General features: G+C 37.0%; 2 protein-coding genes, 4 long non-coding RNA genes and 1 pseudogene across 18 annotated transcripts; 3 read left to right on the top strand and 4 right to left on the bottom strand.

The window, feature by feature from the left end:
* Positions 1 to 5,749: 5,749 nt before the first annotated feature.
* On the top strand, positions 5,750 to 37,444 carry LOC144304337 (uncharacterized). 5 transcript variants are annotated; one of them, XR_013371235.1, is made up of 5 exons: positions 5,750 to 5,963; positions 7,144 to 7,488; positions 9,807 to 9,891; positions 10,332 to 10,408; positions 37,283 to 37,444. It is a non-coding gene; the product is annotated as an uncharacterized LOC144304337 (long non-coding RNA). The 5 variants fall into 5 exon arrangements; XR_013371237.1 differs by having other exon boundaries at positions 5,750 to 6,117; positions 9,836 to 9,891; XR_013371233.1 differs by having other exon boundaries at positions 5,750 to 6,117.
* LOC144303911 (importin subunit alpha-1 pseudogene) lies at positions 12,662 to 14,767 on the bottom strand (annotated as a pseudogene).
* On the bottom strand, positions 26,674 to 36,320 carry LOC144304339 (uncharacterized). The gene is made up of 3 exons (XR_013371239.1): positions 36,015 to 36,320; positions 35,162 to 35,256; positions 26,674 to 28,047 (listed from the first exon to the last, which is right to left on the bottom strand). It is a non-coding gene; the product is annotated as an uncharacterized LOC144304339 (long non-coding RNA).
* A 329-nt stretch (positions 37,445 to 37,773) lies between the features above and the next one.
* LOC144304338 (uncharacterized) lies at positions 37,774 to 45,483 on the top strand. Its single transcript, XR_013371238.1, has 3 exons — positions 37,774 to 37,884; positions 44,062 to 44,163; positions 45,270 to 45,483. It is a non-coding gene; the product is annotated as an uncharacterized LOC144304338 (long non-coding RNA).
* Positions 45,484 to 135,665: 90,182 nt separating this feature from the next.
* Positions 135,666 to 138,994, bottom strand: TIGD2 (tigger transposable element derived 2). The gene is made up of 2 exons (XM_077882860.1): positions 138,712 to 138,994; positions 135,666 to 138,514 (listed from the first exon to the last, which is right to left on the bottom strand). Exon 2 carries the CDS (start codon positions 137,580 to 137,582, stop codon positions 136,005 to 136,007), a length of 1,578 nt encoding a protein of 525 aa, XP_077738986.1. The 5' UTR covers positions 137,583 to 138,514; positions 138,712 to 138,994; the 3' UTR covers positions 135,666 to 136,004.
* Positions 138,995 to 139,431: 437 nt separating this feature from the next.
* On the top strand, positions 139,432 to 476,289 carry FAM13A (family with sequence similarity 13 member A). Of its 9 annotated transcripts, none has more exons than XM_077882856.1 (24): positions 139,432 to 139,563; positions 192,168 to 192,357; positions 199,229 to 199,438; positions 225,790 to 225,967; positions 277,253 to 277,406; positions 302,700 to 302,786; positions 340,862 to 341,025; positions 389,811 to 389,852; positions 407,213 to 407,254; positions 409,910 to 410,089; positions 416,691 to 416,877; positions 429,259 to 429,335; positions 429,721 to 429,763; positions 439,266 to 439,413; positions 447,531 to 447,741; positions 448,223 to 448,361; positions 449,259 to 449,340; positions 450,110 to 450,330; positions 450,977 to 451,060; positions 459,807 to 459,902; positions 461,707 to 461,790; positions 467,543 to 467,739; positions 468,316 to 468,417; positions 471,592 to 476,289. In XM_077882856.1, exons 2-24 carry the CDS (start codon positions 192,201 to 192,203, stop codon positions 471,716 to 471,718), a joined length of 3,012 nt encoding a protein of 1,003 aa, XP_077738982.1. In that variant the 5' UTR covers positions 139,432 to 139,563; positions 192,168 to 192,200; the 3' UTR covers positions 471,719 to 476,289. The 9 variants fall into 9 exon arrangements, with proteins under 9 accessions (XP_077738982.1, XP_077738977.1, XP_077738981.1 ...); XM_077882851.1 differs by lacking the exon at positions 139,432 to 139,563 and adding an exon at positions 141,009 to 141,172; XM_077882853.1 differs by lacking the exon at positions 139,432 to 139,563 and adding an exon at positions 165,722 to 165,980.
* LOC144304335 (uncharacterized) lies at positions 465,979 to 468,425 on the bottom strand. Its single transcript, XR_013371232.1, has 2 exons — positions 467,848 to 468,425; positions 465,979 to 467,761 (listed from the first exon to the last, which is right to left on the bottom strand). It is a non-coding gene; the product is annotated as an uncharacterized LOC144304335 (long non-coding RNA).
* Positions 476,290 to 489,414: the final 13,125 nt, after the last annotated feature.

The following is a 489,414-nucleotide window of genomic DNA, read 5'->3' as shown; positions in this document are numbered from 1 at the left end:
ATTGGGTAGTATGGACATGTTAACAATATTAATTCTTCCCATCTATGAGCATGGTGTATCTTTCCATTTATTTGACTCATTTCATTTCTTTCATCAATATCTTACAGTTTTCAGAGTATAGGTCTTTCACCTCCTTGGTTAAATTTATTCCTAGGTATTTTATTCTTTTTGATGCAGTTGTAAATGGGATTTTTTTCTTGATTTCTCTTTATTTCTCTTCTGATAACTTATAATTAGTGTATAGAAATGCAATTAATTTCTATTTATTAATTTTGCATCTTATAACTTTACTGAATTCATTTATTAGATTTAACACTTTCTTAGTGGAATCTTTTGATTTTCTAAATATAGTATCATGTCATCTGCAAATAGCAAGAGTTTTACTTCCTTCATTTCAATTTGGATGCATTTTATTTTTCTTGCCCAGTTTCTGTGGATAGGACTTCCAATACTGTGTTGAATAAAAGTGGCAGGAGTGGGATCCCTGTCTTTATCCTTTGTTTGGCTAATGTGATGTATCACACTGATTGATATGCAGATGTTGAAATATCCTTGTACCCTTGGAATAAATCATACTTGATCATGGTGAATGATCCTTTTAATTTGTTTTGAATAGAGTTCACTAATATTTTGTTGAGGATTTCTCAACAACTCAGCAACTATGTTCATCAGGAATATTAGCCTATAGTGTTCCTTTTTTTTGTGGTACCTTCATCTGGTTTTGTAGTACCTTCATCTGGTTTTGGTATCATCTTGTTTGGGAACCTCTGTGCTTCCTGGATGTGGATGTCTATTTTCTTTTCCAGATTAGGAAAGTTTTCAGTCTATTATTTGTTCAAATAAGTTTTCTGTTTCTTTCTCCCTCTATTCTCCTTCTGGGACCTCTATAACGAGAATGTCAGTACACTTAATGGTGTTCTAAAGGTTCCTTAAACTATCCTCACTTTATTATTTTTCTCATTGCTGTTCTAATTGGGTGATTTTTACTATTCTGTCATCAAGATTATGGGTTTATTCCTTTGTTCAACTAATCTGCTGTTGATTTCCTCTAGTATATTTTTCATTTATTGTGGTCTTTTTCTGGAGTTTTATCTTGTTTTCTGCTTGGAACATATTTCTTTGTCTCCTCATTGTTTTTGTCTTTCTGCATTTGTTTCTATGAGTTAGCCAGAACAGCTACCTCTACCAGTCTTGAAGGAGTGGACTTCTATAGGCTCATCCCCTGCATAGCATGCATGTGCCTGGCAGCTTTGGCAAGGCAACTGGAACTGGAGTGAGCACAGGTCAGGGGGTCCCCAGACAGGCTGCACTGGGGCTCTCTGTTATTTGTTGTGCAGGAGCTATTGACCCAGGCTTTTGTTCTTTCTTAGGAGTAACTGCTCCATATGGATGTATAGATTCAGTGTGTCTGTGGGAGGAGCACAGAGTCTTCCTACACCACCATCTTGAATTCACTTCCCTGAAAGTTATTTCTTATCTCTTGTGGAAATGAGATTGCTTTCCACCCTCAAAAGTACTTTAATAATTAATAAACTTTTATGAACTTAATAAATATAACTCCTAAAATATATGACTAAGCCTTGAGCATATTTCAAGATCATTAATAAAATTATTTGGAAGTTATAAATTTTTAATTGTAGCTTCCTTCATGAAAGAATCAAAGCTTGGTTTAACTTTTTCCCCCTTTAAGGTAAAATGCTCATCTAATGATACTAATCCTTGTAACATTGGCCAAATGTACAGACTGAGATATTTAAAGTCATTATGAATTTATATGTGATGTAATCATTTAATTTTGAGAAGATTTTAGATTTATCTTCCGAGGAGTTATATTGTAATAAAACAGGAACCATCAACATGTTTGTGGGTTAAAGAAGGAAAGGAAGTGCAGACACAATCTATTAATACTTCCTCTCTGAGAAAATAATAGAAATCTAGAAAAATAGCACAGACACAGATGACTTCACAGATAAATTCTCAATGTTGTAAAAGCAGAAACAGATTATATCTACTTCTGAGAACTTTACAAGGCATACCAAGTCTGCCTGTAATTGGGAGAATTTTTCTACACTAAGTTAAATGTCAAACAGAATCTTAATCTAAGAATCCAAAATAGATTTAAGCAAAATAACATCAAAAGAACCATGCCTTGGGATGCCTGGGTGGCTCAGCAGTTAAGCGTCTCCTATGGCTCAGGGCATGATACTGGAGTCCCGGGATCAAGTCCTACATCAGGCTCCCTGCATGGAGCCTGTTTTTCCCTCTGCCTGTATCTCTGCCTCTCTCTCTCTCTCTGTATCTCATAAGTAAATAAATAAAATTTTTACAAAAAAAAGAAGAGAGAGAGAGAACCATGCCTTCATTCAGTAGACATAAATTAAGCATCTATTCCAAGCACATATGTGACATGCAGGTGTTAGAAACATGAATGACATATGGATCTTACCTTTCAGAGGTTCCCAGATATGTAAACCACAAAACACAACAGTATCAAAAACAACACCACCAACAACCAACACACATAAAAAAGCAATTATCAGTTACTATAGGAGCTCAGAAAATGAACTGCTAACCCCTGCTGATAGTGTTCAGTCAAGAAGATAAAAAAAATAAAAAGAAACAGTAAAACACAGTGCACAGAATGTTAGAGTGAATATTTGCACTACTGTGTATTTAGAGTATCATGTACTAAAATGTCATAGATTGTCACCAGATGTATAGGGTCACCATATTGGTAAATTTTAATGTACTTTTTTCTGTCACACATTGATTGGTGAGATGTAATAGTTTTAAATGATAGTAGCATAGGAAATCATTGTGTGAACACTGAAAAGAAAAACAGTATTTTATATATTGTATGAAATATGCATATATATAAAATATGAGGAAATTATATATGATGAGATACGATATAAAGAGATAGATGAACCTGCACTATGCAAAGCTCCTAGATCATATTTGGAGCCAGTAGTCAAGGAAGACACATCTGGCCCAAAAGAATATCTAAGAGTCTCTTTTATTTCCCTATGGTTTTCTTTCACTTTTACCTATTGTGCTTGAGATCTCTGGAACATAAGCATGACAAAGAAAGCCTGATATCAATGCAGGATTACAAAAAAATGACCTACCAATGTTCAACATGTATTAATACAGAAAGAATAAATCACATGGTGTTCTTGAGTGGAGAAGCCCTGTGGGTCAGCACAAAATTGGTGTGAAACAGGAATGTTTACTTCCATTGTGCTCACCTTTAGGGTTCCCTAATATAATATTACCCCAAGGTGCTCAGTATGTCTCCTAGGAATTACAGGACTTCTTCATTCATGCCTTCTGTCCACATATAGCCATCAGAAATTTGGTATGTGAAGATTTAAGGCAAGAGCAATTTAATGACTGTGCTCATGTAGTAAAAGACACTAGTGCATGTTAGTGGCCTTTGCAGATGACAGGCTCCTGTCTGTGTCTTGCCTGTTGATGACCCTCAAGATGAGTTTTCAAGAAGCAATAGGAATAAATAAAAAATTATACCATTAATTGAAAGCTCTCTAACATGTCCTTTCAAGTCTTGAGAGAAATCACAGTTGTTTTCTAACCTTGAACTAAATGGTCAAGTGTTGTGCAAGTCTATCTTCTGATGCTTATCTCATGAGTTTCATACGTTTGAGTCACTGAGAAAGACAAGGTTATGGTGGCCTGGGTTTTCTTTCTTAGTCTTTATTTCCACTCTTGGGATATTGGAGAGGCTTCAAAATGAAAATTCTCTCAGTTTAATTTAAAAGGACAAAGGAGGAGAAAACCTCCTCTTTTCACTATTTGACTAATCTATAGATTTCAGAGAGTTTTTGCCCTTATAACATTAATAGGATTAATATCAAAGGCCTTTGAGCCCACATGCTACCTACAGTATAAATTGGCTCCTCTAAAATGTTGGAGTTTTGGGGATCCCTGGGTGGGTGCAGTGATTTAGCGCTTGCCTTTGGCCCAGGGTGTGATCTTGGGGTCACGGGATCAAGTCCTACCTTGTGTCTCTGTCTTCTCTCTGTGTGTCTCTCATGAATAAATAAATAAAATCTTTAAAAAAAAATGTTGGAATTTTTAGCTATCAATACCACTTCTGTCTTGATACCCCCTACACTTGGGCACACAACTCCTATATTCCTCCAGGAGGGAGAGAGAGAGGAGGAAAGAGAAAGAGGAAGAGGAAGAAACTGCATTCTTTTTATGACTTTGCGTTAAAAATCACAAGCATCCCTTCTGAGATATTCCACTAGTTAAGGTGGTGATAAGCCTTGCCCAACTTCAGGGGATGGGGACATAAACCCCATGGGGGGGGGGGCTGTCAATCACTTTGTAAGAAAAGCATATGAGATTGGGTATAATCTATAATCTGTCACACCCTCCCTCCAAGGCAAGGAGGACCCACTCCATAGAAATATCATGGCCTTTCTCTTCTACTCAAGAGTAGGAAAAATAGCCCTATTCATCTTCTTACAGGAATGGACAAAATGTTTCCTCTAAAAAAAATTAAAATTGTATATTTATATCCATTTGGAGGTATATAAACTTGTTTTTGCTAAATGAATCCATCAATGGGCATCTTTAAACCATATTAATGTTAGGAGTTGTCAGTTAGGGTATAGATGTGGACTCAGGTTTCTAATTAAATTATTGTGGTATTGTGATTTATAATAAGAGATACATACAATTTAGCTTTGAACAACATGGGTTCAAACTATTTGGATCCATTTATACATGAATTTTTTTCAATAAATATAGGACAGTACTGTAAATGTATTTTCTCTTATGAATTTTTAAATAACATTTTTTTCCTCTAGCCTATTTCTCTACTTCATATAACATGCAAAATATGCTAATTGACTTATCAATAAACCTTCTGGTCAACAGTAGGCTATCGGTAGTTAATTTTCTAGAGAGTCAAAAGTTATATGCAGATTTTTGACTGCAGGATACTGGCATCCCTAACCCCCAGGGTTATGCAAGACTCAACTGTCTTTGGTCTTCATCCTATTTCTGAGACAGAGCTCCTAAAACCCTCAAAATTTCCTAAGTGATGAGAGCTATAAGAGTTTCTTTTATGTTAGTGAGGAATTTTGGACCCAACTAGTTAAGGCAGGGTCTGGTTACCAAAGGAACCAACCAACCGTGTGAGTAGAAGTTTGAAATTTTCAGTCCCACCCCCTGACCTCTCCAGAAGGAGGAGGGTCTGGAATTTGGATCAGTTGTCCAAGGCCAATGATTTAATCAATCATGCTTAAATAATGGTGCCTTCATAAAAACCCAAAAGGACAGTTCAGAGAGCTTTCAGGTTGGTGAACACATGAAGTTCTAAGGAGATTCATACACTCGGAAAGAGAATGAAATCTCTCCCTTCTTTCCCCATACTTTTCCCTATATTTCTCTAACATCTATTTGTTCTTGAATTATATCTTTTTATGATAAACTGATGAAGTAGTAAGAAAATGTTTCTCTGAGTTCTGTGAGCCATTCCAGCAAATTAATCAAACCCAAGGAGAGGGTATTTGGAACCTTTAATCTATAGTCAGTTGGTCAGAAGCATGGGTGACAACCTGGTCTTGTGATTTGTACCTGGAGGCAGAGTGGGAGAGGGGGCAATCTTGTAGACTGAACCCTTTAACCTGTGGGATCTGATGCTATCTGCAGATAGTGTCAGAATTGAGTTGAATTCCAGAACACTGAGCTGGAATCCTGTTGCCTGGTGGTATGGGGAACGCTCCCCACATATACACATTGGAATTGGGTGTAGAACCCTTGAGATATATTACAACTTGGAACCAAAGAGTTACTTTACTCTTGCAATATCAGTTAACTCATAACTTTATATCCATCCTGAAAGCATGGCAAGAAATGAATAACATTTAAATGTACCCAATTAAAAATGCAATAGTTAAGACTTTATGATAAACTTGAAAGTTTACTCGGAGGTGAGTCTCTTGAATTAATTTCCCTTTGGAATCAGAAAAAGGGTTCAAATAATTTGGCTAAAGTACACACTGAATCCTAAATTCAAATAAGAGAAAGAAACAGCAATTAATTGAAATATTTTATGCTGCATGATGATCTAAAACCTAGTTGCAGGTAAGAGTAGCTTAACATTCCGTTTCTTATTTTTAAATACAAAGTTAATAGAGTTGTAGACTGGACTTAAGTAAATTATTGTAGAGCAGGAAAAGTAACATTCCTTCTCTACTTTTCTGAGTTCTTAGCTGAGACCTCCTTGATAATAGATCAACAAGAAAGAAAAAGTTATTAACATGTATATCTCATACATATGTGGGAGAAACCCAGGAGAAAATGAGTAACTCTGTGTGGTGACTTAAAATTCAGGCTTGCATGTCATCTTAATAAGAAAAGGAAAAGGGGGAAGTAGACTTTTTAGGGGAGAGTGTAAATGATTTTTAGATGATATGAATAGTCTCTTAGAAGAATGAATAGGAAATCTGATAGTTTGTGTTGCAGCTGGTTTGGAAGTGGTATGGACTTCTAGTCTCCTCTCATGTGATGAGGCTCCTGGGAAGAGATAATTGGGTCCCTTTTGGAGGATCTGTCTTTAGGCAAATAAAGAGAATTCAGAGAGAGCCTTTCCCTGTATCTGCTGTTTTTCAAGCAAATAATCAACTAGAAATAATAAATATACTAAAAGTGACATATTTTGAAATAACATTCTGCTACTCTTCATTATCAAGAATCACGAGCAAAATAGTTCTTAAAATAAGTGCCTTCTAGGCATTTGAAGTCTCAACTTCAAATGAAGTAGGGTTTTATTTTTTCCCTCAGACATTTAAAAAAATCTGTTAAATACTTAAAAACCTCCACCTTCAAAAAAAAATTCCACTTTCAGACATCTCTATATTTTTCTCCATTGCAAGAAAATTTTAGTTAAGCAACCATACCTTCAGTCAGCCTTTGTCTAAAACGTATTGAAGTCTGAGTGAAGACATTCCAAATAGAGAGCTGATCAAGCTTGAAGCAGGGAAGCAAAAAGAATATCTATATGGATGGACTCTCAGTTCCATGCCCTGCTCAAGACAATATTGCTAGATTCCCACCAAGATTCTCTCTGGAATTTGAGACCCCAATAAAAATTTTTTTCCCTCTCTACAGATTGGGGAAGACTCTTGCGTGAGAGGAAACTATCCTCCACAGTGTCCTCAGACTCCAGAGTTAGCTCAGACTTGGTAGCGAAAGCCAAGGAGTGAATCCAAGAACTGCCTGAGAAAAAATAAGCTGTGACTGCCCTCTGCTGGAAAGGTCTGGATGACCAGCCTCTCTGAGACCCTCAGTACCCCCCAGATGCCAGGTCCCCTCCACTTTCCCTTGGCCACCTAAACCCATAAATATTTTCTCTGAGCTAGTTGCTATAGTCTCTATTCTCCCTGTTCCAACTTGCCACCATGCTGGTTCTCTCTTCTCCCAAGAGCTGAACTGTGGCTCCTTAAGCAGTGCTAGGTAAGTAAACCTTGGGTTTCTGCTTTCCCTAATTACTAATCATGGTGACGTTCTGCTACAAGCCTGTCCCTTCTCTCCGTCCCCCAGATCCATCCAAAACAACAAAATACTTCATCTTTAGAGCTGAGTGAAAAGGGCCACCAGCATATCTGGCTACTGTACAATTCACTAATTGCTCTATACATTTGCTGAGTTACTTTCTTATAATACAGAGCTATGGGCTATGGATATTTAAAAGGGTTAGAAGAAATAGTACGACACTGAAAAAAACAACAACACTGAGTTAAAAAGAGAGCTGAGTTCTAATACTAGTTTTATCATTGTCCTGTTGATCCATGTTGGAATGGAAACTATATCGTGATTCCCAATTTAAGATCCTTAGAGATTCTAGAATGTAATAAAAAGATATATGAACTACAGGGCCCTATGCATGAATGACAATGCATATGCTAACTAAAACATTATAATTCTAAAGATTTTAATTATATAGCTTTTAGTAAAATATATAATTAAAATAACTTTTTCCTAGATTAACACAAGTGGTTATTTTTGTTTTAATTTGTGAATTATTATTTAAATAACTCAAAATATTGGAACCTCACCTCTCTGTGAGTTTAAATGACTTTGTTATCATTGAAGCCAAAAATTATTTGATACATCATCTTCATCTGTATAATTTTCAGCTACTTCCTTAATCATCTCTCCCATAGTTACTTTTGAGAATCCCTGGGGAGTTCCACAAATGCCCACACACCAGTGAAATCCTATTCTTGTCCTCCTGTCAACTACATGGTGTCTGCTGTCTGCAAATCTGTCTGAAATTGCAAAAACCACCACCCTGGTTGCAGACACCTTCTAGGGATGTCTGCCAAGCTCAAGATGATGTCTTCTTGAATTGCTGACAGGCTCATATACCCTATAGATTTTACTGCACTTCGGCTAAGCCAGATTCAGTACAGGAGGAAGAAGAATGGCTTCTCTCTATAAGGCTCAGGTGGAGCCATGGACCCTAGCCAAACAAAGAGCTAGAGGAGAGTCCACATGCTTACAGTAGTCTCTGAGGCCCGACCTCACTGCCTCTTCATTCTCTGGAATGGAGAAAGGGGGGAAAAATCATTCTCTCTAGACTTTGTTCACCACACAAATTAGTTAATTCCCTGGCACATCAGATCTCTTGGTGAACAGATTTGTTCAGTGAAACCAATAGAAGAAGAAGTAATAATAAAAGAAAATCTTGGTGGTGGCAAAACTTGAGAAATTATGAGCTGGGTAATGCTTAAGCCCTCTTTCAGGACCTTCTTGATGGTACAGTCCTGCCATCAACTTGTCCTTACCAGGAAGTAGGAGTTTGCTTGATCTGGCTTTCCTGAATTACTTCTTTCCTATCACCATTCCTACCACTACCACCTCCCACCATCCAAAATTTGTTATCAATTCTTCCCTCTTTTGTCCTATCAAGCATTACATATCTATCAAGCACAGTCTTTATTATCTACTGTTTTTGTTTTTCCTACTCTCCAATGTCACCGAAGAGCAATTTGAGAGCTTGGTATTGTTGATAAGCTTCTTTAGTCTTATAAAAAAAGATAATATCCACTGAGTGCTTATACTAGGTGTTGAGAGATACCCTCTTATTTTGGGTCATACTGTGATAAACACATCCCTATCCTCATTAGAGGATAAAGAAAATGGAGTCATTGGTTCATAGCTGATAAAATGGCAGAGCAAGGATTCAACACCAAATCCAACTTCAAACCTACCCTCTGGAATCTCTCTCCAGAAAAAGCTAAGAACAAAGAAAGAAACAAGAAGAGGCTTCAGCAACCAAAATATATTTCACATAATCTATGCATTAAAATGTGTTAACTCATCTCCAAAGAACCCCCCCCCCAGCTCTTAATCAGAATATAAATATTGAAGCTAATCCTAGATTATCTGTTTTTTAAATCTATGTTGGATAGGAAACAGCATGCAGAAAGAACTGAGAGGAATAAAAGATGCAATTATTAGATTCAGAGAAAAAAGAGACAAGAAAACTATAAAAATTAGTTTTGCAAACTGAAAAATTCCCAGGAAGATGGGACTATTTAGAGACAAATAGCTCTAGATCCTCATAACAAATTAGTACAGTAGTTGACGTTCATAAATTTTGGGGGCATCTGAGGGCAACTTTTGTAACTTATAATAACTGTTCAATCTTCCAAAAAGACAAGAATCCTTTGCTATATGTTCTCATTTATACTATTTTTCTTTCTTTCTTTCTTTCTTTTTTTTTTTTTGTACTTAAAAATAACTTCTGGGGTGTCTGGCTGGCTCAGTCAATACAGCATGCAACTCTTGATTTCAGGATGATGAGTTCAAGCCCCACATTGGACATGGAGCCTACTTAAAAAAAAGAAGAAAGTAAGTAAAAAAGAAAAGACCTTTTTGTGTTAAGTATTCTGGTATCACTGTTTACCCAACATGAAAATTGAACTTATAAGAACATTCAAGATTCTACTACTGAAGTCTATACACAATATAAATCCATTTTTTAAAACATAAGAAGGAGCCAAACAATGGTTTGTTTAGGATTACATGATCAAACAATTTAATACAATGCATTATGAAAACAATTTTTTAGATGCAAGGGAGTAATAGCCCTAAAATATAAGATAGGACTTTCCTCTAGGAGGAGATAGGCAGATGGAATAAGTAAATATCCCAATGTTAACATGAACAAAGGATTTGAACAGACACAAAACCAAAGAAGCCAATAGGAACATGAAAGGATGCTCAGTATCATTCCTCATTAGAGAAGTGCATATCAAAATCATCATGAGATACCATTTTTCACCCACTAGGATGAGTATACCAAAAAACCAAACAATAAGAAGTGTGTCCAGAGGTGTGCAGAAACTGGAATCCTCTTACATTGCTGGTAAGAATGTAAAATGAAGTAGCCACTTTGGAAAACAGCTTAGCAGTTTCCTAAAAAAGTTACACTTGCCATTTAATTTAGCAAATCCGCTCTCAAGAGAAATAACATATATGCACGCAAAGAAGGTGTGCACAAATATTCATAACAACATGATGCACAATAATGAAAAACTGGAAATAGCTCAAATGTCCATCAGATGGTGAGTAGGTAAAATGTGGTAAATCCATAGAATGGAAAACTATTCAGCAATAAAAAGGAATGAGGCTCTGATATATGCCACAATGTGCATGAAACTAAAAAATGCTCTCTGACAGAAACCAGACACAACATCAATATGTATGACTCTATTTATGTGAAATGTCCTAGAAAGGCAAACATATAGAGAAAGTAAACTAGTAGTCTGCTAAGGGTTGGAGGTAAGGAAAAAAGGAGTGGCTAAATGGGCACAAAGTTTTTTCTTAGGGCAATGGAAATGTTCTAAATTTAGATTCTGGAAGATTGTACAACACTGTAAACATACTAATATTCATTTAAGTATCCACTTAAAATGGATGAATTCTATGATATGTAAATTGTATCTCAATAAAACTCTTTAAAAGCCCATAACAGATTTCAACTTTTTCCTCTTTAACATTCTAACAGACTACCCACATTATTCAACATCCTCATGAAACTTTTCGTAATTGAAGCAACACATGACTATGCTGTTCATGTCCTTGTAGTTTGCATAACTGACAGGTGGAAAAGAGAGGCTTAATTACCCACAAATTACTCTCATTATCATTCCTTCCAATTTAAACAACCATAGAGTGGTTATGAGTAATGTCACTAAAAATGTGCCCGTTTGCAATTTCACTAACAACAGGAAATAGTGATGTCTGGTGACCTTTGAATCATTGTCCGTGATAACATGGGTACACCTAGCTTGCAGCCCTGCCTCTGCATTGGATCATGCAGGAATATGTCATACTTTTGTTTTGTTTTGTTTTTTTAAAAGATTTTATTTATTCATGAGAGACACAGAGAGAGCAAGAGTCAGAGACACAGGCAGAGGGAGAAGCAGGCTCCATGCAGGGAGCCTGACATGGGACTCGATCCCAGGTCTCCATGATCATGCCCTGGGCCGAAGGCAGGTGCTAAACCACTGAGCCACGCAGGGATCCCCTATGTCATATGTTCTAAAGCCAAAGAAGCAAAGTTGACAGTCACCCTTTTTTTAAAAAATAAACCTTCCTTGATTCACCTTTACAATTATATGAACTGAGGATCCATCTCCAGGGCAAGATGGAAAAGTAGGTAAAAGGAAGCTGAAATGCATCAAATCCAATAAGAAAAAGAAGGAAGTGAACCTAGAGGCATATTTTCTATTTCTCTGAGAAAGTACTCTTTTGGTTCTTCACATAGAACTTGGCAAAGTTAAGAGTTCCTATCATTTATATTTTCCCAAAGACGTAGGTGAATGTTTGTGTCATAGTTGTTTTCAATGAAGACATACTTTTTAAATTTATGTCTAGTGTATTACTGCTCTATGGAGCTTATAGTTTTTTTTTTAATATGGCTGTTTTGAAAGTCTTTTAAAAGACCGATGATGAACTTAATAGCTTTGTTTATCCTTTTGGGTAGATCGGGTTCTTTCTACCCTGCAAAATGAAAAAGTTATTTGGGGAAACACAGCATAGAACGGCATATTTTTCTCAGATCTGTGGTATGTTGTAATGAAGCCAGAGCTGTCAGACGAAGGCAGAAAAGTCGTTGAGAGTGCATTAACAATGAAATGTGCACAGCCTAATTTTCTATTACTGGTGATGCAAAAGGAAAGTACAGCAGTACAGCAAGGGAATAACACAAATTGTTTTCCTCCTTATTTATCGCTTTATGTTCAGCCAGACAGAGCTAACAGGGAAAAAAAACAGCAATGGAGAATTCCCCACTTGCTAGTACAGGGATTTAGATTTAATAAAAGTTATTGATCATCTTAGAAGAAGTAACCTGGGCTGTTTGGTTTTCATTGGTCAGGGATTTCTTTTCTGGAATATTTTCATCTTCCATCTTCTCCTGATCAAGTTCAATCCTGGACCAGAAAGGGGACACTACTGGGGAAAATCTGAATAAAATCTATAGTTTAGTAAATAGGATTGTATTGATATTTATGTACTAGTTTTTGTGAGGTTTTTTTTTTAAGAAAAGAGTAGAATTTAATCTTTTTTATAGGACACTGTAAGATAGGAGATTCCACATAGAAATAAGAAACCACTGAGAAGAGGAGCTTCATACAGTTTGTACAGTTTGGAACTGGTCAAGTATAATTTCGTTGTAAAAAGTGCTACAATAACAAAACACATTTTAAAAGAGTTCTTAGTAGAGAAACAGTAAGACAAACTTCTTCCAGAGTACAGAACAACTTTCTGTCTCAGCTGTACAATCTAAAAGCTAAAGGTCCCAGGAGTGCCATCCTGAACTTGGAATGTATAGCCTTCAGAGATAGTTTTGGGCACAACATTCTGATCTTCCTCTTCTTCTACAGAGAAATACTTCTCAATCAAGTTTAATGAACCTTTGTACATAGACTCATTTTCATGGTTTTGTAGAGCTTCAATTTTGTCCAAACCTCCACATTCTTCAGTCATTATACTAAGTTTCTCTGTTTCACCTAGTTTCTCAGCAGCCTGAAAGATGTTTGAAATGGCATCCAGAATAACCAGAATGATTTTGGTATCTTTTGCAGTGAAGAGGTTCATCAATGGCTCTATTATGCCACAATAAACGAGGTATACAATCTATTCAACTGTTCCACACTTGTATAGTTGGTCACAGCCCATAAAGCTTCCTTTTGTGTCTTAAAGTCTGCCTTAGAGAGAACACTAATGAGGAATGGGACTAATTCACGATTCACAACTTGCTGTATCTGGTTATGGCGACCAAATGTGATGTTTGAATTTGTCCATGTAGCTTCCTTCTGAATATTAGGTTTGGGGTTCATTAGCAGGCTGGGAAAGACAGCAAGTGCTCCTGCATCTATTACAACCTGAGTCTGTTCTTCTGTCCCAGTGACAATATTTCCTATGGCTCTTAGCGCAGGAGTCACAATGGGTAATTCAGTAGCTCCTAGAAGCTTTACAAGTTGGGGCACAAATCCTGTTTACACAACTATTTCAATTCATTCATTTGGACCATCAGTAAGGTAGGAAATTGCCGAGCAGGTATCTGCTAATACTTCTGGATCATCATGATACAGGAGATGAACTAAGGTAGGAAGAATCTATCTGCTCAACAGCATCTAACTGGGGTGCAGGATTTTTGTTGCGACAAAGGTTTGAGAGTGTCCAAGTAAGGTTAGGTAAGTAACCACACGCTAAAGATGACATATCAGGAACTGCAAGGAGAGCCAACAGTGGGTCAACTGCACCATACTTGATAACCAAGTCTTGAAAAACTGAACCATCACCTGGAATGTTTCCTAGAGCCCATACAGCCTGTTCACTGATATGGGCATGGCAAGATGCCAACAGAGAAATGAATGCTGGGATAGCACCTCCGTCTACCATAGCCTTGGTCTGTTCTGATGTTCTGGAAGCAATGTTAGTGAGGGCCCAAGCAGATTGAAACTCAATAAGACTACAATCAGTTCTGCCCAAGAAGGACACAAAGTTTGGATTCAAACCAGCCCGGATTATGTTGTCTGTCTTTCCTTAGAAAGTAGTTTCCTAGCAGTTTGAGTAGCCTGGAGCTGGCTTTCCAAATTGTTGCTATTTACACCTTTGACAATGTCATCAACAGACCAATTTATAGCGCCCTGGTCGTTGAGGTTTTTCCTGCAGTGGAGAGGTAACGTCATCAGGAAATGAGCTTACATTTCTTCTTTTCAGCATCTGGTCATCCTTCTTAGCTTTCCTCAGCTCCACATTAACTTCTATTCGGCGCCGCCTCATTTCTGTACTGTCTTTCCCCTTGTTCTTGAATCCGTTAAGGCGGACAGCTGGTGAACTAGCATCCCCGTTGGTGGACCTGGTTATGCGCAAAGGGAGAAAGCTGCACGGCCGGCTCAGGCTTCCACGCGAGGCGGTGCGGGCGCGGAGGCTGCGGGTCAGCTGCCCCCTAAACGTCCACCACGGATCAGCCCAAAGACCGTGTCAGTGTACTAGTTTTGATCATTGTGCCAAGGCTACATACGATGTTAACATCGGGGAAAATGGGTAAAGGGTCCCAGGAGCTCTCTGTACTATCTTTGCAACTCTTCTGTAAATTCAAATATATTTCATAATAAAACCTCACTAAAGGAAAAAAGAAAAACTTGAGAGTTTTTCAAAACAAACAAAATTCTACTCCTCACGTAGGACCCGAATCTGGTATCTTCCCCATATCTGCTTTGGTTCCCACCCAGCCCGCCCTCGGTAGTGAGAGACAAAACTGGACACTATGTACTCTCGTGGTCTTTTGTTTCCTTATAGCACTTAGCACGTTCTAACTTTTTTTTTTTAATTTTTTTTATTTATTTATGATAGTCACATCAGAGAGAGAGAGAGAGAGAGGCAGAGACACAGGCAGAGGGAGAAGCAGGCTCCATGCACCGGGAGCCCGACGCGGGATTCGATCCTGGGTCTCCAGGATCGCGCCCTGGGCCAAAGGCAGGCGCCAAACCGCTGCGCCACCCAGGGATCCCCGTTCTAACTTTTATCACTGATGAACATGTTTAATGTCCCTGATTAGGAAGGCAGAATGGGTTAAAGCAACAACAAAACAAAAAAACAAAAACAATAAAAGAGAAATTTAAATCCTAGTTCTACCAAACTTGGGCAAAGGCCTTAATCTCCCTGGGCCTGATTCTTATCATCAGAAAAGCAAGAAAAATTAATTACGGATCAGATGTCATACATGCCTGAAGATCTTTAAGCAAAGCCTATCACATAGCAGATGCTCAGAATATCTTTATGTTATTGTTCCATTACTATGATTACTAGACTAAGTTTCTTGGTATCAGGAACTTTCTTGTTCAAGTTCACAGCAACTTGAAATGGAGATGATCAGAAATGGGCTAGTGAATTGAAACAGTTCAGAATGTTTTTACAGATAAGTTTGTTATTCTGATTTTATTCAGTATTATGTTTTAAATTGTTATTGTCTTCTTTACAGTGTTTTCAATTCTCAAAAGTACACATTTATGTTCTACTATATCTAGCCCAACACACTGAAGTTTCAAACTACAGGAAGTAGGAGAAAAGCAGTTTTTTTTTTTTCCTACAAAGTTACTGAGTAAACCTTAATATTTACCTTTTGTCTTGTCTTTGAAGCACCTTACCTCCCACTGCCCACTCACTAGCTTATGTCACATTCTTGGGCCTTTCAGGACATCTTTGAGGGGACCCTACTCAAAATCTGCCGTGCTCCCTCTGGTTTGTTAAGACCTTCATCCCAGATCACACAGCAACCTATGTATTCTAACCCTACTCATGTCTATGTGCTTTGGGACTTAACAAAAAAAAAAAAAAAGGATAGTGTTGGAATAAAATAGGATGAGATTTTCTCTTTTTAACAAACAAAAGTGTTTGTTAACATTCATTGTTTCTCGTTCATCCATTCATTCATAAAAGTGATTGATTGTTTAGCACCTACCAGCCATTAAGCTAAATGCTGAAAATACCAATTTGAAAAAAAAAACAAAAACCACAGTCCCTACCCTAGAGGATCTCATAACCTCTAGGAAGACAAACGTGTAAATGGCTCATTATAATGCATTGTGAAATGTGCAATAATAGAGATATTACAGAACATTATGGGATCATAAAAGAGCATTTCAATCTGGGGAGAACAGGAGCTTCATGACTCTAAAGCAGTGTTCTCAGCCTCAGCTGCCACAGAAATCACCTGGGAAACTAAAAAATACTCACTCCTGGGAGCCATCACATAAATTCTATCGTAATTGGTCTGGGGTATTGCCTAGGCATGAGGACTTTTTCAAGCTCTACAGTTTTAAAGATAAGCAGAAATTAACCAGGCTGAAAACAAAGAAGGTGAGGAGGGGCATGGAGAGAAGATATGTCAGGCAGAGAACTTAGGCCAAAGGCACCGAGGCAAGAAAGACGCCTAAGATACACGTTTCCGGTTTGTGAGAGTGCAGCGTTGCAAGCATGCTTTCAGTGTTCTGGGTGCAGTGGTGGGAAACGAGGCCAGAGAGGAGAGCAAGGAGGCCCTGTGCTGCTGTCAGGATAGCAGATGTGGGGCACAGATAGAACATGGTCAGATTTACAACATAGATAGCTTTCTCGGCTATCAGAGTAGAGGGGGAGTTTTAAATAGACAGGACTAGAGGCATGGAGATGAATCAGAAGATCCAAATGAGACATGATTAGGCCACAATCTGGAAACATTAGGAAGAGATTCCTAAAAACTGTTAAGGAAGTCATATTAGCTGTCCTTGTATACTGTTTGGATGTAGCAAAGAGAGGTTGAAGGAGAAATCTGGGGAACGGGTGGATGGAGAGTAATACCTACTGAGACAGAGAAGGTAGTAATGGCAGTGGAGTTAGAAGGAAATATGATATGCTTAGTTTGGAATACAATGCATTTGAGATGCCTGTGGAGTGTTTAGGTGGAGACAGTCTACCAACACACCTGGTCCAGTTCTAAGGATGGATGAGAATATTGACTTAGACACATTCAAGGTTGCTTTGGCTTTGGCTTGCTCTCAAAGCAGCAAATAAGCAATGCAAAAATGAGGATGAAAATGGCTGATATAGTTCCTCATTGTCTCCTTTTTACCTCAAGGAGATGCAACACAAATGCAGAGTCTTAACCATGTAAATGGACACTTTGTCCACCAGGACAAAAGAATTCTAGATCTCTGGGCTTAGTGACATTTTTACTCCCGGCTGTGTCAGTACCCAGCAACTTATGGTAACATTTGAAGCTATAATTCTCAATTCACAACCACATGGCGAGGACTGATGTCTAGGTTCTGAGCCTTGATCCTTGCTCTGCTAGCACTTGTGAAAATGCTTTATCTCCCAAAGTCCATTTGGTCACATACAACACTTAGGATTTTTTTGTTGGATCTCAATAGCCAACAATATTTGGAGGTAGGTGGATAAGGGTGAAGTCTCCCCACTACTTCAACACCAGGTCACAAAGAAAGCAAGTCTCAGACCAAATTCTTCTGTAAATACAGGCATTAATATTAGGCTATCAATTCTTATAATGGCTCTAAAACTTAGCAGAAAAAAACAATCTTACTATTAATCCCTCACTGTTTTGAGGTATTCGTGATCTCAGCTGGGTGGTTTTTTTCTTCAAGGCTTCCAGGAATCATGTTTTCCAGGGTTCTGGAGAAAGATGGATTGAACATCTAAGATGGCTCTTCATATGGCTGGTTTTGATGCTGGCTTTGGTTGGGAGCTCAGCCAGGGCCAGAACACCTGTGCGTATCCTTTTTATGTAGTGTGGGCTTCCCACAGCATGGAATCTAAAAGCAGGGCAACTGAGGTCTATACTCATAACTGGTATGCAGCCATTTCTGCCATACTCTTACCACTGATGCTGCCACAGGGCCTATCCATATTCAAAGGGGTGAAGAAACCAGCTCCTATAACTTGATGGGGCGAGCGACGAGGTCATATTACAGATTATTTGGTCTTCCATGGAGGATACAACCTCTCACTAATTAGCAAACCAGCACCACAGAGTCATGCAACCTGTTCTTTAAAAATGATGAAGTCTCCACTCTTTTCCTTTTTTGTTGCTCCAAAAATACTTTTCACACAAAGCTTCACTTGAGACAAGTGTAATAACATTCCAGAGATAGGGTTTGGCTAATTATTATTATTTTTTTAATATATGGTGTCAAAGAATCTGGACTGAGGTCCATGGGCCGCTTTAGAAATTAAACTGAGAATACCATCCCAAAGATCACAGTTTACAGAGCTCATTAAACTTAGATGAAAGTTTTGTGAATATCTCTAAAATATTCAGCACGTATATACTTTCACAGAACCTATGAGGTAGCATTTTAAAGTAATATAGCACTATCATCATAAGGCACTAGGAATTTGCCATATGCATTCGCATATGGGTTTCTGAGAGTAAGTTTATTCCCCACCTAGCACAAATCCCCCAGGAGACCAATGGAAACGAAAGTCTAAGACCCTCTTTGCAGAGACCTCAGGTTTGGATGTTTGAATTTAAAAGCCATTCGATACAAATTTTTAAACCATCTTTTCCTATTAAAAAAAAATATGAGAATGGATAAAATCACCAAGGAAAAGTGAATACAACGAGAAAAGCTGTGATTCTTGGCCAATTCCTGGGATTCATCAAATGTTAGGGGTCCCCAGAGGAAGACGAGTCAACAAAGGAGTCAAAGAAAGATTATGGGTATAAGTAGAAACAGTTTAGGCAATTCCCAGAAAAAGTGTCATCAACAATTTCCAGTGCAGTGAAGTAGTCTAGGCAAATCAGAATTAAAATGTTTTCACTGGCATTGGCAACTAGAAGTCACAAGTGAGCTTAGCAACTGCCCTTTCGATCAATCATGGTCAGAAGACAGCTCGTAGTAAGGGCTGGGTATAAATGTAAGCAAGTGAATACTGACTCTTTGAGGATGTCTCTGCCCAAGAGAAGTGGGCAATGCTCAGAAGGACATGCAGTTGGAGGGCAATTTTTAGATAGGGTGAGATCTAGGAGTGTTTCTAGAATGAGTAAAGGAGAGAAATATTGCAGATGCTGCAAAAAGAAAATTCATTCCTAATTAAGATTTCACAGGAGAAAAAAATAAGATAAAATTCAGAGTTACTACATTACCTAAACCCCAGAGAAAGGAAAGCAGGAGGGATGGAGATGCACTAAGAGCAGCAAAACATACAACTAAGTTGTAAATTATGTTTTGTTCTTACTAGATTTTTCTCCTTTCAAAGAGATGGCACTTTTTGCTCTTTTTCCCCCCTTTTAAACATAATGTATTTTGTTTCTGAAATAAGCATCTCATAATTTAAAATCTGATATATCCTTGTTAAGGAAGCAACGCAATAATGGTAAATCATAATGGAATACAAAAGTGTAGTCTCATGACAAATTTGCACCAAAGAGTAATGAATGGTGTATTTTTCTAATACTTAAAAGTAGAAATTTTATAATAATTTTAAAAATAATTAATATAAAAGAATGGCGTGTATTAGAGTATGGGCTAAATGGTGATAACAAAGAGGTCCTAAAGTGGAGCAGCTCATACCTGACAGCATATTAACTCTCTTTCTTTTGGGGGGACGGGAGTATAGTTAACATATAACATTATAGTAGTTTTAGATACACAACATAATGATTCAATATTTGTATTTGTAAAGTGATTACCACAACAAGTCTGGTTTATATCCATCACCACACAGAGATACGTTTTTTTTTTTTTTTCTTGTGAAGGGAACTTTTAAGATCTACTCTCTCAGCAACTTTCAAATATGCTCTACAGTCTTATTAACTACACCATGTTGTAGGTTACATCCCGGTAACTTATTTATTTTACAACTAAAAATTTGTACCTTTTGATCCCTTTGACCATTCTGCCTCACCCTACCCCTGCCTCCAGCAAGACCAATCTGTTCTCTGTATCTATGAGTTCAATTTTCTTTGGTGGGTTGCAGGATGAGGGGATGATTCCACATACAAGTGAGAGCACATGGTATTTGTCTTTCTCTGTCTGATTTATTTCATTTAGCATAACACCCTCAAGGACTATCCATATTGTGCAAATGGAAAAGATTCCTTCTTTTTTACGGCTGTATATTATATATATGTACCACTTTTTCTTTACTCATTCATTCATCAATGGACACTTTGGTTGCTTCTATATCTTGGCTACTGTAAATAATGTAGGAGTGAACGTGGGAATACCTATATCTTTTCAAAGTAGTGATTTTGTTTTCTTCAGATGAATATCCAGAAGTGGAATGGTTGATTGTATGGTGGTCCTATTTTTAATTTTGGGGGGAATCTCTGTACTGTTTTCAGTAGTGGCTTTACCAATTAACATCCTTCCAGTGGTGTGCAGAGGTTCCCTATGCAACATTCCTGCCAACATTTGTCATTTCTTATTTTTTTTTAATAAAGCCATTCTAACAGGTATGAGACTACCTCACTGTGGTTTTGATTTGCATTTCCCTGATGATCAGTACTGTCAAGCACATTTTTATGTACCTATTAGCCACCTGTATGTCTTCTTTGGGAAAATGTTTATTCAGATCCTCAGCCCATTTGTTAATTGGATTGTTTGGTTTCTTTGCTCTTGAATTGTATGAGTTCTTTACCTACATATTTTGGATATATGGCCCCTTCTCAGATATATGATTTACAAGTATTTTCTTTCATTCAGTAGGTTGTCTTTTTTTAAAAAAAAATTGCTATACTTATTGGTCAAGCTGAAGATTAAATTCTAGGCAAGGCAGGAGGGAAAAAATCCAAAATGCAAGTCATTCTTTTTTATTTTTTAAATTTCAGTATAGTTAACATACAGTATTATGTTAGTTTCAGGTGTACAATATAGTGATTTAACAATTCTATACATTACTCAGTGCTTATCATGATTAAGTGTGTTTTTAATTCCTTTCACCTATTTCACGTATCCCCCATTCACCTCCTCTGGTAACCATCAGTTTGTTCTCTATAGTTAAGAGTCTGTTTTTTGGTTTGTCTCTTTTTTTCTTTGCTTGCTTGTTTCTTAAATTCCACATCTGAGTAAAATTATATGGTATTTGTCTTTCTTTGAGTGACATATTTCATTTAGCATTATACCCTCTAAATCCATCTGTGTCATTGCAAATAGCAAGATTTCATTCTTTTTTATGGCTAATATTCCATTGTATGTATATATACCACTTCTTTATCCATTCATATATTTTTTTTAGATTTTATTTATTTACTCATGAGAGATGCACAGAGAGAGGCAGAGACATGGGCAGAGGAAGAAACAGGCCCCCCATGGGGAGCCTGATATGGGACTCAATCCCAAGACCCCAGGATCATGACCTGAGCCTACTGGCAGATGCTCAACCACTGAGCCACCCAGGTGCCCCATCCATTCATCTTCTGATGAACACTTGGGCTGCTTCTGTGTCTTGGCTATTATAAACATTACTACAATAAACATAGGAATGCCTATATCTTTTTGAAGTACTGTTGTGTTTTCTTCAGATAAATACCCAGAAGTGGAACTGCTGGATCATAGGGTAGTTCTATTTTTAATTTTTTGAGGAACCTCCATACTGTTCTCCACGGGGGCTACACCAGTTTGCATGCCTGCCATCAGTGCATAAGTTTCATTTATCTCCACATCCTTGCCTACACCTGTCGTTTCTTGTATTGTTGGTTTTAGTCTGACAGGTATAAGGTGATATCTCATTGTGGTTTTGATTTTGATTTCTCTGATGGTGAGTGATGTTGCACATCTTTTCATATGTCTGTTGGCCATTTGTATGTCTTTTTTTAGAGAAATGACTGTTCATGTCTTCTCATTTTTAATTGGATTATTTGTGGGTTTTTTGTGTTGAGTTGTGTAAGTTCTTTATATATTTTGGATACTAACCCTTTATCAGATATATCATTTATAAATATCTTCTCCCACTCACTAGGTTGTCTGTTAGAATTATTGGTTGTTTCCTTTGCTGTGCAGAAGCTTTTTATTTTGATGTAGTTGCAATAGTTTATTTTTGCTTTTGTTTTCTTTGCCTCAGGACACATATCCAGAGAAATGTTGCTATGGCCAATGTCAGAGAAATTATTGCCTGTGTTCTCTTCTAGGATTTATACAGTTTCAGATCTCATATTTAGATCTTTAATCCATTTTGAGTTTATCTTTGTGAATGGTATAAGAAAGTAGTCCAGTTTCATTCTTTTGCATATGGCTGTTCAGTTTTCCCAACACCATTTGTTAGAGAAACTATCTTTTCCCACTGCATCTTCCTGCCTCCTTTGTTGTTGAAAATTAATTGACCGTATAACTGTGGGTTTATTTCTGGGCTCTCTATTTTGTTCTATTGATCTGTGTGTCTGCTTTTGTGCCAGTACCATACTGTTCTGATTACTACAGTTTTGTAGTATATCTTGAAATCCAAGATTGTGATACATCTAGTTTTGTTCTTTTTCAAGATTGTTTTGGCTATTCAGGGTCTCTGATGGTTCCATACAAATTTTAGTATTATTTGCTCTAGTTCTGTAAAAAATGCTGTTGGTACTTTTTCATTTCAATGAAAGAAATTGAAGACAACAAACGCATAGTAAGATACTCTATGCTCATGCATTGGAAGAACAGATATTGTTAAAATATCCATACCATTCAAAGCAATTTATAGATTATTGCAATAATAATCTCTCTCTCTCTCTCCCTCTCTCTCTCTCTCTCTCTATCTATCTATCTATCTCTGTGTCTCTATGAATAAATAAATAAAAATCTTTTTAAAAAAAGATTTTGGACCATTGTGTTTTCATTTTCATTTGTCTCTACGTATTTTTAAAATTTCTTCTTTGATTTCTTGATTGACTAATTAATTGTTTAGTAGTATGTCATTTAGTCTCCATATATTTGTTTTCTTTCCAAAATATTTCCTGTGATTAATTTATATATTCAACACATTGTGGCCAGAAAAGATGCATGATATGATTTTAATTTTTTTTAATTTGTTGAAGCTTGTTTTGTCACTTCATATGTGATCTATCTGGAGAATGCCCCATGTGCACTTAAAAGGAATGTGTGTTCTTCTTTTCTAGGTTGAACTATTCTATATATATCTGTTAGATGCATCTGGTCCATTATGCCATACAAATCCATTCAACAAGGAAATTCTGTTTGGATAATCTGTTGAACTAAGTGGGATATTAAAGTTTCCTATTATTATTGGTTTTTTAAAGATTTTATTTATTTATTCATGGGAGACACAGAGAGAGGCAGAGACACAGGTAGAGGGAGAAGCAGGCTCTATGCAGGGAACCTGATGTGGGACTCGATCCTAGGTCTCCAGGATCACACCATGGGCTGCAGGCGGCGCTAAACCGCTGCATCACTGGGGCTGCCCCCCTATTATTATTGTATCACTATCAATTATTTCCTTTATGTTTGTTATTAGCTGCTTTACATATTTGGGTACTCCAATGTTGGGTGCATAAATATTTACAATTGTTTGATATTTACAATATCTTCTTGTTGGATTGTTCCCCTATGATTATATAGCATCTCTCTTTATCTCTTGGGACAGTCTTTGTTTTAAAGTCTATTTTGTCTGACCTAAGTTTGGCTACCCTAGCTTTCTTTTCACTTCCATTTGCATAATAAATGCCTTTCAATCCCTTCACTTTCAATCTTCATGTTCTTTAAGTCTGAAATGGGTCTCTTCTAGGCAACATATAGATGGGTCTCACTTTTTTATCCATTCTGTCACCCTATGTCTTCTAATTAAAGCCTTTAGTCAGCTTATATTCAAAGTAATTATTGATAGGTATGTATTCATTGCCATTTTGTTACTTGTTTCATGGTTGGTTTTATAGCTCTTCTCTGTCCCTTTTTTCTCTTATTCCTTTCTTTCATGGTTTGTTGGCTTTCTTTAGTGATATACTTGGATTCCTTTTTCTTTATTTTTTTGCACATCTACTAACTGGTTGATTTGTGGTTACCATTCAGTTTATATACAACATCTTTTTTTAAGATTGATTGATTGATTGATTGATTGATTGATTTAAGAGAGAGAGAGAGAGGGAGAGAGAACATGGAAGGAGAGGGAGAAGCAGGGAGCCTGACCTGGGGCTCGATCAGGACTCTGGGATTGTGACCTGAGCTGAAGGCAGATGCTTAACTGACTGAGCCACTCAGGTGCCCCTATTATATAATAGCTTACGCACACAACAGTCTATACTAAGTTGATGATCACAAAATTTGAATCCACTCTTTACTCTTCTCTCCCCCGTGTTTTGCGTACACTGTGTCATTCTTATTTTTATTGATTGGTTGATTGATTGATTTATTCATTCATTCATGAGAGACACACAGAAAGGAAGACACATAGGCAGAGGGAGAAGCAGGCTCCATGCAAGGAGCCTGATGCGGGACTTGCTCCCAGGGCTCTGGGATCATGACCTGAGCCAAAGGCAGATACTTAACCACTAAGCCACCCAGGTGCCCCAGTGTCATACTTTATATCCTTTTTTTTTTTTTTTTCTTTTTTTGTGACTCCTTTGACTGAATTTTATAGATATACTTACTTTTACTGCTTTTGTACTTCCTACTTTTCTTACTCTTACTTATGGTCTTTCCTTTCTACCAGAGTCCCCTTTAACATTTCTTGTGGGGCTGGTTTAGTGACTGAATTCCTTTAACTTGTGTTTGTCTGGTAAACTCTTTATTTCTCTTTCTTTTCTGAATGATAGCCTTGCTGGATAGAACAGTCTTAGTTACAGATTTTTTTCTTTTGGCAATATAACTATATTGCCACTCTCTTCTGGCCTGCAACGTTTCTGCTGAAAAATCAGCTGATAGCTCTATGGGGTCTCCCTTGTACATAACTTTTTTCCTTTTCTCTTGCTGCTTTTAAAATTCTCTTTTTAAGATGACTTTTTGCCATTTTAGTTGCTATATGTCTTGGTGCCAACCTCTGGGTTGATTCTGCTGGGGACTCTGTGCCTCCAGTATCTGTATTTCTGTTTCCTTCCCCAGGTTTGAGAATTTTTCAGCTATTATCTTTTCAAATAAATTATCTGTCCCATTTTTTCTCCCTTCATCTTCTGGGATCCCTATAATGTGAATGTTATTGTACTTGATGATGTCACTGAGTTCCCTAAGTCTATTTTCATTTTTTATCTTTTTTCTCTCTCCTGTTCAACTTTATTACTCTGTTTTCCAGATCATTGATTCACTCTTCTGCTTCCTCTAGTCTACTATTTTTTCCATCTAGTGTATTTTTAATTCCATTTATTATGTTAAGCCCTGATTCATTGTTTTTTGTTTTCTATCACTTTGTTAAGGGTCTCATTGATGTCTTCTACTCTTTTCTCAAGTCCAATGAGTGCCATTATGACCATTACTATAAATTCTTTATTTTGCATATTACTTATTCCATTCTGTTTAGCTCTCTTGCTTTGGTTTTGTCCTGTTCTTTCATTTGGAACATATTCCTCTGTCACCTCATTTTGTTTAAATTTCTAGGTCTGTTTCTCTGCGTCAGGAAAGTCAACTACATGTTCTGCTCTTGAAAGTAGTGGCCTTATAAAGAAGAGTTCCTGTAGCATTCTATGTAATATACCCTGTTCACCAGAGCCTGGTGCTTTAGTGGTGCCTCCTATATGCATTGTGTGCAATCTACTGTTATGGCTAAGCTGTTTTTTCCTTTAGTCCAGTCATCTGCAATGGCTCTCTTTCTTTATGGGGGCAGGGATTGGTTCCTCTGTTGTTAGTTGGCCAGTCTGGGACCATCTGAGCTTGATTTGAGTCAAACCAGGCATTTGTCATGGATGTGGTAACATGGAACTACAGGGCATTCTCCCTATGCTGTCATTGGTGAGTGGGGCCTTCAGGCAAACCATATTCAGCCCCTAGCCTACTCCTGAGCCTGTAGTCAAATTGGTTATGTGTGGTTATATTTCCTCTCTACAAAGCAGGAGTTACTTTGGAGTGGTACTAGCCCCTGTTGGGGCCCTACTCTCAGGCTTGCCACCACTTTGAATGGGCTCTGGCTAAGGGCATTTTAGAGGGGACAGGTCCACAGGATAACACAGGGCTCGCCATGTGGCATTAGCAAGGTCTGCTGGGTGAGAGTACCTGGAGACACTTTAGAAGACTCCCATCACAGGATTCGAGGGGCAAGTCAATAGGAATGTGTAGGAGTGGGGCATGCAGTGCCAGCACAGTCTATGATGATCCACTGTGAGAAGGGAGCAGCAGGTGTATGGGAAAACTTCTGCCCAAGCCACCAGTTTAGAGGGAATAGATCTGAAGAAGTGTGTAGGAGTGGGACACACTGTTAGCAAGCTAGTGGTGTTAGCAAGTGTTGGTGTTTTAGGTATTCATGTATATAGGATGGGAGTGGGGGAGAGAAATGGTGTATGCCAGTTCTTTTGTTCCTAGAGAATTCTCCCAAAAATTCCTGCCCTTTCAGCACATGCTTGAGATTACTAAATAATTTTTTAATATTTTTATTGAAGTTCGATTGAAGCCAACATACAGTATAACACCCAGTGCTCCTCCTGTCAAATGCCCCCCGCCCAGTGCCTGTCAGTCACCGCACTCCCTTGCCCACCTCCCCTTCCACCACCCCTTGTTCATTTCCCAGAGTTAGGAGTCTCTCATGTTCTGTCACCCTCTCTGATATTTCCCACTCATTTTCTCTCCTTTCCCCTATTGTCCCTTTCACTATTTCTTATATTCCCTGTATGAGTGAAACCATATAATGATTGTCCTTCCCTGACTGACTTACTTCACTCAGCATGATACCCTCCAGTTCCATCCACGTTGAAGCAAATCATGGGTATTCGTCATTTCTAATGGCTAATATTCCATTGTATAAATAGACCACATCTTCTTTATCCATTCATCTTTCGATGGACATCGAGGCTCCTTCCACAGTTTGGTTATTGTGGACATTGCTGCTATAAACATTGGGGTGCAGGTGTCTCGGTCTTTCACTGCATCTGTATCTTTGGGGTAGATCCCCAGTAGTGCAATTGCTGGGTCATAGGGTAGCTCTATTTTTAACTCTTTGAGGAACCTCCACACAGTTTTCAAGAGTGGCTGTACCAGTTCACATTCCCACCAACAGTGCAAGAGGGTTCCCCCTTCTCTACATCCTCTCCAACATTTGTTGTTTCCTGTCTTGTTAATTTTCACCATTCTTACTTGTGTGAGGTGGGATCTCATTGTGGTTTAGATTTGTATTTCCCTGATGGCAAGTGATGCAGAGCATTTTTTCATGTGCTTGTTAGCCATGTGTATGTCTTCTTTCGTAAAATTTCTGTTCATGTCTTTTGCCCATTTCATGAGTGGATTGTTTGTTTCTTTGTTGTTGAGTTTAATAAGTTCTTTATATATCTTGGATACTAGCCCTTTATCTGATAGGTCATTTGCAAATATCTTCTCTCATTCTCCCAAGGTTGTCTTTTAGTTTTGTTGACTGTTTCTTTTGCTGTGCAGAAGCTTTTTATCTTGATGAAGTCCCAATAGTTCATTTTTGCTTTTGTTTCCCTGCCTTCATAGATGTATCTTGCAAGAAGTTTCTGTGGCCAAGTTCAAAAATGATGTTGCCTGTGTTCTCCTCTAGGATTTTGATAGATTCTTGTCTCATATTTAGATCTTTCATCCGAGATTACTAAATAAATCTCCTTCCTCATATACCCCAGGCATTTTTCAAACTGCTGTTTCTATGCTGTATCTCTGCAGAGATGGTTTTTATGCTGTCTCTTTAAGGATGGGATCTTCAGCTCACCTTAACCCACAGATACAATTAGATAACTTACATCAGACAGTCAATCAGAGTAAATAACCCATAAAATGACCCAAAGACTGACAGCAGAACAGACTCTCCACAGCTAAATGTAGAGAAGAGGCCGCATCAAAGCAGTTTGGAAGCTGGAGAATGTTCAGGAGGCAAATAGACCTATGAGACTGTCTGCAGGAGAGAGGGATGCTGTAGGCATGGAGAGAAGAGAGAAACAGACATTTACCCAGGCATATTGATCCTGTGTCCTGCAAATTTACTGAATTCATTCATTTGAACATTTTTTGAATGGAGTTGTTAGAATATTCTATATATAATATCATGTCATCTGCAAATAATGACTATTTTATTTCTTCCTTTGTGATTTAGATGCCTTTTCTTTCTTTTTTTCTTTTTCCTAATTGCTCTGCCTAAGACTTCCAATACCAAGTTGAATAAAAATGGCAAGAGTAGGGCATCCTTGTCTTGCCAAAAGTCAGAGGGAAACTAGATGTGGATTATATAGCAATGTTGGATACCAGGCATGGCAGTATCTCACTTCTGGGAGAACAAGTGGAAAATAGGCATTCATTCTTTAGGTAGGCTCACAGGTTTGTACCTTGAAGTGTCACCATCAGCTCCATAAGAAATAGAGCCCAGATGTCTTTTCCCCATGTACCAGGCCCTTCACAAGCCCCCAGAATCCTTGCAGAACTTCAGATAAACTGGAACTGAGGACTTAAAGGCAGGCTTAATTTGTAATTTAGCTTAGAAAAGTAAAAGGAGAAAAACGTGGGGGGAAAATATCTTCCCTTCTATCTCGTGTCCATCTTGAGTACTAGCCAACATTTTATAGTTAAAGGAAGTTCAGGGGAGATCGATCTAGAAATGTTTTTTCTTTTAAAGAAATAAGGTTTCTAGGGGTACCTGGGTGACTCAGTCAATTAAGTGTCTGACTCTTGATCTCAGCTTAGGTCTTGATCTCAGGGTTGTGAGTCTACAAAAAAAAAGGAGGAGGAGGAGGAGGAGAAGAAGAAAGAAAAGAAAGAAGAAGAAGAAGAAGAAGAAGAAGAAGAAGAAGAAGAAGAAGAAGAAGAAAAGAAAGAAAGAAAAAGAAAGAAAGAAAGAAAGAAAGAGAAAGAAAGAAGAAAGAAAGAAAGAAAGAAAGAAAGAAAGAAAGAAAGAAAGAAAGAAAGAAAGAAAGAAAAAGAAAAAGAGTGAGAAGGGGAGGGGAGGAAGGGGAGGGAGAGAGGGAGGAAGGAAGGAAGGAAGGAAGGAAGGAAGGAAGGAAGGAAGGAAGGAAGGAGAGAGAGAGAAAGAAGGAAAGGAAAGGAAAGGAAAGAAAGAAAGAAAGAAAGAAAGAAAGAAAGAAAGAAAGAAAGAAAAGAAAGAAAGAAGAAAGAAAGAAAAGAAAGAAAGAAGAAAGAAAGAAAGAAAGAAAGAAAGAAAGAAAGAAAGAAAGAAAGAAAAAAGAAAAAGAGTGAGAAGGGGAGGGGAGGAAGGGGAGGGAGAGAGGGAGGAAGGAAGGAAGGAAGGAAGGAAGGAAGGAAGGAAGGAAGGAAGGAAGGAGAGAGAGAAAGAAGGAAAGGAAAGAAAGAAAGAAAGAAAGAAAGAAAGAAAGAAAGAAAGAAAGAAAGAAAGAAAGAAAGAAAGAAAGAAAGAAAGAAAGAAAGAAAGAAAGAAAGAAAGAAAGAAAGAAAGAAAGAAAGAAAGAAAGAAAGAAAGAAAGAAAGAAGAAAGGTATGTCAGTCTCCACTATTTGAGATAGGGACTGAGTAGAGGGCATATGGAAACTGGTGAATTTGGGAAAGGTTGTTGAAGTGACCAAGTAGAGTTTGATCCAGGAAATGCTAAAAGCCTAGTTGAGAATGGAAAATATTATTTTTTGTTGGTATTAGTCAGACAAATAGTGTGATTGTCTCCAGCAGTACTCAGCCATTCTGCTAGAAGAGTGGAAAAATGAATAGAATTTCTCCAAAGCTAAGGTTTTGCTGAGAAGGCACAGCAAGAGAAGAGTGCACAAATCAAATAAAAGTGTAGTTGAAAGCTTGTTTCTAATGATCAACTATTAGTTGCAAACTGGCTTGGGAAAGCACATGGCTAAGAAGGGCTGATAGCCTGGTGGGAAGAAAACCAAAAATTAAGAGTTTGGACTTTTGTTGATGTTTTTTGTTGTTTGTTTTGTCTTATTTTATTTTGTTTAAGTGGAGGAGCAGTGTTTCAGTTACTGTCATTACAGTCCAATATGGTAGAGAAAACTGTCTCTCAAGGGTCTTTTCCAAAAGTGACCCATGGACCTAGAATGCTTCTATCTTGTACCTTGCCAACTTGGGGATCTTTATATCCAATCTATAGGAAAACAAGAGACCATACAAAATCCACACCCACCTTTAATTGTCTCAGATGGGAGGTAACACATTATATCCATTCATATTTCTGTTGACAAGGACTCAGTTTCAATGTAAATGCAAGGGAAGGTAACTTTCTTACTCCCAAAAAAGAGAAAATTGTGTAGCAAACATATATTAACTCAGTCACAGTAGTAAGAATGAGGAAATAAAGATTTCTAAGGTGAAGCATGTTCACTCAATGAAAAAGTACTCTGGAATATTTTGGGGTTATTAAGAGAATAATATTTGAATAACTAAGAGCTAAATGGTTGGATGGATAGCTGTAAGAGATGCTGTATTGTGCTACTCAGATTCCTCTAGCTGCAGAGAGATAACCATCAGCTGTAGACTTTCTTTGGAATGTTTTTGGCTAGAGAGAGTCAGCCCTCCCAAGGCTGTGTTGTTCTCTTGGGGAATCTCACATCTGGTGACAGTTAATGGTTATATAGAAGCCCAGCTCCCTTGCCACAAGTTGGAACAACCCTAAAGCCCACTCTGTTATCAGAGTTCCCTGTGGGGTTGGGGAGGTCTTTATTGAGACTGTATCAGAACCCAACTTCTCCCTCTACCCAGTGGTCACACCAAAAACAATCCCCATAAACCTCTATGTTAATCTGCATCTCCAAATCTGCTTCCTGAGAAACCTAGCTTGTCAGGTCATTGACAGAAAAGGGATCTTGATGGTCCTAGCTAGATGCCTAAGCTTCACAAAGGTAGAATTGCCAATGTCTGGAAGCAATGGACAGCCAGAAAAGTGCCAGCCCCACTCATGACCCTTTGGAACATGAGATTTGGAAAAACAAGTTGCTGCATAGAAAGTAGTATCCTCCATCAAGAATCAAATCCTAGTCAAGGCAATGAATAGTTAGGTAAGCTAGGTGCATTTTTAAAAAATGTATAGACCTTATCTCAGAAGATAACTGGCTAAAACATAGTTAATTTTGTTCAACTACATTGCATCTGTTTCCTACAGATTCCAGTGTAATAATTGCAATGCCACCACTCCCACCCTCATCCCTCCACAAAGCTTTGACATTTGGGACATTTGGGACTATGAGAATATCTACTCTGATAGACTTTGATACATTCATCTCGTAAACTACTCTTGTATAAAAGACCCATCAATTTTTCTTAATAAAAAAGGGGCTTCATTTTAATTACAGGATTGTATTTAAGATAGTAAATGTTTAGTTGTAGGAGAGATTTTGGAGATAAGTGTTTTATTTTCTCTTGATGATATGCTTGTCCCAGTTTCATCTGTTGCTTACTTTTTTAGTAAATGTACAATATATTGAAATTGCAGTTTCCAAGGAATACTGTTAAGCTAATTATGAAAACAGTCTGCATAATATTGGAGGGTTGCCTCTCTGTGTGTCTTTCATTTAAATTACAAAATTGGTGCCCCATTTAATGCTTTTGCTTGGCCCAGACCACCAGAACCTTTGTGAGAGAAATTAGATAAGCAGCAAGCATGGTTTTCCATCATTTTGAAAATGAAAAAGGTGACCAACAACTAAGTAACTTGTCCAAGGACAATAATGACAGGAACTGTTACAGTGCTCAGAATCTCAGATTTAAAATTATCTTAGCTAACATTTGCAGTGTCTGCTTGGCAAATTTTTCAATTTCCTGCCACCAAGTGGAAAGCAGAAACAACTGACCTTACTTCTTTCGAAAGAAAAGATCTACTTACTAAATATGCTATCTAAAATTCATGTAATTTTTTAAAAAATTGGTAAAATGGACATCATCAGTGAGCTATATGCACAGTAGCATATGAGCATATGAATCCCTATAAACTGCACTCTTGCTAAGCCTGGAGTTATTGTTTTTTAGTTTGGAACAAACTGACATTACGTATAAAATAAAATATACTGAAGATGCAATACCAAGTAGATAGTATTTCTATAAAAACTGTTGCAATTGACTGGATGTGACCCTCCAAATTCATATGTTGAAATCCTAATCACAATGTGATGGTACTTGGAAGTGGGGCCTTTGGGAGATGAGTACATCATGAGGACTGAGACCTGATGAATGAGATTTGGCACCTTATAAAAGAGACTTTAGAGTGTTCCTTCGTCCCTTCTGCCATGTAAGGACACAATGAGAGGACAGCTGTATATAAATCAGGAAGCAGTTCCTTGCTGGATTTGAATCTGCCAGCACCTTAATCTTTAATTTAGAGCCTCCAGATTTATGAGAAACTATAAGAAAATGTTGTTGCTACGGCATTTTTGTTATAGTAACCTGAACAGACTAAGACATTGATCAACCTGAGTATCATGATAAAGAAGCATTCAGTCAAATCTGAATTGAGAGACATCATGCAAAGCAATTAGCCTGGACTTTTAAAAATGTCATTGTCAGGAAGCAGGAAGAAAGGGGCTAGGAAGATGCTTTAGATGAAAAGATACTGGGGAAATATGACAGGTAAATGCAATGCATAATTCTTGATTAGATCTTCAGTTTGAAAAAGATACTGATAAAGAACATGGTTGGGACAAGTAGTGAAGTATGAATATGGGCCATATGCTACATAGTAGCATTGCATTAATGATAAATTATTTGAGTGTGGTTTTGAATAGTGATTATATAAAATTTCCTTTTTCTTATAAGACACAGACCAAAGTGTTTAAGGGTGAAGTATCATCATGTCTACACCAAACTCTCAAATGGTACAGTAAATTTTGTCTGTTTGCTTGTCTACACACACATGGAAAGAGAAAGAAAAAAAGCAAATTTGGCATACTTTTAACAAAGGCAAGTCCAGCTGAAGAGTATATGAGTGCTCATTGTACTGTTCTTGAAAGTTTGAAGTTTAAAAAACATTCTTGAAAAAGTGCTAATTTGGTAAGTCAAAATGATGCCATTGAAATTTGTATTTTTATTACTAGAGAGGATAACTATTTTTTCATATTTTTTGACAATTTAGATTTGTTTCTCTGCCATCTATCTGCCCATTTCAGACCTTAATTAATTCACTTAAAAATATTTATTGACAACCTACCACAAACCTAGAGCCGTTCTAAGCACTGAGGCTGTTGCAGTGAACAAAACACTGCTTCTTCCCTTGGGGGGGGCTTGCAGTCTAGTAGAGGCAGACAGCACATTAAAAAAAAGATAATATTCATCTGATTTTCAGTGGCTGTGTTTTCAGTGCCTATTTGTGTCAGGCACCAGGGATATAGTGGTAAATAAAAGAGTATGCCTGTCCTGCTGGGGCTTACATTCTAGTGGGATATCTTTTAAAAAGAAAAGAGTCAAATCCCAATTCTGTGAATATATATCTAGAATTCAAAGCTAGATTCCAAGAGGATCCACACACATCCACATCTATTGCAGCATTATTCACAACAGGAAGCAATTCAGATGTCAATTCATGGATGAATGAATAAAGCAAATGTATATATGTGCGTTTGTATATACATACAATGGGATATTATGCAGCTTTAAAAAAGGAAGGAAGTCCTATCACATGTGACAACACAAATGCACCTCAAAGATATTACTGCTAAGCATAATTATCCAATCACAAATAATAATACTGTATCATTTCACTCATACAAAGTATCTAAAGTAGTCAAAATCATAAAAACAGTAAGTAGAAATGTGGTAGCCATGGGCTGGGGGAGGGGAAGTTAATGTTTAATGCAGATATTTTTAGTTTTGCAAGACAAAGGAGTTCTAAAGAATCTTTTTTCTTGCTGTGTCTATTGTACAATAATATGAATATATTTAGCACTACTGAACTGTACACTTAATGATTAGGATGGTAACAAAAAAAAGAAGAAAAGAAAAGAAACAAAAGAAAAAAAAACACATAAGAATATCAGATGGGAATAAGTGTTACAGAGGAAAATAAAACAAATAGGAGCTAGGAAGCACCCATTGGCAGGTGGTTGGAAGTATGTGGTCCAGAGGATGGGGTGCTAAAGAAAGGACTGGTAGATTTACGGTGGTCAGGGAAGTCCTCACCGATGAAGTGACATTTGAGTAACATTTAATCCACATGGATAAATGAGGGAAGAGTGTTCCAAATGGAGGGAACAGCAAATACAAGGCCCTGAGGTTTATAGGTCATGTCTAGTATGTTCCAGAAAGAACAAGGAAGTTAGCATGTCTGAAACAAAGTGAGTCCTAGGGTGAGAGATCAGTGATGAGGTAGAAAAGGCTTAGGAGAAGAGAAGGTCATGGATGAGGTAAAACCTGGAAGCATTGGCTTTATTCAAGTGACATGGGCAAAGGCAGAAACAAGCAGAACAGTCTTTAAGCTATTAAAATAATCCAGGAAAGAAATAGTGGAAGGGATGGCTAAGAAATATATCCTTTGTTTTAGGATATATTTTGAAAGAAGGACCACAGAATAGCCTGACAGATTGGATGAAAAGAGAGAAAGGAGAAGGGTCAAGGATGATGTTGAAGTAGATGAAGTGGCTATGAACCAGTATGTGGGAAAGAGAACCAAATTCCATGCTTAAACTTGTCAATTTTGAGAGGACTATTAGGATCCATGGGTAGATGCTGAGGAGGCAGTTCCAGATGTGAGTCATAGCTTCGCCATGTAGGGGATACTATTATCCACCCTCACACACAGTCATTCCTTTCTGGTTTCCAGTGACCTATGCTCCAGTCAGTATCTAAACTTTGGTATGATTTGCTCAGATCTATCCTAAAAAATTCACTACATCTCAAATATTGTCATCCTCTCTTGAAAAGTAAAAACCCATCCATATAAAACATAACTAGAATCCCAACTCTTAGTCACAACTACAATCCCAGCTAAATACTGATAAAATGTAAGATGTCAGATCAGTCAGAAATGTTTTGGGTGAGCTACCACCACTAGAAAGAGCAGGTGCAGACCCTCGGGTGCCCCCAGGAAATCATTTGCACAAGACGCATCAAAGGAAATAGGAAATTTATACTAATACCAAATCTTGAGATATATACAGTAGAGTTCAAAAATCGAGTTTCTTCTAAGATAGTTTAGATCTGGTCCTCCTTCCAGTCCTCTTTCAGAGTTTCTCTATAGAAATGGAATGAAGAAAGAGAGGTCATAAGTGAATGACTAAATCCCCTCTTATGGCCAGAAAATTTAGCCAAAAAAATATGACAGCTTCATGCAGGTTCTATTTCCTTATAAATAAAATCTCCTGTATATTCTAAAGAATGTATACTTTAGAAAGATTTATATACATCGTGTTACATACTTTTGGTTGTTTCCACTGCTTAATTCTGTGTAAATATAAATACTATTAAAAAAATCTAGTTTCCTCTCCAGCTTTTTTTTTATCACTTCTTCATAAAGCACATCAAACTCCTGGCATTGTCTCTTCCCTAAAGTGACCGTGGCAGGAAGAAAACAGATTCAGCCATTTCAAAGTCCTTTATTTTAAGAGTCTAGCTAAGTATAAAATAATGCTGTTAGCAATACCTGTCCTGCCACATTTAAGTAAGTTTATCTTATTTTATTATTATTTTAAAGAAGATTTTATTTATTTATTCATGAGAGACACAGGCAGAGAGGTAGGGAGAAGCAGGTTCCCTGTGGGGAGTCCAGTGTGGGACTCGATCCCAGGACGCTGGTATTAGACCTGAGCCAAAGGCAGAAGCTCAGGCACTGAGCCACCCAGATGCCTCAGAACTATATTTTATTATAGGAAATTACTAGGTAAGTCAAAATAGGCTAATTTCTGTGACAGCCCCAAAATCGCAGGAGCTTAACACAAGAAAGATGTGCTTCCTGCCTACACACTCAGTCCCAATGCAGACATTCCCAGTTACCTTGCTTTCCTGGGTGGCTCTACTCCAAGTGATGACCCGGCAATCCAGACTTCTTTCATGTGTTTGTTTTGCCATCTCACAGTCCTTCTTTCCAGACACATGGACAGGGAGAAATAGGGTAGAAGATGTCATAAGGGCAGCCCGGGTGGCTCAGCGGTTTAGTGCCGCCTTCAGCCCAGGGCCTGATCCTGGAGACCCCGGATCGAGTCCCATGTCAGGCTCCCTGCATGGAGCCTGCTTCTCCCTCTGCCTGTGTCTCTGACTCTCTTTCTCTCTGACTCTCGTGAATAAATAAATAAAATCTTAAAAAAAAAGTCCCAAGATGGTCATAGCCAGGTCTAGAAGAGGCAGAAATCACCTCCACTTACTTTGTTGCAGCCAGAACTCAGTCACATGCTCACAAGCAGTTAGGAAGAAGGGTGTAGCTACAGTCTCCCATGTACACATAAGGAGAACAAAATGATTTGGTGAACATATCGTGTTGACTAGGCAATAATCTCCTATTGGGGTTGTTAACATATTTTCATTTAATTTCTCACTTAAGCCCAAAGCACCTGCTTAACAATCCTGTCCTTATTCTTAAGAATCATGAAGATATGCAATCTAATATAAAATCTCTAACTTTATCTTTTTGAAATTACACAGAAAATAAAACATTTAGTCTCCTATTGGGAACTTCCTTCTGTTTTAGCACCTTTACCTTTAGCCTTAAGACCCCATCTCCTCACAAAATGCCTAGAACTGGGGCACCTGAGTGGCTCAGTCGGGTAAGCATCAGCCTTCTGCTCAGATCATGATCCCAGGGTCCTGGGATGGAGCTCCACATCGGGCTCCCTGCCTGGCAGGGAGTCTGCTTCTCCCTCTCCCTCTGCCCCTGCCCACTCTTGTGCGCGCTCTCTCTCTCTCTCTCTCTGAAGCAAATAAATAAGATCTTCAAAAAAAAAATCTGGAACCTAAAATGCTAGTACCTCAAAGGAATTTCAGTGAGAACATTTGGTGAGAGTGTTTCCTGCAACTAATGTGATACAAGGCCAAATGAACCAAGTGGTTAACACAAAGCCAGAGACCCATGGGCATCATGGGAAACCCTTCAAATCATTTTTTTTTCAAATCCTTTTATACTGAAATATTTCACAAATGAATCAAAATTTATAGAGAATAACATAATGAACTTCTGTCTATCCTAATATGATCAGCTTTAACTTAGATGATATGATGAATACAAAACAGTATCTCTGTGGTTTTAATTGGTATTTCTCTGATGACAGGTGCAGTTGAGCATCTTTTCAACATGCTTATTTGCTGTTTGGGTTCCTGGTGCTGTGATCTGCCAACTTGATATCCTTTCTCCATATTTCTATTGGGCAATATATATATTTTTTATATTCACTGACAGTCATACAGAAGTGACACTAAAAGCTTCATGGAAAGCAGGTGGCCTTTTTCTTATTATTTCCAGCAATTCCACTCTGGCCCCACACTAAATACCACACTCAGCAAAAGCAAATCCTGGATTCCATCAGGGCCACCCTTTTGAAAGGCAGCCTGGCAAATACAAGTGTGCACTGCTTCCAGAGGGTGCAATATCAATATCAAAGTATTTTTTCCAATTGCATACAGAACTCTTCCTAGGAAAAATCTGATGAATATCATTTTCTACATGTCATTGTATGTCCAGGGAAATTTTAATGCACCAATACTATTTCAGTATCTATTATAAGCCGGCCTATAGTTAGAACCTTAATCCCAATTTGGGTTACTATAATCAAAGTTTGTGTTAGGAAGCACAAAAAATAGAAACAAGAAAATATGTGAACCAAGAAGGGGTGCCACAGGCTGACAATTCCTGGTGATCCTGCTGAGCTGCCTGGTAAGTTTGTTAAAAGGGGGACTACTGTTTGAAAAAGTGTTAGCAAAACCTAAATAAAAGGAGGGCCTTACTCCAATTTGCTCAAAGCAAATATGTGTATTAACATTTTATTATAAGCAAACATGCATCAAGAACTTATATTTTATTAATGCTATTGGAAGCTATAAAAACCCAGATTTCTGCATCTAAAATGCAGAAAAGGTAGATAGTAGCACATAAAGCTTGGTCAAGCAGCTGTCTTGTCAATTCTCCTTTTATTCTTTTTTCATATGTAGTCGCTCAGTTTGTATTTGCTTTTCAGCAGAAGCAAAAAATACTGTAACATATTTACCTTCAGGCCAACAAACTTGTCTGATGAGATAGACATCTACTTGGCAGATCATCGAAGGTCACACCAGCTTAGCCATATTGCAAGAATCCTGTTTTTACGAAGACAAACTTCACTCTTGATAGAAGATTTAAGAAGATGCATAGCAGGCTCAGAAGAAAAACATTTTTCTAAGGATACCACTCTGACTTCGTTTCCTAAAGCAATATAACAAAACACACCCTCTTACCTCAATCCATTTACTTTGGATGATGTCTTTGGAAAAGAGGAAGGAATATGGATGAAGCTCGTGCTCTTACTGCTCATTTGTGTGTGGCACTGTTTCTTGATAAGGGAGGATGAAGAAGCTGTTTCTCTGAGAGGAGTTTGAAGTTAAAAGGCTCTACTGAGATGTGAAGGTGTGGTGGGGGGAAAACTTTTCCTCAACCTTCTTAGAGTCTCTGGCTGGGTCTGTAAATCAAACTGTCAAAGACAGATAAACAGGAAAAAAGCATACAAATTTATTTAATGTAAGTTTTACGTGTGCAGGAGCCTTCATAAGGAAATGAAGACACAAAGAAACAGATCTGTTTTATTATGCTAGGTTTGATGAAAAGCAAATAGTCATAGAGGAATATGGTAGAATAAGGAATATGAAGTAAATGTCTTAAACTGGGAGAAACTTAGCAAAGCCTCTTCAGATTTCTCTTGGCATCCCTTTGTCTTCAGACATAAGGAAGCTCCTTTCCTCCAAGTATAGGGAGAGCACCTCTCACCTGAGGGTTTTATGATCTGATTCAGGTCAGAGTGACCTTCCTGTTTCTGCAATATTCTCAAATTCCTTCAGCTTAAAATGTTTCATATGCAAGGTGCCGTACTTTGAGGTAGTGTGTACTGAGTTCCATCAAAGGGAACTCTATCATTTGAACCAACATGCAAGCCACCAAGTTGCTGATACACCTCCGAGTCTCCTATAGATCTTCCTAGGATTGGGTTTCTTTCTTCAAGGTACTACATCCTCAGCATCCTCTGTCCACCCAGGGAAGACTGGTTGGACTCAATTAGGTGGAGCCACAGTCATCTTGGGCCCCATCAGGGCTTGTATGAACACCATCACGATGGTGTGATTGTCCCCTCCCTACCCATTACTTTATTCGGTGCTTGACCAGCTCAAGATCTACAACAACAATCAACCAAAAATGAAGTTTCGTTGGAAGAAAAAGGAATGTGGAATCAAAGGTAGTTTCATATCACGTCTTTTTTTTTTTTTTAGGTTGTTACATTTTTTTCACTTTTATCTCACATGGGTATGTACTTTACGTCTTTAGTTTGCTAAGGCTGCTGTAAAAGTACCACACACTGGGTGGCTTAAACAACAGAAGTGTATTGCTCACAGTCCTGAAGTCCTGGAAGTTTGAGTTCAGTGGGTTGGCTAAGGTTTGTTTCTTCTGAAGCCTCTCTCATGGCTTGTAGAGGGCCATCTTTTGTCTCTCTCTTCACATGGTCCCTCTGTGCATGGCTGTGTCTGAGTCCCCTCTTGTTATATGGACACCAGCTATATTGGATTAGGGTCCCTCTAAATGACCTTATTGTAACTTAAATACCTCTTTAAATACCCTATTTCCAAATTCAGTCACAGTCTGAGGTACTGGGGATTAAGATTTCAACATTTGAATTTTGGAGGGGATACAATTAAGCCCATAACAATTTCCAAGTGATCTCTAAAATATTCTCATATATTTTACAACAATGAGTTTAGAAGTCCTATTTATCATTATAACATTATGGAGAGCTTTCTTCACAATTCTACTCCTTCCTCTCTCTTTTCTGACTTTTTGCCTCCTCTTCAGATTCGTTTTTCATCCCACCAACTAAAGTTGCATTGGTACTGTCACCCCAAGAGACTATAACACCACCCTCCCATCATGCTAAGAGGAAGCCACATCTCCTTATTCACTGAAATGCTGACTATCAGTTCTTCACCACCAACTTCCTTAAATGCACGAACATTAGTCAAAATGCCATAAAACTCTGTTCTTTGGCCTAAAAACACTGGCTTATCAAAATTTTTAGTAAACTAAGTTTATTTATTTATTTATTCCTTTATTTCTTTACAAGTTACCTGATTATTTTCATTTTATTTTTTATTTTTCTTCCAGGTCCTATAAGTAAATGAAGGGATAGCTATTAATCCAAAAATTCAGAAATGCACCCATTTATCTGGAAATTGTCAATTTCCCTGAGAATAGAGCATTAAGTATTCCTTGACTATTCCACTTCTTCACTCTCTCAGCCCTTCTCACCAAGAGAAAATAACTGTAACTGAATACAATGGTCTGAATGCTTATGTCTTCCAAAATTCAAATGTTGAAATGCTAATCTTCAAGGTAATGGTACTCCCTCCCAAAGGTGGAGTCTTGGGGAGGTTACTAGGAGATTGGAATTAATGCCCTTGAAGAATGGGCCCCACAGAGCTCCCTAGCCCTTTCCACCATGTGAGGTGACAGGGGAAAGAAGGCCATTTATGAACCAGGAAGAAGACTCTCACCAGACATAGAACCTGACCATCGAGGCACCCTGATAACAGACTTCCAGCCTCTAGATCCATGAAAAAGAGGTTTCTGTTGTTTATAAGCCACACAGTCTTTTTTATAATAGCAGCCTGACTGGGCTAACACATCAAGTAATCTGACAACCGGACTGCACCTAATCTAACTGAGATAACCTAACTGGATTTTGATTTTAAATGGGCCATCAAAGAAGGGCAACCACAAGCGGGTCTTGGAAAGTGCTAGCACACTTAATCTTTATTATGCCTTGGTAACTGACAATCTACCTGATAGAATGACTCTGGTTTAAACTTAATGTAACAGGGGCGCCTGGATGTCTCAGGTGGCTAGGCATGTCTTTGGTTCAGGTCATGATCTCCAAGGTCCTGGAATCAAGCCCCACATTGGGCTTCCTGCTTAGCAAGGAGTCTTCTCTCTCTCCTCCTCTGCCCCCCACTCTGTTCATCCTCTCTCTCCTAAATAAAATCGAATAAATAAATAAATGAATAAACTTAACATAACAGTCAAGAGGTTTGGAAGATGTCCACAAAATTTTTATTTCTTCAAGCTAATACTATGCTCTGTTTTACTTCTCTTTATAAAACATAATTCTCGCAGTTTTCAGTCTGTTTCTTGTTCTCTAGGTTGAAGACTTAGCAGATGCTTTGCTTTAGAACCCCATCAAAGTGCTTACCTCAGGGAATTATCCCTCAAATAGTTATATTCAAAGCTATTTATCATGCGCACACATATTCTCTCTCGCTCTCTCTCAAATAAATAAATAAATCTTTAAAAAATAAAAAAGGGAAACGTTAAAAAAATGCTACCTTAATAGAATTTGATTAAAGTCAGGATAGAGACAGGGCTGCTCATTTATGGCAGGCTTAGTAATATTAATAAAATTATTTTTTTAAGGAATCCATAAATATATATAGGCAGCAAAGTACCAGTATTGAAGGTATATAGTGGTATACCTGAAAAGATAAGAAAAGCTATTAAAGAATTATTGAGAATAAAAAAGGAGTTCAGTAACAGAGCTAAAATACAAATATATAAAGAATAAAAATAAAAAGCTTGATTTTGTACAAGTTAGAAAATACAAAGAAATTATTCACAACTACACAAGAAAAATCTATTAATAAATTGAATAAGAAACATGTAATACTCACATGATTTAAAATTATCAAAAGTCCATGGTCTTAGATGTCAAAACTTAATAATTTGAATATTTCAATTTCACTAAGTTAATTTATGAATGGATACAATCTCTATAAAAATTCCAGTGTAATTTGGGGAGTAGTGGGAGATTATTGATAACATTATTCTTGAATTCCCTTGAAATAATAAACTTGCAGAAAGGGCAGCTTATTTATGAAAAAGAATAATGAAGTAAAGGCTTTTCATACTGGATATTACAGTATATAAAAATGAAATCATAGGGCAGCCTGGGTGGCGCAGTGGTTTAGCGCTGCCTTCAGCCCGAGGCCTGATCCTGGAGACCCCGGATCGAGTCCCATGTCAGGCTCCCTGCATGGAGCCTGCTTCTCCCTCTGCCTGGGTCTCTGTCTCTCTCTCTCTCTCTCTCATGAATAAATAAAAATATTTTTTAAAAAACGAAATCATAAAATAACACAGTATTGGTACAGGTTTAGTTGGAGAGAAAGTATTGAAAGAGACCCAATTATATAGGAAGATTAAATATACAATGCAAGTAGTAGCTTAAATCGATGTTAAAAGATTTATTAACCAATACTTATTTTTGGATAACTGCATAGTCATTTGGGGAAAAAAAATTCAGCTGGAGTTTTGCCTTTTACCAAAATGATGTACAGAGAGATTAGAAAATTAAAGCAGAAAGAAAGAAGCTTATAGAAGCAAAAAGCAAGCATTAGTTTTATAATCTAAGAGTAGTTAAAATGCTTTCAAAATGTGTCAAAAGCTGATGCTAACTTTAAAAAATTTTTTTAGTGGCGCCTGGGTGGCTCAGTCAGTTAAGCCTCTACCTTTAGCTCAAGTTGTGATCTCAGGGTCCTGGAATGGAGTCCCTGTGGGGCTCCCCCTGTCTCCCTTGCCCTCTGCCCTCGCGCTCTCTCTCTCTCTCTCTCTTTCTCTCAAATCAATAAAATCCTTATTTAAAAAAAAAGAAAAAAAATTTAAATAACAAAATGCTCCTAAAACTCTTAAAACACAAACAATGTAAAAGAGAGAAAACAAACCGGAGAAAATGTTTGCAACAAGTATTTGGCAAAAGCTTAACATTCCAAGAACTTTGCATATTTCTGAGGATATGAGAATGTGAGAACAATGAGCAAAGGGCACAAATAAGCAACCCAGGAAAGTGAAATACGAGTAACAAACGGGTGCATAGCATAGTGATTGAGTGCAGAGCTCTTGAGAAATACTGTTCCATCCACACGTGTGCTTTGCCAGCGTCAAACCGCACAACCCTGGGCAAGTTACCTGCTTCTCTGTGCCTCCATTTTCTCACCTCTTTTGTTCAGGTCAGATTTGCCCATGATGGACCATCTTAAATTAAGGCTCAGTTCTACAGAAGAAATAAAAAATTGTAGTTAACATAAAGCTTTCCAAGTGTTCCTTTCAGAGCAATTACTTTGAAACCCTTGACAAAATGACATTTCTTACTTTAATTAGGTCCAATAGAGACAAAAGTGTTTAAAGATAGTAATTTGAACAACAATGGAAATAGAGTTCTTAAATTTTTCTTTTTTGAGAATTCTGACATTTGGACTATCGGTGGTTCCTTATCAGCAGTGCCAGAGTCACTCGATTTCACTTCTGTGTTTCCCTGTTTCTTGGATACCTGTCAAAGTACCATTCCCTTGACGAAGGTAAGAGATGAATGCTGACAATTCAAGCCTCGGAAGGGAAGAGCTTGTCAGAAGCAAACACAAAGATCTGAAAGTTAAGTGAGCTTTCCTGCAGCTGACTTAGATTGGACTTGGTTAGAAGCCTTGGAGATTTATTCTATTCCCCCTACACAGTAGCATCTCTTCCAGCATGGAGCTTCAATGCTCAGTTACAATTCATGTACAATTCAAAGTTCAATTACGGGGACAGAAAAAGCAGAGACACAGAGATCTCTTCTTCATCGCCTTGCCCTGAAATCTTCAGAAGAGCTCTGACTCATCAACATCAGCACGTGAATTGGACTCTTAGCTGACAGTGGGGTGATAACTTCAGATATTTGACAATTCCCATTCCATATCCTTAAAGTACTTAAAACATCCTATTTAATCAGAACATGACTTTTTTTTTTTTTTACATTCTTGCTATGCTGCAACCTGGACGTTATGTCCATAGTACAATACATGGAAGCACATGAACTACTCAGATATTGATGGTTAATGCTACACAGAGAGTTTCACAACCTTTCCAAACAGCTGATACTTTAAAAAGATTAAGGTAACAAAAATATTTTTCTACAGAAATTAAAGATGCCATAATATTAGGTGTCATTGATTAAGTGCTTTACTCTTTGCCAGGCATTGTGCTAAATGTTCTACGTACGTGAACTTTGCATATTAAAAAAAAAGTTATATATCTATTGTCTTTAAATAAGATTACATATGAACCCAATCCTGCCAAACTGATTAGGAAATTCAATTTCAGTCATTACTGAGGTATACTTCTTATACCTTGTGGTATGGTCACCCCAAAATTAGGATAGTTTATATGATTTCTAAAAAACAGGGAACAGTTTCTCGGTTCCTTGGCTCATTTTTTTTGCTGCTATTATAAACGAAACTGCTCAAACCCTTTGGTCTTGTGAAAACAGGCAGCCCTAGCATGTCTGTGCCAAGACTGATTGTGGGGATGTTCCATGGCCGGGAGTCTGGGGTGTGGGTCCAGCCTCTGAGGAGCCCCCTGGGAGTACCTACCAAGCTCCTGCCACCTCCAGCCACAGCCACCACCCCAGATCCAGGCTCAGATTTCTGCTCCTCTTGGGTCTCCAAGATCTCTAGCCCCACCCTCTCACCCCGTGGGGAGGGGGCGAGAGGCGGGGAACTCTCTCCTTGCTACTCCTGCTTTCCCTTCCTAATGTATTTCCCATGGTGAGTTCAAGTTTACACACATACGAAAAAGCCAACAAAATTTTCCTCAAATCTGTTAGGTTCCCTGTGTGGGTCTAAAAATAAAACTGCCCAAGACAGATTAACCAGAGAAAAGCACATACATTTACTTGTCTAAGTTTTACCTGACAGTGAACCTTTTTCATAGGGAAATTAAGTCCCAAAGGAACACTTAGACCTAAGTGTTTTCTGCTAGGTTTGATGAAGAGTGCATAGTTGTGGAGGAATACAATTGCTTAAGTGTGCAAACTGGGAGGACACTTAGCAAGGCCTGTTCATTCAGATTTTTCTTGGCATCCCTTTGTCTTTGGAGATAAGGATCTACTTTCCTCTGGGTATGGGGAGGGCACCTCACATGATGGTTTTATGACCTGTTTCAGGGGGGAAAGGTTGAGGGAGATCAGAGTGACCTTCTGCCATATTTCCGACTCCTTTCAGGCTAAAGTATTCAGTATGCCAAGGTGCCATATTTGGGAGTAGCGTGTTCTGAGCCCCATCACCATAAAAGGAAATTGTCTTCATACCCTTTCCACATCTCCACAGAAATGGGGGAGTTTAATTCAAGCCACTTTGGAGAGGAAGAAGAAGGAAGGAGGGGAGAGGAGAAGGAAATAAAGTACATAAAACAGTAACAGTTCCATTCTTGTTGATTTCTATGCAATAAAGAAATGAAATATAACTTAGTACCTTTATGTCACATATGTTATCACATTAGCCCTCACAATAACCCTGTGAGATCATACAATTTTTATTTTCACTTTACAAATGACCAAACTGAGGTTTACACAGTTTAAGTATCCTGCTCAAGGACAGGTAACTAGGAAATGATGAAGCCTGAATTAAAACAGATCCGCTGGAGCCTAGAGCCCATGTCATTACCAAAAATAGAGCCTCTTTAACAGAAACATTATATAATTCTCGGAATAAATCTTTGTATCTAACAACATGCCTGGTTCATAAAAGATACTCAAAAAACACCGATTCAGTAACAAACAATACTTTCTTAACATGACTTTGTTTTTCCTAAAATGACCTCAATATGATTCCCAAAAAGAGAGTACCCAAAAAAATTTTGTCAAAGAACAACCTGACAATATACAGCTTATATAACACAGCACTTCTTGGAATTTAAGCACCTTTAAATCTATCAACTATGCATCAAAAGATGGTCTGTAAATTCATTTTAGCTAACTGCTAAAGGGAGTACAAAAAGGAATCATTTTCCAATAGTCACCTCAAAGACTGGTCAGAATGGAAGCAGAATTGAGTTCAAAGGTAGATTTATCTGTGCACTATGTAGTAAAGTGGGGATTTTGTTTGTTCATAGAGAAAAAGATATGGAATCGTTCTATAGTAGTAGTAGCTCTTTATTTCATTCTCTTTTTGATTAATAAAAGTACTCATCTTTTGACAGGAATAAAACAAAACTTGATAATTTTATATATTAAAAAAAAGATAAAGGGATGCTTGGCTGGCTCAGTCAGTAAAGCATACAAGTCTTGATCTTAGGTTCGTGAGTTCGAGTCCCACGTTGGGGGTTAGAGTTGACTTAAAAAACAAATAAAATAAAAAAATTTTTTTAGAAAAAGGTAAAGATTGAAAAGAAAAGTAGACACTTGCTCCTTGAATTTTCTACTCATTTGTACTCTCTTGGGAGAACAACAGTAAATTATACAAGCTTATGCTGTTCATTGGCTATTGCTCCTTTTCATAAATTGGGTTCTAGGGACACCTGGGTGGCTCAGTGGTTGAGTATCTGCCTTCTGCCCAGGGCGTGATCCTGGAATCCCAGGATCGAGTCCCACATTGGGCTCTTTGCATGGAGCCTGCTTCTTTCTCTGCCTGTGTCTCTGCCTCTGTGTGTGTGTGTCTCTCATGAGTAAATAAATAAAATCTTTAAAAAAAAAATTGGGTTCCAGTCTGTGCAGAAAAATTCCTTCTCCCATGGCTCCATGGAAACCTCTAGAGTTCCAGGTGATAGTGGAAAAGGTTCGTCATTTCAGTGGCTGCCACTGATTGGTCAGCAAAGTCTGAATATCTTAATGTAGATAATTTGCAAGACATTTCCCACAAATTTTTCAAAAAGTTCTTGGTACATGTTCCAAGAGTTGCTGTGTCAAACACATCAAATGTTTCAAACACATCCAGAAGATCAAATTGGTTCCCGCTGATACCATACAGCACTTATACCAAAGTGCCTAGCAACTTCTATAGCACCTTTTTAATTTTAATCTTGCTTTTAGCATTCTCACAGATGGAAACCAAGTACAAAATGTTAATAAGAGTTTACTAGTTTTTAAGACTTCTCTTGGACTAAAGTCTAAATTTATGCCAAGAAAAGAATTAGTAATAATCTACTCTTTGGGAAAGAATTTTTGGAGTTTTGTGTTGAATACCTAGATTGGGAGAATTCACTCTAAGTCCTTTTCTTTTTATTCTGCTTTACTTTTTCTTTTCTCCAATAGCACTTGCTACTTCTAACGTACTATATAATTTGGTTCTTTATTACACTTTCTGGTTTTTGTCTCCATCTGTTAGAAGGCAAGCTCCAATAAGGCAGTGATTTTTATCCTTTCCCCAATGCATCCCAAGAGTCTGGGACACTCCTTGCAGACTAGGTGTTCAATAAATATTCCCTGAGTGATTGAATGAGTGAATACTTTGTGATTTGGATTAGATGATACACATATTGTATAATATATTGACTGCCCAAGGTGTATCATAAGTCTTATATGATTCTGTATCATAAAACTACGTTACTGCCTGTTGAGATTTTCTCAGAAATTAGAATACTGGGGGAAGCAATATCAAAAGGATAAAATGAAATGTATGTATTTGACGTCAAAGTCCCAATTGTTCATGTATTAAATAGAATCAGATTATCAGATTCAAGTAAGAGCAAATTTGACTTAGATAACCAAATTAATTTTAATGTGAATAGAACTAGGTATCCATTGCTGCTGATAGCAAAAATAATTTTATGAAATGGTTAATCAGTAGTTTAAAGAAGAGTTTAAGTTATTCATTAAAATACTGTATCTTGTAGTTTCTTTTTTTATAGCATATTTGAATTATCAAATTTTAGAGTTACTACTTAGCCTGGGATGTTTGTAATTTGACCATATTTCTCAGAAGACAGATCTAAATTATAGATCACATATTGCTCTTTAAAGATACTACCAACCTGAATAGGCTTGATTATCTTTGAATTAATGTTCTAAACAAAATGTAATAGATTGATTTTGTGGGTTTTTTGTTTTGTTCCCTTTGGTCATTTTGTTTTCTATCTATCTATCTATCTATCTATCTATCTATCTATCCTTTTGACCCCCCTTCATCCTTTACTTCCACACCCCATGCCTCTGTCCCACCTCTCTTTGTGTATATGAGCTTGCTTAATTGTTTTTTTTAAAAAAAACTTCACATTATTAGAGTAATCGTATGGTATTTGTCTTGCTCTGTCTCATTTATTTCACTTATAGGCTCTTAGAGCTTTATCTATGTCATTACCAATGGCAAGATTTCATTCTTTTTTAAGGCTGAATAATATTCCGTTGTCTACATAAACCTTATCTTCATTAGACATTCATGTACTAATGGACACTAAGGTTGTTTCCCTATCTTGGATATTGTAAATAATGCTGTAGTGAAGTGTGTGTGTGTTGGGGGGGGTGCATATTTTTGAGTTAGTATTTTCATTTTCTTTGGATAAATACCCAGAAGTGGAATAGCTGGATCATAAGGTAGTTATATTTTTAAATTTTTGAGGGACACCCACATCGTCTTCCATTAGTGGCTGCACCAATTTACATTCCCACCAACAGTGCATGATTGTTTCCTTTTCTCCACATCCTCACCAACACTTGCTATTTCTAGTCTTTTTTTTATTGCTTTGAGTTTTTCCTTTTTTAAGGAAAATTATTTTTTCTAAAGATTTTATTTTATTTGACAGAGAGAGAGAGAGAGAGAGAGAGCACAAGCCGGGGGAATGGCAGGCAAAGGGACAGGGAGAAGCAGGTTCCCCACTGAGCAAGGAGCCCAATGCAGAACTCTATCCCAGGACCCTAGAATCATGACCTAAGCCAAAGGCAGACATTTAACTGACTGAGTCACCCAGGTGTCCATAAGGAAAATTATTTAAAAATAACTCTTGGTAAAAGAGTTAGTAGACCAAATACAGAGTCAGTATGGGGATTATCAAACTTTAATGTGCTTCAGAATCCATGATGGACATTATTTCAAATGAAGATTCCCAGGTACTGCTCCCGGAGAATCTTGCTCAGTGAGCCCCTGAAATCTAAATGCGTAACAAGCTTTCCAAATGAGAACATACTGAGAAATACTGGTTTAGTAAAAAAACAAACCTGAGACCATATATCAAATTTACATTGGTTTTACTAGTTTAGATTAAATGAGTTACAATTTTTTAGGTGATATAGCTCAAATTCTCTCTCTCTCTCTCTCTCTCTCTCTCTATATATATATATATATATATATATATATTATATACACACATATATACATATATGTATATATATTTATGTTGATTGACATATTTCATTTGTTTAGTGGTTATACAATTATGTTTCTATCATGATGTAGTAGAAATGGTATGAGAGTCTGGCAGAGTTTGGTTCAAACCTCAGTTCTTTTGTTTAATTAATTAAATAATTTGGGGAAAATTACTTAATCTCTCTGATCTTTGCTATTTCTATTTTATTTGAATACTGGTGCCAAAATCCTTGTTGAAGATTAAAGGAATTAGCAGATGTAAAGTAATTAACTCGATATGTAATGCAGTAAAATCCTGAAAACACTCAGTTGGGCAATGAGAATTGTATTTTTGAAGCACTGAATACTTCTACTTTGGCTTAATAAGCATTTTTTGTTTTCATTTATAACAATTATTTTGTGTTTTTTTTAGCCTTATTGAGATAAAACTGCTGAGTAAGATTGTTAAGATATTTAAAGTGTACACTGTGATAATTTGAGATGCATACGTATTGTGAAAGGATCCTCTCCCTTCCCCTCCGTCTAGTTAATTGATATATCCATCACCTCACATATTTGAGATTTTTTGAGAAACAGAAGGGGTGAAAACATTCAAGTTCTACTCTCTTAGCAAATTTCAATTATATAATACAGTGTTATCAACCATATATCAGCTAATGTTTTACATTAGCTCCTCAGACTTTATTCATCTCATAGCTGAAAGTTGGTACCCTTTTACCAACCTGTTCCTGTTTCCTCCACTTTACCACATGATCCTGCAATCCCACTTCTCTGTAGCTATCCAAAGGAAATGCTAATTGAATATTGAAAAGATATCTGCACCTTCATGTTCATTGCAGAATCATCCACAAAAGTAAAGGTAGGACAACAACCTAAACATCCATCAATGGATGAATGGATAACAGAGCTGTGGGGTGTGTGTGTGTGTGTGTGTGTGTGTGTGTGTAAACACAATGGGATATTATTCAACTACAAAAATGAAAGGAGTTCTACCATTTGTGATTTGTGACGTGAATAGACCTTGAGGGCATTCTGCTAAGTAAAATAAGCCAGATAAAAAGACAATATTGCATGGCATCATCTACATGCAGAATCTTTAGAAAAATCAAACTCACAGAAACAAAATATTGTACTTTATGTGTTTCGACTGGGGAGCTGCTTTGTTATATGACAGTGCAGGTCATTCACGTATTTGCTCTCAAATATATTACCTTCTCCCCCTAGCTCTGCTTTGTATCACAGGGAGCTAATCCCTGCAAACTATTTCCCAGATTCCCTTTCCAACTGGATTCTGGGTATTTCAGATTCTGAGAGGCACTAAGAGAAAATTGAAAGATGAGAGGAGGAGAGAAAGGGAAGTTACCATCCCAGTAAGATCTCCAGGTTCCAGCTGCTGAGGCTGCTACCCTGGGCTCTGGCAAAAAAAAAAAAAAGAAAAGAAAAAAAAAGGAAAGAAAAGAAAAAGAAAAAAAATCTCTTCCCAGAATCCTCCAGCATTAATAGCAGTTGTGATTCTCAAGGCAGCCTTACCTTCCCCTGTAAGCTCTTCCCATTTTAGTGGTATGAATGTTTTTAGTACAAATAGTTTTGGTTTGGGGATTCAGAAATGCATTTTTTAATTTGCATTATATATTTTAATCATAATTAAGGTTTCACCTTGTAACATTGTGTCCTATGAAGGGGTTTTCAAACACAATTTACTCTCTTAAGGCAGAGAAAGTCCATGCAAAGTAAGAATTTAGGAAATATTAATTTCTTCACTTCCTCCAAAAGAAAAGAACATTGGCATAAAATTACATCACCCTAAAATCAAATTTCATTTTTCCATCACATGATATAGTATATATTTTTGTTTTAATGTAGAGATGGAAAACTAGATAATAATTTTCTGACTTTGTATTGTGTAATCTTTTAAGAATATGGACGGGTTTAAAGAAGACATAAAGTTGAGTAGGTACCATCATAATGTTCACTCAATTAGATTATGTGGATATTTTTCAAATTTCACTATCTATACAATCTTGATGAAAATTTTAAAATCTCTTGCTGGCTGCTGAACTTAGCATATGAACTATGTATTGAACCACAACCAAAGCTGTTATCTACTGAGGTGCCTTACATTGTGGCATCCAACCATTCACAGTTTCATCGTCACTCTAGCCCAATCTTAACTGAAATTGCTACTATATAGGTTGAGGTTTTAGAACATTTTGAAAAGTAATCCAAAACATTCAGGAAGTACAGAACTTCTTTTGGGATTCTCCTGTAAAAATCAATATAGATTCCATACCAATAATTTTGATAAATGTTCACAATTTTTAACTAATAATAAAAAAACCAAAGCCGATGGCCAACTTAAGTTTGAACACATTCTTCCCTCCTTTTCTCACCATGTTTTAAGTATATGGTTACATACTTACAACTTTTTATTTTTGCAAGTCCCTTGACTGATTTTTATAGATATACTTAATTTTACTGCTTTTGTGCTTCCTACCTTTCTTACTCTTACTTATGGTCTTTCCTTTCCACTCAAAAAGTACCCTTTGACATTTATTGTAGGGCTGGTTGGTTTAGTGATGAATTCCTTTAACTTGTGTTTGGGAAACTCCTTATCTCTCTTTCCATTCTGAATGATAGACTTGCTGGATAGAGTAGTCTTGATTGCAAAATTTTTTCTTTTGACTCTTTAACTATATCATGCCACTTTCTCTGGCCTGCAAATTTCTGCTGAAAAATCAGCTGAAAGCCCTATGAGGTTCCCCCTTGTTTGTAAACTCTCTTCTTTTCTCTGGCTGCTTTTAAAATTCTCTCTTTAAGACCACTTTTTGCCATTTTAATAACTATGTGTCTTGGTATGGGCCTCCTTGGGTTGATTCTGTTGGGGACTCTGTGCCTCTGGATCTGGATTTCTGTTTACTTCCCCAGATTTGGGAAGTTTTCAGCTATTATCTCTCCAAATAAATTTTCTGCCCTATTTTCTCTCTTCTTCTCCTGGGATCTGTGTAATGTGAATATCATTGCACTTGATGGTATTGCTGAATTCCCTAAGTCTATTTTATTTTTATTATATTTTTCTCTTACCTATTCAGCTTGATTGTTTTCCATTACTCTGTCCTTGAGGTCACTGATTCATTCTTCTGCTTCCTCTAGACTGCCATTTATTCCATCCAGTGTATTTTTAATTTCATTGAGTTTTTCATCTCTGATTGGTCCTTTTTTATGTGTTCTATCTCTTTGTTGAGGGCCTCACTGAGGTCTTGCACTCTTTTCTCAAGTCTAGTGAGTTTTGTTATGACAATTACTTTAATTCCTCTATCAGGCATATTATTTATCTCCACTTCATTTAGGGCTCTTGTGATTTTTGTCCTTCTCTTTCATTTAGGACATATTCCTCTGTCTCCTCATTTCATCTAACTCTCTGTATCTGTTTCTATGCCTTAGGAAAGCCAGCTATGTCTTCTTCTGCTCTTGAAATTAGTGGCCTTATGAAGAAGAGGTCCTATAGTGCCCTGCAGTGAATTGTTCCCTGTTCACCAGAACCTGGCTCTTGAGAACATCTCCTATGTGGGTTGTGTGTACACTGCTGTTGTGGTTGAGCTGTGTTTGTCTTCAGTCCAGCCACCTGCAATGGCTCTCTTTGCTTTATGTTGGCAGGGTTTGGTCTCTGTGTTGTTTATGACCATTACTGGGCCACGCTGAGGCTATCTTGGGCTTCAGTTGAGTCAGATGCAGTAGCATTGAACTGCCAGTAGCTTTCCCTGTTTTGTATCCTGAGCTTTCATTGGTTGGGGAGGTCTGCAGTCAGACCAGCTATCTGCCCCCCAGCCCACTTCTGAGGCTGCTGCCTAACTGGTGAGTAGTTATCTTTCCCTCTCCCTTGGGCAATCATCACTTTGAAGTGGTGCTGGCTCCTGTGGGGGCTACTTGCACACTGCCAGGATTGTGACACTGCTTTGATGGGCTTCAGCTAGAGTGTATTGAGGAGGTTTAATCTATAGAAGAACGTGGGAGCAGGGCCTATTATGTTAGAAAAGTCTGTTCTGGTCCATGTATCTTTCCAACCACATGCTGTGAAACTCGAAATCAGTCATTAAAAATCTGGGAAGAGCACAAATACATGAAGATTAAATAACATGCTACTAAACAATGAATGGATCAACTGAGAAATCAAAGAGGAAACAAAAAAATACATAGAACAAATGAAAATGAAAACACAATGATCCAAGATCTTTGGGGTCCAGCAAAAGCTGTTCTTTCTCCTCAGTGATTTTCTAAATGAGTCTGGAAACTCATCTGCTGCCTCTTGTTTGGCAGAAGCTCCTTCCCTTGTTAACATTTGTAAGCCAAACTTCTTTCTAAAATTATCAAGTTATCCTTTGCTGACATTAAATTCTCCAGCTTTAGATCCTTTACCTTTCTTTTGCTTTAAGTTGTCATATAATGACTTCATTTTTTTCTCAGATTATATTAGAGTCTATAGGTATGCCTTTCTTATACCAATCCTGCACTCACATAAGAACTGCATTTTCAAGACAAGATAAAAAGATATTTCACAAAAAGTGTGAGGTATTCATGCCTATTGATATGGATACAGTAAAAGCTTCACAAATTTTCTGTTTTTACAATAGCCCTTATACTGCATCCACTTATCTTGAAATGGCAGGTAACCACAGTGGCAGACTTCAACCTACAGTAAAAATCAAGCAACCTAACTGTTTCTTCTGATGTCATGACTTTTCTTCACTTCTTGGGAGCACTTCAAGCATCACTAATGGCACTTCACATGGGTCCCATGGTGTTATTCAAGGCTTATGATATTGTACTAAACATGGTGCAAAATACGCAAGAACTGTGAGAGATCGCTTTTTACTCTGAAATGCAGCTTGCTGGTGAGGAGCTAATCATATAGAGATAATTAACATCACATGCATTTTAAGCAGATACTTCCAACACTTGAGCTCACCACCATAGCAAAGAGAGGTGGCCATAAAATTATTGTAATATTATAGTATGCCCTACAGTTAATTTTATGAAGTTGTGATTTAACATTGCATCTTTACATTTGTTTACAATTCTCTTGACCATGAAAGACACCATGTACAGTCTATAAGTATTTGTGTGTATAAGTTTTGGTAAATTTTAATGCCTATAATAGATTTGTATGTATTTTAAGGTAGTAAATAATTCAATAGACTGGTATCTATATATATTTTATGAATTTATGAAATATCTTTTCCTTAATTTTTTGATATTCCTAGGTTATGTAATTTCTACAAGTTTTTTTCAAATTGTCACGTATTTCCAAAAGATGTTACAATATATTATTGAAAAAAATCTGCATATAAGTGAACCCACATAGTTCAAATCCATGTTGTTCAAGTGTATATGTTTTGAGTACTGTAAATGCCCTTGAGGAAATATTTCAGCATTTCCCAAATCAACATCATCCACTACTGTCCTGGTATCACCAGGGTATTCACTAAAGACTGTAATAGAGAAAGGATTAGGTTTTCAGTAAGCTCAAGTTTACTATTTGCCTTTCTTCCCACATTGTGACTATAATTATGATTTCCCCGTGACAAATGAGGTTTATTACCTTTACATATGTTTATTGGTCATTTGGATTTGTTCTTCAATTAATTGTTTTATATATCCTTTGTCCATTCAATTTTTTAATCTTTTTCTTATCCATATATAAAAGTTCATAGTATGTTATAGAAAAAAACTTTTACCTGTCATGTAAATTACAAATATATTTCCTCAACAGTTTCCATATCCTCGCCATAAAAAATTCTTAATTATGATTATATAGCCAAATATGTTTGACTTTCTTATTTTAAATTTAAAATTCTTTTCAACCTCTGGATTATGCATGTAATTATAATTATTAACTTATAAGTTATAAGATCTTTATTTCCTTCATTTTTTAGTTGATTTAGTGTTTACTTTTGTACATAGTAGAAGATATAAATCCAATTTTACTTTCTTCTGGATGGATAGGCAATTATGCCACCATTATTCACTAAGTATATCACTGTCCCTACAGAGTAAAACATACACCCCCTTGACATTGTTCTTAATAGAAAGCAACTAGTCCTTCTGATATTAAATAGTTAAGCTTAACTCTAAAACATTAGGCTGAAGTTTTAGTGGAAGGAAATAGCTGTTAATCTTCACTGTAGACCTAGTTTACTTGGCCAGCAGTAGCTGGTATTCAAGTGATTCTGTTGAGTAACATAAAGTGAAACTTCAATCTCCTCTGAATTTATCAGTTTGATTCATTGACTTATACAAGTGCCTCCTAGAGAAAGACTTTAACCTCCCAGAGTTCAAGCACTTAAACAATATGTGTTTGAAACAACAGTGAGACCCCACTACCCACCTATTAGTGTTGAAAATCCAAAATACTGACAATCCCAAATGCTAGTAAGGATATAGAGCAACCAAAGTCCTCACTCATTGCTTATGGAAATGCAAAATGGTACAGTCACTTTGGAAGAAATTTGGCAGATTCTTACAAAACAAGACATTCTCTTACCATATGATCCAGCAAGCATTCTCTTTGGTATTTACCCAGATGAGTTGAAAATATTTATCTTTAAAAAGCTTGCACTTGGATGTTTATACCAGCTTTATTCAAAATTGCTAAAAATTGGAAGCAACCAAGATGTCCTTTGGTAGGTGGGTGGATAAATAACTATTGTATATCCATACAAGGGGATAATTTTCAAGGCTAAAGAGAAATGAAAACCCATAAAAATAAATGGAGAAAACGTAAATGTGTCTTAGTAAGTGAAAAAAGCCAATCTGAAAAGGCTGCCTACTGTGTGATTGTATCTGTATGGTATTCTGAAAAGGCAAAACTATGGAGACAGCAAAAAGATCAGTGGTTGCTAAGGAGTAGAGAGGGGGTAGGATAAATAACACAGAGGATTTTTATGGCAGTGAAACTAGTCTGCATGATACTATAATGGTGAATACATGTGAAAACCCACAGAATGTATAACACTAAGCGTGAACGCTGTTATACAATATGGACTCTGGGTGATAATGATGTGTCGATATAGATTCATCAATTGTAACAAATGGACCATTCTGGGGCGGGGGGAAGGCAAGTCAATAGTCGAGGAGGCTGTGCATGTGTGGGAACAGAGGATCTAATGGGAATGCCCCCTGTACTTTCTATTCTGTTTTGTTGTCAGCCTAAAACTGCTCTAAAAAATAAAGTCTATGGAAAAAATATGTAAATATTTGATTACCAGGAGGCCAAACAAAAGGGAAGGAAAGATTTGAAGCTCTTCCTTTGTTTCTGAAATAAGAACACATAGACCAGATTTACATGGCATATGAAAAGAAGGAAATTAAACTTGTTAAAAACCTACTTACGTAATAACATTTTGTACTACTTTGCAACTTCTCTAAAAGTCTAAATTACTTTAAAATAAAAAATTTTAGAAGTCTATATGCCTTAGGAAATAGAATCAATGGCATTTTAATAACATTGTATGGTGACAGATGGTAGCTACACTTGTGGTGAGCATAGCAAAATGTATAAATTTGTCAAGTCACTGTGTTGTACACCTGACATCAAGCTAACATTGTGTGTACACTATACTTCAATTAAAAAGTATATGTCCATATTTTAGGCAATGTGTGTACCAAATGGCATAAAAATTATTCCCATTTCACAAATACAGAAATGCAGGCCCAAGATGGTTAAGTAACATGTCTAAGGCCTGCTTGAAAATGGCTTGGCAAAAAAAAGAAAAAAAGAAAATGGCTTGGCAAGAATTCCAGGCATTATGTCTGCTGCCAAAGCTCCTATTCTTTCCCCTAGGCCACACTGTGTCCTCAGAACAGCATTATAGACACAGGACTGCTGAGAGAGCCTAGGAGAACAATACTGGAATTTCTATTTTCGTGTTTATCTTTTTCATTCAGATAGCTGATCAATAGAAAAGAAAAGGTTCTTGAAGTATTCTGAGAATTTTATCCTCCATTGAGCAGATACCATTCAAATACAGTCAATGCACCTTGAATCCCAGAAAGTATCGTGGGCATTTCATATGAGTAAAAGATTAAGTTTTTCTGTAAAGATAAAACAGATGTATGTTTCTTTTCAAAAATATTGAATCCAAAGATTTATATGTGAAAGATACAAAATTAATATGAAAATTTCCCATTTATTTTATCCATAAAGCAAAAGCAACTACTTTAACTTTTGACACCCTCTGTCTACTTATGCAGAATTAGGTTGTACATTAATTACAGTCTTTTCATTAAAATGTGCTAAGTTTGAAGAGTTTCTTTCCTGGCAACTGTTATCTATGAATGTTCCTCCTGTAGTATCTTGAACGGCACTTTGACTTACTCCAGTAATTTTTTCTTTTATTACATCTAAATATATTCTTTAGATCTACAAAACTTTAATTTACTCCTTACTTATTCAAATACTATTCAGTGAAAAACTACTGAGTACCAAGCATGATGCTTTTCATATTTCTGAAAATAATCATCAAGCTACTTCCTGTATTTGGTAGTTTACATGATGTCAAGACCCTTTTAATTTTTAGATGGTTGATGATAAAGTGGATACAAGATATAGCAAATAAGATTTTTCCAAGATTTGTGAATGTTAAAAGGATTGGCAGGAAGTATTTCTTTCTTTTTTTTTAATTAAGAATTTTTTTAAAATTTTATTTATTCATGAGAGACAAAAAAAGAGAGAGAGGCAGAGACACAGGCAGAGGGAGAAGCAGGCCCCATGCAGGGAGCCCGATGCAGGACTCTATCCCTGGACTCCAGGATTATGCCCCAGGCCAAAGGTAGGCGCTAAACTGCTGAGCCACCCAGGCATCCCCTGCAGGAAGTATTTCAATAAATTTTTATTTCAGTAGCAACTTCATAATAAAGAGTCATCTGTCTTTGAAGATGCAATGGGTTACTTGGAGAACACTACTGTGATTGGAAAAAGTATGCACTCTTGAGTGAAGGAAGATCTCTGAGGAGATTCTGGAGCCAGTTCCAACATTTGGTATAAAAGCCAACATTGGGTAAAGGGCCTTACACAGTGTGGGTGTTCAACAAATCTGAGTTGGAATCATACAGATGAAAGGGACCTTCGAGATCAAAGTAATTAATTATGATTAACATTTTTCCCTTCTGAAAACATATGGAGAGTATACATTAGCAAGTTGAATTTTCACATATTTATTACCATCAGAGTAAAGTCGCTTTCTGGGGCACAAAGCAGAAGTTTTTAGGATATTCCTGTAATTTGAGAAATAATGCCTCATAACAGCCCATTAACTGTAAACTATTTTGCTCAAGACTGACATCATTTTCTACAACTTTAGTTTTTTAAAATATTTTATGTATTCATGAGAGACACAAAGAGAGAGGCAAAGAGAGAAGCAGGCTTCTTGCAGGGAGCCCAATGTGGGACTCGATCCCTGGACTGGAATCACACCCTGAGCCCAAGGCAGACACTCAACTGGTGAGCCACCCAAGCATCCCTATTTTCTATAACTTTAGATGAGTGCATTCAAATAAGTTTATCATAAAAGACTTTTGACTTTTTAATCCATGTTATGAATCTCTATCTCCTGAAATCACAGCTGTTAAAATTATTTCACTCATCAGTGATACTTGAATTTAATGTTTTTCCCTCAATGTTTTACCTTGTACTGAATAGAGCTGACTTACTGTTCTAACTCAACCATAAAACAGGATCAGATAATGACGTTTAGAGCTCTGTTGGCTTGTGTGAGTCAAGTGTGTTTTCAGGTCAATGGAAAATCAAGAGCATCTCTGAAGAGATGCAAGAGGGAAAAAGACAAATACTTATCTGAAAGATTTTAAACAGGAGATGCCCAGAGTAAATCCATTAATTACACTTTAAACTGCTAACTTTAAAAAAAGTGTTTACCTGGGGATCCCTGGGTGGCTCAGCGGTTTAGCACCTGCCTTTGGCCCAGAGCATGATCCTGGAGTCCCGGGATCGAGTCTGGCATCAGGCTCCCTCCATGGAGCCTGCTTCTCCCTCTGCCTGTGTCTCTGCCTCTGCCTCTCTCTCTCTCTGTCTCTCATGAATAAATAAATAAAATCTTCAAAAAAAAAGTATTTACCTATATTCTGGGCATCAGCCTTTAATCAAAAGGCAATCTGAGTATTTTAGTTAATAACATCTCCCGAGTTAGACACTGTTCTAAGAGTGTTCATATTAATTCATTTATACCTCACAACAACCCAATTGGTAAATACTGCTATCATGATCCCCAATTTACAAATGAGAAAATTGAGAATTTAAGTAATCTGCTGAAGTCCACATGAGAAACAACAGAGAATTCAAACCTAAGAAATCTGGCTTTACAGTCCAGAGCCCATGTACTCACCAGTAATGTTATGCTAACTCTTTCCTACACTTTGCATATTATAGATGCACCATACAGTTTCTAACACTTGTTGTATGCTCCCTAGGTGTCAGGTGCTGTACTAAACTCTTTATGATATTGATGCCATTTTATTTCTATCAAACCTATGAGACAAGTACCACACTTAACTGATGAAGAAAAAGATTCAGAAAGGCACAGTCCTTTGTTCATTGTCACATTGCCCATGAGTGACAGAGATGAAACCTATCCCAGGTCAAATTGCATCCAAAGCCTATGAAGTAATAAATTCGCTAAGGAGTTTTGCAATTAATCATTAAGAAAGAGGACAATGAACCCCTTAATGAAGTATAAGGGATAGGAAAAAATGCCCAGACTTTTGGCTGATTGTGTTTTTACAATATTCTCTCTATAAGTCTGGATAGTGAAGTAATTAGAGAGCAGAACAGACCTTGGCACAATCTAAGCCAGACTCATCCTTTAATTGATGAGGATCCGAGGCCCAGAGAGGCTCAAGAACTCTCTCAAAGTCATGGAAATATACAGCTAGAACCATCCAAGCTCAAGCTTTGTTGTAGAATCCCATGGCACTTTTTGGGCATGATGCATCTCAATTCATACAGTAATTTGTAGTTTAAATGGATACAACTGTATCTACTTCTAAGATACTTAGACTCCCTCCTTTGCTGAAATGATCTGTTTGGGCTGTATTATGGTAGCTTAAAGGTCACTTTATTCATGCTTGCTGAAACATTTTCAATGACTAGAAAAAAAAGAACTTATGTTTACACGATTTCCTGCTTTTTAATGTATTCTCCTGGATTTAAAAAAAAATTCATTTGCAGTCCTATTCATCTTTTAAGATATTGTTTTATTGAAGAAAAAAAAAGATATGCTCCTTAAACAAAGTCTATAAATCCTCCAAGCTTTTCATTGTGATTTTTAATTCAACACAAGGAAAAGATCTACCTTGAGCCAACTGCCATGTTCTTCTGTACCTTGACCCAGTGTTCTTGCCTGGATGGGGAGAGTGGATGCGGGAAGCAGCCTGTTCCTTTGCTCATCCTGGAGATTTCTCTGATCCTAACTTTATAATCAGCAGTAAACAAAAATGGGAAACCACAATGACCCATACAAGGCAGCTGTAACAAGGAGACACTGATTTCTCCCATGGTAACTACATGTTCACTTACCTGATTTTCTTTCTTAAAATCTAAGAATATAGACCAGTGCTTTCTTCATGGCAGTTTGGTTTATTATGACTGGAACAGCAGAGTTTATGTTTATAGCTTGGGGAATCATAGTTAGAACTTAGGTGGCAATTCACAATTTGAATCCCCAGATTTCACACTGACAGACAGATTATTTGTGGTTCAGATTCCAGATGGAAGGAGTGAGGTTGGGAGAAAGGGAGGCTGGAGAAACAGGAGGAATTTCTTAGGCAAAAAGCTCAGTTAGTAAAGCCTCCAGAAGTCTCCCTGATAGATGGTGATAGGTGGAAAAGAGAATAGATGAAGGAATTGGTTGCTTAAGGGGAAGGCGGGGGTAGGGATGGAGGGCATCTTGCCTTTACTTGAGGCTAAAGAACCTCTTTGCTTCTGTGTCTGGGATATACCTGGGATGCTTGCTGGTCCCCTCAATTTCTCATCACTGGGTTTGTCTCCTTGAGTCTCTAGCCTCTTAGAGAACCAGAGTGGGAGGGGACTTGGAGGGCATGAGGGGTATTTTACAAATGAACTTGGATTTAGAGGACTCTGTCTTCTGTATGTGCCTGACTGCCTTAAGTGGGATGGGCGGGGCCGTCAATCAGATGGCATTTGTCAGAGTCACAAATTACCAGCACAGTGCCTCACAAGTGGGGCCTCGTGTTCCCTCTGCAGAGGTGTCCCCGTTTAGGAAATGTGAACTGAAGTAACCTTGCAAGATAAAGTTCTCACATCTAATAGATATTTGATCCTTTTGTTTTCTTTTTATAACTTCAGGGATTTTTTTTTTCCTCCTTCTTCACATGTTCTTGCCTATTACTAAGGAATCGAGACTTTTGATATGTCATTGTCAGCATTTTCAGGCTATGATTTTCCTGTCTGATTAACAAAGGCCTCTTGTACTTTCTCTCCCTGTTTTCAGAAAGGTGAGCGCACTTGATTTATTCTTGATGTTCACATGTAGCTTCCAATCTCAACCTCCCACTGCTGACTTTCTGAACTTGACCTTGGAATGGTCTGGAAATTGAATTTGTCTATTTAGATAAGCTAGAGATAAGTGCCCCTTTGTTATGTCAATTCTATCAAGATCAATCATATATAAGATGGGTCTTTTCTCCTGCACCTGTAATTTTTATTTTAAAAGCACCACTCCTTCACCTTTCAGAACTAGCACATAATACTCACCAGATGGTCTTCTTGCTATAGTATAGAACTAAAGCATTGGCAAAGAATAGCCAACGACTGGAAATTTTGACTAAAACTAATGTCTGGAATACTTCAGAATAATAACACCCTGCTTCCTTAAGTATTTAACATGCCAAAATCAATGAGCTGACAATTTACACATATCTCATTTCATCCTCATAACATGATGAGGTGGGTAGCCCATTTTATAAATGAAAAATGAAGATTCACAATCTGTCTTTGCTCACGGGTTGTTCACAATCTGTCTTTGTTCACAGGTAATATGTGGGGGGAATAAGATTCAAATATAAAATGCTTTGATTCCAGCTTTTCACTGCAGAACACAGGTCTTCCTTAAGCAGAAAGTAGTTAAATAACCTGTTAGGACTATACACAGTGATTTAATAGTAAAATGCATCCTTCTTCACATAGCAGTACCCTCTTGCAGGGGAGAGAAATTAAAATATGAGTCAGTGAAACTTCACAATTCATTGAATAAGATGATCAAATTGAAGAACCAGGTAAAATAGTTACTCATCTTGGCATTATGTAGCTATCCCACAGTGGCTTCAAGAGCCATGGGCACTAAAGGCTTTGCTGTTTCTTAAAATATTACTCTTTCTAGCCTTTTAGACTTGGCTAATGTAGCAAATTTGCTATAAAAATTCCAGAAGCGAGGAGCCTTATTGGCTCAGTAGGAAGAGCCTGCACTCTTGATCATGAGTTCAAGCCCCACGTTGAGTGTTGAGATTACTTAAACAAATAAAACTAAATAAAAGGAAAGAAGCTACAGAAGCTAAAGTAAAGTCACTCGCTCCATTTAGGCACTCTGTTTTCTTTGCCAAGTCTCTTGGCTTCTTATCATACCTGAGGAGGTGTGTCTGCCAAGTGCTAATGTGCTCCTGCCAGAAGAGAAGAAAGCACAAGTAGGATTTACCAGCTTCTACCATGGACTGGGCCCTGAGGGTTCTATGTTGTTGAATACATAATTAAGTATGGTCCATAAAACATGATTTTAGCTTAGTGTTTACACAAGATTTTCAGAAGGCAAGATTGATCATATCAGGCAAGATTTCATATATTTTTATGTATTGGGCAGGAAGAGGCCATACTTAATTTATTAAAAATTCATTACCTTGCTATCCAATGTAATGCTTTGCTATTAAAGCTTTATTTATTTGTTTGTTTGTTTGTTCATTTGTTTGTTTTTGGGGGGTACCAGATTACTTTATTTGAAGGAATGGTACAAATGAAAGAAGTGGATGTTTTGGTACAACTTACCCTCATAGTTGGGGTAAAGGTAACGCCAACATGCACGCACCGCCTCTGGCTATGGGAAGACAGCCTAAGGCTTAGCTCCCACCATCACCGGTTCCCAAGGTGTGCTTGTCAAAGAGATCCCCGCCATGCTAGGTTCGGGGGCCCCCACCTTGCGCAGGTTGGTCACGTGCCCACCCAATTCTTTGATGGATCTCACCCGCTCGTGCAGGTAATGAGTCTCCACGAAGTCACACAAGCGGGGGGCATTTTTATCAGTGGCCAGTTTGTGCAGTTCCAGTAGCGACTGATTCACGCTCTTTTCCAAGTGTAACGCACACTCCGTCGCATTCGGCCCGTCTCCCAGGGCCGGTTTCTTTTTTTTTTTTTTAATTTTTTTTTAATTTTTATTTATTTGTGATAGTCACAGAGAGAGAGAGAGAGGCAGAGACACAGGCAGAGGGAGAAGCAGGCTCCATGCACCGGGAGCCCGACGTGGGATTCGACCCCGGGTCTCCAGGATCGCGCCCTGGGCCAAAGGCAGGCGCCAAACCGCTGCGCCACCCAGGGATCCCCGGGCCGGTTTCTTAATATCCCGAAGGAACATTCGACCGCCCCGTTGGTTCTGCAGCTTCATCAGTTTCTCAGCACGTTCCCTCTCCTCGTGAGACTGGTGAAGAAAATACCTGGCAAAGTTCTTCAAAGCCACATCGTCGGGATCCAAGTAGTAAGACGTGGACAAGTAGACGTAGGTCGCGTAGAGCTCCAGGCTGATCTGGCGGTTGGCGGCGGCCTCTGAGTCCTGCTGGTAGTCGGGGCGCACCTGCCAGGGGGACGCGGTCGTCATGGCGGCGGCGGAGGAGCGGCGGCCTTGGAGCTGCAGCTGAGGAGCCCTGCGACGGCCGAGGAGCGGGGTGGCGGCGGCCTTGGAGCGGCGGCTGAGGAGCCTGCAGCGGCGGCCTTGGAGCGGGGCGGCGGCAGCCTTGGAGCGGCGGCCCAAGGAGCCCAGCAGCGGCGGCCGAGGAGCGGCGGCTGAGGGGCCTTGCGACGGCCGAGGAGCGGCGGCCTTGGAGCGGCGGCTGAGGAGCCCTGCGACGGCCGAGGAGCCGGGCGGCGGCGGCCGAGGAGCGGCGGACCGAGGAGCCCAGCAGCGGCGGCTGAGGAGCCCTGCGACGGCCGAGGAGCCGGGCAGCAGCGGCCTTGGAGCGGCGGCCCAAGGAGCCCAGCAGCGGTGGCCGAGGAGCGGCGGCCTTGGAGCGGCGGCTGAGGAGCCTGCGACGGCCGAGGAGCCGGGCGGCGGCGGCCTTGGAGCAGCGGCCCGAGGAGCCCGGCGGTGGCGGCCGAGGAGCGGGCGGCGGCCGAGGAACAGGCGGCGGCGGCCTTGGAGCGGCGACTGAGGAGCCCGGCTACGGCCGAGGAGCCGGGCAGCAGCGGCCTTGGAGCGGTGGCCCAAGGAGCCCGGCTACAGCCGAGGAGCCGAGGAGCGGGAAACGAGCGGGAAACCGCGGGGACTCTCCCCGGAGACTGTCGCTATTAAAGCTTTAGAGGTCATTATTGAGGTGCTTTTTTAAGATTTTATTTATTTATTCATGAAAGACACACACAGAGAGAGGCGGAGACACAGGCAGAGGGAGAAGCAGGCTCCATGCAGGGAGCCGATGCGGGACTGGATCCCGGGACCCCAGGATCATTTTTCTTTCCAATTCTTGGAGTCAAAGTAAAGTTCTAGAAAGTTAATGTGACATTTGAGAAGGGAATTGGGTGGGGGATGGGTTGATTGGTGATAAGGATTAAGGAGTACATTTGTGATGAGCACCGCACGATGTATGGAAGTGTTAAAGCCTGAAACTAATGCTGCAGTCTGTTAACTAATCGAAATTTAAATAAAAACTTAAAAAAAGAAAGTTAATGTGACATTTGATATTACTGTAAATGTTATAAACTCAATTAAAACTCGGTATTGAAGATAACAGTAATTTATTTTACAATTAAAAGTGCAAATTTTGGTAGAACAAAGGATCATGGTAGAACAATGTCTTTACTAAAATAAGTTTAAAAATGAAATTTAAATGTACTTGAATTTAGTTGTGGTGCATACATAATTCACAATTCCAAACAACATCCAGTATTTTCCAAATGTGAAGAGAATGTGTACTTATTATAACTTCCAAATATTTGTATGTATATACAGAGTAATAAAACTATAATATTTTTGTAAGGGAGCTGATAGCTGATATACATTACACATATATTACACATATGTGTAAATTTATCATAGTGGTATATGCTTTTTCTCTTCACTGTATGTCATCAGTCAAATGTTAGAGAAGTTTAGGTCTTTGAATAATTATTTTGTAAATCAACTTAAATGCTCCACAGTGGTATTTAACTTTTTAATGAATTAGTCCTCCATATTTTGTTTGAGTCTTTTTTCTAATGCATTCAGAAAACTTAAATATTAAGTGTTTCAAAATGGAGTACCAAAAATTCCTCAATTTTTAAGGTTTACTGATACAATTACTAACTACAAAATTTACAAACAGAAAAACTTTAAAATTAAGCTCTACAGAAGCAAGAGTGTTACTGAATAGATCAAATTATATGATCTCATAGGGTGTACAAAATTGAATTTTTGAATTATATACTTGTACGTTGCAGTGTCTTGACTTGTAGGAAGAACTTTTGGCTTTTCTATTTCATTGAATACAGTTATATTCTATATTGGAATGGGGTAAAATGGTAATTTACCACACTAAAACATCTAGATTTGTTGAAACCGACAAAATAATTAATAGTGACAGCTTCCCTTTGAAAAAAAAGTTGAAGAAAAGTACTCTGAAAAAGATCAAAAGACTGTACTTTTCAAAATATTAGCCACTCTTTTTACAAAGAAGGCAGGGACTAAACCACTGAGCCACCCAGGTATTCCCCATTATTGAGGTTTTAATTAAACAGTTGCTTAAAGCAGGAGCATAGTACTTTAAGCAGGGCACAGAATATTGCTAACTGAAAACACCACCAAATATGTTGTTGTAAACCAGGCTGTTTGTTTTGGGGGGCTGTGGGCATTTATAAACCACTTGCTGATAAAAAGAAACACTGCTTTATATGGCAACATTGCAATGTGTGCAACAGAGCTTTCCACTCTTGCTATTTCCAGTAAATGAAGGCCTCCATTCATGTTGTCCTTGATAGTTGTAAAAAGAAAAAAAAAAATCATTCCCATCCAAGCGTCAAGCACACAGGGACAAAATAATTGCCGGTTTCAAGACAAGAGAGCAGTTCAAAACCATCTGTTTGAGAGTGGACTACTGGACAACTTTCTAGATGAGACAAAGGCACCAGGAAGAGAAAGTGTGTATTCGGTGTCACTACATCACTCCAAAATGTGTTATTAGGCTTCTGAAGGGAACAAAAGCTGATTTTCTGGCCCATTTTTTTAATATATGTTCTGTTATAAAAAGGAAGCAATTTTGCTGTTTCTAGGGTTATTTCAAATTCTTTTCAATTGTATTGTACCTAAATTTAATAGTAAATGTGGCAAGAGAAAAAATTCAGACCTGAAGGCTTGAGGACAGAATTCCAACCCTAGTTTTCTGTGAAATGTCAAAGTAAAATATAATTGTGACTTTCTAGTAACATGGACATGACCATCATTTACACTCCCTTGGCAACTTCTAGCTTCTTTCTCTGTCAACATGGGAGATGCAGCTCAATTTTTTAAGCCTGTAGATTTTTAAATCAAAGGTTCTTCCTGCTAAACTCAGGAAATGAGTCTGAGAAGTAGAGTTGACAAATAGTGATATTTTCCATGGGCGTTTCCATAGTTATCTTGGTACTTCTCACTGGATATTTACACTATTACTCCTGTCCTATTTGATTGCACAGACTCTAGAAGATTCAGGTAAAGAATATATCTTGCAGTAAGATTAATTGAGAAATCAAGAAAACCTTGGATTAACTTTTGGATTATATACATATATTTTTAAAATTATATTATACATAATAAACAGTGAAAAATTTCTCTCTCTACCTTGCCCTCAGTGACCCAATTAACCACCCCTGTAAATAGTTGAATGTTTATACTTTCAGATCTTCTTTATGTGTAAATAAGAAAATACAAACATATACTCAAAGGTCTACCTTTTTATACAAAAAATAGCATACAATACACAATACTCTGGACCTTACCTTCAAGACCTTTTCTTTTCAACACTTAAAAGACTTGAGCGTCCTCTGTTGAAGATTTTTATAAGTTGTATTATATGAGTTACCATAATTAATTTAACAGTGTTTTGGTGACGGACATTTAAGCAACTCCCAATCTTTTGCTTTTCCAAACACTCTGTGATGAATAATTTTGTATATCTTTTTTAAAGTGTGCCAATATATGTGAAATTTATAGTGCTAGATGTACAATCCCTGGGTCAAATGATTATGTTTGCAATTTAGATACAATCTCCAAGTTGCCCTACATCAATGTACACACTGTGCCATCAAACTTTCAGATCTGTAATAATCTTTTTTTTTTTTTTTTTTTTTTTAAGATTTGTAACAATCTGGGCAGCCCTGGTGGCTCAGCGGTTTAGCGCCGCCTTCAGCCCAGGACCTCATCCTGGAGACCCAGGGTCGAGTCCCACATCAGGCTCCCTGCTTGGAGCCTGCTTCTACCTCTGCCTGTGTCTCTGCCTCTCCCTCTGTGTCTCCCATGAATAAATAAAATATTAAAAAAAAAAAAGATTTGTAACAATCTAATAAGTGGGAAATGGTATCATTCTGGTTTAATTTGTATTTCTCTTATTATGAGTAAACAAAGTTGACCATATTTTCATATTCTTAAAAGCTACCTGCATTTATTTTCCTGTAAATGCTGTCTTTAATTTTTTCCCATTTTTTTACTAGATTTTTTTGTCTTATCTATTTCTATGAGTTCTGTATATATTAAGGAAATTAATATTCTATAATATGAATTACAAATGTTTTTCTTTCCTTCATTCCAACATTTAGCTTTTGGTTCTGCCAATGGTGTTATGCCATACATATTTATTTTTATGCAGTTAATTTTCAAAATCTTTTATGAGTCTAAATAATGAATCATACTTAGAAAGACCCTCCCGCCTCCAAGGTAACAAAATAACTTTTCCACATACAGTCATATTTAGCTATAGATTTTTAGCAAAATTACATTCCAGATAGCATAAAAGAGCAATTTGGAAGTATAACAATATGAAATAGAATTTTCACAATAAAAGTATTAGTGTAGTATATAGTATATACTATGTAAAGTACTATCCCCTATTTCCTTTGTTTTCAAAATTCAGTTTTATTCATAATGTAGTGTTGTGTGAGTTACATGGCATATAGAAGCAGAAAGAGAAAAAGAGAAAACCTGGTGCATAATAACATTCAGTAGAGATTTGGTAGTTTAATAATTTATGAACTAACAGTAACGTCCCCAAAGTAAATGTCCTAAAATTCAATTATCAAATTTCATAACAGAATTCAAAAGAGGAAAAAAGTAATAAAATTATTGGCATATAACCCTTTCTCACAAGGAATTTATTATCTTATTTTAATTTTACAGTTTCCAGTCACTGTCCATTTTCACAGGTTATTATTCCTTAAAGTTTTATTTTGTTTGACATAAACTAGGAATATTCAAGACAATAAGGTGCATACCTCTGTGGTAGCTACTTATTGGAGTCAGAACTTGCAGTTTTGGAGTTTGTTAATCTTACATATGCTGAAAAAAAATCACTGTGCTTTAAAAAGATCAGATGTTAAGAAAGGCCAGTTTGATGTCAATGCTCATGAATTGTTGAGATCTTCCCAGTCCAGGCTGTGTTGGTCATTCACTGCCCAGGACTCTGAATGAATCGTGACTTCATTCCTAATGGTCTATACATCCATATGAGGGATATTTTGTTTTGTTTTGTTTTGTTTTGTTTTGTTTTATGCTGGATATTTTGAATATCACTTCTGCTCACAATGATGTGGTAAACAAAGGCAAAAGAAATGTAGCTTAAATTAAAATCTTACATCTGGCAGCACACTGAGAGGTCACTGAAACATGCAGAGCGTGACCTTCCTCAAGGAACTCATGGCTGCCTTAGTGCCTTCATGTTGAAAAGTAACCTTATCTTGGCAGCAGCTGGCCCCTCGATGTCCTGAAAGCCTTCTTTCCTGATTCCTTGGAAACTTGCGCTATCCCTCACCCCAACTCATTAAAAAGTATACAGTCAGTCACTCCTCACAATACAGGATGACTCTTTCTGCCCACAGGTCATGTCCTGTGAGTAGGGAAGGCGGTAAGGTGTAGACATGAGAGAGAGGAGGCCCCTGACTCCCCTGACTGGGCTCTGAAACTATTCCTGGAAGGTAGAGACTCTGAGACAGAGGGAAATAAGAGATAAGGGAACAAATCAAGATAGCACGAGTCTCAAAGCCACAAGTTTCCTGCTCAATTCTCAATAAAAGAGTGCCATTGAGAGTCCTCAGTGACAACCCATTCGGGACCCATCTCACTCTAGAGAGCTTTTTCCTTTCCTTTCTGCTCTCACCTTCACTTAATAAACTTCCACTCCACTTCATCCTTTTGTGTCTGCAAGATTCATTCTTTGACTCTGTGAGACAAGAGCCCTGCAATCCTGCAACAATAGGAAAGAAAATACTTTAATAACCATTGGTCTGCATTTGGCCTTTAGCTTTACAGAAGCAAAATTTCAATTTTTCCAGTTCATTGAGAATTTATAATATATTGTTTCTATGCTATCTACAGTTCCTGAATACTTATTGGTAATCTAGAATCTGAAGTGTTGATATTTTGCTGCAAGAATCATTCTTGTCAAGGAACCTGAAGCATATATCTACTGGTCAAGAATAGTTTCCCTTGATTAATATTGGTAAAATACTAGCATGTTTTTAAACTGTAACTCATTTCTTCCTGGACATAGACAAAATGGTAAATTAGCACAATCCTGTGGATAGATAGCCTAGTTATGAACTGCTCTATTAGCTTTGAGGTTTTGGTTTGTTTCTTTTTATTAAGTGCGTTTGTTTTTGTGTATGTATGAGTATGTCCTGGTGCAGTTTTAAAGGTTTCCTTAAATGGAACTACTTATTCCCAATGTTTCAATAACATAAAGACCATCACTTAGGGTAAGGCTTCTCTTCAAGTAGCTAAACTAAAAAAATAATAATAATTTTTAAAAACCAATTTCAATCTTTTCTTAGTTTTGAGCCCCACAAGAGTGACTTCTGGTAGCCCCATAAAGGAAATAAGGACTTGTTCTCAAATCTGTTTTACCAGTATAAAATTTTTTGTATCATAGCACAGTCTATAATAATCACATGTAATTATAAGTCTTTAAATAGAGCATAAAATACCATAATCATTCCAGAAGTTTAATTATTACAATACATATTTAGTAATAAATATTTAATAAATTAAATTAAATGCATCCTAAGCTTGTTATTAATTTAGTTGTTGGGTATTAGGGTTTTGGAACAAGTAGAGAGAGAGGGAGAGAGAGAGAGAGAGAGAGATGGGAATCATGCAGATAGAGGCGAAAAATCTGCTTTGATGTGCAATTTAAATGATTTGAGTAACACTCTCTGTCTGTACCTGCCCTAGTCAAGATCTTGGTACAGATCCCCTAAGGAAAAAGTTTCCGCATCCAGAAGAGATTCTTAGTAGAATATTGCCCCCTCAGAGTCTAAGACGTAGAGGAAGAAAGGGATAGCTGTTTTTCCATAATGTTACCGATCATAAACATGTGCAATTAACAGGCAAGTAACTTTACAGGTTACAACTCACTTTGTTTTTTAAGATTTTATTTATTTATTCATGAGAGACATAAAGAAAGGCAGAGACACAGGCAGAGGGAGATGCAGGCTTCATGCAGGGAACCCAATGCAGGACTTGATCCCAGAACTCCAGGATCATGCCCTGAGCCAAAGGCAGATGCTCAACCACTGAGCCACCTAGGCATCCCTGTTACAACTCACTCTTATCTACATCAGCCCATTGCACTCCCAAACCAACCCTTTGAGGTAACTTTTTTCACCCCAGTTGAAACAATGTGAAAACAAAGTCATTGGGCCAAACTCATATTATAGAACTTCAAACACAAATCTTCAGGTTCCAAACTCAGCAGCCTTTTCAAGGTCATTTTAAAAATTCATTTTCTGCTTAATTAGTTCACCTTCCTAGGTGGGGGCAGGAAAAGTGTCAAAATAAAAATACAAAAGGGGATCCCTGGGTGGCACAGCGGTTTAGCGCCTGCCTTTGGCCTGGGGCGCGATCTTGGAGACCCGGGATTGAATCCCACGTCAGGCTCCCGGTGCATGGAGCCTGCTTCTCCCTCTGCCTATGTCTCTGCCTCAGTCTCTCTCTCTCTCTCTCTCTGTGTGACTATCATAAATAAATAAAAATTAAAAAAGAAAAATACAAAAGAAAATATAAGATCACAGTAATCTTAAAACCAAGAAATTCAATTAATCAATCCACAAATACTGTTTTTCATCAGCCTAAGGTAAGATTTTAAAATTTGTGGCTGCAACAACCAAATGTACTACACTTTTTCCCTAGTTTTTTTTCTCACAAGGAACCAGAAAAGTTAACTAGAATAAAGGTAAGCAGTTACTAATTAAAGAAAAATTAGGAAGAATCAGGGTTCCTGGGTAGCTGGGTTGGTTATGTGTCTGCCTTCAGCTCAGGGTCCTGGGATGGAGTTCCCCCATTGGGGTCCCTGTTCAGCAGGGAATCTGCTTCTCTCTCTCCCCCTCTGCCCCTCCCCCACTTGTGTGCACACATACTCTCACTTTCTCTCTTAAATAAATAAATAAAATCTTTACAAAAATAGGGAAGATCTCTGACTTGAAAAGTACATACTTTACCTATTTATCAAAACATAAGTATCTGGTGGAATTGAATCATCAGTGATCCACTGGTCTTTAATTTTGTCTGTGACAGTAGTTCCAAAAGGTATTTATGGGAAACTATAGTACTCCTGTTTTATGACATTGCCCTTGGAGACTGAAGGTTTTACAACACATTAAAACTGTGTCAGGTTGTTGAGAAGATGGCAGAAGAGTAGGGGTCCTCGACTCACCTGGCCCCACCAACTTACCCAGATACATTTCAAACCATCCTGAAACCTACGAATTTGACCTGAGATTTAAAGAGAGAACAGCTGGAATGCTACAGAGAGAAGGGTTTTCGCTTCTAGCAAGAATCATCTAGGGTGAAATTTGCTTAGGTCGTGGTTGATATTCTTGATTCCACCCGCTCATACAACCACTCTGCACTGAGCAAAATGACTAGAAGGAAGAACTCACCACAAAAGAAAGAATCAGAAACAGTATTCTCTCTCACAGAGTTACAGAATATGGATTACAATTCATTGTCAGAAAGCCAATTCAGAAGAACAATTATAAAGCTACTGGTGGGTCTGGAAAAAAGCGTAAAGGATTCAAGACACTTCATGACTGCAGATTTTAGATCTAATCAGGCAGAAATTAAAAATAAATTAAATGAGATGCAATCCAAACTGGAGGTCCTAACGACGAGGGTTAATGAGGTAGAAGAAAGAGTGAGTGACATAGGAGACAAGTTGATGGCAAGGAAGCAAGCTGAGGAAAAAAGAGAAAAACAAGAGTCCATGAGGAATGGTTAAGGGAAACAAATGATAGCCTCAGAAGGAAAAATCTACATATAATTGAGGTTCCAGAGGATGCCAAGAGGGACAAAGGGCCAGAAAGCATATTTTAACAAATCATAGCTGAGAATTTCCCTAATTTGGGGAGGGAAACAGGCATTCAGATCCAAGAGATAGATTCCCCCCCCAAAAAATCAATAAAAACCATTCAACACCTCGACATTTAATAGTGAAACTTGCAAATTCCAAAGATAAAGAGAACATCCTTAAAACAGCAAGAGACAAGAGATCCCTAACTTAAAAGGGGAGAAATATTAGATTCACAGCAGACCTCTCCACAGACACCTGGCAGGCCAGAAACGGCTGGCAAGATATATTCAGAGTCCTAAAGGAGAAGAACATGCACCCAAGAGTACTTTATCCAGCAAGGCTCTCATTCAGAATAGAAGGAGAGAGAAAGAATTTCCAAGATAGGCAGAAACTAAATGAATATGTGACCACCAAACCAGTTTTGCATGAAATATTAAGGGGGACTCTGTAAAATAAAGAGGAAGCCTACAGAAATAATGCACAAAAACTGAGACTGAATAGGTAATATGATGACACTAAATTCATATCTTTCCATAGTTACTCTGAACATGAATGGGCTAAATGATCCCATCAAAAGACACAAGATTTTGGACTTGATAAAAAAGCAAGACCCATCTATATGTGGTCTACAAGAGACTCATTTGAGACCTAAGGACACCTCCAGCCTGAAAATGAAAGGTTGGAGAACCATTTACCATTCAAATGGTCCTCAAAAGAAAGCTGGGGTAGCAATCCTCATATCAGATAAATTAAAGTTTATCTCAAAGACTGTAGTAAGAGATGAAGAGGGACACTATATCATACTTAAAGGGTCTATCCAACAAGAAGACCTAATAATCATGAATATTTATGCCCCTAATGTGGGAGCTGCCAAGTATATCAATCAATTAATAACTAAAGTAAAGACATACTTAGATAATAATACACTAATAGTAGACTTCAAAATGGCACTTTCAGAAAATGACAGATCTTCTAAGCACAACATCACCAAAGAAACAAGGGCTTTTTTTTTTTAAGATTTTATTTATTTATTCATGAGAGACACACAGAGACAGAGAGAGGCAGAGACACAGGCAGAGGGAGAAGCAGGTTCCATGCAGGGAGCCCAATGTAGAACTCAATCCCAGGACTCCGGGACCATGCCCTGAGCCAAAGGCAGATGCTCAACCACTGAGCCATCCAGGTGTCCCAAAACAAGGGCTTTAAATGATACACTGGACCAGATGGATTTCACAGATATATACAGAACTTTCCATCCAAACGCAACTGAATACACAGTCTTCTCAAGTGCACGTGGAACTTTCTCCAGAATAGACCACATACTGGGTCACAAATCAGGTCTCAACTGATACCGAAAGATTGGAATTGTCCCCTGCATATTTGCAGACCACAATGCTTTGAAACTTGAATTCAATCACAAGAAGAAATTTGCAAGAAATTCAAGCACATGGAGGTTAAAGTAAGAGCATCCTACTAAAAGATGAATGGGTCAACCAGGAAATTAGAGAAGAATTAAAAAGTTTCATGGAAACTAATGAAAACGAATATATAACGTTTCAAAGTCTTTGAGATACAGCAAAAGCGGCCCTAAGAGGGAAATACATTGCAATACAAGCACCCCTCAAAAAATTGGGAAAAAACTCAAATACACAAGCTTACCTTGCACCTAAAGGAACTGCAGAAAGAACAGCAAATAAAACCTACACCAAGCAGAAGAAGAGAGATAATAAAGATTCGAGCAGATCTCAATGAAATCGAGACCAGAAGAACTGTGGAACAGATCAACAAAACCAGGAGTTGGTTCTTTGAAAGAATTAATAAGATAGATAAAACATTAGCCAGCCTTATTAAAAAGAAAAGAGAAAGACTCTAATAAAATCATGAAAGAAAGAGGAGAGATCACAACCAATACCAAGGAATTACAAACAATTTTACAAATGTATTATGAGCAGCTATACACCAATAAATTAGGCAAACTAGAAGAAATGGACGCATTTCTAGAAAACCGCAAACTACCAAAACTGGAACAAGAAGAAATAGAAAACCTGAACAGGCCAATAACCAGGGAGGAAATTGAAGCAGTCATCAAAAACCTCCCAAGACACAAAAGTCCAGGGCTTCCCAGGGGAATTCTCTCAAACGTTTAAAGAAGAAATAATACCTATTTGACTAAAGTGGTTCCGAAGGATGGAAAGGGATGGAATTCTTCCAAACTCGTTTTATGAGGCCAGCATCACCTTAATTCCAAAACCTGACAAAGACCCCACCAAAAAGGAGGATTATAGACCAATATCCCTGATGAACACAGATGCAAAAATTCTCAACAAGATACTAGCCAATAAGATCCAAGAGTACATTAAGAGGATTATTCACCATGACCAAGTGGATTTATTCTGGGACACAAGGTTGGTTCAACACTCATAAAACAATCAGTGTGATAGATCACATCAACAAGAGAAAAAACAAGAACCATATGATCCTCTCATTAGATGCAGAGAAAGCATTTGACAAAATACAGCATTCATTCCTGATGGAAACTCTTCAGAGTGTAGGGATACAGGGAACATTCCTCAGCATCTTAAAGCCATCTATGAAAAGCCCATAACAAATATTCTCAGTGGAGAAAAACTGAAAGCCTTTGCCCTAAGATCAGGAACACGACAGGGATGTCCACTCTCACCACTGCTATTCAACATAGTACTGGAAGTCCTAGCCTCAGCAATCAGACAACAAAAAGAATAAAAGGAATTCAAATTGGCAAAGAAGGCAAACTCTCCCTCTTTGCAGATAACATGATACTGTACATAGAAAACCCAAAAGCCTCAACCCCAAGATTGCTAGAACTCATACAGCAATTCGGCAGTGTGGCAGGATACAAAATCAATGCCCCAAAGTCAGTGGCATCTCTATACACTAACAATGAGACTGAAGAAAGAGAAACTAAGGAGTCAATCCCATTTACAATTGCACCCAAAGCATAAGATACCTAGGAATAAACCTAACCAAAGAGGTGAAGGATCTATACCATAAAAACTACAGACCACTTCTAAAATAAATTGAGGAAGACACAAAGAGATGGAAAAATATTCCATGCTTAGGGATTGGAAAAATTAATATTGTGAAAATGTCTAGGCTATCCAGGGCAATTTACAAGTTCAATGAAATCCCTGTCACAATACTATGGACTTTCTCCAGAGAGTTGGAACAAATAATCTTATGATTTGTGTGGAATCAGAAAAGACCCCGAATAGCCAGGGGAATATTGAAAAAGAAAACCAGAACCGGGGGCATCACAATTCCGGATTTCAAGTTGTACTACAAAGCTGTGGTCATCAAGACAGTGTGGTACTGGCACAAAAACAGACACATAGATCAATGGAACAGAATAGAGAACCCAGAAATGAGCCCTCAATTCTATGGTCAACTAATATTCGACAAAGCAGGAAAGACTATCCACTGAAAAAAGGACAATCTCTTCAATAAATGGTGCTGGGAAAATTGGAGAGCCATGTGCAGAAGAATGAAACTAGACCATTCTCTTACACCATATACAAAGATAAACTCAAAATGCTTGGAAGACCTAAATGTGAGACATGAATCCATCAAAATTCTAGAGGATAACACAAGCAACACCCTTTTGAACTTGGCCACAGCAGCTTCTTGTAAGATACATCTATGAAGACAAGGTAAACAAAAGCAAAAATGAACTATTGGAACTTAATCAAGATAAAATCTTCTGCACAGCAAAAGAAACAGTCAACAAAACTAAAAGGCAACCTACAGAAAAAATATACAAAATAATTTATTTTGTATTATTAAATTATTAATTAATTAAAAGGACACTATCAAGAAAGTGAAAATACAATACAAAGGATGGGAGAAAATATTTCTAAATCTTGTGTCTAGTAAGGCACTTGAATCCAGAATACATAAGAACACATAGCTCGATACTGAAAAGACAGATAATCAAATCAGAAAATGGGTTAAGAGAATTGGAATAAAAACCTCTCCAAGGAAGCTATAAAATAGCCAATGAGTACATGAAAAGAGGCTCAACAACATTAGCCATTGGGGAAAAGCATATCAAAATCACAGTGAGATACCACTTCATACGCACTAGGATGGCTAAAATAAAGACAGACAATAATGGGGATCCCTGGGTGGCACAGTGGTTTAGCGCCTGCCTTTGGCCCAGGGCGCGATCCTGAAGACCCGGGATCGAATCCCACGTCGGGCTCCTGGTGCATGGAGCCTGCTTCTCCCTCTGCCTGTGTCTCTGCCTCTCTCTCTCTCTCTGTGTGACTATCTTAAATAAATAAATAAATAAATAAATAAATAAATAAATAAATAAACAGACAGACAGACAATAATGAGTCTTGGAGAGGATATAAAGAAATTGACACTCATACACATCTGGTGAGAATGTAAAAAGGTACAGACATTCTGGAAGAGTTGAACAGTGTTAAACAGGATTACTGTATGACCCAGAAATTCCTACTCTTTGGTATATGTGCAAGATAATCTAAAGATATGTCCACATAAAACTCAAAATCTGTACACATCATTGATAGTAGCAGTATTTATGATAACCAGAAAATAAAAACTACCCAAATACCCACCTATAATGAATGGATAAATTTAAATATGGGAGAACCATATAATAGACTATCATTCAACCATAAAAAGCAATAAAGTTAAATAAATAAACAAACTAACAATTTATTTAAAAAAAAAAAGAAGCGGAATCCCTGGGTGGCGCAGTGGTTTGGTGCCTGCCTTTGGCCCAGGGCGCGATCCTGGAGACCCAGGATCGAATCCCACGTCGGGCTCCCAGTGCATGGAGCCTGCTTCTCCCTCTGCCTGTGTCTCTGCCTCTCTCTCTCTCTCTGTGACTGTCATAAGTAAATAAAATTTTTAAAAAATAATAAAATAAAATAAAATAAAATAAATAAATAAAAAAGAAGAGAAAGTACTGGTTCATGCTGCAATATGAGTGAACCTTGAAAACATTATGCTAAGTGAATGTTATGCCAGCTCAAAACCACATAATGTATTATTTCATTTATAGAAAGGTTCATAATAGACAAATCCATAGAGACAGAGAGTACTTAGGGGCTGCCAGGGGCTAGTAAGAAAGAGAAATGAGTATGTGGTTTTCAGGGTGATAATGTAAATGTTCTAAAATTAAATAGTAGGAATGGTGGCCCAACTCTATGAATATACTAAACACATGGAGTGGTGCATTTTTAAAGTGTTATTGTATGGTATGTGAATCATACATCTATAAAGTTTTTTATATTATTACATATATTGAATTAATTATATGTAATATATATACACATATATATAAACTAAAGCTATTCTCAGTACCAGTTTCTGAAATACTATTAAGGGCTCTCCATGTGTTTCCTACTGCCAATTCACTAATATATTTAAGAGAAAATAAAGTTTCCTAAACTACACTAATGTGCAATTTTCCATTTAGTTCCTCCTAAGCTTAACATCAGAAACAGTAAGAGCATTATGTACAGGAATACTGAAGCTACACATGAGGCACCTACCTGCCTAGATACGTTTGCACTCTGGTCTAAAGCTAATGAGACTCAAATGCCCTAGATTTCTTACCTCTAGTTAAAAATTTGGGTTAGGTGCGGGTGTCTCCGCCTCTCTCTCTCTCTCTCTCTCTCTCTTTCTCTGACTATCATAAATAAATAAAAAATTTTAAAAAAATAATTTAAAAATTTGGGTTAGGGGTAGCCCGGGTGGCTCAGCAGTTTAGCGTCGCCTTGGGTCCAGGGCCTGATCCTGGAGATCCGGGATCGAGTCCCACGTCGGGGTCCCTGCATGGAGCCTGCTTCTCCCTCTGTCTGTGTCTCTGCCTGTCTCTCTCTCTCTCTCTCTCTCTCTCGGAATAAATAAATAAAATATTTCTTTAAAAATTGGGTTAGATTAATGCAGTAGCAGTGATAATAGTAAAATGAAATAGAGAAAAAAGAATATGAATTCAATGTAAGAAAAAAAAGCCAAAGCAAGTGGTAGATGCAGGTGTTGAACTCACAATTCAAGAATTTTAAAAAGAGACCTATGTTGCCTTCAGGATGGTTTCTGGTCTCCTTCTCCCTAGAAAAGAAAACTTGTCAGAGATAGTGTAAAGTTTCCCAAGTTCTACAGTAAATTAGTTAACAAAAGTGAATCTATCTCCCTCTGCCTGTGTCTCTGCCTCTCTCTCTCTCTGTGACTATCATAAATAAAATAAAATAAAATAAAATAAAATAAAATAAAATAAAATAAAATAAAAAACTGAAACAAAAGTGAATCTAGGACCCAAGTCTTTCAATCCATAGTCCAATACTTTTTCTGTCCCACCATCATTTTGGATCTTCTGGATTTTTTTCATATATAACATGAGGATAAAGTTAACTTTCCCATGAACTTCCTAAAAGAATTAAATGAATAACATGTGAAAGCAGGTAGCATAGTGGCTGGCACATCATTAGAGATTTATAAATGTCTGTTGAATGAGTAAGTAAATTAATCAATGTTTTGCTTTTCTTTCCTTTCTCTTAGGTGGTAACTCCAACTTCCTCCTTCCCCAGTTTCAAATAAAGAAGAAACAAGAAAATGCCTTTATGAGTGGGAAGAAGGACCAGGTATTTCTTCTTCTTTTAATAAAATATACCAATAAATATACTATTTATTCTTCTTTTCCAAACATAATAAAATGATTTGTTTAAGTTCTCTTAGTTGTCAAGTGGTCAAGGAATTTATCTGACTTCATTATCATTAGATTCCTCCCCCCCCTCCATTAAACTACCCTGTCTCTTAAGATTTTAGCATATGAGAAGTCTAAATTGTGCCACTTTTTGGTCAAGGACTATATTTTTTTATAAATCAAAAATTTTAGAGCTCCAATAATTTGTATTGTAAATCTGAGCTCCAAAGAAACCAGCAGAATCTGGGACCCATCTTGGATACCTGTTTCTTTGTCGAAGACACAGCTGAAAAAGCATTAACACTGAAACTTTGTTTCTCCAATACTTGAGCAAAAGTCATTGTGGTTTATCCATATCTTGTTTTTCCAACCTAATTTGGTTTTCTCCTATTTTATAACCAAAAACTTTACCTGACTCATGTGACCACTCAATGCAAGGCAGAAAAACACAGAGGGCCCTGGCGGAAGACAAGCCTGAGTCTGAAATCCCACCCTCATCTCTTGTCCAATGTGCAATAGCAGTAAACTACCTAAACTGTTGAGGGTTATTAATACCTACCTCACACAGTGTCTAAGAAATATATATAAATAATCTAACACAGTATGGGCACATTCTAGGCAGCCATCAGTTATTAACTTCCTTTTTGCCTCTCCTGTTAAGTATGAGGCCAATATGGCATAGACCCCATGTATATTTTCTGCCTCTCTCTCAGTGTTCTTAAGACTTCCTTTACATGGGAGTGTCCTATAACTTATCTTACTGAGAGTCTCCACTCTTCAAGATTGGGAACCATTACTCTCCCACTGAGCCACAAGTTCTCTGAAGATGAGGGTTGTGTTTTTTTTCTCAAAGACAGAGTGATACTTATAGCACTATCAGATGATAATTGTTGGAGTGTTTCGATCTTGTCTTCTGTAAAACTCATTTTGGTAGTAGTTGCTGTGAATGCTATGGTAAAAAAGGATTCTGAAGTCCCTGGAAGGAGTCTGATGGTCCAGTGTTGCTGTGAGCATGAAGGGTTAGGGCAAAGATGGCACTCTTGCCACAAATTAGCCGTCTTTGTTATAAACCTGTGAGGAAAGAGAATTATGCTAAATTAATCTTTGAAGCCCTGGCTTTGTACCAGTAACTAATGTCATTCTTCATATGTAGTAGGCCTTCATTCTGTGCTTCTTAAGTGAATGAATAAATAATGTACAAAGGAAATAATTTGTGCCTGAAAGTGATGAATCAACAAGAAAAAACTCGACAAAAGTGGATATGGGCCCTTTAAAGCCAAAATTTTTTAAGTGGATCAGCAAAACTCAAGGCAGTAAAGAGGAGGCACTACCTATGAAGTTTTCTTTAAAATGTGCCCAAAACCTGAAAGGCTCAGAAGATGGTGAGTAGGAAGATTCTAGGCCCACCTCCTCCCACAGATAAAACTAGATAATACCCACATCAGTATAAATAAACCAGAAAATGACTTAAAGACTGGCAAAACAAACTATCCGCAACTAAATGCAGAGAAAGGCCACTTTGAAGAGGCTAGGAAGGGTGGAGATGCAGTCGAGCCAAGCTGACCAGAGGGGCTGTCCGTGGGAGGGATACAGTGGACACAGAGAGGGGAGAGAAACAGTAGTCACACCAGGCACCCAAGGCATAGGGGACCCACACTGGAAAGCTGAATCCACATAACATTTGGCTTTGAACACCAGAGGGGCCTAACTTCAGAGTTCTTATAATTATTGGGGCTAGAAAGATAGATGTGCCAGATGGGGTACCCACTCTCCTGGTAACACAGAAGCCCAGGGTTAAATGATACATTGCTTAAATAATAACCCTGTATCTGCAGCATTTACTCCTCCCACCATGATGCAGATCACTTTTATTTGTTGTGTCCAAGTTGAAATAATTAACTCTGGGCACACTTTTCTTTATAACAACTCTCCCAGGATATCTCCAACTACATATCCTGAGCCATTTGGCACTACTTTAGAGGTGAGATAGTGTGTGGGGATATAATAGGGTCACTGAAAATAAAATTACTTTTCAGATATGTTCTACTAATGAACTATTCAAGACAGTCAATTAAGGAGAAGATGTGAATATATGTTATGAAAAAGACTCTAGACATAAATAGGAAGAAAGGAAAGAGAAAAAAAAAGTGCTAGAAATGATTCTATCTCTTTCCCTTGGATAGAACTTTGGTGTTTCACAAAATAGACTTTTCCAAATATTTGGTAAATTGAGGGTATGCCCAAGTGCAAAGGATTTTTTTTTATGTTGTCTCATGTATGTCTATATGACTAGATAAGAATTCACACAAAAAAACCTTTACATGAGGCCACTTACCTCCTTTTACTTTCCTATAACCAAGACACTGGTGTTCCATTTAAATGTGTGAGGGCTTAATTTTCTGATATAATTGTCTTTGGCATAAATTTAGAAATTGAGTTTCTGTATTCATATTGAATGTCTGGTTACACAAAAGTGCCATCTATAGGTTGATAATAAATTGCATGAATAATTGTGATTCTGGACTCTTTCAGGATCATATAGGTAAAGAATCTATAGTCTCTGTAGTCCACGTAATGACAATAAGAAAAACTTGGTCACGAGCATTGAAGTCATTAATATAGGATCATGAGAAGTTAGCAAAAAGGGACTGGAACCTGCATATCCTAATACTTGATCAAACTCTCTCTGTACCAACTTCTCCTGCATGAACATACTGAAATCATTTAGCTTGAGCTTCTCTGAGCCTGTTTCTTTATATATTTAATCATTCTAAATGATAAAAATATTGATCTCCTCCTATCTCAAGATGTTACATAGCCTGGAGATTTATATAAAATGCTTAGTATGGTGCCCAACACCAATTAAACACTCCAAACAATAATAGCTATTATTATTTTATCATCACTACCATTCTTAATCTAATAAAAACAAAATGTTAATAACTGTATAATATTGTTATTGCAGCATTGTATTTTGAAGCAGTAATCAACACTTTTCAAAGTTATAGAACAGTCATATAAAAATGTGGTAGTCACCCTCCAGAACGGCTGCCAATGCTCTCCAGCTCCAGTATTCACACTCATGAGTAGTGCTCTCCTGCACAGTACCAAGTTTGGTCTATGTGCCCAATGTAATATGGCAAAAGTGATGGCATATATGGTAAAGAGAGTAATGGTTCCCCAGGTTCGTCCACATCCTAATCCCCAAATCCTAAACCTATGAATGTGTTGACTTGTTACTTTATGCAGCAAAACAGACTTTGCAGAGGTGATTGAGTTAAAGATCTTGAGATGGAGAGATTATGCTGGATTATTTGAGTAGTACCAATATAAGCTGAAAGGTTCTTAAAAGTGGAAAAGAGTCAGAGAGATTTGAAGATGCCATGCCCATGACTCTGAAGATAGAGAAAGGGCCATAAGCCAAAGAATGCAGATGGCCTCTAGAAGCTGGAAAAAGCAAGGAAATGGATTCTCTCCTAAAGCTTCAAAGAGGAAACACAGGCCTATCTACACCTTGATTTTAGTGTAGCAAAGCCTATTTGGGGCTTCTGGTCCCCAGAACCATAAGGTAATACATTTGTGCTAGCTAAATCACTAAGTTTGTGGTAAGCAGCAATAGGAAATTAGTGTGGTGTGTCACTTCCAAGATCAATGGAAGTGGGCTTTTTGGGACTCTTTCTTTCACATGAGTCACTTTGAGGGAAGCCAGCTGCCGTGTTGTCACGTGCATGGACACACAGGCAGCCTATGCAGAGGTCCACAAGGCAAGGAACTGAAGCTTACCAACAAACAAGTAGGCTTGCAAGCAGGTTCTTCAGCCCTAGCCAATAGCCTGAATGGAATCTCAGAGAGACCCTGAACCAGTACCAGCCAGTGAAGATGCTTCTGGAAACTGCACATAATAAATATTTGCTTGTTTTAAGCTAATAAGTGTTACAGTAATTTGTAATACCTTATCCTATGGAGTTTCCTCCCACACAGAATCTGGCTGATCAGTGGGACCAGTAGAATACTGCAGAAAGTGGTGGTGTGGCACTTCTGAAGACAGGTTCTAAAACTTACCACAACTTCTTTGAACTGATGAATCGTTCACTCTAGGGAATGTCAACTACCATTTCTGGGGATCCTCAAGCTACCCTGTGGGGGAAGCAACTTGTCTGTACTTGTACTATCTTACCACCAAGTGAGAGAGCCACCTGGTGTCCTCTGGCTTAAGTCAGGTCTTCGATGACTCCATCCCTCCTGCCTCGAAATCATCCTGTCAAGGCCCCAGGCATTGGCGAGCAGAGACTAGCAATGCCAATGGTGCCCTTTCTGAATTCTTGACCCACAGAGACTATGAAACAGTAAATATTGTTGCTTTAACCCACTTAGTTTTGAGTGATTTGTTACGAAGCCATAGGTAACTCTACGAATATATTTAATATTTAGGAATGTCCAATTGCATTTTATATTTTAACGTCCATGATGTAAATGTATTGGTATCTTTTCAAATGTCAACTTAGACATGCAAACAACTAGTTTCATACTCCTTTTCCTCTGATTAGCTTCCCCATTGATATTGTGTAATGTGAACAGCAGAGAGAATTTGTAAGAGCAGAGAAATGTCACAGTGTATACACATAATCCTAAGGTATAGCAGACTGAATTCTTGGTAGGAAAGTAACTTTTGTTTCGGACAGGTAACGGCTTTATTGTTTATAGTCACAATTTGTTAGTGCAGAATTTTCTTTGGTCTATAACGAAGCTCAGCTTGCCCGACCATTCTTCATTTTACTTGACTAAACATGGGGAGGGGATGCAGGAAATGAGCATATCGACATCTGCCAATTGAAAGCAATGTAATCACTTCTTGTGTACCTCCTAGTTTCTTGGGAATGCAGCCGGTCCATTCAAACTCCAAATGTTGTTTCTGGACAGCAGCCCCTCCATCTCTTCTCCTCCTCCCTCATTTTCCCAGAATGGGGTCTAGATCCAGAGAGAAGCTTATATAATGTACTGAAATGGTGGAAGGGTGCCCATGTGACCTGTGCATTGGCCTCTCATCTTCCCTGACCTTCTTTGGGCGGCAGCTTGCCTGATCTCATCCTGGCACGCTGTCTATCCTTGCCGCATTCACTGCAGAGGCTTCTGAGGCTCGTGTGACTCAAGGAAAGTTCTCTTGCACAGTCAGTTCCTGGTCTCCCCACTTTCCACATTGTCTCCAACTTGCGCTTTACTCAGACTGGTACTAATGACTCACTGAAATCTTGCCAGACTATGAGGTAACCCTGCAGCCTCACAACGGTGTCCCTTCTCTCCCTAAAAATAGGGACCCTCTGGTGGCCACAGTGGCTCTCAATTTTCAGACTTTCCTCACAGGTCCCAATGAGTATGGAAATTATCTTGCTTCTTTTCTACATGCTCTGGGCTGAAGGGCACCTAAGGGGATGGAGGCTAAGTTGCTCAGTGAGTCCTTCCTTCTCCAGCTATCCTGACAGAGTGCTAAAGAATTTTTAAGACCTTGTTGCTTCTATGAAGACAGCAGCAGCTCCCCTGGCCAGGAGGAGTTTGAGACATATTTAGGATGTTTTCCTTAGCAAATTAAGTATTGGAAACCTAGGCATCATCAAGTTAATCTTCCACCTCTTAGGCAGAATTAATAACATGAGCAATTTATAAATTCATTCTATGTGTATGCAATGCTAGATAAATGCTTTTAACTCCCATCTTATTCACGCCTATAAGAGTACATAGAGTTTTGCTTTATTATAGTAAAACGTGCTTATTCATATTTTCAACAAATAGCATGCCATATGTGCCAGTGTGCCATGTATCAGATCACACAGAATTTATCATTAAGTCCGGTAGTGCTGATGTAACTGTGTTTCTGCCTAAATTCAGCTTTCAGGGTTAGAGGCCCAAGGGGTCCTTAAAAGCTTTAGCAATTCAGTCTATGAGAACAACGGAAGAAAAATTAGAGAACATATCTAAAAGTCCAGTGCAGATCTCCATAGCCAAGCTCTCTTACTGAGTTGGGGCTCCAGGGACCCACCAGCTTTGAGATGTATCCCTCAGGAATAAACTGCCTGAGTCAGAGAAAGCTACCCTGAGAGACAAAAACATGTTCTGATCACCAGCACTGAGTTCACCCTATATATCATTTTTCCTTCCTCTTTCTCTTCCTATTTTTATTTGCCACTGCTCATTTCTTCTTAGTAGTGTAAAGTAGCCATATGGGACACAGCTTCTAGAGAGTGACATCGTCCATTCACATTCCAATTATTCCACTTATTAGCCATGAGAACCTGATCATTACTTAGACTTTCCTTATCTTAGTTCTCTCATCTGTAAATAAAATGTGCTAGTAATAGTATCTGCCTCACTGGGTTGTTTGGCGTACTACACAAAATTAGATCTGGGGAGTCTTTAGACTGCTGGAAAACAGTCATTATTAGCTATCATTATTTTCCCTTTCCATTCTGTATTAGTCAACTCAGACTGCCATAACAAAATAGCATTGATTGTATGACTTAAACCATTAAAAGGTATTTCTTAGAGTTCTGAAAGCTGAGAAATCTAAGATCAAGATACCAGCAAAGCAGATTTTACTGAGTGTCTTCTCTTGGCTTGTGGGCCACCACCATCCTGCTGTGTGTTCACATGACCTCTTGTGTGAGCACAGGAGTTAAGAGAGGGAAAGAAAGAGATTGATCTCTGGTATTTCTTCTTATGAAGACATCAGCCCTTGAAGGCATCACCCTTATGACCTTATTTTACCTCAATAGCTTCCTTAGAAGTTTCATCTCCAAATAGAACCACATTGGGAGTTAAGGCTTCAACATATTAATGGCAGGGGAGGACATTTATCCATAACAAATTCCTGCCCACACATATTCAATTTCTTCTTTTACCCTTACTTGCCATATCTAAAGTCAGAACTAGATGTACTAACATAGATAGACACTGTCAGTAAATGTCACACGGGCCAAAGTCTCTAAAGCAATAGAATGCTAGGTCATAGTTACTTCACAGTTCTACATTTTGTAAAGGATACCACCTGAATTGGTCATGAGCTTGTTAGTAAGAAATAATAGTTTGTAACCGTTCCTATTTTACACATGATGCTGCATAAAACCCTACTCCAAAATCCAGACATTTTTATGTGTGCTATATATCACACACAAAAAGAGCATACTAATAAAGTAGAAGGGTAGGCTAAAAAGTATTGAAAGCCATTTTTTGAAAATGTATTACATTCTAATTGTCTCATAGTTTCCACTTCGCATTCAGATACGGCCTAGTATGGGGGGGGGGGGGTGGAATTTGATTTGGGAAAAATAAGTTATGATGTGCTGCCACCTTGTGTACTATGCCTGTAAGCACCATTATTTTCCATTAGTGTTTCTAGAATACCAATTAGAAAAAAATACTGCAATGAAGGAAGACATTTTGTCCTTGCAAAAAGCAGATTTCTTAATCCTGTTTGTGCCCGTGAGACACTGAAAACCTGTGAACATCTTTTCATAATAATGTTTTAAAATGTGGAAGAAATGGTAGCTTACAGTTAGAAATTAGTTGAAAATTGTTACATTTTTTTCATCTAAGTTCACAGACCACCTTGAGCTCTAGAACCTTGAGTTCTAGCCATGGGCTCTTTGGGATCCACAGATGCCAAATTGATCATTCTTGACTCCTAAACAAGGAGCACTAAACAAGGAAATATTAGACATCAGATTTTTCAAAAATAAACCTTCATTAAAACCTTACAGAACTATGGAAATGTTCTTTTGAATAAGGTATCTTTGAAGAACAAAGCACTAATCTTAATAACGCAAATATTACTTTTCTACACATGTTGTAACATTTATATGATAAAAGATGTTTCTAATATTTTTATAATCATGATTTACTAAGTATAGGTCTACCAAACACCCGTGTAGTTTTATTTGATTCATTAAAGAGCTCACTGGGGTACCTGGATTCTGGCCTACATTTTTGTCTTTGATTGATTCAATTAGCTTGTCCATTTCTCTCCTTCACCATCCTTACTCTTTCTTCTACTTTCCTCCCTTCCTTTCTTTGCTTTGCATTCTTCCATCCTTCTCTCTTCCCTGCCTATGTTCTCCTTCTCTCTCCCCTCACTCCCTCTCATTTGTTATATTCTCCCTCCAATATACATTTAATGAGACAATTATGTGCTAAGCAGTGTGGGCAGTGATCTCAGGGACCTAACAGGCAATCATAATACAGCACAGCCCTTGTGCAGATTTACCACACACCCAAAGAGCCTTAAGTTTCTGTATACTTCACTTTCACGATTCCAAAGAGACCTGGCCATGGTTTCACATGTTTATATGATTTTATAGAATTTGCGAAACGAAAGATGTAAATGACAACCAGTTAAGACCACCGTCTCTTTCGATTCCTGCTTCACATCACATATTGCTTTTAGGGTGCCTGGTCATTTCCAGATCCTGCTAAGCAGGAGCTGAGTAGAGGATATGTTTCATTTGGGTTTAATGAGATATGTGATTCTTAACTCATTTTCATACATAGAGGAATTTCTCAACCTCATGCTTACATGTCAATAAATACTAAAGAATTCTATCTAGTCATTTGCACTTCTCTAAGTAATTTTTACACACTTATAAAAAACCTACATTTAATTTGTGGTTTTAACCTTCAGAAAGGTGGTTAACAAGTGTATGTGGCTGTGCAAGTTAACATTACATATTCTTCACCTATATAAAATTATCTAAGAAATGATGTTTATCTAGTTTTACCCATTCAGGGCACCAGGCTTTTAGGCAAAATAGCCAAAACCCCCTCGATTTAAGTATCTCTCTATATAAATACCTAAGGCAATCTTTGGTTGTTTTAACACAGGACTCTACAAAGCTAGCTAACAAAAGATTATTGTATATGACTGAACCACTATTCTGTAATGAGACTGTGGTAGTTTTGCAATGTGTCAGCTTGGCCAGACTGAACTATATTTCCCAGAACTCTCCGGTATGCATCTGGTTAGCATGAACCCTGAGAGAGATTCCTGTGTGAGATTTGGATGGTGAAAGTGAAATGGCAGCTATTTTTGTAGCTCACATACATTATCATTTATCTGCTTTCTCACCTCATTGGTGTGAGGCAGCAGCCAGGCCTGCACCTGCAGCTCTGGACCATCCCTCCTCTCATCCAGCTCCTGACACTGGTGAGCATTTAGCTACATGACAAAAGTCTCAACCTCTGTAGGACATCCCTACCCTCAAGATCACAGACAGAATTGATACATGTTTGAGTCTCCTTGTGGTCTCCAGCTCATGCTTGTGGGTCTAACTCGTTCTTGGACTTCCCCACTTACCTTCCATCTTCTCTCCCCAACTGTCTACCTGGCGGACTTTAAACTCCAGTATCAGATAACAGGACAACAGCTTTAGAGAGACTGTTTTACCAGTTCCCAGAATCACATAAAATCAAATCCCAGGAACAAATCTCTCATTGTTTCAGATATATCCCAATGGCTCTCTGATTGAACCCTGCCTAATACAGAGACTTACACATATTTATTTATAATATACTACAATGTCTGTAATTAGCTTCCTATCTTTTTCACTTCAGGAAGTCATGATTGTGCTTATATAGCATTGTTAAAGGCTAGTCTCTGCTCTGATGCTATCTGGACCCCCTCGTCCCCACTTCAGGATTCCCCAGGTGCCCTGTTGCTCCTATCCCACAATGTCCACACCAGAAACTCTTCAGAGACAGTAATCCTCACTGTTCTCAGCCTGAGCTCTCCATTCTTTTATTCTCCTAGTCCAGCATTCTCTTGGGCCATTATCAGCTCTCATTCAAGCTGTAGTGTTCGGAGAGGCATTTAAAAAACTTTGAGTCACCCTGAGGGTAGAGCCACCCACTTTACAGCCCTTCACATTCTCTGAGTCACGCCATTAATCATGGCCTGATGGCAGGAGCTGGGGAGGGCTTGAGCTCTTCACCGTGTAATCATGTCATGCCTATCATCCTGTCGGTTATAGCAGCTCTTGTTATTAGTTCAGCATTTCCAAAAATTATGCACACTAGGTCAAGTTACATAGATAAAATATATGCCTTTAGAATAGGACTTGGTACACAGATATTCCCAAGGGTGTACAGAAGGTGGGTGAGGTGTACTTCCTCAGAGTTAGGGTCATGGCCAGACTTAGACCATAAGAAAGAGTGAGCCTTTGATTTCATATTCCTATTGCACATCCTTAAAGAAACAGCTTCGTTAATGTAATAACTCAACTATCACCTCCTATTTGAGTCTTCCTCAAGTCCTCTAGACAGAGCTAACGTCTCTTTGTTTAGTGCATAATAGCAACATAACAAAAACCCCAATTTCTAGTGATTAGATGTTTGACCAGCTCATCCACAAGACTATAATTATCTCAAGATCAGAAATCATACTTTATTCAGCTTTGCCTGACTACTACCTGACATATTAGCAAGTTTTATTAAACTTTTGTTGAATACATTTTTTTTAAATTTTTATTTATTTATGATAGTCACACAGAGATAGAGAGAGAGAGGCAGAGACATAGGCAGAGGGAGAAGCAGGCTCCATGCACCGGGAGCCCGATGTGGGATTCGATCCCGGGTCTCCAGGATCGCGCCCTGGGCCAAAGGCAGGCGCCAAACCGCTGCGCCACCCAGGGATCCCTTGTTGAATACATTTTTAATTTATTTTTATCTTTCCTAAATGTGCCATGCTTGGGAAAAATAACGTTCAGTTACTTTTATGTTACCAAATATCTGGATGAATGTTGAGAATCTATCTAACAATTGAAATGTTTACTGCAATTTCTGACCCTCTGGATCAGAGCTGTCCAGTAGAACTTTCTACAATGGAGGCTTTTATGAGTTTGAGATGTGGTCAGCACAGCTCTGGATGCTTGCCAATATACAGACATTACCACAGGAGTAATCGATATTATGATTTTAAGTCTTTTAAAAATGCTAAAGCTTTCCTGGGATTACAGAACTGTTCTGTTAAAATAATTATAAACAGTTTACCAAACACATTTATATAATACTGTCTATTAAACATAAATATTGGGTTCTGAAGTCAGTGCCAATTTTGTTTTCTGGGTTCCTGGGGAGGGGTATTTTTACTCTTTCTCTCAAAAAGAGACAACAGAAAAAAACAAATATCCATAGAAATTATTAATTGACTCAGAATGCTTGATGTCTTTTAAGAGTTTAATACATTTAAAAAAAAAAACCCACAAAGAAACCACTTAATTGTAGAAAAAAGAAGGTTTCACTTGGTAAAGCTTATAAGATTAGGAGTGTAAAGTTGATGATATAACCAAAGGTTTAAATATATATATATATATAAAGGAATTCAGAAGACAAATGGCAAGTGTAAGTTTTTAAAAGAGTTTAAATTTAGGGGATCCTGGGTGGCTCAGTCAGTTGAGCATTCACCTCTTGGTTTCCTCTCCGGTTGTGGTTTCAGGGTCATGCGATCAAGTCCCACATTGGCCTCCGTGCTCAGCACAGAGTCTGCTTGGGATTCTCTCTCTTCCTCTCCCTCTGCCTCTTCCACCACTAGCACATGCACACTCTCTCTCTTTTAAATAAATCTTTTAAAAGGATGAATGAATGAAAGAATGAGTTTAAATTTAGAAATACTAATTAACTTAACCAAGAACTTCAAGAGAATTAGCCAATCAGCTAGCCTCACAATGACTAAATTAAAAAATTCACACTTAATAAAACATTTAATCTATTACTTATAGACTTTTCAGAATAAAATGAGATCCTTTTTTTTTTAAAGGTTTTATTTACTTATTCTTCAGAGACAGAGACAGACAGAGAAAAAGAGAGGCAGAGACACAGGCAGAGGGAGGAGTAGGATCCTGACATGGGACTCAATCCCAGGACTCCAGGATCACGCCCTGGGCCGAAGGCAGGTGCTAAACCATTGAACCACCCAGGCGTCCCATGAGATCCATTTTTTAAGAGCATCAAGCAATACTGTAAATACGAAAGCAAATTAAGATTCAAGAAAATTGCAGGATTAAAAAAAATGTAGAAAATGAAATGTGTTCTTTATATAACACTACTGATTTTATGTTCATATACTGCATTTGTAAGAAGCCACTTAATGTATCTTATCTAGACATGGGCTTCAATCTTAGCTTCATCACCTACTGGTATTCTTGGACTTATTCTCTGCTTCAACTTCTTCATCAGTAAAATGTGCATAATCATCATCATAGGCCTTTTATGTAGGAAGCATTTAGAGCATTAAAAACTCAATAAATATCACTCAATAAAAGCAAGATGGGCTAATATTAAAAGAGCTTCTTCTGAAATTCCTAATATTCAGGTCTTTCCTCTTCAACTTTTTTTCTTAAAATGCAAATCTTCTTTTTAGTTGTTTAAATTCAATTTGCCAACATATAGTATAACACCCAGTTAGAATGCAAATCATGATACATGCGATTTTCAATATTTTTTATTATCTTTCAGTAGAATCCCTACCAAGATAAATCAGGGCAGTTGCAAGCCTGCAGAAAAGCAAGGGCTAAGAAATTGTAAGTACAAGTCAAACTAAAATTCTACTCATTGCTGTAAAAATGTCTCAAAACATATGCAAAAAAATAATTACGAACAATAAATTTAACAATAATAGCAAAAGTAAACTCTTACTAAGCAAAGCACAGGAGCAATTTCTAATATTATTATGTTACAACTTGAAGTTGCTAGTGACATTCTCATTAAAAACACCTAGGTTTTTCTTTTTAGTCAGAAACAACAGGAAGAGGAAAAGGGGCATCTGTATTCTGCTCCAGAATGCTTGTAGACGATGAATCAGTAGTGACAGCTGGAAAAAAGAAGAGTAAGCAGATCAAATCTCTGGGGCCTGCAGGAAGAAAGGATTATACTGAAATCTGACCCTAGATGAAGAGAATGACCCAAGTGCTTAACTAGCAGGAGGGCCCATATGTTACCTAACAGCAGAAAGACATGAAATATGCCCAGTCAGGGATTCTATCAACCTTGCGATTAGATAGTGAGTGGAAATGCCCATTGGAGTCTGAGCTAAGTCTAAATCTTGGCCACAATTTGCTAGCAATGCAACATTAGGGAAGTTGTTTAAACTCTCTAAACTTCCTTTTCATTACTGTAAATTGAGTCTAATAATGGTAGTTTCATGTAGTTTCATTGCATTAAAAAAGGTAACACCTGTAAAGTGATTAGCATGATTTTTTGCAGAAAGTAAATTTATTAATACTATTTGAAGTGAATGCTATTTGAAGATGAAGAGAGATCTCTAAGTAACTGTAGGTAAGTAAATATCAACAAAACAACTATAGGAGAATCTGTGAACTATAAGTTGATGAATTGCTCAAGACAAAGTCATTTATTAAAGATGTTACACCTTTTCTCTTTTTTAAATCTTGTCAGTTTATCTTCGATTCCTTTTTATTTTGGTTTGTTGCTCTTTCTCATTGCCTCATCATTCTGTACCCCAAAAAATCAGCTGTGGTGGGATATGAGGTCATACTAAAAATACCCACGTGCTTCTAAAACTCAGGACCAGTTTCTACTTGATGCCTCACTTAGAAATACCCCTTCCCCTCACCCACCCTATGGAAGTCTTCCACCTATAGAAAACAGTGTATTGAGGAGACTGTCCTTTTTCCAGTGGATATTCTTTCCTGCTTTGTCGAAGATGAGTTGAGCATAGAGTTGAGGGTCTATTTCTGGGTTTTCTGTTCTGTTCCATTGATCTATGTGTCTGTTTTTGTGTCAGTACCACACTGTCTTGATCACAGCTTTGTAATACAGCTTGAAGTCAGGCATTGTGATGTCCCCAACTTTGGCTTTCTTTTTCAATATTCCTCTGGCTATTTGGAGTCTTTTCTGGTTCCATACAAATTTTACGATTATTTGTTCCAACTCTCTGAAGAAACTGCATGGTATTTTGATAGGGATTGTATTGAACTTGTAAATTGCTCTGGGTAGCATAGACATTTTCGCTATATTTATTCTTTCAATCAATGAGCATAGAATATTTTTCCATCTCTTTGTGTCTTCCTCGATTTCTTTCATAAGTGTTCTGTAGTTTTTAGAGTATAGATCCTTCACCTCTTTGGTTAGGTTTATTCCTAGGTATCTTATGGCTTTGGGTGCAATTGTAAATGGGATTGATTCCTTAGTTTCTTTCTTCAGTGTCGTTATTAGTATATAGAAATGCCACTGATTTCGGGGCATTGACTTTGTATCCTGCCACATTGCTGAATTGCTGTATGAGTTCTAGCAATCTTGGGGTGGAGTCCTTTGGGTTTTCTATGTACAGTATCGTGTCATCTGCAAAGAGGGAGAGTTTGACTTCTTTGCCAATTTGAATTCCTTTTATTCTTTTTGTTGTCTGATTGCTGAGGATAGGACTTCTAGTACTGTGTTGAATAACAGTGGTGACAGTGGACATCCATGTCATGTTCATGATCTTAGGGCAAAGGCTCTCAGTTTTTCTCCCTTGAGAATAATATTTGCTGTGGGTTTTTCATAAATGGCTTTTATGATATTGAGGAATGTTCCCTCTATCCCTATACTCTGAAGTGTCTTCATCAGGCATGGATGCTGTATTTTGTCAAATGCTTTCTCTGCATCTATTGAAAGGATAATATGGTTCTTGTCTTTTCTCCTATTGATTCAGTGAATGGTGTTGGGAAAATCGACAGCCAGAAGAAGGAAACTGGACCATTCTCTAACACCATACACATAGATAGACTCAAAATAGTTAAAAGATCTAAATGTGAGACAAGAATCCATCAAAATACTAGAAGAGAACACAGGCAGCAACCTTTTTGAACTTGGCCAGTGCAACTTGCTGTAAGACACATCCATGAAGGCAAGGAAAACAAAAGCAAAAATGAACTGTTGGGACTTAATCAAGATAAAAAAACCTTTTGCACAGAGAAGGAAACAAAACTAAGACAACCTTGGGAGAATGAGAGAAGATATTTGCAAATGACGTATCAGATAAAGGACTACTATCCAAGACCTATAAAGAACTTGTCAAACTCAACACCCAAGAAACAAACAATCCAATCATGAAATGGGCAAATGACATGAACAGACACTTCGCCAAAGAAAACCTACACATGGCCAACAAGCACATGAAAAAATGCTCCACATCACTTGCCAACAGGGAAATGCAAATCAAAACCACAATGAGATACTACCTCACACCAGTGAGAATGGTGAAAATTAACAAGACAGGAAACAACAAATTCTGGCGAGGATGTGGAGAACGGGAACCCTCTTGCACTGTTGGTGGGAATGTGAACTGATACAGCCTCTGGAAAACAGTGTGGAGGTTCCTTAAAGAGTTAAAAATAGAGCTACCCTACGACCTTGCAATTGCACTACTGGGGATTTACCCCAAAGATACAGATGTAGTGGAACGCCAGACACTTGCACCCCAATGTTCATAGCAGCAATGTCCACAACAGCCAAACTGTGGAAGGAGCCACGATGTCCTTCAATAGATGAATGGATAAAAAGATGTGAGATGATAGATAGATAGATAGATAGATAGATAGATAGATAGATAGATACACACACACAATGGACTCAGCCATCAGAAAGGAGGAATACCTACCATTTGCTTCAACGTGGATAGAACTGGAGGGTATTATGCTGAGTGAAATAAGTCAATCAGAGAAGGACAAGAATCATATGGTTTCACTCTTATGCAGAATATAAGAAATAGTGAAAGGGATTATAAGAAAAAAGAGAGAAACTGAGTGGGGAAAAATTAGAGAGACAAACCATGAGAAACTCCTAACTCTTGGAAACAAACAAAAGGTTACAGAAAGGAAGGTGGGTGGTGGAATGGAGTGACTGGGTGATGGGCACTAAGGAGGGCACTTGATGGGATGAGTACTGGGTTTTATACTATATGGTGGCAAATTGAATTTAAATAAAATATAAATATAAACATAAATAAATCTTTTTAAAATTTAAAAATGGGGCAGCCCAGGTGGCTCAGTGGTTTAGCACCGCCTTAGCCCAGGGCCTGATCCTGGAGACCCAGGATGGAGTCCCATGTCAGGCTCCCTGCATGAAGCCTGCTTGTCCCTCTGCCTGTGTCTCTGCCTCTCTCTCTCTCTCTCTCTCTCTGTCTCTCATGAATAAATAAATAAAATCCTTCAAAAAAATTAAATTAAATTAAATTTTAAAAAAATAAATAAAACAGTGTAGACTTTACATGTACTGGCTGCAAGATGCCTGTAACAAGGGCAGGGCAGTCATATATATAACCACATTCCACATAACTATTAGTAGCAAGATTATTTACAGCTTCAAGATAACTGATAAATAAGCATTATCCCCAAGAAACAACTATCTTTTTAGTAGGCCACTATGCTACAATTAATGAAGAGAATACAAAAAAGATCCAGAAAATCTGACTTCTTAAATGTGATTTAAATCATGTGTAAATCCCTAGCGATATGATGCAGAAAAGAAAGCTAGAAATCTAAATTGCTTAACCTCTGTTGACCTCAATTTCTTCCTCTGAGAAATAAATTAGTTGAACTACCTGATCTGTTAATTTCTTGCTAATTCAACCACTGCATGGTTCTATGACTGTGGTGGATACTTAAGGAGCTAAGGATAACTTAATTTATAGGTTCATTTGTCTCTCAGAATATAAAAATAGATCATTTTAGAGATAAAAATGTTAGGGTTTTTTTGAAAAAAGACCTTAACAAAGATAGTCCTTGAAAAGCATATCAGTAAGAAGATATAAAATGATATAAGATACAAAATACCCAAGAACCTTGTTGTGTGTGACATTGCTTGCAATTCATCAGCTTGTTTTTCATTCACTATCAAAAATGATTTTATTAACTCTTTTACATCTAGAAATTAAGCATTCATTTCTTCAAATCCAATGTATATGATTCTAAAGAAAAAAATAAAGAGGGCGAGATGATTAATTGTAGCTGCCTCGGATTATAGTTAGATGTGAGGAAAAGTAATTAGAAACTGGATAAATCTCTACAATAGTTGTATTCAGATCTTTGTTTTTTTTGTATATAATAAATTTATTTTTTATTGGTGTTCAATTTACCAACATACAGAATAACACCCAGTGCTTATCCCGTCAAGTGCCCCCTCAGTGTCCGTCACCCATTCACCCCCACCCCCTGCCCTCCTCCCCTTCCACCACCCTTAGTTCGTTTCCCAGAATTAGGAGTCTTTATGTTCTGTCTCCCTTTCTGATATTTCCCACACATTTCTTCTCCCTTCCCTTGTATTCCCTTTCACTATTATTTATATTCCCCAAATGAACATATAATGTTTGTCCTTCTCCGATTGACTTACTTCACTCAGCATAATACCCTCCAGTTCCATCCACATTGAAGCAAGTGGTGGGTATTTGTTGTTTCTAATGGCTGAGTAATATTCCATTGTATACATAAACCACATCTTCTTTATCCATTCATCTTTCGATGGACACCGAGGCTCCTTCCACAGTTTGGCTATTGTGGACATTGCTGCTAGAAACATCGGGGTGCAGGTGTCCCGGCGTTTCATTGCATCTGTATCTTTGGGGTAAATCCCCAACAGTGCAATTGCTGGGTCGTAGGGCAGGTCTATTTTTAACTCTTTGAGGAACCTCCACACAGTTTTCCAGAGTGGCTGCACCAGTTCACATTCCCACCAACAGTGTAAGAGGGTTCCCTTTTCTCATGTGCTTGTTGGCCATGTCTATGTCTTCCTCTGTGAGATTTCTCTTCATGTCTTTTGCCCATTTCCTGTTTGGATTGTTTGTTTCTTTGGTGTTGAGTTTAATAAGTTCTTTATAGATCTTGGAAACTAGCCCTTTATCTGATACATCATTTGCAAATATGTTCTCCCATTCTGTAGGTTGTCTTTTAGTTTTGTTGACTGTATCCTTTGCTGTGCAAAAGCTTCTTATCTTGATGAAGTCCCAATAGTTCATTTTTGCTTTTGTTTCTTTTGCCTTCCTGGATGTATCTTGCAAGAAGTTACTGTGGCTGAGTTCAAAAAGGGTGTTGCCTGTGTTCTCCTCTTGGATTTTGATGGAATCTTGTCTCACATTTAGATCTTTCATCCATTTTGAGTTTATCTTTGTGTATGGTGCAAGAGAGTGGTCTAGTTTCATTCTTCTGCATGTGGATGTCCAATTTTCCCAGCACCATTTATTGAAGAGACTGTCTTTCTTCCAATGGATAGTCTTTCCTCCTTTATCGAATATTAGTTGACCATAAAGTTCAGGTCCACTTCTGGGTTCTCTATTCTGTTCCATTGATCTATCTGTCTGTTTTTGTGCCAGTACCACACTGTCTTGATAACCACAGCTTTGTAGTACAACCTGAAATCTGGCATTGTGATGCCCCCAGCTATGGTTTTCTTTTTTAAAATTCCCCCTGGCTATTCGGGGTCTTTTCTGATTCCACACAAATCTTAAAATAATTTGTTCTAACTCTCTGAAGAAAGTCCATGGTATTTTGATAGGGATTGCATTAAACGTGTAAATTGCCCTGGGTAACATTGACATTTTCACAATATTAATTCTGCCAATCCATGAGCTAGGAATATTTTTCCGACTCTTTGTGTCTTCCTCAATTTATTTTAGAAGTGGTCTGTAGTTTTTATGGTATAGATCCTTCACCTCTTTGGTTAGGTTTATTCCTAGGTATCTTATGCTTTGGGTGCAATTGTAAATGGGATTGACTCCTTAATTTCTCTTTCTTCAGTCTCATTGTTAGTGTATAGAAATGCCACTGGTTTCTGGGCATTGATTTTGTATCCTGCCACGCTACCGAATTGCTGTATGAGTTCTAGCAATCTTGGGGTGGAGACTTTTGGGTTTTCTATGTAGAGTATCATGTCATTGGCGAAGAGGGAGAGTTTGACTTCTTCTTTGCCAATTTGAATGCCTTTAATGTCTTTTTGTTGTCTGATTGCTGAGGCTAGGACTTCCAGTACTATGTTGAATAGCAGTGGTGAGAGTGGACATCCCTGTCTTGTTCCTGATCTTAGGGGAAAGGCTCCCAGAGCTTCCCCATTGAGAATGATATTTGCTGTGGGCTTTTCATAGATGGCTTTTAAGATGTTGAGGAATGTTCCCTCTATCCCTACACTCTGAAGAGTTTTGATCAGGAATGGATGCTGTATTTTGTCAAATGCTTTCTCTGTATCTAATGAGAGGATCATATGGTTCTTGGTTTTTCTCTTGCTGATATGATAAATCACATTGATTGTTTTACGAGTGTTGAACCAGCCTTGTGTCCCGGGGATAAATCCTACTTGGTCATGGTGAATAATTTTCTTAATGTACTGTTGGATCCTATTGGCTAGTATCTTGAGAATTTTTGCATCCATGTTCATCAATTATATTGGTCTGTGGGTTCTTTGTCTGGTTTTGGAATTAAGGTGATGCTGGCTTCATAGAACGAATTTGGAAGTACTCCATCTCTTTCTATCTTTCCAAACAGCTTTAGGAGAATAGGTATGGTTTCTTCTTTAAACGTTTGATAGAATTCCCCTGGGAAGCCATCTGGCCCTGGACTTTTGTGTCTTGGGAGGTTTTTGATGACTGCTTCAATTTCCTCCCTGGTTATTGGCCTGTTCAGGTTTTCTATTTCTTCCTGTTCCAGTTTTGGTAGTTTGTGGCTTTCCAGGAATGCGTCCATTTCTTCTAGATTGCCTAATTTATTGGCGTATAGCTGTTCATAATAAGTTTTTAAAATCGTTTGTATTTCCTTGGTGTTGGTAGTGATCTCTCCTTTCTCATTCATGATTTTATTAATTTGAGTCTTCTCTCTCTTCTTTTTAATAGTTTATCTATCTTATTAATTCTTTCAAAGAACCAACTCCTGGTTTTGTTGATCTGTTCCACAGTTCTTCTGGTCTCGATTTCATTGAGATCTGCTCGAATCTTAATTAACTCTCTTTTCCTGCTGGGTGTAGGATCTATTTGCTGTTTTTTCTCTAGCTCCTTTATGTGTAAGGTTAGCTTTTGCATTTGAGTTCTTTCCAGTTTTTGAATGGATGCTTGTATTGCGATGTATTTCCCCCTTAGGACTGCTTTTGCTGCATCCCAAAGATTTTGAATGGTTGTATCTTCATTCTCATTAGTCTCCATGAATCTTTTTAATTCTTCCTTAATTTCCTGGTTGACCCTTTCATCTTTTAGCAGGATGGTCCTTAACCTCCACGTGTTTGAGGTCCTTCCAAACTTCTTGTTGTGATTTAGTTCTAATTTCAAGGCATTATGGTCTGAGAATATGCAGGGGACGATCCCAATCTTTTGGTATCGGTTCAGACCCGATTTGTGACCCAGCATGTGGTCTATTCTGGAGAAAGTTCCATGTGCACTTGAGAAGAATGTGTATTCAGTTGAATTTGGATGTAAAGTTCTGTAGATATCTGTGAAATCCATCTGGTCCAGTGTATCATTTAAAGCTCTTGTTTCTTTGGAGATGTTGTGCTTAGAAGACCTATCAAGGGTAGAAAGAGCTAGATTGAAGTCACCAAGTATAAGTGTATTATTATCTAAGTATTTCTTCACTTTGGTTCTTAATTGATTTATATATTTGGCAGCTCCCACATTCGGGGCATATATATTGAGGATTGTTAAGTCCTCTTGTTGGATAGATCCTTTAAGTATGAAATAGTGTCCCTCTTCATCTCTCACTACAGTCTTCGGGGTAAATTTTAGTTTATCTGATATAAGGATGGCTACCCCTGCTTTCTTTTGAGGACCATTTGAATGGTAAATGGTTCTCCAACCTTTTATTTTCAGGCTGTAGATGTCCTTCTGTCTAAAATGAGTCTCTTGTAGACAGCAAATAGATGGGTCCTGCTTTTTTATCCAGTCTGAAACCCTGTGCCTTTTGATGGGGTCATTAAGCCCGTTCACGTTCAGAGTTACTATTGAGAGATATGAGTTTAGTGTCACCATGATATCTATTCAGTCCTTGTTTTTGTGGATTGTTCCACTGAACTTCTTCTTAAAGGGGAATTTTAAGAGTCCCCCTTACAATTTCTTGCAGAGCTGGTTTGGAGGTCACATATTCTTTCAGTTCCTGCCTGTCTTGGAAGTTCTTTATCTCTCCTTCCATTTTGAATGAGAGTCTTGCTGGATAAAGTATTCTTGGTTGCATGTTCTTCTCATTTAGGACCCTGAATATATCCTGCCAACCCTTTCTGGCCTGCCAGGTCTCTGTGGAGAGGTCTGCTGTTACCTTAATACTCCTCCCCAGAAAAGTCAGGGATTTCTTGTCTCTTGCTGCTTTAAGGATCTTCTCTTTATCTTTGGAATTTGCAAGCTTAACTATTAAGTGTCGAGGTGTTGAACAGTTTTTATTGATTTTAGGGGGGTATCTCTATTTCCTGGATCTGCATGCCTGTTTCCCTTCCCAGATTAGGAAAGTTTTCAGCTAGAATTTGTTCAAATACATATTCTGGCCCTCTGTCCCTTTCGGCGCCCTCGGGAACACCAATTAAACGTAGGTTTTTCTTCCTCAGGCTGTCGTTTATTTCCCTTAATCTATCTTCATGGTCTTTTAATTGTTTGTCTCTTTTTTCCTCGGTTTCCCTCTTTGCCATCAACTTGTCTTCTATGTCACTCACTCGTTCTTCCACCTCGTTAACCCTGGTCGTTAGGACTTCTAGTTTGGATTGCATCTCATTCAATTGATTTTTAATTTCTGCCTGATTGGATCTAAATTCTGCAGTCATGAAGTCTCTTGAGACCTTTATGCTTTTTTCTAGAGCCACCAGTAGCTGTATAATAGTGCTTCTGAATTGGCTTTCTGACATTGAATTGTAATCCAGATTTTGTAACTCTGTGGGAGAGAGGACTGTTTCTGATTCTTTCTTTTGAGGTGAGGTTTTCCTTCTAGTCATTTTGCTCAGTGCAGAGTGGCCAAAAACAAGTTGTATTGGGAAAAGGAGAAAAAGAGAGGAGAGAAAGAAGGAAAGGAAAGAGAAAAAGAAAAAAGGAAGAAAAAAGAGAAGAAAAAGAGAAAGAAAAAGAAAGAAAGAAAAAAAAGGGGTGGAGGAAGCAAACAAATCAAAAAGCAAAAAAAAAAAAAAAAAACCAAAAAAAACAAAAAAAAAACAAACAAACAAAACCACGGGGGATTATCTTCTGATTCTGTATACTTTAAGTCCCTTGACTTCTCCTGGAACTTGTCCGTCTAGCTGGTCTTCTGGGGGAGGGGCCTGTTGTGCTGATTTTCAGGTGTTAGTACTTGGGGGAGCTGCTGTGCCCCTGCCTGGTGCAGGGCTCAGTGGGGGTTGTTTACCCCGTGAGGCCGCAGGAGGAACAACCGCAGTGGAGGCGGGCGGCCACCTCTGCAGCCCTGGAGTCAGCTCCCCCAGTAACTCCAGAGCTCTCTGTCTGCAGGGCCTGGAGGCTCCAGGGCGGGGCCACTGATCTGCTCAGCTCGGGGCAGGAGTGTCCTTGCTGTCCTGGGCCCTCCCGGCCTCTGCCTGTCCCGGGGGAGGCCGGGTCCTAGGCTGTGTCCCGGCACTCTGGGCTCCCGGTCTGCGCTGTTGGATTCGCAATCCTGGCCGCGTAGCCCCCTCTGCGGAGCCGCCGCCCGAGCCCCTCCGAGCTGCTCCGGGTCCCGCCGGTCCCGCCGTGCGCGCTGCAGCCCTTAGGGAGCTCCGCGCATCTCCCGGGGTGCAGGTGTCTGTTAGTGTCCCCGGGAGCCCGAGGGCATCCCCGCCCTCCTGGGGTCCTGCTCCAGCTCCCTGTGAGGCCTTTCCACCCGGGAAGGTCGGTGCAGCTCCTGCTCCTCCGGGACGGGGCTCTCCTGTCCTGGGGACACTCGCCCCGGCCTCAGCCTGGCTCCTCGCGGGGCCCCTCCCCCTTGGAGGACTTTTGTTTCTTTATTTCTTTTTCCCCGTCTTCCTACCTGGATAGAAGCACGAACTCTTCTCACTGTAGCATTCCAGCTGTTCTCTCTTTAAATCTCAGGCTGAATTCATAGATTTTCAGGATGATTTGAAGGTTGTCTAGGTAATTTGGTGGGGACAGGTGATTTGGGGACCCTACTCTTCCGCCATCTCACCCCTCCTCCGTATTCAGATCTTTGGGCAGCGATTACAAAGTACCGAAAGCTGAGTGGCTTAAAACAGCAGTTGATTGTCTCCAAGTTCTGGAGGCTAGAAGTATAAAACCAAGGTAACCTAGGGCCATGTTTCTTGATGGCTCCAGGGGAAAATACTTCCTTGCCTCCTCTTAGCTTCTAGTGTTTGCCAACAATACTTGGCATTCCTTGACAAGACTCCAGTAACATGGCCATCTTCACATTTCTTCCTTCTTGTCTCTGTGTTCAAATTTCCCCTTTTTACAAGGAGGGCAGTCATACTGGATTAGGAGCATCCCTAATGACCTCATCTTAACCTGGTTAAATCTGCAAAGACCCTATTTCCAAATAAGATAGCATTCTGAGGTACTGGGATTAGAACTTCAATGTATCTTTTTATGGGGACAGAATTTAACGGATATCAGTATCTATCCCCTAGTCAAAAAAAAAAAAAAGAAAAGAAAAGAAAAAGAAAAGAAAAAAAAAGAAAAGAAAAGAAAAGAAAAGAAAAGAAAACTTTGAGTACACAAGATGCAGAGTTTTGTCAAGAACAGGAACAGAAAGAAAAGGTCACACGAAGCTCATCACTTGTGTGAAAAGATAGAGCTTATTGGAACCATCAGGAAATTTAGAAATACTGGTTAAGATTCCTTTTTGCCTAGCCAGCTGAGTCAGTATCTTGGGAAATAAAATACTGTAGGAATAAATATTCATGTTCATAATAGCTCTGAGTTTTTTCAACCTCACTAGTTTCCAGATACTGTTCTAAATGTTTGACCAATAATAATACATTTAATACCTTCCATAACCCTTCAAAGTAAGAATTATTATTATTTCCATTTCATAGTTAGAGAAACCAAGGCACAAAGATATTAAGTAACTTGTTCAAAGCCTCACAACTGGTATTAAGTGGCAAAACTAGTATTTGAACCCAAGGAATATGAGTCTGGTCCCAAAAGCTGTGCTGTTACTCACTATGAGCAGTTTCTGCTTTTATACTTTAGTAGTGAAGCAAGACACATCACAATGGAATGACTTTAAAGCAAAAAGTCTTTGTACATCTTGGAGATCAAATTGTTAAATAGAAAAAAATGAAGGGCTCTATAAGCTATTTTGTAAAAGTCTAGATTGGACATTTAGAAATAGATTCTATTCCTTATGGATCTTTGAGCAAATTTTATTAAGGAAAAACATCTGAGCAACTTTTTTTTATATCAAAGACATTAAAAGATCATCATGTTTTGAAAAGATGCTAATTAGAAATAAGGATGTCAAGCACCTGAGAAATAGACCAATAAGCTATTAGTATATTAACACAAGGTTATCTAGTATCGAATTTTCATAGACTCTCTAACTATAAATATAAACTATATTTTCCAATTAGAAAACCTAAACATGCATTTGTATTAATGATGAATAACTGAAAATGCTAAATAAGTTTTTTTCTTTAGTGGATTTGTATCCTAGAAAACATAATTCAATTGGCCAAAAATTTCTGTCCAGTCCTTTTGGTGAAATTAAATTATTTTAAAATAATTGTATACTTTTAACCATGAAAAGATATTACATTCCATGATAAGATATTACATTCCATTGTAATGCTATGATTATTTTTTCAGAAATGTTTTATAAGCAATTGTAATTCATGTTCAAAAAGTAATGTTCCTAAATGGAAGGCAGTGAAATTTTGCATGCAATAGTAATGTTATAAGCAAAGACAGAAATCTTTCGATGGCCTTTGTCTTTGACAGCACTCAGATATTACTGGAAGATATTATTTTCAGGAACTGGAACTTGTCAAAGTCACCAAACTGTTCATAATATTTTTCTAACAGAATGCACATAAGAGATATTTTTAGAGAAGCCTTATTTTAAGCCCACAAGTGATTTCTAAATCAAATTCTAAAGGAAATACTTAATATGGTACTCTGCAGATTTCTTTCAATAGCTCATCATAAGTATTTTATTGTTACATTGGCGACTTTTTAAAACATGTCACTATGTCAAGGAAGTACTTTAAAAAGAAACTGAACATTGTAATATTAATATATACCTGGTTAAGCCCATTAGTGATCTCCTGAGTGAAAGAGCCTCATTACTTGGTCCCAAACAAATGCCATTTTATTTTATATCAGGAAAAACTTTGTTTTATTAAGGTTAAAGGCATGGGGTAATTGCATTAATGGCTTATCATGAAAGTCTTTATGTAGATATATTTTTAAAATAAATGATGCCTTGGCTCAAAACAGTTTTCTGCCAACTATAAATATGAAAAGGTCAACTTATAAAAATGTGTTCATAAGATATAATAGCTAGTTTGAATATTGTTTGAAGTTTGGGGTCATTTTTCTGTAGCTGATAGCAGATGTAGTCTGAAAATATGAACTGAAATAAATCTTAAAGTAATGCTGAATCAGAAGAGGACACAGGAAGGAGAGGCTTTTTTTTAAGTTACAAAAATGATTAATGATGGTATTACCATCATTGGCAGATTTAACATTTTTAGATAAGTAGTTTTAGGATAGATTGCCAGTATGCAGAAAGGCTTTCATTAGCACAAGGAAGTCTGGGGCATTATAAAGTTGAAATAAAATTTGGCACTTTTTAAAAAGTAATTCTAACAACTACTTCTCTAAGTTTCAGTTTAGGAAGCAGTGATATTAGAACAGCTTGATTTCTGAGTCCAGATTTGTTTTGAGAAAAATTCTTACCTAGCTGTCCAGAAAACTTTGAGTTCACGGTTATCACAATTATCTATTTTTGGTGAGTGAGTAGCAAGTACAAAATATTTCTCTCTCACGGCACCTGCGTGGCCCAGTGGGTTAAATGTCCAACTCTTGGTTTCAGCTCAGGTCATGACCTCAGGGTCATGAGATGGAGCCCTGTAGGGCTCTCCACTCAGCAGGGAATCTCCTTGAGATTCTCTCTCTCTCTCTCTCTCTCTCTCTCTCTGTCTGCCCCCCACTCATGTGCAATCTTTCTCTCTCTCAAATAAATAAATAAATCTTTAAATATATTTTTTTCTGTCCAGTTCTTCTCCTTGTTACCCCTAAAATTTTTTTTATTCCAAGAGTTATGAACATACTTTTAGACGTAATAGTTTTTTAAGTGTATTGGCTATTGTGATCATGTTCCATTAAGTGTCTGAATTAAATAGAGACTCCCTCCCCTCCCCTGCCCACTGCCCCTCTAGCGTTATAGTGGTGAAGAATAAAAAAAATCACAGAATCTCGTCCTGCCACTTAAGGAACTGAAGGACTTATTCAATTACTTTAAACCCTAGTTTACCAATCAGTGAACTAAGGGTAATATATATTTTACTGAATTACTGTGAGGATTAAATGAGGTAAAGAAAGTGAATTAGGGATGTCTGGGTAGCTCAGCAGTTGAGTGTCTGCCTTCGGCTCAGGACATGACCTGGAGTGACAGGATCAAGTCCCACATCGGGCTCCCTGCATGGAACCTGCTTCTCCCTCTGCCTATGTCTCTGCCTCTCTCTCTGTGTCTCATGAATAAATAAATAAAATCTTAAAAAAAATAAATTGAATTAATCAAAACATAAAGTAGTTACACAATACATTATATCATTTTAAATGTTTTATTTCAAAGAATATAAATTAAAATGAAAAGAACAATTCATTAGTAGGTGTGCAATAGAACACCATAACAACCCTTGCTCAAAGTCTGTGCACAAGTTTTACTTGATCCCAAGTGCTGAAGTGATGTCCAGGGCATAGAAAGAGCAAAGAATAAGAGGAGAAAGAGCAAAGTAGAAAGAGGGTGTTTCCGATTCAAGTACTGTCATTTGAACTCTGGTCCAGGATGTCGTTGGTACCTACCAAGTCTTTCTCCTTCTGTCAAGACTTTTTAACCTTGCCTATATGTTCAGCTTAGATTCCCTTATACCAAACTGTGTCTTTAGAGAGGTTTGAGAAACTATAGCCAAGTTACATTTATTATCTTGCACATGTTTTATTTATGCAAAGACTTAGATGTTAAAAAGGTGACAACAACAGGAAGAATAAATAACAGATTCCACTTGCCATGCCAGTGTAGGAGATCATGTTCAGAGGAGATTATAAGGTGGGAAACGGGGTCATGCTCCCGTGTCTCAGGTCACACGTGCCTCTCACATCAAAGCATCTCACCAAGCTGACTGCAATTCTAATATTTAAAGATGTATTTCTTTCCCTACTATATGGGTTCAAGGTAAATTTTATCTAAGTGCAATTTTCACCTTATGAGCTGGTTTTAGAATCTGACATCCACTTTAACAACAGTGATTAACCACATGTGTTTATCTTCTCTCCCAATCCTCCAGATCTTCCTGAAATGATACAAAGGGAATATTTAAAAGTATTAATTCACAGGGACATAAAGAATTGTAGGGTGATGTTAGAAAGTGGGGAAGGGATCCCCCAAACTGAGAAGGCACTTTGAGACTAAAAAACAAAGCAGGCCACTCCGTACAGTTTCCACAGAATGTTACTCAGGTAACTTACTGATGGGGGATCCAGTGGGTGATGAGTCATCTGCGCAGTTACTCTCTGCGAAGTTTGCACCTTAGTCTACAGATTTTATAGGTCGAGGGTACCTGCAGAGGGCATTGTAGTGAGATCAAAGAGTTCACACAGGATCCTTGGGTGGCGCAGGGGTTTAGCGCCTGTCTTTGGCCCAGGGCACGATCCTGGAGACCCGGAATCGAATCCCACGTCCGGCTCCCGGTGCATGGAGCCTGCTTCTCCCTCTGCCTGTGTCTCTGCTTCTCTCTCTCTCTCTCTCTCTCTGTCTATCATGAATAAATAAATAAAATCTTAAAAAAAAAAAAGAGTTCACACACACCTAATTACCATCTAACGTTTAAGGAGATCTTCTGGAACCACCTGTAGGAAGGGGAGAGACTATGTTATCCTTAACAAATTTATGGGGGACCAAAGCAAGCTTCCCCCAGCCCAGCCTTGAGGGGTATTATTAATCTCCAATGGCCTAGAACATGTAGGCCTGGGAGTTAGTGAGCCCAGTGGAGGTGAACAAGATAGAGGGCTAAAGATGGAGTCTTTAGTAATTAATTTAGCAGAGCAGAAGAGGTGACAACCTGAAAATTGCAGTGGGGATTATCCCAGATGAGAAGTGAGGGCATCTGCCTGTCCAAGTTGAGAAAGCAACCACTTCGGAAGCATAGGAGGACAGGGTCTGAAAATGGAGGACTGGATGTAACATCGTATATAAAATAGTATATAAAATGCCTGGGTGGCCAGGGCCCCTCTCTTACTCAGCCAAAGAATCCAGAACCTCTGGTTGTTCCCACAACTTCCTACCCCTTCCTCTCTCCACAAGCATTTATTCTCTGAAGAAGATGAATAGAGAGGCTTCTGGCTTAAGGACCCCATGGACAAATCTTTAAAAAAAAAGGGGGGGGTGGGGGTGGGGAGGACAACTGGGTGGCTCAGTGGTTGAGCACCTGCCTTCGGCTCAGGGCGTGATCCCCAGGTCTTGGGATTCAGTCCCACATCAGGATCCTGCAGGGAACTGGCTTCTCCCTCTGCCTATGTCTCTGCCTCTTTCTCTGTGTCTCTCATAAGTAAATAAATAAAATCTTTTAAAAATAAAAATAAAAAGGACAGAGAGCTGGAGTGAGATGAGGGAATTCAAGCAGGGGCATTAAGTCAAAGTAGGAGCCTTGGCACCCTTGACAGTTTTCAAATCTTTTCCTACATTTTTTGACAACAATAAAAATTAGTTCATGAAAAGAATGTGATCTTGATGTAAGATATGAAGTGACTATATGGTACAGCACTCAGATGAAAGATTAATCAAATCATTCTTGCTAATGGTAAGAGCTACACTTTACCAAGGGTTACACTGTACCAGGTATAGTGCTAAGCACATTACAGATATTTTTACATTTAATTCTTCTAAGTAGATATTTTTATTCCTATTTCTGTAGATAAGGAAACTGGAGAAATAATGTAACTTACCAAATGTCATACAGTTAGTCGGTGATAGAGACAGGTTTTAAGCTGACTGATTCCAGTGCAGAATATTCTTAAATGCTATACTTTGCCCTTCTCCTGGCTGTGATTGTGAGAGCCAATTATAGTAATTGGGGTTTTTGCCATGTTTAATACCAAAATACTGATTTTTCCCAAATCTGTGAACAGTAGTCCCATATTGTCCTTATACATAAATTATGTCTAAATAGTCTTACAAAATTTGCAATTCTTCTGGGACTAGAATCTGTCCTTTTAACTGTAGTCCATTTAGATTCTATCAAAGACCCCACAATTCACATAAAGGAAGAGGTAAAAGGAAAGAGACATGGGGCACTTGCCACTTGAGTTGGCACCACCAAACATCCTACTCTTGGTTTCAGCTCAGGTCATGATCTCAGGGTCATGAGATTGAGCCCTGTGTTGGGCTCCCCCCACTCAGCATGGAGCTTGCTTGCGATTCTCTCTCCCTCTCCCTCTGCCCCTCCAACTCCTGCTTACACACAGTCTTGGTCTCTCTCTCTCTCTCTCTCAAATAGATAAATAAATCTTAAAAAAAAAAAAGGAAACAGCCAAGAAATGGCTTTTAGAGTGGGCTTCTGTGTTGGCACAAATTGGACTCAGCTACTTTGAACTGCAAAGAAGGAGCAGAATATTTCAGCTTCAACACAAGATACAACACCCAGAGGATCAAGGAATGAAATGAGATTGAGTTGAAACATGTCAGAAATAGCCTCATGTGTTGGTTTTCAATCTTTTTACCCTGGAGAAATTCTTGAAATAATTTTTGAGTCTCAGGATACCCCCTACATAAATATAAATATTCTTATACCTACTAATCATAGAATGTTAGTGTGATTGATAACCTATAGATACAATAATCCACCAACAATTGTCAATAGTTATGGATGGATAACTTATTATTAATCCAATCTTTTTGTGGTTCTTTCTCTCCACAAAAGACAACAACTTTAACATAAGCTGGTAATGTAGGCAGAGAAAATTTAGCTTTTCTTTCTATTTTTATTTCCTACTTGATTTTTTAAACCATATTCAGGGTGCTAGTCCAAGTCCTCCAAGACACCAAGACAGTATTAAACATGTAAGGATTTTACTAGGGAAACACCTTTGGGGGGGGAAAAAAGACTGGGAAGATTGGGAGAACCATCAGACCATGGAGCATGGATGACCTTGTGTAAAGGAGAAAGGAAGGTAGACTGGGTGGAAGTATCCTAGATTGCTGTGAAGTCTGAGGAAGAGTTCAGTGAGGTTGTCATGGAGTTTTCAAGCCTGAATCAGCCATCAGAAGAATCTAAGGACATCAAGGAATGGGCCTGCCTCATATTCCTGCTACACTCAGTCATCCGCTAGGAGCAGTTCATGAGAGGTGTGGCCTCAGCACCAGCACAGAGATGGAGTTCAGAGCCCAGGATCCTAGATCACTTACATCCTCCATAGCTGTGGTCTGCAAGGCACATTCTCATGGCCACACACCTAGGAAGGCCTAAATGTTTATCATAAACTTCTAATCTACAAGTATCTGATAGGTAAGCTATACTATTTTCCCTATTTAAAACTAAAATGATTTTTTACCCAAACTTTCTTGAAAAATGAAGTTGGATTTACCTGTCTTGAAATTAATATCTTACTTTTCTTTTCTTTTAATATTTTAAAAAATTTATTTATTCATTTGAGACAGATACAGAGAGAAAGAGCATGATCGGGGCAAGAGGCAGAGACAGAGGGAGAAGCAGACTCCTCGCTAAGCCAGGAGCCTGATGTGGGATTTGATCCCAGCACCCAGAGATCATGACCTGAGCCAGAGACAGATGCTTAACCATCTGAGCCACCCAGGCACCCCAATATCTTATTTTTCTTTTTTATAAATATCAAAACAATGTAAAGCAAACATAATAAATTTCTATTAAATAGCTGGATTAAGCAAAAAAAAATGTAGTTTACTTTTTCTGAAGACAGGCATGGCATGTTTAATTTAAATAAAAGTTACAAATTGATTCAGTTAAAAATTATTTACAATATAAAAATTATTGACATTGCAGTTACTACAACTACTAAACCATAAGCCAGTAGAATATGAGTAAAAATATATCTTAAGATATAGTTTTTTTTTTTTTTTTTTTTTTTTAAGGGCAGCCTGGGTAGCTCAGTGCTTTAGTGCTGCCTTCAGCCCAGGGCGTGATCCTGGAGACCTGGGATACAGTCCCACCTCGGGCCTCCCTGCGTGGAGCCTGCTTCTCCCTCTGCCTGTGTCTCTGCCTCTCTCTCTCTCTCTCTCTCTCCCTCTCTCTGTGTGTCTCATAAATAAATAAAATCTTTTTTAAAAAAAGATATAGTTTTCTAAGATTTTATTTGTTTGTTTATTTATTTATTTATTTATTTATTTAGAGCATGAGTGAGGGGGAGGAACAAAGGGAGGGGGAGAGAGCATCTCATGCAAACTCTGTGCTGAGCATGGGCCCTACTTGGGGCTCTATCTCACAATCTGAGCCAAAATCAGGAGTTAGATGCTTAATCAACCCAGGTGCCCCATCTTAAAATATGATTTTATACAAATAATTTTCTTCCTGAGTAGCATGATGAGGCTCAAATATAGGCCTAGTGTTTATGAAATTACTATATGTTAGATTTTTCAAATCTCTTTTATATATCTACTTATGCATAAAAATTGTTATTTTTGAAACAAGAAGTAAAGAATAAAATAACATAAAACTTGTGCTTGTTTTACTATTGCACAATTACCCAATTCTGGATCAAACTTGAAATAAGCATACAAGAATTTCATTTCAGTGAAAATGAGTTGGTATTCATTCTCATTCATGATTCTTAAACAAGTTAAAGCTTGCTCACAGGTGTAATGAATGGAAGAAAACTTCAGTGAAATGTTTGCTGCTTTCCTATGAATGACAAGATACTCTTCCTTTACAGAAATACAGAACTTGTCCAGAGTCAGATCAGTAAGCCTCATCTTGACTGCATAATCAGACTGCAGCTCACAAGGTCTTTGCTGTTTTCCGAAAGTAAGATTCTCAGGCTGAGCAGAAGATTCAGAGAAGGGATCTCTCAACCTTTTATTGAAAGAAAGAGGAAATACCGTTCCATTTTATTCTGTGTTTCTTCCAGGTGGTTTTCAATAAAGTTTCAATCTTACTACCTTTCTCACCCCAAAGGGGAAGATATCAAGATTGCTTACTGCAATATAATTTTTCTAAAGGTCCAGATTGTTGTAAATTGAAGAATCTTGTAGCTTATAGTGAACTACTTTCTCCAGGATCTTGTGAATACTTATTGAACTGATCCATATGATGAAAAATGCCTAAGTAGCTAGTTGCTGCAGCCTTCCTCTTCAAAGCACATGACAAAAGGTGGCCTATACCACTTCTTGAAAATCCTCCTGTTATTCACCTGTTAGCTTAAAACATACTATTGCAACTCTTTGCTAAGTCACAAGATTTCTACATGTAACAGATTTATGTGATCTTCATCCAAATGATAACACAATTTTAAAACATTCTGGAAAGAACTGGTCTTTATTGAATAAAGTTAACAATTTTGTAGTATCATTCAGAACTTTTTTCATTTCACCTATATGAGTTTTTGACATTAGTACCTCTTCTGAATAAAGCAGTATGTTGTAATAGCTTTAGATCAAAGAAGTTGAACAAACTCAAGCACAAGTAACATGAAGAAGATTGTATCAAAGCACATTACAATCAATCTTCTCCAAACCAGTGATAAAGAATTCCTAGCAACCAGAAAAAAGTTTCATTATATACAGAGGAACAAAGAAAAGGATGACATCAGACTTCTCATCAGAAACAATGCAAGTGAAAAGAGAGTAAAGCAAAATCTTTAAAGTATTGAAAGGAAAAACTGTCAACCAGAATACTATAGCTCCCAAAATCTTTCAAAAATGAAGACAAAACACTTTTCAGATGTGTAAAAGCCAAACATCATCATCAGCAACAAGGCCACATTACAAGAAATGGTACAGGGGATCCCTGGGTGGCGCAGCAGTTTGGCGCCTGCCTTTGGCCCGGGGTGTGATCCTGGAGACCAGGGATCGAATCCCACGTCGGGCTCCTGGTGCATGGAGCCTGCTTCTCCCTCTGCCTGTGTCTTTGCCTTTCTCTCTCTCTCTGTGACTATCATAAATAAATAAAAAATAATAAAAAAAAAGAAATGGTACCCGGATTTTCAGTCAGAAGGATATGGATACTGGATAGAAATATGATCTGCAGAAAGAAATGAGTTTTAGAAATGGTAACTTCATGGTTATCATAAACATGATTTTTTTAAGTTTCTTACTATTGAAATCTATAATTAAAACTAATAATAGTGTAGCATGTGGCTTATAACATATGAGAAAGTAAAATATATTATAATAGTAGGCATAAAGGTAAGGAGGGGAAAAATGGAAGTAAACTATTGAAATATCATACATCAAATGGTATGATATCATTTGAAGATAGTCTGTGATAAGTTAAAAATATATACTATGCACCCTAAAGCGACAACTAAACTAAAAAGCAAAGAGGTAGAGCTAATAAGCAAATAATGAGATAAAAGAGAATCAGAAAATATCAAATAGTAAGAATATATATTTAAACCCAATTATATAAAAAATAAATAAACCCAACTATATTAATATATCATTAAATTAAAATGATCTAAGTATACCAATCAAAAGTCAGAGATGATAAAATTGGCTTTAAAAACAAGATCCAATTATATGCTGTATACACAAAGCCTACTTCAAATATAAAGACAAACACAAGTCAAAAGTAAAAGTATGGAAAATATATACTATGCTAGGGGCCCCTGAGAGGCTCGTTGGTTAAGCAGCTGACTCTTGATTACCCATGGGGTCATGATATCAGAGTCCTGGGATTGAGTCTCATGTTGGGTTCCCCACTCAGCAGGGAGTCTGCTTGAGGATTCTCTTTCCCTCACCCTATGCCTCTCCCCCCAATCACACGCAGTCTCTCTAAAATAAATAAATAAATATTTTTAAAAATGTACTATGTTAAGATCAATCAAAAGAAAGTTGGTGTAGCTATATTATTATCAGAGAAAATGAATTTAACAACTGATAATATTACCAGGGATAGAACAAGGTAATTTCTTATGGATAATGGGGGTCACTTCATCAAGATAACAATCCTAAGCATATATGTACCTAACAATAGAATTTCAATACACATGAAGCAAAAAAAAAAAAAAAGGATAGAAGTGAAAAAATAAATGGACAAATCCAGAATTATTTTTTTTAAAGATTTTATTTATTTATGACACACACGCAGAGAGAGGGGCAGAGACACAGGCAGAGGGAGAAGCAGGCTCCATGCAGGGAGCCTGACATGGGACTCGATTCCAGGTCTCCAGGATCAAGCCCTGGGCTGAAGGCGGCGCTAAAGCATTGGGCCACCCCGGCTGCCCACAAATCCAGGATTATTGTTGGAGATTTCAATATGTCTCTCTGAATTGTTGTTAGAATAAGTAGACAGTAAATCATTAAAGATACAGAAAATGCAAATAATACTTCCTAATAATTTAATTGACATTTATAAAACAGTCCACCCAACAGCAGAATATACATTATTTTCAAGTACACACAGAACTCTTGCCAAGATAGACCATATTCTGGGCCAGAAAACAAGTCTTTTTTTTTTTTTTTTAAGATTTTATTTACTTATTAGAGACAGAGAGAGAGAAAGGCAGAGACACAGGCAGAGGGAGGCTCCATGCAGGGAGCCCAACGTGGGACTCGATCCCCAGTCTCCAGGATCACGCCCTGGGCTGAAGGTGGCGCTAAACTGCTAAGCCACCTGGGCTGTCCAAAAACAAGTCTTAATAAGGTTAAGATGAGTTGATTCATACAAAGTAAGTTCTTTGAACAAGACAGAATTATATTAGAAATCAATAACAAAGATCTCTGCAAAATTCTCAAATATCTGAAAACTAGAATACTTCTAAATAACTCATGAATCAAAGAAAAACAAGTCAAAAAAATAAAGTATTTTAAATGGAATGAAAATTGAAAATGTCAAAGTTTCTGGAATGCTACTAAAGCAGTAGCTAGGGGGAAATTTACAGCCTATTATTAGGAAAATAGTTCTCAAATCAATAACCTCAGCCTCCACATTAAGGAAATGGAAAAAGAAGAGCAAATTAAACCCCAAGTAAGCAGCAGGAAAAAAATAATAAAGTAGAAATCAGTGAAGTAGAAAATAGAAAAACAATATAAAAAATCAATAAAACTAAAAGCCAGTTCTTTGAAAAGATTGACAAACCTCTCACCGGACTAATAAGGACAAAAAAGAAAGCAAGCACAAATGGTCAATATTAGGAAGGAGGATTATATCTTTAGAGAATTTACAGATATTAAAAGAAAAAATGAACATTATTGACTTTATGCCAATAAATTCAACACAGAGATAAAATTTCTTGCAAGACACAAATTGATGAAGCTCACTCAAGAGATAAATAAGGGACGCCTAAGGATGGTTCAGCAGTTGAGCATCTGCCTTTGGCTCAGTGTGATCCTGGAGTCCCAGGATCGAGTCCCATATCGGGCTCCCTGCGAGGAGTATGCTTCTTCCTCTCCCTGTGTCTCTGCCCCTCTCTCTCTGTGTCTCTCATGAATGAATGAATGAATGAATAAATAAATAAAAGGTGAATAGTCATATATCTATTTTAAAATTAAATTTTTAGTTAAAAATTTTCCCACAAAGAAAACCCCAGATCCACATTGCTTCACCAGTGAATTCTACCAAATGTTTAAGGAAGAAATAATACCAAATCTCCAGAAACTCTTCCAGAAAATTGAAAAGTCCGAACTATTTTTCAACTCATTCTGTGAAGCCAGCATTAACCTGATATTAAAACCAGACCAAGACATTTAAAACAAAAGAAGAATTCAGGCTAACATCCCTCTTTAGCACAGATGCAAAAATTCCAAACACAATTTTAGCAAATCAAACACAACAATATATAAAAGGGTAGTATATCATGACTAAATGGATTTTATTTTGGGGATGCAACATTGTTTTAATATTTGAAAACCTTCAATATAAATCACCATATAAACAAACTAGAAAAGAAAAACCATACAATAAGCTCAACAGACTCAGTAAAATCATTTAACAAAACCTAACATTCATTCCTGATTAAAAAAAAAAAAATTCTCAGCAAACTAGAAGAGGGGAATTCCTCAGCCTGATAAAGGGCACCTATAAAATCCTACAGCTAGTATCATACTTTCATGGCAAAAGATAGAATTCTTTCCATCTAAGCTCAGATGTAAGATAAAAATGTTTGCTCTTACCACATCTATTCAAACGTGTACTGGAGGTTTATTTATTTATTTATTTATTTATTTATTTATTTAGATTTATTTATTTATTCATGATAATCAGAGAGGCAGAGACATAGGCAGAGGGAGAGCAGGCTCCTCACAGGGAGCCTGATGTGAGACTAAATCCTGGGGAACTGAAGGCAGACATTCAACCATTGAGCCACCCAGGTGCCCCTGTACTAGAGATTTTAACCAGTGCCATCGGTCAAGGAAAAGAAACAAAAAGCATCTAGCTTGTAAGCGAAGAAGTAAAACTATCTTTTTATTATTATTATTATTATTATTATTATTATTATTATTATTTTAAGTAAAACTGTCTTTATACACAAATGACATGATTATTTGTGTGGAAAATCCAATGGAACTTACAAAAAGCTACTAGTGATACATGAGTTTAGCAAAGTTGTACGACACAAGATCAATATACAAAAGTCAATTGTATTTCTACATACTGGTAATGAATAATTGGAAATTAAAATTAAAAATCAATACCATTTACAATAGCATAAGAAATATTAAATATTTAAGGATAAATGTGACAGAAGATGTGAAAGACCTAGACACTGAAAAAGAACAAAACATTGCAAAGTGAAATTAAAAAAGACCTAAATTAATGGAGAGATATACCATGCTCGAGAGCCAGAGGACGCAATATTGTTAAGATATCAATTCTCCCCATACTGGTCTATAGATTTGATGCAATCAGAAACAAAATTTCCCCCTCCCTGCCTTTATTAGAAGTTGGCAACCTGATTCTAAAATTTCCAGGAAAATACAAAGGACTTACAAAAGCCAAACTTTGAAAAATAACAAATTTAGAGAACCAGCACCACCTGATTTCAAGATTTATTACAAAGCTACTATATTGGTAGTCAAGATATACAAATAGATTGATGGAACAGAATAAATCATTAAGCTCCAAAATTTATAGACTTCTTTAATTGAGTAGTGGGGGGTTTATATCGTGAAACTGAGCCCCACCCTAAATTTGGGTGGTCATATAATGGCTTCAATCTATAGAATGAAGAGAAATAACACTGTGACTTTTGCAAGTTTGTCAGAAAAGATCAAGAAGCATCGACCTTGTTCTCTTAGGTTGCTTGCTCTAAGATCTAGAGAAAGTAAATCATCATGTAAGAAGTTTGGCTATCTGTGACTGCTATATTCTGAAGGCCACATGTAGGCAATCCAGTTGATTATCCATTGAGCATGCAGCCAACAGCCAGCATCAACTGCCAACCAAGTGAATGAGCTATATTAGACTACACACCTGATGAATCTGGTTATAACTACAATCCCAAATGACATTTGACTGCAAATGATGAGATACTCCATTTCATAAATGCCCAGCTGAACCTCTTGAATTCTTGACCCACAAACGTATTAAACAAAATAAAATAAATATTTTAAGCCACAAAACTTTAGGGTAACATTATGAAGCAATAGTAACAGGGAGCTTTCAGTGAAATAGCCATCAATTATCCTCAGTATATTGAAGTTCTCTTAGAGATAAATCTCTTCACTTAGACATGCTTCCTCAAAGCTTTTTAGGGTTTCACAGTTAAATATAAATAGCTATCCAAAGATAATAAAACAATAGAATGAGAAAAACAAACCAGAAAAGAGGACCCCCAAAATTCAGAGACACTGTATAAGAATAAGAAGAGACCTAATTTATAAAAATCTATATTTTCAGAGAAATGAGAAAGCAATCTGCACACTGGAGAAAAAATAACAACAGAGTTCTATGAAAAAGTAACAGGCCACTATACCAAAGTATCACAAACTTAGTGGCTTAAAACAACACAATTGTATTATCTTATAGTTGTAGAAATTCAAAATCAATTAGACTGGGTTAAAGTCAAGGTGTCTACAGAGCTGGTTTCCTCTGAAGGTTGTGCAGGGAGACTTCTTTCCTTGTCTTTTTCACCTTCTAGAGGCCACCTGCATTATTTGGATCATCCATCCTGAAGTCGAAGACAGCTCACTGACTTGGCTGGGAGAGGACATTGGCTCTTTGCTAGGTTCTCAGATGGACTGTCAACTGGACTTCTTTGATCGCTCCAACCTCTATCTATCATTATACTTCTATCATTATACGTCTTACAACTGACTCGGATCCCCTACCACCACCACCCCATAAAGACCCTTGTGATTATATCTTTGGGCCCACTCAGATAACCCAGGACAGTATTCCCATCTCAAGAGGGCTTAACTTGATCACATCAGCAAAATTCCCTTTATTGTGTAAGATAACATATTCACAGGTTCTGGGGATTAGGATGTGGATATCTTTGGATGTGGAGACAATATAGGAATCCACCTAAAACTGAAAATAATTGTTGAATTTGGGAATAGAGGATAGGAAAGGGAGGAGATAACTATTACAAGTTTTATGGTACTCTTTGATTTTAAAACTATGAGTAAAAAAAAACTATGCGTATGTTTTACTTTGTATAAATACATGTTAATTTAATTAACCTGCATGAATAAGATTTAATTTAAAAACATTAATGTGCTTAATTAACATGGAATGTATCTAATGTAACATTAGATGTATATATACCAAAATATTAACTATGATTTTCTTTACAAGGATGTGATATATATTTGGGGGCACCTGGGTGGCTTAGTCAGTTAAAGCTTCAACTTTTGGTTTCAGCTCATGTCATGATCTCAGCCTCATGAAATCGAGCCCCACATTGGGCTCTGTGCTAAGCATGGAGCCTGCTTAAGATTCTCAATCTCTCCCCCTCTCCTGCTGCTCCCCACCCCCACTGCTTGAGCATGTGCTCTCTCTCTCTCTCTCTCTCTAAAAGAAAAAAGAAAAAAAAAAGAGGTTGTGGTATATTTTTTCTTAATTTTTACCTTCATTTTTTAAAAGATTTTATTTATTTTTTCAGGAGAGACACAGAAAGAGAGGCAGAGACATAGGCAGAGAGAGAATCAGGCGCCCTGTGGGGAGCCCAACGTGGGACTTGATCCCAGGACTTTGGGATCATGACCTGAGCCAAAGGCAGACACACTCAACCACTTAGCCACCCAGGCGCCTATTACCTTCATTACTATCCAAAATTCATAATAAACACACAATCATTTTTAAAGGGAAAAATTATTTTTTAAATATAGAATTTTTAACTTTTCAAAATGAATTCAGTTCATAACATGAATGAATGGCCATGTGTCTTTTTTTTTAATTTTTATTTATTTATGATAGTCACAGAGAGAGAGAGAGAGAGGCAGAGACACAGGCAGAGGGAGAAGCAGGCTCCATGCACCGGGAGCCCGACGTGGGAGCCCGACGTGGGATTCGATCCTGGGTCTCCAGAATCGCGCCCTGGGCCAAAGGCAGGCGCTAAACCGCTGCGCCACCCAGGGGTCCCCTTTTTTAAAATTATTTATTCATGAGAGACACACAGAGAGAGGCAGAGACATAGGCAGAGGGAGAAGCAGGTTCTCTGCAGGGAGCCCGATGCAGGGCTCAATCCCAGGATCCTGGGATCACAACCTGAGCAGAAGGGAGATGCTCAACCACTGAGCCACCCAGTTGCCCCAGAATGGCCATGTGTTCATATCTGCCATATAAAAAGTGCTTTAAAAGCTGAGGTAGCTACATATTACTAGAATATGTTTTCTATGTTTTCTGAGAAAAGATTAAAAAATCATTTAACCTTTCTAGTTAAGGATATGACTGATATCATCAGTTAGCAATAACTATTGATATAAGACATAAACACTTATTTAGAAGTTAGAGTTTTAATGATTTATAAAGAAAAGACTTTTTTCAAATAAAAAGTAATTTATTTTCCTACAAAGTAAACAAAACAAACAAACAAACCCTCCCACATGTCATTTTATCTCTTATGATAGAGTATATTTAAACAGTAACATGGATTTTAAAAGGCTGTTGAAGGGTGAAGAAATGATTTTATTTATTTTAGTTCATTTGCTACAAAAAACTATTTTGTTGTTGTTGTTGTTGTAGTGCCAATCAGGAGCTCAAAGATTTAGGATTTTTTGTTTTTAAGAAATCTATTTTGGATCTGCAGCTTGCCAGTGCTACCCTATAATGGCTTTTATGCATTTTATTCTGGGTCACAAAATGAAACTACGAAGCTAGGGAAGATCAGTGCATCAGTCAGAAGGGACTGAGTGCCCATGTGCAGAGCACAATTAAATAGCACCTCTCCTGACTCTAAATGGATAAAATATCTCCACAAGGAAGGTAGTCTCCACTGGTCTCAGTAGCATACATCAACTTCATTTTCACCCAGAGGCTTGCATAATACTGACAACAAACTACTTTTCTTCAGAGGAAAAATGTTATGTGGGAAACTTTTTATCCTTGGGTTTTAGCAAAGCAAAAGTAGAATAGATTGTACTGGATTTCTTTGTCAATACTTTAACATCAATATTTAATGACTGTTCACTTTATATAGAATAAGTCTAGTCATATATTAAAAAATAAGTAGCTATATAATAAAAATGCAAGAACTAAGCATTAGGTGCTCACCATGTAAATGTAAAAGCTATGCAATGCATCAGTTAACCCTTTATTAGAAGGTGCAAATTTAATATTATAATTTTGGGTGAGTTACAGTTATAATTAGGTTCAAGACACAAACACTAAAATTGACCAATTCTTAGCATGGTCAGAGTTTGCTGATAAATTGTTTTTGTAAGGGAGATCATTAGCTTTGTGGGGCAAATAGGCTGTTTCTTATCATGTATATTATTTTTTACTTCTGAAAAGAAGAAATATGATAATATTAGTGATAATTGAATTTGTATGTGCTCTCACTTTTTTAGAGGCAGCTTCCTATAGTTGTTGAATAGGAATAAACTGAAATATAGTACAGATCTATTAAATTAAAGAATAATAATAATTTCACATTAAAATTGAAAACAAGTTTGTTCAATTTTTTTTTTTTACTTCAATCAAAACTAAATATTTTTGGAGATGCCCGGGTGGCTCAGAGGTTGAGTGTATGCCTTCAGCTCAGAGAGTGATCCCAGGGTCCCGGGATCGAGTCCCACATTGGGCTCACTATGTGGGGCCTGCTTCTCCCTCTTTCTATGTCTCTGCCTCTCTCTCTCTCTCTCTCTCTCTGTGTGTGTGTGTGTGTCTCATGAACAAATAAATAAAATCTTTAAGAAAAAAACAAACTAAATATTTTTGTTAAAGACTTAGTGCAGGGATCCCTGGGTGGCGCAGCGGTTTGGCGCCTGCCTTTGGCCCGGGGCATGATCCTGGAGACCCGGGATCGAATCCCACGTCGGGCTCCCGATGCATGGAGCCTGCTTCTCCCTCTGCCTGTGTCTCTGCCTCTCTGTCTCCCTCTGTGTGACTATCATGAATAAATAAATAAAATCTTTAAAAAAAAAAAAAAAAGACTTAGTGCAAGACAATATCTATGCAAGACAATATCTGTGCACAGTTGTGGCTTAGGTCTTTTACATTCCAGCCCAGTTGTTTGTCTTATAGCATTCTTTGTCATCATCAATGCAGGAAGATCAGGTGCAATTGGCATTTTGAGCATCGATTTTTCATTCTGCAGGACTCTCCTCCTCTTTGCAAAACATTTAGCATTACGGTTCCAAGCCCATCGAATGCTGGTAGCACCAGCACATTCCTTTACTCTTCCAGATTTATTGAGATATGATTGACAAATAACACTGTGTAAATTTAATGTATCTGCACATTCTAGGATGCCTTCTAGGAACACAGTACTGCCCTGGTTAAGAAACACCACATATTTCACAAATGATGAAGAACAAGAGTCCCAGATGCCTCATTACATTTTTCCTGCATTAATTTCTGAATTCCCTAAGTATGCTATGGCTGTTCTTTGAAGCCAGGTGGAAAAGCTTCCTTCTGGTCTTTACATTCCCCTTGCCAATATGTGTTCAGAAATGAAAAATGAATACCACTATTTTCTGTAACCAGAAATAAGACCTTTTATTCCCCTTTAATTTCATACTACTTGTGAATTTTTACACCTATTGTGGACTTGTTGACGAACACACATATACCACATTATAAAACACTTACTGATACAAGAACTCATAATTTCTGATAGACATCTTAAGTGGCAGAGTTAGAAAGTTCATGTGTATGTATATATGAAAACCTGAAGGATTAGACAAAATCCTCCTGAGTCTTCAGGGAATAAGCTAAGTCAACTAATATTTTATAGTTATATAAGGGAAATATAAAGTCATAATTCCAGTTTGACTATACAACATGTGAGAATTTACTGTGTGTGTGTGTGTGTGTAGTGTATATTTAACCAAACACAATTTACTGTGTGCGAGGCATGCTAAGCACTTTACATGTATTAGCTCACATAATCCTCATACCAGTCCAATGAGGTAGGACCTGTTATTATCCTCACCTTACAGATGAGGAAACAGAAATGAAGAGAAAGACCACACCCCTAGCATATGGCAGAGCAAGAATTCTAACCCAGGCATTCAGAATCCAGTCACCCTATCTCACAATTCTGCCTGTCTTCAACACAAGGATTATATGGGGACAGAACGTTGTGAAAACTAATTTTAGGATTCTGGCCAAGCAGGAGCAAACCCAAAGTGGCCACTTGCCAATCAGATGTTGTTTTGCTACATCTGAAGCAACAAGGCTTCTAGACATTTTTGTAGGAATTTCATTAAAATCTGATTTTCCCAGGCCCTGGTTTTGTGACCTCAAATATCTCAGGGGAAAAAATAGATTAACCAAAAAGAACTATATATTTGTCTTCTTGTTGTGTAAGATGCTTTCACATATGTGAATTTTTATTTCACATATGCGGATTTTTATTTTAGTGGTTAAGCTTGAATAATAAATAGCAAAGTTAGAGGGTTTTTTCCTTAAATTGCAAACCTGTTCCATATTTTAGGAAGACCTTGTTTAGATGCTCCATATCCTCTTTCTACCAACTGACGGTTTGAGCAGTTTCCATTAGAAGTAAACTTTGAGCACAATTCTAGTTCCAAACAGAGAAGCTTTTCTTTCAGATTGAGATTTTATGTGTCTAAATAAAATTAATTCTTCTTCCTGGAAGTCAGAATATTATTCTTGCTACACTGGAAATAATAATAATCTTACATTCATATATATGTATATATACATACATATATATATGGTTCCTCTCTAATTATAATCCATCAAAACAATATTTTATTGCACGTGTATGATTGAGTTTCCATTGTGGATGATATAAGAAAACATTAATCTTATATATCAAACTCCTAAAATAGTGCTTGGGATGTAGAAGTTACTTAATAATTGCTAAATAAATAAGAAGAGAGTGGCAAAGGGAAGGGAGAAATTGGCCATTGTGTCTTGATCAAAATACACAAACAAGTAAAATATGCTTGTATACTTTTATTATATTTATCATCTTTTAAACTGGCCCATATAAAAATATACTTCTGATCAGTGACATTAGACTTTAAACACCTAATTTCTATATTATGGGATAGGAATGAGTATGAAAACATAGTATAAATCCATAATAATTGATGAATAATGAAAGCTATTTTGTTTTTGATCATTTTCTATTAACATTTTACTTTCATTAATATTTTACTTTCATCAATATTATTGTATCTATATTTTAACATTAAAAAAGTGCTATTTTATTCTAAAATTTCAAGGTCAATATAAACTGACATGTTAAAGTGAGAACCCAATCCTTGGTGCTCATTGATTTTTACTGATGGACAGGAGATAAGCCATTGAATTGATTGAAGTCAAATATACATTAACAATGGTCCTTTGGAAATCTTAGGCTATGCATGAATAAAATATTACCTGAAAATAGAAGATCTCAAAATGAGCGAAATACCAAATTTTACATCTTCGATATTTTTTCTAGAGCCAACTTTTTTTTTTTTAAGATTTTATTTATTTACTCATAAGAGACACAGAGAGGCAGAGACACAGGCAGGGGGGAGAAGCAGGCTCCAGGCAGGAAGCCTGACGTGGGTCTCGATCTCGGGTCTCCAGGATCCTGCCCTGGGCTGAAGGCAGCGCTAAACTGCTGAGCCACCGGGGCTTCCCTCTAGAGCCAACTTTGACCAGTATTTGCCCAAACCACTGTTGTTTTACTTTTTTTTTTTTTTTTTGCCACAAAGCATACATTTCTCCTACTAAAATATGAAGTAACAGTATTTCCAGTTTTATTTGAAAACCACTCAGCAATGCTTCTTAGATGGAACAATTTTCTAACCTAACCCTGAGAACTGTTGGCTCTGATTTAGTTATGCCAGATAGTCAGACCCATCCCACTGTCCCTAGCTCCAGCCTCCTGGCACACATTAGTTATCAGAGCCAAGAAGGGATGAGGAGACATTTGCTGGAGATGGATCTGATGGTATGAGAAAAACGTGGGTCTTTGGGGCTTATGTGATGGGAGGAGCCTGCCTGGGGTTGTGGTTACCTTACAGGGAATGCTGACCTCAAAGATGGACCCTAAGAACATAGCTAGGTCCTCACTGAAGCCACACCTAAAGCCAGGTTTCCCTCTGCACTGTGCAGTCTAGTGCGAATTTTCACATTCCTCCTTTTAAACCAGTACAGGTTGGTTTATAACATTTGCATTACAAGGAGTCAAAATGAATACAATATCCCAATGTCATGCTACTTTTCAAACAGAAGTAAAATGTGGAGAAAATGTAATGGTCATTCTAAAGTACTTTGTAAAAAAAGATGAGGGAACAATCACTAGTATTGAGAAATATTGCCTCTAATTACATAATTATGCTATTATTTTTTATTTGAAATAAAATATGCTTTGACTTACCATTTTTTTAAAAGAACTAAAATGAACATACCTGTTACATTTGTCTGAAAATCATATTGTACTTTTTAATATTACTTGACTTTGAACTATATTCAAAGGAGTTGGATAGAAGAGATGTTTAATCCATAGTACTACAAAATCAAGAAGATGAATTATGTTTCCATAGATCTATGAACTCCAATAGTGGGCTTCATGTCCTTCCCCTTCTCCTAGGCCTGGATCTCTGAGAGAATTTAACTATGTAAAGAAAGGAAAAGTAGGGACACCTGGGCGGCTCAGTGGTTGGGCATATGCCTTCAGCTCAGGGCGTGATCCTGCAGTCTTGGGATCGAGTCCCACATCAGGCTTCCTGCATGGAGTCTACTTCTCCCTCTGCCTATGTCTCTGCCTCTGTGTGTCTCTCATGAATAAATAAATATTAAAAAAGGAAAAGTAATTCATGCTGACAACTGAATGTCCTACTTTACACTTTTCATTTTTAAGAGACAGCAATGTTTCAAGGTTTGCAGAATGGAGCTTGTCACTTTTGGTTAGGTTCAAATCCAGGTCCTCTAGAGGATTAGGTAAGTTAAATCTTTAAGTGTAATTAGTGATTTACAATGAAAAAGTAATATTACTTTTACTTTTAATATTAACAAATATTAATATGATGTTAATTTTCAAGTTGATTTATTTAGGATGTGCTTCACATGGTCCCCATTTCTCTCTCCCATTTTATTTTTCTCCATTGCCACAAAGTCCATCAGAGGGACCAGGGGATCCCTCACTATAGTCATATGGGTTTTCCCTCCTTTCCTCCTTCTCTTTGCCTTTTCTTCTTATTCCTATTCCTTTTTCCCCCCCTCCTTCATCTTCCCACTCTCCTTTCCTTTCTGCCATCTCCCATTTTTCCATTTGTCAAAGAGAAAGAAGTAGAATTGGTATCTGGGAGTAATGAGAGACACCAGTGGAGGAAGGAATTCCTTTTCTTTCTGCACCACCATCATGGTTTTGTCACCACTGACAGGTATTAGAAATAGTCTATACTCACCTTCTTCTTTTCATCACTCATGATCTTCTATTTAATATTTTAAAATTGTAAAATATCACATACATACAAAAGAAAAGCACAAAAACCAAAAGCATAGTTTATTTACTGCCATTAAGTCTTCAGTCAACTGTTATTCAATTATGCCCTCGTCCCTGAAATGAACCTGCTCTGACAAGGGTCATAGAGACTCAGTTATAATTACTATATTGATAGCTATATTATATATTTACCTATTCCTTGCTCACATTTTGAAGTCTTATGATACAAACTAAACTTTGCTATGCTTGCATTTTATACTTAATAATTCCAAAATAGAGAGTCTAAACGGGGTCTGGTAATGTTCTCAGTTATTTTTGCTGACTCCTATACATGGTGCCTTGTGAGCTCTTATTCTTTGTGAGCTGTTGATCTTTGGAACTTTACCCATGGAAATTTTTGGAGGCCTGTGTTGAAGTTGTATTCCTTCAGAGGATTTGTGTTACTCCTACCAATGTCCTCCAAGTACTGCCACCTAAAATTAAACCCTCAGTTTGATCGTCTGGGGACCAGAGTGAATTCATATTGCAAACCTATGAAGTCAGGTTTGTGTTTACAAATTCTCAGGAAAAATGTTTCTATTCCTCCCACCCAATTGCAAGGTCAAGACAGGAAAGTTTTCTTACTGCCCCTCCTGTAAGATTATTTCCAATTCCCTTTCACTGAAGATGTAGTCTTTTGTGGTCCCAACTTTATGGGAGATTTTCTTCTCTCTGATTTTCATTGAACAATCCTTTACTGTAATTATTTTGAATAAATTATGTTCTCCCACTCTTTTATTGTAAAATCCTTGAGAACAGAACTTTTAACTTAATCATGTATACAGTGCTCAAAATAATACTGATTCATTTTGTCAACCAATATTTATTGACATTTGTGCCAGGACTATTCAGAAACTGGATATACAAAATTTGCCAAGACACTTAAGGCCTCTGCTGTCCTGGAGCTTAGATTTGTTATAGTATGTTGTTCAAAAAAGTATTAGTGAAACAAATGAATGATCCAATGATGAGTAGCAAGAGGAAAGAAGAAAAGACAATTGCCAGCTACAAAAGAGGATGAGATTACATTTATAGAAATAGCAGCAAAAAAGACCAAAAGAGTGAAAATTAGCTGCTTAACGAGGGCATTTTAGAACCAAATCTAGGTTCAGAGTGTCAGGGTCAAAGATGAGAACAAATTGGCTTAACTGGAATAGAGAAGCCTAGAAATAGAAAGTTAAACAATCCCCCAATAACACTCGTATTGTTCTGGAATACCTTGCTTTTTATGACAGCTGTGTGTACATACGTCATTTAAGAGCATTGGCAAATAAGATGACAGTAACTCTGAGGGATACAGTCTTCTTCTCCAACTTTTCCCTCAAAGGATAGAAACTTGTTCATCTCTCTCTGCATTTCAATCTCCCTCTTTTATTCTTTCTTCTTCAAACATTGACACTTTTGCTTTTCCACTTATGTGTGCCTTCTCATTCTCCATTTTTTTCCTCAAGGTTACCTTGAAATTGATGGTGGTAATTGTTCTAGTGAGATGACTCCTAGTTGGGCGGCTAGATAGCCTCAGGACCGGGGCTGGTTGCTTTGGTTAGAAGTTAGGAACATTTGGCACCATCCCAACTTCGGGGGAGTGAAGGACTGAATATTGAGTTAATCGTCAATGGCCAATGATTTAGTCAATCATACTTACATGATTAAAACTTCAAAAAATTTTAAAGAAGAGGGTTTAGAAAGCTCCCAAATTTGCAGACACATCTATATGCTAAGAGGTTGGCACACCAAACTCCACAGGGAAAGGGGTTCCTATGCTCAGGACTCACCCTGTGTATACCCCTACCTCTAGCTGTTCATCTACATCTTTTATAATAGTCTGTAATTGTAATAGTATGGGTGTGGAAACCCCAGCTTTGTAACCAAGCCAGACGAAATGGGTAACCTTAGTGGGAACCTGATAGCTACAGTGGGCATCTAAAGTGAGGACAGTGTTGTGGAATGGAGCCCTTAAACTTGTAGAGTCTAATTCTGGATAGTTAGTATCAGAATTATAAAACACCCATTGGTGTCAGGAAGGAAAAAAAAATCTTCAGCCTGCTACAAAACTTTACACTGTTACTTCTAATTACACCTTTGATAAACAGGTTGAAATCCTATCAGTTTTGTTACTAGTGACCTGCATTACTCATATTCATTCTCCCTACCTCACCGTAAACACAACTAATTTCTTCAAGGGCAAGTTTATGTTCTACTTGTGATGAGAAGCCTTCCTAGATCCTCAACACAAGTTACCTCTCTCTCATACTTTTCTTTTTTTTTAAAAAAGATTTTATTTACTTGAGAGAGAGAGAGCATGAGTGGGGGGTGGAGGCAGAGGGAGAAGCAGACTCCTTGCTGAGCAGAGAGCCCGATGTGGGGCTCGATCCCAGGACCCAGAGATCATGACCTGAGCAGAAGGCAAATGCTTAACTGAGCCATCCAGGTGGCCCTCATACTTTTATTTCTTATAATATATCTTTAATCGTGGCACTTTCACAATCTGTTTTGTGTTAAAGTAGGGAAGGAATGCACAAACAACAACAACAACAATTATGACATAGGGAGATCCTACAAAGTACCTAACCAGTAGTCATCAAAACCGTCAAGGTCACCAAAAACAGGTAAATTTTAAGAAACTGTTACAGCCAAGAGGAGCCTAAGGAGATATGAAAAATAAAAGTAAATGGTTTCCTGGTTAGGATCCTGGAACAGAAAAAGGACATTAGGTTAAAACTAAGGAAATCTTAGGATGCCTGGTTAGCTCAGTCTGTAGAGCATGTGATTATTGATCTCATGGTCATGAGTTCAAGCCCCACACTGGGTATAGAGCTTATTTAAAAAATAATAATAATAACTAAGGAAATCTGAATCAAATTATTTTTTAAAAACCTATTATGTATGTCATATGGATAGAATATATAAACAATGAAAACATGCTATTCTTCAACAATCTAGAAACCTCTTACCAAGATTAATTCAGAATGTCTCATTAGTATGACCAATAAAACTACTACTTAGCTACATTTTGATAGTTCTACAATTTATCCAATATATTTACATAAAATAAAGCAACTGGTCTTTTAAAAGCATTCTATATTGAAAGGAACATTCTACCTTTTCCCCCAAATTAGTGAAACATAAGTGTGTGTGTGTGAGCAATTGATAGTATTATGAAATAAAATTCCTGAAGCTAGATTATCTTTTCAATGTCTAACTTTTGCATATTCATATGTAATATATAATTATGCTTTTATAAATATGAATTTACTAAATAGAAAACTTTTATGTAAACCATTATTTTCAAAAGGAAGGCAAGATTAACACAAAAAGATTTGTATTTCATAAAATCTAAATATGTATCATTAAAAAAAACAAAAATGCTGTCAACTATAATTTTAAGATGCTATTGATTGTAAGAAGTATCTCAACTTGGGGACACTTAGGAAGCACAGGGGGGTAAGCTCCTGACTTTTGGTTTTAGCTCAGGCCATGATCTCAGGGTTGTGAGATCAAGCCCTTGTTGGGCTCCATACAGTTTATATAAGAATCTCTCTTCCTTTGCCCCTCTTCCCTTCTCAAATAAATAAATAAATCTTCAAAAAAAAAAGTACCCCAATTTCATAAATAGTAAAATGTGTATCCTAGAATCTATGAAATAGTTTTTTCTCATGGCAGAAGTGAATTTATTATATATGTGCCTATTTAACTAATATGAACCTAATTTATAGAACTAAATATTTGTACAGTGCAGAAAAAATCCTGCATTATCTAGTTTTTACAGAAAATAATTGGGTATTTTACGTGCTATAGGTGAAATGCTAATACACTGAAGAGACACAAATTCTCCTAAATGTCAACCAGCAAATGGCCCCCAAAAGCTGATTAACAGAAAACAGAAATACTGTCCCTACTTATTATCTCATAATTACAATTATTTTAAAAATACTTTGAGTCAGCTTTGTGTTGTGATTATTTTGAAATAGCTTAAAGTGTATTAGTTCATATTAGATCACAGATTAATCAAGTTCCTATTGAATTAAACTTTGAAGCTAATTTTTTAAAGCCAAAAGAGCATTAAAGAAAATCTAGGTTCTCTATCATCTCAAATTAACACGCTAAGTTTATGTACATAACATCAGACATTTCTCATTAAGAAAAAAGTATCTTTAAAACTTTATGACAAGAAAAAATTGCTTCAGTAAATGAGAAAAACTATTTCCCTTAAGTTTACTTTGTCTTTTTTTTTTGGCTCAAAGGTAATTGTGTTTTCTTTGTAAATAAACTCCAGAAGATCAACATATTCGGAAACAGAGGAAAGAATTAGGTATCATTTTTGTTAGTCTTAGAAGAAATTAGATGTGATTTAGATAGGAGTTCAGCTGTTAAGATTCCCCATGAGAACAAAAGCACTTTCATAGAGGTTACTTCATAGGTTAACCAGGCTACTTTACAGTCAGTTTTTCTCTTCTAACTTAAAAAAAAAGTTAAGTGTTCCAAAATCTCACAGATTTCTTTAATATCTGTGCAATGACTCTAATATATCCTTCAATGATTTAATTAGCTATAGTAGTGATAGTTGATAATCTCGTTACAGGGTCACTATGAAAATAAAAATGCCCATGAGATTTTTATTTTGATCTATGTCCAAAGGTATAGGGATATTCACATATCACACCTAAAGTTTCATAAAGGAACTACACTAAATAAGTTCATATCCATCTTTAGGTTGAGTACAAGTGTGGAAAACAGGATTTCTTACACATTTTATTATGCATTTAATAATATCTTGTTTTTAGCTTTCCAAAGTATACTAAACAAGTATGTTCTTGACAGGAGTGTGAGAGCTAGGTGGGCTGGGGGCTTGGGGTGATGTGAATGAGGAGAAACAGTGGGGAGCTGCCAAGAGTGATGGGCTCCAGCACCCCCGGGGTGATTTTCACACAGAAAGGAAGGTGGCCACCCTGCCAACATGTACAGACATGGCTGGATACACCCTCTACCCCCAGGACCCCAGGCCTGGTCTTTTGATCAGAAGGGAATTAAAAAAGATGCCCTCGTGATGAACTGTGCCTATCAGTTGCATGGAGCTTCATTCAAGAATTTTCTGAGCCTGATGGATGTACAACAATACTCAACCACCTGGTGAATAATACCAGTGGAAGCGCTCTCTGGAATTACACACAGCACAGTTCTGGATGCTAAAAGTGGTTTTAAGAAAGGCTTTGCCTGGGATCCCTGGGTGGCGCAGCGGTTTGGCGCCTGCCTTTGGCCCAGGGCCGGATCCGGGAGACCCTGGATCGATTCCCACGTCGGGCTCCCGGTGCATGGAGCCTGCTTCTCCCTCTGCCTGTGTCTCTGCCTCTCTCTCTCTCTGTGACTATCATAAATAAATAAAAATTTAAAAAAAAAAAAAAAAAAAAAAGAAAGGCTTTGCCTGAGTACCTCATAGATTCCTACAGCATGGATGCCCAAGAGGGAACAGAGGACTAGGCTACTTTACAGCTTCCCTCAAGGGCTGAGATTTCTGACCTTGCCTCAGACAGGAATGTTTGGTTAGGTGTTTCCTAGCTCCCTTTGGGGGGCTCCCTGTGAAACAGGTAAAGTATTACACACAGGATGGTGTTGAGGATCACAAAATATATGTTGACTTGTAGAACACTCAGCATTGTGCCTGGCACATAGCAGACATTCAGCACACGAATTGGGAGCACTCTTTGTCCTCCAGGAGAGACAGAACTTCATTAAGAGACTTCCAACCCGTGTCAAGGAGGCAGGTGCTGTGCTGGGATTCAGGATGAAGTAGGATAGAGATTACAGTGCAGCTCTTGGAGGCTCATTGTCTAGAGGGAACCCATATCCTTGGCCACTAGGCCACATCTCGAGCTGAGAGAAGCAACTTCTACTTCCTCCTTAGTCACTGTGTGACTTTGGGCAGACCAATTCCTTTCTCTGGGCTATTGGTAGGGAAACCATAGAATTTCTAAACTGGGACACTTGAGAGTAAAAGGGGCACTATAATGCTTACCCTGGGAAAACTAGTGTAAACCAGGACGTTGCAGGGCAAATCAGGCCCATTGACCCCTGGACTCATCAGAGGGAGACAGTGCTGTTGGTGCTGCTGCTAGTATGGCTCGTGCTGCTTCGTGACTGGGTCCAAGTCTACCCTCGCTTTACCACTGAATGTGCACAGGCAGTTTGCATTTCTTCTTTGAGCATACAAGCTTATCATCGCACAAGTATGCCTTCAGCTGCTTGGAAGAACCCATTTCTTTTTGAGTCTATTATCTGACACTGCAGCTAGAACTGGCCCCACCTGTGTTTTTTGTTTTTACTAATGGGCCCCCGTGGTGATTGACAGCACACACTGTAGTCCTAGGAGCCCCGGGGACTCGGCACTGCCCTCTAAGTCATGCAGACACCCCAGCCAGCATTCCCAGTGATGAGGCAGTGCCTGAGACCTCAACAGGGGTGCCCAAGCTCCCTAGAGGTCTACACCGTCACCGTGAGAGAAGAGCTGTGACTCTTTGGGCTAAGCCTGGAGATCAGGGGTTCACAATCAACAGCCATAGGATTGTGTAATCGTTGATGTTTGTAAAGTTTGCAGTGTGCCTGTATAACCTGCTACCCTTTTACATTTGAAGAAACGGGTTCAGAAAGGTTCAGAAAGCTACCAAGGTTATCTAAGGAGAAAGTGGAGAAGCTGGTGTTTGCATTCCAGCTTGTTTGCCTTTAACAGCCCTGCTCAGCCAGGGTTCTTCAGTGTGCCAATGGGGTATACAAGATGATTTTAGGTTACAGATGGTCAAGTTGTTAAAAATGGTTGTTTTATATTTAATTTGAACTAGACAAAGACCACAATTGGCACACAAGACCACAAGACTTGTGACTGTGCATATATCATTGCTTAGGATATAAAGTATATCTTTAAATAAGAAAGTCAGCTTTGCAAAAATATCCATATAATAAGTGAACATAGCCTTCCTGAACAACTCCAAATTGAGAGTGCAGATCCTAGCTTTGATTTATATGGCTCTAGCCGTATTCACTGAAGGGATAGTGAGTGTCTAAGCCTGTGACTTAAGTAGCTGTGTCCTCCTTCAGCTGTGCCATTTAGTCCACTATGTTCCTCCCTAAATCCAGAAAATTTATGATGAAGTGGCTATACAGCTCAATCTGATACTAGAGTGAAAACAAAAAGAATACCAGCATAAAAGTGCCATTATGATGCAATAATTCTGCTTAAATTGACTGTGGCTATTGATCTGGGCCGTGCCAACCCTTCTATATTGATTGAGCGAAGTTTTCCAATACACTCCAGTATTACTGAGATTGAATTATGAAACAGTAACTATTCCAACTGCACTTTTTAAGTATCCTCTTAATTGACAAACACTTTCCATTTGGTCTGAAATTTTAGTCTTTCAAATCCTCTAAAAAAAAAAAAAAAAATGCACTTGTATAAATAGTGACCAAGTCAGAATTTGTGACTATTTTCTTTAAAGGGCACAAAGTCAAATGAGAGCACATTAGTTCTGTGCTTCTCAAACTACAATATATATAAAGAGCATGTGGTAATGAAGATAAGATGTATATTGCCAGAAGATATATAACCTGTTTATATTAGTTTCCATGATAAAACACAGGATTAAGCCATTTAAATGTCATAACTGAAGGGAGTGTGATAAGTTTGTTAGCAAAAAGCTCTGTGAAAAATGCAAAGCAACATTCAAATATGTCTTAGCATTATCAGGTTTCAGAACCCCTTAGTTTCCAAGAAGCAAAATAGCCTCAGGACTCAATCATGTAGTTCTTCATTTCCTCCGGCCTATCCAGTAATTGAAATTGTGTAAATTGAGAAAGGTATGTTAATATACACATTTTCCCAAAGAAAGTCGATTCTTTGTGGTTTTCTGAAACAGCCTTTCTTGAACCAAAGCCTCAGCCCAAAAGGCAGAAAGAACTCGGTGCTCTAATGATAGCTTCATGAAGAATTGTCAGGGATCCTAAAATCTCAAATAAATCACAACAAAGCTCCCTATAGATGGCTGGGTTTAATTCCTATAACCAGGGTTTTCTGTCACTTTTGCTCTGAATTTTTCCACTGATTCTATGCTACCATAATTTGACAAAATATTTCAAATGGCCTGCCTACTATCTTATCTAGTTTAAAGGCATTTTATTACTTCTGTGAATTATGCCAATACTAGTAACATAGATTGTCTTCTATGAACAATGACAACATATGTTTATTAGCAGGCTAGGTAGCAAAGAAATTACAATTCCATTCTAATTTCTTTTATAATTCAACCTAAGAGGTCTTAAATGTGCCTGCATACCTCACTGCACCTAGCAGTAGATGGTCAGGAAGTGACTTCTAAGCTGGATAAACCTTTCAGTTTTCACTGAAATAAATTATTAATTATGACCATCTACTGCTAGGCACAGTGATGTATGCAGGCAGAGTTCTTTTCTTTCACTTCCCTTTCAAGGATTTTCCCAATGCAGCAACATCACAGTTGAGTCACACACTGGATCTGTTCAGCATAACTTTTGAAACTCATAGTTTCAGCAACTCAGTAACAGTAGCTAATGCTCAGTACTTACTCTGAGCCAGGTTCTGCTCTAAGCCTGTATTAACTTAAAATTCATATATTTAATCATTTGTTCCTCACAAAAACTCTCTACATATTATTCTTATTTTACATATGGGTGAAATGACTTGCCTGTGATCACACAGCAGCCTCTTTTACAGTGCCTTTCTCATGTTCTGTTTAATGTTAGTCCACCATTCATGTGATGGATGATTTCACAAATTATATGTATGCTTATGTTTTCAGTATCCTCAAAAAAAATGCTATAAAAATTTAAGATATATTTTAAAATTAAAAAATATATTTTAAAAAATCTAAAAATATAAAAAGCATACTTTGTGAGCTTTTAAGTGTTACATAAATATCAAACTGCTTAAAAATATATCAAACCGCTTAATAAAGAGAAAAACTATTGTTATATCTATACTAATAAAGGATCCAAATAAAAGATAATAAATTTTAACTCTCACCTCTTCTAATTACAATGGTTTGGGAACTGAAATCTATTTTTCTGGAATAGGGGTGGCATTCTCTCCACAACTATGAATGCACTCTCCCTACTGTCAGATGGAATAAAAGTAAAGTGCAAGGCCTTTCCTTGGAGATATATTTTTTCTTCCTTCTAAACTCAGAGACAGCCAATGTAATTGCTGACTGCCCAAATACTGTTGGTATAGAATGCCTGTTTAAGCTTGAAACTATTTTCCTTTACTTCTCTTTCACAGTGAAACACTTCAAGCATAATGTTTGATAAGTTCTAAAAATTCCAGCAGGTGAAAACATCATGGAAATGGAAACTTATCCCCACCATATTTCATTTGGAAACTGAAGTTCAGAGAAAGTCATAAAAATTCCATGTAAGTAAGATTTATTGATTGCCTAGAGTGTGCATGGTCCTCTATTACACACAATGAAATTCAGGCACAAAACAGACACAAGATCCCTGGCCTCAGGTACCTTATGATCTAACTAGTATACTACAGATTAGAAACAGTAAACAAGTTACATGGCAATGCTCACTTACTAGAATCAACATTAAAGAGCAGTAATTTAAGTAATCCAAAATGGTGTCTAATCCTAAAATCATTTATAAAATGCATTTAGCCTTGAAATCCACAGCACTTCAAACAAGATAATGAAGTTCCACTGCAGATAAAGTCACAAAGATACAAATACAGTTAACAGTATTATTAATGACTTTTGTTATTTTGGATTTTCTGTTTTCTCCTTATTATCGTTCGAAGCCTCCGTAATACCAGTTTATCAGACAAAAGCATGTCATCTTGTTGTTCTAAATAATCCAGTAAATTCTCGGTCCATTCAAGGGCAGCTTTATGGCTAATATGCTTCTCTGGATTCAGTTCTGCTTTCCTAGTCTTATTGGAGTGCTTTTGTTCAGCAGGCTTGGCCTGGTCCTCAGCACTTTCACTGTCAGTTAGCACCTGACAGCTTGAGTCATTACTCCGAGAGTCAAACCACTGATCAATATTCTCAATGTCAACATGTTCACAGTCTTCTGTATTCTGTAAAACTGTTGCTAAGTTAGCTGCTAAAATGGCCCCTTCATCAATGTTCATGCCTGAATTCTCTTCATTGCTAGGGAAAAGTTTTTTCCATGCTTTGGTTATGGTATTTGATTTTACCATGTTCCAAGCTCTTGATACTTCATAAATTGCATCCAACACTGTCAAGTTCTTCCAAAACATTTTTGGGTCATTTCCTTCACCCATGTATTTCTGGAGAAGTCCTGCTCGGTAGTATCTTTTTACTGTGGCTAGAACTCCCTGACTCATAGGTTGAATTAGACTTGTGACATTTGGTGGCAAATATTTCACAATTATTCTACCATCATCTGAACTCAATAATTCTTCATTTGGATGTGCAGGGGGAAAATCCAAAAGCAGCACTGCTTTTTCTAGAAGCCCCTGAGACTTCAAATGCTTCTGTACCTGTGGCACAAAGTATTTTTCAAACCACTGTCTGAAAACAGAATGTTCTATCCATGCACTTTTTTGACTGAAATAAGTGACAGGAAGGTTTGAAAGGTCAGCTCCTTTGAATGCACGGGGTTTTTTTGCTTTTCCCACAACACAAAGATTAAGTTTGTGTAAACCGGTGGCATTTGCACAACACATAATAATGATTCTCTCTCTGCTTGACCTATAACCAGAAGTATTTTGCTCAGTTTCAAGAGCTAATGTCCTTGATGGTAGACACTTCCAGAACAATCCAGTTTGATCAGCACCATAAATTTGCTCTGGTTGTAGATTCTCTCTCTCAACAAATTCCTGAAAGTTACCACAAAATTCACTGGCAGCAGTTTCATCTCCTTTTAACTTTGTCCCTTTACCAGCAGCCTTTGGAATACCATGGCGCTGCTTAAATCGAGTTAGCCAGCCAGATGACGCATTAAAATCACCTTCCATCCCCAGAGCATCAAAAAAGAATTTGGCTTGTTTTGCACAAATTGTTCCAGACACTGGAATCCCATCTGTTTTCTGTTGGTTAAACCACTCTATCATAACCCTATCCAGTTCCTCATATGTTGAAGACTTCATTGATTTACGTTTGGATACCCCACTGGTAGGATCAGAACTGTTTGCATAGTTTATTATTCTTTCTTTGTTCTTTTTAATATCACGAACTGTGGATTCACCAATTCCATACACCACAGAAAGCTTTTTGAAAGAGATGCCTTCCTCAAGTTTCTTGATAATGTCAAGCTTGTCCTTAATTGTCAACACCACACGCTTACGTTTCCCCAACATTTTACGTCTTATTTTAAGCAATTACTAGACAAGATGATTAACAACTAGATCTGAATACAATAAGACTAGAAAATGGATTAAGATACCCTCCCTTTCCCCCCACCCACCCTCCACCCCGGACCTAGATGGACGGGGTACTGTCCAATTTCTAAGCCAGGCCTATGTGACTCCCTTCACTTTGCTGTTTTCAAAGCCTCCAAAGTTCTTTCAACAAGGACTAGTTTTAATTAAACCTACTTTCTTTCTTCCTTTTCACTTAGTTTAGGGTCTTCCCTTGAACTGCACTCTCAAAGAAGACTGCAACCAAGAACTGCACCAGCAAGGTCTCTAAAATAGTCCTATTGTGTATTCAATTTTTCTTGCCATCATTACAGGTGAGATTCTTTGCTAGAGGAACTGAGGCTCTGATGGGACTATTTGGGGGACATGTGCTAGAGAATAAATAGTTTAAGACAGGACCTGTAGACATGACATATAGGAAAACACAGCGGAAAAACTCTTCCCGACTTTTGTCTTTGCCAGGCAGTGTGCACTGTATGGAATACTGCCTCTTTCAGGCAAAGACTGCTAGAGATTATTCAAGTGGGTGGTTATGGAAATCATAGACAAGCGAGGTAAAGCAAGCTGGACAGAAGTGAGCAGCGCAAATAAGGTGGAAATGGACAGGCAGAAAACTTTATACTCTAACATGACACAAACTTCTACCTAATGTATCTGGCAACTGCAAAGGCAAAAGGTGGACGAGAGGTGGTGTCACATGATTAAAGAAAGCATTAAAAACTTCACTGGTAGAGATCAGAACTCATGGTAGAGGGTATGGGGTGGAAGGCTCAGTGAAGATGTTAAAATAATCCTGGTGAAAGATGATCCTCGATGGGCCAACAGAAGTAGTTCCTGTGGGGAGCTGTGTAAGCACTCGGTGCCTCCGACACCTAAAGGAAAATACCAAAAATATTTTTTTCAATATCAGGGTCTGTGGCACATTACTCAGATCTACCCTGCAACTACACTGAGGAAAAAAAAAAAAAAAAAAAAAATCAACGCCTCCTATCAGTGTGGTGACAGAATCCGACAGATAATGCCGCTTTCCGGCATTCCGTGGAGTGACAGCGGGACCTGAATCGCCTACCTCCTGAAATTAAGAGCTCAGAGACAAGCCGTGTTAGCGAGGGCCTGTCCCCGCAGGGCGAGCTCCGGCGCGCGGGACGTCTCTGCTCACGCGGAGGGAGCCCGGGTTCCTCCTGGACGCCGGCGACCAGGGTGTCACCGCCGCAGCGAGCGAGCGAGGGAGCGAGCGCGCGCGCGCCCGGCCCAGGGGACGCCGGTCAGCGGGCCGGGGGCATCGCTCTGCGCCAGGCCGCGCGGCGGCCACACTGCCCTGAAAGCAAATGGAGTCTCTAGAGGGAAGCTGACACCGGCGGCGGCGGCGGCGGCGGCTGAGGCGGCGGCTGAGGCGGCGGCGGCGTCTGCGAGGGGCGAGCGTCGCCGCCGGAGCCGGAAGGCGGGGGATTAGGGTGCACGCGCGCGCCCCCGCAGGAACGCTGTGTCGGCGAGGGGGCGGGGCCTACGCGGGCGGGTGCGCGCGGCCCGGGGGCGGGGCCTCCGGTGAGAAGGCGGGAGGCGCCCCCCGCCGCCACTGCAGCGCCTTTAGACGCCGCGTGGGTTTCGCAAACCGCCTGGCTGCTCCGGCCGCCGACTATGTTGCCGGCTGGCAGGGGGCGCTACAGGTCCACCCTGTCTCGGCCCTTCTTTCAGGGGCTCGCCTACTGCGGGCGACGTTTCCTCCACGCTCAGGTGGAATAAACATCGCAGCCTCCGAGGGCTCGTGAGAGAGCTGCGCGTCCTCAGGGGCCACGGACGTGGTGCGGACCCGGGCTGGGCGAGCACACGTGGAGCGTGTTTACATGTAGCGGCCGCGACAGCCGCGCCTCCCGGCACCTGCCGGCTGGGGCTGGACGAGGAGCAAGGATCATGGGCAAAGGTAGGGGCGAGCGGACGCGGCTGGGGCCGGGGGCGGGAAGGCTGGCTCCGCTGGGGACCGGGCTGCGGAGCGGGGCTGGGGCTTACCCTCTGCAACACGTACCTGACCGAGAAGGACGCCTGCCCCGCGTCCCAGAAGCGCAGCAGGGGTTGGTCAAACTGGGTATCGAGTTGTTTCCTCTCCGGTTGCGACGCTTCAGGGCTTAAGTCACAGTCACCATCGAAGCGGACCCTGTGCGGAACCGACTGCACCTGGGACGCGCGTGGGACTGGGAGAGGCTCTCTGACCGATTCCCCGCAGCCCTTTTACTCCTGCTTCTCAGAAATAAGAAGGGGATCAATTGCAGTTTGACAAACAGTCCCCTTGGTTTATTTTAAGTGGAGGGAGATATCATTCGTTTCTGTTTGGGCATTCTAAATGGACCGAACGCTAGCACCTGTGCACCGATAACCTCCGCGATGAGCCCTGCCTTATCCCCTTTCCCGGACTTGGTGCCTTGTGGGGTCCCCCGGAGCCCTCCCAGGGGAGTGGCTGCACCTTCATCCTGCAGCACCTGTTTTCCAAGGAAACGCATTTAGCCTTGTCTTTCTGTCGCGCGTGTGTAATACTTTGGAAATGGAAAAGGCTAAAGTTTCCCCCGATACCTGAGCATAAATGTCTAGCCATTTACAGTTAACGTGAAATAGTACGGTAATTCCTCGTTTATTTGCAAAGGCCATATTGTTGCAAAAAAAGTTTCCAAAGGGAAATGACCCGAGCATTCAAACTGCAGCAAAGAGATGTTTGTTGATGCTAAGCCTTCTGTCTGACTCCCCCCGCCAAACCGTTCGATTGCCTTCCTGAAGATCGCAGCATTTCTGTATCTGGCATGATGGAAATCACTGATGTCCTAGGCATGCTGGGAAGTGGCTTTAGACAAATACCTGCTTTTCCTAAAGGTAGGTCTCCTTCTCCTCCTGCCCCTCTCCCACCCTTCACCCCATTTGCCAAGCAGTTTCAGCATTTTTGGTGGACTATTTTGGGTAAAGTAACAACTTCATACTAGTTTTACATCACTTTTTAAAGTTTGCCTCTCGCCCCCACCCATGCTTGTAAGAAGCCTGAAAACAGTTGTATCTGATATGTTATCCATTCCTCATACAGGAGGAAAGCTGACTTTTGCTGAGTACTAACCAAGGGAGGTGGCATGTAACCAGATGTTAGCAGTTTGGCTTTCACCCCTGCCCACCAGCCTATTGGCATCACTGGGTCCTATAATATATTTAAATAAAGTGAACCCTGACTCTTCTCTCCCTCCACCAATATCTCTGGGGTTTAATTTCCTTCCAGATACCACTAGATCATTTTCCTGTTTCTGCTGATTCTTCAGCTTGCTCAAGTCATTATCTCTCTCTCTCTCTCTCTTTTTAAAGATTTTATTTATTTATTCATGAGAGACAGAGAGGAAGAGACATAGGCAGAGGGAGAAGCAGGCTCCATGAAATGGGACTCGGATTCCGGGTCTCCAGGACCACGCCCTGGGCAGAAGGCAGGCGCTAAAGCGCTGAGCCACCCAGGGATCCCCAAGTCTTTATCTCTTAAAGCTGTTGTTTTCTTTTCATCACCTCATGTAAGTTCAAATCTGGAACATGGCCCACATGCCTTGAGTTCTTCAGAACACCTCACACAAGGCAGGCAGTTGGATTTAGTAGGCTTTTTTTTTTTTTTTTTTTTAAGATTTATTTGAGAGAGAAAGCATGTGGGTGAGCGCACAAGCAGGGGGAGGGGCAGAGGGAGAAGCCGGCTCCGGTCGGAGCAAGGAGCCTAATGTGGGACTCAATCCCCAGACCCTGAGATCATGATCTGAGCCGATGGGAGAGGCTTAACCCACTGAGTCACCCAGGCGCCCAAGTAAACTTTTAATAAGATTTTACCCAAGACATCCGTGTCTTTACACAAGCTAGTTTTCTCTGATTTCTTCCTTTTTGTTGGGGGGAAGGGTTGCTAACATGCCAGATTTACATTACAGTATGGGGGGGGGGGCTTAAAATAGAACATGTGTTTTATTAGGAGCCAGGTTAGCCACAGGCAACTTCTTATTGTCTACTCTTGTCCGGTCACAGCTTCATTTCCGCCTCGCTATGCTGTCCTCTTCTTTGTCCAACATTTTTCTATCTTTGGGTCCTCTCTCCTCTTCTCTCTTGGCTCTTTGTGAAATCTGAAGGTTCTTTTTCCTTTATTACACACAGCAATTTTATATATATATATTTTTTCCTAACTGTCCTTTACCATTCACTGTGATTTATTCTCTAATCAGAAGACATTTCACTCCTTAGGGAACTCTACCACCAGTATTTCTTAACGTCTAGGTGCATGGGATATCTCTTAATCCTTGAACTATGAGGTCAATGTTACCTCTATTTTATGCCCAATGAAACAAAAGCTAAACAAGTATGTGAATCTATCCAGTGCAGATGGCAGAATGGAGAGTTGAGCCACATCTATTTGGTTTTAAAGGCACCATGCTCTGCCAGCCGTCACAATTGAAGTATTTAGCTCAAAGACATGAAAAGAGGGAAAAGCATATGTGATTATTTCTGCATAAAGTTGCCATTATTAAAATGGAATTTTTGACATTAACCTACCAAAAAGGCATTCTAGTTGTTGAAGGTATCTTAAGTCTGTAATAGTGCTCATCAGACATGGCATTTGGTTCATTGGACAGTCGGTCTTCTGAAGGCTACCCCAAATCACCTGAAAGTGGACCTCTAAATTCCCTTTCCTGCTGAGATAGTATCAATGCAAATACATATCGTGGCCTCACTTTCAGTAGTATGCTTTATGCATGATAGTGTTATTGTAATAGTGTTATAATCGCTAGGTAGAACAAATTCTTGCTTGCCTTTTGAGTTTCGTTTACTTTATCAGTGACCCTCCTTTGTTTGGAAATTTATGTTTAAATTGCTCAAATTAGCTACTCCAATAAGCTTAAGATTAGGACATGATACTATTACTCCATTTGCATTAAACTGACTTAATATCAAATAGTATTTCTCTCTTAATTGAAAAATACTGTTAATTGAATTGCATAAATGATTTCACAAAAGCCATTTAGTATCACCTGCTTTAAGGAACATAAAGTATTGAGGGGAATTTTCTGGCTCAAATATAATTTATTTTTCTTTTTGAGTGTGTGTGCATGTGTATGTGGGTTAGGGCAAACAGGATGTAGAACAATTGTTATCACTAAAAACTTGTTCTTTGAAGTCTATTTTAGCTGTGAAGTTATTTTACTTTGTATTATAGATAAAACCCCAAAGTATCCACTTATAATATTTTCTAAAAATCCCTTTTATATGGTTAAAAGTAGAAATAACTTTTCCACTTGAAAATTTCTGGACAGAAGTGAAAGATCAGATTACTCACTGGAAAATCCCTTATCATTTTTTTTTAAAGTTGTTAACATGATATTGAAAGATAGGGATTTTTTTTTTATATATACTGAGTCCTATTGATGCCCAGTAGGAGGCTTTTTTTTTTTTTTTTTTTTTTTTTTCCAGTAGGAGGCTTTTAAACTTAATTTTCTGTGTTTCCTTATTGGCTGGGAGTAGGTTTTCAAGAGACTGGGAGCATAGGCAAAGATAAGAGGATGAATTCCTAGGAAGATGGAAGAGATTTAATAGGCTCAAAAAAAATTGCTGGTGGAAATGTTTAAGGAAAAGTTAAACTTGCTTTTTGAAAAACGTAGATATAGACTGAAAAAAACGTGAATTGCTAATTGATGGCAGCAGTGTGGGTTGGAGGCTTGAGTGAAGTTTATATACCCACTTTACCAATTCAAACCTGCCTGTTTCCAACTGTTCTTTAAAGGGACCCTCAGTCCCTTTAGATTGGTCAAATCCATTTTACTGAGAGCTACTGTGCACCAGACTGCTCATGCTCCCTGTCCTCAGCTCATGCAGCTTCGTACTTTAAAGCTCTGCTTGCTGTCCTGCCAGCCTAGAAAGTCCTCTCCTTCCTCTGTTAATCTGTACATCCTTTTGTTCTAGTTGGTCTAAAAACTTGCTTTTCCCAAGGCTGCTCCTCAGACCTGATGGGTCAGAATCAGCTGGGGTCCAAAGTGTAGCTTCTGAGGCTGACTCCAAGGAGGAAGCCCAGGAATCTTTCATTTTCAGCAAGCATCCCAAGTGACTCAAACACGCTGAAGTCTGAACACCTTATATACTGACAACCATTTTGAATATTAACCATTTTGACGTTCTTCCCTCATAATACATTCTTTTAGAACAGAGTTTTTCTTCTCTCCCCTATTTTCTTCTTAAATTATAGACTGTTTTTGAAGGAAAATATTAAATACAGAGAAGAAAAAAAAAAAACAACAAAAAACAAAAAACAAGCATACCAGCATTCAGAGATAATAGCTTTAAACATTTTGGGGGTGTAGCCATTATCTGTCATATATCAATGCAATTATCTCATATATAGTATGCGTGTATACATTTTTTAATGAGAACACAAAGTCCCAGGATACATAAAATTTTATATATACTCTTAACAGCATCTGATATTTTATGATATAATTGGGTTTAATGTTGCAGCAAGGGAGACCCAACCCTTGGAAGACAAGACCATGGAGTGTCTCAGAGAGAGTCAGGTGGAGTTTGTTATAGGATTTCTGTAAGATGACTTTAGGGAGGTTTAAAGAAAGTAAGGAATCTGTTCTGTTTTGGGAGCTCTCAGAAAACAGGAGCAATTTGACTCTTGCGCATCTTAATTTTTATTCAGGAAGCTAAAAGGACAGGCTAGAGTTCCATTGAAGAAGTACTAATAGTCAATCCTGCAAGCCAGGAGAGGAGAATGTTTGGTCATTTTTGTGCATTTCCCACTCCCTTCTTCTTATATTTCTATTGAAATGGGATTATGCAGTGATCTTGTTTATGTCTTTTTTACCACAATCATGGAGGGTCCTCCTCTAATGTCTGTGAAGCTATTTAGACTACTCTGGGTAACACCATGCCTACCTCTTCAAAGCTTTCAACAAATCCTCAAAGGATCCACAGTCCAAAAAGCTTAGATAGTAATCATTGATAAGCTTATTCAGCCTTGAAACTATCCCTAATTTAGCTGTATAGATAATCCCATAATGCAATTCTACCTTAGTGAGATTCTGTTATGGTTGAAGAAGACAGTTATTAATGCTTGGTTTCCATGCTTCTAGTTTAACAAGGTCCCATGATAGTGCTTCTCAGACAGCTTCAATCAATTTTCAAAGTTTTCATCACCCAGAAATGAATCCCATACCATTAGCAATCACTTACCATTTCCCCACCACCACCCTCTCTCCTGCTCCCCAGCCCTTGGCAACCACTTGTCTCTATGGGTTTGCCAATTCTAGATGTTTCATATAAATGGAATCATATGTGTACATCATGACTAGTTTCTTTCACTTAACATAAAGTTTTCAAGGTTCGTGTTATAGCATGTATCAGTACATCATCTTATGTACATTATCAGTACATCATTTTCTTTTATTGCTGAATAATATTCCATTATATGGATATAGGACATTTCATTCATGAGTTGATGGACATTCAAGTTTCTATTGTTAGGCTCTTATGAATATCCATGCACAAGTTTTTGTACATATGGACATATGTTTTCATTTCTTTTAGGTATATAACTGAGATTGGGATTGCTGGGTCATATGGTAGCTCTATGTTTAAACTTTTGAGGAGCTGTTTCTAAAGCAGGTTACATTTTTACAATGCATGAGGATCCTTAGTTCTTTCGTATTGCTAGAACATAATACCACAGACTGGGTAGCTTATAAACAATAAATTTATTTCTTACAGTTTTGGAAACTGGGAAGTCCAAGATCAAGGTGCCAGCAAATTTAGTGTGATGACTAGTTAGGACTCCCTGCTTCATAGATGGTTCCTTCTTGCTGTGTCTCCACATGGGGGAAAGGGCAAGGGATCCCTGAGTTTCTTTTGTAAGAACACTAATTCCATTCATGAGGACTCCACCCTCATGACCTATGCACTTCCCAAAGGCCCCACCGTCAAATGCCATCACATTGGGCATCAGGATTTCAACATAGAATTTTGGAGGGACATAAACATTTATACCGTAGCAGGCTCCAATTTCTCCACATCCTCACCAACACTTGTTATTATCTGTCTTTTTGATTTATCAACATACTACTGTTGCATTTCCCTATGGCAGACTCAAGCATCACTTTGTGCTTATTTATCATTTATCTTTTTTGGAGAAAAGTTGATTCATATCCTCAGCTGTTTTTAATTGGGTTCTAACAGTTACAATGTTATGTATTAAATGATCCAATTTACTCTTCCTCCCTGGTTTTCGTAGAGGAGAAACAAAATAAATAACCTTCTGAGGAGTATCTCCTGTTTTTAGCCCAATGGATATTGATAATACTGCTTGTGATATACTGTCCCTTTATTAAAGGATTCCTGTGATAAATTTTGAGTATTTTTAATGTCAGAAAAAAGGTTACTTCCAGATGAAATTTAGCTTTATCTAACACGGGAATTAGATATATCCATGTTAGCACTGACTTACACAAATCTAAGATCTTAAGTTTGTGCTTAATTGCCATAGCTAATTCACTCTGAATTCCCAGTACCTTTTTCTTATCATTGGCTGTATTTTTAAAATTTTAATGTTTTGATGGTAACTCCATTTTTATATTATAGTTATCTCAACCATTGTTTTGGGAGCATGTAAACAATAAAATGGAGAGACCAGACAGGCAGTATGTCTTAGTAATAAACTTTATGGGTTTTAGAAACAGTCTCTGGTTTGTACTTCTACCACCTACTAGCCTTGGAATCTCCAACTGGTTTTATAAAATTTTACACATTTGGAAAATGGGAATAAAAATCATACTTATTTTGGTTTTGTTACAAGGGTTAAATGGTATGTGTAAATCACTTTGCAGAGTACCTAACACTCTGCACTAAGCAGTAATACTAGTTATGATTTTACTATTTCCTACATCTTTTGACTAGAAGGAAATACCTGTATTCTCTTAAACTAAGAAAGGAGGCTTTGAAAGAAGCTATAGATAACTAAAAGACAACTATAATGGAAAAGGCCAGATTAATTCATACACATATAATGATATTATAGAGCATTTGTGAGGGTGGATTATATATCTATGGTTGTATTTATTAAGGGATTCATGAAACTACCTCAGGGTTATCTGTTGAAAATTCTCATTTCATAAATCCAAACCAAGTGCACATTTTCTTTCTTTGCTTTAATCCTAAATCACAGAATGTTACATATATCGTGGTTTTGACAGATTTTTTAGCCTGAATTTAGGCATCTCAAGGGAATGGTAAAGATACAAAACGTGGGTATGATGTGACTAAGAGTCTTCAAATAGTCATCCTTTTGGAAAATGTTTGGGATATAAATGTTTATTATTTTGTTCTCCTTCTATGGTTTAAAACCCACAAAAATTGGGGAAAGGGGTCTAGCTCTTCCCTTGCTATTAGCGTTTTTATTAAGTTTATTAGCTATTAACTTAAACCCTGGCATGGCAATTTTGAAAGGTGGTGTTAGGTGATCTTATCTTTTTTCCTTGGTGTTTCATATTTTCCCCCTCTTTTATGAATGCATTCAATAACAACTTGAATATAACATATATGAATGCATATAACAACAACACACACATAAAAATACACCTATATACCAACACCCATATATACATATTTTTTCCCAGCTCTTCGCTTTCCAAACTTAAGCTTGTAGTATTTACAAATTTCTGTTTCCCCTCTCCCTTCTATATCATGTTCTTTTCCTTTGGGGATGTAATAGTGGAACTACCTAACAATTTGGAAAGTCCCTATCAACATGTACTGAAATTGATGTACACTTACATGATTGCTTGTTGAGAAGAAACTTAAGGGATTGTTGAATCCATCATTTTGAAGCTGCCTGGAATTTTAAAATTTCTCACTTCAACTGGCAGTTTGTTTCCAGGACTGCTAAAAAGAAATAGGGTGATTTATTTAACAATGATATCTGCTAACACAATACAGGACTTAATTTTACACTGAACTTCTTTGTTCCTAAGTTATTGGTCGTCTTTTTTAAACAATAAGTGGTTTTAGTTTATCATTGCTACAGTCACAGAAGTTTTTAGGTGAATTTAAAAAAATTTTTGAGTACACGTGACATACAATTTTATATTAGTTTCATATGCCTAGTATAGTGACTCAGCATCTGTATGTCATGCTCACTACAAGTGTAGCTGCCATCTGTCACCATACAATAATATTATATTCCCTGTGGAATGTCTTTCATTACAGTGATTTAGTCATCCCATCTTAAGCCTGTATCTCACACTCGCTTTCATCCACTTTCCCATTCCTCCACCTTCTTATATGGCAGTCATCAGTTGTCTGTAGTTACAGGTCTGATTGTCCTTTTTGTTTATTCATTTGATTCATTTCTGACATTCCACACATGAATTAAATCATTAGGGCATTTGTCTGATATATTTCGTTTAGCATGATACCCATTAAGTCCATCCATGTTGTCATAGATGGCAAGATTTAATCCTTTTTTATGGCTACATAATATTCCTGTCACTGTGTGTGTGTGTGTGTGTGTGTGTGTGTGTGTGCACGCGCACACATGCGTGTTATGTTTATCAGGGATGTTGGTCTGGTCTGTAGTTTCCTTTTTTTTATTGTATGTTTTTGACTGGTTTTGGTATCAGGGTATTGCTGATCTTGTATAATGTATTTGGAAGCTTTCCCTGTTCTTCTGTTTTTTTTTTTTTTTTTTTCATTATACTGGCTAGCTCCATCCATATTGTTGCAAATGGCAAGATTTTTTTCTTTTTTATGGTTGAATAATATTGTATATACCACATTTTTTTTATCCATTCATCTATTGATGGACACTTGGTTTGCTTCCATAGTTTGGCTATTGTAAATAATGCTGTAGTAAGCATAGGGGTGCATATATGCCTTCAAATTATTGTTTTGGTATCCTTTGAGTAAATACTCAGTAGCGTGATTATTAATCATAGGTAGTTCTATTTTTAATTTCTTGAGGAATTTCCATACTGTTTTCCACAGTGGCTGCACTATTTTCAATCCTACCAGCAGAGCACAGCGGTACCTTTTTCTCATCATCCTCACCAACAATTGTTGTTTCCTGAGTTTCTGGTTTTAGCCATTCTGACAGGTGTGAGGGGATATCACTTTGTAGTTTTGATTTGCATGTCCCTGTTGAGTGATGTTGAACATATTTTCATGTGCCTGTTTGCCATCTGTATGCCTTTGCAAAAATGTCTGTTCACGTCTTTTGTCCGTTTTTTTCATTGGATTATTTGGGTTTGTTTGTTGAATTGTGTAAGTTCCTTATATATTTTGGATACTAACCCTTTGCTGGATATGTCCTCTGCAAATATCTTATCCCATTCAGTAGGTTGTCTATTAGATTGTTGATTGTTTCCTTTGCTGTGCAGAAGCTTTTTATTTCGATACAGTTCCAATAGTTACTTTTGTTTTTGTTGTCCTTGCCTTAGGAGACCTATCTAGAAAAATGTCAGTATGGCCGACATCAGAGAAATTACTGCCTATGCTCTCTTTTTTTTTTTTTTTTTTTAAAGATTTTATTTATTTATGATAGTCACAGAGAGAGAGAGAGAGAGAGAGAGAGGCAGAGACACAGGCAGAGGGAGAAGCAGGCTCCATGCACCGGGAGCCTGACGTGGGATTCGATCCCGCGTCTCCAGGATCGCGCCCTGGGCCAAAGGCAGGCGCCAAACCGCTGCGCCACCCAGGGATCCCTGCCTATGCTCTCTTATAGGATTTTTCTGGTTTCAGGTCTCATACACATCTCATACACTGGATCTAAACTTCAGCCCAAGTTTAAGTCCTCAATTCATTCTGAATTTGTTTTTGTGTATGCTATAAGAAAGTGGCCTGTTTCTTTCTTTTGCATTTACTTGTCCGGTTTTCCCAATACTATTTGTTGAAGAGACTGTTTTTTCTCCATTGCATATTCTTGCCTCGTCTGTTGAAAATTAATTGACCATATAATTGTGGGTTTATTTCTGGGCTTTCTATTCTGTTCCATTGATCTCTGTGTCTGTTTTTGTGTCAGTACCATACTGTTTTAATTACTGCAGCTTTGTAATATAACTTGAAGTCTGGATTATGATTCCTCCATTTTGGGGGAGGGGGTTGGTTTTTGTTTTTTGAGATGGCCTTAGCTACTTGGGGTCTTCTGGTTTCATACAAATTTTTTGTTTGTTGTAGGTCTGTGAAAAATACTGTTGGTGTTTTGGTAGGCATTGCATTAAATCTATAGATTGCTTTGGATTGTATAGACATTTTATCAATATCTGTTTTTCTAACCCATGAGCATGGAACATAGTTCTGTTTCTTTTCATCATCATGAATTTTTTTTATCAATGTTTTATAGCTTTCAGAGTACAAGTCTTTCATCTCTTTGGTAAGTTTGTTCCTAGCTATTTTATTCTTTTTTTGGTGCAATTGTAAATGGGATTGATTTCTTAATTTCATTTTCTGTTGCTTCATTATTAGTGTATGAGAATGCAACTAGTTTCTGTACATTGATTTTTGAATACTGCAATTTTACTGAATTTATCAACTCAGTTTGTTTGCTGGAGTCCTTGGGTTTTCTATAGTATTATGTCATCTCCTAATAGTGAACGTTTTACTTCTTCCTTCATCCATAATTTGGGTACCTTTTATTTCTTTTTGTTTGTTGTCTGATTTTTGGAAGGATCTGGTTATAGTTTTATCAATTTTGTTGATCTTTTCAAAGAACCAGCTCCTGGTTTCATTGATCTGTTCTATTGCATTTTTTGTTTTGTTTTGTTTTGTTTAGTTTCTCTGTCATTTATTTCTGCCCTAATCTTTATTATTTCCTTCCCTCTGCTGGTCTTATTTTTTGTTCTTTTGCTAGCTCCTTTAAGTGGAAGGTTGGGTTGTTTGAAATGTTTTGTGTGTTGAGGTAGGCCTATATTGCTATAAACTTCCTTATTAGAACAATTTTTGCTGAAACCCCAAAATTTTAAATCTTTTAAAATTTGTTGAGATTTGTTTTATGGTCTAATATGTGATGTATTCTGGAGAATATTTCATGTGCACATGAGAAGAATATGTATTCTGCTATTTTAGGATGGAATATTCTGAATATGTTAAATCCATCTGTTTCAGTGTGTCCTTCAGCCACTGTTTCCTTGTTGATTTTCCGTCTGGATGATCTTTTCATTGATGTGAATAGGGTGGTAAAGTCCCCTACTATTATTGATACTACCAAATAGTTCCTTTATTTTTATTGGACATTTTATGTATTTGCTCCTTTGTTGGGTGCATAAATATGTGCAATTGTTATCTTGTTGGATTGTACCCTTCATGATTATATAGTGTCCTTCTTTGTTTCTTGTGACAGTCTTTGTTTTAAAGTCTATTTGGGGGTACCTGGGTAGATGAGTCAATTAAGCATCTCATTCTTGATTTCAGCTCAGGTCATGATCTCAGGGTCCTGGGATTGAGCCCTGCATCTGACTCCCTGCTCAGGAGTCTGCTTCTCCCCTTCCCTCTGCTCCTGCTCCACTTGTGTTCTCTCTCTCTCAAATAAAATCTTAAAAAAAAATAAAAATAGTCTATTTTGTCTAAGTATTGTTACCCTGTCTTTCTTTTGACACCCATTTGCATGATAAATATTTCTCTATCTCCTCACTTTCAATCTGCAGGTATCTTTAGTTCTGAAATGAGTCTTTTGTAGGCAGCATATAGATGGGTCTTGCTTTGTTATCTACTCCATCACCCTATGCCTTTTGATTGGAGTATTTAGTCCACTTATATTCAAGGTAATTATTGATAGATATGTATTTGTTGCTATTTTGTTACTTGTTTTGTGGTTATTTTTGTAGTTTTTCTTTGATCCTTCACTTGCTTTCTTTCATAGTTCATTGGCTTTCTTTAGAAAAGAGAGATACTTGATTCTCTTTTTTCTTTGCATGTATATTACTGGTTTTTGACTTGTTATAATTAGGTTTGTATATACCATCTTCTGCATATAGCAGTGTATATTAAGTTAATTTCAAGCCTATTCTTTTCTCCTCTCTGCCCCACATTTTAGGTACATGGTAATATTTTATATCCATTTATTTTGTGAGTCTTTTGATTTTACAGATATACTTATTTTATTGCTTCTGTGTTTCCCACTTTTCATACTCATGGTCTTTCCTTTCCACTCAGAATCATCTTTTCTTGGAGGGCTGGTTTAGTGGTCATGAAATCCTTTAGCTTTTGTTTAATTCTTTATCTTTCCTTCTAATCTGAATATTAACATTGCTGGATAGAGTATTCTTGGCTGCATATTTTTCCCTTTTGGTACTTTGAAAATGTCATGCTTCTCTCTTCTGGCTTGCAAAGTTTCTGCTGAAACATCTACTGAAAGCCTTATTGGCGGGGGGGGGGGGGGGGGTAGTTCCCTTGTATGTAACTATCTTCTTTTCTCTCTCTGCTTTTAAAATTCTCTCTTTATTATTACTTTTGCCATTTTAATTACTATGTATCTTGGTGTGGACCTCCTAGGGTAGATTTTTCAGGGGACTCTTTGTGCCTTCTAGATCTGGATATCTGTTTATTTCCCCCAAATTAGTAGCTTTCAGTTGTTATGTCTCCAAATAAATTTTCTGACCCCTTTTTTCCTCATTCTTCTGAGATCTCTAGAATGCTAATGCTATGCTTGATGGAGTTAGAGTTTTCTAAATTCTCATTTTGTATAATTTTTTTTTCTCACCTGCTTAGCTTAATTACAATTCATTACTCTATCTTCTAGGTCATTGATTTGTTGTTTTGCTTCCTCTAGCCTGCTATTTATTCCCTGTTGTGTATTTTAAATTTCATTTATTGTATTCTTCACCTCTGATTGGTTCTTTTGTAATCTTTGTTAAGGATCTCACAAATGTCCTCCACTCTTTTCAAGTACAGTGAGTGTCTTTATGATCATTACTTTAAATCTCTGTCTAGCATATTACTTATTTGCATTTCATTTAGGTCCCTTGCTATGATTTTTGTCCTGTTATTTCTTTTGGAATATAATCCTCTGTCTCCTCATTTTGTCTAACTGTGTCTGTTTCTCTGTGTTAGGAAAGTCAGCTATGCTTCCTGCTCTTGAAAGTAATGGCTTAATGAAGAAGAGATCCTATAGTGCCCTGCAGTGCACTATTTCTTGTCCCTTAGATCCTGGCATTTCTGGGAGTGTCTCCTGTGTGTGTTGCATGTGCCCTTCTGTTGTGCCTTGGCTGCTTTTGCTTACAGTTTAGTCTACTGCAGAGTCTCTCTTTGCCTGTTATGGCAGTGTTTGGTTCCTGGCCTGACTGCATAGTTTTTAAAATGTGTGTGCTGGTCTGTTTGTGAAACGGCACCTGCTGCCACTTGCATAAGGTCTGGGTATGGGCATGGGGCAGGTGCAATTTTAACAAGGTGTGCTGTGGACTTCCACAGAGCCTGCTACAATTCCACTACTGCCATCTGGACCAAGGCCTCATAAAACATGCTCATCAGGAGAAGTGGAATTGGCAGGATTTGCACTGCTTTTCTGGGTGAGGGGGACCCTTGTCAACGGAACTGAGGCAAGCATGACTGGAAATGGCTTATTTATTGAAGTGTATGGGAGCAGGACTTGATGTAAGCAAGTTAAATAGCGAATGTCAGCGTGCTGGTTCCGGCAGGCTGTATGTTTATGCTAAAGGGCAAAAGAGGGAATTGGTGCCTTCCAATTTCTTTGTTCTTGGAGGAGTCTTCCTGGGATCTCTGCCTCTTCAGAACGGGCTCTGAGATGAGTAAATAGCTTTCTCCCATACGCCCCAGGAGTTTTTCAAACAACTGCTTCTCTGCTGTATCTTCAGAGGGCTGGAGGGCTCTTCGTGGTGCTGTCTTTTTAAGGGCACAGATTCAGTTTCTAATTGCCTTCCAGGCTTTCCCAAAACCAAGCGGCTGAATTTTAAAATTTAAGTCCTGCTGGTTATAAGAACTCAAAAAATCGGGTCCCCCTTGCTTTCAAAGCCAAATGTCATGGGGCTTCATTTTCCCTGTAGAGGCTTCCAGGTATGATAGCCTGTTTCTTGCCCTTCTCCATGCCTGTGTACCCAACCCCCACTAACGCCCCCCTCCGCAGTCCATTTCACTTCCCATTATGTCTCCACCCTTCCAACCCTCTTTGATGTGGCCCCTTCTCCACCTTTAGTCGTGGAGTTTGTTCTGCCAGTCTTCAGGTCATCTTCTGGGTTATTTATACTGGTGTAAGTGTTATCTTGTGTCTGTGGGATGAGGTGAGTTTGGGGTCCTCTAACTCTGCCATCTTCCCACACTCCCTGGTTTGAGGCTCTTTGATGTAAATGACTAAGAAATTGATTCATCTCAGTTTGCAGAAGTTCAGTGCTTGATCGGTAGGAATTTTGCTGTAGTCTAATGAAGAACATTGTTACATATAAAATAGAGATGTAACATCAATTAATTTCTGTAAATAATAAACTATTACAGCTATAGTCGTGAGATGTTACTATTAAATAGTTAACTGCCATATGAATGCCCAGGAATCCTATAGTAGCGCTCCCTCCATCTTTCCTAACAGTCCATGACAGCCTACCATATTAGAACTCATGAGTTTTAAGGCTTCCAGGAATATGTTATATCCATTAAAAATAATCCACTGGAGAGAAACATAGTCTGCAATAGTACATGGAACATGGTATTATCTTAGTAAATATTTGATTGTTAAATGAGTAAATGGAGTTTTGAGTTTATATTCTGTTTGTATATACACCTTACCAGCTGTGTGGGCAAGTAGTTTGGTTTCTGAGTTTCATTTTTTTTTTCTCTAAAGTGGGAATGTCAGCCTTTATATCCTAGCTTTTTAAAATGTTGGTTGAGATAATATAGGTACATGTGTTTAATAATTGATATATTTTTAAAAACTCTCAAGGTACTTCTTTTGTTCCAATATTTTTCTCAGTTGGAATATTGGTTTACAGTTTATACCTTGTAACTGGCATTGATGTTCAGATGTTCATAATGTTATTACCCTTAGTCTAGTCATAATTAGAAACCAAGTACATTCCAAACAGGAATTTACTTTTCTTTATTTCATGCATTTGTGAAAACATAGGACTCAGCATAGGTTTGAAACCTTACTTTGCCCATTATTGGCTGTGTAAATCTGAACCTCCCTGGAACCTCAGTCTCATTTGAGAAACATAAATAACATGTATGTGGTGAAATTGTCATAACTAAATGAGAATATATGTGAAGGCCTTTAGAGATAAAAAATTATTAGTAACTCCTCCCTATACTCCATTCATGAGGTTAAACATCTTTTAATTCTAGTTCTGGAAATTGTTCCATTAATAGAAATATTTCCTTATTCATATATATGTGTGTGTATACATATGTATACCTGTATATATGTATTATGTATTATATATAGCAAAAGGGTTTTTTTTACTTACTGGATTTTTAAAAAATATATTAACTGTATTTATCACAGTCATACAATAGGTCAGGGTCATTACATGATTGTATTTTAAGAGTAGATTTTTGTTTAAAAAGTTGAAAGTAATTGCCTCAAGAATTTCAGCTTAACTTTTATTCAGAGGTAAGATTTGAAAAAACTTAGTGGACTCTTCCTTGTTAAAAAAAAAAAAAAAGTTGAAAATGAAGAACTCAAATATTAGGGACTACAAACCTATCTTTCCGTGAGCACTATGCTCCTGCCTATTCTTCTGTCTTATATATTAAGATATATATTCTTAATAAAATTATAGGTTATAATTTAAACTTCTTATAGGAATAAAAATCATTATATATTTTTTTCTTCCATTTTATTAAGATAAAACAGACATACAACAATATAAATTTTAGATGTACATTTGATAATATATATGTTGCTAAATGATCACCATAGTAAGTTTATTTAGCATCCATCACCTCACATCCCTTTACAATTTTTTTTCTTGTGAAGAGAACTTTTAAGATTCACTCAGTAGCTTTCATATATAGAGTGCAGTATTAATTATAGTCACTATGCTGAACATTACATTTGCAGGACTTATGAATGGAAGTTTGTACCTTTGACTACCTTCACCTGTTTTTCCACACTATCATTTTTTACTCTTTTTCTTTTTTTTTCCAGATCTCTGGATTTTTTTTTTTCCTTTAAAATGCCTTACAAATCATGTCTATGCTCACACAGTTCAATTCTTTTTCTGATGACACTCATGGGATCCTATTTCTTGTCCTGACTTTTTAAGTGGGTCCTAAAGTGCTTCCAGTAACAACCAAAGATTTATCACCACACATTTAATGCATTAATTGTACAAATATTTGTTGTGAGGCTTGAAAGGAAATACAATAAGAATATTACTCTGTCCTCAAAATATTTCAATCTAGAAAGATAGATTTGCAAACAACAGTGCTACGTGTAAATATTTTACGAGTGGTTTAAACCAGGCATATGTGCACACAGAAGAGTGGTGTTAGTCAGGAATGCTAGTGACAGTGGTGCTGGGCATTGAGGTATATATATATATCTATGTGTATCCATATATGTATATATACATATATGTATATGTATAGCTCATACATATATGAGTTCCCAAATAAGAGGGAAACAAAGACATTTCCGGTAAGTACGAGATCATAAACAAAGTTTCTGAAGTGTGACAGTGCACGCCTTATTTAATTTAAAGAACAGCAAAATATTGTTTCCTATCAGTGCTATAACAAATTACCAGAAATTTAGTGACTTACAACAACACAACTTATTATCTTACTGTTCTGGAGATCAGAAATCTGAAATCAGTTTCACTGGACTAAAATCAACATTCTTCTTGGTACTCTAGATGAGTTCTTATATTTTCCAGCTTCTAGAGGCCATCTTCATTCCTTTGTTTATGGTTTCTTCCTCCATCTTCAAGCCAGCAGCTTTGGATCTTCACATCTCTCTGACTAAAATTGCTGCTTGTATCCTGACAGCTCCTCTATTTCTGACCCTCCAGCCTCCTTATTATAAGGACCCATATGATTAGATTGAGGGAGATAATCCAGGACAATCTTCCCATCTCAAGATCTGTAACTTAAATACATCTGCAGAATCCCATTAACAATGCAAGGTAATCTTTTTACAAGTTTTGGGGACTAGGAAGTGGATCTATTTGGGGGCCATTATCCAGCCCACCACACCCAAGAAGACTAGAATGTAAGGTATAAAATGGGGATAAAGCTAGTATGGAATTCGATTTTGAAAAACTTTGAAAGCCATGATAAGGAGTTTGGAACTTAATTTTTAGGCCAGCAGTTTTTATTCTTTAAAAAAGTTAAAAATATGAAGATGGATGCTCAGTTCCATGTACATACACTCAAAATTCAAATATAAGTACTTGAATGATCATAGGTCACTTGAAACTAATATATGGAGTCTTTAGACCTAAAAAGAAAAAAAAAACAATCAGAAAAGTAACATAATCAAATCTGTTTCAGAAGTGTAGTTAGTAGTATACGGTTGGTTGCCAATGTCCTTATACCAAAGGAATGCTGATGAGGCACAACATTTAAAAAATTTTAATTTAAAAAAAATGGCTGCAAGAACACAGAGGAAATTGAAAATTTTTTCAGGGGTGCCTGGGTGGATCAGTCAGTTAAGTGTCTACCTTTGGCTCAGGTCATGATCCTAGGGTTCTGGGATTGAGCCCTGTGTCTGGCTCCCCACACAGCTGGGAGTCTGCTTCTCCCTCTTCCACGGCCCCTTCCCCCAGCCCCCACTTTTTGTAACCATTTTGAATATATTAAAATAAAACTTATTTATAAAACCTAAAATTTGTGTTTCTATAAAGCTTCCCATTAAGGATGTGGTGGTCCAGAATATCTCCTGGTGGAGTGTTTTGAGATGGTTGACATATGCCTTCTCAGGTCCTCCTCTCATAAACTAGTCCACAGGACCTTGTACTGGAGTTAGAGGTAGAGGAATGAAGCCTGGTTGCCAAGTTGAAAATACACAGAGCAGGCAGTGAAAAAGAAAGTCCCTTCTTCCAATGAAGAGAGACTTTTTAGTGAAGGACCATATCCAAATGCCATCTGCTGGGAGAGATGTTTGGAAAAGCCCCTAATGATATCATGGACTTTGATTTGTGTTCTAGTGGCATTATCCTTTTCGTAAAGTTACAGATCAATTCATCTAGGTCTGAATATTTAGATTTTTCTTCTGCTAGTTCTTTTTCTTTAAAATATATTTTGCCCTCAAGTACAGAATTGGACCCATTTAGCTTTTTGCCCAGTTCCTCCCCTCTTGCCATTCTTGATCACCCCTCATGAAGGCTGTGATCTCTTAAAGATGATCCTAGGTTATCCTACTTTCTCCTAAGGTAGTTAAACTTTAAGAATTTTACATTCCAAATAGTTTGATAAATTGTACACTCAGTTTTTTCCCCTTAATAGAGTTGATATTAATGAGTGAAAACTTCAGCCAAGATGAGAGAGCAATACAAAATCTGAGGATCATTGACTATGCCTTCATCCCCCAAAGGAAGTCTGAAGTGATGAAGACTGGAATTTCATGTTTTCAGCTCCCATAATCTTGTATAGCTTTTTTTTGGAGTGCTGAAGCTTGATCATGAGGCTGCCCAAAGTCCTTCCATGATACCAAAGTCCATCACTGAGCTATCTCTGGTTGCCAGTGTCCCACAGAATCACAACAAATCACGCAAGACACCCACAGCTTCTGCTCAGAATCAAGCATGCCTCCACATATTTACCACTTACAACATTCCTTATTCCTTTTAGTAGATCCAATTTTTCCATCTGGTATCACTTCCCTTCACCCAAAGAGTGCCTTTTAGCATTTCTTATAGTGTGAATCTACTGATGACAAATTCACTCAGCTTTCATCTATCTGAAAATGTTTTTATTTCACCTTCAATTTCTGAAGAATATTTTCTTTGGATATGTAATTTTAGTTTTGTAAGAGTTTCTTTGCCTCCCTCCACCCCCTTCAAAACACTTTAGACCTATCAGGCCATTATTTTCTGGTCTCCAGTATTTCCAAGTTGTCATTCCTATTGTTTCGTTAAAGTAAGGATCTTTCTCTGGTTTACTTCTAAGGTTTTTTTTCTTTAACTCTCATTGTTAGCACTGTTGAGAGGTTTTCTTTATCCTTCTAGCGGCTTATAGAGCTGAGGGTTAATGTTTGTTATAAGTTTTGAAAAATTTCAGCTCTTAGTTTCAAAAAAATTTTTACTCCAATTCTTGCTCTAATCTCCTTCTAATTAGACTATATTGATATTCTCCATATTACTGACATTCTTTTTTTAAAATATTCTACATGCAAAGATGAAAGTCTTGATTTCTCCCTTAGGATCCTGGTAGAGGGGGTCCTTCCAGTGCCTTGGTAGCACCCTTTGCTGTCACCTCCCTTAGCTCCAGTTTTCCCAAAACACTTTTAAGAGTGAAAAGGAATGGTATGAATAACTGCACTGAATCAACAAGCGTAAACTGGAACTTTTGCAAGGCAGACTAGAGTTTAAGGTACCCTACTTACTAGGTGCTATTTCATTGTCCTGGAAAACATTAAAATCATCCTTCATGCTTTTCTTGACTACATGACACCTCTTTTGCCTCTTATATAAAGTCAGTTATCCGTCTTCCATGTTCTTTCTACAAAGTTTGTGATTTATCTTTCAGTGTCTAAATTCAAGACCTTCTCCTCTCACCTGGGCAGTTATTAACAGGGTCCATTTATTTATGTTTCTTTCTTATTCTAGCATATTTTGTCAGACCTCAGATTAACCTGGCACTACTTTTGTCAAGCTATTTTCTATTGAAGAACCTACAAAGGTTCCTGATTGCTTGAGATCTTGCCTAGATTTCTTATTCAACTGTTTAAAGTGCCTGACTTTTCATGATGTCATTTTGTGTAATACATGGGCCCACATTAGAATGCCCTCTCCTTCCCCTGCTATTCAAATCAGTGACTTCTGTAGGAGTCAGCTCAACACCTGCCTTCTTGCAGCTGTAGCACCAATCATATCCATCCATCATATTTTTTTCTTGTCTTCAAATTCTTAAGTACTAAGAGCACATATTTCAATTTGACTATACAATTTAGTGTACTGAATTTACTAATTGGTAAATAAAAGTAAGACTCAAGTGCCTTCAGGGACCATGAATCAGTAATCATAAACTATGAAGTAGGCAGAGAAAGGAACAATGGGTATTAAAGTGTTCATATTGATTCCTAATAATAGTAATTCCTGCCTAGGTACATGGTCTTTCAAATCATTAGGCAGGTGAGACAGAATGGCCAAATAGAATACTTCCTCAAGATTTGCAAAAATTGTGTCTTAAAAAATTTTTTACGTATACTTCATAGCTCAAATAATATACCATTCTTCATACCTCCTCCTAGCCATAATTAGAATAGTAATAGCTGCACATTGTACATTAAGCACTTGTGAAATTTAGAAGTTAAATTATGGTTTTAGCAAATTTAATGAGAAAATAAATTGTTTTCGAAAGAAAATTTGGCTCTTGTCTTGCTTCCCACATCTGAGGAATGGACCTTCCCTTTCTCATCAGCACTCTTGCCCACTTATAGGACTGAGTCTGCTTCTCTCCTTCTGTGGACACTGGCAAAGTGGACCTGCTTTGGCTTCCAGGGAAGGATAAGGAATGGTATCCAGCAGTTCAGCCTTAGCCAGGAGACATGTCAAGAGTTAAGGTGAAGCTATAAGTAGGGCTGAAAAAATGGACATTATGCAAGCTAGTGAGGTAGTACTAGATGCAGGTCAAACAATGGGATTTAAAGACCCACAGAATTGGAAAGTCTAAACTAAAGGTGTGTCAAAGAATGTCCAGACCAACTCAATGTGCCTGACAAAAAGACAAAGCTAAATTTATTGACTCTCATAGTGAGGAAAAGCTCTGCTGGTCAGGCAAGGTCTTTTGAGTAGAACAGGCTGATGATAATTACGTAGGATTTTTGGAAAGTGGGAAATTAAGATTAGTAGTTTTTCAGAAGTGATGACATCATTGGAAGAAGAGTGGTTACTCAAATGAGACAGGTATTGACTGGTTGACACTCAAAGTCATATTAGAGTGAGCCCCTTCTTGATTGGGCTGTTACTGATACAGTGGTTTACTGAGGCAAGTTGCTGATTGATTGAACAGGTTTGAAATGAATTATGCTGGCTGTTTGTTTCCATGGCTACAGAACAATCGATCTTTTCCTGGGAGTATGGTATTTTTTTCCCTCAAATGGGGTGAAAATGTATCTAGATTTCAGAAATGGAATATGATCATTAGATTATGCACTCAAGAAAATATCAGTGAGGGTGACAAAACATGAGAGACACCTAACTCTGGGAAATGAACAAAGGGTAGTGGAAGGGGAGGTGGGCAAGGGGTTGGGGTGACTGGGTGATGGGCACTGAGGGGGGGGACACTTGGTGGGATGAGCACTGGGTGTTATGCTATATGTTGGCAAATTGAACTCCAATAAAAAATTAAAAAAAAAAAAAAGATTATGCACTAAACCTCTTTCTAGAGAATCCTTCACAAACTAATAGGAGAAGGTAAGAATAGGCCCAAGGCCAGATAATAGGGCAGTTGTAACAAAGTAGACTAATAAACCCAAGAAAGACCTACTTTCTGTTATTTTCCAAGGAACCAAGACCCATAGAATAGTCTTTCAGGGTTGTTACTGAATTAGCCTAGAACAAGGGTCAGCACACTTTTTCTGTAAAGGGTCCGATGGTAAATGTTTTGGGCCTTGTGAGCCATAGGGTTCAATCTCTATTGCAGATACAAACCTTGGCCACTGTAGTACCAAAGCAGTCATACAAATGTAAACTGTTGAGTGCAATCAGAGTTGGTCTGGAGTGGCTGGATTGGACCTGTGGAGGCCACATGTGGCTTGCAGGCTACAGATTGCTGACTCCTGATCTAGAACAAGTAATCTTTCCAGTGCATACATTCTAGGGAATCAAAAATCAAAATATATGAACCTCTCTGGTCAAGAGAGAGTACATAAATAATAAATAGTTGATGGCTGACTGACTTCTGATTGGAAGTCTGTCAGGTTGGATGCCATTGATTCTGATCAGGCCAGGATACTCCTTGAGAAATAACTGAGAAGTAGAGCTGGAGTATAGACAGACTGAGTTTAGGGGAAAAAGCCTCCAAGGTCCCATTTCCAGTGGACATCAGGTGGTTGATGCTGTCAGTGCCACCACCAGCACCGCACCCCAAGATACATGCTTGTCCCTGCTACATGGCCAGCAGTACTGTATCTGCTGACTGCTGCTATTCTTCTGACAACTGTTATTGCTACTCCAGTTGAAGAGATTGTGTCTTTTGAAAACTGATAGCTCTGCTAGCTAACATCAGAGAGCTTGACTTTGAAACATTTTTAGATTTGGGGGCTACAGGATAACCTGGCCTTTTTAGCTTCCTTCATCAGCCTTCCCCAGTTAGAGGGTCATTTGAATGACAGCATCCTGGGGCCTGACCATCAATTGTGAAGTCACCTTGACACCTTCCTCCAGGGAGCCCACGGATCTTGAAAATAGGACATCTTTTGTCCTGGTCCTGACCTGGTATGTCAGCATTTCTGGGAGTAATCATGGAACTAGCCCACCAGAGCTAACTATTCTGAAAAGTACTTTTTACAGTTCTTTTATTCTTTCTGGGGAAACAGCAACAGTTTATAGTTTAGCAAAACTTTTGGCTGTGGCTTTATGTATCTTAAGATTCTCTATAAATTAGTACTTAGGGATATATATGTATGCCAGCTCAGAGAACTTTCTGGAATTGGATTCTACTATCACTTGTGTCTATTGGAGGGGGAAGGAAAAATATTTCAGACTCTAATTTCAAATATATTCCATGGAGAAACATTGTTTGATGTGAAGAATGTTTTTTAGTGTCCTTTATTAAATGGCCTATTCAGAGTTTCTTTTTGCAGTAAAACGTAGTCATTACCAGGAATAGTTAAGGATAAAAATTTGTTTGCCATGGGACTAATTATACCTTATCATAGTATGTAAGTACTCGTGAAAATTAGGATTAAACTTTTGTTAACCTTATATAGCAAAACAGAAATGAGATGTTTATATATATATTAGAATAATAACACAAGGTATAATATTTTGATACTCTAACTTATTCTAACATTGCTGTTTTTGAAATCCATCATAAAAAACTGGGAAGCAGTAATAAAATTTTGAAAAAGATGAGAGAATGCTGTCTTTATCAGCTATTTAAATTATGAAGATACAGTTATTCAAATATTATGGGAGTGGAATAAAACAGACTATGGAAGAAAGAAAAAAACTAGATAGAATATATTAGCCTGAAAAAGACTCTGCATGATATGTGTGTATGCATATCAGAATTTAATATGTATGGACAGTATCATACTTGGGAAATGAAAAACTTGTCCCATAAATAGGGCAGAGTCATTTGGCTAGTGTATTAAAAACAAACTTGTTTTATACACACACAGGACTTTCAAAAACAGTAGCATATTTGAGAGTTTTTATTTCTTTCTCATGTAAGATTTTAATTGATGCAGCCTTGTTAATGCAGTCATATTCCACAAGGTCATTCAGAGGTCTAGGTCCCTTCCATCTATTCACTACTCTTTCCATCCCTGGGATTCTCTCGTCTCCATGGTGGAAATGAGGTCCACCTTCAATCCAGCCTGTGATGAAGAGGAAGGAAAGTAAATGTGGAGCAAGAGATTTCCTATGAAGCATGTGACACAGAAGTCCTACAGATCATATCCACTCACACTCTGTTAATGAGTACATGGTCATATGGCCCTATCTACTGGTATGAAAGATTGGGAAATGTAGACTGTAGGTGGACAACTATGGGCTCAGGCCCAACTAAAAGGAAGAAGGAGCTTGAATAGTATTAGAGATTGCATACTGGAGAAAGTTAACAGTGTGGGCCACAGTGGTTAAATGAAAAATAAAAATCAATTTAGATAGTCGTTTTTCATTATATTTTTTAAAATTTCCAAATAGATCTATAAACCAACCATCGGATAAGCATCCCAAATTGTTATTTTTAGGTACTATACTAAGTGCTTTTTATGAATTGTATCATTTAATCCTTAAAATGAGCTTATAAAAGAGACTTGGTAAGCTTCTATTTGATAAATGGACAAAGCAACACACAGAATAGGAAATGACTAATGAGGAATTTTCATATCTTTAATAATAAAAAAGAAATGTTTTAGAATGAGAAATCCTTTTCATTTATTAAATTAGGAAATATTTTATAAAATATTCAAACTCAGCATGAGTTGTAGGATGTAAACTACCAGAATCAAAGTATGTCAAAAGCCTTAGGACATGTTAATATTCTCTGTGATCCAGAAACTTCACTTTCTGGAGTCTTGACTAGAAAATAATCAGAAAGAGGATAAAGCATTACTTACAATCACATAGACACATAAAATCAGAAACCATGTAAATGTCTAAAAATGGGAGAATGACTAAAGAAACATATACAGAATGTAATATTGTAAGTGATGGGAATTGTTTTTACTGTTAACAGTATGGGAACATGCCTGTGATACAATGTTAAGTGGAAAAAAATCAAGACTTTTTTTTTTTTAAATAAAATGTTAAATGTTTCTAGGTATTCTCTGTTATTCTCTTTTATTACCTCATCTCTGCTTCTATTAGCGCCTCTGCAATTACTAATCAGAAAGCTTTATTTACTTATTTTCATTCCTCCCTCCTCCCATTGGATGATCCATGAAAGAAGGTACCAGGTGTTTCTTATCCTTGTATATTGTATAACCTAGTGCCTGACCCAGCGTAGGTAATAAATATTGGTTTAATAATGTTGGGGGAAGAACCTCTAGGTGACCTAATCTTCAGGCTTTTATTTTTCACCAAGGACCGGCAATATTTATATAATCAGAAAAAGAAGACACGTTTTTAATGTATTAGAAAAAGTGTGGGGCAGCCCAGGTGGCTCAGCGGTTTAGCGCTGCCTTAGGCCCAGGGTGTGATCCTGGAGACCTGGGATTGAGTCCCATGTCAGGCTCCCTGCATGGAATCTACTTCTCCCTCTGCCTGTATCTCTGCCTCTCTCTCTCTGTGTGTCTCTCATGAATAAATAAAATCTTTAAAAAAATGAAATGTACTTTGTCATGTCCTATGGCTTGCTTAACACAATTTTCTATTCTGGCTTTGCTGTGGGTACTGTTGGTTGAGCAGAAATACACAAAGTATCCGAGATTTGAAGGGAAGTATTGAGTGGAGAGCTGATTTCAGCTTTCCCTTGTCTTCCTATCCTATCCCCTAAAGATATAATATGTTATGTTTTGTTACTGGGGACAATTTAAGTCTTTTAAAATTGGAGGAAATGAAACTCCTCATGTAGTATTAGCCAGCATTCTCTTAAATGGTGCCACAAAAAAAGATTTGACAAAAAAGTGGTAGTAAAAAAACAGGACAGTTTCCTTCTGGCTTGCATGAAATGGACTTTTTAGCTCTCAGTTCAAATATTTGAGTATTGTAAAGTCTATCACGTTTTTCTAATGACACAGCATGTGAAGTAGAACATTGAAAGGTCAACCAGGGGCTATTTTCCAGACTATGAATCACACATATTGAATCGTGGAAGTCTGGAAGTCTGTTGTTTTATGTTTATCACCATTATATGTGAATAAGATAATTCAAAAGTAATTAGAAGTGGTAACAGTTACATAAAATAGAGTATTTTCATTTAGAACAATTGTGATAGAATAAAAATGGAGGGAAGAAATTTTTAGTAGAATTTCACTGGTTTCATAAGGGGCAATGGAATTGGAAAGTGCCTCAGAAAAGTGAGGAATGTGCCTGCAGATTGAAACCTGAGTGTGACTATGTGAGGTTTTCTTAGAAGTAGCACAAGGAAGCAAGTTTGCATTTTCACGTTTTGCACTTAGTCCTTAGTAATGAATACCACCAGGTGATCGTGTCTTCTGACCCGAGAAAGCTTGCATGTGGTATCTGGCAAGTCAGGTTTAAGAAAAAGATGTCAGCAACTTACGGCCCAGGTCACATGACATCCTCTACTTGCCAATACTAGACGCTCTGGATCAGATTTCAACTCCAGGCAGTCCTGCCAGCCATGTGGGTTCAGCCGAATGAGAAGCAAAACCACACTTCCGAAAATGTCAGGAGCTGCTCCTCGCTTGCTGTGAGGCCTCTGGATTAGGAGCTGTTTTTCAAAAGAAAGCATATCTACTGAATGGAATTTTAATATTTTGCTGTCATTTTGATGTTTTCATCTGGTCTTCATCACTTCTACGAGGCACTTCCTGCGAGAATGGGGGCAGGCGCTCTGGCCATCTGTGTGAGTACAGGCCGCCCCTGTCGTCTGTGGACACTGTGGGGCTGGGGAGAGGCCTGTGCCCTCCTGGTTGGGATGAGATGTTGACGGGATTTCGTCTTTACTTTCTGGGAGGTGGGGGAAGGTTTGCTCCTTACATTCCTATCTATTCAAATGGACACGAAGCAGTGTTTGGGGCAGCTTTCGGCCTTTTTGTCTGCTTGCCCTTCCAAAAAAGATGAAGGAAGATGCCTGCCTCTGAGAGTTTCCTTGGTTCAGTCAACGTGATTTGAAGTAGAGCACTCTCGAGCGAGGGGTTCAGACTTTGTTGTTACGAATGAGTTAAATACGAATGCTGAAATGCAGTTACTGGAAAAATCTAGTGGCTAGATTGAGAAAGAATTAAAATAACCACTAATTCGTTACTTCTGAGTATGTGTATGACCTTTTTCTATGCACATTTTTGTTTTCATTTAGTAATGCTAGAATTTGTTTCACTGTGGTTGCTGAAAGCCACGGGAAAGGAGCTTGTTCCATAAATGTTTGTGAATCCTTAATGGACTATAGAAATTTCTGGTTGTTATAATACAGCAGCATCAGTAAATAACACTGATGTAAAATCCATGGGGAAAATGTATATATTTCTAGGGCTGAATTAATGGATTTCAAAAGCAGTTCTGTTGGTGCTTATATATAACCTTTTGCAATAACCAAGTATTGTCAATTATACAATTCACAGAATGCTGTGATTTAAATTTTTATTTCAATAAATAAAATGCATATATAGTAAGCATACTTCTATGTCAGGCAGATACTGTATTCCAAGAGGGCATTTTATTTGTCTCAAAATGAGCTAAGTGAGAAAAATCTTATTCTTTATTATCAACTGCTCACTTCAAAAAATCTTACTCTATGTTATCAACTGTATCAACATATTTAGGTCAGATCTCTTTTTTTCTTAAAGTTTCAGAAACAGCTACAATTTGTTGTAGATTTTGATGGCATCCTAAAATATATAGAAATATCTGGGCAATTTTTTACACATATGCCCCAAATGGTCACCAGATGGTATATCAGCTCCACAGATTGAATTTTCTTAGTAAAACAGCCTCATTTCTGTGCTCAGAACTTTTCTGTGTCCTGTGTGACTGTCTCTGTGTCTCTTGTCCTTTTAGTCCTGAGATTTGTAGCATCCAGGTATCCAGCTGGTTATCTTTTTATCACAATGAGGACTTTTCTTCAAAATCTGATTTTTTTTTCTAAGATACTGAGCTTTTGTTTTACTGCATTATTCCAGCTTTATAAAACACTTTTTTTGTTTAAAGATTTTATGTATTTATTCATGAGTGACAGAGAGAGAAAGAGAGGCAGAGACAGAGGCAGAGGCAGAGGGAGAAGCAGGCTCCATGCAGGGAGCCTGATGTGGGACTCAATCCTGGGACCTCAGGACCACGCCCTGGGCCGAAGGCAGGAGCTAAACCACTGAGCCATGCAGGGATCTCCCAATAAAAGAAATACTTCAGGACTGGAAATGTGTAGAGGATGAGCCAGCAGATCGACCTGTTATGATATTTTGCAGTCCTCTCTGCCTGAGTAGATCCTTACTTCCTGCCCTTGGCCTGCGTGCATTGATCTCTACCTTGACGGGAATGCAGACTAACCCATGTATGAAACTCCATATTTTTCCTTAGTTTAATCCAAAGTATATACAAAATTTCATGTAAGGTTGACATAAAAATCCTACCATTTAAAAGATTATTTACTGTAGTAGAAGAGCAGTCTATTCCTATTCTTTAACTTCAGATTAGGCTTTGTGTTGGATCCCAGTTCTACTTACGAGGATATGTTTGTTTTTAGGAGTTTTCACATAGTATTTCTGGAAAAACATAGCTATTGGAGAACAAAATACTTTTTTTTAATGTTTGTGGTAGAAAAGTGGAGACTAATCACAAATAAAAATAAGTATAGGGGCTGACATACTTGTTTTTAGTTTGAGACTTCTTTACCTAGACATATGTTAACAACTGTTCAGGTATCCTGTTACTGAAGTTAGTACTTTTTTAAAAATTTTATTTTGTTTTATTTAAATTCAATTAACACAATGTATTATTAGTTTCAGAGGTAGAGTTCAGTGATTTATAAGTTGCATATAACACTCAGCGCTCATATCCTGTGCCCTCATTGATGCTTGTCACCCAGTTACCCCGTCCCCCACCGACCTCCCCTCCAGCAACCCTCAGTTTGTTTTCTTGTTCTTTTTTTTTTTTTTTTCTGTTTGTTTTCTATAGCTAAGTGTGTCTTATGGTTTGTCTCCCTCTGATTTTGTCTTAATTTTCCCTCACTTCTCCTATGGCCTTCTGTTTTGTTTCTTAAATTCCACATATGAGTGAAATTTTATAATGGTCTTTCTATGCTTGACTTATTTCATTTAGCACGATACCCTCTAGTTCCATCCATGTAATTCCAAGGGGCAAGATACCAGTTTTTTGATAGCTGAGTAATATTCCATTGTATATATACCACAGAAGACAGTTCTTTAGACAAGAGTATCAGACATTTGTGGTTATGTGTATGCACATGTACATATGTTGATGTGGGATATAGACTATTTCAAAGACACTACATTTCTATGTCCATTGACTAACCATCTTTCTCTTCCTCGTTCCATTTAGCTCTTTCATGTTTCTAGTGCTACTAATAAAACCATAATTGGCTCAAAATTTTACTTACATTACTACTTATATTTACAAAGAAATTGTAGCTTCTTCACTATTAACATCTATTTTTCCTCAATAAACCACACCCAGGCAGAATGAGAACCATACCTGCCAGTTAATATTGTCTTAGTCTCTTCTAGTTTTATTTTTATTTTTTTTTCAATTTTTACTTATTTATGATAGTCACACACACAGAGAGAGAGAGAGAGGCAGAGACATAGGCAGAGGGAGAAGCAGGCCCCATGCACCGGGAGCCCGACGTGGGATTTGATCCCGGGTTTCCAGGATCGTGCCCTGGGCCAAAGGCAGGCGCCAAACTGCTGCGCCACCCAGGGATCCCGTCTCTTCTAGTTTTAAATGTCACTTTGAGATGACTCAAACTATCTCAGGGGAATCTTGAGTCTTTCAGACCTCTTGCACCTCCTGTGTGGAATCTGAGTATTTAGAGGAAGCTGGGTTGAGAGTGGGAGCTGGCATATTCTAATGGCTGGAGAAAAAGGGACCTAGAGGGACGCCTGGGTGGCTCAATGGTTGAGTGTTTGCCTTCAGTTTAGGGCATAATCCAGGGTCCTAGGATAAAGTCCCAAATTGAGTCCTGTATCAGGCCCCCTGCAGGAGTCTGCTTCTCCCTCTGCCTGTGTCTCTGCCTTTCTCTCTCTCTCTCTCGTGAACAAATAAAAATAAAATATTTAAAAACGGGGGGTGAGGGGGGTGGTGCTTAGAATACATGTGTGTTGATTCTTATATTCTGGATATTCTTATATTCTGCTGAGTTCAGGTATCAAATCTTTGGTGAATTGGTGGGCAAGTTCTGTTGGTATTATCAGGGCCCTGCAGTCCAGTTCTCCTGACTTTGCCCCAATTTTGGTGCTGGGAACAATTCCAAGGATATCCTGAGCCTTTGTCCCTGACTTGAGCCCCTTCACTCCTGTAGCCTCACTACCTGGTATCCCCAGCTATCTTACATCTATCCCATAATACAGGTAAGAGCTGTGGTCTCAGTACAGAAAAGCTCACAAACCATATTAGATATTTTAGTCACAGATTTATTGAATCAACTTAAAACACAGCACAAAACAAGGAGGGAAAGATCTGGTAGGCTTACCTATTTAGAAAGGGTTTCAGTGGGATGAAAGGCCCACATTCTGAGTCCTGTGTTACATAATATTCATTTATTCTGTCTCACCTTCTCTACCATATCAGCCTTCCCTGATCATGGTGGGTTTTATGAGGACCAGTGTTGAATGGGAACAAGGGTCTCAGCAGTTGGAATGTGTCTGGAACCAACATAGCTTGCTTTATCATCAGAGGCAAGTGTGCCTAGGTATAGTTGTAACTTGCTAACATACTCCTGAACAACTATGTATTTTTATCTGCATATCTCAGGCAGACAACACATGGGGCCAGAATGGGTATAATCAACAGGTGACTCATTTAAGACATGAATATTTTGGTGTCTCATAAATGTTGGGAGCCTAACGTGGTTCTTTCATCTCTATTTAATTATCTATGTCGACTATGTCTACCACGCTATCTCCTTACATATTGTTAATACTTCTCCTCATTGTTAGTTTCTCTTTATTCTCTATTTAGCCAAACTGAATTTTCTTAAATAATACAAATATTATGCAAGTTCAAGTTCCAAACCTATCATGGTTATCTTTGTTGTTTCTAGTTTTATGTTTGGTACCAAATTCATCTCACACAGATTACATTTAGGTTTCTTAAATGCTATGATGAGTTTCTTCAAATTTTTTTTTTTTTTACCACCTGTGTTTTCTTGTCTTTATTTTGTTTAGACTTTTAGAAAGAATATGGGCTTTGTTTGAAGCCAGGCAGATCTGAGCTTAATCTTGGTTATGTTATTCACTTTACTCTGACTTTATACATTATTAAGCAGTATGCTTTCTTAATAGTTTATTTTAAAGAGCTTTCACCATCTGTTCAGCTTCCTTGACATTATGTATTTATTTGTCCCACTAGCAGACAGTAAGGTTTGGACCACAGTATCATTCATATCTTACTTATCTTACTTATATCTCTTAACCTATTTCAGAGCTAGACAGTAGTAGTTGTTCAGTAAATGTTAGGTTTTACAGTTCCACCTCTCTTTTCTGTGCTAATGCATGATTTAAGTGTATTTTATTTTTATTTATTTTTAAAGATCTTATTTATTTATTCATGAGAGACACACAGAGAGAGGCAGAGACACAGGCAGAGGGAGAAGCAGGCTCCACGCAGGGAGCCTGATGTGGGACTCGATCCTGGGGCCCCAGGGTCACACCCCGGACCGAAGGTGATGCTAAACCACTGAGCCACCAGGGCTGCCCGTGTATTTTATTTTTAAATGAATCTTGTGAAGATCCTCCAAAAGCTAAAGTCATGTCTGCAAAGGCATTCTGTCTTTGGTGGTGCTTTTTGTGATAACGGCACAATTTTCCATTTATGGGAATAAGCAGTATAATTGTAAGTATTTTGACTTTTGAGTCTCCACCTGAGGAGCACTTGAATTCTCCTCCTGTAAAACTGCACGCAGTCCACGCAAGTAACTGCACATCCTTTCCATCTCAGATGATGTGTAGGCTGGTCAGAGCATAGCTTTCCCTCAGGTGGGCATGTAATCTGCTTAATCAGGGTAATTAATACCAAGTGTCTCAACAGGAAAATCCTGAAAGATATCTCAGTAGCTCAGGGAAACAGATAAAGACATAGATTACTCAAAGTCTGAGGCAGGTTGACAGAATCTCTCCTCCATCTGGTGACTCTAGTATCCACGCTGCCTCCATCCTGTGAGATATTTGCTATTTCAGCCTGTGACCACGTATCCCCTAGCTTATATCAGGGGAAAAAAGGAGATGGAGGAGGCACGCATGCTTTTATCTGCCTCATTCTGGAAGTGATACATTTCTCAGAGTTCTTTTCTTTGAACTACTCCTGTGTTCCCATGTAAGCAAAGGTGATTTGGAAATGCAGAGACCTTCCTCATGGAATATTTATAAACACTAATTCTGGCCCATAATCTAAATTTCTTAAAAAGAAAGATGTATGCTCCATGATTGGGATAAAGCAGACTGTCTCTAATTTCCCTACTGAATGTAAACAAGGAATTATACACCCCAGGTGCTGCTGACAGATACCTTATCTATGGATCAAGAGGGAAGACAGCCTGAGGATAGCTTAATACAGGAGTAAACGGCAGAGCAGTGGTGATGTTCATGAGCCACTGAATACTCCTAGCTTAGAATCTTTCCTTCCCCTGAACTCCTTTGTATTAGTATAATGGGATAATAAATGTCCTTATTATTTTAACCAGTTTGAACTAGAATTTCAATTACTTGTAGTCAAAACAGCTTAACTAATATACTTCATCATGCAGTGGCTTGCTGTACAATGGTTTTAGGAAGCTTGTCATGAACTGGAATGAGGCAAGATTTGAAAGCAGGACACATGGCTTTGAGTCTTGGCTCAGCCATTTACTGGTTGTGTGACCCTGGGCAAGATACTTAACCTCTCTCTTAACTATTAAATAAGGGTAATAGCCTCAGTCAGACTGTTGTGAGATCCAAATAAAACAATAATGTATAAATACATTGAAAACTTCATAAAAACATTACCTTTGTTATGTGGCAGACTACTATGTCTTGTCATTATGAGTGGATTTTACTTCTTTAAAATAAAATGAAAGGAATTCTGTGATCTGAGGGACTGTTGATCTTATTGGATTTAGATCAAATTTTAAACAGGATTAAACCTTTTATTTTTGCTTTTTTTCTACAATAAACCAATGAAGTATTTTAGGAAGACAAGATTAGTGATAAACATAGACATGTTAGTTTTCCTATGCAAATCTGAATTGTATTGCAAGAAGAATTTTCATCTCTGCCATGCAGAATTCAAAAATCAAACAAAAACATGGTCGAGATTAGTGTTTAGAGTCTGAATATGGGTCAAGTTCCTAGTTTCTAGGTTACTTATTTCAGGGTCAGTTTCTCTGAAGCACAGTTGGTTGCGTGTATTGGTTTAATGTCCTTGTTTAGAAGATTGTAAGTAAGCTTTAGTGACAGTGGTGAAAAGTGCAAAGGAACATGAAGTAACATATATAGTGAAAGAATGGGGTAATTGGGTAAAGGAGACAATGCTAAGATAAATTAGATTAAATTTAATTTAATCTGATCTAAATCTTAAAGCTGATTTGGGCAAATGAAATTCCAAAGATAAGAAGCTTGTGTCTAGTAGTTTCTGAAATAGCAACTGTAAGAACCCCTGCTTGAGCTCTAATCTGAAACTGTGGATTTCCAGTGATTTAAAAAGAGGTACTGTAACAAGTAATAATTGTTTTTTTAAGTCTATAAGTAAATATTTATAAGTCTGTGTAATTAGCAGGTGGATTGGAGATTTTAAAGAAATTATTCAAAATGCTTTGTTTATGGAAAAATTCTACAACTTCAAATTATTTACAGCTACTTCTTTAAGACTGCTAATATTGGAGGGTCTACCATATTGGATGTTAACAGAAATTAAAACTGTTTAAGGGGATCCCTGGGTGGCGCAGTGGTTTGGCGCCTGCCTTTGGCCCAGGGCATGATCCTGGAGACCCGGGATCGAATCCCACGTCAGGCTCCCGGTGCATGGAGCCTGCTTCTCCCTCTGCCTATATCTCTGCCTCTCTCTCTCTCTCTGTATGACTATCATAAATAAATAATAAAAAAAATTAAAAAAAACTAATAATGGCAGCTGCTTGGAGAATAATAATTGCTGGATTTCATCTTTATTCTCTAAACTATAGATGGATCTAGAATATAAATGCCAAAGTGATACCATAAAACAATAATTTTGGATCAAGGAATGTCTTTGTAAAGGGGAACCAAGAGAGAAACTAAAGAAAAAGAGTGGTAAATTTTTCTGACAAATAACTAAAATGTCTGCACAATCTCAAATTACATTAACAAAATGCCAAAAGAAAACTAGCAGAGATATTTACAACACATGTGACTTAAAAATTACCTTGTTTTTAATATAGAGAAATTCTTACAAGTCAGTAAGAAAAAGAAAACTAGCCATTGAAAAAACGAACCAAAGCTTATGAACAGGAGGTTCACAAAAAATAAAGTACTAATAAACATAAGAAAATTACTTAGTTTCACTCATAGTTAAATCTGGGAAAACTTTAAAATTTTTATAATACCCAGGGATGTCAGAAGAATCGGAATCAAATACTCTCACATGCTATTGATCAAGCTGTAAGATTGGTTAAATCAATTATAGTATTACATGTAATGTTAAGTAGCTATATGTGCCAATATGGAAGGACCTCCAAAATTGATCACGTAGCAAAAGCAAGGTGCATAAATATACAATAGTATAGTTATATTTGCCTCTTTCAAAATCTAATATATATATATATATAGATAGATAGATAGATATGCTTAGTTATACATAGAAAATTTCTGCAAGGAAATGCAGTAATTGGAGCTGGAATAGGGAGATTTTTCAGTTTAAATTCTCATGTTTAAGGTTCAGTGAAGTGCAGATATTAAATTTCTAAAAATAAAGAATACCCAAGAATGGACTAATAGCTTTGTCTAAAGAAATGAGTCATTTATAATAATGAAGGAACTGCATATTTGAATGTCCATATATTACTTTTACAAATACATTTTGAAATATATAAAGTACTTGAAATTGTCTAATATATAAAAAGAGATAAACTTTCCCTGCACATTTCCTAAGGCAGACTTAGAGCTGAGTAGAATGTAACAAGACAGTTTTACCAAGAAGAAAGAAGTGGAAAAGTGGAAATATCTAAAAATTGAGCTGGTTGTCTCATGAGGTGGTCGGCACTCCGTCACAACAAGTAGGAAAGAGGCAGCTAAGTAGTGCTGGGTTGACTTATCATGGGCAAGTCATGAAATTAGAGTTCTAGGTGAGATGTCCTTGCAACGTTCTAGGATTCTTTGAATCAGTGTGTACTTCCCAAAATTTTTAGCTTTCAGTCATTTGTTAGACTGCTGGGAATTTAGCATATGTAGGTCTTTTTACCTCCGTACTTCTTCAGTTAGGGCTTCCTTTATGTGGAGGATTATTTGGTTGTCCAAAGGTGAAGGCAGGCTTCCATGATCTTAATAAAGTTAGGTTCCAGGGGAGGCCACATTTTAGCTAGTAAATGAAGTCTCATTAAGCTGTAAAACAATAGATATTTTTTAAATGAAATAATTAGAAGATATTACTACAAGATTGCTAAATTTTCACTTCACTTCTGTATAGAAAATGTGTAAGTTAAAATTATACAATAGAACTCAATTGAATGGTTCATTCTAGGAAAACTATAGATTAACAGTAGAAAAATTAAAAACAGTTGTTTGAGGACAATTTTGATGTAAAATTGTCTTACCAGGTAATTTACTTTTGGTTTCAATTTCCAGAGTTTCCTTTAATACTTAAGAAAATAGCTTCAGTTTAAAATATAGTTTTAGTTAAAATATAAATAAATGATCTTATATACAAATTTCATTTCAGTGCCTTGCATTGTAAATTATTCATGTAGGCCTGTAAATACTTACACGCAGCATTGGTTTTAAGCCTACTTGGATTTTCTGAAACTATATGTTTTAGTCTTAATTTTTCCCAAAACAAAATGTGTTTAACACTGTAGCTCTTCTTACTGTATTAGATCTTTAACTTTAGATGAGTCTTTGTAACTTAAAAAAAAAAAAAAATCCTTCTTTTGGTTTATATTCTGCTAAACTTGAGAAACAATGGCAGGAATAGTCTTTCCAGGAACATTTTTCTTCATCTTACAAACTATTTTTTGTTTCAAGTTTTTATTTAAATTCTAGTTAGTTAGTATATAGTGTGATATTAGTTTCAGGAATAGAATTTAGTGATTCATCACTTAGCTATAACATTCAAATTTGACTCACTGCAGCCTCATGCAATACAGTTCTCTTCTGTCTAAATCTTCCTTGGTTCTGCTAAGACTGCCAACACTGATGAACAAAAGGTTTAACACTAGTGACATTAGAACTATCCCTTTTTTCTCTTCAAAAATCAAGGAACTTTAAAAATGTATATCTTTATTTTTTTAAGTAGACTCCACACCCAAGGTGGGGCTTGAACTCATGTCTTGAGATCAAAAGTTGCATGTTCCACTAACTGAGCCAGCCAGGAGCCCCCAGATGACCAGGGGATTCTAAGCATATGAATGTTACTGCACTTTCAGGATTTTTTATACATTGATATAATAGGAGTAATCCCTTAAAAGTTACCCACTCCAGAATTTACCTATTTCATCTAGAATTACTGAAGAACAATACTGTATGCTATTAAAATGAAGAATGTGGAGTACTTCTGAAGGCATTATTAATGCTAGTATATTCTTTCTACTGATAGTCTTATTTTGACATAAAATTATTAAGTATTTGTTGACTCTCTTTTCCATGTTTTTAACAGCTTTTTTGAAGTGTAATTTACAAACCATATACTTATTGATGCAATTTAATGATTTCAGTAAATTTACCACTTGTGTAGGTAACACCACAATCTAGTTCTAGAACATTGTCACCTCAGTAAGATCCCATGTGCCTATTATGAACAATAGTTATATTCCTACAATCTGTCTTCCACCCCCCAAACCTCAGACAACCACTAATTTACTATTTTCTAAATGTTAACTAAATGTTTCAGTACATTTACCTTTCAAGGACACTTGATACCAATGGAATACATACAGTATATGTTCTTCTGTGACTGGCTTATTTCACTTAGCATAATATTCCTGAGGCTCATCCATGTTGTAGCATGCATCAGTATTCCTTTTTAGTTTCTGAGTAATATTCTATTATATATCACATTTTATTTGTTCATTTGTTGATAGACATTTGGGTTATATCCTTTTTAAAAAAATTTAAATTCTATTAGCCAACATATAGTACATCATGACTTTCAGATGTAGTGTTCAATAATTACCAGTTGCATATAACACCCACTGCTCATCATATCATGTACCCTTCTAATGCTCATCACCCAATTACCCCATCCCCCCACCCATCTCCCCTCCAACAACCCTCAGTTTGTTTCCTATAGTTAAGTCTCTCTCATAGTTTTTCTTCCTCTCTAATGACTTCCTATGCATTTTCTATCCCTTCTCCTATGATCCTTTGCACTGTTTCTTATATTCCATAAATGAGTGAAACCACATGATAATCGTCTTTCTCTGATTGACTTATTTTGCTCAGCATAATACCCTCCAGTGTTATCCACAGTGATGTAAATGGTAAGTACTCATCCTTTCTGATGGCTGAATAATATTCCATTGTATATGTATACCGTATCTTCTTTATCCATTCATCTATCAGTGGACATCTGGGATCTTTCCAGAGTTTGGCTATTGTGGACTTTGCTGCTATAAACATTGGGGTGCAGATGCGCCTTTGGATCATTACATTTATATCTTTGGGGTAAATACCTAGTAGTACAATTGCTGGGTCATAGGGTAGCTCTATTTTTAACTTCGTGGGGAATCTCTGTACAGTTTTCCAGAGAGGCTGCACCAGCTTGCATTCCCACCAACAGTGTACGAGGGTTCCCCTTTCTCCACATCCTCACCAACATTTGTTATTTCCTCTTGTTAGTTTTAGCCTTTCTGACTGGTATGAGGTACTATCTCATTGTGGTTTTGATTTGTATTTCCCTGATGCTGAGTAATGTGAAACATTTTTTTCATGTGTATGTTGGCCCTTTGTCTTCTTTGGAGAAATGCCATGTTCATGGCATTTGCAGAAATGTTCATGTCTTCTGCTCATTTCTTGACTGGATTATTTGTTTTTTGGGTGTTGAGTTTGATAAGTTCTTTATAGATCTTTATAGCCCTTTATCTGATATGTCACATTTGGGCTATTTCCAGCTACTAAGAATAATGCTGCATTTGAATGGGTACCTAGGAGTGGAATTGCTGGATCATATGCTAAATTTATGTTTAATGTTTTAAGAAACTGCCAAATATTTTCCAAAACGATCAAACCATTTTACATGCCTATTTTCAATATCAGAATCCCAGTTTCTCCACATCCTTGTCAGCATATGATATTGTTACTCTTTTGTTATTAAAGCCATTCTAGTGAACTTGTAGTGCTGTTACTTAATGACTAATAATGTTAGGCATTTTTCATAGACCTATACCTATTTGTATGTCATCTTTGGTTAAATGTCTGTCCATGTCTTTTGCCCATTTTTGTTTTTATGGAGTTGTTGGTTCTTATTGAATTGTATCCATAATATATAAAAAGAACTCTTAGAAGTCCTTTGTCAGATACACGACCCACTGGGAGTAGGGGTTTTGTCCTGTGTTTAAGACCAATTCAGCCAGAACCAAAGCTGCCAGTTTCATTACTGTTGTGCCAACCCCGCTAGGGGGATAAGAGGGGCTGGGAGTAGGCTCAGGCAAGAGTGCCACAGTTTATTCTTCACCAAACTTCATCAGCTTTTCAAGAATAAGTGTCTTTCAATTTGTTTTTTGTCTTTGGTCAGTTTCTAGATCTCTGAAATGATTGTTTTGACAATTTGTCCAGCTTTGTATTGTTTTGTTTAGGAAAGGACTTGTTAGATCCCTGTACTCTTTCACTGGAAGTCAGCAGTAGGTCTTGACTTCATTTTATATAGGAAATTTAACTTTTCATTTTTCTTGCTATAATAGTGATAACCTGTCTAGTGTATAAAATTCAGGAAATAAGTAAAAAGGAAAAAATGAGATTCCATAACTCAGAACTAAACATGTACTATGTTTGCTTATGCCTTATAGTTTTTCTGTGAGCCTATAAACTTATGAACTTATGAAAACAGATTAGTCTTGGCATTAGTTTCATAGTGTTCTTCCACGCACCCTCCCTCCCGCCAACAGTATACTGGGACTATCTAGAGGTCCCAGTTGTATAAGAGTCTTGCTCACTGTTACTTGCCCCTCCCCTCTGTTTGGAGACCAGGGTAGAAGGAGCACAGCCTGGGAAGAGGCCTCAGCTTTTCCTCCCTCCAGAAATTTAAATCAGTTTACATCCACTGTTTCTTACCCATACTTTTTTCTCTTTTCTTTTATTTATTTTTATTTTTTTTATTTATTTTTCTTTTTTCTCTTTTCTTTTTTTTTTTTTTTCTTTTCTTTTTTCTCTTTTCAAAAAAATTTTCATGAGTAGAAAGGATGACAAATGGTATTACATTTTTTTTTTTTTTTTTTTGCCTACCTTTGATTACTATGATCTTCACCACCTCCTGAGAAAATCTATTTTATCTTTAGAAGTGATTATCATTTCTTCTTTGTATGTCTTAAATTCTATCTCCGGATAACTACCAGTCACTTTCTGGTTTGTCCTCTGAACCACATGGCTGCTCTTTTAAAATCTGGAAGTTTTTCAACCCCAATCTTCTCATTTGAGTATAACTATACGAGGTTCTTCATTCTTTCCTCACATAACATGGTTCATTTTTTAAATTATTAATTTTTAAAATTAAAAAAATCATTTGCTTATCACGTCATCAAAGTCTTCCCAGCTATTTATTAATTGGTTAAAGTATGTTCTCTGGTAATTTTCTCAAGGAAGGTTCAAGGACAGCTTGATTGGTTATTAAATTTGGCTCATGCAGTCTTCCCATAGATGTTTTAAAGTCTTATTTGTTGTCTTCTGATGTTAAATACTGCAATCTGTAAGTTTGAAGCTACTTATTTTCTTTCCTTATTATGACATGATTTTTCCAGGCTGCCTTAAGGACTCTTCTTTATTGTCAGTCTAGAAATTTCCCTAGAATATATCTTCATGTGAGCTGTTCTAATCAGTTTGTAGATTCAGGGCTTCTGTTGAAACAAAGTTTTTTAAATTACTTCTTTAAATATTCTATACCAGTATTTGGTTTTCTTCTTTGGAAACTCCAGTAACACATATATTGGAGCTCATTAAACTGATTTCTGTAGTTATTTCTTAAATCCTTGTCATTCTTTTTTTAATGTTTCATTGTGTCTACTTTTCTCATTTATGTCTTCTATGTCCCTTGCTGGGCTGTTAATGGTTTCTGTTCTCCTTTATACTCTTGATAATTTAGTCTTTATTTCTGAAATGTTTTTGTCTTTTCCTTCCTTTCACAATTCTGCCAGTTTCCACATCACATACTCTTATAGACTGATTGTCTCTTCCCTACATGCTTGCATTTCTGCTTTGTGGTATCTTTTCATCATTGTAATCAATTCATTAACTTTTAAAATATACATAACAAAATTTGCCATTTTAATCATTTTTTGATGTATGATTCATTTTTTAAAAGATTTTATTTATTTATTCATGAGAGACACACAGAGAGAGGCAGCGACATAGGCAGAGGGAGAAGCAGGCTTCACGCAAGGAGCCTGATGTGGGACTTGATCCCAGGAATCTGGGATCACGCCCTCAGGCAAAGGCAGGCACTCAGCCACTAAGCCACTCAGGTGTCCCTGATGTACAATTCAATGGCATTAGTACACTCATGATATTGTGTAACAATTATGATTATCTCCTTTAGAACTTTGCATCTTCTCTAACATAAACTTTGTACCCATTAAATAACTGCCCACCCACCCCCTACTCCCAGTCTCTGGTAGCCATTGTTCTACTTCTAGTCTCTAGGTTTCTGACTATTCCAGGTATCTCATAAGTGAAACATACAATTTTTGTCCTTTTGTGTCTGGTTTATTTCACTTTGATACTTTTTTCAAGCTTCATTGATGTTATAGCATGTATCAGAGTTTCATTCCTTTATAAAGCTGAATAATATTCCACTGAATATATACATACCACATTTTGCTCATCTGTTGATTAACATTTGGATTATTTCTACTTTTTGGCTGTTATGCATAATGCTGTTATGAACATAGGTATATTAAGTATCTGCATCTTTGCCTTTAAGGAATATATCCAGAAGTGAAATTGCTGGATTACATGGAAGTTTATATTTAACTTTTTTTTTTTTTAAAGATTTTATTTATTTATTCATGAGAGAAGCAGAGACATAGGCAGAGGGAGAAGCAGGATCCATGCAGGGAGCTCGATGTGAGACTCAATCCCAGAACCCTGGGATCATGACCTGAGCCAAAGCCAGACGCTCAACCACTGAGCCACCCAGGCATCTCTATATTTAACTTTTTGAGGTACCACCTGTTTTTCATAGTGTTGTACAACTGTTATATTACCACCAGGGGTGAATGAAGGTTCCAGTTTTTCCACGTCCGTTTTGTTTTTTGATTTTTTGATTTGTTTTTTTATAGCCACCTTAATGTATGTAAAGCAGTATCTCATTTTGGGGTTTGTTTTGTTTTCATTGCAGAATGATTCTGATGTAGGAGGTTTTTTTTTGTCTGTTTTAAATTTTTTTAACATTGAATCTTTTAAAAATGTTTTTATTTAAATTCCAGTTAATATCGATGTTGTATTAGTTTCAGGTGTACAATATATTGATTCATCATTTCCATACAATACCCAGTGCTCATTACAAGAGCACTCCTTAATCCCCATCATCTGTTTCATCTACCCCCCCCCCACCTCCCACTAAACATCAGTTTGTTCTCTATAGTTAACGGGTCTGTTTTTTGGTTTGCTCCCCTCTTTTTCTTCTCATTTGCTCATTGTTTTGTTTTTTAAATTCCACATATGAGTGAAATCATATTGTATTTGTCTTTCTCCAAAAGACTTTTCCACTCAGCATGGTACCCTCTAGTGCTATCCACGTCATTGCAAATGACAAGATTTCATTCTTTTCTATGGTTAAGTAATATTCCATTGTGTATATATACATATACCACTTCTTTATCCAATCATTAGTCAATGGACTCTTGGAATGTATTCATAATTTGGCTATTGTAGATCATGCTACTATAAAACCAGGGTGCATGTATCCCTTTGAATTAGTATTTTTGTATCCTTTAGGTAAATACCTAGTATTTTTGTATCCTTTAGGTAAATACCTAGTAGTGCAATTGCTAGCTTGTAGGATAGTTCTATTTTTAACTTTTTGAGGACGCTCCATGCTGTTTTCCAGAGTGGGTGCACCAGTTTGTATTCCCACCAACAGTACTAGAGGGTTCCCTTTTCTCTATGTCCTCATCAAACCTGTTGTTTCCTTGCATTGTTGATTTTAGCCATCCTGACAAGTATGAGGTGATATCTCATTGTTTTGACTTCTATTGTCTTGATGATCAGTGGTGTTGAACATTTTTTCATGTGTCTGTCTGTCATATGTATGCCGTCTTTGGAAAAATGTCTGTTCATGTCTTCCCATTTTTTAATTGGATTATTCATTTTTGGGGTGTTGAGTTTGATAAGTTCTTTATAGATTTTGGATACTAACTCTTTACAAGATATGTCATTTGCAAATATCTTCTGTAGATTGCCTTTTAGTTTTGTTTATTTTTTCCTTCACTGTGCAGAAGCTTTTTATTTTGATGAAGTCCCAGTGGCTTATTTTTGCTTTTGTGTTCCTTGCCTCAGGAGATATATCAGAAGTTGCTGTGGCTGATGTCAAAGAGGTTACTGCTTGTGATCATGGTGGTTTTGATCTACCTTTCCCTAATGACCAGTGATAGTGAGCATCTTTTCATGTGCTTATTGACCATTTGTTGTCTTTGGAGAAATATGTATTCAACTTTCTGCCCATTTTTGATGCAGGTTGTTTGGGAGCTTTTTGGTTGTTTAGTGGTAGAAATTCTTCATATATTCTGGATATTAATTCCTTATCACATGTAAGATTTGCAGATATGTTCTCCTATTCTGTGGATTGCCTTTTCACTCTGTTGATAGTGTCTATTAATGCATAAGACTTGTTAATTTTGATAAAGTCACATTTATATTTTGTTATTGCTTGTCTTTGGCATCATTTCCTTATTCAATTTTTTTCTGTTCGGTTACAGTTTTTTTTTTTTTTTTTTTTTTTTTTTTGAGGAACCTCCATACTGTTCTCCATATAACTGAACCAATTTAAATTCCCTTTCAAGGAAACAAGAGTTACCTTTTCACATTTTTGTCAGCACTTCTCTCTATTTTATAATAGCCATTCTAACAGGTGTGAGGTGATACCTCATTGTGATTTTTATTTGCATTTCTCTGACTAGATGTTGAGCATCTTTTCATATACCTGTTGGCCATTGGTTTGACTTCTTTGGGAAAATGTCTATTCAGATCCTCTGCCCATTTTTTAATCAGATTTTGTTTTGTTTTGTTTTTTGCTTTTGCTCTTGAGCTGTATGAACTCTTTTTTTTTTTTTTTAAGATTTTATTTATTTGAAAGAGAGCAAGCAAGAGACAGCACACACGAGTGAGGGGAGAGGAGGAGGGGGAGGGAGAAAACAGACTCCCTGCTGAGCAGGGAACCCAATATGGGGCTTGCTCCCAGGACCCTGAGATTATGACCTGAGCCAAAGAAAGGCATATGCTTAACTGACTGAGCCACCCAGGTGCCCTGTATGAAGTTTTTATACATTTTGGATATTAACCTCTGTTCAGATATAATTTGCAAATATTTTCTCATTAATTAGGTTGCCTTTTTATTTTGTTAATGGTTTCCTTTGCTAAGCAGAAGCTTTTTAGTTTGGTTTAGTTCCACTTATTTTTGCTTTGTTCCCTTTGCTTTTGGTATCAAATCCAAAGAAATCATTGCTAAGAGTGATGTCAAGGAGCTTGGTGCCTGTGTTTTATTCTAGCAGTTGTATGGTTTCAGGTCTTATCCATTTTGGGTTAATTTTTGTGTATTGTATAAGATAGTGGTCTAGTTTCATTCTTTTGCATGTGGCTGTCTACTTTTTCCAAAATCACTTATTGAAGAGACTATCCTTTTCTCATTGTATATTCTTGGTTCCTTTGTTCTAAATTCACCAAGTATCTGTAGATTTATTTCTGAGCTCTCTATTCTATTAGATTGATCTGTGTGTTTTTAATGTCAGTACTACACTATTTTGATTACTATAGCTTTGCAGTATAGTTTGAAATTAGGCCTCCAGCTTTGTTCTTCTTCAAGATTGCTTTGGCTATTTGGTTCTTTTGTAGTTGCATACAAATTTTAGAATTATTCTATTTCCATGAAGAATGCTATTGGAATTTTGATAGGGATTACATTGAATCTGTAGATTGCTTTGGGTAATATGGACACTTTAACAATATTCTTCTGATCCATGAACATGGGCCATCTTTCCATTCATTTATGCCATCTTTATGCTTTCTAAAAATAGAATGTTTCATGCAGTTTGTTGGATTCATTATCCATGGATTCTAGCTTAATCTTTAAGCTAGATTTAATTGCTTAAATCTACAAAGCTATAGATATTGAGATGCTGCAACATGTTTATGTAAGGATAACTAATAAGATACCCCTATGCTTTGCTTTTAAAATTAATGAGCTAGATTTGGGAAAAAATTATTTATAGAGTGCTTCTTATTTCTTTAACATGTTCAATAAATGTTGAAATTCTGACAGCATTATTTGAAACTGGATTTTTTTTTTTTGCCTTCCATGTAAGAAAAAAAAAAAAGTCTATAGATAGGTATTCTGAATGAACTCTATGATGTTATCAGGGTATAATTCCCCCCCCCCCCCCCCCCGTTTTACTGGCCTAGTAAAAAAAAAAAGTAGAAGCTTAGCTTCTAGTTTCTGGATTGCTACATAGTCACAAGATAGCTACCAGGCCTTATATCTGTTATCTCAGCAGAGAACAGGGATATGGGTATCAGAATGAGTTATCCTCCCTTTTAATAAAAGGAATTTTTTCTGGTGATCCTCACAATTTCCATTTATATCTCATTGCCCAAATTTAGGTATATGGCCATCCTACAAGGATAATGCTACAAGGAAGGTAGTATATTTTAACTGGTTCCTATCAAACAAAATCAGAGTTCTGTTAATGGTGAAGAGAAAAATGACCTATTAATAAATAACTACAAACTCTGTCATAGTGTCTTTTGAAAGAATTGGTTTCCCCCAAGAAATTTTTAACATTTTTCATCATTGACTCTCTTCTGGTTGTGATAGGTACTTCAACATTCATTATCTTATTAAACTCTCATAACACTGTAAATTAGGTGGTGTTGGGGTGCCTAAGTGGCTCAGTTAAGCAGCTGCTTTTGGCTCGGTCATGATCGCAGGGTCCTGGGATCGAGCCCCATGTAGAGCTCTGTGCAGTGAGGAGCCTGCTTCTCCCTTTCCATCCCCTCCTTCTGTCCACAGGCTCTCTCTCTCAAATAAATAAAATCTTTAAAAAAATTATAAAGTAGGTGGTGGTGTGGCATTTAATAGATGAGGATCCAATCATGGTGTAGATGAGAAATTTTATAAGGTCAACAGGCTGAAAGTGATGATGAGTTGGCTGCAGTACTTGTCCTGCCAGTGACCTCTAAGTTGATTCAGCTGTTATGGCTAGACAGAGACCATGGATCACTCTTATTGTTGCCTTTGCCCCTCTCCAAAGCTGCACATTTGACCAGAGGCTAGCATTCCTGTTGAGAATATGCAAGTCAGTGGCAAAACAAGTTTTCAAACCCAGGTACCCTAATTTCAGATGGAGTGCTTTCCCAATGACCCAGCCCTATCCAAGTTAATATGATTGTCTAGGTCTCTGTGTAAGAATAATCCAACAGTTACCACCATTAATTTAATTGGAATTTAGAATATATTCCTTTCCCTCCTAATTGTGCTGTCAAAATGGTGTTACTCTTTGTTCGTAGGGAGTCTCTTTGAGAGGTTCCTATCTTTTTCCCAATTTTTAGTAACAAAAAAAATACAAAACATTCATAAAAGTTGAAAGGATAACAAAATGAACATTTCATGTATTATCCACTTAAATTTAAAAATTTGCGTTCTACTCTATTTGTGTCCAGTCTATATCTTTCTTTGTGTGTGTGTATATATATGTGTGTGTGTGTATGTGTGTGTATATATATAGCATATACATAAATATATACATATACACAGATATACATGAATATACTTTGTATTCAATTCTACAGTATATGAAGATACTCTACCCCTACTTCAGCATGCATCTCATAATAAGGAGCACACTACAAGTGAAATAAATTAGATCTTATACAATGTTGTTATACATAAAAACATTTATAAAAAGTCCATCTAATATACAACACATACTTAGATTTCCCCAATTGTCTCAAAGAGACAAGGCTTTTTGTTTTTTAAACCAGGAACCATTCAAGATTCATATATTACATTTAAAGTTTGTGTATTTTCTTTGAAATCTAGAATCAGTCTTTCCTTCATGATATTGATATTTTGAAGAGTCCAGGCCAGTTGTCAGTTAGAATGTCCCTCATTCATTTGTCTAGATTGATTGTTTTCTCATGGTCTTTTTCACTTATTCTTTTAGCAGCTGTATCTCCTGTAAACTGTAAGTTAGATTTAGAGGCTAGATTTGCATCAGTTTGAACATTTGTGGCAAGAATACCTTGTAAATGAGGTGTTTTGCATATTACATCAGGAGTACATGATGTCAGGTCATCTCATTGATAAATGAAGATAAATTTGATTTTTTGAGTTAAGGTGAATATACCCATATTTCGATTGTAAGGGAAGGGATCCCCCCCGCCTTGAAAAAACCATGTGTGATCTTTAATGCTGTGAGGATCCTGTTCTCCATCAACTTTTCACTTGATGTTTTAGTGTCCATTGATAATGCTTGATAGGGTCATTTGTTAAATGATTTGTGGAAGTTGATTTTTTTTTTTAAAGATTTTATTTAAGAAAAAAAAGATTTTATTTACGAGATTGCATACACACATGAAGGGGGGACCCAGGCAGGGGGCAGAGGGAGAGGGAGAAGCAGGCTCCCTGCTGAGCAGGGAGCCCAGTGCATGGCTTGATCCCAGGACCCTGAGATCATGACCTGAACCAAAGACACATGTTTAACCCAGTAAGCCACTCAGACGCCCCAGTGATTTTTTTTTTATTCTGTTATTCTTCTTACATTTGGCTGCAGCATTTTCTTTTTCTTTTTAAAGATCTTATTCATTCATTTATGAGAGAGAGAGGGAGGCAAAGACATAGGCAGAGGAAGAAGCAGGCTCCATGCAGGAAGCCTGAAGTGGGATTTGATCCCTGAGCCAAAGGCAGCCGCTCAACCGCTGAGCCACCCAGGCATCACCTGGTTGCAGCATTTTCTAAATGCTAAAAAAGCCCTCTTTTCTAAATCTCATTTTTATTTACACAGTATATTATAATCACTTACAGTTGTTGTTACTCCTGGTGCTCCACCTGTTGGAGATTTGGTCAGTAGAAGCCCATTTAATCTGGCCCACAGGTCTTTTTGGACACATCCCCTTAGTCTTTGACTATTTCCTTGCTTTCTGGAATAAGTCTCAGGTTTATCTTGTGCTTTCCTTGCACTCCTTTTATTTGGTGGTAGAGTGGCTTTCTAATGTCCACATTCCTGGTTAGATGTATTAGTCCTAGCCCCAGTTCCAGAGAGTTTTAAGGCCCACAGTTCTGAATTTAACCAGCAGTGTAACCTGATTGTTCTTCAAAGGACCTTAAAATCCCGGTACTTAAATTCTTGGAAGGTTGCCTTAAGGAAATACAAGCTATTGATTTCTGTAGTCTCAAATTGATTTTCGTATTAAGCTCTGCAAACAAAGAGCTGCATGTAGTGTTGGGCCCATATAGAACCACCAGTATTAAAGGTTCTGGAAATAGAGTACTTTGTCATGGTTAAGAGCTCAATCGACAGAGCCAGAGCACCTGGGGGTTACATTCTCTAAAACTTACTTGTTGTGTAAACTCAGGCAAATTCTCTTTTTGGACCTTAGTTTCCTTGTCCCAAGGAGAATAGTAAACATACCTACTGATAAGATTGCTTTAAAATTTAAAGATGTTAATTTTAAAATACAACAGAGCTGGTACAAAATCAGCACCCAATAAATGTTAGCTATCAAAATACTCAAGGCTTCTGAAACTCATCTCACTTACAGAATTGATTAAAGTGTTCTTTTCAGGTTTTAATATTAGAAACATTGATGCTGCTTCTGAGCATAACTGACTTTATTTTAAAGTGATCTAGAAACTTGTAAATAATCCTTTTTTTCTGTTTTACAAGAATGTGACTTTCCTCATTTCTAACAGGGGCACTCGATGGCCCAGTGTGCACTTTTTGTTCTTACCATATCCTTTGTGGAGGCAGAATTCAGAGTGCCATCTGCACTCAGATTGCCTTGGTGTGACTCTTGGCTACACACATCCTTGATGTGACCTAGAGAGCCCATTACTTAGATCCTCTGTGCCTCTGTAAATGGGGATCTCAGAAGGCTCTTTCTTCATAGTATTTCTTTACTAGGGTTTAACAAGTGAAGTCATCTGAAGTATCTGAAGCCATGACAAACATAGTAAACTTACTCCCTATAAGTTAGCCATCATCTTTCTGACTTTCTCTTCTCTACAATCCTGGCTTTTTATATACCCTGATGATTATTTTATTTTTCAAGGTACTTTTATCAGTTGGGTGTGTGTGTGTATCTGTCTGTCTCAGAACAGACATGAATTCTGGCTACCTTAAGCCCAAAGAAACTAGTAGCAGGTTATGGAGTGACTCACCACATAGAAAGAACAGCTGAAGCACCAATGTCTGGGCAGCTCCAACAATGCAGGTGGCAAAAGTTAATCTAATGGTTCATTCACAGCTTGTGAGAATATCGCAGCTGGAACCAATTAGCTCTAGCCTTTTGCTGTGCTTGTGACAATCTGCTCAGGCGTCAGTGACCTGAAAGAGAGAAAGGTCTGATTGACCTGGTAGGGAGCCTGAGACCAGTTCTTGCTAGAGACAGGGTGGTTCTTTTCATTGGCAGTCCCTACAGAGTTATTCACAACAAGGGCATAAAGACAGGATATGTCACTAGAAAAAAAAAAAAAAAAAGGTGGGGAAGTGAAGACTAGGTGACTGCAAACCAACAAATAATTGCATGCATTAGTCCCAGTGCATGCAGTTTGTTGGCTATCTAAGCTACTTTTTGGTAAAAAAAAATAAAGCTGTAAAAAAAAAACAAAAAAAAAAAAAACAAGGCCACCAGCTCTTAATTATAAAAATTAGTATTGGTATAAAATTCAAGAGATATGGGCTCTAGTTTTGGCCATTTTTCACTGAGTGCACCGTAAGTTTTGGGAGCCTGGTATCTTTATTCCTAAAGTAATAGTATAAGCATTGAATTGACCCCTAAGGATTGTTTTAGTGGTAAAATCCCAAGATTCCCTGTCTTTTATAAATGTAGGAACCTATTTGCCTTTACATGTGTACACAAGCACACCACATATACACCAGTTTTCAAACTGAAATGATGGATGGGAATATACACAAACCAAAGTTTAAACAGTTAAGTTTGACTCCGAATACCTCAGCCATTATTTTTAGCTTATTTTATAAATCAAGAAAGGTAAGATGTATGTTTTAAAAGGTAAAATTCCATAGATACTGACATTTATAAAGTAATGATATATCATTATCTATAGTTATTTTTCCATGACTATTTAACTTTTATTACTTACCAGAAGGGATCATTATATTTATTGTAAGCTGCTATATATTTTTTAATAATTTAGGTATAAACTACTGAAGTAGTGTAGTTAGTAGTTTAGGCATAAACTACTGGTGACATCTCATTGCTTCCTGCTAGCTGATCTCTTCACCAACCAGGCTAGATGTGAGCAACACTTTATAGTGTGTATTTGTGGTCACTGACAAATTGATTGTGATGTCTTGAGAAATATAACTGTTTTGTTTCATTGTGGGTTTTTTTTAATATTTATTTTTAAAATGTCATACCAGTTACCAATTTAAAAAATAGAATTGAGCTGATTTCCTGTTCTTTTATTATGATTGCATATAAATTTTGTTTGTAGTATGGCTCTATATTGAGTAAACAGGTAGTTTAATTTGTAGTCACTTCAACTTCTGTGAGGTCCATTGCCTGTCTCTTACTTGAAAACTTTCTCATCTATAACATGGAGATTGCTTATCTATACTGTCTACTGACAGGAGATACACCTACTGGCTGCCATTCTGACTAAAGGACAGAGTGAAAAGCAGGGGCTGTCAACAGAGCACTAATTCAAGGTGTTAAACTCAAGCATAGACAGGATTTCTAAGGAAACCTTGACTTTCTAATAAAAAGTTAAGGAATCATGGCACATATATACAAAATTATTTTATCTTTGTCATTCAGTCATTCTTGCATATTTTAAGAGATGAGAGAGAATAATTAGATCATCAGACTACCAACTAGTATGTCTTGACCACCATGATACCTTTTTAAACAGCAAACTTTAGTCTAGACACATTATATCTCCATTTTTTTTTTTTAAAGAAGAAATCAGAGTAATTTCCTGGAAGGATAATGGTGATGATCATGATGGTTGTAATAATGTATAACAATCCATAATTACTGAGTATGCCAAGTACTCTTCTCATTCCTTTATGTATATGAATTCATTTCAGTCTTCTATATTTCTATGAGATAGGAACTCTTAGCATCACCGTTTCACAATTGGGCATAGAGAAGTCAAGTGACTTGTCCAGGGTTCACAGCTAATTAGAGCAGAATGAAACTTGAAACAGAAAGCCTGATTCCACAGTGCATGCTCCAAAACATTATGCTGTATTGTCTCTGTAAGAAGATAAAATGAAGTGAGATAAAATGTGTAAGATTTAACCTTATATCGCCAGCTGTTTTTAATGCTACATTTTGAAAGTATTTACAAGTATTCATAGGTTTTTAAACCCCCACAAAAAAGTTATTTGCTATTATAAATTTGGCTTAATTAATAAGTTCATAATTTCGTAACAGATCATAGTTATTGCCTATACTACTACTACTCTATAGTAGCTAACACTATGATATTATACTATTAACAGATACTAAATCTGTAGTATTATCTATAATATTAATAGATGCTAAATCTCTATTGTAACTTTACATTTGCTGAATTTTCACTAGAAAAATCTGGTTTTCAAGTATGACCTATCGGGGGCACCTGGGTGGCTCAGTGGTTGAGCAGATATCTGCCTTTTTCTCAGGTTGTGATCCCAGGATCCTGAGATTGAGTCCTGCATCAGGCTCCCTATGGGGAGCCTGCTTCTCCTTCTGCCTATGTCTCTGCCTCTCATGAATAAATAAATAAAATCTTAAAAAGAAAATATAACCTACCAGAAGATGCAAACATCTCAATGGAAGTTGGTCTGATTCTGTAGATTGTAAAATTCAAAATCAGATCGAGAATACAGGGACCCTACTCAAAATCAAGATTGTAGGATTAACATTGTGTCATTATCTCAGGTCCTATAGAGTTGATTGTAGTATATTATTATAATTGTATATAAACTGCTCTAGGACATTAATATAAATCTAACTTAGGGAGAGAAACATGAACCTAGAGGAGGATGAAACTCTTACCAGTTCTGTGACTTCTGCCAAATTACTTAACTCTGATCTTTGCTTCCTCAATTCTAAACTGGAAGTAAGGTTTCTATTTTCACATGGTAATAGCTACATCAGCTTGCACTTGTAATATTTACACTTTCGTTGGTTGGTACATTCATTCTCAAAGAGTGAAAGTTTCCCCCAATCTACCACTTCTATCCCCAATTAAAATGGTTTGCATTTTCCCAGCTTTTCAGTGTTTAGACTTACGGATATATAACATTTATATAGCACACATGCTTTAAAAAGAAAATCCCTCAGTTATAAAAGATAAATTTTGATATAGTTTAACACTTCCTAGGATACCAATTTCTATTAAAAGAAATATTTGTATGGATTTTTCATTGTGGCAATAACTTAAATGTAAGCTGCATTTTTTTACTTATAATATGTACAGTCTTGTGAAATGTTTAAATTGTGACTACCTGAAATGTTGCTGTTTCAGAGATGGAATATTTTGAACTTCAGTGAGAATTGAGCTGATTTCCTGTGCCAAATACTGATGAGATATTCACAGATGTAATTAAATCAGAGAAACAAATGTTCACTCTACTCATATACATTTTTTTGTCTAAGACTCCAAATTAAAGTTACCTTAAAATGGCATCTAGATACATTTTCATCTTTAGAAATCTTATTCTAGGATCTGCATGGTGTTTCAATGATCTTAGGAGTGTTTTATTTTCCTGTTGACCAGGTACCTGTGAGTCCCACCCCCTGGTTACTGTAATAATCTATCTTAGATACTGCAGTGTATTTCCTCTCTTCCTTAGCTACAATTAAGTTGTGGCTTTAGGTTTCTCGTTTTTCATTCCTTTTAACTATTCTATCCGTATGTGCCATTCATGACGCTGAGCAACATGTGAGAGATATTAGTAGTACTGAGTTGCATTGAAGTAAAAATAAGTGAAGACCACTCCTATGGGCCTCCAGATGCCTACATTCCAATTCAGGTTTGTCTTGTAACTATGCAGCCTCCTGTGGTCAATATGACTGACTGCTCTTCTTGGTTATGTTCTTTCAAGCAAAGTAAAGCAGCGGTTCGGCTGAAAGAAGACATGAAAAAGATAGTGGCAGTGCCACTAAATGAGCAGAGAAATTCTTCCTATAAAAAGTTATTTGGCGTCAGCCTCCAAGACCTCCAGCAGCAAGGGCTCACAGAGAACGGCATTCCAGCTATAGTGGGGACTCTAGTGGATTACTTGACAAAGCATGGTAAGTCCTGTTTTCATTCTGTTGTGTTTGTAGCTCCCACATACAAGAAGGTTTCTGTGTGAACTCACTCCTTCATGATGTATTAGAATATTTCCTAAAACACCTTAATTAGAATATCAAATTATGTAAGATGCCTTTTCCTTTGAAAAGACCATTAAGAGCATTATTACTGCCTAATATGATTTTGACAATACTATTCTGTTTACTATGAACCAATCAATTTAATCCTTGAGGTTTTTAGTTTGGAAAACTAGCACTAACAATAGTGCTCTTGAGTCATTAAATTCCAGCTGATAGTAATTTTTAGGGTAACATTTTGGGGGTATCTTTTTCAGCTGAGGTCAATCCTGAACTTCCTGGATGCCTTGATTACTTTCATAAGCTCAGTAGGGATACTAAAAAAAAAATTAAAAAAAATATATATATATGATATATAGCCTATTTGGGGGGATCATTTTCCATTTGAAGTGATGCACATAAGTATGTAAAACAATTAGAGAATAATTGAATTCATTGAATGATAAGATAAATTATTATTAAGAGATATCTTATAGCACAGCTTTTTTTATGATTTTATTTAAAAACCTGGATAAGTAGAGAGAAAATTCTTCCATTTCCCCTACATGCATTCACATTAGGGCAAAATGATAGGAAAACCCCAAACTACATAATAAATCTCAGTAAGTTTTAGAAGGTTTGGGAAGGAAGTGTTCCGAGGGAAAAGCTTGGAATTTTCATTGTTTCCTATACTAAAACAACATTTCTACACAAAAGACTCATTGCAAAATAGAGTTTAAAATTGGTAGGCGTTTTTAAAGGTAAAACTTGAGACTTGAGAAGCATTTGTATTTTGTGTGGGTTGCTTCCTTATCTTCCCATGATTACGAGTCCATTCCCCTTCCCTCCCCTCCACCTCGTCAGCTAAGAAGAATCCTTCATTGGAAATACGTGAGAAGCACAGTACATCTGTTCCTCTGTAGGAATGTGAGTCAACTTGTGATAGCAAGGAGTTCAGCCCTCAGAGGGTCAGGTGTTTTATGTTAACTGAAAAAACAACTATTTGCTCGGGTTACTAGGTATGTAGAGGACAAAATGATATTTTGTTCTGAAAGCTGGAGAGCCAGGCTTGCATTCTTACTTCATAGGAGCTATCTCCATATTTTTAGAGGATGATAAACTGCAGACAGGTAAGAGTCTTAGAGAAGAGCTCTGTGTTTATTAAAGTACTTTATACAGATTAAACAAAAAAGGGGTCATACAGGAATGGCAGGAAGATGGGACCTTGGCCTACGAGGTCTTGAAGCCACATTATATTGTTAGAGCTTTGAAGGACTCAAAAACACTCAATATTGAATAAAACTGTATCCTACTGATTTAGGTATAAATGGATCTCTAGGTAATTCATGTAATCTTTTAAATAGGGCTATTCAGTATTATTAATTTGGATACCAAAGTGTGACTACCTAAAATATTTTGGTTTTGGCATAGTCAGTGTTCTGATCTTTTATCCAATAATGACTAGCCTCTTGAGGTTACTCTTATGTAAAATCATTTTCATTTTTAAGTTTTAAAAATTATTGAATAGTTAATATACTTATGTGGTACAAAATACTGGAGGATATGCAATGAAAAATCTCTCCATCCAAAACCTGTCGCCTGATCATTCATTTCCTCTCCCAGAAACATTACTTCACCAGTGTCTGATACAGTCTTACAAAGATGTTTTATGAATATATAATCATATATGCATATGTTCTTTTTTCCCTTTGAACATAAATATAGCATACCATTCACACTGTTAGGAATCTTTTTAAAAAGTCGTTTAGTAGTATATTGTGGAGATCTTTCCATACTGCATTAAAAAGCTTTACTCATGTAATTCTTTCTTCCCCCCCTACACACTGTTTGACTATATACGTGTTTCATTTCTTCAAGCAGTCACATGCTGATGAATACTGAATTGTGTGCAGTCTTTTGCTGTCTGTAAGCAATGATTCAGTGACTAACCTTTCACATGTGTCATTTGGAGCATTGTGTATCTTTAGATCTGGGTTAAGGATATGTGGATTTATTTTTTTTTTAAGATTTTATTTATTTATTCATGAGAGACACAGAGAGAGAGGCAGAGACACAGGCAGAGGGAGAAACAGGCTCCACGCAGGGAGCCCGACGTGGGACTCGATCCTAGGTCTCCAGGATCACACCCTGGGCCGAAGGCGGCACTAAACCGCTGAGCCACCAGAGCTGCCCGGATATGTGGATTTATAATCAACTCTATAGGAGTTGAACCAGTTAAATTTACAGCATCATTGTATGAACATTTTGGCAAAATTTGAATTAGGTATTAGTTTCCTTTTCTCTCTTCTTACCCATAGTTAGAGTTTAATAGCATATATTCAGGTAATGCAAGCTAAGTATTTTTTTTATAATAAATTTATTTTTTATTGGTGTTCAATTTGCCAACATACAGAATAACACCCAGTGCTCATCCCGTCAAGTGCCCCCCTCAGTGCCCGTCCAAGCTAAGTATTTTAATGGGATAAATCAGTCATTCTTAACTAGAGATCTAAAATGGAAAATCAGTTATTCTTAAATGTAGTGATCCAAAGGGGCAACTGCACCCCAAGGTTTATAGCAGCAATGTCCACAATAACCAAACTATGAAAGAGCCCAGATGCCCATCGACAATGAATGTATAAATATGTGGGGTGTGTATGTATGCATACATATATGCCTTACTATGTCTTACTATGCCTTACTATGTCTGAAACTATCATGTTAATAAACCAAAAACTTTGTGCAAGTCTTGATGGGTAGAATGAAGTTCATGGGCAAGTTACTTCAGTCATGAATTTCATTAATTATTTTGTATTTTTTTAAGTCACCAAATACTTACTGTACATCTACTGTGCATGATACAATGGGCAGTCTGTCAGGTATCAGATGATAGGTCATATTATTTAACCCTGGGTAGATACTGTAGTCATATTTGATATTTAATATAAATGTAGACCTTTAACAACTTGAGGGAAGACTGTTGTAAAAGAATTTTAAGACAGAAGGAGTTTAAGGTCTCTATGAAGGCCTTTTAAAAAGACTTTGAACTTAAAAGGAAAAATACGTAATTTTTCCCATTTGAAGGAAAATCTTACAAGTTATAAGGTATATCATCTTTATGCTATTTAAAAATAACTAATTTTGCTGACCATGTTACAGGATTCCTTCCCTTTAGCATGAAGATCCTGGGAGATAACACAATTTGAAATAGTGTAGGACTCTCTTCTTACCACCAGGTGTCACAATATGCTCATGTATTGTCATACTATTTTCTGGGGCAAAGTATGCCGGTTAAGCAAATCCTGACTTGTGGCATTTTCAGTTTCTAATGATGCCTTCATAGTATTTTGAAATAAATATCTCAATTGTACAGAAAAGTGCCTGTCAATGGTGTAGATGTTATTTCATTTATATAATTCTTTCATTAATAGTAGCTGTTTCATGTTGAGAATCTCCGAAAACTTCACAAAGCCTGCTAAGCTTTTCCTTCCTCTGAACATTTCCTTTCCAGTCATCATTTCCTAAGAATTTAGATTAGGAAAATTGAAAGGTCATATAGTCTGGTAAGCCTCATATGGGTATTGGATATATTATAAATTTGTAAGGGCCTTTAAAAAGCCGTATGGATTTTTCCCCCCCAAACATAATAAAGCCAGGGGCAAATTGCCCCAAGTTGAAAATCGCTGGATATCATAAGAATTGTTTAAGTGAGGGGATCCCTGGGTGGCTCAGCGGTTTCGCGCCTGCCTTTGGCCCAGGGTGCAATCCTGGAGTCCCGGGATTGAGTCCCGCGTCAGGCTCCCGGCATGGAGCCTGCTTCTCCCTCTGCCTGTGTCTCTGCCTCTCTCTCTCTATGTCTATCATAAATAAATAAATGAAAATAAATCTTAAAAAAAAAAAAAAAGAATTGTTTAAGTGATAGATGTTTTTGAGAGAAGAGAGTTAAACAAATAGAAAAGGAGCGGAAAAAATAGTTAAAAAGTGAATTTCATTGACTTCCATTTACACCTTCTCTTTCCACTAGTAAAGGCTAGGGGGATCAGGGACCTTGAAGACCAAAGCCAGTTCTTGGAGCTGGGCAGTTATTTTGGAATAACTGGAAGTATTTATTTGAGGGAAGGGTCAAAAAGCCTTGTTGGAAAAGAAAACCTAAGGTCAAAGCTAGAAAAACACTGAGAGATCCGGTCCAAGAGGCATTTGCTCGCCAAAACCAGGCTCAGAAACTGGGTAGATATAGGACTGGGATATAGAATTCTAAATTTTCATGATTTGGGCCTTGACCAAGGATGGGTGGTATTTTTGGGGCGCTATCTGTTGATGGCAGTACACATTTCTGAAGTTACAGATGAAGCTTCTAAAGGAGGAAATAGACCTTGAAAGCTTTAAAAATGAGTTAAACAAGAAGTCTCTCAATAACAGATACTCTGCAATACTAAAGGGAATGGCATCTTACTTACCTGTTGCTGTGTAACAGATTACTCCAAAGTGTAGTGATTTAAAACAACAATGTTAGGGGCGCCTGGGTGGCTTTAGTTGGTTAAGTGTCTGCCTTTGGCTCAGGTCAGGATTCTGGGATTAAGCTCTATGTGGGGCTCCCTGCTTCTCCTTCTGCCTCTCCCCATGCTTGTGCACTTTATCAAATAAATAAAATCTTTAAAATTTAATAAAAGTAACTATTATTTCACAGTTTCTGCAGGTCAGGAATCTAGGCACAGTTGAGTTGTATCTTCTGTCTTGTGCCTTTTTGTAAGGCTGCAGTTGTGATGTTGGCTAAGGCTGTATCCATAATAGTACTTGACTGGGGGAAAGGTTCACTTCTAAGCTCATTCACGTGGTTGTTAGCAGGATTCAGTTCCTTGTGGGCTGTTGACCTGAGGGTCTCAGTTACTCACCGGCTGTTGTCCAGAAACTACCCTTAGTTCCTTGCCACGTGGACTTCTTCATAAGATAGCTAACCAAATAAAAAGCAGCTGATTCATCAGAGTGAGCAAGCCAGAAAAGCCAGAGAGAGACAAACAAGTAAGACGCACATCAATCTTTTATAACGTAATCTCAAAAGCAAGATTAGAACCTAATTATGTAATTTTGTTATATTCTGTTGGTTAGAAGCAAGTCACTAGATCCAGATCACACACGAGGGGAAGAGATTACTTACACAAGAGTGTGGATATCAGGAGAATGGGCATTATTAGGGCCATTTAAGAAGCTGCCTACCACACATACTGACTAGTATCTCCTCTGATTAATATCCTCTCCGGTTTCCTAAACTTTTGTCAAAATTGGAGCTAAAATTCGTGTCAACTTTTGATGTTCATGTTCTTCACATTTCGTATGCAACTTACCACTACAAGCTCCATAAGGGTAATGGTAGTGTTTGAATTTTTTTCCTGTTTTTTTTTTTTTTAAGTTCTGTAACATAGCGCCAGATACTTATTAAATTCATCACCCCTACTTCATCTTATCTTTTACAGTGCTTTCTCCTGGATTCCTATTTTTAAACCTTAAAATTACCTTTCAACTTTTCCTTCCCTTTTGTACTAAGTTATGAAATCTTTTTTTTTTTTCTCCTTTTCAGCCTTCCCACTGGAATCTTTCTTACTGCCTTAGAGTAGAATGTGGTTCAAGAAAGCCATCTTTCTGCTCTCTCCATTCTCTTTGCTAGCAAGATCTTCCTTAACCCCTGATTGTATTATGTTCCCCCTCCTCCTTAGTGCTCCCATATAAAGTCTGCCCTTTTTGTTCTTAATTAAGCTCTAAGCCCAGTGTGGGGCTCAAACTCATGACCCCAAAATCAAGAGTTGAATGTTTTACAGACTGAGCCAGCCAGACGCACCAGGTCTTTGCTCTTGAACTCGACATTTGTGTCCCTGTCCCATTTCTCCCATTTTATTACCCCATTGCTCTTTGACTTAAGCACTCCACATTTCCATGTGTTTATCTTCCTTTATGATGTCATGTTTCTCAGTTCATATATTTGCTTCTCTTTGTTGAGGATAAATCAAGATGTTATGTGTCCTACTGCTTGACCCTATGGGGCCCCTTAAAAAGAAAAAGAATACAAAATTAATAAGAATTAGGAACAACAAAAAAAAAAGAATTAGGAACAGAGCACTGGGAAGGGCCTAAATAAATGAGGAGCCCTGAAGTTTAAACTGCATTAGCTTCACAGTTTATCAGCCCCAGTCTTCCCATCTTCCCTATGCTTTAGCCAAACATGGTGTAAAACATCCAAAGGCTGCTTTATGGATGCTTCTGTGCTGACCCTCACCAACAGTAATATCCCCTCTCAACTGGCTGATGGGAAGGAAGTTGTCTTATACTACCTTATGGTCTCATAAAGTCTTACCCTTTGAATTCAGTGATTAGTAAAGTATTTCTTATTACAAAGGTAATCACATACAGTTAAGTTTCTTACATACATGTTAGTTTTGTTTTGTTTTTAATAGTTTTCAAAATACTAAGCTGCTCTTGGAGCCCAGAGTAAGTTTCTATCATGTATTACAGAATATATATGAATGTAATTTCTTTTCTTTGCAAAATAACATATATTCTGTTTATATGTGTCCTAACCTTATTTATAGAGGTCAGCTTTTATAACAATCCTATATGACCTTTTTAGTTGATATCTAGTAGGTTTGAAAATCGATTATTATAAGAAAGCATTTTTACAGAATGTGAACATCTTCCAGTACTGGATAATCATTTAGAAAATCCTGCACCGCGATTTACTTATTTTGTTGTCACTGTTCTCTGGAGTTAGTGTCTGCCTGTGACAGACTTCTATTTATTTTCTGTGTCTGCTCTCCTCCTCCAGGACTCACCCAGGAAGGCCTTTTTAGGGTGAATGGCAATGTAAAGGTGGTGGAACAGCTCCGATGGAAGTTTGAGAGTGGAGCGCCTGTGGAGCTTGGGAAGGATGGTGATGTCTGTTCCGCTGCCAGTCTATTGAAGCTCTTTCTGAGGGAGCTGCCAGAGAGTGTGATCACCTCAACATTGTACCCTCGATTCATTCAGCTCTTCCAGGGTTAGTGCAGTAAAATCCTTCTAGCACTTCAGGTGGTTTTATTTTTCAGTTAAAACTAATGAAGCCTTTAAATATTGAACACCTAAAATTTAAATATCAGGCTAAGCTTTTAAATACTAGTGGTTTCTCAGTAACCACCATCTTTCTATGTTAGTTACTCCAGGACCTCCTTTTCTACCCTAAAATAATACTGAAGTGATTATGAAATACTGCTAGTAAGTGTCATTTCTGAGACTATTGGTGAATTCATATACTTAATATAGGATAACCCTAATGTTATGGGCCAAAAAAATTCTTTTCTGACTAGTGACTGTCATACAAGGAGTGAGAATAGGGCATTAAATTCTATGTAGGAAATACTAATTAATTAAATTGCATTTGGTTAGTGACTTTGAGACTAAAACGTAGGTGGTGTGCTGTCTTTCTCATTAGCAAGATTGAGTCCTAAAATAATTGTGTTCATTTTACACAACTGGAAGAAAATTGATTTTTGATTGCATTATGACATGATTTTGAATGAAGAAACTTCATTTTGAAAGGTTGTAATTATAGGCAAAATCATTATTTAGTTCTCCCTCCTAACTATAGTAGGAAAAATGATTTAGTCTTCAAAAGCCATTTCTTTCCTGATTTGTGGCAAGTTAGAGTGAAAAAGAAAATATATTTTTCTAATTGCCAGATTAAAAAGGATGTTGCTTAAAACCACATTCCTTTAAAGTAGTGGTATAATTATTCACATCTAGTATACTAGAGAATGGATAAGCACGAAGGCCATGTTGTTGTGTTGTATTCTGTTGGAAAATAGTGATCAAATTTGAAAGCAAAAATTGCAGAAACCATATGTTCTGGTTATCTAAGTGCTCTTAAGCTTTCTACACTGGTAAGTGATAGTAAGTGATCTGTTTGAGGCTTTTTTGTTAGAAACTGAGCTTTTTCACATTAATATGTATGAGAATTTGAAGGAGGTAGCCATTGCTCCTTAACTGATTTTTATAAGGAATATTTTAGCCTTGTCATGGAGATGTTAAATTTTAAGATAAATTTCTGAAAATCATTTTAAAATGATTGCTACAAAAGTTGAAGTTTTAAATATATCCTTCATATAAAATATTTAGTAATCACATATTTAGTATTCCTAAGAGTCTTTATTTTGTCTTAATATTAAAATACTAATACTATAATATTTGTGAATACTTGTGAATTTTAAAAGACTATCATGTTTCTAGAATAGCTTTCATTTGATAAAGAGAATGCACTGTCTTAATATTTTTGTTACATTATAGTAATATTTTGTTATACTTTAGCTCTTCTTTATAAGTTATCTTCTCAATCATGACCTGTCTCCTTGGTGGCCAAGCAATTTGATTTGCATCATAAAAAGCAAGTGGTATCCTTCTAAAAGTAAGTCTGGTTATATATCTAGCCTAAGAGATTGTGTAATTATGTACCCATAACAAATTCTAAATACGACAGAGACCCTGACTTTTGCCTTACTAGTGTTCTCATTTCCTAAAAAACTCTGGAGCTAGGTCTGAGATGTTCAATAAAGGAGTTATTAATAGAAGTACCTACTAATTGTAAGCTGCTAAGTGAAAGGATGGAATAAAGTATGCTTTTAGCTATTAGACAGTATAGCGTCTTGAAAATACATTTCTCTTTAATAATTCAGTTAGAAAAGCTATGGTACTTCTCTTGGTTTATGCTGTATGTGGTATTCTTATAGTAGTACATGCTAACTGGTCCCTCAAAATCTGGAAGCAGCAAGGCTCTTTACAGACTCACTAAAGGCAGATGTTATGCTTGGCCATTGAAATGTAGCAAGTATGTAACAGAAGTGTGTTGATGAAACTTCCTTAGTAAAGATGACCCTACTTTTATATTTCAGTCCTCCTATAACAGATTAAATAGTGTTTATATTCTGTCACAACTTCATGCCAGATTTCCTTTTTAAAAAAATATTAAGGGGCTTCAAATTCTATCCTGCGTAAAGAGCAAGGTATTTCATAATTGAATATACTTACAATTTTTCACATCAAGATCCTCTCTTCTCTGCTTTATGGGGTAGAATTGTAGAGCCTCAACTAAGTATTTTTTCAGACATTTAGACTAAACCAAAACTTCCACAGAGGACAATCTGAATGCTGCCAATAAGCATTCTTTCTGCTCTAAGTCATCCTTTGATCATGTAGATCAACAATGACCCTCTGTGTGGAGGAACACTATTTAGATTCTTTCATTTATGTAACATTATGTAACAGATTATCAACTTGACTGGTATCTAAAGTTATGAGATTGTATCTTTAGTAAGCATACCAATATTTCTGCATACCAGGCATTTATCAAAAGCTTCTATCTGAACTTGATGTCTGTCAGAACCTTTTGCTTGAGTCACAGCTCTGGTTTAGACCGTTCATACTTTAGAAAGACTTTAAAGGACTTTAGTGGTCATCATTCCCGGTGGTCATGTTAAACTTACCTCTGACTGCAACAACTTGCCTTTCTTAAGGTTTCCAGTGTAATTGTCTCAGCTTGGTAACATTTCATGATTTTTGATCTCTTACCCTTACCTAGGTGGGCCAATAACCTATTTTTTTTTATTTTAACAATCTCAGTTATGTTTTGGGAATAGATGTGGATTGATTGCAAGCAATAAAAAGAAGATAGGATAGCATTCATTTCATTTAGGATTAACTAGAAATCCCTTTATTTCAGTGTTATCTGTTAAAAATCTTCTGTAATATAAATGCAAGTATCTCCATCTCACAACGAATGTTTTTTGTTGTTACTTGATGAGTTGGAATTGGACCAGTCCATCAATATTTTAGTTGCTCCTACTTGGACACAGGATGAAACCAAGAAATAAAAGATTAAGTGTTCTGACTTCGAGTGTGTGATTTAATTGGGGAGGTAGAATGTATATGGTATACATTTCAAATGAGTGATAAGAACATCCAGTCAGTGGTAACAAGAAGAGAGGGAAATCAGTTTGGATTATGGTGGTCAGAGAACAACTTTGTGGAAAAAGTAAAATGAGGCACATAAGATGATTTTGGATAGAAAGGAAAACCATATAGGCCAGAAAAAGGTTATGAGTAAAAACACGGTCAGTGTGAGACAGAATGTCTGACAGAGCTGTTACAGCAGGAAATTAGCAAATGGAATAATTTTAAAAGTAGACTTGAGGGACACCTGGGTGGCTTAGGCAGATAAGCATTCAACTCTTGATTTTGACTCAAGTCTTGATCTCAGGGTAGAGATCATGGGGCTCTCAAGATGCACTGGGTGAGGAGCCTGCTTAAGATTCTCTCTCTTCCTCTCCCTTTGCCCCTCCCCCTTCACACACCATCTCTCCAAAACATTAAATTAAACTAAATAATAAATACTTAAATAAATGTAGGCTGAGACTAGATGGTAGAGCATTTTGAATTTTAGGTTAAGGAATTAGTATTGACCTCCAAACAGTAAATTTTGAAGAAAATTCGAAGGATAGAAGCAGTATTTGAAGCGGTGCTATGTAAGATGGATGGATGGGAAGGTGCAGGGAGAACATCTAGAAGACCCGCATGTCAGGTTTAATCCGGGTGATAGTGAAATGAAATAGAGAGGCAGGCAAAGGTGTGTCGAGGCAAGCCTTTAATGGAAGCGCTCTCGGGCGAGGTTCCGCGGCCCTGTAAGGGAGTGAAGCCGGGGAAGTCACGGGGCCAGGGAAGTCGTGCCCAAAGGGAGTACATGTGAGCTTTTTAAGGGGAGAGGGGGAAGGGGTTGTGTCTGTGTGGGGTGATAGTATTAGGGCATATTACTGGTGGAATCGGTATGGGGCGATAACTGCTTATGCCCTTATAATGGGGTTTGGGTAAGGTGCAGTTCAGGTCTCCTGCATAGGTCCTGTCTCCCCATGATGACCTGTCCTTGGGCGGTCTGCTGGTGGTGGGAAAGTTCCGAGGCGAGGGTAACAAGATAGAAGGTCCGCCACCATTTTGTTGGTGCCTCCTGATTCCCCTTGACCCCACCAGCCCAATACAGCAAAAACTAGGTCTTGGTCCTAAGGACCTGTATCTGACAAATAATTGGCAGTGGATTTTCTTTTTAATTGAGGTAAAGTATATGTAACATAAGATGACCATTTTAACCATTTTTAGGTGCACACCTCAGTGGCATTAAATACATTCACACTTTTGTACAGCCGTCACCACTATGCATCTCTAGAACTTTCTCAGCATCCCAACAGAAACTGGTAATGGAATTTTAAAGAAAACATAAACAGAGCAGGGTGGCCAGTAGTTAATGAGGGTGAGTAAGGAGTCAAAGATAATCCTATGGCTTTGAGTTCATGTGACTTGAATCTACCCTTAAAGAGGATGTTAGGTAGGAGTAGTGTGATGGCCCAACTCTGATGCCCATGTTTGGGGAGGGCTATGTTGTCAGAAGGCCAGTTTGTCACTCTATTGTGAATAGAAACTAATAAGATTGGATTGTTTGTTTCTTTGGTGTTGAGTTTAATAAGTTCTTTATAGATCTTGGAAACTAGCCCTTTATCTGATATGTCATTTGCAAATATCTTCTCCCATTCTGTAGGTTGTCTTTGAGTTTTGTTGACTGTATCCTTTGCTGTGCAAAAGCTTCTTATCTTGATGAAGTCCCAATAGTTCATTTTTGCTTTTGTTTCTTTTGCCTTCGTGGATGTATCTTGCAAGAAGTTACTATGGCCGAGTTCAAAAAGGGTGTTGCCTGTGTTCTTCTCTAGGATTTTGATGGAATCTTGTCTCACATTTAGATCATTCATCCATTTTGAGTTTATCTTTGTGTATGGTGAAAGAGAGTGGTCTAGTTTCATTCTTTTGCATGTGGATGTCCAATTTTCCCAGCACCATTTATTGAAGAGACTGTCTTTCTTCCAATGGAAAGTTTTAAGATAAGGTTGAAGTAGCACCAGGGAGAGCTCCCTGCTGACTCAGTGCTTTGAGGAGACCTGAGGCAACTTTTGTTCTTTTTGTCTACAGTAATTCAAATCTTTTCTGTCTGTACTTAGGGTGGGGCCTTTACTTATTAAAATGCTCTTTAGTCTGTCTGACCTGATCTTTTGTATTGAAAGGAAGAAGCAGAGTCATGAACTTTCTAGGAACCTTTTACTGCTGACTAATGCTCCTTTCCCTGTCTCCAGGTGAATCTGGAACTTAAGCCAAAAGCTCAAATGCTATGAGCTTGGTAGAGTCTGATGATCCCTTTGTAGGGCTTTATTAATCATCTTTCTCAGATCCTGCTATTGCTAATGAAGGAAGAGAGATCCTGATGTGGCATCTTGACAATTGGTCCATTAATATAAATAATGGAAGTCACGAAGGGAAGGTAATTATGAGGCCATGGAGAGGAGCTCATTTTAAATAGATGACTAAAATGAATGTTAGTGCTTAGGAGAAAGGGATGAAGGCTAAAGATGTGAATATCATAGCCCTCTATGTAGACTCATCTGAACAATGGAAATTTATTTTCTCATAGCTCTCAAGGCTGGAAGTCCAAGATCAAAGTACTGGGCAGGGTGGTTTCCAGTAAGATCTCTCTCCTTGTCTTGCAGATGGTACCTTCTCACCATGTTCTCACATGGCCTTTTTCTTATAAGGACACTACTGCATTGGACTAGGATCCTACCTCTATGGGCTCATCTAACCTTGATTGCCTTCCATTAAATCCCTGTCTCCAAATACAGTCACATTGGGGATTAGGGCTTCAACCTGTGAGTTTTGCATGGACAAAATTTACTCCATAACATGTGTTTTTAAACATGTATTGTAATTTAAAAAAATGTGTTATGATTTGATAAATGAGTGTAAAATAACAAAAGCCTATGGTGGTGCTAAATAGGTGAGAAATTATTATAGAATTAATGTTTTTGCCTTAGAAATCTTAAATGACTGACATAGCTAGGAGTAACAAAGTGAGTTTAAAATAAATGATTTTTTGTGAGAAAAATTTTTATTGGAGTGTGTTTTCTTGATTTATATAGATAATTTCCTGTGTTTTATGTTTCTATTTTAATACTTAAGAATTTATGCCTTTTAGTAGTAATAATAGATATTAAACTATTTCCTATTCAGTTTAATAGATAGCAGATATTTATATAATTTCTTTTCATCCCTGCACCAGCTCTAATAAGGTATAGGCAGGATAATCTTCATTTTGAAGAAAGAAATTATACCACGTGGGTTAGAGTGGAGGATCTGGATCCACTCTGACTAGTTTCAAATCTCTATTTGCCATTTGTTAGCTGCATTAATATGATCAAATTACTTAACCTTTTTGTGCGTTGATGTATTAGCTATCTATTGCTGTATAATAATTACTCCAAAATTTAGGGCCTTAAAACAATAGTAAACATTTATTTTCTTTCACAGTTTCCGTGGGTTGGGAATTTAGGTGTAATTTAGCTGGGTAGTACTGGTTCAAGGTCTGTCAGGAAGATGTTGTCAAGAGGTGTCAAGGGCTGCAGTTATCTGAAGGCTTAACTGGGGCTAGAAGATGTGCTTCCGAGGTGGTTCACTTACATGGCTGGGCAATTTAGTGCTGGTTCCTGGCAAGAGACCACAGATCCTTCCTATACTGGTCTCTGTAGTTGACTGCTAGCTGGCTTCCCTTACCATGAGAAACTTGAGAGAGATGAAAGCTACACTTTGAATGATTGAGCATCAGAAGACAAACTATATTTTGTACCACATTCTGTTCATGAAGATCAGGTCAATAATCTGGTTTATATTCAAGGGGAGAAGAATCTGGGGTCCTCTTTTGAAGGGAGAGGTGTCAGGCTTTGTGGACATTTTAAAACTACCACTCTTAGCTTCCCTGTTAAATGGAGATCGTATTAGTGTGTACTTCTTGAGTTTATTGTGGAAACTGAGTTTATCCATGCAAACCCTTAAAACAAAAATAAATATTTAATAAATGTCAAGCCAATGCTTCTCAACTGTGGCAGCCCAGAGATCAAGTCATATCATATGCCAATTAAATCATTCTGTATTAAGATGACCATCCTAACATCTGTCCTAACATCTGTCCTTCCTTCCTGGCCAGGGGTGAGTGAGGGGGTGGGCTGCAAGACAGAGGGAGAGAGTCTGAAGCTGATTCTGCCCTGAGCATGGAGCCTGACACAGGGCTCGATCTCATGAGCCTGAGATCATGACCTAAGCTAAATCCAAGAGTCAGATTCTTAACCAATTATGCCACCCAGGCACCCAAAATTCACAATTTAATGCAGTCTTCCTTCCTCATCCTTATGTCCGAGTTCCTCCTCAGCCCACTCCTCTGCCCCTTCTTTCCTTGTTTATAAGAAGGCAAGCCATTTAGTGCAGTTCACTCCACTTTTTGCTTTCAAGCCTAAAACTTGCCTTGTCCTTTTTTGTACCCTAACTTTGCCATCTCTTAAAGAAAAAAAAATGACCAGAGAGTTACAGAAGAATAAGTGTACTGCCTGCCTAATGATTAAGAAAGAGTAAAAAAGAGAAAATTAGGACTCAATTTCAAGTTAAGATAAAGATTTCAAAATTCTTGCCCAAATTAATTGAAATTACTTGAATTTTTGATTATTGGTTGAGTTAGCAAATCACACAAGATGGACTTGGGAATATTTTTATATCGGTTGCAAGTTATTTTTATTTTGTTTGATATTTTACATGACTTTAATGAAAATTGAAGCCTGCAAATAAACATTGCCAGTTATGCATATGAAATCAGTGATTAAAATTTTCCTTTTAAATTTTTAAATTGAGGTGTAGGCATTAGTTTTATTATTCTATTGCTTACATAAAAAAACTAGGATACTCTCCTTCCATCAACGAGCTTGTAGTTTGGTTTGAGAATTGAACACGTACAACTGATAATTAGTGATATTGAACATTTTATGTGCATGTTGGTTATCTGTATGCCTTCTTCAGAAAAATGTCTGTTTAGATATTCTGCTCATTTTTAAAGCAGATTGTTTTGATTTGGAGTTTGTTTTTGGTCTTGTTTTGCATGTTAAGATGTTTGAGATCTTTATATATTTTGGATATTAAGTTCTTATATGAATATTAAAATACTTGTAAATATTTTCTCCCATTCAGTAGGTTGCCTTTTAATTTTTTTCTATACAGCTTTTTAGTTTGATGTAGTCCCACTTATTTTTGCTTTTGTCTTGAAGAATCAGATCCAATAATTCAAGATCAATGTCAAGGAGCTTATCGCCTATATTTGCTCCGAGACATTTTATGGTTTCGGGTCGAACAATCAAGTCTTTAATCTACTTTGAGTTAATTCTCATGTATGGTGTAAGGTAGTGGTTTAGTTCCATTCTTTGATATGTCTGTCCAGTTTTCCCAGCATTTATTAAAGAGACTGTCCCTGACTTTTTTTATTTCTGGAAGTATTCACATTTGTGATTGTAGATAGTGCTTAAAACTATGCACAAATAATTTTTTAAAGTTATCTGTAAGACTGAATTGGCAATTAAAGTGGATGTTGCTTATTTATGCACTACAGAATGTAATATATTGTGTTACTGTTTAGGCTGCAGATTAATAAGTTTATGAACGTGAAAAAGCGGGTCTTGGCTGTAAATATCTACCTGATTCGAGCTTTTAAAACTCTGCAATAGGGTATGGTAATACAGTACTTGTAGTGACACTGGAAATAAAGCATTGTCGTTGCTTTAAGGATTTACGATGGATTCTGACACGGAAGAGTTGGAGCCAACTATACTTTCTTACACATAGATGGAAATAATGTTTGGATATGAAAAAGGAATCTGTTTACTGTTAACTTTATTTCATAGGCCTTTACAAAATAATGTACTAATCACTTTTTTGAGTTCGAGACATTTCAATTCCAGGGTAAAAAACAGGGATTTTAAAAATTTGCATTTCTATTCCTGTAGTACCAATTTAAAACAAATGCTTAAAATCAGCTGTTTGCTATCCCAGGGGAAGAAGGCAACTTGAAGTTACTTACTGATAAATAGCTTTTTTTCCCCAAATGTTACTTTTCTGCAGTGTCTAACCTATAATGTCACATGTTCTGTTTGCACTGTTGCAATATGGATCAAAAATCTTCTGACAAAGGGTTAGGGGAATGTTGGTATCTGTCTTCTCCTGTTTGTTCACTCCTGTTTTATTGGAGTGATCTACTCTATAAACCTGTGGTCATCACCTAAATATAAGTTGTGAATGTATCATCTTTTGCTTGGTTATTTCAATCATGCTGCAATATATAATCAGATGTGGCACAGTTTATCAGCTTGATTCTAGGAAGTGCGTGGATACGATTCATTGCCCCATGCTATTGAACTAACCTTGTGTGTTTGCTGTTACTTACTTTTTACAAGCATCATAACAAAATGTAAATTGTTTCTTTAGAGGAAAGGAGTCTTATTTAATGTAGTCTAAGGACTTTTCCAAAGAAAATAAAATACTGTTGAAAATGATATCTATGTTTTAGCCTTCAGCAATTGATGGCACTTTGTTGTGGTGTCTGCCTCCATTATAGGGATTCTCATTAACCTCGCTACAAAGGACCCTTGTTTATTAGTTTCTCTAGATCTCTGTTCTAAGCAATCTGTTAGTGCTGATGAATTCTGTAGGAGGGTCTATTCTGAGCCATTAACTTTCAGTAAGAGGAAAATAGGTTACCAAAAAGACCACTGAAGTAGGGGGTGCCCTGGGTAGAGGGTTGGGTATTTGTTTTGAGAATTAAAAACTATGAAACACTTTGTATGCAACTGATTTTTCTTTTTAAATAAACACATTTAAAGATGTTGAAGAAAAAAATAGTCCATTCCAATTGTATATTCTTGGCTGCTTTGTTGAAAATTAATTGGCTATATATGCATGAGTTTATTTCTGGGCATTCTATTATGTTTCATTGATCTGTGTGTGTGTGTATTTATGCTAATAGTGTATTTTTTTATTACTATAGCTTTGCAGTATAATTTGAAATCAGGAAGCATGATACTACCATCATTGTTCTTTCTCAAGATTGTTTTGGCTATTCAAGACTTTTGTGGTTCCACACCCATTTTAGGATTATTTGTTCCATTTCTGTGAAAAATACCAATAGAATATTGATAGGGATTGCATTGAATCTGAGATTGCCTTGGGTAATATGGACGTTTTAATAATGTTAATTCTTCTGATCCGTGAACATGGAATACCTTTCCATTTATTTGATGATTCTTCAATTTCTTTAGATAGTATCTTGTAGGAGTCAGTATACAGGTCTTTCACCTCCTTGGTTAAATTTATTCCTAGGTATTTTTTTAATGTAATTGTAAATGGGACTATTTTCTTAATTTCTCTTATAGTTTTTCATGCATAGACACATAACATATCTACACTGATATATTGTATCCTGCAACTTTGTTAAATTCATTTATTCTAACTGTTCTTTGGTGGAGTCTTTAAGGTTTTTTTTATATATACTATTATGTCATCTGTGAATAGTGACAGTTTTACTTCTTTTCCAATTTGAATGCCTTTATTTATTTATTTGTTTGTTTGCCTAATTGCTGTGACTAGGATTTCCAATACTCTTTTAATAAAAGTGGTACGAGTGGCCATCCTTGTCTTGTCCTGATCTTAGAGAAAAAGCTTTCAACTTTTTACCCTTCAGCATGATGCTAACTGTAGGCTTTCGTATATGGCCTTAATTATATTGAGATTCATTCCCTTTATACCCACTTGGTTAAAAGTTTTTATCATAAGTAGATGTTTAATTTTGTCAGATGTGGGACACCTGGGAGGCTCAGTGGTTGAGCATCTGCCTTTGGCTCAGGTCATGATTCCAGTGTCCTGGGATCAAGTCCCACATCAGGCTCACCACAGGTAGTCTGCTTCTCCTTCTGCCTCTCTATCTGCCCCCTCTCTGTGTCTTTTATGAATAAATAAATACAATCTTTAAAATAATAATTATTTGTCAGATGTTTTTACTGCACCTATTGAGATGATCATATGATTTTTATTACTCATTTTGTTAATGTGGTATATCACATTGATGGATTTGTAGATACTGAACCATTTTTGCATTCCTGGAATAAATCCCATTTGATCAGGGTGTATGATCCTTTCTATGTATTGTTGAATTGGGTTTGCTAATATTTTGCTGAGAATTTTTGCATGTATGCTTATCAGGAATATTGGTTTGTAATTTTCTTTCTGTAGTGTCCTTGTCTGATTTGGATATCAGGGGTAATTCTGGCCTTATAAGATCATTTTGGAAGGATTCATTCTTCCTTAATTTTTGAAAGAATTTGTGAAGGATAGATACTATATCTTTAAATGTTTGGTAGAATTCATCTGTGAAGCTGTCTGGTCCTGGACTTTTGTTTGTTGGGATATTTTTCACTATTGTTTCAATCTCCTCACTAGTAATCAGTCTACTCAGGTATTCTATTTGTTGTGGTTCAGCCTTAAAATATTTTATGTTTCTAGGAATTGATCTATTTGTTCTGTGTTATGACATTGTTTGGCATATAATTGTTCATAGTGATCTCTTGTGATCTTTAAATTTCTATGTTATCACTTGTAACTTTTCCCCTTTTCATTTCTGGTTTTGAGTGCTTTCTTTTTTTGTTCTTGGTGAGTCTAACTAATGATTTGTCAGTTTGGTTTCTATTTCCAAAGATCGGCTCTTAGTTTTATTGATCTTTCCTATTGTCCTTTTATTCTCTGTTTCATTTATTTCTGTTCTGATTTTTATTTCCTCCCATCTAATTTGGGCTTCATTTATTCTTTTTTCTAGTTCCTTAGGTATAAAGTTAGATTTTGTATTTCAGATTTTTTTGTTCTGGTGGTAGGCCTATATTTCTTTTTTTTTTTTTTTTAAGATTTTATTTATTTATTCATGAGAGAGACACAGAGAGAGAGATAGGCAGAGACACAGGAAGAGGGAGAAGCAGGCTCCACGCAGAGAGCCTGATGTGGGACTCGATCCTGGGTCTCCAGGATCATGCCCTGGGCTGCAGGCGACGCTAAACCGCTGCGCCACCGGGGCTGCCCTAGGCCTATATTTCTATAAATTTCCCTATTAGTACTACTTTGGCTAGCCTATAGATTTTTGAAATATTGTATTTATATTTGTCTCCAGGTATTTTTCATTTTCTCCATTGATTTCTTCATTGATTCATTGGTTGTTCAGTAGCATGTTGTTAGTCTCCACATATTTGATTTTTCCCCCCAGTTTTTTTCCTGTAATTAATTACTAGTTTCATACCATTGTTACTGAAAAAGATGCTTGATATGTTTTTTTTATTCAAGTATAATTAACATGCAGTGTTATATTACTTTCAGGTATACAATCTGATTCAGCAACTCTATACATTTCTCAGTGCTCATCAAGACAAATGTCCTCTGAGTTCCCTAATATTTCATCCATCCTCCCACTCACCTCTTTTGACAACTACCAGTTTATTCTCTATGCTTAAGAGTCTTTTTTGTTTGTTGGTTCTTTTGTTTCTTAAATTCCACATGTCTGTGAAATCATATATTTGTCTTTTTCTGATTTATTTCTCTGATTTATTTATTTCTATCTGATTTATTTATTTTCTATCTGATTTATTCTTACTTCTAAGTCCATCCATCCATCCATGTTGCTACAAATGCTAATATCTCATTCTTTTTTTTATGGCTGAGTAACATTTCATAGTATATCTTCTTTATCCATTCGTCTATTGATGGATATTGGGTTGGCTCCATATCTTGGCTATTGTAAATGCTGCCATAAATGTAGGAATGCTTATATCTTTTCAAATTGGTGTTATCATTTTCTTTGGTAAATACCAGTAGGGGAAATACTGGATCATATGGTATTTCTATTTTTAATTTTAGAGGAATCCGCAAACTGTTTTCCCTAAGTAGATGCACCAATTTGCATTACCACCAATAGTGCCCATGGGTTCCTTTTTCTACACATCCTCACCAACACTTGCTATTTCTTCTGTTTTCTATTTTAGCCATTCTGACAGATGTAAAGTAATATCTTATTGTAGTTTTTAATTTACATTTTCATAATGATTAGGGATATTGAGCATCTTTTTATATGTTTGACCATCTCTATGTCTACTTTGGAAAAATTTCTGTTCAGGTCTTTCCATTTTAATTGGACAATTTTGGGGTTTTTTTTTGTTATTGTTGGCTTGAGGTATTTTTTGTGGTGTTGAGTTTTTTTGTTTTTGTTTTTGGTTTTTTTTGTGGTGTTGTAAAAGTTTTTTATATATATTTTGAATATTAACCCCTTATTTGATATATTATTTGCAAATATCTTCTCCCATTCAGTAGGTTGTTTTTTTGCCTTGTCCATGGTTTCCTTTGCTGTATATAAGCTTTTTATTTTGGTGCAGTCCCATTAGTTTATTTTTGCTTTTGTTACCCTTGCCACAGGAGACCTATCAAGAAAAATGTTGCTAAGACTGATGTCAAAGAAATTACTGCCTATATTTCCTTCTAGAAGTTTTATGGTTTCAGGTCTCACTTTTAGGTCCTTAATCCATTTTGAATTTTGTTTTGTTTTTGTATGATACAAGAAAGTGATCTAATTTCATTCTTTTGCGTGTTGCTGTACAGTTTACCCAGCACCATTTGTTAAAGGCTAGTGTTTTCCCCATTGTATATTCTTGCCTCCTTTATTGTAGATTAATTGACCATAAATGTGTAGGTTTATTTCTGGACTCACTACTTTGTTCCATTGATCTGTGTGTCCATTTTGTGATCCTTGATATAATTTCAGTCTTCTTAAGTTTATTGAGACTTGTTTGGTTTCCCAACATGTGTTCTGTCCTAGAGAATCTTGCATGTACACCTGAGAAGTATATGTATTCTGCTTCTGGATGAAATGCTCTGATTCTATTAAGTCCATATGGTCTAATGGGTTTAAGGCAGATGTTTTCTTGATTTTCTGTCTAGATGATCTAATCCATTGATTTAAATTGGGTATTAAGGTTACCTACTATTATTGTGTTTAATATCTCCCTTTATTTTTTTAAAGATTTTATTTATTTATCCATAAGAGACAGAGAGAGAGAGAGAAGCAGAGACACAGGCAGAGGGAGAAGCAGGCTCCACACAAGGAGCCCAATGCGGAACTCATCCCAGGACTCCAGGATCACATCCTGGGCCGAAGGCAGGCGCTAAACCGCTGAGCCATCCAGGGATCCCAATATCTCCCTTTAGATCTGTTAATATTTGCTTTATATATTTAGGTGCTCCTGTGTTGAGTATAGAAATATTTACAGATGTTATATATATCCTCTTGTTGTTTTGAACCCTTTATAATTACTAGAGTCCTTGGCTTTTATTAGTCTCATTTTAAAAGTCTATTTTCTCTGATACAACTAAGCTACAAAAGCTTTCCTTTTGTTTTCCTTTGCATGGAAGATCTTTTTTAATCCCTTCACTTGCAGTAAATATGTGTCCTTAGATCTGAAGTGAGTCTCTTGTTTGCTCCTTATAGATGAGTGATGTCGTTTTTTTATTTTTTAAATCCATGCACCATTCTGTATCTTTGTATTGGAGAATCTAGTTGGTTTATATCCAAAGTAATTATTGATAGGTAAGTGCTTATTGCCATTTTGTTTTCTTGTTACTTGTTAGCATCTTTTCTTTTCAGCTTCAGGAAGTCCTCGTAATAAGTCTTGTAAGGCTAGAATAGTGATGACAAGCTTCTTTAGGTCTTACTTGTCTGGGAAACTCTTAATAACTTTCAGTTCTGAATGATAGCTTTTCCAGTAGAGTGTTTTTGGTTAGAAGTTTTTTGTTTTGTTTTTTTCCATTGAGCACTTTGTAGGCCAGGAGAAAGTGGCATGATATATTTATTTTTGTAGGCTAGGAGAAAGTGGCATGATATATATATATTTTTTTATAAATTTATTTTTTATTGGTGTTCAATTTGCCAACATATAGAATAACACCCAGTGCTCATCCCATCAAGTGCCCCCCTCAGTACCCGTCACCCAGTCACCCGCTGAGTGAAATAAGTCAATCGGAGAAGGGCATGATATATTTAAAGTTTCTGCTGAAAAATCAGCTGATAGTTTTAGGAAATTTCCCTTGTATGTGATAAGCTGTTTTACCTTTGCTGCTTTTAAGATTCTCTTTAACGTTTGATATTTTAATTAGAATTTGTCTTGGTATAGATCTCTTTGTGTTTATTTTATTTGGAATTCCTGTGTTTCTTGAACCTGGATTTCTGTTTTGTTTTCCAGGTTAGGGAAGTTTTCAACCATTGTTTCTTCAAATAAGTTTTCTGCCCCCTTTTTCTTCTCCTTCTGGGTCCTCTGTAATGCAGATGTTATTTTGCTTGATGTACCATAGGTCCTTTAAGCTGTCTTCCTTTTTTAAAATTATTTTTCCTTTTTCTGCTGTTTGGGTGATTTTTGGTGTCTGTCAGTCAGTGATCCATTCTTCTACTTAAATCTAGTCTGCTGTTGAACTCCTTTAGTGTATTTTTCAGTTCAACTATTCTTCAGCTCTGTGACTTCTGTTTTATATCTTGCTATGTTTTCTCTTTGTTGAAATTCACACTATGTTTTCCATTCTTCCCCCAAGTTTTATAAGCATCTTTATGACTGTTGCTCTGAACTCTTAATCAGGTAGATTTTTTAAAAATCTCCATTTCATTAAGTTCTTTCTCTCAGGGTTTGTCTTGTTCTTTTGGAACATATTCCTCTGCCACCTCATTCTGTGTGACTTCCTATGTTAATTTCTATATACTGGGCAAAATGGCTACCTCTCCTAGTCTTGAAGGACTTGTCACATGTAGGATTTGACCCATGGGACCCAGATGTGCAATCACGCCTGACTTCTAGAGCAAGGCACTCAAGGGACATCCCATATGTGTCCTGCATACACCTGTAGCTGTGGTAGGGTCACTACTGAGAAATGAGGATCTGGAGTATTTGCCCAACCACTGTGGTAGGGCTGCAGTTGTGGCACAAGAGACAGGGCATTCACTTAGTTGGCCATGACGGTGCTGTGGCAGCAATGTACCTACTAGTGGTAGCAGGTTAGTGAGAGGATACCAAGATGACACCCACCAGTACTGACACTGCTAAGGTACAATAAGGCAAAAATGGCATCAGTGCCTCCATCCACAGAGAGTTGCATTAGGCTCCTGTCTCACTAGCACATGCTTTAAGATTTACAATGGATCTTCTTCACATAAGGTCTAGGCACTGTTGAAACTGCTACTTGTGCACTGGGTGTTGAGGCAAGTGTGTGCATACACACCTTTTGCAAGTGGGTTCTTTATTCTGTACAGCTCTATGGTTCTTCTGGATATAAGCCCTCTTGGTTTTCAAAGCCAGATGTTTTGGCAACTCATCTCTCCATTGTAGATCCCAAGAGTTGGGATGCCTGATGTGGGGCACAGACTCCATGGTTCTCAGGAAGCTACATATTTTTGAGATCCCTCTTTATTGTGGTTGTTGTGCTTGAGATGGTTTTTTCTGTATGTGAGAGACCATGTTTCTGCCCCTCTTGTCCATCCCAGCGTTTATAATTTGTTATGCAGGTGCTGTTCCACTATTTTTCAGATCTTTTTCAGAGGAAATTGTTCTATTTGTAGCTGTAGATTGGTTGCATCAATGGGAGGAGATAGGTTCAGGATCTTCTATGTCACCATCTTGAATGCTTATTCTCTTACCACTTTCTTTTAATTCTATTTTCTATGAAATTTTCTCAACTTTATTTTCCAACCTCATTTTTAAAATTTTGGTTTTATATTGTTAATATCCAAAATATTCGTGCTCTTTTTTTCCAAAGCACGCTACTCTTTTTTTTTTTTTCTTATAGCATCCTATTCTTAATCCTATCTTTCTGAAAATACTAACAAGAGTTTTAGTTTTTTTTTCCCCTATATTTGTTTTGTCTGTTGGACTTGTGCATTTCTTCACACAAACATAGGTGATCTTGGTTTTTGTGATTTAAGAAAAACATTTGTAGGGGCAGCCTGGGTGGCTCAGCGGTTTAGTGCCATCTTCGGCCCAGGACATGATCCTGGAGACCCGGGATCGAGTCCCATGTCGGGTTCCCTGCATGGAGCCTGCTTCTCCCTCTGCCTGTGTCTCTGCCTCTCTTTTCTCTCTGTGTCTCTCATGAATGAATAAATAAAATCTTTTAAAAAAAATTTGTATATGGAGACAAGGTGTACTTTTCCTTAGGATTAAACGGTGAGTATAGATGGAGAGAAATGTAACCTATTTGATTTGGAGGCTCACAAATATCCATATGTAGACATATTTTTCTCTTTAGCCATTCTGTTCCTCAAGAGCAGGGAAGTAGGAAGTGTGCTAATGGGCCCATTCTTTCTTAGCAGATTTTCACGAATGTTCACATTTTCATCTGTGCTCCTTGACTAGCCCCTGACTATCTCTGGAGTGCAAGAATCCATTAACAGCATCTAGAACATAAGCCTCAGCCCTCCTGCCTGACTGTGTGCTTGCCTGGATGCATTGGGTGGTGGAGGGCTCCTCCAAGCCTGAGAGGCTTTAGAACACAAGGATTTTTTAGTTACTTGTATTGACTTCCAAATGTCTGAAATATCATCTGCTTCTCTCTTCTCAGCTGTTCTTTTTGTGCCCTTGAGTACTAATACTTTTTAAACATCTTACTGTCATTTTAGTGTATTCTGGGGAAGAAGACTTAATTAGATAAACACAAGTGATCAATCTTTCTCTTAAAATGGATATTCTCCCTTTCCTTTTTCTCCCTCTGTACTTGATTTTAAATGGAACAGAATTTTATAGTAGCAGCTGTGCAAACAATATGTGAGAGTTAAGAGCCTGTGAATTTTAGCTTATGAGAATTTGATAATTTAGACAGCAACTGTTTTTTAAGAAAGCCACCCTAATAATGGGGCCATTTTAATCAATACAATGCCTAATTGTAAAGAAATCTAATTTAATAAACTGAGTTGTGCTTAAGATTGAGATATGTTTTTCTTTAGCACACGAAGAATTTAGCAGAGTAAGTTTGAGTTAAGCCTGTCTTTTATGCATACTATGTATCATAATGCCATTTGTTTTGTTGGAGTTTAGCAGAGTTATTTTGCCTTGCAGATTGTCAAGTACCATGCAAATGTCAGCTAGTTACAATACTAGTTATTAAGTAATCACTCTTTGTACAGTCTGAGCTCCATAGGAAGCATAGGACGCATTTTTTTTTTCCTCTGGATTAATTCCTTCTTACTGAGAAGTTCCTTTTCTTTTAAAATTATTCAGCCCTCAAAAAAAAAAATTATTCAGCCCTCAAATTCATTTCTGTCAAAAACAGAATCATTCTACTAAACTCCATATTTAAGCTTTTTCCATTTTCAGTATGTGCCTTTTAGGTTTTCTTATAAACAATGCCAAATATTTAAACTATTCTGTTTCTCTGGGTAGACCTAAACCCAGAGAAGAGTTTAAGGTTGCCACCTGCATATTTGCCCAAGGAACCAGTCAATCAGATGTGCAAAACCTCCACTGGAATAAATCAGAAATATGGTACCAGGAAATCCAGACTTCCACACCTGGCTATATATTTGATAGCATTTCAGTTAGTTCTACTGCCCTCCAGATCCCTGTGACAGGAAAATCTTTTTTGTGTTTATAACCCCCATGATTTCTAAGATTGTAGATCCTGATAATTAGATTATGTTTTGTTTCCTGAGCACATGTATAAATCTATATTTTCCTTTTTGACCCTAGGAAATAGCATTAAGTAGTGAGTGGAATTATGCAAACTTGGATAAAGAGTCCATGGTTGAGCAGTTAATCTGCATTAGAATAATTCATCTGTGTGTGTGTGTGTGTGTGTGTGTGTGTGTTATTGGCTTATACCTTTTAAAAATTCTTTCATTGTCATTTTAGTGAGGTATTAGGAGGAAAGTAGATAAGCTTCTTTTCAACCAAAAGGCCTCCTCTGACTTTTTCTTATACTTGATTTTAAAGTTAAAAGAATTTCCTTAGAACAAATATATTGAGACACAATTTATACACCATAAAAATTGCCTCTTTTAAAGTATATAATTCAGTGGGACTTAGTATATTTAGAATACAGCCATCACCACTATCTAGTTTTAGAACATTTTTATCACAAAAAAAAAAAAAAAAAAGAGAGAGAGAGAAACTCCAAATCTCATTAGCAAATACTCCATCCCTTCCTCTGCATCTCTCCCATTTTCCCCAGGCCTAGGCATATACTAATCTTTCTGGCTTCATAGATTTGCCTGGGTTTATGGACATTTCATGTAAACGGAGTCACACAATATGTGGTCTTTTATGACCTATCTTTTACACTTAGCATGTGTTTCAAGGTTCATCCATGTTGGAATGTCAGTACTTTGTTCCATTTTATGACTGATTAATATTCTGTTGTATGAATATTTCACATTTATCCATTATCAGACATTGGATTATTTTTACCTTTTGGCTCTTATGAATACTGTTATGAACATTTATGTACAAGTTTTTGTAGGGACATATGTTTTCTTTTTTTGGGGGGTGGGGGGACATATGTTTTCATTTCTCTTGGGTACCTACCTAGGAGTGGAATTGCTGGGTCATGGGATGACATTGTTTAACATTTTAAGGAACAGTTTTCCAAAATAGCTGTACTATTTTCCATTAATATTAGCAATGAATGAAGATTTAATTTTTCTACATTTGCCAACACCTATTATTGTCAGTATTTTTAGTTATCTTTGTTATCTTTAGTTATCTTTGTATCTTTGTACTACTATCTTTGTAGTACAGACAATAGATTTTTTTTTTTATGATAGTCACACACAGAGAGAGAGAGAGAGAGAGCAGAGACATAGGCAGAGGGAGAAGCAGGCTCCATGCACCGAGAGCCCAACGTTGGGATTCGATCCCGGGTCTCCAGGATCGCGCCCTGGGCCAAAGGCAGGCGCTAAACCGCTGCGCCACCCAGGGATCCCGACAATAGAATTTTTAATAGCAGAAAGATTATGTGCTTAAAGAGGAAAAGAAAGAAGAGACCAGCTGCTTAAAGGCCAAAAAAATAATGTCTGTTGGGGATTTTTAGAATGAGTTGTGAATTAAATGAAGTCCTCAGTAAATTCTGTATTTTTTACTAATGTTTTTGTGTGAAGAATATCTTATTTGAGCTGGAAGAGAAATAGAACAGCCAATAAATGAATTTATATATATATATATATATATATATATATATATATATATATATATACACACACACACACATATATGACACATGTACATATATGTATAATTTGTATTAGAAAATCAATTCACGTAAAATAATGAAAGTTTAATGAATATCAATTTGAAGTGATGACAAATAATTAGTTTGCTAGTCACCTATAGCTCTGCCCTAATTCTGTTAAGCTGTATTCTCAGTACCAGTATTTTGCTAAGCCCATGAGAACCCACTCACCTTTACACTGAGTCCATAAACAATTTAAGGACTTAAGAGAGAAAGAAACAACATCCAACATAGGCTTAAAAACTCTGGGTTTGATGGTTTATCTCGTTTGACACCAAATAAGTTTACTTACAGCTGAGCATTTAATCACTAGTCTTTTACAGGGTGAGAAACTGGTGGTAAAGTGATTCCCACTGAAATTACACTTACTGTACTTTGTCCATTTAATGTAGCACTAGATTTATGGAACGAGCCAAGTTTTGTTAGCTGGGATGTTGCCAATATTGTTCAAGATTAGCATATTATATTATAGGAGGCTTCCCTTTCAAAGTGGTAAGATTATTTTTTTCTATTTTCCTATGTACTGACATTCCCACATAAACAGGTTCTTTAGCATTTAAATGCTTGTGTCTAACATCTAGCTGAGATATGAGCTCTCAGTTTTTACTTTACATTGACTATTTTATATGTTTCTTATATTTTTATCTATGCCAGCCTGCCCCCAGCAAGCACTCAGTAAATGCCCACAGAATAGACTTGCTGATATATTATTTAGGTATCATTAGGAGTATTTTATCCTGGGACTGATAGGTAAAGTATTGTGTAATTCTTTTTTTTTTTTTTTTTTTTTATCCCAGAGGCCTTTGCCTTTTCATGCAGCTTCCTTCTGGGAGCCAGGAGTATCAGTGTAGATACTGGATAATTTGGTAATAAACATACCTCTGCATTTCATAGAATCTAATCAGAATAAGATTTGTAGTTTCATTAATATCTAAGAATAGACAGTAATTTATTAAATTTTATTAGTTACTTTATCATCCTGTCCTTTCAGAAATTTGTGCGAGGTCTAGAGAACTTTGGCATGGGCAAGGGTTGTAAGAGAGCTATAAAAATAAAACTTTTCCTTTTATATAGAAATATACCAATTCCATTAATCAGAAAATATAATTATGTTGTTTAGATAAGCTCTAAAGAAGTGATTCCATTCCTGGGGTATGAAATGCAGGGGTAAAACCCAGGCTAATCCAGTGTAGCTGGGATTTTATGATTATTTTTCTCATTCTTTCAAAATGCATATTTAGAAAGAAATATAATTAATGTTTTGTTCTCATGTGTTCTACACAACATTTTGTGCCCAGACATTCATGTAGGTTTTTATTAAAATGTTCTCCCATATACAGGAACAAGGAAGCTATAATTTATCATAAATAAATTAAGATTCCCACCCCCATTACTTACCAATTCTGCTTATTCATTTGTTGATTCAGGAAACATTTGTTAAACATTTACATGTATGAGACAGTGTGATGGTTGTTTTGTAATAATGATAATAACAATATATAACTTTGTTAGTGTGCCCTGATCAGATCACATGTTCTGAGATCAGACTGCTGTTTGAATTGCAGCTTGGCTACTTGGTAACTGTGAATATAGACAAGTTAGTTAATCTCTTTCAGTCTAATCCTCTCTAACTGGAGATGTATTAAGCTCCCATAGCTGCCATGACAAACTCCTACAAATTTAGTGGCTTAAAACCACACAAATAATCTAGTGTTTCATGGGTGAGAAGTTTGTGGGCTCAGCTGGTGTCTGTACTCCAAGTTCACAAGGCCAGAATCAAGGTGTCAGTCAGCCTGGGTTCTTAGCTGAAGGTTCCAGGGGAGAAACTGCTTCCAGGCCTATTTGGATCTTTGGCACTCTTCCATTCCATGTAGTTGTAAGGCCAAGATCCTTATTTTCTCTCTGGCTTCTTCTTGGCATTAAGAGGCTGTCAGCATGCTCAGGCTTGTGACCTTTCTTCATCTTCAAAGTCAGCAGCAGCTTATTGTTCTAATAGATTAGCAAATTTTCATAAATCCTTCGTAAGGCTTAATGAGGAAATAAAAAGCTATTTCGATAAATCTGGCACCATGAGGGTAATATTTTGGTTCTTTTAATGGCTGACCTTCTTGTAGCTCTAAGATGTATATCATGGTAGAGATTAGCATTTTGCCTGTTGTTTGGGGTTTTTTTCTCCTTGAGGCTAAGGTCATAAGTACAGTATAACTTCATGGCCCTTGAAAGATTAAAGCACATGAAAGCACCAGGATAAATATTCAGATTAAAGTGCCATTCTATGATATAGGTTCAGCATTGCTGATTATGATCATAATCTTTTTTTAATAAGAACAAATACTTGTCACATGGTTCTGTGTTTGCTACTTAATCTGTTATGCAAAAGTTTTTATGGTACAATCTTTAAGTGCTGAGTAGTTTTCTCTGTTTACTATGTACACTCTGTTTGTTGTATGTTTGTGTTTTAGCATAAGAAATGGATCAAATTTAGCTAACAACAGATGAAAGCTTTCAAGAAAACTTATATAATTTGAAGTTCTTGTCCTAGGAGAAGATTAATGTTAAGGAAAACGATGACTATTTCAATTATTAACGATTATTCCATCTGCAAAGTTTTCTCAAACCTTTTGGCTCATGAATTATATTCTCATTTTTATTCCGATTTAATTCTAGAAAAACCTATAAGTTTCAACCATTAAAATATTTTGATACAACTGCAAAGGGGCATTTCACTTCTGTTTCTGAGACCCTTCTGTGGAATTTAATTGCTAAGTTATCCTTACCCTCTGACCACCAAAGGACACTTTTGTTATCATTTGAATACTCTGTGATCCCCTTCCTACTTAACACTTCAACTCAGCTACTTGTGTAAATGAACTAAATTATTAAGTATTTCTTCAAGATACATTTGGAATATAGATGTTTCTTTTTTTGTATACTAGTTTTACTTTTATAAAAGCATGAAGTTTTATTTCAGTGCTATATCCCTAGATATATAGACACATAGAAAGCATGTGATAAATAATATACATAGTGTGCAGTAAGTATGTTATAAATAAACGTGCCCCCAAATAGAAGCATTGCTTACTTTTTTTATAATGTGAGACTTTGAGGAAGGGATCATAAGTACCAATATCAATACAAGAACACAAATGACAAGGCAATGTTCATTATATTTAGGTATGAGCAAATGAAAAATAACAATAAGCAATAATTATGATGAACTTTTGCTCTCAGGTAGCAAAAGGCACATTTATACCAACACTGCTCTCCCCCCCACCCCCACCCCATGCTGTGCTGGGCATACCTCTAGTAGATTGATTGATTGATAAAACGGGATTTAATTTATTTACTTGAGAGAGAGCAAGAGGGGAAAAGAGAGGGAGCCAAAGAAGAGAGGGAACCGGAAGAAGCAGACTCCCCACTGAGCAGAGAGCCCATCAGAGCTCAATCCCAGGACTCTGAGATCATGACCTGAGGCTTGACACTTAACTGTCTGAACCATCCAGGCACCCCTGGAAGCCTCCTTTGAAGGTGTTGAGCAGTTATTTTCATTTATAGGAAGTCCTGAGATTGCTGCAGCCTGGGTAGAGCAGTGATATTTACCACATTTCTAGAAACAGCACAAATTACAGATTCTCAGTATGTTAACACATAATTAGTAGGAAGAGAGGTGACAAGAAATGTTATGCTAATAAATCAAAGTCTTTACTGCACTGTCAGTGTACTTGAAGCATGGGAGGCAAATTATGAATATTCAGGTTTCAAAGTCAGTGTGTTACAGTTAAAGCCTCTGAAGTAGAGGACATACTCTACTAGTGAGGGAATTGATGAATATATCTTCTATCATAGACAACAAAAGATATTTCTCAACCACTTTTTATTTTTGAGAACATATTTGATGGTTCTTCCATTCATGCTATAGAGGAATTCTGTTTTGTTCAGGTTGAAATTCTCTGGATGTATCTGTCTCCCTTCCCATTACTCATCAGTTTTATTTCCTGGGAAAATTATTTATATTTCAAAAATTGGAAGTAAATGATGAAAGAGCTCCCTCTTTTTCAAAGATGTTATTGTCATAAACTCATAACTGTTTTCAATACTTGTTTTATTTGATCTGGTATCATCACATATTAGGATCTCACTTCACTGCCTTAGGATTTGAGGTTTCATTTCAGAGCCAGAAGGCTAATGGCCCATTATCAAGGCTGTTGGAATGCTATTGCCTGTATCCTTAAATTCTGGAATTAAACCAGAATTTTAAACCACAGTTTTCAATAGACAAAACAGACCCATGAAAACATCCAGTTTCACTTTGGATTAGTCACTGTAAGAAAATTAAAAAGGCAAAATAAAATCCATTTTCTGGTAGTTCATATTTCTTTATAAGCATAAAGGTATGAGAAATGGGTAGTTTTCAATTAGTTTTTAATCACTCCAAACTTAATTATTTCCATTTCTTACATAGGATCATAATACAGTGGAAAATAATGCCATCATAAGCAACATATCACATGTTTTTATGGGTTATCATAGTAATTACATATGATTTCTTTTTTAAAAGTAATTTAAATTAATGTGAAAATTTTCTAATATCAAGAAAACTATTTTGCCCTAAACCTTGTATAGATTACTGGATCACACTGTTGGTAATCAGTGAGAAATAATTACTCCAATTATAAATAGAATGTTCTCCTAAATGATTTTTAAAAAGATTGAGGTTTACACATTTTGACATTGCTATTTTTAGCAGCATCCCTTATTCTAACATTCATAAGAGGAAATGGGCTCATATTAAAAGACATTTCATTAAAACCTCAGTGCTCTCATAAAAACAAATTAATTAAGGTAAAGTTAAAGAACTCACCTAACAAGTAGTTGCATAGCACTATTTGTCAACCTCTCTGTTTTGAGTACTTTGCAATTTGAAACTCACTTAATCCTTGTCACTTCCCTATGAGACAGTTAATATTCCTATTTATAAATGATGAAATAGATTTTAGTATACAGTCTAAGGTCACATAGGTAGCAGGTGACAGAACCAGGATCCTAACCCAGGAAGTAGCTCCTGGGCCTACCTTTCTATTCCTTGCTCTGCAGCCACTCAATAACACTTTTGGTGACTTTCTGAATGTTTTCAGGATTTTCACTTCCTTCGATGGCATCATGTTATGCATAAATTTTGTGACACTGACTAATCCACTTCCTTTGCATTACATTTGCCTCATGGTGCTGTTTCTTACTTACTTGACTAGCTAAAGCAGCTGACCTATCTAAATTAAGGAATCCAGTGTGTATTAGCAGCAACTGGCTTAAGTTTTCATTGTCTTAGATGTGTGCCTAAAAGGATGGATCATGATTTTTCCCTTAGAGTATTTATTTGCTATAAAAGATTTATATTTGCCTCTGATAGAAAGTAGTATGCAAAATTTTTTTAAAATAACTTCTCTGTGCTTAGATATTGACAAAACACATAAATCTTTGAGAATTGAGGGGAACTTTTCATATGTCTGCCTAAATGTTGGCTCACTGTAAGATATTTTTGGCTTTTACATGAAAAGCACATTTCAAATTCTTTTTTTTTTTTTATTTTTTTTTTATTTTTTTTTTCACATTTCAAATTCTAAACTCTGACATGGGAGAGATAAAAAGCTATATAGAAATTAAAACTTTACTTCAGTTTTCTCTAGCTATAAATTCCTGACCACTAAGTTTACTCTTATTCATGTTGACCGAGGAATGTCTCTTGTATTAAATTTTATTCAGCTAAGAGATTCTTGTTTTTAATAAACTTGTAGACAATAATCAAATGGAAGGTTCCACTATGGATAAAAAGCCAACCTTTATCTTAATTTTGGGCAAGGAACACACACAAATGAAACATGAAGCCATTTTATGCCCTGAGTAAAGCTCATGATTTTCAGGATGTCTTAGTAAATTTTTAACATTAAAAAAAGTTAAATGCTCAAAAATCAAAGAAAATTGAAAAGTACCTCTTTTTTTTCAATGGTTTGTCTTTAGAAATTTTTTCCTGAATAAAATGTTAGATCTTATTATGCCTCTGTGCTTTTGTTGTTACTGTGAAATATGCCTGAGAGCATTTTTTATTCTTTTTCTTTCCAGATGACAGAAATGATGCTCAGGAGAATAGCTTAAGAGACTTAATAAAAGAGCTGCCAGACACCCACTACTGCCTCCTCAAGTACCTATGCCAGTTCTTGACCAAAGTAGCCAAGCACCATGTAGAGAATCGCATGAATGTTCACAATCTCGCCACTGTATTTGGGCCAAATTGCTTTCAGTAAGTTAGTGGAGTTTTGCTGTTAATATTGCATACCACTTTTTCCTTATTACTGCCTGCAATTACTTGGGTTATAGAATCATATTTCTTGCTGAAAAGTCAACCAATTTATGTTAGTGGAGTTCTATCTTGCTCTTGGGCATTTTAGCCTTGTTTTTCATCCCAACTTTAAAGAAGGTAGATAGGCTTTTTCATGAAATCCCAATTTGTGGTTTTATTTAAAAATTTGGAAATAAGTTTTAGTTTCACTAAAAAGGGCATTTATAATATTTAATTTGAAACATTGATTAGCAGAAAGGGAAGGAGTATAATATAATGCATAATTTTTTAAGTGATTGCTAATAGGTGGAAAAATATAAGCTAAGTATGTCAGTGACAGAAAATATAACCCTTGCTACATTTGTTTCCTAGGAATAAACTAGACTAGAAATAAACTCCTTTCCTTGGTAGGTGCCATAGTACCGACCACAAGAATGCTTATAAAACTTCATATTTTCTTTTCCTTGTTATTCCATAAAAGTCTCTAATTGTTGATATGTGAAACATGATCTTGCAATCCAGGGACTTTCTTTTAACTCTCCTATTAATATATTAGTCCCCACTGATACAAACCACATTTCTTCTAGTTTATAAGGACAGGAAAGAATATAGTCACATTTAAAAGCTCTCATAAAATAAATAAATTAATTAATTAATTAAATAAATAAATAAATAAATACTCTCATAAATTCTTAGCAATTTTTAAAATATTGTATCTACTTATACACTCCATTAATCTATAGACTCATTCAACAGCCCAGAACTAGTAATATTACAGTCCTCAGAATGATTGTCCAAATATAAATTCTGGCTTAGATCGTAGTGACTCTGGGGTTCCAGGACATTCACAGCCTACTATGGTGAGAAGTTCTACCTTAAAAAAAATTTTTTTAAATTTATTTGAGAGAGCGATCGCATGAACAAGTGCATGTACATGCAACCAGGAGAGTAAGGGAGAGGCAGAGAGAGAATTTTCAAGTAGTCTCCCTGCTCAGAGCCCTACTCGAGGCTCGAGCTCACAACTCATGAGATCACAACTTGAGCCAAATCCAAGAGTCGAACCCTTAACTGACAGCCACCGAAGTGCCCCCAAGAAGCTCTACTTTAATAACTATCCCCATTATAACCTTAGAGATTTAAATTTTAATTAATAACATTTCATAGGATACATTAGGGTCTTTTTTAAAAGATTTTATTTGAGAGATTTTATCCCTAGAAAGGAGATGTTGGCATGGGGGTTACTAATGGGGGATACTTTATTTTTACCTTATATACCTCTATTATTATTTGAGTATTTGCAATGATAACATTATATGATCATCCAAATTTAATAAACCTATAACTGGAATTACATGTTGAAATGTAATTTGAGAGTCACCCAGAAGCCCAGCATTCGAAGCACCAAACATTCATCTACTGTTGATACGTTTTCTCCCATCTTATGATTATATATTTCATAGCTAATACCTTTTTATATCTGAAATTTCATGTTCTTTTAAAAGTTAATATTATTTCATGAGGATATTCCCTTATTAAAAAAATAGTCTTTATTTCCTTTTTAAAAAAATTTTAATTCCAATATAGTTAACATACAGTATTAGTTTCAGGTGTACAATGTAGTGATTCAGCAATTCTGTATATTACTTAGTCCTCATTAAGATAAGTGTACTCTTGAACCCCTTCACTTATTTCACCCATACCCCTACCTACCTCCCCACTGGTAACTATCTGTTTGTTCTCTATAATTAAGAGTCTGGTTTTTTGTCTCTTTTTTCCTTTTGTTCATTTGTTACTCAAATTACACATTTGAGTGAAATTATATGGTATTTATGTTTCTCTGATTTATTTCATTTAGCATTATAGTTTCTAGATCTATCTATGTTGTTGCAAATGGCAAGATTTCATTCTTTTTATGACTGAGTAATATCCGTGTGTGTGTGTGTGTACTATATCTTTTTTATCCCTTCATCATTGATGGACACAAGTTTCTTTCCTAATTTGGCTATTGTAAATAATGCTGCAATAAATATAGGGGTGTGTATATCCCTTTGAATTAGTGTTTCACATTTTTTGGGTAAATACCCAGTAATGCAATTACTGGAACATAGGGTAGTTCTGTTTTTTTGTTTTGTTTTGTTTTGTTTTTGTTTGTTTGTTTGTTTACTCATGAGAGACACAGAAAGAGAGGCAAAGACAGAAGGAGAAGGCGGCTCCCTGCATGGAGCCTGATGTGGACTCCATCTCTGGACCCTGGGATCACGCCCTGAGCCAAAGGCAGGGGCTCAACCACTCAACTACCCAGGTGCCCAAGGGTAATTCTATTTTTAATTTTTTTAGGAATCTCCATAGTGTCCTTCACAGTGACTACACCAGTTTGCATTACCACCAGCAATTCACAGGGTTCCTTTTTCTTCACATCCTCATCAACACTTGTTTTCTGATTTTTTTTATTTTTTATTTTAGCCATTCTGACAGGTGTGAGGTGATGTCACATTGTGGTTTTGATTTACATTTCCCTGATGGTGAGTGATGATCATATTTTCTTGTGTTTGTCAGCCATCTGTATGTCTTTTGGAGAAATGTCTGTTCATGTCTTCTGCCCACTTTTTAATTGGATTATTTGGGTTTTTTGGTTTTTACTTATTTGGTTAAAAAAAAAACACTTTAGGGTTTTTACTTATTCGGTAAAATTCTTTGTATACTATGGTTACTAACCCCTTATCAGATAGATATGTCATTTGCAAATATCTTCCATACAATAGGTTGCCTTTTAGTTTTGTTAGTTGTTTTCTTTGCTGTGCAGAAACTTTTTATTTCAATATAATCCCAATAGTTATTTTTGCATATGTTTTCCTTGCCTCAGGAGACCTATCTAGGAAAATGTCACTATAGCCAGTGTTAGAGTAATTACTGCCTGTGGTCTCTTTTAGGATTTTTATGGTTTAGGTCTCATGTTTAGGTCCTTAATTCATTTTGAATTTATTTTTATGTATGGTGTAAGAAAGAAATCATTTCATTCATTTGCATGTAGCTATCCAGTTTACCCAACACCATTTGTTGAAGAGACCATTATTTTCCCATTGCATGTTCTTTCCTGCTTTGTTGAAGATTAATTGACCAAATAATTGTGGTATGGTTTATTTCTGGATTTTCTATTCTGTTCTATTGATCTGTGTGTTGTTTTTGTACTAGCACCATGCTGTTTTGATTATTAGAGCTTTGTGGTATAACTTCAAGCCTGGAACTGTGGTACCTTCAGCTTTCTTTACAAGATTCCTTTGGCTATTGGGGGACTTTTGTGGTTCCATACAAATTTTAGGATTGTTTGTTCTACTTCTGTGAACAGTGCTATTGGTATTTTGATGTAGATTGCATTAAATGTGTAGATTGCCTTGGGTGGTATGGACATTTAACAGTATTCTTTCAATCTATACATGTAGACTATGTTTCCATTTGTTTGTGTCCTCTTCAATTTCTTTCATCAGTGTTTTATAGTTTTCAGAGTACAGGTCTTTCTGTTCTTTGGTTAAGTTTATTTCTAGGTATTATTTTTGGTATAGTCGTAAATGGTATTTTTTTTCTCAATTTCTCTTTCTACTGCATCACCATTAGTGTATAGAAATGCAGCAGATTTCTGTACATTGATTTTTGTGATCTGCAACCTTACTGAATTTGTTTATCAGATCTAATAGTTTTTTGGTGAAGTCTTTAGGGTTTTCTATATATAGTATCATGTCAACTACAAGTAGTGACAGTTTAACTTCTTCCTTACCAACTTGGATGCCTTTTATTCCTTTTTCCTGTTTGATCGTTCTGGCTAGGACTTCCATTACTATGTTAAATAAAAGTGGTGAAAGTGGACATTCTTGTCTTCTTCCTGACCTTAGGAGAAAAATCTCAGTTTTTCCCCATTGAGTATGATGTTAACTGTGGGTTTTTCATCTGTGACTTTCATTATATTAAGGTACGTACCCTCAGAACCTACTTTGTTGAGGGTTTTTATCATGAATGGTTATTGTACTTTGCCAAGTTCTTTTTTTCCATATCTTTTGAAATGACCATATGGTTTTTATCCTTTCTCTTATTGCTATGATGTATCACATTGATTGATTTCTGAATATGGCACCCCAAGTATAAATTCCACTTGATCATAGTGAATGATTTTTTTAATGTATTGTTGGATTGGTTTGCTAATATTTTGTGGAGGATTTTTGCATCTATGTTCATGAAAGATACTGGCCTTTAGTTTTCTTTTTTGTAGTGTCTTTTAATTTTTTTTTTTTTTTTTTTTTTTATGATAGTCACAGAGAGAGAGAGAGAGAGAGAGAGAGAGAGGCAGAGACATAGGCAGAGGGAGAAGCAGGCTCCATGCACCGGAGCCCGACGTGGGATTCGATCCCAGGTCTCCAGGATCGCGCCCTGGGCCAAAGGCAGGCGCCAAACCACTGCGCCACCCAGGGATCCCATTTTTGTAGTGTCTTTATCTGGTTTTGATATCTGGGTAATGCTGTCCTCATAGAATGAATTTGTAAGTTTTCCTTCTTTTGTTTTTTGTAATAGTTTGAGAGCAATAGGTATTAGATCTTCTTTAAATATTTGGTAGAGGGTCAGCCCAGGTGGCTCAGCAGTTTAGCAACACCTTCAGCCCAGAGCCTGATCCTGGAGACCCAGGATCGAGTCCAACATCAGGCTCCCTGTGTGGAGCCTGCTTCTCTCTCTGCCTGTGTCTCTGCCTCTCCCTCTTTTCCTCCCTCTCTCTCTCTCTCTCTCTCTGTCTCTCATGAATAAATAAATAAAATCTTTTAAAAAATATAAAATAAATATTTGGTAGAATTTGCCTGTGAAGCTGTGTGGTCCTGGGCTTTTGTTTGTTGGGAGTTTTTTTATTTGATTAGTGATTTTGATTAGTTTTTTGATTACTTAGTGATTCAATTTCATTGCTAGTAACCTGTCTGTCCAAGTTTTCTATTTTTCTTAATTCGGTTTTGAGAGGTTATATTTTTCTAGGAATTTATGTATTTCTTCTAGGTTGTCCAATTTGTTGGAATATAATTTTTCATAGTGGTCTCTTTTAATCCTTTGCAATTCTGTGGTATTGGTTGTTTCTACTCTTTCATTTGTGATTTTGTTTGAGTCTTTTTTTTTTTATGAGTCTAGTTAAAGGTTTATCAATTTTGAGTTTCTTTTCAAAGAACCAGCTCCTGGTTTCATTGATCTCCTCTATTTTTGGTTTTCTTTCTTTTTTTTTTTTTAATTTCTTTTTCATTTATTTCTGCTCTAATTTTTATTATTTACTTCCGTTTGTTGATTTGGGATTTTATTTGTTGTTCTTTTTCTAGCTCCTTTAGGTGTAAGGTTAAATTGTTTCATATTTTTCATGCTTCTTGAAGTAGGCCTGTATTGCAATAAACTTCCCTCTTAGAACAGCTTTTGCTGCATCCCAAAGATTGGGACTGTCGTGTTTTCATTTTCATTTATCTCCATATTTTTAAGATTTCTTCTTTGATTTCTTGGTTAACCCATTCACTGCCTAATAGCATGTTATTTAACCTCTGTGTATTTGTGTTCTTTCCAGATTTTTTTCTTGTGGTTGATTTCTAATTTCATAGCATTATGGTCAGAAAAGATCATGGTATGTCTCCAATCTTTTTAAATTTATTCAGACTTATTTTCTGGCCAAATATATGATCGGTTCTGGAGAATGTTCCATGTGCACTTGAAAAGAATGTATATTCTGTTTTAGAAGGGAATTTTTTTCTTTTGGAGGGAACATTTTGAATATATATGTTACATCCTTCAGGTCCATTCAAAGTTACAGCTTCCTTATTGATTTTCTATTTGGACAACCTGTCCATTGATGTAAGTGGGGTGTTAAAGCCACACCCCACAATAAAGTAGTTTCATATTACTATCAAGTAGTTCCTTTATGTTTATTATTAACTGTTTTATATATTTTGGTGCTCGCATGTTTAGTACATAAATATTTACAGTAGTTATATCTTCTTGTTAGATTGTTCTCTTTATGGTTAATTATACAGGGACATATCTTGTGACAGCCTTTGTTTTAAAGTTTATTTTGTTGGATATAAATATTGCTACTTTGGCTTTCTTTTGATACCCTTTTGCATGAAGGTGTTTCTTCATCCCCTCACTTTCAATCTGCAGCTGTCTCTAGGTCTCAAATGACTCTCTTGTAGGCAGTATGTAGATGGGTTTGGGTTTTGTTTTGTTTTGTTTTGTTTTAATCCATTTCATCACCCTGTGTTTTTTTATTGGAGCATTTAGTCCTTTACTTCAATGCAATTATTGATAGTATGTTTTTATTGTCATTTTGTTACTCATTTTATGGTTGATTTTGTAGTTTTTCTCTTTCTTTCCTTGCTCTCTCATGATTATTTGGCTTTTTAGTGATATACTTGATTCCTTAATTTTATTCTTTGCATATCTATTACTGGTTTTTGATTTGTAGCTACCATTGTTCGTATATAACATCTTTTGCATATAGCAATCTGTACTAATTTGATGGTCATTTAAATTTAAACTTGTTCTTTACTTCTCTCCCCCCACCATGTTTTAGATATGAGGTATCATACTTTACCTCCTTTCATTTTAGAGTCCCTTGACTGATGTTTATAAATATAAGCACGTGTTTCGTGCTTCCTACTTTTCTTGTTCTTACTTATGGTCTTTTCCTTTATACTTTCCTTTAGTCCCCTTTAACACTTCTTGTAGGGCTGGTTTAGTGGTAATGAATGTCTTTAACTTTTGTCTGGGAAACTCTTTATCACTGCTTTTATTCTGAATGATAGCCTTTCTGAATAGAATATTGTCTACCTGCAGGTTTTTTCCTTTTAGCACTTTGTCCCACTCTTCTGGCCTGCAGAGTTTCTGCTCAAAAATCAGCTGATAGCCTTATGGGGTTTCTGTCATATGTAACTGTTTTCTCTGACTGCTTTTAAAATTTTCTCTTTATCACTACCTTTTGCCATTTTAATTATTATACTTCTTGGTATGGACCTTCTTAGGTTGTTTCTTTTGGGGGATCTCTGTGCCTCCTGGATCTGGATTTCTGCTTCCTTCCTTGGGTTCAAGAAGTTTTCACTATTATTTTTTAAAATGTATTTTCTGCTCCATATTCTCTCCCTTCTCTTTCTGGGATCACTTAATGATGTTGCTGAGTTCCCCAAGTCTATTCTTACTTTGCATATTTTTCTCCTCTCACCTGCTCAGCTTAATTAGTTTCCATTCCTCTGTCCTCCAGGTTGCTGATTCATTCTTCTGCTTCCTCTAATCTACTGTTTATTACATCTAGGGTACTTTTAAATTTTATTTATTGTGTTCTTCATCTCTGATTGGTTATCTCTTTGTTAAGGGTCTCACTGATGTCCTCCAGTCTTTTCTCAAGTCCAGTGAGTATCTTTATGATCATTACTTTAAATTCTCAGGCATATTACTTCTCTGTTTTGTTTGTCTTGCTGTGATTTTGTTCTGTTCTTTCATTTGGAACATTTTCCTCTGTCTCTTCATTTTTTCTAACTCTCTGTTTCTGTGTGTTGGGAAAATCAGCTACATCTCTTGCTCTTGAAAGTAGTGGGGATCCCTGGGTGGTGCAGCGGTTTGGCGCCTGCCTTTGGCCCAGGGCGCGATCCTGGAGATCTGGGATCGAATCCCATGTCGGGCTCCCGGTGCATGGAGCCTGCTTCTCCCTCTGCCTATGTCTCTGCCTCTCTCTCTCTCTCTCTCTCTCTCTCTCTCTGTGACTATCATAAATAAATAAAAAATTAAAAAAAAAAAAAAAAAGAAAGTAGTGACCTTGTGAAGAAGAGGTCCTGCTCTGTAGTGCAGTATCTCCTCATTCACTGGAACCTGGCACTTGAGGGGAGTCTCCTATGTGTGTTGATTGTGCCCTGCTGTTGTGGCTGAGCTGCTTTTTCTGTCAGTCCAATCATCTGCAGTGGCTCTCTGCCAGTCATTGGCCAGTCTGTGGCTGCCTTGGTCTGAAGTTGAATCAGACCAGGCATTTGTCAGAAATGCAGTACAGCATATTGCCAGGTACTTCCCCTGTATTTTCTCCTAGGAAGCTTTCATTGGTGGGTAGGGCTGCAGTCAAACCAGATGTCTGCCTCCAGCCTACTGCTGGAACTACAGTCTGACTGGTGTGTATGGTTATCTTTCCCTTTTCCTAGGGCAGGAGCCACTTTGCAGTAGTGCTGGCCCCTCTCAGCGTTGCTTGCACACTGCCTTGCTTGTGGCACAGCTTCGGATGGACTCTGGCCAAAAGCATATTGGAAGGGGCATATCAGCAACATGAGTCTGGGCAGAACTCACAGTGTTAGAAAGGTTTGCAGCTGGTTCTTTTCAAGAGGGGACCAGAACCAAGGCCAGTCAGGTTGGTGCAGGTGGATCCACAAAGTGATTGTAGGTGGAGGCGTGATATTAGCAAGGTTTGCACTGGTCTTCTGTGGGAGGGTATCTACTATGCAGGGACTGAGGCAAGCCTGGCTGGAGGGATTGGGAGGCACAGTGTTAGCAAGTTAGGTAGCTAGTATAGTCTTCATGCTGTTTTTTGCAGGTGCTGTTTGTTTATGCCGGGGGGCAGGGGAGGGAAATGGCACCTGCCAACTCCTTTGCTCGTGGAGGAGTCTTCCAATAATCTCTGTCTCTCCAGGATACTCTCTGAAATTAGCAAACAACTCTCCCTCCCATATGTTCCAGGTGTTTTTCAAACTCCTGCTTCTATGATATCTCTGCGGGGTGGTTTTGTGTTGTCTTTTTGGGAGTAGAGACCCTGTTTCCTTTTGCTCTCCTGGCTCTCCCAGAGGAAACCTGCTGATTTTTTAAATTCCAGGTTTTAAGTACCACTGATTGTAAGAACTCATGAAATTTGGCCCATGCATGTTCTCTGGTTTGAGGGTCTGTTTCTCGCTCCTCTTCATATTAGTGGTGTCCCTACCCCCAGAGGGCAGTCCCATGGGTCCATTTAGCTCTGCACCCTATCTCTGCCCTTCCTACCCTCTCTAATGTGGCCTCTTCTCCACCTGTAGTTATGGAGTTTGTTCTGCCAGTCTTCAGATCATTTTCTGGGTTATTTACACTGATATGAGTGTTATCTAGTTGTAACTGTGGTCTCAGGTGAAATAAGGGTCCTCCTACTCAATGATCTTCCCAGCCATCCCCTGCCATTTAATTTTCTTGATTGAGGACGCCTGGGTGGCTCAGCGGTTGAGCGTCTGCCTTTGGCCCAGGGCATGATCCTGGAATCCCAGGATCGAGTCCCATATCGGGCTCCCTGCATGGAGTCTGCTTCTCCCTCTGCCTCTCTCCCTCTCTCCCTCTCTCCCTCTCTCTCTCTCTCTCTCTCTCTTTCTCTCTGTGTCTCTCATGAATAAATAAATAAAATCTTTAAAAAAATAATTTTCTTGATTGTGTGCTTTTTAAGCACAATTTTTAAAATTCTAATGATGTTCATTATGTCGATTTATTTGGTGTTTTTTGGTGTTTGCAACTTTGGTGTTGCATCTAAGAAGGTTTTGCCTAACTTACGAAGATGTTTTCTCAAAGAAGTTTATAATTTTACCTCTTCTCATTATGAAATTCATTTCAAGTTCATTTTTTCTCCATGTAAGGAAGGAGTCCAGTTTCATTCCTTTGCATGTGGATGTACAATGGTACTATCTTAGACCATTTCTTGAAAGTACTGTTTTCCCTTGAACTATCTTAGTCTTTTTGAAAATTATGATTGCCAAAGTTTGTTTCTAGACTCTCAGTTTTATTCCATTGATCTCTATACAGCTATACTTAGTCTATTACCACACTGTTTTGATTACTGTAGCTTTTTTAGTAAGCTTTGAATCAGGAAGTGTCAATTTCCAGCTGTGTTTCTTTTCAAGGTGATTTTAGCTCTTCTAAGGCCCTTGCTTTTCCATATGAATATAGGATCATCTTATAAATTTCTGCAAAAAAGTCAGGGGGTATTTTGATAAGAATTTTGTTGAATCTGTAGATTAATTTAGGGAGTATTGCCATCCTAACAATATTACATTCTCCAATCCATGAATATGGGACATCTTTCTATTTACTTATGTCTTTAATTTATTTCAACAATGTTTTATCATTTTCAGAGTATAAATTTTACACGTCTTTTTTGAATATTAGTATTTCTTTTGGATACTATTCTAAATACAGTTATTTTCTTAATTTTGTTTTTTGTTTATGGTGTGATCTGTGAACAAAATGTATTTGTTCGTTTTATTATGAATGAAGTTAGACATCTTTACTGGGTATCTGTTTTATGGGCCACTTGCCTTTCTTTCTTATGATGTGTTTGTTCCTGTTTTTTGCCCATTTTCCTGTGAGGTCTTTAGGGTGTTTTTTTTCCCCTTGTTGAACATTTATTTATTTTTAGTTTTTATATCCTTTAATAAATAGGTGTAAAATTTTTCTCTCAGTATCATTTTATAACATTAATTTCAATATTACTGTATCACTTTTTGTTATGGGTTGAATTGTTGAAGATATAAACCCTGAGACTGAGGTTTCAAATAGTACTTGTATTGGGTAATGCTAAAGCTACTTCTGTAAACCATAGAGAAATGTAAGATTAAGGAGAAGTTGAACTTTTGTGCTATTGTAACAAAGGCCTCAATCAGTTCCCAACTTACTTAGAAACTTAGATGGCCCTTCAGAGATATCTCAAATTGAGTCAAAGAGATTAGTCCATTTAACCCATTTCCCTCAGTCACTGGAGATGAGCTGTGCCTAGGGAGATGGTATAATCTTGGGGGTAGAGTTTAGCTATGAGCCATAAGCAGGCATCACTCTCAGCAGCTGGAGTAATGAATGAAACATAAAGAGGGAATCTAGATATCATTCCCCAGGATCTACTATATTTTTCTAATGTGATAATAATGTTTTTATGGTATACTATGCCACAGTAATACTTTTCTATGAAGTAAACATTGGACCGTAAGCTGTGTATGTTGTATATGACTTTTCTAAGGAAATTCCTAGTATCCTAGTTTCTAGGGCTAGTAAAAGCCCTCCTAAAGAATATTATTCTTGGAGGTTAGCAGGAATTGCTTTCCCTAAATTTTGATAATTACTAAAATGGGTACTAGATTTCTATTACTAAATGAGTACTAAGTGGTTTGGATAGTATGACCTAATAAAAGAAAGTTAATCTAATCTTCTGCCATTTGGTAGGCTTGATATTCTGCATTATTTATTTTTCTGTTACTTTTTCTGTAAAATAGGACTTACAGAGTTTGCCTTGAAACTTAAGCAAGACCATAAGAGAAAGTTTTGGTTCATGGTACTTAATTAGTAGTGTTGGAAAGCATGTGCATTTAACTGAGTACATTTTAAATTTAGGAAAAGATCAGGTTTTATAGATTCTGTCCATCATACCAGTTAGTGAACTGGGCTCCTTAGAAATATGAGATGAGATGTGACTTTCTTCTTACCTAAGTTATCTTAGTTTTCACTTTATTCTTACATTTGTCCAAGCTTCTTACAGTATTGAACATACTTTTTAATATTTAAAGAAAAATTTTTTGTTCAATAAAACTTATAAATACAGATCAACTTCTTCAACTTTAGTATTTGTATCAGACACAAATCTTATCATATCCTCAGATTGCCTTGGTATTACCCACCTTCCAGACCAATCTGCCACCAGTGTTTGACCTTTTACCTGCCTTGGGGATGTTGGATCCTTCTCCTAACTGGTGCCTTGCAGCGGGGTGAACCAGCCACTTGCACTGAATTTCTGACTTCCCTGTACTAGGTTCTGAATTCCTGACAGGCTACCAGGGGAACTGGATAAAGACTACCTGAAAGCCTAGAACAGTTAAATCCCTCTGAGTGAAACTTGGCAATGAGAAATAGAAGTCAGGAGGGAACTAGATAGATTTTTCTCCCTCCCATGGAATACTCTATCTCATGGTTTCTCCTTGCAGCCAATCTGGTGAATTCCAGGCTGCCAAACAAAGCATCTGTCAAGCAAACTGTTTTGTGGTTTGGGGTTTCTTTGTGAAATAGCTATTTACATTTTACTTTGTTTCACATCCCTGCTTTCCTTTCCTCACTCATTGCTGCCCCATGCCCTATCCCAAAATAATGCACCAACATCCTCATCCTTGGCTCAGCCTTGGGTTTTTTTGAGAATCTCAAAAGTTTTTTTGAGAATTTTTAAGGCACTGTGCACCTACGGAGAGCAGACTATTCTAATAAAGGAGGAAAACTTGTTTTCTTAAGATATGATGAGATATGTTGTACTTTAAGTATTTTAAAGGATAATGTTAGCTTGCATGATTTTTTTCACAGGATGACTTTCGAAACTAAATTCCCCATAAATAGCAACTCCACTGTATGTTATACTTCCCCAATACTATTATATGACTCCTTTGAATTCAAAGTTTCCTTGACAAAAGTGTTCAAAAGCTGAGAATATTAGAAAAAACTACATATTTGTTTCTACTATTATTTAAAGTTAGTTTAAAAGTGCATTTGTTAAATGATATGAACAAAGAGACTGAGGATCACTAATGACCATGAGCTGAGATTCTTTTTGTTAATATTCTTGACACTTTGCATTAAATCTACTGTTCATACTTAGTTTCCATCATTTTATAGTAACACTAACATCAAAATGTAATCTCTAGTAATTAAATTTGTTCATTGCTACTGATGATTCAACCATTTTGGTCAAATTCTGCTTCATTTCTTTGCTTCCTTTGCCTTTTGTCTATAGATCTGGAAATTCTATTGTTTAAAACAAGAGTATCAATGTAATCAATAAAGTAATCAGTGATATTATAGCTATTTCTGATGCTTAAAGACATAAAGGAATTTTAGAGTTTGAATAAGACCTTCCATGTATGCTTTAATTGAAGATGTCACATTTTTGCTTAGTGACAGTATAAAAAATATTTTAAAGTTGTCTTGGGACTTCTTTAAGTCTTGCAGAAAAATAGCACAGTAAGTTAATGGTACCAGATCACTAACTTGTAACTTGTAGTTCATGATCTTTGTGTGTATGTGTATGCAATTTAGATATTTGGACAACATCAGTAAATACTAGATGAGATCAGGGAAATCCATAGACACAAACAGGATGTGTAACCAGATAAGTCTACAATGTTGCCATCATGTTATCTGCTAATAGCTACTAAGCATCTTTGTTTGATTTGCAGCCCAAATGTTACTTTTAGAAAATTGGCGATTTGGATTAAAAAGTGCAGATAGTTGAAATGTTTAAAGATGAAGCCTAAGCCCTGGTTTCACATAGTCATATATTTATAACTTCATTAGCATACTATTTATAAAATGCAAGTTGTTCATTTAATTTTTAGCACAATTTTACTTGTGACTATACTATTCTCCATAAACAATGTTTTTGGCATATTAAAGAGTGGGTAATTGGAAAGCCCCTCTTGTCTCTACTGAACCTCTACCTGAACTTTCCAATGGTAACCTCATTGCCTATAATTTTGCTCTTATCCCACTGTCACTTGTAACTCTGATAATTGACTTTGCAGTTGCTTTTTTCCCAAAATGGATGTAAGTTTTTGTATTATGAAAGTAACATATGTTCATTGTAAAAAAAAAAATTATTTCAAACCAAAAAACCCAAGAAAAAGGATGAACATGAGAGTCATCCATAATTCTACTACCTAAATCCAGTCACGGTTTATACTTAGGCTTATGTGCTTCCACATTCTTGCATGCTCACATATATATTTATATTGATATCTGATTAAAGATGGGATAATAAAATAATACTGATTTGTAACCTTTATTTTAAAACTTAGTGTCATCTATCATGGCATTTTTCCATACTTAATGACAGCATTATGTTCTCATCCTTTGATCAATATCTTTTATTTAAGCTGTCCCTATAAAAGGCATTCCATCTTTTTTTTTTCCTCAGCAATAATAACAGGTAGTATTTATTGAGTGCTTACTCAGATCCTGGCAGTGTTTTAGGTGCTTTTCATTTATTTGCTTATCTATCCTCAAAACCTTATGAGGCAGGTACTGTTCTTATCTCTACTTTTCACATGAAGAAGCTGAAGTACAGAAATGGTAACTTGCTTAAGGTCACATGGCTAAGGAGAAGTTTGAGTCAGGGCTTTGAATGCAGACAGGCTGGCTCCTGAGCTCCAGGCTCTAATCACTGCTCTGTAAGTGTTTCCCCTATAAACAACATCGCAGTGACTATTCTTGAGCATACATTTTTCACACTTCACTAATTATTTTCTTTGGATGTACTTTTGGAAGTAGACTTGCCTGGTCAAAGAATATTCGTATTAGCAAATTTTTTCTTCAGGGAAAGGGTAGGTAGCAGTCTAGGACTGTGTCTCTTTTCCCACACCTTCTCCAACAGTGATCCTATCCTACCTTAACATGTTTGCCAGTACAATAAATGAACATTATTTCTTTTTAAAATTCTTGCTTATTTGACTATTATAAGGTTGAACATGTTTATTTATTTTTTTCTAAGATTGAACATATTTAAAAGCCTACTTTCCCAAGTAGTTTTACTTTTGCCAATTGCCTTTTCACTCTTTTTCCAGTTTCTCTACTCTGGCACACTTGCTACTGTTGTTACTGATTTGTAGGCTCTCCTTTTGAGTATTACTATTTATTCTACATTGAAAATATTTCTCACAGCTTGCAATTCATGTAATTATAATGCATGTTATATTCATGTAATTCATGTTAGAACCTCAGGATTCTTTTGTCGTTTTAAAGAAGTTAAGAGATTTTATTAATCATATATATATATGATATATATGTATATATGATATACACACACACACATATCAATTTGTGTTGTTCGGGTTTGATGTTACCCTTAAAAGGCCTTCAATTTTAAGGCTATAAGAATATTTGCTAATACTGTTTGTGTTTTCAAGGTTTTATATTTTAATATTTGAACTTTGAATATATGTGAACATTATTTTACAACAGGTATGCTATGGGAATGTAACAGTCATTAAATATCCTCTTACATTTTATCTTAGGATATATGCCTTTTTTTTTTTTTTGACATTTAGGTACTGAATTCTAGTGAAATTTATTTTGGAATAAGGTAAGATTTAAGGATAGAGTTTTTCACTGAATAGTTAACCTGTTAACCAAACAGTATCTAGAGAGTAATTCATGCTTTGCCAAATAATTCAAAATGTCACTTTTATCATTATATCAAGTTCCTAAATATATTTTGGTTTCTCTGGGCTCTGTTCTGCTATCCTGATTTGTCTGCTTCTCTGGTACTAGTATCATACACTTTATATTTTAATGCATGTGGTATTCTTACATTTAATTCTTAGTTTTCAGGGTTGTCCTGGATAATTATGTGCCTATTTTCTCCCAAAAGAACTTCAGCATATTTTTCTAGATCTAAAAATTCCCTATGAGCTTTTAGGTTTTATTAGGTATAGTTGAAATATTTAATATCGAGTCATTCATTTAATAAAAGGATATATCCCCTCATTTGGTCCCAATTTTACTTGTGTATTTTTGTTTTATAAAATTGTAGAAGCTTGAAAAAATATGTAAAATTGCAAGGTATACAGTGACAAATCATCCACTAATTGTATTACTTAAAAATAATGACTTTAAATTTTTTATCTATTTTTTTTCCAGCTTTTCTCCCAGGTGTATATGCTTTTTAAAAATGTTATCAGTATTCTGTTTCATATACATTTTTAAACATGCATTTTTACAAAACATTAAATTATAAATCTCTCCCCTGTCTTTGAAATCTATCAGTTTATATCATTTTTTAATTGCTCATAGCCAGAACTTTGTATACAGAAGATGCAGACTTGTATTTATTAAATTATTATAAATTAAATTCTGTGTGTACAGTAAATATAATCATCTATTTCTCATGGTGAATCCAAATACATAGTTGGTAGTCTCATACTTTTATAGATATAGAACTAAAGTATATGAAATATCAATTTGTTAGGATTACAGAACTGAAATAGAACTGATAGAATTTATTTTTGTCTGTTCCAGTTGAAACTCAAAAGTAGGCAAGAGAATAATCAATTGCTTCTTAAGGAGAGTAAAAACCAAATTGGTGCTGAAAGATTTCTACATTATCATTATTCCTTGGATTTGTTATCAGATAGATTAAAGTATTAAGTTGACTGTATAAAATTATTTTTCTACTTCAAAATGGCTTGTTTGTAATAAATGAAATAAGCAACCAATAGTATTGAAAAATGTACAGTGTAATTTACATTTTTTCTTATGTGAAATAATTTACTTTGTTATATTGCAAGAAACTGATTTTTTTTCCTACTAATCATAGGTTAGTACATTATTAGTGCAGATATAAGAAAAGATGAAATAGATGGTTTATATGTCTTTTACTACATCACTGTGACGCAATGTTTATAAAATGTGTGAACTCTTCTCTGGAATATACCTCTAGAGAAATAACCAGGCTTAGTGGTTGAACATTGTTGATTGGGGCCAGGGTCAAAGATTCCTTATCCTTTTAAAAATGATTCCTGGAGCCCTTCAATCTCTGTGGGAATGTAGTGATTAAGCAATAACATCTGTCTGGCAGTTTATGATCATCTGGAGAAATATATAGTCCAGCATAAATTCAAGGTCCTTTAAGTCAGTTGGTTATTTATTAAAGAGAAATGCCCAGCCAGAAGACATCAACACTACTCTGCTATAAATACCACTTTAAAAAATAAAATTGCATGTTTCTTTTCTAACATACTTCAAAGGACTGCTACATTTGTGATTTGTTTATTTTTTATATCAATCTTAGAGGGCAAGTCAGTTGATTTCATTTATAAAGGCTGACATGAGGCTCTGTGGGGTGTCTGGCAGGGGAGGTGGGTGTTAATGATTGGCCACAAGTTATATAATTCGTAAGCAGGAGGCCTAAGAATAGGGTGTCTGCTAACTCCTAATCTCCTGTGTTTTCTACTAGATCACATATTTTCGTAAGGTAATACTATAGATGTTGTTTACTGCACCATACTTTATCTTGCCAGTCATGGGTTGTGGAATTAATGACCTGTGTTGTAGCACTTGCCTTGATGTGGTCCATGTGTGTATTAAGTACAAGCTTGAAAAATTGAAAGAATTTTAAACAAATAGTCTTTTCTTTGGGAGGAAAAAAAGCGAACAAGATTCCAATAATTCTGTTTTTCTTATTTGAAATGTCTAAAGAAAAAGTGAAAGGAAAATCATTTTACTAATGGAGTGTGGTTGCTGTCTGTAGGACTTCAAATTAAAACTAGTGCCATATGTCTTGTTCAAGTGTAATCTTGAAAATAGCTGTGACCTTTTAAACTCTCTGAATCATCATCCAGTGATGACAAGTGGCAAATTTAGGCATACATACAAAAATATATGTGTGCGTGTGTGTGTGTGTGTGTGTGTGTGTGTGTATACACACAGAGAGAAAGAGAGAGGAAGATAGGGAGGGAGAGAGAGAGGCCTGTTTCTTAGCTGTTGACAAAATCCAGTGACAAATTTATACTCTAAATATTGTAAGTAGGAGTGTGTATATATAATCATATAATAGTCTCCAGAAATTATTATCTAACACCTTCATGTCTGGCTTCTGCATATACATTTGTCTTTTATTTTCTCCCATGAGGTTTAGTATAAAGACTCAGCCTTGGAGGAGCAGAATTCTACTTCCTTCTCTGTTATTAACTAGCTTTATGACTTTAAGCATATCACTTAAGTTTTGTAACCTGCTATTTGCTACTAGATATGTAAATTTCTTCTCAGCAGTAAGATTTGTGTTATGTGATTTTAGTTTTCTGTAATTGATATTTACTAATTTATTAGGCAAATTTATTAATTTGCCAAATATTTTTAAAGCATATACTATGTGCTAGTAGCCATGTACCAGATGTGACCAAACATGGTTCTGCCCTTAGGGAACTATACAATATAGTGAAAAGAGGAGATTCCTTAAATAATTACTCAGTTACTGTTGTGATATGTGTTGCAGTGGAATTATGGAGATCTTGATCTTGTGAATATACAAGTGTGAATGCCAGAGAAGTGACTTGTTTGTGCTTCATTCAAATTTAGTTGACTTAGATGTCTCCTTTCTAATTCATTCCACATCCCCCTGCCAGATCTCTTCATCTCTTCTTTGGCTGGTTCCCATAACTTCTGGTTTTCCTTTTCCCACTTCAACCCCAATACATGCTGTTGCTAGAATTATCTATGTAAAAAAACAATCCTACCTCTCTCTTGCTTCCAAAATCTCCATTCAAGGCCATCTCTTTTCTCTCCTCCTAGGCATTAGGCATTAAAAGCCTTTAATCATTTGGTTCATAATTTCTTGTGGAGCCTCACCTTGTCACTATTACTTCCCAAGAGCTCTCCATCAGGAATTTGGAGATAGGCAACTATAATTAAAATAGAAAAAATCTGGGGGCTGAGCTAGAGTTTAGAAGTCATTCTAATTTATGTTTTGAAAACAGAATGGGCAAACTCTCCAAGAACAGTGGCATCCTGGAAAATGTCCATAGTTAAGTGATTAGAAAAGACAACTTATAGGAATATAAGCTAGGGTAGCAGTCCTAAAACCAAATAAAATAGAACTTCAAAGAAAGGTTGAACTATAGAGAGGGATCAAGAAGAAAGAGAATTGAGGAACGTGTCCTGAGTTTGGAGATGTGTAGAGGTCATCCAAACCAATAACTGCAGACACGTAATGACACTTTATACAGTTTCCAAAGAACAATCTTCTAAATAATACTCATTGAGAAAATATTATGAAAAGCATAATGTTACATGGGGAAAACATTGACTCTTCCTCTGGGATCAGAAAAGAAACCTCTGTTTCTGGAATTAGTGCTCATTTAAGATGTATTAATATAAATTGTGACTGACTCAATTTTTAAACTTAAAGTTCTCAACCTTTTACCATCTCATAAGTCTTTGTTAAATTTGTCATGTCTAAGATTTCCATGAGAGAGCAAAAGGGGGAAATGTGAAGGTAGGTTTGTTTTATGATTTTGATCCCTAAAACAATGTAAATGAATGATGACCTAATTTTATATGAGTTCTGTAGAATCTGACTGAATAACATGTTTGCTAGATGTATACATAGTTGATTGGAATATTTTTGTGTTAGTTTGGGTTTAAATCACTTTAATATTTAAAGATTGAACTATTATAACTAGAAATAACAGACTCCAATCATGATTAAAGACTAAGAATATTTGAAGGCAGACTGGTCTTAGGGTATCTTGTTCTCCTTGGTGTTGCTAATAAACAAAAGTTTTTCCTTCCTAATGAGCCAAGAGAATTACTTTGTTGGATCATGGGAGCAATTTTGTGATAAATCAAGACATAACAAGACTTACAGTTCAGGTTTTATATAATTTTATAAAGAAAGGCAATATAGCCAGACTTGGTTTTCAACTTCATTGCTTTCTAAGAATGGGACTTGAGGTAAATTATTTAACCTCTCATTTCTTTATCTATAAAATAGGGATAAAAATACTAGTTATCTTACATAGTGGTTGTTTATATGTATGAACATATATGTGTATAAGTGTATATATGAATACATATATTTACATAATATATGTGAAACTTGGAGTAGTTCCTCGAATGTGCTAATGTTATTATTGCTTAATGGTTTTTCTGAAAAAGCAAATTCTCTTCAGTTTGTAAATTTACTCATCATGGGGTTTCAGATCAGTGACAGTATTACAATGGTAAATTTGTCCTTAAAATAAGACATAACTCTGTGTCTTAGAGAAAGAAGCCCATGGACATGTATAAAGTTAGGTACTATTATTTTCTAGATTGTAATTATGATATTCATTTCTACTATAAATGTAATTTCCATGAGTATCAATTAATCTAGGGGATTAATCTTTCTTGGAGACATACTTTTAAACATAGATGGCAAGTATTCCTTTCATTTATTTCACTTTCTAGACCTTTTTTGTTTTCATCTGTTCAAAGACTCTCCCAGGTCTTAAACTTTCTTGCTTTTGACAGCTCCACACCACACCATCTCAAGCATGTGCAAATGTACCCTCAGCCCGTATTAATCATAATATATTTTCAAAATTGATTGCTACTGAGCTGTAATTAAATAACTGATACAATGTTATATTTTAAACATTTAACTATTTAGCAATTTTAATTTTGTAGTCTTTAGGGATTTTTTTCAGAGTTTTGTTTGCCTTTTACATTTTGGAATCCTGAGATCTCAAACATTTTTATTATCCCATAAAAACTCTTAAGCCCAGCTCTTTCTATCTAATGGATAAAATGATCCCGTTCCAAATATAATTACCTTAGAGAAACCAAGGTGACTCAGGAAAATAGTAGTTTATCTTCAGCTATGCCCTGAATTCACCTTTTCCTTATTCCGTGTACCCAATCAAGTACATCTTCTTTCTCTCTACATGAAAACAAGTTTGCATTAAGAAATGAAAGTGCTAAAAAAAAAAAAAGAAAAAAAGAAAAAAAGAAATGAAAGTGCTTTCCTTACTGGAGAGTTCATGTTTACCCTAAAAAAAGGGCAAAATTAGATTAAGTTAGATTGATATACTAAAAATCTATGATGAGGTGCCTGGGTGGTTTAGTCAGTTAAGGGTCTGACTCTTAATTTTGGCTCAGGTCATGATCTCAGAGTCCTGAGATTAAGCCCTGCATCAGTGCAGAGTCTGCTTGTCCTACTCTCTCCCCCCATTTACTCTCGTTTTGTCTCATCTCATCTCTCTCAAATAAATAAATAAAATTTTTAAAAAATAAAATAAAAATCTAGGATGTACAAAGCCTAGTAAACAACTTATAGCTTGGGTTTTGCTAACCTGTAGCAAACAATCTGGATGACAGGAAAATGGGGTGGTCTGAGATTTTAAAGACAAATATTTTCAGCTTAACATTAAAATGGACAACACAGGATTATTAGTTTTACAACTTAGTTTTTCTTTTTTGAAAATGCCTTCAAAGAGGCACAAAATCCTAGTGAATCTCTTAAGCCCTTTTCCTTTTTAGTCCTTACGTTATCAATTCTACTCACCCAAAACATAAACCTACACCTAAACTAAAACCTACATATTGTTTTAGTAGATGGTATTGGAAAACTGGCTTTTTTACATGGAGAAAAACGGAACTGGGATACCTGACTAGCATCATGTCCAAAGATAGACTCTGAATAGATTTGAGGTCTAAATAGGAAAGAAAAAATTATAAAATTAATAGAAATAGAGAAGGATACTGCTGTGATCTAGGAGAAGGAGCTTCTTTTTTGTTTGTTTGTTTGTTTGTTTTTTAATTTCTTTTTTTTATTTATTTATGATAGTCACAGAGAGAGAGAGAGAGAGGCAGAGACACAGGCAGAGGGAGAAGCAGGCTCCATGCACCGGGAGCCTGATGTGGGATTCGATCCCGGGTCTCCAGGATCGCGCCCCGGGCCAAAGGCAGGCACCAAACTGCTGCGCCACCCAGGGATCCCAGGAGAAGGAGCTTCTTAAATAAATCCCCAAAGCACAAACCATAAGGAGAAAAGAAAAAAATATAAATTTTATTATATAAAAATTAAAGATTTTTGTTAATAAAGGATATGACAGATGACAGGGTCAGAGAAGACACTTGGAATGTTTAAAACTACCAAAAGATTTATATCTAGAATATAAAAGTGCGGAATTGTAAAGAAAAGTGAACAAAGGATAATGGATAATTCATACCTGAGTAATAAGTGTATAAAGAGATGCTCAAACTCTTTAGTATTCAGAGGATTATTTTTAAGAGCTATCAGTTCACATCCTTAGGACTGATCAAAATTAATAAAAAGTATTATGCCAAGTGTTGGTAGTGATATAGGAATATTAAAAATAAAACAAAGCATAAACCTATACATTAGATGAGCTGGTTATATGTATACATAGATATAGATATCTATATAGGTAGATCTATATAAATATCCATGAACTTTTAGTTTCTTAATGGTATTTTTCTTAAGCTTAAAATATGTCTTTAATCATCAAAAAATTGATTGAAAACACACTACCAAAGGCCCCTCATAGTTGGATGCAAAATAATAAGATTAACAAACGAAGAACTGGTTGTTAGGAGCATTGTATTCAAGTCCTTGCTTTACCACTGCATGGCTAAGTACTTTAGGGAATTCATTATATCTCTTCATCAACTCTCCTCAGATATAAAAGAGTAGTTTGAAATATATTATTCTGAAACTACCTCACAGCTCTAAAATTCTCGTAGTAACACACTTTTCTTAATCCTCATTCACTTAGCAAGTATTTGGCAGGCACTGTTTTATGGCCGAGAAGGGAGGACATAATAGCACAGGTCTCAATGACCACTTTTGATTAGGAAGTCAGAGATGGCTTTTCTGTAGAGCTGAAATTTACATTGAGATCTGAAGTACAAGAAGTCAACCAAGCAAAGAACAGGAGCATGAGAATCTCAGGTTAGAAAATACTTCAGCTCATCGTCTCTGGTACCACCCTGATTGGATTCACTTCCAAGCTCTGCTGTTTACTAACTGTATACCCTAAGGATAGTTTCCTTAATCTGTCTGAAACTAAGTTTCATCCTCTGTAAATGGATGCATATTATTAGCATTTACATTATAGAGCTGGGAAGGTAAGTGGGTTAAGACGTGTACAGTGCTTGTATGCAGTAAGCACTCAGTTTTACCTTTTATTTATTTTTCCAGGTAAACGAAACAGTACAATGGCTCAAAGATGAGGATAAGTTTGTTATGTTCCAGAAACAGAGACTAGGTCTGTTTCTGGAAAATGGTAGGAAATGATGTAAAAGAAGGCCAGGACAGATTGTGTAGAGCTTCCTCAGCTAGAGTGAAGAGTTTAGACTTAGCTCTCAGCACAGGGGAAAGCAATAGGAAGATGGTAAGCAGGGAGTGACACTCTCTGAGTCCCGTTTTTAAAAGATCACAATTGGCTGCAGTGGCAGAGGTTTAGAGGGCAGTGGACTGATTATTAGGGTGGTCCTGGTCAAGGGGGATGATGGTATGGCCAGGGTGATAGGGGTGGAGGTGGAATACTGAGCAGATTTGAAAGAGTTTTGAGTAGTTGAAGTCATGTGGAAGAGGTGCATGAGGGGAGAGTGAAATGGGATAGAGAAGAAGATCCAGACCCTAAGTCTTTACCAAGCTCTCCCCTTTCTCTCTTTTTCCACAATGAGCCGGGTGGTCATTTTTACTTTTCCAAAGATCTAACTTGTCCCCTTAACCTTCCCTCTCAACTTCTGATCGACTCTCCTGTTTCTGTCCCTCCTCTCTCCGATCCTCGTGATAAAAATCAGTGAGTGCCTGGTTCTGCCCACTATTCCTTTAAAATGTCTATCAAATCCTGAATCTTCTTTTAAGTTTTTCGCACCATCACTTTATTCTATACTCTCATCCTCTTCTCTGAATTATTACAATTTACCAATTGAAGTTTCTACCTTAAGAATCTCCCTCTGTCGTTCAAATTAATATGTGAAATAGTACTTTGCATTTCTATAGCATGTTCTAATTTTAAAAGTGCTTTCATGCCTGCTATTTGATTTGATTCTTGTAAAAAGACTGTCTTCTGATGAGAAAACTGGCAGTGATCTGGCTCTGACAGGCCCAGATCCTACAACTAATCATCGATTGAGCATGGGTCTGGCTCAGGGATTTTGATTTCTTCTTTCCATCATAGTACAACCATTTCTGTCCTTTCCAACACCAATATTAACCCACCTAAAATGCAGTCTTTGTCCTGTCACTTCTCTATTCAAAGCCTGATATTGCCTAGGAAAAACTTCAACTCCAGCAGGCAAGGCTTTCCCCAGACAGCCTTGGTTTCCACCCCACTATATATCCCCATGTTCCTGCCTTGAATCCTTGGCTTAATGTAAAGTGTCTCATTATGTTCCCACTTAAATGCATTGTTCACAACTTTCTTCCAATCAAGGATGCCTGTTTTTTTCCATTCCTAACATCTACCAGAACCTTCTTATCAGTCTGTTAGCCACATTGTTTTCCAGCATTCTCCAGGAGGTCTCTCCTGGCCACTCCATGAGCTTCCTGTTCTGTTGAAGAATGCAATCTAGGGCCCAGAATTATGGCCTAGGTAGACTGCCATATTTGCCACTTAAAAACTATGCCACATGTGTAAGTCATTTCACTTTTCTGATCTATAATTTCCTATATTTAACATAGAAATTATGCAAATTACTGCAGAGACTTGTCTTAAGGGTAAAATCTAATGAGCTAATGTAGAAATGATATGTCTTTAAATGTTAGTTATTACTGTCACAACTTATGACATTCAATTATATGACTGCCTTGGAACATCTTTTATACTGATGACATTATTATTTAATTTCCTTAAAAATATTTTATAACCTGTTAGTTAAAATATATGTTCCTTTGATGGCTGAGTCTGGTTGTACTTTGGGAAATGACCTGAAAGTCCCTAACAATGTTACAGAGATTATTGTTTCTTTAATAAATAATAGTTTGAGAAGACAGAAGGAAAATAAATACTACTTAACTTTTTTTCAACAAAAAAATTTAGGCAATTGGTTAGCTCTTACATCCTGGAGTTTAAATACCCATTATGCTGCATAAGATAAAAAGAGCAGGAACACAAAGAAAGAAGTGTATGTGTGTGGGGATAAGAGGTGTGAAGGGAGAGGGAAAGGGTGACAGGATAAAAACCTCCAAAATACTTTTGGAAATTAAGTCAGCAATTCCCTTTCCAATAAGAAAGATCCTCTCATGCATGTGAGGCAGAAAAAAAAAGATTGAGAATTGAGAACAAAGGCCAAGTGTTCTGAACTCAAAGTTTCATTGTGGTATAAGCACTGTATCCCCACTTCATCAAAGTTTGATTCTAGGTCAGGGCCAAGAGAAAATTTGAAGGCTTAAAAAAAAAAAAACAATATACCTTGCTACCAATCGTAATATTATTATACTTGCTATATCGGGAAACCATGACTGTCTGGCCCATACCTCCCTTAATTGTTCAGAACATAAATGGTGCAAAGTTGACACTTTAGAAAGGTGTGTTCTGTATGTGCACTATATCAAAAATAATGCAAATAGTTCTTATTATCTGCCCATCTTGGCCATTGGACCCAGACTCCCGCCTTGAGTCAACAAACCTTTAGTCAATAAGCACTGGCATTATGGCAGGCCCTTTGTGGAAAAGAAAAAACAGGAAAAGTAAGTGTGCAGGGGACTATGATTGTGGAGAGGAAATGCACACACACCACTATGGCCTCTCACTCAGCCAATCCCGTCCATGTGGCAGCACTAGGCACTGTTTAGGGACTTGACAGCCAGAAAAAAAACACGCATAAAACTCCTAATAGTGGAGTATCAACTGATTTACAGTCTCCAAAAATATTTCCTTTTCCTTCTTCTCCTATTACCCACTCCTGCCCACAGTGGGACTCTCTAACTGTTGATCAGAGTTTGGGATTTTTTTCCCCAAATTTTGATGGTACAATGCTTGTCCCACTGACTTCTCATCATTCTTTGTCATGTCGTAAGTCAGGTGGAAGTGTCTCTCATTTCTATGATGAATGAAGGTAAGGCACACCACATAAGCATCATCCCCCAGGACTTGTGTCACAAATTAAGAAAGATATGAAGACTCTGACAATACTCATAGCTGACCCTCTAGAATAGTTAAGATGTTGATCATGGAACTTACTAATAAAAGCTCTAATAAAGGAATTTAGTATATTCTGTCTAAACTGGGAATGATCAGGAGCACCTGGCCAACTCAATTGATAGAGCATGCAGCTCTTGATCTCAGGGTTGTGAGTTCAAGCTGCACATTGGATGTGGAGCCTACTTTAAAAATAGATTTTAAAAATAAACTGAAAATGATCACATAAGAAATACTAGTGGTATTGGGAAAAGATCCCATAAAAAAAAAAGATTTTGTAAGGGAATGAACTTATTCATTCACTGACTTTTTTATTGAGCACATCCCTTGTCACAGGCACCATACTATGCAGCAGAAATACAGTAGATGAACAAGAGAACACTCCTTACCTTCCATGAATTTGGGTTTTTGTAGGAGAAAAACACTATATAAATACAAATTGTAATTATTATAATAATCACAAATAACACATTAACTTAATCTTAACAATAACACTGCTAAGTTAAATAACATCCCAAATTTACAAAAGAAAGACACATAGATTAATTTATAGGCTGTCATGCAGCTAATAATATAAAGAGCCAAGATTTGAACCTGGGTAGAAGACTCAGTCTGCATTCTTGACTTTTTAATTACCAAATACAACAAGGTGCTGAGTTACAGAATACTAAAGAGAAGCAGGTTAAATGTTTAGATTCTACTTTACGGATTGGAGTATTTCACATTGCATATGTCTAAGATAAGCCAGTGGTGCTTAATTCAATATAACTTTACTGTTTATAAGAATTTTTTTCCTAGTGGTTCATTGGAAGAAGCACTAATATGATTCCTTTTAACATAGAATAACATAAGCCAGTATGAACTAAAAATAATATTATAACAGAATGTTAAGGATTCAACTTTAGTTGAACCTACATCCTAGAATCAATAATAAAGTAGATAATGAGATGAAAAAATAAACAGGCTTGTGTCGGGCATAGTTAGGTATAGCCCAGCCTCTAGGCAGAACAATCAACTGTTGTCCCCCTAATGTTGTAATTCCTTAACTTTGGCAGGGAAAAGGTCAGAGGTGACAAAGGACAGGTGAAAACTTCACTATTTGTTTTGTTCTGGTGCCAAGGCCTCACACATAATAGTCCTCAATGTGTATTTGTTCAGTGAATGAACATGAAGGATAAATTTTGTTTCTAATACTCTAGGAAAAGGAAGGATGTGGCCTACAAGTATGTAATGTTGAATTATTTTAGAAAAAAGAATTTATCCAGAATTATTCCGTACTATACTAATAATCTATTTAATTAGAATTTAATATGTAAGAATCCAGTTTAGAAATCAGATTAGTAACAAAAAAAACACATAAAGGTCTTCAAACTGTTGCTCAAAAATTAAAGTAGAACTACTATATAATCCAGCAATCCCAGTTCTGAGTATTTATGGAAAAGAATTGAAAGCAGAGTCTCCAACTGATATCTGCACACTCATGTTCATAGCATTATTCCCAATAGGCAAGGGTTGGCAACATTCCATGTGTCCATTTGTGGATGAATGGATGAATCAAATGTGGTATATCCATAAAGGAAATATTATTCAGCCTTAAAAAAAAAAAGGAAATCCTATCATAAGCTACAACATGAATGAACCCGGAGGATATTATGCTAAGTGAAATAAGCTAATCACAAAAAGATAAATACTTTGCTTCTACTTATGTGGTGTATCTATTCCAATTTATAGAAGCAAAAGGTAGGGTGGTGGTTGCCAGGGCCCAAGGAATGAGGGAGAAGGAGTGCTGTATGATGGCTGAAGAGTTCAAGTTTTATAAGATGAAAATGTGCTGGACAGCTGCTTCACAACAATGTGAATACACTTCACCCTACTGAACACTCCATAGTTTATTACATAGTTTTCATGCTACTGAATACTAATTGAACGTAAGATAGTTTTGCCTGTATTCAACTTCCTTTTTAGTGTTTTAGGTAGGCAAAAAATTTGAACGTTTTTCCTTTCTTCATAATGTTATGAAAGGATTATTATTTATTTTTTGTTCTGCCTCAATATCTGACCTTTATATTATGGAAGGGACATTTTGTTTGAAAGAGAAATTTACTGTATATATTTGACAGAGGAACATTCTGAGGTTAGAAGTGCTGGGTACACAAGGAACAAACTCAGAGTCTAACTTTGGATCAGCTTGTAGTTCATGAATAATCCATAAATGTCTTTATCTTTCTCTCTCCATGGAAGGCACTATCCCACTGAAGGCAAGGGTGCTTATTACACAGAACAGGAATGCTAGAACTGCTCAAATTGTAGCATTTATTATATATGGCAAGGTCTAAAGTACCTTGAGTATTGCCTGTTCGATTATAAAAGAAAGACTGAAGATGTAAAGTTGTACTGTGTGATTATTTAACCATTATATCAGAAGAGGCAGTAAGAAACCCTATGCCAATATGCAAATACATCTTTGTGGATATCCTGTTAAATATTTTGTTGAAAGTACAGAATGTGAGTTTACTGGTTGACTATGCCTCCTAGTTGATGCCCTCTTTAGAAGACAGAACAGAAAAATGTTACCCAGTCTTTAAATTCTCTATCAAATGCTACCTCCCCATGGAAACCTTCCCTAATAATACTTTTAACACCTAAACAGAAAACCCCCTCTCCCCAAATACACAATTCTTAACTCTTGTGATCTATCTTACACTAGTTTGTACCTTTCTTAGGGAAATACTCTATAATATTTACATAATTTTCTTATTCCTCACATCATTATAGAAGCTTCTTGACAGCAGGGGTGATCTTGCCCTTAGTTTTAGTATTGTCTGAAGCACTTCCCACCAGCAAAGCAAACAATAAGTGCTTAGTAAATACTGGTTGGAACAAAATGAGCTGACAGCTTACATATTCATTAAATTAACCATTCTGGTTGTTCTCAGGCATATGAAAGATGTGCAGATCTACTATATCTATGCATCCTGTTGCCTAACCTTAGGTAGGCAGATTGCAGCTCCTTTAATTTCTTGTTCACTGTTCAGGAAGTTTTTGTTTGTATTGAATAAAAGTCAAACCTATTGAGTTTTCTGGCACATGGGAAGTTGTTTACACCTTCTCTTTTTCATTGGTGCTATTGTTCAATAGGACCTGCCTGAGGAATGTCTGTACACCTCAGTTTACATGAAGCATTCATTTATTCATTGGCTCACCCATCAGATGACTCATTTATTTGCTTGTGCCTTTAAAATAAATGTGGATGTGTGCAAGCTTGAAATACCCTAATGTCAGTCCAGCTTGTCTCAAATAAGTATCTTACCGTATTATTTATAAGTTTTAACCCCGCCTAGCAGACTATCTAATCACTGAAACATAAACAAGGAGCTATGAAATGCAATTTTTAAAAGATTTTGAGACTCTGATCTTATTATAAGGAAATTTGCAACCATTATATAGAAGTAGAAAAAATACACTCACCTATCAGCAATATTTATTCAGTAGAGACCTGTTTTTTGGAGGTGTTTTGTTTTTTAAGATTAAACTTGTGTTACTGTGTAACAAAATTGGGGCATAAAATTAATTTTCCGTACTATCTGGGAACTGATTTTAATTTAGTTCATCTAAAAGTATATAGATTAAATATCTCCCAAAAGAATCCCAAACAGGAATGCTACTTATTACAGGTAGAAGAGGCTTTCTTCTACATGTTTTTATTGACTTTTTAATAAAAACTGTTTATGTAAAGCTTACAGTTTGATGTTTAGTAATGCCTTTTTACTAATGTAGGTGGTTTTGCTAGAGGTAATACTGAGGTGAAATCATCTCATCCTTACTAAAGTTTCAAATGAAACTGTTAAGAGTATTAGTAATTTCTCTCTGGGTGGCCAACCTGTTGCTGTAAAACAAGGGAACATCTCATTAAAAGTTGTTTGTTTGGTCTGGGTGAGGTAATGATACTGTTATCATATTGTTTTGATTCACAGAATCATATACTGTCATCACTTTTAAAATTTTTTAAGTAACATTATTAGTTTCATTAAAATGGCATTTGCTTCTTGTTAAGGAATTAAAATAATACCATAAAGAAAAAGTAAAAATTACCCGGTGGCCCATTGCTATTCAGTTTTCTTTCTTTTTAATTTTTTTTTAAGATTTTATTTATTTATTCATGAGGGACACAGAGACATAGGCAGAGGGAGAAGCAGGCTCCCTGTGGGGAGCCCAAATGGGACTCAATCCCAGGAACCTGGAATTATGCCCTGAGCCAAAGGCAAACACTCAACCACTGAGCCACCCAGGTGCCCCTATTCACAGTTTTCTGAAGTTTCTTTTAGAAATCTCTACACAAAAATTTAAATGCATTTTACATAAAAGAATACTCATACTGCCTATTGTAACTATGTCATGAATATCTATGTCGGCAAACATTAATCTATACACATTGCTGTAATAATTTTAGTATTCCTTTGTTTTATAATTAGTACCCTCTTGATGAAGACTTAGCTTGTTTTCAACCTGAGAATATTATCAACTCACATTTCAATGTGCACATCCATAACCATTTCATTGACTTCTAGTTACGTGATAAAATCTACACAGTTTATTAAATAACTGTTTCATGATTGACACATATAAACATTTGTATACATGCACAAATTGCAGCAACTCCTTGGTGACATACCCAGTACCTTTCTGTCCTCACCACTCTAGAGATCCTCTGCAGTAGCCCACTCCTTACTCAGATTGCAGTTGAACTCCCTGATCTTGGAGTTTTCTCATTCCCATTATTTTTCCCCACTTCCTTTCTCTTCCATCTGGAAAAGTCTGCAGATGCTGCATTCTTGCTCTTTTCCTTGGGTTTTCACAGGCCATGAATTAGTTTATTCTCTTGTAGAAAATCCTTTGTCATACAAATGATTGTTCAGAATCTTCCTTAATCTCTTTCATTCTTTCTTCTCTTCTGACTCTTATCCAATTATCTCATTTTTCCTCTCCTCTTTCACCTTCTCTTCCTCCTCTCCCCCTCCCTTCCCCAACCTACTCTATTCTCCTTCCACTTTCCAAAGCTTGATAAAACGTCTGTGCTTAAGAGAAAAAGATTCCATAAATTCTGGAGTGGCATTAAAGAGCATTAAAATAAAAAGTTATGTTTAGATCCCTTCAAATGGAATGAATCCAAAGTGTTTCCATTGAATGAGTCTTCAAGTACCTCCATTTGAGATATATTCAATATTTGATACATTCTGTATTTATTAATGAGTTCCCCCTAGTTTCTCCCACACCACTAAAGGCGAGTTCTACAAAGGCAGGAATTTGTTTGGATATATTCTTGATCTTGCCAAATGTAGGTAATAGTTGTTAAGTAAGTGAATTATAAGTAAAACAAAATGTATTACTTTAATTTTCAAATGAGTATTTTGTTTTAAAGCTTTCATTGCAAGTATATTGTTTTCTGGGGTTTTTTGTTTAGTTTGCTTTCCATTTCAGTGTAAGGTATTTTAAAATTTTAAGGACTTTATTGGCTGCTCTAGGGTAACTTGGAATTAAATCACCATTTAATCATTGTGTTTACAGAAAATATATTTTGAAACTGATTTAACATGAACTTTGGAATATAGCTGCAAGAGGAAGGCTTTCTTAAAGAAGTGTTAAGAATTAGTGCAGATGAATGTTTGTGCCTCTTAAGGCAGTTTATCAGGGTCCATAAGAACTAATTTGGGGTTTTTTTTGTGTGTGTGTTTTTAAAGATTTTCTTTATTCATGAAAGACACAGAGAGAGTGAGCCAGAGACACAGGCAGAAGGAGAAGCAGGCTCCATGCAGGGAGCCCGATGTGGGCCTCGATCCCGGGACTCTGGGACCACAGTCTGAGCTGAAGGCAGACGCTCAACTGCCGAGCCACCCAGGCATCCCCATAAGAAATAATTTTGCTTGCTCAAGAATTTTCTTCTCATTAGCATTTGTGTTTTTCAGTAACTGTTCCTTGTGTTACAACTTGCATGAAACTTATTTATGAATGTAAATCATTGCATGTGTTCAATACTCTAAATTTTTTCAAGAAGCAGTTTTGCAAGAGACAATGCCTACACTTAGAAAGAAACCCTACATTTGGGTTGTAGTATAAATAGAGCATTGGGAAAGCCATGGGGGGAGCCCCAGAAAATAAACAGTACAGTATTCTAGGTAAGTCTGGCTGGGCAACTGATCAAAGAATGTGATATTGTATCAAGAAGAATATTCTGCTTATGTTAAAAATCGACATTCTAATGATCATGATAAAGAAGTTATTGTTAAAGATGCTTTTAAATAAAGAGGGTCTTGGGTATACTTCTATACAGTTCTTCCTACTGCCTGCCTCCATTCTTTTCTTTTACTATTTTAACTGAGATTTTAATGTAGGAAAAAAAAAACCTTATTTTACGGTTTCATGTATTTTTTCCTTCTTTAAAGCAAATGATACTGAGGGAGTAGAACGAAGGGATTGTTTGATTCCTTGGCCAAGCTGTTTTTTATACCTGTTTTTCTTTCTATTGTTTTATAGTTGAACTAAACATAAATTATTCTTGTACCTTCAGTTATACTTCCCACTCAAAGTTAGGATAACAGTTATTAAACTGCTTTTCTCACTCAAAAATCGAATAAGCCTGAGGATGTTGAAAATTGTGCTGTTTATTTTTCTTTTTTAAGATTTTATTTATTTGATAGAGAAAGCACGAACAGGGAGAAGGAGAAGCAGGCTCCCCACTGAGCAGGGAGCCCAACATGAGGCTCGATCCCAGGACCCAGAGATCATGACCTAGAGCTGAAGGCAGACCCTTAACCAACTCAGCCACCCAGGCACCCCTGTGCTGTTTATTTTTAAAAGAAAGCAGACAACAAGAATGAGGCAGAAAGGCAATTAACTGACCATTTATTTTCCTAAAGGATTTCTTAAAGCATTGTCATTTACGTCTTGCAGAGAGGTTGGGATATTGCTCTTGTTTTAGTATGGATGGTTCCATACATGTGAATTGCCAATTATTTTAAATTTGAGATGGCTATCCCTAGAACTCCGGAGAATGAAAGTTGCTTTTTAAGACCTTAGAATCCACATGATGTAATGAGCACTGGCTGTTAAACATAACTGATGAATTATTGAACTCTACATAAAAAACTAATGATATACTATATGTTGGCTAATTGAATTTTTAAAAAGGACTCTAGAGTCCTTTCTTTCTGGGTGTCCAATTTATTTTGAGAAGATATTTTTCAGAACTGTCCCAGTGCTTTCTTACTATGGACCAGGAGCGGGTAGTAATGCAGTGCTTATGCAAGCAGGTGCTCAGACTGCCTGGCTTTGAATTTGGTTTTAAATCTGCCTAGAGAAGTGACTGCACTGGGACAGAATAACCCCCAAAGATGTTCACATCCTAATTGCTGGGACCTGTGAATATGTCATTTTCTATGGTAGAAGAGACATTGCAGATGTGAATCTGAGAAAAAATTTAAGATGAGATCATACATTTAGACCCAGTGTACTTATAAGGGAACTTAGGGAGGCAGGAGGGTCAGAGAAGATGTGATGATGGAAGGAGAAGTCAGAATGATTCACCATGCTTACTTCTCTTTTATTTATTCATGAGAGACATAGGCAGAAGGAGAAGCAGGCTCCCTGTGGGGAGCCTGATGCAGAACTTGATCCCAGCACCCCAGGATCTCGACCTGAGCCGAAGGCAGTCAACCACTAAGCCACCTAGGCATCCCTGTTTTGTTTTCTGGTTTTTTATTTTTTTATTTTTTTTTTATTTTTTATGAAAGAATACCTTCTATGGTCTAGGTAGCTAACCTACAATGTGAATTTTAAAAAATCTTTTTAGTTGACACAATGTTACATTAGTTTCAGATGTACAGCGTAGCGATTCAACAAGTTTATAGGTTATGTTATGCTCACAAGCGTGTAGCTACCATCTGTCACCTATAATGCTGTAATATCATTGACCATATTCCCCATGTTGTACCTTTTATTCCTCCTGATTTGTTTATTCTGAACTGAAAGCCTATATCCCCCACTTCCCTTCACTCGTTTTGCCTATCCTTCCTTCTTGCAACCATCAGTTTGTTTTTATATTTATGTGTCTGGTTCTGTTTTTGTTTATTCATTTGTTTTGTTTTTCTAGATTCCACATATGAATGGAATCATGAGGTATTTGTTTTTCTCAGTCTGGCTTATTTCACTTGGCATTATACCCTCTAGGTCCATTCCTGTGGTCTTATATGGCAAAATCTCATCCTTTTGTAGCTGCACAATCTTCCACTTATATATTTCGTCACGTCTTCTTTATCCATTGGACACTTAGATTGTTTCCATTTTTTTGGCTATTGTAAATAATGCAATAAACGTAGGGTGCATATATCTTTTCAAATTAATGTTGTTGTTTTCTTTGGATAAATACCCAGTAGTGGAATTGCTGGATCAGAGGGTATTTCTATTTTTAATTTTTTGAGGAACCTCCATACTGTTCCACAGTGGCTGCACCTGTTTGCATTCCCACCAGCAGAACACAGTGGTTTCTTTTTCTCCACATCCTTGCTAACACCTGTTGTTTCTTGTGTTGTTGAGTTTAGCCATTCTAACAGGTGTGAAGTGATATCACGTTGTAGTTTTGATTTGCATTTCCCTGATGAGAAGTGATGATGAGCATCTTTTCATGTGTCTGTTGGCCGTCTGTATAGGTCTTCTTTGGGAAAATGTCTATTCATGTCTTCTATTTTAATTGGATTGTTTGTTGCTTCGGTGTCAAGCTGCACAAATTCTTTATATATTTAGGATGTTAACCTCTCATCAGAGACATCATTTGCAAATGTCTTCTCTTGTTCAGTAGATTGCCTTTTTGTTTTGTTGATGGTTTCCTTTACTGTGCAAAAGCTTTTTATTTTGATGTAGTCCCAATAGTTTATTTTTGCTTTTGTCTTCTTTGCCTCAGGAGACATATCTAGAAATATGTTGCTATGACCAACGTCCAAGAAATTACTACTTGTGTTCTCTTTTGGGATTTTTATGGTTTCAAGTCTCATATTTAGGTCTTTAATCCATTTTGAGTTTTTTTTGTGTATGGTTTTAGTAGTTCAGTTTCATTCTTTTGCATGTTGTCACCTAGTTTTCTCAACACTATTAGTTAAAGACTCTGTCTTTTCCCCAATTGTGTATTCTTGCCTCCTTTGTCATAGATTAATTGACCATATAAATATGGGTTTATTTCTGAGTTCTCTAGTCTGTTCCATTTATCTATTGTGTCTGTTTTTGTGCCAGTGCCATACTATTACTGCTTTGTAGTATATCTTGAAATCTGGGATTATGATAGGTCCAGCTTTGTTCGTTCTTAAGATTGTTTGGGCTATTTGAGGTCTTTCATCGTTCCATATAAATTTTAGTATTGTTTATAGTAGTTCTGTGAAAAAAAATGCTGTTGCTATTTTGATACAGATTGCATTGAATCTACAGATTGGGGTAGTATGGGCATCTTAATAATACTGATTCTTCCAATTCACAAGCATGGAGTATCTTTGCATTTTGTAGTATCACCTTCAATTTCTTTCATCAGTGTTTATGGTTGTCAGAGTTACAATGTGCATTTTCAAGGCACAACTATTTATTACTTGGGGACTGCCTGTTTTCAGATAGATTATATATAAATGTTCTGAATTTACTTTAAAATTAAGAGAGATCTTTTATGTAGTGCTCTGCTGCAGCTGAAACTGAGAGGAAATATAAGTAAGTAGCATCCGGTCCTAAGAAAATCTTTGTTAAAGTTACAAATCTATGAGGAGTGTTAAAGAAGCACTATGGAGTTTCTTGAACTTGTAGACCTGACAGTGATATTTCAATGGGATTGTAATCAAGAAAGTAGGAGCTAGAAAAGTGGAAAATTGTGGTAGTGGGAATAACAAGTAATAATTACTTTTCTTGGAGTTAGCATTTTGAACAGACATATATTTTGTATCCCTGTCATCTTTTGTATAGTTGTTTAAGCCTGTTAATATTTGTCTTCTTTCTGACTAATCCCCCAAATGCCACTTAGAAACTTCTTTTGGGAAAGAATCTGATTTAACCATCTAGAAGGTACTTTGATTAATTGGACAAATGAATGGTTGGATTTATGAATAGATAGCTGACAGTTTATTGCTCAAGAAAAGTATTCCAACTCTTGTTGGGCAGTAGCATTCTCCCATGTTTCCCTAAAGAAATAGATAAAAGAAATAAGTTCATAAATCTATTTTCATTTTTGTTACTGATAAAGTATTTACCTTTTTGGAAAATCGACAAAATGTCCTTTGGCTGAAGAATACAGAAATATGTAATACAGTATAAAGTATTATGTGTTGTCTAAATTAAGTTGTCTTATTTTGGATTGTCTCAGGACCCACTTTGGCTTAGCTATTGGCAAACGAACTAAATTCAGGAAGTCAAACATTTTTCTTTTATTTTTCTGGAAGTAAACAGAAAATGCTTGTCATTTCTAAACATTTTGGCTCACTTTGGTTGAGTAAAGGCTGACTTTAGAATTTGTTGATTGTTTTTATTCCATTCTTTCTTGTCTTGCCATTTAAATACTTTGTTGCAAAATCTTAAAAATTTAAAAAAATAAACATGTGGCTTTTAAACACTTAAATAAAGAGACAAGGCACCTTAGCCATGATGGAAGCAACAAAATGTCCATTGATAGGATATTTGGGTAAACAAAATGTGATAAATACATGAGGAGGGAATATTATTCAGCCTTAAAGAGGAAGGAAGTTCTGTCATTTGCATCAACATGAATAGACTTCAAGGACATTATACTGAGTGAAAAAGTCCACAATAAGACAAACACTATGATGATTACTTACATGAAGTATCAAAAGTAGCCAAATTCATAGAAACAGAAAGTAAAATGTTGGTTGCCATGGCCTGGGGGGAGCAGGAAAAGGGAAATTATTATTTAATGGCTATAGAGTTTCAGTTTGCAAGATGAACATTTTTTTGTATATCTGTTTCACAACAATGTGAATATTAAGTTAGTAAATTTCACATTACATGTTTTTTTTACCATGGTTAAAAAATAAGAGGCAGAGAACTGAAATTAGAGTTAAGTTTGCTAACTTGAAAGTTTTCTGTAGTATTCACTGGACTGAAGTTTAGAATGAAGCTTATGTATCTATACAGAGTAGGGGGTGGGGGGATAAAAAGAGTAACATGGTCATTTTTTTTCTTTTTTACTTTTTCACCATGCTTTAAGATTCAGGAGACTCTTAACAGTTTATAGCTAGACTGCTGTCAGATGCCATGAAACTGGGGTTGGTATTAAAAATTTTCTTTCAAATTATTGTAAAGATTATTTTAGACTGAGGTGCTTTATTTCTTGTTTTGATGACTGCTTTTATGTATCTTTACTGAGACCTAAAAATGGATTGATGCTATAGCAATGAACAATCCAAGTTTTCCATTATTTTCAGGAACATTACAAGATGAACTCTTGGTGAAGACCATGTGTTTCTTGGTATGGATTTTGTCAAAAGCCTTGCCAATGTTTTTTTAGCTCATTTGGAAACATTTCTGTTGTTCCTTCTCAAACATTTAGATCAAAGATGGGTGGTTTTGCCTATAACTTGTTAATTTGGGGGGTGTATTTCTTCCCATTAGAGATGAAATGTGTCATATGTACTATTTATTCTGATACAAATAGTAAGAGCAACGAGCATTCTTTACACTATATGTTATACAGCACAAACATATGGTCTGTTTATATACAAAGAGGAAATTTACATTTTTTGGTGCCATTAGGAACTTACTTTTTCCCAGCTTCATTGAGCTATAATTAGCACATAACATTGCAAATTTGAGGTATACAATGTATTGATTTTATATACTCTATTGTGAAAGATTACCACCATAGCATTAGCTAACACTTTCATCATGTCACATAATTTTCATTTCTTTTTTGGGTTGAGAACACTTTAGATCTATTTTTTAGCAACTTTGAAATATATAGTATTTTTTTATTATCACCATACTTCAGATCCCTAGAACTTACCCATATTATAACTCAAAGTGGCAAGTAACTTTTGGTTCAATTGAAAAGGATCTAGAAAGATAAATTCTGCTTCTAAGAATACACAATTTTTTTTTTTTTTTTTTTTTTTTTTTTTTTTTTGTAAGTCACGTTAGTACTAGGCTCTGTTGGAGATTTAAGACAAATTAGACTCTGCCCTTAAAGATACTCACAGTGTAATGGGGAGAAATACCTCTAAAGAAGATTATGACCAAAACAGAATCTAATAAATGCTATGCTAGAAAATTAAATGAATTCTGTGTGAATAAAGAAGCAGCAGTTAATTCTGATGGGATGAGGGGTCATAACTTCATTGAACTTTGGAAAATAATTAGACTTAACTAAGTGAAGAAGAAAGACTTTACACGAGAGAAAAGAACATCATGAGTCAAAGCTATGAGGTAGAAAATGTACTGTTATATCATCAGATGCCTAAAGCCAGGAGAAAATGATGAAAAATAACACTAGAAATTACTTGAGACATTCAGACTGCTAACAGCATGATCTTAATCACTTTTGGTTGGGATAAAACTCCTAAGCAAGCCCAGGACTAAGACTGATACTCCCTATAAACAATGACTTTGAAAAGTTTCTTACAGTTAAGGCCCTGAAATTGTCTTTAAATGTAAAGTGAGATTTTTTCACCTCATGCTTTAAAATGAGAGACTGTCCTAAAGTTGAGTTTCTACAAAATTCTTACATTTTGTTAAAGGTGGTAGAACTTGTGCATATACAATCACCTTCTCTCTATTTAGTCACTAGTTACCAGTAGTCTACATTCTCATGAGTGCATCAGTGTACTTTTTTGAGAAAAATAGAATTACAGAAATGGAGAAGATCCAGGTGTCATTTAGGTGCTGATGTTGAAAAAGAGGGGCCCAGATGACAAGTCTAATAACCAGCAGAAGCACCACAGGAGTACAGTCACTCTGGTCTTGAACCCATTGTTCTTTTGGTCTGCAGCATAGCACAGCAACCAGCGAAGGGCTTACACCTCTGCACATCAACCCACTCCCTTCTATGTGTCAGTTCTTGTCATGTTTTAGCTTTTTTGTCTAATGCAGATTATCTGAAACTCCAAAGATAGCCTGGCTGCTTCTGGGTGTTACAATTTAACAAGATTTTAATAGAGTTTTAACCCACCACTGTTAATCTGCTTTAATATCAGCCATATCCTTGAATAAAAGTGGGAGTCATGGAAAATTTGAGGCAGATTTTAAATCAGGGCACTCCTCTTCACCCAGAATCTGCTAGACCTTTTCTAATTGTGACTGTTTCAGATGAATGGTTATTTATCTTTAAGACACTGTGATACTGTTAACTCTTTTAATTCTGGTAGTGATTTAGAACACCCAATTCACCCCTTTACCTTTATCTCAGTGTTCTCCTTGCTTCTATACTATTGACAGCTTTTCTATGAGACATTTAAAGAGATAATTATAATATGTAGCAAAGCAAGTCTTTGGAGAACTACTGAAAAAGACCATAACAACACTTCAATCTTCATGTGCTTAAGTATATCAACTTCTATCTTATTTTTAGTAATGTAGGTTAAATATCAACTATCCTTAATAATAATCAGTTATTATTTGTTCACTATTATGGTTGAAACCATGTATCTACATATCTAACATAGATTGAAATATATCTAGTTATCCAGTATAAAGTTTCCAAAAATTACTTATCCATCCAAACAATTGGTAACTTAATGTCAAACATCTGGATATTTGGAAGTATTTAAGCAGTTCATGTAAGATTTTCCATTTTATCTGAAATATTGATTTGTAGATACACGTGGTTGGGTAATTGTTGGTGTAATAGTCTAAACTTTCATTTAGGAAATTTTATGCTCTATTAGTGCTTCTGACTAGAAATGACTAACTCATTAATTATAGGTGGCACTCTTTGTAAACTCTGCGATGAGAAGGAAAAAAAAATGGAAGTCGATATACATAACATAAATTTAATACCTGGAAACATGAACATCAGCAGTTCTTAAGAAGGAAACATTGCCAAGGGTGGGGCCAGGTACAAAAACAATTCTGGAAATTTTTGTTTCCACTGCCTCACCTCAATTCTAAGAAACGTTAGAAGCTTTATTATTGAATGTTATCTTTAAAAAAATCTTCCAGCTTTTCATTTCCATTAAATATTCATTCAAATATATCAATGTATAAGTCAATTGCAGTAGACTCATAGGTAGGACAGTACATTGGGAGACTTTTACACCTTTTAAAATTAAATTTGGCCTCCAGTGATGGCTTTCAATAGTAGATTTTTTCTTTTGCAAAGAACTGCATAAGAGGGAATGTCCCAGCATGTCAGTACTTTTAACTGCAAAATAATAATGACATATTTGCGTAGAATGTGTGTAGACAAGATGAGGCAATTGTGATCTAGTGATAATGCAATTAGGTACATTCAGGCCTGGGTGAACACTCAGATTCTACGGGTATTGATGAATCAAATGATGAGAGTCCAAAGAGAGGTTACAAATGAAGTATCTCATCACACTTAACCTACTTATTAATGGCTTGGATTAAGACAGAAGATTTATGCATATATTTATGCATTCATTGATTTATGTAATCAATGAAACAAAGGTGAGAAGAATGATATGTTGATTAAAAACAAAGATTAGAAATAAAATGTTAAAGAAGACTATACAAATGTCTATTTTCATTCTATCATAAGTGGAAAAAATAGATGGAGAATTAGGTATTTATAGTGAGGGATCATGACCAGAAAGACCTAGTTTAATAGCAATTCCTACAAAAAAGACTAGAGAATTTTAGCCAATTCCAAGTTCAGTGTAAACCAACAGTATTACTGTGAAAATCAACATTTACTCTGCATAATGAAAAAACATTGATTTGATTGTTTATTTTTTGTAAGGTACTTTTTTAAGTTGGATTTCTTTTTTTAAAAGATAATATAGACAGACATAATCTTTTAAAGATTATATATATATTATATATGTGTATGTGTATATATGTATATATATGTGTGTGTATATGTATGCATACACACACAGAGACAGGGGCAGAAGGAGAAGCAGGCTCCCCACTGGGAGCCTGATGTGGAAGTGATCCCAGCACCCCGGGATGCTCAACAACTGAGCCACCAGGTGCCCCTTAAGGAAGTTGGATTTCTTGAGACACAATTTGCATGGTATAGAATGCATCCATTTGGGTGTAGTGTTATGAGGTTTGACGGAATTCATTACCACCACCACAGATAAGATACAGACCATTTTCATCATTCCAAACAGTTGCTTATGTCCCTTTTAGGCCATCCCTACCCTCACCCCAGTCCCTGGTAACAACTATTTTATGGCCCCATAGTTTTGAAAAGTATTTTTCACATAGCTTTTAAAAATTCTCAAAAGGTCTTTACAACATCAATATTACCAACATGTCCATTTTATAAAGGAAGAAATGAGGGTTCAGTTAAGCAGCTTTAAGTAGTGGAGCCAGGTCCAAAACCCTTTTATTATTATTATTATTTATCTCTTTTTTAATTGCTTTAATTTAAATTCCAGTTAACATACACTATAATATTAGTTTCAGGGGTACGTGAGAAACTTCTAACTCTGGGAAATTAACCCTTATTTTCTAACTCAGGATCTCAAATGCTTCCCTTGACCCTTCTACCTGGTCCTTTGCTCCAAGAGCCCCACCCTTATCATCATTGTTCACTCATTTCCAAGTGGATCCTGTTTTTTTAAAAAAAAATTTTATTTATTTATTTGAGGGAGAGAGTGAGCAAGCAGGAGTGGAGTGAGGAGCAGAGAGAGAAATAGACTCCCTGCTAAGCAGGGAGCCCAAAGTGAGGCTTGATTCTGGGACTCCAGGATTGTGACCCAAGTTGACAGCAGATACTTAACCGACTAAGCCACCCAGACACCCCTTCCAAGTGGATCCTATATTCAAAGCCAGTATTAAACTTTCGTAGTAACTTACTGGAGCAGGGAGTAAAAGCAGGTTTCTCAATCTTTTTTTTCATTTTCATTTCCCTAAGGAGCCTTTTTAGATTTTTTCTTTTCCTAATCACATCTCCCCCATCCTCCAATTAAATTTTAACATCATGAATATGCTGTATATCTCTGTGTGTACTGTATATATCCTACTCTATGTATTACAAAGAGTAAGTTTCTTTTCACCCATTCTAAGAACCGTTTGCCCCGCCCCCCGCCCGGGAGGGGGCAGTATCACTGCCATTGCTTTGAGCAATAGTCTTCAGCCATCGTCCCACCTGATGTATATGACCCTTGAATATGAGAGACAATCACATTCACAGGACTGAAAATTTTATAGTAAATTCCACATCAGACTTTTGCATGATGTTTATGAAAGTGTCTTCAGAACACATATGTAAGTAAAATCAGCTCTTTAGTGTAAACTTCAAATTTATATAATAGGACAAGTTATAATATGGCTTATTTTTAAAATAATTCTTTTAAAGTTTGCTTTTACTATAGATCTAGACTTCAGAGGCACCTGGGTAGCTCAGTTGGTTAAGTGGCTGACTCTTGGTTTCAGCTCAGGTCATGATCTCAGGGTCCTGGGATTAGGCTCCATGTTCACCAAAGAGTCTGCTTGAAGATTCTCTTTTTCCTTCTCTCTTTGCCCCTTCCCCCTCTCGCTCTCTCTAAAAAAGTCTTGTAAAACATAGATGTAGACTTCGTATAATAAAGGGAATAAGGTAGTTCTATTGAAGAAGAATTAACAATCTTATTTTTGTTAAATGCTGTTATGCTCCTAATGCACAGCTTTAACTTGTTGTTAATGTGAATATGATTATTGCAAATCTTGTTTTATCATTTTATCTGCCTTTCACCAAGCAGTCATAACTGAGGAGTCATGGTAACCAGATGTCAGTGTTTTCAGTTGCCTTATGTGCAATGTAGAGGTAGTAGATGCATTTCATTTTTTGGGGTAAATGTTTTTATTGTGGTGAAATACATGTGACATAAAACTTACCATCATAATCAGTTTTAAGTGAACACTTCAGTGATATTAAACACATTAACACTGTTGTGCAACCATCACCAACATCCATGCCCAAAACTTTTTTCATCTTATAAGACTGAAACTCTATATTCATTAAATAAGAACTTTTCACTCTGACCCTAACCCCTACCAACCGCCATTATACTTTGTCTTTGTGGTTTTGACTACTTCAAGTACCTCATGTAAATGGAATCATGCAGTATGTCTTTTTATGGCTTACCTATTTATATAAAATAATGCCCTCAATGTTTACTCATGTTGTAGTATATTGCAGGATTTTCTTCCATTTCTAGGGCTCAGTAATTTTCCATTGTGTGTATATACCACATTTTGTTTATCCATTAATATATGGGTTGCTTCCACATTTTAGTTGTTGGGAATAATGCTGTTATGAATGTGAGTATATAATTGTTCTTCCAGACCATGCTTTCAGTTCAGTATATTCCAGAAGTGGAATTTGTAGATAATATAGTAATTCTGTTTTTAATTTGTCGAGGAATTGCCATACTTTTTTCCATAGTGGCTATACCATTTTGTATTCACACCAACAGTGCACAAGGGTTCCAGTTTCTCTACATCCTCACCAATACTTGTTTTCTAATTTTTTGGTAGTAACCATTCTAGTGGATGTGAGGTGATATCTCATTGTAATTTTTATTTGTATTTTCCTAATGATGAGTTATGCTGAGCATTTTTTCCTGTGCTTTTTGGCTATTTGTATATCTTCTTTGGAGAAATGTCTATTCAGGTCTTTTACCAATTTTTTAAAAAGATTTATTTATTTATTTATTCATAAGAGACACAGACTGAGAGAGGGGCAGAGACACAGGCAGAGGGAGAAGCAGGCTCCTCACAGGGACCCTGATGTGGGACTCAATCCTGGGACTGCAGGATCATACCCTGGGCTGAAGGCACTAAACCGCTGAGCCACCCTGGCTGCCCAGGAGTTCTCTATATATAACCTAGATATTAGTTCCTTATCAAATATGTGATTTATAGATATTTTCTCTCATTCTGTGGGTTATGTATTTACCCTATAGATAGTGTCTTGATGCACAAAATTTTTAAAATTTTCATGAAGTCTAATTTGTCTGCTTTTCTTTTGTAGCCTATGTTTTACATGTTATAGCCAAGAAATCTGCCAAATTCAATGTCATGAAGTTTTTGCTTTATGTGTTTTTACAAGCGTTTTATAGTTTTAGATTCTGGGTCCATTTTGAATTAATTTTTATATATGATACTAGGTAGTGTGTCAACTTCATTCTTTTGCATGTGAATATCCAGTTTTTGCAGTACTATTTGTTGAAAGATAGTCCATTTTTAATTCAGTGGTGTTAACATCCTTGGCAAATCTCATTTGACCATATAAGCAAAGGTTCATTACTGGGCTCTCTATTGTATTCCATTAGTATTTATATCTGCCTTCATGCCAATACCTCACTGCTTTGATTACTATAGCTCTGTAGTGAGTGTTGAAATTAGTAAATGGGAGTCTTCTATTTTTGGTTCCCTTTATTGAGTTTATTTTGGCTATTCGAGATCACTTGAAGTTCCATGTGAATTTTAGGATGGGCTTTTCTATTTCTGCAAAAAATGCTGTTGGAATTTTGATAGCAATTGCATAGAATCTGTAGGTTGCTCTGTGTAATATTCGTATTTTAACAATATTAAGTCTTCCAATCCATGAACATGAGATATATTTCCATTTATTTATTTTTTTACCTTCTTTCATCAGCATTTTGTAGTTTCCATTTTATAAGTATTTCACATCCTTGGTTAAATATAATCCTAAGTGTTTGATTCCTTTTGATACTAATGGCATAGTTATGTCATTTCCTTTTCATATTATTTATTGTTTATAGAAATGCATTTGTCTGGCTTTGACATAAAGTCATGTTGGTTTCACAGGATTAGTTAAGAAATGTTTTCTCCTCAGTTTTTTGGAAATGTTTGAGAAATACTAATATTAGTTTAAGCATTTGGTAGAATTTACCAATGAAGCCATCAAGTCCAGAGCATTTTTTGGGGGGAAATTTTTGATTACTGATTCAGTCTTCTTGCTATCAATAGGTCTATTCAGATTTTCTTTATCTTCGTGATTCTGTCTTGGTAGGTTTAGTGCTTCTAGTAGTCAGTCCATTTCACTTGGATTATCCAGTTTGTTGATGTGCAAATATCATAGTATACTCTCATAATTCTTTTTCATTTCTCTAGAGTCAGTAGTATTGTCCCCACATTAATTTCAGATTTTAACAATTTGAGCACCCCTTGCTCTTTTTAAAATTCATCTAGTTAAAAGTTTGTCAATTTTGTTTATCTTCTCAAAGAACCAACTTTTGGTTTCATCGATAGTTCTCTACTGTTTTTCTGTTTCATTTATCTCTGCTCTAGTCTTTACTCTTTCTCTCCTGCTAGCTTTGTGGTTTTTTTCTTTCTTTTCCTAGTTCTTTAAGTTGTAAAGTTAGGTTTTTCTTTGAGATCTTTCTTGTTTTCTAGTGTGTTTGAACTATAAATTTCTCCTTAGGCTCTGTTTTGCTACATCCCATAAATTTTGATTTTGTTGTGTTTTCATTTTCATTCATCTCTAAATATTTTCTAATTTTCATTAAAATACAGTTTTTGTTCCATTGATTGCCTAAACATAATTCCACAATTTTGTGGATTTTTTAGTTTTCTTGATGTTATTATTTGTAACTTTATCCCATTGTGGTCTGAGAAGTTACTTTGTAAAATGAATATCTTTTTAAATATTTTGAGATTTAATTTGTAGTCTAACATATGGTATATCCTGGAAAATGCCACATGTACACTTGAGAAAAGTGTTCACTCTGGTTGTTGTCAGGTAAAATATTGTGTGTGTGTCCAGTAGATCTAGTTTGTTGTTTTTTTAAATCCTCTGTTTCTTCTGTTTGGTATCCTATCCATTTTGGGGAGTAGGGTATTGAATTCATGAACTATTGTAGAACTGTTTATTTCTCCCTTAAATTCTGTCCATTTTTTCTTCATATATTTTGGTGATTCTATCATTAGCTGTGTAAGTGTTTATAACTGTTATATTTTCTTGTTGTGTTGAAACTTTTATTAATATATAATGACTTTCTTTGTCTCTTTTAACCTTTTTTAATTTTAAGTTTATTATGTATAATATTATTATAGGCACCTCTGCTCTCTTTCACTTACAATATGCATGTATTATTTTTTCCCATCCTTTTACTTTTAACCTGTTTGTAGATTTGGATCTCAAGTGAATCTGTTGTAGACAGAATATAATTGGGTTATGTGTTTTAATTCATTCTGCCAGTCTCTTCTCTTTTGGAGAGTTTAATACATTTATATTTAAAGTAATTACTGATAAGGAGGGACTTGTATCATTGTGCTATGCATTTTCTATGGCCTTTACAGCTTTTTTGTCCTTCATTTACTTCATTACTATTTTCTTTTGTGTTTAGTTAAAATTTTTTGTAGTATAATGTTTAAATTCCTTTCTCATTTTCTTTTGTGTACATTCTGTAGGTATGTTCTTTGTGGTTGCCATGAGGATTACATCTAACATCCTAAACTTATAGCACTCCAATTTGAATAAGTACCAGCTTTACTTCAATAACATACAAAAACTCTGCCCCAAGGTTCCTGACTGGCTCAGTCAGTAGAGCATGCAACTCTTGATCTCAGGATTGTGAATTTGAGCCCTGTTGAACATAGAGATTATTTTAAAAACAAAACAAAAGAAAAACTGTGCTCTTTTATAGCTCCTTCCCCACCTCTTTCAATTATTGATATCACAAAATTATATCTTTATATAATTTTTGCCCCAAAACATAAAGTAATATATATGTTTTTTTTACATTTTTCACATATCTGTATTTTTTTATTTAGATAAAATTGACATTGTTAGTTTTAGGTGTACAACACGATCATCAGTATGTGTGTATGTTGTAAAATGGTGACCATAGTAAGTCTAAGTTAATATCACTACACATACTTAAAAGCTTTTTTTCTTGTAATGAGAACTTTTAAGATTTTCTATTAGTAACTTTCAAATATACAATACAGTATTATTAACTATAGTCATTATACTGTATGTTACATCCTCAGAAAATTTATTTAATAACTCGGAGTTTGTACCTTTAAACTACCTTCACTCACTTTGCTCATCCTTCACCCCTTATCTCTGGCAACCAGCAATTTGTTCCCTGTAGCTATCAGTTCAGGGGTTTTTGTTTGTTTTCTTTCTTTCTTTCTTTCTTTCTTTCTTTCTTTCTTTCTTTCTTTCTTTCTTTCTTTCTTTCTTTCTCTCTCTCTCTCTCTCTCTTTCTTTCTTTCTTTCTTATTCATTCATTCATTCATTCATTCATTCATTCATTCATGAGAAGCACAGAGAGGCAGAGACATAGGCAGAGGGAAAAAGCAGGTTCCCTGGCAGGAGCCTGATGTGGGACTCGATCCCAGGACTACAGGATCATGACCTGAGCCAAAGGCAAACATTCAACCACTGAGCCACCCAGGTGCCCTATCTGTTAAGTTTTTTTGTTTTGTTTTGTTTTGTTTTTGTTGATTGTTTGTTTTAGATTACACATATACATGAGATTTTATGTTATTTTTCTTTCTCTCACTTATTTCATTTGGCATTCAAGGTCATCCATGTTGTTACAAAGTGCAGGATTTTCTTCCTTTTCATGGCTGAATAATATTCCTGTGTGTGTATATCCCACATCTTCTTTATTTATCCTTGATAGACATTTAGGTCTTAACCCATTTTGAGTTTATTTTTCTGTATGCTGTAAGAAAGTCATCCAGATTCATTCTTTTTCATGTTGCTGTCCATTTTTCGTAACACCATTTGTTGAGGAGACTGTCTTTTCCCCATTTGGATATTCTTTACTGTTTTGTCAAAGATTAATTGACTGTGTAATCGGGTTCATTTCTGGGTTTACTATTCTGGCCCATTCATCTATGTGTCTGTTTTTTATGCCAATACCATACTATTTTGATTACTACAACTTTGTAATATAACTTGAAGTATGGAATTGCTTCGCTTTTCTTTTTTCAATGTTGCTTTGGCTATTTGGGGTTGTCTGTGGTTCCATACAAATTTTAGGATTGCTTTTTCTAGTTCTGTGAAAAATGCTATTGCATTTTGTTAGGTATTGCATTAAATGTGCAGATTGTTTGGGAAATTATATACATTTTAACAATATTCTCCCAATCCATGACATGGAACATCTTTCCTTTTCTTTGTGTCCTCTTCAGTCTGTTTCATCAGTGTTTATAGTTTTCAAAGTACAGGTCATTCACCTCTTTGGTTAGGTTTATACCTGGGTATCTTATTATTTTGGGTGCAATTATAAATGGGATTGTTTTCTTAGTTCCTGCTGTTTCATTATTGGCGTATAGAAATGCAACAGATCTCTATGCATTGATATGTCCTGTGACTTTACTGAATTCGTCTATCAGTTCTAGCAGTTTTTTGGTGGAATCTTTTGGGTTTTCTTTATATAGTATAATGTTATCTGCAAATAGTGAAAGTTTTACTTCTTTCTTATCAATTTACATGCATTTTATATCTTTTTGTTGTCTGATTGGTATGGCTAGGACTTCCAGTACTATGTTGAATAAAAGTGGTGAAAGTGAACTTCCTTGTCTTGTTCCTGACCTTGAGGAAACGCTTTCAATGAGGATGATGTTTGCATTGGGTTTTTCAGAAGTCTCTCTTTTTTCTTTTTTAATGTAATCTACACCCCCACCGTGGAGCTTTACCATGATCCTGAGATCAAGCATTGCATGCTTCACTGACTGAGCCAGCCAAGCACCACATTCAAAAGTACTATGAGTTTTCATATATGGACTTTATTATGTTTTTTAATTATGTTGCATTATGTTCCCTGCTTTGTTGAGGGTTTTTGTCATGAATGGGTATTGTACCTTGTCAAATGCTTTTCTACATCTATTGAAAGTACCATATGGTTCTTATCCTATCTCATATTGATGTGTTGTATCAAACTGATTGATTTGTGAATATCAAACCACCCTTGAAACCCAGGAATAATCCCACTAAGTCAAAAAGAATTTTTTTTTTAATGTATTGTTGGGTTTGGTTTGCTAGTATTTTGTTGAGGATTTTTGCATCTATGTTCATGAGAGAGATAAGCTTGTAGTTCTCTTTTTTTATGGTGTCTTTATCTGGCTCAAGGTTATGCTGGCCTCATAAAATGAATTTGGAAGTTTTCCTTCCTTTCTGTTTTTTGGAATAGTTTGAGAAGATAGGTATTAACTGTTCTTTAAATATTAGGTAGAATTTTCCTGTGAATCTCTGTGGTCCTGAGCTTTTATTTGTTGGGAATTTTTTGATTACTATTTCAATTTCTTTTATGGTAATCAGTTCAAATTTTTATTTCTTCTTCAGTTTTGGTAAGTTGTAGGTTTCTAGGAATTTATCCATTTTTTCCCAGGTTTTCTTATTTGTTAGCATATACTTTTTCATAATATCGCTAACAATCATTTGTATTTCTGTGGTATCAGTTATTTCTCCACTTTAATTTGTGATTTTTGTGAGCTCTCTCTTTCTTTTTCTCTTTCTTTCTTTCTTTCTTTCTTTCTTTCTTTCTTTCTTTCTTTCTTTCTTTCTTTCTTTCTTTCCCTCCCTCCCTCCCTCCCTCCCTCCCTCCCTGCCTCTCTCTTTCTTTTTTGGATAGTTTTGGCTAGAGTTTTATCAATTCTGTTGATCATTTCAAAGATCCTTGTTTCATTGATCTGTTATATTGGGTTTTTAAAGTTTCTATTTCATTTATTTCTGCTCTAATCTTTATTATTTCCTTTCTTCTGCTGGTTTTAGGTGTTGTTTGTTGTTCTTTTTTAACACCTTTAGGTGTAAGGCTAGGTTGTTTGAGATTTTGCTTGCTTGTTGAGATAGGCCTATATTGCTATAAACTTCCCGCTTTGAATAATTTTGTTGCATCCCAAAGATTTTGAACAATTGCATTTTTATTTTCACTTATTTTTATGTACTTTTTAATTTCTTTTATTTCCTGATTGACGTAATGGCAGTTTGATATCCAGTTTGGCAAATGTTGGGAATCTCTTGACTAGGTTTCAAGTTCTGGAAATATTTCTCCATGGTTTTCAACTTCACCCTCTTGTGTTTTTGGTTCTGCTCATTCATCATTCTTAATGAAAGGCAGCACATTTTTGCAGCTTACGTAATATTTATATTATAGGAATTTTATGGATTCAAGTCTTATATTCAAATCTTTAATCCATTTTAAGTTGATTTTGTGTATGGTGTGAGGTATGAGTTCCAGTTTAATTCTTTTGCGTATAGCTATTCAGTCTTCTCAACATCATTTATTAAAGAGACTGTCTTTCCCCCATGTTGTGTTCTTGGCTTCTTTGCCATAGATTAATTGACCATAAGAGTGAGATTATTTCTAGACTCAACACACAGAGAAGGCCATGTGAAGATGGAGCAGAGTTTTAAGATGCTGGCCTTGATTGAAAATTGAAGCAATAGTCACAGCCAAGGAATGTTACCAGTTAGTGCACTCTGCTGGCCTCCAGAACTGTAAAAGAATAAATTTCTGTTGTTTTAAGCAACAGCTGGTGATAATTTGTTATAGTAGCCACAGGAAACTAATCTAGATGGATACTAACATCTCAGTGTGGCTTTTTTAATATTCTCACTGGTTATTCAATGAGGTTAAAGATCTTTGCACTATAAGATTATTGATGTTCAACTATATTGATGTTTTCTTCTATGAGTTTTTCAGCTCTTGTCCTTTGTCTTTTTTAATTTTCTTCCTTATTGACTAGTAGGAATTCTTTGCGTAGTCTAACTGCCAATCCTGTCAATTGTCCATGTTACTGAAGAGATACTCATGTCTAATCTATAGCTTGTGTTTCTACCTTATTTATGGTGTCTTCTGCATTCAGAAGATCTTTTTCACATTTTTTTTCATTATGGAAATTTTTTTAACTTACCCAAAAGAAGAGAGAGTAGTACATAGTATAATAAATCTTCCATTTACACATCACTCAGCTTTAACAGTAATCAGTATTTTTTTTCTGGAAATATTTAAATTTTTCTTTAAGTTTTGTACTTTTTGTGCATTATCTAAGAAGACCTTCAATAAAGATTGTGTTGCTATTATTTCTGTGGCGAACATTCTATAGTTTCTGTCAGTCTTTCTTTTTGTTATAACATTTGATTTTTAACACTTTTGTTCTTATATATTACCTTATGCATAGCAATTTCTAATACATACAAAGCATTATGACACCCATGCTAATCTATACCTCCTTCCTGAACAACATGTCCTTTTCATATTCATCACAAGCTATTGAACAGAATTTGTGCCGGCAACATCGTACGTCACCATAGAGCTTGTTGAAAATTGTGTGTGTCCTTATAGGAAGGCTGATCAGTCATATAGGAGATGTCAAAATGTATTCCTGAGTCAGCTGTGCTGGCATTTTTTGTTTTTACAAAATAATTCATGTCATTTCTCCCCCTTATTTCTAGTGTGCCACCTGGGCTTGAAGGCATGAAAGAACAAGACATCTGCAACAAGATAATGGCTAAATTACTAGAAAATTATAATACTCTGTTTGAAGTAGAGCATACAGAAAATGATAACCAGAGATATGAAAACCTGGCTAGGCTTATCATAGTAAAAGTAAGTAACTTTGGCATTTAATCTTCAGTATTATATTTTGAATGGAAGATATTTTATTTAAATCATTCTTTACCATAAAAATGTCATGGATATAGAGTATTATTCCTGTGCTTGTTGAATTCTGTTTATGAACATGTTCTCTGTATCAAGTATTTAACTGATCTATATTCTTCTAAGATTGGAGGATAGTTGTGAATTGATGTTTCCTTGTTGCTGTTAAAATCATCTCAAAATCACTTACCTAGCCCACTGCTCTGGTCGATTTCTATAGAAACCTGGTGTTACAGCAAGGATATGTGCTTATGGCTGTGTTCAGGAGTGCTTGCTTACTGAGTAGATTGCAAATTCCCGAGGATAATATCATTGTGTCTTTTTTTCTCTCTTGTGTCTGGGATACTTTCAAGTTCAACCTCAGGTTTTAAGTCCCACATATGTAGTTCCTGGCAACTATCATCAGTAAAGGATAATATTTTTATAAGCTATAAAGGAATCCTTGATAATATGATCTCTACCTTTTATTTTAATTGGCTGATAATTTATATAACATATCCTTTACACATTAGGGAAATACATGTAGGTCTCTAAAAAGAGTCTGAGAATAAACCAAATCAAATCTTCCAGGGAAGGCATTTTATTTCTTTCTCCTTTATATTGAGGCAAATCATGATGGAATAGATATGAGAGGTTCCCTTAGGTTTCCTGAGACTTAACACATTTACAGACTGCAGTATACTCATTGATTTGTATGGCAATGAATGATAAAACCTAAGCACTTGGTTTGGTCACTGAAGAGGCATTTTCATCTCTTCTTCCAGTTAAGATCATGACTTTGAAGAAGAAATAAAAGGTAATGAGTATCAACTAGCACCCTTCCAAAAATCAAAAGAAGACCAAAATCTAGGTTTTCTTAGCCAGGGCTTATGTTGTTAATACAACAGACTCCCTATAAGGAATATAGTACATCTGAGACGAATGCATTTATCTGGAATCTTGCCAAACTGATAAAGAGAACTCTAAACTAGAATTTGAGGTAAGGGAAGAATAATGCACAGATAGAATGATAAAATGAGATGAAAGTATAACTTAAATTGGAGACAATACAGTAGCTGAGAAAATGTGTCAGTGATTCACAAGAGGAAATATGGGGAAAAATACATCAGTTTTGCTACCAAAAAATTAAAAACAATTTTTAATAGAAAAAAATCTATCTTAAATTTGTTCCTTTGATTCCTATAGTACTTTGCAAAGGTCTCTATTTAAAATATTAAAAAGTAATTGACTTTGTTTCAGCTGTATCTCTGATCAATACTTTTAAACGCTTCTATTTTTTAATTAAAGCTAATAAGATAAGATAAGCCTAAAATATAATGAAAATAGAAAAATATGATCTAGGCCAGACAAACTTGCTGAGATACAGGTATTAATGAGAATATGCCAAGAGAAGGTTATATGCTATGCAAATAAAATAATACTTGGTGAGATATATGGAAGGAGTCCGTGCTTGGAAATCATTGAGCTATTAGGTTTAAGTCTGGTGGAGAACTTAGCATGAGCATACAAGATAAAACACACAAACTAATAGTACTATGGGAGTAAAATACTGTTATCTTGGGTAGATAAAGAATATGACTGCTACTGTCCTAATGCAAGTTTCAGATCTGGCCTAGAGGCAGATAAAGATCATGGTTGGAAACTACATTTCTATACTGTGGAAGCATCATTCTACTAAAGCAAAATATTTGGTGCATTCTTTACTGATCTTGCTAATAGTCTCATCTCAGATGTAGATTATGCTACAAGGGAATGATGCTCTGGATGTAGTAAGGATGAAATGGAGGCTACAAAAATTATTTTAATGGAATACGCCGGTGCCATTTTAGGGTCCATAAAAGTAAAGAACATACTAGCCACAGGTAGGTATGTAAACTTGGATATTGTTTAGAAAGCATATCTTTTTAATTCCTTAAAATCATAGAAATATTAGATACAAACCAAAAAGGAAGGTAATTAGAAAGGAAATGGGAGGATCACAATGAAATCAATGACATAGTGAAAAATTGGAAAAATGGAAGGGAACTGAAAAAAACAAGTTCTTATTCTGATCATTCGCATGAGCTCAGCTTTTAGAAGGATGTATACAAGAAACCAGCACAAAACAAGAGATAAGTATGCATGAATAACAGACATATAAATTATGCTGAGAATAAGCTTAAGCTCATGGAAACTACTGTATATCTATAACTACTATATATCTAATTACTTTCTATATCTCAGTATAGAAAAGGGCTTTTAAGGGGAAGAAGTACTAAATGTATCCACTGACATACCTCAGTATACCCCAATGTAGGGAATAAAGCCATAAAAGATTGAATGAAACTTCTCACAATATCCTCATGGACTGTATGGAGATTAGGGGTTCAGACAAATCTAAGTTTAGTTTCATTTGGACCAGGATGAAGGACTTTGATTGTGGATTGGCATTTACTTCAGGGCAGGTCTCTACATCTGTTTGTGTTATTTTCAGTATTTTAATCATTGACTTAAATGAGTATATACTTAGCACATTTGCAAGTGAAATATTGGATGGCTGAATATATAGACCAAACAGAATGGTGTGTGTATGTCTGTGTGTGTGTGTGTGTGTGTGTGTGTGTGCAGCCATTTTCCTCTTCTTCCTTGCTTCAAACAAAAAAACACACCTTATCTGGGCTTGCAGCGAAGTGCCAAGGTCAGATGGGTCCCTTCCACAGCTCTAAGGGATGGATGAATCACAATGGTCTATACTACTTTGGTCTATACTACAATGGTCTATACTAACTTTTTAGTTATACATATGTATCAAACTGCCTCGAGGTCACTCGTACCTGCATGCCCCATGGATTATCTCATCAATTTTTCTTGTCCTTTAAGATCTAATGCTCCACTTGTCTTAATGAATGGCCCACCCATCCGCACAATTGCTCCAGGTTGGTATCCAACAATCACTAAAACCTGTTATTTCTGCCTAAATATCTCTCCAATCTCTTCTCTCTCACTACTACTTCCTTATAGCCTCTCCAGGCAAGAAAATTCTACACATGGCTTATTATCACAATCATGTGATGACCTAGCCCTAGAGTCAGAAACTCATCATGATAAAGGACAGTTGGAAGGCAGGCAGCGGGAAGGGAGCCCTGCCCAAAGAAGAAATCACGTTTAAAGGATTTTACACCACCCTGGAAGGAGCCCTCCACTTTTTCCCACATGATAGATAGGCAACAAAAACCTGATTGAATAACAGGTGCAGGGAGGGTTAATTGATTAAAATAGCCTGCTAAAAAGCCCAAAAAACCCCCATACTTGGAAACTCCTGTGGCAACTCTCTCAAGTCCCTCCTTCTTTGGGAACCTTATTTCATTCAATAAACCTTGCTTTGCTGCCCATTGCTCAGCCTGGTCTACCTCTTCATTCTTCCAAGTGGCATGACCAAGAACTGCAGGCGCCGATGGAGGAAAAAAAATCCTGCAACAATTGTAGGGCCCCAAAACCTGCATTTTAAAAGGCATCCTTTGTAATTTTAATGATCATCCAGATTTGAGGACTGAGTAATCTGAGACTATTACAATAGCCTTCTTATTTGTTTTCCTGACTTTGGTCTAATCCTGGACTCCCACTTCCCTCTTCTGCCTGAGTTATTCTTCATTATGCAGATTCAAACATGACACTTCCCATCTCAGAATTCTTCAGTGAGTTTTCTTCACCTATCCCTATATTATAAAATCCAAATCTTAGCAAGACAAACAAGAGTTTGCATAATTTGAACCCACTTCACTTATTCATATTTCCTTCTCACCACTCCTTCCCATACATTTGATTCAGTAAGCAATCTTTGATATGATCATAGAAGCAATGTCATTTTAGGCCTCATGTTTGTCAAGCTATGGAACTCAATGCCTGGCATTGAAAATTCCCTGAATTCAGTAGATGGACTCTATTCATTTTACTGAAAATAATGTCCCTGTTCACAATTTGTACATAATATGAAAGCAATGTTAATGAGTATTTTCAAAATAATTGAATAAATTTGAAAACATGATAGTTCACAGAGTATTTCATGTCTGCCTTATTTTAAGATAAAATACTAGATACTTCTAAAGAACAGTTCCAGAAAAAGCAATGAAAATAGAGTAAGAATGCCTATATTTGTAACCTGACTACTCAGCAATATGACTGGGTAATTTTTAATATCTGTTTCCCTTTCCTGTTATTTAAGATTGCAAATATTCTATAGATTTATTGTGGGATTCAAACCATTAATGCTTGTGAAAGTATTTTAAAGCCAGTTAAATAGTTTAGAAATATAAAGTATTAAATTGGGGCAAGGGTGATAATACAGGATGAAGAGTAATTGATGAAGACATTGGCTTACTTTGAAATGATCTGGTCCAGGATACTTCAGTAGATATATTTATCAATAAGCTTAGGGCACAGAGTTTAAAACTCTAATCTAGAATAACACAAAATGGGTTAGAATTTCAGTTTGTGTGAGCCTGGGCAAATTATTCAATTTCTCCTTCAACCTTAGTTTCCTCATCTGTAAAATAGATGAAAACTATCACTAATTAATTTAGCTGTTTTTTTGTTATGATTAAATGAATAAAAGTAGCAAATTTTCAATAAATTATAGCTTGAAAAGAAATCATTAGTTTCATATCACTTTTATGATATTATCTTACTTCTCTCTACCTGAAAGGGTATCAGTCTTGATAATGGAAGGAAAACAGAGTCAAATGCATAAAAATAAAGTTGACAATCAGATATATTACTCATGACAGAAGAGTCACTGCTTCTAGACATTTCTTACTATTAATTCACTATTATATGTTTTTTATTATGACTATATTAAGTATCCTTGTCTTTGGAAAGACAAGAATTGAATATGATTGTACTTTCAATGGATGGAAAAATGTGATTTTAGTATTTAAGCATCTATTCAGATATGTTTTTTGAAAAGGAGTTTTTTTTTTAGGTGGAAGTTTTATGAAAGAGTGGAATATTTAAGTGGCTTTATGAAAAATGAGATTTCAACACGTTGTTGGGGAGAGGAAGTGAACAGGGAAACAGAAAATCTTCCAGGAGAAGAATATGTTTTACATTATGTATTCTTTGTGTAGTGTGATCAGACATTTCTGACCAGACCAAAGGAAGTAGCACAAGAGCTACATACCAGAGGAAACCAGTATACAGTTTAACTAGGGAGTTAATAATTACAAGAATGGGAGAATGATGAAAGGTTTTAAAAAGAAGATGGATTTAATTTAAGCTACACTTTAGATTTTTACTATCCTTTTTTGGTGCAAGCAGGAAGTTGGTGTGGCTCTTCAGTGAAATCTTTTTGTAATAAGCTCTCAGGGGAGTAGCCTAATGTCTATTTCTACTCAGTTAACTGTGGCCAGTGCTGCAAAATTAATCATAGCTTGTACAATGCATTCATCAGCCTCATTTCCAGACAGGCCTCTACTGGGGGCCAAGGCAAAAATTAAGAAAAAAGATTCATCTATAAGACTCTTCCTTTGAGTCCACTTTCGTATTCTCTGGGGGTGAACTAAGTTCCCTTTAAGGTTTTTGCAGATTCTGCAATGATTTGGGCATATCCACTAGATCTCATTACTTTAATCAAAGGAATTTTGGATAGACCTCTTTGGAGTATGACATTTGGAGAAATCTATAGTCTCCTGAAGGTCTAAGAATGTACATGTTGGCTCCTGGCATTTTAATACACATTCTGCTGCATTTGGCATGTAGTCTTCATGGTTGGTTCTTTATGGTTATGGCCATTTTTTGCTTAAGGTGCAACTTTCTTTTCTCTTTTTCATTATTTTTGGTGTTAGTAGGCTTCAAGGAAGGAACATAATAGAAGCATCTTTATTTTGCCAAACTGGAAAGTCAAATCTGTATTTCTAAATAACTAGGTTAGGAGAAACTTATCTTTCAAGTGACATCTAACAGCTGTAGCATAATTTCTGTAGCTTCAGAACAATTCTAGATTCTCTCTTCATAAGAGGATCTAAATCCAAGACTTAGTAAAGTATTTCCCTCATATTTACTCAGGAATTACTTTAAACATCTGGATATTTACATACACAAAATTTGGTGGCTTAAATATGGTTTAAATAATCCACCTTGTAATCTAAGCTGAATTTATTAAATCTAAATAATTACTAAGTGCCTGCTATTTGCAAAGCATTATTCTAGGCACAACAAATACATCAGTAAGCAATTGACCAAAGTCTCTGCCTTTATGAAGCTTATATTCTAATGAAGATACAATAAATAATAGTCAATAAATAATTAAGAAACTAGCATGTCAGATGGTGATAGATTCTGTGGAGAAAAAAAAGGAAAGGGAGAAGTAATGGTAAGATAGGAAAATGTCATTTACTCATTTAAATAGGATGTCAAATGCTTCATTGATGTGGGGACATTTGAGCAGAGACTTGAAGGAAGGAGCAAGAAGAAAGAAGAACATTCCATACAAGAGGAGAAGAGGAGTACAAAGTCCTGAGTTGGGAGCATACTTGTCTGTTCGAGCAGAGCTGAGAAGGCTAGTATGGTTGAATTACATTGAGCAAGGGAAAAAGGTAAAGAAATGAGGCAATAAGACACCAGATCATCGATGCTCTAAAAAGTCCTGGTAAACATTTTGACTTTCATTCTAAAAGTATTTTATTAGATAGTATTGAACAAAAGAGTGCCATGACATGACTTATAAATTAAAAGGATTACTGTAATTACTAGACAGAGAATAGATGAGAGAGATAGACAGTAGCAGAGAGACCCACTGGGAGCTAATCACAATAGCCTGGTTAAGAAATGATGGTGGCTTGGGCCAGGGTAATGGGTAGTGAAAATGATGGAAAGAGCTGTGACAAATGGGTTAGGCTATGAAAGAACACAGTGGGAAGTACTAGAGACACCAGTTAGGTTAGAGAGTATTTTAGTTGGGAGCAGGCAGGCTAGAAGAGTGGTGGAGTGTGAACAGAGTAGATATTTATATTAGTAATTTTGGTGGTGGAGCAGTCTGGAGTGATAAGATTTAGGTTGTGTTCATGAGAATAAGTGAAGTGGAGAAGCAAAAGTCATTGGAAGAAGATGGCTAAAGGTGATGAATAAAGATATTGATGGTTTGTTCTAAATGGCCCTGAATTTACCCAGGAGGATAGCAGATACTGAGGTAGACAGAAGGATTGTGAGCCTGGTCTGCTTAGTATATACATATTATTTACATTTTTTGTGTATAAATTACATTTATATGTATTTAATAGGGCTATTGAGCTCCATATATAATACATAGAATAAAGTGATTAATATGTTCAATATCAATATAGAGTTAGCTAGATGAGTATCACTGTATTCCAAATAAACATCCTGTGAGACTGTCTTTATTAGTATCACTATTGCCCGTTATAGCTTTAGGAATTTCTTTGATATTGGCTTCAGTACATATGTCATTCATGTGTCCTGTTGGACGTTGTCATCATTGGACTAGGAAATCCTTGTCCTTTAAAGCTACATTTGATAATGGAGTATAATCACTAATCATTTTGAGCCACAGCAGATCACTAAGTAGTGATTAAATATTAACTTTTGTGTTTAAAATTGAAACTGGCTATAAAAAAATTATGCTGATATTCCTTTGTGACTCATAAGCAAACTCAAAATAGTTTAAAACTGTCCTGAGCAAAAAAAAAAAAAAAAAGTCCTGAGCAAAAGCAAAATATTAGTGATTCATAGTGACTAGTTTGAGGGAAGTGCTCACTTATCAGTGTGTGGTATGGCAAGTTTGATTACAAAGTTCAGTCTTGTTCCTGTAGAGTTTATCACATAAACTGATAGATCACATAAACTTCCTAAATTATTTTCCATGTGTTTTTTATGCTGAAGAACACTGCATGTGTATTTTTATTTTCCATGTAGGGCTACAGGCTAAACAAATTAATTTCAACAACCGTTCTTTTTTTTTTTGTATTTAATACCAACTCTGTGCAAAACTCTGGACTAAGGACTAGACCTCTTCAGAAAATAAACAAGACCTGTCTGTCCCTAAAGGAACTTACAGTCAATAACAAACACAAAATCAGTGCAAGGGCAAAGGGGCAAAAGGAAGGAGGCTTTATGCTAGGTATTATATTAACTTCTTCTACATATTATCTCATTTATTTCTTAGAGTAGCCCTGTGAAGTAGATGGACTTAATTCTACTTTGAACATGAGCAAGTCTAAAGAGTACATTATTCAGGGTCAAGAGCAATTAATGACAGAGTTGGGTTTTTAAACTCACAGTACTGATATCAGGCCAAGTCTTAGTTTAAGTTGGAGTATCAGTGCCATGAACATTTACACATTTATTCATTCAATATGTATTGTGCCATGAACATTTATACATTTATTCATTCAATATGTATTATAGTAATTTAGTGTCAGGGAAGCTTTCTGTTCTGATTCTAGTCCTGTATTTGTTCACTACCCCTAACCTATTCTATAGCCCCTCAAGAACATTCCAAACTGGGTAGCAGTGGAGTTATAAGAAATAAAAAGTGTTTGATGCTTTGTGATTTTGGCTGTGTTATCTTTCTGTGCGGGTGAACTTACATAGTGAAAGTGACTAACTTGTACTCCTCAAAATGTTACCATTTTGGGCACCTGGGAACTCGGAGTTAGCAATAAATTAAAATACATTTGCTCATTTCTGCAGATCAAACCTTTCTTTGGACAGAGAGCTGTATATTTTTAGATTGACTCTGAATTTGAAGGCTAAAAAATAGTAAGTGATGTTTAAGAAACAGATAAAATTGAATAATAGAATGTATGACTCAAATAGGCACTTTCTAGTAGTGGCATCTGATTAGATTATCAATGTAAAGTATTAAGTAATAAAAGTAGTAGTAGAAGTTACTGCTTAACTTTGGGTTATTGTGGCTCCAATTTTTAGATCATGGTCACATATTTACAATTCAGATTTCTGTTAATTTCTTTTCCCCAGACAATTTGTTTTGTAGACTGTTTACAGATAAACACAAGTCTACTCGGGAATCATTGGAATAAATTAGATATATCTGCCAGGTGTTAATTTCCTGCTTTCTTATTATGAAGAATACTTAAGACAGACTAAATTACTTTGCTTATGAAAACATCATTATACTCTGCAACCTTTAAACTACTTACAGTGAGATGGCAATGTTTTGGAACCGACACCTCAGAAGTTGCACATTTTATTTTTATTTACATGTTTATTTGAGAGAGAGGCAGGCAGAGAGAGTGAGTTTTTTTTTTTTTTAAAGATTTTATTTATTTATTCATGAGAGACAGAGAGGCAGAGGCATAGACATAGGCAGAGGGAAAAGCAGGCTCCTCATAGGGAGCCCGATGTAGGACTCAATCCTAGAACCCTAGGATCACGCCCTGGGTCAAAGAGAGACGCTCAACCACTGAGCCACCCAAGCATCCCAAGAGGGAGAATATTAAGCAAGCTCCACACCCAGCATGGAGCCTGAACTGGATCTCATGACCCTGAGATCATGACCTGAGCTGAAATCAAGAGTCAGGTGCCTAACCAACTGAGCCACCCACACAACCCAGATTTAAAATCATTGTATTGTGTGTATTTGGCAAGTAGGGACCCTCTGTAAATGGCAAGTGAATATTTGCAGATTTTCAAGAGATCACTTGAATTTCCTTTAGTACTGAATTTCTGCTATTTTCTTCATTTGGTCTCCTAGGGATAGAAATTACATTTCTGTGAGCCAGGAGTGCCTAGAAAGGAATATCCCTCCAGGGCAGTCCTTAACCAATAATGAATAGCATGGGAGGTATAAATTCCCAGATCCTTTACTCCTTGGTTGAAATAATTCTATTGTGTGTGTTAAAAAGTGTTTCCCAGGGCTTTCCCCTAAATTTGAGCCTCAAAACTACTGTAAAGCTCTATTAGCTTCATAATGGCACCCTTACTAGCTACCTTATTCCCTCTATTATCACCCATTTCCCTGCTGAACCACTCAAATAAACTACTTGCCCTCAATCCTTGTTGTGGGGTTTAGTCTTGGTCAGGTGGGGTTTAGTCTTGGTCAGGTGGGTAGGAGTCCAACCTACAACATCTCAAATTTTACAAAAATGAGGCCTTCACTTATCCTCCAGGTGCAGTTAATCCCCATCTCCTCTGTTAGCATAGGGTACTTTCTTTCTCCTTAATATTAGAACAAGTCTCGGGGCACCTGGGTAGCTCAGTCTGTTGAGTGTTTGTCTTTGGCTCAGGTTGTGATCTCAGGGTTGAGCCCTTGAGCCCTGTATCAGGCTCCCTGCTCAGTGGAGAATCTGCTGGAGATTCTCTCTCTCACTGTCCCTCCCTCCCTCCCAATGTCCTTCCCCTCCCCCTATCCCGGCTTGTGCTTGCTCTCTCTCTCCCTCTCCCTCTCTCTCTCTCTCTCTCTCTCTCTCAAATAAATAAATTGAAAAATCTTAAAAAAAAAAAAAAAAAAGCCAAGTCTTACAGTTTGCCTTGAGTGAATTGCTGTTTTCTCTTGTATTGTAAGTTCGTATTGTATTATAAGTTCTTCAAGGGTCAGAACGATCTCTCTTATTTAGTTATCCTTCTGCTTTTCTCTAAAAGTGGTAGAGTAACTTGCATTCTTATGTGTTACAAAACACTTCTTCTAGTTACTTATATTTACTCAAAAAAGTCTTTTGAATTGCATCATGTACACCTAAGTAAAAGCTAACTCAAATTTATTCTAGAAAAGTCATGTAACTATTCTGGGAATTAGTATTGGTTCACATTTCTAGAGTACAGAATAAAAATTTGCTTAATAGAATGCCATCTAACTGATTTGCCAGATTCATCAATTCTCTGCATTTGCTTTTAAAGCATACTAACTGCTGTCCATGGCAACTCTGAAGGCTTGTGGCTAATTAGCTATTCTCTTGCATACTTTGTTCATTACCAGTTTTACTTTGTGCTAACCAAGACTTATTTGTCCTTTTCCAAAACTATTCATGCCAGTCTATTGTTTGTGGTACCTATATAATTTAATTAGGCAAATGCAATGTTAATGCAACACTATAATTATTTGTAGGAAAATAGTGTCAAAGTGATTAATACAAGCTTATTTAACAGATTGTGAAATCATGGGGGCTTACTACAATCCAAGGTTATTTCTCACTCCACATGCAGTGAGTTGAGCAACTCTCCTCCATTTTGTCCAGACCATCTTCCAAAGTTGTGTCAGCAGGAAAAGAAGGAGTTGAGAACAATATAGAATAGTCTTATGACTACACATGGAAGTGGCTTAACATACTTCTTACATTTCTTTTAGCAGATTTAGTTTTATTGCTTCCAACCTAATTGTAAGGGAGGCTAGAAATGTAGTCTTTCTAGTGCATAAGGAGGGGACATCGAGGACACAAAGAGATGGTATTGTGTACCTAAAGAATTGTTTCTGTTGTAAAAAATAAGTTGAAAAATTGGAGAGACTCGATAAGGTTAAAGGCTTTATATTTTTACTCCAAATAAGTGATACATTATGATTATGGTTTATACAAGGAAGAAGGTGTGGAATTCCAAGCTCTTGGACATTCTCAAAGAAATGCCCACACCAAAAAACTGGAAAATAAATGAACATTGAAGACTTTTAAAGTAAATAAAATACTGTATTATTTGTACATATCATTTTTAAGTATTCCTGTTTTAGTTTACTTTTGGGGTTACCTAACCTGCAACTTTTCCTTATTTAAGTAGATAGGAAGAGGTCTTCTATAGAGCCATTATTTTATACAGGTAATAGTTGGCATCTGGAGATAGACTGCTTAGTTTCAAATTCCATTTCTGCCACTTACTGGGTAAGTGACCTTAGACAAGCTACTTTTACTTTCCATACCTCAGTTTCTGTATATAAGAAATTTAGATAGCAGAAGTATATATTTTGTAGGGTTATTTTGAGGGTCAAATGAATAAATGTATATTAAGCACTTAGAAAAATGCCATACATGTAGTAAGCACTATATAGGTGATAGCCAGTATTATATTTTGATTGTCATCATCATCATTATTTTAAGGTTTGATTCCACAGTTTTCTGCTGAGTGACCACACTGTATGTGACACTATGAATAAATACTTGTATGACTTAAAGTGTTTTGATTGAAAACAACACAAAAAAAGCAACTGTGGCTAAAATCAGACTAGAAAAAGTAAAAGAATTGTTTGAAAGTACATGGGGTAATTCACACAATAGAAAGTAAAGCTGAGCACATGAGCAAGATGGCAGTGTAGGGGCCCTGGCCCTGGTTTGCCCACAAAAATGATGATTCGACTACTAATGGATGAAAATAACTTGGAAAGCTTCCAGGTATAGGAGAGAAGCTCCATCAACCAAGTAAAGCACAAAACCCAAGAACGGCCACATAAATAAGTGTAAGAAGCTGTTTACCTGTGTCAGCTTATTCCATGGACCACAGCCATCTCTGGCACACTTTACTTTCCTATAGTTAGAGTTTGCTTCTTTTTAAATTGTGTATCCCTTAATAAATTATCTTTTAACTTTTATTTTAGGATAAGAAGTAATTTACATATCACTTTTATAATGTAACATTCTGCATTTGTCTATATTTTTACTTTTCCAATGAAATTTATACTTCTACTTTGTTTACCGTGGTTTGGTTTGGTTTTAGTGTTGTTGTTTTTTTTTTAAGATTTTATTAGAAGGACAATGTGTGGGTAAGTAGAGGTACGAGCAGAGAGAGAGGGGGGAAAAACACTGTAAGTCATAAAATCTCTAAGAGAAAGTCATATGATAATGATAAAATGGTCAGTTCAACAGGAAAATTTAACAATTCTAAATACCAAACATTAGAGGGCCTAAATATATCAAGCAAATACTTAGGGACCTAAAGAGAGAAAATGACAGCAATACAATAACACTAGAAGATTTCAATCCCACTTTTAATAATGGAATATCCAGACAAAAATTAATAAACAGCTGACTTAAAGAACATTATAGACCAAATATACCAATCAGACATTTTCAGGAGATTCAATCCAACAACAGAAGAATATGCATTCTTCTTAAGTGCACACAGAACATTCTCCTGGATAGATCATATCTTAGATGACACTACAAATCTTAGCAAATTTAAGATTGAAATCATCCCAGGTATCTTTTCAGCTTCAGTTGAATGAAGCTAGGAATCCATAGCAGTAAGAAAGTGGGAGAATTTACAAATAATTGGAAACTAAACAATACACTCTTGAACAGCACTGGGCCACAGAGGAAATCAAAAGAGAATTTACAAATTCTCTTTTATTTGTCTTAAGACAAATAAAAACAAAAACACAACTTACCAAAACTTATAAAATGCTACAAAAAATGAAGTAGGAACATTAAGATCTCAGGAGAGAAGTTTATTGCGATAAATGCTTACATTAGAAAACAAATTTCTCAAACATCCTAACTTTATAATCAAGGAACTGGGAAAAGAAGAAAAATACAGTAAGCCCAAAATTACCAGAAGAAAGGAAATAATAAAGATTAGATCACAAATAACGGAAAACAAAAACTAAGTTTTGTGTGAAAAGGAAAGAAATTCAACAAACCCTTAACTAGACTAAGTAATTTTTTTTGGACAGCAAAAAGCACAGACGACAAAAGCAAAAATGAATGAGACTACATCAAACTAAAACACAAACTTTGAGGGCACCTGGATGGCTCATTGCGAGTCTGCCTTTGATTCAGGGCATGATCCCAGGGTCCTGAGATTGAGTCCCCACAGGGAGTCTGCTTCTCCCTCTGCCTGTGTCTCTGCCTTTCTTTGTCTCTCATGAATAAATAAAATCTTTGAAAATAAAAAAAATAAACTTTGTAATATTCTGCACAAGGGAGACCATCAACAAAATGAAGAGGCAGCCTACAGAATGGGAGAGAATATCTGCAAACCATATGTTCAATAAGAGGTTACTGTAAAATCTCATAATTCAATAGCAAAAAAAAAAGAAAGAAAGAAAAATTAAGACAAAGGGCCCTAATAGACATTTTTCCAAAGAAAACACAAATGGCCAACAGGTACATGAAAAAGTGCTCAACATCAGTAATCATCAAGGAAATGCAAATCAAAATCACAAGATATTATCTCACATCTGTTAGAATGGCTATTATCAAAAAGATGAGATGAAAAATGTACATGAGGGTGTGGAAATAAAGGGAATCCTTGTACTATGTTGATGGAAATGGTTGACAGTAGTTGGTAGGGGGGACATGCAGAAGTGTGGTTAAGGGGTACAGAGTTTCAGGTTTTGCAAGATAAATTCTGGAAATCTAATATACAACAATGTGAAGTTGGTCAGAGACACTCTGAAACACTGTAATCAGTAGGAGAAGAAGGGTAATGTCCTTTAAACTGTCTTCCCTTAAAGAAGGGAAAATGAATGCTAGATATGCAAAACAATGGTAATCCCCTTTGGTGCTATAAGGGGCAGAAAAGATTGAAATGCCCTGTACATGTTAAGGTCAGGGATGAGGGATGGGACAAGCATATAAGTAACTGGCACAAGCAACAAGTGATCCAGGTTATAATGTATGTGTGGAGCAGATAAGATGAAAAGAGTGGGCTGAAGGGCTTTGGATGGTAGAAATAAGAGTTTAAATTTGTTCTGGTAGATGGAAGGAACTAAAACTTGTCAGGACAGAAATGACTTACATTGGAGTTCTAAATTAGAAAATTTGACATCCATGGATTGGATAAACTGAAGAACAGAAGAATCAGATGAGATTGTTTTTGTTTGATCAGTCTGTTCATTCAACAAGCATTTATTGCATGCCAGCTATGCAGCCAGAAAGAATTCTATGGGCTGAAGAAAAAGCAGCGAATTAAAAAATAATAATAATAATCTCTGCTCTTATGGAGTTTGCCTTTAGGCCAGGGTAAACAGTACACAAGAGGAAACGAATATGCCATTTGATGATAGATTCTGCAAGAAAATTAAACCATGATAAGAACTTGACATTAATGGTGTATGAAAGAAGAGGGAAGTTCAGAGCACTCTTTTATACAGAAAAGTGAAGAAGGAAGGTCCCTCTGAGCTAGCATTTGAACAGAGATCAAACGATGTGGTGGAGCAAGCCATGGAAATTTCTGGGGCAAGAGAGCAATCCAGGCAGATGGAACAGCAAGTGAAAAGGCCCTGAGTCTCACACTTGCTGGCTTGCCTATGATGGTAGATCACTATTCAGACCCCTCTGTATAGCAATGAAAAATAGAACTTCTACAAATCAAGACTATGAACGAAGAAAGCATGGTGGGCTAGATTATCAAAGAAAAGCACAGATATTAAGACTAGGTCTGAAATCACAACAGTAACATACAGATATTAAACCAATAAATACTATGGTAAAAATAAAGCAGTTGTTAGTACCTGGTGGAAGTTGTTTCTGATGAGAGCTTTTCCAAGGAGATGACAGAGGAGCTACAGAAAACTCTATATTAGATTGTAATATTAAGACCTAGTGTCCAAACACTAATGCTTAATGATGTATAAAATGATCTTTGATTTAACCAATTTTTGTTACAATTCCATGCTCATTCCTGTTTTAAGTTGAAATGACTTGCCATTTTCCATAAAGCAAATTTTAATATACATAAAAGACAAATAAGATTATACCTGTGAATACCAAATACTGTAGATGCAGTTTACAAAGTAAATGTATTAAGTTCAAAATCTATCCAGACTTTGACTACTTCCCACTTCCTCTAGTTTATTTCCCTGATCCAAGCCAGAGAATCAGATTTCTTCCCAAATTTATACATAGTAAAGGTCTAGAAAGTAGAAAGTGCTATTTTCTTATTCAATTTGTTCTGTTTATTTATGTAAAGGTAATACCCTTTTGCTTTTGAGTTTTAAGAAAACATCTTTTTATTTTTACAAATTAAGATTCATTTTGCAGATAGAGATAAATCACAGAGAAGAGTTTTATGGCATTGTAAACAGTGATCTGTAATCTGCCAGTCACATTAGTTGGATTCTAGTTATGTGCAAAGTAGCACTGTTCTGTATGCTCTTTCCAGTAGGAGGCCTCAGGCACAGGGTATTACCTCAACTTGTGATCATATTAACATTGCTGTCTAAACCTGTAATCATATCAGTATTGTTCTCTGTCATCTGCTCTCCTTGTCACTGAATCTAACCAGATCACTTGTTAGAGGTTGGACCCAAACACACCAAATGCAGCTTTCTGACAGCTACCTCCCTATCATAATAGCTTATTTTCAGCCTACCTTAACCCATCATTATATTATCAGGTAACATATTATTATCTGATCCCTAATACCATAGAAGTCCACCACATTTCTTTAATGGTTGGAAATTAATACTAATGGGATGGGAGATATAGGAGTCGACATTGTTACATTTATTCACTTGACAAGTACATATTAAATACTAACTAGATGTTGAGAATATATCGATCAAATCCTTGCCCTCATGAACCTCAAAGTCTACTGGGGGTGATAGACAAAAATAAATAAAATTGTTAATTACAAATTTGAGTAAGTATTGCAATTAGAAAGCAGGTTAATTAGAGAAGAGCATTGTAAGGGGTAGCCACTTAAGATAGAATTATTAAAGATCTCTCTGAGGAGGTGACAGAGGAGCCGAAGGATAAGAATGCAGCAACATGCTAAAAAAAAAAAAAAAAAATATATATATATATATATATATATATATATATATATATATATATATATATATATTTTAAATAGTGGAAAGGCATTCCAGAAAGAGAAAACATAAAGGGTGAATACTTGAAGGTAGGAAGGGACTTGGGAGTATTTGAAGAATAGAAAAGAAGGTTAATATGGCTGAGGCATAGTGAGGGAGAGGGCAAATAGTATGAGATGAGGTTGGAGACGTAGGAAGAGCTGGATCAGGGCTGTGCTTAGCAAAGAGTTTAGATTTTAGTCCAGGAACAATGATAAGACCTTGATAGAGGAGTGACATCATCCCATTTACATATACAAACTTGTAGAAGACATGATGATTGAAATAATTTAGGTGACCAATGATGGTTATGACGGGGTGGCTTTGTACATCCAATTGCTTAAATCCCGGTTTATTTTGGAGATAGCACTGACTGCACTTGATCATCAGTTTGATGTGGGAGAAATGGGAAAGGGATGAATTAAGGTAGATTAAGATGTTGGTTTGAGCAACTGGGTGCCATCTACTACTTAAGGGAACACTCAAGGGCTGACAGATGGTTTTTTGCTGATAAAGTCTAAGCTTAGGTTTGGACATACTAATTTAGAAGCTTATTAAACAGCCAAGTAGAGTTTTCAAGTAGGCAGTTAGATAAAAGTGATGCGAACTCAGGAGAAACATCAAAGACAAATGGAATTTGGGAGTCATTACTGTATTGTTTGATTTAAAAGCCATGAATGTGGTTGAGATCATTGTATCATTTGGGAAAGGAGGTCTAGTCTATATCAACTCCTGAGTTATTCCAACTTCATTCATTTATTCAACATGTATTTATTGAGCTCCAACTATACTAGGCACTTTTCGATGGCATTGTAATCACAGTAGTTAGTAAAGGAAACCAATTATTTGCTTTCATAGAACTTCTATATAGTTAATGATACAGAAAACAAACTGATAAGCAATAGATATGTAACTTTATTGTATAGAGAAGCAGCAATGAAGGAGACTACATAGAGTTGATCAGTGAGATAGGAATTTTTTTTTTCCCTACCAGTGATGTCCTGGCAGCTAATGGAAGGGAGCAGTTCAAGAATGTTACCTGGACCAGATGTTGCTAAGAACCTGAGTAAGATGGAAACTAAGCTGGGATTGTTTCCTTGCTTTCTGCAGAATAATGACAAGAAACAAAACAGAACAGATTTGAGGGCTTTGAAAATAAAGTAGAGATAGTGAATGATAACAGCTGTTTTGAAGGAAGTTGCTATAAAGGAAAGCCAAGAAATAGACCATAACTAGCAGAAGAAATGAGATTAAGGAAGTATTGTTTTAAAAACAAACCAAAAAGATACAATTCCAGACCATGCATGTGATTAATGGGTGCGATCCCATTAAGAGAGGGAATGAGAGGATAATTGAGGGAGTGAAATCCTTGAGAAAATAAGAGGAGATAAGATCCCTGGGGATGCATGGAGGGAATGGCTGATAGGATCAGCATCTTATCTTTCACTGTAACTGGAGGGAAGGCAGAAAGGATGGAATGTTTGCAGACAGGTTTATAAATTTGATGGTGGTGCAGTGTCATCTATTCCAGTGCTTCTGTTTTCTCAATGAGCTATGAAGTGAGAATGGAAGGAAAGGAATTTGAGAAAAGAGAAGACATGAAATGTCATGTTGGAGGTATAAAGTCAAGTTACTAAAGTATAGCAGAATTGCCGTGCTTTAGAGAGGACTCACTCAAGATTTATGGTGAAAAATTTAACATGAAACAGTCAACAGTTCAATACTTTTTGACAGTCAAAAAGTTCGATACTTTTTCCCCAATCACTTTCATTTGCTTAATTCCCAGCACAAAGAAGGCATATAGCTGGATTCGTCCAAGGTTGCACTTTTTTGAGATGAATACAATGATTAAAAACAGGATGAAGAAAATTAAGTGTATTAGCGAAGAAATGAAGAATCATGAAATGTAAGCTGATTAAGGAGAGAATTGAAGACAGGAAGAATGCCCGGGACATTGTGAAAGGTTAGGAAAGGGATATTACTCATTCATTTGGTTTACCCATTCACTTCAACAATTAAGCCCCTACTAGGTGCCAAACCTAGTTCTAGACCCTGTGGATCTATTCATGAGCAAGACTGACCCCATCCTCTCACAGAGTAGGGTGAGATGGACAAAGAATTAGACCAAGTATTTTCTTTTAACTTTTTTTCTAAATGGTTGATCCACAATGTTAGTTTCAAGCATACAACATAGTGATTCGACATGTTTATACACTATGCTGTGCTCACAAGTGTAGCTACTGTGTGTCCCCATATTACAGTATCATTGACTATATTCCTTATGATGGATGAGCCTTTTATTCCCATTTATTCCATAACTACAAGCCTGTTATCTCCCATGTCCCTTCCCCTACTTTGCCCAACCACACATCCTCTCCCCTCTGGCAACCATCAGTTTTAAAATCAGTAAGTATTAAAGTCAGATTTTGCTGATGGCTATGAAGAAATACAGAGTAGAGAGAAAGAGAGCATTAAGTAGAAGGAGAGAGCAGTGGCGATTTAGATAAGGTGTTCCAGGAAGGGAATCCTCTTTAGTGAAATTGAAGAAAGACCTAGATGAAACGAGCAAATAAACCTGTGAATAACTGTGGGAGTAGTGTGCTTTGCTGAAGAAATATTGAGTGCTTTACCGTTTTTTAATGTCATCAGTAATTGAATAGTAAGGCCAACAAAGCTGTGATAAAGTAGTTTTTCCATCCCTATTATATTTTTAAATGGTGTTTTCAGAATACCAAAGTGACACAGCTGGTTTAAGCAATTGGTTGTTGCACAAATGTCATTAAAGTGAGCAATCAATTCAGTTAAGTCTCATTTAAGCAGATGAAATGTTTAGATATAAATATACCCTGTAATCAGGTCTGCTGTGTTTATCATTACCTTCTCCAATGACTAGTGTTGGAATGTCACACATGATAGGGTTCAGTTAATATTTGTTGAGTGAACTTTTATGCCCACATACACTTTAATACTTAAAAACACAAATCATTCCCCCTTCAAACCTTTTCAAAGATGTTCTAAGGGAGAAGTTCAAACAAACCCACGGTCTCTTTCTTTGCTCTGGGAGTGTGAGGGTTTAAATGACTTTAAAAAAAAATAGATATTATTCACATCCCATAAGATAAACCTGTTTAAAATATACAATTTATTGGTTTTTAGAATGTTCACAAAGTTGTGCAACCATTACCTAACTCCAGAACATTTTTATCACCCTAAAAAGAAACCTGTCATAGACTGGACCCATTAGGAATCCCTCCCCTCCTTCTAGCCCCTAGCAACCACTAATCTACACTCTGTCCCTATTTGCCTTATTCCAGACATTTTATATGTGGAATCACACAATATATGTCTTCTTATGTTTGGCTTTTTTTACTTAGCTTTCAAGGCTTTCAGACTTTATCTATAGTATCCATACTTGAGTCTTCTATAGCTAAGTAATATTCCATTGTGTGGTTATACAATATTTTCTTTATCCATTCATCCTTTGATAGACATTTGGGTTGTTTCCATATTTGGCTATTATAAATAATGCTGCTATGAGTATTTATCTATAAGTTTTTGTGGACCTTTGTTTTTAATTCTCTTGGGTCTATACCTACCAGTGTAAATGGCTTTTTAAAGGCATTGCTGTAAACAAGTTTTATCTTAAAAATATTTCTCACTTATTTCCAGTTACTTATTTAAGCCTTTAACGGAACTTACTAATTTTTCTCCAGAAATCTGAGTTACATTAGCCCTACAGGAAATGTTCCCTGTATGGCTCTGGTGCCCCCGGGCTCACTGCCCACTGCATGAGTGGATGCCAGACTTCAGCAGCAGTCTTGTGGGGCATTGGGAATACAACTCTGAACAGGTGGTGGTTCACCTTTTTGTCAACCAATATTGCTTCTCCTTGAAAGAATCATAAAATCTTGAAATTTAAGACCTAGGAACGTTTCTTGGAGCTCATCTAATCCAGTGCCTTTGTTTTACAAATCTTAAAGCCAAGGGACATCCAAAAGGTTAAAATATTTACCTGAGTTCTTATAGCTGGTTGTGAGAGAACCAAGATGGGAAGTCAGATCTCTTGACTGCCACTTCAATGCTCCTGACTACTAAATTTTACTTTGTTGTCTGAATTGAAAGTCATAAAATGAAAAATAAACATAATTCATCTAAGTGGTATTTTCAAAGTATTTATTTATGAATTAATTAATGAGTGAGACACACCGAGGCAGAGGGAGAAGCAGGCTCCTTGCGTGGATCCTGTTGCAGAATTCGATCCCAGGACCCCAGGACCATGACCTGGGCCAAAGGTAGATGCTCAACCACTGAGCTACCCAGGTGTCCTTAAGTGGCATTTTCAAATCAAAGTTTACAGAAAATGTTTTGTAGGGAAAACTTAGCTATCAGCTTTGTACTTGTTAATTCACAGGGACAGGGTGGGGGAGATAAGAGTAATAAAGAAACACTCCTTTTAGCCTATGCTTAAGGAAGAAGGAATTGCAGGCATTTGTAAACACTCAGACAATCATAAACAAAGGTCAGTAATTCCTATTAGCTTTCCTTAAGAGTCAGCCTTTTTCTTCTCATCACATTCTACCTTTTACATACCAGTCGTTTCAAAAGGGGGTATAAAGATTAAACATAATTATATTATCCAAATGTAATCAAATTATGCAATAGATTATGCAGTTAATCACTTGGATCTCCTAAATGTCATGCTGGATATAGTTTATCCCTCTCACAGTGAGTCAGAAATGGGAATGGGTTCATTCACTATTTCCAGTAAGCAGCTTACCGCCAGCAGGTGTTGTGACTTGTGGGAAAGGGTAGGACTGGAATGCATGCTTATTTGGAGAGCTCAGAAATGTACCCTTGGGTCCTTGCATAGAGCTGTACGTGAGGCCACAGGCAGCTGAGAGTGTTGGCAGTACCACAGCTACCCCCAGCTTAGAGGAGGCTCTTGATCCCCTCTGAGTCTGGGAATATTGCTCCCTAGCACAAAGCTGGGAACAGGTGCCACATATAGCCCTATGGTCCAGGCACGGGTCTGAGCTCTGCCACTCTCTGTGTGATCTTGGGCACATCACCTCAGATGTCCTTGAGTGCCCCATCTGTAAAATTAGAAGGTGGCAGGGCAGACTAGCTGATTTTTAACTCTTTTGGCTTTAAAATGTTATGGTTCTACAACCTAGTGATTTAAGATGTCAAGTATATTGGATATTGGAGATATCATATAAAGGTGATAAGAGTTCATAAGGTAATACAGGGCCATCGTGGAATCCCATGTGACACTGGGCAAGTTACTTCTGTAAGATTTTGTTATCCGTAAAAGTAGAGTGATTATAATAGTACCTAACCCTAATGACAAAAATGGTATTAATGCAAAGACTTTAGCCCAGTGCCTCATAAATCCTAAGATTCAGTATTATTTAGTAGTAAGTAGTAGTAGTATTTTCTTTAGGGACATTTTTTCCTAATAATACTGTTCCTTCAGAAATAAGTACAATTTCAGTAAATTTTAGTAATACTGTGAAGTATTTGACTAAAATACTGTTTAAAACATTATAATTAATTAACCCTGAAGTAAACTGGGGGAAAAACTCATGATTTAGATAATGGAGTGGGCTTTTTCGCAACGGGTTTGCCGCCAGAACACAGGTGTCGTGAAAACCACCGCTAAACCTAAACCAAAATGGGAAAGGAGAAGACTCACATCAACATCGTCGTCATTGGACACGTAGATTCGGGCAAGTCTACCACTACTGGCCATCTGATCTACAAATGTGGTGGGATCGACAAAAGAACTATCGAAAAATTTGAGAAGGAGGCTGCTGAGATGGGAAAAGGCTCCTTCAAGTATGCCTGGGTCTTGGATAAACTGAAAGCTGAACGTGAACGTGGTATCACCATTGATATCTCCCTGTGGAAATTCGAGACCAGCAAGTATTACGTGACCATCATTGATGCCCCAGGACACAGAGACTTTATCAAAAACATGATTACAGGCACATCTCAGGCTGACTGTGCTGTCCTGATTGTTGCTGCTGGTGTTGGTGAATTTGAAGCAGGTATCTCCAAGAATGGGCAGACCCGTGAGCATGCCCTTCTGGCTTACACACTGGGTGTAAAACAACTAATTGTTGGTGTTAACAAAATGGATTCCACTGAACCACCCTACAGCCAGAAGAGATACGAGGAAATCGTTAAAGAAGTCAGCACCTACATTAAGAAAATTGGCTACAACCCCGACACAGTAGCATTTGTGCCAATTTCTGGTTGGAATGGTGACAACATGCTGGAGCCAAGTGCTAACATGCCTTGGTTCAAGGGATGGAAAGTCACCCGTAAAGATGGGAATGCCAGCGGAACCACACTGCTTGAAGCCCTGGATTGCATTCTGCCACCAACTCGTCCAACTGATAAGCCCTTGCGTCTGCCTCTCCAAGACGTCTACAAAATTGGTGGTATTGGTACTGTCCCAGTGGGTCGAGTGGAGACTGGTGTTCTTAAGCCTGGTATGGTGGTCACCTTTGCTCCAGTCAATGTTACAACTGAAGTAAAGTCTGTTGAAATGCACCATGAAGCTTTGAGTGAGGCTCTTCCTGGGGACAATGTGGGCTTCAATGTCAAGAACGTATCTGTCAAAGATGTTCGTCGTGGCAATGTGGCTGGTGACAGCAAAAATGACCCACCAATGGAAGCAGCTGGCTTCACAGCTCAGGTGATTATCCTGAACCATCCAGGCCAAATCAGTGCTGGATATGCACCTGTGCTGGATTGTCACACAGCTCACATTGCTTGCAAGTTTGCTGAGCTGAAGGAAAAGATAGATCGTCGTTCTGGAAAGAAGCTGGAAGATGGTCCCAAGTTCTTGAAATCTGGGGATGCTGCCATTGTTGATATGGTTCCTGGCAAACCTATGTGTGTTGAGAGCTTCTCTGACTATCCTCCTCTGGGCCGTTTTGCTGTTCGTGACATGAGACAGACGGTTGCTGTGGGTGTCATCAAAGCAGTGGACAAGAAGGCAGCTGGAGCTGGCAAAGTCACCAAGTCTGCCCAGAAAGCTCAGAAGGCTAAATGAATATTATCCCTAATACCTGCCACCCCAGTCTTAATCAGTGGTGGAAGAACGGTCTCAGAACTGTTTGTGTCAATTGGCCATTTAAGTTTAATAGTAAAAGACTGGTTAATGATAACAATGCATCGTAAAACCTTCAGAAGGAAAGGAGAATGTTTTGTGGACCATTTGTTTTTTTTTTTTTTTTTTTGTGCGTGTGTGGCAGTTTTAAGTTATTAGTTTTTAAAATCAGTACTTTTTAATGGAAACAACTTGACCAAAAATCTGTCACAGAATTTTGAGACCCATTAAAACAAAAGTTTAATGAGAAAAAAAAAAAAAAAAAAAAAAAAAAAAAAAAAAAAAAAAAATAGATAATGGAGTGGTGGATGGTAGGCATGATGAGGGAAGAAATGTGATACAGAGGTCAAGGTTATAGAGCAAGTGAAAGAAATTGAATTTATTTTCTCCTTAGTTTTATTGTTGTCTGTAATCTTCCTTCTATATATTTATCTCTCTTAATTTGGAGATGAGATCATTTGTGGAGAATTTATCCAAATTAGTGGCTGTTGAGAAGTGAGTCCTACAGTATTTTTTGTTTAAACGAGATTATTGTTGTTTTTATTTATAGAGAAATAAATAGTAAATAGTAATAGTAAATAGTAAATAGAAATAAATAGTAAATCCAATTCCATGTGAGCTGCCTTCTTGTAACTTCTGCTAGTTTTGCAAATACTATTTTGGTGTGAATCAAGGGCTTAGAAGCTTAGTAATTTTGGAAACAAATACTCAGATATTTTTCCTCAGGATGTTGGTACGAAACTATCACTATTGAATAGTAGTTTGCTAAACTATTTGAAGGAATTCATTTAAGAAAAAGTATTTACAAAATCAGAACCTGTTTGTAAAATATGGTAGGGAAAGGAAACTCCAAGTTTGGTGGTTGATATCTTAGAGAATTAACTACCTAATTTTCCAAAGAAGAGGAGAGCTGTCTGTGAATGTATAAGTGACATGATAGAGTAGATGAGATTCTTTTTTTTTTTTTTTAAAGATTTTATTTATTTATTCATGAGAGAGGCAGAGACATAGGCAGAGGGAGAAGCAGGCTCCCTGCAGGGAGCCCAATGTGGGACTCGATCCCAGGACCCTGGAATCATGACCTAAGCCGAAGGCAGAGGCTTAACCGCTGAGCCACCCAGGTGCTCCTATAGATGAGATTCTTAATGTTCATCTCTGAATATATATGTTCTGTGTGTCCCACACCTACTCCATCACCATCTTATTTCACTATTGTAGGTAAACAACAGGAAAGGAAACATTTTGATTCCTCGTGACAATGTCAGTGGCTTCAGATATAAACAGTTCAATCCAGAAATGCCTAGTCTCTCATAAAAATTGCTTTTCGCTACATTGTAATTTCCAGTCAGGGTAATGTTTTTTGGTTTCTAATGTATCTTTTATACTTCTTTTATAGGAGGCCAGTTGTAAGAACCCCTTACCTAATATCCTTCTAACAAAAGACTTAGAAAGAGACATGCAAAAACCATCTCTAAAAACCAGGGTAAGTTATGTCTGCTCCTTTGGGTTACCATAAGAAACATTTAGCAGAGCTTTTGATGTTCTTATGTTTCCATGCTCTGTTTCTTGCATTTCTCTCAGACTTTTTCTTTGGTTTTATTTTTGGACCTGATTGCATAAAAAGCATTTTTTATTTAATATATTGAATCCAAGGTGATATTCATCCCCAGATTTTCAAGACACTCCTATAGTTTGACCGTGATATTTTTTAGTACATGCTTTGCTTCTATTAAATCAGAATTATTTGCAGTCTACTTCATTAGGAAGTAGTTGAATGTAGCAGATCTTTGTTTTGAGGGATAAAATACAATGTCCAACTGTAATTTCTGTTTTTTAAAACTAGAAATCACTATTGACTTTTCATAAGTCATATGTAAAAATAACATATGATCAGTTAAGTAAATTTTAACTAGGATGAAATAAGATCATACATATGACAGAATAAAGAGTCTAATGTGTAAAATTTTATTTTCCATATTAGGAAAAATCCAAATACAAGTAATTGTTTTGCCAATGAAAAGAAAAACCCCTTTAACCCAAAATATGTTATGGAAATTTCTTTGATCATTTATTTGTCCAACCAGAAAAATGATTGCATTAATTTTAGAGTTCCTTTCCTAATCTTTAATCTTTTAAGTAGAACTTCTCCTATTTACTTGGTTACATAAAATATTCCTAAGTGGCCACCAGGACATTTATAGAGCTATTGTGTTTCCCCATTCTGAGAAAAAAAAATGTTCAAGTTTTCTTGAGTTCATTTTAAGCAAAATGTAAAAGATCTAATCTCTAATTTTAATCACAAGTTACTGTAAAAATAATTGTGTAAAGGCAAATTAAGTGAAGCATTGAGTCATTACTTAGTGTCTTGATTATAGTAACTACCTTTATGTGAAGAGACCCTAGATGATGCACTTCTTAAATAAAGATAATCTCAAAACCTGTCATAAAAGTTGTTTGAAGGGATTGTATTACTCTTAGGAAATTAATCCCTTTTGGAATTTTTCAGATATATACAGAATCAATAATGTGCATTTATTGTTCCTTAACCAGTCTCACTGTATGCTTCACAAACAGACTAATCCAATAGAGAAATTACTTCACTAGTTAAGCTTTGGTTTTGAATTTAAGCTTCTCTGTGGCCTGACATGAGCAAGTTTACATTTATATGAGCACAGTAAGCCCTGCTTAGTTTATAGGTGATTAAAATCCTTGTAATTTGAAATCCCAGATATGAAACAGAGCATGTGAGCTATAAGAGATTATGAGGCACTAACTTTTCACTAGGATTTTATCTTATTTGTTGCTCCAGTTGATCTTTGAAAGCTAAAGCTGAGAACACCTTCAAACTATGGTTGGTGTGTCCTTTCTAGAGTGACTTGGTGAGCTATGAGAATAAGGTGCATCCATTTGGCTTCCTTAGCTATCTTTTTCAGATATCTCTGGTTACAGCTGTATTTGCCTTGGACAGCTAAGTATTTTTGATCCCTATGTGGCCAGAGATATAAAATGGTAATCCAGAAATGGCATATATCCATTGACTCTAGAGATGTCTCTCTAGCCTAAACCATCTGTCCTGACTTGTGTTCCCCCTGCCAGTTGTTGTCACTGTGCTTAGGCAATAGGAAGGATTATATTTCTCTTCCTTAGGTAGGAAAGCCACTTCTTGATTTGAGTCCAAGTTGAAAAAAAAAGGGATACCTCTATTTCACAGTGCCATGACACTTCCTGGATGAGCAAGGATCACCAGCCCTGGTAGCTTAAGGACACACTCATATAACCATTTCGTACCACATACCAATACCATGTAGAGTACATATGCAAACAAATCATTGGAAGAGATTATAAAGAAAAGAATATCAAAAAGAGGTATAGAACATAGAAAGGCACAGCTCCTTGTAACCTAATATACTTCAGACTACAGCAGTCTTTTTTCTACAGTACACAGGTGATATGGCTCTAAATAAGCCTCACAACCCATATTCATTGGTCATACTATAAACCCTGAATAGGATCTAGTAAACTGAAGGTAGAAAATTATTTTCCTTCTCTCTTCCCTTGGAGTACACTCTGGACTTCCCAGTATAGTTGCTGTGTTTTTGACCTCAGCAAAAAATTCAAGGTCAGGTCACTGTATGAGAATTAATATCCGATTCATCCAGCACTAGGATGAAAGTATAAAAGAAAAGATTATATGTTTCCTTCCTGACTTTTATCAGTGGATAAAACTGTATTGATAAAAATTTAAATTACAAGCGCATAATAGTTTTAGTCATTGGATTCTCTTACTACTTTTATAGAGATTTCCTTTAGTATACAAAGTCATATTAACTATAAAATGTGTGATAAGGATAATACAGTTATCAAAAATACTATTACAAATAATATATATCAAATATATTATTACAAAATAGAGGCAACCATTAAATTATTTTTCTTTCAAAGGCTAATGGTTTCATGGATCATGAATTATTTATGGAGATTTTCCTCAATAATGAGAATAGTCATCCCTGTTCTATTTTCTTAAATGTTTGTTAAAATGCCTATGCTTATTAGCAAAATAAACTAGAAATTTTAAATAATTAGGGTTTTGAGAAATTTAGTGGCAGTATTATTTCCAATAAGCAAATTAATAGAGTAACCTAATAAGCATTAAATTTTACCAAGCTTTTAGGTTATTTTTAGGTTATTTTAAAAATATTGTTAGTGGGAGCAGCCCAGGTGGCTCAGCAGTTTAGCACCGCCTTCAGCCCAGGGCGTGATCCCGGAGACCCAAGATCGAGTCCCACATCGAGTCCCACATCGGACTCCCTGCATGGAGCCTGCTTCTCCAGGGCTCCATGTGTCTTTGCCCCTCTCTCTCTCTCTGTGTGTCTCTCATGAATAAATAAATAAAATCTTAAAAAAATATATTGTTAGTGGACATGCATATATTTTACATTGCTTTAATTAATGTGTACATTCTAATTAGTGTTCTCTTTTTTCCAGTTAACATTATTTCTGCTATACATTTCCATGTATCAAGCTAGTTTGCCTCTTTAATTTTTTAATAAAAGTAATAGTAGTAGAAGTAATAGTGATGATGCTTATGGCTACCATTGATCAAGTGCCAGACACTATATTACTTAATGTAGATCTTTTTTTTCTGTTCAATATACTCTATCAATATTCACTTTCAGTAAGAATCTATGACAGTTTTTTTAGGTATCATTCCAGGTGTTTCTATTGTTTTAGGCTATCTTCAATATTTAGATCATTTCCAATATTTTGCCATTACAAACATTTTTAAGTGAATAATTTTCACATGATGCCTTTTAGACATACGTGGGAAGTAGGGTCATAAAAATGTACATCTTTAACTTGTCCTGGCATTGCACATACTTTAAGATGTACCAATTTACATGTTCAACAGCTGCAGAAGATTGTTTCCATTTTTCAGTGTCACCAACCTTTTGTAATATCAGTATTGTTGTTTCCCCAATCTAATGAGTATGAGATGCATCTTGTTATTTCCTTACTTTGGATTTCTCTAAATTCCAGTTGTGGCAGGGACATTTATTATTCACTGAATACTCAGGTGTTTCTCCAATGTTTCCCAGCCCCATTGCAGTTAGCTGGGGCCAGCCAACTGCTTCTGGCCAAGAGACTGTGAGCAGAAGTGCTAAGTGTGTCTTTAAGGGCAGAGAATGCAAAAGTTGTGCATAATTCTCAAGTGCTTTTTTACAGTACAGCAATTAGACAATGGAGCATGGGTCCTTTAGTGGCATTGGTGGAACAGAGCCCCCTGTCAAATTGCACTGGATTTGTGTAATGACTGAAAAATAAACCTGTTTTATTAAGCTTCTGAGATTTCTGGGCTAATTTGTACCTTCATTATAATGTAGTCTATCCTGATTCATTTACGGGGGCAGCTTGTCATGTGTTCATTAAGCTTTGGTAATATCTGTGATCATTAATCTATGTAATACTTTCTCCTGTTGTTGCTGGTTTTATTATTAGGTCATTTATTTTTTCTGAGTAATTTGTATGAGTTTGTTAGCTGTTGTCAATTATATGTGTCTTAAATACTTTCTCCCAATTTTTTAGTTTTCTATTTATATTGAATATAGTGCCTTTTAATATATGAGTTTTTTATTCTAATATAACCAAATCCATTAGTCTTTAGTTCTTGTGTTTTTTATATCTTGTCTGAGAAATCCTCACAAACCTTGAAGTCATTAAGAAAGTCTTTTTTTATTGTTTTCCAAAGGTTTTAAATTTTGCTTTGCATATATGTCTTAATCCATCTGAAGTTGAATTCTGTGGAAAGCATGAAGTAGGAATCTAATTTTACATATAAAACTCAACCAACTTAGTATATTTATTCAATAGTTCATCTTTTCCCCACTTTCTGAAATGTCCTTTCTATTATATGTCAAATGTTTTATATATGTTATTGGTTGCTCTATTTGTTTATCTCATGTCATTACTGCAATGTTCTAATTAGTGATATCTAGTAGAACAACTTTCTTCAATTTTGTTTCCCTTCTTGAAAGTTATTTTTGATTCATTGCTTTTGCAGTTGAATATTGTCAAGTTTCATGAGAAATTTTAGTTAGAATTTAAACTGCAAACTGATCCATTACATGAGAATTGGTATTCCATTCATGGCCATCATAGAACTCTCCACTTGTTCACAACCTCTTTAAGACTGTCTTTTGATTTTTTTAAAAAATGTAATTTTCTTCTTCAATATTCTAGGTGCCCACATTTTGTAGGTATGTAAGTGAAATGCTTATGATATATCTTCAAGCTTTGTTGTTGATATTTAATGTTATAACTAATTTTTATTGTTGACTTTTATATCTACAAGCCTTGCCAAATTCTCTTTAGTTCCTTTGTAGACAGTCATATCATCTGGAAATAATAAGCCTGTTTACTTTTTTTCATTCCTTTAATCATTTAATTTCTTTTTTTCTTGTACTGTGTTCAAAGGTTAAATAGAAATGATAATAGCATGTCTTCTTGAGTTCCTTCCTGATCTTAAGGGAAAGTTTCTATATTTGACGTTGAAGTATCATCATGGCATATTTCTTTTTGTTGCTATTTTTGAAATTTTTTCACAATGCCAGGCACATAACAGACCTTTAATAAAGACTTGAAAATGAACAAATTATTTCATTGCTTTTGTTTCATTTGAGAGTAGTTAGTGTCAGCATGTTTTCATTATATGTTTTTCTTTACATATACACTTATTAGGTTTATGATATTTACTGTAAGTGTTAAATATGCTCTATAAGTTTAAGGAGGCTGCCTTCTATTTATAGTTTAGAATTTTTATCTTGTGTGGAAGTTAAATTTTAGCAAATGTTTTCTTTTGCATCTATGAAGATAATTACATGTTCTTTTTCATGTATTCTTTCCTTGTGGGAGGAGATATGCTGAATTTTTTTCTAAACTTTAAGGTAAACTAATGCATCACTGGAATAAATTGGTTCTGAAGCTGATCTTGGTACATATTTTTAAGTACCTTGCAAGCTTTGGATAGCTGCTGTTTTGTTTAGTATTCTTGCATCTCCATTTATAAATGTTTTTATCTGCTTTTGGTGTAAAGGTTATGCTGTCCTAACAAAATGAGGAGGAGAATCTTTCCTAATCTCCAAAATAGATTGAGATCAGGATTATCAGTTCCTTCAATATTTGGCAGAATATATCTATAAAACTGTCTGGGCCTGGTGAGGTTTATTGGCCTATTTGTCATTGCTTTTATTTGTTTTTAAAATTTGTTTTGAGAAGTTGATTTTTAACTACAGATTTAGTATCTTTATTGCTTGTAGTCCTATTCGTGCATTCTTTTTTTTTCTGAATTAGTTTTGATGTTATATTTTTTTAGAATATTACCTATGTTACCTAAGTTTACCAGCATAAAGTACTTCAGTGTTTCTTCTTACTTTTAAAATATTTATCTGTAGTTATAAACTTTTTTTCATTTCTAGTGTTATCTCTTGGGACATTTTTCTTGTTTGCTTTTGATTAGGCCTGCCAGAGACTTTATTTTATTGGTCTTTGCAAGAATCATATTTTAGTTTTGTTGAGTCTCTGTTGTATCATCATTTTCCATTTCATAGATCTCTTACTAATATTTCCTTTCTTCTTTGTACATATTATTTGTAAGGTAGACCTTTTTTTCTAATGTCTGTCAACTTTTCCTCCATGGCCATATATTGTAAATATGTTTTTTGTGTGGTTTGATGTGGAAGCTTAATGATCAATCCTTTGAAAGTATTTGCTATGTTTACTAAAAGCTTTTTTTGATTTGTTGAGTGTCTTATATTAGAGAACTCTCTTCTAGAATCATCTCATTTCCTTCCTGCCTGCCTTTCTTTTTTGTGTATTTTGTTTTGTTTTATTTTGTTTTTTGATAATACTTTCCCAGTGCCAGACACGTAGTAAACCATTAATAAATACTTGAGAATGAACAAATGAATAAATTTTTTCACTTACTCTATATGAAAGCAACAAGTGTCTATGTATGTGTGGTTTTGGGAAATTTGCTTTTTTAAGAATCTAGTCAAATTTAGCACATTTTTTCATTTGGAAGGGGTTCAATAACCAATAAACATAATTATATCTGGAATTTAAGACTTCAGGTTTTTAATATATCTTTTCCTGATTTAATCTCTCTTGAACATTTCTTAAAATAATTTTCCATCTGTTTTTTCTGACCCCATATGTTTGTATATATGAATATATGTTATTTTACTAGAAAGAAAATGCTTTGTATCTTGTCATCTCCCTAATAGGTGCTGGATGATAACATTCTCTGTTTATTTTTTGCCTCTTCCGTTATCGGATGAAATCACTTTCAAAACTATCTCTTCAGTGTTTAGTAGCATTTGACTTAAAAAAATAAGTAATTTTGTTTATCATTAGTTATATCTATGATTAAATCTTTTATTTATTGTAAGCATATTCCTTATTTGATTTCCTAAGTCATCACTGAACTATTTCAAGAATTCTTAGAATCTCTATAGAATTAATGACAAATTCTTGGTGGAGATGATATTCGTCTTCTAAACTCAGGAAAAAAAAAAAGAATTAATGACAGATTCAATTATTTGGACAGTATTTTTTTGTGTGTTTGTGGTACTTTATTTTTTTGGTACTTTATTTTATACACACACTATCAAGTAAAAATATAATACAGAATTAAATACTTTTTTTAAATAATCAAATATGATGTATGTGAGTGTACCTAACCTTTTCTCTCAATCTAGTAATTTGGCTCATTTAACTCCTGTCTGTTTTCCAGATCCTATAAGCAACTGTAACTGTGCCAAATGATAGGGATACAAATTTGGAAAGCCATTGTCTCCTACCTCAAGGAACTAGGTTGGTTGGAGACTAGACGTGTATACAAAACATCACATGTGCTAGACTGATTTTTCTGATCTCAGGTCAGCATTTGGGTTCACCATCCTGTTTTGCAAACAATCAAGTTTTAGCTTGATTTCTTTGATTTTTTCATTCACTGACCCTTAAGATTTCACTGGCCTTTTTGTCCAATTTTCCCTGGTTTGCCTTATTCTACAATTATGACCAAAGTCTAATCAAAGTTATTAATGCTGACTGCTCTAACTAAAACCCCTATAACCACTGGATTTGTTTTAAAAAGATTATTTCCTACTCCAATCATTGTGTAATGGAGGTAGGGAGGAATTTGTAAGCTGCAAACCTCGTAGCAGTGAATCAGATCACAGGCTGCTCCCATCCTTCAACTACATCATCTAAAAAGTGTTTGGGCAGTGAACAAAGAAAAGAAGGAAGCATGTGCAAAGTTCACAGGCACTTAACCGCCTCAGCACTTAAGGAACAGCACCTGTCCCTTCCACTCACATTTCAGAACTCTGTCACATCCAGGGAATCTAGAAAATGTGATCTTCCAATGTGCCTAGGAAGAGGAAAGTGAAATAAGCATTGGAGAATACATCACATTATTGTTGTTCAGCCTGCCTTTGTTTGCCAAATATATTTTTTCCAGTTCTCTTACTGTGCAGAAAATCACAGTCAATCCTTCTGCAAAGATGAAAATCCAAAGAACCAACCAGTCATTATTTACCAGCTTGAGCTCTAAAATTTCTGGGTGATGTATCAGTACTCTGTCAGGACTAGACATGGTTCCTCTTGATCTGAGAATCTACGATGTAAAAAGACTGATTTACTTCTCCCCACACACATCCCTATACAAATGGGATGCGAAACAGTCGCATTCACATACCAGTATACATACGTACCCATGCATAGGAAACAGTGGAGGTTCTTTGATTAGACCTAGATTCTGCTTTCTGCAAGGAACTCCATCATCTGTTTTCTCCCTGGATACTTACTGCCTTATCTTTTTAGAATCCTCTCCTTTTCATTATTGCCCTTGAAGGTGTGTATAGGGAGTGTGTCTTTCTTAAACTAAAGCTTGCTGCCTCTTTGAGGAAGTTTGGTGGCTTGAGGACTGTTTTAACTCTTGAACAGCAGAGACTTTTTATAAGTCTGAGCTGATGTTTTTTCATGGTAGTGGTGATGGTTTGTTGGCTTGTTAGATGTGGTCTGAAGGGGCTGACAGTAAATTCCTTCAAAAAAATGTGACAATGTAATTGATTCTGATCTAATTGCTTTCGGGCCATTCTGTGAGCTAGTTATTATACCCAAAGTAGGTCATCCTTTCCTCTGCCTTCCAGATCTCAGGAGAATTTCTCATTGAAGAAATTAACCAGAACCCTAGTGGCAAAGGATGCCGGGAATACAGTTTCCAGGATTTATGCCCCCACAGTACACAGTTATCTTATACAATCTTATGAAATTTTGTTTCAAATAAGCAAAACAGACCATATGTGCTATGAAATTGATTAGAGCTGGCTCTGTGAAGAAAGAATTTAAGTCAATTTTTGAAAAAGAAGAATTGGAAAACTGAACAGAGGAAGGATTTCAATTGGAATGGCGTTAAGTGAAGACTAGAAGAAGAAAATGGGCATCCTATATTTGTAAGATTTATAGGCCAAGCTAGCATGGGCAGAAGGTTTATGAAGGGAAGTAATAGATGATAATTCTGAAAGACAGGTTGCAGGCAAACTGCAGAGGTGTTTGATTGTTAAGTCTTACATAACGATTGCCATGCTATGTGATAAAATTTATTAAATGAAAAAGCAAATGAACTAACAAAACAAATTTAGAGAATAAAAGAAAATCAGTTCTTCTGTAATAGAAGGTTTTGAAACAACAACAAAAAGACACATATATGAACAAAATGATAATTATTAGAGGGATTTTATTTTTTTTGCTAGGTCACATGGCAAGAAAAGGGTGATTTTAATGAAAGAATTCTGGCTTTATAGTCTTACGGAAGCAACTCTGTTACTTAATGTAGTGTATCCTTAGGTACATTGCAGAATATTTAATATCTCAGTATTCTAATTTATAAAAGACCAGATAATAACTTGTAATCATGATGTAGCTGATACTTATTATTTACTCTATGCTAGACACTGTGGAAAATAATTCTAATGTTACATCATTAAATCATCACAACAGTTTAGGATAGAGATGACCTTTATCAGTCCACATAGCCTTGGTTACACCTCAATAATAAGCAATCCCAGAATTTTAGCAGTTTAAAACATTTATTTCTTGCTTATGCTGCCTGCCCAATTTAGGTTGACAAGGGAGCTCTGCTTCAGCTTGTCACCCAGAAACCTGTACTGACAGAGCAGCCCATCTCAAATGTGGCCAGTTACTGTGCCAGAGGAAAAAGAAAGAGTTCTGTAGAATCTTGCACTGACAATTAAAAGCTCTGGCCCAGAAGTAATTCTATCACTTTTGCTCATAATTCATTGCCCAAAACTAATCACATTACCCAACCCAGTCACAACGGGGACAGAAAATACAACCCTAGGATGCATGTGAAGGGAACTTTACCGATATTTGGTAAACAACAGTAAGTCTACTGCATTTTCCTTCCTTCTTTATAGATGACAAAATGGAAGCTTAGGCTAGTTAACTTCCCCAAGGTTATATAGGTAAGTGCCAGATGATGTTTGATCCTGAAGCTCAAACTCTTTACCTTCATATTGCCTCCCATCACTGTAGTCCTATATGCTACATTGTATTATACTGCCTCCTTTGCAGAGTAGTGGTGAGAATTAATGATGATATATGTAAGTGATTTGTATATAGCCTGGATCATGGAGTAAGCATGTAGGGCTTAGTGAAAGTTATCTTTTTTTCTTATTTTATTTCTTAACCAATAACTCAGAGTCTGTCTTAAGGCAAAAGCTCTGAACTGGTTTTATAGTGACCATATTTTTCTCCATAATGACAGCTGTTCTGTTACCAACATTAGAAATGTTTGTATGTAGAGAAATCAAATTGCACACAACTTACTCTCCTCAGCCATCCTGAAAACCATTTTATGTGTCAGTGAAGCTTATGAAATATAGGACTCTGTCAGGCTAGCCTACCAAACTCTCAATATAATCTAAATAGGCTTTGGCGGAGTAGCCTGGGAATCTAACACCTTACCTACAATGTGGCTGTCGCTATGGAAAATTACATGCAAGTTTCATATCATCAGGCCTGGAGAGTTTGGACTTTTTGCTCATTGTGATAACAGATGTTTATTCATTGCCCCATGCTATCACATGCAGATATAAAATCTACTTGTTTGTTGAGGACTCTTGTACCCAGAATTTATAGGCATTAAATAGCTCTATAAATGCTAGAGAGAGTTTTTATAGCAACTTTTTCCTACATGTATGTAGATGTAGTTGAGACAGATATATTCATACTTTAAGAGCAATTTTCTTTTACTTTCCCTTAATGTATTTTGTTAGTAAGGCTTCATAATAACAGTGCTTGCTGTTCATTGTCATATTTTGTATTCCAGATGTTTTCAGTGTTATTATTCAATACTGTAAGTACTATTTGGTTAAATATCTTTCAGCATGAGCTTTGTTTCTTAGTTAGAATTATATCCACAGGATAGATTGCTAAAGTTGAATCACTAGTTCAGAAGTTATATGTTTATGGTCCTTAAAACCTATTGCTAAGTTAAATTTTACTTAAGAGTTATAAAAATTTACACAACTACTGGAAAATATGAGAGTGCCCACTGCACATATCCTACCAGCATTAGATGTTATCTCTGTCTATGAGCAAGGAAGACAAAAAAAAAAAAAAAAAAGACCCAGTTCTAAATTACATACTTTACTTATTATTAATGGAATTCCATGTACATTTTCTCTTCTATGAAGTATCTTCTTTCAATTTAATGTACTTTTAGCCTTCAATTGCAACCTTAGTGGTGTTTTTCTTAAGTAGCTATGTGAATTAACTCTGTATTAAAAATATTGGCAATGAAGGTTTGTAAGTGACATGACCAATGGGTTTCAGTATATTCAGATTAATCTGCCTATGGTCTAGCAAATAGATTTTAGAGCACAATAACCAATAAGAAAAATTCTGTATTACACTACTCTGTATTATGATAATGGTCTGACATAGGGCAAAGTGGTTTTGTTTTTTTTTTCCCCCCTGCTTCATTCATACTACAAAATGATGGTATGGAAATTTTCAAACTGTTTACTCCTTAGGTTTATTTTGTTGTTGTTTTGGGGATTTTTTCATTTTAAGTTTTTAGGGTTTTTTTTTTTTTTGTATTTTTAAAAAAGTTTTTACTTAAATTCTAGTTTGCTAACATACACTGTTTTATTAGTTTCAAGTGTACAATATAGTGAGTGATTCAACACTTCCATACATCACCCAGTGCTCATCACAGCAAGTGCCTCCCTAATCCCCATCACCTGTTTCACCCATTCCCTTGCCTACCTTCCATCCGTTTGTTCTCTATAGTTAAGAGTCTCTTTCTTGGTTTGCCTCCCTCTCTCTCTCTTTCTCTCTTTCATTTCCCCTTTGCTTGTTTTGTTTCTTAAATTCCACTCATTATGAGTGAAATTATATGGTATTTATTTTTCTCTGACTTCTCTAAGCATTATACTCTAGCTCCATCCATGTCATCACAAATGGCAAGATTTCCTTTTTATGGCTGAGTGATATTCCATTGTATGTATGTATATACATATAATACATATACATACATACATATATATACACACATACATACATATATATATACATACATACATATACACACACACACACACACACACACACACACACACTACCTCTTCTTTACCCATTCATCATCATTCAATGGACACTTGAGCTGTTTCCATATCTTGGCTATTGTAAATAATGCTGCTGTAAACATAGGGGTGCAGGTATGCCTTTGAATTAGTGTTCTTACATTCTTTGGGTAAATATCAGTAGAGCAATTGCTGGATCATAAGGTAGTTCTATTTTTAACTTTTTGAGGAAGCTCCATACTGTTTCCCAGAGTGACTGTACCTGTTTGCATTTCCATGAACACTACACAAGGATTCCTTTTTCTCCACATCCTTGCCAACATCTGTTATTTCTTGTGTTGTTGATTTTAGCCATTCTGATAGGTGTGAAGTGATATCTCATTATGATTTTGATTTACACTTTCCTGATAGTAAGTCATGATAAACATCTCTTCATGTGTCTGTTGGCTATAATTTGTACATAAATTATATGTATTACTACAATTGGCTCTTTCGCATCTTGGCCCATGGTGATTTTTCTTACATATTCTAAATTTTGTCCACCTTCTGATATTAGTTCTTTTGGTAATTTCATGGTGAGTTATATCTGTTTTAATTATCTCTTTGTCTTGCCAGGCATTTAGCCTGTGTTATTTTAGCTCACATTATTTTATTTTTTCAAAATATTTAATTGTTCATCTTACAGTAGGCACTGAACTAGAAGCTGAGCATTTTTTTTTTTTGAAGCTGAGCATTTAGATGCTGAACTTAATACATGGAGTTTTCAACCTAGTGAGGAATATAGAATAACACTCAAATACTTGGTTGCAAATTATGTCAGTTGCTAGTAAGGAAAATAGAGTGACCTGGCAGTATGTAACAAGGGCACTTGACTTAAGCTGATTCATCATGGATGCCTCTTGAGGGAAGCTAACACTTCTTTTGTGCCCAAAAATTGGAGGAGTGAGAGTAGGTGTTGGAGGGAGAGAATTTCAAACTTTTTAATAGTGTGAGAAGGCCCTGGGGCTAGATGAAGTGACCCTGGCCACTGAGAGGGGTCTGAAGCCCTGTGAGAAATGCAGAGAGTATCTGCAGATAGATTTAAAGAAAGGACTTTCTTGGCTATTAGGACATTGGAAATTTCACCAAAATGAAATAGTAAATCATTGGTATACATTAAATAAAAACTATAACCAAATTCATGTTTAGAAAATATAAATCTGGTTACTATGTACTGAATACAGTTGGGAGAAAGCAAAAGTGGAAATGGAAAAACCACTGAGGAAGAGATTGCTGCAGTCATCCAAACAATAATTTATGGAAGCCTGGAGTGGGTAGAGATAAAGAAAAGTAAACTTATTTGAGATCTTTATTAATGACAGAATTAGAACTTGGTGATATATTTGGTATAAGAGATGAAGGGAAAAGGAAATATCAGAGATGACTCTCAGATTCCTGGTCTGGGGAATGAGCTGGTTGGAGACCATATAGCTGTGGTCTCTGGCCCCACTGTACACTCCCTAAGCTCTATACACTTTAGTTTTACTGTCTTCCAAATGGAGATTTTAATTGAAGACCATGGTTGGAAATAGGTTTGGAAGTTAGAAGACAAGACAGGAGTCCAAATTTAAGAATCATTAGCATATAGATCATTTTGTTGCGTAAATGAGACACACTCTTCTCTGTATTATCATATGCAAACTAAGAAGAAGGCAGATGAGTTCTGGTTTGCCTATGTTGAAGTCATAGAGAAATTATATTTGTACTGAATAGCCAAGATAGATTTTAAGTGTTTTAAGAAGGCATGTTGCAAAGAGGTAAGAATGTACAAAGACAAGGAGGTATAGGATAGAATGTGCATGTTTATAGACCTGAAAAATCTTGGTCTTACTGTCTATATTGTGTCTAGGGAAGTGGCAGGAAATGAACCTGCAGGAGTAGTCTGGTGCAATTAGGTAATGCTGAAGAATCTGAAGAGCTTCCTATAGACTATCAGAAGTAGAAAGCCATTGAAAAAATTTAATCAGGGAATAAGCTCAGATCACTCCTGTCAACAGACATAGTGAATTAAAAAGTAGAAAGCTAGGAGTCCCTGGGTGCCTGGGTGGGTTGAGCACCTGCCTCTTGGTTGCAACGTAGGTCATAATCTCAGGGTCATAGGATTGAGCCCTGTGTTGAGCTCTATGCTCAGCAAAGAGTCAGCTTGGGATTCTATCACTCCCTCTCCCTCCCCATGTGCTCTCAAGTCCTGCTCTTATATTTTCTCTCTCTCTCTCTCTCTCGTAAAATAAATAAATACATAAGTAAATCTTAAAAAAAAAAAAAAAAAGAAAATAGGAAGCTAGTCCAAATGAGACATAAGAAAGGACTAAACTAAAGTGATAGGAAGGGAAAGAAGGTAAATAGGTTAAAGCCTCAGAGGAATGACTTCTAGATCAGAGTGGGTAGATATTTCTTGCCTTTATCAATGAGAACACTAAAGGGAAAAAAAAAACTTATTTGAGGGCTAGGAAGAGGATGAGTTTAGTTTGGGATATTTTGAGAAAATATAGGGAATTTCTCATAAAGTGCTAAAACTGACGAAAATACTTTGAAGATTCATTATAGACTTTGACAGGGCAGATACGAACATAGTATCATATTTATCGATTAGACCTTAGCAAAACTTAAAGATTGCCTATGAATCATTCTTTTTTCAAGATTTGAAAATGGAGACCAGTTTGATGTTGGTATTTTGACATCCTTGGAGAAATCGATCTTAAATCTCTGGAAACTTAAAACTGGTTCTTGGTAAAATAAAACTTGATTATATTCCTTGAAGTTTCAAAAAGTGTTACCATTTTCAAGAAAATTTCCATTGTGTGTTGCCCTTTGAGCTATTTATTTTCTTTTCAGTGAACTGCTGTGGTTTTTCTCCTACATACCCTTTTTTATTGATGAACACAGATTAGTAGGTGGCTTATTTTGCTTTTACCATATTGCTACATCTGCTTTATCTCTCCTTTTTGAAAATAATTTTCAGACATAATCTTCAGCATATGTCTTATGAAAACAAGAACATTATCTTAATCCTATTTTTGTACTGAAGGAATTTAACACTGATACAACAAATAAATGCAATTTGTAGTCCTTATTCAAATTTCCTCATTTGTCCCCAAAATGTCTTTAAAGACCAGTCAGATCAAGATCAAACATGGAGTTTTATTGCCACGGAGCTTTCTTCCTTTTTTTTTTCTTTCCCGATACTTTTTTTTGTCAGACTCATGGACAATTATCATGGAATAAAAAAGAGATGGGAAAAAAAAAAGAGATGGGCAAAACCCACCATCTGTTTTTGTAAATAAAGTTGTATTGGAACGCACCCACACCCATTCACACCACAAAGTTGAATAGTTGCAATAGAGACCTTATAGTTTACAAAGCCTAAAGTGTTTACTTTCTGGGCCTGTACAGAAATAATTTGCCATCTCCTGTTGTGAAATCCTCCACAGTTATCATAAGCATAATATTGGTTTCAGGAGTAGAATTCAGGGATTCATCACTTATATACAGTAGAGGTTCATCTTTTTGTTTTGTGCTTCCCATTGCATTACAATAGGAAACATATAGTGTCAACATATTTCATTATTTCATGATGCTAAGTTTGATCACTTGTTTGAGGTAATGTTTGCCAGATCTCTCTGTTGTAAAATCACTTTTCTCTGCATGTGATAAGTCATCTTAGACACCAAGTGAATATCCTGTTGTCCAGCACCACTTATATAATAATTCATAAGCATATGTTGATGATCCTTGTTTAAATCACTTATTTTGCTGGGAATGCAAATTTTCTAATTCTAGTATTTCTTCTATATTTATTAACAGGCATTTTTCTGTTAATAATGTCCATCCATCCCAGCCCTGTTGTCTTTTTATTATTATCATAGACTCATGGATTCTTTTGTAATTCAATGAATTATAAGCCTTTTGCTTATTGGTTGTTTAAAATGTCCCACATTTGCTTGTGGGAGACTTTTTTTTTTAAGATTTTTTTTTATTATTATTATTCATTTGAGAGAGAGAGGCAGAGCACAAGCAGGGGGAGAGGCAGAGTGAGAGAGAGAAGCACACTCCCCACTGAGCAGGGAGCCCGAAATGGGGCTTGATCCCACGACCTGGAGATCATGACCTGAGCAGAAGGCAGCCATTTAGCCATCTGAGCCACCCAGTCACCCCAGTGGGAGACTTTTAAAACTGGCTTCTGTATACTTATAATATGTACTCATTAATCTTGAGCTTACCTTATACTTTTCCTAACACGGACCTGGAATTAGCCATTTCTCCAAGGAGGCCTGGTTCCTTTTAGCAGAGATTGTTTTTAGAAAACCAGATTCGGTATATTAGAAATCAATGGGAATAAAACTACATTGATTTCTTATTTATATATTTTTCCCAGTATTTTACGATTAAAATTTTAAGAAAGTAGAATTTTACAGTGAACACACTAATTTACACGGATTATATAATTTTTTAATCCTTGTACTTTATTACATGGCGACCTATCTGTCCATCCTTTATCCATCTTTTAATCCATGTTATATTTGATGTATTTCAATTTAAGTTGTGTATATCCATACACTTCACCCTAAATACTTGAGTATACAGTTCATTAAAGTTCAATTTTGTTTACTTTGGTATAAAATTTCATATAGTGAAATATACAATCTTAAATATGTCATTTGATGGATATTAAAAATTTATAAACCTGTACTCATTTGAATAATTAAACATCAAAACAGTTATCAAGTTGTAGAACATTGCCAATACTTCAGAAAGTTCCCTGGTGCCCTTCCCAGTTGATCCCTGTCCCTACCACAGAGAAGGAACAATGGTTTTGATTTTTTTGTTTTGTTTTGTTTTAATTAGGTTTTTCTGTTCTAGGACTTAAATCTTTTCAATTTTAGCCATTCTAGAGAATGTGTAGTGACATTTTACTGGATTTTAATCCTTATTTCCCTGATAACTAATGATTTGGGGTACTTTTTCATATGCTTATGGCCATTCACATATATTTCTTCTTGAAGTGTCTATTCAAATCATTTGCCCAATTTGTCTACTTCTTTTTCTTAATTGAGTTGTAGGAGAGCTTTATATTTTGGATACCAGTCATTTAACAGATAAATGTTTTATGAATATTTTTTCTACATTAAAGCTTTTTTTTTCATTTTCTTTTATGGTGTCTTCTTATAATCAAAAGATTTTAATTTTGATGGTCTGACTTATTGATTTTCTATTTTGCTTATTGCTTTCTCAGTCCTAAGAAATCTTTGCCTACTTTCAAGTCACAGATATTCTGTTTTCTTCTAGAAGCTTTATAGTTCCAACTTTTATGTATAGGTTTACTTAGCTCTTCTTTTTGTAGTTCCTTAAGGTAGAACACTAGGACATAATTTTTTTCCTTTCTAATATAAACATTTCCTTAGCTGCATCACAAAAATTTTAGCATATTTTCATTATTATTGTTTTGAATGATCTGTGGATTATTTAGAAGTATGATGTTTAATTTTCAAGTATTTGGACATTTCCTAGATACCTCATTGTTATTATTTTAATATTGTGATCTGAAAACATATTCTATATAGTCTTAGTCTTTTTAACTTTGCTGAGACTTTCTTTATGACTTGGGATTAAATCCATCTTGATAGGTATTGCCTGCCCAGTTGAAAAAAGTGTGTATCTTACAGGTTTTTTAATTATAATGTTCTGCAAATAACAGTGAAGTCAAGGTGATTTATTATGTTTTAAAGGTTATTTTAGTAATTGTGTACATCTTTGGAGATATTATTGTCTTGTTTTATGACATGCTTACAAGGTATTAAAATATCTGTCTAAAATGAAATCTGACTAGAGAATTATCTTTTCTGTTAATTCTGTCAATTTTTACTTCATTATGAAATTTTGTTTTAAGGCATATACATGTTTGTGATTGTTATGTATTCCTGAAGAATTGACTTTTTTCATAAAGATATACTCACCTTTATCTTTGGTAGTTCTCTTTGTCTCGAAGTCTGCCTCATCTTTTATTAATAAAACCATTCTGTCAATCTTATGCATATTTTAAAATGATACATCTTTTTCTGTCATTTACTTTCAAACTGCATTTTTATATCTCAAGAGAATTCTTATAGATAATATGTATGAATCTTTATGTTTTATCCATTCTGAGTTCTACCTATTAGTAGTGCAGTTAAAATATGACTAGATGAAGGTCTCTCATTTTATTGTTTCCTGTATGTTCTTTCTGTTTTTGTTTCCCTGTTTCTTTTATGCCATCTTTGCGGTTACTTGAGCTTTTTAGAAATTTCATTTTAAAATTGACTTTTAAAATTCTATTGACTTTTTAGCTATAGGTCTTTGCATTGTTATTTTAATGGATGCTCTAGTGATTACAGTATACAACCTTAATATTTCACAGTCTACTCAGAGTTACTGTTGTACTACTTCACATATAATAAGAACCTTATAATCATAAATCTGTTTATCTCCTTTCACTACTTAATGCTAGAATTGGCATATGTATATCTTTAGAACTCCACAACACAATGTTATAATTCTTTAAAGGGTTATATGTGGGGGTCCCTGGGTGGCTCAGCGGTTTAGCACCTGCCTTTGGCCCAGAGCATGGTCCTGGGGTCCCAGGATCGAGTCCCACATCGGGCTCCCTGCATGGAGCCTGCTTCTCCCTCTGCTGTGTCTCTGCCTCTCTCTCTGTGTGTGTGTGAATAAATAAAATCTTTAAAAAAAAAAAGGGTTTTATATACTTCAAATAAATAAAAGAGAAACAAAATCTTTCATATTTATACATATATATGTAGATGTCATTTCTGGCACTTTTCATTCTAGAAGCTATCTATTTCTGTTATTTCTGTTCAACAGAATCTCTTTTAGCATTTTTTTTTAAGATTTTGTTTATTTATTCATAGAGACACACAGAGAGAGGCAGAGACACAGGCTGAGGGAGAAGCAGGCTCCACGCAGGAAGCCCGATGTGGGACTCGATCCCGGGTCTCCAGGATCACACCCCAGGCTGCAGGTGGCGTTAAACTGCCATGCCACTGGGGCCGCCCATCTTTTAGCATTTTTTATTGTATACATCTGCTGGTGATGAAATCTTACGATTGTGTGGTGGGGGTTGTTGTTTTGAGATGTAATTGACATATTATACCTTAGTTTTATTAATAAATCTTAGTTTTATTTATCTAAAGATGTCTTATATAGCTTTCAGTCTTATAGGATATGTTTGACCAGTCCGGATTCCTATATTTAGAATCTAAAATTTTTTTCTTTCAGCCCTTTAACATGTTTTATTGTCTTCTGTCGTCTTTTTTTTTTTTTTTTTCATTTTTCTGGGAAGTTCTGAATCATTATATTATTGTTCCCATATGTGTAATGTCATTTGTCTCCATTGTCTTTCAGTATTTCACGTTTATCATTGGTTTTCAGCAATTTGACTATGATATGCTTAGCTTGGTTTTCTTTTATCCTGCTTGAGGTTTACTTGGTTCTTTTTTAATCATAAAGTTTTGTCTTTCAGCAAATTTGGAGAGTGTAAAACCATGATTTCTTTTCAAATATTATTTTCTGCCTCAACCTCTCTTGTCTCTTCTGGGGGTCCCAAGTAGCTATATGTTAGACCTTTTAATATTGTCTCATAGGTTAAATCTTTATTATTTTTCTGTTCTTCTGAACGAATAATATCTAATATTTTGTCTTAGACATTTATGACTCTTCTGTCCTCTCAAATCTGTTAGCCCATGTTGTGAATTTCTCTTATATATTGAATTTCTCTTATATATTCTCTTTCTCTTATATATAGAGAATATATGTATTCTCTATTGTTTTGTATAGAAATTCTGTTTGGTGGTTTTATTTGTAGAGTCTGTTTTCCTTATTGCTATTTCCTATTGGAACATATTATGAGCATATTTTCATTTTAGTTTTTGAGCACAGTAATAATATCTGCTGAAAAAATCATTGTCTGCCAAATCCCACATGTGGATCTCTGATCAGATTTTCTCAGTTAACTTTCACTCTTATATGAGGTGTACTTTCCTGTTTCTTCATATGTGTACAAATTATTATTAAGGATACCAATAATACTTTTTTGTAGAGTTTCTTGATTCTGTACAAAAAAATCAAGCTCTGTCTCCCTATGGAAAACAACAGATCAAAATCTCTCTTCATTTCTTTGCTCCTTAACAATGCTACTTGTAGTCTGACCTGTGTACACATAGCTCAGAGAACAGCTAGAGATGGGCAAAATTTACACACACAGCATGGGGCTCTCCTTATCTGCCTTTTTCCTTCCCAAGATTTCCTGCCTCACTTCAAGTTACTTTGCTTGCCTCAAACTCAGTCTCCTAGTTTATAGCAAATAAGATAGGAGTTTTCTGTTTCAGCCATATCATATGGTATGGTACTGTCTATAGCCAACCCTAAGTCTAAAATTTGTAATGAACGATAAACTCACCTAGTATTCTACCCTTTTTCTAATGACAGTTCCCTTCCAATTTGTATAATTTATGTTAAAAATTGAGTCAAGTTAAGTAATTTAAAATAATTTAATATAAAATTTAATTCACAAGTTCTGATGATTGAACACTCATACAAAGAGAGACAAAAGAAACTGAAAGACATGAATGATATAGAACAAGGGCCAGCAAATTATGGCCAAATCTAGCCCACCACTTGTTTTGTAAATAAAGTTCTGTTGAAAAAAAATAATGACAAAGTTTTGTTGGAATACAGCCATGCCCATTCTTAACATACTATCTATGACTGCTTTCACACTATAATGGCAGAGTTGAGTAGTTGCAACAAAGACCTTATAATTCATAAAGCCTAAAATATTTACTGTATGGCCTTTTGTAAAAACAGTTTTCACCTCCTAATGTAAAACCATAATTGTGATAGATCAATGTAAACACCTGAATTATTATCATGACTAATCACTTTCATCAGTTGCTATTACCATTATAAGATACAACCATTTATATGGTTGATTTTTTTTTTTATAATCTATTTGGCCTATTTTACAACTATATCATTTTAAATTTTTTATGTAATGATTATAAGACAGATTATTTATTAGCTATAAGCAGATGAATTTATTATTTTACTTCAAAATCATATTCCACATTGTTTAATATTTTTCTCTTCTTGTTATTGTGCCTACTAGAACAGCATTCCTCCTACAGTTACTGTAATTAAGAAATCACACTGCTTTCTCGACTTTACTTTTCATCTGATGAGTCCATTTTCAAGTGAATCATTTCTCTGGCTTCTACTTAGATACAGGCTAGGAAAAAAATAGTAATAGACAATGTGGACAGGGAAAGTAAATTTTCAAAGATTTACTATAATTTTGATCAGTGTTTCTTCTGCTTTTACTTTGTTTCTGACTTAAATTTGCTGAAGACAGTAAACATTTAATTAAAGAATTTGAACATGAAGCAGAAAACAAGTTCAAGTACAGATTTTCAGATCAATTCAAAAAGATAAAAAGAAATTAGGTCCTTGGTAGACATAAACCTTTGTCAGAAGCTCACAGTATTTCTAGGGTTTTTGATTTATGAGCCAATAAATTCCCTTTGTTGCTAAAATAAATTAGGACTGTGTTTGTCTGCTATTTTAATCCAAAGGCATTCTTATATATTCCATGTGAATTATATTTCAAACTCTTTTTGAAAGTATGTCTGATTTAAACACAAGCCAAATTAACTCTAGAATCATCACATAGTACTTTGCTGAAGGCTATAGTTTATTCATTAATCAGATTGTTTGGCAGAACTGGTATTGACTAGAGAGCACCTTTGTCCCAACATTCCCTGGAGAATTCCTGAGATTTACCTTCCTGATTACGTTAGGATGGCTAGGAGATACGAGTGCACTAATTGGCTTGGTCTGGATCACATAATTCATGCTTAGAGCCACCAGAGAAGTCACCTCACTGGGAACCTGGTGGGTTACCAATGGGAAGTGGGGACATTGGCATAGGAAAAGAAAGGATATGAACCCTGGAAGGCAACCAGTAAATCGTCCATTCAACGTGCTTTATTTCATGAATATCAAAATTAAAAGATGCAAAAAGTATGAATATAATCTGGGGTATTTTATCAGTAAAGGTTAGTACTTATAGGAGTTTCAGTCAAAAAATATATCAATATCACCTTTGTCTTTCCTTCCTTCCACACCATGGCCAGAATAGCTATTATAAAATGCCTTTTCCCCCACTGAATAATGAATAAAGTTCACACCCATTAGCACAGTACACATGCCTTTAACAGGTTCATTCAAGCTCAACCCTGCACCTCAACTCATGCCACCTCCCTTCCCCTCCATGTTCAGTCATTTTGGGTTTCTTATTTTATATATTTTCTCCTGTTCTCATTTTTTGAAAGGCTTTCCTTCCTCACCCACTTCAGGCAGAATTGTGTGCTTTGTGTGTATTCTTCGATAACATTGCATACATTATGCATTCCTTAACATTTACAATTTTTTTCCTAACACTTATCATAGCTCATATGTATATATTCACACAATTATGTGAGTAATATTTGTCTTCCCTGCTAGACTGCAAGCTCCAGAGAACAGAATTCAGGTTTGATCTTATATCCTTAGTGCTTTGCAAGTGGGAAGTGCTCAATAAATATCTGTTGCTATACAGTGTTTTTAAAAATATAAGAGGTAGGGTGATATGATAGTTAAGACTGCTGGCTCCTATATCAGATTGCCATAAATTCAAGTCCCAGATTCATCACTTACTACTTGGGTGACCTTAGGCAAGTTTCTTAATTCCCTGCGTCTCTGCCCTCTCATCTATAAAATGGAAATAATTGTACTTATTTTGTAGGGTTGTTTTTAATTAGAAATGAGAAAATATATATGCTGTGCTGAAATCTTATGCCTTACCTTGGTAAGCATCCAACAGTTAGCTTTTATTTTAATTATGCTTATTACTGGAGATAGGAGTCTATGTGTCTGTCCCCTTGCTAGAGCATCCACTTCTTTAAAACTACATCCAACATCATTAATGATGCCAGGGCCTAACCTGAGGCCCAGAATGTCATAATTGTTCAATAAATGCTTATTGAACTCCATTGTTGTCAAATTTGAAGAATGCTATGTAAAATTAAGCGACTAGGTTAGCTTGGTAGTAGTGACATGTCTTCCCAAGTTCTGAAGTCTTTAATTACATTAATAATTATTTAAATTACAATTTATTTATAATTATTAAAATTAATAGCTCTCAATTCTATCATTTATTATGTGCTTACTATATTCTAGGCACTAAAAGAACATGAATTATTTAATTTCCATAACATCATATGAACTGTAGGTTTTTAATTACACAGATGAGGTAACTGAGCCACAGAGAAGTTAAGGGATTTGCCCAAAATCAAGTAGCTGGCAACAGTGAGAAACAAGATTTCAAAGCCTATCTCTTCCCTGTAAATGAATATGTTACAAAACAAAGTATTTGCTTATATTTACAATAATGGAAATGGTTTTTAACCCACTGAGGATGTGTATTTTAGTAAGCCCAAATAGTTTGTAATGCCCTATAGCTTTGTCTTGTTGAGCAGCACCCTAATAAAGGACTTCCTGCAAAATGGAAGAGACCTCACTGATTCCAGCCTTATAGTCTCTAAGTGGTTTGGCCAACAAGGATTATGTAGTTTGAGTTTGGCAAAAAGAGTGCAAAACATTCCATAGCTTTCCTTGTTTATAGCAAGGACAACATTTTTTAAAAAGCTTAGATTATAAATAGCATTCGTTTTATCCCTTCAATCATTTTTTTGGCAGTCATGCATACAACGCAGAATGATAAATACATACAAATGCAGATGTGCTGTCCTGCTTACCAAAACAGCACCTTCAGAAAGTTTTAAATGTAGTAATATTTCTCTGTTGTTGGTATGGGAGGGGCTTTTACCCCCTATGGAAAATGTATCTTCACTTATGGATGTATCGTAGAAATGCAAACAGATTACCAGATAATAGTGGTAGTTACTATTCATAGTCATAGAAGAAAAAATGACTTTTAAGGGAAAGCAACCCAACTATTATAGAACAATATGAAAAGTCCTAGAGCATGACATCCTGCACAAACTTCTCTTTCCCCAGGGAGTAAACTTTCATTTTTTGGAGAAAGCTAGGCTGTATCCCCTCTGCCATATCTATGCTTACAAGAAGATAATATTCTCAAGGACTTATGAATGACATTATCAAAAGATGCTTTAATGAACTCATTTGATAGTGCTCAGTGAGGAGAGTGTACTTTTTGAAAATGCTATTTTGTTTAAATATAAAGAATTTTTAGGGAAAAACTGATTATAGTTTTGTGACATATAATTTATAAGTAAATCTGTCCAATGTATCAGCTATATGTTTGGGATGAAGGGATGAAGAAAAACCAATGAAGTAATTTATAAATTTGTTTTTGTAGGAAAAGTATATTGAACATTCATTAATCACCTCTTAGATGTCAAACTTACAGGCAGAGGAGACAACAATGAAAAAGACATAAACTTAGGGCTCACTCAGTATAATGAGGCTGACAGCATGTGAATAAGCAATTACAACACAAGAATAAAGAAGCTAATATCTGCTACCTTAAAACCTCAGCCTTCTCTAAAAACAGTGTACCCTACCATCTAAGTGAACAGAGCTGGAGAACACAGAAAACAGCCAGTGTCTCATTTTATTTTATTTTTATTGAGATATATTTGACATACAACATCATATTCTATTTTTAACTTTTGGAGGAAGTCTCTGTACTGTATTTCATAGTGGCTGTGCCCATTTAAACAGCCACCAGCGGTGCACAAATGTTCACTTTCTCCACATCCTCGCCCACACTTACTTCTTGTGTTTTTTAGTTTAGCCATTATGACAGGTGTAAAGCAGTATCTCATTGTGGTTTTAATTTGCATTTTCCTGATTAGAGATGTTGAGCATCTTCACATGTACCTTTTGGCCATCTGTATGTCTTTGGGAAAATATTCAGGTTCATTGTCCATTTTTTAATAAGATTTTTTTTTGCTATCGAGTTTTTCATATATTTTACATATTAACTCCTCATTAGAAAGATTATTTGCAAATATTTTCTCCCATTTAGTATGTTGTTTTTAATTTGCTGTGTAGGAGCTTTTTTAGTCTGATATAGTCCTACTTGTTTATTTTTGCTGTTGGTGTCAAATTTAATAAATCATTGTCAAGATTTTGTCCAATTTTCCTGACACCATTAATTGAAGAGATTATCCCTTCTGCATTGTATATTTCTGACTCCTCTGTCATAAATTAATTGACCATCTATGGTGTGTGTTTATTTCTGAGCTCTCTGTTCCATTGATCTTTGCATCTGGGTTTATACCATTGCCATACTGTTTTGTTTACTCTAGCTTTGTAATATAGTTTGAGATCAGGAAATGTGATGCCTCCAGATTTCTTCTTTCTCACAATTGCTTTGGCTACTTGGGGGAATTTGTAGTTCCATACATGTTTTAGGATTATTTATTACGTTTCCTTTACAAATACCATTAAAATTTTGTTAGGGATTACATTGAATCTATAGATTGCTTTGGGTAGAATGGACATTTTAGCAGTGTTGATTCTTCCAATCTGTGAGCATGGAATATCTTTCCATTTGTTTGTGCCTTCAGGATCTTTCATCAGTGTCTTACAGGTTTCTGTGTACAGGTCTTTTAACTCCTTGGTTAAGTTTATTCCTTATTTTACTCTTTTGATGCAATTATGAATGTGATTAGTTTCTCTTTCTGATGGTTATTAGTATGTAGAAGTGCAACTGATTTTGTGTATTGATTTTGTATCCTACAGTTTAACTGAATTAGTTTATTCTAACACTTTTTTTGGTGTAGTCTTAGGGTTTTCTATATATAAGCTCATGTCCTCTGCAGAGACAGTTTTATTTCTTCCTTTCTGATTTAGATGCTTTTTATTTCTTATTTCTTGCCTAGGTAGTCTAGCTAGGACTTCCAGCACTACACTGAATAAAAGTGACAAGAGTGGGCATCCTTGTCTTGTTATTGATCTTAACGAAAAGCTTTTAGCTTTTCACTATTGAGTAAGATGTTAAGTTGTGGGCTCATCATGTATAGCTTTTATTATGTTCATGTATGTTCTCTCTATACCCATTTTTAAGAGGTTTTATTAGGAATCTATGTTGAATTTTCTCCAGTGCTTTTTCTTCACCTATTGAGGTGATCATATGATTTTTATCTTTCATTTTGTTAATATGATGTGTCATATTGATTTGCTGATGTTGGACCATGAAGCATTCCTGGAATAAATCCCACCTAATCATGGCATATGATCCTTTTAATTAATATTGAGTTCAGATTGCTGATGTCTTCTTAAGAAATTTTTGCATCTATGTTCATGAGGAATATTGATTTATAATTTTCTTATAGTATCATTGTCTGGTTTTGCTCTCAGGGCTTTCCGGACTTGTAAAATGAGTTTGGAAATATTCCCTCCTCTTCTTCTTGGGGGAAGGATTGGTATTAATTCTTCTGTAAACATTTGGTAGAATATACCAGTGAAGCCATCTGCTCCTGGACTTTTATTTATTGGGAGGATTTTAATTACTGATTTAATCCTTACTCCTCCTTAACAATTGGTCTGTTCAGATTTTCTGTTTCTTCATGATTCAATCTTAGTAGGTTGCATGTTTTTAGGAATCTATTTCTTCTAGGTTGGCCGATTTATTTAGCAGGTAATCATTTTTTGTAGTCTCTTATGATCTTTTGTATTTCAATTGTAATGTCTCCTGTTATTTCTAATTTTATTTATTTGAGTCCTCTTTTTTCCTGTTGTGAGGCTAGCTAAAAGTTACCTACTTTCAGTTTGTGTGTATATGGTTAATACATCTTTATTATTCGAATCATGCAGGTAGAACTCATCTATAGTAGCCCTATTTTTTCTAAAAACTCTAACTTATATTTTATCCTTATTGTTGGTTTACAAACCTTATCCATGCACATAACTATGATTTATTTATCCTGTAAGATTATAGGTGAAATAAAAAGTTGTCTATTTTGTTTATCTTTACAAAAAGCTACCTCTTAGTTTCATTGATGTTTTCTTTTATCTTTTTTGTGTCTGTTTCATTTATTTCTGCCCTGATCTTTCTCATTTTTTTTTCATTATACTAACTTTAGGTTTGAGGTCTCACTTTTAAGTACATGAGTACCAACTTCAGGTAAGTCCTCATGTTGCTGGCAGTACTGCCACTCTCTCCAGTCTTCCTCTCTTCCTTTCTTTTAAACAACTTTCTCATATTTTCCCCTTTGTCTTTAGTCTCCAGCATTCCCCCTTTTCACCCTTCACTCTACAATAATGACCTTTCTATTTCACAGAGAACATGAAGTGAGAATATCTACCTGTTCCTACCCTCACATCCACTCTGAATCCACCTCAAGCCATGTTCCCTCCTTTCTTCCAGTCCTAGGAGGTGTGGCATGCTTGTTCCTGTCCAAGATGAGCCCTCCACTGTGAACCAGATCCCATACTCTCACACCAACCCCAGCACTCTGCTCCCTGAGTCCTCTCCTCCTTCCTCCCTCTGCTGGATCATCAGTTTTTCATCTGTCTACTGAATCATTCCCATTAGCATAGAAATATGTATAATATTCCCATCTTATAAAAAAGAAAACCTCTCCCTGACTCCAAGGCTCCCTTTAGCTATCACCCATTTCCTTAAAATAAAACTTCTCAAAGAACTGTATAAGCTTACTGTTTTGACTTCCTTTTCTCTATTCTTCCTGGACCCACTAATCAATCCCACTACAGAATAAAGCAGCTCTTGTCAAGTGACACCATATCGCCAAATTCAGGAGTCAGTTCTCAATTTTCATCCTCTTCACTCTGTCAGCAGCATTTGACATACGTGATCATGCCTTCCTTTTTTATTTTTATTTTTTTAAGATTTTTTATTTATTTATTGGAGAGAGGGTGCACGCATGGGTGGGGGGAGTGGCAGACTCCCTGCTGAGCAAGGAGTCCAACGTAGGCTCAAAACCAGGACCCTGGTTGAAGGCAGATGCTTAACTGACTGAGCAACCCAGGCACCTCATGCCTTCCTTTTTGAAATAACAGTGATACTGAGACATAATCTCAGTATACCATAAAATTTACTTTTAAAGTTAGAGTTCAGGGACTCTAGAGTTCAGGGTGGCTTAGTAGTTGGGCGTCTGCCTTCAGCCCAGGGTGTGATCCTGGATTCCCGGGATCGAGTCCCACATCAGGCTCCTGCATGGAGCCTGCTTCTCCTCCCTCTGCCTGTGTCTCTCATGATTGAATAAAATCTTTTGAATAAATAAAATTAGAGTTCAGTGATTTTTAGTATATTTACAGAGTTGTGTGATGGTCTGCATTTCATCACTTCCAAAAACAAACCCCATACCCATCTGCAGTCACTTCCCATTGCTCAGTCCCTGGCAGCCACTGAGCCACTCTCATTCCCTGTAGATCTGTGCATTCTAGATATTCACATAAATGGAATAATGTGTTCTTTTATGTCTGCCATCTTTCACTTCGCGTATTTTCAAGATTCATGGTAACATGTGCCTCAGTACTTCATTCCTTTTTTTTTAATTTAAATTCAGTTACCTGACATATAGTGTATTACTAGTTTTAGAGGTAGAATTCAGGGATTCATTAGTCTTAAGTAAAACCCAGGGCTCATTATATCATGTGTCCTCCTTAATGTCCATCACCTTTTAACCCTTTCCCCCTAATCCCTCCCCTCCAGAAACCCTCAGTTTGTTTCCTATGATTAAGAGTCTTATAGTTTGTCTCCCTCTCTGATTTCATCTTGTTTAATTTTTCCCTCCCTTCCTCCATGATCCTCTGTTTTGTTTTTTAATTCCACACATATGGTAATCGTGTTTCTCTGATTGACTTATTTCACTTAGCATAATACCCTCTAGCTCCATCCACACATCATTGCAAATGGCAAGATTTCATTTTTGAGGGCTGAGTAGTATTCCATTGTGTGTGTGTGTGTGTGTGTGTGTGTGTGTGTGTGTATAGATATACACACACACACACACACACACACCACATCTTCTTTGTCCATTCATTGGTCGATGGACACTGGGCTCTTTCCATAGTTTGGCTATTGTAGATATTGCTTCTATAAACATTGGGGTGCAGGTGCCCCTTCAGATCATTACATTTGTATCTCTGGGGTAAATACCCAGTAGTGCAATTGCTATGTCATAGGGTAGCTCTGTTTTCAACTTTTTGAGAAATCTCCATACTGTGTTCTAGAGTAGTTGTACTCACGAACAGTATTAAGAGGATTCCTCTTTTCCCACATCCTTGCCAACATCTATCGTTTCCTGACTTGTACATTTTAGCCATTCTGAATAGTGTGAAGTGGTATCTCATTATAGTTTTGATTTTTATTTCCCTGATGCCAAGTGATGTGGAGCATTTTTTCGTGTGTCCATTGGCCATTCATATGTCTTCTTTGGAGAAATGTCTGTTCATGTCTTCTGCCCATTTCTTGATTGGATTATTTGCTCTTTAGATGTTGAGTTTGACAAGTTCTTTATAGATTTTGGATAGTAGCCCTGTATCTGATAAGACATTTGCAAAAATCTTCCCCCATTCTGTAGGTTGTCTTTTGGTTTTTGTTGATTGTTTACTTTGCTGTACAAGAGCTTTTTATCTTGATGAAGTCCCAGTACCTCATTTTTGCCTTTGTTTCCCTTGCCTTTGGAGATGTGTCTAGCAAATTGCTGTGGCCAAGGTCCCAGAGTTTGTTCTCCATGTTTTCCTCTAGGATTTTGATGGAGTCCTGTCTCACATTCTGAGTCTATTTTTGTGTATGATATAAGAAAATGGTCCACTTTCTTTCTTCTGCATGGGGCTGTCCAATTTTCCCAACACCATTTGTTGAAGAGACTGTCTTTTTTCCATTGAATATTCTTTCCTGCTTTGTGAAAGATTAGTGGACCATAGAGATAAGGGTGCATTTTTGGGTTCTCTATTCTGTTCCATTGATCTGTATGTCTGTTTTCGTGCCAGTACAATACAGTCTTGATGATTACAGCTTTGTAATAGAGGTTGAAGTCAGGACTTGTGATACCATCAGCTTTGCTTTTCTTTTTTCAACATTCCTTTGGCTATTTGTGGGTCTTTTCTGGTTCCATACAAATTTTAGGATTATTTGTTCCAGCTTTATGAAAAAAGTTAATGGTATTTGATGGGAATTGCATTGAATGTATAGATTGCTCTAGGTAGCATAGACATTTTAACAAATTTTTTCTTCCAATTTCTTGGCCTGCATAGGTTATTTTTCCATTTCTTTGTGTCTTCTTCAGTTTCTTTCATGAGTGTTCTATAGTTTTCTTAATGCAGATCCTTTGCCTCTTTGGTTAGGTTTATTCCTAGATATCTTCTGATTTTTGGTGCAACTGTAAATGGAATTGACTCCTTAATTTCTCCTTCTTCTGTTTTGTTGTTAGTGTATGGAAATGCATCTGATTTTATATCCTGCCATTTGCTGAATTCCTGTATGAATTCTAGCAATTTTAGGATGGAGTCTTTTGGGTTTTCCGTATCATGTCATCTGCAAAGAGAGACAGTCTGACCTCTTTGCTGATTCAGATGCCTTTTATTTCTTTTTGTTGTCTGATTCCTAAGGTTACAACTTCTAGTACTATGTTGAATAAAGGTGGTAAGAGTGGACATCCTTGTTGTGTTTCTGACCTTAGGGGAAAAGCTCTCAGTTTTTCCCCATTGAGAATGGTATTTACTGTGGGCTTTCTGTATGGCATTTATGATATTGAGGTATGTTCCCTCAATCCCTACACTGTGAAGAGTTTTAATCAAGAAAGGATGCTATACTTTGTCAAATGCTTTTTCTGTATTGAGAGGATCTTATGGTTCTTGTCATATCTTTTATTAATGTAGTGTATCACATGGATTGATTTGCACATGTTGAACCACTCTTGCAGCCTGGGAATAAGTTCCACTTGGTCATGGTGAATAATCCTTTGAATATACTGTTTGATCATATTGGCTAGTATCTTGATGAGAATTTTGGCATCTATGTTTATCAGGGATATTGGTATGTAATTCTCCTTTTTGGTGGAGTCTTTGTTTAGTTTTGGGATCAAGGTAATGTTCACCTTCTAGAACAAGTTTGAAAGTTTTCTTTCCATTTCTATTTTTTGAAACAGCTTCAGAAGAATAGGTATTAATTCTTCTTTAAATGTTTGCTAGAATTCCCCTGGGAAGACCTCTGGCCCTGGACTCTTATTGAGAGATTTTTGATTACTGTTTCAATTTCCTTGCTGGTTATGGGCCTGTTAAGGTTGTCTGTTTCTTCCTGTTTCAGTTTTGGTACTTTATACATTTCAAGGATGCATCCATTTCTTTCAGATTGCCTAATTTGTTGGCATATAATTGCTCATAATATTCTCTTATAATTGTTTGTATTCCTTTGGTATTGATTGTGATGTCTCCTCTTTCATTCATGATTTTATTTATTTAGGTCCTTTCTCTTTTCTTTTTTATAAGTCTGGCCAGGGGTTTATGGATCTTATTAATTCTTTCAAAGAACTAGCTCCTATGATTTGGCTCCTAGTTGAGTTGATGTGTTCTACTGTTCTTTTGGTTTCTATTTCATTGATTTCTGCTCTAATCCTTATTGATTCTCTTCTCCTGCTGATTTATTTGCTGTTCTTTCACCAGATCCTTTAGGTGTAAGGTTAGGTTGTATATTTGAGACCTTTCTTGTTTCCTGAGAAAGGTTTGTATTACTATGTACTTCCCTCTTAGGACTGCCTTTGCTGCATCCCAAACGTTTTAGACACTTGAGTTTTCATTTTCATTTGTTTACATGAATTTCTTTAATTTTTCTTTAATTTCCTGGTTGACCCATTCATTCCTTAGTAGGATGCTCTTTAACCTCCATGTATTTGAATTCTTTACAAATTTCCTCTTGTGATTGAGTTCCAATTTCAAAGCATTGTGGTCTAAAAATATGTAGGGAATGATCCCGGTCTTTTGGTGTACTGGTTGAGACCTAACTTGTGACCCAGTATGTGATCTGTTCTGGAGAATGTTCCATGTGCACTCAAGAAGAATGTGTATTCTGTATCACACTTTGGGCCAGGAGCACACTGGAGTTGTAACCTACCTCGTAGAATAACATGACCAGTCTTAGCCTGACATAAAGGTTTGTTTATTTGAGAAAAATACACTTCTATCTTGTTTAAGTCAATGCATGGGGTTTATTTACATGCAAGGAAATCTAACCCCATGATGCAATATTTTGCTCAAATACTACTTTATCAATAAAGCCCTCCTTGACACTATATAATAAATAGCAGAATTCTCCCTTATGCACTACTCCCCATTTTCTTTACCTTGCTTTATTTATCTCTACTGCACATAATGCCATCTGATACACTGATTACAGTAGAATCAAAAGGTTGACCCGTTACTCTAATAATAGCCATTTATAAGCATTATTTTACATATGGTTTAAAATAAGGTTTTTAAATTTATTTATTTTTATTTTTTATTTTTTTAAAGATTTTATTTATTTATTCATGAGAGAGAGAGAGAGAGAGAGAGAAACAGAGACACAGGCAGAGGGAGAAGCAGGCTCCATGCAGGGAGCCCGATGTGGGACTCAATCCTGGGACTCCAGGATCATGCCCGGGGCCAAAGGCAGGCGCTAAACCACTGAGCCACCCAGGGATCCCCCATTTTTGGCATATTATAAATTAAAAATACAATGAATATATTTTCCATATAATTTTGTCCTCATATCTTATTTTTTCCTTCTGATTATACTGCTAGTAGATGCCAAATAAATAAATTTGGAGTTTTAACTACTAATGGCTAAAAAAAGGGCAAATGGCCTGCATTATGGGATGTAATATGACTTCATCCAAAAATGCCTTTTCTTCTTGCAATTCTAGTGTTTCACATGTAACCAAATATATAAGTAGTGGTAAGCACAAGTACTGAAGCCTGACTCTCTGGGTTGTAAATGTAGCTCTGCCACTTACTCAATGGGACAAATAACTCAAATTCTTGATGCCTCAGTTTTCTCAGTTGTGAGGTGGTAATGATAATGGTCCCTGCTTCTTTGGGTTGTTGTGACAATTAAATGGATTAATTGATGTAAATCTCTTGGAACCATGCTTAACACAGAGAAGTGTTCATTAACTCTTTATAGCAGTAATAGCAACAACATCTGAGAGAGTATTTCCTAATTTTACATTGTCAAAAGTTACTCTTGTGTTTCTATTCCCATGGAATCTCAAAATCTAAAGGAGCTCCAATTATTTGTGTTAAGTCTGTTCCATGCCTGTAAATACATGCATGGAATGTGCTCTTTTTACAATTCCTAGAATTCTTAGTATTTCAGTGGTACACATAGATCACGCAGCATGTGCCTAGATCTTTAACTCAAACAGTCTATGGCAGATTCTTCTGAGCAAAATGTTTTCCATAGATGGTTTGGGGCTTTTATAGTTTTCACCTTCAAGAACAGAAGTTATCATGAAGAAATCACTAAAATAAAGCAGCAAAGTGAGGTGTGAGTTAATGGGTATCTCCAGTGGAAAGTGATAGCTGGCCATCCCAGTCTCCCAGCTCGTTGGCCATTTTCTTACTACAACTACATGCTCTGAGGGAAGCTGCAGGAGGGTCTCTCCAAGCATATTAACTTCATTTATCAGAATAAGGCCTTTAATCCTATCTGGAATCCTTGCCTCACAGAGCTTGCGTCCCTGAGCTGAACCTCAGAGAATCAGAAAGCCATTGACTAGACAGAGAAGGCCTAGGTGACCTCCTTAGCCCATTTCTGCTAAACTTAATAGCTGACGTGGGCCCATTACATTTTAACATGCCAATAACAACAAAAAAAAAAAAATCGGGTGGAACCAGAAGAAAAGTATATAAAGAGAAGAGTTGCATCAATGTCGGTTTCTTCTTACCATTCCTCTGAACCAGAGTTTCTCAGCCTCAGCAATACTGACATTTTGGGCCAAGTAATTCTTTTTCATGGCAGGCTGTCCTGTGCAATGTAAGATGTTTAGTCACAATCCTGACCTCTACCCACTAGATTCTAGTAGCACATACCCTCACCCCCTTCATGACAACCAGAAATGTCTCCAAACAAAACTGGCTCCTGGTGAGAACCACTGTATTTATTTATCATGAGAAACAGAGAGAGAGAGAGAGAGAGAGATAGGCAGAGGGAGAAGCAGGGTCCTCACAGAGAGCCTGATGAGGGACTCGATCCCAGTACCCTGGGACCAAGACGTGAGCCAAAGGCAGATGCTCAACCACTGAGCCACCCAGGTGCCCCTAGAATCACTGCTTTAAGCTTGCACAGTAATAAGATGTCTTCTTATATCCTTAACCTTGGATGACTAGGAGAGTTACAATGAAAGGAGCCTTGAGTACCATCTCAAAGTCAACCTCTAAACTTTACACAATCTGAGATGGATACTCAGAGCATAATAATAAAACTATCCCTTCTACCTACTCAGTAATCATTTCTACAAAGCTCAATTCCAGCTAAGGAAATGAAAGTGATCTCTTTCCATTTCTCAAAGTTCATACATTTGTATTAAAATTAATAACATCAGTAAAGCAGGAGGCTTTAAAATTTTATCACTCTTTTTCCTACAATCATTTCTGTAATGAAAATGTATAGTCTTCAAGTTACATCTTCAAAACTGTATCATTAATCCCCTTTAAAAATGTGCATTCCTTTTAAAATATGTGTATATACTCTATAGTTCTGGTAGTCTTAGATTTACTGAGCTAGTTTTTTCTAACAATTTTGTTCTCTCATAAACTCATGCAGTATTTTCATGTTCTATGTACAAGTTCAGTTCTTTATACTACTTAGATATATTTTGAGTTTATATTTTGAAGTTCATGCCCAATGACAGTTATGTCTATTTTATTTCTATAGAGATTCAATCATCACATAAATATACTTTGATAATATAGCTGATATAGTTTCTGGTACCTGAATTTTAAGTGATTTGAATTATTTAGTCTATTTTAATATAAACTGACTAAATGGAATCAGCTGCATATCACCTTTTTACCTTAGAATATTTCTCCTTTACATAAACTATTGAATTGAATTTAGAACCCTCAAATTATCACTGAACCTAAAATGCCACGTCCTTATTTTAACACTATGAAATGTTGCCAAGCAACTACTCTTGTATTTGTTTTATTTTTTTTTAAGATTTTATTTATTTATTCATGAGAGACACGCAGAGAGAGAGGCACAGACACAGACAGAGGGAGAAGCAGGCTCCCTGCAAGGAGCCCAATGAGGGACTCGATCCTGGATCCTGTGATCATGCCCTGAGCCAAAGGCAGATGCTCAACCACTGAGCTACCTAGGCATCCCGTATTTGTTTTAACACTAAGAGAGAATTAAGTCTGGATATGAGATTTTTTAGCTAACTAGTTTGAAATCTTACTGCTTTTTCAGTGTATTTTTCCTGTCTACTCTTATGAAAAATAACCACACGCCAAAAGGAGCCCCTTAATGAAATATATAATAGCATATATTTGTACTTTTCAGGTGTTCTCTGGCTTATTTATCTCAGTATTTCTTTTTTTGGAAAGATTTATTTATAAGACAGTGAGCACAAGCAAGGGAAGGGCATGGGATCCCTGATAGTCTCAGTGGTTTAGCACCTGCCTTCAACCCAGGGCGAGATCCTGGAGTCCCGGGATTGAATCCCATGTCGGGCTCCCTACACAGAACATGCTTCTCCCTCTGCCTGTGTCTCTGCCTCTCTCTCTCTCTCTCTCTGTGTGTGTGTGTGTGTGTGTGTGTGTCTCGAATGAATGAATGAATGAATGAATGAATGAATGAATGAATCTTTAAAAAAAAAAGTCAAGGGCAGAGGCAGAGGGAGAGAGAATCTCCAGCAGATTCCTCACTGAGCATGGAGCCCAATGCAGGGCTCAATCCCAAGCCCCTGAGATCATGACGTGAGACCAAATCAGGAGTTGGTTGTTCAACCAACTGAACCCCCCAGGTGCTCCTAATATTTCTTTCATAAGTAATCTTGGCAAATATGTCAATGAACTATAGTTCATAATTTAATTTTTTTTTTCGCCTTGCTTTCCTTGATTTTCATGAACTTATAAAACTTCTATGGAGAAATACAGTAGAACAATTCATTAGTAATCATCAGATTTGGACAAATTTCACATAATGTTAATAAAAGCTAGTTTTTACTGAGTGTTTACTTTGCACTAAATATAGCTGCTAAATTATTTTCCAATGTTATTTTTGTGTAACCCTCATAGAGCTATGAATTTATTAAATATTTATAATTATCCCTATATTACTTTTTTAATTGCCTATTATCCTAGTTTCTTGGTCAGTCACTGTCTTGGAAATATCTTGTAGTTGAATACTGTGTTATCTGACAGTATTAATTGGTTCAAAACTTTGCTAAACTTGATGTCTCAATTGTTAATAATATACATAAGAGGAAGAGAGTAACAGGGGAGAGGGGAGGAAAAGGAAGAGAATGAGACTCTAATCTCTGTCCCTAGGCATCTGGTTGAGGCTGTATAACCTAGAAATATAAAACAACCAGGGTGAAGGTATCAGATGACATGAAATCAAACGTAGATTTTATCGTGGCGCATTACAGGAATTCAAAGTTGGGAAAGGTCATTAAGGCCTGAGATTAATTAGAGAAGCCCCGTGGGCAGTGGATTCTTATCTCAACCTCAAAGGGGGTTAAGGTTTGGTCTTAGGCCACTAAGACCATCAGTGGCCACTGATGAATGGATGACATTCCAGTTGAAGGACAAGCATGAGAAAGCTTAGAGATGAGAAAAAGCTTCCAGGATAATAATTACAATTGATCAAGGGTTTGAGTCTTTCCTGAAACTCTCATATGATTTTTACACAATTTTAGGAGAAGCTCATTGGCTGTATTCACATTCTTTCTGATCTAATATAAAAGCATGATGGGGATGCCTGGGTGGCTCAGCAGTTGAGCATCTGCCTTTGGCTCAGGGTGTGATCCCGGGGCCTGGGATCGAGTCCCACATTGGGCTCCTTGCAGGGAGCCTGCTTTTCTCCCTCTGCCTGTGTCTCCATCTCTCTTACTCTGTGTCTCTCATGAATAAATAAATAAATTATTAAAAAAATAAAAATAATTAAAAAAATAAAAGCATGATGGTATTTCTGGGGTTGGAGGGAACACATAACTTCAGATAAAAGAAGTCATTATACTTCATTTGGCACTGTGGGCTCATGTGTCCAGAAATATAAGAGAACTAAAAAGGTGGGTCTTTTCCTAGTTTTTTCCTTAGTTAAAAATATATTAGACTATACGTTGCCCTAAAAAAAAAGATTACAACAGAAACTGTTAGCAAACTGCTGTGTATTTTGCTTTTTGGTAGTAAATATAGAAATATTTTTGACATTGGCATCCTTCATTTCAATGGTTCTCAGCCCCTTTTTTTCACCCTGCCTTTTTCTACTTCTTTCGTTCACTCCAGGTTGCCAGTCAGATATACTTTTATAATCTCTTTTTACACAGAATGATTATTTCTAAGGGGAGCAGGGAGAAGGTTAGCCTGGCGAAGACTTATATCAGAATCCAGGAAAGAAATGTGGGCTGTTCCCCTTGAAAGTATGGGTGTCTCCTCTTCCCCGTGCCCCTTGCTATATGACAGTTCTTTTAAGGATTTTTGATTCAATACCTAGGTTGATTTTTTTTTTTTGGAATGTTGTTAATAGATTACAATAAATCATCTTTAATAACTTATTTTGAAAGATTTTAAAAATCTCTCTCTCTTGAATTTGATTTTCTAGATCCCCAAATCCAGGAGTGAAGGGTCTATTCAGGCCCACAGAGTTCCACAATCAGAGCTATGTGATGGCCTTCCTCAGGTCAGCCTGCAGCTAAGTCGTAGAAAACCCTATTGGGATGACATGAGTTCAGCAGAGGATGCTAATGTTGCAAAGTTGGTATCCAGGTTAGCATGTTTCTTTTGTTTACATGTTACATGTTGTGTTGTCTTCTCTGATGTTTAGGCCCACATGTTTGCATATATTTACCACTAGGGTCAGCAGGATGCAGATGAGTAAAGCTATTTAAAATCCATTCAAAGTTTTGAAAGTATTTTTGACTAATAGTTCTTATCACAAAAGTGTTCATGGTTTGTTATATTTTATTTATATTTTTTGTTTATATTTTTTAAAAATTTTTAGTCAATAGAACTATGCTAGGCTCAGAGTTAAAAGTTAGTTACTTTTTGACTGCCTTTTCATAGTATGTTCAGCGGCCAATGTGATTTGCAATTAAAATGGACATCAGAGTTGTTACTAGGACCAACTGTCACTAACAAATTTTGGATGTAGCCTGTTAGCTCTTATGTTGCAAATTACACCTGAAAGCAGACCCCTTTGGTTTACTTAAAGAAGGCATGCAGTTTTCTTAAAATAGGTAAGATGAGGTCTGAATCTTATTAAATCTTAGTATATAAAATTTTTCCTTTTAATAATTTTTAATCTTTTGCTGTAACTTAAAACCTATTTCTTTTTTTTTTTTTTTTTTAAGATTTTATTTATTTATTCATGAGGGACACAGAGAGAAGGAGAGGCAGAGAGACACAGGCAGAGGGAGAAGCAGGCTCCACGCAGGGAGCCCGATGTGGGACTCGATCCCGGGTCTCCAGGATCAGGCCCTGGGCTGAAGGCGGCGCTAAACCGCTGAGCCACCCAGGCTGCCCTTAAAACCTATTTCTTAAAAAAAGAAATCCATTGCAAGAGAGAGAGCTCTAGAAAATTGAAAGATATTTAAGACATTAAACAGATAAATAATATAGCTAAGGATGATACCACTTCGGATTGCATTATGAAAGTGGGAATTTCTGTAAAAGATGAAGAGAATTTGGGATCCCTGGGTGGCGCAGCGGTGTTTGGCTCCTGCCTTTGGCCCAGGGCGCGATCCTGGAGACCCGGGATCGAATCCCACGTCGGGCTCCCGGTGCATGGAGCCTGCTTCTCCCTCTGCCTGTGTCTCTGCCTCTCTCTCTCTCTCTCTCTCTCTGTGTGACTATCATAAATAAATAAAAAATAAAATAAAATAAAATAAAAATAAAATAAAAAAAAGATGAAGAGAATTTAAATAGGAAGAAAAAGAAGGCCCCATCAGAAAGCATAATGGAGATATCATAAAACAGATGTCATATGAGGAATTGCTTGGACATAAAGCTAGGAAAATGGAGTATGGTCAGGTCATTGAGGACCTTGAATGCCAACATGAAGTACTTTTGCTTTGAGTCTTTCCTTCACTGAACAATTGTTCAACACCTAACCTTGGATTCTTGGAATTGCTTTAGAACAGAGGATGCAGCATTGAACAAAGCCAACCAGGGCCCTGTGTTCATGGACCTTACATTTTAGTGAGGGGGGCAATAGGAAAATACTTGGGGGGTGCGGGGCAGAAAGCCTGTGAAGCTCATTTCAGCTCTAATAAGTGAGGATATTAAGAAACTAAATCAGATTAATGTCCCGGACTCATGCAGAGAAAATTTTAGCTTGAGTAGGCAGGGAAAGCCTAAGCTGAGATTTGAAGGAGGAGAAGAGAGTGTGTGAAGGTCAAGGAAAGTGCATTTCTATGCAGAAGAACCAAGTGAGGGAGCTGGGCTTCATCCTACAGGTAATAGGAAGCCAGTGAAAGTTTCAGCTAGGTGGCATAGGTGATGGGAACCATGGTAAGTTGGTGTATTAGGAAAGTAATCTTTCATCAGCCTGCAGGATCAGTGGGACAGAGAGAGTTTGGAGGAAGTTATAGTATTGGTTCCTTCAACAGACATTAATCTTTATGAATATCTAGTTATGTGGCATTTACCTGCAATTCTGAAAATGAGAGATATAAATCCTGCACTTGGGGAGACAGAGGAAAAGTGAATAAAAATTGAATATGACTATTAAGCACACATATACTAGGTGCCCATCATGTACCAAAGACTGTGAAATTGGCTGGTAATAAAGTCATAAGTAAGACGTAGGTGCTCTTAAAAAGCTTCCAATACAGGACACAGCGTGCTGTGTGAGGCCAGAGGAGGACCACAGACTACTTCGGGAGAGGAGAGTCAGAGAAGGTTTCAGAAAGAGGGTGACTTGTGAACTAGGGTAAGTAGAAATTTACAGGTCAGGGGAATCAAGATAAGGGTGCTTCTGGGGCAGCCCGGGTGGCTCAGTGGTTTAGTGCTGCCTTCAGCCCAGGGCATGATCCTGGAGACCCAGGATCAAGTCCCACGTCAGGCTCCCTGCATGGAGCCTGCTTCTCCCTCTGCCTGTGTTGCTGCCTCTCTTTCTCTCTGTGTCTCTCATGAATAAATAAATCTTTTTTTTTAAAGATTTTTATTTATCCATTCATAGAGATATTTTAATGACTGAAATATAGGCGAGTATGTGTACCTAACAGGCAGAGTCCATGGAGAGAAAAAGAAGCTGATTCCTAAGCTGGGAGGTAATGGAACAAAGCATCTGGAGGAAATTCAGAAACCAGGGAGTAACACCCTGAGGAAGGCAGGCTGTGCGCCTGGTGGGCAGCTTTGTTGCTGGGGGTCCCCAGAGCGGTGTATAGCCCCCACTGCCAAGGGGCAAAGGTGTCCTCGGTGGAGGAACTGGCCTTGAGCAATGAGGAAAGTTCTGAAAAGAATAAGGGACACAGATGGAAACATTGAGCCTTTTTAAAAGTTTTCTTCTCTGGTTTAAATATCAGGGTCAGGTAGCTGGGTGATGAGAGCTAGTGCAGATGTTATCTTCCCAAATTACTTGGCAGAGAATTATGCCAAGATTGCCTTAAGAGGAATAATGAAAAGACAAATACACATTTTTGTTGTTTATATCATTATTTTTATTCATCCAGTCAGAAAATGAAAGGGAAAAAAAGTTCTTGCTCCTAAAGGTAACAAGAGCTTCCTGTTTGGAGAATGAATTTGTATTTCTGAGATACAAATCAAGAAGTGAGATTGTGGAGAGAAAGCACAGCTCATGTTGCTCTGGTGACTATTTGTTCCGCTGGTCAGCATATCTCTAGTTAAAACAAATGTGCTTTAATATTTATGAATTTTTTAATATACTTTCTAAGTTCACAAAGTACAGGCTTAAAGACTGACTCCTCTGCTTGGCGGCCTTAAAGATTTAGACAGAAGCCTTGCTATTCACCATCGTATAGCAGTAACTCGTCCAAGTTCTCCTCTCTATCCGTAATCTGTATCATCCCTGAAAAGATTTTACTTTTTACATACCTCTTAAGAGATTGTGAGACAAATTGTCACAAGTGAAGGTAATTAAATTTAACTAAAAATAAACTTAAAAGCCTTTCTATGTCTTTGAAGTCACAGAATGAATATTATGCCAATTTTCATTTCAAAACCGAACTTATGAGGTGGTTTTCATTTGCATTTACTTTCCAGAACAAATTACTGGTTAGTTCATCAATTTTAAATAAAGTAAAAGTGTGTGTGTTTCCACTCTTTTCTTTGACAGTTTATTAGTTACACCAGTCTTAAAACAGAAGGTTGGCCATGTCTAATAAATATATTGTTGTGCACGTGTTATCTAATTCAATATTTACTTTGGTTTACCATCTTTTTTCCAAGGAATTGTCAAGATTCATTTAGCTAGGCTTTTCCTAGTATTGATCTTTCATTTTTTAGTTGTTCTTTGAAAAAGAAAAAGAGAAAAAGAAAAAGAAGGGAATCCCTGCGTCGCTCAGAGGTTTAGCACCAGCCTTCGGCCCTGGGCGTGGTCCTGGAGGCCTGGGATAGAGTCCCACATGGGGCTCCCTGCGTGGAGCCTGCTTCTCCCTCTGCCTGTGTCTCTGCCTCTCTCTCTCTCTCTGTCTCTCATGAATAAATAAATAAAATCTTAAGAAAAACCAATTCAGCAAAATCTATTCTTGTTTGACCTATGATCTGGTGAGTTTTGGTTTACTTTACAAAGCAAAAAATCATTCTGTTGGCACTTTAAAATCAGGGCACCACATTTACACTTGACAGTTTGGTTTTCAGCAGAGTTACCGTATCAGTTAACAACCATGAAAGAACTTTTGGTACTAAGATTTCCAGAATGTGAAATGTCCTGTGATTTTTAAACAACAGATTAAAGGCTGATTCTTGGGCTTTTGAGAAGCAATTTTTGGCTAACAGTATGCTTTGATAGCTTTGAATGTTTAGAGTTGAGGGCTTGTTCAGTATTTTTCCCCAGGTTGTCTCACTTTGTCTTTTTCTTCTTTGTTTCAATTCTCCTGTGTAGTCTCATTTCTTCTTAAGATGTAGTTGAAAAAAAAAAAAAAGATGTAGTTGAAATATGGCTTGTTACCAGCACGTCATTTTCTAGTCTTCATATAGTGGCAGCATAAATAAAAGCAAAGAGAGTAACACACTTAAAATATGATGCTTTGAGAGTCCAGAGAGGAACTGGATATCACTTACTGCTTATTGGCTGGCTTCTATCTTGGAACATTATTTTTTAAAATGAATCAATTTTTGTATACTCCTATAATTGTCAAAAATTGGCACTGAGGATATAGTCATTTTTATTTTTTTTTTATTTATTTTTTTTCAAATGTTTTTTTTTTAATCTTTATTTATTTATGATAGTCACACAGAGAGAGAGGGAGAGAGAGAGGCAGAGACACAGGCAGAGGGAGAAGCAGGCTCCATGCACCAGGAGCCCGACGTGGGATTTGATCCTGGGTCTCTAGGATCACGCCCTGGGCCAAAGGCAGGCGCTAAACCGCTGCGCCACCCAGGGATCCCTATAGTCATTTTTATAATCCTCATAGAATCTCTCACAATTAGAGTGAGTTAATGAGAAAAGCTTAAGGATAAGGATCTCTTAATTTTGTTAGAGCTTAGTGGACTAATCTGTTTTATTCTGAATTCCAAGCCAAAGACAGAACTATTTAATTCAGTGAAAGCATTAGCTAATCAATCCATATCATCTGAAACTCACAGTACTGTTAAGAATTCTTTTTTGTAGGGGCACCTGGGTGACTCAGTTGATAGAGCATCTGACTCTTGATTTGGGCTCAGGTCATGATCTCAGAGTTGAGACCCAGCCCCGTGTGAGGTGCTATGCTGGGTGTAGAGCCTGCTTGGGATTCTCTCTCTCCCTTTGCCCTTCCCCCTGCCCTCTCCTTCTCTAAAAAAGAAAAAAAAGGGGGGGGGGGAGGGTTGTAACTAAGATATGTGCATTACTAAAATTCACAGTCGATTAAAAAGCATAATTTCTATTCTGACATGCCAGCTTCAAAGGAGTCAATGCCTGCCCTTCTCCACAGTGTAAGCACAGTGTACAAGTTTGGTGGGTCAGAGGTATTCACAGAAATCAGAAGGTTATTGGACTAGTGCATCTCTCAAACAAGGCTGGAACATTCCAGTTCCTTTCACTACTCCTGATATTCTTGTTCCTTTTAAAGATACTGAGGAAGAAAATAACATGAAAAACTGTAAACATTAACCAGTATGTTAAGAGATGGGCTGTTTAAAAAGTTTCCTTTAAGGGAAAGTTACATATCCATGCTCAAAAAGAAAAAGTTCTACTACAGGTAAAGTTTGAGATGTTAAAATGATTTGAGGCCTTAAGGATAGCTATCTTACTGTTTGTTTCAACATGTAAAATAGATAAGTGATCCTTTCATGTTTCTAGCCCTATATCACTTTCAGAATTTTTTTAATTTTAGAATTTAAATAGAGAACAGAATTAATTTTTTAGGTTTTTAGTTAAATAGTATTTATTGTAATGTTTTCTTTGAAAGGTAATGTATTTCTTTTGCTTTTAAGAAAATCACACATTTAAAGGAAAATCTCTAGTTTTGTTTTATAAAGTCAGAGTAAAGATGCAAGAAGCCATGTATTATATGATTCCTTTTATATGAAAAGTCCAGAAAAAGCAAGTTTAAAGAAACAGCAAGTTGAGTTGTGATCATCTGGGGCTAGGGGACCAGGGAGGGACGGAGATTAATGTAAATGCCCTGAGGGACCTTATTTGGTGGAACGAAAATGGTCTGAAGCTGATTTATGGTAATAGCTAGACCACTTGGTAAAGTTACTAAAAACCGCTGAACAGTAGACTTGAAAATATGGATCTTATGATATGTAAAGCATACCTCAATAGCATTGTTTTAAAAATACAAGTACCAAAAAAGCTAACAATTGCTAGAGGTTCACCTCTAGAAACAGTTATACTCTAACAAGAAAGTCACTTGATTGCAAATTGCTAAAATGCAACTATTGTTATACTGTAAATGCTATCTGCAGAGAAGGTTATATATGTTACATCTTAAGATAATTTGTTCCTTTATACTTTTCATTGACTGTAACAGAGTATGGTAGAAGGAATAAAGGTCAGGTCCTCTTGAAAGTAGATTCATAAGGAAGGAGAAGAAGATGGAGGAAAAGCTCTTTGGATGAGTGGAATCTGGAAGAATTCTAGTTGTGGTCTGCTATAATCAAAGGTTATTGAATTGATCAGTATTTTATGGAGACATAAAAACAGAAAGAAAAAAGCTCCGCCATGTTGAGAGTTTCACCAAAAAAAAGTCATAAGTCCATTTTCAGAAGCAGAAGTTACCCAGTATGCATCTCTGTCAACAGAAGTTCATGGTCTCCTTCCCCATAGTGAGTGCCCTATAGAAACACCAACAAGAAAGGTTTGTACCTGGCTCATGCATGAAGAGATAAAGCAATTAAGAGTGATTAAAATGTTTTTATTTTCTGCAATTAGAATGAATAGTTACCACTTTGCCAATCATTTACCTAAATTAATATGATGAAGAATATAGAGCTAAAGAAAATGCCTTTGATGCAGTTATTTTTAACTTGATAGAGAAGTAAGGTAGACTACAATAAGTCATTTTTCAATGTGTATTAAAGACCAATCTTTTCTTGAGAGAGGATTTCTGCCTGAGAGAGTTGTTCTGTTCTAAAAGTGCTTTCTTGTCCATTTATTCCATTTTTCAATACTTTTGAATTATGTAGGGAATAGATTGTTCTTAGAAAAGTTTGAAACATCAGTGATAAGGCTTAAGCTCCCACTGAATCACTTGCTCCATTATTCTGACTCCTTCCTCTCTCCGCCTGGTAACTTCTATTATCGGTTTGATTGTATATTCTTCCAGACTTCTTGCAATGTATTTACCCAGGAATATATTCTGCATACTTTCCACTTTTTCATTTTTTTTTTTAAGATTTTTTTATTCACTCATGAGAGAGGCAGAGACACAGGCAGAGGAAGAAGCAGGCTCCGTGCAGGGAGCCTGCCATGGGACTCGATCCCGGGTCTCCAGGATCACACCCTGAGCCAAAGGCGGTGCTAAACCACTGAGCCACCCGGGCTGCCCTCCACTTTTTAAAAAAACAATCTTCATCATACTAAATGTATTGTGGTGCTTCACATATCCCTGAAAATTCCCCATCTCATGCATGCTTCCCCATGTGATGTTCTTTTTCCTTTTCTTTTCTTTTTTAAAATTTTATTTATTCACAAGAGATACAGAGAGAGAGGCAGAGACATAGGCAGAGGGAGAAGCAGGCTCCTCACCAGAAGCCTGATGCAAGACTCAATCCCAAGAACCACCCCCTCTTCCCCCATCACACCCTGAGCCAAAGGCAGATATTCAACCACTGAGCCATCTAGGAGCTCATGTCCTTTACCTTTCCTTCCCACCTCCAAATTCAGGGACCTTCAGGTCTCCTTCCTTGGACATCTGCTCCCTCTCTGTCTCCTGTCCTTTCCACAGTGAATCTAGTCCAGCATGAGTTTTCAAATCAAGTATCGCAGACCTGAACTCAGTTCTAGGATTCTGGTGCCTGTCCACTCTCTCTACCTCAGCCTTTACCATAAACTCACCATACCAAACACAACTCAACTCCTGTTTCCCTCCCCACTTTGCTGTAGGTTTCATTCTCTCAAATACTAGACTCAGAACTTTTCAAAACTTTTTCTATAATCAGTCACCAAATCTCATCAGTATTTTCATTTTCAGTATCTCCAACATCCCTTTCTCCATTTTCCCCCATGTGCTCTATTCTGAGTTAGGCCTCCATCACCTTGTGGTTACATAGTTACTGCATTTTCTGCATTCCACTAACCTGTTAGATCCATTTTCTTGACACAGATTGGTCCTATGCCTCTGTCTTCAACTTCTAACTCTATGCAAAGTCTTCTACAACTGTCTCTCCCATTCAGAATTCTCTACTGAGCCATACTCATATATGACTCTAGCTAGTGGATTGCTCAGCCTAGTCCCTCTTGTACCTCAGACTCCCTTGCCCCCCGCCCCATCATCCACCCATAACCAGCCGATTCCCAAATGCTCTTTGACAATCTCACTGTCTTTATTTTGCTTTGTTACTACCCCACTCCTTAGCACCTCTGCAGACCCCAAATTTTTTAACAGGTCATACTCCTGCTCAGGACTACTAGTGACTTACATGTGCCTACCCTACAAGAGATTCTTTGCTCTATCCTGTACTTATCTTTCCAGTTTCTTCTCCCTCAGTTCTATGCTTGCCTTTTTCTCATACCTACAGCCACCACATAACCCATACTTTCCAGGACTATCTATACAGTTCCACACACTGGCACACTTTAGATACATTGCAGGTTTGGTTTATAGATGACAATAATAAGGCACATATCTCAATAAAGTGAGTCAAATGAATTTTTTTGATTTCTCAGTGCATATAAAATTTGTATTTATAAAAAAAATTTGTATTTATACTATTCCATAATTAAGTGTGTAATAGCATTGTTTTTAAAACAATGTGCATATATCTTAATCTAAAAATTTAGCACTTTATTGCTAAAAAATGCTAACCATAATCTGAGCTTTCAGTGACTCATAATCACTGATCACCAAACAAGTATAATAATAATGATGAAAAGGTTTGAATTATTGTGAAATTACCAAAACGTGACCCAGAGATATGAAGTGAGCAAATGCTGTTGGAAAAATGACACCAAAAGACTTACTCAACGCAAGGTTGCCACAAATCTTCAATTTATCAAAAATGATGTATCTGCACAGTGCTATAAAGTGAAGCTCAGAAAAACAAGGTATGCCTGTATTCTCTTAAGATTAGACCATGTGTCCGTATTTTATCTTGATATTTGCTTTAAAAATTATAGAGCAAAATTACAAAATAGGAGGCTTCCTTCTCATTTTCCCCCGACAGCAACAGTGAATTGATGGCCATCCGTGGATGAAAGTGCCTTTGTAGGAGCTTATCTAGGTTAAAGGTTGCAAAAACCCAGTACAGCCCAAGACTGAAGAAGGCCATTTTGAAAAGGCGTGTCTGCGCCCAGATGACAGGTTCCCAAATTGTGGTTTCATAGCTACAGACCCAGAAAACAGCCCAGTCTACCTGCAGACTCAGCTACCGCTCCATTCAGCCCTGCTGTTGTTGCTAGTACCGTCTTCCAAGGTAACAAGGTGGAGCCACACCTACCCATACCTTGGATAATATAGGACCACCGGCCTCAGTTTCAGCTGTGGACCCTCAAGGGGTCTGTGACCTAGCTCTGGCCCTTTTCCGCCTTAGTCCTTAAATAAGCCTTCCCTCCCAGAAACCCAGTGAGAGAGATACCCATCCATGTCCCCCGAGGCAGACCGTCCAACTTCAGTGTTTCTGAGGATCCTAAAACCGTTGTGTGACTCCAGCCCCTCTCAGCTGTGGTCTGCAGGTAGTCCTGCACTCCCAGAAATGTGATGGGAGACACAATGCCCAGAGGCAGGCCTGTTGCGTTGTAGTCTGACCATATATCCTGAAGTGGCCTTGTGATCTAGCTCCAACCCCACTGGGCATGGTCCAAGGGAGTTCCTACCCACTGAATGAACTGGTAGGGGGCACACCCATCCATACCCCTGGAGGCAATACTACAGACTTCAGCCCTGGCCGCGGACCTTGAAGCAGCCCAGTGATTCAGTCCCAGCCCTTTGCAGGTAGTCGGGCTAGTTTTGCCCACCCAGGGAACCTCCCAGGGAGCTGGCAGGAATTCTCCTAGGAACCTGGCAGGACCCACATGCATCTGCACCCCTAGTAACAGGCCCTCTATTTGCAGCTAACCCGTATCCCAGTGCCAGCCCCCTTGACCAAAGTCCTGAAGGCAGTTCCATCACCCCAGGGATCAGGCCTGCTAACTGCAAACTCCCACTGTGGACCCAGCAGCAGCCACATGACCTGCCTCTAGCCCTAATAAACTGAAATTCCGGAGGCAGTTGCATCAGCCCAGGAACCCAACAGAAGAAGTTCTTTATGTGCCAAAACCAGTCTGTAAAGACCAGGAGAGGTGTTTGCTCCTTCAGATGCAAGATACCAACACAAGGCTTTACAGATAACAAAAAATTAAGCAAACATGACACCACAAAATGAAACTAATAAAGCTCCAATAGCCAAATCTAAATAGAGATCTACAAATGGCCTGAATTTTTTTCCCAAAAAAGCTCAATGAGATACAAGATAACACAGACAACTAAATGAAATCAGGAAATCAATACCTAAAAAAAAAAAAATCAGCAAGTTTTATAAAGAAGTAAAAACCATAAAAGAGATCCAAACAGAAATCCTAAAGTCGAAGGATATAATGACAAAACTGAAAATTCGATAGAGAACTTCATCAGCAGACTTGATCATGAGGAAAGAATCAGCAAATAAAGATAAGTTATTTGGAATAATTAGAGGAACGAAAACAAAAAAAAGGAAAAAGAATGATAAAAGCATGTGGGTCTATAGGATACCATCAAGTGAATGAAAATACTTCAACTTGGGAGGTCCAGAAGGAGAGACAGAAAGGGGAAGAAAGCTTATTTAAAGAAATAACAGCTGAAAACTACATGAACCATAGAAAGGATATGGACATCTGTATGCATGAGGCTCAAAGGACCCCATTCAAAAATACTCTGAGACAGTTTATACAAATCATCAAAAGTTAAAGACAGAGTGGGGCACCTTCCTAATAATTTGTTAATGGATTTACAATATTTTAAAAAGTAAAATGTGGCATGCCTGGATGTGGCTCAGTTGGTTAAACAACTGCCTTCTCCTAAGATCATGATCTCAGGGTCCTGGGACTGAGCCCCATGTCAGGCTCCCTGCTCAGCAAGGGAGCCTCCTTCTCCCTCTGTCTTTCTCCTCCCCACTACTCATGTTCCCTCGCACTCTCTGTCTCTCAAATAAATAAAATCTTTAAAAGAAAAAGAGAAGTGTGACATCAATTGCATAAAATGTTTGGGAGAAGGAGAAGTAAAATTGCAAAGTTTTTATATGCAATCAAAGTTATCAGCTTAAAATAACTGCTGTAACTATTTAGATGTTCTAGATAAATCTCATGGTAACTACAAAGAAAAAACTTCTAGTAGCTACACAAAAAATAGGGAAAGGAATCAAAATGCACCATGAAAAAAATAAAATCACAAAGGAAGACAGCAAGACAAGAGGAAATAAAACAACCGTAAGGCAGAAAACAATAAAATGGCAACAGTACATCATAGCCTATCAATAATTACTTTAAATGTAAGTGGATTAAATTCTTCAATTAATAGACACATATCTGAATGGATAAAATTACAATTATATGTTACCTGTAAGAGGCTCACTTTAAGCACACATAGGCTAAAAGTGAGAGGATGGGAAAAGATATTCCATGCAAATGGTGAATAAAAGAGAATGAAGATGGTTAAACTTACATCATACAAAATAGATATTCAATCAAAATCTGTCACAAGACAAAAAGAAGGTCACTATATAATGGTAAAGAGGTTAATTCAGTAACAGGTTATAGTAATTATAAATATATATGCACCAATATCAGAGCATCTACATTTTTAAGCAAATATTTAAAACTAAAGGGAGAAATAGATGGCAAAAAAATAATAGGAGATTTCAGTACCCCACTTTCAACAATGAATAAATCATCCAGACAAAAATTCAAAGGAAGACCAAACTTGAATGACACTATAGATCAAATGGACCTAATAGAACTATCCAGAACATTCCATTCAGTAGCCACAGAAAACACATTCTCAATGCACATGGAACATCCTCCAGAATAGAACATGTTAGCCCATGAAACAAGTCTTATCAAATTTAAGAGTATTGAAGTCTTACATGTCTTTCCTCTTTACAGTGGTATGAAACTATGAATTGATAATAGGAAAACTGAGAAATTCACAAATATATAGAAATTAACATAATCCTTAAAACCAATGGACCAAAGAAGAAATCGAGAAGGATATCAAAGTATCTTGAAACAAATCAAAATGGAAACACAATATGCCAAAACTCATGAGATATGGCCAAAGCATTTCTTAAAGGGAAGTTTATAGTAATAAATTCCTACATTAAAAAGAAAAAAAGAAAAACCTCATATAACTAACCTTACACCTCAAGGAACTAGAAAAAGAAAAAAAACTAAATTCAAAAATAGCAGAAAGAATAATGATTAGAGCAAAGATAAATGCAAGAGTCTAGAAAAAAATAGAAAAGATCAGGAAAACTAAGAGTTGGTTTTTTGAAAAGATAAACAAAAATGGCAAACCTTTATATATACTAACACAGAACAGAGAGGACTCAGATAAAACTATAAAAGAGGAGACATACAACTGATTCCATAAAAATACAAGGGCTCATGAGAGACTATAGTGAACAGTTATCCACCAGCAAATTGGATATCCTATCCAGCAAATTGGATAGAAGAAATGGATAAATTCCTAAAAGTTTACAGTCTCCCAAGACTGAATCTGGAAGAAATAGAAAATATGAACAGACCAATAATAAGTAAAGACATTAAAGCAGTAATTAAAAGCTTCCCAAAAAAGTCCAAGGACTAGATTATGTCATGGATAAATTCTACCAAACATTTCAAGAAGACAAGAAGAACTAGCACCAGTCCTTCACAGATTCTTCCAAAAAATTGAAGAGAAAGAAATCTATCCTAATTTTATGAGGCCAGAATTACCCTAAGATCAAAGCTAGATAAGGACTCTACAGGAAAAAGAAATTGCAGGCTAATATCTGTGATGAATATACATATAAAAAGCCTCAACAAATTGCTAGCAAATCAAATTCACAACGATATTAAAAGGATAATACACTATAATCCAGTGGAATTTATCCCTGGGATGCAAAGATGGTTCAGCATATGCAAATCAATATGATGCACCACATTAGCAAAAGGAAGGATAAAAATCATATGATGATCTCAGTAGATTCAGGAAAAGGATTTAACAACACTTAATATTCTTTTATGAATAAAAGCTGTTAACAAAGTAAGGAGAAAGAATGCACCTCAACATAATAAAGACTACATATAACAAGCCATAGCTAGCATCATAATCACTGATGAAAAGCCTAAAAGCTTTTCCTCTAAATCAGAAATGAAAACAAAGGTGCCCATTTTGCCACTTCTGTTAAACACAGTACTAGAAGTTCTAGCCAGAGCCAATTAGGCAAGAAAAAAAATATATAAAGGTATCTAAATTAGAAAGGAAAAGGTTAAATGGTCTCTCATATATAAATGATGTTCTCATATATAGAAAACTCTAAACTCTACCAAAATCTGTTAAAACTAATCAAATTCAGTAAAGTTGCAAGATACAAAATCAATATGCAAAATTCAGTTGTGTTTCTATATGCTAACAATGAACTATCTGAGAAAGAAATTACAGAAACAACCCCATTTTCAATAGCATCAAAAAGAATAAAATATTTAGTAAATAACTTCACCAAGGAAGTGAAAAATCTGTATACTGAAAAACTGTAACACTAATAAAAGAATTGATACACACAAATGGAAAGATAGATATCCGATGTTCATGGATTGCAAGAATTAATGTTGTTAAAATGTCTATACTACCCAAAGAGATCTATAGAATCAATACAACCCCTATCAAAATTCCAGTGGCATTTTTCATAGAAAAATCCTAAAATTGATGTGGAAACACAAAAGACCCCAAATAGCCAAAACAATCTTAGGAAGAATGAAGCTTAAGGCATCACATTTCCTGATTTCAAACCATATTATAAAGCTGTGAGTAATCAAACAGTATGGTATTGGCATAAAAACAAACATACTAATAGAATAGAGAACTCAGAGATAAGCTCACACAAATATAGTTTGACAAGAATACCAAGGCTACACAGTGGTGAAAGGATAGTCGCTTCAATAAATTGTTAGGAAAACTGAATATCCACATGCAAAAGAATGAACTTGGCTCCTATCTTACACCATATTCAAAAATTAGCTCAAAATGGATTAAAGATCTAAACAAAAGACCTGAAACTATAAAACTCGTAGAAAAAAAATATTGGAAAAAATCTCCTTGACATTGCTCTTGGCAGTGATTTTTTTTTTTTTAATAAGACACTAAAAGCACAGGAAACAACAACAAAAATCAGTAAGTGGGCCTCTATCAAACTGCTTCTGCATAGCAAAGGTAACCATCAACAAAATGAAAAGGCAGTCTTTTCTGGAATGGAAGAAAATATTTGCAGTCTGTTACCTGATAATGGGTTAATATTCAGATGCGTAAGGAACTCCTACAGCTCCAAAGCAAACAAATAAAAAGCTCAATTAAGAATTGAGCAAAGACAGAGCTAGAACAAACAGTCCTAAATTTGTATGGAACTACAAAAGATCCCAGATAGTCAAAGCAACATTGAAAAAAGAAAAGCAGAGCTGGAGGCATCACAATTCAGACTTCAAGTTATATTACAAAGCTGTAGTAATCAAAACAGTATAGTACTGGCACAAAAACAGACACATAGATCAATGAAATGGAATAGAAAACTAAAAAAGGAACCCACAACAATTTGGCAAACTAATCTTAGAGCAGGAAAAAGTACCCAATAGAAAAAAATCTCTTCAACAGATAGTATTGGACAACAACATGCAGAAGAATGAAATTGGACCACTTTCTTACACAATATGCAAAAATAAATTCAAAAAAGCTGAAAGACCTAAATTTGGACAGGAAACCATCAAAATCCTGGAGAACACTGACAGCAACCTCTTTAATTCAGCCATAATAACTTCTTACTAGACATGTCTCCAGAAGCAAGGGAAACAAAAAGCAAAAATAAATATCAGGACTTCAAGATGAAAACCTTCTACATAGTGAAGGAAATAATTAACAAAACTAAAAGGTATGCTTTGGAATGGGAGGAAATATTTGCAAATGACATAGCTGATAAAGGGTTAGTATCCAAAATATATAAAGAACTTATGAACCTCAACACCTGAAAATCAAATAATCCAGTTGAGAAATAGGCAGAAGATATGAATAGACATTTTTCCAAAGAAGACATACAGATGGACTACAGAAATGATGCCCAACATCACTCATCATCCAGAGAATACAAATCAAAACTACAGTGAAATATCACCTCACACCAGTCAGAATGGCTAAAATTAACAACACAGCAAACAACAGGTGTTGGCAAGGTTGGGGAGAAAGGGGAGCCCTCTTACACAGTTGGTGGGAATGCAAGCTGGTGTAGCTACTCTGGAAAACAGTATGGAGGTTCCTCCAAAAGTTAAAAATAGAACTACCCAATTCACTCTGATGTTTATAGCATCAGCAATAACCAGATTATGGAAAAATCCAAGTGTCCCATGGACTGATGAATGGGGTATTACTTAGCCATAAAATGAATGAAATCTTGTCATTTGTGATGATGTGGATGGAGCTAGAAAGCATTATGCTAAGTGAAATAAATCAGAGAAAGACAAATACCATATGATTTCACTTATATGTAGAATTTAAGAAACAGATGAAACATAGTTGGGGAAAATGAGAGGCAAACCAAAAAATAGAACTACAGAGAACAAACTGGTTACTGGAGAGGGGAGGGGGGTAGGAGAGATGGGTTCAATGGGTGATGGAAATTAAAAAAAATAAAAAAATTGGGCAAAGAGGTTGAATAGATATTTTTTTTCAAAGAAGATATAGGAATTTCAAGCAGATATATGAAAATGTGCTCACAATCACTAATCATCAGTGAAATGTAAAATAAAACCACAATGAGCTATCACTTCATATCTGTTAGATTGGCTTTTATCAAAAAGATGAAATAAGTATTGGTGAGGATATGGAGAAAAGGGAACTTTTGTACACTGGGCTGGTAAGAATGTAAATTGATACAGCCATTATGGAAAATAGTGTGGAGGTCCCTCAAAACTTAAAAATTGAACTACCATGCAATCCAGCTATTCCACTTCTGGGTACATGGCCAAAGAAATGAAATCAGTATCTCAAGAGATATTTACATTCTCGTGTTTAATGCAGCATTATTTATAATAGCAAAGATATGGAACCATCTAAGTATATATCATTGGATAAAGGGATAAAGAAAATGTGGTGGAAGTAATATTCCATTTTGTCTATATACAGTGTATGTGTGTATATATGTATACTTCTTTCAATGTATACAGTGTAATGTATACACACACGAGGGAAATTTGCCACTTCCAACAACATGGATGAATCTGGGAGACATTATGTTAAGTGAAATAAGCCAGATAAAGACAAATACTGTGTGATCTCACTTATATATGGAATCTAAAAAAGTTGAGCTCAAGCAAGGAGTATAACAGTGGTCACCAGGAGCTACAGGCAGGGGGGGAAATGGAAAGATGTTGGTCAGGGGCTACAAACTTTCAGTTATAAGGTGAATAAGTCCTGGGGATATAAGTACAATATGATGAATGTAGTTAATAATACTATATTGTATGCTTGAAGTTGCTAAAAAAGTTGACAAAAACAAAGTCATAACTAGGTGAGGTGATGGAAGTGTTAATCTGCCTAATTGTGGTAATCATTTCACGATGTGTACGTAAATCATCACATTTTATACCTTAATATATGCAATTTGATATTTGTCAATGGTACTTCAATAATGCTGGAAAAAAATAATGCTGGAAAAAATGTGATAACTCTGCATGTAACGTATTTTGTCTGTATCAGTTTTGTTGAGTAGCTCTAAAAGGATTTTTTATATCTGAAAAGTATCTTTGGATGAAGAAATCATGATTCTGAAAAGATTATTCATTTCATAAATATTTCTTGGTTAGGCAAATTATCCAATATTACATATTTTGTTGACAGGCTAAAATCAATATGTCTTGATTATTTTACAGTTACTTCCTGCCTGTCTTCTATCTTGAGTTTCTTTACCCTCTTGTGTATTTCTACTTTTCTCTTCAACCTGCTTGTGACTGCCTGGTGGAGAGTGAGTTGTCTTCTGGGTATTTTTTGCATCCACAACCTTACCTACCTAACAGGCCTTTAGTTTGTTGCCACTGCCTTAGCCATTATTGTTGTGATATTATTATTATATGTTCTCAGTTTGAGCACATACAATAATATGTGCTATCCCATTCTCTTCATCTAGCTGACCTACACCTCTCACAAGTTGAGGTCTGATTCTGAAAGAATTTTATGTGTGAGTTTTCTCTCTTCGGGTTTTTGGAAAGTACTCACCCAGGGGAACCTTGTACCCTATCCTTAGAGAGATATCACACAAGTCAAAACTGCTCTCCTATCTTCCCCACTTAATCTCTGGGCCACAGATGGCTCTGACCCTGATATTGTCCCTATATCAGTACATGTTGCTTATTTATAGAGGAGAAATCCATTGTTTTATAAGATTCATAACCAGTCTCTGCACCTCTCTGTACCTGTGGCAGAAAATGTGTGCCTTGGATGTTTGCCAAACAACACTTAATATTTTAGCCTCCTATAACAATAGTATACTTCTAAGATTCAAGCTTTAAATGCTATTAGTAATGAAACAATATTCAACAATTTTAACTGTACCCATTGTCCTTCAAGCATCCTAATCTATTAAGTCCTGAAATTAAATAGGACTTTCTTCATTTCTGAAGTCCAGCCAGCAACAGAAAGTAGTCATAACCATCCCATGTTTGTACTTCATAAAGGACACTCCAGTTATTTCTGAACATGTGTGTTCCCTGTAGGTCTCTCACTCTGTTACTTGGAGCCAAGTTTCAGAATCTTGAACTGACAAGTGAACATGCAATGGAATTAGAATTCTTAGCTACAAGATTCCTAATCACGCTGTTTGAAAAATTACCAAATATTAGAACTGTATTGCTGGCCTTGCAGGCTCTACTGCAGTAGCTCCCATATGAAGAAAGGAGAGTTAGCAACCACCTTGTGAAAAGCACAATGGTAAGCATCACCACTCACTTCCCCCACAGCTACCACTTTCTGAGGTGTTCCCACTCTCTGGCCTTCCTAACAAAGGTTTATGGAAAAGTAGGTTTGTTAAAGTCCCCAAGGTCCCAGACTGGTTTAGAAAAAATATCTAATTCTATCTCCACAGATAGTTTTCTAATCTATTCTTAATCACCGCTGGATCCCACAATAAATATTACAAGGTCTTCTCAGATGAACTATTTCATATAAACTGAGTATCTATTATAAATATTTTCCAGTGTTTAACTTCTATCTCCTTTTATTCTTATGGTTTAAAATGAAAGTCTCTGATGTTTCTCTAAGTATTTTGATTATTAAAGAACAAATAGTTATCTACCCATTCACCAAAATCTGCCACTCAATACAATTACTCTATTCAAATGCTAACATTTCCCTGGGATCCAAACTTCAGCTTAAAACGTTTTTTTTTTCAAAGTTTGTTTACAGCATAAATGGTTGATAAAAGAGAAGTTAGATAACAGTAAGAAAATTTATTGTCATATTTGCAGATAATTTTTGGTAGCCTCTAAGTCACCAAAGTTTAGGTGGACAGCTATGGCTGTAACCGAATTTATTTTGGTAATTCAAAGTCAACAGACTCCTAGTGGGCACATTCTATGTACCACACATTTTGCACTGGACCCTGCAAAGCCAGAGAGAACTAAGGCATGCTCTCTAATCTTTAGGGGTCTACCAAACCATTAAGACAAATTTATACATAGGTAACAAAATAAATATTACAAGAGGTTTAGAAGTGGCATTAGAGATGTGCTATCTAAGCCAAGAGGATTTCTCATTGAATAAAGTTCAAGGTATTCAAGTTCTTTAAAAATCTGGCTGAATCTACTTACCTTACCTACTCTTCCACAGTTCTTTATCCTATGCTCAGGCTATATTGCAACCACAGTATTTTAAATATGCCATAGTAGTTTCACATCTCTGCATCTTTACTAACATTATCCCTTTTACCTGGAGTGCCCTTGTTCCTCTTTGTTGATGGTCAGTGACAATTTATCTCTATGAAGCTCCAACCCTTGCCATTGCATATAAATGCAGTCATATAGTATATGTCCTTCTGCCTCTGCCTTATTTCACTTAAGACATGTTTTGAAGGTTCATCCATATTTTAGTGTGGCCATATTTCATGCCTTTTTTGAGGCTGAATAATATTCTACTGTATGTAGATACCATATTTTGTTTATTCATCAGTTGAGGGACACTTGGGTTGCTTGGACTTTGGGGCTATTATGAATACTAAGATGAACATTTGTGTACAAGTCTTTCTATGAACACATGTTATCAGTTCTCTTGTGTGCATACTTGGGGTAGAGTTGCTGGTTCATATAGTAACCTATGTTTAACTTTTTCAGGAACTCGTAAACTGTTTCTCAAAGTGGCTGCTTCATTTTATATTCCCACTGACAATATATAATATTTCCAGTTTCTCTGCATCTTTATCAGCACTTGCTAGTGTCTATTCTATCACCACCATTCTGCTGAGTGTAGAATGGTGTCTCATTGTGGTTTTGGTTTGCATTTCCCTAAGAACTAATGATGAATATCTTTCCATGTATCAGACATTTATTTGTGTATCTTCTTTGGAGAAATGGCAATTCAAATACTTTGCCTGTTTTTAAAATTAGGTTGTCTTTTTACTAGTTGAAAGTGTTAGTTATATATTCCAGATACTATCTATTACCAAATATATGATTTTTCAGATATTTTCTCATATTCTGAGGTTTATCTTTCCATTTTTTTGATAATATTCTCTGAGGCACAGAAGTTTTTAATTTTGATCAAGTTCAGTTAGCCTATTTTTCTTTAGTTGTTTATGATTTTGATGTCTTATCTCAGAAACCATTGCTTAATCCAAAGTCATAAAGGTTTATGTTTATGTTTTCTTCTAAGAGTTTTATAGTTACAATTAAGTATATGGTACATTTTGAGTTGATTTTTGTAAGTGGTGTGAGGTACCAGTCCAACTTCAATCTTTTGCATGTGGATATCCTATTGTCCCAGCACCATTTGCTAAAAGGACTATTCTTTTCCCATTGAATTGTCTTTTTGGTCTCCTTATAAAAAATCTGAACCTGATTTTAGAAAAACAAAAATAAAATTAAGTTAGCATCCTAGCTCCTGTCTTCTTTCACCACCACCTTTGTTTTCTGAAAACATGAACCTCAGTTCATTAGAGAAACGGACATGGCTTAGAGCTACAAAATATAGCACAATCCAAAGGTTTTATCTTATTTCACACAACAATCACAAAAGACTGATGTTATCCTCCTACCTCCCTAATCTACAAAGGTATTCATATTTGTACCTGTACCTCTGCCTGCTTTCCTATCACAATGAATGAACTAAACTTGCACCTATCTGGGATCAGCCCTTGTACTTATACTCTGAATCCCATTCCTTTTCTTTCTTTTTTTTTTTTTTTTTAAGATTTTATTTATTCATGAGAGACACAGAAAGAGAGAGAGGCAGAAACACAGGTAGAAGGAGAAGCAGGCTCCAAAAAAAAAAAAAAAAGCAGGCTCCATGCAGGGAGCCCGATGTGGGACTCGATCCCAGGTCTCCAGGATCATACCCTGGGCTGAAGGCAGCACTAAACCGCTGAGCCACCTGGGCTTCCCAATCCCATTCCCTTTCATTGACTCAAGGACTGTGTTCCAATAATCAACTTCCTCCTCTATGACATCAATTTCTTTCTTCTAGATTGTTCCCACAAGGTAGAAACAACACTGTCATAGCTCTCAACACTTTTTTAATCCTTCCCCAGAAACAGTATTTCTCTTCTCCTTTAAAGCAAATCTCTGATGAAGGAGTATGTATACTTGCTGTCTTCATATCCATTCCTCCTGCTCTTCAACCCACACAACAGGAACTGAAATTGTTCCTTTAAGGACACCAACAATCTCCATTTGCCATATCCAAAGATAAGTGTACTGTCCTCACCTTACTGTAGCTCAGCAGCATTTGACCCAACTGATAACTCCTTTATGAAGAACTGTCTTCGCATTGCTTCTGCAATACCACAGTATCCTCTTTTCCCTCTAGTCTTATTGGATACTCTTTTTTAGTCTCATTTGCAAAATCTGTTTTCTTTTCCAGACTGTTTCCAGACCTTCCAAAGGTTGGTTTTCCTCCAACCTCTCCATCTTACTCCCAATTCCCATATCCAATTGGTGCTACCACCCACTAAATTTTGGGGTGGCCTCCCCATCGAAAGTGAAAGAGTGGAGCCCCTTTGTTAAAAATTATTAAAAATTTCAAAATGACACCACTAGATAATTAAACTCAGCTTGGGTCCCAGGAAATTGCACATTTCATATGCCCATGAGGCTCGTCTTACTTACTGGCTTCCTGATAAGTCCATTCAGATATCTAATAAATATCTCATACTCAGTTTATATAAAATAGGCCTCCCAATCACACTTCTGTATGAAAAAAGGCAGTCCCAAGTCTACCTAAGTTTTTCACATCTCAGTAAATTGTGTCACTATTCACCCCGTTACTTGAGCCAAAAATCCGAGATTTCTCTACTTTTTCTCAGTCAGTCCACCAGCAAATCCTATTGTCTCTGCCTTCAAAGTAGATGCTCACAATGTATCTGGAATCTAAACTTCCACAATCTCAAATGATCATCTCACAGACTGTTTCTCCTTTTACAGTGGAGAAATCTGGCAGTCACTGCTTGAACCAAATGATTAAAAGTATCATCATCATGGATGAAAATCTGATAAGCATAGAAAATATTTTTGAGGATTAGAAATATCATATGAATATATTACTATAAAATATGTTATAAAATAGTATATAGTACATGATCCATTATTTTTTTATTGTGACAAAATATACACAAAATATACCATTTCAGCATTTTTAAGTGTACAGTTAGTTCAGCGACATTACCTTCACATTGTCCCATCTTTATATGTATAATTATATATGTTATATATTATATACATAAATAGAAAAAAAGTGGAATATATATAGTTGCATTGAACACTGATTAAGTGATGGGATTGTGTTTTACTCTTTTGCCTGTATTTTGTAAATTTGTTACACAAACATATTCTGTGTAATTTGTAATAAGAAAAATGTTTTTGTTGTCTTTTAAATCAAGGATGACAAATGCTTCAAGGAAGAAGTAGTAATTGTCAAATTTTAGAAAAGTCCTGTAGGGATCCCTGGGTGGCGCAGCGGTTTGGCGCCTGCCTTTGGCCCAGGGCGCGATCCTGGAGACCCGGGATCGAATCCCACATCGGGCTCCTGGTGCATGGAGCCTGCTTCTCCCTCTGCCTGTGTCTCTGCCTCTCTCTCTTTCTCTCTATGTGACTATCATAAATAAATTTAAAAAAAAAATTAAAAAAAAAAATTAGAAAAGTCCTGTAGAGTGACGACTCCTTTTGGACTTGGCAATTATGGCTTTAGTCATTCAGGATAAATCCCCTGAATGGAGAAATCAGAAGGGGCAGCATTTGAGAAACCCAGGCAGACTGAACTTTGCTTCAGTAGGTATATGGCCAGGAGGGAATTCCAGGCTCAGGGAAATGCCTGATATAAAAACTGCAGGAAGCAGACAGGACAGTAGGCAAGGACAGTTCAGCTTGCCCAGACCCCCAGTTTCAGTGAAGGAGAGGAAAGTGATGAGTGTGAAAACAGAGGAGTATAGTAGAAGGGCCCTGTGTGTATAGAATTTGGATTTTACTTTGTAAGCTATGGAAAACTTTCAGAGCTTCCTGACATTTTTAAAGATGTGTTTTGGAAATTTCAAATCTATACAATCTGGATTTAGGGTGGAAAAGACTAAATTCAGCAAAACCTACTAAGAAAAAGCCATTATTCAGAGGTTAAGTAATAAAAATTTTAATGGGTGGAGGTTGGGGAGCATGAAAAATAATAGGCATTGGTCATGAACTAATGGACAGAAAAAGAAGAAAGAGATAATATTATCTCATTTACACTTAGTGACAATCCATTCAGTTATTGCTTGTTTTGGCCAAATTCTATACTATTTGTTTCTTATAGAGTGATTTAAAATCTAAGATGATATTATTTCCAGAAGTACTTATATTTATTCAAAATATATATCTTACTAGGCTGTTTCTAGACTTTTACACTTAGATTGATTAGTGTTTGAGAGTTGTCTTCCTGAAGTAATATTTTAGAAAGTTAATGTGGAATTATAATTTATTTTTCAATGCATTTTCTTTATCTCTTTAAATAGTGATTCAATTGCATTGCCTGTGGAGGGGATCATTGGTTTTGTTAGCTTTACTTAGTAATTTATGCATACATCTGCTTATTTCCTAATTTGTATGAAATTTCTTTTTTTCAATTTATCTTCTCACTAAAATTCAATGAGAAATTAAGTTTTTTGTTTCATAGTGAATTCTAATACTCTACACACGAATAGCATTACAAAGAGAAAATATAATGCACAAATAATGCAATGAGTTCAATTCTATGAAAGTACTTTAAAAAAAAATAAGGGAGGTGGATACTTTAAGGCACCATGATTGTGATCCTTTTTTTTATGTGACCAATTCTTGGCAGCACAAATAATCACTACTTCCTGTAACTTTGTTTTTAAATATATTTTCACGTATTTATTTATTGGGTTGCTTCAAAGCAAAGCACAATGCTTTGTGTTGAAGTAAATAAATATTATCAGCCAGTGTATTGACATGGAGAGATTTTTGTGCTTGTGCTCAGTATTTCGAGTCTCAGACGTATGAGGTTTATTTTACGATATATGGATACAGAATTAGACTGTTGGTTACCATATCACACTGAACAACTTTGACATTTCTCTAAGGAAGCTCTGTTGAAACCTGTTTCTCCTCTGCCAGGAAATATCACTTAACAGGGTGAAAGTTCACTGGGACAATTTAAGGCGGCTGATCTCAGGTGTGGCCGCAGCTGTTGTATGGGACATGACTTATTTTATAAGAACAGAAACACTATTATCTGGACTCCCAAGGGACATTTGGTGAAAGTCATGCCCACGGAGTCCCATTCCAGGAAAATGTGCTCGAGCACTTATTTATTGGCAGTGATCACTAACTGAGATTCCATCTGGCAAAAATGTGGATTTTTCTCTGTCCCAGAAAGTTGGGGAACAATTACGTAAGTTGTCTCAAAGAATTTATTTTTAGCCACTTTTTATGGAGAAATTTCAGTCCCTCAGTTGTTATAAGAAATTTACTTTTTTTTTTTAGGAAAAAATAGAGAAAGCTTCTATATGAATTTCTATAAAACTGTGTATTCATGTATTATGAAATATAAACACTTGTCTTTTGATTTGAAATCATTACACAGTCTTCTTGGTGAATGTTCTAAATTTTATTTCCTATATTAGGAATGTTGGAACCAGTTTGTAAAGTCAAAGCTGTCAGGGGGACAGCCTGAATATTGTATCTCCAGGTGTCGAGGCCTGGAAACCATGCCTCATTGTTAAAGCGGTGTTCTCCTTGCCACCACACATGCACCACCACCACCATTCTAGGATTTTAGCACCTGAACCCTCTGAGCCATTTGAGGTCCAGCAAGGCTGGTCCAATATAGTTTAATAAAATAAGCCAGCCACAATTTTAAAAGCATGATCTGCCACTTGAATTTATAAAGTATCTTTGGAAAACTAATTATATAATTTCTATCCCCACAGGAGTTTGTTTGTTTTTTTTTTCAGCAATCCTCTACTATAGATAAGTCTAATAAATGAGAAAACAATTGTTGATTTTCTTATTTTTTTATTTAGCCTTAAGTTATGCAAGCAGGTTGATTTCTGTTGTTACAGAAGGAAATAGTTCACCTAACTAGAAATTCCCTAGAAATTCCCTGTTCCACTTGCATTGAGCCTATTCTGAGTGTCACTGTTTTGATTTCTAAAATAAATCTATTGTGAGGTTTTAGTAATTATTCTTAAATACTGTAGGGTTTGTTTTTTTGTTTTTGTTTTTTTTTACATAAAAACAACTGACAGCCCATCTGTCATTTCCATATATTCATTTCTTAATAAGAGGAATACACTTAAAAATGCCACCCAAAGCTTAATTTTTCCATCTTTTTCTATCTTCCTCTTTCCCTCAACAGCCCACCCCAACCACTTCCTTCCCCCATTGCAAGTACAACTGACTGCTACCACTACACATGCGCACACACACACAACACACATACACTTCAATATAAGCCTCAGACCAAAAGAAAAGAAAGGATTCTTTATTTCCTGTAGCTTATTGATAATATATAATATCAACAGGTAATCATAATACTTTATTATCTGTAAGAGCTATATTATATAGTGGAAATGCTACAACATTCAGATGCTAGCTAGCTTCATGTCAGCCACTTACTAAGCTAAGTATTCGAGTGAATTAACTTCTTCATTTCCACATCTATTAAAATGAGCACAACATAGATTCTTAAGAAATGCTAGTTGCCTTACATATACCACCTCTCTAGTTCCTACTCCCCGCCCCCCTTTTTTTGGGCATTTGTTGTTGGATGAGGCTAATATTCTCTGACACCTGGAATTCACTAGCATTCTAACACAGATTGTCAGAGAGCAGGTTTAATCAGGATCCTGTGCAGCAATACCAGAATATCTAAACTATATGTGCCCTAAAAATATGTACCCTAAAAAATTTTAAATTTTATGATTATGAAAAACTCTGATTTAGTTATCACTGTTTATGAATACTGTGTGACTATCTTGTAAAAGTCGTTGCTTCTTAGTGCATTTTACAAAGATTGATAAAAATATGAGGAAGAAACCTCAAAAGCACCTTGTACCAACCTTGTAAGAAAGAAATTGTTTTAATATGTCATTTTGTCTTAGGAAATAAATCAGTCTGATTTTAAAATAATATAGGAAAGCAAAATAATGTGGCCAAGAAATGTTCTTGGTTCTTTGTTTCAAATTGATGTTGAAATTGAAAATAAATGAAGCCACATCATTTTTGGAGCAATTGTTGCTTTTGATAGCACAAGGGCAAGCACACATATTACCAAACACTTGGAATTTGCTGAAGAAATTATGTAAGAAAATTAGAAGTCTGCAAGCCAGATTAAGTGTAGAAAAGGAAATAGTCCAGGAAAAAGTAGATAATGTAAAATACTTAAAAGCTTTCAAAAGTTTTGGATGGAATCTTACTTTGTACCTCTCTGTGACTGTACATCAGTGTGTAAACTCAGTGATTTACTTCTTTCATCAGTAATTGGTTATCATTCTTTTTCAGAACCTGCATGAGGCACCTACTTCACTTTAAGTGTAGGCCTACAGTGGGATATAGGCTGGAAATACTGCTTAATAAACTAAAATCTAAAGGAGCTATGCTTCCATTTCTAGAAGAGTAACTCATCACATCAATTCATTCATTCAGCATTTATTGTCTATTCTGTGTAGTTGCTAGAAGAGAGATGGAGTTCTTATCCTGGAGATCTTATATTACAATAGGGAAATAACATTTAGATTCAAATAATAATAAAAGTGTGGGGGGGGAGAGAAAAGATAAATATCATTAGAGCTGCAAAGGGCTGTAGGACTTAAAAGGAGAAAGAGATTTCTTCTAACGGACTGAAGCCTGACTGACATATGCATAGAATTTTGCAGAAGAAAGTGGAATGGGAAAATAGTCCAGAGGGAACAGCATGAACAAATGTTTGGGGTAGAAAAATCTAGAGGAGATTCAGAAATAGAGTCCAGGTTCATCTAGAGTGATTTCTTTAGGAAATACAAGCAGGTAAACTGGAGGATTCAATTGGGATTCATTGGTAGAAAGTCTTAATCATCATATTTAAGAATCGGGGTTCATTGAAGAGATGGTGGGAGCTAATGAAGGTTTTAGGCAGAAGAGTGAGTATGAGTAAGCAGATCATAATCACAATAGGAAACTCACTCTGATAGTGAAATGTATGTGTTAGAGGTAGGTTGAATGGAGGCAGAAGGATCATCATCCTATTGCAGTTGACCAAGGCCAGCTGATTAAAGAGACAGGACAGTCAACAGCTTTAGTTAAGGAAAAGCAAGGGAGGAGAAGTAAAGATGACTCATGCTTTGAATCTGATTCTCAAAGAGAATAACAACATCATTAACAAGAGGGCCAAGAGGAGGAGAAATGTGAAGATCAGATAATATGAGGCTTTGAAATTGTTGATTGGGATAATAATACTAATAATGTCTTAACACTTAACTATTTGCCAGGCAGTATTCTTCAGGTTTTATGCACATGATCTCATTTATTCCTCAGAGCAACTTCAGAGCTTTGCATACAACCCGCCCAAGTTTACACTGCTCATCTGTGGTAGAGGTAGGATCCATTCCACAAGAGCATTAATTCCAGAGCACATATTATTAAGCCCTAACAATATGTCTGTACTGAATGGTGCTGGGCTGAGAAGGCAAGGTGGGGAGGGGGTAAGAGAGGAAGAAAGACAAAGGAGGATGGAGTAATCAGAGACATTTCGGGAAATCCCCGAAAAGATTATAGGGAGCCAAAGACTTGCAAAAAACTGAAGGTGGGTGTTTCAGAAAAGTTAAGAGTAGAAAAGACTCCAAGAAAAGGCATTGAAATTTAACAGTGAAAAGAGCATTGATGGCCTTAAAGCAGTTTCAGAAAAGTGGTGAGGTCTTTCTGCGGAAGTGGGAACAGCAGAGGTCAGCTTTGGGGAAGTCTGTCAGTGGGAAGGAGGGGAGACATCACTGCAGCACCAGAGTGTAGGGCCACTGGGAGACACTTACTCAGGTGCCTACGGGAAGGGGGCAGATTTAAGATCTAGGAGAGATCAGGCTTCTTCCAGAGAAAGGAGGAAATGGTGAGATCCAAAAGGTAGATAAGAAATTGGAGTCCTGTGAGTGAGAGCTTTTCTTCTAGACTAGGAAGAAGTCAAATAGAAGAGGGCAAGATGTATGTGACATATATATATGTCACATTATATGTATATATGGAGCAGGGGTGCACTTAAACCCTTAAGTGTAACAAAGACCAAAGGTGCTCACTCATATTTGATGATCTTGGCTTTCTCAATAAATTTAAGGGGCAAGGTAACGAGTTGCTGAGAGAGGTTCAGATTTGTGGCACTGAAGATTTGCAGCAGTTTCTATGGGAATGCCCTGAGAAATCATTTAAAGATAACTAAAAAGATTGCCACACAGTCTTGAGGTTCATGCTGAGGTTAAATAGCATGAATTTTTAGTATCACTAGTTGCCAGAGTTCTGTGACTTTCTTTTGCAATGTTTAGCAGTCTGGCAGTAGAGAACCCAGCTGGCAGGATTTAGAAAGGGTGAAGAAGCGGAGGAAGCCCATGAACCCGTTTTAGAAATAACTAAATGCTGAGGAGAGCCAGGAATGTGCCTTTTTTAAAGCTGCATGCCAGTTGGTTTAGGTGCAGGTTATCCTCTGGAGACAGAAGAACAGTTGTTACTGAAGAGAGGGCTAAGGGAGAGGAGGAGGAATGGGGGAGGCAGAAGCGTGGGGGTTAAGTGATGCTGGGAAGGGGCTAAGTGTGGAGCAAATGCAGTCAGGGTATCCGTGTTTGAGGAGTTAGAACTGGCTGAATTCAGGAAATAGTGCTCCTGCTGGCTGACTGAGGAACTGACATGAGGATGGAGGGAACAGAAGTAACAAAGGTATATACTTCATCAAGGATTCTGGCTGTGGATGTGGTAGACAGGAAGAGCTGCAGCCCAGGTCCAGATTCCTAAATGATCATCAAGTAATGCCCAGGAAAAAAACCCAAATTTTCAAGGGAGGAGGAATTGCTATAAATAAATGATAGAAACTTGAAAAGGCATATAATTAATGAGTTCCAGCATTTGGTAATTTTTTAAAATAACTGTTGACATCTCTCACTCATAGACTTAATTTATCACGAAACATAAGTGGAATCAGATGTTAAAATTTGAATGCCCCTGTCCATCAATATTTTATATTTAGTATATATCAAATGTAAATTGTAGTTTGATTTAGCATATTTTTATATGGGCCCTTTATTGTTGAACTTAGTTTAGCCATTTAGTATTGACATGTTCATAAAATTCAGAAAAGAAAAATATTACTTCTATCATTTGAATTAACTACAGTTGGCCCTAGAACAATGAAGGTTAGACACACCAGCCCCCTGTGCAAATATGCATGTACAACTTAACTACTAATGGCCCACTGTGGACTGGAACATGAATAGTCGACTAACAGCCTTTGTAAGTTATATGTATATATGTTATATGTAGTACACAGTGTATTCATATAATAAAGTGAGCTACAGAAAAAATGTTAAGATCAGTAGGAAGAGAAAATACATTTATAGCCGTGTACTGTATTTATTGAAAAAACTCTGTGAGTAGACCTGCACAGTTCAAACCCATGCTGTTCAAGGGCCAACTGTATTTCCCAACCTATCAGATCTGATAAAATATTTAAAAACTCGTTTACGTACAGAATAGAGTGAACACTGTGATGTGGCAAAATTCTGGAGCAGACCCAAGAAGCTCTGAATACAGTTTCTGTTCTACCACTGACTTCCTATGTAAATTTGAGCAAATTACTTAATTTTCTAGTACCTAGTGTACTCGTCAATAAAGTAGGTGTTATGATATATAATAGTTGATTTTCCAACTCAAGTGGTTTATTGAAGTGTTAAGATGTAAAGGCATTTTGAAAAATAAACTTAGGCAAATATACAGAACTAAGTTGTAGAATCAAATCAGAATTTCCAAATATAAAATTAAAAAAAAAATACATAGACAATTTCAATTAAAGAAAATTCTGGATGTAAGTCGACTTCTGTTTTAAAAGGCTGATTTTAGTTGTTATTATTCTGTCTTAATATCTGAACACATGTTTCAGGATGACTAATCATTTCATAAATATGGTAGAGGATTTAGTCAGACAATGAAATGTTTTCATTAGCAGGTACAGTGAAGAAAAGGACACATGCTGGGACTTTGTGTTCTAAATTCAGAATTAAGAATGGTCTGTGAAAAAAATTGGGAAAAACAACAGGGGAAGAAGTTATGTTTTTGGACTTTTAAGCCCCCACTGTTTTTCAACACCATGGACTCTGCTCCTCTGCCCTTTCTTCTATAAAAAGCGATGATCTAGGCTTTCTTATAGCTCCTTGTAGTCCTCATGATGTGAAAGAAATCTTTTTAAAATGTATTTCTACTTGAAATCTATGGATTAGCAATTATGTTCCTCAGAATAACGCTAAGTATTAAATACTGAAGCAAAAACTGCAAGAGAAGGCCAGATAATTAGCAGGCATTTAGCAAACTTTATGGAAAAATTGATTTGGTGTTACTTGCAAAAAATAAATAGATGGATAAATAAATCACTAGATAAAAACATAAATAAGATACCAACCGAAACATGTTGTTGATGTCCTTAGAGGAAAATGATTAAGCAAATAAACACATTCCATTTTTATAAAGACAAAATGCAGAGATAGTAAGTTGAAATAACTTCCATGAGAGGAGACACTTTGATCCCTTGAGAAGTTGGACAATCTTAGGACTTGTATTCTCCCCAGAAGTGTGAGCTACGTGCCTTGGGTGATGTCACCAGTGACTAGTAACCACTGCAGTGTAAACAAACATTAGCAGGAAATAAATGTGGGTAGGGCAAGGGTCTAGAAGCATGCCTTCCTTCTAGAAAAGTACCATGCCTTCCAATGCCAGTGGTTTGTTTGGTTTTTGTTTTTGTTTTAAAGGAAGAGAGGGCATGGAGCTTAGCTCTTGCCTTCTGTCACTGAAACCTTTAGTCTCATAGGCAATGTCTTTCCTTGACAAATGGATTTCCTCCTTGGCAGTCCCTGTAACATTGAAAAGTAAGGGACTCTTTGCTCTTGCTGCAGTTATTGGTTGCTCTCTCCAGACTGACAAGCTTGTCTGTGGATTTGCTAAGAGGAAAGTTTCGAGTTACCAGAATTAGGCAAGCCCACTGAGAAGCAGCAGCAGCAGGAGGAGGAGGAGCAGGAGCAGCAGCAGCCGGGAGCAAAAGAAGCAGCGCCTTTAAGCACTACAGCAGCTGCTCCTGTGATTGGCTGGATGTTTCAGCTGCTTCCCTGGAACAAAAGGTCAAAGTGGACTGCAGTGTAAATGTAGAGAGGCAGCCGATAAAATAGCATTGCTTGAAGAAGTTTGGAGGCTGGGAGCAGCAGTACACTGGCTAACTGCAGAGCAAGTTGCTGTTCCAGCTGTGAGGTACAGCCTCACGCCCCAAGCCCAGCTTAGCCACCGTGAGAAGACGACCACATTGGCGTGGAAGAGGCACTTGTGAGGGGTCCCTGGCAAATTTATACAAGGATGGCCTGTGAAATCATGCCTCTGCAAAGGTAGTATTCTTTCCTTTCTGTTTCGCTTTATTCTGTTCTGTATTTACTGAGTAGTGTGAAACCTTGCAACTTTGCCAATACTTGACATATTTTAGTAGTGTGTGCTGCAAACGTGTAGAGCCCGCCGTACATTATGTCCTTTCCCAAGACCAGAAGAATTTGAATGTTACACTGCTGCTTTCACTGACATTTGTGCCTAATGTCTTATGCTTTTCCTTTGGTAATGTTGTGTTCAGTTATTTCCTTCCTTGAATGAAAATAAATATGAGAAACTATCTCTGACATCTGAAGGCAAACAGAAACTAAAGAATGTATCAAACAGGTTTATTTTTTAAAAAAATGAATCAGCTGCTTAGCAATGTTGTGAAGCTGTGGCAAGCTCTCAGCTCATCTTATAGGATGTTGATATGCTAAAGACCTTTTAAAAATGCATGTTCGGATCCCTCCCTTCTGGAGTCCAGATCTAAGTAGTCAAAGATTTTCTGCCCATAAGAACATTATAATACATGGATATAAATGTTAGGGTCAGAATTTCCACATAAATAATTTTAGATAGATATATTACACAAATGACACCTTATAAAAAAAATGCTTTGTAAGAATGACTGAGCACACAGCTCTGTTTTGTTCGTTAAATGATTGTAGTATGGATTGTGGAGGGTGGGGAGGAGGATTTATGCTAAAGCAAAGAAAGGTAAATTTAAACAAAGGGGCTTGCTAAAAAAACAAACAAACAAACAAACAAACAAAAAAAAAAACCAGTTCTTGAGAACGAATAAGTGAATAATGTATCTTGGAATGTTAAAGCTGGACGTCACTTCTGTGATGACTGGAGTCTAGTCCTCCAGTTTCACAATAAGAAAACTGAAGCACAGAGGAAGTCTCAGACTTGCCCAAGGTCACGTTTTATGATTTTTAAAATTACTTTTGCCAATCATGTTATTATACTTCAACTTTCATCACTTTACATGCAATGCCATTTGATTCCATATAAATGCTTCCTTTAAGAAAACCATAAAGGGTTTCATTAGTGGAAAGGATCTTAAAAATTAAGTTGTAATTACACTTTATACGACTTAAAAAATCTAGACAAAAAGGAATTTCAGTTTTAAAAACCATACCACCAATATTTTACTGAATGTTCATGTTTTAATGATGAAAATAAGGTTGACAAAAATTCAGTGTTTATTTGCCTGGTGTTTCCTGAAGATGTATATTGTGACAGAAACCAGTGTGGTTGTTTTTCTTTTACTGTCCTGAGAAATGTTCTGCAATGGGAACTTGATGGGGTGTCCCAGCAATTCCTTTTCTAAAAATTAGTAACCCAAGGGAATAGACAGTGGTTTTTGGATAGATCTGAAATTTTTTATATTAATCCACTGGAAAGGGCCACATGCTTGAAGCTTGCAACAGACTAAAACTAATGTACACTTTTTGGAGACTTGATTTGGTTTCCAACTGTAAAGTTGGGGACTTGTTTTTCTTATAATGACATCAGTCTTAAGAGTCTTAAGCAGTCATATTCTAAATAAGAATATTAGCTATTACTAAACTCCGTAATAAGCTTCTTGATAATATAATAACTATTAAGAAAATATATCTTTATATTGCCAAAAATTGCTTAGGGAGTTAAGTTAATGAAACCTGAGCTTGAATTAGCCTAATTTCCTCCAGAATGATTTTGCATTGTTAGTCCTTATCAGTAAGCCTATATAAGAGGAATAATTTGAATTTGCATTCAAGAATGCTGCTCCCTGGCTCTGAGAATGTAATTTGATTGATTACCCTGCAATCTTAACTTCTAGCCTATTCCTGCCTTTGATTATGACCCTCCGAAGGCAAAGAGCAGGTTCATATAGATCTCTTGTGAATTTAGGCACTTATGCAGAAAACTTTCCTGTTCCTATGCATAATTGCTTCTTCCAAACCCAGTTCAGTACCTCAGGCTAAGGATTTCTGTGAGTCTCTAGTAATGATGACTCATGCCAACCACCCCCAATGTTAAGACTGCCTGAAGCAGGGAAGATTGCAGAGCCTTATGGAATGCATGCTGTCTGATGCCTCGAGTGTTTTGCTCAGTTCTGTTTTAAAACAGTAAGGGGCTAGAAATTGAATTAAAAGTGGGTGAGTAAAAGAATAGCTCGAAATACCAGTTAAACTCATGTTCCCTATTTGCATTAAGCAGAGTGACCAATGCTTCTCCTACTTTATGTGCATGAGAATTACCTGGGGAACTAATTTTTTAAATCAGCTTATTTCTGCTGCCCTCTGTCCCTAGACTTACTGAATCCCAATATGGGTGTGACAGAGAAAGTAAGTACATTTTAACAAGCTTCCTGAAAGCAAATCTGACATAAATGGTGCACACACTCAGGGAAACACTTATCTAAACTCTAGTTAATGATTATAGCTGTGTAAAAAGCCATTGATAGCAGGTATATATAAGAATCTTAACACTGGACTACTCAACATCCCCAAATAACATCTTTAATATCCTGACCCTATAAGTGTTTTTTTCATCATCCATGCTTTCATTTACCAGGTGTTAGTGTTACCTGTTAAAACAAAGCATACTTAGGGGCACCTGAAGTTAACTGTCTGGTTCTTCGTTTTAACTCAGGTGGTGATCTCAGGGTCCTGAGATCAAGTCTGGTGTGGGGCTCGCGTTTAGCATCTCCCTCTGCTTTCAATCTCTCTCTCTCTCTTAATCTCTCTAAAATAAATAAATTTGGGATCCCTGGGTGGCGCAGCGGTTTGGCGCCTGCCTTTGGCCCAGGGCGCGATCCTGGAGACCCGGGATCGAATCCCACATCGGGCTCCCAGTGCATGGAGCCTGCTTCTCCCTCTGCCTGTGTCTCTGCCTCTCTCTCTCTCTCTGTGTGACTATCATAAATAAATTTTAAAAAAATTTAATAAAATAAAATAAATAAATTTTAAAAAACAGCAAAGCAGGGACGCCTGGGTGGCTCAGCGGTTGAACATCTGTCTTCAGCTCAGGATGTAATCCTGGGGTTCCGGGATCAAATCCCACAATGGGCTCCTGCATGGAGCCTGCTTCTCCTCCCTCTGCCTGTGTTTTTGCCTCTCTCTATGTCTCTCATGAATAAATAAATAAAATCTTTAGAAAGAAAAGCATACTTACGATGTTGTCGAATATATTAAATACTTTATATTACCAGGGATACTAAGGTAATTAACACAAACTCTGCTTTAAAGAGGTCACATGCTAGTGAGGATGCAGGTTCACTACCAATTACAGTATAAGTGGTGAGTTCAGTAATGGACAGTATGATTAGTGTAATGATAGAGATGTGCCTACATGGATAAAATTACCCTGTGTTTTATTTAATCTCTTGTAAGTATGTAATCTTATTAGAGGGCATCTTTTTACCCTAATGTCTGCTTAGCTTACAATTTCCATGACTGACTTTTTAGCCCTTCTTAACATATTGTGAAAGTATGTAGAAGATAAATTTGTTATTGCTAATCTGTGACTGAGATGAGAGTAACAGATGTGGTTGAAAGCCAAGAATAAAATAAATACTTCAGTTCCCTTTAATGCGTTTTTCTATCTATTCATTACTTAATGTAATTTCTAGATAGATCTTCAAGGATGGCATTAACTGTTTAGAAACTCATGATCTTTAGAAAAAATTAGAGGTTGAATGTTTAGAATGTCACCCTCTGTAAAGTGAGGATCTCAGTTCTTACAATTCACTTCAAATGGCTTAAAGATAGGATCTTATTATATATCTATTGAGTTGTTTAGATCATTTCTATTATTTTTTAAAATACTAAAATATCTATATGTACTTCTTATACCAAAGGTTAAAACTCAAGACACTGTATAGCCTGTATAAACAATCTTGCCATCTGAAAAAGTTCCCCCCAAAAAATAAAATAATATTAGAAGGGGAGAAACCATATTGAGAATTGAAGTACATTTTCTTGGGGCACCTGCCTGGTGCAGTCAGTAGAACATGCAACTCTTGCTCTCAGGGTCATGAGTTCTAGTTCCAAGCTGAGCGTAGAGATTACTTTCAAAAAAAAAGTTTTCTTTTCTAGGTGACTAAATTTACCTTCTGTCATTAAAGAGATAGTATGCTTTATCAGATTCTAGGCTTTATTTATACCTCAGTCTCTTTGCATGATTTATATCCCAGCTGACTTTTTTCCTCATATACCGTGGGTCTATGGATAGGATCTCTATTTTATGTGTAGAAAGACTTAAATAGGCTAAGAAACATATCTTAATCCTGAGTCTTATGTCTACGACAAAACTCTCAAATTTCACAACTGTATTTTGATTTGCTGGATTAACTTTTCATTAACTACTAACTCAATTTATATCCACAAGGAATGATAATGGAAGATGAAATTAGGAACACTGATGATTAATTTAGATTCCTTTGATTTTAATGCATCTACATCAGCTTTCATGTGTTGGCATCCTATTCTTTGCTTGGTTTACTGACCCAACTGAGAAGCTGAGATTGAGAACATTTATGTAATTTTCTTGTTCATTACTCTGTCAGATTTTGATATACAATATATGTTACTGATTGCCTCTTTTATGATGATAAAATACATTGTAATTCCAAATTGCATTGGCTCTTTTGAGAAGACACAGAGAAACAGGGTTAATTAACATGTATTAGGGACCCAGCATGGAAACACTTCACTGAAACTTCTTCTCAGCAAAATTCATCTGGTCTTACTAAGTGTTGGTAGTTAGAATAACCTTCTGCAAACAAGAAAACTTTGGTAACATGGGATGGTGTGAGAGTTCACCAGGAAACACCCCAGGTAATGATGGTCCTGCTTATGTATCTTACGTTGTAGTGTTAGAGAGCCCTCTACTGCCTGTGGTGGTGACAGGCTTAATTTATCTATAAGCCCATATTTTTCCTAACTTGTTGATACTTGGATAGCAGCACTCCCTGCTAGCCTGCCTCCCCCTCCACAGAGACAGTCTAAGGAGGGGTTAAAAGCTGCCTCACTTCAAATCTGGGTTAACCCTTATGGAGTTGTATATCTAACCTTAGACTTCATTACTAATCTAGTCTATATTTGAACAAATAAGATCGCTGTGAGCTCTACTCTCATAGGATGGTTACGGTTTCCCTGGAGTCTAAATATTTGCTAATTAGTCCAAATAAAGAAGATATTATGAACTAAGATCAGAACATTTTTAAATTTTCCAGGGATCACCCTGTCTAAACCATGGAAAAAATACAGGTGTTGGGTATTCAGCACAAAGCAGTAGGGAAAGCAGTGGAAGGGAAGTAAACTTGTTATCAAAAAAAAAAAACATATCCAGGGATGCCTGGGTGGCTCAGCAGTTGAGGGTCTCCCTTTGGCTCAGGGCATGATCGTAGATTTCCCAAATCGAGTCCCACATTGGGCTTCTTGAATGGAGCCTGCTTCTTCCTCTGCCTATGTTTCTGCCTCTCTCTCTCTTTGTGTCTCGTGAATAAATAAATAAAATCTTAAAAAAAAAAAAAATCCAGATACTGACAGCTAGCTAGCCTTCCGAATTTGTTCAGGTCATTTTCCTGATCTATAAAATGGGGTGATAATGCCTGATATAACTTATGGGGGCAATTTCATAGAATATGACAGTTTTTTTGTAAGTGATAAAACTATTCACATATAAAGAGTAGTATATTACTTTTCTTTTTTAATTTTTATATTTGCAATACCTTTCAATCCCTTAAGTACAAGACTGTTTAACACAGTGAAGGTGATACTGTAGCATTGCATTCTATTTCCCTGGATAAATATTGGAAAGTAACCTAAAGAATGGCTTGCAGGAAGTGTCACTAAAAATACTGTGGAGTTGGGGTGCCTGGATAGCTCAGTAGGTTAACTGTCTGAGTCTTGATTTCAGCTCAGGTCATGACCTCAGGATCATGAGATCTTCAAGTCAGGCTCCACGCTCAGCAGGGAGTCTGCTAACATTCTCTCTCTCTCTCTCTCTCTGTCTGTGTCCCCCCCACACACACACACGAAATAAGTAAATATATCTTTTAAAAAATACGATGGAATCAAATTTCTTGAAACTCTCAAAACTTTCTACCCTTCCTTTTTCCTATGATACCTATATATTTATGTGATGATCAGAATGAATTGCCAACAAATAGTTTATACTGTATAAAACCTTTTAAAAGGATTATTTATTCTTTTTTTTTTTTAAGATTTTATTTACTGGGATGCCTGGGTGGCTCAGTGGTTGAGTGTCTGCCTTTGGCTCACAAAGGTTGTGATCCTGGGGTCCTGGATTAAACCCTGCATCAGGCTCCCCTCAGGAAGGCTACTTCTCCCTCTGGCTAGGTCTCTGCCTCTCTCTCTTTGTCCCTCGTGAATAAATAAATAAAATCTTAAAGAAAGATTTTTTAAGAAATAAATAAATAAATCTTTTTTTAAGATTTTATTTATTTATTTGACAGAGCAAAAAACACAACCAGGAGGAGCAGCAGAGGGAGCAGGAGAAGTGGGCCCCCTGCTGAGCAGAGTCCAATGTGGACTCAGTCCCAGAACCCTGGGATCATGATTTGAGCCGAAGGCAGATGCTAAACCAACTGAGCCACCCAGGCACCCAGGATTATTTATTCTTTAAAGAGAACTGGAAATTACTTTTTTTGATAATAGCATTATTGAAATATAATTCACATAACCATGTAATTCACCTGCATAAAGTGTACACTTAAATGATTTTTAGTATACTCCTAGATTGTACAACCATCACATAAGCAATTTTAGAATATCTTTATTACCCAAAAGAAACTCTGTATGTTTTAGCTGTCAGCTGAATGTGTTTCCCCCAAATTCATATGTTGAAATTCTAATCCCCAGTGTGATGTTATTTGGAGGCAGGACATTTGAGGAGTAATTTGGTTTTTGTGGGTTTTTTTTAAGATTTTATTTATTTATTCATGAGAAACAGAGAGAGAGGGGTAGAGACACAGGTAGAGGGAGAAGCAGGCTCCATGCAGGGAGCCAATGTGGGACTCGCTCCCAGGACTCTGGGGTCACGCCCTGAGCCAAAGGCAGACACTCAACCACTGAGCCACCCAGGCATCCCTGTAATTAGGTTTAGATGAAGTCATGGAGGTGGCACTCCCATGATAGGATTGGTGTTCTTACAAAGAAATACAAGGGCCAGAGTACTCCCTCTTCCCCATTCCCCTCTCGCCACTATAGGGGAACATAGCAAGAAGCTGGCAGCCAGCAAGCTAGGGAGAGTTCTCACCAGAACCTGACCATGATGACACCATAATCTTAGACTTCCATTCTCTAGAATTGTGAAAAGTGAATGTTTCTATTGTTCAAGCCATCCAATCTGTGGTATCTTGTTAGAACAGCCCAAACTGACTAAAACAAGCCACAATCTCCCTATAATCCCCTATCCCAACTCTAGGCAACCACTAATCTACCTTCTGTCTCTAAAGATTTGCCTCTTCTGGACACTACCTTATAACCTGCAGGCAGCTTATTACAAAACCAAATGTGAAAGCTGATTTAATTCTCGCATAAGAATGGCATGTTAATGGGAAATAGTGGAGAGAGGGGTGGTTAAAAAAAAACCAAAATAGTTGATTTTCAAAATTAAGATACCTAAGTAAATTAAAATACTGGACACTGGAGAAGAGGAGAGACACAGGATACATTTGATAAAACCTTTAAAGTTTGGGATCAGGAAATCATGTATCTTATCAACTATAAGATCAAAAATCAGAAAACTTGAACTTAATAGAAATAAAAACAACAGAAAAAAATAAAAAATAAAAACAACAGAACTGCTTTACTCAGATCAAATTGAATGGAATTAAGACACTAGAAAAAGTTAAGGGTTGAGAAAGAGCTTAAGATCGTACATAAGTATGTTGCTGTCAGTAAAATGATCATGGAAAGAAATATAACTTCGCTGTCTAGATTAAAATAGCCCTGAAACCAAGATTAGGAACCAACCGCCAGCCAGAATAGACCATTGATACACTGTGTAGTATTTTTATAAGTGACTCTCCTTCATATTCAGTTCCTTGACTTAGCAGGAACTCCAGTGCCTGCCTGGCCCTGGTGCCTCTACCTAGCATGCACCTGCCACGTCCACAGTGCTGAACTCCCGGCATGCCACCTCCTGCCTTCACACATTCTCTTTGTTAAGGAGTTCCCTATCCGTTATCTTCCTCCTAGTAATGCCTCTATGATCCTCAAAACTCGTTCCCAGTGTTGGCTCATGTCCTCTAACCTCTAACCGCTTAAGTGAAAGGTCTGGAGCTCAGCTCTGCATGGCTCTGTGGCCTCTAGCTGGTTAATTAATCTTTCTAAGGTTTATTTTCCTTATCTGAAAAAATCCAGTTAGTGACACTCTCTCCGAGGGTGTCTTTGAGGATCATAGAAAAGGTCTATGAAGCTCTTAGCCCAAAGCCTTGACTTATTATGGTGAGCCCTCAATACCTGGTAACTGTATATATCCTTTTTCATAATCATTATCAAATTTCAAGTTTCTATTTCTCCCTAGCCTATAAATTCTGTAAGGATTTAGATCATACCTTATTAGCTGGTGTATCTGCAGTGCCTGTCATTGGCTACGATACATAGTAGTCACTCAAAAAATGCTCAATGGGCTTTTGTATCTGGCAGAGGAAGGGTTTGTTAGAAGAAAGATGAGAGGATACTTTGCATTGCTTTCTGAATATTTTTGTCTCCCTCAAGAAATCCACATTCAGACCTAACAGTTTGGTAAATTAGTATCTGTTAAATAAAATATATAATAACAAACCATCAATAATGTTAAAATGGTAATTATTTTTAAAAGTAAAAATAACTATTTCCTTCTTCTACAGGTATCCTCTCATATTCTTTTGAGTTTATTTAAAGATTAGAAAATATTTTAACGTATTTATTAATGTTGTAAAAATATTTTTTCATCAACTAATGTCAGCTCCCCCATAAAGAATGTTACTATATTTAGCATTCTAAACTATTACCTCCTTAAGGCAATCAATGAAAAGCATCACTTTTCTGAACAAGAATCTCAAAGACAAATGAAAGCTTCCAGCTTCCTTGAAAATAGTTTTGTGACTAAACCAAAAATTTCTGTAAGCCCCAAACAACCTTTGGGGCTTACAGTGAAATAATTTTCTTTTCCTGCTCTCAAGCCAGAACAAACAGATAGAATGTGTGGCAAGGCCATATTACCTTGCCTGAACACATCCTTTTCTGGGTTCACTCTACACCACAGAAACTACAGCATTTACATTACTGGCATAGTAGCAGGAACTCCCACCTCAAGGTGCCATTGAAGAAAAATTAATTTCTTACCTTTAAGGATGAGAGAAAACCCATGGCATAGTTGTGATTTCATTAGGTTTTGAATAGAATGGAACAAGATAACTTAAAATAATCAACATGCACATATCTGAAAATGCTTCTAGCTGGCCCAACTAATTTTACAAATAATAAACAGCGTATGTTTTCAAAATATTACATCAAACAGTAGTGTTAGTACTCAGCAAAGTCTTGATGATACTAATTTTACTCAGCCATTTACTGAGCACCTGGAGTGTTCTAGATGCTAGTGGTGGTACAAAGATGCTAGTTCCTGGACAAATCCAGGAAGTGAGGCAAGAGTCTGAACTCGTGAATTTTGGTGTTGTGTTGCTCATTTCTTGCTATGAACAATACATCAGAACCTGGAGGAGGAAGCATCTCCCTCACCAGGGTGCTGGAGATGGCTTTCGAGATTAGATGACACTTGAGCTGAAAGATGATTTTTTTTTTAAAGATTTTTTAATTTACTTATTCATGAGAGACACAGAGAGAGGCAGAGAGAGAAGCAGACAGGAGAAGCAGGCTCCATGCAAGGAGCCTGATGTAGGACTCGATCCCAGGACTCCGGGATCACGCCCTGAGCTGAAGGCAGACACTCAACCACTGAGCCACCCAGGCATCCCTGAAAGATGAAATATTTACCAGGCAGAGAGAGGTGGGGGAAACTTTTAAGACAGAGGGAACAGCACATACAAACAGGAGGAGTTACAAAAATGTAGTGAGTAGTCTACAGAGGTATGTTAGATTGGAAGGGACCTTTTGTGCCAGATTTAGACATTGGGATTTTATCCCAAAGCAATGGGAAAGTGGGAGAGACTTAAATTAGTATAAACCTGGTGGAGTATTAAGGATAAACAGGTATGGGTAGCAGGGAAATAGTACTGGTTCTGGAAAAGCCAAAGGCAATGGAAATAGAAGGAAATAGAAAACATCAAGTTCAAGAGACTTGTCTTTTTTTTTTTTTTTTAGGGAGAATCAGCACAGTTTGGTGATTGGCCAAATGTGGGGATAAGGGATAAATTTCTTTAAGGAGAGCAGTTGGCTTGTTAACATGACTTCAGTGTAATAAAAGGAATTCTGTTCTGTGACTTCAAAACATATCTCCAGCCAAGATCCCCTGTGAAGTACAGTGTGAGCCTCCTGGCTGTCAGTCAGTCAGCAGTAGTTATGGTTCACTTCTGACTTTCTGACTGCAAGGAGAGACTCAGTGGAGCATAAAGGAACCCTCCCCTCACTGATGAGAAGCTCTTCCTTGACTGTGCACATCCTCATTCCCCTCAAATCTCTGAATGATGTTCATCAAAAGGACGTCCAGAGATGGAAGTTGTTAAGTGAATGGGACTGAATTAGAGAATTCCTTAGTTCCCTCCAAATATGCTTTTTGAATCTAAAAGACAGGATACAGGTTGATAAAGAATGCCACAGTTATAAAATCGGAAGGAATCCAAAGAGACCATGTGTCCCCCGAGTCTCATTCTTGATACTATCCTGTGGTTCAACCAGGTAAAGAACATTTAAAGGAGACCTAGAAGTACTCTGTCTTCCCCAAGGCTTTTTAGAACTCTGTTGTCATGCCCACTACTGGATTTTTCTGGGACCATTTCCTCCCTCTCTTTCTCTGCCATCCGGATTGGACAAAATCGTTACTACTTTGGCCCAGAGCTGATTCCGGCAATGGGGCAGAGAAAGATAGTGTTTTCTTTCTGTCCTGTGGGAATATAGATCTTAATTCAACAACATTCATTGAGTGTGCATTATATATATCAAGGAAGGGAGAAGTAGAATTGGCATAGTGTTTTAGAACACTGTTTTTTTAACTGTGGTCATTTTTTTTAACTGTGGGTCATGACCTATTAGTGGTCATAAAATCAATTTAGCAGGTTGTGACCAGTATTTTACATAATTTACATAGGTTAAATGTAACACAATAGAAAATGTCTACTCAGGGGGGCCTGGTGGCTGAATAGGTTAAGTGTCAAACTCTTGATCTTGGCTCAGGTCTTGATCTCATGGTCATGAGTTCAAGCCCCCATGTTGGGCTCCACACTCAGTGGGAATATCCAAACAAGGTAAAAAAGTATCCAAACAAGGTAAAAATAATTTCATTAACTTTGTGTCCATTTTATGCATATGCATAAAAATATAAAATGTGTTTCTAAATGGATCATAGCCAAAAGTTTTTCTTTGAAAAACTTTTTTTAAAACTATTTTATCTGGACTACTTATTGAAGATACTTCATTTGAATGAGAGCTTACTACAAGCATGAAAATCAAATCCCCATGTCAGTGTTGGAAATCAATTCTAGTCATAGCATGTCCACAAAGGAATTTCTAGAGACAGCCTTTTTTGTAAGATGGAGACACCTTTGTTTGGCAGGTTCTTATTTCTGAATTTAGGGGAGGAAATTTAGTGGATATATTCATTTCCTGGGGCTGCTGTAATAAACAGATTGGCTTAAAACAACAGAAATCTATTGTCTTACTTATCTAATTCTAGAGGCTAGAAATCCCAAATCAATTTGTTGACTGGGCCATGTGCTCTCTGAAGACTCTGGAGAAGAATCTGTTGCAAGCCTCTCTAGGGCTAGTTCTAGGAGTTCCCTGGCTTGTGACAGACACATCTCTGTCTTCACATGGCGATTCACCCCATGTGCATGTCTGTCTGGGTGTCCAAATTTTCCCTTGTTATAAGCACCAGTTATACTGAATTAGGGCCTACTCTAATGATTTCGTTTTAACTCGATCACCTTTGTAAAGATTCTATTTCCAAATAATATTGACATGCTGAGGTACTAGAAGTTAATGTTCCCACATATCTTTCTGAAGGGACACAATTCAACCCATAACCAATATATTTCAAATTTCCACTAGGTGATCAAGAAAGTGGTAAAAATATTTTCCTATCTTATTGAGAAAAAAGTTCTCAATTTTTGAACATCTTTTTGTCTTGTCTGTTTATTTTGCCTCAAAAATAATAGCTCTTAGTGTTGGCTAAAAATACATATCCTGTGAATATTAACAGCTTCAGCTCTTTGCATTAACCCTTTGGTCAGGAAAGTTGATTTGCTCTTAAATTTAAATTAAATAACTTGTTTTCATTTCTACTGGAGAGGTTCATGCCTGGGACTGGGCATAAATTGAAAATGCTCAAGGAAGTGTGGCATTTGAGGTTTTGTGGGGGAAGAAAGGAAAGAAAATGTGCTAGCTTTATTCACCTCATCACTCTAAGAAAATTCTCAACGTGAGGAAAAAACCTAATTCCAGAAAAAAATGTTTACGTCATACTTTTAATTGTATCCTATTGCTCCCTAGCTTAGCTCTCCCTTGTTGTTTTGGGTTAAGCCCCCCCACAGATTGTTTTTCTAGTTTCTCCCATGAATGAAAACCTAATCCTTATCATTTACTTTTTAATACTCTTCAGTACTCAAGGAACTATTGCAAACTATAGCTAAACTCAAATCACTTGAAAATTTTGTTAAATGTGTAAATATGCAGATGACTTTTTTTTTTTTTTTTTTTTTTGGTAGCCAGCCACAATAACCAATTAGGATGGTCTAATTAGAACATTTATCAGAACAGTTCAAAAGGGAATTGAATGGAATAGTGGTTTTGATAGAGGAGAGCTTGGTCTTAGCTCACAGAGTCGAAGAATAAATCTCAGGGACAACAGAGAGTGAGCAAATCGATAGAAGTTTACTAAGCAGAGATAACAGAAAGCTCTCAAAAGTGAATGGAGTCCCAACAGGGTTGCCACTGAGGGCTTTTATGGTCTGGCCTTTATAGGAAACTGACCAGGGAACTTGGTAAATTTCTTGTCGATATCAGGGTAGATATTTATTTATTTATTTATTTGTTTGTTTGTTTGTTTGTTTGTTTGTTTTTAAGATTTTATTTATTTATTTATGATAGACACAGAGAGAGAGAGAGGCAGAGGGAGAAGCAGGCTCCTGGAAGCCTGACGTGGGACTGGATCGCGGGACTCCAGGATCACTCCCTGGGCCAAAGGCAGGCGCCAAACCACCAAGCCACCCAGGGATTCCCCTCAGGGTAGATATTTAAAACAAACATGGTGGACTTAGAGCTACCATAATAACAATATTTTTTTTTTTAAATAACATGAGCACAAACAAGGTGTTCCCTTCTCTCTGGTTAATATCTCTTCCATAACAATTCTCTATATCTGGGATTTCTGAGATTACTTAGTAGCCATTAAGGGGGGATACTCCCTAACATTTTGGAGCTAGGGAGCCAGGTTTATTTTTTGTTTTTACTATCTTACCTCTTTTCTTGGATGGGTAGGAGCCTGACTGTGAGGCCTTTCTGTGTCCTTGGTGTTTGGTTTATGGGAGCCCACAGATTCCTGGGAGCCTGACTCTGGGCCTTTCCCTTATCTTTCCCTATCTAACCCCATCTGCCCCTAACTCATTACTAAATCAGTGTGATCCAGGAGTGGAAGGTCCATTCTGAATACCACACTCTGAGGATTCTCCCACCAGTATTTGGTTTCTCTCAGACATGGAAAGTGCCATGCATTTATGATATAAGCTTGCTGTGTAATTAAATTGATAGACATTTTTATTCTGTAGCTTCAGGTTAGAAATTAGTGCAACTTGTGAAGAAACTGTAAGTCTAGGTGTTATTAATATATGTGTATTTGCCAGCATTGAGCCACATAATACATTAGACTGGGATCCCCCTAAAAACATAGTATCTGTTCTTGCTCTTCTCAGTTGTAGGTTCCTAGGTTTGGACAGTTATTTGGGTCTATTTGATAAACATTCTTCCCAGGGGTAGTTGTCTTGAGAGAATATATCACCACATGTTTGAGAACATGAAGCACCTGATTGCCTGACATACATGAGGACATACATGAGGTGGCTGCCCATATCTCTCAATGTATGTTCCAATTTTAAAAAGAGAAAAAAGACAAATTAATGGCTGCTTAAGCTTGGCCATTATTCACAGTTAGCAATCAGGAAATAATTAAAACCTGGTGTTTATACTGGTGACCAAGGAGGAAATTGAATGATCAGAGTTTGTCATTGACTTAATTTCATGACACTCATTCCCTTTCTCATTCATAGGATTTGTGCTTATTTTTTAAAATTAAGAGTGAGTCAAGTTATTTCTCAACTTAAAATTTAGGCCAAAAATTATGAATCATTTAATATCATTGGACATGCCTAAAATTAATGTAAATCCAGGAACGGGTATAAATAACCTTTATAAATAGATGCTTAGGGGCCTGTAATAGTAAAAATCCATTTTGTGCAAATATAGAAATGGTGACTTTTATTCAAATGTTTTGTATTCTGATATCTAAATTTTGCAGAAAAGTTTATTTTCTCAGTTCTGTTTGGAAGAATTGTCCTTAATCATTTTTTCATAAAATTGCCTATAAAATTCAGTGCAGGGGATCCCTGGGTGGCTCAGCGATTTGGCGCCTGCCTTTCCAGAGGGAGAAGCAGGCTCCACACAGGGAGCCCGACGTGGGACTCCAGGATCACGCCCCGGGCTGTAGGCGGGCTAAACCGCTGAGCCACGGGAGCTGCCCATGCCAATTGTTTTTACCTGTCCATCCCACCATATTCTGATGGGTTAAAACTGAAGGGAAGACAGTGAATAACAAAAATGGACTAACATGTAATACAATAACGTAGACATCACTAGCTGTGTGACCTGCATGTTATGTGCCCACTCAGAGCCCACTTTCCTCAAGTTGAGGAGCAAGTACCAGGAGGGGTTTTGATGAGGATTTACATAAGTTAATTAATGTTGGAGCACCCAGTAAGGAGCATCTGGCTAATGAATAAATGTGTGCCAGAGAAAAGATGTGAAGGAAGAAAGGATTGATGTTTACTGCCTCTATTTGCTACAAAGAAATTTAGCACACACACACACAGAATAAACATTAGCCAAAAAATAGGAACAGCTGTATTTAGAACTCTGCACCCTCTAAATCTTCTCCCAAAAGCACTTCAAAGTTCTAAGGAAACCAACCGAACTGTTAATTGAATCTTCACTAAAGTACCCTTGTTAATTTTCATTAAAACTTGTTACATGTTAGAGTTAAAGATCTGTTCTGGGCCCAAGAGTAGTTAGTACAGTGCCCATTTTTATAACACATGGAAGCAATTTTCCTATAATAATAAAACTGTTACACGTTTTTCACTGCAGCCTTTTTGCATAGTGTTGATCATAACTAGTACTTTTTGACAGTGAATCCTTGAGAGGAAACCCAATTCCAACATTTTTAAATAATTTTTTTGTTAAGTGTTTTCAAGAAATTTTTTGAAACCACTATGTAGGCTTCTTGTACCAGTTTTGCTTAAAGCAGTTCCCTCCTGTGAGAGCACTGCTCCAGGTAGCTTCTTCCCAAGACACATGGACATTTATTTCCCAGATGTCACCTCTAACTCTTCAGCTCTGCGGCCTGACTCTATGAGCTTTGCCCTCAGTCCACTCACATTAGAGTCGATGATAAAGCTGATCCATCACTTATGTATCACTTGGGAAGAATTGGCACAACTGATTGCAAACATTAAAATCTTTGGCAGCTGAAACATCAGAACAGCTAAGCTATAATGAAATTGGAAACCAAAATCATGAAAGAATGAAAAATAGTATGTCATAGTTTATGTGCCATCTTCCAACTAAAATGTTAAGACCTTTTCACCTTCCATGACAGGTGTGTTTCTGTATGTTTCATAATATAACTTTGTAATAAGATTTTGCCAGTATAGTATTATCAACTGAAGCAAACTTTTTTCATCAATTATCCTTTAGAAAATAAGAAATGAGCTGAGAGAGAGGGAAAGCTAACATTATCTACTTGCTTCCCCAAAGGTAGTGTGTATGTGTGTATGTATATGTGTGTGTGTGTGTATATATATATATATATATATATATATATATATATTCCAGGTGGTGTACAAGATTAACCATAGGGATATAAGAAGAAGAAATTAGAGCTTCTTTTTAATTTTATCTAATAGTTTATATTTCTACTTTTATCTGTTTAATGATGTACATAATTAGTAGAGATAGATATGTAATCGTATATTGAGGGGATTGCTGTTTAAAAGCAGATTTTATGAATGCATAATCAAAAAAATCCAAAGACCACTCCAGCAGACACTGAGACTCATTCTTTGCTCTGAAGTCATTTATCAGAAGAAAAACCCATATTAAAGGAAAAAATATTGTATATATCTTACACTTTTAAAAATACTTTTATATCAAGCTTCATATTGTGTTTGAAGAATGTAAACTATCGCATTATTTGAATAATGTAAACTACTTCTGTAAGTTTATTTATGTCCTTACATGTTATCCGTATTAATATGTAGAGTAACTACAGAGGACAAAGTACAAGAGGGGTGTTTACTGATGTGCCTCTCATTGCTAGGGCATCATTCCTAAAGTGGTTTACACATAAAGGAGTATTTTCTTGGCTGTTTCTTACTTTCATCATTGTGGTAATGAGCTATAATTAACTTTATTGAGATAATTAAGTATGCAATCATTTTAGGGGTTTATGTATACTATATGGAACTTGGATTGGGCTTGTAGAAATAAGGTAGTAAAAAGCTTCCTCATGAAAGTGTGATGTGAATTACTTTTGCCTGAGGCTAATCTTGAGAGAAACCTCTTTTGATGGTCTCCCATAAAGAAGTAATTGACCTTGGCTAGGTCCAAGGTAGAGTGTGTTTTACTAACTTTACTCCATTGTGAGATGAGTTCTAATGTGTCGAAATAAAATTTGACAGGTAGAACAGAGTTTTAGCAAAATTGATATGTTAAAATATTAACAGAAATTAATTCAAAATTTATTTTCCTTTTAGTTCGCAAGAAGATGAAAGACCTATATCACCTTTCTATTTGAGGTATTTATTTGATTTTTGTTGTTCTATTACAGGGAATGGAGGAGGGGTAAGGCTCCTTTGAGTTTATTTCCCCATTTTAATAATTTTCAATGAATATTCTACAGTGTGGCCAAACTAAGCTCATTGGAACCCTTCACCATATTGTTCATGCTGTTTTTCTTATCTTTGGTTTAAGAAATCTTTTTTTTTTTTTTAATTTTTTTTTTTTTTTATGATAGTCACACAGAGAGAGAGAGAGAGAGGCAGAGACATAGGCAGAGGGAGAAGCAGGCTCCATGCACCGGGAGCCCGACGTGGGATTCGATCCTGGGTCTCCAGGATCGCGCCCTGGGCCAAAGGCAGGCGCCAAACCGCTGCGCCACCCAGGGATCCCTGGTTTAAGAAATCTTAAGACAAATTTAAAAGAGCTAAAAAGATTACAATGAGATATTTTGTTTTAAAATTCAGACATGTCAAGGTAGCTATGTCAATTTCAGAAACTGCCTAATGATTAGGCTGTTAATCTACATTTTAAAATTTTTTATTCCATGCATATATGCAGATAGGGGAGGGGTGTGAGCACAAAGCCTCAGCTATGTTAGATCATTTTCTAAGTAGTAGTGGAGTGTGAAACTAAGTATTCAGCAAGTTCACAGTTTAGGGTTATTTTCTAAAGCTTATAAAGTCGTAATAACAACTATTAAAACAGGTGAATTTACAGAATTTATTTTTTTTGAAGATTTATTTATTTATGATAGACATAGAGAGAGGGGCAGAGACAGGAGAAGGGAGAAGCAGGCTCCATGCCGGGAGCCTGACGTGGGACTCGATCCCGGGACTCCAGGATCGCGCCCTGGGCCAAAAGCAGGGGCTAAACCGCTGAGCCACCCAGGGATCCCCGAATTTATAGAATTTAAAGTAGATGTTAACCCTCTCCTCAATTTTGAGATCTACTTTTTTAAAGAAATGTCAGGATATATGTTACATAGCTTGTTTTTGAATCTGATTTGTTGTAATAGTCTCAGAGTTAGATTTAGGCTTTAATTCAACCAACAGTAGTTCAGAAATATGTCATAGGACTTCAATCTTAGTCAAGTAACTGCTTTTCAGTACTGTTCTGCCCTTCAGCAACTCAAAAAATATTGCATAATCACGTTGTGGCAAAAGAGAGAACATTTGAGGTTTTAGTTTGAGACAACATGGTGGTCCATTTGATTCACTCTGGTTTCCTGCCAACCAAATCACCATATTCTGGTTTGTAGGTTACCTCAACTATACACATGAGGGTGTGGTTGCCGAGTATATGGGGACTCTGGTCTTCATCATGTAAATACACACAGTAATATCAAACAAATGATTATCATACCTTAACAGAAAGTAAATTTTACACAGTACAGAAGACTGCAGCTCCAGATCATGCCTACAAATAAGAAGTATTCTCTGTCTTATTTTTATTCCTCTGGGTAATATCAGTCTATGTTTTATATAGTATTGAATTTTATTTTTTTAATACTTTTAAAAAGCAGATGGGAAAAATAGGTTCATAAGTCTTAAGGCCTTAAAAGATACATAATTATGTTTTCTTACATGGTGATTTTTTCATTGTTTGGATTAATGTGGCTTTGAAAAAATTCTGTACTTGTAAAATGAAAGTTAAAGAATATAAAGAAAATGTATTTGCCATAACTCTTGGTAGAAGCTATTTGATATCTTAATGTTAAGAGTCATAAAAATAAAATACTACAGAAGTAGGAAAAAAGTGAATATGTATACTAGCCCGCATGTATAGGAGAGTTAATATTGCAGAAAAAGGAAGTTACCAGCAGATACTCTGGAAATTTTAACTAAATGGAGCTATTTAATAAATGAGAAAATAATTATTATTTGTCCTGAAATTAAAATCTCAAATGTGGTTACTTTTTGTGAATAGCATAATAGGATAGTTTTAGAAATTGGTACAAGTTAATTTAACTTTTTATTATCTACTTGGCATGAAGTAGAAGAATCTGTTAGTAATCCATGAACCTGTTTGGAGGGAGGTTTTTTTTTGGTTTTGTTCTCAAATAATTTACATGGCTGCTTTGAGATTAACTTTTCTTGGGTTGTTCTAGCATACAGAATTCAAGTGGAAGAAAGAAAACGTGATTCCTAACTACGGTTAAAGTTCTTTAAGATTTTTGCACTAGAAACATAATATGTCCACTGATAATTTAAATTTCAAATTAGTGCACTTTTATCACACTATCTCTGGTAAGAACAAATGAGTGTTTAAGTGTTTTAAATATATTTACATTTCTGTAGCTTCTTTGTCTTCCGTTCCTTTCTCTCCTACTTTCTTAAGATTCCCTTCCTATAATGCTCAGAAAGGGCAGTTACTGCTAGACTCATGAATTTCATAATGATTTGTCAACATGATGAAAAACTAAATTGGCCTTTTTAAAATCCAAAATAATATTTACTGTGCCTTTGAAAAATAAAAAGTGATTGGTGGTTGCAAAATGATATCTTCCATGACTAGGAATATTGAATATTGAGTGCCGTGTATTAAGTTTTAAAATTGTTGACTGGCCAAGGTTTTTTTGTTTTGGGGGTTTTGGCTTTTCTGAGCAGGGATGGAGACCAAGAGGAAAGGTCCAAATGAGATGAGACACATCAGCTGAGATGGATACTCTCACAAAGTCAATCCAGCCACAGGCAGCCAGGCAGAGAGGCTGGGGATGGGACAGCTAGCTGGTCAGTGGTGGAATATTCAGGGGTGGTTTATTGTGAAAGATCCAGCATGAGGTAGAATGGCAAAACTCAGTGGCTGCAAGTCTGAGAGTGGGCAGTCTTCGGGAAGACCAGATCAAAACAAAAGATAAGAGCAAGGCAGGGCTCCAGTGTCAGAGGAAGGAGAATAAATGATCCATAAGGAATTCAGATACATGAGATCAGATAAGCATCCAGCTGTTGGAGTGGGGACAAGGTGCGTTATTTATAATGAAGACAAGAGTCTGTGTCTGGCGTAGAGGATAGAGATGGAGAGCATGCAGGGGACCTGCAATGCACTAGTGGGGATTCCAGAACCTTTCTATGCCTATAGGAAGGAAGGTGGGATGCAGGAACTGGGAGCCAGAGGCCATTTCAATTGTTACCTTGCTCTACTTCTCACTTTGTAGAATTTCAGTGTCTGTGATTATGGTTCTCTGCTATAAACACTTGTGGCTGAACCACGTTAGTCTACTGTACATTTCAGTTGCCTCCAGTTTTTAAGATTGTTATTAATAGACATGCGCTCATATATTCTCATATTCTCATTCTTGATAAAATGTGTTCTGTAATAAGAACTGTCTTCTGTAATTTCAGCACTTCTCCACCCTAGCCTAACTCACCAGAACACTTGTCCTTTTTTTTTTTTTTTTAAAGGAAAGAAATAGTAGCTACAAATCTGCACTTGCTGCGGTTTCCTGTGGCAGGATGACTGCAGCTACAGTAGCTCAAACAGTAGGTGTCATTGTTCCCTAGACGCTCATTAGAGATTACCCACCCTGTTGAACTGATTAAGGAAATGAAGGGGAAGAACAAGTTATACCAAATCGTTGGCAAGATTGCCACAAAATAGATGAGAACCGGGATGCCTGGGTGGCTCAGTGGTTGAGCACCTGCCTTCATCCCCAGGGCCTGATCCTGATGTCCCAGGACCAAGTACCAGCATGCATGGATCCTGCTTCTCCCTCTGCCTATGTTTCTGCCCCTCTCTCTCGGTGTCTCTCATGAATAAATAAATAAAATCTTAAAAAAAAAAATAGACAAGAACCTGCAAACTTCAGGTTAAGAACATTCTTGGCAAGGATGTCCATACCCTGGGCTCTCGTGGTCTCAGCTGGACTCCCAGAAGGTGCCCCTACCTCAGTTGCTCAATTTAGCAGCTTACTATAGGCATTCTGTGCCACCTCTAGCCTGTTATTGTCTGAATTCTTTTGCCTGTCATCCAGTCCGATCTGGCTAGGATCTGTTGCTAGTTCTACTTTCATTTGTCTGTGTCTTCGGTATCTGCAAACGCAGATTTTGATTTCTTTGTGTATTCCCACTGGGATTGAGGCTCTTAATCTCTACTTTCTATTACTCCATCTCTATCCACTCCCATCTCAGCTATACTACCTTCAGATTCCTTATGGCCAGATTCACATCCTGTCTTGATCCCATCCCATCTTATCCTGTCCCATCTGACTTCTACTCTTGAATTCCTTCTTAAAAAAATTCTGGATTATATATACAGTTTGTACACATAGATGATACGTATAGCCTGTATACAAAGCCCATCTCTGCCTATGGTTTGTCAAAATCCTAAATGTGCTTCGGGGGCTACATACCTATCATCAGTCTTAGTCACTGGGCTCTAACCAGCTCACCTGACCTCTGAATGGTACTCCTTGCTCTAAACCTGCCTTTTAGCAACTGTGCTAATCTGCTTTTTCTTTCTCATTTTGTGCTCCATTGATATTCCGAAATTGATAGTCTTTATCAATTACAGCCCAAGTTTTAATACTCACAAAATGAAGCTAAAATACCATTTTAGCAGATTTGGAATTGCTTAGGGTCAGTTTCAGTATTTATGTTTTCTAATTTTCCTGAATCAGGAACATCAAATAATTTATTTCTAAATTAGCTGTCTGAAATGCAAATCATTCTTCAGTATTTTAATAATTTTATTCCTTGAAACTAGGGATCATTAATTTATGAAAGTCTTTTAACTATAGATTTACATTGAAGAAAAAATTAGCTTTGGATAAATTTATTTTTTTATTTTTTTATTATTTTTTAAGATTTTATTTATTTATTCATGAGAATACACAGAGAGGAGAGAGAGAGAGGTGGAGACACAGGCAGAGGGAGAAGCAGGTTCCATGCAGGGAGCCTCACGTGGGACTCGATCCCGGATCTCCAGGATCAGGCCCTGGGCTGTAGGCGGTGCTAAACCGCTGAGCCACCTGGGCTGCCCGCTTTGGATAAATTTAGATTAAAACATTACCTGACATTAGACGGGATCTGAAAAGTATATCATGCCACTCCTATCTTGATATGTAGAAAAGTTTTTATAGAGCATTTTTAGATAGCTCTTTGGGGATTACCTTTCCAAACAATTTGTGGTAGAATGTGTAGGGTTATGATTTTTTGGTCAACTTTATGAAATTTTAATAGTTTATTTTTCTTCTTAACTATATTGTATGTTTTTGAAATTATTTTGAGGTAAAAATCTCATCAGATGGGATAGTTTAGAAAAATGTAATATATCACGCATTATATTTGTTGTTGACTATTGAGTGCAGTAAGCAAACAGTCTCTTTTTTTTTTTAAGATTTTATTTATTTATTCATGAGAGATACAGAGAGAAAGAGGCAGAGACACAGGCAGGGGGAGAAGCAGACTCCCTGCAGGGAGCCTGATGCGGGACTTGATCCTGGGACTCCAGAATCATGGCCTGGGCCAAAGGCAGGGCGCTCAACCACCAAGCCACCCAGGCATCCCAACAAGCAGGCTCTTTATTTTATTATCTATTTGATTTTTTTTCCCCAGATAATAAAGTCAATTAGATATTTGGGTGTCTTTAGACACAAATAACTATATATTAAAATTGTTTCCCATGCCCTTTTTTAACTAGAACAGTGTTTCTAAATTGAGGAAACACATCATTTCTGCCTGTGGAGTTCTTTTTGAGGGCATGGGAGGGTAAATGTAAATAACAAAATATAAACAACTTGAAATTTACCATTTTAACCATTTTTAATTATTTTTTAAAATGTGACAAAATAACCATAAGCATACAGATTGCCATCTTAGCCATTTCTAAGTGCATTTCCACTAATAATGTATGAATCTAATTGCTCCTTACCTTTATTAACACTTATTATCTTCTGGTTTTTGATAACACTACCATTATGGTACAAAGTATGTGGAGCTCTTTAAATATGCTGGGGTCTCACTGGCCAAGATTCTGAGCCTTCAGTGGTGTTGGGTGTCCATATTTCCAGTAAGTATCATGAGATAGTCTTTTCAACAATTAGTGCTGGGAAAACAGGATATTCACATACCCTGTGATATCCTATCATATACAAGAATTAACTCAAAATGGATCAAAGACCTAAATGTAAGAGCTAAATATACAGGAACTCTTAAAAGAAAATATGAGGCAAAAGCTATGCAGCCCTGAATTAGGCAGTGATTTCTTAGATATGACACCAAACCACAGGAGATAAAAGAAAAAGTAGACAAATTGGACTTCATGAAATGTTTTGAACTTTGTGGATTAAAAAAAAAAAAAAAAGACTATCAACAGAAAGAAAAGGAAGAATGGGGAAAATATTTGCAAATCATTTATCTGATAAGGGATTAGTATCCAGAATATAGAGAGAACTCCAAAAAATCAATAACAACAAAATTATTTTTTAAATGGGCAAAAAACTTGAGTAGATACTTGTCCAAATAAGTTGTACAAATGGCCAATAAGCACATGAAAAGATGCTGAACATCACTAATCATCAGGGAAATGCAAATTAAAACTATAATGAGAAACCAGCTTCCCATTTAAATTTTAATGATGTAACTTACACCCATTAGGATGTCTGCTTTGAAAAATAAAAAGTATTGGGAAAGATGAAGAGAAATTGAAAACAGGGTCATGGGGTCCTAAAGAGATGTTTGTACATCCATGTTTATAGCAGCATTATTTGTAATAGTCAAAAGGTGGTAACAATCCAGGTGGCCATCATTGGATAAATAGATAAACAAAATGCAGCATATATACACAGTAGAGTCTTACTCAGCCTTTAAAGGGGAGGAAATATCTGATATACACACAACACAGATGAACCTTGAGGACATTTATGCTAAATGAAATAAGTTAGTCACAAAAAGACATGTGTATGATTCCACTTATGTGAGTACCTAAAATAGTCAAATTCATAGAGACACAAAGTAGAATGGTGGTTGCCCGGGGTGGGGGGGGGGGAGGGGAGAATCAGGAGTTACTGTTTATTTGGTACAGGGTTTCAGTTTTACAAGATGAAGAGTCCTGGAGATACATAGAATGAATTCATTCTGTGAATATACTCAGTGCCACTGAACTGTACACTAAGAAATGGTTAAAAAAGTAAATGTTATGTGTGCTTTACCACAAGAAATTTGAGAGGAAAAGTGTCACATAAGAGATTTTAATGCATACCCCTAGATGAAAACCACTAAATCAGACAACTAATATAATTATTTTATAGTGAAGAATGATTATAAACTTAACTAATGTTCATCAAATAATTCTTTAGGGATTCAATATTGAATTCTTCATATCTGAGCTAGTCATATTTTTTATTTAGTAAGAAACAAGTATAGATTCTGAGTTTAATTCTATCAATGTTAATTAAGATACTAAGCACATTGTTTAGGCTATGCTGATATAGATAAATTATATAATTTTTAAGTTTTTTATGCTTCTCTTCATGTCTTTCCTCAGCATGTTAAAACAAAGGAAAAATAAACTCACAGGAAATGACACTTTTATGGCCATTCTATTTAGATCTCTTATTGTTTCATTCTTCAGTCTCCCTCCTTCCTATAGACTTTTGTTTATAAAAACTTCAGAATAGGGATCCCTGGGTGGCGCATCGGTTTGGCGCCTGCCTTTGGCCCAGGGCGCGATCCTGGAGACCCGGGATCGAATCCCACATCGGGCTTCCGGTGCATGGAGCCTGCTTCTCCCTCTGCCTATGTCTCTGCCTCTCTCTCTTTCTCTCTCTGTGACTATCATAAATAAATAAAAATAAAATAAAATAAAAAATAAAAAAAAACTTCAGAATAAAATGTAAACCTTTAACTTAAACAAATAAAAGACCAGGTCTACCTAATGTAACTACTCCAGCTTCCCATTTAAATTCAAATGATGATACCAAAGGCAAGAACTAGAGATAGCTTTGTAACAACGATAAAACCATAAAGATCACACATCAGTGAGATGGACTGAGAAACATATTATCACCTATAGGCTTCATGTTCCACCATCTAAACAATACAGATGACCACAAAGAAAGAACAAAGGGGGAAAAAAAACTAAGTTGGATTCCTTCCTTTGTCTACTGCACTGACCAGAAAAACAAATGACATTCACCCTACTGAACAGAAAGTTTCTTTCTGAACCATTAAGAGATCATCTGCATATTCGTTTTCACCTCTCTTCCCCCATTAGCTTCTTTGTGTCAACATCTATTCAAAGCCTAGAATATTTAGTATACAAAACTATCCCCCTGAGATATTCAATCACTTAAAGCATTTAAGAAGAGGATAAAAAGGCAGAAGGATTATTGGACATATAATGCATGCTTTCAGAAGTACACTGTACAAAAAAAAAAAAAGGAGAAATTTATTCCTGTTTCTCCAGCTTATGCAGAAAATTGGACCAAATAGCATGTGCACCTATCAATGCATTATAGATTGTTCTAGGGCAGACTCATATGGTGGTTCTTAAAATCTAATTTCATGAGCAGGCATCTGCCCACAGCCAAAGGACAATGAAATAAACAAAGAACAATCTACCTACCCAGGTTGTTGATAATGACCTTGTCTGGGATTGATGGATTCTCCTTAGGAACCACAAAACACAACTATTTGGGACCTATAAAGAGAAATTACAAACTAAGAGAAAGGATGACTTACTTTGAGAACTCAATGTAAAAACATTTCAAAGTATTGCTTTTTATATGATTCAGAAGAAAACTTGAAAAGTAATATTACTAATCTTCTCAAAAATGCTCAAAGACATAACCAACCCTCTTTGAAACATAAGTAGGAACCTGTAAGGCTTTACAGGTAATCCAATAGGTTTACAATTACAAGGCTAGAGACATAGAAGAATAGCTGAAATAAGGAAGGAAAAGGGAGTCTAGAAATATATTAGCAGAGATTTCAAAAACTATGTGGGAAACAGTAAAGAGCAGAAATTATTTAAAATAAATCAGGTACATGATGAAAAAGAAACTTGAGAAGCTCCCCCAAAAAGGAGATCAAAGGATAAGAAAAAACTGATAGAAATAATGCTAGATATGAAGAAATTAGGAAGCCAACCTAAAAATTATAACTCTAAGGAAAAAACCATATTAATAGAAATACAAGTAGAAATCAAAGTTTATGCCCAGATAATTGAAAGGTGTATTTTAAAAAGAATTTTTTTTAATTAAGTGAGAAACCTGATTATAATCATTGATGGAGGGACAAAGAGAGTAACAAAATTCTGAATTTCTTGTCTTGCATGGAAGGTAGAACAATAGAAGCAGAAGTCAAGAGTTTTGAGGGTTTTTTTGTTTGGGGGGGGTTTGAATTTTTAAATTACATTGAATTAATTAGAATTATTAAAATCTCTAATTTTAATAATTAGAGATATGGATATGAGAGGCAACTACTAGTAGAAATTTGTATAAGATGTCTATAATGTGAATCTCAGAAGATAAAAGCAAAGACAGAAATCAGAGGAAAAGGAATCTCCAAATTAGAAAACATAAAGCAAAAACACAAAACTAGAACAAATACATCAATTATGACAATAAATATAAATGGTCAAATTCTTCAATAAAAACTGAAATTATAAACAAAACTTAGGTTTATTTTGCTCCAAAGAGCCATACCTGAAACAAAATGGCACAGAAAGGTTAATAATAAAAATCTAGAATTTAGGGATGCCTGGGGTGACTCAAAAGTTGAGCACCTGCCTTCAGCTCAGGTCCTGATCCTGGGGTCCTGGGATTGAGTCCCACAGTGGGCTCCCCTCAGGGAGCTTGCTTTTTCCTCTGCCTATGTCTCTGCCTCTCTCTGTGTGTCTCTCAAGAATAAATAAAATCTTTTTTAAAAATCTAGAATTTATATCTGATAAATGTGAACAAAAGGAAAGCAGAGAGGGGCAATATCAATACCAGGAGAGCCAGAGTTCAATGCCAAACTTGTGCAACAGGACAAACCTAGACTTACTTTTTAAGTTAAAATCCATACTAAACACATAAAGGTTATAAATAAGCATGTGTAAAATAGCACAGCTTCAAATGATAGAAATTTAAACTCTTAAGTTAGCAAGAATAAACAGGCAAACACATTTGAAGTATAGAACTTCTGCATGCAACTATATGTCTATAATAAACAATTTACAAAATAAATAGCACTGAGAATTTTATATAATACCTGAGATTTCAAATAAATGAGCATTACATACTAAACTTTGCACCCTATAAGTAGAGCTCAAACATTCCAGCTACTTTCCAAAAATTTCAGTTGTATCTGAAAGTTCTTCAAGAGTAGAAATTTTAGGGGCACTTGGGTGGCTCAGTAGGTTAAGCATCTGTTTTTGGCTTAGATTGGGTCCTGGGATTAAACTCCACAACAGACTCCCTGCTCAGTGGGTAGTTTACTTGTCCCTCTCCCTCTGTGCTCCTCCCTCTCAAATAAATGAAATCTTTAAAAATAGAAAGTAAAAATATTCACAGTTCTGTATTCTGACCACAGTGTAATTAATACCAAAAAATTCCAATCAACCAATGAAAACTCTCTTAAAGGGAGGAAAAAATTCAGAGGTAATAAAAACTATTGTAGAACTATTGATAAGAAAAAGGGGGAAAGTACATGTCAAAAAAATTTGTGGATCTAAGCTCTTTTTATGAGGTGACTTCATCTTCTTAAGAATGAAAACAAATGAACCACACAATCAGAATAAGAAACCATATTAAAAAAAAAAAAAAGCAACCTCTTAGAAATTTAAAAGGTTGTAATAATAATAAATGGGAAAAAGAACAGAACTGATGTTTGAATCCAGGAACTGGTTCTTTGGGAATAAAAATGAAAATTATAAAATAGAAAAACTTCTAGCAAACTTAAGGAAAAAAAAAACAGAACAAAACTAATAATCAGAATTGAAGTTTGTGGTCAAGGGATATAATAGTTTTTAAAAAGATTAAAGACTGCTCCCAGGGCACCCAGGGCACCTGCTCCCAGACTGCACCTAGGGCACCTGGGTGGCTCAGTTGGTTGAGTGTCCAACTCTGGATTTCGGCTCCGGTCATGATCTCAGGGCCATGAGGCTCCATGCTCAGCAGGGAGTCTGCCTGAGAGTCTCTCTCTCTCCCCCTCTTTCCTCTCCTCTTGCTCACTTTCTCTCTCTATTCCTCTCTCAAAAAAAAAAAAAAAAAGATTATAAACCGCTTGATGTAATTTTATACTAATAAACATGAAAATCTAGAAATAAAAAGTTTTCTGGAATGTATACATTTCAAAAAAGAAAATTCCATTTGAATCCAAAAAAGTACTTCAAGTAATCTGTTCTAAGAAAACAACTAGATGTACAGCTAACTACTTATATGAATAGCAGCATTATTGGAGAATAGGGATTATGGAAAAAAAAGAGAGAGAGAGAGAATAGGGATTATGTCCTTACTAAGAACACACTCAGAAGCCAGAGTACTGAGAGAATCAGAGATGTGTAAACTTAGTGAGAGATTAAACCTCTGAACTTCAATTTCCTCATCTATAAGTGAGTATACATAGGGAACTATTCATTTCATTCATAATTTTGCTTTACAAAGACCTCAGTCTAAAAACTAAAACTCTGAATTTCTTTTTATGCAAAAACATGCTAAATATGTAAAACTGACAACTCCAATAATTAGGGCCTGAACAAAAAGCTATACAAAAGGTGAGTATTTTGATATTTTGATGGGTTCTACTTAATTTGTTAGAAAATAGCTAATAGATTATCAAAACATGGAAATGAATAATTTTTTTCTTCAAATCAGCCCTAATATTTAAAGGAATAGGAAGTGTGAGGGTTGATGAAGCATGAGGATAAATATTATCCTCCTTCTAACTAATATCCCTGTAGTATGTTTTCAATTTATGTTCTAGTATTATGTGCATACGATTTGATTTAAAACCAAAATGCAAGGGGTTTTTTTAGATCCAAACTGTCTTCAATACCACCACAAAAGGGTAATGCAATTTTTGTCAAAGTTTGAATACCTGTAAATGCTCCATTAAGTTTCTACATATCATAGTTAAAGGTTAAAGCACAATGAATATTGAAGATCAAATGTATTTGTTTTAATGTATGATATTGTCCACAGAAGACATGGTTTTAATGTAAAAGTTTTAATTAGAAATCTGTTATACAATTGCAAGAAATACCATTAGATTCATCTTGTAGTGTTGATGCTGCATATCAACTTTTAGTATTTTAAAATAGTACTAAAAATATTCTGTGAAATACATTAGGAGCTTCATGCTATTTTGATGATTAGTTACATGATTTCACCCTCAGGCTGAATTAAACATCACATAATTGTCTTTTAAATCCTTATCCATTGGGACGCCTGGGTGGCTCAGTGGTTGAGCATCTGCCTTCAGCTTAGATGGTGATCATGGAGTCATGCATCAGGCTCCTTGCATGGAGCCTGCTTCTCCCTCTGCCTATGTCTCTGACTCTCCCTCTCTCTCTCTCTCTCTCTCTCTCTCTCTCTGTCTCTCATGAATAAATAAATAAAATCTTAAAAAGAAAAATCCTTACCCATTAAAAAAAAAGCTGACTAAATGTAAATATTCTAGAGGGGAAAAAAAGATAATTCTGTTGGATCTAACAATTCCTATTTATTGTTTTAATAGGATAATATTTACCACAATAATATTTATGTACCACAGAAAATAAAACATACTGAAGTAAGAGAACATACAGAAAAAAAGAACACATGCTTTTTAAAGATGTTGGATTTTAGTAGATTTGAAACTTCTTTCTTTTTATATGTAGATTTCTTTATTTCAAATCAAGAGATCTAATTAAAGAATCACTTGTCAACAGGCATTCTGTGCATCTTATCACATGCAAATTTATAGACTAATATTGTTGAGCACATTCAGCTTCCAGAAATGTAGTTTGAGTTTTGTCAATCAAGATACAGACTAGGGACACCTGGGTAGCTCAGCAGTTGAGCATCTGCCTTCGGCTCAGGGCCTGATCCCAGGATACAGGATCGAGTTCCACATCAGGCTCCCTGCATGGGGCCTGCTTCTCCTTTGCCGATGTCTCTGCCTCTCTCTGTGTCTCTCATGAATAAATAAATCTTTTAAAAAAAAGATACTAAATATATTTTAAGTATGTCACAAAATATGTTGCAGGGTAGGCTTAGAATCTGTTTTACATGACTATACCAATAGTGAATGCAGTTGCATCATCACTTACAGTAGGCTTGTAATGAAATTGACCATAGCGCTGGAGTCTACATAGAGGCTTATTTCTTTCAGTTTTGAATACTAGGCTTTATCAACATTAGGAAATGATCTCTTCCATATTCAACTGCTTATATTGCATAAGTAAGAAACTTTGTTAGCAAATCATTCAAAGGCTTTGAAAAAATTCATTTTTCTTAGGTTTCTGCAGAAGATTAAAAAACAAGCTCCATATAGATGAAGGAAAACTGTATCTTTCACTTTAGCTTATCTTCTTATAGCCCTTTTGTTATTTTCTTAGAATTACCTTCATGAGTCAGTAATAGCTATGGAAAATAGCCTCTATTTCTGTCATTAAATATTCTTAGAAATCTTGTCATTGGTGGATTATTAAGCGCATCCCACAGGAGCTATGCAGGTGGCTGGATATCTGACCAAAGCCATATTGGTAGTTAATAAACCATAACTATGACAAAACTGTCATAATTCATTATGCAGTTATAATGTTTTGTGATGATTTAAACTTTAGGGCAGTAAACTTTTAGAGCTAAAAGAAAACCACACGGATCGCTAGTCAAACCTTTCATTTTCTGTATGAAGAAAACTATCCAAAGCAGCCACGCTAACCAACAGTCTATGATTTCAGCTAATTAACTGCAGAGCCAAGACCAGAACTTCTTTTCTGATTCCTAATGGAAAAATGTTCTCCTCTCAGAATACTTTCTTTAGAGGAATTCTGCTTTACAAACATGAAAGTATAGACACACTAAGTATACCAAAAATTCTAAAGGTCTATTAAAGAAACATAAAAATATAAATTATCATAAATTTGACCTAAGATCAATATATTAGCAAAATTGAGTATGACTTAATTACCTGCTTGTGTCATTGATTTTTTTTTTCATTTATTTTGCATTCTGAAAATGGCTCTTTAAGACTGATTTAGATGGCTTAGGTCAATTTTCTTTAAGCTATAAGAGAAATTTTGATGTGTTGCCTCTTATTCACTTATGCTAGCATAAGCTTTCCAATTGATACCCTCATTACTTAGAATGTTTAAAAATAGCTATTGTGATATCTAAGTAAGTGAAGTCTTGAAGAATATTAGTTGCAGGGAATTACAGCTTTACTAATCAGTGTCTTCCACGAATTGACAGCATCAGAATCACTATAGAATTTGTTAGAAAGGCAGAATCTCAGCTTCCCTTTCCTGAGACCTAAACCTACCAAATCGGAGTCTGTGGTGTGAACAAGATCCTGGGTGATTCAGATATGCCTTAGGATTTGAGAAGCACTAACAGAGTTAGTAATCTCAGAACCTGTTTCTACTTGATGTCATTTTCTTGTGTCTTTCGTCCTCACCTTTCTTTTTGTGTCCTGCCTCCCAAACCCCAAAAAGGAACATAAAAATATCAGTGTGCTTTAATAAAGCAAAAAGAGGGACATCTGGGTGATTCAGTGATTGGTTGTCTGCCTTTGGCTCAGGTCGTGATCCCAGGGTCCTGGGATCAAGTCCTGGATCTGGCTCCCCGCATGGAGCCTGCTTCTCCCCCTGCCTATGTCTCTGCCTCTCTCCCTGTGTCTCTCATGAATAAATAAATAAATAAACAAATCAATCAAAAAAGTTCAAGTCAAAAGTGTGTAGAAGGGAGGAAAGGATATACTCTGAGGGGGCATTGGAGGACTAATTGACTAATTATATGTCTTTGGAATATTTTTAGCATCTAGCAGATCTACATTTTCCCACCCTTCTGTGTTCCCCCCTAGAGTCACTGTTCACATTGGATCCTGCTCCCAAAATTAAGGTTGTGTAACTGCATGAAGAAGTGAAATACAGGAGTTAATTATACAGTGTTGACTTTACAGAGGGTGAGCCACAAAGCATCAAAAGCAGGGACTGCCTGTTCCAGTTAAGGACAGAAAACAGCAGAGGATATATTATTGGTTATGTAATCTGGGAACCACTGTGAATAACAGGCATTGTGAGGCAGATGAGAAAAATGGTTGTGATTAAAAGCAAAATAAAGTACCTCAGTCCAAGCTTCCATCTACAGAGATGATTCTCAGGAGTTTTTCTTCTAGTGAGTGATAGATTGATTGTCTAGTATAGTGATTAAGAGCTTAGACTCTGAGCTAAAACTTTCTTGGTTCAAATTCCAGCTCATCTACTTCTTGGCTCTGTCACTGTGGGCAAGTTACTTAACCTCTAACCTCTTCATCTGAAAATCGAGAAAACAATAGTACCTACCTCGTGGGGTTATTATAAATAGCAAACAAGAAAATGTATGTACAAAATACTTGGCACAGTGTCTGAAATGTAGTAAGTACTCAGTAAGTGTACTTACTGAGTACTGTAAGTACTCAAATAAGTGTACTTATTTGTTCATTTGCTTATTTACTCATTTATTAAGGTTTTTCTCATCAGTCTCCCTTGTGAACAATAGCATTATTTTATGGATCTCTTCTGGGATTTGGTTGTGGTTTGTGGCCCTGACCTACAGCTCTTATTAAGGAGCTGGGCTAAAGAGTGAGTGTCTGTTGATCACCTCTGGGATTAGGAGGGCTATGCTGGGTCTGATGGTGGTGATAGTGGTAGAGAGTATAATGAAGAAAAAGAGAGGGGCACCTGGGTGGCTCAGTGGTTGAGTGTCTGCCTTTGGCTCAGGTCATTATCCTGGGGTCCTGGGATCAAGTCCCGCATCAGGCTCCCCACAGGGATCCCGCTTCTCCCTCTGCCTGTGTTTCTGCCTCTCTCTGTAAATAAATAAAATCTTTAAAAAGAGAGAAAAAAAATAAAAAGAAATATCATACAATCCCTTGAGGCACTTAGATTCTGAATGGAAAGAGATGAGATGCCCTAATACATGGAAAAAACCCAACAGATGATTAAAAAAAAATCCACCGTGTTCCTATGTTGAAAATTGCATGGCATATATGAGGATGTTTGGGGTGATTGAATGGTGGCCATCAGGATCAGTCATCAATACCTGTGATTTTCTTCGGGTGTCTTCTACAAAGAAGGAGGAAGAAAGGGAACTGTTATATCTGTAAGGTAAAAAGTGTGATAAGCATGGAAGATTTTCATTTAAACAGACTTGAATCTTAATTTTAGAAGTTGATTAAGCAATGGAGGGCAGCCTGTGAGAAAGTCTTAATATCGATGCTACTAAAATTGCTGCCAGTTTTTACCTCACTGTGGTTATACGAAGGCAGGATACAGCCAAGAGGGGTGAAGTTCCAGAGAGTGCTAATCAGATAGTGTTCTATAATTTCACTGTTCTACTTTAGGTTGACTACTTTGTAATACTTTCAAAGGAATTCAGGTTTTGGAGAAATTAGAAGGTAGAGGTTTATAGATGTTCAATAAATGGGCTATAAATTAGATGTTGAGATAAAATATTACAGAGCGTGGTCGTGTAGGGGCGCCTGGGTGGCTCAGTCAGTTAAGTGTCTGCCTTCAGCTCAGGTCTCCGTCCAAGGTCCTGGGATGGAGCCTCATGTCATGCTCCCTCCTCAATGGAGAGTCTGCTTCTCCCTCTCAGTCTGCCCTTCCCCCTGCTTATGCTCTCTCAAATAAATAAATCTTTTTTAAAAAATACATTAAAAAAGAAATAAATAACTGTGTAGAAACCAGTGTTGTCTCTTTGTTCTCTGTCCCCTGTGGTTCACGCTACTGTCTGCCTGTCCAGAGCAGTTTTAAGAAGTCACTTCTGTCTTCAGGTCTGGAGAGGGTAGACTAGGATGGGATAGATTTGGGCTGGGGAGAGCAGGGACTGGGTAGAGTTGGTAGCAGGAAGGTAGTCAGCAGCATTGTGTTTACATTTTGGGTAAATGAAAAGGCCCTGAAGGAGGACTGAGGGCCAGGCTAGTAGGGTGAGAGGTAGAGATGGTTTTTAAAGATTACTTTGAAACTATCTGTCATGGACATCTTTAAAATAGAGAGGGGGGAAAAATACTGTTCAGGCATAAAAACCAGGGCCATTCTCTAATTCCAGAGAAAAATGAAAATGAGCATCTGTCAGTGGATGGGTTAAATGTTGTGCTAGGGTCACTCAGCATCTAGTTAATACTTCCAGTCTGGAGTCCCCTTCAAATGTTTGGTTCACAGCATCTGACGCTCTGTCTAATCTGACTTTATTCTTTGTGCTTCATTTCCACAGTGCGCATGTATCTCAAGTCAGCAGTGTTTCGACGACTGGAGAGTAAGTTATTTGGCTTGGGGTTTCCCCTCTTCCTTTCCCATATATCAAACAGAAAAAAAATACTCTAGTGGTGTATGGTTTTGGAAGATTAATACAATAAGCAACCGATGATGATTTTTAAATTTTTTTTTTAATTTATGATAGTCACAGAGAGAGAGAGAGAGAGAGGCAGAGACACAGGCAGAGGGAGAAGCGGGCCCCATGCACTGGGAGCCCGACGTGGGATTCAATCCCGGGTCTCCAGGATCGCGCCCTGGGCCAAAGGCAGGCGCCAAACCGCTGCGCCACCCAGGGATCCCCCGATGATGATTTTTAAAACCACTCAGAGGACTAAATAAGATGTGTTCCTGTTTGAGCCTCTGCGTGGGTGTGTGACCAGAGACAGCTGAATCATTTGAACATACAAGATTTTTGTTTCAGTCAAAATAACATCAGAGACTATTAATGTTTGCAAAATACGTGTTTAGGGAGGTATCTTGCAGTGGAGGATGCCATTAAAGGTTAAAGTGTAACAGTGTCTTGTCTTCTCTCTTCCTCATTTTTAATCAGCCTACATGGATTGAGTACCTATGTTAGGCCAAGCATTGTGTAGGGTATGTAATATTAAATAAGCCTTGGGCTCTGGCTTCAGGGATTTGACAGTCTAAGAGGGACACAGAATCAAAAGGAAATTAGTCATGGTAACAAGTCTCTTTTCCACAGAGCAATGACAGTGCTCTGTTGATTATACCAATCACGTGTCTTTTTCCTCCTAAGGCTACCAACTGCATGTAGACTAAAATCTAAACTCCAGGGATGTCTGGGTGGCTCAATGATTGAGTGTCTGCCTGAGGCTCAGGTCATGATCCTAGGGTTCTGAGATTGAGTCCCACATCGGGCTCCCTACAGGGAGCCTGCTTCCCCCTCTGCCTACGTCTCTGCCTGTCTCTCACTCTGTCTCTCATGAATGAATGAATGAATGAATGAATGCATGCATGAATGAATATATATGTATATATTTAAATAAAATTACTTATTCATGAGAGACACAGAGAGAGGGGTGGAGACATAGGCAGAAGGAGAAGCAGGCTCCTTGTAGGGAGCCTGATGCGGGACTCAATCCTGGATCCTGGGATCATTCCCTGGGCCAAAGGCAGATGCTCAACTGCTGAGCCACCCAGGCGTCCCAATAAATAAAATCTTTGAAAAAAAAAAATCTAAACTCCAGTTACCTGCCATTACCTCCCTCTCTGACCACATTGCTCATTGTGCTTTGACCACATGACATCCTACTTCTGGAATAGGCCAAGCTTATATTTGCCACAGAGCCCTTGCACTGGCTATTTTTCAGCCTGGCCATTCATTTTCTTATCATTCACTTTTTTTGTTCAAATGTCCTCTCCTCCGAGAAGCCATCCCTTCCTATCCACAGTCCCTCTCCAATCCTGTTCGCCATTTTGGAGAGAATTTATCACTATCTGAAACTCCATGGTTTGTTTATTACCTGTCTCTCTTTTTTTAAGATTTTATTTATTTATTGAGAGAGAGAGAGAGAGAGAGAGAGAGTGCAGTAGGGAGGGACAGAGGGAGAGAGAGAGAGAGTCTTAAGTAGACTCCACACTGAGCAAAGAACCCAGTATGGGTCTAGATTTCACAACCCTGAGATCACGACCTGAGCCGAAACCAAGAATTGGATGCTCAGCCAACTATATCTGACATTTTAAAAATAAGTATGTGGTTCTTTTTTAAATTAATAGCTTTATTGAAATATAATATACAAAAAACTATACACATTTAATGTGTACCATTTGATGAGTTTGGATGTGATTCTTTTTTCAAGTGCAGGAAAACATGGTTTGAGGAGTATATGTTTAGAATTTTTCATGCCACGTTATCCAGAAGTAAATAGCATGGTAATAAAAGAAGACTTAGACCCATTAAAAAATTATATAACTTTAAAACAGATACCTTATCTGTCTTATGATGCACTCTTCAGCCTCTGTGCTTAAATGTTTTTTCATGCTGAATGAAGTAAATCTCTCCTGCTATCTTCAGTAATACATACTGGGATGTTTGCATGAATACAGCTTCGATTATATACATCACAATTTAATTGAATAGAGGTTCAGAAAGACTTTGCTGTTCTAAATAGTAATTGTTCTGGTGAGGTGTTTCTTTTTAATAGCATTATTACCTTAAAGGGATTCTAAATAGATAATAGGCATCATAATAAATTTGTGCCAATTTGCTTTGTAAACCATACTGTCTTCCTCTGAAGAACTGGTGAAATCTGAAGGAACTCACCTATATAAGAATAGGTCTATTATTACTCTGTGAGGAAAAAATATTTCCTCATTCTGCCTTATATTAAATGACCCTTATTTCCTGAATGCCTCTGATAATTGTTGCTAGACTTGCTGTGAGCATTTCAATAATCCTGATCCTACAAAGATGAGAAACATAGTTATCAAATTGGTAGAATTTGTCATGTTTGGTTTTATTTTTAACACACGATGCAGACATTTCGAGATGTCTCATATGCTGTCTTTGCTCATGAAGCAGTGGTAGATCTACCATTGAAAATGCTGATATTCCCAAAATTATAGATAGAAAATTTTAAAGGCAAACATTGATAAAGTTGTTTGCCTGATGGACTCTGTATTCTGCTTTTATTAGACTCTTAGAAAGAACCATCCGGTCAGCAGTAGAACAGCATCTTTTTGATGTTAATGGCTCTGGAGGCCAAAGTTCAGAGGACTCAGAATCTGGACCATCATCAGCATCTTCAGCCACATCAGCCAGACAGCGCCGCCGCCAGTCCAAAGAGCAGGATGAAGTTCGACATGGCAGAGATGTGTGAGTTGGATTGGTGCTTATTTGCATTTTCTCCTCTTCTTTTAAAAATATGCACCTAAATTAGTCACTATGTTATAGGCATTCCCATATCAGTATTCAGGTTAAAACTTTAAAAATTCCTTTTTGACTATTTAGCTAACACTTGCAAATTTGTAGGTGACTAAATCAATATTTCAGTTTTGCTGGATGTTTTATATTGTCTAGATGTATGTTGTAGGAAGCCACCTCTGATTTAATACATTTCATGGCTTCCTTATGAATATCTTTTTTTTTTAAGATTTTATTTATTCATGAGAGACAGAGAGAGGCAGAGACATAGGCAGAGGGAGAAGCAGGCTCCTCACAGGGAGCCTGATGTGGGGCTCGATCCCAGGACCCCGTAATCACGATCTGAGCCAAAGGCAGATGCTCAACCTCTGAGCCACCCAGGCATCCCATGAATATCTTTTTTAACAGGGATGCTGAACTCCTGGAGGAGAAAATTGCCATATGCCTGTCCAGAGGTTTTTTTTTTTTTTTTTAATTTTATTTATTTATTCATGAGAGACAGAGAGAGAGAGAGGCAGAGACACAGGCAGAGGGAGAAGCAGGCTCCACGCAGGGAGCCCGACGTGGGACTGGATTCTGGGTCTCCAGGATCACGCCCTGGGCTGAAGGCGGCGCTAAACCGCTGAGCCACCCGGGCTGCCCTTTTTTTTTTTTCTTTTAAGATTTATTTGTTTGAGGGCAGCCCGGGTGGCTCAGCCGTTTTGTTTGAGGGCAGCCCGGCTGGCTCAGCCGTTTAGCGCCGCCTTGGGCCCAGGGCGTGATCCTGGAGTCCCGGGATCGAGTCCCACATTGGGCTCCCTGCATGGAGCCTGCTTCTCCCTCTGCCTGTCTCTCTCTCCCTCTCTCTCCCTGTGTCTCTCATGAGTAAATAAATAAAATAAAATAAAATAAAATAAAAAGATTTATTTGTTTGAAAGAGAGTGAGCATGCACACACACGCACATGTGGGGGGGCACAGTGGTTGGAGGGGAGGGACAGGTGGTTGGGGGGGGAGGGACAGAGGGAGAAATCCCAAGCAGCCTCCACGCTGAGCAGAGATCCTGACCTGAGTAGAAACCAAGAGTTGGGCACCCCACTGACTAGGCCACCCGAGCACTGCAGAGGTAGTTTTTTCTTATTAGATAACATTCATTCACTTATTAGACTAACTTATAAAACCAACAGATTTCCCTACTATATTGGGCTGATGAAATATCACTGTAGAGTATGACAGTAATACTCTGACATTTGACTACATTTTAATATAAGAAAGGTTGAGCTTAAGTCTAATCAGAAGAGGAAATGCTTGAAGTTCTTTATTATTATAATGACTAATTATAAGCTTTCCCACAGCATAAATTTATGAGTAGTAGCATAAGGAACTTTATTCTCCATTAAAGGATTTGATACAATACAAATAGATCATCATCATCAATATTTTTCAGTAATCATCATTTAAATATCAGGAAAGTAAAGTTATATTCATATATTTTTCCTGAAATTTTTAAGTTTATTTTTATTTACGATAGCATTTAGTCTATATAAAGTTACTGTTTTGAACTCCTTATTAAATGTCAAAGACTAAATCAGACCCTACTCCCCCTTATTCCTTTTCACCTGGATTCATAATGTACATGAAAATCTTAGGGGTAAAAAAGGAAACTTCTTTTTACTTAAAGAAAAACAGAAAGGCAAGTAGTAAAAATACCGTGCTGCATATTATGAAGATGCTTAAGGACCATACTAGCAAATGTAATTTTAGAAATAAAACAGTATCAGTGGTATAATCCACTGACTTTTTAAGGGATATATGCAGCACTTTAAAAAAAATTTTGTCTTGGAGCTGGTGGGTAGGAGGGAGTGCTATAATACTACCTTTAGAAAACAGAAAAATTGTAATACAGGAGATGGTTACATTTAAAATTAGCTACTGACTAAGCTTTATAGACAATGTTTAGGAGTATAATTAGTTTGTGTACTGCCCATACTGTGTTACACAGCAAGTGTAAATTATTTAATATTGTTCTTACCCTCTGCCTCATTTTTTGCCAAGTAGTATGTAGCAACACATTGCGTTTTTAAAATATCCTTAGTGTGTCACGACATCATGTTTTCCACCCTCTGTGTTTGGACAGAGGGATAGCAAGCAGAGGTTGGAAGTGGTAATAAGCACGAGGAAGAGATCAGAGACAGACAGTGATAGTATTGATGGTGGGTGTGTGGCAGCAGGCAGGGGTGCCAGGTCCAGAAGAACAGAGAATGGCAGAAAAATGTGAAACGGAGTAACCTTTCCCGGTTACTCCTGAGAAGTTAGAGCTTCCCAAGTCCAGGCATGCTTCTATTATAAGTTATTTTGAGCCTATTTTACTGTCAATATCAGGAGAACAAAAGGAAATAAAGAATGGTAGAAACCAACTAATCTACCAACCTGTGAAACTCTAGCCTTCCCCTTAATTTTTCTTCTCTGGATTTCCTCTACTGCTCATGCTCATCTCTCATTGTGGTCAGACTGGAGCTGTGCATAAATCTCAGGTTGCAAACTGTGTGTGGCTACAGTAACTTACAAACAGTCTCGTTATTCTTTTTCCCTGATACATGGTCGGGGCAAGCAAAAGTCGTCTTCCTATTCTCCCTGTTGGCCTTAGCCTCCTAGTTATATGACCTCTTCCTAACCTGACACATGAGTATTTAACATGTCTTGATAGTCCTTTCTCTTCAACTCCTGTCCACACTGCACTTCCTCTCTGAGCTCACCAGGTCTGTGGAGGAGCAAGGCCCTCTCAGGGCCCCAGACCTACTACTTCTGTCCCCACGAAGGTCCTCTCCAGTACGTCCCCAGGAGATACACTAACATATCACTCATTGTGCGGAGGTTGAGAATCATTATCATAGCCCATAGTAAGTATGTTTTTCTTAGTATATACCTATACACAATTGATTCATTTATCAAAGATTTTTATCAGGCTTTGCTTAAAAAATAAAAGTTAAGCTAGATTTTACTATATTCTGTTCAAAACTGTTAACCGTATAGAATGGTTAAACAGTTTTTAAAAATAGAAATTAGTGAGCAGCCCAGGTGGCTCAGTGGTTTAGTGCTGCCTTCCGCCTAGGGTGTGATCCTGGAGACCTGGGATCGAATCCCATGTCGGGCTCCCTGCATGGAGCCTGCTTTCTCTCTCTGCCTGTGTCTGTGCCTCTCTCTCTCTCTCTCTCTCTCTCTCTCTCTGTGTCATGAATAAATAAAATCTTTAAAAAAAATAGAAATTAGTTGTATTTTTATCTATAATTTTGTTTCCTAACAACCTAAAGCTGCAACCAAATAAAAAAATACATATCCTTAAAGCCAATGATAGCCATATTTCAGGGTGAGATTATAGTCAATAAAGTCTGTACTAAAGTCATCATGGCAAATTTTTGAAATAAATACAGAAGATAGACTAAGACTATAAATATTTCATTTTAGTGCAAATGATTTCTTCTTTGTCTAAATTTATAAGGAAACATTATCAGGTTTATATTACTATTTGCTACCATAAAAATATCAAAGTTTAAGGGATATATTTATTATGTGAAGGGGTTCAGTCTAATTTATAAATTAAAAAACTTGCCATTTGCTGGGTACATGGAAATGATGACTCTTGGTTATGGGTATATGGAAGTTCATTGTGATAGTCTTTCTTCTATATTCATGGAAATTTTATATTTTTTTAAAAGCAAAGAGTAATTTAAGTGGTTTCAGCTGTCCAAAATACAGTAAGCTGGAAATTTGTACACATTTGTTATTTAAATACTATATTAAATTCCTACTACAAAGCCAAAAGGAAAAAAAGAACATACTCTATTAGGGGAATGATAAATAATTGAGTATTGCCAGAGCATTAACTAAGTCTGTAGCAGTGAGGAAGAAATTCTAGATAAAGTGAGAGGCCCCAGAGATCTGAGTTATGTCAGATTTCAGTTATGTCAAGTATGATTGAAACCTGTCAGAATGGGGATCCCTGGGTGGCTCAGTGGTTTAGCGCCTGCCTTTGGCCCAGGGTGCGATCCTGGAGTCCCGGGATCGAGTTCTGCGTCGGGCTGCCAGCATGGAGCCTGCTTCTCCCTCTACCTGTGTCTCTGCCTCTCTCTCTCTCTCTCTCTGTCTATCATAAATAAATGAATGAATGAATGAATGAATGAATGAATGAATCTTTAAAAAAAGAAAGAAAGAAAGAAACCTGTCAGAATGTTGCAGGCAGGAGTCATATACCAGTCAGTGCTCCTCACAATCACATATGTACTGGGGCTGAAAGGATTGACTCGCACAAAAGCAGACTTTTTTTTTTTTTTTTAAGAGTACAGGCTTTCCACATGAGCGCACTGAACAGAGTTTCGTATGTTTATTTTGACAGCATTTATTCCAGCCATTCGTTCACTATTCAAAAAGATTATAAAATAAACCTTGTCTTTTAATTTCTAAGACTGTTTTTTAGCTTTTGATTAATCTACTAGGCCTACTATAACCAAGTATTACAGCCTAGGTGGCTTAAACAAGAGGAATTTATTTCCTCATAGTTCTGGAGGCTGGAAGTCCAAAATCCAGGTGTGTACAAGGTTGGTTTCTGATAAGACCTCTCTCTTGGACTTCCAGACAGTGCCTTGTCCCCATATCCTCCCATGGCCTTTCTTCCATGTGCATGCTCTCCTGGTATCTCCTCCTTTTCTTATAAGAACACCAGTTCTGTTGGATTAGAGCATCCACCCTTATGGCCAGATTGAACCTTAATTACCTCTGAAAAGGCCCTGTCTCCAAAAACAATTACATTAACAGATGGTGAGGGCTTCAACATAGGAATTTGGGAGGAAGCACAATTCTGTCATAGCAGCTTTCAAACATAAAAACTCCTCCACAAAAAAAATTATAATAGGATGTTTACCCTAGGAGTTAGGGGAAATATGAAGACTGATAGAATTTATATAGCAAAACAAATAATTTTGAAGTTGCAACCAAACTCCTCCAACCATCCATAGAAGGCACCATTCTCAGTAGATGGAGGGGAGAGGTTGAAGATGTCTGCACAAGTACATGTGCCAGCATGTTAGTCCCTGTCAGCTCTTCCTCTGCCATTATTTTATAGTTAGGATATTTCTAATGATTGTTGTATAAATCTTTTATATGATTTTACTAAGTATTTTTACATTAAAAGTTGTATGAAATAAGACTAAATTAAATATGGAGTGCTAAAAATCACCAAAGATAGTATAACTTTGAAAATGTTATGGTAAATATTAATAATCATTAATATAATAGTATTTAAATCATAATTTTGCCTCCATGATGTGAATTTAGATGGAAGAATGAATATTTAAGATTATCTTCCATTTTTGGATATGTTGAACTGATGGTAAAATACAGTCATCTGTTTTGTTCTTAAGAGCTCATTTATTTCAAAATATAGCTGTTTTGTTCTTAAGAGCTCATTTATTTCAAAATATAGCTCATTTATTTCATTCATTTAGGGAGTTACCGTAACTTAGTCAGGTTAAGGGAGAGATCTCATTCATTTGTACCTTAGCATGCCATGACACTACCCTGATGGCTTAATTTGTCCTGGGATGTAGTAAAAAAAAAACAACACTTTGCTAAGAATTTAATTTTATGAAAACTCCTTAAGGGAATGTTTAAAATACTCAGAATGATTTCAAGAGTGTTAAGTGAATTAAATTCTGTAGATAAGACATTCATATCTATTTCTAAAACTATGTCATGAAGGATCTACAGTTATAAGCTTACATCCTAAAACTCCTTGTACTGGGAAGTAACAAATCCATATTTCAATTAAAATGTATTTCATAGTTTTTATTAACTTATCCTGTTTCTACCAAGATTATCAAATGCAGTCAGATTTTGTTATTAATATTTTTCTACTATGCTAAAATAGCTATCATTTGGGAAAATCAGTTTGTCCCATTCTGGAGAAAAAAGACATCTTATTTCCTTTTCAGATTTTTCTCCACTCATTGTATTATAAAAAGTGTGTGTAGCAGGGGCAGCTGGGTGGCTCAGTCAGTTAAGCATCCAACTCTTGATTTCGGCTCAGGTCATAATTTCAGGGTCATGAAGTGGAGCCTCACCTAGGGCTCTGTACCCTGTGGGGAGTCTGCATGAGATTCTGTGTCTCTCTTTCCCCCTCGCCCCCGTGCATGCTCTCTCTCTCTCTCAAATAAATAAATAAATCTTTAAAATAAAATAAAATGTGTATGTATATGTAATCTGTTAATAATGGGAAGTTTTTCTGTAAGATTACACTGTTTTCTCTGTTTGAATACAAATTACTTTTGGTACAACCTCAAAAGTTGTTCATTGATAGAAACACATTCCTTGCCAGTTTGCCCCTAAGAATAATTTATCTTGTAATGTGGTTTATTTGGCAACAAGTAGTCTCAGGAGTAGCACTGTGCTCAGATTTTGATCAAAGAGGCAAACTAGAATTTCTGGGCACTCTCCTGATTTCCCATGTGATGCACTAACAGTGTCATTAAAATGTCCTTCTTACCTTTTAAAATTAAGCTTTTTTTTTTTTTTTAATTCAAGGGGACTTATCAACAAAGAAAATATTCCTTCCGGGTTCAACAGCCTCGAAGATTGTATTTTGAATGCTCAGGAAGTGGAAAAGTTATATGAAAATACTTCCAGTTATATTGGAGAAAGGGGTAAACCTAAACGTCAGAAATCCAGTTCCAAACTTTCTGAACTCAATGAAAATCAAGATGGTCTTTTGGTAAGTGAAAATTCTATAAAATTTTTTACTTGTAGCCAATTAGGAAATATCACATCTCTTTTCCTTGCTCTGTAAAAAAAAAAAATAATTTCAATCATGAGCTTCATCAAACTATAGGATATGAGTTGTGAAGACCTCAGAGGTACTAAGTATACACACTTGTATTTCTTTTTAATAAATATAGAAGTGAAAGCTCAGAAAGATTATGTTCTGGCAAAAGAAACAGAGACAACACACTTTGGTTTCCATGTTATTCAGATGAATTTTATCTCATTCTTTCAAATATTTTTAAATTTTATTTTGGAATATTGTTATTAAAGTACTTTTTATTTCCCCCATTCTGTTCATTCTCATATATATGCTTATATAAAGAAAATTTGATGAACTTAAAGCCAGGTGAAAGAAATTACATAGGGAAAGAGGATCAACTATCTTTGTGTAGAGAATTCTCTGTGTTCAGAAATTTAGTTTAAATCTATACTCTATAAAAAAAAAAAAAAACCTATACTCTATAAAATATTTTATTCCAAATTAGAAACAAAAACAAAAAAGATCATCCTCTTACAGAGTTATCTCAGACTTGAATCCTGCCTGGATCATTGATTTGATATGTAAGTTATTACAAGTGGTTTCTGTCAATAGCTAAATATTTATTCCATTTAACTGTTAGTATACATCATCCTTGTCTGTGTATACTACAGTTTCTTTGAGAAGTGAACACCAAAGTCTGTCTGCTTAGTCCCTTTAGTTTTAAAAAATTTAACAACAACAAAAACTGAAGTTAAAATTTATAGCATAACATGAGCTGGAGTCTCCATAATAAAAGTAGGTAATGTCCATTCTTACTCTTCAATGTGTAAATACTCTGATCTATTTTATCTCTCACCAGCTTTTAGCTCCTTGCTGGATTTTCTAAATATTTAGTAAACTTACGGGCTACCTGTTTTCTGTTGTCAATTTCTGCATGTGCTCAGAGAAGATTCCCACTTTTGCCCTAATTGAAATATAGATAAATGCAAATCCAGGGGAACATGTTACTTTCCTTTTTTCCATCCAAATGTCTTGATACTCTGTTTCTACAAGTAAAGTGACCAGCTAGAAGGGGCAGAAGCAATCACCTACCTTAGGCCCATATCTGATACACTCCAAATAAAGAATGTAAGCTTTGAAACCAGTACACACATTAAATCCTTTTAACATTAACTTAATTCTTATTTTTGGGAAAAGTAAATTTTAAATAAAATAAATAGTGCCAATTTCATTAGCACTCTATTTGGCTCATAATTTTGCTTATCTGCCAAAGAGATTACAATGACTAAATGTCCAACAATTGACTTCTTTGAGAAGATGTACATCTCCATTTCAATCCTTTTTTCATATGAACTTAACCCATTAATTTTTTCCCCACCATGAATAGTGTCTTAAATTAGCTAGCTAATTTAAGCTAATAGCTAATAAAAGTAAAAAAGTACATTTATGTAGAATATGTGTTTAATAAAACTATGGCCCTATTCTGTGTTTTAAAATGTTTGGATGGAAGGGCCTGATGTTCTCTGGTCTTTTATATGTGAGAGGCTTTGCCCTCACCTTAGTTGCCAATTTCCTCATTCCAGAATTGTGAATGTCGCCTATTAATATAAGTGAGCCAAGTGGACCATATCTTTGTCTCAGTGAATAATTGAAAAACCTGCCAGCACAATTCAGAAGAAAAACTTAACTCATCTAAAATGAGGGTGTTCTCTAAGAGCTTTCTTAATTGTTATATTCCATAAATTTTAAAATCTAGCCTTCATAGGTAACCACAAAGCAGAGCCAGGAAACGTAGCAAGTATTTAGACTCCATCCTAAAGTTAATTGTGCATCTTAACTTGTCTCTTATTTTTAGCCTCCTAATGTTACTTTTCCCAACTCTCCCCCAACACCTTTTCCTACTCTTCTTCAAGTTCTTTGCACCCTGACTAAACATGTATTTCCATAGCTGGGTCGGGGATGTAGGGGGATTATATATAATTATATGCCTCTTGGTTCCAGGAACTATTTCAGATCCTAAGGATAAAGCAGTGAGAAAAACAGGCAAAGATAACTGTCTCCTGAAGCTTATATCCTAGTAAGGGAAATAGACAATAATCAAGATAAGTAAGTAAAAGACAAAATACATTAGATAGTGGTAACTACTAGGAAGAAACATAAAGCAGGAAATGGGGATAGTAATTATGAGGGGGCAGGCGGTGCAATTTTAAATAGAATGGTCTGAGGAGACCTTACAAGAATTTGACATTTTGAGTGTAAAGACTTAGAGAAAGTAAAGAAGCAAGCCATACTATAACAGTAGATGCAAAGGCCCTAAGATAGGCATTGATCTGGAATGTTCAAAAAACCACAAAGACACCATTATGATTAGAAGAGAGTGAACAAAGTTAAAGAGGTAATGGGAGAGGTTGGGCAGATGAAGTAGGGCCTCATACATCATTGTGAGGCCTCTGCCTTCATTCTGGGTGAGATAAGAATCCATTGCAATAATTGGATGGATGCAATATTGCAGGCTGTACAGAGCACTGTTCACATTGACTAAGCCCCTCCTGGAGCAGTATATTGGTAGTAGTCATGACATAGTGAACAGGTTCTGGATATGTTTTGGAAGTAGAATTGACAACATTTCCTGACATTACCTGTGTGGTATGAAAGTAATAGAGGAGTCAAAGATAACTCCAAGGTTTTTGGCTTGAGCAACTAGATTTGTGCTGTTACTTTAACTGAGATAGAGAAGACGGAAGTTTGGGTTCAGCTTTGGACATAAGATCGAACTGCCCATTAGATATCTAATAGGGCATACCAGGGAGGGAACTAGATTTCTGGGCCAAGAGTTTAGGGAGAATATCCTGGCTGGAGATACAGTCATCATCAGCTAGAGGATATTTAAAGCCAGTATATTAGGTGAGATGACCCAGGGAGTGAGTGTGGACAGGAAAGACAAGTCACTTCAGGCACCATGAACCCTGAGACACACCAACATTTAGATGGGGAAATGAGAAGGTACCAGGGGAGGAGACTTAAGAGACTAGCACAGTAAAAGACAGACGATGAATGTGAATTGGGTGCCTCAGCAGCCAAGTGAACCAAGTATCTCAAGGACAGAAGGTCAGATGATGGGTCAAACAGAAGAGTGAGAGTTTGATCATTGGGATTAGCATGATGGAGATCACTTAATAAAAGCAATTTTGGTGAAGAGATGAGAACAAAAGCCATTTTCCAGAGAAAGTGAGAAGAGAGTAACTGAACACAGTGAGTAATAATTTCACACTGATCACACCAGCCCACAATACAACTGAAGAGAATATGCTGTAGACCAAAAAAAGCATCCTGCAGATTTGGAATCTCTAAAGTAGGAACTGTCTGGGCATATTCCCCTTTGTGATTTCACCTTTCGAGACTGCCATGACCAGCAGAGACCAAGAGACTACAGATAATTCAGAGCTTAAAGATTAGTGGTAGTAAGTGACATTAGAATGTTTTGCCTTATCTCTAATTACTGCCAGGGTCCCAACCTTTTCTTCCCTCTTTAAACTCCTAGTTCATGCCTGTACCCATCAGTCATTCTCAAAGGAAAACCTTGTCTCTTGATTTACTTTGAAGAACTAAGACCCCCAGCTTGTGTTTCAGCAGCTTCCCTCACTCCTGCTTCAAAATGTCTCTAGAACTTTTCTCATTTTCTCTTCTCACCTGCTCAAATGATGACATGGTTTTTCTAATTTCTAACGTTAACCTCTAAAATCAAGAAGTATCTTTGCAAATTCTATTTTCTGTATCCATCTCCCCACCCCACACCCATGTACGTGTACAAACATATACATACACTCACACTTTTCATGGCTTCCTCTTCATTGGCTCATTTCTGTTGGCCTAGAAAAAGGCTTCATGTCTAAAAGCTTTCTCTCTTGGGCACATTTAACAGCTTAAATCAAAAGTCATAAGTAATCATGTATTTTATCCAATAATCGTACTTCTGCCACTTGGTTCTACTTAAAAATGGAAAAGACCACAGTATTAATTTGCTCACCACAAGGCTTTCATAATCATGGAAAATTAGAAGCAATTTAAATGTTCAAAGATGTGAGATCAGATAAGCAATATTTGTATGTCAATTCAATAAAATTATTATTCTGAAAACTGTGTAATAAAATAAAAACCACTGACAAGTTATATTTTAAGTGCTTTGTATATATTATCAATTTTAATCCTCCCAATAATGCAAAAGGTGAATTTATTAGTATTATAATTCTCATTCTAAACATGAGAATGAGGCAGAGGAGAGTAAACAACTTGTCTCAGGTCACACAAAAGTGGTGGAGCTGGGATTCCACTATATTCTCCCTCTATTAAAAGTAGGTGATGTAGCAGTATCTACAGTGTATGCATTCATACATGTATACATATATGTGTATGTATTATATACATATATGAGTGCATATATAAGTGTATATAACAATGTCCATTCCCAAGAAAAAATACTGCAAGGAAATGTGCCTCAAGTAATTTATGATGATGGTAGTGGTATTAGAAGCAACTGTTACTCCATCCTCGTTCTTCAAATGTTCTCCATATGATACTAATTCTATAATAAGCATTGCAGTCATTATGTAAAAAACAAATACATAGTCTAGTAGCTCTCTTATTTATAAACAACATCTATTTAGGGGTGCCTGGGTGGCTCAGTCAGTTACATGTCCCACTCTTGATTTCAGCTCAGGCCATGATCTCAGGATCTTGAGATTGAGCCCCACGTTGGACTCCACACTTAGCAAGGATTTTGCTTGAGATTCTCTCTCTCAAATATTTAAAAAATAATAAATAAACATTTATTGTCCTGAATACCTTCTGAAATCACAGGCAGGGTTCAAAGAAAGAGCATAGCTCTTGCAGTCAGACTGAGTTTCTGTTTCAACTTGATCACTTAATATCTATCGCACGTGGCCGTATTATGTATCCTCAGTTACTTCATCCATAAAGTAGGAATATTAATACCTTATTGTGGGATATTTTTTTTTGAGATTTGAAAGCAACTAAATGTGCTAAAGGATAGGGAAAACTGAACACAGCTCATACATAAATCCCTTTCTGCCCTCTCTGTTCTGATGACCAGTCTCTTTTGTTCACTTGCCATCAGATGTTCTGAACAGTCTGCATTTACTCATCAACCCCAGTAGCCCAGATTCTATGCCCAATTCTCTGCAGAAACTGCTTCCTCCATGTCACTGGACATGGTTTGGGAATGGCCTTCAAACACCCCTGTGCTCTGACGTCTGCTTGGTCCTTTACTCTTTAAGTCTTTGTGGGGCTTGATACTTCGTCCCTTTTTCTTAAAACTCTCTCCCTCAATCTGATACTGACTTCTCCATGTCCTCTAATCACAGTGACTTTCTTCTGGGTCATCTCTTTCACTGGATCATCTTCCACAAAGCATATCTAGATATAGATGTTCCCCAAATTTTGTCTCATTTCTCTTTTCCATCAGCACTGTACTTGAGAGCTTTTCCACTTGCATGGTGTCAGATGTTACCTCTCTACAGATCCCTTGAAAGTCCATATTTGATTGAAACTTTCCCCAGTTCACCTTAGGAAGTCAACTTGTTTGGGACACCTGGGTGGCTCAATTGGTTAAGCATCTGACTCTTGGTTTCAGCTCAGGTCATGATCTCAAGGTTGTGAGCTGAAGCCCTGCATCAGACTCTGTGCTCAGCAGGGAGTCTACTAAAGATTTTCTCTTCTCCCTTGCCCTTCCCCTACCTCTTAAAAAAAATCAATGCATTAAAACCAAATTCATTGTCTGCCCCTTCTTGATCTCTTTTTCTCCAGGGGAGCCATCTGATCTCATCACACCATCATCTTCTCATCCCTTTTTAAGACATTTCCTGGACTTGCCCCCAGTCCCTCTTCCAGCTTTTTAATCAGTTGTCAAATTTAGTTGACTCTACTTTTAAAATGTTATGAAGGTCCCCGTTGTCCCTTTGTATTGCCATCACATCACTTAAGCCCTTGTTGTAACTGCCCTGGAATACCAAAACAGCACCCAGCATGTCTGCACATCTGCACCTGCTCCCAGCCCTACACTGCCTCTCCTCTGTAAAATAGTCCTCTACCTAATGCAGCAATTTTCAACCATTGTTTTCAGTGTAGTACCACTCAGCAAAAGGTCCTGTCAAAAACTACATGTACTACATGTAGTAGTACAAATACTACTCTCTGGGTAGTATTCATACAGTGTAAAAAAGCCCAATATTGTGAGCCACTGATTTATCATTATTCATTCCTTCAATTATACAACAAACTATATGACAAGCACTCTTTTAGGAACTAAAGACCCAGTGGTTATCAAAACAGACACACTCTCAGCCATCATGAAGTTTTACATTCTTTATAGGATCAAATAAAACACAAGAAAATATATAGTCAGGTGGTGATACATGCTGTGGAAAGAAATGAAGTGGGCAGAGAAGACAGGAAGAGTGGGAGGTGTAGGATCGATGTACAGAGGATACTTGGGTCAGGCCTCAATGAGATTTATGCAGGGACCTGAAAGAGGTGAGGGAGTGAGCCATTAGGAAATCTGGGGAGAGGCTATCTAGGCAGAGAGGGCAGGAGCTTAGCCTACTGAGGATAAGCAAGAGGCCACTGTGATTGGAGCAATATTGAGGAGGATTTTAAGAGATGAGGTCAAAGATGTAGCAAGGGTACTGATCAGTTAAGCCTTTGTAGCCATTTTTAGGTCTTTGGGATTTACCTTGAGTGAGATGAGGATCAAAGAGAAGAAAGTCATTATCTGATGTACCTTTTGAAAGAATCTCTAGCAACTGTGTTAAGAATAGCCTGGGGAAGGGGGGATAGCCCAGAGGTATTAAGGGATAAAAAAACAAAAAACAAAAAACAAAAAAAAACACTAAAACAAAATAATTGACATAATCTAAGCAAGAGATGATATTGATTTAGATCAGGATGATAGTGTAGAAACAAGAGGGTTTCTAATAGACTGGATGTGGGTGTGAAGAAGGAGGAGGGTGCAGGATGACTCCAAGACCTTTAGAATAGCTAGCTGGAAAGATGGAGAAAACTATTGAAGGGGCAGATTCAGGGGGGAAAAATCAGAAGTTCCATTTGGAAATGTTGAGCTTGAGATGTTTATTAGTAAAGAATCAAGTAGGCAGTTACATGATGCCTCCTAGATACATGAACCTAGAGTTCAGGGGAGAAATGAAAGAAGTTTGGAAGTCCTTGGCACCAGTTGGCATTTAAAGCCTTGGGATGGTCTGAGCTGACATCTAGGGAATAAGCAAAAAGAAAGGCTCCAATGAGAGCACGTTGGGACTAATCAATATTTAGTGGGTAGATACGCATCTAGTATTTCTTTCCTTTGCATACTATTGAATTAGGAAAGAATGTGATGGTCACCTTGAATTTTATGTTTTGCCAATTTTTACCATTATCATTCAGAAAGAAACTATTTAGAAATAAAGGAAATGTTAACAGTGTAGCAAACTACAGTTGCAGCAGTAACCAAAATACAGAGGTCATGATAGCAAGGATCAGTGTCTGTCTGGTTCACCTGTCACCCTTGTACCCTAAAGCCCAGCAGAATTCAGCACTCATCAAAAGAATGTGATGGAAAAAAGGAGCACATGAATGGTTGCCATATATTTTAGGGTAACTTGTGTAATAAGAACACCCAAACACAAGATCTTGAACACAGTAAATGTTCCTTCTCCCGTAACAACCTAAAATAGGAGTTGAGGGCCAGAGAGAGGAGTAGAGGATTTGCTCTATGCAGTTTTTCAGGGACCCAGGCCAGGTTCCTCTCTGTCATCCTCAAGTAGCATCCAGTGAACCATGGTGGTTTCCATCTCCTTTTCAGCTCACAGAAGGAGAGCATGAGCTTTGAGGAATGTGCCTGCTGGGGTAGTTTATTGGCCAGGCCTGCAAGCCACACAACATCCTGTTGGAGAGGAGTTAGTCATGCAGTCCTATCTCATTGCAAGAGAGACTGGTGAATGTGTTGCTCCTGGGCATGTGGCTCCTTCATTTCTGTAGGAGGAAATTAGACTGAATTTGGGTGGGTAGCTAGCAAGCTTTTCTATCAGCATCCTCGTATCATCTCTGTAGTTCTTTTTAAATATGGATTAAGTTATACAGCTGTTTTAAGGCAAAACATAAAATTATGAAAGGATACAAAAAGAAACACATTAATCCTTTATAAATGAGAATATATCAAATATTCTCCTTCTCTAAGAACTCAAGGTTAGGATAATGAAACTGTTTTGACTAGCAGTGTTCTCTGCAGCCTTCAGACTCAGCTTTTTGTATATGGAGGGAAAGCATTTTTTTCAGTGCCCTCTATAAAGGTTTTGTTAGCATTTTATAGTTTCAGAAGACAAATTTGTTTTTGCTCCAAGTGTTTTCAAGTGCTTCAGTGGTCAAACAGGTTTTGAGCCTGACTTTCAATGCCACAACAGAGAGAGAGACCTAGGGGAAGAATTGAAAATAAATTCCACAGTCTAAAGCTAATTTTTTTCAAGGATTTTGTTCTTTTTAGATTTGAGGTTATTTTTATAATTGAGGAGGGTAGTTCTTAAAATTCAGTTCCCTCTGACACCCAAAAACTATCCAAATAAATTATATTATAGCACATTTGTGTGTTTTGAAAGTCACTGGTAAAATTTAAACAAAGCAGAATTTTATGGATTATAAACTACGCTTGATCTGTTTTTTTAATGCAATTCAAGAAGCAATTTTATTAAAATTATTCTTTTTTTTAAATTTATTTATGAAAGAGAGAGAGAGGTGGAGACACAGGAGGAGGGAGAAGCAGGCCCCATGCAGGGAACCCGACTTGGGACTCGATCCCGGGACTCCAGGATCACACCCTGGGCCAAAGGCAGGCGCTAAACCACTGAGCCACCCGGGGATCCCCCATTAAAATTATTCTTAAAGTCATAGTTCTTTGCTGTGTCTTAAAATTACCTATTTAAAACATCCTAAGTTTAGAAGACCAATTAAAAATTAATGCAATAAAACATTTTTATAAGAGTTTTATTACCTTAACCTTTAATAAATGCAAACATTAATGAACTACTCTTTTACCACACCTAGAGAAGTGTTTGGAACATAAAGCAGTTCAAAACCTTCAAAAGGAATTAAGTCCATATTTTCTCATAATACAAGTACTATTACAACTGGAGAACACTTGAAAGTCCAGTAGCAAATTTCTGGTACAATGGAAGTCTACGTTGCAGCTGTTCTTTTGACCTGTACATTCCATTTTCCCCTTCTCCCACCTCAGTGAAGTGAGGGAATGGCTGATCTGTTTCTTTATCTTAATCTTCCCTCTCTTTAGGCAAAGAATGGAAGTTAGAATTTATAGCATGTTTTGCACCCATGAAAATAGGTACTTTTTTTTTTTACTGTATTCAGAGATCTTTACTACCCTTATTTCATTCTGAAAAAAATTGAGATAGGTTGCCAGTTATAACACATTCTTCACATGTTCCTGTTTCCAAAAGGTATAGGGGCAACCCAACTGCCTTGCTAAGGCACTGCTAAAGAAACACTGTGTGCTTGCATGCTGCTTTAGTGAAAGCAGCTCATAGATATTCAACAGTCTCAAATATGTGGACAACATGAAAGTTGGAATTACTGTGAAGCCTTAGAAGGAAATATGGAACAATATTGAAAGTCACCCTTTGTTGATTACATCTATATAAAAAAAAAAAAAAAAAAAGATCCTTAGGGAGTTCTTAAACATAGGGATCATTTTTTTAAAAAGCCAGTGGGAGAGGGAGTCCAAGTTACTGCTTACTGGTGTTAACCCTGGAGATCAGCTAGACTTTCTCACATTTAACAGCTGCTTTTTGCAAAGCTTTCCATGGTATAACATAGCTGTCTTTTTTTACAATTCTCAAGATCTATAAGCAATTATATCTTGGTTCTTTCTATTTAGGAAGAAAAAAAAATCTTATATTCTTACTGAAATATCTAAGTTTATATAATACTATTATGGTTTACTTTTCTCTTCTCTCTTTCTGAATATTTCCTAGCCTTAATGTGAAGATTTTTCTTTATTCTGAAATAGTCATTTGCATATAATTAAAAATGCATCTCATTGACACTGTTTTAAAATGATATGAGAGTAGAGAGTTGTGCTTTCCCTGGGAAATCATGTTTCAGAGGTTTAGAAAAACCTAATACTATTACACTAGATCTTACACTAAAGATTTTGATAATCTACTGAAGATTACCAATGAGAACAAACTAAGATTCTTTGTCATAGGTATAACCCCCTTTATCAGGAAGATCACATTCAGGTAATAAGAGTAATTATGCTTTGGTTTAAGGAGAGGCATTTTAGAGAGGCCTCTTCTAATTCAAACTTTAGAGTTATAAAATATAAACATACCTGAATATTTTCATAATTTTTATTTCTCAGATCCATTCTAAAATTAACTGTGTAAATTATTTAAGTGTGTAAATTGATGTTTAGTAATGGTAGACACAGACACTCTTTCCATTGTCTGGAACATCACCTTAACTGGAGAAATAGCAGTAAAATATTTTGGGGGACATGAATTTCATAGTTTTAGAAATAATGACAGCATCAGGATACCTGGGTGGCTCAGCAGTTTAGCACCTGCCTTTGGCCCAAGATGTGATCCTGAAGTCCCAGGATCGAGTCCCACATCAGGCTCCTTGCATGGAGCTTGCTTTTCCCTCTGTGTCTCTGCCCCCCTCCCTCTGTCTTTCATGAATAAATAAATAAAATCTTTAAAAATAATAATAATAATATAAAATAAATGTACCAGATATTATTCACATGCTTTACATGTGTTATTTCCTTTGATCTTCATGGCTACCTGTGTTAATATGTTAATACTACCATCTCCATTTTCCAGATGTGGATATTGAGGGTCAAGTAGGGTCAAGATGATAAATGATAGAGCTAGGATTCAAACCCAAACATTCTGACTCTAGAGCCACCATTGTAACTATTATGTTACGCTGTGTCTCCCTTTGTTTCTACTGTTTGATGGAGCCTGGGGTTTTAAGTTTTCAGAATTCCAGATAAGTTGGCCAAACCAACATAAATGCAAAATAATTCATTCATCTACCAAACCAAAGATTAGTTTTCTACTCTATGTGTTTATTTTGGGAAGATTTTTATATATGTCAGTGTCATGGGATTATTGTGAACCTTAATCAGATTTACTTTGTAAAGGATTTTTCATGATGGGAGGTTATAAATACGTAGATGAACACATGTTGCTTCAAAATGTGTCTTTCTGATGACATAGACTAGGTGGATTGTGCTTAATATCCTTTTAATGCAGATACGAATCTTAGAATTTAATGAAGTTCAAGTTCAGATCTCCAGGGCAGCTATTTTTTTTTTTCAGTTTACTGAATGTAAAAGTGCTCTTGTTTGCTTATTTGTAATCTTCCTTCATGGGAATGGCTTACTTATGTGCTCAGTAACCTGAATTGTATTTAAAAAGCATTGGCCATGTCAAAAACTTACAGGTATGCCTCCTGATAAGTATTAAGCCCTCTTGGTCAGCCTGAAATACATGCCCTTCAAAGTAAGTTTCCTGTTTATATTTTTTCAATTTTAGCTGATATAAGGACTATTACAGAAAGAAAGGTACTTAAATTAACATTTATTTTTACAGATAGTTTACAGTTTAGGTACAAGTTATATGATATCCCATATTATATTGGCAGTTTATCCTGAAAATATTTCAAATAAGCAGTGAATATTACATTGGTCTCTGATTAGATTCAAGGTCAGATTCCTTGGTTCTAGTTCTAATGCTACCCTAATGTCCTGACAGTCTGGATTTTGCTATGTTTAGCTGTAAGGTATGGATGATGTACCTAACAAAGACATGATCATGTCTGTGATGGTGTCAGATAGTCTCATTAAAGGGATGATAAAATCAACATCCAATTTTATGCAAGCAGCATATACTAAACTTTCATAATTTTACTAGTTTTAACAAAGGTAGAAATATGAGAACAAGAATTGGTTCATATCTTCATATTATCTGATTTTTCTATTATACTTTATGATTTTTTAAGATTTTATTTATTAAAAAAAAAAGATTTTATTTATTTATTTATTCACGAAAGGCACAGAGACACAGAGGGAGAAGCAGGCTCCTCACAGGGAGTCCAATGTGAGACTACATCCCTGGACCCAGGATCATGCCCTGAGCCAAAGGCAGACGCTCAACCGCTGAGCCACCCAGGCATCCCTGATTTTTCTATTTTAAATAAAGGAAGATCTGCTGTTACATATTTCTTGCCATTCCTACTAGGCAACCATGATTTGTTTTGTTACAGAATATGGAAAGCCTCAGTTCTACAGCATCTCATGAGAGGCCTGGGACTGATGACGTTGAACTGATGTCCGATGAAAGGTAATTTTAGCACTCCTTTCACATTGCTTACAAAGAACATGAATAGCTTTCTTTTTTTTCTTTTTCACTTAACACAGTGTTCATTACAAGAACTAAAAAGAATAGAATTAAAGGTCTATATATTTACCAATAGTATTTTATAAAAAGGAAAATGCTTTGAATAGAAAATCTGCCATCGTGCTATTAATGACAACCATATTCATGGTTGTGTTTCTGGTTTTGTTTTCTTTTGATTTTTTGTTTTGGTTTGGTTTTTGATTTTACAAGAATTTAATTTAAGGCCACTCAGCCTACTTTTAAAATAAATCATAATTTCACTGGATGAAAAGCATTGTTCTAAAACTGACATTTTATGATATTTTGTTGTTGCTGCTGCTGTTTGTAGCAAAGAAAATGAAAAAGACGGCAGACACACCCCGCATTTTGAGGTGAGTAGCAAACAAAATCATGGTAATGGGGCTGTCCGTATATTCCTGGGAGCACACGTGAAGCATTATTAGCCTATCGATAAGAGATAATGAGATTAAGTGACAGGACTGTGATTGGTCAGAAAGGCAAATACTGCGACATAAAGATTCTTTGAGAAATTCTAAGAACTCTATACTTTTGTTTTTATTTTGCTTGCAAAGAGAAACTTCAGTAGCATAGAGATTTCCTTTTAGATTTTCCATAAAATGAAACAAAAAGTCAAAGCTACTGGTTTAATTTTCCATATTTTTATGCCTTTTTTAAGTGATTGAAATAAATAGGTAATGATTTAGTGGATCCGTCACAGAGATTTATCTCATTAATTTTCAAATTAAGATAAACTTCATGTGAGTTGCTAAACCCAATTTGTTTTCTGAGTTTTGTCTCAAGTAAACCATAGAGGAAAAAAATACCTAACTCCCTTATGTTGTCTACATCTTAAATTTCCAGTTATTTCCTGTCTTCCTCATTTTCTGAGGATATGGCCATGCTGACCTACAGCATGACTTCCCTTGCTCCCAACTCTGTCTTCCATTCAGTGTGCTCAACCCCATTTTCATTCATGTGTGTGTGTAATATTCTTCCAAGTGCACAACCCCATTTTCATTCATGTGTGTGTAATATACTTCCAAATGCTTCCAACTCCACTTTCAGTATTTTTATCAGTTTTCCCTCTGGTCAGATTTAAAGGTTTTTTTTCAACCTGTTCTTGAATTCTGATCCTTGAAATATCATTTATACATAGAACTCTCCCTGGAACCCAGTGACTCCTGATCTTGATTGGACATTGTCCTAATTCGCTGATAGAGTTGCCCAGTAGCATCTATGGAGTCCTGCCATGGGTGGGTACTGTGCGAGGGGCTAGGATTCAGTAACAGCTGCAGTCCCTACCCCCCTCAGAATTGTACCATGTGTAGGGGGTTAAGAATCTAAAAGCTGCGGACCCCCTTCTTAGAAAAATGCACATTCGTGTACAATTTGGCATAAAATTACTGGGAATGAATGGCCACCTCCCTACCAGTGCTATGGACACCTCATATTCCCTGTATTCAGTTCTTGTCATGTACGCTTCATCGGCCAAGCTGGATAATAGGAGGGGAATGCTTCTTCTTTCTGACTTCAAAGCTTCTGAGCCACATCTTTCATCTCTTATTTCCAACTCCTTTAAGCCTCCTTCCTTGGGACCCAGGCAACCAGCTGACACTTTTTCCCTGACACCAGAGCAGTTTTTTCAGAGCAGTTTCCCCATGATAGCATCGCTTTATTTTTCTTCTCATTTCACCCTTTCTCTGCTCTTTTTCCTCTACTCACAGCAAGCACTTACTCATCATGCCATTGAACATTACTTTAAAGAAAATTGCTTTGCCAGCCTCCTAGAGAGGTCTTCTCAGTTCAGTCCCTTTTCTACCAATTATCCTTTATGGGATTAAAAGATACCAAGCAATCTTTGTGGATGGACTTCATAACATTAACTCTCATAAATTCTGAGTGGCACCCAAACAAAATCCGTGCTGAATTCAGTTTTGTCTTGGTATTTCTGTGGACAGCTCCCATGACAGTGAATGAATCAGGAGGAAAAAATCTCAAATCCTTCTTCCAGGTGCCAGGTCCTATATTCTTACATGTGTCAGCCATGTGCAGTCACCAGTCAGCACCTAGCCTACCATTGGCACTCCTCAAGCTTTCACTATTAATAATCATTGTCGTCATAATAAGTTCAGCTAGGAGATAAAATTAGACCGTGAGTTAAAATCCAGCCTAAGCTCTACGTGTCACCTTTCTTTTACAACTGCCCCAAAGGAGAAAAACAAGACATCACTCCACAAGATTGGGATGATGCTTCTCCTCGTGAAGGCATGTGCTTCTTTCCCTGAAGGAAATGTATATTTAATTATTAGTGATGGACCACAAAAAGACCTGTTTTCTCTTGTTGACGGTGTGATGTCATTGTTTACTATTTAATACGTGTAGCACTTTTAGAACTTATTAAACAGCCTAAATAGTTAATCTGATGTTCTGGTAATGCCAAAATAATTCCTAAATTTCAGAGGTGAAAAATAAGTCTAGACTGTGGTGAACCCTCATGGAATTCTACTTTTATTTCACGTCTCCTATAGCATCAGAGTGAGAAGTTGGCATTTGCATGCCCATCATGGATGGCTCTGATAATGTTTCCAGTTTCATTATGAAGACAGTTGGCTCTCATTAATACTGTCCTTTAAATTTTTCCTTATAAATTCTTAGACTCATGAAAGATAAAGACAACAAATGCCAGCTATTAAGGAAAGGTGCTTACTCTTGTTTTGACTAGCATCTCCATGAGAATGTAGAACATTAAACACAGTCTCAGAGATGCTCCTTAGAAGGACACATAGGCAGAGAGAGGCTAGTCTTAGGAGCTGCGGCTCAAACACAAATGCAGGCAAGACCGTGACTTTACTTTTGAAATAAGCATCACAGGGGATCCCTGGGTGGCTCAGCGGTTTGGCGCCTGTCTTCGGCCCAGAGCATGATCCTGGAGTCCCAGGATCGAATCTCACGTCAGGCTCCCTGCATGGAGCCTGCTTCTCTATCTGCCTGTGTCTCTGCCTCTTTCTCTCTCTATCTCTCATGAATAAATAAATAAAATCTTTTTTAAAAAATGAAATAAGCATCACAGCCCTAAATGTATTTTTGTTTGAAGGCGTGTGTTGAGAAGTGAACGAGTTTATCCCGTCTTTGCATATCTTTTTAATTTTTTTAATCAACTAATCTTACCCAAAAAGAGAATCTGCTCAAGATCTCAGATGGTTAGTGAAAAAAAAGTTAAGAGTCCCTTCAAAATGCCAAAAATTAAAATATGATTTCAATGGGGAAGTTTCTGAAAGGTTGGCATTTTAATAAAATATCCCTTTTGGGCTGTATGAAATGAGCTAATATAAGGAAGAGCCTAGTGTACTATTCCCTGAATATGTTGGGAGTCCAAAGTCTTTGTTCTTTTCTTTTTAAACTCCGTGAACAACTGGAAGTATCCAAAGGAAAAGTCATTCTTAAAACTAGCAATTTCTAGGTTCTAAATACAGATTCTAAAATACAGATTTTCAAAGTTCTATTTACAATGGAACTTAAACTTTATGCTTCAATTTGATCCCTTCTGATAAGTTATTTTCTACTGTGGAAATATATCATGCTTCTGTATGAAATCCGGAATATTAAAACTGTAATCTTATACTTAATCTCTTTATCAAGAAAGCAAAACCTGTAAGAATTATCGAGTACATAGAAAGGTATTACCTTATCTGGAAGAGGTCATTTTATGTCAGAAGTATAAAGTTAATGAAGTGTTCAATTCTTTTGCAATATTTTTACATTCTGTATGCTTTCTAAGCCTTCTGCTTAGAAGAGCTTAGAAGCATACCTTTGATAACAAATAAGACATTCATAATAAACAAAAGACAATTTCCCTTTTTTTAATCCTGCTTCAAAAAAAAAAAAAAGTAAAAGAATGGAGAGAGAAAGAAGACAAGGGCTTTCCAATCAAGACTCAGTATTAATATTAATTATCAAAAAAAATTATCAGACATCCGAAATGTAGGCTTTTATTTGCCCTGAGCAGATTTGAGATAAATTCTGAAATATGCCTGTCAACAAGTATTTATGAAATGAATCTCTGTTGTTTCAACTTCACTGTATTGAATGGAAGCTTTAGGATTTTGTTACTGATTTTAATGTTAAAATCAGAATAATTTAAAAGCTCTGTCTGTTTAGATTCACTTCCCATTTCATCCAGGCTCTAAAGGCTACTGAAGCTTTGCAATTCACATGAATTTTGGAAATCTGTTATGTCTATTTTCCTTTATTGTCAGGCCAAACAGTAAATGTTTATGGTTCCATGTGGTTCTTGTATTAACACTGTGTGGTTTCTTCCTGTGCAAACTGCATCACACAGTATACTCTCTGATATCACTGTTCCTGGCTCTGGTAAGCTATTAAGGATGTTTATTTATATCCTGTGCAGGGAGGGAGAAGGGATGGAACAAAAATTCACCATGTGAAGTCAGGGAAGGAGCAAGATCAGTGAAGTCTGAGGATCGAAAAATCCAAGCTAGGTTAGACAGGGGCAAGTCTTGACAAAGATCAGGTGAATAGACTAGTAATTAATGATTCTTTGACCTGAACATGGACTGTCCCCTAAGGCCCCAGCCCAGATGAGCTCTCTGAGTATTTGCTCCCTAGCATCCTGTTTTTTTCTGATATAACTTTCATGACACTGGCACTTAAACATTCAGCATCTTCCTTCCACACTAAATTCTGTATCTTGTTAATTCCTGTAATCCTAGTACCTAGGACATAGCATGTGTTCAGTAAACACTTGCCAGATGAATGAATGTGAAAGAGAGGTCGTGAATAGTTGGAAATAGCATTTTTTCACAGTTACTATGGGTTAGCCATTTTTATATATGCTTCTCATTTAATCTTCATAACAACTATGTCACGATGCCTACGTCATTCCCCTCACTTCATCTTATCATGCATTGTATCATCTCACGTCATCACAAGAAGGGTGAGTACAGCACAGTAAGATATTTTGAGAGAGAGAGACCACATTCATATAACTTCTACTACAGTATGATTGTTCTATTTTATTAGTAATTATTAATCTTTTACTGTGCTTAATTTATCAATTAAACTTTATCATAGGTGTGTATGTATAGGAAAAAGCAGAGTGTATACAGGGTTCAGTACTATCCTCTGTTTCAGGCATCCACTGGGCATCTTGGAATGTACTCCCGCCAGATAAGGGAGGGCTGCTGTAATTCACTTACTCTCTGATTTAACTGAAGATATAAGACATATAAACAATAGAAGTTGAAACCAGAAATATTTTGGTACTTTAGAATGTCCTTGACACTTTAACATGAATGACCTAAGAGAAGCATCAAGTAAGAAAGTAGACAAGTGCAATGCCATATGATGAGCACTAGGACAGAGTGTGGAACAATCTGGAGAGGTGCCTCACCCTATCTAGGCTAACGAATAGTTGAAGGAAGAGTAGTTTTGATGCTGGTGTATTGCTACAGAACCTGAACAGCTTCACCGTGGGTGGCCCCGGAGCATCAGCCCTAGCTCCCATATGCACGTAAACCCTGAGCCTGCACCAGCAGCCCACTCTGCATCCCCAGGCACAGCAGCCGTATCAGGTTCTGGTGAGACCAGTGAGGCCAGAAATTGAGAATCAGATCTCTAGGAGCAGTAGGCAAGTGAAAGAGCAACCTCAGGGACTGATCACAGCATTGTAGGACAGAGCCAAGTGTGTGGATGTGCTGGTGAGTGTGGTGCCCAGCGTGTCCATGCTATGCAAGCCAGTGTGGTTTATGTAGAAGAGACCCCTCCACTGCTGTATAGGAAATCAGCCAGAAAGTCCAGAAGCTTATGTAAGTTAACATAGGTCCATAGTACAAGTGATATCCTGTTATCTGTGGCATATTCTAAACATCCTTACCTGGTGACTCCAGATACAGTGATCTCTTTGCTATTCCTTAAACACAATGACCTTGCCTCAGGGCCTTCTTCCTGGAATGCTCTTCCCATAGATGGATCATTTCCGCATTTCCTTCGTATCTCTGCTCATATGTCACGTCAAGGAAGGGCCTTCCTGCCACTGAATATAAAATAGCAGACTGTGGCCCCTACTTCCATCATCTCTCTTATTCTGCGTTATTTTTCTCCATAGTCCATATCACTACCTGGCTTGTTTTGTTTTGTTTTGTTTTTTTCTTTGTTTACAGTCACTTCCTGTAAGATTCATTAGGACAGATTTCATTTTGTCCTCCAAAGTATCCCCACTGTCTAGAAAACTGTCTAGCATGTAGTAGGTATGCAAAAATTATGAGTCAAATAAATGAGTAAATATTATCTTTGTATCTCTAGCATAAGGCACGATAGCCCTATTATAAATATATATTATGTGATATATGTTATTACTGAATAAATTACTGAAGTTTTGACCTGATTCTCTTCTTTAGAATAATAGGATCTTAGGGGTTATCCATTTCAGCCTCCTACCCAGGGTGGTAATCTCTCCCTCTCCTACATGCCTGACTCCCAGACTTCATTTGAACACTGTGAAGGGCAACTCAATAATTGACAAGGTGGTCCATTGTTGTGTTTTATCCAAATCAAGTGTCCTCAGAATTCTACTGGGCATTCTTGAGCCTCTTTCACAAAATGTCAGCTCTCTCAGTGCAGGGAGCTTGCATGTCTCACACAGCCCAGCACAGAAAGGGTACACCAAACCATGCTGTCAAAGGAATAAGTCTGTGGATTTAAAAATAAATAAATTTAAATAAATAAATAAATAAATAAATAAATAAATAAATAAATAAATATCTGTGGATTTTGGAGGGGGGAAAAAGTGTAATTTTCTAACTTTAATTTTCTTTGAAATGGATACTAATTCGGATGTAGAAAAAAATGTAATCTCAATTTCCTTTGAAATGAGTGCTAATACAGATGTAGCAATCATAAAAAGTACACATTTTTACAATGGGGGGTGGGCAGAATTTCAGGATTTTACACATGTTCTGTCAAGCACTGCAGGACTCCGAGTGCCCTGACAGACACAGGTGTGGCAGGAAGCAAAGCCAGTGTCTGGCATTAGGAAGGGACACAGGCTGCCTACAGAACCCAGCTTAGGCCTGCAGGTCTTCCCACCAGCGTTCATTCCCATCTGCAAGGCCTCAGCCTGGAAAACACATTTTACCATTATTACTCTATTTCTAAAATCCTTCCATGGCTTTACATCATCAACTACAGGATAAGATCCACACTTAGCCGAGCATACAGGCCCTTTCTGAGTCCAGCATCTGCTCACCTGACACCCTCATCACCTGCCTGTCTCTCTTTCCTGTCCTCCCCTTCTGTGACCAGCCAACCCCCCAGGTGCCTGTCTCTGCACTTCCTCAACCCCTCTCACCCACACTGCCCCCCAAACAAAATCACTGTTGCTGACTGTGCAAGGAACCTGAATGTCTCTTGTCTCAGTTTCTTCACAATGCATCTTAGAACTCTACTCTTTGAGGAGCATGGTTCGCCTTGCATTGCTGTTGGACAGGCCTCCTCTCCAACGCCTGTCTCTGGCGTTTTGAGATGTGGCAGTACTTTCATCTTCCTACGGTGCCCAGAAAAGATGAAAAGACTGATGGCCTCATCTGTGCACATTTTATGCTCCGGGCACTGTGTTAATGGCCTTTCACACCTTCTCCCAGATCTTTAAAAGAACCTTGCTAGATTGATATTGTTAACGCCATTTCACAGATTAAGGAACAGAGGCTCAAAGAAATGAAGCCCCTCAGCCAGAGCACCAAGCTAGTAAATGTCAGCCACATGGCAAACCCAGGTCTACCTGTAAGCAAAATCCGTGTCCATTCCACTGTAGTACAGCACGATAAAACATGATATGTTTTTCATGAAGAAGATGCTGTGCTTAATTACAATAGGAGTCTAATTTCTTTTTTTTTTTTCATTTTATCTTTTAAAGATTTTTTATTTGTTTATTCATGAGAGACACAGAGAGGGGCAGAGACACAGGCAGAGAGAGAAGCAGGCTCTATGCAGGGAGCCCGACGTGGGACTCGATCCTGGGTCTCCAGGATCATGCCCTGGGCTGAAGGCGGCACTAAACCACTGAGCCACCCGGGCTGCGCTGGAGTCAAATTTCTTATATTCTTCCCTTTTTTATGCCTCTAAGCATAACAAGTGTCAAAAATCCTTATTGAAAAAATGTTTATTTGCTATATGCAGATTCTAACACACACACACACACACACACACACATATACACATGCACACACGCACAAACAGTTGGTGACTGACACGCACAAACAGCTCTTAGTAGACTGAGTGCCAGATTCGGTCATTCAGCCCTAGTCCACTTAGGATTCAGCTCAAGGAACAAATAACTTTTGTGGCATAAATGCATAATCTGTTTTTCCCCCAACAGACAAGCAGCGTTTTGAAAGTATCTTAAAGCCCCAGATTTACTTGGCATTTCCATCTGACTTTAGTAGCTCATCATGAACTGATTGATGATATTTCATTGTATTCCCAGTGTGATGAAGAAAATAGCGGTCCTCGCGCATCATTTCGTGGAAATATTATAGTAAAAGCCCCGTCTATTCCCTTGTGATATCAGAGTGGGTTGAATAGCTATTAAAAGTAGCTGGAAGTCTTAATAGTGCTTATTTTAAGCAGAAGAACATTTCTCATGCATTAATGGAATCATTTATGATTTCCAGATGTTTAAAGTTTTTTCTTTTAATATATTTGCTAAAATAAATTTCCAGTGATTCTCAGAGAAAATCTTTTGTACAGATCTGTGCTACTTGAGAAGAATATTTATGAGTAAACACATTTGTTTATAATCTTATGAGAGAAGGGAAAGTGACAATGGTTGGGTTTACAAGACGCCAAAGAGCAAGGTAAAAAAGAATTAATTTCCTTGCAGATTTTGTTAACATAAAATCACTTAGCTAAAATTAACAGCCTTTGGGAGAGGGTTTTTCCATCCCCTATTTATCCCATCCTGGGTGTAGGTGCCCCGATTGAGCAAAACCAAGTGTAGCTGAGTATTTAATATTCAGACTAGATGAATAGTAGGAAAACAAGGGACAGTTGGATATTTGTAAGATATAAATTATGCATTGCCACCTTGCCAGTTCTTGGCTTTTTACTTTAAAAAAAAAAAAAAAAAAAGTCCCGCTACCCGTGTAATTTTGGCTCATTTCCAGAGGCCGTATTGCTTACTGCTAGTCCAGATGAGCCGCCAAACGCCTGTGCTGTTTGAATTTGCGCAACAATGCTTTAATACCCAGAGCTCCTCCATAAATAGTCTGTCCTCCCCACACTTGGGGTGAAAACAACCACAGGAAATCTGGGAATGTGCAGCTAACCCCGCTTAATTGATCTAAGCCTGCAGGGCCAGCAGGAGAGTGTTCGTGTACACAGCCTCTGCTCCTGGCCTTGCAGGACTGTTTCCCGAAGGGGCAAAGGAGTCTGCACACAGGAGACACCATGTTGCTTCTACAGCCATAGCAACAGCAGTAGCAGGATTTTTGTTATTGTTTACAGTCTGCAGAGTCCTACTCCTTTAAGGAAACACAAACTCCTTTCCCTCATTCCTGGTCCCAATCAGCAACCATCAAGACTGTCAGCTGCCTGCAGTTATCAGGAGCAGCAGCTCGTGGAAATCCTCTTGTCTTTCTCGCAGAAGAAAAGTTAAAGGAGCACACATGGACGGTTGCTTTTTGCATGCAAGTGGCCAGCTAGTATCCAGGGGGCTTCGAGCTATGATTTTGATTTCCGTGCTGGGTGCATCCACAGCCACAGCTTGGGAGGTTTCGTCCAGAAGGAGTGAAATTGCTGCAGACATTTTTGGGATTTGGTGAGCAATAGATATTTGGAGACATTGTGCTGTTATTACAGAGCCCCACAATGAAGATTCAGGAGCATCCCAGCATACCTGACACCAAACTGCAGAGGACTCAAGATACCGATGACCAGCAGGAGAGCTTTGTCTCCGAAGTGCCTGAGCTGGACCTGACTGCATTGTGTGATGAGAAGAGCTGGGAAGGTAGGATCGTCTGCTATATGGATGATTTAATATCGGAAAGGCATATATAAAGTAGCCTAAATGAGAGACGCGTCACCACATGGATGTATGAAAGCGAGGGGTGTAGGAGTAACTGCATTTCTAAATGACTGAAAAGCCTTTCCCTGGCATAGAAGTGTGTCACATGAAATGTTGCCAGGAGTAATTGCAATCTAAGAAAGGAAATGTGCTCACCCTGTATCATAGAGTCACCTTGCAGCCTTTTTTATTTTTAACTCGCCAGGAGTGCTAATACGTGTATGTGTGTTCCCTCTAGTAGTACTGAGCAGAGTACTCAGGGAGCTGCACACATTCAGGACTTTGTCTGGGTGCAGCTGCTCTCCCCGCTGCTACATGCCAACAATCTACCTCCTTCGTTAAATCTTCCCATTTTTTCAAGAAAGATGTTTTGGTATGCTTTGCTTCTGTGATTGTTTTTATGAAGAGAATTTTTTTAAGCGACATAAGGGATTCGCTTATCAAAGAGAGCACGAAGAAAAGGTGCTTCTGCTTAAAACCCTGCAATACAGTGTTTAAGGTAGATTTTTGGCAAAACATTAGAAATGTACTTGTGAGGAAGAAGAGGGTGTCCTAATCTTGTCAAAACGGTATTTCAGGAAGGTTCTGGCAACAGTGTCATCAAGCTGCTCTTCTCTCCTTATCCATGTGTCTGCATCCAAACATATATCAATGTGTATCCAAAATGCATGCCCAGCTGCCTCCATACAGTGTGTGTGTTTGGAAGCTACAAAGAGGGAGAAATTGTGTGTCTGGTTTCAGAACAGCAGCAGGACTTAACCTGGTGACATAGAGAATCACAAGTACAAGAAATCAGTCCTTTTCCAAAGCACCTGGATTTCCTTGTCTTCTTCCCCACCCCTTTTAAAACTAAAAGTAGTCATTATGATAATAAATTTAGATGAAGGACCAAAAGAGGATCTAAACAGACCAAAAAGTGAAAAATAGCAATCCCTTTATACTTTCATCCAGGGCTTGGTGATGTGAAAACAAACTGTTTTTATTCTAGTTCTCCCTCTTTGCAATCCACGAAACATGTTCCAGCCCTTTGCCATGTAATTAGGCAGTGGGTCAAAGATTTTCTCAGACCTTCCCAGCTCATGATATGCTTACTAGAAAAAATTGCAGGGTGTTGTGTTTTGTTTTGTTTTAAATTTCAGTGATACATTCCTGGGTAGTGTTTTATTCTTCTCTTGTTTTGTGTACTTTGGAATATTCAGGTGTGTTTTAAATTCCTACATTAAAAACAAACCCCATCCCCCACCCCCACCCCAAAAAACATCCCATAGTAGCCACTGTTACCCAAACAAAATTTAAAAAGCAGTAGCCAAAACAAATGCTGTATTTGGGTTTCAGTAATATGGTCTCCTCATATCAGTAACACAAAACTCCAGAGAAAAACTAGGATTTTTGGACAGAATTCAAATTAACCACATTATCCTGGTGTATTCAGTGGAGGGGCAGGGAGATTCTTCTTCCTCCTCTTGAAATGGACTCAGTTTGTTTTTATCTTGGTCAGTCAATTTGTGATCTCTTCCAGCATATTTGAAAAGTCCAGTATGAAAATTCCCTCCAGCATAGTTGAAAGCTAACTTACAGTTTCCTTAAAACTGTTCTATTACTTAATATAAAGAACTCTCTAATAGATAATTTAATAATAATATGAAGGAACCAATGTTTTAGGTTATATTGGGAAACTAGAAGGAATTTTAAAAAGCTTATTGGGGAAAATATACAGTAGGCTTGGAAATGCTAATTATGTAATTTATGAAAGGACTTGTGTCAACTTTTTGCCAATTACTGCATTAGTTACTGAACTTGCATATCTTAAAAATCTACATGGGTTCATTTGGTTACTGATTCCAGTGGCCATTTTTTATCATATATTTTAAATTCTCAAGTTACATTATAATAGTAAGGATAGTCAAAGTAAAGGAATTGTTGCATAAAGGATAGTTCAGATGAGAGCCATAAGTCCAGTCACTAAAATATTACCTTTTTTTATAGCTTCAATAAGAAACAAACAAAATGGTAGCTTTGCAGTAAGGAATCCACTTTGCACTAATTTAAACTGGGACTGTGAACCAGTACAACAAAATACATAAAGGGAAGTAAATAGTTACCAAAACCATCGGAGCCAGAATCCCTCTGGAAGTCTCCCTTGCCAGGCTCCAAGCCACCATGTAGTGTAACCCCCTCCGTTTGGTTTGCTTATCTGTTCCCCATCCCCACACTCACTTCACTCTCTCTTATGTAGAATTTTAGAATGGCAGGAGAGAAGGTACTCACTGAGGAGCCTGCTGGCGCTAGCCTCAGGGAAGAATGCCCCCATATGGCAATGACGTTCTCTGGTTTTGGGGGCATATTGTATCAGGGAAACAAAAAAGGAAATGAACCTGATAATTAGATTGCATAGCCAATATACAGTGGAACCCTCTCAAAGTGAATGTAGGATCCGAGTCTAGTCATGCTTTGCTGGCAGATAAATACATGCTTTTTCTTTCTTTTTTCCCTCTGTATGTAGCTATGTATTAGGCTCATTCTTTACCTATCCACATGGTGTTATTATTTTATTACTTCCACTCTCTAAAATTTAATGAATACACAAATCAAATGTACTATTATTATTTGTTATATAAAGCCCTTCAGAATTGCATAATTAGAATGTTCCTAATCAGCCAATTCATGTTGATTTGGGGGTACCATTTGTGGAAGTGTTTAAATACTCAACTATTCTATTAACTTTGTCCCAGTGAAGTTAAGTTTAAAAGAACATTTTTAAAGGGCATAAAATACTTCATATTTATTATTTTTTACTACTTGTCAAAAAAAAAAAAAAAAAAAAGCCTTGGGAAGGAAATTCTCTAAAAGAATGCAGAAGCAAGGGATCTTAAAGATCTTTTTACCGGACACTCCCATCATACAGATAAGAAAGCTGAGACCAAAAGAAGCAAAATGATGATTCAAGATAACAAAATGTCCTGACTGCCTCTCTGATGCCTCTTTTTCAGCAATGCCAATTCTGTATTCTGGCAGGCAGTGGGCCATAATGGCTAAGACCAGGCATGCCCTGGGTTCAAATCCTGCCTCTACTACTTTAGCAGCTTTGTGGACAAGTTAGTAAATGTGTTACAGTTTTGGCCTCAATTTCTCCATCTTTAAACACGTGAAACAACAGATAATAATGAGTAGCAGATGTAGTAGTATTCATTTAGTAAGTTTGGTGCAAGGATTAAATGAGCTAATATTTGCAAAGTGCTTCACAGTACAGGCACCTAACAGGCACTATATGTGAGTGTTGGTTGATGTTATTACTATCTTCCATAAATGTTTCCAAGTATAGTTTCAGGAGAAACCAGCCTAAGTCTGACTTCTTTGAAACCAGAGCCCACTTTTACCTAATGACAGTGGGTGGCTCTGAACACAGAGGAGTCAGTAATTACTGGATCCTCCAGTGATGACCAAGAACAAATTATACCAAATCAGTCTCCTTGTGTGTACATGTGTGTGACTCTGGACTCAGAAATGTCGTGTTTAAAAAGACCTCTGCTGGGCCTTGAACAGGGACTCCAGTGCCCTGTCAGATGTGGAAGGAGTAGAAGATAGTCAGGTAGTAGAGTGAATTAGTAACTGATTAAGCAACACTGCTTAAATGTGCAGATAGTTGGATCAAAGTTGACACAAATGGGGGTATTTTCATTAGGAAAGTTCTCAGCTCTAACCCATTCCACACATCTTATTAATGACTTAAATGTAGCAATTGAGGGACTACTTAATAATTTGCAAATAAACTCAAAGCAAATATATGAAATTTAAGGGTTAAATGGATCGACAAAGCCTACTACTAAGATTCCTTTTAACTCTGATAGTTGCAAGGTTATTTGAACAATTTAATAGGACTACCACGGTCCTATGGTTAAGATTTGGAACACTGAAGACATTTTTCTAATAGGATTTCTCTCCTGGGTGGGGTTTATGTCTTCCTGTGTCCATGATGTGCCCATACCTCCTTGTACCACTGAGGAGCCACCTTGAAAGTCAGTATGATGTCATGCCAGGTAGTAATGACTCTACATAGCATATAGTGGGAAATGAGATGTAGAAAACATCAGCTCCCTTAATTCTGGCAGATTTCTTAAATCATCTTCATAGCCAATTTTCTTTTGTATGACAAGTGGATCTAGCTGGCTAGGCAGAGAGGCACTATATCCCAATGACCACATTGATATTACTCAGAACAATGTTTCTTCTTCCTGCAGTAAATTCTTTATTTCCATGTGTATGGTAGTGTCTGATATGGAACTCCCCCAGGACTTACTCTTTTTTATTACTTAGGTAGCATGAATACATCTTTTATCTCTATTACTTCTGACCTGCTGTGGTGTCAGCAGATTAATTTTTCATAGAGAAACATGCCATATTTATGTCCAGAGTTCTCTCTGACAAGACACATAGCTAAAATCACTATTTCTTTTATGTGGTGCTTTCAGATGAAAATTTAATCTGAAACCTCATATTCATTTCTATTTTCCCTTTGAATAATTGTCTTGCAATATTTTTGTCCATTTCATTGCTCTAGAATTACTGATTAAAACATAAACTACTTGGGCAGCCCTGGTGGCGCAGCGGTCTGGTGCCGCCTACAGCCTGGGGTGTGATCCTGGAGACCCGGGATCGAGTCCCACATTGGGCTCCCTGCATGGAGACTGCTTCTCCCTCTGCCTGTGTCTCTGCCTCTCTCTCTCTCTCTCTGTGTCTATGAATAAAAAAATAAAAAAAATAAAAAAACATAAACTACTTCCCAAAATAGGAACTGGGATTGGTCAATTAACACATCCTCAAAACTGAATCTGTAGGGCAGGAAATGCTATTGGACATACTGTCCTGTACTACACTGTTTTTATTTGGTTCTTCTTTGTCTAGTTAAGTATCAATTATCAAAACATGAGTAGGCCCTGGATTTTCAGATCATTTCAAACTAAAACAGAAGAATTTTAATGAGCTAGTCCTATTGAACTATATATTATGTGTAATTTTATAAATTATTATAAGAGCCTTCAATTATAATTCTGTAGAAAAAAAGGAAAGAGTGAGATCTTGCCATTTGCAACAACATGGATTGGCCTACAGGGTATGAGGCTAAGTGAAATAAGTAAGACTGAGAAAGACAGATACCATATGATCTTATTCATGTGGAATTTAAGAAACAAAACAAATGAACAAGGGGGAAAAGGGCAAAAAAAATGGACTTTAATATACAAACTGGTGATTGCCAGAGGGGAAGGAGGGGATGGGTGAAATAGATGAAGAGGACTAAGAGTGCACTTATCTTGATGAGCACTGAGTGGGGCTCCAGCCAGTCTCCTCGGGCCAGCAGCTGAGAAAGGGCTCCCTGCTTTTTTTCTTTTTCTTTTAAAAAAATCAGACAGAGCTAGTAGCTTCAAGGGGTTCCAAAACTTCCTCGCCCCATCTGGACCCAAAAGCAAGAGCTGATTTTTAAAAGCCAAATTCCTGTTTCAGTTGGACAGAAGGAATAATGGGTCTTTCATATTTTCTTTGTATTTCTCTTCAATAGTTGCTTGACCCAACATCTGCCTGCTCTATACAATGAAAATACAAACTAAATGAGAATAGAAAAAAATAATTAAAGCATTAAATCGTACAAATTACAAATCTGTTCCAAAATATACTTACAGTAAATAAAATACACATTTCAGTAAAAAAAAAAAAAGGGGGGGGGATTAGTACTTTATAGATAATTCAGGATCACAGTATATTTTTTACCAGAGGCATGTTTGGATAATGGTCACAGACAGTCTTCATTTGGTACACAGAGACTACAAAGTCAAAAATTGAAAGATTAGTTGTAATATTTCTAAAGAGATATTCTGCTAGGTTCAGACAAATTAAGGGATTTCAGGATCTAAGGTAACACCTTTTCAAATGAAACTGTGAGGAGTAGAAATGTCAAACTAGCCTGCGCACTCATATGCCAATATCAACATCAGACTTTACTTTGCCCGTGCCCTCTGTCCCCGGCACGCCACCTTGGCCTTCCCTTGCTTGTTTTGCTCCTTTGCCACTCTGCAGTGAGGTTACTGCCTGCTACATCAATGGTCAAACCATCTTAACCCTTTCCTGCCCTGATAGGAGCCCTTAAAAAAATCGCTGCTGTCTTAGGAAATATCATGAAATGATAGGTACATTATGGCCGGTTTAATAGTTCCATTTTCTGTAACATAACACTACATCTTTCTTCTTTCTCTAGGGATTACTTTCTTCTTACCCTCTCCTTCCCTCACCTCTCATCGATTTCTTGCTCTTTTATGCCATTAGTTTGGAGCTGCTCATATCTGAGCCCTACACTTAGGAGGAGCCTGCTGCAAGCTTTAGTGCAAATGAGGGGACAGCTCCTGATCACCTCTAGCTTTAGCCAAATATTCCTACCAACATGTTCCCTGCCACTTTTTGGGACTTGCAGATGCTTTGATTTAAAAAAAAAAAATTTTTTTATATTACCATCTGAGTTCCCAGATAGCTTCATTCTCTTTAAATTTTGAGAACCTATGGGCCTCATACCATAGGAGGTTAATGTTTTACATTAATATGATCTCTCCTATTGTGGGATCTTCAAAAATTTCAGATGTCATCCTTGTTATTAGAGCATCTGGCGCATACTATATTGAAGCACTATCCTTCAAGTGAGGAGATTTAGTTTTAGTCCCAAATCTTGTCATTGATTAGATATTTGCTCTTAAATTCTTTGGGTTTCAATTTCTTTGTCTGTGATCTGTTGGATTGAATCCATGGTTCTGAAACCTGAATGTGTTTAGGATTACTTGGGCAGCTTTTAAAGTAAGTGTGGGTCGGGGAGGTGGAGGGGAAGACTGGTATTTGGGTCCTCATGTAAATATTCTGTTTAGTAGGGTGCTGTGATAACCTGTGCAATAGAAGTTATGTGTATCTCCCTTTGTGATGCTAACATGCAGCGGGGGTGAGAAATCTCTAAATTAGACAATATATGAAGTTTCAACCAGCTCTAACATTTTATGATTATGATATGATCTATTTAAATAAAATACTAATTAAGCACTTGTTTAAGATAATTTTGTAGATTTGATAAACACTTTGATAGCTAAAGGAACAAATGTTATATGATTCAAGCTCTAGGAATCCCAGAATTTCAGGGCATGCCCAAATCCTAGCCTTGTGTAAATCACAGTAATCCATTAGTATACTTAAAACATAACCTTTTTTAATGCAGGGAGTTCTACAAATGAAATACCTTACATCATCTGAAATTTATCTTTAAAACCTGATAGGATTTTTTTTAATGAGGAAAGGAATATATTGAGGTGGGTCTTAAAAGGAAAGAGAAATAAATATAGCCATATTCCCAGGATGTTGTGTTGAGTGTGTCTTTTTCTTAAAGACTAGCTAAAATAATTTGTACAGATTTACCCTTAGAAAGTCATTCTTCTTTTTCTTCTTGTTTTTGACTAATTTATGTAAGCATCTTACGTTAACTGTAGTCTTGAGCAGCTTCTGAAATTTCAAGTGCAAAACATCCATCTTAAACACACTAATCCCAACACTAAGCAGAAGCACATGAACAGCTTACTGAAAGACCCAAAATGGAAGGTGCAACTCCTAGGTAAATGAGCTCTCACAAGACAAATGTGACTCCCTGGTCGTTTCAGTGAAGGATGTATAGCCGTGATGCCAAGTCTCTGTCTCCATGACACACCTTGCTTCTCCTCTTCATAATGCCCTCACATGGAAAACTTCTTGTCCCTGATCTTTGGGGGAGGCTGGAAGCATACACTGTTTGCTCTCCTTCCTTACAGCCATTCCTCCAGACAGCCCTAGTAAATCTTTTGAAAGCAAGTGAGGACAGAACTAGGAAGTAGATGATGGCTGTCAGATATATTGATGATTCTAGTCAGGGCGTAGTGTCCTTCATCTGAACCTTAAATCTGAAATAGGAGGTCATTCAGTGCCTCCTAAACCATTCAGTAAACTTAGGAAACAATAATGCTTTCCTGAGCAATTTTGACTTCTCACCCTCCTTATTCTTCCAGACCCTATCCCTACCTTCTCATGGCAGCAGGAGAGTGTGGACTCTGATGAAGCACGCCTTTCCCCACAGGCTGGGCGCCTGATTCGCCAGCTTCTGGATGAAGACAGTGACCCTATGCTCTCTCCTCGGTTCTATGCTTATGGGCAGAGTAGGCAATACCTGGATGACACGGAAGTGCCTCCTTCTCCCCCAAATTCCCATTCTTTCATGAGGTAGGTTTGTGTCACTGATAAGCAATGACTACATCATTGCCATAACATTAGAAAGAATAGGAATGGTGTTGAAGGCTAGTAATTCTTTTTAATTGCATTGTAAGTCTGTGAAGGAGCATATTGGGAACACTCCATCCTAATACACAGGCTCTTTGTAATTTTTCAGTTGGCCCAACTACATCACCACAGACTGATTTTCCATTAGCACATCCTTTGCAGAGCTATCTAAAATTTAACGCTCAGGTCCGCAAGGTGTATCTCAGTCCTACCTTTGCTAAATGTAAATGTGAGCGAGAGAAAGTTAGATGTGTTTCATAGGTGGGACATATAGAGCTCAGGGTCACGAAATGAATTGGTAGTCAGCTTTCTTTTATTCAAAAGGATGGGGCTGTTTGGAGCCTCCCCCTCCCTCCCTCCGTGCCATGTCCCCACTCCATGCGCCTCGGCAGGCAGTGAGTGTCCTACCCTGTGCCCCTCATAGGCGCCGGAGCTCCTCTCTCGGGTCCTATGATGACGAGCAGGAGGACCTGACACCTGCCCAGCTCACACGAAGGATTCAGAGCCTTAAAAAGAAGATCCGAAAGTTTGAAGATAGATTTGAAGAAGAGAGGAAGTACAGAGTAAGTGTCTCCTCACAGGGCTTTTCCTGTCCCCACCTGTCCCCTGATCCACCAACATGCCAGCATATCAGCAACTCGGAAAAGCGATAGAAAGTTAAGGGAGATTTCTAGGAATCTCTGAAACAAAAAGACAATAAAAACTGGGGATAAGCCCTGAGAAGCCCCAGACATCATGTATCAGCATTTTCCTTGCACAGGGTATTCTTACAGATAATTGAATATTTTAGTTCACATCTCATAAACTTATCCATGAGAAGGAATGGGAAAAATTATTAAATGTTTCTTTATTTCAGCTAAAACTTAATTCAAGATTATCTTCTAAAATTTTATTAGTACTGACCTCATTCTACTCTCAGGTCCATGTTAGCATTGCCCACAAGAGTGGCAGAAAGGCATTTTGCATGGAAATTCCCTCTCCTTTCCATTCTGTTAGCCTGACACCTTAAACCCTACAACTCATGAAAAAGGACTTCAGAGAAGTCCAGCATTTTGCCTGTGAGGAATTCTTTGAAAGCATCAAAAATAACCATATGTAAAGAGGGATAATAGAATTACACCTATGACGTTTGTTCTGATTGTTCATGATGAATTTCTTTTTCCGGTGGCATTCAACTTTCTCTTCCTCTTTAAAACAAACTGATCATGGGGCGCCTAGGTGCCTCATGCAGTTAAACATCCTGATCCTGCGGTCCTGAGATCGAATTCCGCATCAGGTTCCCTGCTTGGTAGGGATCCTGCTTTTCCCTCTGTCCCTCCCCACTCTGCTGTGTGCTTGCTCTCTCTCAAATAAATAAATAAAATCTTTTAAAATTTTTTAAAAAATAAAACAAACCTGATCATCAAACTCTTCTCGTGCTGCAGTTCAAAAATATTTACATTTGATTTTCCTTTTCTTAGCCTTCCCATAGTGACAAAGCAGCCAATCCTGAGGTTCTAAAATGGACAAATGACCTTGCCAAATTCCGGAAGCAGCTTAAAGGTAGGTAGAGTTCTAGACCTATGCCATGGTTTCTGAAAGACAAGCCACCGTCAGAATTCATGATCTCACCACATCCTGAGTGCCACTGCTGAAATTTTTCAAAGGACACCTTCCCCATATTTCACCATGGTCTCCATCACGGACAACCCAGCTAAGATACAAACACTGCATCATTTCCCCACTTCCCAAAGTCATGAATTGAAGGATGATGATTTCAATTCAAATCCTATTAAGTACCAGGGTTTTATTTACTGTGGTGTTAAGAGAAGACCTGTAAGCACAGAGGAATATGAAAAGGATTGGGTCCTTGGTCCCTCAAAAAACATGCTGTCTTCTAGGAGATAGTCATAAAAACAACCAAAGAGAATACAAAGGAAAATAATTCCAAAATAAGGTATGTAAGTTATCCATAAAAAGTTGGCCAGCAGTTGGGTGCTGGATCAGTCAATGCTGTTAAACAGTAAGGGAGTGAATATAGGCGACATCTGCCACATTCTGAGAACAGCAAGCCTGTTGGTGTGGCTAAAGCATAGATGTTACATAACTAAAGCTTTCTCAGGAATTTGGGTTAGGGAAACATTCCAGATAATCCAAGATGTTAGCATTTTCTCAGGTTTTGCATAATAACCCAGGGATTTCAACTACTGTTATAATTAGATACTTTCTGAAAAAAGATGAGACTAAACAGTTATTAACACCACAGAGAAGCAATTAATGTTCAGCAGACATTGATTCTCATATGTCACCACCCCTAAATGTTTTCAACTAGAGTCCAAACTGAAGATATCTGAAGAGGATCTAACCCCCAGGATGCGGCAGCGAAGCAACACGCTCCCCAAGAGTTTCGGTTCCCAGCTTGAGAAAGAAGATGAGAAGAAGCAAGAGCTCATAGATAAAGCAGTAAAGCCTAGCGTCGAAGCCACGCTGGAATCCATCCAGAGGAAGCTCCAGGAGAAGCGGACAGAAAGCAGCCGTCCTGAGGACATTAAGGTGTGGAGATTCAGTGGAGGCCCCAAGCCAATTGCTTGTCCTAAACTATTCCAGCCAACACGGTGGAAATAGGGGCTGCCACATGGGTCCCCGTAGGAAGAGGGATGCAGCGAAGCCTTCTCAGACCTCTCACGCCCTCATTTCCCACACTTTTAGATGTCTAGAGAAGCAGATGGAATAGCTTGAGAGTGTTTTCACTGCTAGTACTTTGGTTTATGACTACACATTGAAAGCAGAACATTCTAACATACAGATCGCAGAAAACTCATTCAGCTTAACAGAGGGTTTGATGACTCTAGAGTAAAAGGATTGTAGACCAACCTTTGGGACTGTGTAATTTGTTATTGTAGTCATCGCTTGGGCCATTAAGCTAAGCCCCATGTGCCTTGCAGCCTTGCTTACCTCAACATGCCTTTGCTGCCATGTGGGAGATACAAGTAGTTGATCATGACTCTGCTGTATTGTCTGTATTCCCAGCAAAAGGTCAGGAAGAGCTAATGCCTAAGTGAGCTTTGAATAGAGCTCAGAGGAGCTATTGTAGGAGGATTCTTTTTAACTTTACTTTAGAAATTTGTTTACATAAATAAGTAGTAAGGTGCATAAATGTTTCCCTTTCTTTCATTTCTCTCTCCTTTTGTTTATTCAGGATATGACCAAAGACCAAATTGCTAACGAGAAAGTGGCTCTGCAGAAAGCTCTGTTATATTATGAAAGCATTCATGGGCGGCCGGTATGTAAATGTACTAATGAATTTTCTGATTGGGGTAAACTATTTGGCTTTAGACCTGAATCTTCTGTGTTCAGTATTTGACATAAGAGTTTTCCTAGTGTTTAGGAGATGACCACATATTTTCAGCAGACCTAAGCTTCCTGAAAGCTAAACTGATGAGTGACTTCCACTGTCAAGAAGATACTGAATTTGAGTTCCAAAGAAAAATTCGTTTGCAGCTAACATTTAGTCACTAGTGTTCTGCTTCAGGGGGACAGTGGTGGAGGAAACATAGATTATAGGTGAGTGCACAAAGCCCTAGAGAATTCCCTATCCCTAGGTCTGTCCCCATAAGCTGTCACTGGCTCCAAGGCATTCTAACCCATAAAATGAAGATGTTAAACTAGTATGATATCCCCTAAAATTTAATCTCTCTTCAGTGTGTCTGTGGCTGATGTTTATCTGTAGAGAAAATCCAGCCATTATCCTGAACCAAAAGTGTGAGGAGTCCAAAATAGGACTTTGCCTTTTCATAGCAATAGAAAGCATTTAAAGCAATTTCTTATTCAGCAAGCATGGTTATTGCGTGTTTGTCATTAGTCCTGCAGGAGACAGTGGAACGATAGTCTTCTGCTCTATTCCTTAAGAAACTCGTAAGCAGATATCCTTGTCAGTTACCCTTCGTGACTTATTGAGAGTGTTGTCGAGAACCCAACAAAACAAGTTCTTAAGAGCAGATATAAAGAAGCATGAGGTTTATACTCACAGAAGGATTTTTATACAGCCAAAATGCATCGGTCTCTTTTCCAGTCACAGCCATGGCTATATAATGAAGATAATATTTTCATGTAAAATTTACTCTTTTGAATAAAGAAGTTTCCAGAATAATGCACTAGACTCAAGGATCTGTGAAGTCAGGAATTCTGGGTTTTGTTCACCTAACAGTGCACTTGATCTAGCACAAAGACCTGACACATACCCTGTGCCCAAGAAACTGTTTGGAGAATGCATCCTCCATGGTATCTCAGTTCTGAATTTATCAGGTTTAAATTAAAAAAAAAAAAAAAAAAAAAAAAGCTGGAGCTTCTGCTGATTGATTTTACTGGCCTGTCCCTACAGCGGAAAAACACTGGTGCTCTGGGATAATGGTCATGTTTCAAGCCAAGTTTTGTTTTGGATTTTTTAAAGGCATTGAATCAAACAGTAAATGCACTGGAGCTCAAATATATTGTGCAACTTGTCCTTTTCTCTTGGAGTATTCAGAACTTGGAGAAGTAGAACTGAACTCCTGTAGCAGAGAGAGGCCCCTTCTTCACTAGAGGCTCAGAACCTTCTAAGTATAGATCTCCTGGTGGCCACCAGGCAGGTGGGGAAGAAGGGCAGGACTTGCATGCCTTCCTTCTCCAGCATTTCTTCTTTTCATCACGTAGGTTCACAGATGACATTGACAGACTCCTTTACAGATTTCTTTGCCAGAGTCCCCGAGATCTCTCCACTGCTTTCTAGTCCCAACCTTTATGGCCAGTTCGGGGGCTTGTATGCTTGGTGTTTGTTGCTCAGAGTTGGACACACATCCTCTCATTCTGCCTGGGCTGAAATGATGTGCAGGGACAGGGATCAGCAGACCTAGATTCAGATCCCAGCCCTACTGAGACCAGCTCTGGAGCTTTGGGCTACTGAGGTAAGAGCAGAGCTCTGTCTATACCGTAGCTGGCTGTTCTAGGTTGTCATGGAGACTAACTGATGGCATGGACACATGCAGGCACATTTACCTGCACGCTGTCTGCACTGAGGAAGTGGGCTGGGGTTCTTGGCAAGTGGTTCGGGAGGGTGCCCAGTCCATGAGGTTTTCACTTCTTTTTTTTTTTTTTAAATGATGTTTTCACTTCTGCTACAGGTATATGTTCTGCTAGCCGCAGCCTACTTATTAAGTGATGGAATCAGGAGAAAGAATGCGCATCATTAGGAATATGAAATCCTAGTTCTTGGCCCTGCAGTATTGCTTCCTCGTTTCATTGTTCTTTCAGATATTGGAAGAACACCTTTTTGAGTCTGGATTCTAGCATCTCATTGGGCAGGGAGCAAGTGCTGTAGAAGTTTGAATGGCATTTTTGCTGGTTTGTGGTCAGACTCTCTGCCTCTCTCTCTCTGGAACATGAATACTCCATCCTCCTCAGGAAAAGCAGAGTTCATTTGCTATGTGGCCAGTGTGAAAATCAGAGTGAACTTTTCATTCTTAGGTCCGCAGTATTGCCATGGACCCTGAACTGTAAATACCATTTGAGCAACACTCTTCTCAAAAGAAAAGTACATGTATTTCCAGAGCTAAACTATCATTCCAAACCCCAGGGGTTTTTTTGTTTGTTTTGGTTTTCGGTTTGGGTTTTTTGTTTTGTTTTGTTTTGTTTTTGAGAAGCAGGTGCTCAAAGCTCATGGGTTTTTGCTGAGTCTACAGATTCTGATTTGAAAGGACAATGAATAATTGTCAGAATCACAGGCCAAAACAGTTGTCTGCTGCCCTTGTACATTTTTTAAACAAGGTTGTTTGCTTTAACAGTGCACTCTACAGATTGACACATGTTTGGAAAAACAAAAACACACTCATTTACAAAGTGGCACATAAATCCCTACTAATTATGAAAGCATGTCTTTTCAGCATTTAAGGATCTCATCAAAAGACCATGTCACAGAAAATACAACACATAACTGCAGGTAACCGTGTTACCTTCTTTACAAGACCACTCCTTGATGATGACGTTTAGGGAAAAGAATGGGTTGTTTGCAAGAGCTTCTGGTTTCTCCTTGAGCCTCTTCCTCATCAGTATATTTTAATGTTATGTTTTAATACCTTGGAAACTAACATGACACTAGACACACTTGGTTCAAATTTAAACGCAAATTCTGAAGTCATATGTAAATACTGCCCTTTGGCTATCTGCTATTTGGGATTATCTGATCTTTGCTGAGTCTGCTATTTTTATCCAGTAGTAAGGAGAGTTACGTCTTTCTGAGTCGATGGGCCAAGATGCAATAGTTAAAAGAATCCATCTGGGATCCCTGGGTGGCGCAGCGGTTTGGCGCCTGCCTTTGGCCCAGGGCACGATCCTGGAGACCCGGGATCGAATCCCACATCAGGCTCCCGGTGCATGGAGCCTGCCTCTCCCTCTGCCTATGTCTCTGCCTCTCTCCCTTTCTCTCTCTGTGACTATCATAAAAAAAAAAAAAAAAAAAAAAAAAAAAAAGAATCCATCTCATTTATCTTCTCCTATTAGTAGTTTTATGACACAGAGGTACCCTTGCACACACAAACTCAAACCACATGTTTTACTAAGAAGATTCTGAGGCTGTATAGTTTCTTGTCTGTGGCATAATTTCTCACAAAGCGGTGCTTCCTTGCTACTGCTCATAGCTAGAGGTCTTGTGAACTCAACATAGGCAGGGCTCTGACCTTGGAAGGCAGAATTCTTTATGTGAAGACAACTTGGTCAAACCCTATTAGAGGAAAATGCTTCAATGTGACATTTTTAGTGTGTCTTCACTGGGTTAAGATCCTACTTTACTTCATGTCTTATTTGTGAATGGAAAGAAAACTGAACTGCGAGTCAGTGAACCTGGGTTCTTGACCCAAATCTGTTGCCTTGGGCAAATCATTGCCCTTTCCAATGCTGAGTTTCATTGTATGAAAATAGAAGGCTCTTCTAACCATGATATTCCAGGGTCCTAATTCTATCTTTATCTTCACATTAAAAGCATCAGTCATTTCCTCTTTCACCTGTGTGGCACTGTCCAGGTGACAGAGCCCAAACGGGTGTTTTTGTAAGGAAGTTTTATTTGAGGCAAAGACAAGAACTGTCACAAAAGGCAAAGGCAGGCAAATGCAGCTGTCTAATTGGGCCTCTGTAATTTTGGTCCAAGACTTTTCCTCTATTTAAATGTGGATTAATTATTGGCTAGTGTTCCCTTGGTACCTGGAAATATTATCTGAAACCTTATAGAACAACCAAAAGCAGTAGTAAGAGATCAACAGATGAAGATTTCTTTTAATCAAAAACAAAGGCCCCAGCATCGGGATGGCTCAGTCATTTAAGCATCTGACTCTCCATTTTGGCTCAGGTAGTAATCTCAGGGTCATGAGAAGCCCACGTCAGGTCCCATGCTCAGCACAGAGTCTGCTTGAGATTCTCTTTCCTTCACCTTCTTCCCCTCCCCCCTACTTCATGTGCAATAAATAAATTAATTAATTAATTAAAATCTTTTTAAGAAAAGCAAAGACAGAATGGGAGGTGCTGCTGCCTTAGGTTTCCATCTAGGTTTTTATATTGTCCTGATTTGTGTGCAAAAATACATCTTTCCCACACACTGGAAAGCCATCCAGAGATACCACCTAAATGAAAGTTTAATGAAGGTTTGAGGCAAGAGAAGTGAAAGTATAATAGAGAATTTGGGGGGGGTGGAGAATCCAGGGGGATTCCTGGATGGCTCAGCGGTTTAGCGCCTGCCTTCGGCCCAGGGTGTGATCCAGGAGTCCTGGGATCAAGTCCCACATCGGACTCCCTGCATGGAGCCTGCTTCTCCCTCTGCCTGTGTCTCTGCCTCTCTCTCCCTCTCTCTGTGTCTCTCATGAATGAATAAATAAAATCTTAAAAAAAATAATAATAATAATAATCCAGTGACTATTACATGCTTGGCCTAAAGTCATTTCCAAGCAACTATAGATCATAAAGATTTTCTAATCTGGATTCTGCTGTTTCCAATCAGGAAACCAAGGGTTTCCAAACCAGGAAACTGGCTCATTCAAAGGCCAGTTTTCAATCAATAACAGAATCTCCGAGCAGCCGATGACTCAAGAATAAGAGACATCAACTTCCAAACAATTTTCCCATGGCCCATTTAATATCAGTTGACCCTTTTGTAACAATTCAGCCAAGGCTTCACTTTGTTTATGGAAATGTTGGTTAGATTTTGGCTCTACTAACAAATCCAGTTCTGATCATTGCATGTGATGTGGCTTTCTGATGAGTGAAAGTTGTATTAACTTTTAATATCACCAAGCCTTTGGTTTCAGATATATATCATGAAACTAATCCTGGTATAAATCAAGTAGTATTAATTCTTTCTACCCCTCAGACTTACAGATCTTTAATATTTCTGGTGTTTAGACACTTCTATCAAATGCCAGTGTTAACTTTGGTGGAATTATAACAGGTTTAACCCCACATAGTCAGAAACTGGGCTTTATCAGATCAATCAGGTGATTAGTTCCTGATTTAAAACATGAGCAGCTCATAGAAAAATCTAAATATCAGTATCATAAAACAAAAAATTAAGCCAGTGATCTTCTTCATCTGCTCCAACTAGAAAATTTGAAAAAAGAATTAGAGAGGAAATTGGTTTCTGTCAAATTTGCCATTTCTGGCTGGTTTTACCTCTCCTTCTAAAATCCAGACTTTCGTTCTACAGTCCAAAAATATTTCTGCCAAGCAACAAGTAATAGGATGTGAGTCCACAATGGGGAAATGCTAGCTTCTTATTATTTTTATTTTTAGTATGTCTTTTGGTCACTAAACTATGAATTGTTTATCTTGCATAATAATATTTCACCACATGTCATATGTTGACAATTAGAATGTGCCTTAACCTCATCTGGAACACATTTACCAGATACATCTTGTATTTAAAAAGTTATCCCATGTGGTCCAGTCCTAAATTTTGTCATTTTACATATGAGATTGTACAAGTCACTCCATTTCTATCCTTAGACTTTTCTGTGGCTGTCGTTAAAGTCTTGTTGAAGTATAACATAAATACAGAAAGGAGTCCCCAGTATAAATATGTGCCTTGATGCATTTTTACAAAGTAAACTAGTCCAGGTAACCAGCATCAAGACAAGAAACAGATGTTGCCAATCCTCCAGAAGGAAGGATTGCTCCTTCCTGCTCCTGTCCCCTTCCAGTCAATACCACGACCTCCACTCCACGAAGGAAAACCATTACCTTGACTTCTAAAGCTGTAAATTCTATTGGCTTATTTCTGAACTGACAAAAGTGAAATTTTACATTATATATTCTTTAGTGTCTGGCTTATTTTTACTTGGCTTTCTTTTTGTAAGATTAATTGATGATGTTGCCTATAGCTGTGGCCCATTCATCCTCGTTGCCGTGCAGTATTCAGTTTGGGGAGCATATCCATTCTGTTGCTGGGCATATGGATGGTTTCCACTTTGGGGTTATTATAAGTAGTGCTGCTGTGAACATTATTCTGTGTGTCTTTTAGTAAGCTTAAGGCCACACTTTTTTTTTTTATACTTAAGAGTGGAACTGAGGGCTCACATGTTCAGCTTTAGTAGACACTACCAAATAGTTGTCCAGAGTATTCCACTCTTAGCAGCAGTGAAAGAGAGTTCCATCCAGTTCTTCAGCATTCTTGCTGACACTTGACACAATCTGTTGTCTTCTGTTGGCCATTATGGTAGGCATGTCTAGTAGTAACACCTATGGTTTTATCCTCAGTCTTTCTGTAACATAATTTCTGTGTTCCTTTTCATTATGGATGGTCATCTTCTATGAAATACCAATTTTAAAACTCCTTTTGATTTGATAGCTAGAGATAGGAAAATACCATCTGCCTTTCAATATTGTGAACTTAGGAAGAAATAGAAAAGATTATTATTGCTGTTCACAGAAAAGTCCACAAGATGTTTCTGTGTAGTGGCAGTATCCTATCCTGGCACATGAAGTTTGTCCAAAGATCCCTTATTGATCACTTTGAGAAAGGCAAACATAAAAGGTTACAAAGGAATAATCCATTCATGCACAGTCTAAAGTTGTCTTCAAAGCTGAAGGCCCAAAAGGTCCCTAATCCTATTTGCCCTTCCTTACCTCTGTAACTCTTGCCTTATGTGCGTGGTAGAAATAAAGTGCAGAAGACAAACCACAAACTTGAAACAAAGATAATTCATCTCTTTTGGCATTTAAGTAAAAAGGGGAAATGCATGCATACCTATAAACTTTGCATATGTATTTGTGCTTGAAATATTCTATCATTTTACAGATACTTGTGGAATATTTCCATTATATAGGCACTGAAAACAGTTTCCAGGGATACAAAAACACATACTTCTGGTCTCAAGAGGCTTACAGTCTTTAAGAGGAGACAGGTGTGCCAACAGATAGTTAATATAGAGTATAAAATGTGTCTTCTACTGGGGCTGCTATAAAAAAATACTGTAGACAAGTACCTTCTAAACAACAGAAATTTATTTCTATTTTAGTTCGGGAGGCTGGGAAGTCCAAGATCAAGGCAATGATAGATTTGGTGTCTGGTGAGGGCTCTTTCCTGGTTCACAGACAGCCATTTTCTTACTGTCCTCACATGGCGGAAGAGGCCAGAGAGCTCTTTGGGGTCTCTTATATGAGGGTCCTAATCCCATTCATCAGGGCTCATGACATAATCACCGCCAAAATCCCCGACTGCTAATATAATACCATCACACAGGAGACTAGGTTTCAAAATTTGAGGTACGCACATTCAGTTAATAGCAAACCATGTGTGAAGTTACAAAGTATACACAGGTTGCAGTAGGTAAAGGTGCGTGAGCGGGTCTCTCAGAATGGGGGATGTTGGAAGAAGGCTGCACAGGGGAGGTGGCTCTTGATCTGGAATCTGCCAAACCATGGAGAAGAGAGGAGGCCATTGGCCATTTGAAGGCATACAGAACTAGGCAAAGAGGGATGACACAACTTAGTTTATCTCTGGAGCTTGAGATATGACAGGAAAGAGGAGAAGCAGCAGATGATGAAGGGCTTCTAGAACATTATCAGGAGTTGGGCCTGATTATTCCCCCACTGCCTGTAGAGACAGTCCTTTATTTATTTTTTTTTAAGATTTTATTTATTTATTCATGATAGACACACACAGAGAGAGAGAGAGAGAGGCAGAGACACAGGCAGAAGGAGAACCAAGCTCCATGCAGGGAGCCCGATGCGGAACTCGATCCCGGGACTCCAGGATCGCACCCTGGGCCAAAGGCAGGCGCCAAACCACTAAGCCACCCAGGGATCCCGAGACAGTCGTTTAAACATCTGTGAGCACTCTGCCACATTTTAGGGCACTGGAGATGAGTCCATCCATGTAGTCTAGCAGCAGATGTTTCTTGAATACCTACAGTTTGCCAGAATCTTGTCCTAAAAAACAAAACAATTTCACAGGGGAGAGAGACATGTGAAAAAAAAAAAAAAAGATCACAGAGCTGCACAGTAAGTATTACCATAGAAATACATACTTTCTTCTTCCCTGGATCTGGAAAACAGTAAATCACCTGGGAGCTCTGAACTTTGAGTAGTTTTACACAGTGAACCAGTAATGGTCATAGCTTTGACTCAGGAAAAGCAATACTGCTGATGGAGTGATTTCCAAAGATCTGCTGCTGAAGTGGATATTTTAAAAATTCACAGACTAAATACTATTATCAGTTTATTTTATTTTTAAAGATTTTATTTATTCATGAGAAACACAGACAGAGAGAGGCAGAGACACAGGCAGAGGGAGAAGCAGGCTCCATGCAGGGAGCCCGATACAGGACTCGATCCAGGGACTCCAGGATCACGCCCCGGGCCAAAGGCAGGCACCAAACCACTGAGCCACCCAGGGATCCCCCTATTATCAGTTTAAATAAATTCTGCAAGAATGGCAAGAGTGGAGTTGCTTGAGCAGCTGAGAGCCTAAGTGTCAGAGGCAGGCTTTTGAGCTCTGTTGCTCTTGTTTTCAGGTAACCAAGAATGAACGTCAGGTTATGAAACCGCTATATGACAGATACCGGCTCGTCAAACAGATCCTGTCCCGAGCCAACACCATACCCATCATTGTGAGTACAACAGCTTTCTGTGGTTGATTACCTAGTGGAATGGGCCCCAACCTGCCTTCTCATTAGAGAGTACTCTTTAATAGTCGAACCTGTCATTAATATTTATGCCTCATAAGCTTGGGGAATGAAGAATTTGTCAAAGACTTCTGAGGCTACATTTGTCTAAAATGAGCAAATCTGAAACTGCTGGAATTTTGTTTTCTATTGAGCAACATGCTTTAACATGTATGTCCATCTGCCTTGTGCTGGGCTGACACCCTTTCCTCAGAACACCAGCAGGACAGAGCCCCTCCAGTCCAGAGGCCTCTCTGGTCCCAAGGGCCCACTGGTAATAGTCTTCTCTCTCCCTCCAAAAGAGGGATGGCCCCCTTAGGGATCATATCCAGGGAGAAGTCCTCTAAGGATCTCCAGAGAGCCGCCTGGTTTTGGAAGCTATAGAGAAGCCTAAGGAGAAGAAGAGGGAGGGAGGGAGGCTAGTAACTGTGTGGCCGCCCTCAATGGCCACCATCCTCTGACTTACACCTAACTGCTTTTGGCCTCTGAATTTTGATTCTGTCCAGAGTAGGGACCCTCAGCTTGCCTCCAGGCACTGGCCAGCTGGCCCATCTCCTCTATTCCAGTCTCCCACTTTTCTGCCCAGTTTATGAGTAAACCTTAATGCCCTGTCTGTCTCCTGGGGAATCCTTTGCCTCTGGTCCAGGGCTCTCCTCTCTGGGAATGCTGGGGGCTTTCTCTCTTGATTTTTCAACTTTCAAATAAGCGCACACAGCCTTGCTTTTATGTTGTTAAAATGCATGTCATCTTAGCTGCTGTTCTTTGTTTGGTTCCTGCTTTAAATCAATCTGTCTTTCTCTTTCTTTCCTTCTTTCTTTTTCTTTTTCTTTCTTTCTTTTTAAGATTTTATTTATTCATGAGAGACACAGAGAGGCAGAGGGAAAAGCAGGATCCCCGCAGGGAGCCTGATGTGGAACTCGATCCCAGGACCCTGGGATCACGGCCTAAGCCAAAGGCAGATGCTCAACCGCTGAGCCGCCCAGGCGCCCCTTTAAGATTTTCTATTTAAGCAATCTCTGCACCTAACGTGGGGCTCAAACTCACAACCCTGAGATCAAGAGCCTCATACTCCACCAGCTGAGCCAGCCAGGCACCCCTCCTTGTTGATTTCTAAGATATAATCTTTGTATTTCTGTTAACAGTGTATCTGTCGCTAGGAGCAAGGCAGGTTCCAGATTTTGGCAGGTGTATTAGAAGAAAGCTACTTCTCTAGAAATTTTTCACAGGGTAACTTAGTAAACTAGCCAAGGAAAGGATTCAATCTCAGGAATCCTTTCATTCTCCAGTCAGGAGCCCTGAGTACCCCTAAACGAGTGTTCCTGGATAAGGTGAGAAGGTAAAACAGGGAAGCTGCACAACGTTTGCATCACCTGAGGAGCTTATGTTGTTTTACTTAAAGCTTCTAATGCTTCCCAGGGTTCTCACATCTGCTCTCCTCAGGGAGGAAAGAGGAGGAACAGGACAATGTCTGTCCTCAGGCTTTTCTGCGTTTGGTTAACATGCTCCTGTGCTCTTCTTGCTCTCCTGAGGCCTCCTTGGTTTGGGTGTGTGGGCTCTGGACTGAAGCACCATCTCAGACAAGAACTTTGGTCATCTCTAGTTTTCCTGGGAACATGTGGTGGGGAAGGGTTAGGGTATATAGTTCAAAGGCAGTGATGAATCCTAGTGCCCTGGAGGAGGCAGAGGCCCAGAGGCCAAGGGAGAGGGATTCACAGTGGAACCTACTTGTCAACGACCTGTCCTGTCACAGGGATCCCCCTCCAGCAAGCGGAGAAGCCCTTTGCTGCAGCCAATCATCGAGGGAGAAACTGCTTCCTTCTTCAAGGAGATAAAGGTGAAGTCCTCCCGCTGCTAACCTCTGCTGAGCGGGCATGGCTCTCTCCCCGCCTCCCCTCCTCCTGTGGATGCAGAGGGGTGGCTTCCGGTGCTGCGCCCTCAAAACCACTCGCTGCACCTAACCAGGCGAGAACAGTCCTCTCTTATGGACCCTAGGATCCAGCTGGTCTCCACAGTTCCATCTCATTCTCCTGCCTTTTTGTTGCTTGTTGTTGTCTTGTTTTCATTTTGCTTTGAGGGATTTGGGGGGAGGGGGTTCCCAATATTTTTGTTACAGTTTCCTCTGTTTGGAATGCATTTTCTGTACTCCAGAAATCTTTTTCCAGTAACTCATTTGGGTAACTTTCACAAAAATCTTATTTACTGAGTTTCTAGAAAACCCAAAATTAACAAAGGCAGTCTAGATAGCACACAACAAAAAACTATCATTTCGTAGACTGGTATCTTCCTTGTCTTTGCCAGATTTGCTGGTGCAGTTTCACCCACTCCTCCTTCCTTTTGACTTTCCCCTGGCATGTTTAGTTCTCAGAACTAAGTTAATAATCTGCTCTTGATCTGAGAAGAGAGTACCATCGCCACAGTCACTGCAATCTACACTCTGGTTTTTACCCCAGTAGTAATTATGGATTTTATACAGGCAGTCCTGGTCCTCAGCAGCCACTTTTCCTAGAATGGGAAGTATACTCCATGCCCTCAGGTTTGTGTGTCTCTGTCGAGACCTACCTGGCCTGGACCATGATCATCCTCTTTCATGGTCTTGTCTCTAGACACCTGAATGAGCTGGACTGCCTTCTACAGGGCCCTAGAAATGAAAAGTCAGATTCACTTTTTTTTTTAACCAGTGATTGTTTTTTAGCAATTGGAGTTTCACTTGTCTTATTTCTGCGAAAGGTCTAAGCCTGGGGTGGTCATTTATTTACTGTAGTTAGGAATGGTACCACAGAATATGAGGGCCTCCTTCCCTCAAAGGACATCAGTTGAGAACTGCTCCATTGTCCTGCCTGGTCCTCACTATTATGACTGAGGTATGGTGCCAAAAGCTACACAGTCTTCTATCTTAGTTATTCTTTTCCTTTCCTTAGTTCTTAGGGGCCTTAAATATTTCATATACCTAATTTTAAAGTATTAAAATGATTTATGCTCACCAATGATTATGCTCACCATTCATATTACATTACATAGAATTTGTAAATGAAAATGCTCTAAACATAACATTTAGGCAAATATGCTACATTTTTAAAATTGGAGCTATTTTCTTACAATAAGACTTGATGTTGATGAAAGAAGACAAATTTTGTCCGGCTGGTAATCTCACACAAAAATAAAATCACCATAATTGAAGAAATTTGGGCAATTGTGTGTATTGAAAATTAGCATTTCTCTTAGAAGCCTGCCATAGAACTGTTACTACATAAAAGTGTGTTCTTTAACACATCCAAAATATAACACTTAACAAATAATTGCTTCATTAAACTAATGGAAGACCTATTAATGACAGACATTTTAAAAGAGAAAATTCTTCCAAATCTTATTTGGCTTAGTTTATTTTTTTCACAAGTATATTTTGGCCATCGCTCTTCTCCTGGCCCATGTAGTGGTCAGAATTTCAATGCTTACATTTTGCAATGCTTACATTGCCTTTGTAAATAGTGTTGTCTTTTAGTTCATTTTGTTCCAACTGGCCAGGCTTATTAGCATGTGTTTGGACTGTACTAATTCTTGGCAATTCTGATACAATTTAGAATTTGATGTCAGTGCAGATCAGAAGATTGTATCAAAGTATGTCCTTAAAAACCACCTCTGGTTTTAAGTGCTTATAGCAGGAAACTAGCTGTATATGAAATAGAGCCAGCTCAGGTTCTGAACCCCTACATCTTCCAGCCCCCAAATCCTAGAGATAGTCTAGTCAGTTCTATCCAGTATAGAGTTTCCTTGAAAACTTCTCTGACAGAATAGAGAGACTATCCCAAAGAAGTGATTCTGTGCTCAAGCTTGAAAAGTTTATAGCAATGGAAAAGTGAGGTCACTCATCTCATGAGCTAAGACATCAATAGTAACTAAAAACTTATGTTATTAGTGTTATCATCATTATTAAAATGCTAAAGGACAATAATTATATAACATGCAATTTCAGAATATATAAGTTTGATAAGTATGAAATTAACTTAAAATTAAAATATTCATAGTTATTGATGTATTGCTTTCTACTAAATGGGCTTAAGTGTCACCTTCTGGAACAACATGGATTGAGCATAATTGTATAACTGCTTCTTTGAAAGCCCTTCATACCTTTACAGTCACCTGCCCTGTGGAAGTTTTTTCTCCCAAGTTCTTCTTACTATTCCTCATGTGATATGGGTCCCAGACCTTTCAGCAACCTCATGGTTCTGCTCCGTACACACTAGTTTCTCTATAGCCTCAGATACACTGATACCTAGAACTCAACATGATTTGAGATAGGATTTAACCAGCAAGACGGCGGACCAAGGACTAGTCCTGAGCTTAACCGCATGGCCAGTGCCCTTTGTTCTACAAGTCTATACTTACATGACTCTCTATGTATTGTGAGTTCATTGTACTCTTTCTAGGGCAGCATGCGTTCAGCTTCCACACTGTAGACATTTTGGGCCGTATAGCTTGTTGTTGGGGGCTGGCCTTCATCCACAAGATGCCAGTAGTGCACTACAAACACCCCCTTCTCAGTTGTGGTAACCAAAAATGTCTCCAGACCTTACCAAAGGTCCACCAGAGTCAAAGTCACCCCCAGGTGAGAACCACTCACCACTCAGATGGGGTGGCCCCATCTCACTGCTGATTTATGCAATCCCTAGCTATCCTTTTCCATGAATTGTTTGTCATCTATGTCCAGCTTTTTTTTTTCTAACCTAAATTGAAGGAACTTGAATTTTTCCAATTAGTTACTTGTCACACTACTTTTCCAGCATTATGAGATTGATTAAATCTAGATTTTGTATTCCAACATACTAAATAGCCTACCTACTTTGCATTATCTATGCATTTTGTGAATATGCCTTTTGTGTCTTTATTCAAGTAATTAGATAAGTATTGAGTAAGGCTGGGTCAGGTAAAGACCTGCTATAGACTTCCCTCCAGATTCACATCAACATTTCATCATCACTCTGAACAAATTTTCACGATCAGCTTTCTTTAAAAGAAAAAAAAATTATTTTTAAGTAATCTCTACTTTCAAATGTGGGGCTTAAACTCACAGCTCAGAGGCCAAGAGTCACATGCTCCACTGACTAAGCCACCAGGCACCCCATCAGCTTTCCTTTCATAGATCAGTTCACTTCATTCATTATTGAAATCCAAATATTATTGCCAATCCTATCAAAAAAGGAAAAATGGTTGGTTTTCATAATTTGTTTTAAGGGAGACATTGCTAGTCACTGTAGATCATGGACTCTTTTTCAATTGTTCATATTATCTATGTATTCATTCCTTCTAGAATCTACCCAATATCCACAACAACTTGATGGTCTTAAATTTAAAGATATAATTTGTCATTTTTTTCTATGATTTTTAAGCTTACTAAGAATAGTTTTATTTAGCTTCATCTTTAAATACATTGAGTTCTCACTGTGGGGAAGACACATCCCCCCATTTTTAAGTTCTCTTAAGACCTTGGGATATAATTGATTAGGCCTAGACACCTGACTTTATTTCTTATCTGTCTTAGGCTGTAATACTCTCTTCTAGTAATTTGTATTTTTCTTTTAAAACTGGACCACTAGATTGTTTGACAGACATTAATTAAGCACCTACTATGTGCAAGCATTGGTTAAGCTCTAGGAACAGCAGTGAACAGACAGGCCCAAATCCCTGCCTCCATGGAGTTTACCATCAAGTGGTTCCACCTGGTCTTCAGTGGGGGGTGGGTAGTGGGGGTGGGTGTAGAAGATTCATCTGTACTGCCTCTGTGGCAGGTGTACCTTGTCAGTTACATACCTTATCTCAAGTAATCCTTCTAAAAACTACATAAGTGGGAATTGTTACTTGTATAAAAAAAAAGAAACTTTTTTTTTTTTTAAGATTTTACTTATTTATTCATGAGAGACACAGAAAAAGAGGTAGAGACATAGGCAGAGGAAGAAGCAGACTCCCTGCGGGGAGCCCAATGCGAGACTCCATCCCGAGGCTCCAGGATCATTCCCTGAGCCAAAGGCAGATGCTCAACTGCTAAGCCACCCAGGTGCCCAAAAGAGAAACTTTTAAATTACTAACTTAAAAGTCACTTTTACTTTCTAAATTTAAAAATGTCTTTAAAAATTTCAGTTTTTAAAAATGAATAATGAGGCATTTACTCTAAGCAAAGAGATGGAAGTTCTGAAGTCACAGCAGAGACCATCTGAAAAAGCCGCCTAGTTTTTACCAATTTTCTCTTGGTGCCTTCAGAGCAATGCTTTCATCATAGTTTTGAAATAGTCCTTTTTTTGTTTTTTTTTCCTGCTTGTTCATTTGTTAATTCACATTATTTCTCCTCAGAGGCACCATTATAAATATACCAAACTCTCTGGTAAGAAAATCCACTATAGGCGGTTTGCATACCTGTACTTTGACCAGCAGGGGTAACTAGTCCTGCCTCCTGAGATTAATTTGCTGCATTGGCACTGGAGCCACTTGGTTTAACAGGAACAGTGGACATTCTACTTGCTGTTGTTTGTGTAGCTGTGCTCCTAACCACGTTTTAAATTTTTCAGAGGGATCCCTGGGTGGCGCAGCGGTTTGGCGCCTGCCTTTGGCCCAGGGCGCGATCCTGGAGACCCGGGATCGAATCCCACGTCGGGCTCCCGGTGCATGGAGCCTGCTTCTCCCTCTGCCTGTGTCTCTGCCTCTCTCTCTCTCTCTCTCTCTCTGTGTGACTATCATAAATAAAAATTTTTTAAAAAAATAAAAATAAAAATAAATAAATTTTTCAGATATTAGGATATTCTCGTCCAGTCTGACTGTACATTTTGGCAGTACATTACTTCTTTTAAAATCTTCCATTCAGACTGATACCATTTCATCCTTAGACTTAAATTAGCACTAAGAAACTCTAATCTGATTTAATTGTTTTTCTAATTGCATTGCCAAGACAGAGAATATCAGACTCTTCTTAGAATCTTGGAGGCTAAAAAATACAGCAGTGGCCCTTGGAAGTTCCTTGAAAAAAAACTTAAAGAGTTACATTTCCAATCATGGGAACATAAACATCTTGATCTTCTCAAAACTTTCTTAAAATTCTGTGTATCAAGCAACCACAAAATATTTTATAATCTCAACTCTTAAATAAAAGGCTGTATTGTTCAATTTCTGAAGCTGTTAAAAGCTTAATAAAAAATGTTTTCCAAGGTACACAACTAATGAAATCTCTAAGGCACTGATGGCTGGTGGTGGATTTTGTGATGTATTATCACAGAGCTGGCAAATTTTTTATTCTTTTGTTTCAGTTGATTTAAGGTATGAATTATAATGGTGGCTCCTTCATACCCTCAGCCTTGACAACTGTTAATTGTGTTGTACACTAATTTTTTTATAGTTGTTCCCCCTACTGAGTGGCTGTGTTTAGTATTTGTGTTCCTGTATATTCAGCTATATATGGATAATGTACATATGTGTTGCTAAATGTAGATACAGTAGAAGCCATATGGTGTCTGGATAATTAAGTGACCATTATGTGATACCTATGATGCAAGAGGGCCAGGAAAAGTAACCGGGTTTTTATCGGGGTTGCTGTGCGTGTCCAGGAAGAAGACGAGGGTTCGGAAGACGATAGCAACACAAAGCCAGACTTCACGGTCACTCTGAAGACTGATTTCAGCGCACGGTGCTTCCTGGACCAATTTGAAGATGATGCTGATGGATTTATTTCCCCGATGGACGATAAAATACCGTCAAAATGCAGCCAGGACACCGGGCTTTCGAATCTCCATGCTGCTTCAATGTATGTCTCTTCAGCGGTGGGGCTGAAAGGTTTTGGTGAAAATGCTGTTCTTAAATATTTTAGCCTTTGTGTTTAAATAAGTTGTCTGACAGAACACAAGTGACTTACCTGAGGGACCGCTGTGTAGATAGAACAGTGAATTATTTTTAACCCCTGCCTCAGTGCTTGGTGTTCTCCAGTCCATGTTATTGGAGGGAACCTGGGAGATCTGCCTGAAGAGTCAGATCCCTGCAGCGGCACTGCTGTGCGGTTGTGCACTCTGCAGTTCATTTAACATGTGCCGGATGTCGTCTTTCCTTCAAGGCAAATATGATCAAGTGGCCCGGGAGTCCACAAGCCCTAAGGACTCCTGAGTAACAGGGGTTTGCGGGAGCCCCCGGAGCTGTGCCTGCCATCAGCACCTTGGCATTCAGAGAAAGGCAAACATCCACTTCTGCTGGCGCTCGGCTCCCTCAACGGTTCCTGCGTGTCCATGCTCCTCCCTGTGTCCACAGCCCCTGTCGAGTTGCACATTCATTGTATTTATAACCATGCAGATTTAACCCAATTTTCTTGAAATTTTTCTGCCCTTCTTAGACCAGAACTCTTGGAACACCTTCAGGAAATGAGAGAAGAAAAGAAAAGGATTCGAAAGAAACTTCGTGACTTTGAAGACAATTTTTTCAGACAAAATGGAAGGTAGCGCATGTCCTCTTTCCCCCGACCCCTCCTCCCCCCCCCCCCCCCACACACACCCCTCTTTTCTACCTGTCAGATCTGTGCAGTGCGGCCAACGGGGGAAGCCCTCTGCATCCTCCCTGTAACCCAGTCCCCGGGAGGTTCACTGTGAGGTGGGGAAGTTTGTGGAGTCCTTCAACAAGAAATGCTCCTGGGATAGTCTCGAAGATTGATGTGAATTCAGCTAAAAGGTTATAAAACTAACTTGTCCCATCAAACTCTAATTAAAATGAGCAGCTTGAGGCTAAGTTTCCAGTTGACAGCACTGTTTTTTGGTTTGGGTCTTGGTTTCTTTTTTTTTTTTTTTTTTTTGGTCTTAATAGACTAGAAGGAGAAATAAGGAAAGGGAAACTATTTTTTTTAAAGATTGATTGATTGATTGATTGATTGATTTATTAATGAGAGAGAGAGAGAGCGGCATCGACACAGGCAGAGGGAGAAGCAGGCTCCATGCCGGGAGCCTGACGTGGGACTCGATCCCGGGTCTCCAGGTTCATGCCCTGGGAAAAGTAGTGCTAAACCGCTGAGCCACCCAGGCTGCCCAGGAAACGGAAACTTTAAATCTTGGTGTTTTCAGCATACTTTAAAAGCAGAAATGATCGTTTGTCAGGTTTGAATGAAAAATACACAAGAAGCAGTAAGTCCACGAGATTGACAGGGTGCCTTTCTCAAGTGAGTTTCAAGACCTGTCTTAATCAGCTTTGTAGAACATCATGCTAAGGAAGAGCATCCCCTGTTTGCAGGTGACTGCACACAGCTCTTACCAGGTCGCAGTGCAAGACCAAGGCAGGACAGGGAAGAGATTTGCATCTTTTACATAGAGTTAAGTTTTGACACTTTAAAATGATTTTATTTAATCCAAATTATTTAGCAGTATAAATATAGTTTCTCTTTAAAAGGTCCCCTTTCCTACTTCTCAAAAGTATTGGGAAATAAAAGTGCCATAAATATTAAACTGGCATTTAAAATGTGTTGTATTCCAGTTTTATTTTTACATAAATTTATTTTTTAGCATCCCTGATTTGGATCTGTCTTATGGTGACTTTCTTAAGATTTATGAATTCTGGGCAGCCCCAGTGGTGCAGCGGTTTAGCGCTGCCTGCAGCCCAGAGGGTGATCCTGGAGGCCCAGAATGGAGTCCCACGTCGGGCTCCCTGCATGGAGCCTGCTTCTCCCTCTGCCTGTGTCTCTGCCTCTCTCTCTCTCTACATCTCTATGAATAAATAAATAAAATCTTTAGGGGATCCCTGGGTGGCTCAGTGGTTTAGCGTCTGCCTTTGGCCCAGGGCGCGATCCTGGAGTCCCGGGATCAAGTCCCACGTCAGGCTCCCAGCATGGGCCTGCTTCTCCCTCCTCTTGTGTCTCTGCCTCTCTCTCTCTATGTCTATCATAAATAAATAAATCTTTAAAAATAAATAAATTAAATAAATACATAAATACATAAATAAATAAAATCTTTTAAAAAAAGATTTATGAATTTTTAGATAGACCTACATATTTGCTTTTCTTTCTCCATACATTGTAGGCTATTGAGAAAATACCGATAGGCAGACAAAAGGAATAATATGCAAAATAATAATAACCAAGGACAAACCAGGATTAATGTTTGTTCCATTATTCTTCTAAACATATTTTTGGTTTGTCTGTTTATCTTTTTTCCGTATAATTATAGTCACTTTGTGCACAGATATCCTGTACATGAGGAAATATATAAAATGATATAAACTTCACAAGTTTTAAGGAAGTATAGCTGATGGAAATTTATAATCATCATGAGGTTTTTTTTTTTTTTAAGTTTTTATCTATTTAAGTAATCTCTGAAGAAAAAAAAAAAGTAATTTCTGCACCAAACATGGGGCTCAAACTCACAACCTTGAGATCAAGAGTCACATGTTCTTCCAAATGAGCCAGCCAGGTGCCCCATCATACAAGTTTAAAACTCCGACTTCAGGGACGCCTGGGTGGCTCAGCAGTTGGCCCCTGGCTTTGGCTCAGGTTATGATTCTGGGATCTGGGATCGAGTCTCACATCGGGCTCCCTGCAGGGAGCCTGCTCCTCCCTCTGCCTGTGTCTCTGCCTCTCTCTCTCTCAGTCTGTGTCTCTCATTAATAAATAAATCATAAGTAAATAAATCTATCTCTGACTTCAGACATCATTAAATCTGGTTCCATTATTTCATACCTGAGGAGAGCAAAGTTCCTCAAAGAGCAAGGTGAAGGCAACTGTTAGATTGCTGTTCCTTTTACTGCCCTCTGCTAAGAAGCCATGTAGAGCCCTTTACTTGAACAAGGCTCAGGGCATGAATAAAATCAGTTTATTTTTTAGTTCATTGAATAAAATTAAGCCCCATGCTATTCCCTTTCCTATATGTTCTCTTTAGTAAGAAGAAAAGGAGCCTGTTTTTGAATGTTTGACATGTGCATTTCAAAGTGAAATGAGAAGCAGGACTGTACCTCACACTGGTTGAGAATGTAGGCAGTAGCACCATTTCATCACATTCTCATGAGGGTCGTATTAGACCATGGAGACGGAGTACTTAGCACACTGCTTGATCTGTAATAAGCTCTCAATGAATACTTGCACATATAAAAAGAATGCATATAAAATTAGTAAACTGTAAAGGCTTATTAGTATTATGTGATCCAATCGCTGAATTCCAAGACTAAGTTTATTTTTTTTTTTCAAGACTAAGTTTATAATTAGGATATTAACTATCTGTTTTCTTCAACCTGTAAATTATGGGTATGCCAGTTGCTAATTAGAAACTTAATGGTTCATTAGATGAAATAGATACAAGTGAAAAGGAAGTATAAATAAAGGATTTCAGTCTATGGAGGCTCTTAATATGCATTCATACATACCAGTAGCAGAGCGAGAAAATCTCTGCATTTTGTAGTCCTTCGTACCATTCTACAGGATGCCAGATTAACTCTAAAAATTCAATTGCATGGTACCTTCTGGGGGAAGCTATCTTTCTGTTTGTCCAAACCCAGCTCCAGTCTTGATACCAAGCGACACTTGGGAACACTGATTCTACAGGTTGATAAACTGCAAAGTTTCTACACCATGATAATTCACCTGATGAGCAGTATCCCCTAGATGACCCTCACCCCTCCTTCCCTTTGTTTCCATTAGAAATATCCAGAAGGAAGACCGGGCTCCCATGGCTGAAGAATACAATGAATATAAGCACATAAAGGCGAAACTAAGGCTCTTGGAGGTGCTCATCAGCAAGAGAGACACTGATTCCAAGTCCATGTGAGGAGGCCAGCCCCCAGCCCGAGCAAAGGGGGCTGAAGGTGTGGGCCGAGCTTGTCACCCACCTCCCCTAGTTAATAGCGGCTCTGCAAAAACTGGAAGGCAGCACTGGTACTGGACCTGCAAAGCATGTGGCCCGTCCACCTCCGGGCCTTTGGGGGTCAGCTCCGGTTTCCATTGCCTCCCGCAGAAACTGCCTAGATGGAAGAGGGCAACTTGCCTCCATTTAAGAATTTGGTGAGGAAAAGACAAGACCCTGCAGGCGCACGTGGCCCCGCCAGGGAAGCCTTCCTAGCGCTAGTGGTGGTGGATCACTACATGGACACCCGCTCATCTGCAGAGAATACACACTGTTCTTCCCTGGGTAACTGAGAAACATGCCTAACTGTGATGTAGAAACCAACCAACCAACCAACCAGCTCAGGACTTCACTCTGGACAGCGAGCTTGCTATGCAGGTCCATGTTCTCTTCGCACCCAGGAAAGCAGGAACGTGCGTTGGAGCCCTATTTGCTGCCGCGGGGCCATTCCCATGACCTCTCCATAGAGCTGTCCCTCCCCTGTCGCGTGAATGGACCCCCCCTTGGTTCTCAGGTAGACGGGAGCCGCGTCCGCCCCGCTCAGTGGCACAGTCATCTGTTTGCTGGTGTGTTTCTTTAACACGCCCTCAGCTGACGCAGAATTTTGATTCCGGACTAGGACTGGATCATCTGCGGAGGACAGAGGGAATATAGCTAGGTTATTGCTGATTTCGAAATCAGGCAACAGGGTGAAGAGCCTGGAAGATTCTTTCCCGAACGTGGATTGCACTTAATTGGTCTCAGATTTTCACATCGAACACTAAGCAAAGCCAGCATGCTATGGCATCCTGGTTGGGGCTTGATTACATTTTGGCTCTAGCCACGCATTAAAGGATCTTGCTTAATTCTTAGCTTAAGTGTTGAGGATCATGAGAGAGAGAAAGAAAGCGCCTGTGTTCTAAGCCTTCCGAGTATTTACCAGAGTTTAAAGGTTTTTTTCTAAAGTAAACCTGCACTAAAATCCCCTCACTGAGGGGTAACATGTAGCCCTGAGAACTCAGCCCAAGGCAGAATCTAAATCACACTATTTTCAAGATCATGTATAAGAAGAAAAATAACGGTGTGTGGTCACTTAATGATTATAATTTTTTCAAAGACTATGTCACAAAAGCTGTCTATATCAGACATTTTGGGAAGTCCAGGGAATTTAAAACACCAGATCATTCATCTCTTCACTGTGCTGATGTCGCCTTGTGATTTGTTGTTACTTTTGAACCTTCTGTGTCTGCACGGAGGAAAGTGAATTCTGCTTCTGCCTTCCGTCCAAGGCCCGGGTTTGCGCTCGACGAGGTGGGCTCCGGTGTGTGCACAGCAGCTGCTGGCTGCCAGGAGGAGGCATCTGAGCAGCCTCTGCCGTTTTGAAGATAATGCCGCAGGATGAACAGGAAGTCAGGCTGCCCTCCTGTAGGTTTTGAGAGTTGCCATCTTAAAGGATACCGTTTTGGTTTGTTTGTTAAGAAGAAAAAAATAAAGAGAACATAAAACTCTACTGACCAGTTGTCAGCTTCAAAATGAGTTCTTGAGAAACTGGTCGGATGGGACTGACTTACGGAGGTGTTTTCCATTGCTGAAGTGAGGTGGAAGCTGTCCAGTTTTCCACTGGAAACAGTGGAAAACTGTTCTAAGTCGGGAGGAGGGGGAAAAGAATACCTTTAAGTTTGCTCTTAAAAATAATCCTATAGAAGCATGAGCTGTGTGTTGGAAGTGCCCTGTGTTAATCCACACATTGAAAGACGGTACATAACCCTACAAATTTAACTGTACATGAATATGTAGTTTGGTATTCTTTGCTCTACTGTTTACATTGCAGATCACTATAATTTCAAGGAGTTATATTATAAATAAAATTAAGCACTTTAGGACATTTTCTATTTTTGAAATCTGAACATGAATCATTCACATGACCAAAAATTGTATTTTTTAAAAGAAATACATGTCTAGTCTGTCCTTTTTTGAGTAATTATTCTCGTAAATAAGCTATAATATAAATCAAGTCATTACCAGTTAACCTTTAAAGCACATCTGTTTAAGAGTATTGTTTTGAAAATACTAATATGCTACAGAATTTTAAAAGAAACATGCTATATAAATGAGGAGTTACTAAATGTTTGAAATCTGTAGTTTCTGCCAAAGGTAAATTAAGGAAAAGATTTATCCAGGACTCCCCATTCAAATTTGTATGATTGAATAAACGAAAACACCAAGTTACAGTCAAATAAATTGTGTATGGAATGTCGTGTTCTCCTTTGTAATTTCTAATCGATATTAACTTTATAGAACGGCGCCCAGATAAAGGGCGGAAAAACTCTGTTTACACCAGATCCTATTTGAAGACATGGCAGTAGGTTCTGGTTCTGCCAGAAATGCTGAGGCAAATTTGTTTCCACAGCAACCATTTCTGCAGCCCAGGGTCTCAAGGCCCTAGAGGCAGTGTCTTAATTGGCTTCACACAGAATACTCGGGACTGGGGTTTTTCCTTTGCTCTCTTGGGAATGTGTGTTTATTGGCACATGCCAACAAAATAAATGTCAGGGGTTATTTAATAACAATGATAAGTAAAGGTGAAGCATGAATAAACTTGATTTTATGATTGTAAGAATTAGAAATGGCAGAGGCCTGCAATTTTCACAAGCATTTGCTTTTTTGTGTTCAGTCTGGAGTAAACATTGAAATAGATGTTTATGTTCGGTCGGTATGGTATCATTACTGCGTTTCGTCTCTGAATCATTTAGTTTGAATTTCACTTTTCAGACATGTATGTGCAAGGTTTAGGAGAAGGGCCTGCTTACTTTCAGATGGCTGGCTTATCTTTTACTGTTAGAAGAAAGCTCACACAACCTCAGTGATCTATCTGCCTGAATTCAGGGGAAATTTCCACGGAAGACCAAACCAAATTTCAAACTGGAGAACTGATTTTTTTTAATGCTAGCTATAATGCACTGAGAGCTAAAAATTAGATTTCTTCCATCTAGTTGCCAGTTTGAAGTCAAAAGCTTATTCTTTATTGCCTAGGCAGGGATCAGCCACGTCTCTATTTGTAACATCGGTGTAATTTTGGCTTTGTCTCATTCTGATGCAATGCTTGCCTGGTGGCGGAGGAGGCTGTTGCAGAGTGTCCCTGCTCCCAGGTGTGGCGTTTCTAGCCTGGGACCAATGTCGCAAGGCTGTGCTTATATCATGAATATTGCACGGAGATGTTCTGAGGCCTGCAGTCCTAGAGCCCCTGAGGCTGAGCATTTGTGAATGTGGTTGAGCTTGGAATTCCTAATAAGGTGAATATTTAGGTTTATAAAAGGGGCTGCCGTGGTAACCGATTATGCTGGTTCTTAATAGAACTTCCTACTTCTCAGCAAACAGAATTGGGCCCAATATACAGAACTGATCATATTTACAAGGAAAATCAGATTTCAGTTTGTTGATTAACCTTTTAAAAGAGACTCTTAATCTGATAATGGAGATGTCACTTTTCTTAACAATAAGTGTTAAGAAACTTTTGAAGGTCTATTTATAGTTGAATGTCATAAACCATCATCTGCCTTATGAAAAGTTGGCTGTAGTCTAAAATTCCATTTTGCATTCAAGAAGGATCTCCCTGACACACTGCGTCCTAGAGGATTTTTTCACCCCTAGATGGAGAGAGGTGGTTTCTGTAGCAAGACCAACACCTCCTTTATGTTCTTTTTCAGTATCCACTCGGTTGCATCAATAGGGAGGGACAAAGCCGCCTGGAAGTGTGAAGCAGTGTCTCTTCTGAAGTACATATGTGTGGCAGACATCACAATGTGCTTTCTTTCCTTTTATTCCTCACTTTTAGTTTTTCTCCACTTGACCCACAAAACATACTCTTCAGTACCCTCAAAATGTACTACAGAGTGCATTTTGTCATAAGACTAGCTAAATCTATTTCCACATGTTTATTCAAATTCTGCATGCTGACACTCTACATGGTCAACACGGCCTGCTCCACACAAGGGTGATCTGTAAGGCAGGCACTGCATGGTGCCACCGCGCTGGTCAATGGCAGAGTAGTGATTGTGCCCCTGCGGGCATTTGCACTCTTCTATGATCCTTCATAATAGAAGTATGTACACAGGCTGAGATTAGTTACAGATTTACACAAACGTGTATATAAAATGAAATATGTACATCCACAAGTTCATATGGCTGTGAAATTGCAGTTCTGTCTCTAGAGACTCCTTCTGCCTGGAACCCGCCCTGCTCTTGTGGTCATGTGCGTGGCTCGAGAAATTGGTTGGGCAGATCTGATTCTCAATCTGAAAGCATCTATCCATACTGTCCTGAAAATCTCCAAGAGTAGATACAATTTTAGTTAATAATATGGGCCCAGAACAATGTTTACATGACATGTAAGCAGAAAGTATTTGAAATTACAGCTGTCCTTTTTTAAAATGTAAACTGAATGAAAAAATGTTATGTACATTTTTGTACATGACTGTATTTTGTATAAACTGAAATAAAATATTTTTAACTGTGAATGTTCTGAAATTTTTGACAGTCAGGAAAGGAACGTATGACTGAGCTGCCAGTGGGGTTTGCCTTAGGTAAGAAATAACTGCTGTTCCCTGAGCTCCCCAGCAGCCTCATGAGGATTAAGTTTTTGTTACTCTGGCTCCAGAGAGGTCACGGGAAGGTGAAGCAAACTCATTACAAATTAGGCATGCCCATGGTTCTAGGTAGAAAAATGGGCTTGTGCTCTCTGCTCAGCTGCCTTTAAGAAAATGAAAGAAAGAAAACTGCAAAGTAATCCATAGTGACAGAAAGTAGATTGATGGCTTCAGAGTGGAAGGATCAGAAAAAGGCACAAGGAAAGTAGATGCATACATTTACTATTTTAATGGGGTGATGGGTTCACAGATGTGTACATCTGTGAATATTAAACACTAAAATAAAAGGATTCACAGAGGTGCAGAAACAAAGGCATTAAGCTAAAAAAAAAAAAAAAAAAGTTTATTTCCAAAGTCTATTGGGCCATGATAGTAAATACATTAGCCACTCGCCACTCTGAAGCTAGTAAGGCCAGCAGGAAACCGCGACTCGAAAGAAAAGGCACATTTCAGTTTGAAGAGAGCATCTTGCCCCTGGTGTCCCTGCCACAGCTGGCCCTGGCTTCACACGCCCACCAGAGTGGGGCAGCGGTAGCTCCGCACCCCCCACCCCCCACCCATCTCCCCCACCAACCACCACCACCACCACCACCACCCCGCCAAGAACACAGCCCCGTGTCGGTTAGGCGCACATGCAGGTACTCCTTAAACTGCACATGATATATAGGCTCTAACTGACAAACGTGAACATTAAAAATATGAAACCTGAAATTTAAAAAAAAAAAAAGCTTTTGAGTAATCTTAGGGCTGACACACCAACACACCAGGATTCCAACTGAGATCTGTCTTCTGGGGAACAGACAGCAATTAAATTGCTAAGGATGGTGCAATTTAATGCCATTCTGCTGAAACTGAGACTCACCTTGAATAATTTAACTTTGGAAACACTAGCTCCAAACTAAAAAAAAAATTTACGCAGAAGTTGCAGGCAGCATTTAGTGATCCTACATTTTCCTGAATCATATTTTGATGTTGCCCCTATTAAGGACCAGAAAGTGATGCTAGCCGAAAGTCCAGCTGGCTCTGCAGCCTGTTGGCAAAGCACAGTGGTCCTCCAAGGCCCTCCCCGCCCCCCAACCCCAGAGCAAGTGTTCCCACTCCTTTCCTGTAACAGTTTGCAGTATTGGGACTACCTGAATGGAATTTAAGAATGGGGACCTACACGGCTGTGCAGGGAAGAGAGGCGGTCCCTTTCAGTTCTTTCAACGGCCTCATTATCACTGCTTCTAGAAATGGATTCTGAATCGTGTAAGACAAAATATGTCATCGCTATTCCTAAGCTGGGTCAGCTTATCAAGGCTATGTATATATATACACAGTAGAATTTCATGTTCAGTAAAAGCCAAAAGTCACAATTCCCAAGTGCATTTTCAGAATCCTGGCTGGCAGGCAGACAAATGAGGTTTGGCAGGAACCGGGTTGCTGACAGCTTGGTTCTCACTTCTCCTCTCCATCAACAGGGCTTCTACCACAGGGTGGCTCCGTGTTGTGCAGCATCTGCTCAGGGAATGTGGCCCAGTGCAAAACACAACAGGACCGCAGGCTCTGAGCGCCCTCGGACCCCCGGGTCTCAGGTGGGCCCGTTGTGTATAAAGTGTATGTTTCTATGAATTTTGAAACTCATAGTCTTTTAAGTGTTTGAATTTTTCTTTAATTTCTCAAAAGCAATTCAAAGATGCTCGGAAATCCTTGTTCTAGTTCCAGTTATACAGCTTTGAGGACCTCTTGGAGAGATATTTTGAGACATTATAATTTTTCTGTAATTGTTACTTTTAAAGAACTTAAAATTACTAGACAAAATTAGATGGGGGGAGGGAAGGGAAGGAGGGTGTGCAGGACGTACCGTTCTGTGGTAGCAGAGAGCAGCGCTTCTCAAACGTGGACATGCCTGTGAAGGTCTGGGGTCTTGTGGTACAGCAGCCCTGGGGCAGGGGGCGGAGGGTGCACCGACACTCAGCATTTCTGCTGGGCTTCCAGGTGCTGCTGCGCCGCTGGCCCAGAGACCCCACTTTGAGTTGAGGTTGCACACTGCATCCTGGGCATATGTGGAAATGAGCAACTCTAAAAATCGTAGGTTAACAGCCTGGCACATTTAACAATAGCAGCAGAGGCCAAATACTGCTTGATGCCTAAGGCCCAGACCACAAACAGCTTAGCTTTCCGATTTTTTTTTATCTGAAAAATGGGAATAACCATAGTAGTTTATGGGATTAGTATGGGAATTTACTTGGATGAACATATAAAGTAAGCACACAATAAATCTTTACTAAAGAATAGTGGCAGGTTATTGAGACAAAGATTCTTTCTACACTGAAGTTCAAAAAAGACATTTTGAATCACTGCAAAAATATTTCCCCCACATCACCCTCCTCACCTTTTTTAAAAAAGATTTTATTTATTTATTAATGAGAGACAGAGAGAGAGGCAAAGATACAGCAGAAGGAGAAGCAGACTCCCTGTGGGGGGCCTGATGCAGGACTGGATCCCAGGACCCTGGGATCACGCCCTGAGCCAAAGGCTCAACCACTGGGCCACCCAGGCATCCCACCCTCCTCACCTTCTAATTCCTCATTTGTACTAAGTCATAAACAGAGTACACCTCCAGGACTTTAAGCATGATTCGTGCTAACGGGGTAAGTAAGATTTTCTGGGAACAGTGACCCATTCTCTGAAAGGGAAAATAAATGTGACTTAACATTCTCAAGCAAGTTGCATCAAAACCTCTGTGCAGCTTTCTCAGAAAGATCTATGCTTGCTAAATTCCTTCCCTCGGAGAGCAACGCATACTTCTCTATTTCTACTCCCCAGAACATTTTGGGAGGTCCAGACCTGCTGAGACATAAAAGGAATTTACTGTCTGAGACGGCAGTTGAGACCAGTGTGGGAATGCCTGAGTTCTGTGAAGGCACAGAATAACCTTTGAACTGATTCTAGGTCACTTGGTGTCCTGAAATTTCTGTCTCAGGGTGTATTTTTAAACAACTAAAACGGAAGCATACCCTAGGGAGGAGAGCTGCTCCGAATGGGGCATACTCTTAGCCAGAGTAGTAAATGTCATCGAGCTTGGGGTACCCCACTCTCTCATCAGCCCCATAGGGGCCAACTGGAGGTGCCACTGCTCAGCAGTCTGGCAGGCTTTGGGTTCAAATGATTTTACTGTCTCATTGAGTGAAGCCCTGCCTCCCATTACCTCAGAAATTCAGAAACTCCAAACAATCTGCCAGCGATTTGAACTTGAGAGTCCTTGATCCTGCTGCACAAACATTTGAGCTCCTGAGAATGCCCAGGCACGAAAGGTCAAGAGACCCGCTTTTAACAACATGAAGCCTTTGGCCATGGTAGACTGGTCCTGCTGGCACCATGAGCCAGCACCTAGTTGGCACTTATTGTTCACCTTCACCCTCAATAGCTCTGGCCTCTTTTATGGCACCATGGGGATCAGAATTATTTCCAAATCTGTTCTTGGGCTTGCTTTCTCTCCTAATCCTAAAGAAGAGGTGACCAGACAGACTATACTGGCTTAATGTTTGCTGTCATCTGAGGGTGTGTGTGTGTGTGTGTGTGTGTATGTGTGTGTGTGATTCTTATTTAAATTTCTCGGTCCAACACCAGTGGGAACTCAATCAGTAATTACCAGAAAGTATATCCAACTCCCCTGGGATTAGGCCCAGGAAAATCAGCTTTTAAAAGATCTGAAGACCATGTGATTATGCACCCTGCCAAGGATCCAGCCACTCTTGAAGAAAAAAAAAAAAAAAAGCTGACATCTGAACTAATTTTCTCCATACTACATATAACTCAGGAGGTACACACTCCATTACTTTTGGAAGGACACAAAGCACCAAAGCCTGGATTAGTTAATTGGTGGGAGAGGCTGTTATTACTACAGATCCAGAGTCTACCCACAATTGGGTAGACACTTCCTTCCAGCACCTATTGTGTTGCATATGCTGGTTTCTTAGGTAAAGAGCATTCCAGAAACCCAAACCCACACCTGACTCAGGGCAGGCAGCCCTCCCTATATTTTGAGCCCATCTGGGTTATCACCCTAAAGCAGAGTCAAAGAGACCAACATCCCCCACACTCTTCACAGGGCTCTGCTCTATGAGATTAACTAATCCTTTAAGCCAAAAGAATTTTGGTTAGAAAGGCATGGTGGTAGCTTCTATGTCATTTCTAACTGGAGAACTCCCTTGATCTGATCCACGAGAGAATTTCACCTTTTCTCAAGACATGGGAACTTATTCTCTTCCTGTTCTCCCTTACCACAAGTTCCTCCTCTACTTTGTGAGATCCTGATCCCCAAGGTAAGGCTCTAGGCAGAGCTCACCAATGGCTCCTATCAATACTCCACGAAGGCATCTCTTAAAAATGGAGATACTCCCAAACCTGAAAACTCCTAACTCAAGCAACCTTGTGTACTAACAAAAGCTAAGGTTACCAAAGGCAATGTGGCCATCATGTTCTCAGATATTTTACAGGCTTAACTGGCTTCAAATTTGCTTGGTTCCATTTTTAAGAGCCAAAGAAAACTGGAGATAGCCTACAGTTCATTTCTTTTTAAGAAGAAATGGTAAAAATTTTTCATGCCCTTTCTAAATTTCTTTACTTCTATCATCTGGTTGATTATGATTTGACTATTTTTTCTTTTATTTATTTCCAGTTTTTTTTTTAAGATTTTATTTATTTATTGGCACAGAGAGAGGGGCAGAGACACAGACAGAAGGAGAAGCAGGCTCTATGCAGGGAGCCCGACGTGGGACTCGATCCCGGGTCTCCAGGATCACACCCCAGGCTGCAGGCGGCACCAAACCGCTGCGCCACCGGGGCTGCCCTATTTATTTCCAGTTTTATTGAGATATGATTGACATGTAATATTTTATAAGTTTAAGGTGTACAATATGTTGATTTACTTGTAAGATAATTACCACCATAGCTTTAACTAATGCCTCTATCATGTCACATAATTCTTTTTTGTAATTCGAACATTAAAGATCTATACTTTTAGCAGCTTTCAGGTTTATAATACAGTATTATTAACTATAATCACCATGCTATTCATTATAACTGGAAGTTTGTACCCTTTGACCAACATCTCCCCATTTCCTCTACTCCCTCGTCCTTGGTAACCACCATTCTACTCTCTGTTTTTATGAGTTTGGCCTTTTAAAAATTATTAATTTACTTATATCTAGAAAGAAAACATGTGCACGAATGGGGAAGGACAGAAGGAGAGAGAGAGAATCCCAACAAGGCTCCACACCCAACATGGAGCCTGTTGGGAATCTCAATCCGACAACCCTGAGATAACGACCCGAGAGATCAAAAGTCAGATGCTCAACTGACCAAGCCTCCCAGGTCCCCCAAGTTTGGCTTTTTAGATTAAACATACAAGTGATACCATGTAGCATTTGTCTTTATCTGATTTATTTCACTTACCATAATACCATCAAGGTCCATCATGTTGTTGAAGTGGCAGGATTTCTTTCTTTTTCATGGCTGAATAATCCATTGCATCTATATACTACATCTTCCTTATCCATTTATCCATTGACAGACACTTAGGTTGTTTTCATATCTTGGCTATTATAAATAATGCTGGAATGAACATGGGAGTGCAGATATCTCTTCAAGATCCTGTTTTCATTTCCTTTGGATATATACCCTGAAGTGGGATTGCTGAGTTGTGTCATGGGTCTATTTTTAATTCTTTATGGAATCACCATATAGTTATCCAAAATGGCTATATCAACTTATATTCCTGCCAACAGTGCATGATGTTTTCCTTTTCTCCATTCTCCCAACACTTATCTCTTGTCTTTTTGATGATAGCCATTCTAACAGGTATGAGATATTATCTCCTTGCAGTTTTTATTTGCATTTTCCTGATATTTAGTGAGGTCAGGCATGTTTTTTATATCTGTTGGCCATATGTATGTCTTATTTGAAAGTGTCTATTCAGTTCTACCCATTTTAAAATCAGATTGTTTGGTATTTTTGTCACTGAGTTATATGAGCTCTTTCTGTATATTGGATATTAATCCCTTTGCAGACATATAATTTGCAAGTATTTTCTCCTATTCTGCAAGTTGCTTTTTTGATTGATGGTTTCCTTTGCTGCACAGAAGCTTTTTAGTTTGATGTAATCACTTGACTAACTTGCTTTTATTACTAGACTTTTGGTGTCATATCCAAAAGATAATTGCCAAGGCCAATGTTAAAGAGATTTTTTCCTATGTTTTCTTCTAAGGAGCTTACAGTTTCAAGTCTAAGTCTTTAAGCTATATAGAGTTAATTTTTATGAGTGGTGTAAGACAGGGGTCCAATTTCACTTCTGCATGTGGTCATCTAGTTTTCCCAACATCATTTATTAAAGTGTCCTTTCCCACACTGAGTATTCTTGGCTCCCTTGGTCAAACAGTAGTAGATTGTATATGCAAAGATTTACTTCTGGGCTCTTGATTTTGTTCCACTGGTCTATGTGTGTGTTTTTTATACCAGTACCATAGTGTGTTGATTACTGTAGCTTTTTAGTATAGTTTAAAACAGGAATGTGGGACGCCTGGGTGGCTCAGCGGTTGGGCGCCTGCCTTCGGTTCAGGTCGTGATCCCGGGATCCGGGATCGAGTCCCACATCGGGCTCCCTGCGTGGAGCCTGCTTCTCCCTCTGCCTGTGTCTCTGCCTCTCTTTGTATGTGTCTCTCATGAGTAAATAAATCTTAAAAAAAAAAAAACAGGAATGTGATGCCTCCAATTTATTATTTATCAAGATTGCTTTGACTATTCTGGGTCCTTTGTGGTTCCATGCAAATTTTAGGATTGTTTTTTCTACTTCTGGGAAAAATGCCATTGGAGTTTTGATAGGGATTGCATTGAATCTATAGATGGCCTTGGATAGTGTGGACATTTTAACAGTATTTACCCTCCTGATCCATGAACATGGAATATATTTCCATTTCTTTGTGTCTTCTTTGATTTTTTTCATCACAGTTTTGTGATTTCAGTGTAAGGATACAGATCTTTCATCTCTTTTATTCCTAAGTATTGTTTTTTATGTCATTATGAATGGGATTGCTTTATTTCTTTTTCAGATATTTCATTGTTAGTGTATAGAAACAATGGACTTATGTTTGTTGATTTTGTATCCTGTAACTTTACTTAATTTATTGATTAGTTCTAATTTTTTTTTTGTTGGGATCAGTAGAATATTCTACCATAATATTCATATCATCGGCAAAGACAGTTTTACATCCTTTCAATTTACATGCCATTTATTTCTTTTTCCTGCCTGACTGCTCTGGCCACTACTATGTCAAGTAGGACAGGTGAGAGTAGACACCCTTGACCTGTTTCTGATCTTAGGAGAAAAACTTTCAATCTCTAAACCTTTCAACAATGAATGTAATGCTAGCTGTGGGATTATCACATATGACCTTTATTATATTGAAGTATATTCCTTCTATTCCCAATTTGTTGACAGTTATCATGAATGATGTTATGACATGTCATCTTCTTTCCTGTATCTATTGAGATGATCATATTGTTTTTATCTTTCACTCTATTAATTTGATGTATCACATTTATCGGTGTGCATACATTGAACCATCCTTGCATTCCAGGGGTAATCCTGCTTGATCATGGTGTATGATCATTTTAATGTGCTATTAAATTTGGTTTGCTAATATTTTCTTGAGAAAAAAAAAATTCTTGAGAATTTTTGCATCTACATTCACCATAGATATTGATCTGTAGCTTACTTATCTTGTAGTATCTTTATCTGGTTTTGGATATAGGATAATGCTAGCCTCAAAAAATGCATTTGGGATTGTTCCTCCCTCTTTCTTTTTTTGGAAGAATTTGAGGACTATTGGCATTAATTTTTCTTTAAGTATTTGGTAGAATTCACCAGTGAAACCTTATGGTCTTGGGCTTTTCTTATTGGGAGGTTTTTGACTACTGATTCAATCTCCTTCGTCATTATTGGTCAGTTCTGATTTTCTATTTTTTCATGATTCATTCTTGATAGGTTGGATGTTTCAAATAATTTATCAATTTCTTCTATGTTATCCAGTTTGTTGTATAATTGTTCACAATAGTCTTTTATGATCCTTTGTATTTTTGTGGTATCAGTTGTAATGTTTCCTCCATCATTTACATAGTTGAGTCTTCTCTCTTTTCTTAGCCTAGCTAGAAGGTTTGTCAATTTTATCTTTCAAAAACCAGCTCTTAATTTCATTGATCTTTTCTATAGTTTTTCTGGTCTCTATTGCATTTATTTCTACTCTGATCTTTGTTATTTCTTTCCCTTCTGCTAATTTTGGGCTTAGCTTGTTTGGTAGTTTTTCTTTTTTTCTTTTTTTTTTTTTTTTTCCTTGTTTCTTGAAGTGGTTGTTAGGTTGTTTGAGATCCTTCCTTTTTTTTTTTTTAATTTTTATTTATTTATGATAGTCACAGAGAGAGAGAGAGAGGCAGAGACACAGGCAGAGGGAGAAACAGGCTCCATACACCAGGAGCCCGATGTGGGATTCGATCCCGGGTCTCCAGGATCGCGCCCTGGGCCAAAGGCAGGTGCCAAACCGTTACGCCACCCAGGGATCCCCCTTCCTTTTTTTTTTAAAGATTTACTTAGGAGCACCAGGGTGACTCAGTTGGTTAAGCATCTGCCTTGAGCTCAGTTGTTCCCCTTGTTTATGCTCTTTTGCATAAAAAAATTTTTTAAAAAGATGTTATTTTTTTTTAAGATTTTATTTATTTATTCATGAGACACCAAGAGAGAGAGAGAGAGAGGCAGAGACACAAGCAGAGAGAGAAGCAGGCTCCATGCAGGGAGCCCGTTGTGGGACTCGATTCCGGGTCTCCAGAATCACACCCTGGGCTGAAGGTGGCGCTAAACTGCTGAGCCACCAGGGCTGCCCAAAGGTGTTATTTATTTAAGAGAGAGAGAGAGAGAGCATGCGCAGAGGGGAGAGACATAGGGAGAGGGAGAAGATGATTTCCTGCCAGTCAGGGAGCCCAATGCAGGGCTTAATCCCAGGACCCTGAGATCATGACCTGAGCTGAAGGCAGACACTTAACCTATTGAGCCACCCAGGTGCCCCAACATTTTATTTATTTAGAGAGAATGAGAGAGAGCGAGAGAGAGAGAGAGCATAGGGGAACGAGTAGATGGAGAAGAGAGAGAATCTCAAGCAGGCTCCACATGCCCAGCATGGAGCCCAATGCAACGCTTGATCTCAGGACCCTGACATCATGACCTGAGCCAAAAATCAAGACTCAAACACTTAAGTGACTGAGCCACCAGATGCCCCTTCCTTTTTCTTAATGTAGATATTTATTGCTCTAAAGTTCTCTTAAAATCACTTTTACTGCATTCAATAGGCTTGGGTATGTTGTGTTCCCATTTGTTATTTGATTCAAGGTTTTTAAAAATTTCCCCCTTGATTTCTTCTTTAACCCATTGTTTGTTCAGGAGAATGTTGGTTAACTTCCACATGTTTTAATTTTCCAGCTTTCTACCTGTTACTAATTTCCAGTTTCAAACCATTGTAGTTAGAAAATATACTTGGTATGATTTCAGTCTTTTTAAATTTCCTAAGACTTCTTTTGTGATCTATCATATGATCTATCTTGGAGAATGTTCCATATGCATTTGAGAAGAAATGTGTATTTGGTGGTTGGATAGAATATTCTGTATATATTGGCCCATTCAGTCTCAAGTATAATTCAATTCCAATTTTTCTTGATTTTTCTATCTGAATGATCTAACCATTGTTAAACCCAGAATATTAAAGTCCCCTACCATTATTTATACTGTTTTTTATTTCTCCTTTCAGATCTGTTCATATGTTCTCAATATATTTAGGTGCTCTGATGTAAGATGCATATTAATTATGATTATTAGATTTTCTCGGTGAATTGACCTCTTTGCCATTGTAAAATGACCTTCTTTTGATTCTTGTTCATATTTTTGGCCTAAAATCTGTTTTATCTGCTATAACTACGCCTGCTCTTTTGGTTTTCACTTGTGTTTATATCTTTTTCCATCCCTTCACTCTGAGCCTGTGTGTCCTTAAAGCTGAAGTGAGTCTCTTGTAAGCAGCAGGTAGTTGGGCCTTGTTTTTGTTGTGTGCTTGTTTTTTCATCCATCTAGCCACTATATGTCTGTCTGTCTATATGTATGCTTTTGAGAATTCAGCTCATTTACATTTAGAGTAATTATTGACAGCCATTTATTAAATCTGGTAAAACAATACACTATAATTGTTTTAAAAAATGTATTGAAAATATTTTTTGCTGCATTTCACACACTTTTGATACCTCCTTCCCTTTGGCAAGCACCAGTTTTTTTCTCTGTATTTGACTTTGTTTTTGATGGTTCGTTTTTTTTTTTTTTTTAATTTCATATATAACTGAAGTCATATGGTATTTATCTTATTTCACTTAGCATAATACCCTCTAGAGAGCAAGGAGTGAGTGGGGAGAGGGGCAGAGGGAGGAGGGGGGAGATATCTAACCATCCTTGCATCCCTGGAATAAATCCCATTTGTTCCTGGTAAATGATCCTTTTAATATATTGTCAAATGTGGTTTGCTAAAATTTTAAATTTTTTGCATCTATGTTCATCAAGTAGGATTTTTGGTTTGTTTTGTGGCGTCTTTGTTAGTATCTAAGAGGCCAGCATTACCCTGTCCTCTTAAAATATGTTTGGAAGCTTTCTTTCCTCTCTTATTTTTGACTAGTTTGAGAAGACTAGGTATTAGCTCTTCTCTAAATGGTAGAATTCACCTGTGAAGCAATCTGGTACTGGACTTTCTGTTGTTTTTTGATTACCCATTCAATTTCATTACTAGTAGTTGATCTGTTTAGATTTTCTATTTCTTCCCAATACATTTTTGAAAGATTGTATGTTTCCAGGAATTCATCTGTTTCTTCTTGGTTGTCCAATTTTTGGTATATACTTTTTCATAGTAGTCTCATAATCCTTTGTATTTCTGTGGTGTTGTTAACTTCTCTTTCTGATTTTTTTCTCTTTTCTGATTTTTTTCAAGTCTTTTGTTTCTTGATGGGTCTGGCTAAAGGCTTATCAATTTTAGCTTTTCAAAGAACCAGCTCTTGGTTTCACTGATCTTTTTTCTTTGGTCCCTATTTCTTTTATTTCTGCTTTGATCTTTATTATTTTCTTCTTACTACTAACTTTGGGCTTTGTTTTTCTTTTTTTTTTACTAGAAAGATTGAGATTTTCCTTGTTTATTGAGATTTGAGATGGGCCTGTATCACTGTACATTTCCCTCTTAGAACTGTTTTTACTGTGTCCCAAAGATTTTGGACTGTTGTGTTTTCATTTTCATTTGTTCCCATGTATTTTTTTTAACTTCCTCTTTCTCTGTTGACCCTTTGGTTGTTTAGCTTCCACATGTTTGTGGTTTTTCTCCTAGGTTTTTTTTTCCTTGTAACTGATTTCTAGTTTTATGCTGTTTTGGTCAAAAAAGATGTTTGATATGATTTCAGCATTCTTAAGTTTATTGAGACTTGTTTAGTACCCTAACATGTGATCTATCCTGGAGAATGTTCCATGTGCACTTGAATGTGTATTCCGCTGTTTTGGGATGGAGTATTCTATATTTGTTAACTCCATCTAGTCTGATGTGTCATTCAAAGCCACTACTTCTTTATTGACTGTCTGGATGATGTTGATGTAACTCAGGTGTTAAAGTCCCCTACCATTATTGTATTACTGACCATTTCCCCCCTTATGTCTGTTAATATTTGCTTTATGTATTTGGGACTCCAATGTTGGATGCATAGATATTCATAACTGTTATATATTCTCTTGTTGGAATGATCCCTTTGTCCTCATGCAATGCCCCGCTTTAATTGTTAGTCTTTGCTTTAAAGCTTTTTATCTGATATAAATATTGCTTGTCCCAGCTTTTCTTCAATTCCATTTGCCTGGAATACCTTTTTCCATCTCTTTACTTTTAGTCTGTATGTATCATAAAGTATGAAGCAAGTCTTTTGTAGGGAGCATATAGATGGGTCTTTTTTTCTTTTTAATCCATTCAGTTACCCTATGTCTTTTGATTGGAGCATTTAGCTCATTTAATTATTGGTAAGTATGTACCTATTGCCATTTTGTTTATTGTTTTATCATTATTTTTGTAGTTTTTCTGTTTCTTCCTTCTTTTCTTGTTCTCTTGTAATTGATGACTTTAGTATTACGCTTGGATTCCTTTCTCGTTATTTTTTTATTTATCTGTTGGAGTTTGCTGCTATGTCATTACCATGACATTCATATATAACAGCCTAAATATATAGCAGTCTATATTAAGCTGATGGTCACTTAAGTTTAAACACATTCTCAAAGAACTAGATTTTTACTCACGTCTGTATTTTATGTACATGTCATATTTTACATTTTTTGTTTTGTTGAGTCCTTAACTTTTTAAATATCACTGATTTTACTTTTGTCTTGTAACCACACTAGTTTTACAAATAACTGATGTACTACCTTTACTGTATGTTTGCTTTTACACATAATTCTTTTCCTTTTCAGTTTTCTTCTAATTAGGACCTTTTCTTTGTTACTCAAAGAATCCCTTGAATATTTCTAAGACTGGTTTAGTGGTGATGAACTCCTTTATTTGATGTATGTCTGAGAAACTCCTTATCCCTCCTTCAGTTCTGAATGATCACCTAGCAAGGTAGAATATTCTTGGCTGTAGGTTTTTTCCTTCCAGCACTTTGAATAGATTATGCCACTTCTCTCTAGCTTGCAGTTTCAAATGAAAATCAGCTGATAGTCTTACGGGGTTTCCCTTGTACATAACTAGTTGTTTCCGTCTTGCTGCTTTTAAGAGTCTGTCTTTAATCTTTGACATTTTGATTCTTGTGTCTTGGTGTGGCTCTCCTTGGGTTCATCTTGTTTGGGGTTCTCTGCATTTCCTGGACATAGGTGTCTATTTCCTCCTGGAGATGAGAGAAGTTTTCAGCTATTAC

The sequence above is a fragment of the Canis aureus genome, chromosome 33, assembly GCF_053574225.1.
Source record: "Canis aureus isolate CA01 chromosome 33, VMU_Caureus_v.1.0, whole genome shotgun sequence".
Lineage (NCBI taxonomy): Eukaryota > Metazoa > Chordata > Mammalia > Carnivora > Canidae > Canis > Canis aureus.
The sequence above is the reverse complement of the archived record's forward strand: the minus strand, read 5'-3'. Positions and strand labels throughout refer to the sequence as shown.

Coding starts and splice junctions, on each gene's coding strand:
- FAM13A (XM_077882851.1), top strand. CDS start 141,041: ATGAAATGGGACTCGGATTCCGGGTCTCCAGGACCACGCCCTGGGCAG. Junction 389,853..407,212: donor ATATCACCTTTCTATTTGAG/GTATTTATTTGA, acceptor TCATTTCCACAG/TGCGCATGTATCTCAAGTCA. Junction 467,740..468,315: donor AATCTCCATGCTGCTTCAAT/GTATGTCTCTTC, acceptor TGCCCTTCTTAG/ACCAGAACTCTTGGAACACC.
- TIGD2 (XM_077882860.1), bottom strand. CDS start 137,582: ATGTTGGGGAAACGTAAGCGTGTGGTGTTGACAATTAAGGACAAGCTT.